We start from the raw sequence: 576716 nt of genomic DNA, 5'->3' as shown, positions 1-576716 counted from the left end.
AAATTGAAATAAGAACAACGTGAATTCATTGTCCCAGGAAGGGGAAACTTTATTGACACATTCCTGGGGTCAGATACATCACATGATCACACTGACAGAACCACAGGCACATAGACACAGGCAACAGAGCATGCACAGTGTCGGCACTAGTACAGTGTATATCCACCTTTCGCAGCAATGTAGGCTGCTATTCTCCCATGGAGACGATCGTAGAGATGCTGGATGTAGTCCTGTGGAACGGCTTGCCATGCCATTTCCACCTGGCGCCTCAGTTGGACCAGCGTTCGTGCTGGACGTGCAGACCGCGTAAGACGACACTTCATCCAGTCCCAAACATGCTCAATGGGGGACAGATCCGGAGATCTTGCTGGCCAGGGTAGTTGACTTACACCTTCTAGAGCACGTTGAGTGGCACGGGATACATGCGGACGTGCATTGTCCTGTTGGAACAGAAAGTTCCCATGCCGGTTTAGGAATGGTAGAACGATGGGTTCAATGACGGTTCGGATGTACCGTGCACTATTCAGTGTCCCCTCGACGATCACCAGTGGTGTACGGCCAGTGTAGGAGATCGCTCCCCACACCATGATGTCGGGTGTTCGTCCTGTGTGCCTCGGTCGTATGCAGTCCTGATTGTGGCGCTCACCTGCACGGCGCCAAACACGCATATGACCATCATTGGCACCAAGGCAGAAGCGACTCTCATCGCTGAAGACGACACGTCTCCATTCGTCCCTCCATTCACGCCTGTCGCGACACCACTGGAGGCGGGCTGCACGATGTTGGGGCGTGAGCGGAAGACGGCCTAACGGTGTGCGGGACCGTAGCCCAGCTTCATGGAGACGGTTGCGAATGGTCCTCGCCGATACCCCAGGAGCAACAGTGTCCCTAATTTGCTGGGAAGTGGCGGTGCGGTCCCCTACGGCACTGCGTAGGATCCTACGGTCTTGGCGTGCATCCGTGCGTCGCTGCGGTCCGGTCCCAGGTCGACGGGCACGTGCACCTTCCGCCGACCACTGGCGACAACATCGATGTACTGTGGAGACCTCACGCCCCACGTGTTGAGCAATTCGGCGGTATGTCCACCCGGCCTCCCGCATGCCCACTATACGCCCTCGCTCAAAGTCCGTCAACTGCACATACGGTTCACGTCCACGCTGTCGCGGCATGCTACCAGTGTTAAAGCGTGCGATGGAGCTCCGTATGCCACGGCAAACTGGCTGACACTGACGGCGGCGGTGCACAAATGCTGCACAGCTAGCGCCATTCGACGGCCAACACCGTGGTTCCTGGTGTGTCCGCTGTGCCGTGCGTGTGATCATTGCTTGTACAGCCCTCTCGCAGTGTCCGGAGCAAGTATGGTGGGTCTGACACACCGGTGTCAATGTGTTCTTTTTTCCATTTCCAGGAGTGTATAACACTTATATCCAGAGTAGGTAGGGAGCACTGTCACCAATAAGTTGGTTGTGAAACAGGATTGACGCTGGTTGGGTACTGAGATCATTGATACCTAATTTCACGGAGAAATTTGAGGTGACGGGGCTGTGTTATTGTTTGTTAGATTGATTTGCTGGAACAGTTACGGTTGCTGCTCGACGAAGGGAAGTTCGTTGGCCGGAGGTAGCGGAAAGACCACTTCACAGGTGACAGTTCAGAGAACAAGGAAGGGGTAGAGGCACTGCTATATCGGCAGGCGTGGGAAAATCAGTCGCTGCAGATATGGTCAGAGCAGCAGGAGATCCGCCAACTAAGTGCAGAGAACTGCTCTTACCGGGCCACAGTACATTGTCCCAGAGACTTGTCGCAGAGTTGCTTACAACTTGTTTAGCTGAGTCACGATGGTCCGGGGCCCTGTCGAAAAGAGTGCATTCTTCAGATTCTGCAGCTACGCACTCGATGTTTTTCCTTGGACCTTTCTGTGAGATCAGTATCTGTAAGGATCACTAAAACATTTCATCTCGATGACTAAAGGCTGGCACATCAGGACGCACGATACACCATCGCCAAGATAGGCATTGCATTTTTTAGACATAATCTGGGAACCCACTCAAGAGGTTTCCCGCATGAGCAAAGACACGGTGTCTTGACTGGGATTCTGACAGTGATGTCAGAAGTGGTACCAGAGGGAGTCCGTTCTCTGTCGCGCTAAGCGATGCAGTTGGAGTACAGGAATTTGTTTTTCTGGAGGGAGGCTGTACTGAGAAAGGAGAATCACAAGACTGGGGTAAAGAAACACTGCCGCACTTCAGTTAGTAGTTTCAGTTATCGAAGGAGTGTTTTGGAAATGATGGTGAAGTGACGGAGAAAAGGATTCGGGCTTTTGCCGTGAGGCGAGTCTGATCATAAATTGGGGCGAGAGCCCGTATTCGTGTTAGATCTTGGATTCGGCTTTGACCTGGAGACATGGTTACACATGCCGGTATGAGGGATGGAGGCTGCAGTCCGCTGTTTGAGTCGACGTGAAGGTGGACTAGTGGCAGCACTGCAGAATCCTGCAGGTGTATGGTGAGTACTAACGGCTTCTGGGCAGTGCAATTAAAGAAGAAATTGAAATAAAAATCACCAATAACATCCTAAATAGAGATGGTGGTCTGCAAATCACCACGGAGTGGAACCCACCGATCGCGAGGTTGAAGTGGGCACATCGAACGCCGATTCAACGAATGCACACACGTGGCGTCACAGCCAGCATACAGTGTATATATGGGGTGTACAAACAGCATACTGGCAGTCATACCACTTGATAATGGGCAAGGAGTACTTGACCGAAAGCTTGTGCAATTTTAGTCGCTTGAGGCGGCTGGAAACCTGCAAATATATTATTCAGGTTCACACCACTTGCACTGTTCCAGCACCGAGTCAACGGCTGTAAACGGATACATACGGTCTTTCATACAAGTGCTCACAAGATTCCCGTATTATGGTCACACTGCCTGGTTCAATAGCCTCTACAGTCCTTTTCCATCCACACTGTTGCACATACACATCATCAGCATAGCAGCACACCGTGTATTATATAGAGTGTTATCATAAGACAAACCGATTTACTGGAGGGCTGTTATTCCACACCACCCCAACACTCTCACCAGCTGATGTTTCAGACGTTAAAGAGAGGTACGTTAACTTATTTCACGTTTCCACTTCATTTCAAGGCTCTCCACTTCATAGCACTGATCTCTCTCATAACACGAGAGTGGGAACTGTACAGCAAAAGTGTTGTCGGCAACCCAGTGATGTAAATAATCTATTACTAACGCTGTCCTACACGTAGAGAGTTAGGAATCATTCCACACATTTTTCTTGCTAGATGCAGTTTTCATAATTATTGCTCTGGAATTTGGTGACAAGAAGAGATGTGGGATGTAAAACTCAAACGCAGATTGTGGATTGTTCCTCGAAATTTCGGGGGAACTGCCGGATTTCGGTATCGTCCAGCCACAATATTTCGGCGCGGAGTCTTCCAGGAATCTTCAGGTGAAATATCGTGGTAGGATGTTATCGACATCCAAGATTTCGCCCGAAATAATAATATAATATAATAAATAATTTATTAATTTCCTTGAGACAGAACGGCTTTTGTCCACGTATCAGTACGGATGTAGAAAACTTCACTCGTGTGAAACTCAGCTCGCCGTTTTCTCACATGATCTCATACAAACCTTGGATGGAGGGCAACAGGGAGATTCCATATTCATAAATTTCCGGAAACCATTTGACTTGGAGTCCCACAGGAAGTTGTCGACGAAGGTCCTAGCATACGGTTTAGGTTGATATGTGAATATTTTTGAGTAATTTTTAGTAATTTATTAAACTAATGAAACCCAGCATGTGGTCCTTGACGGCGAGCGTTCATTAGAGATAAAAGTATCGTCAGAACTGCCCCAGGGTTGTGTCATTGGTCCGCTTTTATTCTCTCTATACATAAATGACCTGATGGACAGCATTTTACGAGTTTGCTGATGACACTATGATGTATGGGGAAGGTGTCGTCGTTGAGTGTATGTGTGTGAACATCAAAGGGACCAAACTACTGAGGTCATCGTTCTCTAGATTTACACACTACTTAAACTAACTTATGCTAAGGACAACACACACACCCATGCCCGGGGGAGGACTCGAACCTCCGGCGGGTGGTGCCACGCAATCCGTGACAAGGCGCCTCAAATCGCGCGGCCACTCAGCGCGGCGCGTCGTTGAGTGACTGTAGGAATATACAAGACGACTCAGACAAAATGTTTAGTTGGAATGATGAGTGGCAGCTTTCTCTAAATGTAGAAAAATGTAAATTAATGCGGATGAGTAGGAAAAACCATCCATGTTCGAATACAGTATTAGTATGGTGATGGTGCAGCTCGACTCAATCCCTTCAACATTGCAGAGAGATAGGAAATGGAATGAGGGAGTCATGCTGGTAGTAGGGAAGGTGAATGCTCGATTTCGTTATGTAAGTAGGCTGTTTATGTTTTCTCTATGGAAGTAGGCTGTTTATGTTTTCTTATTGGCAACGTTACGTAGCGCTCAATATGAAAATCACTGGCTGTGATGTGTGCAGTCTGTGGCTGCTTTGCATTGTTGTAATACTCGCCATTGTAGTGTTAGGCAGCTGGCTGTGAGCAGCGCGTAGCGTTGCGCAGTTGGAGGTGAGCCGCCAGCAGTGGTGGATGTGGGGAGAGAGATGGCGGAGATTTGTAATTTGTCATGAACTGCTATATTTATACATGATGATATCAAGGTAAATACATTGTTTGTTCTCTATTAATATCTTTCATTTGCTAACTATCCCTATCTGTAGTTAGTGCCTTCCATAGTTTGAATCTTTTATTTAGCTGGCAGTAGTGGCGCTCGCTGTATTGCAGTAGCTTGAGCAGCGAAGATTTTTGTGAGGTAAGTGATTTGTGAAAGGTATAGTTTAATGTTAGTCAGGGCCATTCTTTTGTAGAGAATTTTGAAAGTCAGATTGCGTTGCGCTAACAAAATATTGTGTGTCAGTTTAAGCACAGTCATGTATAAATTGTTCAAAGGGGACGTTTCATATGTCGACCCTTAGCCTAGGATACCTCACTGGAATCTTCTGATTTTTCTTGTAGTTTGTGTAATTAGTGTAGATGTTGTTTACTGCTAGCGCGTAATTGTAGAGAGAATCTCCTTTGTAGTTGTAGCCTTTCATTGTTGTACAGTAAAACAGTTGTGGCATGCATGTAGATTTGCACCAAGTATTTCGCAGCTGCGCTGGCAATTAAGTAGACATTATTTCCATTGCTATGTTATTTTATTTTGCTCTTCAAATTGTGCTTTTCTGTGTTATCGTGTGAAATATTGTGACAATTATGGCGTGTGAAAAACGTAATACTAGGCTCCAAAGTAAACTGAGAAATGACAGTGAAGACGAAGGCAGTGTGTTAGCGCCGCAGAGTAATGAATTAACTAATGTTCAAAGTAGTAATTTGGTAATTGCGCATAGGGAAATGGAGCGGGCGGCAAACAATGGTGTAGACAGTGAAACAGGTAGTGAACAGGGAAGCGTTATCGATCGATTGGTCGGCAACAGCTCGCCTCAGGAATCGGGAATGACAGAACACAATATCGCAAATACTGTAGAGTCAGGTTTTGGGTCATCACCGTTTTCTCAAATAAGTCAAGACACATTTTCTGCTTGTCAAAATGTGAATGTTGCCGGTGCAAATGCACTGCCGAAAAGCGTAGAGAAACAGATTCCAGACACTAATACATTATTATTGCAATTATTGCAACAAATGGAACAAAATCAGAGACAAATGGGACAAAATCTTAAAAAGTTAGACACAATGGAACAACACCAGAGACAAACACAGCAACAGTTAGACACAATGGAACAACACCAGAGACAAACACAGCAACAGTTAGACGCAATGGAACAAAATCTTCACACCACGCTTGAACAAACACGTGAAGATTTAACTACTGAGTTACATAACATTGAATCGAAATGTCAAAAAGTCTGTAATGACGTAAAAACACAAATTTGTGAGCATTTTCAACCTATTTTTTCGCGGCATGAAAATGTATTACAGAATCACGAAGCAGCCATAAAAGAACTGCAAACCATTGTTCATGAAAATCACGACACCTTGCAAGCTAAAATTGACTCAGTTGCATCTACCGATTCGGTTACGCAACTTGCAAAAACTCAGGAAAACTTAAAGGACACAGTAGATACTCTGAAACTTGGTTCAGAAAAACATACAGAGGAAATAATTTCACTATCGGATAAAGTAGCTGAACTTTCAGATCAGTTCACTAACTTATCTACAAAGGTAGATGATGATCTGAATGACACAAGACCTGTAGCCTTCACTGACACTGAAGAGTGCGAACAAATTAGGAAATTCAAACAAAATCAGAATCAGATTAATACGCAACACCAAAGAGAAATCCGGGAAGTACAAGATCAGCTGACACAGTTAATACAAGAATTACGTATTTCAGAGGATACTCGCGCCCCAATACGGGAAGAGGGACACAGAAATACGGAACAGCCACAAAATAATAACACAGGGCATTTCGGAAGTTATGAAAGAAATTGGCAATGTGCACCGAATTTTGAGATGGAACGGCCGACACGACCTAACAATGACCGATATGCGACTCGACGAAATGATGATTTTGACTATAAGCTGTTCATTACTACACGTAAATTCAAAACATTTAAGAATTCTGGCAACGACATTCATCCACAAGCATGGCTCCATCAATTCTCTCATTGTTTTCCTCCCAACTGGTCGTTAGAACACAGATTAGAATTCATGTGTGGCTATTTAGAGAATGAACCAGCTGTAAGAATGCGATCGGTCATTCACGATTGCCACAGTGAAGGAGAATTTTACCATGCCTTCCTCTCAGCATATTGGTCTCAAGCTACACAAGACCGCGTAAAACATGGTATCATAATGATGAAACATTTCGAACAATCTGAATTCTCCAGTCTTGTGAAATATTTTGAAGACATGATGCACAAGAATCAGTACCTGACAAACCCATACAGCCCCTCAGAACTCATCCGCATTTGCTTAATCAAATTACCTGAACATTTACGGCATATTATTTTGGCAGGACGTTGCAAAGACGACATTGAAGCTTTTCAGGGACTGTTACAAGAACTGGAAAGTGACACTGACAATCGCGGAACGCGAAAACAAGGACACAACAATTACAGGACACATCCGTCACAATTCCGTGACGACACAAACAATAACCGGACACGACTGGTCTATTCTTACAACGCAAATCGTGACCAAAATAGACACCACCCGTACGACAACCGTTGGCAGAGTAGTAATAATTACAGGGAAAGATCACCTCTCCGAAGTAATGACTATCACAGAGACAATCAGAGAAACAGACAATATGGGAACCAAAATAATTATTATCAAGGGAGACAGAATAACTTTAGACGCAACGGTCCAGCGCGCAGTTACGACTCAGGGAGAAATTCTCCACCACGTGACCGACAAGAAAGAAACTATGGAATCTACCGACATGACGACAGACGATATGATCGTAACGACAGACCTGAATTGCATCAGAACTGGCGGGATTCAAACAGAGCAGGGCCTTCTCGTCACGGTGAATTTGTAGAAGTTAGGTCTCCAAACCCCAATAACGACGCGCGCCAACAAAGGGACAGACAATGACTCACACCGCATGCAGCAGGCAGCCGCCTGCGCCCGCTAGCTCCGAGAAAAATAACATAAGACGTTAGCCTTGAGAAAAATTTTAGCATTCTTTACCGATGTATACAACATGATAATTGCTTTGAAGTTGAAACTCTGTGTACTAGGAAGATACCACATTTCACATGTAAAACCGTTTATTGAAAGATAATCTGCTTTTTAACTTTGTCTTTGCCATATAACTTTTCCCTTTACATTACTAGTATGCTGTGTTAGACTTAAGAAACTGCTAACATACAACAATGTTTGAAGTTAAATATCCAGTCTAGAACCTAGGGAACATTTTTAAACAGAAATTACGAATGCATTGTTATAGTGAACAGACGACACAGTGTTGTATTTGTACATTCTTGCTTGTTAGTTGCACGATTATGGAACGAATATAAGGCTTACATACTTAGAACATTTACCAGTACTGCTAATGAGATTTTAATGCAACATTTTGGTTTACTTGAAAATATATTCTGGATTTAAAGTACTTTCAGTGAGATACCAGATGGCACAGTGGTTAGTTTATGTGACAGCTACACGATTTTATCACGACGCTACTAATGAGTGACAATTCACAATGTTGCTTTTGCAGTGTATCTGTTTTATATCTGCACAGTTTTCTGAATTCTTCTAGGAAGAAAAACATGTTTTAGTAGTAACTTTTGTGGTATAGCAACAATGAGACAGCCTTTTTCGTGGCATAACAATACGTTACTGTACAGTACTTTCTTCATTACAACAATAAGCGTAATAACTACGATATCTATACGCAAAGCATTTCACTTTTGTGTATTATGAGGTAAGTTCATTGACTTATGCAGAACTTAGCTTTGGGGGACGATAACTACGACACTTCCACAGAGATTATCTTACAACAAGACGCACATTTAGCGCTACAGTACACGTATTTGAGTGATTAATTTTGTACTTAAAACATTTATTTTTAAAGATTTTTGAATTACAAAGAAAGTTTTCCGTGATACATTTCATTTCATTGCTGTAATCTGTAACACCTGAGGGTATAATTACATTAATCCTCAGGGGGGTACACGCTTACTTTGTGTACCATGTGTTTGGCAAGCACAAGGAACCCTAGCTAATATGGTATTTTGCTTATACAACTTTACACATCGGTACCATATTTCTCTAAAACACAGAATTACACAGCTATCTGATCATTTAACTGAGAGAGACAAACATTTATTTTACTACATCAGTGACACATGTTTACGCAATCATACAGTTGGATAACTTCACACTTATGAAATTGTATTTTGTCTGTACTTTGTGAAATGTTCATATTTTTCGGAACCATTGTGATACTATGAGAGCTTTGAATGATGTATTTGGTATGAGATCATGATTTTTAAAGTACGTTTGAGGTAGATGACACTATTTAAATGAGCAGAGAATTCTTTTTAGGCTTAGAAATTATTGGAGGAAGTTACGACAATTTTGAGATTTGACTGAAGTTTTATGATGTTATTATTACGACGACGATGTGTATTATGTTGTTGAGGAATGTTTATTATGCTATGTATTTCTCATGATGAAATATTGAAGAAGTGTCGACGAATATGTATATGTATAATGAGGTAAGGAATAATGAGTAGTGTTTAGGGACTCTGATTTATGAAAAGGATGTTGGAAACCAAGAAACGTACTTTAAGAGTTATGAAATGTGTGACTGTATCACAATGCTGACGAATATTTTTTTTGGACACTTATATTCATAGGATTTTGTTTCTACAGATTTGCAACGCTAATTCTTGACCTGTGAAATATTTTTATGTGAGACTGTCACTGTAGCGGTAAATATTTCCGTAAGAAAGTTAAGTGACCACCTGCACGTAATGCGTCGCGGGCACCCAGCTGTGTCAGACGCCTGGAGAAAAAGCCATTATTGCGAGCCCTTTTCAGCGGCACAGGTAGAAAAAAAAAGGGGACGCCATTAACCTCGAACATTCCTTTGTAGAAAGCATCGCAAAAACGACACGGTCGAACTTGAAAACATATGATTTTTGTAATGCGTTGTGGGCACACAGCTGTGTCAAACACCTGGAGAACAAGCCATTAGGGTGTGCCTTTCATCGCTAATGCGACACCCTCGTTACTTGAAAACATATGATTACTCGCACTTTGTGCTAATTACTGAAATGCTTATGAATTGATGGGAAATACTGTATTCATACATCTGCACACCTGATTATGACAAGTGTCTTTCTACGAGAGTTGAGAGAATTTCTACTAACTTATGAAATGTCACATGACTATTGAATGATGTTTTTATGCTTTGGTTTGCGTAATTGCTTATTTCATTTGACATCTGTTTTCCAGCTGTGTTGCAGCATTGCTTTTATAAAATAAAATGCATTTGCTAATGTGAACACTTTCTGTCAACAGATCTATTAAATAATTATTTTATGATCCACATTCTTTAAAAAAGGAGCACTTGGAAAGGAAAGAACAATAAGAAGGAACTAGTAACAGTAACACATAATTTTCTTTTCAATTACATGGTAATATTTCCTTTTACAATCAGTTGTTGTGGTGCACCACTTTAATTACTTAGACATTAAGATGTGATTATACATTTCCCTTATCTGCATTGTTATCTTTAGTGTACTATTTTTTCTGCTTGAGCTATGTCATGTTTTGATATAAGTTATTAGATTTGCTGCTGCTAGCTTTGCCAATCTGTATTTTTTGTCATTGCTGCTTGTGTTAATTGTTTTGTGCTGCTGCATTGCCTCGTCCCTTAGTTTAGCATCTGAGCTCAGTAGATTTAAGTTAGCTTAAGAGGGAGTAGCCTCTAAGAGAATGAGTTGTGATGAATTGGAAGAAATGCATTGAGAAAACAGGTTTAGGTAGGATTTTCTTGGAAATAAATGTTGAGGTAAGAAATGTGTGAACATATAAATACAGAAAGCATGCTTAGATAGAATTTTTTTGGTGGAAACAAAGGATGAAATAAGAGGAAAGATATATGAAGTTTTGGGTTGGACTGCAGTACCAAATGTTACACTGAAAACGAACCCTGTCCTTTCCTGTTGGTGTTATCCCACTATGTGTTTGTGTACCCTTGAGTATTTGTTTTCTTCCTGTCTCTGTGTAGTTTCATAGAATTTTTTCTTCTTTTAATATTAAGCTACATTCACTATGATGAGGAATACTGTTATCCTCGAATATAATTGGCATTAATTATATGTTATTTACTTTGTAAAGATGTTAGACATTATTAATTCTGTTCTGTTCAATGCTCATGTGTGAAGTTGATGTTTCAAAAGTTATTGTGATCCTTTATGTATGTACTCATGTCATAATTCCACTGATGTATATGTTAGTTCGATTCTTTTGTAAAGCCTGTACTACAAATGTTATCTGTATTGTTATGTTCTTTAATGATGTATTTTGTACCTTTGTTATTGTATTCTTATGTTATAAAATTGTAATTGTCACCAGTTCATGATATTATTAACTTGTTAATTACATTTCACTGCACACGTTTCTGTTGGTCATAGTATATGGACAATATGTGAGAAGTTGGGACTGTTAGTGTTTGCACGTGTGTTACTAATTCAGCAAGGGACTGGATAACAGCATTGCTGGTTCTAAGGACAATTCCAAAAACTTTGTGAGTGCACAAGTGGTGGTTTATGGACTTGCTATATTGTCCGCAAGACTCTTCGATGGTGATTGTGCACCTGCACAGTCGCAACAGATGGCTGCTGGCCATTTCTACAAGGACTACAGTGGGTCTACACCTTTGCTGACTCACCAGTACCATTATTTCTACAAGGCCTGCAGTGGGTCTGCACCTCTGGTGGCCCACCAATACCATTATCTCTACAAGGACTACAGTGGGTCTACATCTTTGATGACCCACCATGCCATTATTTCTACAAGGACTGCAGTGAGTCTGCACCTCTGGTGGCCCACCAATACCGTAATCTCTACCAGGACTACAGGGGGTCTGTTCTGTGATGACCTACCTACCAATATTCTTCAAAACGTCGAATGACTCTGCTGTGGGTTTGCTCTGTTGTGGAGCATTACCTGTCTGCATGTCAAGAGTCAGCACTGTCTTTCAGTTGGAAGGACAACAGTACTTCTTCAAGACTGCATGGAAATCCACTACTTCCGTGTGCATTTTCTTCTACTGCTCAGACTTTGAGAAAAACACTATATTTCACCGTAATGAATGATCAGGACTGTCTTTATGGACTGTGAGAAAATTTAAGCTTTTGACCAACATTGTATCAATAAGTGTGTGCATTTGATTTCTTTGTTATTGTAATTATGAAAAATTTTATCAAATCATTATTGGCCACTGCCCAAAAAAATTTTGTAAAATTTTTTGTGGGGAGCATGGGGGCTATGTAAGTAGGCTGTTTATGTTTTCTCTATGGAAGTAGGCTGTTTATGTTTTCTTATTGGCAACGTTACGTAGCGCTCAATATGAAAATCACTGGCTGTGATGTGTGCAGTCTGTGGCTGCTTTGCATTGTTGTAATACTCGCCATTGTAGTGTTAGGCAGCTGGCTGTGAACAGCGCGTAGCGTTGCGCAGTTGGAGGTGAGCCGCCAGCAGTGGTGGATGTGGGGAGAGAGATGGCGGAGATTTGTAATTTGTCATGAACTGCTATATTTATACATGATGATATCAAGGTAAATACATTGTTTGTTCTCTATTAATATCTTTCATTTGCTAACTATCCCTATCTGTAGTTAGTGCCTTCCATAGTTTGAATCTTTTATTTAGCTGGCAGTAGTGGCGCTCGCTGTATTGCAGTAGCTTGAGCAGCGAAGATTTTTGTGAGGTAAGTGATTTGTGAAAGGTATAGTTTAATGTTAGTCAGGGCCATTCTTTTGTAGAGAATTTTGGAAGTCAGATTGCGTTGCGCTAACAAAATATTGTGTGTCAGTTTAAGCACAGTCATGTATAAATTGTTCAAAGGGGACGTTTCAGTTATATTGGGAGAATTTTGGAAAAGTAGCTCATTCATAAAGGAGACGGCATATAGAAAGCCAATACTACCCTGTCTTGAGTACTGTTCGACTGTGCGGCTGGTCCCGGCGGAGCTTCGAGTCCTCCCTCGGGCATGGGTGTGTTTGTTTGTCCTTAGGATAATTTAGGTTAGGTAGTGTGTAAGCTTAGGGACTGATGACCTTAGCAGTTAAGTCCCATAAGATTTCACACAAATTTGAACATTTTTAAGTACTGTTCGAGAGTTTAGAAACCCGCCCCTCCTCCCCCCCCCCTTTCAGTTCGGATTAAAAGAAGACATCGAAGCAGTTCAGAGGCGGAGCTGCTAGATTTGTTAGCGACAGGTTCGATCAACACGCAAGTACTACGGAGATGCTTCGTGAACTCAAATTGTAATCCCTGGAGGGAAGACGATGCTCTTTCAGCAAGGCATAGTCCCGAAAACTTAGAGAATCGCTACTTGAGGTCGAGTACAGAACGATTCTACTGCAACCAATGTACATTTTACGCAAGGACCGTAAGATGTGAGAAATTAGGGTTTCGTACAGAGGCTTTTATACGGTCGTTTTTCCCTCGCTCTATCTGCGAGTGGAACTGAGGTACCCTATGCCACGCACCGTACGGTGGCTTGTGGAGTATGTATATATGTATGTGTGCATATGTGTGTGTATATTTTTTCGAACAATAAGGAAGATGTCGTAGAGGTCAATAGAAAGCGAAGACCATGATTTTCTGGAAGATATTCAGCGTTATTCGTAATGCCGCTAAGAAGAACGAAGATGAACAGCGTCCTATCACTGTGTTGATGTTCTGCGGCTATCGGGGGAAAAAACCTTGTTTCGAGCTCCCCAACAAGCATGTACTGGTCGCCTTATCTGTTCGCTACGCAGGAGCTGATGGCTCCCATGAAAGCGGTCGTAAAATGCACTCATCTCTCTGACACTCGCTGTAGGCCTTCCGTCATCATAATCATCGCATTATGTCTGGCTCCAAATGCCTCGAACAGCTTCTCTGACACATTTCGTAAGCGCATTACAGAAATCACTACCCGCGGAGAACGACGGCCATTGAGCGTCTTGCTCTGGACTATAGTGGCTGTTTAAAAAATTCTAAGCCAAATGTTTCGGTTTATCCTCAGTTTTATGTTTTCCGAAAATTCGGCAGGAGTGGTGTTCATTTCTCAAGCTGACAACCTTATATAATTTTTCCACCGAATTTTCAGGCAATAGTGACATATTTCTCGAAATTCCTCAGTTCGATTCTGTAATTACATGGGTATATTCCATTTTTCGTGTTGACTGATGGTCCACGTAAAGTCTAGTCACTGTAAGATTGTTCGCAATGAACTCATTAAATTTCGTATGTGTTTGCAAAAACGAACCAAAATATTACACGAGATTCGTGAGAAATAAAACGAATCTTCTAAGAGGTGAAAAAAGTGGTAACTGGGTCACAGTTACCGTAAAATGCCTCGTTCAGTATTAAGAAGTGTACCCAAAAAATTTATAAGTTACCAAAACATTGGAAGAACTTCCAGAAATAAATGAAAAAGCAAATCCGTCCTTTCACCACTTTAAGAAGATACAGTACGACAGTTTCAAGAAAGTGAACGCAAGTTTTTGTCACCGTCTAATTGTCACATTCGAACTACTCTTACTATCTCAACATTCCACCAATGAGAAATAAACTGTTACATTCTCTTTGACCAGTGCCTACACTCCTAATGACATATGCTATTGCTCGCCCAACCTGCAACACAAATACGTCAATTTCACTAGCAACATTACTAAAACTCCTACATGTAAGATCACACTCCCCAAAAGAGGCAAGAAAAGTTTATATAATGACAAATAAAAGAAAAAATGAAACAAATCTGAAAACGTGTCTATTGCTTTTATTAAGAAAATCTGTTACATTTGTTCGTTCAAATCAAATCAAAAGGTCAAAGAGAGAAACCTATCACTGTGGATACAAAATGAGAAATAATTTTGAACTAACATATTTTCGTATAAAATTACTCAAATTGACTGGACCGAAAATTTCAAGATTGTGTATTTTGTAAACACTGAGACAACCAATTAGTACGGCAACATTCAGAGCAATTTGTGTTGAGGCATGGTTATTAAAAAATATTGATTATGTGAATTCTTTAAAATGGAAGAAGCGGGTTACCAGCGAAAAATGCTGGTATCGGAACACAGAAGAGTCGAATGCGACACAGTAAATCTAAAAAGCTTCCCAAAAATTTGGGTGTGCGAACATATTCGCGCTCTTTTTGACATGCAGTTTACCTCCCACTTTCACAGACTCCCCTAACTGTAACTCGCTCACAACTATTCCATCGCTGTAAGTTGCTTATGTACATCTGCCCTCACTTGCCCATTCTCATTCAGCACAACTCATTGTCATTGTCCCTTTGTGTCGCTCTGTCACTGTCTCCAGTCTCCCAGTCACAGTCTCATTTGTTCTTTCCTATTACTACAGTCTCCTGTCACTGTTACTGTCTCTCTCTTCCTCTCTCTTACTCCTAGAATCTCATTCACTTCTTCCGACTGCTGCTCTCTCTCTTTCTCGTCGTCATTATCGTAGAATCTGTCTGTCATTATGATTGGCCCTCACGCACTTCCACTTTCTCCTTATCTTTATTCTTCTCCCAATGACGCTGTCTCCAACTTTTCCTGCTAGTGTTTTGTCACTATGTTTCACTACCACTGTACACCTCTCTTCCTCTCATATTGTCATATTTCCTTCGCTTTTTCTATACAACAAAGTCAGACTACTGTCATCTAGCATTTATTGCTTTTCCATCTCTTTCCCACAGTCACTGTCTCCTCTCTCAGCATAAAAAGCTTGAATATGTTCGCAGGCCAAACTCCTTGCCGGCAGCGGTGGCCGAGAGGTTCTAGGCGCTTCAGTCCGGAACCGCGCGACTGCTACGGTCGCAGGTTCGAGTCCTGCCTCTGGCATGGATATGTGTGATGTCCTTAGGTTAGTTTGGTTTACGTATTTCTAAGTCTAGGGAACTGATGACATCAGATGTTAACTCCCATAATGATCAGAGCCGTTTGAACCAAACTCCTTAAGAAAATTTTTAAAGGTGCTGAGGAAGATTGAATGAAACAGCTAGTGCTCTACCTTTTAATCAAGTCTTTTAATGAACAAGAGCATCTTTGCCGTTTTCTTGCTGGAACAGGAGCATTTTCCCGGTGGTTCCCTTCTTTTATCTGTTACGGCAGGGCATGTCACTCATATGAAAACAATTTTATGGGTCAGTAATTTTGATAGATCACTTAAGTAAAATTTTACATCTCAGATGGGATTTTATGTGCACAATAACTTTTACGTGCTTCGGTACTACAACACGGGATTCTCAGAACCCTTCTGATGATAATGGAGACACTTTAAAGCATATTTCTTCATGCTGAGTCACGCTACAAGCTACGTTTTCGCCTCACACAGGATTTTACGGACGTATTTTACGTGTATGAATTTGGTAACATTAAACCTCTGTATATCAGAAACGGGTAAAGATATGAAGAAAATTTTCAAGGCTATTCGTGATCGGGATGTTCGGAATATGTGGTAAAAATTTCAGTCATTTGCTGCGCATAGCCATCTTGCACCCCGCAACTCGATGTTGGTACCCAAAAATCATTTTTTGGGGTGTTTCTCAATAATGGATAAAGGTGTTTGAAAACGGCTTCCGCTGCAGAAGCCAAAAACTGGTGAAAAATGCTTTTTCGGGTTTTCTCAGGAACCACCAACGAACTAAATGGTGCACCATAAGCTCCTTTAGGCGCAACTAGATCACATGTAATGCAAAAAGAACCAACCGATTTGCTACATACGCCTAAGCTGGAGAAAGTGTGTAATATTCAAACTTTCAAAATGTTTTTTTCTTCCAGTCTTTGCTCACAATGTAAAGTCCTTTGACAATGAGCGGTTTCAGTCAGTAATGAGCATCTTCAGATGTACAATATAAAAAATATACAACTTTGACCTGTGCTGTAGGAATAGTTACAGTAAGCCCAAGGGCTACCCCAAACACTTAACCGTACAATTTTATCAATAATAGAGCCGAAGGTATGAGCACTGGAAATATTCCCTTTTTATGCTCGGTTCTTTGGAAAACATCAGGTAGTGAATGCTGTCACATGAGTACCGATTCATAAATCCCTCCAGGGTTTCAGTATACGACTGCACGATATTCGTTAGTACCTCCAGGGTTGAAGTAGATGACTGAGCGATATTCATAAGTACCCCCACGGTTTCAATAAACGGCTCTATGATATTCATGAACACCTCCAGGACTTCAGTAGATGACTTCGCGATATTCATAAGTACCTCTAGGGTTTCTGTAGACAACTGCGCGATATTCATAAGGACCTCGAGGGTTTTAGTAGATTGAATGCGTGATATTCACACCGCCAGCGTTTCAGCAGCCGGCTGCGTGAAAACCACTGGATGTAGAAAATAGACAAAAATTTCTGGCTAGAGCATCGCTCTTAATTCACGTTGCCGAAGCTCAATATGCGCACGGTTTGTGATGCAGCAAATATCGTACGTGAGTGCAATTAATTGGAAGCTACTGACACAAACTGTCAGGGAAGGCATGACAGCAGCCCGCTTTGGAAATATGATCGTTGGGTTGCCTATCAATAAGCGTGAACTAATTTGATGCAACAATACGGAGCGGATATGTCTACATAATCTGACACGTCTGTCTCTTAGTGGAACTACGCTTGGCCCTTTATGAATTGAAACTAGGACAGATGCTCTGTTCAGTGATATGTGTCATTTTTCTGTATGTGTTACAGTTTTAGTGCAGTCGTATTCTGAAACCCTGGAGCTACTTATGAAAAAGCACGTTTGAGGGACGATAAAAAAATTACCGTTCGATGGCTTTACAGTCCATAATCGATAAACCGCTCAGACGAAATCGCCGTGAGCTTTGAAAATTTGGAAATTTTTGGTAAGATCCTATGGGACCAAACTGCTGAGGTCATCGGTCCCTAAGCTTAAATGGTTCAAATGGCTCTGAGCACTATGGGACTCAACTGCTGAAGTCATTAGTCCCCTAGAACTTAGAACTAGTTAAACCTAACTAACCTAAGGACATCACAAACATCCATGCCCAAGGCAGGATTCGAACCTGCGACCGTAGCGGTCTTGCGGTTCCAGACTGCAGCGCCTTTAACCGCACGGCCAATTCGGCCGGCCCCTAAGCTTACATACTGCCTTAACCTAGCTTAAACTAACTTACCCTAAGAACAACACACACACCCACACCCAAGGAAGGGCTCGAATCTTCGGCGGGGGAGATGCGCGAACCGTGACAAGTAGCTTCAGACCGCGTGGCTACCACTCGCGGTGCCGTGAACTTTGAGGCAATGATACCGACGCACCAGTTTGAAGAAACCCGTTTTCTGTGTGAAGAAGTTATTGACTGCATCGCTCTTAGTTGCGCATCCTCGTCCGACAGGAATCGTCGACCCTTCAAACCGTATTTTAAGGGACCGAAAGGGTGACGATTGCTTGGGGAGAGATCAGGACTGCAGGCGGGTGCTCGAGTGTCTCCCATTTGAGTTGGCGTAACTTTTTAGTTACGATATTGTAAGTAGGCTGTTTAGGTTTTTTTATTGGTAACGCCACCTGTGTGCAGTCTGTGGCTAGTTTGCATTGTTGTCTGCCATTGTAGTGTTGGGCAGCGGCAGCTGGATGTGAACAGCGCATAGCGTTGCGCAGTTGGAGGTGAGCTGCCAGCAGTGGTGGATGTGGGGAGAGAGATGGCGGAGTTTTGAAATTTGTCATGAACTGCTATATTTGTATATGATGATATCAAGGTAAATACATTGTTTGTTCTCTATTAATATCTTTCATTTGCTAACTATCCCTATCAGTAGTTAGTGCCTTCCATAGTTTGAATCTTTTATTTAGCTGGCAGTAGTGGCGCTCGCTGTATTGCAGTAGCTTGAGCAGCGAAGATTTTTGTGAGGTAAGTGATTTGTGAAAGGTATAGTTTAATGTTAGTCAGGGCCATTCTTTTGTAGGGAATTTTGAAAGTCAGATTGCGTTGCGCTAACAAAATATTGTGTGTCAGGTTAAGCACAATCTTGTATAAATTGTTCAAAGGGGACGTTTCATATGTCGACCCTTAGCCTAGGATACCTCACTGGAATCTTCTGATTTTTCTTGTAGTTTGTGTAATTGGTGTAGCTATTGTTTATTGGTAGCGCGTAATCATAGAGAGAATTTCCTTTGTAGTTGTAGTTTTTCATTGTTGTACAGTAAAACAGTTGTGGCATGCATGTAGATTTGCACCAAGTATTTCGCAGCTGCGCTGGCAATTAAGTAGACATTATTTCCATTGCTATGTTATTTTATTTTGCTCTTCAAATTGTGCTTTTCTGTGTTATCGTGTGAAATATTGTGACAATTATGGCGTGTGAAAAACGTAATACTAGGCTCCAAAGTAAACTGAGAAATGACAGTGAAGGTGAAGGCAGTGTGTTAGCGCCGCAGAGTAGTGAATTAACTAATGTTCAAAGTAGTAATTTGGTAATTGCGCATAGGGAAATGGAGCGGGCGGCAAACAATGGTGTAGACAGTGAAACAGGTAGTGAACAGGGAAGCGTTATCGATCGATTGGTCGGCAACAGCTCGCCTCAGGAATCGGGAATGACAGAACACAATATTGCAAATACTGCAGACTCAGGTTTTGGGTTCTCACCGTTTTCTCAAATGAGTCAAGACACATTTTCCGCTTGTCAAAATGTGAATGTTGCCGGTGCAACTTCACTGCCGAAAAGCACTGAGGAACATGTTTCAGACACCAGTGCATTGTTATTAAATTAATGCAACAAATGGGACAAAAGCTTGAAAAGTTAGACACAATGGAACAACACCAGAGACAAACACAGCAACAGTTAGACACAGTGGAACAAAATCTCAAAAAGTTAGACACAATGGAACAACACCAGAGACAAACACAGCAACAGTTAGACACAATGGAACAAAATCAGAGACAAACACAGCAACAGCTTCAAAAGTTAGACTCATTGGAACAAACTCTTGAACAAACGCGTGAAGATTTAACTACTGAGTTACATCACATTGAATCGAAATGTCAAAAAGTCTGTAATGACGTAAAAACTCAAATTTGTGAGCATTTTCAACCTATTTTTTCGCGTCATGAAAATGCACTACAGAATCACGAAGCAGCCATAAAAGAACTGCAAACTATTGTTCATGAAAATCATGAGACCTTGCAAGCTAAATTTGACTCAGTTGCATCTACCGATTCGGTTACGCAACTTGCAAAAACTCAGGAAAACTTAAAGAACACAGTAGATTCGATTTCAACACAAATGGACACTCTGAAACTTGGTTCAGAAAAACACACTGAGGAAATGTGTTCACTATCAGAGAAAGTAGCCGAACTTTCGGATCAGGTTACTAACTTATCTACAAAGGTAGATGATGATCTGAATGACACAAGACCTGTAGCCTTCACTGACACAGAAGAGTATGAACAAATAAGAAAATTCAAACAAAATCAGAATCAAATTAATACACAACACCAAAGAGAAATCCGGGAAGTACAAGATCAGCTGACACAGGTAATACAAGAATTACGTATTTCAGAGGCCACTCGCGCTCCAATACGGGAAGAGAGACTTAGAAACACGGAAAAGCCGCAAAATAATAACACAGGGCATTTCGGAAGTTATGAAAGAAATTGGCAATGTGCACCGAATTTTTAGATGGAACGGCCGACACGACCTAACAATGACCGATATGCGACTCGCCGACATGACGATTTTGACTATAAGCTGTTCATTACTACACGTAAATTCAAAACATTTAAGAATTCTGGCAACGACATTCATCCACAAGCATGGCTCCATCAATTCTCTCATTGTTTTCCTCCCAACTGGTCGTTAGAACACAGATTAGAATTCATGTGTGGCTATTTAGAGAATGAACCAGCTGTAAGAATGCGATCGGTCATTCACGATTGCCACAGTGAAGGAGAATTTTACCATGCCTTCCTCTCAGCATATTGGTCTCAAGCTACACAAGACCGCGTAAAACATGGTATCATAATGATGAAACATTTCGAACAATCTGAATTCTCCAGTCTTGTGAAATATTTTGAAGACATGATGCACAAGAATCAGTACCTGACAAACCCATACAGCCCCTCAGAACTCATCCGCATTTGCTTAATCAAATTACCTGAACATTTACGGCATATTATTTTGGCAGGACGTTGCAAAGACGACATTGAAGCTTTTCAGGGACTGTTACAAGAACTGGAAAGTGACACTGACAATCGCGGAACGCAGGAGCACAACAATTACAGATCACATCAGTCGCAATTCCGCTATGAAAGAAATAATAACTGGACGCGACAATGCTATTCTCACAACACAAATCGTGACCGAAACAGACACCACCCGTATTACAACCGTTGGCAGAGTAGTAATAATTACAGGGAAAGATCACCTCTCCGCGGTAGTGACTATCACAGAGACAATCAGAGAAACAGACAATTTGGGAACCAAAATAATTATTATCAAGGGAGACAGAATAACTTCAGACGCAACAGTTCAGCGCGCAGTTACGATTCAGGGAGAAATTCTCCACCACTTAACCGACAAGAAAGAAACTACAGGAACTACCGACATGACGACAGACGATGTGATCGTAACGACAGACCTGAATTGCATCAGAACTGGCGGGATTCGAACAGAGCAGGGCCTTCTCGTCAGAGTGAATTTGTAGAAGTTAGGTCTCCTAATCCCAATAACGACGCGCGCCAACAAAGAGACAGACAATGACTCGCACAGCAGGCAGCTGCGTGCGGCCGCTGGCTCAGGGAAAAATAACAAAGACGCTAGCCTTGAGAAAAGAATTAGCATTCTTTACCGATGTAAACAACATGATAATTGCTTTGAAGTTGAAAGTCTGCGTACTAGGAAGAGTAAAGGTTTACACCACATTTCACATGTAAAACCATTTATTGAGAGATAATCTGCTTTTTAACTTTGTCATTGCCATAAAACTTTTCACTTTACATTACTAATATGCTTTGTCAGACTTAGAATCTGTTAACATACAACAATGTTTGAAGTTAAATATCCAATCAAGAACCAAGAGAACTTATTTAAACAGAAATGACGAATGCATTGTTATAGTGAACAGACGTCACAGTGTTACTGTGTGTGTACATTCTTGCTTGTTTGTTGCACGATTACGTAACGACTATAAGGCTCACATACTTAGAACATTTACCAGTACTGCTAATGAGATTTTAATGCAACATTTTGGTTTATTTGAAAATACATTCTGAATTTAAAGTGCTTTCTGAGAGATACCAGATGACACAGAGGTTAGTTTATGTGACAGCTACACGATTTTTATCATGACGCTACTAATGAGTGACAATTTACAATGTTGCTTTTGCGGTGTATCTGTTTTATATCTGCACAGTTTTCTGAATTCTTCTGGAAAGAAAAACATGTTTTAGTAGTAACTTTTGTGGTATAGCAACAATGAGACAGCCTTTTTCGTGGTACAACAATACATTACTGTACAGTACTTTCTTCATCACGCCAATAAGCATAATAACTATGATATCTATACGCAAAGCATTTCACTTTTGTTTATCATGAGGTAAGTACATTGGCTTCTGCAGAACTTAGCTTTCGGAGGAAAATAACTACGACACTTCCACAGAGATTATCTTACAACAAGATGCACATTTAGCGCTACAGGACACGCATTTCAGTGATCAATTTTATACTTAAAACATTTATTTTTAAAGATTTTTGAATTACAAAGAAAGTTTTCCGTGATATATTTCATTCCATTGGTGTAATCTGTAACACCTGAGGGTATAATTACATTAATCCTCAGGGGGGTACACGCTTACTTTGTGTACCATGTGTTTGGCAAGCACAAGGAGCCCTAGCTAATATGGTATTTGCTTATACAACTTTACACATCGGTACCATATTTTTCTAACACTCAAATTACACAGCTATCTGATCATTTAACAGAGAAAGAAACTTTTTTTACTACATCTGTGACACATGTTTACGTAATTACACAGTTGGATAACTTCACACTTATGAAACTGTATTTTGTCTGTACTTTGTAAACTGTTCATATTTTTTCGGAATCATTGTGATACTATGAGAGCTTTGAATGATGTATTTGGTATGAGATCATGATTTTTAAAGTACGTTTGAGGCAGCTGACACTTTTGACATGAGCAGAGAATTTTTTTAGGCTTAGAAATTATTGGAGGAAGTTACGACGATTTTGAGATTTGACTGAAGTGTTATGATGTTATTATTACGACGACGATGTATATTATGTTGTTGAGGAATGTTTATTATGCTACGTATTTCTCACGATGAAATATTGAAGAAGTGTCGACGAATATGTATATGTATAATGAGGTAAGGAATAATGAGTAGTGTTTAGGGACTCTGATTTATGAAAAGGATGTTGGAAACCAAGAAACGTACTTTAAGAGTTATGAAATGTGTGACTGTATCACAATGCTGACGAATATTTTTTTTGGACACTTAAATTTATAGGATTTTGTTTCTACAGATTTGCAACGCTAATTCTTGACCTGTGAAAAATTTTTATATGAGACTGCCACGGTAGCAGAAACTGCTGTCGTAAATATTTCCGTACGAAAGTTAAGTGACCACCTGCAAGTAATGCGTCGCGGGCACCCAGCTGTGTCAGACGCCTGGAGAAAAAGCCATTATTGTGAGCCCTTTTCAGCGGCACAGGTAGAACAAAAAAAAAGGGGAGGCCATTATCCTTGGAAATATTCTTACATCTGCAAACCTGATAATGACAAGTGTCTTTCTACAAGAATTGAGAGCTACTGACTTACGAAATGCCACATAGCTATTGAATGATGTTTTTATGCTTTGGTTTGCGTAATTGCTTATTTCATTTGATATCTGGTTTCCAGCTGTGTTGCAGCATTGCTTTTATAAAATGAAATGCATTTGCTAATGTGAACACTTTCTGTCAACAGATCTATTAAATAATTACTTTATGATCCACATTCTTTAAAAAAGGAGCACTTGGAAAGGAAAGAACAATAAGAAGGAACTAGTAACAGTAACACATAATTTTCTTTTCAAGTACATGGTAATATTTCTTTTTACAATCAGTTGTTGTGGTGCACCACTTTAATTACTTAGACATTAAGATGTGATTATACATTTCCCTTATCTGCATTGTTATCTTTAGTGTACTATTTTTTCTGCTTGAGCTATGTCATGTTTAGATATAAGCTGCTGTTTGTCAGGCATAGTGCTACTGAACTTTAATTTGTGTTACTCTGCTAAGCCAGATTTATTTTTTTGTTGCTGCACATTGGCTCATATTAGTTGTAATGTTACATTGCTTGGTAATTTAGATTTACTGTAGCTTGCTTTGCAATTTTCCAATTTTTTGGTCATTACTGTTTGTGTTACTTATTTTGTGCTGCTGCATTGCCTCGTCCCTTAGTTTAGCATCTGAGCTCAGTAGATTTAAGTTAGCTTAAGAGGGGGTAGCCTCTAAGAGAATGAGTTGCGATGAATTGGAAGAAATGCATTGAGAAAACAGGTTTAGGTAGGATTTTCTTGGAAATAAATGTTGAGGTAAGAAATGTGTGAACATATAAATACAGAAAGCATGCTTAGATAGAATTTTTTTGGTGGAAACAAAGGATGAAATAAGAGGAAAGATATATGAAGTTTTGGGTTGGACTGCAGTACCAAATGTTACACTGAAAACGAACCCTGTCCTTTCCTATTGGTGTTATCCCACTATGTGTTTGTGTACCCTTGAGTATTTGTTTTCTTCCTGTCTCTGTGTAGTTTCATAGAATTTTTTCTTCTTTTAATATTAAGCTACATTCACTATGATGAGGAATACTGTTATCCTCGAATATAATTGGCATTAATAATATGTTATTTACTTTGTAAAGATGTTAGACATTATTAATTCTGTTCTGTTCAATGCTCATGTGTGAAGTTGATGTTTCAAAAGTTATTGTGATCCTTTATGTATGTACTCATGTCATAATTCCACTGATGTATATGTTTATTTCTATTCTTTTGTAAAGCCTGTGTTACTACAAATGTTATATGTATTGTTATGTTCTTTAATGATGTATTTTGTACCTTTGTAATTGTATTTTCATGTTGTAAATTTATAATTGTACAGACACCAGTTCTTCAAATTAAGTTACATTTCACTGCACACGTTTCTGTTGGTCATAGTATATGGACAATATGTGAGAAGTAGGGACTGTTCGTGTTTGCACGTGTGTTAATAATTCTGCAAGGGACTGGATAACAGCATTGCTGGTTCTAAGGACAATTCCAAAAACGTTGTGAGTGCACAAGTGGTGGTTTATGGACTTGCTATATTCTCTGCAAGACTCTTCGATGGTGATTGTGCATCTGCACAGTCGCAACAGATGGCTGCTGGCCATTTCTACAAGGACTACAGTGGGTCTACACCTTTGCTGACTCACCAGTACCATTATTTCTACAAGGCCTGCAGTAGGTCTGCACCTCTGGTGGCCCACCAATACCGTAATCTCTACCAGGACTACAGTGGGTCTGTTCTGTGATGACCTACCTACCAATATTCTTCAAAACGTCGAATGACTCTGCTGTGGGTTTGCTCTGTTGTGGAGCATTACCTGTCTGCATGTCAAGAGTCAGCACTGTCTTTCCGTTGGAAGGACAACACTACTTCTTCAAGACTGCATGGAAATCCACTACTTCCGTGTGCATTGTCTTTTACTGCTCAGACTTTGAGAAAAGAAACGGCAGTTTCACTGTGATGAACAATCTGGACTGTCTTTATGGACTGTGAGAAATTTTTAGCTTTTGACCAACATTGTATCAATAAGTGTGTGCCTTTGATTTCTTTGTTATTGTAATTGTGAAAAAATTTTAACAAATATGTATTGGCCAGTGCCCAAAAAAATTTGCAAAATTTTTTGTGGGGAGCGTGGGGGCTAAGTAAGTAGGCTGTTTAGGTTTTTTTATTGGTAACGCCACCTGTGTGCAGTCTGTGGCTAGTTTGCATTGTTGTCTGCCATTGTAGTGTTGGGCAGCGGCAGCTGGATGTGAACAGCGCATAGCGTTGCGCAGTTGGAGGTGAGCCGCCAGCAGTGGTGGATGTGGGGAGAGAGATGGCGGAGTTTTGAAATTTGTCATGAACTGCTATATTTGTATATGATGATATCAAGGTAAATACATTGTTTGTTCTCTATTAATATCTTTCATTTGCTAACTATCCCTATCAGTAGTTAGTGCCTTCCATAGTTTGAATCTTTTATTTAGCTGGCAGTAGTGGCGCTCGCTGTATTGCAGTAGCTTGAGCAGCGAAGATTTTTGTGAGGTAAGTGATTTGTGAAAGGTATAGTTTAATGTTAGTCAGGGCCATTCTTTTGTAGGGAATTTTGAAAGTCAGATTGCGTTGCGCTAACAAAATATTGTGTGTCAGGTTAAGCACAATCTTGTATAAATTGTTCAAAGGGGACGTTTGAATATTTTCGATATGGGGACGTGCGTTAGCCCCATACACATTCTTCATTCTCTGATGGATGTCTACCGGTGTTTGCCCTGCGCAGCCAAGAAAAGAATAACAGCACGTTGCTCCTGTTTGGGCGCATTTTGTAATAACATCACTATTATCAACGTTTCCACATTTACTGCACGCACGCCTGAAAGACACAAATACTACACTAATCCCTTAGTACATGTCGGCTCTTACATACCCGCATCAGAGTGTGGAAATTCTTAGATCTCCCCTTATACATTCAGAAAAGAAAATCAAACTGCTCATAAATTTTGCTGATGTCGAGCTTTCTGACTGTTTAAAGTTTATGGAGGTACTCGACTATGCACCCGGCCTTTGTGGCCGAGCGGTTCTAGGCGCTTCAGTCCGGAACCGCGCTGCCACTACGGTCGCAGGTTCGAATCCTGCCTCGGGCATGGATGTGTGTGATCTCCTTAGGTTAGTTAAGTTCAAGTAGTTCTAAGTCTGGGGGACTGATGACCTCAGATGTTAAGTCCCATAGCGCTCAGAGCCATTTGAACCATTTTGAACTTGGCTATGCATGTTGAAGTCTCCCAAAGTTATCTTGCAGCTAGATAATGTTGGCGATGGCGTAAGGTGCCAGTAAATTTCCAAATTCAACCAATACATCCTTCTTGATGTGAGGATAATCAGTTGGGACTGCAATATTTTAGTGTCTGCTTCCATTGAGTGCACGTTGGCCGGAAGCAACCACTACTGCTGTCTGTTTCTGCTCGCAGTTTGAAAATACAACATATTCACTACGCAAAACCGTTTGTGGCTGCACAATCATATTAACTTGCGTAGTTTTATACGGAAGTCGCCAGTTTATTTCTTTGGGTTTCACACTAGCGAGCTAAATCAAGCAACAACAATCATGTCTTTCTTCACTTATTCACTGTCACAGTGCTTGCTCTCCTACTCGTTTCGCAGTTCTACGTACATATTTATTTTTTTATTTATTGTTCAGCTTATTCTATCTATACAAGATGTAGCCTCTTTAAGTTATTAAACGCATTTTTAAGAGGTGTGTCCATGCATCTCTGTCAGCTGTTGTCTTCTGCTAGTTGAAGCCCAAAACTTTCCTGAGTTCCTTATCCCAGCGATCAGGTGGTCCCCGTGGTGGTCTTCGTTTTTTTTCTGGGACTCCATTCTAAAACTGATTTTATTCGTCTTCCATCCTTCGTTCGTGCAGTATCTCCTGCCCACTGCCATTTTAGAGTCTTAACCCGTTCTATAATATCTTTTACTTCTGCTATTGATCGTATGTCTTCACTTTTCTGTCGATCTTTTCTAGTGAGACCTAGCATTGACCTTTCCATAGCTCTCTGAGCAGTTCTAAGTTTCTTTTTGAAAAATTCATTTGAAGTCCAAGTTTCACACCTGTACGTTGAAACCGGTAGGACACACTGATCAAAAACTGTCTTCTTAAAGTTGACTGGCATGTTAGATTTGAAAACTGTTGCATTCCTTCCGTAAGTCCTCCAACCAAGTTTAATTCGACGAAAAATATCAGGTTTCAAATTCCCTTTTGTGTCAATTAATTGCACCAGATAAACGTATTCTGTATGTTGCACAATATGTTTATATATTTTGTTTCCACTCCTTGCTCAGCCAGTGCTTGTATGACTGCAGAATGGTTGACAGAATCAAAGGCTTTTTTTAAGTAAAAAAAAAAAGGGCAATGCATAGTGCCATTTCATATTGATTTGCTCGACTAATTACCTCATCCATATTACATTTTACAAAGCAAGGAAAAAAGAAAAAACAACTCAATATTAACAATGAGTTCACAATTTTGTCCTCCGTCACTGGCGAGTTTAGCTAGTGTTCCGTCTGTATGGGCGTCTATGTGGACGGGTCATAAACTTTTAACGTTTCATACCCTGTTATCACCAGGAATGTAATAAATATCTTTAGGTTTTCGACTTACATGAAAGAAATTTCCAATTTCCAATTGAAAACACACATCAAACTCTGACGAAATATCTTTCATTATTCGGTAATAACGACAAATGTAGCAGTTCCTATTTTAGTTCTAGATTCACGCGTTACTGACCACCTAAATGCTAATGTAGATATCGATGGCGCCACCACTGTATGCTAGCAGCACCATGCCAAGCGATAGTAAGCCAAGCAAACACCCCGTTGTTAACCTGTTTTCGGCTTACAGGGTCACCATTTGATTTTAACTGACTGTGGTCGTCAGTGAGTGCACAGTATTCGCGACGAACATTGAAAAGAAAATGTTGCTCGTAGGGAGGGAGGCACAAATATCGTCTTCGATACTGCAGTGGTAATACAGGGGCTGTTTGGAAAGTAATGTCCGAACGATCGCGAAATGGAAACCACAGTGAAAATCCGATGAAGCCTTGCACATATGTGTTGGACAGTATCTCTAGTAAGCCCGCCGATTGCGTCACGTCGCTCTTTTCAGTTTCAGTGTCTCCCACCAATTACGAGGGCCTGTTGAGAAATTTTGCCTGAAGCCTCATCCACGTTCTGAAGGGGCAACAAAGATGTTCCTGTAGCATTTTTGATGGAAAGTGTTTGGCCCCCTCTGATTTTCATCTCTGATCACATGAACCATTGGCTATGAAGACAACATTTTGGCCAGCCGTTGTGGCCGGGCGGTTCTAGGCGCTTCAGTCCGAAACCGCGCTGTTGCTGCGGTCCCAGGTTCGAATCCTGCCTCGGGCATGGATGTATGTGATGTCCTTCGGTTAGTTAGGTTTATGTAGGTCTAAGTCCAGGGGACTGATGACCTCAGATGTTAAGTCCCATAGTGCTAAGAACCATTTGAACCATTTTTTTAACAACATTTTGGCTCTGACAACAAGCTGAACTTCAGCGTAGAGAATTGGCAGAAAGTACAAGCGGCTTCCTTCTATGACGAGGGTACTGGAAAGTTGGTCAACGCTACGACAGATGTCTCAGTCGGGGCGGTGACTATATGGAGAAGTAGCTGGAAGATGTCGGTAACAGTTGCAAATAAAGCATTTTTGATATTCACTATGGTTTCGATGGCTTTAGTAGTTAGAATCTTTTATTTAGCTGGCAGTACTGACGCTCGCTGTAGTGCTGTAGTTCGCGTAGTAAAGATTTTGGTGAGGTAAGTGCTTAATGAAATGTATACGTTATTGTTAAGATATCTTTCTAGTCAGGGCCAGTCTTTTGAATTTATTATTTTTTTGTGCAGGCAGATTGCGTTGCCCTGTAATATTGTGGGCCAGTGTTGACAAGATAAGAAAAAGTAAAGAGAAAATAGGCGCAGTACGTTCAGTTTTACTCAGCAGTTTCAGAATCAAATAACGTAGAAGTTTCATCTTCTCAGTCATTCTGCAATTTAAGTACAGACATACTCAGTCAAATAAAGAAGTTTCACGCTATGGCACACTGCCATCCATGGCCTCAAAGACTTCATCCATCGTCGAGCCGTCTACGTATGCCCACAATCGTGTCCTCACGGACTTTGTTGATTTGGGAACATTCTTTGGAATCGACTGTGGTTGACTTTCACCCGGAACCAAGTAGCGTGGACTCATGACCGAATGAATTGTTCTTGTATTCTTTTCATTAGACTTAATAAATATACAGTATATTGTACTTTGTAACCTCGTCACTTCAACTGTAGTGTCTTCTTCCCCTTAGTCATGAACACTATAGAAAAGACGAGTAACCCTCGTGTGGAGAAGAAGTAAAATGTACACATGTATGAGGGAGGGTGCCAAGGGGGGAAGGTGCTATTTTAAGCATTGTATGTACGAAATCAGGAGTGAGTGATCCACAAATTGCTCTACCAGACCGAAAAGCCTTAAAAGACTTTGCAGTTGCGTCCCCGTTAACAGGCGAATAATTCTGGTCATCTAGGCGAGTGTTGCGTTTAAGTGAGTGTGCACGGTTTAAATACATTTGTAGAAGTAAGCATCTAGAAGGAGGGTGGTGTTCACTGAATGGAAGGACGTGGCGAGGCTTAACTAAAGCCAAAGAAATCCATTCTTCTCGGTGAGAACTTGAAATGTTGTGTTTTTGTACCTTTTCTCCAACTTAGTTTGAACTGTATTCCAATTTTGCTGTTGTGGACATTATCGGCAGCAGTTGTTAGGAGCCAGATGGGGTTTAAGAAATATCAGCGTTGTGCGTTTTCCGGTTCGGCGGTCGGAACTCGGTATCTTTCTGAAAATATTTGGGGCTTTAATTATTAGCTGTGGGGTAGTGAGTCTAAGTTTCACCACTTCTCGTGGGTCAAAGCGAGACTGATAACTCTCCATCTCAGGGACGACATTAAATCGTCACACAACAAAAATGGCACTGTCGGAAAAAGAGAGATGATACCTGTTACTTTTTTACAATATTTGTGCACTGGAGTTTTAGCTAGATAACAAAACAAGAAGGGGAAGAGAAAGAGTATGTAGAAAGTGATGGGCCGGGAGATGATAACAAATGCCAAAATGAGTTTTAGAAACCATGAAATTCGCGAGCTGGTTTTGTAGGTTGAAAGGGTACGATGCGTGCGCAGCGTGGGATCACTCTCCTTAAGTTACGGTATTTTATTACTGTATGGACATGGCCCACATCTTTGCTTCTCTCATAGTTCATCTCTGTAGTACTGCAATGTCTTCAGTACTAGAGTTGGGGAACATGGTTCCACTTCTGACGTCTGCAGGCTGGGAATGCCACTGCAGCCGCGCTATGGACAGTGGAGTTGGTAACGAAACATTTCATAATTCTGATGCAAGATGCGAAAGCGCCTAGTTCAGTAAGAGGACAAATACTGAGGTGACAAAAGTCATTGGATAGTGATATGCCCTTAATAAACATAGCAGTAGTATCAGGTACACAAGGTATGAAAGCGTAGTGCATTGTCGGACGTGTCATTTTCACTCAGGTGATTCATGTGACAAGGTTTCCGACCTGACTATGTCCACACGACAGAAATTAACAGACTTTGAACGCGGCATGGTAGTTGCAGCTATATGCATGGGACATGCCATTTCGGAAATTGTTAGGGAGGTCCGAGGACCACAACGTCAAGAGTATGCCGAGAATACCAAATGTGAGGCATTACCTCTCACCACGAACAACGCAGTAACTGACGGCCTTCAGTTAACGACAGAGAGCCACAGCATTTGCGTAGAGTTGTCAGTGCTAACAGACAAGCAGCACTATGTGAAATAACCCGAGAAATCAATATCGGACGTACGATGAAAGTATCCATTAGGACAGTGCGGTGAAATCTGGCGTCAATAGTCAATATCAGCAGACAACCGACGCGAGTGCTTTTGCTAACAGCACGTCGTTGCCTGCAGCACCTCTCCTGGGCTCGTTGCTATTTGGGTTGGACCCTAGATGACTGGAAAACCGAGGCCTGGTCTGATGAATCCATATTTCAGTTGGTAAGAGCTAATAGTAGATTCCGAGTGTGGCGCAAACACCACGAAACAACGGACTCAGGTTGTCAACAATGCGCTGTGCAAGCTGGCAGTGGCTCCATAATGGTGTGGGCTGTGTTTACCTCTAATGGACTGCGTTCTCTAGTCCAACTTACGGATATGTTCGGCTACTTGGAGATCATTTGCAGCCTTTCATAGACTTCACGTTTTCAAACAACGACTTCATGTCACCTGGCCACAATTGTTCGCGATTGCTTCGAAGAACATTCTGGGCAGTTGGAGCGAACGATCTGGCCACCTAGATCACCCGACATTAGTGCCATAAATCGTTTATGGGACATAATCGAGAGGTCACTTCGTGCACGAAACCCTGGGGCGCCAACACTTTCGCATTATGGCTCAATATTTCTACAGAGGACTTGCAACGACTTCTTGAGTCCATGCTACGTCGCGCTGCTCCACTAAGACGGGCAAAAGGAGGTCTGACTCGATTATTAGGAAGTATCCCACGACTCCTGTCATTTCAGTGTAAATTTTTCTTTTTCCTTGTGATACGAACTAGCAATCACTCAAGACTTATTCTAGTCGCAGCACTACAAGCAAATGGTGTTATCCAGCTCAACTAATGTAAGAAGCAATCAACATGTTACCGTTTGATGGCGTACCTGCAGCGTATACGCAGCCCGACTCTGGCACTGGCTTAACAGCGTCGACGTGTAGGCAAGGGGTTAATGTGACATTCGTGTCTTTTTGACATGCGTGTAGTAAATGTGGAAATGCTGTTGTTCATATCTTGGTCGGCGAAGGACAAACACCGGTAGACATCCATCAGAGAATGAAGCATATATATGAAGCAGTTAAGACGAAACGACCGGAAAAATTTCGACGAAAGCTGCTACTGCTTCTTCTTGATAGCGACGTCCCCATACTGCAAATGTCGTAACGCAGGAGTTGCGCCATCTTCAGTGGGCGACACTCGAGCATCCGCCCCATAGACCTGACCTCTCCCCATGTATGGCCCTGAATCGTCGACGATCCCTATGGGACATGGACGTGTAGCACGCAGTTAACGTACGTCTCCATGCCGCAGGATACGGTGTTTTGCCAAACGGGTATCTTGAACCTGATGCGTTCGTGGGATGGTTGCCTCAATACTCACGGCGATGTTGCCTGTTTGGCATACCGGTTCTGGACTGTACGGCCTTCGAACTGAAACAGTCTGATCGCCAGTTACAGTATCTTCCTTAAGCTTCTTCAGTTTTAGTGATAATGATCGAGTAAATGTAAGATTACGCTTTGGCCGAATTATAAGTCGCAGATTTTTACTCCGTTGGCATTCGGAAGACCTTTTCTTGAATCGTAAGTTGTTTAACGGCAGACTAGAAACTCAATGAAATTTTAGATTTACATCTACATCTACATCTACACGGATACTCTGCAAATCACATTTAAGTGCCTGGCAGAGGGTTCATCGAACCACCTTCACAATTCTCTATTATTCCAATCTCGTATAGCGAGCGGAAACAATGAACACCTATATCTTTCCCTTATTTTATCGTGGTGATCGTTTCTCCCTATGTAAGTCGGTGTCAAAAAAATATTTTCGCATTCGGAGGAGAAAGTTGGTGATTGGAATTCCTTGAGAAGATTCCGTCGCAACGAAAAACGCCTTTCTTTTAATGATGTACAGCCCCTATCCTGTATCATTTCTGTGACACTGTCTCCCATATTTCGCGATAATACAAAATGTGTTTCCTTTCTTTGAACTTTTTCGATGTACTCCGTCAGTCATATCTGGTAAGGATCCCACACCGCGCAGCAGTATTCTAAAAGAGGACGGACAAGCGTAGTGTAGGCAGTCTTCTTAGTAGGTCTGTTACATTTTCTAAGTGTCCTGCCAATAAAACGCAGTCTTTGGTTCGCCTTCCCCGCAACATTTTCTATGTGTTCCTTCCAATTTAAGTTGTTCGTAATTGTAATAGTAGGTATTTAGTAGAATTTACGGCTTCTAGATTAGACTCATTTTTCGTGTAACCGAAGTTTAACGTGTTCCTTTTAGCACTCATGTGGATGACCTCACACTTTTCGTTATTCAGAGTCAACTGCCACTTTTCGCACCATTCAGATATTTTTTCTGAATCGTTTTGCAGTTTGTTTTGATCTTCTGATGACTTTATTAGTCGATAAACGACAGCGTCATCTGCAAACCACCGAAGACGGCTGCTCAGATTGTCTCCCAAATCGTTTATATAGATAAGGAACAGCAAAAGGCCTATAACACTACCTTGGGGAGTGCCATATGAATATCCTTGCTCTCGTGTTATTTCTTCAGAAAGCCTTATAACATTTTGTTTTACTATGATTATTGTATAATGTACAGTGCGTGTCCCAGTGAAGCATAGTAACACATTGTGCACCTGGCCACATGAGCCCAAGCTGATGTCCGTAATTGGAACCAGCGTTGTGTTTGCTATTACTTCACTTTAATACAAGTATTCAAAGCGGTTCGTAAATCTCTTGTACTCTCCACGGGTAATTTAACGTAACTCCCGCACTATCGTTTCCATGGTCACAATCTCGGCTTCATGTAACTTAATGAGCTGCGTATGTTGCACGTCTTGTACGAAAATGTATTCATGCAAGTAGGCTCAGTTTCCGGGTATAATTGATGGGTTCGTTAGGACAAAGTGCTAACCTTTAACTTAGTAAGTCTTGGACTGACCACTTTACCTGTTGTGTATTCGAATTAACCACAAGCTGGTAACAAGAAATTCCACATCTTCTTCTAGAAAGTGCTGTATTCCGTACAACTGGTTTCGTATTATTGTCTTCATGTTCTTGTCCTTCAATTTAACCAAGCATGTTATATGCAATAACTCAAAACACGTTCCTGTGGGTTACCACTTTTGTCTACTGATCACTTCAATTCACAGTCACTAAATTCATGTTTTCAGGGAATAATCTCAGTGTGTTTATAGAAAGTTTAGTTCGAATTTAACCCCGCTTGTTCTTCGGGTTTTCTGACGATTTTGTAGTCTGTTCGTTTGCTTGACCTGTCATGTGTCTTCGAACTGATTCGCCATCGGACTAAATGGTTCTGAGCACTATGGGACTTAACTTCTGAGGTCATCAGTCCCCTAGAACTTACCAGGAAAGTACTTGAGCTCGAACAAACAGATCTGTATGAATGTTTGGTTACAGGACCATTATGTACCTGTGAATGTGCTGGTGGGTGTCGTTTCTCTGCAAAACTCTGCAGTCATGCTCTAGATATCACTGTAGATGTAATTGTAGACGCCATACGCAATGCAGCAATCTTAACTATAAATGTAAATGCGGACTGTCAATAAAATGCTCCGAGCAATACGAATGACTGCAAAACGCACAGTGAAGAAATGCAAGTTGATCGCATGGCGTATTTGCACATTCTATAATATCAGTGTTGAACGCCACGTCAGTGACACTTTTGAAGTTGTTCACTGGTTCACCAATATCGTAGCCAGCGTTCCGCCACGCGTAACGAAGCATTGGTCTGTATACTCCCGCAGATAACTGATTGTAAATGACAGAATGCGTATTTATGATAAAGAATCTGTCGTGCAGTTTCGGCTGCATATTACTGGACCGTAGTTTAATGTTATTCTCTTGGCACATATTTTATATTGCCTGAAGCAATACAAATCCAGAGGTTTTGCATATTTTGTAGTTTTTGGCGGAATGATTTTTAAATCTACATGTTTTCCGCCAGATGCTTCCAGTAGTACTCGTTCGTCCTTATGTCCGGACCAGGAGTCACAAAGTACTAATGACTTTCTCGACAAATGTGGATTCAAAACTGACAGAAAAAACGTCTTCAGATGTTGTTCCGTCATCTTCCCACTCACATTTGCATCGACGACGACATTTGGAGGGCACCGCGTTTCTATTTCCCTTGACACGCGGGGTCCAAACTTTCCACTGGATTCTTGGAAGCAAATATAGAGGTTGTCTGCCAATTGCCCGTCCACTGATATAGCAACATCGATCGTTTAACTATGTGTTGTACAGTTAACGGATCGCAACATCGCGACAGTGTTTCTCTTCCCTTTCATGGACAGTGTTCTGTCACAAGAAAGTTCATAGTTGAACTGACTCTAATCACAGTTCCGAACAGAACTAATATCGATGTTTTCTCTCGTGATATGCTCATTGACGTCAGCAACAAACATTTGAGTTCTTTCAATCAGCTCTTCTTCGTCATCCTTATCTTTTCCTGCTTGGAGCATAGTGATACGGCGTGATGTTATCCTAAACTCCTTTTTCAAATTAGTAATAAATCCTGGTGAAGCTGTAAAGTTTGTACACCCCAGATTTCTGGCCACGTCCAATGCCCAATGTTGTGAATGCCAATAATGAACGGCGGAACGCATTCTCACGCTTCATCGAATTTCGCCATTACACACTCCTGGTAGGCTGGCAATGGCAAGGAAAGCGTTTCTGAAGAAGAGGAATTTGTTAACATCCAGTATTGATTTGAGTGTCAGGAAGTCATTTCTGAAAGTATTCGTATGGAGTGTTGCCATGTATGGAAGTGAAACATGGACGATAAATAGTTTGGACAAGAAGAGAATAGAAGCTTTTGAAATGTGGTGCTACAGAAGAATGCTGAAGATTAGATGGGTAGATCACATAACTAATGAGGAAGTATTGAATAGGATTGGGGAGAAGAGAAGTTTGTGGCACAACTTGACCAGTGAGGGATCGATTGGTTGGACATGTTCTGAGGCATCAAGGGATCACCAATTTAGTATTGGAGGGCAGCGTGGAGGGTAAAAATCGTAGAGGGAGACCAAGAGATGAATACACTAAGCAGATTCAGAAGGATGTAGGTTGCAGTAGGTACTGGGAGATGAAAAAGCTTGCACAGGATAGAGTAGCATGGAGAGCTGCATCAAACCAGTCTCAGGACTGAAGACCACAACAACAACGATGGTCTTGAACAGCAGTGTACGATTTCCTTTGAAAACTGTATTTCCTTCGATTTTCTTTGACGCGTAATCCAGTACGTTTTTAATATTGCTTTTAGACTTCAGTTTAGGGTATCTTTTCAGAAGCTTGTCGTATGTGTCGAAACCTCTTACGTAATAATCATCGTACATGTTCTCCAGTGTGTTGTCATCAAACGCCGTGATGATACTTGCAACTTTAACCTTCTTCTTGGGAGACGGTTGGTATTCACTGTCACTGCTTCCATCGCCTCTTCCCGCACTTGCCGTAGCACTACCGTTTGTAATGAGTTGTTCGTCATTATCATCCCTATCATCATCATTATGTGTTTCTAACTTATGCTCATATTTCTGCACTATAATAGATATCAGAAAACATGCGAATGATTCGTCTTCTACACCAATACCATCTTCACGAAGAAGGGTTCTTCGTAACTTCATCCCAACCAATCGCAGTACATTAGCAGGATTGATTACCAACCGCCGAGCCATCTGACGCTTCAATACACAAATAATGTCACAAAACGCAACTTCAGAGGCACACTGCACCGTCCCTACTGGCCCAGACTCGCTTCCCGGCAGGTCAGTGAGCAATGCGGCATGGCATACGCAGAGGCCTCTAACGGACGACTGCAGAGTTTTGGAGATGCGGGAGTATCCACTAGTGCAATAAGAAACCATTACGTTATTTATCACACGATTCTGGTGTATTTGTGTTTGTTCGAGCCCAAGTACTTTGCTGGTTAGACCTACTTACACCTAACTAACCTAAGGACATCACACACATCCATGCCCGAGGAAGGATTCGAACCTGCGACCGTAGAGGTCGCGCGTTGCCAGACTGTAGCGCCTAGAACCGCTCGGCCACCTCGGCCGGCGGCATCAGACTACTTGTAGACAGCATTTCCGGACAACTTTTCCCGAGAAACACGTGTAATTGTAATAACATTGATAACCACGTGCCGGCCGTTGTGGCCAAGCGGTTCTAGGCGCTAGAGTCTGGAACCACGCGACCGCTACGGTCGCAGGTTCGAATCCTGCCTCGGGCATGGATGTGTATGATGTCCTTAGGTTAGTTAGGTTTAAGTAGTTCTAAGTTCTAGGGGACTGATGACCTCAGAAGTTAAGTCCCATAGTGCTCAGAGCCATTTGAACCATTTGTCAGTCACGTGTGATCTTCGTTCCAGTAGAGGTGAGTAAGGTTAACGGTAAGATTCGATACATCGTAGCGTTATCGATTTCTGTGCCCTCACATCTTACAGGCAGAGCATTAAATTCACGTAAGATCAACAGTACAGTATTTTCCAGGTTTATACTCCAGTCCCAGCTACCGTTGTAGTGTGGTACAGTTTGTTTGCTTCTACCAGTCACACGTGCAACCCTTAGGAATATTTGACCGACGGAAGAAATTCCATTTTCATGAAAAAATCCATCGATAAAAAGCTAGTTCCTGACTTACAATAGCAGATTGCATAATGGATACAGTCGCAGGGCTACAGTTGTCGTGGAGCAGGCCATGGAAATCACTGGCGGAGATCAAGGCTGGTCAGTCTGTTGACATATTGACGCATCGCCTGGGGTCGCACGCGTCGGTTCCAAGCCACTACGAGGTCGATTCGGCAAACCTCATCCCCACACCTTGCCGAAAGGTCACGAACCCAACGCTAGCAGATCTGCTCTATTTGTATGCGTGCGTGATGCTTTATTCATCGTGCATTGCGCCGTATTTGATGGTGCCGTCTCCCCGCGTAGTCATCTGAATGGCAGAGCACACGTTCTATCAAATAAGTGTGCGCGAGCTCATTGAGATGGAGCGGTCACTCACTGTTTTGTGTACTTCTTGTGTCGCTGACTTCTACCCGCTTCTTGAGGCGCAAGGAGGGAGACGCAAAGAAACTTGTGGAACAACACTTGAGCCGCAGGTTTGCTAGGCATTTGGGTATTTTTATTCTACCTGTAGTCAGAAACTCATTTCACAGATCTTCTCTGTCCTCTGGTGTTCAGTCTGAGAAAATTCAACTAACTTTGTCTTCTTCTTTTCCATTTTTTCCCTTTCATAGGGAGTCGACAGTCTTCGAAAGTCTTCTCCATTTTCTTCAGTCCCATACTTTCCTTTTCCTTAAACGTTTCTCCCTCAACTTCTCACGTCGTCAGTCCATACATCTTACTCTCGGAATTTCTCAATTTTTACCGTCCACTACTATTTCTAGCCATTCTCTTACCTACATAGTTATCGCCCTTTCTCATGACGTGTCCATACCAATGTTGTCTTCTCTTTTTAATCTTCCTTGATATCTGCCTCAATTTAACGCCGCCTCTTACTCTCTCGTAACTCATCCTATCGGTTCTGGTGACGCCACAAATTCTTCTTAACATACTCATTTCATCCTATCCATTATCTTACACTATAGTTGCTCACTTCCGTGTCCCACACGGCATTATATACATCACTGCTGACTTATACATAATTTATTCAGTCTTCACATTTGTTCTCCTATCGCACAATTCATCTGATGAACTTTTCGAATCTGTCTAACGCTGCACTCTACGGTCTATGACCATACATGAGTTGCCATCACTACATACTGATATTTCTTCGTATCTAAAGCTGTAGACAATATTCAAGTTTTATGCATTCATCCGTACTGTTTCTTCCCCTTGTCCTCCTAAGCACATACAGTGTTTTCTTCCTATTAATATTCATCTCTCTGCCTTCCGAAGCATTTCTCCAACTTTCCAGTCTCATTTCCAGTTCATCCTTGTTGGTGTTACATAACGTTATATCGTGTTAACCGTGCACTGCTTCTTAACCAGTTCTGGTACCATAATGCACGTCCTGAATAAGACGTACATCATTCTGTGATCAAAAGTATCCGAACAACTGGCAGAAAATGACTTATAAGTTCGTGGCGCCCTCCATCGCTAATTCTGGAATTCAGTACTGTGTTGACCCACCCTTAGCATTGATGACAGCTACCACTCTCGCAGGCATACGTTCAGTCAGGTGTTGGAAGGTTTCTTGGGGAATGGCAGCCCATTCTTCACGGTGTGATGCACTGAGGAGAGGTATGGATGTCGGTCGGTGAGGCCCGGCACGAAATCGGCGTTCCAAAACATCCCAAAGGAGTTCTATAAGATTCAGGTCAGGACTCTGTGCAGGCCAGTCCATTACAGAGATGTTATTGTCATGTAACTACTCTGCCACAGGTATTGCATTATGAGCCGGTGCTCGATCGTGTTGAAAGATGCAATCGTCATCCCCAAATTGCACTTCAACAGTGGGAAGCAAGCACGTGTTTAAAACATCAGTGTAGGCCTGTGCTGTGATAGTGCCACGCAAAACAACAAGAGATGAAAGCCCCCTCCATAAAAACACGACGACATCATAACACCATCGCCTCCGAATTTTACTGTTGGCGCCGGCCGCGGTGGTCTCGCGGTTCTAGGCGCGCAGTCCGGAACCGTGCAACTGCTACGGTCGTAGGTTCGAATCCTGCCTCGGGCATGGATGTGTGTGATGTCCTTAGGTTAGTTAGGTTTAAGTAGTTCTAAGTTCTAGGGGACTGATGACCACAGCAGTTGAGTCCCATAGTGCTCAGAGCCATTTACTGTTGGCGCTACACACGCTGGCATTCACCATACCCACCCCATGCCATCGAATCGTAACATTCTGTACCGTGATTCGTCACTCCACACACGTTTTTACACTGTTCAATCGTCCAATGTTTACGCTCCTTACACCAAGCGAGGCGTCGTTTGGCATTTTCCGGCGTGATGTGTGGGTTATGATCAGCCGCTCGACCACGAAATCTAAGTTTTCTCACCTCCTGCCTGGCATAGTACTTGCAGTAGATCCTGATGCTGTTTGGGATTCCTGTGTGATGGTCTGGATAGATGTCTGCCTATTACACATTACGACCCTCTTCAACTGTCGGTGGTCTCTGACGGAAAATCAGCATGATACGCTTCTGTGGTGACTTAGTAACAGCCGAAAGTGACAAGTGAGCTTAGTGAAATGAACTTTTGTCAGCTGATGGCTAAAATAGAAACACAAACATATAGAAAATTCCGCAGTTACGTGCGCAGCAAGTGGACATCCCGGATGGCTACATGTAAGCTTATACAAAAAACTCTTAAAGAGATTGAAAGGCGTATGCTTTGGCGCCAAATACCTGTCCTGTCCTGTATTCATGTGTGCAGTGACATTCACTTGTTTGCGTCCCAAATCTGCAGTTCGGTAGAATGGTATATCTCTCCATGGAAACAGTAAGGTTTGTCTTGACGGATTGTGCGAGCTTTGACTGGAGCTGGGCAATAGGAAACCTAGGCAGTAGAATTTGTTTTGGAAGGCCTCGTCGCCAGCACGGAAATGTCATTCTGCTTTTTTTCCTGTTGCCGTGATGACTGGACATGCTAATTCGCCTCTTAGACGCTTTGTCTTGCGGTGCTTAAGTGGCGCCATTCATTCGGCTTCGTTCTGGATCATTGTGAGATTGTTGCTGCATTTAAGTGATTGCAAAATTATGTGACTTCCCAAATCAGGGAGACTGCATTCCCGTCTGACACATTCTGCAGTCGTATTGTTCGTGGGGAATGTAGGGTCTTTGTTTGCGCTTTCAACTTCTTTAGAACACGTGGGTGTCAGTATCCATTTTTCATTCAGCCATCCGAATTTCAACTGACTTGTCTCAACACTTGTACACTCGTAAGGCAGTTTTTCAGGAATTAATCATAATATGCTATGCTTTTCTTCCTACTGTATCCGATGATAATGTAAAGCTACAAGGTCTGTAACATTATATTTATATAATAAGTACGTTATCCTCTATTCAGATATAACTTATCTCCGAGCGGGGTAGTGCAGTGGTTGGCAGGCTGGACTCGCATCCGGGAGGACGACGATTCAGACCCCCGTCCGGACAACCAAATTTAGGTTTTCGTAGATTTTCCTAAATCGCTTAAGACAAATGCCGGAATGGTTCCATCGAAACGGCACAGCTGCTTTCCTTCTCCATCCTTCCCTAATCCGCGCTTGTACTCCGTCCCTAATGACCTCATTGTCGACGGGACGTTAAACACTTATTTCCTCCTCCTCCTCCTACAACAACTTGTTACCTGCTCCTCCGTGCCGGCCAGAGTGACCGAGCGGTTCTAGGCGCTTCAGTCTGGGACCGCGCGACCGCTACGGTCGCAGGTTCGAATCCTGCCTCGGGCATGGATGTGTGTGATGTCCTTAGGTTAGTTAGGTTTAAGTAGTTCTAAGTTCTAGGGGACTCATGACCTCAGACGTTAAGTCCCATAATGCTCAGAGCCATTTTGAACCATTTTTTGCTCCTCCGTGCTCCTCGTTTAATAATTGTTTTACGTGTTCCATACCTTTACATGCATTCACTGAAGAACCACGTTATCGAAATACACTCCATCAATTTTAATTGAACTCTACTATGGGACCAGAATTGCACTTTTATTAAATAAAAACTTCAGCTTTGTTGGTACACTATGTGATCAAAAGTATCCTAAATGACTTACAAGTTCTTGGCGCCCTCCATCGCTAATGCTTGAATTCAGTAAGGCTTTGGCCCACCCTTAGCGTTGATGACAGCTTCCACTCTCGTAGGCATACGTTCAATCAGGTGTTGGAAGGTTTCGTGGGGAATGGCAGCCCATTCTTCACGGAGTGCTGCGCTGAGGAGAGGTATCGATGTCGGTCGTTGATGCCTGGCACGAAATCGGCGTTCCAAAACATTCGAAAGGTGATCTTTAGGATTCAGGTCAGGACTTTGTGATATTACCACGCAAAACAACAAGGGGTGCAAACCCCCTCCATAAAAAAACGCGACCATACCATAACATCACCACCTCCGAGTTTTAGTGTTGGCACTACACACGCTGGCAGATGACGTCCACTGGGCATTCACCATACCCACACTCTGGCGTCGGATCGCCACATTGTGTACCGTTATACGTCACTCCACAAAACGTTTTTCCACTGTTAAATCGTCCAATGTTTACGCTCCTTTCACCAAGCGAGGCGTCTTTTGGCATTTAGCGGCATGGTGTGTTGTTTATGAGCAGCCGCTCGACCATGAAATCCAAGTTTTCTCACCTCCCGCCTAACTGTCATAGTACTTGCAGTGGATCCTGATGCAGTTTGAAATTCCTGTGTGATGGTCTGGATAGATGCCTGCCTATTACGCATTACGACCCTCTTCAACTGTCGGCGGTGTCTGTCAGTCAACAGACGAGGTCGGCCTTTACGCTCTTGTGCTGTACGTGTCCTTTCACCTTTCCAGTTCACTACCGATGTTTAGGAGGGTGGAAATCTTGCGTACAGACGTATGGACCTCCGCGGATCTCCCCATTCTGCTCTCTCACGATGTCTAATGACTACTGAGGTCGCTGATATGGAGTACCTGGCAGTAGGTGGCAGTACAGTGCACCTAACATGAAAAACGTATGTTTTTGGGTGTGTTCGGATACTTTTAATCGCATAGTGTGTGTGTCTCTGTGGAACTTCGAAACACGTACCACAGAGGTAGAGTAGACAAAGATGGAAGATGCATCAAAGACATAACAGCGAAGTTTCCGCGAGGCTCATGGCTTTGAATAAGCTTGAGACAAAAATAAATCTTCATGAAGAGCTGTGATCGGAGCACAGCTGTATACAGGTACGAAACATGGACAATGGTGAATACGGATATGAAAGTCGTAGTAGTGTTCATCTGCATCCACATGGATACTCTGCAAATCATATTTTAGTGTCTGGCAGAGGTTGCATCGAACCACCTTCACAATTCTCTATTATTCCAAGCTCGTACAGTGCACGGAAAGAGTTAACACCTATATCTTTCGGAACGAGCTCTGATTTCCGTTATTTTATCTTGGTGATCGTTTATTCCTATGCAGGTTGGCGTCAACAAAATATTTTCACTTTCGGAGTAGAAAGTTGGTAATTGGAATTTCGTGAGAAAATCGCTCCACAGCGAAAAACGCCTGTGTTTTATTAATGTCCGTCCCAAATCCTGTATCATTTCAGTGACACTCTCTCCCCTATTTCGTGATAATACAAAACGTGGTGCCCTTCTTTGAACTTTTTCGATGTACGCCGTCAATCCTGTCTGGTAAGGATCCCACACCGCGCAGCAGTATTCTAAAAGAGGACGGAAAAGCATAGTGTAGGCGGTCTCCTTAGTAGATCTGTTACATTTTCTAAGTGTCCTGCCAATAAAATGCAGTCTTTCGTTAGCCTTCCAATTTAAGTTGTTCGTAATTGTAATCCCTAGGTATGTAGTTGAATTTACGGCCATTAGATTTGACTGATTTATCGTGTAACCGAAGTTTAACGGATTCTTTTTAGCACTCATGTGGATTACCTCACACTTTTCGTTATTTAGGGTTAATTGCCAATTTTCGCACCATACAGATATCTTTACTACTCGTTTTGCTGTTTGTTGTGGTCTTCTGATAACTTTACTAGCTAGCAGCTCTGTTCATCGGTAGATCTCTTTTACAAGGATACTGCACTCGTTGTCACAATGTAAGAACAACAGAATTAACGTAATTCATATATACAAGCCTGTACATACTTACAGATTATTTTGACAATGATGGAACATGTAATCGAGAGTGGCCTTATAGTGGGAACGATCCCGGCATTTGCCTGAAGTAATTTAGGGAAACCACGGAAAATCTAAATCAGTATGGCTGGATGAAGACTGGAGCGTCCACCCACCCGAATAAGAGGCCAGTCAGTTTGAAAGAGTGCAGCCTCATTCGGTTTATCCCTATTGTACAACAGTGATTTAAAAAGTTATTTTATGACACGTAAGGCTAATGCAGCACTGTTGATTCATTTCTCACTCCCAGTCTCTGCAAATGCTATACACACTGTCAGCTGATGTCAGGACCATAGAGGCGATGTTGGTTTTCATTTTGCACGTCGCAACTTTCCAGTTGGTAAACTGAAAAACTGAATGAGCATTCCTCTACAACAATTGATATGTCGAGCTCAGAAAAACCATAATGTGCTACTGTTATACACAGTGTATCGTTAGGAGTCTTTAAATAAAATAAAAAAAAACATAGTGTGAAGGTGATTTTTTTAAAATTATCAGTCGCCTGACTGGTTTGATGTGGCCCACTAAGAATTCCTCTCCTGTGCCCAACTTCTCAGTGTGGCACTTGCAGCCAACGTCCTAAATTATTTGCTGGATGTGTCCCAATCTCTGTCTTCCTCTACAGTTTTTACATTCTGCAACTCCCTCTCGTACCACGAAAGTTACACTCTGATGCCTTAAGACATGGCCAATCATCTTCTCCCTTCATTCTGTCAATGTTTTCCACTTATTTCGTTCCTCTCCTGCTCTGCGCTGAACCACCTTATTCTTTAACTTATCAGTCTACCTAATTATCAACACTCATCTGTAGCAACACATTTCAAATGATTCTATTATCTTCTGTTCCGGTTTCCCCACTGTCCATAATTCACTACCATACAATGTTATGCTCCAAACATACTTATCAGAAATTTATTCCGCAAATTAAGGCCTATGTTTGATACTAATAGATTGCTCTTGGCCAATCATGCCCTTTTTGCCAGTGCTAGTCCGCTTTTGATGACCTTCTTTCTCCGTCCATCAATGGTTATTTTGCTGCATAAGTAGCTGAATTCCTTATCTTTGTCTACTTCGTGACCATCACTTTTGATAAGTTTCCCGCTTTTCTCATTCATTCTACTCCTTAATACTTTCATCTTTCTTCGATTTACTCTCAATCCGTATCTTTCTTCCATTATCAACCGCAACGTCAGAACTGCCTCTATGGTGCCTTTTACCTTTCTTAATGCCAAACTGACCGTCATCTAACACATACTCAGTTTTCTTTTCCATTCTTCTGTACATTATTCTTGTCAGCAACTTAGATACGTGAACTATTAAGCTGATCGTGCGATAATTCTCGCAATCATCCCAATTCTTCGAAATTATGTGGATGATATTTTCCCGAAAGTCAGATGGTATATCGCCAGGCTCATACATTCTACAGACCGACGTGAATAGTCGTTTTGTTGCCGCTTCTCCCAATGATTTTAGAAATTATAATGAAATGTTTGTGGTGTCACCGCCAGACACCACACTTGCTAGGTGGTAGCCTTTAAATCGGCCGCGGTCCGTTAGTATACGTCGGACCCGCGTGTCGCCACTATCAGTGATTGCAGACCGAGCGCCGCCACACGGCAGATCTAGAGAGACTTCCTAGCACTCGCCCCAGTTGTACAACCGACTTTGCTAGCGATGGTTCACTAACAAAATACGCTCTCATTTGCCGAGACGATAGTTAGCATAGCCTTCAGCTATGTCATTTGCTACGACCTAGCAAGGCGCCATTATCAGTTACTATTGATATTGTGAATCATGTACCGTCAAGACCGACGTTCACCATTAATGAATTAAAGTTAAGTATTCCACCAGCTACGTCCGTTTTTCTAAATTATAATTTCCTTGTCCTGTTACAGACCTCACGCCAGCCTGCGTGAGCTAAAACGAGTGCCTTTCGGCCTCCTTCTAGTAACACTGTGTTGGCTCTTCTGCCAACCAAAACAATGTTATCTATCCCTTCTGCCTTAGTTGATCTCAGGTCCTCCAAAGGTCTCTTAAATTCTGGTTCTAATACTTGATCACTTATCTCTTCTAAATCGACTGCTGTTTCTTCTTCTGTCACATCAGACAAATCCTTCCCCTCATAGAGGCCTGCAGTGTACTCTTTTCACCTATCCGCTCTCATCTCTGCATTTAACAGTGGAATTCCCGTTGCACTTTTAACGTTACCACCCTTGCTTTTAACTTCACCGAAGATTGTTTTCACTTTCGTATTTGCTGAGTCTGTCCTTGCGACAATCATTTCTTTTTTGATTTCTTCACATATTCCTTGCAGCCATTTCGTCTTAGCTTCCTTGCGCTTCCTACAGATTTCATTCCTCAGCGACTTGTATTTCTATATTCCTGAATTTCCCTGAACGTTTTCGTATTTCCTCCTTTCGTCGATCAGCTGATGTACTTCTGTTACGCATGGTTTCTTTCCAATGACCTTCTTTGTACCAACTTTTTCTTTCCAACTTCAGTGATTGCCCTTTTTGTAGATGTCCATTCCTCTTCAATTGTGCTCCCTACTGAGGTACTTCTTATAGCAGTATTGTTTTCACTTTCGTATTTGCTGAGTCTGTCCTTGCGACAATCATTTCTTTTTTGATTTCTTCACATATTCCTAGCAGCCATTTCGTCTTAGCTTCCCTGCGCTTCCTACAGATTTCATTCCTCAGCAACTTGTATTTCTATATTCCTGAATTTCCCTGAACGTTTTCGTATTTCCTCCTTTCGTCGATCAGCTGATGTACTTCTGTTACCCATGGTTTCTTTCCAATGACCTTCTTTGTACCAACTTTTTCTTTCCAACTTCAGTGATTTCCCTTTTTGTAGATGTCCATTCCTCTTCAATTGTGCTCCCTACTGAGGTATTTATTATAGCAGTATTTATAGCCTCAGAGAACTTCATCCATATCTCCTCATTCCTCACTACTTCCGCATCTCACTTCTTTGCCTGTTGTTTTTTCCTGACTAATCTCTTAAAGTTCAGTCTACTCTCCATCACGACTAAATTTTGATCTGAGCCAATATTTACAATTCAGTATCTGGTTTCGGAATCTCTGCCTGACAATGATGTAATCTAGATGAAATATTCCCATATCTCTCAATCTTTTCTAAGTATACCTCCTACTCTTGTGATTGTTGAACAGAGTATTCGCTATTGCTAGCTGTAATTATTGCAGAAATCGATTAGTCTTTCTCCTCTCGCTTACCTAGTACCAAGGCAAAATATTCCCGTAACCTTTCATTCTGCTCCTTCCACTACAACTGCATTTCATTCCCCGACGACTATTACATTTTCATCTCCCTTTACGTACTGAATTACCCGTTGAAAATCCTTCCATACTTTCTCTTCATCTTCAACTTGTGACATCGGCATGAATACCTGAACTATCGTTATCGTTGGTTTGCTGTCGATTCTGATGAGAACTACCCTATCACTGAGCTGATCCCAGAAACACTCTCTTCTACCTACCTTCCTGATCATAAAGAATCTACCATTTTTTGCTGTCGTCGATATTAACCTACACTCATCTCACCAGTAATCCTTGTCTTCTTTCCATTTGACTTCACTGACCCCCGCTATAACTACACTCCTGGAAATTGAAATAAAAACACCGTGAATTCATTGTCCCAGGAAGGGGAAACTTTATTGACACATTCCTGGGGTCAGATACATCACATGATCACACTGACAGAACCACAGGCACATAGACACAGGCAACAGAGCATGCACAATGTCAGCACTAGTACAGTGTATATCCACCTTTCGCAGCAATGCAGGCTGCTATTCTCCAATGGAGAAGATCGTAGAGATGCTGGATGTAGTCCTGTGGAACGGCTTGCCATGCCATTTCCACCTGGCGCCTCAGTTGGACCAGCGTTCGTGCTGGACGTGCAGACCGCGTGAGACGACGCTTCATCCAGTCCCAAACATGCTCAATGGGGGACAGATCCGGAGATCTTGCTGGCCAGGGTAGTTGACTTACACCTTCTAGAGCACGTTGGGTGGCACGGGATACATGCGGACGTGCATTGTCCTGTTGGAACAGCAAGTTCCCTTGCCGGTCTAGGAATGGTAGAACGATGGGTTAGATGACGGTTTGGATGTACCGTGCACTATTCAGTGTCCCCTCGACGATCACCAGTGGTGTACGGCCAGTGTAGGAGATCGCTCCCCACACCATGATGCCGGGTGTTGGCCCTGTGTGCCTCGGTCGTATGCAGTCCTGATTGTGGAGCTCACCTGCACGGCGCCAAACACGCATACGACCATCATTGGCACCAAGGCAGAAGCGACTCTCATCGCTGAAGACGACACGTCTCCATTCGTCCCTCCATTCACGCCTGTCGCGACACCACTGGAGGCGGGCTGCACGATGTTGGGGCGTGAGCGGAAGACGGCCTAACGGTGTGCGGGACCGTAGCCCAGCTTCATGGAGACGGTTGCGAATGGTCCTCGCCGATACCCCAGGAGCAACAGTGTCCCTAATTTGCTGGGAAGTGACGGTGCGGTCCCCTACGGCACTGCGTAGGATTCTACGGTCTTGGCGTGCATCCATGCGTCGCTGTGGTCCGGTCCTAGGTCGACGGGCACGTGCACCTTCCGCCGACCACTGGCGACAACATCGATGTACTGTGGAGACCTCACGCCCCACGTGTTGAGCAATTCGGCGGTACGTCCACCCGGCCTCCCGCATGCCCACTATACGCCCTCGCTCAAAGTCCGTCAACTGCACATACGGTTCACGTCCACGCTGTCGCGGCATGCTACCAGTGTTAAAGACTGCGATGGAGCTCCGTATGCCACGGCAAACTGGCTGACACTGACGGCGGCGGTGCACAAATGCTGCGCAGCTAGCGCCATTCGACGGCCAACACCGCGGTTCCTGGTGTGTCCGCTGTGCCGTGCGTGTGATCATTGCTTGTACAGCCCTCTCGCAGTGTCCGGCGCAAGTATGGAGGGTCTGACACACCGGTGTCAATGTGTTCTTTTTTCCATTTCCAGGAGTGTAGATTGAGCCTTAGCATTCTCCTTATGAGATTTTCTAGCTACCCAACCATGTTCAAACTTCTAACATTCCAGGCCCCGACTTGTAGAACGTTACCTTCCGTTGGTAATTCAGTCTTTTTCTCATTGTCACTTCCCTATAGGGAGTCCCCTCCCAGAGATCCAAATGGGTATCTGTTGCCAATGGAGAGATCATCATGACACTTCTTCAATTACAGGCCACATGTCCTGTGGATACACGTTACTTGTCTTTAATATAGTGGTTTCCGTTGCCTTCTGCATCCTCGGGCCGTTGATCATTGCTGATTCTTCCACCTTCTTGTGCAGTTGTCCAACCCAAGGGTAAAAGAGTGCCCTGAGTCTCTGACCAGTCATCCTCCCTCTCTGACGAGGACGTTGGCAGAATGGAAGTCTTCAGCTGAGGATTTTTATTCAGAATGTAAGTGACGGCAGGTCTTGAACCCGAGACTGAGAACGTTTTGATTACTAACCAAAGACGCTACCCCTCGTTTCCCCTTAATTTTGTTCGTTATTGTTCTTCGCATTTGGTTGGGGGCGGACGTCACACGACATCCGTTCAGGTTCATCGTAGATCTTTTCAATCAGTCTTACTTAAATTAAAAAAATTACGGAGCAGCCAGCCTTCTGACAGAACACGCTGAGCTAGCTTTCCGGCTCCCTAAACCACGGCGCCCCCCTGGAACATTATGTTTTGTTATCGTTTTCATTAGTGTTTCTATGTTTTACATTTTTACCAAACCCCACTCTGTATTACATGAGTAATCCTTCGACATGGAGAATGTAGTACTTAAGAAGTACTTTTAACTGCCTTTTTAAATGGGTTTGTCTATGTAATCCCCTTAATCTCCTCAGGGAATGTATTGTACAGTTTTATTGTTTGACAGAAAATTCTGTTTTTAGTTTTATGTTTATTGTTTTCTGGAAAATGTAAGTTCAGCATTGGTATTGTTCCATGGTCATGGACAAAGCTTTTTGTGCAGTAACTATCTGTATTATAATACTACACTACTGGCCATTAAAATTGCTACACCACGAAGATGACGTGCCACAGACGCGAAATTTAACCGACAGGAAGAAGATGCTGTGATAAGGAAATGATTAGCTTTTCAGAGCATTCATACAAGGTTGGCGCCGGTGGCTACACCTACAACGTGCTGACATGAGGAAAGTTTCCAACCGATTTCTCGTACACAAACAGCAGTTGACCGGCGTTGCCTGGGGAAACGTTATTGTGATGCCTCGTGTAAGGAGGAGAAATGCGTACCATCACGTTTCCGACTTTGATAAAGGTCGGATTGTAGCCTATCGCGATTGCAGTTTATTATATCGCGACATTGCTGCTCGCGTTGCTCGAGATCCAATGGCTGTTATCAGAATATAGAATCGGTGGGTACAGGAGGGTAATTCGGAACGCCGCGCTGGATCCCAACGGCCTCGTATCACGAGCAGTCGAGATGACAGGCATCTTATCCGTATGGCTGTAACGGATCGTGCAGCTACGTCTCGATCCCTGAGTCAACTGATGGGGACGTTTGCAAGACAACAACCATCTGCACGAACAGTTCGACGATGTTTGCAGCAGCATGGACTATCAGCTCGGAGACGATGGCTGCGGTTACCCGTGACGCTGCATCACAGACAGGAGCGCCTGCGATGGTGTACTCAGCGAGGAAAGTGGGTGCACGAATGGTAAAACGTCATTTTTTCGGATGAATCCAGATTCTCTTTACAGCATGATGATGGTCGCATCCGTGTTTGACGACACCGCGGTGAACGCACATTGAAAGCGTGTATTCGTCATCGCCATACTGGCGTATCACCCGACGTGATGCTATGGTGTGCCATTGGTTACACGTCTCGGTCGCCTCTTGTTCACATTGACGGCACTTTGAACAGTGGACGTCACATTTCAGATGTGTTACTACCCGTGGCTCTACGCTTCATTCGATTTCTTCGAAACCCTACATTTCAGCAGGATAATACACGACCGCCTGTTGAAAGTCCTGTACTGGCCTTTCTGGATACAGAAAATGTTCGACTGCTGCCCTGCCCAGCACATTCACCAGATATCTCACCAATTGACAACGTCTGGTCAGTGGTGACCGAGCAACTGGCTCGTCACAATACGAGAGTCATTACTCTTGATGAACTGTGGTATCGTGTTGAAGCTGCATGGGCAGCTGTACCTGTACACGCCATCCAAGCTCTGTTTGACTCAATGCCCAGGCGTATCAAGGCCGTTATTACGGCCAGAGGTGGTTGTTCTGGGTACTGATTTCTCAGGATCTATGCATTCAAATTGCGTGAAAATGTAATCACATGTCAGTTCTAGTATAATATATTTGTCCAATGAATACCCATTGATCATCTGCATTTCTTCTTGGTGTAGCAATTTTAATGGCCAGTAGTGCACATAATTATTTTTGACATAAAAGTTTTCTGATTATGGTACTCCATCATGCTGTTAAAAAAAATTTACAGTGACTGAAACGATGGTTTCCTCAGTATAGATTTTTTTTAATGTTATGACGCGGTACGACACTCAGAAAACTTTAGTGTCAACTGACTCCGGCCACGGAAGCCTGCTCAGCTACATGTTGTTTTTGGTGTGTACAACTGGCTGGTTAATTTACTCTTATGGTTTAGTTAAAATTTCCACACTTTTAAACAATTTTTTTGCTATGAGTTTGACTGCTTGCCGAAGACATGCGGTGTGAATCAAATAGTTGGCTGCGGCAGCGCTAGAGAACATGATTTCCTCCCTCTCTTTGTACTCAACACTTAAGCGCAGACATCCTTCCAATGGTGAGAAGACCCGCCTTACCAGGTGTATCCTGTCCTAACCTAGAGTGTTTAAAAAAGCCTCAAGAGAAGTGCTTACTCTTCAAAAGCCTACAGTGAATTCATTTTTTTACGAAGGCTTATAGCGGAGTGTTTACTCTTCAAAATCCTACAGCTAAGTTTTCTGCTTCTGGCTGCTCTGAAACTTTACCGTTTTTTGTCAGAGTAGGACCTCGCTAGCTAATCTTGGCAAAGCTTCTGAGTGCCAACCAACAAAATTCAAGTGAGGATATTAAACAATCTCTCACTCTCTTATATTTTGTCTGTGTTGAACAACTGGACTCTCATATACGGAGGAAGATAGGCAACCTCTGTCATTCCACAATACAATTCCGAAAAGGGTCTATTCGATGCTGTGCACACAGATACAGTGAATTAGCGAGGGCTCTCCCGAAAATGACAGTATTACCCTATCAGAATGCTGCATTCTGATACTGTAAACTGAACGTTATTCCGAGGCGACGTAACAAACATTCACAAGCTCTGAGGGAAGTCACGCCTGCTTAGAGATCTCTTATCTAGCTAAAAGGTTTCCGCCAAGAATTCCTTCTTTTTTCGACAGACCCGTAACCCTTCTGGAGAGTGAGCTGGGGGAAAGAATATGGACGGGAATGCTAGTCTGGCTACCAGCGACAACGCGTCTGCCCGCAGCTCAAAATTTTTATAGCGGCAAATTGCTCTTGAGAGCACTCTTATCTCATGCATCCTACTTCTAAGCTTTCAAGTCTTCAAAACCTGCAGAAACTACATAAGAAAAGCAGTAAAACAGAGTGAAATGAAAACAGCCACTGGCGATGCTAATAGAGATCTGCAATTTCAGAGCAGTATAACTGAACGACTACTTGATCAAGGGAATTTGCATATAATCCGCTGATATATGTTACTGGACGGTTTCAGAGAAGAAGGATCACTCACACTTGCTTCTTGAAACCACTTCACAGTGGTTTGCAGAGTACAGAAGTAGATGCAGGCGTGGATATTGATACACAATCTCGTCTATTTGAATCAGAAATAGCGCTCTGCTGTTGGCGAATGGAACGATTTCTCTTGGAAGATCCTCATAGTTTTTTTCGACGACAAAATTAAACAAACAAACAAATACGGGGATAATGAGCATCCCTTTTCTAATTTTGGCTCTACTTTGTTCTCCATGTACCTCTATTCTCACTCATCGGTTTTTGTGTACGTTTAATACTGTTCTCCTGTCTTTTCAGTCTAAATTTGTATTCTTCATGTTTTTGACGGGTTGCTTCAAGCTGATACTGTCAAATGACATTCCTAGACCAATGAAGGCTACGTAAGTATCTCTAATTCCTTCTAAAATTCGCTCTAGCAAGTTAGTGAGTGCTATGATGATTTCTCTGGACCATATTTTTTGTCTAACACCAAGTTCTGGTTATATCACACGCTTTGTCTACTTTTTATAATGGATGTGGGTTTTTTACTGCGTGCGAAATTAAGCTTATCGCTCTGTAACTGAGGCAGTCTGTTGTGTCGCTTTTCTTATGAATGATTATTATCTTACTGTCTACAAAAACATGTGGAAAAGAGCCATAATCGTAACAACAGATTATAATTTTGAAAACTTTCTCTCTCTCATATCCTGTCAGAGCTCGGCTCGAAAACAAAACAAAAATGTTCAAATGTGTGTGAAATCTTATGGGACTTAACTGCTAAGACCATCAGTCCCTAAGCTTACACACTACTTAACCTAAATTATCCTAAGGACAAACACACACACCCATGCCCGAGAGAGGACTCGAACCTCCGCCGGGACCAGCCGCACAGTCCATGACTGAAGCGCCTTAGACCGATCGGCTAATCCCACGCGGCAACGAAAACCATATGGACTTCGTTCTTTCTTTGCTCTCACTTGTTTCAGTGCTGCTTCAAATTCTGTTTTCATAATTACATGATCTATTTCTTCTGTTTGTTCAGTGTAGTCTGTTTTCTTTGTGATCTCTTTTCCTTCGTAAAATTTTTCAGAATATTCTTCCCATTTGTTGGCCTTCATATGCATTCAGTATTACGTTTCCTAAATTATATTTTGTCCTTGTCTTGCCCTCGAGATAATATTTTAATCATGCTCTTTACTTTATTACTCAGTCCATTTTTGGGTTCGTTTCACTACGAATAGAATGTATCTTTCATCCACTGTCCCTAAACCTCTCAGAATTTTTGTGTGATGTCTTTTTTAGGTGATCCTGTAACTCTCTTGATGTTTTGTTGTGTTTATTTTTCTTTACTAACTCCTTTCCTGGGTCATGTTCTTTAATTTGCATGTCGTCCATGGCTTTCTATATCCAACTTTTCCAGTACTTCATCTGCTGTTTTTGTCACAGTCTGTTTCACGTTGTTCCATGAATTTAAGATATTACTGCTATTGTTAAAGATGAAACTTCCTGGCAGATTAAAACTGTGTGCCCGCGAAAGGCAAAGGTCCCGAGTTCGTGTCTCGGTCGTGCACACAGTTTTAATCTGCCAGGAAGTTTCATATCAGCGCACACTCCGCTGCAGAGTGAAAATCTCATTCTATTGTTAACGATGTTTTTTTTTTCTCAAATTCCGATTTTCTTTCTGGGTTTCTGCTTTTTTCATATTGGCTGGTTTCTTTTCAATCTTAGATTGCTCTTTGCTCATGATTACTGTCAGCAACTAGCCTTGGACAGCCATGGCTAGACTTCATTGGATTTCTATGAGTTCTCCTCACTAATGTGAAATCCATTAGGGACCTTTTGTTATCACTTAGAACTTTCCGTATGCACGTCGTTCTTTTCCTCACTTCAAAGTTACTACGTTAACAGGTTTACAAATTTAGCTGCATTTCTTATTATTAATGAGTTATTTGTACAATAACTGTTCTTAACATCATTCGCCCGTTTTCGTCCATTGATTGCTGCTCCTTTTCTGCCTTGTTCTCCTCTGCTTCCCTAGATTTAATTAAGAAACTATTGAAATTTCCTTGCTCTATCCGTCTGGTTTCACATAATCCTAAAACGCCAAACAAATGTCGTTACTGTTTTTGAGTTAACTTAATTTCCCTGCTTTTAGAAGCGACCTTATTATAGTCCACATTCCTAGTTTCATCCCTTTCTTCATACTGCAAGACTTTTACTGGCTCTCGACTTGGACCATGTCACTGACATCCTTGTCAGATCTTGGCTTCCGGGTTCCATGATCAGTACAGTCAAAATTATTCCTTGTACTGCCCATGGTTGCTACACTTAGGAAATATTGTGGTGGTATTCAGTTCGCTTCCACACTGCAGTTCGCTGCCCATCAAGTCTCCCTGACAACGCGGATAAATACTCAGCTACAATCCAGACTGACACCATTTGTGTTCTCCTTTGTGCTCATATTGAGGGCGCTGCTTCCACCATCAGGAAGAAAGACTCTTCTGCCTCTGCCATTGAGATTGTTATCTTTTGCGCACAATGAAGTCGTTGGTCTTCATCTAAAACCTAATTTAAGAGTGTCACTCACTTTATCCAACGCGGTGTATCCACTTCGGTTCTCTTAGAACTTCAGTACGACCAGTCGCACCATAGGGATTGTTTTTAACAACTAGGATTTTGTTGAGTGGCGGATCGGAATATGGACTCAAATCACGTGGTTCCGTTAAAGACATGAAACTGGATATAACACTGTTAATTAACGGGGAAGAGACTAAACGATATCGCGAGATATTTAAGCAGTATGTATATTACGTTGATTGTTCCAGATAACTGGAAGAATTAGCGCTGGTAATAGTGGTGTACGAAAGGTAGCATTACGATTTCAGCAGTTTGCGTATAAGAGCTAGAAATCGTAGTAAACTGAATTCAGTAATAAATTCCAAACGTGTCGTGTAGTTTGAATGATTATTCAATACTAGCTGAGTGTCATGCGTTTCCCAGGTACGTATTTATTCCAGTCTTCTATTAATTTATTTCCTTCTCCCCCTTTCCCTGTCCATATCCTCCTCTTCCCTGTCAGACCATTTTCCTCTCCTCCTTTCTCTGTCCATCTCCTCCAGCTCTCTTTTCTCTCTACGTTGTGTCCTCCTCCCCAGTAGATGGCTAGTTCTTACGCCCAACAGTATTTCTTTTCAGATAATAAGTAATATGTGTACCAAGTTTGACTTAAATCTGGTCAGTGGTGTAGGAGCAGCTTTTTACTCTCGGCTAGGCCCGCATATACGCTTGTCAGATATATTTTACACATATTTCCCGTATTTCACACACATTTCTACCTCTATCTCTATCGAATTGCTCTCTGCGGTTCCGTTTTCACGCAGCCGAATGTTTGTGACGTTATATGTCATGAACTATACGTTGCACAAAGATACAATTTTTTATGTACATAAGCCGGCCGGAGTGGTCGAGCGGTTCTACGCGCTTCAGTCTGGAACCGCGCGACCGCTACGGTCGCAGGTTCGAATCCTGCCTCGGGCTTGGATATGTGTGATGTCCTTAGGTTAGTTAGCTTTAAATAGTTGTAAGTTCTAGGGGACTGATGACCTCAGATGTCAAGTCCCATAGTGCTCAGAGCTATTTGAACCATTTTTAATGTACATCCAGTGATAAATGTGGATACTGCCTACGAAATACGTTGCAAATAGAGTAATTAGTAAAGAAGTAATAAATGTAAAAGTCATGCACGATGCGGCAGTTTTTCACTCATCTCACTATGACGTGACTTCTCTTGGACTGCCAGCCGCGGTGGTCTCGCGGTTCTAGGCGCGCAGTCCGGAACCGTGCGACTGCTACGGTCGCAGGTTCGAATCCTGCCTCGGGCATGGATGTGTGTGATGTCCTTAGGTTAGTTAGGTTTAAGTAATTCTAAGTTCTAGGGGACTTATGACCACAGCAGTTGAGTCCCATAGTGCTCAGAGCCATTTGAACCATTTTTTTTTCTCTTGGACTAAGATAGGTAGATGCTTCGTAACCTAACAGCGATTTTTGCGTAGCGATAAGGAATATATGTAGCAAGTTTGGTTGAGATTGGACGAGTGGATTAGGAGGTGATGGGGATCATACAAACACACTTACATACATCCATTTTTATAATATATATATTACCATGTTCTATTCCAAGGGAATGATTGTGTCCCACGACCGTGATGTAAGCCAGTAGAGTACGAAGACCAGTATCGCTCGTAATGTCGTCTGTCTTTTTTATTGCATTGCCGATCAATATTGCAACTGACTGTGCAGCTATCATCAGTGCGTTATAATTAGTCACGTAGACTGAACTTAAATATAAAGACCATATTCCAGTCTAACTCAGGTATGTACAAACATTAAGTTGGACTAGAGTTCGTACATGCCTGAGTTAGAGTGGAGTATGTGTCGTTACAATCACGTTCAGCTTACGTCACAGCTTATAATGCACTCACTACAGCTGAACTGTCAGTTGAAATGTAGATCGGGAATACAACAAAAAAGCACAGATGACATTACGACCGATACTGGCCTTCTTTCTGTCCTGATATATAGGGTGTCCCATTTACCTTGACCACTCTAAATAACTGTTTGTTCAGATGCAAATTACAAAATGTTTCAAGCAAATCTTCTTTAGCTGTGAGGGAGACATCAATCGGCATGATTGCCTTCGTTGTAGCTTTGTTTTTTACAAAGATATGAACAGCGGTATGACTTTTTTAAGTGGTACCCTGTATTTTTTATTCGGTAATTCATTTCCTCTCCTAAAGACCTATTCTAAAATGTATCACTGTGTACCGTTCAGTGAAACACAATGATATTAATTGCATAATATATCATCGACGTTGACGCTCCCAGCGCTTAGTGCAGGTAGCCGGGGTAATGGAACACATCCACGTGAAGATGTTGACAGAGGACAAATATAAACATAAGTAGAATGCACACCGGTCATTCCGTCAACCATCGTCAGCTGAAGAGTTGTGTGAGCAGAATGTACACCAACGAAGAGAATGTAGAAATGCTACTTATCTATGGGGAACGTTTGTTGGCAGAACAGTAATTGCAATACTGTTTTCTTATGTGCGGGTACATTTAGTACAGTAGTTTAGTCCTTTTAAATACTGTTGTGTACAGTAGGTATACAGTAAAGGCTGTTCTTCCTACAAACTGCATTCACACAACGTTTCTTTTATTGTTGTTGTTGTTGCTGAAGGTAGGTGAAATGCTACGCAGGCAGCGGAACTGTACGGTGAGCGATATCCTGACAAGAACCTACCTTCCCGACGGATGTTTTCTCGTCTTTTTGCGACGCTTCAGGAAACGGGAAGTTTCAACCCACGACAATGCAATCGTCGTAGCACTCGCACAGACAAAGCTGCCGAAACTACTGTTCTCGCTTACGTTGCTATGAATCCACATGTGAGCACACGGCAGCTTGAACACGAGACTGGCATTCCTAAAGCAAGTGTACATCGTATTCTTATACGTCTTCAGCCAGCTTAGCTGGATGGTAACATGTTCGCCTCCCATGCAAGAGGGTCCGTGTTCGATTCCCGGCCGCGTTGGAGATTTTCTCCGCTCGGAGACTGGGTAATGTGTTGTCCTCATCATCATTTCATCCTTATCACCGAAGCACAAGTCGCCCAATGAGGCTTCGACTGGAATAAGACTTGCACTTGGCGGCCGAACTTCCCCGAATGGGGTCTCCCGGCCAACGATGCCATATGCTAATTTCATTTTCTTATACGTCACCAGTTCCATCCTTACCATGAACACCTACGTCAAGAATTTCATGGGAATGATTTCCAGAATCGTATACAGTTCTGTCAGTAGGCACAGCAGCAAATCCTCGCCAACACGAACTTCTTCTCCAGTGATTTACCGATGAATGTTAATCCTCAAGCAAAGGACAGGTAAATACAAGGAACATACATTTTTGGTCCAGCGACAACAAATGATGGCTTAGATAGGTGGAACATCAGCGTCAATGGAGTGTTTACGTCTAGTGTGGGATGCTTGGTACTACAATTATTCGCCCCTATTTCATCAATGGTAGTCTAAACGGCACAGCGTAAGCCAACTTCCTCAGACGAATTCTTCCTCCTCTTGTGGATGAAGTGTCGCTGACAACCAGAATGCTTATGTAGTATCAACACGATGGATGTTCAGCACATAATGCCTTGCGTGCACGTCGTGTTCTGAACCGAAGGTATCCTGCCAGATCGATTGGACGAGGCGGAACAGTTACTTGGCCTGCTGGGTCTCCTGATTTAAATCCTCTGGACTTTTTTCTTTGGGGATACGTTAAAGATGTTGTCTATCGCGATATTCCAACAACCCCAGACGACATGCAGGAACGTATCGTGCTTGCTTGTAATTCTCTTCAGCAGGCAACACTGGAAGCAGTAAATAATTCTTTCATTCAACGAGTGCACCAGTGTATCGGTGTCCAGGGTCACCACTTTGAGCACCTTTGAATGTTCTACTCCTGGACGGTGGTACAGGAGAGTCAAAGTCAATTTTGTGTTATGTTTTTACTTGGTTTCCATTTGTTTTCTGACAAGTCCAGCAAGTGGACGCGTTTGTGATCCCGGGCTCAAAGTCATTGTTGTGTTATGCAATTAATAACGGTGTGATCCAGTGAATGGTACACTGTGATACATTTTTGAATAGGTCTTTAGGAGAGGAAATGAATTACCAAATATAAAATGCAGGGTGCCATTTAAAAAATTCATACCGCTGTTCATACCTTAGTAAAAAACAAAGCTACAACGAAGGCAACCATGCTTATTGATGTTCCCCCTGACGGCTAAAGAAGATTTGCTTGAAACATTTTGTATTTTGCGTCTGGACAAACAGTTATTTAGGGTGGTCAAGATAATTGGGACACTTCTAGTTAGTAATACTCGTAATAATGATTTTAATTGTAGACTTATTGGTTAGGGTACTAGTCACTGTTAAAAGCGAATGCAACCAACGGGCAAGAGCTCTGTTGCCAGATAAACAGTCTGACTGCCGATAATAATTAAAATGTGATAACAGTTAACTAGAATAGAATTTGCACCGCTATATAGACGTTTACAGGGCGTCAGTTGGAATCAGATGACATCTAGATTTATTGACAAAGCTATGACGGTGTTGGTAACTACTACGTCTCGATATAGGAAGAAAGCAGGTGGCGATACATAATTTCTTTTTTCGGGCCAGGTCACGACAGGCATTAGCAGGAGCGCTGGCTACGCGGAACTGGGAGTGCGGATATGTGGTCTTGGGAAGGAAACTTGGGTGTCCGTTTCCTGAGCAGCCGGTCCCGTATACGTCGCGTGGAATTTTCCTCTTGTGGTCTGCACTGACGTCCTGTCGGCTGATAACTTAGCAAGGCCAAACAGCGACGCTCGGTAGCCTCTTAGCCTGTCTGTCGTACAGGTGTGCGGCTGGCCCAGAAACCTGCGAGGGCTCCGAAGTACCTACACACGTATATAACGAAGACCACACAATGTTCTGTACGTCAGTAAGTGAGGCTACATTTCTTTCGTTAATTAAGGTGTTAACTACAGTCTGAGATAAAAAAAGGCGATGCACTAAGAAGGAATTAACTGAATGCGACAGAAACTGGTAGATGTGATGTACCTGTACAGACAAACAAATCGTTACGGTTTCATAAAAAACTGGATGATTTATTCAAGAGAAAGAACTTCACAAATCGTGCAAGCCAGTAACGCGTTGTTGCTACTCTGGCCATTATATAAGCAGTTATTCATGCACTCCGTCCTCAGGCCGTAAGTAGCCCATTGGGACCATCCGACCGCCGAGTCATCCTCAGCTGAGGATGCGGATAGGAGGGGCTTGCGGTCAGCACGACGCTCTCCCCGTCGTTATGATGGTTTTCTTTGACCGGAGCCGCTACTATTCGGTCGAATAGCTCCTCACTTGGCATCACGAGGCTGAGTGCACCCCGAAAAATGGCAACAGCACATGGCGGCCCGGATGGTCACCCATCCAATTGCCGGCCACTCCCAACAGCTCTAACTTCGGTGATCTGACGGGAACCGGTGTATCCACAGCTGCAAGGCCGTTGCCTAAGCAGTTATTGGGCTGTCATTAATTGACAGATTTGTTGGATGTCCTGCTGGGGAATAACGTGCCGATTCTCTTTAATTGGCTATTTAAATCGTCAAAGTTACTAGATGGTTGGAGGACCTTCTACATAATGCTCCAAAGATTCTCAGTTGGGAAGATACACAGCGACCCTGCTGGCCAAAGTGTGGTTTGGCAAGCACGAGCAAAAGCAGTAGAAAATCCACCGCGTGTAGGCGGGCATTTTCATGCTAAAATTTAAGCCTTGGATGACTTGCCATAAAGGACAACAAAGCGGAGCGTAGAATATTGTTGACGTACCGCTTTTCTGTATGGCTGCAGAAAATGACAACCAAATGGGTCTTGCAATGAAGTCTAATGGCATCTCAGACCATCACTCCTGGTTATCGGGCAATATGATGAGCGACAATCAGTTCTATATTTCACCGCTGTCTGGGGCATCTCAGACACGTCTTGGGCCTGGAATTTCATTGAGTGGTTCAGAATTGTCTTCAGTGATCTGTCCCTCCCTCTTGGAACTGAGCTCCGATGACCAGCGAAGACGTGTGTGAAAAGGCTCCAGACTGGGTCGGATACCAAACTGATTGTCGGCCGTAATAGGACCGCCGGCCGCGGTGGTCTCGCGGTTAAGGCGCTCAGTCCGGAACCGCGCGACTGCTACGGTCGCAGGTTCGAATCCTGCCTCGGGCATGGATGTGTGTGATGTCCTTAGGTTAGTTAGGTTTAAGTAGTTCTAAGTTCTAGGGGACTGATGACCACAGAAGTTAAGTCCCATAGTGCTCAGAGCCATTTTTTCGTAATAGGACCTGACAACCAGTTGCCGTGTTTAGGGTACCACTTCATTTCATAGCAGGACCCCTTTGGTTGCCATCTGCTGCACTCTTACAGTACAGCGGTACCTCGACGATATTCTACGCCCCGTTTTGTTGCCCTATATGGCGAGCCATCCTGGGCTTACATTTCAGCAACATAATGCACGCCCGGGCACGAAGAGTGTTTGTACTGATTGTCTTACTCTTAACAAGAAAAAAAAACTCTATATCCTCAGAATAATTATGTGAGCGCTGACCGCCACAGAGTAATAAACAACATCTTTGTCTCTCTCTCGCACTATCACAGCGAGTTACTCTGCATGATACATCATATATGCCCCTCTTGTGGACGAACGTTTTTGGGCAAAAACAAACACGAGCGTTCACACAACACTATATCGGTGATTGTTTATGACGCTGTATTAATGTCCACTAGAGTATTAATGTCCACTGTATTTCTTACGATATTTTGGTATTAGTGAATGACTATCTAAATGTAAATTATAGATTTGGGTGCATATACTGCTGACAAAGCCTGTGCTGAATTCCTGATGCAGCATATATGCATAGCGTACATGCTTGCTTTTATTCATTTGTCGAGGATGGCATGAGATGTGATCAGAAACCTTTTTCATCATCACAAAGCTTCTGTCACTCGCCTTGGGATGTCTCAAACGGATAATCTAGCCATTCGGCCAAGCCCCACAAAGGAAAACCAAGGAAAACCTCGGGGTAGATTTACCATCCTCGTATTTCTCATTTGCAAAGAAAATTAAATGAATTACAATGGAAAATAAAAAAAATTTACAATATGGATTTTTTTTAATGAATTTAAACACTGTTCACAAAAGAAACACAACACTGTTAATCTTCTGTGTCTTGAGGTGTACCGTCGACGCGTTGGTTTACGTCCATCTACGATTCCCTTCTATCTGTCATCTCCGGGTAACTGATTGAATTCTATTCCCATTTCACCGTCTCCTCGTGGGTATTATGGTTTTCCGCATATGGTTAACATGAAAATAAGAGTCAGTGTAAGTTCTGTGGAAAAGGTGTTTGATCTATGCTGAGCTGAAATAGAATCTAATCTAAAGTTCTTTCTAATTCTCTGTCCTGAATTCGAAATATTCGGAAGGTGTTCTTCATTTCCATCAACAACCCTAGAAAGCACTATACACAAATCCAACTGGTGCTGCCGTGTCAACTTATGCTCGTCATCTTTCAGATGGACTTTAACACTTGTTGATCTGCTTATAACTGAAAGGCATTCGCTCAGTTGGTAACTTCGCGAGCAACAATTGACATAACATAATTTACATACACAAGTATGTTACAACAATAGTACAATTATAAATACAATGTTCATCACAAAAGATTGAAACAAAGTAATAGGCGTCCTTTTAAAACTGAGAACGGGTTATCCCTTCCGAACAGCATGACTTCAGCTCAGCGAGTAAAAAAGCAAATACAAACATACACTGGCATTGTTAAATTGACATAAGAAAAAATATCTTGCCATAGACCAGATTCATTTGAGTCACTAACCCATGGTCATTATGCATTGTGGAACCTGATTGAGCCGGCCGAAGTGGCCGTGCGGTTAAAGGCGCTGCAGTCTGGAACCGCAAGACCGCTGCGGTCGCAGGTTCGAATCCTGCCTCGCGCATGGATGTTTGTTATGTCCTTAGGTTAGTTAGGTTTAACTAGTTCTAAGTTCTAGGGGACTAATGACCTTAGCAGTTGAGTCCCATAGTGCTCAGAGCCATTTGAACCATTTTGAACCTGATTGAAGTTACTATCTACTAAATAAAAATTTTTTTAAAAGAAATCATTCATACTATAGCTAAATTCTCTGCATACTGAAAAGAAAACTTATCTTTACAGTGGAAAACCAATACATAATGTCTGCATATCTCTCGTACATTATGCCTGAAAAAGAAAAACTAAGTACTAAATTGCAAAAAGAAAGAAAGTATCCTAAGTATGATTTATAGGTTTAATGAAAATTCTCTAATCAATATTATTTGATAAGAATAGTATTTTCAATCTTCAGAATCTTCAGTCATCATGAAATTGCTTTAACAAGTGATGAGGATACATTCCTTTCACCTTTCCATTCTTCACATCCTTCAAAACATAAGTTCCTGGATGGGGTATTTTGGTAATCACAAATGGTCCTTGATACAATAATTGCCATTTTGTGTTCTTCCTCTGTATAAGTGAAGGCTTAGGATGAGTTTTTACTAAAACTTGGTCTTTCACTTTATATGTTTTTATTTTTCCAAGTCGATTGTCAAAATATATTTTCCTTTTTCTTGCCTTGTCCATTATATTGAGTAAGGATTGTTGTACTTTATTTTGTAGGTCTATTTTGTTAATAGCTACTTTAGGAATTGGTCGAATCCAGTCATTCTGTTCCTGTTTTCCAAACATCAGTTCGTATGGGGTGTATTCTGTCGTAGTATGTGGCATATTGTTTACAATTTCCTGAAAATCGTGAAGATAATCGATCCATTTGGGTTGATGGTTGTGGCAATATGTTCTCATGAACCGGTTTAATTCACGAAAAATTCGTTCCACGGGATTCGCCGAAGGGTGGTACACTGATGTTAGAATTTGTTTTATACCACAACTGGCTAATGTTTGCCTCCAACGAAATCCAGTGAACATTGACCCATTGTCAGAAAGAATAGTCTCTGGTTGGCCTACCTTGACTATATAATCCTTGACCAGCTTCTTGGCTATGGATGCAGCAGTAGCTGATTTTAATGGATAAAGTTTGACATACTTAGTGAATATATCAAGAAAAGCTACAATATATTTGCATCCTCCCCTTGATGATGGTAGAGGACCACAGACGTCGACCGAAATGATTGACAGCGGTTTAGTGGGTATAATAGGATGTAGGAAATCTTTCACACAAAAATTTCGAGGTTTGGCTATCTGACAAATTTTACATTTCCTTAACTGTCTGTGCTCTTTCCTGCGAATGTTTGGGAAATAGCAATATGCTTGAATCTTCCGAGCACACTTTAATACTCCAAAATGTCCCCAAGTGATGTGCGTGTGCAAAATTAAGTCATTCTCATTCTTCTCGGGAATACACACCTTCCAATTATCTGAATCAAGATGCCCTTTGAAAAATTAGACGTCGTCCTCAACTTTGTACAGTCTCTTCAGATCATCGTTTCCAGGCTTTGCTAAAGTTTCCTTTATTGAATGCCAACGAGGATCTTCATTCTGTAGTTTTTCCATGTTCTTACACATGTCAAGAAAATGTTTCCTATATATTCTATCAGTCATTATAAGAACATTAAATTCGGACGGATTGTACGTGATGTTGATAGTTGACAAATCTCCATCTGGCATTCTAGACAGTGCATCAGCGATGAAATTATCCTGTCCGCTTAGGTATTTAATTTCAAATTGAAACTCTTGGAGTGAGAGCGTCCATCTTGCTAATCTTGGCTGTAATAATTTACATGTTTGCAAAAAACTTAACGCTTTGTGGTCACAGTATACTGTTGTCTTCGCTCCATATAAGTAATAGTAAAATTTCTTAAATGACCAGACTACGGCCAATGCTTCCCTTTCGGTAGTCGTATATTTCTTTCACAAGCAGTTAAGAGTCGGCTAGGAAAGGCTATTGGACAGAAAGTTGATTTTCTGTCTATCATCTTTACTTGGATGAGGCATGAACCTATTCCAATTTCCGAAGCATCTGCCATTAAACCAAATTCTTGGCTCATATCTGGATGATATAATATTTGTGAATTGACTAAGGCATGTTTTATTGCTTCAAATGCATTCTGACATTGTTGCGTCCACACTCACGGAGTATTTTTGCGCGACAAGCTGTACAACGGTTCTGCATTAACAGAGTGGTCGTGACTGAAACGCCTGAAAAAAAGAGACAACTCCGAGGAAGCCCTTTAACTGCCTTTTTGTTGTTGGAACTGCAAAGTTTTTGATTGCCTTTAGTTTCTCGGAGTCCGGTAAGATGCCTTTTACATTTATAAGATGACCCAAAAATTTGATTTTATCTCGAACAAAATGGGACTTTTGCAGATTTGCGGTTATGCCTGCTTCCTTGAAACGTTCTAACACTCTTCTCAATAAATCAACGTGCTCCTTCCATGTGGTCGTAGCTATGAGCATGTCGTCCACAAACAAAAGTTCAATTGCTTCGAAGTGCAGGTCCCAATGCATAATCTAGAGCATTTATAAAAACTCCTGAGCTCACGTTTAGCCCGAAAGGTAAAACCTTAAATTGATAGCCAAATGCGGTGTACTTTTTTGATGGTTCGTCTAGAGCCACCTGCCAAAATGAACTTCTCAAATCAATATTTGTTAAGTATTTCATCCCCTCGAACTTTTGAATTAGCTCATCGATATTTTCCGGATGAGTTCGCACGGGCACGATAATCTTATTTATCTGCCGTGCGTCTAGCACGAGACGAACTTTTCCTCCCTTTTTCGAGACAACATGAAGCGGACTACAGTATGGACTCGTCGAAGGTTCGATCAGATCCCATTCCAGCATCTGGTGGATTTCCGCATCAACTGCCTTTCGTTGGTGCCACGGTACTGGATAAAAAATTCGGCAGAAAACTTGGTGGGGTATCACATCTAAATGGCATGTGTATCCCTTGATTACACCAGGTCTTTCTTGAAAGACTTCATGATATTCCTGTAGAAGATCATATAATTGCTTTCTTTGGTGTTGTTGCAAATATTCAGGTTCTTGCACCTTTTCATATACCATATATTCAGGGTTTAAAACTGGTTGCAAGTAATTAATTTGGTAATACCGTACAGGTTTGCTATGTATCCACTTTATTTGCAGCTTTCGTCCCTGACAATACTTTCCATGGGTACTATATTCCCTGAGAAGATTCAGTTGATGTTTCTGATCCATTATTGTAAAACTGGCACGGCCTAGAGAAAAATCGATATGCCAATTTCTCTCTCTAAATTCATCTATACTCAGGATACAGTCCTCAACCAATTTTTTTATTACAAGGAACGTGCAATTTATAGCTACATTTCCTATATCTAACTGGAGTTGAGTCTGCACTTTAACCTGAGAAGACTTATGACCAGTAGGACCTACAATTCTACAACAGTGAACAGGAAAAATCGGTGGATTTGCTTTCTGAAGTATTCTTTGAAATAACTTCTCAGAAACGACATTTACTGCTGCTCCTGTATCTAAAGTAACTTGCACAGTAATGCCTTCAATTGCCGCCTGAATTTTCGCAACAGGTACAGTGATATGTTCCTCTTGTCGAGGCATCATATCCTGCTGAAGTTCTTCTATTAATAATCTGCCATCATTGTACCGAAAAAAATTGGCGCTTGAATTTTCGCCCCTGAAAACTTCGACTGCACCGTCGGGGCTCCTGACAGTCGAGTTTAGTTTGACGATTGTCCATTATTAGTAGATGTCTGCTCCGTTATGTCGGTTATCATTGGTGGTTGATATCTCCATTCATTTGCATTATCATTTGGTACCCAACCTGAAGTTTGTGGTTGGTTGTGATATTCTTCGGTTGGTTGCTGATATCGGCGTTTTTGCTGATAATTCCCTTCTTGATAGTATCCTTTCCTCTTCTTATTATTCTTCCTCCATTTCCGTTTATATGTTTGTTCACATTGTTGGTCATGATTACACTGGTCAGGATTTTCGTTACCAAATTTCACGTTTTTCTGGAAATAATTCACCTGTGGGTTTGGTGAATTGCGTGCAAAAGGTTTGTTTCCATACTGTTTGTTGTTACTATTGTATTTGTTAGGTTGGTAACTTGGTTGGTTATAGCGCACACGTGATTCTTCGAACAGAATGTCAATTGAATCCAATGTGGCTAGAAAATCTTCCACATGTTGTTCAGGCACATGTAGAAGTTTTTCCTTAACTTCAAGTGGAAGTTTGCCCTTTAATATTCGAATGATATCCTGCGTCGGGATTGGTTCATTCCTGTATTTGCTTTTATTTATATACTTCTCGAAATACTTTCTTAAAGATCCATTTTTGAAAGAAAAAGGTTGTGGGTCAAAAACTTCCTTACGTAGTCTTTCTTGTACTCCCTTATTCCAGTATTTGTGCAAGAAAGCGTGTTCAAATTGGTCATAATCTTGACACCAATCGGATGCTTCTGAAGCCCACATCGATCCATCTCCATGTATGAATCCTGCAACGTACATAATTTTTTGTTGCTCAGTCCACATTCGCGGCAATATCCCTTTAAATTGCTTGATAAATACCACGGGATTGATCGACTTCCTTTCGGGAATAAATATCTGGAATTGACGATATTTATGCATTTTTTCTTCATTCATAGTCACAGGTGTAATCTGGTGGCTACTACGCGGTGAATGATAATCTCGATAATTTGTTTCTGGTTGATTACGTAAATATGCACGAATACATGGATATTGTTGCATGGATTCGGTTTCACTGGTTCCATCAGGAATAATGTCTGCTTTTGATAAACTGCAAGTAGTATGTGCCCCTCTAGTATTGACTAGACCCTGCTGGCATGCTTTTAATGTATTTTCTATCTTTGCTTTCCAAGCAGGAAATTCATCTCCTATATTCTCCTTAATCTCTTTAACTTCTGCTTTAAGTTGTTCTCGTGCAGCTTCGTTGTTAACTTGCACGTTAGATACCGTTTCTTTCAAGGTTTTGTCCACATAATTTCGCATTGTCTCGGTTTGCTCTTTCGCCCAATCTTCAGTGTCCTTAGAGAATGCGATCTTATGGTCATTGAAAAGTTTCTCTATGTGTTTCTCGCCTTCGAGACTGAGAGTGTCTATCCTCCGAGTAAGCTCAATGACAGCTTGCTCGTTATCGTGCTTAATTGTATTCACGTCTTGCGCAATAGTGTTCTGTACATGAATAACTTCTTGCACTTGATGATTTAGTGTATGTTGACGACATAAGATGTCTTTGTATTTGTTTGTTAATTCCTGATACTGTTGTTCTTGTGTAACTATGAGTTGTGCCTGACTGGCAATCAAGTGACTCTGCTTTGTTTCCAAACTCTGGAATTTTTCAGTAATCTTATCATTTATTTCTTTTAATTTATTAGATTGCTCCTGAGCCAAATTAAATTGCGCACTCTCCAATACTTGGAATCTACGATTCATGTCATTTGCAAAAGTGGATTGCGTAGTTTCCAATGCCTGGAATCTACGATTCATGTCGTTTGCAAACGTGGATTGTGCCGCTGCAAGATTAGATTGCGTGGTTTCCAATGCCTGGAATCTACGATTCATGTCATTTGCAAATGTGGATTGCGTGGTTTCCAATGCTTTAATCCCTTGTGTTATGACAGTCAAACTTGACATCAGCTGGGATAACAAATCGGTATTCTCAGCAATTGGCGATTGCACTGGGCTTAATGAGGATTGTACCGACACAATTTTCGGTACAGTCATTTCGTTTTCGCACGCGTCTGTGTCAGAGATGAAATTCATGTTGTTTGTTGGTTGCTGCATATTTCTCTGGACTTCTTTCGACATATGAATGCCGTAACTAGCAACCGTTTGTGTCGACGGCGTGAGTGCATTAATTACTGCTGGTTGCTCAGCCGTAATCGACCTATCGCTAACTACGGCGGTATTAAATTCTGTGGCACTAGTTGACGATGCATTCACACTATCTAATTCATTTTGTGGCATTGTGATGCGTGCTTGCTTATTGGCTTTGAACATAGATCTAGTTATCACCATGTAAATGAGCATTTGACAGTTTCTCCTCTAAATAAGTCCTACAAAAGTGACTATTAAACTTTTACACACGCAAAAAACGTTAATGTCCTAATGCTGTTAATGTACACTTTACAATGTGACACAAAAACAGTACATAGATAACACATAAAATATTGTCTTACTATATCTACTGAAATACTGGAATTCTAGTAAAAGTAATATAGCAACACTATTTATACTTAGAAAATTAATTCATAAAAGGTCACTACAATGCATAAATGCTCAAGAAAGCTAGTAATTCAAATGTTCTGGCCTTTTTGAAGTTTCTGCTCGGCTGCTGGGACGGCACACTCGTTCTCTTCACAAGATACTCCCGCACGTTCAGTTAGCATGAAACATACAAAGGACCATAATGTAGTTACTCTATAAAACTTGACATATATACACACAATGAAACATTAATTACTAAATTACTAACATATTTATATCGCAGGTTCAATATGAGTGTTGTATCAGGATCGTGTCCTGTCTAGCGGTAGACATCTTTAAAGACTCCTGTCTTACTAGGCTAATTACTGTTTGGCTCTACAGGGCCTTTATACTGAAATGTTTCCCCACACTACCTAGTATTGTCTTTCTATGTGTGTAACTGTATGTTCACTGTTGTGGGTAAATACATACAGCATACACAGGGCGGTGTGTGAAACTGATAGCGATTACACGCTTCCGCTGTTGTAGAAATCTGCTCCAGATGCTGCAGATACCATGTTGAGCTGAAAGTGGTAACCAAAGTACGGAGAAATATTCTTCGGGGCTCTGTTGCATAGCAATCAGATTGATTTCAGTTCTGAGAAATGTCCAGTTACTATTGTGGATTTGAATGATCCATGAAGTGACTTCTTTTCCGAAGAAAACATCGAACTATTTCACTAGAACTGAACGCTCCCGTCGGAACTGTTCTCAGCTGGTGTTTATTAGTAAATCACAATAGCAGTATATCGCTGGGTGTATAATAAGACGTACCTTCTTGAAATGAACAATATTTTATTGTTCTATTAACTGATTTCCTTTCATATGCACTTACATTTTACAAAGTGAATCAAAACTCGCAATGGCGTCGATTTTTTACATCACAAGAATGGCTCTCCTCTCCTAAAATTACTCTTAACAAGAACAAAAAAACTCTATATCCTCAGAATAATTATGTGAGCGCTGACCGCCACAGAGTAATAAACAATATCTTTGTCTCTCTCTCGCACTGTCACAGCAAGTTACGCTGCATGATACATCATAATGACCACAGAAGTTAAGTCCCATAGTGCTCAGAGCCATTTTTTCGTAATAGGACCTGACAACCAGTTGCCGTGTTTAGGGTACCACTTCACTTCATAGCAGGACCCCTTTGGTTGCCATCTGCTGCACTCTTTCAGTACAGCGGTACCTCGACGATATTCTACGCCCCGTTTTGTTGCCCTATATGGCGAGCCATCCTGGGCTTACATTTCAGCAAGATAATGCACGCCCGGGCACGAAGAGTGTTTGTACTGATTGTCTTCGTGCTGGCCAAACCCTGCCTTTGCCAGCAAGGTCCCCGGATCTCTCCCCAACTGAGAACGTTTGGAGAATTGCATGCAGAGCCTTTCAGCTCGGGATTTTGACGATCTAACGTGGCAATTGGACAAAAGTTGGCATGATATCGCTCAGGAGCACATCCAACAACTCTGCCAATCAGTGGCTAGACGAAAGATGTTTCCATAGTGGCCAGAGATAGGCAAACGCTTATTGACTTGCTCACTTTGTGGAGCTCCTTCTTTTGAATGAATCATTCGACTTTTCTGAAACTCTAATGGTTCGTTTGCCTGTACGTGTACATCACATGTATTGTTTGCTGTTGGTGCATCGCTTTTTTTTTCTACCGATTTTCTGTGTATTCCCGAGACGATAAACTGAAGTTCCATATCACCACCCCATGTATAGGAGTAGTTTTAGGTGTGGTTAATTTGAATGCAAAAGGTGGTCACGAAGAGGACGGTGACGTAGAGGAGCTCCTTGGTTTAAAGAAGACGACATAAGCGCCTTGCTGCCTTTCAGGGCGGTGGTTGGCGGATAGGACCAGCCAAGTAATGACAGCCTAACTGACATGGAGAGTTTCCTCACATCTTACTTGTAAGACGGACACAGCGTTTTGTAATAACGTCCGTGTACGTAGCAATAGAAAATGGTTCAAATGGCTCTGAGCACTATGGGACTCAACTGCTGAGGTCATTAGTCCCCTAGAACTTAGAACTACTTAAACCTAACTAACCTAAGGACATCACACACATCCATGCCCGAGGCAGGATTCGAACCTGCGACCGTAGCGGTCGCGCAGTTCCTGACTGCAGCGCCAGAACCGCGCGGCCACTTCGGCCGGCGTAGCAATAGAAAATGGTTCCTACCCAGGCAGTCTGCTGGATTCTTGCGGGGAACGAGTTTTTAAAAAAAGGACCCAGCACGGTCACCCAGCCTCGCTTTTGTCGGTGTCCTGGAGCAGTCGACACGCAGCTTCTGCGTAGTCAGTGTCCATCACACGGGACGCCGTGGTAGGTACCATGCAGGTGAAAATACTCTAAGACCGTTGTAAGAGCAGTAAGCGCTTTTGAAAATCGAATATGACGTTTACTATTCGTGAGACGTAAATGGTCTATGTCAGAGGCGGGCACAAATCGGCTCAATGAGCAGCGCTCCAGCTCAGGCAGGAAAGAGAGCAGAGTTTGCGCTCTGGCGGAATTTAACCTTGTAGCTGCTTGCACAGCTTGCCGTAACAACTGGAGAAGGGATCCGTATCAAGCCACTTGTAGACTTGTGACATTTTTGTGGTGCCTAATGTCTCGTTCTATTCAGAGCATCAGATTATGGTGCTAAAGAAGTACGCTTAATTATAATACTTTCATTAGATACGAGTAGGAAGAAAGAGTAATTCCTTTGACACCTGATAACTAAATACTCTTTTGACTACTACCTGCAGCCATGAGAACACAGTGGGCGAACATGAAAGCTTATTTAGAATACAGCATAACCACTGAACGATAAACTAACTCTAGGTTATGCACAGAAATAAATAAATGAAAAAATATAATTCATCATAAACAAAACTTAGGCTTGTATGTTCTTATATATCTGAAATGTTGTTCAGCAGATGATGTGCAGGTGTGCGTCTCTTTTCGCTGAAGAAGACGAGTTATATTTGATGCGATAGGTGTCGCACTTGCAATTCTCAGAACCGCAGTGAGACGTGCATAAATTAGAGTGGCTCTTCGTGTAGGTTTATTTATCTTCGTTTGAAGAAAAGTTTTTCACACAGATATGTTGAGTCGATTGATAGCAGTTTGGCAACCATTTGTTGCATATTTGGGGAAATTGTTTGCGAAAAATGTTCATAAAAATGTGATAGGCTTGTTCTTGATTCATATTTGGCCTTCAATTCACTGTCACATGGAATTGTGAGCAACTCGCTCTGTAAAGCAGACGGAACGCCATCAGTTATTACAGTAGTTGAAAAGGACGCAACAAACACTTTCAGATTCATCGATAAGTCGTACAGATCTCTAAATCGGATGGAAAATTCCTTCACACGACTCGCAAGAGTAAATGAAAATATCTGCAGTTCATCTTGAGTTAATATAGATTTCGGCATTTATAATTCGAGAAAATGGTGTAACCTCCCCCTCACTTATCGACCTTAATGACAGTGAACAATTAAACCGCGTGCACCTAATGGAAATTTGGGAAAAGCAATCGTTACCGAAGCTTATCTGTCGGTAAAGAGGGAGGAAAGGATTACATCTAAATGAAAGGAAAAATTCAAATGAAATTGGTGGAAATTAATTTTGAGAAAAGGGTAAAATTAATAAAGAAAGTAAATGTGCTGTCGTTACGTTAACAATTAATTGGCGTTAATTAGATATTTGAGATTTGGGGAAAATTACGGTCGCCAGTCCTATGGACAACTACTATAATAACTGAAAACGAAAGATTAATGCACATATAATTAGCACTAAAAGCGTGGCAACTGAAGGTTGACACGCGTTGTGTGAGAACTGAGTGTCTGTCAGAAGTAATAAATTTCGCTGCACTCTGACTTAATTTAGCAAAAGAATTAATAAAACCGGAAAATTGAAAGTTAATTTAGTGACTGAAATTAATAGTGAACTTTGTTTCTGAAGCACTACGAAATTAAATAAAATAAGGTTAGTCTTGGGCTACCTCAACAATCATTTCAAAAGCTACTTGAATCTACGCAATTTAGAAATAAGAGATTTAACTTTGAACTTGAATTAAATGATTCTGAACAATTAGCAATAGTAAAATTTAGTACGTACCAAGCTGAGCTGCAGTCACAGGTAAGATAAAATATGGTAACAAAACTCGCACTCTTAATTTCTGCTTGTGTAATCTAAATATTGTAGCCAGCTATTAATACTTTAACTGAACTTTGAAATTAAAGCAGTGAAATGGAATGATATTACTTTAATGCTGGCGTATGAATTTCAACGACACTCGGGTTCATTCCAGAAAAGGAAGGGACCCTGCTTGGTTATGCAATTGGGACAATGAGCAACAAAGGTTCATGCTAAGTTGCTGTATTTTTGTGATGCAACAGTTTGAAAAGCTGAGGCCTGCCATACAGTTCTAAAACTTTACGTGCTTTTAGTCTTCCTCGTTGGTTGATTGAAGGTTTGCAGTCATCGATCGGGGAGGTGGCGGCAGTCACTCATTGTTGGCCGTCGCTGTTGGAGAAGCTGGATGTTGGCGCGCCTTCTTCTCGACACGGTCACCAGGTATTTAAAGGGGCTCTTGATGTGCGCCAGCTAATGCTTCCCGTCCGCGACACCGTGTCAGAAACTATCATAGACAGTCGAGAGCAATTACTTGCTGCCAAACCCCGAGAGCGCGGCAACTCCGGGAGCGTCACACAACACACCTGCTCCACCACCCTACTCCAGCCAGACTCTGCTCTGCCCGCGCTCCATGTGGCAGAGTTAACACCACCAAAGATCCTAAACACTTTAGTTCTCCACACGACCTATCGATGTAATCGTTCGATAGCATAGTTTTCCCTAGGCCAGATGGAAATAGGAGGATATGCATTTCCAGCGTTTCAGTGGGATAATTAACTAACTCATTAATCCATTTAGGATCAATGAATTAATAGATGGGACGCCCTTCATTGCCACGAATAAGACTATTTCGTCCAACAAATCAAAAAAGGCGATTCAACATATTATCTCTACTGAGCCAACGAACTTCACAAAAGTAAGCAGTATCACTCAAATTCACACTCAATATCCTTTAGTACAGCTTTAAATTGTTCAGTCTATGACTCTTAATAAAATTAACTGTTATCATTACTACGGCCATAACAGTTGCCATTGTGACGTTTTTTGCGCACAGGTTTTGTTGATGAATCAAACAATGCACAAGTATGAACCTCACTTTGTGTTGCAGTAGTTCGCTTCGCAGACGACCTATAAGCCCTACTCTACATCAACCCATGCAGTGGCAAACTGAAACGAGTTTTTGCCACGATAAAACAAAATGATAAATATATCTTCCACGAGGAGCAATATGTCATAACCTGTCGTGGTGTCTTTGAGAGGACACAAATGAAGGAGTTCCTCCCTTACAACTAAGTTTGCATCAACACCTCTAATAAATATTCCCACTTAGGCTGTGTCCGATAAGTCGGTACTCTCATCTAACGCAACAGGAAACACCAAGACTTTCGAAATGACATCCATTAGTTGTTCCACAATATCGCCTCACAAACGTTCGATACGACGGGTTATAGTGCGCCGCGACAGACTCAAACCTACGAAAGAACGTGATAATTGTGGACAAAGTTGGTCTGCTACGATTTGCAAACTCTGCTTCACAAATTCGCCGTCACAGAATGGTCGGGTAGAACGGGCCATCAGCAAAGTTAAACTGTAACTAGTACGAACAGCTGAATCGGAAGAGGAGGCATCACATTTCTGGATAAGAAATTAACGAATTTCTCATTTCAAAGGAAAATTTGGTTTATTAGACACCGTAATTAAGTTATATCGTATATAGGTACAATATTAATACACATGCCTTTTTTTTAGCTCCTCCTTCGCATACATCATTAAGAAGATGAAGTCTTATTTCACCCTCTATGCTGGCCGGAGTGGCCTTGCGGTTCTAGGCGCTACAGTCTGGAACCGAGCGACCGCTACGATCGCAGGTTCGAATCCTGCCTCGGGAATGAATGTGTGTGATTTCCTTAGGTTAGTTAGGTTTAATTAGTTCTAAGTTCTAGGCGACTGATGACCTCAGAAGTTAAGTCGCATAGTGCTCGGAGCCATTTGAACCATCACCCTCTACACTTCCGTACTGGTTGAAGTGATGTGTTCTGTAGTGATGTTCTAAATTGTACTTTTTTATGCCTAATATTTTACTACATACCAGTCATTGTGCTGTACCTTCGCTTTCGGTGAACAAGTAACCAAACTCCCAATTAGAGTTGAACTGTAAAATAAAACGCCGCTTATCGCATTTCTTTGAATAGCCATTTCATCTACACAACGTACTGTAACATTTATACGTTAATTTTCTTGTCTGTTGAGTGATTTTATCACCTTATAAGTGATACTTTGTGTGCCTTGTAAATCAAGCGCTATATTGCTAATAAAGCACTCCCATGATTCTGCGTGTGCTCTCCGAGTTATGTATTTCAACCTCTTTCCACCTCTTGCGTCCAATTCCTTACTCCTCTACGTTTCCTGTATTTACTTTTCTTTCCTAGAATCTCATTAGCTACATTCGATACCCCTGTTTTTAAGTTTTCCATTCTTCTTCCAATTCTTCTATCGTTTCTAAAATTGCTGAGCAAAGATGGTGGAAGGAACTTAATAGTGTTTTGGAGTCTGGTACCTTACTTATAGTGGCACAGAAAGCTGAATATTTTCAGTGCGTCATACAACATAAAATCTTGGAGCAGCCTGGAGGCGTGTAATGTGATCCGACGAGTCACGATTTTCCGCTTTTCTAACGATGTAATGCGTCGAGTCAGCTGAGGCCAAATGGGGGTCTCACCCCCAATGAGTGCAGAATACAGTTCAAACTGGAAGTGGTTTTTGGTGTTCTTCGTACCATGACTTCGGCACACACTTCAGGTTAACCACAACAGGAGCGACATCGTTTATTTCGACATTCCACAAGAACACGTGTTAGCCTCCCTTCTGCATCTTCGTCAAGAGTTTGCTGCGGACACTTCCGTCTTCTAAGACGACGACAGCCGTGCTCACAGAATCGCATGCATTAATTCCCATTCTGAGAGACACTCTGTCTCCCTATTACACTACGACTAGCACGTAAAATCACTCGATCTCAATCACAAACAAAACGCCAGCAACTGTTTGGAACAGCGAGTGAAATATCCTTGAAATTTGGCAGCTCTGTGGGATCTGACGATCAGTGAATGGATATGGAATACTGGGTGTAATTTGTGAACTCTTTTTCGTTGCATTGAGGTCAATATCAAAGTTAGACGCAGTGTGACTCTGTGTTAACGTGAACTCTCCTGCGAGTGAATAATTCCTTGCCTAGTATGCTTTATGGCAGCACGCCTGCTCCTCCCTCGCATAGATCATTAAGAAGATGAAGTCTTGTTTCACCCTCTACACTTCCGTACTGGTTGAAGTGATGTGTTCTGTAGTGACGTTCTAAATAGCACTTTTTTATGCCTAATATTTTACCACATGCCGAACATTGTGCTGCTCCTTCGCTTTCGGTAAACAAGTAATCACACTCGTAACTAGACTAGAACTATAAAAGAGAACGCCCCTTTCCCGCATTGCTTTGACTAGCTACTTCTACTGCACAGACCACTGTACCGTAACAAAACATACTCAGCCAGATACAGTGCTGTGGCTATGTTTGCGCCTTGACTGCGCATATCGCCATGTAGTCTTTACAGCACAAACTACTCAGTGGATAGATGTCGGCTGCTCTCCGTTCCTCGGCTCTGCCCGCGCTCGTGCAGCTCGACTCCAGCAGCGCGGCTCTCTCATTGCCCAACTACGGTCTCTGTGACGCACACGTTCAAAAGCCGACTACAATCCGCCGTCTGCATGACATGGCAAGATGCTACGGCCTACAGTTGAGTGTCGCTGACGTGACTGTGAAGCGGAAACGCGAAGGAACAACCGCAGCTGAACCAAGTCTAGGCAGATTTCGTGTACTGACGGAAACAAACCGACGAACATTCTACATCTACATACATACTCCGCAATCCACCATACGGTGCGTGTCGGAGGGTACCTCGTACCACAACTAGCGTCTTCTCTCCCTGTTCCACCCCCAAACAGAACGAGGGAAAAATGACTGCCTATATGCCTCTGTACGACCCCTAAGCTCTCTTATCTGATCTTTGTGGTCTTTCCGCGAAATGTAAGTTGGCGGCAGTAAAATTTTACTGCAGTCAGCCTCAAATGCTGGTTCTCTACATTTCCTCAGTAGCGATTCACGAAAAGAACGCCTCCTTTCCTCCAGAGACTCCCACCCGAGTTCCTGAAGCATTTCCGTAACACTCGCGTGATGATCAAATCTACCAGTAACAAATCTAGCAGCCCGCCTCTGAATTGCTTCTATGTCCTCCCTCAGTCCGACCTGATAGGGATCGCAAACGGTCGAACAGTACTCAAGAATAGGTCGTATTAGTGTTTCATACAGATGAACCACATCTTCCCAAAATTCTACCAATGGACCTTCCTCACAACTGCCATTACATGCTTGTCCCAATTCATATCGCTCTGCAATGTTACGCCCAAATATTTAATCGACGTGACTGTGTCAAGCGCTACACTACTAATGGAGTATTCAAATATCACGGGATTCTTTTTCCTAATCATATGCATTAACTTACATTTATCTACATTTAGAGTTAGCTGCCATTCTTTACACCAATCCTGTCCAAGTCATCTTGTATCCTCCTACAGTCACTCAACGACGACACCTTCCCGTACACCACAGCATCATCAGCAAACAGTCGCACATTGCTATCCACCCTATCCAAAAGATCATTTATGTGGATAGAAAACAACAGCGGACCTACCACACTTCGCTGGGGCACTGCAGATGATACCCTCACCTCCCATGAACACTCACCATCGAGGACAACGTACTGGGTTCTATTACTTAAGAAGTCTTCGAGCCACTCACATATTTGGGAACCAATCACATATGCTCGTAACTTAGTTAGGAGTCTGCAGTGGGGCACTGAATCAAACGCTTTCCGGAAGTCAAGGAGTATGGCATCCGTCTGATACCCTTCATCCATGGTTCGCAAGATATCACGTGAAAAAAGGGCGAGTTGCGTTTCGCAGGAGCGATGCTTTCTAAAGCCGTGCTGATGCGTGGACAGCAACTTCTCTGTCTCAAGGAAATTCATTATATTCGAACTGAGAATATGTTCGATAATCCTGCAACAAACCGATGTTAAGGATATGGGTCTGTAATTTTGAGGATCCGTCCTTCTACCCTTCTTATATTCAGGCGTCACGTGCCCTTTTTTCCAGTCGCTCAGGACTTTACGTTGGGCAAGAGATTCGAGATAAATGCAAGCTAAGCAAGGAGCCAATGCTGTAGAGTACTCTCTGTATAACCGAATTGGAATCCCATCAGGACTTGGCGATTTATTTATTTTCAATCCATTCACCTGCTTCACAACCCCAGGGATGTCTATCACTATGTCCTCCATACGGGAATCTGTACGAGACTCAAACGGTGGTATGTTTGTACGATACTCCTGCGTGAAAGATGTCTCAAATCATTGCGGAGGGCGGTTGTAAAACATCTCACGAAATAACAGGAAGAAATCATTCATGACTTCCAAAGTACTACTAGCAATCCAACTAGCACGAAGACTGTGCTTGGGGGTGCCATAATCAAGCAGCTCCTCGCAAGCCACGCATTCCCTTAGTCAATGCTATGCGAGCTTGAGGTGGACGCCACTGGACAGTGTATGACTCGAAAAGTGTGATTAGAGTTAAAGATTCACGTAATATCTTGTGGCAAACCGATGGAAACCTTTGGGTTAGGTGAATGCGTGAGTATGTTACCTGCCGTTGAATGTAATGCTATCAGTGAAATACGGAGGAGATGGCATTAAATTGTGAGGGTGACTTTCGTGGTTAGTGTGTAGCCCCTTCTCTGCGCTTAAGGATACGGTAAGTAAGGAAGGATATGAGAACATTTCATAGCATTGTGTATTCCATAAGCAGAAGAAAAGCTCAAATTCTCAAACGCGGCAACAGCCCCCCACAAAAACTAATAATTGAAGAAAATTATCAGAAACAAAAAGCCATAGTGGAAGGCAAACAAGTGATAAATGAATATACAGCTCTGTGCAATGGCACTCTGTTCTCTGCCCTCAAAGAACTATTAGACAAGACCAACCTATAGAGCTCTCACCCCCCCCCCCCCCCCACCATACCAGCCGCGTCCCCCCCCCCCCCCCCACACACACACACAAAGAGAAAAGAAAAAATCACAGACACCTCTCAAAGGTTCAGAACAACCGCCAGGAACACATTCAACTGTTCCACTGTCAGCCATCTTGTTTTTACACCTTCAATTGTTCCACTGCCCGCCACGTTTGTTTTTACAGCTGGTAAAGCAGTGAAACAGTTACAGTGACAGTGGTAACTCAATATATAATGTTTGACAGTGATGAAGATGATTGAAAGGAAAATGTAAGTGAAACATAATGTAAATAGACACATGCGCGCGCGCACACACACACACACACACACACACACACACACACACACACACACACACATACAGACAGAATTAAATAATTTTAGGCATAGAAATAACAAGTTTTCAAATCGTAATTTTGGCTTAAACAATTTGTCTACTTTAAGGTATAAGTGGTTGCAGATGACAAACTGTGGAACAAAACGGTCACTGTAGAACCACAACACATCAGAAAAACCACACCATGTAGTAAAAAGATAAAAAATAAAAGCCCACTGAAGATGCTGCAACTGCAGTGAAACATATTTGGGTTAAAAAACAAAATTGTCTTTTGATAAAGGCGGACCCTATCCAAAAACATACGTATTCGGATAGATGATTGTATCAGCATGGCTATGCACGCCTGTCGTAAAGCAGCATCTGTGAGGCAATCGTTTGTGGACAACGATATTCCTGAAATGGACTGGGCTGGCCAGAGTCCAGATCGGAATCCAATGGAACACTTTCGGGAAGCGTTAAACGTCGACTTTGCTCCAGATCCAAGCGTCCAAAATCGCTACCACCTCTGGATGCCGTTCACTGAGATACTTTATTGGAAGTGTTCCCAGAAGTGTTGAAGCCGTCACATACTGAGGAGACAAAAGTCATGGTATAACGATATGTACATATACAGATGGCGGTGTTATTGCCTAGTCTTGGTAATAAACAGATCAGCCTCCTAACGTACTTTGCATATTTCCACTCAATAATGTCTTTTGGAATTGTTTTCTGGGGTAACTCACCACTTAGACATAAAATATTGATTTCACAAAAGAGAGAAGTAAGAATAATTAGTGGTGTTCATCCAAGGACGTCATATAGGCACCTTTTCAAGGAGTTAGGTATTTTAACTGCACCATCAGAGTACATATATTCGCTAGTGAAATTCGTTACAAATAGTTAATCTCTATTCGCGAAGAACAGTGATGTTCACACGTGGAACACTAGAGGGAAAAATGACCTTTCCTGTCCGTTATTGAAGCTGTCAGTTGCTCAAAAAGGAGTACATTATTCAGCAACAAAAGTGTTTGATCATTTGCCCAACAACATAAAGTGTCTGCAGGTAGCAGATCAAGTTTTAAATCTAGCTTAAAATCATTTCTTTTGGTCAACTCCTTCTACTCCATGAACGAGTTTGTTTGAGAAATGGTACAAAAAATAAAAATAAAAAAGTTGTATCTCTAAGTGTAGTTGCATGTGTACAACTAAAAGTTTCAGTAATATTAATATCAGCACTATTCATGTGTGTATATACGAGGGCAGTTCAATAAGTAATGCAACACATTTTTTTTCTGAAACAGGGGTTGTTTTATTCAGCATTGAAATACACCAGGTTATTCCCCAATCTTTTAGCTACACAACACTATTTTTCAACGTAATCTCCATTCAATGCTACGGCCTTACGCTACCTTGAAATGAGGGCCTGTATGCCTGCACGGTACCATTCCACTGGTCGATGTCGGAGGCAACGTCGTACTGCATCAATAACTTCTTCATCATCCGCGTAGTGCCTCCCACGGATTGCATCCTTCATTGGGCCAAACATATGGAAATCCGACGGTGCGAGATCGGGGCTGTAGGGTGCATGAGGAAGAACAGTCCACTGAAGTTTTGTGAGCTCCTCTCGGGTGCGAAGACTTGTGTGAGGTCTTGCGTTGTCATGAAGAAGGAGAAATTCGTTCAGATTTTTGTTCCTACGAACACGCTGAAGTCGTTTCTTCAATTTCTGAAGAGTAGCACAATACACTTCAGAGTTGATCGTGTTACCGTAGGGAAGGACATCGAACAGAATAACCCCTTCAGCGTCCCAGAAGACTGTAACCATGACTTTACCGGCTGAGGGTATGGCTTTAAACTTTTTCTTGGTAGGGGAGTTGGTGTGGCGCCACTCCATTGATTGCCGTTTTGTTTCAGGTTCGAAGTGATGAACCCATGTTTCATCGCCTGTAACAATCTTTGACAAGAAATTGTCACCCTCAGCCACATGACGAGCAAGCAATTCCGCACAGATGGTTCTCCTTTGCTCTTTATGGTGTTCGGTTAGACAACGAGGGACCCAGCGGGAACAAACCTTTGAATATCCCAACTGGTGAACAATTGTGACAGCACTACCAACAGAGATGTCAAGTTGAGCACTGAGTTGTTTGATGGTGATCCGTCGAACGAGTGTGTTCGCACGCTCCACCATTGCAGGAGTCACAGCTGTGCACGGCCGGCCCGCACGCGGGAGATCAGACAGTCTTGCTTGACCTTGCGGCGATGATGACACACGCTTTGCCCAATAACTCACCGTGCTTTTGTCCACTGCCAGATCACCGTAGACATTCTGCAAGCGCCTATGAATATCTGAGATGCCCTGGTTTTCCGCCAAAAGAAACTCGATCACTGCCCGTTGTTTGCAACGCACATCCGTTACAGACGCCATTTTAACAGCTCCGTACAGTGCTGCCACCTGTCGGAAGTCAATGAAACTATACGAGACGAAGTGGGAATGTTTGAAAATATTCCACAAGAAATTTCTGATTTTTTCAACCAAAATTGGCCGGGAAAAAAAATGTGTTGCATTACTTATTGAACTGCCCTCGTACATCCTATAATCTGACTTGTTCCACATAATATCGATAAAATAATCGTGAAAATGAACTATGGAACATGACATAACTAAACTGCATTGTCGGAGCTTTCATTTATGCTGAGGTGATTCATGTCAAAAGGTTTCCGACATGATTATGGCCACACGCCGCGAATTAACAAACTTTGAACGCGAAATGGTAGTTGGAGCTAGGCGCTAGGGACATTCCATTTCGGAAGTCTTTAGGAAATTCAATATTTCGAGATCCACAGTGCCGAGAATACTAAATTTCAGGCATTAACTCTGACCAAGGACTATGCAGTCGCCGACAGCCTCCACTTAGCGACCGAGAGCAACGGCGTTTGCGTAGAATTCTCAGTGCCAACGGACAAGCGACAGTGGATGAAATAACCGCAGCGATCAATGTGGAACGTACGACAAACGTATCTGTTAGGACAGCGCGGCAAAATGTGGCGTTAACGGTCCGCAATGGTTCGCGATTGGTTTGAAGAACATTCTGGACAATTTGAGCGAATGCGTTGGCCACCCAGTTCGTCACCACGGTTCACATCGAACGCTTGTGGGGACATAATCGAGAGGTTAGTTCGTGCACAAAATTCTGCACCGACGACACATCCGCAGTTATGGACGGCTATAAAGGCACCATGCATCAATATTTATGCAGAGGGCTTCCAAACGACTTGTTGAGCCCATGGCACGTCGAGCTGCTGCACTAATCGAATTAAATGAGATCCAACACAATATTAGGTGGTATCCCGTAACTTTTGACACCTCAGTGTAAAAGTGAAGAGTAGACGTATTCCACATTATAAAAAATAAATGCCGTGTGACTAGGGCCTCCCGTCGGGTAGACCGTTCGCCGGGTGCAAGTCTTTCGATTTGACGTCACTTGGGCGACTTGCGCATCGATGGGGATGAGATGATGATGGTTAGGACAACACAACACCCAGTCCTGAGCGGAAAAAAACTCCTACCCAGCCGGGAATCGAACCCGGGCGCTTAGGATTGTCATTCTGTCGCGCTGATCACTCAGCTACTTTTGTCCAGATACTGTATTTCAGCAGCAAATACTTCGCTCATAATGGACTGTCAAGGACTGCAACCAATTCTATAAACGACACAAAAAAATCATAGCTTTACTGCTTTGCTCACTTTTAAGTACCAATATGTGTTTCAACAAAAAAAAAAAACAGTTGGTAACAAACTGTTTGTTTATAGCCGGCACGGTAGCTCAGCGTGTTCGGTCAGAGAGCTCGTTGGCGACTGAAATAAAAAAACTGAGTGAAAGGATCAACAACGAACTTGAACGTATGTCATGCGACGTCAGCAACCACCAAAAACATCGATCAACAATGAACAAAATGCAAAAAAAAAAGGTCCTGTCATCCTCAGGTTCTGTGAGATGTTGTTACTTGTTGGAAAGTACTTCTGACACAAAACTGTGTCGTATATTTGGCAGACAATGATGTGGGGAAAAGGTTATGTATTGGAAGAAACACTAGCGTACGTTAAGCACTCCTTTACGGCATATTAGGGTTTACTGCCCCGTCGATGACGATATCATTAGAAACACATCCAAGCTCGCGAAGCGGAGGTTTGAAAAAGGATATTTGTCGTCCCCTTTCACAGGAATTGTCCCCGTTTTTGCATTGAGCGATTTTGGAAAAACACGGAGAAGCTAAATCTGTACAACCTGACGAGGATTTTAACCGGCGTCCTTCAGAATACAACTCCAGCGTCTTACGACTATGCCACGTTGTTCTGTAGCGCTGAAAGTTGTTCTACAAATTTTCACGAATGCCGTACTTGCTGCACATGGGAATACAATTCCTTTATGGTGCAGTATCATATTTCTAAATCACAATCTCATAGCGCATATATTTTAGCTGTCGCAAAGGTATTGCAGCTTTATTCATCCTAATATGCAGTAAGTGCAGCTCCCACAGACGTTTAGACATGTGTACATCATCTTTAACTGGTGTAAGCATCACTAATGTTTCGTCACAGGTGCAAGACCATACGTAACATGTTTTCCACAGCGCTTCCTGCCTACCAGACGACACTTGTGCTTGTTATAAGTGTTGAGGGCTACTGACAGGGGATTTCAGATCGATTCCGTATTTTTTGATTTTCGGAAGGCTTTTGACACGGTACCACACAAGTGCCTCGTAGTGAAATTGCGTGCTTATGGAATATGGTGACTGGTTTTGTGATTTCCTGTCAGAAAGGTCACAGTTAGGAGTAACTGACGGAAAGTCATCGAGTAAGACAGAAGTCATTTCTGGCGTTCCCCGAAGTAGTGTTATAGGCCCGTTGCTGTAACTTATCTATACAAACGATTTGGGAGACAATCTGAGCATCCGTCTTCGGTTCTCGACTAATAAAGTCATCAGAAGACCAAAACAAACTGCAAAACGATTTAGAAAATATATCTGAATGGTGCGAAAAGTGGCAGTTGACCCTAAATAACGAAAAGTGTGAGGTCATCCACGTGAGTGCTAAAAGGAACTCTTTAAACTTTGGTTACACGATAAATCGGTCTAATAAGCCGTAAATTCAACTAAATACCTAGGAATTACAATTACGAACAATTTAAATTGGAAGGAACACACAGAAAATCTTGTGGGGATGGCTAAACAAAGATTGCGTTTTATCGGCAGGACACTTAGAAAATGTGACCGGCCTACTAAGGAGACTGCCAACAAACGATTGCCCGTCCTCTTTTAGAATACTGCTGGGCGGTGTGGGATCCTTATCAGACAAGACTGACGGAGTACATCGAAAAAGTTCAAAGGAAATATGGGAGAGAGTGGCACAGAAATGATATAGGATTAGGGCTGGACATCATTAACAGAAAGACGTTTTTCGTTGCGACAGAATCTTCTCACAAAATTCCAACACCAACTTTCTCCTCCGAATACGAAAATATTTTGTTGACACCGACCTACATAGGGAGGAACGATCACCACAATAAAACAAGGGAAATCAGTGCTCGTACGGAAAGATATAGGTGTCCATTCTGTCTGCGCACTCTACGAGATTGGAATAATAGAGAATTGTGAAGATGGTTCGATTAACCCTCTGCCAGTCACTTAAATGTGATTTTCATAGTATCCATGTAGATGTAGATGTAGATTCCACGATATAAAAACGTCTTAATGAATCTGATGGTCCCGCGGAGTGGCCACGCGATTTGAGGCACCATGTCACGGACTGCGATGCCCTTCCCGCCGGAGGTTCGAGTCCTCCCTCAGGCATGGGTGTATGTGTTGTTCTTCGCATAAGTTAGTTTAAGTAGTGTGTAAGACTAAGGACCGATGACATCAGCAGTTTGGTCCCTTAGGAATTCACACACATTTGAACATTTAATATGATGTTGATGGCATTACCAATGCAATGCTTATGATGCTCAAAATACAATGGCTGAAGCAATATGGGGGTGACCGGAATTCCGTACGGTTCAAGATCTCCACGGTGACATATTCAAATGCACTGTGAATGCGAGCTTTCAAGGCCTGTAAGTCTTGTACCCTGGCTCGGTACATCAAATCTTTTACAAAGCCCCACAGGAAGAAGTCCCATGGTGTGAGGTCAAGGGAGCGTGATGGTCGTCACAGTGGACCAGCTCATCCAATCCACGTATCCGGATATTTTCCATCTAGAAACTGACGGACGTTTGTGGACTAGTGGTGTGGTGCCCCATCTTGCCGGAATGTGACTTCAGGTTGCCGGTGTTCCAATTTTGTCACAGCATACTCTTGTTCGGGTGAACACTACCGTTGACAGGAAGCTTGATGAAAAACAATGCACCAATGATGAAATTGTGCCTCAGTTCGCACCAAACAGTGGCCTTTGGAACTTCTTTTTCCATTTCAAGGGTAACACAAGGATGCTGTGAACCCATATACGAATGTTATAACGATTCATTTTGCCGGATACATGAAACCTTGATCATCGGAGAAACAGTCTTTCCTAGCATATCCGCTGCAGACTGTTCGCCTTAAGGTTCGTCCGTAGGCTTTAATGCCTGGTGCAGGGATATAACCATAACCTCTTATCCAAGACATTGTGCAATGTGGATCGTCTTATTTCCAACTCCTTGGCCGCCTTACGCAGCGATTTTGTCGGACTCCTTGCGAACGCCTGCCATATCTTGTCCAAGGTGGTGTTTGAAAGAGATGGGGGACCTGTCCCCATTTTATAGAGAATATTCCCTGTTTACATAAATGACATTTACCAAGCCCGAATAGTTGGTGGGACGGTAGTTTCCTCCCATACCTTGTTCGAAAGTTTTGTTGCTGTTGGGTATCGGACGTCGTCTGTATGAACCAGGCCATACACGAAACCTTCTCCCGTGGCGTCCACATTTCATCAGGTTTTCATGTTCAATTCAAATCTGCGTCACCTGGCAGGTGAAAAAAACTTTATCTTATCACATGTTCAAAACCATTAGTTAATATCTAGTATAGCTTTAAAATTATTAAGGTCTTAAGTTGTAAAGATTATTGATGGTCACCCTCTATACCTTTCATCTTTTATCTACAGGGTGTAATAAAATCGCCTTTTCAGACTTACAGAACAGGATCCTTACACCAAAACCAGAAACAAATGTCCAGTGGACATGGGCTCTAAAACGCATACATTAAGAGCTATAAGTACTTGTTCACCTTCAATAATGTGAAAAATATCTCTTCTCTTAAACAAGTGCTCATAGCTCTTAAAGTATACATTTTACAGCCCCATTTTCATCACACTTTTTTTTCTTGTTTTGGTGGAGGGAACCTATCTCTAACGTCCCTTAGGGGAATTTAGTTACACCCTATATGTAATCTAAGAAAAAAAAAGACCCACCACGAAAGAATTATCCGAATAGAACGGAAATCGGTAGATGTGATGTTCGAGTACAGACAAACAAATGATAATTTCAGAAAAATTAGTGATTTATTCAAGAGAAAGGGCTACAGAAATTGATGGAGTCAGTAACGCTTGGTCCACCTCTGGCCCTTATACAAGCAATTATTCGGCTTGGCAATGACATTGTTGTTGGATGCCACTCTGAGGGATATCGAGCCAAATTCTATCCGATTGGCGCGGTTAGACCGTCGAAATCCCGAGCCGGTTGGAGGGCCCTACGCACAACTCTCCAAAGATGCCCTCGCTGGTCATCGGGGCTCAGTGCGAAACTGAACTCATCATTGAACGCATTTCTTCTCCAGACCGTGATTCCAGGCCGAAGACGTGTCTGGAGATGCCCCCAACAGCGGTGGGATACCACCCTGATCCATTTCCCTACAAACAATTAGGTTATTCTTAGCATAAGGCCCGACATCCAAGAGTGACGGCCTGGACTGCCATTTCCTTTCATAACAAGACCCATTTGTTTGCCACCCGCGGCATTCGTAAGGCACAGCGGAACGTCGACGATATCCTACGCCCGATTTATTGCCCTTCAAGAGACACTATCCTGGGTTTACATCTCAGCAACATAATGGCTGCCCGCAAACGACAAGAGTTTCTTCTGCTTGTCTACGTGCTTGCCAAACTCCGCCTCCGCCAGAAAGGTGGCCGGATCTCTCCCCAGCTAAGAACGTTTGGAGCGCTATGGGCATGACCGTGCAACCAGCTCGGGATTTTGACGATCTAACCGCGCCAGTCGGATAGAATATGAGGGGCGTTGATAAGTCCGGCGCTATCGAGGTCATGTTTAGTTAATAGCATCTCTGGAAAGAACGCACACCAAGTTTCAACCATATTGGTCAATTTCTATGTGTTTGGCATTCGTGTGAATCGAGGACGTAGAGTGATTGTCGAAAAATGGACGAAAAAGAATTTCGTGTAGTGATTAAACATTACTTTATGAAAGGCAACACGCCTCACGAGACTAAAGAGAAGCTTGATAAACATTACGGTGACTCTGCACTTTCGATTAGAACAGTTCATAAGTCGTTTCAAATTTTCAGAGTGGCCATATGGGCACAAGTGATTCTGAACGTTCTGGACGCCCTGTGAAAGTTACAACTCCAGAAATCATTGATAAAATTCATGATATGGTGATGGATGACAGAAGAGTTAAGGTGCATGAGATTGCTAGTGCTGTGGGCATCTCGAATGAACGGGTACATAATATTTTGCATAAACATTTGGACATGAGAAAGCTATCCGGAAGATGGGTTGCCGCGATTGCTCAAGTTTGACCAGAAATGGAATCGTATGAAGTGTTGCAAGGATGGTTTGCAGCTGTTCAGGAAGAATCCGCAGGACTTCAAGCGTCGTTTCGTCACTGCAGATGAAACATGGATACATCACTATACCCCTGAGACCAAAGAACAGTCTAAACAATGGGTTACCAATGGCGAATCTGCTCCAAAAAGACGAACACCATTCCTTCGGCCATAAAGGTTGAGGCGACTCTCTTTTGGGAGAGGGATAATCCTCATCGAGTATCTGTAAAAGGGTAAAACTATTACAGGTGCATGTTATTCGTCGTCATTGGACCGTTTAAAAACCGAGCTGCAAGAAAAACGCCGGCGATAGGACGGCAAAAAAGTTTTCTCCATCACGACAATGCACCAGCACACATCTCAGCAGTTGTGGTCGCAAAATTAATGAAAACAGGATTCCAACTCGTTTCACACCCCCCTATTCTCCAGATTTGGCTCTCTCGGACTGCTGTTTGTTCCCCAATTTGAAGAAGTGGCTGGCGGGACAAAGATTTTATTCAAACGAGGAGGTGATTGTAGAAACTAATAGCTATTTTGCAGACTTGGACAATTCCTATTATTCAGAATGGATCAACAAATTAGAACAGCATTGGACGACATGTATAAGTCTAAAAAGAGACTATGTCGAAAAATAAAAAAAAAGGTGTACCCCAAACACTTAAGTATTTTTTATTTTTGCACGGACTTCTCAAACGCCCATCGTATGCCATGATACCCTCAGGGTGACATCCAACAACACTATCAGACATTGCTGAAAAACTGCTTGACTTGCATAATTTCTGAAGCTCTCTCGCTTGAACAAATCATCTAATTTTTCTGAAATTGTAACCGTTTGATGTGAAGTACGTCTACCGATTTCCATTACATTCGGATAATTGGTTCGCGATGAATGGCTTGGTCACATATGACTGCGAAAGCCTCCTTCGAAGAACGACGTGTGCGACTGCTTCCAAGACGTGCACGTGTCTCTGACATACGAATCAACAAAGATGTCTGCCTGTGGTTGGAAGACAAGCACTGCTGATGGTTTCTGTACTTGCAAACCTCACTAAGAAATCCAGGCTCCCTTTGGTTACGTGTAGAAACATTCATAGTTTCTTATTTTAGTGCATGTGAGCCTACACGATAGTTTCGTTTACCTAACAAGTGGTATAAACTTTATTTCACTTTCACGACCCATATTGTAATTTCCACTAAAGTTAATCCATTTCTCTACAAATAATTAGAACGTTAGTCGATTGTTTTTAGCATTATAATCACTCCGCCCCCCCCCTCCCCCCGCCCCCCCCCCCCCCCTCTGAACCATGGACCTTGCCGTTGGTGGGGAGGCTTGCGTGCCTCAGCCATACAGATAGCAGTACCGTAGGTGCAACCACAACGAAGGGGTATCTGTTTGAGAGGCCAGACAAACGTGTGGTTCCAGAAGAGGGGCAGCAGCCTTTTCAGTAGTTGCAGGGGCAACAGTCTGGATGATGGCCTTGCTGTGCTGGTACTGCGAACGGTTGAAAGCAAGGGGAAACTACAGCCGTAATTTTTCCTGCGGGCATGCAGCTCTACTGTATGGTTAATGATGATGGCGTCCTCTTGGGTAAAATATTCCGGAGGTAAAATAGTCCCCCATTCGGATCTCCGGGCGGGGACTACTCAAGAGGACGTCCTTATCAGGAGAAAACTTGCGTTCTACGGATCGGAGCGTGGAATGTCGGATCCCTTAATCGGGCAGGTAGGTTAGAAAATTTAAAAAGGGAAATGGATAGGTTAAAGTTAGATGTAGTGGGAATTAGTGAAGTTCGGAGGCAGGAGGGACAAGACTTTTGGTCAGGCGAATGTAAGTTTATAAATACAAAGTCAAATAGGGGTAATGCAGGAGTAGGTTTAATAACGAATAAAAAAATAGGAATGCGGGTAAGCTACTACAAACAGCATAGTGAACGTATTATTATGGCCAAGATAGACACGAAGCCCACGCCTACTACAGTAGTACAAGTTTATATGCCAACTAGCTCTGCCGATGACGAAGAAATTGAAGAAATGTATGATGAAATAAAAGAAATTATTCAGATAGTGAAGGGAGAAGAAAATTTAATAGTCATGGGTGACTGGTATTCGGTAGTAGGAAAAGGGAGAGAAGGAAACGTAGTAGGTGAATATGGATTGGGGGTAAGAAACGAAAGAGGAAGCCACCTGGTAGAATTTTGCACAGAGCACAACTTAATCATAGTTAACACTTGATTCAAGAATCATAAAAGAAGGGTTGTATACATGGAAGAAGCCGCGAGATACTGGCAGGTTTCAGAAAGATTATATAATGGTAAGACAGAGATTTAGGAACGAGGTTTTAAATTGTAAGACATTTCCAGGGGCAGATGTGGACTCTCCCCACAATCTTTTGGTTATGAACTGTAGATTAAAACTGAAGAAACTGCAAGAAGGTGGGAATTTAAGGAGATGGGACCTGGATAAACTGGCTAAACCAGAGGTTGTACAGAGTTTCAGGGAGAGCATAAGGGAACAATTGACAGGAATGGGTTAAAGAAATACAGTAGAAGAAGAATGGGTAGCTTTGAGGGATGAAGTAGTGAAGGCAGCAGAGGATCAAGTAGGCAAAAAGACGAGGGCTAGTAGAAATCCTTGGGTAACAGAAGAAATATTGAATTTAATTGATGAAAGGAGAAAATAACAAAATGCAGTAAATGAAGCAGGCAAAAAGGAATACAAACGTCTCAAAAATGAGATCGACAGGAAGTGCAAAATGGCTAAGCAGGGATGGCTAGAGGACAAGTGTAAGGATGTAGAGGCTTATCTCACTAGGGGTAAGATAGATACTGCCTACAGGAAAATTAAAGAGACCTTTGGAGAAAAGCGAACCACTTGTATGAATATCAAGAGCTCAGATGGAAACCCAGTTCTAAGCAAAGAAGGGAAAGCAGAAAGGTGGAAGGAGTATATAGAGGATCTATACAAGGGCGATGTATTTGAGGACAATATTATGGAAATGGAAGAGGATGTAGATGAAGATGAAATGGGAGATATGATACTGCGTGAAGAGTTTGACAGAGCACTGAAAGACCTGAGTCGAAACAAGGCCCCAAGAGTAGATAACATTCCATTAGAACTACTGACAGCCTTGGGAGAGCCAGTCTTGACAAAACTCTACAATCTGGAGAGCAAGATGTATGAGACAGGCGAAATACCCTCAGACTTCAAGAAGAATATAATAATTCCAATCCCAAAGAAAGCAGGTATTGACAGATGTGAAAATTACCGAACTATCAGTTTAATAACTCACGGCTGCAAAATACTAACGCGAATTCTTTGGAGACGAATGGAAAAACTAGTAGAAGCCGACATCGGTGTAGATCAGTTTGGATTCCGCAGAAACATTGGAACACGTGAGGCAATACCGACCCTACGACTTATCTTGGAAGCTAGATTAAGGAAAGGCGAACCTACGTTTCTAGCATTTGTAGACTTAGAGGAAGCTTTTGACAATGTTGACTTGAATACTCGCTTTCAGATTCTGAAGGTGGCAGGGGTAAAATACAGGGAACGAAAGGCTATTTAAAATTTGTACAGAAACCAGATGGCAGTTATAAGAGTCGAGGGGCATGAAAGAGAAGTAGTGGTTGGGAAGGGAGTGAGACAAGGTTGTAGCCTCTCCCCGATGTTATTCAATCTGTATATTGAGCAAGCAGTGAAGGAAACAAAAGAAAAATTCGAAGTAGGTATCAAAATCCATGGAGAAGAAATAAAAACCTTGAGGTTCGCCGATGACATTGTAATTCTGTCAGAGACAGCAACGGACTTGGAACAGCAGTTAAACGGATTGGATAGCGTCTTGAAAGGAGGATATAAGATGAACATCAACAAAAGCAAAACGAGGATAATTGAATGTAGTCGAATTAAGTCGGGAGATGCTGAGGGTATTAGATTAGGAAATAAGACACTTAAAGTAGTAAAGGAGTTTTGCTATTTGGGGAGCAAAATAACTGATGTCGGTCGAAGTAGAGAGGCTATAAAATGTATATTGGCAATGGCAAGGAAAGCGTTTCTGAAGAAGAGAAATTTGTTAACATCGAGTGTGGATTTAAGGGTCACGAAGTCATTTCTGAAAGTACACTCCTGGAAATTGAAATAAGAACACCGTGAATTCATTGTCCCAGGAAGGGGAAACTTTATTGACACATTCCTGGGGTCAAATACATCACATGATCACAGTGACAGAACCACAGGCACATAGACACAGGAAACAGAGCATGCACAATGTCGGCACTAGTACAGTGTATATCCACCTTTCGCAGCAATGCAGGCTGCTATTCTCCCATGGAGACGATCGTAGAGATGCTGGATGTAGTCCTGTGGAACGGCTTGCCATGCCATTTCCACCTGGCGCCTCAGTTGGACCAGCGTTCGTGCTGGACGTGCAGACCGCGTGAGACGACGCTTCATCCAGTCCCAAACATGCTCAATGGGGGACAGATCCGGAGATCTTGCTGGCCAGGGTAGTTGACTTACACCTTCTAGAGCACGTTGGGTGGCACGGGATACATGCGGACGTGCATTGTCCTGTTGGAACAGCAAGTTCCCTTGCCGGTCTAGGAATGGTAGAACGATGGGTTCGATGACGGTTTGGATGTACCGTGCACTATTCAGTGCCCCCTCGACGATCACCAGTGGTGTACGGCCCTGTGTGCCTCGGTCGTATGCAGTCTTGATTGTGGCGCTCACCTGCACGGCGCCAAACACGCATACGACCATCATTGCCACCAAGGCAGAAGCGACTCTCATCGCTGAAGACGACACGTCTCCATTCGTCCCTCCATTCACGCCTGTCGCGACACCACTGGAGGCGGGCTGCACGATGTTGGGGCGTGAGCGGAAGACGGCCTAACGGTGTGCGGGACCGTAGCCCAGCTTCATGGAGACGGTTGCGAATGGTCCTCGCCGATACCCCAGGAGCAACAGTGTCCCTAATTTGCTGGGAAGTGGCGGTGCGGTCCCCTACGGCACTGCGTAGGATCCTACGGTCTTGGCGTGCATCCGTGCGTCGCTGCGGTCCGGTCCCAGGTCGACGGGCACGTGCACCTTCCGCCGACCACTGGCGACAACATCGATGTACTGTGGAGACCTCACGCCCCACGTGTTGAGCAATTCGGCGGTACGTCCACCCGGCCTCCCGCATGCCCACTATACGCCCTCGCTCAAAGTCCGTCAACTGCACATACGGTTCACGTCCACGCTGTCGCGGCATGCTACCAGTGTTAAAGACTGCGATGGAGCTCCGTATGCCACGGCAAACTGGCTGACACTGACGGCGGCGGTGCACAAATGCTGCGCAGCTAGCGCCATTCGACGGCCAACACCGCGGTTCCTGGTGTGTCCGCTGTGCCGTGCGTGTGATCATTGCTTGTACAGCCCTCTCGCAGTGTCCGGAGCAAGTGTGGTGGGTCTGACACACCGGTGTCAATGTGTTCTTTTTTCCATTTCCAGGAGTGTATTTGTACGGAGTGTAGCCATGTATGAAAGTGAAACATGGACGGTTATCAGTTTGGACAAGAAGAGAATAGAAGCTTTCGAAATGTGGTGCTACAGAAGAATGCTGAAGAGTAGATGGGTAGATCACATAACTAATGAGGAGGTATTGAATAGGATTGGGGAGAAGAGAAGTTTGTGGCACAACTTGACCAGAAGAAGGGATCGATTGGTTGGACATGTTCTGAGGCATCAGGGGATCACAAATTTAGCATTGGAGGGCAGTGTGGAGGGTAAAAGTCGTAGAGGGAGACCAAGAGATGAATACACTAAGAAGATTCAGAAGGATGTAGGTTGCAGTAGGTACTGGGAGATGAAGATGCTTGCACAGGATAGAGTAGCATGGAGAGCTGCATCAAACCAGTCTCAGGACCCGGCATTCGCTTCAGAACTGCTACAAATTCTTCGGGGGATAGTCCGCGCCGCTCGAACTGTCAACACAACTGGCACTGCTAAGAGTATCCTACGACTTCCACATCGCTGGCAACGGGCTATACTCAATGCTGGTGACTACTCTGAAGGTCAGTTAAACTTTGAAACACGTATCTATTTTGTACGAGCTATAAATAAATAGTTCCCACTATTAAAGTTCCAGCCCTCATATAAACACTCCAGCAGACGACAAACACGCTTCCAAGCAGACAATCAGCGGGAAGGTATCAAGAAAACATAGGGTGACAACGCAAATATAGAATGATTGCTTTTCTGTATCAGATTAAACTTTTAACATGTATCTAGCTAATGTGGAAAATGTTTTTGATATGAAATACAATTCAGATATGGTAATTTAGTATTGAAATATCACTATGGCTGCATGGCTGCCAAGTATAGCATCCAGTTGATCATCCTCTCAGTTTGAATTTATGGGAGCACCGACATCTAAACGACGCTGTTCAGAAATATAAAAGTGGTTATCAATTCTGGAAGTCAATGAAGCGATTTATTTAGAGACGCTTCAAGACACAGTGAAGTGCTAAAGAAACTAGCACACCTGCCTAATACCGTGTAGAGCCCAAGCGAGCACGCAGAAGTGCCGCAGTACGACGTGGCGTGGACTCGACTAATGTCTGAAGTAGTGCTGGAGGGGTTCACACCATGAATCCTGCAGGGTCGTCCATAAATCCGTATGAGTACGAGGGGGTGGAGATTTCTTCTGTACAGCACGTTGCAAGGCACACCACATATACTCAATAATGTTTGTGTGTGGTGAGTTTGGTGGCCAAAGGAAATGTTTCAAATCAGAAGAGTGTTCCTGGAGCCACTCTGTAGCAATTATCAACTTGTGGGGTGTCTCATTGTCCTGCTGGAATTACCCCAGTTCGTCGGAACGCACAATGGACACGAATGGATCGTTCCTAGACACATCGGGAGCCCCGTGTCACTCCAACTGCATACGCTCATGTCATTACAGGGCTTCCCCAAACTTGAACAGTGCCCTGCTGACATGCAGGGCCCATGGATTCATGAGGTTGTCTCCATACCCGTACACGCCCTTGTGCTCGATACAATATGAAACGAGACTCGTCCGACCAGTCAATATGTTTCCACTCATCATAAATCCTATGGCGGTGTTGACGGGCCCAGGCGAGGCGTAAAGCTTGTGTCGTGTGGTCATCAAGGGTACACGAGTGGGCCTTCGGCTCCGAAAGCCTATATCGATGATGTTTTGTTGAACGGTTCGCACGTTAACACTTATTGATGGCCCAGCATTAAAATCTACAGCAGTTTGCGGAGGAGTTGCACTTCTGTCACGTTGAACGACTCTCTTCAGTCGTCGTTGATCCCGTTCTTCCAGAGTCTTTTTCCGGGCGCAGCGATGTCGCGGAGTTGATGTTTTACCGGATTCCTGAAATTCACAGTACACTCGTGAATGGTCGTACTGGGAAATCCTCACCATCGCTATCTCGGAGTTCTTGTGTTCCATCGGACGTGCGCCGACTATAACATCACTTTCAAACTCACTTAAATCTTGATAACTGTCATTGTAGCAGTAGTAAACGCTCTAACAACTACTTACCGCATCGCCGTATTCTGCCTGTTTACATATCTCTGTATTTGAATACGTTTGCGTATAGCAGTTTCTTTGGTGCTTCAGCCCGGGAATCGAGATTCTCGGCCTTTTTGCCTGTTATCGATACTGGTGATGACAAGATATCGGTCCCCGGAATTCGAAGATCATATCAGAACTTCAGCTGTAGTTCCTGACACTAGCCGGACATACAAAAAGAAGTGTGCAAAGGAGTTCTTTTATGTATGTAAATATTTTTTATTTACGAACTAAAACATGATTATAACTTACATTTTGTGCTTCCATGCAGCAATATTTGTCCATTGTGCTTTCGAGGGATGATGAGTGCAGTTTCAGGTTCTGATGAGAAAAAGATATTTTTTATGTCATATAATAACAATTTAACAGTTTCCGGAATTTTTGCCTTACTTGCACTGTGATACGTTGCTTCTTGCCTAATTTCGTAATCCTAGGTTTTGAGGAGGGAGTTTGTGGATATCAAAATATGTGACACATATGGCCGTACTTTTTACTGCATTTTCTTAGAAGCTCAAATTTTTGCACTGCCAGGGTACATAAATTTCAACTTGATGCATCTACTCCTTTCTTAGAAAAAGTGTTTTAACGGTCGGACATACAGACAGACGGACAAACACAAAAGTGATCCGACTGAAGCATGGGACGCTAAATATGCTTCTATGACAAAACCTTAAAAATTTGTATACCATCATAAGTTGCCATAATCAGTTAATTAGCCGTTAAAGCCCAAACATTCTTCGAAGACACAAACTGCTTTCCCGTGGGAAGTGGCGTGCTACTGACGTAAAGGGGTACGTGAGAAAACCGCATGGAGAGACAGATTTAGGCCCGAGCGACGCTGCGATAAGAAAGCAGCACTGCCAACAGCTAAGGATCAGATTCTGGCAGCTTGTTACTGTTAGTCGTAATTCCCAGAATGTTAAGGCTACCGCGCAGACACGGGCGCGTTATCTTCTCGGAAATGCTCGGGAGGCGAACGCCGGTAGATCTGCTCCACTAATCCCGCCGTGCCTCGGTCGACTTTCCGTAGCTGTGCAGGCCAGCGCGTCTCCCCGACGTCCTTGCCACTTCAGCTGATAACGTTTCGTGTGTTCCGCGAAAACGCTGAGAAAAGCCCTCACAACGTCACGCGCGCTGGACTCCCAGCTACTTGCCGACGTCACGTCACTCAATTACAGATGAAGTCTTCCGTAAATATTTCCACTGCACACTACGGGCCTCAGCAAGGGCCAGGAAAGAGATACGGTAAAAACCTCCGCACACGAGACGTGAGCAGTTTGTGGAGGTGAAGATGGCCAAATTTTTTGACGCGACTACGTGGAAGTTCGCGTTCTTGAGCATTTCTAAGTGTGGAGGTCTTGGTAATATGCTTAGTTAGATTTTTGCTTTGTGGAGAGGAACATGTACAATGGGGCGAAGGATCGTTTTTTCCCGCTACATTAGCTCCTGTCTCTCGTTGCTGATCCCGTTTTTCATGAGTTTTATAACTTACGTCTAACGAGTATACCAACATGCTCGTTCATTGTGTCAGCGTATTCAGGTTTTCTGAAAACGACCTCGTTTTTGGCACGATTTGTTGTAAAAATGACGGAAAATGACACATTAGTGCTTGTAGAATTTTCATACTTGGTTGTTTCCGTCTTGTAATTTCCGTGCTATGGAAGTATGCCATTCCAAGGCAATGGCACGTGGAATATTTATCAAAAAGGGGAGCGTGCAAGGGATAGGGCCCTACAGGCGCACAATCCTCTGTGCCCTCGGTGGCTCAGATGGATTGCCACCACGGTAGCTCAGTGTGTTCGGTCAGAGAGCCGGTTGGCCTCTGTAATAAGAAACTGAGTGGAAGGATCAACCACCGAAATTGAACAGGATGTCTTGCGACGTCCGCAACGACCAAACACAACGATCAATAACGAACAAAAAAAAAAAAAAGATGGATAGAGCGTCTGCCATGTAAGCAGGAGATCTAGGGTTCGAGTCCCGGTCGGGGCACACATTTTCAACATGTCCCCAATGAAGTATATCAACGCCTCTTTGCACTTAGAGAGTCCATTTAATTATTATTTTATCAAAAAAGCGTCGTTTTTGGTACGATTTGACGTAATTAGATGTTGGTTAAAGACTTAGCGGCTGTTAAAGCGTTCAGAACATGTTATCATGAAACGGAGACCTACGTAGCATCACTTCGGAACAAATAACCAAAAAATATAAAAGGAAAACTATACTGTAGCTGCTAGAGGTGTAGAATTATGAACTTAAATGTATAAGGGGCAGTCATACGAAAACGAGAAAGATACAAAAAAGTGAGTAAACTGTTTATTTTTTTTAAGTAATCGCTGTAATCACCAGCGTTGTTGAAATAATCTGCCAACAAAATTCCCGCCAACGGGTCGCATGGTTCTTTCAACTACGCTGCAGAATTTACGGTGGAAAGCTGTTACAAATCCTCCATCCAGATCCGATCTCTGCCCGTGCGATTTCCACATTTTTGGGGCAATGAAGAAACACTTTCGTGGCCGTCGATTTGCCTCGGATGAAGAGATGCACGCCTGTGAGCAATCATGGTTCCGTAGGCAACCGCAATCAGTTTTCCAAGAACATATTGACCGCCTTGCCTCAAAGTCCGACAAATGTATTAACAGCTAGGGCAATTACTCGTACTAGTGAAATAATAAACAGTTTACTTACTTTTTGGAAGTGTCTCGTTTTCATTTGACTACCCCTTGTACTTGGATTTCTTCCTACTATATGAAGTGCTTTTTATTCGGTTTCAAGTTTTATAAAGATTCTGGTACATTATTATTAATTTAATAGAATTACCCTCACTAATATTGGATGTTATTAGATGTGTCAGACTGCTCTGTGTCAGAAGTCAGTTTGTTCTATATTCTGAACATGCCAAGTAACATGGACTAAGCCGGCCATAGTGACCCATCGGTTCTAGGCGCTACAGTCTGGAACCGCGCGACCGCTACGGTCGCAGGTTCGAAACCTGCCTCGGGCATGGATGTGTGTGATGTCCTTAGGTTAGTTAGGTTTAAGTAGTTCTAAGTTCTAGGGGACCGATGACCTCAGAAGTTAAGTCCCATAGTGCTCAGAGCCATTTGAACCATTTGAACATGGACTAACAAATTGCAATGTTCCTTTCTATGTCAATGCCTAAAACCGCGTTTCAGTTTCAGTTCTTCGTATTGGTTCTTTCCTTTTCCTTCAGTATGCTTTCATCTGTTCACTGTTTCTTCCTTCTGTCTTTAGACCATTTTGAACCAGTCTTTTTAGCTACCCTTCGTTGAAATACCTCCGTTTTCAGTACTTTTTCGAGAAAGATACTATAGATAAATTTTTCTCTGGTGTTCGTATCTTTTGTTTTTATATTGTTTCTTTCTAAAATTCTCCTTTCTAGTACTTTTAATTTATCTAAATTATTTAATGCCAGACATTCGCTTGCATATAGGCATTCTGGCTTCACTACTGTGTTATAATTACTTATTTTTGCATTTTAGGATAGCCACTTTTTACTGTAATGGCCTTTTGTGATAGCATATGCTCTCCCCATTTTAAGCAACCTTTCCTCAATTGCAAATTTTTCCAAAGCATTTTCTTGGATTATCTCCCCTAGGTATTGGAATTTTTTTACCCTCTCTACTTGGCCAGAATCTGTTTTCAGAAATTTTTCTGCTTTCTTAGTGTTTGTTATAAATTTTGTTTTTTCTGCAGAAATTCTTAAGATAGTAATGCTATTTGTTCCAAGAGATTTATTTGTGCTATATCAGATGCCACATTATCGGAAAGTATAACAAAATCATCTGCAAATACAAGACAAATGATTTCGATCGTATTGATTCTTCTTCCTAACCTTATAGGCGAGATGTACAGTTCAATATGTTTTTCGTTTCACATTCTCACTATTTTCTCTAACTCATTATTAAAAAGAATTATTAATGCACCGCCACCTGTTATATTGAAAGACTGTGAAATTTCTCTAATGAATTTTACTTTATGGACTGTGTTTCACAGATTAGGTTTGCCAGTTAAGATTTTACGCCAGTTTCCCGATTTATTTTATCTATAGTATCTCTGTCAACAGAATCAAAAGCCTTTTTGAAATCCACAAACAACTGCAATACCCTTTGAATTAAGTAATCTGTGGCGAATTACTGACTTGAAATAAAATATTTGTTGTGAACGTGACCTTCTTTTTCTAAAACCACCTTGATATTCACCTAAATGGCTCTCTAGTGTTATTCATGTTCTGCTTAACAAAATATTGGAAAACACTTCATATGCTACTGGCAGTACAGAGATTCCTCTGTAGTTGTTTACATATTGTTTATTACCTTTTTGTGGAGTTTCTGATGTATCAAGGCAACTTTGAATTCCTCTGGGATTTTTCTGTTTTCCAGAATTCTTCAAAGAGTAAATTTAGTTCCTTTGCTATATTTGACAAGGACCACTTCAAAACTTCAGCTGCTGTAGAATCTTCTCCACTAGCTTTGTTGTTTTTGAGGGTTTTAATTACGTCTTCAATTTATTCTGTACTTGGTGGTAAATCTTCTTCTAAATTTTCGTTGATATATGAGAATTTCAATTTATGACTTGGTTCAGGACGGTTCATTAGCTGACGAGAATATCTTGCTAGTATTTCACAATTTTCTGTGTTGCTTAAATCAGTTTTACCGTTTTCATTTTTGAAAAAGATATTTGGAGTTTCGTACCCCTTTAAATTGTTCTAAAAAGTTTGATAAAAGGTACTAGTATTATTTTTTACAAAATTTTTATCTATTTCCAAAACTTTCTCCTTTTCGATGGCTGGTTTGGTATTTCTGATTAACCTGGTGGTATTCTTTCTTTGTTATTTAAATTGATCACAATCTTCAATTTTCTTAGAGCATTTTTATTTTTCCCATTTTGTAGTCCTCTCTGCTATGGCTTCTTCGCATATTTCGTTCCAGGAGAAATAGTACCTCATGCTCGGTATTTTGCAGTTGAACTTCCCTGACGAAGTGTCGTAGTTCATCCGGGGAAGTTTCTGCAACTCAGTTCAGAAACTATAAATCAGCTGGAGCTAAAAGCTTCATAAAATCGTTACTTTCACTTTCATAGACTGTGCGGAGTACGTTCGTGTGATGATATGGCACTACCGATGCAAACTGGATGACTGTCTTCGTGTCACTGTAGAAGAAAAAACTCGTGGAGTTAAAAGTATTTTCAAAAGTGAATATGACCGTATGTGCAGGTTCTAGCTATCCATCCATTCTTCATCGACTTGCACTATTTCTGAATAGCCGAGACATCTGTTGTACATATAATTCGAACCACAAATGAGAACTTCAACATACTTTCTGGAATTCTTCTTCTTCTTCTACCGTATCGGGATGCACCAATTATATCTTCCCTTCCCAGTAATTAGTAACGTAGGTTGCTTGTCATTGACTTTCAAAATATCGTCTTTAGTGCATGTTATAGACATATCTGGGCAAATCAATAGGTGGTCAAAGTCCTGTATTGCTCCGCATTCACACCTATCGCTATCAATGTAGCCCCATTTAAATAAGTTTGATTTGCACCCAGTTACTCCATTGCGCAGCCGGTTTAATGTCCTCCAAGTTGTAAAAGGTAGCTGAAATCCTGCAGATCCCTCCTCAAGTAGTTCCATTGTGGAGTGTGGTACCATTTCTTCCCAAAGAGATAGCCGCCATGCGACGGGCTTGGTGGCTAGCTCTTCAGTAGTTTCAATGAAACTCCTGCGGGATTTCAGCCGGACACGTTGTTTTCGGTGCATATGCATCGGGTGTCGAGGATCATTCTTTTGTTTTGATTTCTCGATCTCGGCGGCTACTTGTCTGCGGATAGTGGGCGGTGCTATGCCTATGATGGGATGAATTTTGTCTTTGGGAGTTGGTTTGAGGCATCCTGTGGCAATACGTACAGTTTCGTTCACGGCGACATCAACTTGCTTAGTGTGAGCAGAGTTCCTCCAAACTGGCGCCGCGTATTCCACTTCTGAGATATTCAGCGCCAGACCCGTTGTGCGTAAAACGTGTGGTTGAGCTCCCCAATATGAACCTGTTAGCTCCCGCAGTATGTTGTTCTTGGCACAGACCTTTCTTTTAGTGTTGTGACAGTGCTGCTTAAAAGTAAGTGTTCTGTCCAATGTTACTCCCAGGTATTTTGGGCTGTTTGTATGCTTCAGCTCTTCTCCTTGCCTCATGACTCGGAGTTTTCTTTTGGCTTGTTTGTTCCTGAGATGGAAGGCGGATACTTGAGATTTACTAGGGTTTTGTTTGAGATTATTGCCTTCGTAATGGGTAGCAAGTTCTGTTAAGGCTCCTGTGATATTCTGTTCCACTTGTTCAAAGGTTTTATCCTGTGTGGCCACTGCTGCATCATCGGCATAAATTAACATTCGTGTCTGGTGGCTGATGGGAAGGTCATTCGTATAGATGTTAAATAATATCGGAGCCAAGACACTACCCTGTGCAAGTCCATTTTTCTCTGTCCTCCATTGGCTTTTCTTAGATTGTAAGGTTACATAGTAGGGTCTGTTCTGTAGCAAGTATTGCACGAACATAGAAATTGTGTAGTCCTTAGCGACATTATACACTTTCTGGGTAAGCAACTTATGGTTAACTGTGTCATATGCGGCACTGAGAGCCAGGAATGCGACCCCAGTTACTTCTCCTCTCTGATAGCCGTCTTCGATGTACTGTGTGAGATTAAGGATTTGGCCATGGCATGATTTTCCTGGTCGAAATCCAGCTTGTTCGTTGATGAGGGCTTTGTCCACATAATCAGCTATGTGTTTGAGGATCATTCGCTCCAGCACTTTAAATAGGTGACAAAGCAGTGAGACAGGCCGGAAATTTTTAGCTTCAGCTGGGTCTTTCCTTGGTTTTAGTAACGCAACAACCCGAGCTTTCCTCCACAGTTTAGGAATTTGCCTTGTTATGATACAGTTATTCATTAGCTCTAGGAGCCATGCTTGTACTCTCGGTCCAAAATGTTTAATTTGCTCAGATCTCAGATCGTCGAGGCCAGCGGCCTTATTGTTTTTCAAATCGTTGATGCCGTCTTGTAGCTCCTGAATGAAGAACGGGCGAGCTAGGAAGCTAATCTCCTCGTTCAATTTTCTTTTGATTTTGCCATTCCTGATCTTCCTTTTAGTTTTTTCCGTTCATGAGCAGTTGGTGAGCTATCTGATCAGGTGTAACTTCACTGTAATTTGATTGTGGTTCTGTTAGGTCGTTGCTGAGACTTTTGAGCAGTTTCCATGCCTTCCTACTGCTGCGCTTCATGTCCGTCTCTTGTAGGAGGTTGCACCACTTTTCCTTTCTCGCTTCGGAGATACCAGACATCAGTACCACACCTACCTGGATCATTTCTAAGTATGCGCCGTCGAGAGATTTTCTTGACGAGGTCTATAAATGTTTCATATGATTGTACTACTGGTTAATTTCCAAGATCTCCTTATCAAGGTCCTCTGTGAAGAGTTCCCAATGAGCTTTTTTGAAGTTGAAGCGTCTCTTGAAGGGCATTAAATCTGATTTGATTACTGCCGTAATGTAGCAAGTTATTGCTCTGTGTTGCGATCTTGGAATTGGGTCCTCGATTTGCTTTCCAGTTTGCAGGGATACCTTCTCGGAGACAAAGATGTAGTCTGGATTATATCCTCGTTTCCATCTTCCGCTGTTAAATCAATTTCAGTTTAGCCTGGTCTGCCCAGATCTCCAGCATTTCGCCATCGTCATTTGTCTCTTTACTGCTGGCTCTGAGCACTATGGGACTTAACTGCTGAGGTCATCAGTCCCCTAGAACTTAGAACTACTTAAACCTAACTAACCTAAGGACATCACACACATCCATGCCCGAGGCAGGATTCGAACCTGCGACCGTAGCGGTCGTGCGGTTCCAGACTGTAGCGCCTTTAACCGCTCGGCCACTCCGGCCGGCTCTTTACTGCCCCACGCGAGACCGTGACAGTTAAAATCTCCTAGTACAACTTTAATGTTTTTTGAATGGAAATTTCCAGGCTCCGTAAATTTGAACCTAGCACTGGTGGTTTGTACACGGATGTTACAGTACATAAATGTAGCTCAATAGTTAAAATTTCTATATTTTCTTCGCAGGTCAAAGCACAGGAGCATACGTTTAAGTTCGGTTTCACAAATATAGCACTTCTGTACATTTCGTGTGGTCTCTCAAGAACTAATTTCATGCCCTGTATTTTTGGTCTATGGCTAGTTGGTGCTCTGTGTGTTTCTTGTAACACTAAAACATCATAGTTGTTTCGTTTGCCCATGTCAGATAATAAAATTTCTTCATTTACAGATAAGCCTTCAGTATTGCAGGAAGCTGTCACTAGTGATAGTCTTGATGAAGGCCTTTTTTGGGGCTCTTCGGAGAGCTGTTTTGGCATCTTTGGTTTTGGTGCTCCGGTGTTTACAGGATTGGCCGACTAGGTCGTTTCCAGGGGACGCCCGATTGCTTGTTGTTCGCGTAGTGAACGCAATCTTAGTGGAAGCTCCTGCAGTGTCCCCCTTTCTGGAATAATTAACATAGTATATTCTTAAAGATCAGCACTCTTTTTCCCTACAGATTCACGTCGATTTCGTTGATAATTAACCAACAGTACTTACATGAAGCGAAGATAGCATGGAACGACTCTCTGTACTCATCCCAAACTCTCTTTTCAAAGGCGGCTGCAGGATTGTAATCATTGTGACGAATGTAAATTCGCCTCGAAGCATGAATATAGAAGGGAACGCTGCAAAGGATTCCACGACATGGCGTATAAATAAGCATAAGCAGAGTTTCAATGGTCTTCCGCTGTTGGAGGACGTAGCACAGACACAGTGTCTAGAAGGAAAAGCAATACACAGGGTTGGCAGTATAGAAATATTGTTGAGAAGATGCTAAATTTTTCACATATCATCGGAACGGAAAGACAGGATTCGTGTTGACATCTGTTCTGTGTAGATACCTGCTACATCTCAAAAAAGGTTCAAATGGCTCTGAGCGACTTAACTTCTGAGGTCATCAGTCGCCTAGAACTTAGAACTAATTAAACCTAACTAACCTAAGGACATCACACACACCCATGCCCGAGGCAGGATTCGAATCTGCGACCGTAGCGGTCGCTCGGCTCCAGACTGTACGCGTAGAACCGCACGGTCACTCTGGCTGGCTGCTACATCTCGACTGGGTACTTGCGGACTGAGACACCCTCGCAGTCACGCGTCAGGGTTAACTCTCAGCAACCGTAACTTCCGAATACGCCGTGCAGGCTCTGGTAGCCACCCCAGGATGCCACACAACTCCTGAGTAAAGCTTTTACGTCGTACACGGCAGTGACCACGGATAGTTCCGGAACCACTCCCTTGAGTGAGAATCTTTCAATCAACACTCAACAGTCTGCACTGTCCACTTCAATTTAAGAAATGAAAGTAACTGAACTGGTACATAATCGTGGAGAAATTCTGTACCAGTCGTATTACAAAATAAAACATAAGACAAACCTTCTAGGCGTATTTCTGAAGTGTATCTGATATTCACTAATATTATCACGGCTGGCATAGAAAGAAATTAATTTTGATCGGCCAAAGAAACAAAGTGGCACCAAAAGTTTGTATAACGTAATGAGCCACTTTCACGCTGTGAATGATATTACAGAACGGGGCACTAAGTAATGAGTACCAGAACACTTTTCCGCAGACGCATAGATCTTGAGAAAACTTTTAACTCGGTTTCAACAAACCCTGTGCTGCTAGCCTTATTTTCAAAAGTTCTGGTTAGTAAACAAATAAAGTTCAAATGTGTGTGCAAATCTTATGGGACTTAACTAATAAGGTCATCAGTTCCCTAAGCTTACACACTACTTAACCTAAATTATCCTAAGGACAAACACACCCATGCCCGAGGGAGGACTCGAACCTCCGCCGGGATCAGTTGCACAGTCCATGACTGCAGCGCCTGAGACCACTCGGCTAACCCCGCTCGGCGGTCAGTAAAGGAGAAGCGATACATTTTCATGGTACTATCTGATAAAAAATATCTGGACACCAATATGTAACGTGTACTTGACCACCAGGTGTCAGGAGAGGCTGGCCCACGATCCTCAAAGGAAGAGTGTAGTACTGTGTTGTCAGTACAGAATCAGTAACCAGAATCGGTCGGGCGGGAGAGGTCAGTGATTTGGAACATGGACTAGTCATCGATTATCACCCGAGTGACAAATCCATCATGACGCTTTGACCCTTCTAAAGCCGCCCAAGCCGACTGTAAGTGATGTTACAACGGTGAGGTAAGTCGAACGAGCAATGACAGTTAAACCAAGACCAGGTAGACCTCTTGTACTGACGGGGAGGGACCGCTGACCACTGCGGAGGCTGGTTATAAAAAACAGCATTAAATCAGCGGAAGTCCAAAGAAGGGATTTGAGTATGGTGAATCCTTATAGAACACTTCCTGCTATCATACGTGACGCTACGGTATGGGAATGTTTTTCCTGTTTATCGTGCGATCCCATTATTGCACTTAAGAAAACGCTAAATGTTTAAGGATATGAACATGTTTCACAGCACTCTGTACTGCGTACAGTAGAGGAACATTTCGAGGACTGTGACTGTTTGTATCAGCGTGACAGTGTGCGTCCTGTCATCCTCGTGTCAGGCAAAGTATCGCGAACAAAAACATTTCTGAAAGGAACTAGCCCGTCCAGAGTCGCGCCCTGAACCCAATACAACAACTCTGAGCTGAGTTAAAACGTCTGCTTCGCTCCAAACCCCAGCATCCACCCTGGCTACTTACTCTTGTTTCGACTGTTGGGAAAGATTGGGCTGGCATTCCCTCACAGATATTCAGACACCTTGAAGCGAAACAAGCGCTGCATCGTGTGTGAGATACAGAGGAGAGTGAGTGTGCCGGGACTTACCCCTGCTGGCCGGCCGCGGTGGTCTCGGGGTTAAGGCGCTCAGTCCGGAACCGCGCGACTGCTACGGTCGCAGGTTCGAATCCTACCTCGGGCATGGATGTGTGCGATGTCCTTAGGTTAGTTAGGTTTAAGTCGTTCTAAGTTCTAGGGGACTGATGACCACAGATGTTAAGTCCCATGGTGCTCAGAGCCATTTGAACCATTTTTTTTACCCCTGCTCACTGCTAGTAGCACCACGTCGTCATAACGCGTCCGCGTGTAGCGCACAACTATTACACCATAATTAGGTATAAAATTAAAAGTCAAAATTTCCGTTTAAAACTTTGTCGACATATATTTTATTGTGATAACGTTTTAAACATCAAATCTTAATGTAATTAAACTAAAAGTTTTCATAAAAATAAAGTTTTAAGAAAAAAATAAGTAGCGCTAAATAATAAAGCTAGAAAGCCAGAATTTGGTCAGAATGTGCCTATGGAACTCATAAATAACTGGTGCAAGTTTCAAAGTAAAAGAATGAAAAATTACAACAGGAATCCACGTTTATTTAAAAAAATTGAAGGCGCTAAATATTGGACTTAGAAACTTAAAAATTTGTTTTCTGCTTCAATTCACCCTAAAAAAATAACTAAGAGACCCCGTTAAGCTACCTCTTATAGTTTTTGAGTAATTTAATGAAAACCAAATTTGTAACTAAAATTATAATGGCAATTTAAATGGCTCTGAGCACTATGGGACTTAACATCTTAGGTCATCAGTCCCCTAGAACTTAGAACTACTTAAACCTAACTAACCTAAGGACATCACACACACCCATGCCCGAGGCAGGATTCGAACCTTCGACCGTAGCAGTCCCGCGGTTCCGGACTGCAGCGCCAGAACCGCTAGACCACCGCGGCCGGCTGTAACTAAAATATACCCATTTGTAATAGATTAAGTATTTGTAATTTTAATGATAGGAGATTTTAGTTGCAGCACATAAAAACTACTAAATAATAGAGCTGTACGTAATTTTAGAACCATAATATTAATAACTCCAATATAAGTTCTAGTAAAGGTATGGTTCAGAGGTAACGATCTACCGTTAGTTCCACTATAAAAATTCTAGAAGGCAAATTTTTTATTCAAGCAAGCTGAAACTTTTTCTGTGCTTTCAAACAACTTACCTAAATAAATGTAAAAATTAAGAAGATTTTAAATTAGTTCATAACTTAGTTATTAAAGATTATGTGTCCGAGAAAGCGGTCGTTCAGAGGCTGCTGCTGTGTGCATTGGCAGGAAACAACAGAAGTTCTCTCGGCCGACCGCTGCGGCACCTATACAAATACAGCCCAAGAGGCAAGAAAAAGGTTCACTTAGCACTCAGCTACTGTAAGATCCACGTCTGTTAAACGTAGGATCGCGCTCTGCCTGGGATGACGTCAGAGACGAACTGTGACAAAACGCGTATTTTCTGTAATAACGGATAGTGGACTCCGAGGACTGTACACCGTCCTGGATCGCTTATATTTCGCTAAAGTTTCTGTTAGTATGCCGTCCGTGATAATTACAAATCCACGTGGCAAGTGGTGACTATTAGTACCACTTTTGTGGCGAGCATTTATTTTGAACATTTATTTGAGTATTAGTAGTCAGGGCGAAGGGCTATTTGGCAGGAACGTACCGTAGAACTCATAATAGTGCTGTTTAAGATAAAAAGATTTACTGTCAATTGAACATAGTGACTTTCAAAGTGTTGTATGTGAGATACTTTCGTCAATATATGTTTGAACTAGAACTTTATTCCTTCATTTATTAGCATAGTCCAGATCCCGCTAAGTAGAAGGGGAACAGAAACATTTCTTTCAGTGGGCTGGACCAGAATGTGGCCGTGCAGACTGGAAACTAAGGTCAGTATGTTCTCCATCGCTTTCTGGCTGACCACAGAAATAGCTGCCAGGCTCGCGTGAGAAAGACGGTGTAGTATACAACCATCATAAAATTTAACCTGCCGCCCCACAACCTCTGAACGACTTTCGTTTTGCTACTGAGGTTGTAATGCTTGTCTCAATGGTAGATTAACTTCAACAGCAGCCTATACAACAGGTTAGAGAAAATTCGAAAGTAGGCAAAAAAAAAAACTGAGTGTGATGAGAGTACAATAATGATACACCGAAAAGAAATTGATTTAACAAACCATATAAAAGTTGGTGAGTTTTTGTATTTGTGGCAGTTAAAGGCACTGATTATATAAATAAAATAAACATACAGCGATCAGCAGAGAGATACATCTTAGGAATTACAGCGTGACAGAACAGAAAAAGTATATAGATGGGAGAATGGACCGCCGTAGAATAATTACGAGTATAACCGCACTGCGAGCGAAGTGCATATGTGCAGGACATGCTGCCAGGTCAATGGATGTTGGCTCTTTTCTCTATTCTAATATTTATGAAAAATCAGGTACAATGACCTAATGGGAGGTGGGTAGACAACGCGAGAAATCATGAAAGTGTGACTTGGAGTCGTGGACTGAAAGCAGTAATGGATGGAAAGTCTAGAGAAGGTCTTCAAACAACGGTGAATGGAAAACGTCTGATAGTCACGATGATTCACAAAAATACAATTAGGCACACCTCTGATTATTTAGGCCATTTCAGTAACTCGTACTATAGCACTTTCTGAACGCTGAGAACGTCAGCTCATCAGAAAATTACTGTCAACAAAGTCAGAGTTCCAGGATATTGTGGTCCAGTCACATCTTTGGAAAATCCAGTGGAAGCTCGGACTCGTTACAATGAACTGAGAACTCCCCTCAAGCTGTGACTGCCTTATGCATGCCCTTCGTGTAGTGCTCAAACCAATATTTAGGCCGGCTCTCTGGGCAGGTCAAACCATTTCGGGAATGTTAGTTTTCACAAAGTATTGTCTCACAGATGCAGCTTTAAGACAGGTTACCTGGCCATGCTGATACAATCCTCGTCTTTGATCTGTTCCTCTGGCATACACAGTGCACACATTGCTGCAACAAGTTTTCGTATCCTTGCGCATTTAGAGTTTCCCGAAGCGCAACAGCAGGATTACACTCTAAAAACGGAAAATACCCCCAAATTGTAAAACCACCTCCTCTCCTCACTGTTCGCACTCACCCTGGTGGTATTCATTCAGCAAATCTAAACCCTTCCATTGAACTGCCACATCGTATAGCTCCAAATCACTGCTTCCAATCATTCACTGTGCAGTGGCGTCGCTGTTTACACCACATCAAACGTCGCTTTACTGACTTCAGGATCGTCTGGCTTATGAGGAGCGGCTAGCCCACTTCATTATTTCTAGCTCCCTACGCACGGTAATTATGCTGGGTGGACTGGTAAGAGCAAGGTGGATCCCTTTCGCTGATTTCATGCGATTTTATACAGCCACCATCCACAATGCTCGACGTTCATGCCCGTCAGAAAAACTTATACGAAGTCCACGTTGTCTTGGTTTAACTGTGGTTCTTCCTTGGCCTTTGTACTTCATAATGACAACAGTCGACTCAGGCAGCTTTTAGAAATGCCGAAACGCTGCTGATAGATTTCTTACCAAGGTGGCTCGCAATGACCAGTCCACATTCGAAGTGAGTGAGCTCTCCCGCCCCACTCATTCTGATGTTCCTCCTTCGTTACTGACAACACGGTACTCCTCGCCTCCTTTCACGCTGGTGGTTCCGCCTTTCGTGATATCTAGGGTTCAATCCGACATTAGGTTGGTAGGGGTGTCCATGTACTTCTAATCAGGTAGCGTACAAAAAGCCGAGACTTTATCGACGTGTGTAGTGTACCTATGCTACAATTTCTCTTTTTGGTTTCACATACTTTATTCCCTACACGTGTGAGTTGTTCTCTTCAGCCGGCCGTAGTGGCCCTGCGGTTCTAGGCGCTACAATTTGGTTCCGCGCGACCGCTACGGTCGCAGGTTAGAATCCTGCCTCGGGCATGGATGTGTGTGATGTCCTTAGGATAGTTAGGTTTAAGTAGTTCTAAGTTCTAGGGGACTGATGACCTCAGCAGTTAAGTCCCATAGCACTCAGAGCCATTTGAACCATTTTTTTGTTCTCTTCAGTCAACTATTCTAGCTAGTTGAAGATGGAGTCAAGGGGATCCAAACTGGGAATATTTGTGTGGGAATTTCCTGATTTGATCCATTGTAAATGGTTTTTGTGTGCCTGAGACTGTGAAAACAATCGGTTATAAATAAATCTCCTGCTACCAGTCATGATTTTTCGTAATTTTATTTTTCCCACAACGCGTTTCGGGAAGTGATTCCCATTTTCAAGTGCGTTTTTTTGTGTGTATTAAGCCATTTCTATTGATGTTGCCAATGTGTGAGAGCTTGCTTCATTTCGTTGTCCTTTGCTGCAATATATAAGAAACAAGCGACTTTTTCGTTGGGTATCGGTTCTTTTGGTGCAGTTAATGGCGAAATTTAAAAGAATTTGTACTTACAATTTTCTAATGGTCCATTTGTGCAGACTCTCAGACACAATAAACATCACACGCAACTTGTTGTACACTTTATACATCGAAAATATCTAAACAAAACAGTTACAAAGATCTTCTTTCAGATAGTCCACAGAGATAACATTATAGGTCTTCTACAGATTATTATATGCTTTTTTACAGAGGTTATTTATCTTAACAATTTCGCTCATAAATTACTTACATCGATTTCACAGTTGTCCTTATTTCTGGGTTTTACTATTTTCAAATGGCTCTGAGCACTATGGGACTTAACTTTTGAGGGCATCAGTCGCCTAGGACTTAGAACTAATTAAACCTAACTAACCTAAGGACATCACACACATCCATGCCCGAGGCAGGATTCGAACCTGCGACCGTAGCGGTGGCTCGGCTGCAGACTGTAGCGCCCAGAACCACACGGCCATTCCGCCCGGCCTTTACTATTTTCATTTAAGTACACTATCGAAATATCTGAAGAAATTCAGTGATTCACTTTCAAGTATTCCGTTTAATATTTGAGCTTGAAAGTTAATCAGTGAATTTCTTCAAATGTTTCGATAGTATACATAAATAAAAATGGTAAAAAATAGAAATAAGCACAACTGTAAAATCGATATCAGTAACTTATGAGCCAAATTTTTAAAATAAGTAACCTCTGTACAAAAGCATATCATGTTCTGTGGAAGACCTATAATTTTATCTCTGTGGACTACCTAAAAGAAGATCTTTGTAACTGTTTGGTTTATATAAGATATTTTCGATGTCTAAAGTGTACAACAAGTTACGTGTGATGTGTAGAGCGTGTGAGACTCTGCACAAATGGACCGTTAGAAAACTGTAAGTACAAATTCTTCTAAATTTCGCCACTAACTGCACGAAAAGAATCGATACCCAACTAAAAAATCGCTTGTTTCTTATATATAACAGTAAAAGTCAAAGAAATGAAGCAGACTCTCACATATTGACAACGTCAGTAGAAATGTCTTAATACACACAAAAAACGCACTTGAAAATGGGAATCATTTCCCGAAACGTGACGTGCGAAAAGTAAAATTAAGATAAATCGTGACTGGTAGCAGAAGATTTATTTATAAACAAACCTATTGGGAATTTCCTGTTTTATCATTCGCCTGATGATACCTGTAGTCGGGCACTACATGCCCCCAGATATTTCTTGTTGACATTCGTCTACGAGATGAGCCCTGTTGCAACTGATCGAACATTGTCATCCTGTACGATAACAGTTTCTAAGGAAGGCCCCATTCAAGGATGTCATCTTTATGGGGCATCTCAGAGCGTAATGTTACGTCCACCCGCCCAGGAATATTCCACTACGGTGGCAACGCACCTTTTCACAGACTTTTCATTCCGGAATTCAGTCTCATATTTAGCCGAAATAGCTGTATTACTGTTTTGTAAATTATACCACGAATAACTTTCGGAGAGTTCTACATTGCCTACAGTGCAGTGAAAAATTAACAGCAGAAAAATCGGTGCATCAGTTATGTGTGAAGTGAATCTTCGGTTTCCCGCCAGCACGTTCAGTTTGGACAAAAATGTGCAAAACCTCTGCTATTATGCTTTTCTCTGCATTTTTGGTTCTCTGTTCTATCTGTAATAACTGGTAAAATTTGTAAAAGTACAATGGCATCGCTGACTGAAATATCCCACAGGGTGGTTCAGCCACTGGCCGGAATATATACACATCAAAAAAAGTTTTGCATCACCTCAGTTCTGAGAGTTCCGTAACCTGTACAGGAAATGGGAATAGATATCAACATCAACATCATTTTCACCCTTTTTATTGCTTATAAAAACCACACACTGCATGTTGTACCGCCGTGCAGTGAGATCTTCAGAGTTGGTGGTCCACATTGCTGTACACATCGGTACCTCTAATATACAGTAGCATGTCCACTTGCACTGATGCATGCCTGTGTTCGTTGTGATATACTATCCACAAGTTCATAAAGGCACTGTTGGTCCAGATTGCCCACTCCTCAATGGTGATTTGGCTTGGATCCCTCAGAGTGGTTGGTGGGTCACATTGTCCATAAACAGCCCTTTTCAATCTATCCCATGCATGTTCGATGTCTGGAGAACATGCTGGCCACTCTAGTTGAGCGATGTCATTATCCTGAAGGAAGTAATTCACAATATGTGCATGATGGGGACGCGAATTGTCATCCATGAAGACGAATGCCTCACCAATATGCTGACGGTTTGGTTTCACTATCGGTAGGAGGATGTCATTCGTACAGCCGTTACGGTGCCTTCCATGACCAGAAGCGGTGTACATTGGCCCCACATAATGCTACCCCAAAACAGTAGGGAACCTCCATCTTGCTGCACTCGCTTGACAGTGTGTCTAAGGCGTTCAGCCTGACTGGGTTGCCTCTAGTAGAAGGCATATGCGACCCTCATCGGCGAAGAGAATGTGATGACAAACCTGAGCGGTCCATTCGGCATGTCGTTGTGCCTATCTGTACCGCGCTGCATGGTGTTACGGTTGCAAAGATGGACCTCACCATGGACGTCGGGAGTGAAGTTGCGCATCTTGCAGCCTACTGTGCACAGTTTGAGTCATAACACGACGTCCTGTGGCTGCACGAAAAGTATTATTCAACATGGTGGCGTTGTTGTCAAGGTTCCTCCGAGACATAATCCATAGGTAACGATCATCCACTGCAGTAATAGCCCTTGGACGGCCTGCGCGAGGCATATCATCGACAGTTTCTGTCTGTCTATATCTCCTCCATGTCCGAACAACATCGCTTTGTTTCACTCCGAAATGTCTGGACGCTTCCCTTGTTGAGAGCCCTACTTGGCACAAAGTAACAATGCTGATGCGATCAAACTCTGGTTGAACTGCAGACAACACGAGCCTTGTAGATCCTTCCTGGTGGAATGACTGGAACTGATCGGCTGTCAGATCCCTCCGTCTAATATGCGCTGCTCATGCATGGTTGTTTACTTGTTTGGGTAGGTTTAGTGATATCTCTGAACAGTTAAAGGGACAGTGTCTGTGATACAATATCCACAGTCAACGTCAGGAGTTCTGGGAACTGGGATGATGCAAAACTTTTTTTGATGTGTGTGTATATTATTCCTTGGCGTACATTGGCCCCTTTACTTATTAATATGTGACACTTGCGTCGTATGTATGTTTGTAGAATGCAGGATAATGTAATGTATGCGTGTATATTGCATGTCGTCTTTGTGTTGTATGACGATGATGACAGAGGGGAGAGGGCGAAACCCGGCGCCAGCACATGCAGATAGCCTACTCTTCACGAATAGCACCAAGGTGACCACCGAAGTCCCCATAATACGGATGGATCACCATCAACAGTGTCATATGTCACTTTATGAGACACGGTGGAGAGGTTTCGAATGTAATCCAGGACAGTTCAAATGGTTCAAATGACCCTGAGCACTATGGGACTTAACGTCTGAGGTCATCAGTCCCCTAGAACTTAGAAATACTTAAACCTAACTAAGAACATCACACACATCCATGCCTGAGGCAGGATTCGAACCTGCGACCGTAGCGACCGCGCGGTTTCAGACTGTAGCGCCCAGAACTGCTCGGCCACTCTGGCCGGCAGTCCAGGAAAGTGGCGCAAAGACTTCTAACCACGAACTTTTCGCCACCAAGTCTCCACCCCTTGCCGGTCAAATACAGACAACGAAAATTTCATCCACCAGCAGGATTGTTCGGTATATCTCCGAGTCGAGCGCCACCGCATAAACGTGCATTAGCGACCTCGGCTTCGGAGGCGGCTACTGGTAAAAAAGATAGACGTTGCGGGAACGACGATATGGAGGCAAAAATCGTATGTTGTCCCGCGAGACAGGAGGCTGGAAAATTTTTTGGACTCCATGCGGTACTTAGGCTACGATGTTGTGTCGATTTCACACTCTGTTACGTATCCACTGAGTGTCCTGTATCATCAACGAATACCGCAATGATCCCAACAACAAAAAATTATTTTGACTACTGGTGCCATCTGGATACGTCCTCACACCTGCCTCTCTCGGAGCACAGGGTATTGTATTCGCGCTCCCCAGCGTGGCAGAATAAACAGAGGCAGATCCTTCGCACACATTGCGCTCTTCGGAGGGGCGTAGCCAGCCATTGTCTGCTTCAAGTGTTGGGCGTGGACACTTCTGCACAGTGTGATGTCGCCACTCCGTCGCCAATTCATCTGCTGCACCTTACTTCCCAGGCTTTGTTCCACGAAATTCTACATCGTCATCAAGATCCGGTCTGAAATGTTCAATTCACATCCATCTGTTTCATTCGAGGGACCTGCTAAATACAAATTAGAGGCATGTGAGAAATTTTCTTGTCAGATAGATAAAAAAATACCGTTGCTGTTTAAATTAGAGTTGGAAGCTTCGGCATCGTGCCGGGCGAGGTTCTGATCAATCCCTCACACTTTTGCCAATAATTAATATTTTCGTATGCACGCCACTCAACTTCGGCTATGTAATCCTATCATCTGATATTTAGTTTAGACATTTTGGTAAAACTGTTTAACCGGAATGAAGTTCTGATAGGGAAATAGTCACATTTATATTGATTTTTCAAGCAGGCTACTTTTCGAAGAGTATGATCCTATCATCAGATGGAAGCTGATGGAAGAAAGGCTGGTTACTTCACAAATCAAGTGCCAAGCAGTTAACATACAACGTTCTCTTTAGTGTTTCGTACCTCAGTCGATAAAAACGGAATCATTATAGGATCACTTTGTATTCCGTATGTCTACCCGTCCGATTGTTATGGTTCGTTTTCCTCAGGAACGGATAGAGAGATCAAGCTGAAATTTATGTCCGTTGTTAAGGTCTATGGTCCCTTGACAGTGTGTAAAATGTAAGCTTATAAGTCAATGAGTTCAAAAGATACGGCCATATATGCCATATATTTCGGTACTCGCAACCTCACTCATCAAATTCTGTAAGATACTTTCAGTTAACCTAGAACCATGAAGCAAGATTTCACAGTTCAAGTAAAGGAAAAAATCCGAAAATTGTGTTTTTCTAAATTCATCTCAGTTTTTTTATTTATTTATTCTCCATTTGTTGTTTGTGTATGTCTGTCTATTGAGACTCCTTTTTCTCAATTGCGTATTGCTGTATCAAGCTGAATTTGACGTCAAACACGAATGTTTACAGTCGTTTGGCGACGTACAAATTTGCAAAGCGCGTGACTGAAACCGAGAGGTCATGGGATCGAATATCTGTCAAAACACAGATTTTTTTAATTCTTCGTTTTAACCTAACTTCACCTCTCAAAAATGTGAGGAGTGGCCAGAAATAACGCTGTGTTCGTACTCGACGTTAAACGGTAGGTGCTGTTCCCGCGTTTGATAACTGGGATAGGGTAGGGAGACGTAAGTGCCGAAGTGGTGTACAATAGAAAGACGTGTAGCAGGCCACTGAGCCACACGGAATTATTATTATTATTTGTAAACATAATTCAGTTTATACAGAAATCTTAGAGCGCGAGTCGTACTCGCACTTGTCCTTCTTTTTTTTTTTTTTTTCCTTCTTGTGACTGGTATGATACGCCCCGCGACGTCCTTCCCTCCTGTGCTACTTCGGAGTAATACTTGCAGGCGACGTCCTCAGTTATTTGCACGATATATCCTAATTTCTGTCTTCCACTTCAGTTTTTACCATCTACAACACCATCAGGTACCGTGGAAGCTGTTTCTTGACGCCGGAATACATGTCTTATCTTCCTATCCCTCCCTGTCGTCAGTGTTTTCAATATGTTTCTCCCCTTGCCAACTCTACGAAGTAAGCCCTGTTTTCTTATCTTATCAGTCCACCTAATTTGCAATGTCCTTCTATAATACAACATCTCAAACGCTTACATTCTCTTCCGTTCCGTTTATCCTACGGTCCATCATTCACACACACTGTTGTGCTCCAAACGAAAATTTCCAGAAACTTTTTACATCCAATTAAGACCGATGTTTGGAACTTAAAGATGTCTTTTAGTCAGGAATGCCTTCATTGCAGATTTTCTGACTCAGGGTATGCTGTGTTTCATTCTCATATGCGTAAAATACGCTGAAGTGCCAAAGAAACTGGCACACCTGCCTGATATTATGTAGGGCCCCCGCGAGCACGCAGAAGTGCCGCAACATGACGTGGCATGGACTCGACTAATGTCTGAAGTAGTGCTGGAGGGAACTGACACCATGAACCCCGCAAGGCTGTCCATAAATCCGTAAGAGTACGAGGGGGTGGAGATCTCTTCTGAACAAATCCCAGATACGCTCAATAGTGTTCATGTTTGGGGAGTTAGGTGGCCAGCGGAAGTGTTTAAACTCAGAGGAGTGTTCCTGGAGCTACTCTGTAGTAATTCTGGAGGCGTTGGGTGTCATATTGTCCCGCTGGAATTGCCCAAGTCCGTCGGAATGTACAATGTACATGAATGCATGCAGGCGATCAGACAGGATGCTTACGCACGTGCCACCCGTCAGAGTCGTATCTAGACGTATCAGGGATCCCACATCACTGCAACTGCACACGCCCCACGCCATACAGAGCCTCCACCAGCTTGACCAGTCACCTGCTAACATGGATTCATGAGGTTGTTTCTGTTGTGGCGTAACAAGACAGCTACGCCACACGGAAGTAGCCGAAAGGCACGCGTTAATCTCACGTAGGCTAGATAGAGGTCTGAAACAGGATACGTAATGAACGGTAGCAAGAAAAGTACGTAGCTGCTATAATACTTAACTTTTAATCCATAATTTGTATACAGCATTCCTTGATGATACAAGTGAGACTCTATCTTAAAATGGTTAATGGCGCCTTGCTAGGTCGTAGCCATTGACTTAGCTGAAAGCTATTCTAACTGTCTCTCGGCAAATGAGAGAAAGGCTTCGTCAGTGTAGTCGCTAGCAATGTCGTCCGTACAACTGGGACGAGTGCTAGCCCGTATCTCGAGACCTGCCTTGTGGTGGCGCTCGGTCTGCGATCATACAGTGGCGACACGCGGTTCCGACATGTACTAAATGGACCGCGGCCGATTTAAGCTACCACCTAGCAAGTGTGGTGTCTGGCGGTGACACCACATTCCTCCCCCGCAAATCGGCGAACGGTCGTGTTATAAGGCTTCCGCCCGCCGTGGGGAGGACCCCATGTTGACGTATGCGATGAGGTGGGGAGCCTAACAACAGGCGAGGCTGTGCCACCCGCACGCGGCCATTCGGTCCGAGGGGATCTAGGAAACGCCTGAAAACCTAGTCCATGGTGCACGTCAACATGCGGTGTATGCGCCCGTAAAGAGACAGGAGGGCCCGAAGGGTCGACCTCCATTGCGTCGGGGTACCCGACGCGCGATGACGTCATGTGGTCCGGAGCGGGCAAGAGTTCCATGGCGGAGGACAGCTGGTCACGGGAAGCGATCGGCGGCGCGTGACCCAGGGAGGCGCGTGGCGGCTGCAGCGAAGCGTCCACTGAGGGCGGCGCCGGCTGGAGGACAGGCGGCGGCGCGGAGACGGCAGCGGCGCGTCGCCATGGGGCAAAACGGAAGGCATCGTCGGTAACACCTGGGAATGAGGCGAGCCAGTAGATGGGTCCCCAGGGCGCTGACCGGTCGGTACCGTCGCTGAAAGCAGACGGGGAGCGGCAGAACACGTGCGACGACAGAGGCGCAGCTGATTGAGATGCCGACGCACCTCACCAGAGGCCCCCAAAACCAAATACATCGCGCGGCCGAGGCAGCGAAGAATGCGCCCGGCGAGCCAACGCCGTGAACCTCGATAGTTGCGATAGAATACAACGTCGCCTGGAGCAAAAGCAGGAGTCTGCCGCTGCACAGGAACCTGATGCGGCGGATGCAGCAAAGACATCAAGGTGCGATAAGGACGACCGTGGAGCAACTCAGCCGGCGAGCGACCATCTCGGGGCTGAGAGCGATACGATAGCAAAAAGAGCAACAACGCGTCCTCCCGAGAATGCGACTCTTTCAACTTCAACATCTGTGACTTGAAAGTCCGGACCAATCGTTCAGCGGCACCGTTTGACTGAGGCGAAAACGGCGCAGATGTCAGATGTTGAATACCATTGGCCTGGCAGAATGACTGAAATTCTGCGGACATGAATTGTGGGCCAATGTCGGAAACAATAGTCTGCGGAAGACCTTCAGTGCAAAAGATAGCAGACAACGCTTGTATGGTGGTAGAGGACGTCGTGGAAGACATCCGGACAACAAAAGGAAAATTACTGAAGGCATCTACCAGAACCAACCATCGGACATTCCAGAATGGACCAGCAAAATCGATGTGCAAGCGTTGCCAAGGGGAAGTGGCTTTTGGCCATGCAAAGACTTTCCGCGGCGGTGCGGATTGTTGTTCGGCACACGCCATGCAAGAAGAACACATCTTCGTAATCGCAGCATCGATTCCGAACCAAGTACAGTGCTGACGAGCAAGTTGTTTCGTTCGCACTATACCCCAATGTCCTTGGTGAAGAAGCCGTAAAACAGAGGACTGTAACGAACGTGGGACCACGACTCTGGACTGATCATTATCAGAACGCAACAACAAAACACCACATCGAACAAAAAGTCTGTCCTTGTCAGCAAAAAATCGACGAACCTACGGATCCTCGATCCGAGACTTTGACAAAGGCCATTGCGTAGCAACAAAACGAAAAACGGTAGCAAGGACAGGGTCAGCAGCTGTGGCTGTAGCTGCACGACGAAAATCAATCGGAAACGATTCGACCACTTCATCGGTTTCCGCATCAATGAACATGCAAGCAAGTTCGGAAGAATCGAATACTTTATCCGCAGCAACAGGCAAACGGAACAACGCATCGGCGTTTCCGTGCTTAGCAGTGGACCGATACAAGATATCGTAGCGGTACTGCGAGAGGAAAACAGACCAGCGAATGAATTTCTGCGCTGTACGCGGAGGTACAGGCTTGTTCGGATGAAAAAGCGATGTCAAAGGTTTGTGGTCTGTGATGATGGTAAAGTGACGACCATACAAGAAATCATGGAACTTAGTAACACCAAACACGAGAGCCAAAGCTTCTTTCTCTATCTGTGAGTAAATTCTTTGCGCAGACGAGAGGAATTTTGACGCAAAGGCAATAGGGCGATCATGCGATCCATCTTTGTGCGCAAGCACAGCACCGATCCCGAAATCCGATGCATCTACCATCAACAAAAGGGGTTTCTGGGGATCGAATGGCGTAAGGCAAGTATTTGAAAGCAACGCCGATTTCAACTGGCGAAAGGCGCGTTCGCATTCCGTCGTCCAGACGAACGGAACACCCTGACGGCGTAAGCGATGAAGCGGAGCTGAAATGGTAGAGGCATTGCGCAGAAAGCGATGATAATAGTTAATTTTACCCAACACACTCTGTAGCTGTTTCACATTCTGCGGCGAAGGCAAATCTTGTATGGCACGGAGGTGCTCTGGACTCGGATGTATGCCTTGGGCATTGATGACATGTCCCAGGTATGGTAAGTCACGAGCAAAAAACACACATTTGTCCTTCCGCAAGCGAAGACCATTTTGTCGCAATACCTGAAATAATGTTCGTAGGTGTGCTAAATGCTCGTCGGCTGTCTTTCCGGAGATCACAATATCGTCCAGATAGTTCGCAGCAGTAGGGACCGACGCACAAACAGTTTGTAAATATTGCTGAAACAATGCAGGGGCGGATGCACACCCGAATTGCAGTCTTTTGAAGCGGTACAAACCAAGATGCGTGTTAACCACCAAGACGCGCTGGGATGCGGCGTCCACTGGGATTTGCAAGTACGCATCTGCTAGGTCCAACTTCGAAAAGTATTTACCCGGGCACAGTTTATCAAAAAGGTCTTCCGGGGTAAGGGAAAAGTTGCAATCACGAGTTGTGGATTCACTGTTGCCTTGAAGTCCACACAAAGTCTCAATTTTCCGGAAGGTTTTGGCAAAATTACTAAGGGTGAGGCCCAGAGAGAAGCTTGCACACGTTCAATCACACCTTGTGATTCTAAATCGTGTAATGTTCTTGCAACCTCATCACGCAATGCGTGAGGAACATTGCGCGCTCGGAAAAATTTCGGTCGCGCGTTTACTTTCAGTTCCAAATGTGCTTCATAGTTTTTAGCGCAACCTAAGCCCGTTGCAAAAATGTCTGCAAATTCTTCACATAGACGGGAAACACTGTCTGAAGGCACAGTCTGATTCACTGAGAGGACCTGATTTACAATAGACATGTTAAATAATTGAAATAAATCTAAACCAAACAAGTTCACTGCAGTAGAAGAACGAAGAACGTAAAATGACACAAGTTTTGTTTGTCCCTTGTATGTTGCAAGAAGAGTGCACTGTCCTAACACAGGGATCTGCTGTCCTGAATATGTAGTGAGCTTAACAGTTGCGGCACGCAACGGAGGTTTGCCCAGTTGTTTGTACGTGTCGTGATTGAGCAATGAAACTGCAGCTCCGGTATCGAGCTGGAATGGTATGACCTTCCATTAAAGTCCAAATCTACAAAAAGTTTATTGTCCTGCTGACGACAAGAGCGACTGTCTCGTGCAATTTGAACTGATACAGGTACAGCATCACTTGCTAATTGACGTGATTTACGGCGACGTCGACGCACACTTTTTGTGGGACGAACACAGTCACTGTTAGAAAGAGTGGCACTGGGCGAAGTGGAATTAACTACATGAATGTCCATGGGCGAAGGTTCACGAGCCTGAGTGTCCTTGGTTCGATTCCGGCGCGAAGCAAAGGGCTTGGAATGGTTATGATTGTCTGATCTGAGCCTTTTCTAGCAAACACTTTGAACGTGTCCTTTCTTATTACAGAAAAAGCAAATAGCTTGGCGTGATGGGCAATGTTCACGCGAATGTCTAGTTGCACACCGCGGGCATGATTTCACTGCATTTGTATGCTGGCGCGGCACACCTGGGTTAGAGCGTGGCGGCAGCTGCGTGGACGTCCGCGAGGGCAGTCTACCGGGCCGTGCAGCACGCCCGGCGGGCCGGTTAATGTTACACACGGCTGGCGAAGTTGCAAATGATTCCTGAGCAAAGTCAAGCGTGTCTTGTCTATCCAATATGTCTATCACTTGCTGAAGGGAGGGATTAATGAGTTTCAAAATTTGCTCCCGTATACGAACATCAGAAACGTTCTGTGCAATTGCATCACGTACCATTGTATCTGAATAAGGGAGTCCACATTCACACTCAAAAGCACAATCCTTTGTAAGGCCTTGCAATGTTGCAACCCACTCCCTATTAGTCTGACCAGCCGTACGTTTTGTACGAAAGAACATATACCTTTTTGCAACGACATTGACTGTTTCTTTGAAATAGGCGTCCAATGCCGCCAAAATTTCTTCGTAGGACAGTGTTGCTACGTCGCGTCGGGGAAACAATTTCACTATCACATGGTACGTTTGCACCCCTACACACGCCAATAAATGAGGCTGCCGCTCGTTACCTTGAATTCTGTAGGCGGCGAGATGAAATCCAAATTGGCGTGACCACTCAGTCCATGTCTCTTGTGTTGGGTCAAACTTGCGAATCGGCGGTGCAACTGCATGTTGAGGCTGCGGTAGCGGTGAAGCGGCAGCTGCCGCATCGGTTTGAATGGCACGTTGACCCTGGACGAGCTGTCCAAGGGCATCCAATAACGCCTGCGTCTGCTGATTCTGCAAGCGATCAAATTCGGACAGTACATCTGGCGAAGCCATGACACAAGTAAATGTAAGCAATTAGAAAGAACAAGACCCTTTCCGTTGACTCGTCGCCAACTGTTGTGGCGTAACAAGACAGCTACGCCCCACTGAAGTAGCCGAAAGGCACGCGTTAATCTCACGTAGGCTAGATAGAGGTCTGAAACAGGATACGTAATGAATGGTAGCAACAAAAGTACGTAGCTGCTATAATACTTAACTTTTAATCCATAATTTGTATACAGCATTCCTTGATGATACAAGTGAGACTCTATCTTAAAATGGTTAATGGCGCCTTGCTAGGTCATAGCCATTGACTTAGCCGAAAGCTATTCTAACTGTCTCTCGGCAAATGAGAGAAAGGCTTCGTCAGTGTAGTCGCTAGCAATGTCGTCCGTACAACTGGGGCGAGTGCTAGCCCTTATCTCGAGACCTGCCTTGTGGTGGCGCTCGGTCTGCGATCATACAGTGGCGACACGCGGTTCCGATATGTACTAAATGGACCGCGGCCGATTTAAGCTACCACCTAGCAAGTTTGGTGTCTGGCGGTGGCACCACAGTTTCCATACCCGTACACGTCCATCCGCTCGATGCAATTTGAAACGAGACTCGTCCGACCAGACAACATGTTTCTAGTCTTTAACAGTCCAATGTTGGTGTTGACGGGCCCAGGCGAGGCGTAAAGCTTTGTGTCTTGCAGTCGCCAAGGGTACACGAGTGGGCCTGCGGCTCAAAAACCCCATATCGACGATGTTTCGTTGAATGATTCGCACACTGACAGTTGTTAATGGCCCAGCACTGAAATCTGCAGCAGTTTGCTGATGGGTGGCACTTCTGTCACGTTGAGCGATTCTCTTTAGTCGTCTTGCAGGGTCTGTTTCCGGCCGCAGCGATGTGGAGAATTTTATGTTTTACCAGAATCTTGACATTCACAGTAAACTCTTGAAATTTCCGTACCCGAAAATCACCACTTGATCGCTAACTCGCAGATGCTGCATCCCATGGCTCGTGCGCCGACTATAATACCACGTTGAAACTTACTTAAATATTGACTACCTGCCATTGTAGTTGCAGTATCCTACCTAACAACTGCGCCAGACTCTTGTTGTCTTATATAAGCGTTGCCGACCGCAGCGCCGTATTCTACCTGTTGACATAGCTCTGTATTTGAATTCGCATTCGTATACCTTCTTTGGTGCTTCAGTGTATTATCTGTGACTGACACTCTTGTGCTGACTGTCGTATCTCCGACACATGCGCATTTACTCCATACTATGCCACTGTCGGAAATGGTTTAACTCTGTAACCGACTCACAGATGTCTGCAGACTTGTCAGCTGAAATATCAGAAGAGGAAATATTAGTTTCCACATGCAAGCCGGAAAGTTGATGGAATATTCTATGTTCCTGTCTAGTGGCAACACTTCAGGAAAGATATGGTGTGTTTTTGAGACTTTTTAGCTGTTGACTTTCACCTGTTACCCCGTATTGTCTTTGTGGAGAATACCGGTGTAGGTTCTTCTAGAAACAAACTGGACACGGAGTGCTGGGTATTGGCAGTGTAGATTTTGCAGTCAAGTTATCGGATCCTGTAGTCTTGGTGAATGCAATTACATTGTTACACGGTATTAATTACTAATTTCGCAGCAGTGACAATTTTAGCCTGTCTCGCCGAATCAAAGCGAGGCAGCGATGCAGATAATTGGTCCGGGTTCGTCAGTAAATGTTTACTAGTATGGTAGCGCCGTGCGGTCAAACGCACGGTTCTCCGGGCGGGAAGGAGCGCCGGTACCCGCGAGCGAGCGATTTTTGTCGAGGTCCGTTGAGCCGGCCAGTCTGTGGATGGTTTTTAGGCGGTTTTGCATGTGTCTCGGCAAATGCGGACTGGTTCCCCTTATTCCGCCTCAGCTACACTATGTCGGCGATTGTTGCGCAAACAAGTTCTCCACGTACGCTTACACCACCATTACTCTACCACGCAAACATAGGGGTTACACTCGTCTGGTGTGAGACGTTCCCTGGGGGGTCCACCGGGGACCGAGCCGCACAATAACCCGGGGTTCGGTGTGGGGCGTCGGAGGGGTGAAGTGGACTGTGGTAGTCGTCGTGGAGTTGCGGACCACTGCGGCTGTGGCGGGGATGGAGCCACTCCGTCATTTCTAGGCCCCTGGCTAACATAACATAACATAACATAGTATGGTAGCGGAGTTTTCCGACGATGAGACGAATGAAGTTTCATCGTATCTGAAAAGTAAGTGCATAGGGCATATTTTAGCCGGGAGTCCTTTTTCGGGGAGTTCTTACACCTAGTGCAAATCTTTTTATTTGACTCCACTCCGACCCGTCTGAGAATCGAACCCGGGCCCCTCATCTGAGTCCGCAGCTCGTGGTCGCGCGGTAGCGTTCTCGCTTCCCGGGTTCGATCCCGGCGGGGTCAGGGATTTTCTCTGCCTCGTGATGACTGGGTGTTGTGTGATGTCCTTAGGTTAGTTACGTTTAAGTAGATCTAGGTTCTAGGGGACTGATGACCATAGATGTTAAGTCCCATAGTGCTCAGAGCCATTTGAACCATTTGAACCCCTCATCTGACCCATGAACTCAACACATCTGAAGAAAATCCTAACACAAAAACTTTTGAATCCGGTAAGGAGGATACGACAACCCGATGTGGATACCCTGCAAATCTTTCAGACTCGAAATTCAAGGACGAAATGGTCGCAGTAAAACAACGCTGATTGTGTGTTTTGATTTAAGCCGTGACACCATCGAAAAATACAGTAAGAGTCACTTTAAAATACCTGTTTCAATCCAAGGCTGAGAATATTTCAACCTTACCGTCCTAAAATTTTAGCTGGTAGTTTCTTTCGTGGCGGATCTCTCTCTTTTAAGATATAGGTTGAATTTACGTAAAAATATTTCAGACTTGCCTTCAGCCCCGAGAGCTACTGATCCAACAAGTGTAGTTTCGCTTTATAATTTTGCTCTGGAGAACCACCTCGGTAAGGGGCCTAAAATAAATGTCCTCTGGATAATTTAAGTTACCAGTAAAGTATAAAAATCATAACTGGGGGAGGGCCGGGGTGGCCGAGCGGTCCTAGGCGCTACAGTCTGGAACCGCGGGACCGCTACGGTCGCAGGTTCGAATCCTGCCTCTGGCATGTGATGTCCTTAGGTTAGTTAGGTTTAAGTAGTTGTAAGTTCTAGGGGACTGATGACCTTAGAAGTTAAGTCCCATAGTGCTCAGAGCCATTTGACCCATAACTGGGGTCCCGGATTTAACATGTGTCTGCAGTAATAAAATGTTCCTCCGCTACTGTCGTCTCTAACAAAACAGCTGAACACAAAACGTTTAAGAAAAGGATAACCTACACATTGCTCAAAGCTAATGAAAATAAGTAACCACACTTTCATAGTGACTCACTCGGTAATTTAAACAATGGTAATTCTACAGACATAACACAATGAGGTGAGAAAAGTCATGGTATAGCGATATATACATACACAGATGGCGGTAGTATCGCCTACACAAGGTGTAATAGGGCAGTGCATTGGCGGAGCCGTCATTTGTACTCAGGTGACTCACGTGAAAAATTTTGCGACGTGAATAGTGCCACACGACTGGAATTGGTAGGCTTTGAACGAGGAGTGATAGATGGAGCTAGACGCATGGGACATTCCATTTCGGTAATTGTTAGGGAATTCAGTATTCCGAGACACTCAGTGTTAAGAGTGTGCCGAGACAACCGAATTTCAGGCATTACCTCTCGCGACCAACAACGCAGTGGCCGACGGCCTTCACTTAACGACCTATAGCAACGTCGTTTGCATAGAGTTGTCAGTGCTAACAGACGACCAACACTGCCTGAAATAACCACAGAAATCAATGTGGAATGTATGACGAACGCATCCATTACAACAGTGGGGCGAAATTTGGCGTTATTGGGCTATGGCAGCAGACGATCAACGAAAGTGCCTTTGCTATCACCTGCATCGCCTCTCCTGGACTCGAGATCATTTCTGTTGGACCCTAGATGAATGGAAAACCATGATCTGGTCAGATGGGTTCCGATTTCAGTTGGTAAGAGCTGATGGTAGGGTTCGAATGTGGCCCAGACCACACGAAGCCACGGCGATTCAAGTTGTCAACAAGCCGCTGTGCAAGCTGGTAGTTGTTCCATAGTGGTGTAGGCTGTGTTTACGAGGAATAGTCTGGGTCTTCCGGTCCAACTGAACCGATCATCGGCTGGAAATGGTTATATTCGGCTACTTCGAGACCATTTGCAGGCATTAAAAGACTTCATGGTCCCAAACACGTCACCAGACCACAACAGTTCGCGATTGCTTTGAAGAACGTTCTGGACGGTTCGAGTGAATGATTTGGTCATCCAGATCGCCCAGCATGAATCCCATCAGACACCTGTAGGTCAGTTCGTGTACAAAATCCTACACCGGCAACACTTCCGCAGTTAGGTCGGTTGTAGAGGCAACATGGATTACTGTTACTGCACTGGGCTTGTTGAGTCCACACCACGCCGAGCTGCTGCACTACGCCGGGAAAAAGGATATTATGAGGTATCCCATGACTTTTGTCGTCTTAGTGTTATATTCTCCCAATGAGATACAAGCACTGTGCCTCGTAAAAATAAAATCCTAACAGCCTTTGAAAAATATCGATAGCGACTGCAATAGGCTTAGCGCAATCAGAAATCAGTCAGTCCAGAATGAAAACAATGCAGTGACTGACTATCACAATGTCATAGTTGACCTTATTGTCCGGAAAGAAAGGGTTTTTGTGGACGGCGCGTCTCTTACTTGCTTGTTGCGCGCTTTCACTGAATCCACACATGAAATCGGGTTCCCCAGTACTGCACTCCCCGAAATGCAAAGCCGTGTGCATCTAACAATGTTTTAAAAATTTCATTAAGAAGATTTTTTACCACTTTTTGCTTTCATCCCATCACTCAGCAACGGTTTTAAATATATCATTCTAGTTTTTACATTTGAATTTGATATTTTAATGGCGAATGAAGAAGAGTATGTACCCGGACCTTATGTCTTTTGCTGTATTTTCCTTGGGTTAAAGCTCCGGTTGATGTAATTTCCCGATTTGCAAATTAAATTTGGGTTTTTTAAATTCCTTTTCTGTTACACGCGGTGTTTTTATTTTTTTACGTTTGCTTGAACATGTTTCGCCACCTATCTGTAGCTCTTTGTGGTTGTCGATTTATTTATATAAGAACATTACGCAAATTTGTTACTTGTTTTTCTATTTTAGGCCTAAACACTATATAAAATCTGCATTCTATAATTCTTTTTGTTGCACACTTAACACTACATTATTTGTGAAAATGGATTTCTACAAATCGGCTTTCTCTTATATCTGTCTGTGGCTCGTATGCATGCCAAATAGGTGGAAGACTTTTTTTGAGGAGTTGTTAAATCTGATATATTTTATTAATGAAAACGTACACGACGCTGGTCTAATATACTATAATATTTTATTTATTGCTCAATCTAGTTTTCACCTGTTACACCATCCTCACGTACAAAGATAAATATGTGGCGCAGTGGAATTTTTGAATGATCAAAGATTTTAAACCAATGAATCTACAGACTATCACTGAGTCCAGAAATAAAAAATATTAATGTAAGATTTAGAAATAAAAACAGGGGGATTATTTAAGTACAAAATGCGGTTTAAAATTATTTAAAGAAGAAAAAATATGAAAATATGTGACACATTACCCAATGAATTATATAACAAATTGCAACAATTGTTCTTAGAGGAAAATAAATTGCACAGTAAACTTTGGTGATATGTTCCAAGGGTGTGCCTGAACAAAATAATCTGCTCTTTAACAGGCCATAAATTACAAGCAGATAAGATATACTACTGAGATCAAGCAGGTGAATGTAGCAGCTGTGTTCGCAAAAAATAACATTTTTTGACAGCCCAAGAGAAATTATAGTAACTGAAATAAAGGAAAAAATGATGCGTGTGAGTAAGAGGGGTAATTTACAGTGTGACCTGGATGAGATTATGAGTAGTATCTGCAGTCAGAAGTGGCGAGTAAAAGGTGTCTGATCATTTATAGATGAACATATGTTTCTTAATTTACATTGTTTCTAAATGGTTCATTCTTTCTTCCTTTGTGAATGTGATGTAATACTTCAAGTTTCGCCTTGTCAATATGGCCTTCTTTAAGTAGGTGGTTTGTACAAGTAGAGTCTACTTTTCAAAGGCACCAACTTCTGTGCTGTTCCTTCAACCTTCTACCTGCAGATACTACTCAAAGTCCCAACGAAGCCATGTTGCAAATTAATCACTCTTACTCATATGTCCCATTTTTTCTTTTCTTTCAGGCACTATAATTTTGTTGTTCTGTTAAAAAATTTTACTTTGTATAATCACAGCTGCTTCGTTTATCTGCTTAATCTCACTAGTACGTCTTATCTGTTTGTAATTTAGAATAAAGAGAAGATTATTTTGTTCAGCAACACCCTTAGCACATGTCAGCAAAGTTAACTGTTCAGTTTATTTTCACCTAAGAACAACTGTTGTAATTAGTTATATAGTTCACTGATTAATGTTTCACATATTTTACCTTAGTTAAATAACATTAAATTACATTACCACTGAAATAATCCCTCTCGTTTTATTCTTAACGGAGATATTCTGTAGATGCAGTAGTTTAAAATCCTTGATCTTAATAATTATTTCACTGCACTCAATATTTATCTTTGTACCTGCTGATGGTGTAGTAGCCGAAATCCGGCTTTTCAATTAAATAATAAATCTCTTACAATATTACACCAGTGTTTTGGGTGTTTTCGTTCATAATGTATAAAATATTCTACAGAAACCAAGGTAACAGTCAGTCTATGGAATACTTTTCGAAGAGCAGCACTGGTGAAGGTCCAGTGGCTTACGTTTTTTGTCCTGTTGTTCATATTCAGTTTATTTTCTTTTATGGTTATAACCACAGGCTCAGTTTTTCACACCATGTACAATCGACACTCACACATTTCACACACAAAACCAAGACTTGGGAGAAAACTTACGTCACCATACTAATCGAGAGACGCAATCTGATAGTCCCCGCTCACTTGTTCATTGCTTTGTTATTGGCTAATGTGTTGCAAATTTTGAAATGTGTAATGTTAATTTTATGTTGTGTATCTGCTGAGTGACCTACTATTCTGACGTAAAATACGAGTATTACAAGCCTGAAATTTGTTAACGGAAATGTCATTTCAAAAGAGATTCATCAACTACATACCACAGATAATCACAATACGTTCTCCACTGATCACAGTTTAACATGACGCAATTCTCCTTTCAGTGATGTAGTTATGATTACGTTGTTGTTAAATATACTGTCAAACTGAGAGTAGAAAAACAGCAAGAGACCTAGCTGACAAATGACAGATTTGTCTCCATCGTAATGACTTATGTATAACTGAGTACAACACGAGGAAATCACATGCATGATTTTCTCGGCTGACATATTGGTTCCTAGACCATTGTGACATGTTTTAAAAGCTAATTTTTAAAATGAATTCCCGCGTTATCTGATGTGAACTAAATTTAAAATAAACTGGCATTTATCCGGTAAAATGTTTGTTATGTGTCAATGAAGGATAAAGAACTTATATTCATTTCTGAGTATCAGACCATTTAAAAATAAAGCCCTAATAAAATGTTAAATGATCTGAATAATCGAACATCACCAATTAGGATTTTCTCTGAACTGTAAAGGCTTTTGATTTTGTAAATCATGGAATTCTTCTAAATAAGCTTAAGTATTGTGGTATGAGTGGGACAGTGCACAAATGGTTCATAAGTAACTGGAAGAGTACAGATGGTTGAAATAAACAGTTCACATAACGCACAAAAATCGTCAAATTTCTGAAACTGGGAAGTATGAAGAATGGGGTGCCATAGGATTTAATCTTGGACCCTGTGTTATTCTCAATATATACAGTAATGGCTTGTCATTTTATATTCATGAAGATGCGAAGCCAGTTTCTTTTATTGATGATACAAGTGTAGTAATGGCGCCCAACAAAGAAGAATCCGCTGAGGAAATCGTAAATAATGTCTTGCAGAAAACTATTAAGTGTTTCTCTGCAAATGGATTCTCATTAAATTTTGATAAAAGACAGTATATACAGTTTCGATCATTAAATGGCACAACACCATTTAATAAATATAGAGTTTGAACAGAAGTATGCAGCTAAGGCAGAATATTCCAAATTTTTGGCTGTGTAGATTTATGAGAGATTGAACTGGAAGAAATACTTTAATGATCTGTGTTCGGCTACATATACTATTAGGTTTATTGCAAATTCTGGCGATAAATATGTAAGTAAACTAGCTTACTATGTCTATTTTCATTCATTGCTTTCGTATAGCATCATATTTTTTGGGGTAATTCATCATTAAGGAAAAAAGTATTAATTGCACAAAAGTGTGTAATCAGAATAACAACTGGAGCAAAGCCAAGATCATCTTGCACACATTTATTTAAGGAAATAGGGATACTCACAGTACCATCGCTATATATTCACTTACGAAATTTGTTATTAATAACCCGTTTCAGTTCGAAAGCAATAGCAATATGCATAGCTACGACACTGGAGGATAGGCTGATCTTCACTACTTTAGGTTAAATCTAGCCGTCACAGACAGGGGTGAATTACGCTGCCAGAAAAGTCTTTGGTCACTTACCAAAAGTCCGGCAGAGATAGCCAACTAACATTTAAAGACAAATTAAAACAATCTCTGAATCACAACTGATTCTATTCAAAAGGTGAAGTCGTATTCATGAACTATCGAAAAAGCATTAATCTAGTCTAATCTAATAGATATCTTTTCAGCTGCGGTCGTCTCCATGACGCTGTTTCAACATTTCAACCAGAGAGACCCGTAGCTTTTGCTGCCGCTGTTCTGCAGCGGTGTGGAGCAGCGTATTTCTGGTTCGCGCCAGCCGGCAGGACGTGTCGCCTGACCTCGCGTGTGGGCGTCACACTCGCTATCGGACGCGTGGGCGTCGCTGCAGGTGCGCCTGTCGCCCCTTATCTCCCGCCCCCTCCCCACCCTCTACTCAACCCGCAGACCTTATCCTTCACTACGGCTGCGTCGTTTTTAAATAGCAACGTCTACTGCCGAGTTTTTCGCAGATTTCTTATTAACATGATTTCTTATCAACTTCTCTGAAAATTCGACGATCGCACATACGTGTCGTTAAGTTTATATATGAACTGAAATGATACCATCGATATCTCTTTTAACATTCTACTCGAATGTTGTTGCTGTCACCTATGGCTCTACTGGAAAGTAATACACAGTTCATTCAATAAGTCTCTCTACATCAGGATGAAAGTAAGTTATTAAAAACTCCACATATAACAACTTTGAAAATAATAATAATAGAACGTAAGTTACAGAAAAGCTATGGCGTCGCAGAAAAACTTGTAAATTGTACAAAAAAACTTATAGAAGTATATATAATAGGACTGCAAAGCTTACAAGACGCTACAACATATAATTTATGGTGCCTCGGTATAATTTGAAGGTATTGGCTTCCTTCTGTGCTTCTGTATCCATATATTAGTTGCTAATTTGAAAAAGGCCATTTATCTGTGGGAAATATTCCTATATTGTTGAGATGTTGGGCTAGGCAGTCATGGCGAGTTGTTAGTCGAAATCTGGCTATTGCTTCCTTCCATGTATCCCTGGACGGATCCAGTACTTTTGTTTTTCCCATATTTTCCCTAGGAGTCGAAAGCCGGTTCATGACGAACTGTTAGTTAAATAGTATTATGGAACATTAATACTGTGTATTAAAAGTTTTAGTAAAAACAAAATTGGCTGTCTCAGTCATATGAGGGGGGGGGGGGGGGGGGAGACGCAGGCATACCGTCACGATAATTAGCACATGTCCCATCAATTAATCTCAGAAGTAAATACCACTTCATCCTTACAGAAAGAGGTGTAACAATTGAAATATAATAATAGTCTTACGACAGTAGTAGAACAAGAGTTGTAAATTTTTATTGAGATATGAAGATGGAGATGGAATGTCAGATGGTTCAGTCTCCTACAAATATGCAACGTCCCGCCTGCCCGAACGTCGGAGATAAGATCAGATACCACCACAGTATGGGGCATCAGAAGGCAATATGCTTTCCAGAGTGAGCTGAATAGCGTAATCATTGAAGTACAGTGAAGGGGAACACGTGACAACGCTCAACGTCGGTTAGGCTGATAGGGATGGAGCAAGTTGCAGGTGCTTAAGGGTGGGGTGGGGCGTGGAACTTGTGAATGAAAGCGGCTTTTAGTGCGCCAACTTGATGCGCACTGTCCTTACTTCTATGCCAACTCAGCTAAGCCTTGTTTTATTTTTCGTGAGTAATTTTTGTAATCAGTTGATGTTAAAAATGTATGCTTTTTTCCGAGGAAGTTATCGAAAAGGTGTCCCAGCGGTGGTCCCCCCCTACTCCCCCCGCCCCACGAATCAGCGTCTGGCCGTGCGAGGCACTTTGTATGATACAACTGATGGGTGTTATCGGCGAGAACGTCGTTCGACCATTGTTAAAATTGTATGAATTTGTTGTTAAAAAACTGTATCACAAAAAATGAACTTGTTGCAGTTGGGATACATAAAAAATTTTTTGAAGGACATCATCTTCACACCAGAGACTGTCATAAGTTTTTATTACACTACTGCAATTTCGGTCTTAGGCCATTATCAAGTGCTGCTGAAAAATACAGAATGTTTAAAAAATTATTTTACAGATTCATTATGTACCTCGACGTTGTGCCGATTATACACGACATTTTAACTATATAGCCATGGTACTTACATATTATAGCTTTAAACCATGTCAACGTAATGTAAGCTGACACATTTATATGTCGTTGTCGATACTGTTAAATACATTCGTGACGTTGTTACACAGTGCGAGCACACGTTTTAAAACATCGTAAAACGACATAATCTGTAAGTGCACATGTTCGTTAACCCATCACTAGTCAGAAATGCATTGGACCACAGCTGCAGACTACACAAAAAATGCTGTAAAATGTAAAGACGTCTAGTGGAACCTCCAAACTGTACAGATGTTAACATTTATGAGTATGTTGTACTGTTAAAAATAAAACACTCTGTCCATCATTAAAATTCTGCAGTGTACAAAATCTTTATTTGACTAAGGCAGTGAAGAACTATTTAGCTGAACACTGACTTTGCAGAAGTATCTGCAATAACTTCAAATTGAAAGGCAATATTGAGATGTGCCGTGAAACAGAGGCCAACTAAAATTGCTGAAGACATTTATCATAATTAAACTGAATTTTCTGAAAAGTTTCCTATCATGCAATTCACGAAGCTGAAGCAGATTGAAGTTTTTCACGAATTTGATTCCGGGATAGTTTTGCGGGAAAGTGCCTTAATAACAGTCATTTCATAAATTTCAGAAAGGCAAAAAATGATGTCACAGTTTTCAAAAGTGCTTTCTGATAAATAATTGAAGAGCAGAATTATCAAAAAGTACTTCAAGTCGATTTTGTTTTACGTAGTGACTAATTATGGATATCTTATAAGCTACATAGAAGAAGTTATCGTCCGTTTCGCAAGATTTTAACTATGGGAGCAAACCAGAGGGGACTTTCGAAACTAATTAAAGGCTTAAACCGCTGTTTAATCAAGTTACAGTGACTAAATATTTATAATAAAGTGTGTTCGAACTCTGGGAGTTAATCTTTACGCTACAGCGCAGTTAAACAATATCCCTGATAGCCAGAATTTCGCTAACTCGACGCTGCATTGTTTCGCGTAACATTATACAGTTGGAGACTTAAAGGCGACGCAATATAAGCCACGATTTGATCTTCCCGTTCTCTCTAGGTCAGAAAAACGATCCTGGAAAGTGTAATCAACTCAATCCGAAGTAAAATTAGCAGTTCCATTTATCTTCAATCAAGGATAAAAACTTCGAGTGAAGCTTCGTCCAACTCCGACACACACTATCAAGAGGGTATGCAGAGGGCTATATTACGAAAGAGGACAACTTCTTGACGTTGTAATCCAGCACTTAACTGGGCGGGGTACCTCATGGTGAGTAATGGATGGGCGTGTCGATGAAAAAATACCTCAAGTTCAGCCGACAGGGAACGAAACAATGCTCCTCTCGTCCACGAAACCACTTCTTTGACCAGTAAGTCTGTTCATTCAGATTGCAGTAATGGTGAAAATGATTCGAACAAATTGGTATGTACATTGCTGGCCATTAAAACTGCAATGCCATGAAGGTAGCATGCAACAATCCTCAGTATGGGATGCGGTACTCCACACGCTTGTGTAAGCAAGTTTTCAACAGCGTGGAGTACGTAAGAGTAACGCCACTTACTTCACATGGTTAAGGAAAGATAAGGCAACGGGCAGCAGAAATGTCATTTCAACGTTGTTTGCGAGAAGACGTGTTATACTTCGCGTAAGGAGAAGAAATGTATCCCATCACGTGTCGTAATTCGACAGTAGTAGGATCGAAACTGCGGTTTGTCGTTCCCGACATTATTCAAAATAGTTCAAATGGCTCTGAGCACTATGGGACTTAACATCTGAAGTCATCAGTCCCCTAGAACTTAGAACTAGATAAACCTAACTAACCTAAGGACATCACACACATCCATGCCCGAGGCAGGATTCGAACCTGCGACCGTAGCGGTCGCGCGGTTCCAGACTGAAGCTACAGTCTGGAACCGAGCGACCGCTACGGTCGCAGTTTCGAATCTTGCCTCGGGCATGGATGTGTGTGATGTCCTTAGGTTAGTTAGGTTTATCTAGTTCTAAGTCCTAGGGGACTGATGAACTCAGAAGTTAAATCCCATAATGCTGAGAGCCATTTTTGAACCCAGATAAGAGAGTAAGACATGCCTTGTGCTGCTGCTAATCGCACCACATTGGTCTCAATGGTTTCTTACATCAAACGTCGCACACGCTCCTCCATGTCAGGCGTGTCAGTGTTCCGAGTTGCAAGGGTACCTGTGTCCCTCACAAGCTGGAAAAGTCTGCCGAACAGCTTATCAGAGGGACACGGTCTCGCAGGCTATGGCCATTTGCTAAACCGTAGCCACGACTTGAATATTGCTCACCAGTGTGGGATCCGTACCAGATAGGGTTGACAGAAGAGAGAGAGAAGATCCAACGGGGAGCAGCGCGGTTCGTTACAGGATCATTTAGTAATCGCGAAAGCGTTACGAAAATGATAGATAAACTCCAGCGGAAGACTCTGCAGGAGAACCGCTCAGTAGCTCGGTACGGGCTTTTGTTGAAGTTTCGAGAACATACCTTCACCGAGGAGTCAAGCAGTATATTGCTCCCTCCTACGTATATCTCGCGAATAGACCATGAGGATAAAATCAGAGAGATTAGATCCCACACAGAGGCATACCGACAATCTTTCTTTCCACGAACAATACGAGACTGGAGTAGAATGGAGAACCGATAGAGGTACTCAAATTACCCTCCGCCACACTCAGTCAGGTGGCTTGCGGAATATGTAGATGTAGATGTAGAATATAGTATCCGCCGTTTCACTTGTCGAAGGGTTCCGCTGCTAGTAAGTGGTGGAAGAAAAAAAATGTAAATGTACTACACCATGTGTGCGTACAAACGGTGCAAAAACAGTAAACACATAAGCGGATCCGCGTTTGGAAGGAGGTAAAACACCATGATACGAACCCATGGTTGAAAATACTGTACAGTAAGGCACACAAATACGACTCGAACCACCAACTGACTGAAAACCACCTAATGGTAGGTTGAGTACTGTGAGAAAGACACCATAAAACCCTGCAGACACATTTGACGGAGCGTCACTGCAACGACTGTGCTAATATCGAAACCAAGCGTCGGGCAGCCCTTTCTATAAACACGTGTTTATCTCAGAAAGTATGCTTTTCCGGACCCATGTCTGCTGTATTTATTTATCTTCTCTCAAAGTATTCGACAGTTGTTTTTGAACACCCTGTACAACAGATGTGTTCAGGAGGGCCATACTCAGTGCCATGCTCGATTTCAAAGGCAGGAAGCGACTGGGAAGAAAATGGCTCTAAGCACTATGGGACTTAACATCTGAGGTTATCAGTCCCCTAGACTTAGAACTACTTAAACCTAACTAACCTAACGACATCACACACATCCATGCCCGAGGTAGGGTTCGAACTTGTGACCGTGGCAGTGAAGTGCCTAGAACCGCTCGGTCACGTCGGCCGGCAAGCGACTAGGACTTGAGAGAACAAAGACACGCTCTGTCGTGTATGATAGAATAGCTACGTCGCGTACCTCGAATCAGGAAATGTTCTTGTATGCAGCAAGACAACTCTCCACACAAACAGATCCACGACGTCTGGAGTACCACGGACCCTCATCACGGTGACCATTCTTGCGGCTTCCCTTGACGGCGTCTCGAGATAAGCGGACACGGAGACTTGCAGGCACCGGAGGTTTGCGGCCTTCTAGGGTTACGTAATGATCTCCAGCGCTGTAGCAGCTGCAAATAGACTGAAGCGCCAAAGAAACTGGTATAGGCGTCTGCATTCAAATACAGAGATATGCAAACAGGCAGAATACGCCGCTGTGGTCGGCAACACCTACATAGGACAAGTGCCTGGCGCAGTTGTCAGATCGGTTACAGCTCCTATAATGGTAGGTTATCAAGATTTAAGGGAGTTTGAACGTGGTGTTATAGTGGACGCACAAGCGATGGGACACAGCATCTCCGAGTAGCGAACAAGTGCCAATTTTCACGAGTCTGCCGTGAATATCAGGATTCCGGTAAAACATCAAATCTCCGACATCGCTGAGGCCGGGCAAAGAACATCGCTGTGGCCGGGAAAAAGATCCTACAAAAAAGGGACCGACGATGACTGAAGAGAACGGTTCAACGTGACAGAAGTGCAATCCTTCCGCAAATTGCTGCAGATTTCAATCCTGGTCCGTCACCTAAATGTCAGCGTGGAAATCATTCAACGACACTTCATCGATATGGACTTTCCGAGCCGAAGGCCCACTCGTATACCCTTAACAACAGCATGACACAAAGCTTTAGGCCTTGACTGGGCCCGTCGACAGCGACATTGAATTGTTGATGACTGGAAACATGTTGCCTGGTCGGACGATTCTCGTTTCAAATTGTATCGATTGGATGGACGTATATCGGTGGGGAGACAACCGCATGTATCCATGGACTCTGTATGTCAGCAGGGGATGCCGAACGGTCTGAGGCGCCTTGTCACGGTCCGTGCGGCTCCCCCCATCAGAGGTTCGGGTCCTCCCTCAGGAATGGATGTTGTCCACAGCCTAAGTTAGTCGAAGTTAGATTAAATAGTGTGTAGGCTCAGCGACCTATGAGCTAAGTAGTTCGGTCCCATGAGACCTTATCACAAATTTCCAAAGATTTTTTCAACAGGGTACTATTCAATTTGGAGAAGGCTCTGTAATGGGATGGAGGGTGTGCAGCTGGAGTGATATGGAACCCCTGACACGTCTAGATACGACTCTGACGGGTGACACGTACGTAAGCATCCTAACTGATCGCCTGTACATTGTACATTCCGACGGACTTGGGCAATTCCAGCAGGACAATACGACACCCCACGCCTCTAGAATTGCTACAGAGTAGCTTCAGGAACACTCTTCTGAGTTTAAACACTTCCGCTGGCCACCAAACTTCCCAGACATGAACATTACTGAGTGCATCTGGGATGTCTTGCAACGTGCTGTGTAGAAGAGATCTCCACCCGCTCGTACTCTTACGGATTTATGGACAGCCCTGCAGGATTCATGATACCAGGTCCCTCTAGCACTACTTCAGGCATTAGTCGAGTCCATGCCACGTCGTGTTGCGACACTTCTGCGTGCTCGCGTGAGCCCTACACGATATTATTCAGGTGTACCAGTTTCTATGGCTCTTCAGTGTACATGTATGCTGTGCTACCGTAAATGGCTTTTACTCCGCCCAAGCCGCGCTAAAAATGCCATTTTCATTTAAACGCCTTGCCACCTGAAACTCTCACTTCTCTTACTTCCATTTCTGACTAAGCCTTGCATATACCATAAGTCTGGACGAAATCGGTGTTGACAAGTAGGCGGGGTCCCGTTGTGAGCTGCGGGTTACTTGTGCGTGGCGCACTCAGGCAAAACGCTCATATAAAATACTTCAACTTCTATTTTCTGCATCCTGTAGTAAGGTGTGGCTCTTCTGCCAACTTTAAAAACAATTTTAATGTGTTAACTACGCTAAGTATGCAGCAATGCATTACCTAAACTGAACCAAACATAAAGCAACCAGAGACCACATTTTTCACTGCGAACTTTTCAAATTTTATACTACGAAGTACTTGAAAATTATCGCATTAACCATGACCTATAACGAGAAAATAGATACTTCATCTTCAAGCTGTCATATGAACTATAAGACATGAAATAAATCAATTTTGTACACCAATTATTTCCCTCAGGATCGCGTGAGAGGTATAATATAATAGTGCAGAAGATACGCAAACGCGCAACAAGTCTTCTTAATTTGTTAAAGGAAAAGTAGAACCTCCGCCAAAAACTAACTAAAGTTGATGGGGAGACAACCGATGCTTTTATTGTTTACAGGAAGAAAATCGGAAAACTCATTTTTCTCACACACTGCTACCAGCCGATTCGTGGATATCACTCGTTACTTTCCTGTTTGGTCTTTTCTCTTACTACTGCTTGTTATTTGTTTCTAAACTTTACAGCACATCGAACAACTGTTTACTTGTAGCTAAGCCGAGCAGCTAAAACCCACAATTAATTAAATAAACAAAACGTATCCGTTCGCTTCAAATACAGGTGTTAATTCGGTTTCAGTATGACAGACTTTGCGCATGGGCACTAAATTTTGGCCATAAATGGTTCAAATGGCTCTGAGCACTGTGGGACTTAACTTCTGAGGTCATCAGCCCCCTAGAACTTAGAACTACTTAAACCTAACTAACCTAAGGACATCACACACATCCATGCCCGCGGCAGGATTCGAACCTGCGACCGTAGCGGTCTCGCGGTTCCAGACTGTAGCGCCTAGAACCGCACGGCCACTCCGGCCGGCTTTGGGCCATAGATTCGAGCTGAATTTCCATTCTTTATACTCTCTATTCTGTGCCCTGACGTCCGCGTATCTCCGTGTCCGCATGTTTCCGCCATTCCCATGGAAGCGGCATCAGAGAGACACCACGCCCAACGACCTTACTGGGCATAGTAGGGGCATCATGCCAGCTTTTCAGGTGAGTCCCGGTCTGAGTAGAGCATCACGATGGCCGTACCCGTGTGTGGAGACTCTGAAGAGGATCATCGTTGTCACTTTGCTTTCTTCATCGTCAAACGGGCTCTTTATTTGCCGTTACGGTAGCAAATGCCGAAGGGTAGACAATCAGATCACCTCTGATTTTCATAGCCGGTAGCGTTCTCGCTGCCCGCGCCCGGGTTCCCCGGTTCGATTCCCGGCGGGGTCAAGGATTTTCTCTGCCTCGTGATGACTGGGTGTTGTGTGATGTCCTTAGGTTAGTTAGGTTTAAGTAGTTCTAAGTTCTAGGGGACTGATGACCATAGATGTTAAGTCCCATAGTGCTCAGAGCCATTTGAACCATTTTTTTCATAGCCAGTTATTTGGACAACAGACTTCACATTTCTGACGTGTTGAGGTGTGCATTACGTCCTGAGTTCAAGGTATCCGTGATGTTATCTGTCAACAAGACGCATGTTGCCCATGCTGTGCCAACCTACCTCGAAACAGACAATGTTTCGCTGGCCAGCTTGTTCCCTACACCTCTGAACCACTGACAGCATTCTGATCGTGGATTGCTGAAATATATATAAGCAACCATTCCGTAGCCACGACGATTGACGAATGCTAGCAAGGAGTTAAGGCAGCAGGGAATTACGTATGCGCGTCTGTAATCGAAGCTCAGTTCCACTCGATGTCCAACCGAATTACAGTCATTTCCGCTGCCAGAGATGGCAGTTCTGATTTCTGAATTCCGTATTCTGTTCACGCGATGGTCACCTATCAATTTATGCATGTATTCTTCCAAATACACGGTATCAGCACAAGAAACAAAATTTCTTTATTTGCTACTCTTCCTGTTACTGTCGAGATGACAGGCATCCTATCCGCATGGCTGTAACGGATCGTCTCGATCCCTGAGGCAACAGATGGGGTGTTTGCAAGACAACAACCATCTGCACGACCAGTTCGACGACGTTTGCAGCAGCATGGACTATCAGCTCGGAGACCATGGCTGCGGCTACCCTTGACGCTGCATCACAGACAGGAGCGCCTACGATGGTCTACTCAACGACGAGCCTGGGTGCACGAAAGGCAAAACGTCATTTTTTCGGATGAATCCAGGTTCTGTTTACAGCATATGATGGTCGCATCCGTGTTTGGCGACATCGCGGTGAACGCACATTGGAAGCTTGTATTCGTCATCGCCATACTGACGGATCACCCGGCGTGATCGTATGGGGTGCCATTGGTTACACGTCTCGGTCACCTCTTGTTCGCATTGACGGCACTTTGAACAGTGGACGTTACACTTGAGATGTGTTACGACCCGTGGCTCTACCCTCCATTCGATCGCTGCGAAACCCTACATTTCAGCGGGATAATGCACGACCGCATGTTGCAGGTCCTGTACGGGCCTTTCTGGATACAGAAAATGTTCGACTGCTGCCCTGGCCAGCACGTTCTCCAGACCTCTCTCCAATTGAAAACGTCTGATCAATGGTGGCCGAGCAACTGGCTCGTCACAATACGCCAGTCACTACTCTTGATGAACTGTGGTATCGTGTTGAAGGTGCGTGGACAGCTATACCTGTACACGTCATCCAAGCTCTGTTTGACTCAATGCCCAGGTGTATCAAGGCCGTTATTACGGCCAGAGGTGGTTGTTCTGGGTACTGATTTCTCAGGATCTATGCACCCAAATTGCGTGAAAATGTAATCACATGTCAGTTCTAGTATAATATATTTGTCCAATGAATACCCGTTTATCATCTGCATTTCTCCTTGGTGTAGCAATTTTAATGGCCAGTAGTGTACTTTCTTTCGTCTCTGTATTAAACTGTCAGAAAAATGATAACCTCATTCCTCAGGTGCTTTTCGCTGTTACTGACAAACCATTACCGGTAGTTACAGTTATACGATAATCTTCGTCCATCAGGTTTTTAAGGAATGAATGACAGTTTTGCTTAAAAATATTTGACACATTACTGTCATCACATTTTGTTCCTTGTCTCACAGACTCATCACAATTGCTCCTGCTTTCATGTTATCAGACTCTGGAATCGATCTTACGCTGTAATGATTCACTTGTGAAGTTATCTTCGCGGCTTTTAAGTCTCATTTTTCCGTTAATTGCGAAATGCGATGAAAGGAGCTAACGTGTTTGGCGTTGCTCATAGAACTGATTGAAGTGCACAGAAAGCATTCCTAGCAAGAGGCGCTGCTGCCCTAAAGACACAAGGCGGACGACCACGGCCAACTGCAGCAGTAGATGACCGATACATTGTGCAACAGGCAAGAGGGGACCCACGTCCCACAGAGGATGCAGTTACAACCACTTTTAACAGGACAGCAGAGCGCGCAGTCTCACACTCCCCAGTGTGCACGTCGACAGCTTGGGTGCGGCCTTTAGACCTGACGACCAGTACGTTGCATCCATTGACACCCGCACATCGGCGGCACCACTTGCGATGCTGCCATAGCGACTGGACCAACGAGGAGTGGGACCACCGGCTCTTCTCGGATGAGAGCAAATTTAGTCTGAGTAGCGATTCTGAACAAAGGGCGGAAACTCTTAATGCGCTGAGGAACATCGTCGAAGACGATCTTTTTGGTAGTCCAGATGTTATGCTGTGGGGGTGCACAATGTTGCAATTGCGTTCTGACCTCCATATCTGTGAACACGATACACTGACAGATCGACATTATTGTGATACTGTACTCCTTTCCCATGTGCGTCTCTTCGGGGCTGCAGTCGGCCCAGGCTTCATTTTTATGGATGACAATGCGCGACCGCTTCGAACAGCGCGGGTGAAGAGGCTCTTGGAACGAAAGGTCTGCGAATGGACTGACCTTCCCGTTCCCCCAACTTAAATCCCATAGAGACGTGTGGATGCACTGGTGAGAAGTATTGAAGCACGTCCAAGTGCACCAACGACCAAACAGTAGTTCTCAGCTACTCTAGTGTAGGAATGGAACGCCCTAGCTCAAGAACTCCCTACCAGTCTTTTTTGTAGCATGGACACCCGTTGTAGATCATGTATTGCCGTTTGTGATGATCACGCAGCTACCGAGAATCACCTCCCACCTTTTGTAATCTCCAGGGGAGCGTCGTAGATTGCGGTGACTTCAGCGAAGGTATTGTCTTTGAATAAATGTGTCATTTTTCTTCGACTTACTGCATATTTTTCCAGTTACCTTCTGTACTACGCTGAAGGAGTTCTTTGCGTATACGGTCCAACTTTCATTGAGCCACGTCATTCGACAGTGAGATATTATAAGAAAGTTACTTTCCTTCTTATGTTTTGTACACCAGTGCGTAAATAGAGGCAGTGGTAATTTATCGCTTGAATTTGTGCAGTAATGTGTATGAAGATTAGTAGATGCGTTAGACTATAAGATTTCGGCTCAGAGAACGAGACAATTTCCCACGTTACAGGAACAGGTTACTGACAAGAAACAGCTACAGGGGGAAGGCCAGACGCTAGCGATGCAGGAAGCCGACGCGGTCACGGCAGGGCGACGTATCTACCGTAACACACCCAGCGACCGACGTCGCGGTTTAAAGGGCAGGGCGGTAATGCGATACTGTGCGGGCCGGCCAGCGCCTCCCACGGGAACCACCTGCAGCAGCAGCGGTGACACGACAGGCTGCAACCAGAGGAGGGTCCAGCGAACAGTAGCGACGGCGATGGGGGCGCCGCCAGGGACGTGCACACGCTCGGGAAGCACGTGCTCCTACTCCACTACAGTGTAAATGACACCATACAGACGTCGTCACCTTGTAAATACCGTTTCTATGTCGAAAACATCCTATTTTACTTGTTGCCGGACCAGAAGACTTAAATACTGTTGTCGTCCAGATGAATGGCGATAAGTCTTTATTCTCTCTCTTTCTTGTTCAATGCAAAAGACAAACAACCAGCTATCACAAAAAGTGGGATTTATGAAATCACATTCCGTGAGTGTTAGTCTTGTTATGTTGGCCAGACGGGGAGGTCAATCTGTACCATGCTTAAAGAACACCACAGAAGCTGGAGGTTGAAAAAGCCTGATTCGGCCTTCGCAAAACATTGCCTGAACAATAACCACAAATACACAGTCCTAACCACAGAGGAAAAGGGGGGACAGACTCAACCAATTACAAATTTTAGAAATTGAAAGATAGTTGTGCGTGTCCACACAGCTATTATTAAACGAGCAAACCCAATTCAATTATTCACCTCTTTCAGATGAGACCACATCCACAGGATAGAAACAAAACTTTGGGCACCAGTCCATCGAAGTTAAAGAGCTCTTGGCCGATGCATAACTTTAGTCCGGTCATTGTAGTGTAATAATGTATGCAATTTGTCAAAAAATGGTCATTGACGTAATTATATACTAAGCTAAGGATCCATACTTTAAGAAGTTCAGATTATTATCTTTACCTTGTCATCATGTTTATCTGTGCATTATTATCTTTGGGAATCAGTAATGTACCTGTAAATGGGCTTATAACCCGAAACCTGGGTTGTGCAATAACATTAATAATAAAATTGTGAAACAAAGCTAAAAACAGTGTTTGTTTAGTTATTTTACAATGTTTCACCAAGAACCCACAGTTGCTTCAGTCAAAGTAATTCCATTGTATTTCTCGATGTCAGAAAACAATGACGTCATTAAACTCACAGACTTACAACAAAGGGAATGAAATAATATAAGAAGACTGGATCTGAACACGGAGCACAAACATCCGAACTTGTCCTGTCAGCTACTGTACTATCAACTTGCTTGGTATAATATCAAGCGCGCGAACTGATGAGGTAGCGTCGAAACTTTGACTGTCACTTTCTCGGAAAATATCGAGTATTGCCACCTGAGACAAAATAATTTGCCCACTTACTTTTTTCCCTTCTTTCAGCAAGAGAAGTTTCGACTGTGTAAGAGAGAGACTTACTGTGGCTCTTCCTTGTAAGAGTGTCAGGAAACTGCTGATGTGACCCCACCCCAGCGAATGGAGTTCTTGCTGTATTTGCAGACCAGAAAGGTAACTCAGTCAATCCTTCCGGAACCCATATGCCCTGCATCTCTCAGGACTCCTACGATGCAATTAGGTGTCTTATGTTATGATTAAACCGTATTGATTCTGTAGAAACTGATATGTTTCATCTCCTGCAGTTTGTGGACTTCTTTATTCTCTCTTTTTGACTCTCTCCCTGAATATACATCATTGGTGAGCTTTTCGATGAAACTATAGGATGTTAGTTTGGGATTGCATAGTGTGGCGCAGACTTCCCACTGCGACCTAGAGTTACCAAAGTGTTTAAAACGACTAGAAGAGATCTTCAGTTACACGTATTTGGCGTTTTTTTATCCGCGTAGAGGTAAATTTAAAAGAGAAATACTTATGGAAGTAGTGATATAGGTTTCATCTCAAATGTTTAATTTATTTCATCAACCGCACTTCATCTAAATTCTTTGCCTTACCAGCGCTTTACTTTTTCTAGTTATTCCATAGTGATATAAAGAATGAGGTATTTAAGTCTCCATGCCTATTTGTCCTTCTGGTTATACCCCGTTTATCCTTCCCTCATCTTTTTAGTTAAGAAAGAGTCGATGAACAATTGTCTCAGGAGGCAAGTTGATGTGTGCACTTGGTATCTCGAAAGCATTATTAAGACTACCCAGTCGTCTCCAAGATGGAATAATATATAATAAGCGATGTCCACTGAGTCAAAACCGGCCACATGTGTCACAGTATTTAAAACAGAAGTCTGTTGTAACGATTGCACTTCGGCAATTCACATACAGTATGACTGTCGTGGTGGCCTAGAGGGGTAGTTAGTGTGAAACAACCGAGAAGTAAACTGAGACTAAATTGCTCCAACTATGAGATATTGCGTTAAAATTCCTTCCAACGCTCACTTAGGGTAACCGTTTCTTGTTACACTACTGGCCATTAAAATTGCTACACCACGAAGATGACGTGCTACAGACGCGAAATTTAACCGACAGGAAGAAGATGCTGTGATATGAAAATGATTAGCTTTTCAGAGCATTCATACAAGGTTGGCGCCGGTGGCGACACCTACAACGCGTTGATATGAGGAAAGTTTCCAACCGATTTCTCATACACAAACAGCAGTTGACCGGCCTTGCCTGGTGAAACGTTGTTGTGATGCCTCGTATAAAGAGGAGAAATGCGTACCATCACGTTTACGACTTTGATAAAGGTCGGATTGTAGCCTATCGCGATTGCGGTTTATCGTATCGCGACATTGCTGCTCGCGTTGGTCGAGATCCAATGACTGTTAGCAGAATATGGAATCGGTGGATTCAGGAGGGTAATACGGAACGCCGTGCTGGATCCCAACGGCCTCGTATCACTAGCAGTCGAGAGGACAGGCATCTTACCGCCTGGCTGTAACGGATCGTGCAGCCACGTCTCGATCCCTGAGTCAACAGATGGGGACGTTTACAAGACAACAACCATCTGCACGAACAGTTCGACGACGTTTGCAGCAGCATGGACTATCAGCTCGGAGACCATGGCTGCGGTTACCCTTGACGCTGCATCACAGACAGGAGAGCCTGCGATGGTGTACTCAACGACGAACCTGGGTGCACGAATGGCAAAACGTCATTTTTTCGGATGAATCCAGTTTCTGTTTACAGCATCATGATGGTTGTATCCGCGTTTGGCGTCATCGCGGTGAACGCACATTGGAAGCGTGTATTCGTCGTCGCCATACTGGCGTATCACCCGGCGTGATGGTATGGCGTACCATTGGTTACACGTCTCGGTCACCTCTTGTTCGCATTGACGGCACTCTGAACAGTGGACTTTACATATCAGATGTGTTACGACCAGTGGCTCTACCCTTCATTCGATCCCTGCGAAACCCTACATTTCAGCAGGATAATGCACGACCGCATGTTCCAGGTCCTGTACGGGCCTTTCTGCATACAGAAAATGTTCGACTGCTGCACTTGCTAGCACATTCTCCACATCTCTCTCCAATTGAAAACGTCTGGTCAATGGTGGCCGAGCAACTGGCTCGTCACAATACGCCAGTCACTTGATGAACTGTGGTACCGTGTTGAAGGTGCGTGGGCAGCTATGCATGTACACGTCATCCAAGCTCTGTTTGACTCAATGCCCAGGTGTGTCAAGGCCGTTATTACGGCCAGAGGTGGTTGTTCTGGGTACTGATTTCTCACGATCTATGCACCGAAATTGCGTGAAAATGTAATCACATGTCAGTTCTAGTATAATATATTTGTCCAATGAATACCCGTTTATCATCCGCATTTCTCCTTGGAGTAGCAATTGTAATGGCCAGTACTGTACTTTCTTTCGTCTCTGTATTAAACTGTCAGAAAAATGAAAACCTCATTCCTCAGGTGCTTTTCGCTGTTACTGACAAACCATTACCGGTAGTTACGACTATCCGATAATCTTCGTCCTTCAGGTTTTTGAGGAATGAATGACAGTTTTGCTGAAAAATATTTGACACATTAGTGTCATCACATTTTGTTCCCTGTCTCACATTCTCATCACAACTGCTCCTGCTTTCATGTTGTCAGACTCTGGAATCGAACTTACCCTGTAATGATTCACTTGTGAAGTTATCTTCGCGGCTTTTAAGTCTTATTTTGCGGTCACTACGAAAAATTCCCTTGCACGGCGTGCTTTTGTGATTTGACACTACGAGTATAAGTTTTTGCATTACATGAAATTTGACTAAAAAACGTGAATATTCGCAAGAAGTGCTATGCTGTCTTTTCATCTGTGTTATTATGTATTAAAGGTTGTGCCAATGAAAGCTTTTTAAGGCAAACTGTTTTCAAGTATACAGTATTAAGATTTAGTGGTGGTAATTTCCTATGGGACCATACTGCTGAAGTCACACGTCCCTAGGCTTACGCATTATTTAACCTAACTTAAACTAACTAACGCTAAGGACAACACACACACCCATGCCCGAGGGAGGACTCGAAACTCAGACAGGGGGAGCCGCGCGAACCGTGGCAAGGCCCCTGAGACCCCTGCGGGTACCCCGCGCGACTCTAGTATTGAAACGAATGTTATTTACTCACATTGTTAATGGCGTCTGGTGATGCTAAAAAAAAAGGAAACGCTTCCAGTGAATGAGTGTTTTAGCTTGCAGTTTGCTTAAGGCAGAAAAATAGAAATACGTATTGCATCTACAGAAGTCGAGAACCGACGAAATAATTTTCCCTGCACTTTATTCATGACGCTCGACTTATAGTCACCGTATTTTGGATTTATTCATAGCTATGCGTTATACCCACATCATAGTTACAAAAATGTGAACAAAACGAATTGGTCTATGCAAGGTGTTTCTGCTCCCAGTCAATGCTGTGGCAGCCGGCGTCGGCGCATATTGGATGGGCGATCTTCATAGATGACAGCAAGTTCAAGATTCACATCGGTTGTACAAATGTATTCTGAGTGTCGCTAATCTAATGGAGACTTGGCAACATTGTAGAATACATTTGGCAACTATGTGACAGTCGATTTACTTACTAGTTTCAGAATTATCCTGCTAAATTTAATTCATATTTTCTTAGAATTTAGATTAAACATACTGAATAATTCTCAATTAAGGAACGGCATAGAGGTAATAAAATTACGGTACTGAGCCCAGGAAGCTCGTTCTAACAGATACTGCAGCTTACTTCGCCATTTATGTTGTGAATTCTCTGTCTTGACCACCAGTGAGATAACAAGGGAACGCACTTGGATGCAATTGTGTTCTCGGTTGGCGGTAAAGCAGAAAAATACATTAGTTTTCGGTTCCCGTCTTGCTGGAGACAAGGTTTTTTTACCTCTTCTGTGAAAGAGCCACTAGCAGAGGTATCGACATTCAATAAATAAATTCTAAGATAATCTGACAAATTTTCACTACCTTGATTCTGTCCCCTGTGAATAATCTGTTGAATTGCACACTTCTTAGTGCCTGCTTTTTCTGCTTCTGTCAATCGTACTGAAATAATTGTGTCACTGAATGATGTTTTAACTGGATGTTATTATTATCTATCCCTACGGCTACGTCTGCCCACTTTTGTAGTAGTCCTGTAATGTTACTCCAGTATGACTGCGGACTGAACGTAAAAACAGACCGTTTCGAAGCCAGAAGTGCGTATTGTGTATAATAATGTGTGTGAAATCTTATGGTACTTAACTGCTAAGGTCATCAGTCCCTAAGCTTACACACTACTTAACCTAAATTATCCTAAGGACAAACACACACACCCATGCCCCGAGGGAGGACTCGAACCTCCGCCGGGAACAGCCGCACAGTCCACGACTGCAGCGCCCAAAGACAGCTCGGCTAATCCCGCGCGGCAAGTGCGTATTATCCTGCTAATTCCTGACCATTTGTGATACTTTGTGATACTTTGTTTTATTACAACAAACATTTTCGTAGCGTTACGATGATAAGTTGTAATCCATTTCTACTAGTACAGCGACTACTAAATAGTGTTTTGTAGTTGTTGTTGTTGTTGTGGTCTTCAGTCCTGAGACTGGTTTGATGCAGCTCTCCATGCTACTCTATCCTGTGCAAGCTTTTTCATCTCCCAGTACCTACTGCAACCTACATCCTTCTGAATCTGCTTAGTGTATTCATCTCTTGGTCTCCCTCTACGATTTTTACCCTCCACGCTGCCCTCCAATACTAAATTGGTGATCCCTTGATGCCTCAGAACATGTCCTACCAACCGATCCCTTCTTCTGGTCAAGTTGTGCCACAAACTTCTCTTCTCCCCAATCCTATTCAATACTTCCTCATTAGTTATGTGATCTACCCATCTAATCTTTAGCATTCTTCTGTAGCACCACATTTCGAACGCTTCTATTCTCTTCTTGTCCAAACTATTTATCGTCCATGTTTCACTTCCATACATGGCTACACTCCATACGAATACTTTCAGAAATGACTTCCTGACACTTAAATCAATACTGGATGTTAACAAATTTCTCTTCTTCAGAAACGCTTTCCTTGCCATTGCCAGCCTACATTTTATATCCTCTCTACTTCGACCATCATCAGTTATTTTGCTCCCCAAATAGCAAAACTCCTTTACTACTTTAAGTGCCTCATTTCCTAATCTAATTCCCTCAGCATCACCCGACTTAATTAGACTACATTCCATTATCCTTGTTTTGCTTTTGTTGATGTTCATCTTATATCCTCCTTTCAAGACACTGTCCATTCCATTCAACTGCTCTTCCAAGTCCTTTGCTGTCTCTGACAGAATTACAATGTCATCAGCGAACCTCAAAGTTTTTATTTCTTCTCCATGAATTTTAATACCGACTCCGAATTTTTCTTTTGTTTCCTTTACTGCTTGCTCAATATACAGATTGAACAACATCGGGGAGAGGCTACAACCCTGTCTTACTCCCTTCCCAACTACTGCTTCCCTTTCATGCCCCTCGACTCTTATAACTGCCATCTGGTTTCTGTACAAATTGTAAATAGCCTTTCGCTCCCTGTATTTTACCCCTGCCACCTTTAGAATTTGAAAGAGAGTATTCCAGTCAACATTGTCAAAAGCTTTCTCTAAGTCTACAAATGCTAGAAACGTAGGTTTGCCTTTCCTTAATCTTTCTTCTAAGATAAGTCGTAAGGTCAGTATTGCCTCACGTGTTCCAGTGTTTCTACGGAATCCAAACTGATCTTCCCCGAGGTTGGCTTCTACTAGTTTTTCCATTCGTGTGTAAAGAATTCGTGTTAGTATTTTGCAGCTGTGACTTATTAAGCTGATAGTTCGGTAATTTTCACATCTGTCAACACCTGCTTTCTTTGGGATTGGAATTATTATATTCTTCTTGAAGTCTGAGGGTATTTCGCCTGTTTCATACATCTTGCTCACCAGATGGTAGAGTTTTGTCAGGACTGGCTCTCCCACGGCCGTCAGTAGTTCCAATGGAATATTGTCTACTCCGGGGGCCTTGTTTCGACTCAGGTCTTTCAGTGCTCTGTCAAACTCTTCACGCAGTATCATATCTCCCATTTCATCTTCATCTACATCCTCTTCCATTTCCATAATATTGTCCTCAAGTACATCGCCCTTGTATAGACCCTCTATATACTCCTTCCACCTTTCTGCTTTCCCTTCTTTGCTTAGAACTGGGTTTCCATCTGAGCTCTTGATATTCATACAAGTCGTTCTCTTATCTCCAAAGGTCTCTTTAATTTTCCTGTAGGCGGTATCTATCTTACCCCTAGTGAGATAGGCCTCTACATCCTTACATTTGTCCTCTAGCCATCCCTGCTTAGCCATTTTGCACTTCCTGTCAATCTCATTTTTGAGACGTTTGTATTCCTTTTTGCCTGTTTCACTTACTGCATTTTTATATTTTCTCCTTTCATCAATTAAATTCAATATTTCTTCTGTTACCCAAGGATTTCTACTAGCCCTCGTCTTTTTACCTACTTGATCCTCTGCTGCTGTCACTACTTCATCCCTCAAAGCTACCCATTCTTCTTCTACTGTATTTAATTCCCCCATTCCTGTCAATTGCTCCCTTATGCTCTCCCTGAATCTCTGTACAACCTCCGGTTCTTTTAGTTTATCCAGGTCCCATCTCCTTAAATTCCCACCTTTTTGCAGTTTCTTCAGTTTTAATCTACAGGTCATAACCAATAGATTGTGGTCAGAGTCCACATCTGCCCCTGGAAATGTCTTACAATTTAAAACCTGGTTCCTAAATCTCTGTCTTACCATTATATAATCTATCTGATACCTTTTGTAGTTAGTTTATTGAATACAGCAGATAAACGTAACAGACAAATAAATCAGCAGGAATACAGTCTCTCACGCTATTGAAAACAGTCTGACAATGTCTAGAAAGTTTTTCTACTTCAATTCTATAAAAATATATTGGCAGCACTTCGTCTCCTTGCATGTTATCCTGTGTTAAAAAATAGTAAAGCTGTGCAGTTCAGCACGACTATGAGGAGAGGGGCTTTCAACGGCTGTGCATATTCTTCAATGTAATTTTCTTTTTAGCAACACAAATTCTGATGATGACCAGCCGAAACGTAATAATTTGGATAGAGTAATAACATAAATAGTGGGCGGCCCCATATGTTCTCAAGGTTGTTTCGAATACGCTGCAAGAGCTTGCCTGGGAAGCCCTTACTCATTTTCCATACATTCCCAATCTCTCTCCATATGATTTCCGTATTCTTTGATCCCTGAAGGAAGACATTCGTGGTGGTCGATTTGCTTCGGACGAAGAGGCACCACACCTGTGTACAATCATGGTTCTGTAGGCAACCGCTAACATTTCTCCATGGAGGCATTGAGTTCTTATCTCACAGTGGGATAAAAGTGTTAACAGTTATGGCGATTACTTTTGAAATAATGAACAATTTACTTACTTTTTCCCATTTGTCTCGTTTTCAGTCGACTGCCCCTTATAGGAGAACCAATGGTGGACCTAAGAGTGAGACTTGTGAAACCCAGCAAGTGATTTCTGTCCTTTCATAAGAATGTCGCGTGGTTACATTGGCTGAATTATCAAGTAGAACCTTTTGCGTTCTTTTGGTTAGACATGACATTACCCATTGGTTAGCTACACCATCGATTCAGTAAAACCCCAGTTTATCCAGGAAAATATTGTGATTTTCACAGCCAAATGCCTTAGACAGGTCACAGAAAATACCAACCGATGCATTTATTATTTAATGTTCTAAAATGTCGCGAGTGAACGTGTAAATGGCAGTCTCAGTTGCGGAACTCTTCTGATATGCTAACTGCGAGTTATTAAGTATGTTATTGTTGATTCGATGCTATATTATTCTAGAGTACATAAATGGATCCTATATTATTAATTGTTTCTCTCTTTGTTAGAAGCCTCGCAGGAACAAACAAATACGTGCTTCGACATGGCTGTTTTTTTAGCCTATTGTTCCCTGGTGCATTATATTAACTTGTGTTAAACTCCTTGAAACTGCAGCAAGGATCTTTTACTTCTGTACTTATTTTGTTTCTTATTTTTGGCTATTTTCTTCGTCTTGCGTTTAATCTTATGTTGCTTTTTCTTTGTTTACGAAGTTGTTATTATTTTCATTTTCTGTTTCGTTTTTTGTTAGGTATTTTATTTTGTCATGGTCTACTTCTGCGCTGTTTAACGTAGCTTTTCTTTCTGATTCGGTTATTTTAATGCAGATTTTGACGATTTTCGGCAGGTGATGTTGTCTCGCTTTGGAGAGTGTTCGTCGTGTTGCACTGGTGTCACGGAGTTGTTTAGTTGCCACCCTTTCCAGGGCGCGTCCTCCTGAAGACTGCCTTTGTAATTTTCGGTATTGTGTGGTATTTATTTCTTTACGTATTTATTGTAGGTTAAAAGACTTCTTACCTGACATTTTATAACAGATCGTAAGTATTACAGTTTTCGTTTGTCATCTTTTTTATGGTTTTTTGTTTGGTTTTATCTGCAACCTCTGACACAGAATAAATACCTTTTAAAATAACAATTTGAGGAGGAATTACAAATAAAATTTTGTTGTTTTAAGAGGAATGTAAAAAGATGATACAATAAAGAAGAGATTTGTTAGTGCCATCACCGATTGTGACGGGCGGTGAATACCACGGAATGGTTTCTTCGCGCTGTTGACCGCCAGTCACAACCGAATAGTTCATAGTTAGTAGAAGAGAAATGGTGTTGCTTAATTCGGTACTTTCTTGGCTAGATTGCCAGTACTTTACACTATGTTTACTCTAGTATTTGCTACCTTAAGTATTATTCGACTGATATGTACAATTTGTCAACGCATTTCGTCATCTTACGTCTAATTCATAACACTAGGTGTCTTAATTACTGTAAATCTCATCTTCCTCCTCATCCTCATCTCCTTCAGTGTCACTGTTGTCTCTGTCACTGTAGATGTCGTTATCCATCGTCCGAAGATTGTTGTTACCTTGCATATCGCATGACTGTTATGTCCTTTCCGCAGGTACAATTCATTTGTTGTTTGTGAAATAGTGTCTGCTAAAGCATTTACTAGCAATTGTGCTCATTGCTCTTGGTCTCTTACTGCTATCTACACAGGATGAGTCACCTAAAACTTGCACCGCAAGGAAATAGAGAGTGTTATTGATGTGCGGTTTTCGCAGAACGGATTCGTAGTCAGGGGATCGTATTGTTTGACAATAAACAGATTGTAATAATACTAAGAAAGGTACTTTTGTGCAAACGTACACTTTTTGAAATGGAACAATGTCTATCGACATTAACAAACTGAAAGTAGGACATATTACAAAGTCATTGGTATTCGTTGCAGAATTCTAGTGCGAGTCGTTTACGAGATTTCGTATTTTGCAAAGTTTCCACACCGACCTTTGTATGTGCCTTTCAACCTGCGTAGTTGCTAGGTACGATGTTGTAATGTTTGCTTGTAGTGTGGTTGTGTGTTCCTTGAATGCTCTGCGACTTGCCAGTCAGTTAGTTGGTGAGAGTCCAAGCAGCAGGCCGTGAATGGGCGATGGGATGTAACAATGTAGAAAAAACCGACATGCTAATGGTGTATGGGGAGTAGGAAGAATTCAGTTCGTTCTTGTACGGTGTATGCTGCAAGATATCCCAATAGACGTCAACCATGTCCTCAGTTATTTGTCAAACTCTTCAACCAGTTACGTGAAAGTGATAGTGTAACACCTAGATAGCTCAACAGAAGGAAACAAGTGACGACAGAAGAGGGGGAAAATTGATGTTCTTGCTGCCGTTGAGTTGATCCACAGATAAATTCCCGCGCGATGGCAAGAGGAAGTGGCACGACTCAAGGAAGTGTGCTACATATTCTCCGTCGACATACCATAGGTATGAGCTGCATGGAAACGATTATGAACGTCTTGTTACGTTTTGTACATGCCCATTAAGACAGGACACTCAAGATGTATCATGTATCTTGTTTAGTGATGAAGCCAGTATTGACAATGGTGGCCATGTAAACTGCCCAAGCATGCACTGTTGGTCTGCAGAAATCCGTTTTGCTTCATCAGCTGGTGCGTCAGCGCCCATGGTGTGTAAACGTGTGGTGTGGGATAGGGAACCATCAGCTCAGAGGCTTTTTTCCCCATAGATTCAACACTCACCACGCTCAAATATCACAGCCTCCTTACGGATTATTTTCCACTGTAAGATGGCAAGAACCATGCCCCCTACATGAACTCATAAAAGGTCACCTAACTCACGTTGAGCGAACAGTAGGGCTGAACAAAAAATGTCTGACAAGGCACAAAGGCACAATGCATCTTGTAGGGGGTATAGTATGGACGTATTGAAATAATTAATTTCGGGTGATGGTTTTAAAGTAATTCACACGACATGAAAACTTTGTGGAAATGCGTCAATTTACTGGAGACTAGTTTATCCCAGGGAAGTATTCAGAATTGACCGTGGTCGCCCCAGCCCCATGCTGGTGTACCGGGAAGCAGACGGAGAACTTGTATGCCTGTTGATAAATGTCCGTCGTACCGTTTTCAGTGAAACATGCGAGAAAGCCGCGCAAAGCTACGGTGGAGCGGTCAACAGAGGTCAAAATATGCGTGATTGTGACTATAGCAACTTCACGCTGAATTCACGGTCTGCAGAGTCTGAAGTAAATCAGGTGAAGAACGACAGAATGAAATACGCCAGCCTCCGATGGGAACGTAGGACCAAGGAATTTGAAGTACTGTCCTGGGAGTCAGAATTCCTGAAAAATTGCTTTTTGTGCAGATGCTAACCTTGATGGGTGGCCTGGGAGGAGCTAAATAACAGAAGTTGAGTGGAAGAGAAATTTTGTGGGAATTTGTTCACTTACCAGAGTAGGCATTGGTCGGCACTGGGAAGTGACGCATAATTAACACGACTTGTGCTGCAATTGGCGTAAGTGATTTTGCTGGAGGGGAAACCGAGGCGAAGAGCGGACTGTGAGAAGTCTCCATAGAGGTCTTCCATTCCCAGCTTGCCTAGAGTGCGGACGTGGCGTTCTTGACTCAGCTTTCCTGAGAAAGAGTGAGCATCTCTGCAGTTTAGGACTTACCAAAGGGAATAATTGAGCTTGGAGATAGGAAGTTTTGGTTCAGCTATGTACTGATCAAGATAGCTAGGAGTGAATAGATGAGCACAGCATTGCAACACCACGAGGTCGGCCAACGTCCACACAACGACGCTGCTCCGTCACGCTGAATTAGGTGATATTGCGCCCTCTCCGGCCACTGATTAATTTGTTGGATCACGTCGGCAAAGCTTCCATGAGGGTTTCATGGGTCGTGTATTGTAGAATTATTCTTGCACTTCGCATTATGCCTGGGTCAGTCGATAGGAATTACTTTTGATTTATCGCGCTTTACTCCACGCAAACGCAATTTATTACCACTGCCTCTTAGGAGAGTCATGTAATGTGATGATTGAAGTTCGTGAGTTAAAATAAATCTGTGCTAATCGACTGCATCTGTTTTCAATCAAGTAGTTGAAATCCAAGGCCACTTTCTTAATTAATTTTATGTTCAACATTTGCATCTGGTGTTCAATAGCTGAATATTACATCAATGTGCACCCCTTTTTAATTAAATGGGATCAATTCTGAATCAATTAAAGTCAACACTGCCACCGTAGTTCAATCAGGAGTCACAGGACCTTATTACTTTCTTTGCGTTATCCAACACTGCGGCAGTTTTGCACTCTCTGTTGATCTGTTAGTCAATTACCTGAGGTGAACACACACCAAAACCAGATAAGTGACAGGTGGGGTGTTACACCACAGATGCTAGAAGACGTTCCTCTGCAGACTAGGAGGAGCCTGTAGTACCAACATGATGGCTGTCCAGCTCATGGTGTACGAAATACTACAGCATGTCTTCACGAATTGTTTCCAAATGCATGTTCAAATGTTCGAATGTGTGTGGATTCCTAAGTGACCAAACTGCTGAGTTCATCGGTCCCTGGACTTACGCACTATTTAAACTAGCTTAAACTGACTTATGCTAAGAACATACACACCGAAGCCCAAGATAGGACTCGAACCTCCGGCGGGAGGGGCCGCGCAATCTGTAACATGGCTCCTCTAACCACGCGGTCACTCCGCGCGGCACCAGATGGTTGGACTGGATGCAGAGGATCTGCACCTTGAGCGACCCGTTCCCAGACTTGACACCTGTAGACATTTTCTGTGGGGAAGGCTGAAAGACGGTGCCTACGAGGATATACCAGCTACAACCGTTGATATGCTACGACGTATTACTGCAACCTTCTCGGACACCTCCTCTGATATGCAACAATCGTCCCATACCAGATTGCACGCGTGTATTGCCGCTGCCCGTGGCCATTCTGAACACAGGTTGTGAAGGTCAGTTATCACGCTACCGGTCATAATCTACATAACTAGTGTATGCACATGTGATGTTCTTTAGTGTGTGCTACCACAGGTGTTGTAGAAATGTTGGTGTGGGAACTTTACAAAATACTATGTCTCGTAAACTACTTGCACTACAGTCCTACAACGAACACGACTGAAAGTATAATCAACCCCACTTTTAGTCTGTTAATGTCAATAGGCATTCTTTATTTCAAAAACTGTATGTTTGCACAAAAAATACACTATCTAACTAGTGTAATAGTCTATTGACTGGCTAACAATACAAGTCGCAGACTATTAATCCATTCTGTGAAAACCGCACCTCAATAGAACTTTCCATTTCCGCAACATTTGCGAAACAAATTTTAGTTGATTCGCCCTGTATATGTATTTATGCTTCTGTGTAGTGCAGGTGCAGTGTATGTGAGCCGTACGAGCTCTTGTTCATGCCGTTTATTGTTTGTCATCTTCCCTTACGATACTGCCACCTCGTTTTCTTACTCCATTTACTGGCGTCACTAACTTCCTGACTTACCTGCCCGTGAGTGGCAGCACCAGCTCTTATCGATAAGTGTACGGTCGTACCATCTCTGGAGCGACCGATAGTATTTCCGGGTCGTCGTGCATTAGGGGAGGAGTCGCGGTGATGGACCAGTTGGAAACTCAGTCGGGACATTAGCAACAGTGAAGTCGGGGACGGAGCGCCAGTGAGGTGCGGACAGCCAGTGCTCGCCGACCGCTGGCAACACGCATGAACTGTCCAACGTAAGAAGATTGGAGCGGGACGACAGTTGGCTGGACGTGCGGTTGTTTGTCTTATCGGGCGAGATGTATCTGGTCCTTTGACCGTTTCTGGGCCTTGTCAGTTGGTCATCTTGCCGGACGTGGGTCGGTTCCTTCCTTGTGCGTAAATGTCGTGGCCAATTCGCAAGAGTTACCTCTGCATGGTTGGGTCCGAGGCAATGTGCCCGGGTCGCCGTGTCTCCTTTTGTATCCCGCATGGGAGGCGGCGCATGGATAAATGGTTCAAATGGCTCTGAGCACTATGGGACCTAACATCTGAGGTCATCAGTCCCCTAGAACTTAGAACTACTTAAACGTAATTAACCTAAGGACATCACACACATCCATGCCCGAGGCAGGATTCGAACGTACAACCGTAGCGGTCGCGCGGTTCCAAACTGTAGCGCCTAGAACCGCTCGGCCACTACTGCCGGCCGCATGGGTCAGAACGGGAAAAGGTAATACAAGTCGGTACTGCAGAAAAGTGATTTACTGGTGCAAAAACGAAGTGATAAACGATTACATAACTTTGCACGTAGGTGCGATGCTGAAGCGAAGTGTCCTGGCTGGCTGCACCTGATTAAATGGGGTGAAACTGGCGCGGAGCACGTAGAGCTCTCCCGCTCCGGCTAGAGTGTGCTGTCGTCGGTGACTCGTAGTGCCAACTTGAGAAACTATTCCGTGGCATCATTGGTATCGATACTACATCTCCGAAATCCGAACGGACATCGAGAGGAGTCGGGTTGGAGCTTCAGTCAGCTTCGGATATCCAAGACTCGCCCGACCGTTACAGACACACGTAACTTCAGTGGGAACGACGTGGGTTGATCGTTCGATCGGTCGTCTCATCGGACGACGTGTATTGGTCGCCGACCGCTTGTGGAAACTCTCTTTGTGTCCTATTCATTCGTCCTTGTTGTCCCACAGTGATTGCTTTTACGATTGTTCGAGTTCTTGTTCAAGTGTGTTTACGTGGAACCGTGTGTAGCTTCTGTGATTTCCACTGAGCGGATGAATGCTTTCTGCGTATTGGAGTAGTCAGTCGGTCGGTTGAAACAGAGCAGCGAGTGTACCGGGTTGAAGGGAATTGATGGAATTGATTAGGCTGTTGGTTGGTTCTTCAGCCGTCCATAGGTCGTGTTGTTGTCAGTTGTTCGTATATGATTCACAGCAGAGGACAGTGTGTTCTGGGTAATCTTCTTCCCCGCATGTGCATGTAGGTGTCTGTGTCAGACTTGCCAGGTTTAAGTTCGTGTTGTTTGTAAGCGCACGTGAGAAAGAGAGAGCGAGAGAGGGAGAAACGTGAGCGAGAGGCAGCCGGTGGCAGGACAGTGGGAGGGCGGTCGGGCAGACCGGGCCGTGGTGTGTCGGGGTCGAGCCCCGGCACATCCGCCGCCGCCACCGCCAGCGCCGGCTCAGCAGCGCCGGTGCCAGGCTCGGCGCTGGGCGGCGCCGCAGGTGGCTTCCGGCGGTGGCGGCGGCGCCGGCGGCGCACCGCGCTTTCCCACGGCGCAGCAGCCGCAGCGGGAGCGGGCCGCCGTCACACCGAGGGACTTCCACGTAACGAAAAAAAAGTAAGTCACCAGGTTCGGATCGAGTCCCAGTTCGATTTTACAAAGTGTACTCTACGGCATTGGCTCCTAACCTAGCCTGCATTTATCGTGAATCTCTCGCCCAGCACCAAGTCCCAAGCGATTTAAAAATAAAAAAAATAAAAAACGCAGGTGACTCCAGTATGTAGGAAATGTAAAAGAACGGACCCGCAAAATTAACAGACCAACATCCCTAACTTCTGTCTGCTGCAGAATCCTTGAACATATTCCGAGTTCGACTACCTTGAGATTGGGAAGCTTATCTCCACGAATCAGCATGGTTTTAGAAAGAAAAACACAGCTTGCCCTTTTCTTACATGGTATACTGAAAGCTATGGATGAAGGGCAACAGGCAGATTCTATATTTCTAGAGTTCCGGAAAGCATTTGACACGGTGTGCCATTGCAGGCTGTTAACGTAGGTACTAGCATACAGAATAAGTTCATGGATAAGTGAATAGTTCTTAAGGAATAGAACCCAGTATGTTGTCCTGGACGGTAGCACCAAGAGTTCTCCAGACAGACGTGACAGGACCATTGTTCATCTTTATACAGGGTGGTCCATTGATAGTGGCCGGGCCAAATATCTCACGAAATAAGCATCAGCCAAAAAGCTACAAAGAACGACACTTGTCTAGCTTGAAAGGTGAAACCAGATGGCGCTATGGTTGGTCCGCTAGATGGCGCTGCCACAGGTCAAACGGATATCAACTGCGTTTTTTTTTTAAATAGGAACCCCCATTTTTATTACATGTTCGTGTAGTACGTAAATAAATATGAATGTTTTAGTTGGACCACTTTTTTCGCATTGTGATAGATGGCGCTGTAATAGTCACAAACGTATAAGTACGTGGTATCACGTAACTTTCCGCCAGTGCGGACGGTATATGCTTTGTGATACATTACCCGTGTTAAAATTGACCGTTTATCAATTGCGGAAAACCAAATGCCCTACGGGCGTGTGCTATGTATGCTGCTCGGTATCCTGGACGACATCATCCAAGTGTCCGGACCCTTTGCCGGATAGTTACGTTATTTAAGGAAACAGGAAGTCTTCATCCACATGTGAAACGTCAACCAACACCAGCAACAAATGATGACGCCCAAGTAAGTGTTTTTAGCTGCTGTCGCGGCTAATCCGCACATCAGTAGCAGATAAATTGCGCGAGAATCGGGAATCTCGAAAACGTCGGTGTTGAGAATGTTACATCAACATCGATTGCACGCGTACCATATTTCAATGCACCAGGAATTGCATGGCGACGACTTTGAACGTCGTGTACAGTTCTGCCACTGGACACAAAAGAAATTACGAGACGATGACAGATTTTTTGCACGCGTTCTATTTAGCGACGAAGCGTCATATACCAACAGCGTTAACGTAAATCGGCATAATATGCACTATTGGGCAACGGAAAATCCACAATGCCTGCGACAAGTGGAGCATCAGCGACCTTGGCAGGTTAACGTATGGTGCTTAATTATGGGAGGAAGGATAATTGGCCCCCATTTTATCGATGGCAATCTAAATGGTGCAATGTATGCTGATTTCCTACGTAATGTTCTACCGATGTTACTACAAGATGTTTCACTGCATGAAAGATTGGCGCTGTACTTCCAACATGACGGATATCCGGCACATAGCTCGTGTGCGGTTGAAGCGGTATTGAATAGCATATTTCATGACAGGTGGATTGGTCGTCTAAGCACCATACCACGGTCCGCACGATCACCAGATCTGACGACCCCGGATTTCTTTCTGTGGGGAAAGTTGAAAGATATTTGCTATCGTGATCCTCCGACAACATGCGTCAGCGCATTGTCAATTTGTGTGCGAACATTACGGAAGTTCGAACTACTCGCTGTTGAAAGGAATGTCGATATACGTATTGCCAAATGCATTGAGGTTGACGGACATCATTTTGAGCATTTATTGCATTAATGTGGTATTTACAGGTAATCACGCTGTAACAGCATGCGTTCTCAGAAATGATAAGTTCACAAAGATACATGTATCACATTGGAACAACCGAAATAAAATGTTCAAACGTAACTACGTTCCGTGTTTTAATTAAAAAAAACCTACCTGTTACCAACTGTTCGTCTAAAATTGTGAGCCATATGTTTGCGATATTACAGCGCCATCTATCACAAAGTAAAAAAAGTGGTCCAACTATAACATTCATATTTCTTTACATACTACACGAATATGTAATAAAAAATGGGGGTTCCTATTTTTAAAAAAACGCAGTTGATATCCGTTTGACCTATGGCAGCGCCATCTAGGGGGCCAAACATAGCGCCATCTGGTTTCACCCTTCAAGCTAGACAAGTTTCGTTCTTTGTAGTTTTTTCGTTTGACGCTTATTTCGTGAGATATCTGGCCCGGTCACGATCAAGCAGGACTTTGAGGTTTTTAATCTATTGAGGTAAAATAATCTACCCTAATAATAGAAATAACCCTAAAAGGGCATTTTCTGCAACAAGGTCCTAGTAATACTAGGTCCCTTGTTGCTGCAGAAACAGGGGATTACATAAGATCTATTTTAAGAACTAACAGCGAAAGCTGTACAGGAAGTCCTTATCAGTATGATTGCGCAACCGGAAGTGAGTTTTCCAGCAACAAACAGACAAGTAAAATAATAGACGGAGAAAAAATGCTAAGTCATGACGCGCTTCTGAGCGTCATGACTTAGCATTTTTTCTCCGTCTATTATTTTACTTGTCTGTTTGTTGCTGGAAAACTCACTTCCGGTTGCGCAATCATACTGATAAGGACTTCCTGTACAGCTTTCGCTGTTAGTTCTTAAAATAGATCTTATGTAATCCCCTGTTTCTGCAGCATACGTAAATGATTTGGCGGACAGGGTTGGCAGCAATGCTGATGTCGCCGTGGTGTACGGTAAGGTGCCGATGTTGAGTGAAGTGACCGTAGCAAGATGCAAGACGACTTACACAACATTTCCAGATGGTGTGATGGATGGCTACGAACTCTAAATGTGGAAAAATGTAAGTTAACAAGCATAAGTAGGAAGATCGAAACTGTAATTTTCGGATATGGTATTACTAGTGTCCTGCTTGACACATTGAAGACGTTTAAATATCTGGGCGTAACGTTGCAAAGCGATATGAAATGGAACGAGCACGTGAGAACTGTGGTAGGGAAGACGAATGGTCGACTTCGGTTTATTGGGAGAATTTTAGGAAAGAGTGGTTCAGCTGTAAAGGTGACCACGTACAGGAGGCTGGTGCGACCTAGTCTTGAGTACTGCTCGAGTGTTTGGGATCCTTACAGGTCGGACTGAAGGAAGACATCGAAGCAGTTCAGAGGCGGGGTGCTACATTTGTTACCAGTAGGTCCGATCAACATGCAAGTGTTACGGAGATACTTCGGGAATTCAAATTGGAATTCCTGGAGGGAAGGCAACATTCTTTCTGAGAAACACTGTTGAGAAAATTTAGAGACCCTGCATTTGTAGCTGACTGCCGAACAATTCTAATGCAGCCAATATACATTGCGCGTAAGGACCACGAAGGTAAGATACGAGAAATTAGGGCTCATACGGACACATACAGTCAGTCGTTTTTCCCTCGCTCTGTTTGCGAGTGGAACAGGAAAAGAAGTGACAAGTAGTGGTACTGACAAAGAAGTTTGTTTGTGGCCCCATCCTCCGCAGCAAGCATATAAATACTTGTTTTGCAAATCAAACTGCCTTTTCCTGCTGCTAATTATTTTATTTAATCCATACGCGTTTCGCCTTCTACTGTTTTAAGGCATCATCAGTGGGATCTGTAACGACACAGTTTTGTTAGTTATAGATTATCAAACAGTTCACTTCGCGATCTTTTGTAAAATTGTAATTACTTACGATTTGCTGATCTGCGTTTCCTCACATCTGGTCTGGAGGTCGCACTACCACTTTTATCACTGCCGTATATTCACATCTTCGTGTTATCGCCCTCCACACGTTGTTCACCATGTTTCTCACGCTTTTTTGTGGTGGACTATCGTTCTTCTGTCACTCGATACAAATATTTCATCGTACACTTCTTTTGTATCGAGTGACAGAAGAACGTTTATTTACACTAAAGAGAAAAAAGAGTCATACAAAGGTATTATATGACTTTAGTGTGCTGCTCCACACTTGACAACTTAGTGAGAATAACGGTCCATTAACTCCATATCGGCCAGTTCGTAAGCCCTTTACCCTCGTCCTTTTCCATGTATCCACATCCCCATTTCGTTCGATGCGGAGGTGCTATTCGAATACAGTTGAAGAGCCTCTACAATAATGTTCGAGTTGAGGGGGAATACCAAGTGGGCTGAGGTACGAAGGGGAATTTGGATTGAGGGCGGAAGAGTGTTAGGTAGTGCGTGCAGCTATACAAAGCCACTGTGCCACTGTGCCAGGGTGGCGTAGTGGCTAGCACATCTGCCTCGTGAGGAAGAGACTTCGGTTCGAATACTGGACTTGGCAAAAATTTTCATTTGTCGCTTCAGTCTGCTCATGTACAAAATTTATTCACACCAAGGAGAAGAAGATCATACAAAGATATTATATTAGATAACACTACTAAACCGTGACTTCCTCCCACCCTGGACAACCTCCAACTGTTTTTCGAAGTATCGAACCTGCAATCAACTCAAGACCTATCTCTCAGACTGGTGACAAAGTGATTGCACCAGTGCACTTCCTGGTAGGTGGAAGACTTGCTACTTTACCGAGAGCAGTCGAGTCCTCAAAGTCAGCTGACTTCGTAATACACCTATGCTCACAAATTAAGAATAATTGCAGAATGTGGTGTCACACAATGTGGTACTACCCAAAACTAGCGCTAACAGCATAGGCACGTAGGGAACACACACGACACAGATCTGTAAGTCCACGGTATTGGTGATAAGTTGAGAAAATCGTCCCGAAACACATGTGCTACAAAACGCCACTGTTTCCCGTGCATGTACCCCGACGTCATTATGGGATTTGATCACCAAGCACACGTACGCAGGCCGCACAACGGGTTGGTCTACTCTGGATCAGATGGTCGAGCATCTGCTGGGGTATAGCCTCCCATTCTTGCACCAGTGCCTGTCGGAGCTCCTGAACAGTCGTAGCGGTTTGAAGACGTGCAGCGATACGTCGACCGAGAGCATCCCAGACGTGCTCGATGGGGTTTAGGTCTGGAGAACAGGCAGGCCACTCCATTCGCCTGATATCTTCTGTTTCAAGGTACTCCTCCACGATAGCAGTTCGGTGGGGCCGTGCGTTATCGTCCATCAGGAGGAAGGTGGGACCCACTGCACCCCTGAAAAGGCGGACATACTGGTGCAAAATGACGTCCCGATACACCTGACCTGTTACAATTCCTCTGTCAAAGACATGCAGGGGTGTACGTGCACCAATCACAATCCCACCCACACCATCAAACCACGACCTCCAGACAGGTCCCTTTCAAGGACATTAAGGGGTTGGTATCTGGTTTCTGGTTCACGCCAGATGAAAATCCGGCGAGAATCACTGTTCAGAGTATACCTGGACTCGTCCGTGAACATAACGTGGGACCACTGTTCCAATGACCATGTACTGTGTTCTTGACACCAGGCATTGCGGGCTCTCCTGTGACGAGGGGTCAGTGGAATGCACCTTACATGTCTCCAGGCGAATAAACTACGTCTGTTCAGTCGTCTGTAGACTGTGTGTCTGGAGACAACTGTTCCAGTGGTTGCGGTAACGTCCCGAGCAAGGCTACCTGTAGCACTCCGTAGCCGTCAGCGGGCACTGATAGTGAGATATCGGTCTTCTTGTAGGGTTGTACACTGTGGACGTCCCGTACCATAGCGCCTGGACCGTTTCCTGTCTGCTGGAATCGTTGCCATAATCTTGAGATCACACTTTGTGGCACACGGAGGGCCCGTGCTACGACCTGCTGTGTTTGACTAGCTTCCAGTCGCCCGAGTATTCTACCCCTCATAATGTCATCAATATGTGTTCTTTGAGCCATTTTCAACACACAGTCACCATTAGCAAGTCTGAAAACGCCTGCACACTTACTCGCTGCACCGTACTCTGACATGCACCAACACACCTCTGCGTACGTGGACTGCTGCCAGCACCACCGTGCGACGACCGCAGGTCAAATGCACCGCATGGTCATACCCCGAGGTGATTTAAACCCGAAAACCGCCCAGAAGAGCGTTGTCTCACCATGTATCAGCATTATCCTTAACTTATGAAAATGAGTGTATAATTCAAGCTCCACGAAAAAGTAACAGAAGACTTCTGGAATCGTCGGAGCAAAGACTTACTGCTGCTCAGGAGCCTTCATCAAGTTCAGAGCCACAGGATCAGAAGCAGCGATATCGTCCTTCTCCAAGAAGACGTCTTGCCCCAACTTGAGTGAAAAAGGACGAGGGATGGAGTTTATTGGACTGTTATTGTCGCAACTACTGAGCAAAGAGAGATTACTAGGCCAATGCAACTGATTGTACCGTTGTAGGTTGTCCAGAGTGGGAGGACGTCGTGGCTTAATAGTATTATCTAATATCTTTGTATGTCTCTTCTTCTCGTTGGTGTGAATAAATTTTGTGCATATGCAGACAGAAGCGACAAATGAAAATTTTTACCGTGTTCAGCATTCAAACCCAAATCTCTTGCTCGTGAAACAGAAGCCATTTTGCACAGTGGTTTCGCATAATTGCATGCAGTACCCTAGCACGCGTCCCTCTTCCATCGAAATTCCCACTGACACCACAGCCCACTTGGTATTTTCCCTAAACTCGAAGAGCATTGCAGAGGCTCTCAATCTCTATTGGAATAGCAGCTCAGCATCGAACGGGGGATCCTGCCTGAAATCCAGCCATGAGTGCTTTAATCGGATGATACCATATGGTTCCAGAGACCCCTTCAGATGACTTGAAAAGGTCTCTAGAGCCATATTTTTTCATTTAAATAAATGTGCAAATAGAGCGGACCCTCTCAGTGGCCCCCGTCTAGCTCCCTCAGAGTGTGGAACGAAAATGGAAAAACAACCTCGGGTTTAGAGTGGATGAGTGGTGAGCGAGCGCACACTCCCGGAAGTGTCTGGGCGTCGGTGGGCGGCATCTCCCTGCCCTGCCGCGGAGGATTTCCGCAGCTCGCTCGGCCGCCCCCTGTGCTTCCGCGGTAGCGGGCGCGCATTTGCACACAATGCCGGATTACACTTTCAGATGCAAGCTGTAACCTAATTACGGGCCGCGAGGGGAGCCACACAACCCCTGTGACCCGTGCCGACTCGGATGCAACGGCGTCCGGGGTCGAGGGGATTTGTGTCGAAGGAGGAGGCAATTAGTTCGTCGGTCTCGCTGGGCACGGCAAAAACCACCCACCTGGCCTACCGAGAGAACACTTTTCTTAATTCTCTTTATACTGTAAAGCTTCCTACTGCCTTTTAGATTTCATCTCAATACATAACTGGTTTGACCTCAGTGTTAATGTCCTGAAAATAGTCACTACCCTCTGTAAACAAAATTTTGATCCATGAATGAATATTAACGCGATCCGGATTCTATTCATGAGATATTCGGATGTAAGGAGGATTGTCAAAGGGCAAGGATAAATGTAGAGACACGTGACCATTTGTTTAAGCAATGCATAATCACAACCATACATCCAAATGTTTTAACACATCCTGAAAGTACATTGCATCCTCTCTTCTATAGAGAATGTGTGGAGTGGAGATGTAGACTCCACATTGTATGGCCTGTTATCTACTCACAACAAGCATTAATCGCAATGGTCATAATCACCGTAGACAGACAGGATCGGCTCGTCTCTCGAAGTTCTCAGAAGCTCATATCTAACTATATTCGCTGTAATGTGCGTACAAAGAAACAACATATAATCTGTCAGTGGAAGATTCTCTGAATAACAATTCCACTGATGGCAGAACGCATGCATTGAGTGAGCTCGTCTCAACTACGGCTTGTGCACAAAAGCTAAGTAGGCAGATGGGAGCTGCCTATGGAAACGTGATAAGTTGTAAATAAAACTTCCTGGCAGATTAAAATTGTGTCCTGGACCGAGACTCGAACTCAGGACGTTTACCTCCCGCGAGCAAGGGCTCTAACGACTCTTTTTTATGCAACTGAAAATCGATCCCCTGAGCTCGTTGTTTCCAGGCATGTGCTTTCCCGCTTTTTTTCGCCTAGCCATCTTTTTTTCTTTTAAAGGCTACCATAACTTGGCACCGCCACTTTAACAGTACCATAAAAAACCGAACTATCCCTCTTCAGGGGTTGTCCCTAATTGTTCCCAGAAACTCTCCCTAGGCGATATGGTCCACGGTGCTACAGCTCTTTTTAATTACCAAAGTTATAATTAATTTGTGTGTACAAATGAAAGTCCTATAAAACATAATGTTACAATAAATGTTAATCAAAGGAAACACAAAACTAACATTTGTATATTCCTTGTGCTACTACAGCTAAAACAATCTTTCTTCAAGGATTGGTGCAACCGGACTTTCTTTGTCCACTGCCACTGGCGTTTTCCGTCTCCAACAGTGTCGTGTGAAAGATCTACAACAGACTCATTCTGCTTTTCTAATGCCTCAGTGAATGCAACTTCCCCATGAATTAGCCAATCTCTTTCCTCACCTAAAGAACTACGCAAGTACGACTCGGATCTGATGTAAGCCATGACCTAACTAATGAATTAATTAAAGAATGGTTTGATCCTTGTACATGGAACCAAGCCTGTCAAACAACATTTTGAACATAAAATCTTGTATGTTCCACCGTCGAAAGGGCTGCGAAGTAAACCATTAGCCAAAGCCGCTGTATTTGATCAAATACAACCATGAAAATCGTAGACAGCGCCCATGCAATATGAATACCCCAGCAGCTGCAAAAACAAACGTGTGGGCTCTCTCTATCCCTGCCCTAATCCGGATTGGCCAATAAGGTACCGATGCAGAGTAGCGTGTACAGATATGATTTCGCTATACAGCCAAAGGATGTGGCATTTTTGTCACGCAAAAGCTGTGCATAGAGCTTCTCTGCATCAAGCCAGCGGCTTATAGCTCACGTAATGATAAATTAAATGAAAGACTAATTTTGGCTTTCTAAACGCAGCGTTATGCAAAACACAATAAATTTCTTTTATACTATCCAGACCTGTTTCGATATCTATTTATGATCTCCTATGGGCCTCGTTTATTTCTGCAAAATGTCACATAAATTGGTGGTTGTTCTTCTATTTTAAGCCTAAAAATAATAACGCGTGTGTTTTGTTTAATTTGTCTCGAATTGTTCAGCTCGAATTACATTCTTTGCGGAAATAAATTTTTACAGATCGGCTTGTTTTTGTGCCTTTCTTCCGTTTTGACAGAATGTCATCTGCAAATTTTTCATGAAGAGATTTGCTATTTTTTAAATCCTTTTCCGTGAGTAGTGGTTATGTATGTCATTTTCCGCTCAGTTGTGTAACTTCAATGGATTTTATTTTGTCGCTATTTCTACTGTACACTCTTTTCTACGTCCTTTTTTTAAATGCACCCTTATTTCACACTGTTTTTTATACAAAACTTGGTTGAGCAAACGCTTACGTCGCCAGGCCCATAGAGGCGTGCTATTACTGCCGCTGCTCTCTTGTTCATAGTTTTGTTTCTGTCCAGTGTGGCGCTAGTATTGAATGTTCGGTGCCACTTACTGTGGCATGTCTGCTCGAGAAGGGTTTCAAATCCAAGCTTGACGATATGACAGGCATTTTTAACAAACTGTTTCACGCTTCTTAAAATTCTCAGTCATTGCACCGAAAAAGCAAAGAAAGAAGGCTAGAAGATGGAAGCAATGCGCGTAAGAGCTAAACAAATAAAACGAACTTCAAGACAGCATTACAGTAAGGGAAGAAGGATGAAGATAAGATGGTAGATATGCTACTGCGAGAAGAATTTGACAGAGCACTAAAGGAATTAAGTCGAAATAACGTACGTGGAGCAGACGACATTCCCACAGAACTATTAAGATCCTTGGGAAAACATACCATGACAAAAATATTCCACTGGTAAGTAAGATGTATGAGACAGGTAAAATTACCTCAGACTTCAAGAACAATGTATTAACTCCACTTTAAAAAAGGGAGGCGCTGAAATGGGTTAATATCACAAAACCACCAGTTTTTAGATCATTGTTGTAAAACGTGGATACAAATTATTAGCAGAAGAGTGTAAAGACTGCCAGAAGCCTACCTCGGAGAAGACAATCAATGTGGGTTACAGAGAAATCTAAGAACACGCGGGGCGATACTGACACTATTACTTATCTTGGGGAAAAGACTGAAGAAAGGAATGCTAAGGTTTACAGCAATTATAGATTAATAGAAACGTCTTTACAGTAATGACTAGAAGACGCTATTCACATTCTGAAGCTAACAGGGATCAAATGTACAAAGGAGAATGTTATCTACAACTTCTACGGAAACCAGATAGAAGTTATATGGGTCAGAGAGTAACAGCGGGAAGCAGTAGTGAAAAGAGGGTGAGGCAAGTTTGTTCCATGTTCCGGATGTCATTCAGTCTGCAAAATGGGCTATGAAGGAAATCAAGGATATACCTGGAAAGGCACAGAGAAGATATCAAAACTCTGAAGTCTGCCGATGAGACTATAATTCTGTCGCAACCCGCAAAATCACTTGAGCGGAGTTGACAGTGTCTGGAGAGACGTTGTAAGATGAATATCAACAAAAGAAAAGCTAATGTAAATGAGTGTAACCAAATTAAATCAGGTGATGATGAGGGGATTAGAACAGGAAATTAGACACTAAAAGTAGTATATGAGTTACGCTATTTGCATGATTAACGGTGGCCGAAATAGAGAGAACATAAAATGCAGACTAGCAATACCAAGAAAAATATTTCTGAGAAAAAGAAAACTTCTGAGATTTGGTGGTGCAGAAGAGTGCCGAAAATTAGGTAGATATTTCGCATAATAAATAAAGAGGTAATTAATTTATTTGGGGAGAAATAAACTTACGGTTCAAATTGATTAAATGATGTGATCGGTTAACAACAAACGTCCTGAGACATCAAGGAGTTGTCAGTTTAGTTATGGGAAGGAAATACGGTTGTTAAAAACTGTAGACTTCGATCAAGGCCTGACTACTGTAAACTTTCAGGGATTAGGCCAAATTATATCGTCCTCAGCATTATATACCGGTTTCGTATTAGCTTGTTGTTTGCCTACTTCCCATATCTATTGGCATCCTGGGAAAAACTCTCTTTTTGCATCTAATCGCACTGTTCATTCGCCTGCCTATTTATCCCATCTTCTTCCACTTGATTTTGATTATTCCAACCTGTTACCCGTTCCATTTGTTGCTTCTCTGTCTGTTCTAGTATTCTGTAAGTTACATCTCTACACTGTAGGGGAAAAAAAGGAAAAATTGAACAACCCTCAGGTTGTGAACGATTTCGGATTAAGAGTCCTTCCACTGCAGACACACTGGAAGCGTCGTTTTTGGACTTACTTGCTTTAACAAAAGCACAACAGGCCTTTCAGTTAAAACTATATGTTTGTCATTGTTGCTTTGTTCCTATTTATTGAAGTCAGCTCCTCTGTGCTGAGTTACTAACAATTTTCGTTGTGAACAAGATGTTGTTGTTGTTGTGGTCTTCAGTCCTGAGACTGGTTTGATGCAGCCCTCCATGCTACTCTATCCTGTGCAAGCCTTTTCATCTCCCAGTACCTACTGCAACCCACATCCTTCTGAATCTGCTTAGTGTATTCATCTCTTGGTCTCCCTCTACGATTTTTACCCTCCACGCTGCGCTCCAATACTAAATTGGTGATCCCTTGATGCCTCAGAACATGTCCTACCAACCGATCCCTTCTTCTGGTCAAGTTGTGCCACAAACTTCTCTTCTCCCCAATCCTATTCAATACTTCCTCATTAGTTATGTGATCTACCCATCTAATCTTCAGCATTCTTCTGTAGCACCACATTTCGAAAGCTTCTATTCTCTTCTTGTCCAAACTATTTATCGTCCATGTTTCACTTCCATACATGGCTACACTCCATACGAATACTTTCAGAAATGACTTCCTGACACTTAAATCAATACTGGATGTTAACAAATTTCTCTTCTTCAGAAACGCTTTCCTTGTCATTGCCAGCCTACATTTTATATCCTCTCTACTTCGACCATCATCAGTTATTTTGCTCCCCAAATAGCAAAACTCCTTTACTACTTTAAGTGTCTCATTTCCTGATCTAATTCCCTCAGCATCACCCGACTTAATTAGACTACATTCCATTATCCTCGTTTTGCTTTTGTTGATGTTCATCTTATATCCTCCTTTCAAGACACTGTCCATTCCATTCAACTGCCCTTCCAAGTCCTTTGCTGTCTCTGACAGAATTACAATGTCATCGGCGAACCTCAAAGTTTTTATTTCTTCTCCATGAATTTTAATACCTACTCCGAATTTTTCTTTTGTTTCCTTTACTGCTTGCTCAATATACAGATTGAACAACATCGGGGAGAGGCTACAACCCTGTCTTACTCCCTTCCCAACCACTGCTTCCCTTTCATGTCCCTCGACTCTTATAACTGCCATCTGGTTTCTGTACAAATTGTAAATAGCCTTTCGCTCCCTGTATTTTACCCCTGCCACCTTTAGAATTTGAAAGAGAGTATTCCAGTCAACATTGTCAAAAGCTTTCTCTAAGTCTACAAATGCTAGAAACGTAGGTTTGCCTTTCCTTAATCTTTCTTCTAAGATAAGTCGTAAGGTCAGTATTGCCTCACGTGTTCCAGTGTTTCTACGGAATCCAAACTGATCTTCCCCGAGGTTGGCTTCTACTAGTTTTTCCATTCGTCTGTAAAGAATTCCTGTTAGTATTTTGCAGCTGTGACTTATTAAGCTGATAGTTCGGTAATTTTCACATCTGTCAACACCTGCTTTCTTTGGGATTGGAATTATTATATTCTTCTTGAAGTCCGAGGGTATTTCGCCTGTTTCATACATCTTGCTCACCAGATGGTAGAGTTTTGTCAGGACTGGCTCTCCCGCGGCCGTCAGTAGTTCCAATGGAATATTGTCTACTCCGGGGCCCTTGTTTCGACTCAGGTCTTTCAGTGCTCTGTCAAACTCTTCACGCAGTATCATATCTCCCATTTCATCTTCATCTACATCCTCTTCCATCTCCATAATATTGTCCTCAAGTACATCGCCCTTGTATAGACCCTCTATATACTCCTTCCACCTTTCTGCTTTCCCTTCTTTGCTTAGAACTGGGTTTCCATCTGAGCTCTTGATATTCATACAAGTCGTTCTCTTATCTCCAAAGGTCTCTTTAATTTTCCTGTAGACGGTATCTATCTTACCCCTAGTGAGATAGGCCTCTACATCCTTACATTTGTCCTCTAGCCATCCCTGCTTAGCCATTTTGCACTTCCTGTCGATCTCATTTTTGAGACGTTTGTATTCCTTTTTGCCTGTTTCACTTACTGCATTTTTATATTTTCTCCTTTCATCAATTAAATTCAATATTTCTTCTGTTACCCAAGGATTTCTACTAGCCCTCGTCTTTTTACCTACTTGATCCTCTGCTGCCTTCACTACTTCATCCCTCAAAGCTACCCATTCTTCTTCTACTGTATTTATTTCCCCCATTCCTGTCAATTGCTCCCTTATGCTCTCCCTGAATCTCTCTACCACCTCTGGTTCTTTTAGTTTATCCAGGTTCCATCTCCTTAAATTCCCACCTTTTTGCAGTTTCTTCAGTTTTAATCTACAGGTCATAACCAATAGATTGTGGTCAGAGTCCACATCTGCCCCTGGAAATGTCTTACAATTTAAAACCTGGTTCCTAAATCTCTGTCTTACCATTATATAATCTATCTGATACCTTTTAGTATCTCCAGGGTTCTTCCATGTATACAACCTTCTTTCATGATTCTTAAACCACGTGTTAGTTATGATTATGTTGTGCTCTGTGCAAAATTCTACCAGGCGGCTTCCTCTTTCATTTCTGTCCCCCAATCCATATTCACCTACTATACTTCCTTCTCTCCCTTTTCCTACACTCGAATTCCAGTCACCCATGACTATTAAATTTTCGTCTCCCTTCACAATCTGAATAATTTCTTTTATTTCATCATACATTTCTTAAATTTCTTCGTCATCTGCAGAGCTAGTTGGCATATAAACTTGTACTACTGTAGTAGGTGTGGGCTTCGTATCTATCTTGGCCATAATAATGCGTTCACTATGCTGTTTGTAGTAGCTTACCCGCATTCCTATTTTCCTATTCATTATTAAACCTACTCCGGCATTACCCCTATTTGATTTTGTGTTTATAAACCTGTAGTCACCTGACCAGAAGTCTTGTTCCTCCTGCCACCGAACTTCACTAATTCCCACTATATCTAACTTCAACCTATCCATTTCCCTTTTTAAATTTTCTAACCTACCTGCCCGATTAAGGGATCTGACATTCCACGCTCCGATCCGTAGAACGCCAGTTTTGTTTCTCCTGATAACGACATCCTCTTGAGTAGTCCCCGCCCGGAGATCCGAATGGGGGACTATTTTACCTCCGGAATATTTTACCCAAGAGGACGCCATCATCATGTAATCATACAGTAAAGCTGCATGCCCTCGGGAAAAATTACGGCTGTAGTTTCCCCTTGCTTTCAGCCGTTCGCAGTACCAGCATAGCAAGGCCGTTTTGGTTATTGTTACAAGGCCAGATCAGTCAATCATGCAGACTGTTGCCCTTGCAACTACTGAAAAGGCTGCTGCCCCTCTTCAGGAACCACACGTTTGTCTGGCCTCTCAGCAGATACCCCTCCGTTGTGGTTGCACCTACGGTACGGCTATCTGTATCGCTGAGGCACGCAAGCCTCCCCACCAACGGCAAGGTCCATGGTTCATGGGGAAGGTGAACAAGATATAGAAATCAAATTTTAAAGTTTGAAAATAATTACTAGCGCTGTCCTTGTGTAAAAATCACTTCGTTTTAAAATGGCGTTCACGATGCACACCTCTGGGCACTCTCTTTAAATTAATTTGTGGAAAGCTCTCGATCGCCATTTGCACAGCTGTGGCTGAACCATTAAGTGTTTGCATTTACTATAGCTATGAGCTGCGATTAGTGTATATTTGCCTAGACACAGTATGGTTGTGCCGACACCCATCTGAGAGTAAGTGCGTTTCGGATCTTTCTATTCGCTGCTTGTTAGGTTACGTGTGAATTACATGCGTTATGTAATGTGACTGCGTTGCACTAAGTTTCTTATTACAGCGCACTGTGATATATTTTTTGTGTCTGTTGTGTTTCATTTTGTGTAAAGTGTTTCACTGAGTCTTTCTAAATAAATCTGCATTTATTCTGAAGTGGAATTGTTCATGTTTCGTCGTGTTCACTTACGTATTGTTCTCCGCAGATCATTCGGTTAATCTCGGTATTAATCAGTCCGACTGTAGTTAAAATTGACACATAGACCTGCTTAGCTGTGAGATTAACTTCAAAGCATGTTACTGTTGTTGTTGTGGTCTTCAGTCCTGAGACTGGTTTGATGCAGCTCTCCATGCTACTCTATCCTGTGCAAGCTTCTTCATCTCCCAGTACTTACTGCAACCTACATCCTTCTGAATCTGCTTAGTGTATTCATCTCTTGGTCTCCATCTACGATTTTTACCCTCCACGCTGCCCTCCAATGCTAAATTTGTGATCCCTTGATGCCTCAGAACATGTCCTACCAACCGGTCCCTTCTTCTTGTCAAGTTTTGCCACAAACTCCTCTTCTCCCCTTATCCTATTCAATACCTACTCATTAGTTATGTGATTTACCCATCTAATCTTCAGCATTCTTCTGTAGCACCACATTTCGTCCATGTTTCACTTCCATACATGGCTACACTCTATACAAATAGTTTCAGAAACGACTTCCTGACACTTAAATCTATACTCGATGTTAACAAATTTCTCTTCTTCAGAAACGCTTTCCTTGTCATTGCCAGTCTACATTTTATATCCTCTCTACTTCGACCATCATCAGTTATTTTGCTCCCCAAATAGCAAAACTCCTTTACTACTTTAAGTGTCTCATTTCCTAATCTAATCCCCTCAGCATCACCCAACTTAATTCGACTACATTGCATTATCCTCTTTTTGCTTTTGTTGATGTTCATCTTATAACCTCCTTTCAAGACACTGTCCATACCGTTCAACTGCTCTTCCAAGTCCTTTGCTGTCTCTGACAGAATTACAATGTCATCGGCGAACCTCAACGTTTTTATTTCTTCTCCATGGACTTTAATACTTACTCCGAATTTTTCTTTTGTTTCCTTTACTGCTTGCTCAATATACAGATTGAATAACATCGGGGAGAGGCTACAACCCTGTCTCACTCCCTTCCCAACCACTGCTTCCCTTTCATGCCCCTCGTTACTACCCAACGAAATTTATTTTGTAGACACACTAGTGATGTCGTCGGCTCGTTGCAGGCCGAGCTCGGTGTGTTATGCGTGACAGTTAAAGATTACGTATTACGATGTGAAACCATTTTTGGCAGACACATTTTGCACCTTATGTGCTAACAATAATGTAAAACGAACGGAACAGTTTCGCCATAACTTTATCCCACACCAGAACCACTATAACGAAATGCAAGGGATTAACATCATATGGTTCCACTTTTTCCAACGATCTGTCCTCTTCCTCAAAGGCTGGCGACTAACGCCGGTGAAAGGTTGGTGTAGGTGGAGAACAAAGAGAGAGATGCGAACTGCTGTTGGTTATGCTTCGCGCGATGTTTTTCTTTATTTGTTACTAGGGGTATTTATCTATACAAGGTAATTCAAAATTGCTATTACAGGCTTCTATGGGCTGCATAAGGGATTTAGTAAATGAGGTTTTGATAAGGAAGAGGAGATGTATCGTTTGGATATAAAGTGTTTGAAGTTCGAATCAGATTGACATTTCCCACTTCACGGTAGGCACGCAAGCTGAGAAGGGGGCGCCGTCGTCTGTACCTGTTGTAATACGAAGTGTGCTCAAAAAATTCCGGAACTTTGTCCACAAAATTTTTCTACGCTCATATGTAAAATCGGTAAGCGGATCTAAATCCCCTATTCAGTCACTCGTTGACCACGATGGCACCGAAACAGAGGACGACCGAAGAAAGGCAGAAATACTGAATTCAGTGTTCCGAAACTGCTTCACTGCGGAAAATCTTAACACGGTCCCTGACTTCAGCCGTCGCACGGACGCCAAAATGGAAAATATTGAAATAAACGATATCGGAATTGAAAAACAACTGCTATCACTTAGTAGCGGAAAAGCATCCGGACCAGACGAGATACCCTTAAGATTCTACAGTGATTATGCTAAAGAACTTGCCCCCTTTCTATCAGCAATTTATCGTAGATCGCTGGAAGAACGTAAAGTACCTAGCGACTGGAAGAAAGCGCAGGTCGTTCCCATTTTCAAGAAGGGTCATAAATCAGATGCGAATAATTATAGGCCTATTTCGCTTACTTCAATCTGTTGTAGAATAATGGAACATGTTTTGTGTTCTCGTATTATGACGTTCTTAGATAATACAAATCTCCTTCATCATAACCAACATGGATTCCGCAAACAGAGATCATGTGAAACTCAGCTCGCCCTAGTTGCCCAAGAAATTCACAGTGCCGTAGACACTGGCGAGCAGATTGATGCCGTATTCCTGGACTTCAGGAAGGCATTTGATACGGTTCCGCACTTACGTTTAGTGAAAAAAATACGAGCTTACGGAATATCGGACCAGGTTTGTGATTGGATTCAGGATTTCCTAGAAGAAAGAACACAACATGTCATTCTTAACGGTTCAAAATCTGCAGATGTAGAGGTAATTTCGGGAGTACCGCAGGGAAGCGTGATAGGACCTTTATTGTTCACAATATACATAAATGACTTAGTTGACAACATCGGTAGCTCCGTGAGGCTATTTGCAGATGACACGGTTGTCTACAAGAAAGTAGCAACATCAGAAGACTCGTACGTACTCCAGGAGGACCTGCAGAGGATTAATGCATGGTGCGACAGCTGGCAGCTTTCCCTAAACGTAGATAAATGTAATATAATGCGCATACATAGGGGCAGAAATCCATTCCAGTACGATTATGCCATAGGTGGTAAATCATTGGAAGCGGTAACGACCGTAAAATACTTAGGAGTTACTATCCGGAGCGATCTGAAGTGGAATGATCACATAAAACAAATAGTGGGAAAAGCAGGCGCCAGGTTGAGATTCATAGCAAGAATTCTAATAAAATGTGACTCATCGACGAAAGAAGTAGCTTACAAAACGCTTGTTCGTCCGATTCTTGAGTATTGCTCATCAGTATGGGACCCTTACCAGGTTGGATTAATAGAAGAGATAGACATGATCCAGCGAAAAGCAGCGCGATTCGTCATGGGGACATTTAGTCAGCGCGAGAGCGTTACGGAGATGCTGAACAAGCTCCAGTGGCGGACACTTCAAGAAAGGCGTTACGCAATACGGAGAGGTTTATTATCGAAATTACGAGAGAGCACATTCCGGGAAGAGATGGGCAACATATTACTACCGCCCACATATATCTCGCGTAATGATCACAACGAAAAGATCCGAGAAATTAGAGCAAATACGGAGACTTACAAGCAGTCGTTCTTCCCACGCACAATTCGTGAGTGGAACAGGGAAGGGGGGATCAGATAGTGGTACAATAAGTACCCTCCGCCACACACCGTAAGGTGGCTCGCGGAGTATAGATGTAGATGTAGATGTAGATGTACCTTTTACTTCTCCTTCGAAATACTCTCCTCCACAATTAATACACCGCTCCCATGCCGTTTCCGCTTCCTTGCAGTCTTGGCACGCCTCTTGCTGGATGGCGCGAAGCGTCGTGTGTGAATTTTCTTTTATCTCGTCTATCGTTTGCAAATCTTCGTTCCTTCAACAGGGTTTTCACCTGTGGGAGTAAAAAAAAAGTCCGCAGCGGTCCACTCTGGACAGTATGGAGGGCGAGGCAGCACAGTGATCTAGTTTTCTGTGCAATAGCCACCCACCAACAGGGATGAATGTGCGGGTGTGTTACCGTGATGCAAGAGCCATGAATTGTCTCGCCACATTTCGGGCCGTTTCCTTCTCACATATTGTCGCAGACTTCGCAACACTTCCCGCTAGTACCATCAGTTTGTCCATGTGGCACGAATTCATGATGGACTAATCCTTTAAAGCCGAAGAAAACTGTCAGCCTGGCTTTGACATTTGACCTCACCTGACGAGCCTTTTTTGGTGATGGAGAACCTTTCCCGACCCGTTGTAAAGAATGAACCTTGGTCTCAACATCGTAACCGTAGACCCACGTCTCATCACCAGTTACGACTCTCTTAAGGAACATCTCGTTCTCATTTGCGCGATCCAAAAGCTCTTCACAGATTGCGAGGTGAAGATCTTTCTGCTCTTGATTCACCAGTCGAGGGACGAACTTGGAGGCGACGCGATGCACCTCAAGATGCCGCGTCAGTATTTAATGATATGATTCAATTGAAATGTCACATTTTCTCGGACAGTGAATTTTCGATTAGCACGCACAATTTCGTTGACGTTACGGACATTAGCGTCGCCAGTGGACGTCGAAGAGCGTCCTGAACGAGCGTCATCTTTAACTTCCGTCCAGCCATTTTTAAACAGTGTGAACCACTTGTAACACCGAGTACGGCTTAAGCACTCATCACCACCGTAGGCTTCCTGCGTCATTTGGTGTGTCTCTGTAGAGGTCTTCTTGAGTTTCGCATCAAATTTAATGCAGACGCGTTGATCCTTTAATTCTACTCTCTCGAAATTCGCAAACTGTGCAGCGCAACGTTCTACTCAATACAGCACTGAACAATAAGTAACAGACATACAACTATGGAACTTCCGGCAGTTACACATTAAACATACGCGCGTGCAGGGATGCCAAAAGCACATCGCTCCTACACACCATCGGCAGGAAATTACGAATGTTCCGCGATTTTTTGAAAAGATCTCGTATATATGACATCACATTAACACCTTCGTCCGAATACAAGAACCCGGCTGCGGGAAACTGGTACGTTCGAAACTAGGAGGGTTGGCTGTGGCGCTCCACGGACCAGCTGCATCAACATCTACGTGATTACTCTGCTATTCACAATAAAGTGCCTGGCAGAGGATTCAATGAACCACCTTCAAGCTGTCTCTCTACCGTTCCACTCTCGAACGGGGCGCAGGAAAAACGAACACTTAAGCTCTTCTGTGCGAGCCCTGATTTCTCTTATTTTGTCGTGATGATCATTTCCCCCTATGTAGGTGGGTGCCAATAGAACGTTTTCACAATCGGAGGAGAAAACGGGATTTTGAAATTTCATGAGAAGATCTCGTCGCAACGAAAAACTCCTTTGTTTTAATGATTGCCACTCAATTCACGTATCATGTCTGTGGCACCTTCTCTCCTACTTCTCGATAATACAAAACAAGCTGCTCTTCTTTGTACTTTTTCGATGTCATCCGTCACTCCCATCTGATACGGATCCCACACCACACATAAATACTCCAGAATAGGGCGGACAAACATGGTGTAAGCAGTCTCTTTAGTAGACCTGTTGCACCTTCCAAGTGTTCTGTCAATGAATCGCAGTCTTTGGTTGTACCAACCCACAACATTATCTATATGATCGTTCCAATTTAGGGTATTTGTAATTGTAATCGTTAAGTATTTAGTTGAATTTACAGCCTTCAGATTTGTGTGACTTACCGTTTAATCGAAATTTAGCTGATTTCTTTTAGTACTCTTGTGAATAACTTCAGACTTTTGTTTATTCAGGGTCAACTGTCACTTTTCGCACCATACAAATATCTTATCTAAATCATTTTGCAATTCGTTTTAGTCATCTGATGACTTACAAGACGGTAAATGAGAACATCATCTGCAAATAATCTAAGACGGCTACTCAAATTGTCTCCTATGTCATTAATATAGATCAGTAGCAATAGAGGGCCTATAACACTTCCTTGGGGAACGCCGGATATTAATTATGTTTTACTCGATGACTTTCCGTCTATTACTACAAACTGTGACCTTTCTGACAGGAAATCACGAATCCAGTCGCACAACTGATGCGATATTCGATAGATACGCAGTTTGGTTAGAAGACGCTTGTGAGAAACGGTGTCGAAAGCCTTCTGGAAATCTAAAAATATGGAATCAATTTGACATCCCCTGTCATGAGTATAAAGAGCTAGTTTTCTATCGCAAGAACGATATTTTCTGAATCCGTGCTGACTACGTGTCAATAAATCCTTTTCTTCGAGGTACTTCATAATGTTCGAATACAGTGTATATTCCAAAACCCTACTTGACAGAGCGTAGGTGAACGATGCGGGGCCCGCACCGCCGTCCTAGGCAAGGTCCTAGTGGAGGTGGTTGGCAATTTGCCTTCCTCCAGTCGTAATGAGGATCAATGATGGTGATGACACAACACACAGTCATCTCGAGGCACTTGGAAATACCTGACCACGCCGGGAATTGAACCCGGGACCCCGTGCTCGGGAAGCGAAAACGCTACTGCAAGACCACGAGCTGCGGCCTCATCATGTAGAAGAAAACCCGAGGACACGTACTCGAAACATTGACCAGAGAAGCGGGAGACATGAAAATGATCCGATCCTAGAACTGATTTTACATTCAAACGGTAGTTTCCTTATTAAAACTTCATAGGACATACGGCTTTTATGGCCGTGCCTCGCGCTATGAAAATGCCGGCACGGTAGTTCAGCGTGATCGGTAAGGGGGCTAGCTGTCCTGTGAATAAAATAACTGAGTTAAATATTTCAGCGATCAAGCTGAAGAGCCGTGATGCGCCGTACGCCCAGGCCAGTTGACCAGAATAGTGGCGAGAAATGTGAGGGGAAAAAAAGGGTAGTGCGTGATTGAAAACAAAGGCCGCGACATCGAATCCTGGTCGGATCACAGATTTCTCGGTATGTCTTTAATTTTGCCTTCATCTTTTAGATGTGAGTAGTACCCAGAAACAACACGTGGTGCGTATTCCATGATAAAGTGTTGATCCTCTTTCGTCGGTAGTATAACTGTGGAGGATGACACGTCGAACCGGCTTCCAGTCGAAAGACTTGCACCAGGCTATTGAACCACACGAAATTATTATCATCACAGGCTTTCACAGCCGACTGCATTCTTCTTCTGTGATCTTCATCTTCTTTTCTTTTCAACGTTTCATCCGTTCTTCCTCTGATGAAGTGTTTAAGCCACTGTAACATTTCCTTGCTTTTTTCCACAGGTCGTTGCCTCCTCCAAAACAACCGAGTGGAGATCTATATTTTTCATTTAAGGAACGTTGTTATCGTATTAATATTTGTGACCATTTTGATTTTTGTTGTCAGTGTTAATATCGTAGTGCAACTAATTTTCTGTAACTCGTATTTTTTTCCATTCCTTGCGCATAGTATTTAAAATTTCAGTGTGTAGTTACATGAACAGGCATTTCTCAGGACTGAAACAAATTTTTCCCCTAAGAAAGTGCATGATGGTTGCGTATTATGATGATACAAAGGTTAGTACCCTGTACCATCGAGCAATCTCTGTCACGCAACACATGGATTGTAAGTTCTCATAAGTTTTGTAATGATGTTGAAATGAAAACAGCTTACGTATTATGTTTTGTAATATGATACTGAAAATATTTTTGTTCTGTTTTCTGTGTCATGGTGGGAGCGTGAGGCGTGGCAGCGGCACAAGGACCATTCTTTCCGTCGTCAAGCTACCCTCTTCGTGGGTCAACGGTGGCGTTAAAACGACTACCGGTTTTCAAAAGAGAACTCACGAAGTGACTCGCCCGTCCCTACATTAATAACTAAGACAAATAAAATAAAATAGTAATGAAATGAAATATATATTTCCAGTTCTTGTTTAAATATAATCACGATCTGATGAAATCTGTACATGTGAGCTATGAATGTTTAATGTGTGGCAATTTTTGGAATTTACTTGGAGACTGATTTGTGAATGACTGGTTTGAAAAGCCATTGCAATATCAGCCAAATGAAATTTTCTAGACGTTGAAGTTTCACTAACTATCGAGATTAAGCTTAGATCTAAGCTCGTGAAATCTTGGATCACACTGAAATTACGTGTATGAGATTTTGTGAATTTTATTTCACAACAGTTTGAATAAAAGTGAGATGCTTAAGGTCTTTTCAAGTATAAATGAACTTTACGTTCCTTCTCATGTGAAGAACTGTGAAGCACATGGTAAATCAGTTTTCGAATGACAATTCTTAATTACAAAACAGACACAATCCTTGCAATGAATACAAACTTATACAAGTGACAATAACAGTATCTTTGAAAGTTGTAAGTCACGCTGCGTAGTGTTAATGTAAAAGTCTTATCATATTGAGAAAAGAACTCTAATTAATAGTATTCAGAAGTTAAAGCATTCACTAAGCTTACTCCCTCGAAAACGAACGGCCAAAATTGATCATGTAAATTGATTAAAATCTATCTGTGGAACTATTCAGTGGTGTGTACCTGTGGTACGAATTTCACATTATTGCAACAGCTAATTGTATCTGACAATTCACGCATTTCGTAGAGCAGTAAGAAGAATGGCGAGCTACTGAAGTATTCACCCAGTGGATTAGTGCCGAATGAATTCAGTTCCAAGATCTGAAAATGATTGTGTACTACTGGCTCTGGGTTGGAAGTGCAGTATCTTTGCAACAAATATGGAAACTAGTATTTAAACAACTGCCATTTATTTACTATATTACAATTGATAACACTAAACTATTTACACTTGCTTTGGATTTTAGCTGTCTGATGTTTGATAATACATACAAAATAATTTTTAAGTACACATTCATGGTAAACACCTATCTTTCATTCTTCTTCAAAGGAAACTGTGTTATACTTGAATCGATTCCTTACTGGTCGTCTTCATGCGAGAAACCTTGGTACACAAATTTTAAAGAAAACACCTAACAACTGCAGATTACACGTGTGAAGTCTGCATTACAACACTGCGCAAAAGCAGCTGCAGGTACATTACTCTAAACACATATTTAGATGGGAAGCAAGAAGTGGAGCAATGAATAGTGCTACGAATTAATCATTTCTCTCCATTACACAACGATTACATTCTGGAGTAAGATACCTTATATTTCGAATACACACAAATATTACTTTATTTAGATAAAATTTGTAAAACATTAACACGTTACATTTACAAAATGAAAAGACAACAAGCACAACAATAGGTATTGATACGGATAGCGCTAGTATGTGGGACATGATTCTTCTTGTTCTCACTTCTGACTCTTTTTTTTTTTTTTTTTTTTGGAGGCTTTCTAACCAAAATTTTTACGTGTGTTGATTATCATAGAAATAGAAATTTATAAATAGGTTCAAAGGAAATAAAACGCCATGATATGCATCCACCATGGCACACCAACAATAGCTCACAAGCATATATATATATATATATATATATATATATATATATATATATATATATATATATATATACGGAGAGGTTTCCACTCTGTTCGTTAATTGGTGGAATTAAAGCCTTTAAACAATTACCGAAAAGATCACAAAATATGAGAATTTGCGTAGACTAGAGTCGGTGACGACGGCAGCCGGCGGCGGCAGCCACCAGCCACGCCGACGCGGACGTAGACGGCGCTCAGCGCTGCGGAGAGTGGCACTCGTCCACGGACTCCGCCTCCCGGGGACCTCCGTTCTCGGCCTCTGCGCCGTCCGCCTCATCCCCAACCTGTCACACAACACACATCGCACTACGCTTTAGATGAGAATAGGTGAGAAAGGTAGCGCAGGCTCGCTCAACACCAATAGTCACTCAGTTAGCAAACACAGACACACATAGCTAAGATCAATTTATTATCTTCTTTTTATTTTTCTGTATCCAGAAAGGCCCGAATAGGGCTTCCAACATGCGGTCGAGCATTATCCTGCTGAAATGTAGGGTTTCGCAGTGATCGAATGAAGGGTAGAGCCAAGGGTCGTAACACATCTGAAATGTAACGTCTACTGTTCAAAGTGCCGTCAATGCGAACAAGAGGTGACCGAGACCTGTAACCAATGGCACCCCATACCGTCACACCGGGTGATAACGCCAGTATGGCGATGACGAATACAAGCTTCCAATGTGCGTTCACCGCGATGTCGCCAAACACGGATGCGACCATCATGATGCTGTAAACAGAACCTGGATTCCTCCAAAAAAATGACGTTTTGCCATTCTTGCACCCAGGTTCGTCGTTGAGTACACCATCGCAGGCGCTCCTGTCTGTGATGCAGCGTCAAAGGTAACCGCAACCATGGTCTCCGAGCTGATAGTCCATGCTGCTGCAAACGTCGTCGTACTGTTCGTGCAGTTGGTTGTTGTCTTGTAAACGTCCCCATCTGTTGACTCAGGGATCGAGACGTGGCTGACGATCCGTTACAGCCATGCGGATAAGATGCCTGTCATCTCGACTGCTAGTGATGCGAGGCCGTTGGGATCCAACACGGCGTTCCGTACTACCCTCCTAAACCCACCGATTCCATATTCTGCTAACAGTCATCGGATATCGACCAACGCGAGTAGCAATGTCGCGATACGATAAACCGCAATCGCGATAGGCTACAATCCGACCTTTATCAAAGTCGGAAACGTGATGGTACGCATTTCTCCTCCTTACACGAGGTATCACAACAACGTTTCACCAGGCAACGCCGGTCAACTGCTGTATGTGTATGAGAAATCGGTTGGAAACTTTCAGCATGTCAGCATGTTGTAGATGTAGCCACCGGCGCCATCTTTGTGTGAATGCTCTGAAAAGCTAATCATTTGCATATCACAGCATCTTCTTCCAGTCTGTTAAATTTCGCGTCTGTAGCATGTCATCTTCGTGGTGTAGCAATTTTAATGGCCAGTAGTGTATTTTTTAAAATATTATTTATGGTGCAGAAGTGGTACAAAGCTGTATCACTTTTCAACGTAATCTCCCCCACGCTCAATGCAAGTCGTCCAGCGCTTACAAAGTGCATAAATTCCTTTAGAAAAAAATTCTTTTGGTAGACCGCCCAACCACTCATGCACCGCGTGGCGTACCTCTTCATCAGAACGGAACTTCTTTTCTCCCATTGCGTCTTTGAGTGGTCCAATCACTATGGCTTCAACTGCTGCAATGTTCTGTGGAGCCACAACTCGTGCCTGACCTGGACGAGGAGCATCTTCCACTGAAGTCACACCATTTTCGAACTTCCTACTCCATTCGTAGACTTGGTGCTGTGACAAACATGCATCACCGTACTGAATCCTCATTCGTCGATGAATTTCAATAGGTTCCACACCTTCACTACGCAAAAACCGAATAACAGAACGCTGTTCTTCCCTGGTGCAAGTTGCAGGTGGGGCGGCCATCTTTTTATTCACGAAGATGCAAAGCTGGTACTTTTTGTCGATGATACGAGTATAGCTATCACACCCAACAGACACGAATTAACTGCTGAAATCGTAAACGATGTTTTTCAGAAAATCATTAAGTGGTTCTCTGCAAATGGTCTCTCATTAAACTTTGACAAAACACAGTATATACAGTTCCACACAGTAAATGGAATGACACCATTAATAAATATAGACTTCGATCAGAAATCGGTAGCTAATGTAGAATATTCAACATTTCTAGGTGTATGCATGGATGAGGGGTTGAACTGGAAAAAACACACTGAGGATCTGCTGAAACATTTGAGTTCAGCTACTTATGCTATTAGTCATTGCAAATTTTGGCGATAAACATCTGAGTAAATTATTTTACCACGCCTATTTTCATTCTCTGCTTTCGTATGGCATCATATTCTGGGGTAACTCATCATTGAGTAAAAGTGTGTTCATTGCCCAAAAGCGTGTAATCAGAATAACTGCTGGAGCTCATCCAAGATCATCCTGCAGACACTTATTTAAGGAACTAGAGATCTTCAAAATGGTTCAAATGGCTCTGAACACTATGGGACTCAACTTCTGGGGTCATTAGTCCCCTAGAACTTAGAACTAGTTAAACCTAACTAACCTACGGACATCACACACATCTACGCCGGAGGCAGGATTCGAACCTGCGACCGTAGCGGTCACGCGGTTCCAGACTTCAGCGCCTAGAACCGCACGGCCACTTCGGCCGGCAGAGATCTTCACTGTAGCCTCACAATAAATGCATCCACTTAAGAAATTTGTTATTAACAGTCCGAACGAATTCCAAAGTAATAGCAGTGTACATGGCTACAACAATAGGAGAAAGGATGATCTTCACTACTCAAGGTTAAATCTAACTTTGACTCAGAAAGGGGTAAATTATGCTGCCACAAAAGACTTTGGTCACTTACCTAATAGCATCAAAAGTCTGACAGATAGCCATATAGCATTTAAAAGGAAATTAAAAGAATTTCTTAATGGCAGCTGCTTCTAATCATTAGATGAATTTTTGGATATAGTAAGTGGGTAATTTCCCCAACCCCCCCCCCCCCCCCTAAAAGAAATTAAGTGTCATGTAATATTTTGTGTAATGTAATATCTTGTATGGGCACCTTTTATTAACCTGACACGTTCCACATCATTACCAAGTGTCGTATTCGTGATCTATGGAACAAGTACTAATCTAATCTAATCTAATCTTTATACTGATACTGCACTATGCTGCCACCTACAGGCCATTCTGCATGATGTTTGTAGCACGCTTACCAACTTACAGGATAACGGTGCGAAATTTCGATTTGTTATTACAAATTTAGGGTTTTCATTTGACTCACCCTCGTAATCTCAGAAAAATTCGATAACTTATTCCAGAGAAAGGGCTTCTCAAACTGAGCAAGTCAACAACGCATTGGTCCACCTCTGGCCCTCATACAGGTAGTTATTCGTCATGTAATTGATTGACAGAGTTGTTGGATGTCCTCCTGAGGGATATCGTGCCACATTCTGTCCAATAGGCGCGTTCGATTGTCAAAATCCCGAAATGGTTGGAGGGCCCAGTCCATAATGGTGCAAACGTTCGGTACCTTCCTGGCCAATGTGGGATTCAGCAAGCAGTAAAACAAGGAGTTGAAACTCTCACCGTGTGTGGGTGAGCATTATCTTGGTGAAATGTGAGCCTAGGATGGGTGGTCATGAAGAGTAACAAAACGGGGTGTAGAACATCTTGACGTACCGCTGTGCCTTAAGGGTGCCGCGGGGGCAACCGAAGGGGTCATGCTATGAAAATAAATAGCACTACATACCATAACTCCTGGTTGTCTGACCGTATGGCCGGTGGCAGTCATGTCGGTATCCCACCACTGTCCAGGGAGTCTCCAGAACGTCTTCACTGGTCATCGGAGTCATCATTGAAGACAATTCTACTCCAGCCAATTAGATTCCGGGCCAAAGTGATGCTTCAGTTGCAATCCAGTCCAAACAATTACCAAGAGAGGGACTTGCTTTATTTCTCAGAAATTCAAGGAATACTGCATTATAGAAGGAACTGAGCAAATTTTAATAACGACAGGACGTCCTACGGCGAATGGATAGGTTGAGAGGCTCATTTCTGCTTTGGCCAAAATCATTGCTGAGCTTAGTACTGATGGCCCTAATGAATGGTATGAGATAGTACCATGAGTTCAACGTGCCATGAAGTCAACATAACCACAGAAGTATTCGAAAAATACCATTTCAACTTTTGATAATAGTTAAGATTCGCACACAGACTGATCTTCAAAAAATGGTTCAAAAAGCTCTAAGCACTATGGGACTTAACATCTGAGGTCATCAGTCCCCCTACGCTTAGAACTACTTAAACCTAACTAACCTAAGGACATCACACACATCCATCCCAGAGGCAGGATTCGAACCTGCGACCGTATCAGCAGCGAGGTTCCGGACTGAAGCGCCTAGAGCCGCTCGGCCACAGCGGCCGGCGACTGATATTCACATCACAAAATTATTAACAAAGACATTATTAATTCATTTGAAGAGAGACGCGGTAAATCTAAAGACCATGCGAAGCTACAAACGGAAAAGGTGCGAAAAGAAAACAGTGCTAGAGTCAACAAACGTCAGAAGAGAGCCTCCGAGTACGAAGTTTGTAACCTGGCGGCAATAAAACGAACGCAAACTGGACCAACATTAAACGTGAAGGCGAAGAATCTAGGTAGACATCGAGTTACGGAAGTTGAAACAAATTATCACTACAATGTGTGCCAAGAAGGTAATAACCACGAGGGTCCCAGAACTACTACAGGTGCTGAATTTATGAATCCAGGCCAAGTGACTACTTATTAGCAGAGTCGGATGGTTCTCAAGACGATGGAATGTGGGATGCGGACGGCGAATTTAAGTGTTTCCCGGACGTTGAGAGTGGTGACACGACGTGACAGTTGAATACTGGACAGCAGTTCGGTGTGTTCAGAGGAAAACTTTATTCACGCAAAAAACATGAATGCTTTTGATGCCTTTGGACGGTTCAGTATTAAAGTTTGTAACGAGGAGATTAACAAATAGTTCTCCATGAAAGTCGGGACCGCTTCTTTTACGTTGCTATCCTCCTTGTTAGTGTAGTGGTCAGACTAAAAGCTTGGCAGCCCGAAGTCTTCTAATTTCTGCCACTTCAGAAGTAAGGAGTAATGAACGGTTTTACAAGCGGTAAGTATTGTGCACAAGTTTTAACCTGGTACAGGGTGGAAATGAAGCAAGAGCTTCTAGGGAGAGGATTGGTACAGGGGAAGCATGTTTTGCAAGAAGTTTCTATCCTCACTATGGAGAGCTCGGGCATGTAGATTTTTAACTACGATAGCTATGCAAATGAAAACAAGGTGCTTGATGGATTTCGAGCGTGCTTTATGATGTACAATGACTGAGAAACAAACAAATATAAAAAAGATTATTAGAAACAACTAGCACCAATTATCTCATTGAGTCGTTAGTTCACGGTTTAAAAAAACACCTACAAAATCTAAATACCATTTCTCTTTCGTAGTTTTAAAAATAAAAGTTTTCGGAAAGCTCTTTTCCATTCTGAAATTTAGTTAGCCACTAATATTCTTGCGGAGAGTAGACCGAAGGAAAGGGTTCCGGTGGAGGGGGGGGGGGGGGGGCAATTGTTCTAGCTAATATCTCACTGCACTCAGGATGTAAGAAAGGTTAATGACCGCTAATCTGATCTATGGAACGGTTGTAAATTTGACGAATGCGTTTCCGATGATGGCTAAAGGTGAAACGTTTGAAGGTAGATAATTTTGAAAAAGCAAACAATGATGAAGGCGACAAATTTGTGAAACCTAGTGCCAACTATTGCAGAGTCGTATAACAATTTTGTCAAGTTGCAACGATAATCATAAAGTTATAATTATGATCTTGAAATAAAAAATGGTTTTTTTCTTACTTAGTCATGTGGTCTACATATCTATGATCCAGTTTTACTGAGCATAATTTATGATTAATCTTTATGTTTCACGTGACATCAGCAATGCAGACGAAAATAAAAAATTGGCTAACACAATACCTAGGTCTGCATGAAAACAAACTTTACACACTTTCAACGAAAAGTACTTAAAAGTCACAGTGAGTTAACCTAGTTGGCAAAGAAGCTCCCGCCTCCAAAAAACGTGCGCTTCGCCGCATGCACAAGGTCACTGCAACGCACATCTGAACCAACATCCAGCTCATTCCATTTGCAGTGTTCGGACGTCAAAACACGCCAGTGCACACGCTCGCGGTCCCTTTGCTTTTTTCAGGCCTTTGCTGACGCCTACGTGGCTACCGTAGAGGCTTGGAGCCCTGTAAGTCCGCACCATACTTCATCAGCAGCAGCGATTCTATGGTTCAGCATGGGTCTTCTTTAGAGCGTCAAAGCTGTTTTGTGACTACCCTACGCCCTGCTTCTAAAATAAGATGTTTAAGATATTTCCAGTGTTCTGTTGTGGTCTTTGTTTCTACATTTTTTGACTTCTACTTCGTAAGCTCTGTAGTTCTGTAGTTGTTCGTTCCCCTTTTTATTTACTAAATAATGAACATAGTTCTCAAATAATCACAAAACGATATTTTTCTTTTGTGTAGGAAACAACACCTGCCCGGGGAATATTGGGTTGTTAATGCTGATTTCCCTACCACCAGCTCTTTTGATGAAAGCTACCCGCTATTTTATTTCCTGCCATATCTCCAGATATCCTGTCCAAGTCAAGCGGCGATATAACGTGTCTACAAGGTTACAGTTTATTTACTTATTTGTATTACTTAGACCAGCTGCATCTAGTTTATCGTTCCTACTGATAACACTGTTCGACACAGTTGATCGTACATTTGTTGTACGTATAACATTTCACAAATTACTCCAGAAGTTTTTACAGTTATTTTTGAAGTAGTTTAATTCCGCCCTTACCGAGCGAGGTGGCGCAGTGGTTAGACACTGGACTCGCATTCGGGAGGACGACGGTTCAATCCCGCGTCCGACCATCCTGATTTAGGTTTTCCGTGATTTCCCTAAATCGCTCCAGGCAAATGCCGGGATAGTTCCTTTCAAAGGGCACGGCCGACTTCCTTCCCTAATCCGATGAGACCGATGACCTCGCTGTCTGGTCTCCTTCCCCGAAACAACCAACCAACCAACTCCGTCCTTTATCTGTTGTCACCTGTACTGAGTCTGTCAATAACAATACTGCACTTCCTGCGACTTTTAAGTTGTTCACTGTCTTCCATGTATCTCAGTCCCATCTGTAGCGATTTTGCAATAATTAAAGGAACATATACCATTATCTATTCTAATGCACTTTGTACTGCTTCTGTAAAAGGTTTTCATTAAAACCTAAATTCCATAGGAAGCTATTTTATTAAAAGAAAGGGAAATTTTATTTTAGTAAGACGGGTAGTTGGCCACGCTTGTCACACCGCTCTGGCTGTTAGGCGGGAAAGTCAAATTCATTGCTGACGTGCTATAGTGTTGTCAAGTTAAATTTGTGCTGTTAAACGCAGTTTTACAGTTCTCGCAAGTGTCTGAATAACCCGAACATATTCTGTTATGTTTGTGTCAACTATGTAATTGCTAAGCAAAGATACGACATTAATATTTCCGTGAAAAATGTCTACTACGAATATTTTAGTATAAGATTTGGTGATCAAGACAAAAGCTAGGCTCCACAAGAGGTTATGACGTATAGGTGTCGATGGACTGAAACTGTAGAAAAATGGGGAGAGGAAATCTATGCTCTTTCCAGCTCCCATGGTTTTGAGGAAGCCCCGAAACCATACATATGAATTTTATTTTGTATGGTTAAAGCAGAAGGTCGTAACGTAAGAAGTAACAAAGATATAAAATATGCTAACGTTTTTTCGGCCTTTCGACCGTTTACGCTTTGTGAATCTTTCCCAATTCCAGTTCCACCTTCCGTTCTTAAAGATCTGCAGCAGAAGAGCAGCTCAGATAATGAAAGCGATGATGTTGATGATTACAAGTCAGAATAAGATCTCATCAGAATTATTTAGTCAAAAAGAACTAAATGATATAACTCCCCAATTGAATGTGACAAAAGATAACGCCTCATTGCTTGGGTCAAGACTGAAAGCAAAATACCTTCTACTACCCGGAATATCATTCACTTCATACAGGAACAGAGAAAATGAATTAGTAAATTTCTTTAAAGGAGAAGACCATATGGTTTTTGTGATATTGAGGGTTTATTGAATTTCTTTAACATCACTTACGATCCAAGTCAGTGGTTGTTTGTAGACTGGTTAAAACGTAGCCTGAAAGGAGTAATTTTACATGATGGAAATTTTATTGGCTCAATACCTGTTGCACATTCAGTAAAACACAACGATATGTATGAAAACCTTATAAACTGTGTTAAAATACGTCAAGTACAAAAAACATACTTGGACAATATGTGGAGATTTGAGAGTAATTAGGATGTTAGATGGTCAATAGTCATGCTACACAAAAATCTTGTGTATCGTCTATGAGTGGGACAGCCGAATCAAAGACAAGTATTGAAAGGTAACTAAGTTGCGCAAAAGGAAAACCCTCCAAACTGGTTCACAGAATAACATAAATGAACCAATGTTCAACCTTACGAGAAACTTAAAGAAGGGTCTTTGTGGGGCTGCAGATAAGAAATTTAATGGAAGACATTTGAAAGTGCTATGAATTCAGTGGAATAAAGTGCTTGGGTTAAGTTTAAAGAAGTAGTGGCTAACTTTTTGGGCAACAACAAACATACAAATTATAAAAACAAGCTTCAAACAATGTTGCAGCATTACATGAAATTAGACGTAATAAGTGTGTGGGAAGCTTCATTTTCTACATTCATATGTATAGATTTTTTTCTTTTGAATCTTGGAGATGTCAGGAAGGACAAGGAGAATGGTTCTGCCAGGACATCAAGGATACGGAAAAACAGAACCAGGGAATATGGAATGCAGACATGATGACTGATTATTGTAAATGCTAAAGAGAGATGGCACTGGCGAAGGGATGCAACCAAGGAAGAGAAATTCTTCCCCTATCAGAAAGAACTAGATACAGTGTGACAGCGAAGGGAAATTAAACTGTCATGCATTTGTTGTGTTTTCGTAGTAATTATTAGCATTTTTAAGTGAACTGGACTGCAGTGACTGTATGTACTGGCTTCTAACTAACTTCAAGTCTTAATTACATTTATCATGGTGTGGCTCTTCTTTATCTTTGATTTTCAAGAGTGCTTGGAGCAGAGCACACGCTAGATTTGGAACAGAAAAGACGGTATCCAACGTAAAGAAGAAAGTGGGCCCGAGCAGCCAGTAGGAACTCTAGCATTCGCAGGAAAGCGGACAGTTAGAGTTACGTGTTTCCAGTGCGACAGTTGCGTTGCCGGGTGAATCCCCGAAGGACCAGAGTTACTGTTCACTTACGACACATCTCCAGCGTAGCGGCCGAGCAGTGCCGAGGGAAAGAACTTTCATCAGCGGGAGACCACTGGTCTGACATGTTCAGAGTAGTTCCTCCAGCCGGCAACGATCTTACGTTTTCCAAAAGAAACATGGGATGGTGCAAAATAAGAGCCTAGCCTCGAGCATAAGTTTTTCTTTCTTAGAATCTGTGGTTTAAGGCCAGCTCCTGGGTATTAAAATGTGTGATGTGTAAACATGGCTGTGACACCAGAAGGATGAACCATGCAGAGAAATTTTTTGGAAAAGAGGGATATATCGAAAAGTCACGGGACGCGTTTTCCTTGGCAGGATTTTTGTGGAAACAGCAATTACGGCATTGGCGAACAGAGTTCTGAAACTACGGTTGGTGATCATGTCTTCCTTGGTGCCAAGGGAGGAGCAGGATGTACAACTCAGATGGAAAATTCGACAGTTTGACAAAGGTCTTGACGCTGAATGGATCTCTATGGGCTCCACTCTCCACTCTAGCAAACGAATTGGGTCCAGACTTGGTTGATACTGGCAGAAGCATGAGCCTCATTCAATACTTCAGAGAGCCAGTCACAATAGCAAGACTACAAGTCTCATGCTGGTAATTTACGGTGAGCAGTTTTAGCAGCGCCGGCACCTCAGGACAATCCTTGTTCAGAATTTAGTCAGTTAGCACAGAATTTACGCATTCCTCTGTCCCACGTCCACCAGTGCATTGGTCGATGCAGGCATTTCTTAGCGTATTTGTTAGGCAAACAGTCACTGTATTTGTTTAGATAGAATTCGTATGTCATTTCGAAACGTCAATTGTGTCTATAGAGCATGTTCTCCAATCTTTATTAATTCTGGGAATCAGCAAATGGCTCTGAGCGCTATGCGACTTAACTGCTGAGGTCATCAGTCCCCTAGAACTTAGAACTACTTAAACCTAACTAACCTAAGGACATCACACACATCGATGCCCGAGGCAGGATTGGAATCTGCGACCGTAGCGGTCGCGCGGTTCCATACTGTAGCGCCTAGAACCACTCGGCCACACCGGCCGGCTGGGCACCAGCACATTCACTGGGTGTAAACCATGTAGCGCACTTTTGCAATTTTAACTAGTGATTAATCTGCTGGTTCTGACCATTAGAAGAAGCCATTGTCAGACAACCTAAAGCAACCAAGGAACTTGTCCAACACTGTATAAACGAGGACAATTACCTTCGTTACAAAAAGTATATTCTGTGCCGCCAGACATTTTCTTCAAAATTCAATGATGTAAACAACTCCTACAGCAAGAGCTCTTCCTCACTGGGAACTGATGACATCTACCTTCAAGAGGAATTTCCATGTCTGTTCAAGTCAGTCTCTACACAACATAGTTCCACAGTTTAGCCACCATGTTGACAGCGTTAAACTTAGTGCTTCAGCACACGAAGGGGCGACAAAACATTGCCGGGTAGTCGGAGGAACGGTTAGTGGTCTTGTTGCTCCTAGTTGCGACAGTCGGATCATCCGGTATTACGATTGCATCCGGATCACCGATAGTCCCCGGGCATCACGTTCTACTGTCATTGCCGTCATTAGACAATATCACTCTCGCCCGCCCTCAGTTACATGTGTTATTTCTTCATGTTGTTTCCTCTGGTTACTGAAGTGTATGGGTTTATTCACTGGCGGTAAGTTGTCTCCCAGTCTAGTAATAACTACAATGAATCCAAGAACTAAGGCCACCTATTTTAGTACCTTTTTAACTTGTTCATTCGGGTGAGCTTCATTCTCGATATATTCGTGGGTTTTTATCAAACCATACGGATTTGATTGAGTCTATAGTCAAATTTTATTTAAGTGCACTTGTGATACCCTCATCTCCCCTTAATCTATCATACAAGTGGTCTACTGGGTGTCAACATTAAGCATTCCTCATCTCGAATTGCAATTTAAAACATCCACGAGATATACACTCCTGGAAATGGAAAAAAGAACACATTGACACCGGTGTGTCAGGCCCACCATACTTGCTCCGGACACTGCGAGAGGGCACGCACGGCACAGCGGACACACCAGGAACCGCGGTGTTGGCCGTCGAATGGCACTAGCTGCGCAGCATTTGTGCACCGCCGCCGTCAGTGTCAGCCAGTTTGCCGTGGCATACGGAGCTCCATCGCAGTCTTTAACACTGGTAGCATGCCGCGACAGCGTGGACGTGAACCGTATGTGCAGTTGACGGACTTTGAGCGAGGGCGTATAGTGGGCATGCGGGAGGCCGGGTGGACGTACCGCCGAATTGCTCAACACGTGGGGCGTGAGGTCTCCACAGTACATCGATGTTGTCGCCAGTGGTTGGCGGAAGGTGCACGTGCCCGTCGACCTGGGACCGGACCGCAGCGACGCACGGATGCACGCCAAGACCGTAGGATCCTACGCAGTGCCGTAGGGGACCGCACCGCCACTTCCCAGCAAATTAGGGACACTGTTGCTACTGGGGTATCGGCGAGGACCATTCGCAACCGTCTCCATGAAGCTGGGCTACGGTCCCGCACACCGTTAGTCCGTCTTCCGCTTGCGCCCCAACATCGTGCAGCCCGCCTCCAGTGGTGTCGCGACAGGCGTGAATGGAGGGACGAATGGAGACGTGTCGTCTTCAGCGATGAGAGTCGCTTCTGCCTTGGTGCCAATGATGGTCGTATGCGTGTTTGGCGCCGTGCAGGTGAGCACCACAATCAGGACTGCATACGACCGAGGCACACAGGGCCAACACCCGGCATCATGGTGTGGGGAGCGATCTCCTACACTGGCCGTACACCACTGGTGATCGTCGAGGGGACACTGAATAGTGCACGGTACATCCAAACCGTCATCGAACCCATCGTTCTACCATTCCTAGACCGGCAAGGGAACTTGCTGTTCCAACAGGACAATGCACGTCCGCATGTATCCCGTGCCACCCAACGTGCTCTAGAAGGTGTAAGTCAACTACCCTGGCCAGCAAGATCTCCGGATCTGTCCCCCATTGAGCATGTTTGGGACTGGATGAAGCGTCGTCTCACGCGGTCTGCACGTCCAGCACGAACGCTGGTCCAACTGAGGCGCCTGGTGGAAATGGCATGGCAAGCCGTTCCACAGGACTACATCCAGCATCTCTACGATCGTCTCCATGGGAGAATAGCAGCCTGCATTGCTGCGAAAGGTGGATATACACTGTACTAGTGCCGACATTGTGCATGCTCTGTTGCCTGTGTCTATGTACCTGTGGTTCTGTCAGTGTGATCATGTGATGTATCTGACCCCAGGAATGTGTCAATAAAGTTTCCCCTTCCTGGGACAATGAATTCACGGTGTTCTTATTTCAATTTCCAGGAGTGTAGATAGCTGTGGTTTGCGGCATCATGTAAAGTAGCTCAAAAGGTTTTGTGGTTGTTTTTTTCGGAAGGACTCCTTTTATCTTGTTTCAGGTGCTGACTACATGTGAAGAGAGAGCCCATTGCGTGGTGTGACACGTAGGAAAGAAATCACCGACTGCTGTCCAAAGACATTTCCAACTTGAATTTCAAAGGGTGCACCAGAGGCTAAGACGGTTTGATGTGACAAGAGACTAGCTACTAGCAGTGCAAACAGACAGTCAGGCTCTGGCAGAAAACGCACGTCTGCTGAAACTGTGGTGGAGATCAGAGAGACCTTCCAAAGATGCTCATCAAAGTCAGCTCGCCGAGCATCAAGGGAGCTAAACATCCCTCACTCAACAGTATGTAGAGCTGCACAAACGACATCGCCTGCACGCTAACAAAGCTCAAATTGTGAAAGCACTGAAACGAAACGACTTACAGCTTCACCGTGAATTTTCTATTAAGATGTTGTGGCAGATCGAGCATATCTCCGACTGTCTAGGCAATGCAATTTTTCTAACGAAGTAGCCTTCCGCACAAGCGGCAAGATTACCTGACTGCTTTGATCCGTGGCTTTCAGGATGTCATGCAAGGAAACTGCGAGTTCGGTTTCACATGAACAATATTTTCAAAATCCATGTTGGTTGGCATGGAGGGGGTCGTTTTATTCCTCATTATGTTTCACGTCAGATTATGTTGTAAGATTCTAAACAAATCGACGTAAAGGATATTGAACGGTAGTTTTGAGGATCATTTCTGCTACCCTTCTTGCGGAGAGGCGTGACCTGTGCTTTCTTCCAACTACTGGGCATGATATTTTGTTCGAGTAATCTACAAAGGATTACAGTTAACAGATGGTATAGAATCTGATACGGATTCCATCGGCCCATGAGTCATTGTTCAATTTCAACGATTTTAGCTGTTTCTGAACGCCACTGATGCTAATATCCATTTCACTGGTGCGACGTAGTGAGTGCTCGTTTGCAGGTCAGACACCAGGGATTACGGTTTCACCTTTTCACACCATGTGAACAGAAACACTACTCGTGACAGGTGAGAGTCATTACAGGAAAAAAAGCGCCAAGGGCGCTGCAGTAGATTCACTTGCCACAAGTAGTCGATTGAGACAAGGAAGTAGGAGACAAACTCTCCCGTTTTTCTCGGGAGTCCCGTATTACAGCAATTTTTCTTTTGGTCTCCCCGGGTCCCTTATTGAACCCCTCTTTGCACCGTATATTTTGTCAGTGATCACTGTTATAAATAGTAATCTCAGTAAATACTATCGAAGCTTCAAAAGCCCTAACTGACAAGTCTCAAAACATCTTCCTATAGTAATCAATAGTGTTCTAGGCATGTACTCCTTTTTTCTGTTCGTGCTTCTGCGGAAAGAAGACGGCTTGGCTCAAGGTAATGCGAGGAGCGGAGAAAGAATAACATAGCCATCGCCTCTAGAGTGGCATGACAGGGGAAATGTTCACTTGTTTCTCGGACGTTACTGGCAACCAACGGATGCACTTGCCTCGTACCGGTCACCAGCTATGGTAAAAACAAGGCACGGAAGTAGCAAGGACTCACAGAAGCGGATTATAGAGACAGTCATGTCTAAACACATTGTATTATTTACTTCTCATCTGACTAACACAAGCATACTGTGTACTGTGTAAGCTTAACTTCAGCATCGCTCATAGGTGTAATGACGAATCCAGGCAAAATTCTTGTACAGAAGTTCAGAGTCGGAACGAAAAGAACTGAAGGCTTCCGAAAATTTACTAAAATATTTTGGTAATGATAGCAAGGACGTAAAAAACATTGCAGGTGAGCTAGCAACACTTTTTCATACTGTCGGACATAATGTCAGCTGCGGAAGTACGGATTACAGAAATAAATTATCTAAGAATGACTCTAATTTGGAAAAGATGATGACGTATGGTCAAACTAAGGCAGAAAAAATTGCGAAAAAGGATTTGGCTCAAAACATTTTTCAGCATGTCACTGATGTCTTAAAAGACCTAGCGAAATCAAGCAACTTCTTCTCTATTGTATCAGATGCGTCATACCACAAAAATAGAAATATGTTCCCTCTAGTTGTGAGGTATTTTAATCCTGACAAGGTGATAAGAAATGGAGTAAAGGCTTCACTAAACAGGCCGATGGGACAGGTAATGGGGTCCACAGCCTGATGAAATCTTTACGGAATTTTCGTAATTTAGATGTCAAGAACCTTAATGCATACTGTGCAGACAATGCAAATGTAAATTACGGGAAACATAATTCCGTGATTAAACAGCTTCAAGAACACAACAAGCTTTAGGCGAAACCAAATGCTCAGATCACATACTGCATAATGCAACAAAATATGTGTGTGAAGCATTAGATATTGCAATGCTCGTCTTGAAAACATATGCAGATTTGTCTGTATCAGCCACTCCAGGAAACCGCGATGAAGTTGTACAGCTGAAATTTATTGTGACTAAATCTCCCTTAAACCTCTCTTAAAATCGTGGTCTGATGTTGGTAATCTCCCTTAACGCTTTTAGACTTGAATTTTTTCAGGAGGAAGAAAGTTTTTCTTTACATGGTAATGCTCTTAGGTGATTTTTAATAGTTTTAGATGCACGATTTATACCAAAATTGTGGTATCGATAGCTACGATGCCACGGCGTACATGAAAGTTCTTAAATTGGCACTACGACAGACACCGACGACAGCGCCCTCTAGACTGTGCTGTGGAGGTCTAAGAGCTCCGCTTGCAGATTCTGCCATTTCATCAACAGCAGACGGCCTGGAAACATCACTTGATCCTCACAGGGTGATGGCTTGCTATTGAGACTATGTACTACTTACGATAGGTCTAAGGCTTCGCACCTCAGTGCAAAGTTATGTATTCAGTTAATATTGTGTTACAGTAAAACCTTTTCTAAGAACAGTACCAAGAGATTTTCACCTTTTCCTGCTCCTACTCACTTCCTACATTCGGCCTACCCTTCAGTTTACAGCAGCCTTCCAGGCGGGATACAAAAAACTATGTAGCCATTATCGAAACATCCTTCGTACACTTGGCTCCATTTTAAGGACTAAAGTTAATGATTACGAAATACTCTCTATTGTAATAAATAATAAAATGATCATTCAATAATCGCCATGTAAAATATAAATAACAATATTCAATTATACAGTGAAATATTGAGAACGAAACATATCCTACATTCTGACAGTCACGAGCTGCTGCGCACTGCTACACTGACTTGCTGAGATTGTAATAGAGATGCCCAACAGTTGGCAGCACTTGCGCATAATGAAAAGGGTGAGCATTCACAAATGTGTACCTCAGCTTTTATTGCAAAACAATACCTCTATTGCAGCTAAGACACAGTAAAAATTAATGTACACAGTCGCAGCTAGAGGGTCTGATAGGGTTAAAACCACGATCAAATGGTGGTCACTCGGCAAAAAAGTCGGTTGAAAATACCGCTTCAGTTGTAAGGTTCTTTTTATTTCGAACACGACCCGTTTCTGCCTCTTATATGCACATCATCATAAGGTGTTACAACTTTGTGCTGTGACGCGGAGCTCCGCAGTGGACGACTACAGGACGCGGTGTTTCACAAGCTTTTGGTGAAACCAAATGTTCAGATCACATACTGCATAAAGCAACAAAATATGTATGTGAAGCTTTAGATATTGCAATGCTCGTCTTGAAAATACCGGGTGATCAAAAAGTCAGTATAAATTTGAAAACTTAATAAACCACGGAATAATATAGATAGAGAGGTAAAAATTGACACACATGCTTGGAATGACATGGGGTTTTATTAGAACAAAAAAAAAGTTCACAAAATGTCCGACAGATGGCAGATGGCGCTGGACAGAAAACGTCAGTGACTGCGCATGAGAAACGTGTATAAAAGGAGCTGTAATGAGAGAGAGAATCAGATGCGCCAGCAGTCGCAGCATGTTGACGTTACCTGAAAAGGCGCTTTTAGTGAAGTTGTATTATCAGAATGGGGAATGTGCTAGTTCAGCGTTACGATCCTATCGCCATAGGAAGGGGATACGAACGGGTAAAGGTCCGTTGACAAATGCAGCTGTGGCGAGAACAATTTCGAAGTTGGAAGTCATGGGTTGTTTAGACGATAGACCCCGTAGTGGCCGACCGAGCACGAGGCGTAATGCTGCTGAGACAGTTCAGGAAGAAATGGAGACTGTAGCGGGTTCGTCTATGCACGGGGAAGTCAGCGCTCGTGCAGCCGCACGTCGCACCGGCATTCGATACACTACTGTTTGGTTGGCACTGAGGCCTACCCTCCGATGCTATCCGTACAAAATCCATCGGCATCATGAACTGTTACCTGGCGATTTAGTGAAGCGGAGGGCATTTGCGGTGTGGGCGTTTCAAAAGATGGTGGAAGATGACGATTGGTTGAGTAACGTGTTGTGGACCGACGAAGCTCATTTCACGCTCCGAGGGTCTGTCAACACCCACAACTGCTGAATTTGGGCTACCGAAAAACCTAGAACTGTCGTGGAAACTCTACGACGAGTAAGTCACGGTATGGGTTGGATTTACCACATCTACCATTATCGGGCCTTTTTTCTTCGAGGAAATGCGTGATTCTGGTTTTGTAACTGCTACCGTGACGGGTGAGAGGTACGCCGATATGTTACAGAATCGCATCATCCCCAACCTGGCTGATAAACACCTGATGGAAAGTACGATATTTTTGCAGGATGGCGGTCCACCCCATATTGCTAGACGCGTGAAAGATCTCTTGTGCGCGTCGTTTGGTGATGATCGTGTGCTCAGCCACATATTGAGCATTTCCTGTAAAGAACATCATCTTTGCTTTGTCTTATTTTGTTATGCTAATTATTGCTATTCTGATCAGATGAAGCGCCATCTGTCGGACATTTTTTGAACTAAATGATAACTAACTGAAACCCTCAGCTGCCGACAGGTGTTGTTGATATACCTCGATGTGGACAGTTGAAAATGTGTGCCCCGACCGGTACTCGAACCCGGGATCTCCTGCTTACATGGCAGACGCTCTACCCATATGAGCCACCGAGGACACAGATGAATAGCGCGATTGCAGGGACTTATCCCTTGCACGCTTCCCGTGAGACTCTCATTCCCAACTGTCCACAATTCTACGTATGTAATCTACCTTATAGACATTTGCCCATCCACTCATTACTCGCGCACGCTTTGATGATTCCCGTAAGAGTTTGGGCAACCTGTGCGCATTCGCACAGACGAAGGTCAATGGCTGGGTAGCCTTTAACTATATATGTGAAGACAGTAACTTTTCTCGAAAGAACAGAATACTGTTGATGACCGTGCAGCTTTTTCCTGGAATAAATGATAACTAACTGAAACCCTTAGCTGCCGACAAGTGTTGTTGATATACCTCGATGTGGACAGTTGAAAATGTGTGCCCCGACCGGTACTCGAACCCGGGATCTCCTGCTTACATGGCAGACGCTCTACCCATCTGAGCCGGCGAGGACACAGATGAATAACGCGACTGCAGGGACTTATCCCTTGCACGCTTCCCGTGAGACTCACATTCCCAACTGCCCACAATTCTACATAGCACGGTCATCAACAGTATTCTGTTCTTTCGAGAAAAGTTACTCTCTTCACATATATTTTTTGAACTTTTGTATTTTTTTGGTTCTAATAAAACCCCATGTCATTCCAAGCATGTGTGTCAATTTGTACCTCTCTATCTACATTATTCCGTGATTTATTCAGTTTTCTAATTAATACTGACTTTTTGTTCCCCCGGTATATGCACATTTGTCCGGTACTCGTACACTGCGGACCTCGGGATCACAGCACAAAATTGTAACACTTGATGATGTGCATATAAGAGGCAGAAACGGGTCGAGTTCTAAACAAAAAGAACCTTACAGCTGAAGCGGTATATTGAACCCCTGTTATAATGCTCAGTTGCGGGTTTTCCTCCGACAGGATTGTTTGAACTGTAGTTCAAGTCGGTCGAGTAAAAGCGACGTAAGACAGGGAGGAAGTGCCGGCACATAGGAAACAGGCTCGGTGGGAGGCACTCTCACCTTCTCCCACTGCCACTGGCCCTCCAGCGGGCGCTCGTTCACGAAGTCGAAGTTCCAGCGGCGGGTGGCTGCGGCCGTCTCCTCGGCGGCCATCTTGTCGGCGACGTCCTGGGCGGGCCGCAACACGTAGACTGCCAGCGGGTCGTCCGGCCAGCGCGCGCGGCGCCGCCTGCGCCCGGCGTCGCCGATGCCGACAGCGCCGCCGTCCTCGCCGGCCGACTCGTCGTCGCCGAAGAGGCGGCGGCGCACGCTGCGGGCCCGCACTACTTGCCGGCGGTCGCCGTCTGGAGCCTCCCGCTACAAAACACAGCCAGTGGAGCTCGCGTCAAGTGCTGAACCGAAGACAAACATTGCTGCAATGTGGGCACAGTAGGGACTCTACAATATCATACAGGGAGTACATCTAAGAGCGTGCAAAAATGTAACAGGACGTAGAGAATGCTCCACTGAACAATTGGAGGCAGGCAACCTCGGGCTAGAGAAGCCATCCTAAGGAGAAATGGAACTAAACTTGTCTACCGCTTTGTCTAGCGTTGCTGCTTTCCAGCTTATTTAGAACTGACATGCGAACAAGTTTACACGTACTATGCTGTTTATTTACATGTACTATGTACTATGGATAAATAAACAGCAAGACGAACAATTCGAAGCTGTTGTGTACATAGTTCCGCGTAGTCAGCGCGTACACAACTTTCCCACTAGAGCGCGCCCCGCTAAGCACAACAGCGCAGGTGCAGCTCTCTTCTGTCTCCGCACTATTAGATGGCGCTGCCGTAGAGACGGACCAAATTCTGCTTCCGCCGATCCGCGTATTAATATGTAACGCAGCCAATGAGATTGCTGCCCCCTCCCCCTTCACTTTTCCTCTTCTTCCCCCCCTTTTTTTCCCGTCATCTGACCAGTTTCCCCCCACCTGCTCTCGGGTGTGGTATGTCATATTTGTGCCAACTTTTTAGCGCAGTGTTTAAGTGAGTGTGCAGTGTTGTGCGTCTTTCCACAGTGTTGTGAACAGAAATCATGCTGTCGCTGGGTGTGCATTTTATATCTCTTGCGAACAGAACCCAGACTATCACCATGTTTTTTAATTGTCTGTCTATTATTTTTCTGCTTCCTGTGTATTTTATTAGCATCATCAACCCTGTGTTTTATGTTTTAAGCTCCAGAATTTTCTGCCATTTTACCTTTAAGTCACCGATTTTATCGCCAACTGTTATTATTTTTTTATTATCTTCATCTTTTTAAAACAAATTCTGTAGGCTGAAGAGCGGCGTAATAAGGTGCTGCCAGCCCGCCCCCTTTAGGGGGAATCGAAACTCAATAAAGGAAAAAAAAATGAGATTGCTGCAAACGTAGAACCTTTTCTCCTCGCGGATCAGACTCGCGCAGTGATACATGAACGCGCGAGGTATCATAACGAGTGTACAGACCTCCGATTAGTCAGTCTGCATTTGTCTGCACCAGTCTGTACCAGTCTGCATCAGTCTGTACCAGTCCATACGAGTTCTACATTTGTCTTTACCAGTCTATAGTCAAGTTTCAGTCTGCGCCTAATAAGATTACCTTATTCCTGTACATAGCCATGACGATAAATGTATAGACACTTTTGTCAAATATCAGAGATATATCTGAGGATAAGATTAACGTACTAATACCACAGGAACTTCAGATTGTCAATTGTAAATAGCATCCAGAACCAAGTTAAGTAATTTTTATGCTTGTTATTATTTTAATAAATGTGTGTGAAAATTAATCCAGTTCTGTTTAAAGTTGGTCACCGTCAATCTGCTACTCTAAGCGTACAAGTGGCATTTCTATCGTCTGACGTAACGGCAGAAGATAAACACGCCACGATAAGACCACGAGACATATTGCTGACACTCGCCTACTTCGTTAGAGCGACAAGTCAAATAATCTGATGGTGTGTGTACTGATGGTCTTACAGTACGCTCACCAAAGAAGCCGAACGAAAGTTGCCGTAGTTTAATGAGAACTGAAATATATGAAATTATTGTTGCGGCTAGGGTAATATCCAGGGAACAAATCGATTTTGCGCCACCTCCGTAATGTATTGTGTTCCAAAGGAGCCTCCGCCAGCAGCAGTGAAATCGTTGCTGCGCGTTACTGAGTAAGTTTGTTTAGTTTAAGAGCTCATGGCTGTATAAAACTTCTGTCCGATCATTGCTGATGTGTGGCGAACTAATGGCAGACAAGTGAAAATGGTAAATGATGAGGGGTTTTGTACCCACAGTTCCTACTGTAGAATCCTAGAGGACACATCATAATATTACTATTTACTGTACATTTGTTGTTTATGGCAGAATTTGAAACTGTCTACAGCGCGCAATTAGAAATTGTAGCTGCACAGGAACACAGTAAATCACCTTTTACTGTATGTATATGCTCTTAACAGGACCAGTAGTAAATTGTTTTCAGGAAATTATATAAACTGGTCAAGAAACTGAAAACCATTCGTCAAGGCTCGAAATGCAGAGTCTTCTGAACTAAGAATCACTATTTGTGACAAAATGCCGTTTCCAGAATGAGATTTTCACTCTGAAGCGGAGTGTGCGCTGATATGAAACTTCCTGGCAGATTAAAACTGTGTGCCGGACCAAGACTCGAACTCAGGACCTTTGCCTTTTGCGGGAAAGTGCTCTACCAACAGAGCTACTCGCCGTTTGTTTCATTTTTTGTAGAAGGACTGTTCTTCAGTAACGGATTGATTGATGCTAGCCCCAGAGAAACCTGTTTTCATAAAATTGTGTAAACTGATCAAGCAACTGAACATGGGCCCCCAAGGCTCGAAATGCATAGTGTGCTGAAATAAAAGTTACGATTTGTGACTAAATGCCGTTCGTTTTACTTTTTGTAGAACGATTAATTTGGATCTTATGGGCGCTCAACGGCGAGGTAATCAGCGAGAATATTGTTCAGTAACACATTGATGCTAGCGGCAGAGAACCTTTTTTTATTTACAAAGGACTATATAGTCAGAGTATTTTCGCCTTGCTACTCATCGTTCCATATTCTCTAAACGTGACGTCAATTCTATGTTGTGACTCAAAGAATATTTGCAGATCGGTCACCATTATTAAATTCCTTCAATTTATTCGTTTACTCCGATTTAACTGGGACCCTAAAATAACTCTACCAATAAATCCAAATCTGGTTTCGGCCTCTTCTGAAATTAATACGTCGTTTCTTCTTCGTATGGATTCAGAGGGATATCCCCAAAAGTCTTATACTATTTGATCAACAGTAATTGGACCTTTCTGTTCAGGAGTATCTTAATGTTTCTACGATAACTCCATATGGTATTATTCGTCCGCCGATTTTACATGTGTTCCATAAGGACGTTGCGAGATACAAACGTATACTGTAGTACAAACATCTTCTAGAGAGATATATAAGGGTCAGTCAAAAAGTTAAAAGTTTCCGTTCGAAGACCGTACAGTCGAGAATCGGCATTCCAGCCAGGCAAAATCGCCGTGAGCATTGAGGCAATCATTCCACCGACGCATCAAGTTGAAGATATCCGTTTGATAAAACACCTTGTCCTTCTGCGTGCAGAAGCCTGTGATTGGCTGCTCCACACCCTCGTTCGACATGAATCGTCGTCCCTTAGAGACATTTTTAAGGGACCGAAGACGCTATAATCGCATGGGGAGAAATCAGGATTAGAGGGCGGGTGCTCGTGTGTCTCCCACTTCTGCGTTACATTTGCAAATACTACACTGATCCCTTGCTTACGTGTCGCTGCTTTTATATACACGCAATGGAGTCGCACTGTGTTGCATATACGCTGCGGCAACGCACACAAACGGGAAATTTTTGACCGCCTCTCACATATACTGCTCTCGCAGCACGTTTCTAACGCGATTAGATGTAACGTTTTCTATCTCTTGTCACTTGAACCAGGTTCAGTACATCACAGATCCAGATACTACGAACGAGAAAAAAAATCGCACTAAGAGAAGTTACAAACAATTCACTCAAGAAAAATCTGTTTTTTGCGGGGGAGGGGGGGGGGGGTTGTTATCTGCGACTTACAATCAGGTCGTTTTCGGCGCCTAAACGCCAGTGAGCCAATGGTGCCACGTTGCTCGAGGGGAAGCCTACGTTACAGGCGCAGACTCCTAAAACACGTTCTTCCCACTTGTTGTCGGCTTTGTAACGCCACACTTCGTTTATTGTACACCTACACTTCAACTAATGCTTTTGGTCTTACTTTGGATTTGTGAGAGGTCACTTAATTCATACATCTTACTGGATAACTTACGACATATCCGAAACACGATTATTCCAAAGGCAACCTAATGCTATATGCGTTTCACACTCATGTATCGGCTGTAACCACGATTAACAAACGTGTTTAATTTGCTTCAGATGGAGGCGTGAAAGAAACAAGTGGCGACACAAAATTGACGTAAAATAACAATTTCACATATTCATATATGATAAAATTGTTATCAGTATATTTACTAATGAAACGATGTTTTTCTTTCACACTTTAACTGTCGCTTTTAATGTTTGTGAAGTATAGAATCAAAAAGTCATCCTTCGCCGCTCGTTATCTGTTAAGCCAAGCTTTTGTTTTGATCAGACAACAGCACTGTAAGGGCAGCATTAAAATTTATCCGTCATAGCATCTAATTAAAGGCAATTTCATTTTAATAAACGTCCAAGGAACTAATAGTTAGGTAAATGTAATGCCGTTCCTCTTGAGTATATAAATCTACGCAAAAAGACCACAGGAAACTGGTATTAAGCCCTATATTCTTTTCATTGTACCTAAATGATGTGTCAACAGTCTTTTTCTACTGCAAATACCACATGCACGCTGAAAACCACCAGTTGTATGTAAGTACAAAACGAAAAACCTGAAGAAAACTAACGAGAATCTCAATACTGATCAGTGTGCACTTATCAAATTGGCCCAGGATAGACGTTCAAAGCTCAACTCATTCAAAACCCAAGCTGTACTTGTTGGTCATTCTAGGCTCATTAGCCCAAAATAGCGGGAGTCCCTCCCAGCTTTAACCGTAAATGGGACACATATCGACTTTTCTACTTCGGAAAAAAAGTCTAACAGTAATAACAGATGAAAATCTAAATTGGAATGAACACGTAACTATAATGTGTAAGAAGGCTTCGGCATCTCTCCATGCCCCACAAAAATATAAAAAGAGCCGCCGTCCTTACCTGAAAAAGTAACTTGTAAAAACACATTTCCAAACTATTGATTACAGCGATGTTAACCTGCAAGGCCTTTCTCAGGAAAGCCCACGGCGCTTGTAATTGGTTATGAATGCCTGTGTTCGTCAAATCTGTGATGCTCGACCCTTTGATCGTATTTCAGCATCGTACACACAGCTGTCCTGGCTGCGTGCACACAAGTGCAGAGATTTCCTTACCCTCTGTCTTCTCCTCTGTCTTGTCAATGAAAACTGTCTCTCGTATCTCTCCTCGACCTGGACACACTTGTCTGAACAACAATGAAGAAACACCTGTTCTCATCAGAGCAAACTGCTTTCTGTCTCACTCCATCGTTCAGTCACCTTCTCGAATCCTTTTCAGTACCAGTAACCTGACTCTGGAACAACCTGCCGCACTATATTAAATGACTAAATAAAATCTCCATCTTCAGAAGACATGTAATGAGATATCTACGAAAGCAACAATAAGATTACCATTGTCCCTTTACGCACTCGTTAGCATTGTACATCCCTCTTTGGAACCCGACCTTCCTTATTTCCCAGTATTCTTAGCCGATGTAGTTTCCTTAAATTTCATTTTCCCAGAACCTGCTATATCAGAAAACATCTATTTTGTTGCCCTATAAATTCTTCTTATATCTGGCACTATCATTATCGGTACTAATTTCACAATTGTGTCATTTTTGTTATTATTATTATTATTGTTGTTGTTGTTAATATTATTATCACTATTAGTGGCTGCAGGCGGAGTATTAAAAGCTATGCCATTATCAATTTCCTTAGTTCATAACCAGCATAATTTATTCACATTGCCACTTCAGACAGTCAATCATTTTAATAGCACTTGTCATACTAAAATTCTTATTACTGGTTAACTACGATATAAAAGATACAGCACGTGCGAAACCCTGTTATGATGTAAGAGAGCGTCTGTTGATCCTAACTAAATCAGGTTAAATAAACAAATCATCACATGTAAACAAAAAATTCGTAATTAATGTTCTTCTTGAATATTAATTTGTTTTGTAACTCTATATTTTCATATTCATAATTCGTTCACCACTCTCAAGCCATGGTCTTAAATTTATTTCGTATGGAGGTATAATATTGCGCTAGTTTCAAAGGCCCACAAAAATTTCAGTCTAATCGGATAGCTGCGGATTTTGGTTTATAAAGACTAACCTGTGTACATAGGAAGAAATTAATTAAAACTAAGATGGTAAGGCAGAAGGTATGACGACTTGCCAGCAGGTCAAAGGTAGATGTAGATCCAGAACGCTCTGAGAACCCCTGGAGTAGTACATTTTTGCGTAAGACGAAGCGCCCTATGGGCCTGAACGGTTGTCGGAATCTGTAGTGCTGTTCTCGCTCACACCTTCATTCTGAAACTTTTAAGAGTTATCGGAAATGTAATGCGAAGCTGGTGTTTATGAACGCCTCGAGCGCCGTGTGGGAAACCGATAAGGCGCAGAGGGTCTGCAGTTCCGGGAAACAGTCTGCGCCGAGCCATCGCGAAGCGAGACTGCGCGCTGCCTGCTGTGACGTCACTATACTGCTGTAACTGCCGCCGGACTTGACGCAATATCCGTTGGCCGAGAACAGCGGAAAAAGCACTTCTTCGCTGGAACTCTGCTTCCTGATACACTCACAGCTGCTTTATGCGACGTAGCTGCGTGCCTCACGACCGTGCAACGATGATAAACCTAATATCTTTCGTCATCACATCAGTATACAGAATCTGCGCATACAGTATGAAATTCTTGGCGAATACATGTCATTTCCCTTTATCAGTTTGTGTCATCTTAAGGAAATGATGGTTTCCAGAGTACTGTTCCAGCTTTTCAAGTCCTCGTGAAGTAGGCATCACAACAAGTATCGAACGTACCCAGATAATTCCGTGTACACCACACAAAACGGTACTGCAGATGCTCGGGTAATTTAATTGGGAATCTTTGGAAGAAAGAAGACTCCTTCGTCGCGAAATGCGGTTGTTTAGATTTTAAGAACGTAAATTTTACGAAGATGTTTCGACATTCTGCTGCCACTCGATGTATATCTCACGCACAGATCTGGAGAATAACATACGAGAAATAAGCGAATGCACAGAGGCGTACAGACAGTCATATATTTCCATCGCTCATTGTGCAATTGGAGCAGAACATAAAAGAGCTAAAATTGATACCAGGTACTCGCCGATTCGCAGTGTACTGTGGCTTCTGGTGAACATATGTAGATAGAGATGTAGAAGGAACACGGCTGACGGAAGCATATAATGTAGTCCAGGAAGGCTACCGTTACACTGTCCAGCACTTACGACGTGTTTACGTGATTTGATAGCAGAAAAATGGTAGAATCTTCTGATAGCTACGAATTACGATATCATATGAAACCATTCTAAACGACTCCCTTAATTCAGTGACAAAGGAATTGTTCCCAATTTGGGAGCCGGCGCTTCAGTAAGGAACCGCGCTGCTGCTACGGTCGCAGGTTCGAATCCTGCATCATACATGGACGTGTGTGATGTCCTTAGGTTAGTTAGGTTTAAGTAGTTCTGAGTCTAGGGGACTGGTGACCTCAGATGTTAAGTCTCATACTGCTTAGAGCCATTTTGAACCACTTTGGGATTGCGTTATTCAAGGAGACGTTGAAATGTCAAGGGCGGGATTAAATAAAATATTAGGTTTCTTGTGGTGTCCATTTTTCGTAGTATCTGTATATTAACTGCAGTATTTTACAAGACATACGTCGCTTCCTTGCTGCACATTAATATTTTGCTTTATTTGTGCACCCAGATGCGTTTCGTCTTTTTAATAAGGCATCTTCAGTGGGTGTCCTTTGATATCACATGATTGTTTGTTATAACGTATTGGTTACAGATTTAAAACAGTTACTTGAAAGTTTTTTACAGTAAAATGAAAAAGGTACTCACAGAGCAGCTTCTAATTCATTATCTGAAAACCATTCAACTTTCCCTCACCCAGAAAAGTGGTTGAAAGCGTTCAGTTTTTCGTTTTGTAACTGCAGTTTCGTAACACAACACTTTGATGCCATCTTCCGTACCTAGAGAGTCATCTGTTTCTGCAAGTATTGCCAAGTTTCCGAATTTTTGCTTTCATTTGTTTCTTGTCTGACTCTGTATGTACTGATATTAGTTTCTGTTTACGTGCGTGAGGAAAAAAAAGACTAAGCGAAACGGTCCTTTTTCGCTAATTGTTACTAAATCCAGGAAGGTCAGTAGTTGATTCAGCATTTGGTGCAAAGATTAACAGCTAACCCCTGACACAAAGAAATCTAATTTAATGCTAATAAATAGTCGACAAGATCCGAAATAGTTAAATTTCGTAATCGGAGAGCAATAACTGAAACGACCATATAAATTCATCAGAGGCAGAAACAACTGTTAAGAGTCCGATTTATTGAAACATTGCTAACGAAGTATAATTCACGCTTTAACTTGTTAGCTGTAAAAACTCTCGTTCGACTAATTCTTTCGTAATACTGGACTTAACGGTAGAGATAAAAAGAAAGAGAGATTCAGAGAAGAATTGCGCATTTCGTAAGGCGTTCGTTTGCTCAGCGTGAGAGTGTCACTGAAGTATTGAACTAACTGCCGTGGGAGACATCACAACAAAGCGATGATGCCTACAAAAATGTGGAGTCATTACTTCATCTACTGCTAGGTAGCATATCGGGCAACACGTGTCCATCAGCGCATTCAGTCAGCTGCCAGGTTGAGGTTTTCAGCTCCCTCCTAGTTCATGCCCATGCACTGAAGATTCTATGCAAAACTTCGTTTCCCGGTGTTATGAGGTCTTCCTCTACTTCTGCATCCATCCGTTGGTTTCCACAACAGTACTGATTTGGGGATTCTTCCACCTTTCAAGCGTAGAGCATTCCCTACAAGCCGCAGTCTACTTTGAACTACGATTTTGCGCAGGCTGTGTAGAGCTTCCAACAATTTTATAGGTTTAAACATGGTTGTGATAACTGATTTTCAAAATTCGCCTCAGCCATCGCTGTTGAAAGATACTGCGCTATTGTGCTGACATTTGCTGACAATTTCCAGGTCTCACGTATGTATATGGCTATCGGTAGCATTATAGAGGAATACAGCCGAAGCTTTGTGGACATATTTATAAAGTCTAATTCCCCGTTCTGCTGCTCATGTCAGCATCCTCATCCTTTTTATTACAGATGACGCTGCCCCGGTATATTAATCTATCAACACCTTCTATGACCTCCTGTTGCACTACAATTTCGATAGATACATCTCCACTTTTTACGTAGACAGTTTTGTCATACCACCATTTGTTCTAAGCCCTACAGAACTGGCTGTCCAATCCGACTTAAAGGTCACTAGTTTGTGATATTTCTGCCAGAAGAACAAAGTCATCAGCAAAATCCAGGTTCGTAAATGTGCATTGTTCATTGTAACGTATGTCCATGTTGGAGTTGTCCATAAATTTTCTCAGTATGTTACCTACGACCGATATGAAAAGAACTAATTTTTACAGGCAAAACACGGAGAAGATGCAACAAGTCTATAAAGAGACCGCCTACACTACGCTTTTTCGTCGTCTGCTAGAGTACTGCTGTGTGGTATCGGATCCTTATCAGATAGGATTGACGGAGGACATGAAAAAGCCCAAAGAAGGGCAGCTCGTTCGTATTAACGCGAAACAGGGAGAAAGTGCGACGAATATTATAAGCGATATAGGGTGGCAATCGTTAAAACGAAGGCGTCTGGAGATCAGACGAGATCTGTTGACCGAAGTTTCAATCACCATCTTTGTCTTTTGTATATGAAAATATTTTACTGTCGCCAATCTACATAGGGAAATAAAACAGGAGAAATCAGAGCTCCTACAGAGTGGTACGGCAGAGAAGTAGTCGGGAAATTATACGGAAAACCCTCTGCCAGGCAAATAAGTGTTGATTTCAGAGTAGTGATGTAGGTGCAGCTGTAGAAATGGTGACAAAATGCATCCTTTTCTGACGCCTGTCAGAATGCTGAAAAGAGGGGTGATCCCGTCTTCAGTTTTATACAGCAACTCGAGACTTGATACGGGTTTCTGAAAAGATCACACAGAGACGGCAAGGATTTCCATATAGACTTACAATATTCCACGATGATTTTTTGTGCATACTATCAATTTTCTTAAAAAATCAACGAGGTTTAGTTGCAATGGATGGCTGAATTCCATGCCTCGCTTTATTACGTTGCGCATAACAGATACTTGTTCGTAGCGGGATCTCCCACTTCTAATGCAGCTAGTTCTTCTCGTACTGAACAATCGGCTGTTTCTTGTATCCTTTTTAGCAGCACGAGGCCAAAGACAGTTTCTAGCATCGAGAGAAGCGTGATGTCTCTCTAATTTGCACATTTGGTTAGATTTCCGTTCTTCGGTAGTTTTACTATCATACCACGCCTGCAGTCTTCTAGAACTTGCCTAGCTATATTGTACAGTTTAATAAGTCTAGACCTGTATACTGCATATTGCAAAAAGTCTGATATTCCTTGAGGCCACGTGCCAAATCGGGCCTCCAACTTAAATATTGCGCAATGACCATCTGGGCAAATCTACTAAGTTCAGGCTTAGTACAGCGTGGTAGCAACGATCCTTCTTCCCGTACACGAAGCGTGATTTAAATAGAAAATGAGATTGATTGGGGCAGGGGTGGGCGGGCTACCTGTTTGCATCCTTTGCCACACATCGAGCGTAAGGATGCAGATGCAGATTTCATGTTATTGATCTCTTTCTCCATCACGTATAGGGACACCACTTGCATGTTTCTTTCTTTTGGTAGTTTCTTTTCCCTAAAGAATATTATTCCTTTATAGCGTTTGCATACTACTCCCGGTAAAGCAGCGGGTGTCCCTAACGGACGATAGTGCATTTACGTTCGACCCAGAGGAATCCATTCGGAATATTGTTAGTGGTCTGGGTTTCCGTCATCATTGTTTAGCCTACCAAGGGGGAGAATGCGTTGGTGCTGACTATCTGATCACAGCACTCATCGTCAATTCGAATGCGGTAATCCTAAACCTCTCGACAGTGTCATGTGCATATTAGAGCGTATGCCATTGTTGATAGTAAGGTCCCCGTCAGTTGAGACCGTCATGCACACAAAAATGAAAGAAAACATACAAGAGTGGTCCCCCTTCAATACTTAGATAAGTTATATTTTACGTCTGCACTTGAAAATGGATTACAGTGAGCTCCAACAATACATTATGTACATACTGCGCCCAAAAAATACCTAGGTCGCTGTTAGCCAGTAGATCCCGAGGGGCAGGTCCTTCCGCCAAGTCTGCTAGTTTTTCCCCTTCTTTGCTGACATCGCAGCTTATCTTCTACAAGGACTATTTAGTGTGACTCTAGTGCCAAGTTATGAGAACTGGCGACGGACTGAGAGAAGCGTCAGTGTGAAATCCTTTGACTTATCCCACTTTTCACCTACGAAATCGAAGTAACCGCGGATCTTGACAATGCGCCACTCTCGTTGCGAAGAGCTCTTTGCTTCAGATGACGGGTGTGGTTCAAATGGTTCAAATGGCTCTGAGCACTATGGGACTCAACTGCTGAGGTCATTAGTCCCCTAGAACTTAGAACTAGTTAAATCTAACTAACCATCCAATGAACAGGTCATCGTAATTGTGACATCACGCAAAGATCGCAGTGCCACATCAAAGTCGGCAATGCGCAAAGATACCACAGACATTAGCGTCGTCTCGCTGCAGTCTGCAATGCCCAATGGAAGGCGTTCCTGAAGACATGCCCTCTCTGTCACTTGGATGGCGCCGTCTACTGAGACGAGCATGGACTCACGTTGTGCCGCAATTCGTGACCATCGATGAAGCAGTCACCTTCATCTAGTTACAACACCAGCGCTATTCAAGTCACACATGGAAATTTCTCGCTTTTTTTTAAATATGGACTTCTACTTCAAGAGAAGAGTTTGTAATTACGTTCATCATGCGATGGTTTACTGTTCGAAGACAGTTGTAAATATTGGACACATTCTTATGGCAATGGATTGTATCAAGCTAATTAATTTCATAAATTAGGCAACGTAATAAAGTGCGCTAATGGTTCATACGTTACAGTTCCGATCAGCCATCTCTCAGAACAATCAATGAACCCACAGCTATGCCCAGATGACTGTAGCATCGTCAACTCATAAGTCACCAGCAGTGCCTCATTCTCTCATTCCACGAGATGTAATATGAGCGACCCACATTACTGGCATATACTGTAGTGATTACGAACTGTATTTCATCGCTACTCTTCCTCTTTCAAGCCAAGCACTGGTGTTAAAAGATTTCTCAAATAATTGGGTTTACAGCCACCTACGTCCAGCTGCCACCACAGTACTATCGTGCGTTATCGACCTCGGATACGTGGGTCGCTCTCACGGAAGGGCGGTTAGTGAAGCTTTCTGTGGCATAATTCCCGTCGCGTGGAGAATCTGGAATGTACGGCCTCACTGCTGCTCTCTTCGAGATGTAAGTTATGTATTCAAATCTAATTTCACCTCAGCTCCTCCTTTCATTTTCATAATCATCCTTACGCGTGAAACACAGTGCTGCACCCTCACTGCTGACGCTCTACGTTCGACGCAAGCATACAGATTGCACCAAGATTATACATATGGCGAAGGATCCTAAGTTGAGTATTTTGAGATATGAGACCAATGACAGGGGATGAATCTTTTAGTTGCTATGACGTCTTCCATGAGCAGCTCGTGTGTGACACATGTTTGATACCTGCCTGTGTTTCGCAAAATTGTCTGCGATCCAAACTGCAAAAACAATACACAGGCGTCTGTGGTGAATCTACGGTGGACGTTACTACTGCATACTGGATGATTCAGCTAATTGGAGGAAAACTGCAGGGAACGACCTCCGTCAGGATAAGGAGCAAAGAAGGTCATTTGGACATATTGCCGGAAACGTATGATTTGCTACAGGCTATTTATTGAATCATCATGCCTCTACAATACAATGCAACGCACGACACGCTGTGATAAGAGAACCGTTAGATAAGTGTTTCGAAGTGGCTCCCATTGGCCTCAAAGCATGCGCGAACACCACGCAGCAGTGACTGACGCACACCATCAAATGTGCCATTCTGAAACTTAAAGGCGTCACTGGGAGTTTCACTACCTGCACGTCCGAGATGGTCCTGCGTACACGATATCTTTCACATGTCCGCACAGGTATGAACGTAAAGGTTCGAGACCTGGTGACCTCGTCCGAGGCGTTGGTGGTGGTGATAAGTTTCTATGGGACCAAACTGCTGAGCTTATCGGTCCCTAACCTTACACACTACTTAATCTAACTTAAATTAACTTACACTAAGGCCAACACACACACCCATGCCTGAGGGAGGACTCGAACCTCCGACGGGGGCAGCCGCGTGAACCGTGGCAAGGCCCCCAGACCGTGCGGCTACTTCGCGCGCCTACCTCGTCCGGTCCAGTGGTCGAGCTAGATGTTGTCGAGATGCTTCCACACGAAAACGGGCTTCAGCACCGTCGTCTAGTGGCCACATTACCCCTCGTAGTACTAAAGGCACGACTTCCAGTAGGAGAGGCAGGTTACACAAGCAACAAGTATAGACAGGTCTTGTCCGTCAGGCGTTGTGAAAGGACGACTGGTCCCACGAGGAAATCGCCATTAATCTTTCGAGTGTGGACTTGAAAGACTAATACAGGCAGAACATTTCCACTTATTTGGTGTGTTCTTGTATGTGCTTTCCATTATCGAAAGTTACACTGTCAAAGATCTTTTATCTCTACCGTCAACTGGAAGTACCTCCCACTGGAACGCAGTTCCGGCCATATGTCCATATGATCTCATCCACTCAGGAATCGTTTCCTGCAGTTTTCCCCTTTTAGCCAAACCAAGCTGGATAGTGTACAGCTGGTTGTCGAAGGGACTGTTCATCCGGCATCATGCTAACTAGAATAAATTTATCACGGTGGATAGAAACTTACAAGAAATTTCGTCGTTCAAGGCTGTGACAGCTTGCCGAGTTTACAGATAGAGAATCGTTCACGTGGTTGAATTAGAGGAGACGCTGTTGAACCCCGTGAGAGATGGTTCATTAATTAGCGCCCATCAACTTGCCTGTCAAGTGTTACGCCTCGAGGAAAAAGTGGGGAGAGAACTTAATCACACCCCTGTCATAAACAACGTGTGCCAGCAAGGTTCGAATCAATTTATCCCGGAGCTGGGATGTTACTGCAAGGATCAAGTTGTTTATATCACTTCCGACCATTGGTTACTTACCTCGAAGTATTTATTACGAAATTTATTTGCAGTCGCGAATTCTTTTGACATCAACTGTATTAGTTACGGAAGTATTACCTGTTGTTGTTAAATGAAAATTTGTGCCGAATCGTGACTCGAACCTGGATTTCTCGCTTATCGCGAGAAGTCGTGTCAGCCATCTTGGCATCCGTACACGTGTCCCACACCGATCAAAACCTCCACTTGGAACATTAAAATAAGTTTTATCCGCCTATACGGGTAAAACGACGATAACAACACATTCATTGAACACGTTGGTCTCATTACTCCTGTTGTTGAATCAAAGTAATGTTGAGCAATAGTGGTGTTTAAATTGTAGCATATGGAGATTTGAATCGGTCCAGGAAGCGTGCATGGATATCCGAGGAGGAAAAGATGAAAAAGAAAAATCGTGCTCAGCGCGAATGTCTATCATGTATGGGACCGGGGTTCGACTCTCAGCAAAAAAAAAAAAAAAAAAAAAAAAAAAAAAAAAAAAAGCGGTAAACAGCGCATCACGTCGGTATGGAAAAAATTTATGGTTAAGGCGACAGACCGCGACAAGCGGGAAATCCAGATTCTCGTTCCGTACCGTCACAAATTTACACGTGTCGCCAGTAGCACAGCTGATGTCAAAAGAATTCGGAATTGCGAATAAGCTTAGTAACATCAATACAGTTTCAGATCTTTACCAATGTCTGTTTCTTGAAACATGCCTGCATGTTTGAGCGAATAGAAACTGTAAAATAAGTATCAAAGTATTAAATTTAGTATTCTTTACCGTGTGTAGAATTTTGAACTTAACGTTTTGGGACACCGTGTATATTTCAGGCAGTACGCTTAAGAAAATAATGCGAGCCGATCACTGTATTTCCGTCGTTTTACATCTTCAGAATGGAGTTGTAGCCACGAAACGGGTTTTACAAAATCAGGAAAATTAATTATTGTGACAATGACGGTGAAGTACCAGCAAAAATATTCATAATCTATAAGTTACAATCACGGACAGCTTCTGACGAACTATCTGTTAACGTTCTTTTAGTGTTACGATTCACGACGTTGTAACTGGATTCGCCCAGTGGTCATCCCTAGACAATCACTAGATATAAAGAAATCAACTTCATATCTTTAGCCGTTCGTGAGAAGAAGCAAATCGCAAGTAATTACTTTTTTACAAAAAATCGCGAAGTGAACTGTTTAATAATCTAAAACAAACAAAACTCTATCGTTATGGATCCCACTGATCACTGATGATGCCTTAGAACAGGAGAACGCGAAACGAGTTTGGGATAAATAAAGTAACTAGCAGCAGGAAAAGGCAAAAAATTGTTCAAATGGCTCTGAGCACTATGGGACTTATCTTCTGAGGTCATTAGTCCCCTAGAACTTAGAACTACTTAAACCTAACTAACCTAAGGACATCACACACATCCATGCCCGAGGCAGGATTCGAACCTGCGACCGTAGCGGTCGCGCGGTTCCAGACTGTAGCGTCTAGGAACAGGCAGCTTTATTTACAAAACAAGAACAAAATATGTTGGATCACAGCGTATTGATAACTAAAATAGTCCTAACCTGAGGATTTGTAAACCTGTCTGCCGAAAGAGAATCCAAGAATTAGACGCAGCAACAATTAGATCTTAGCAAACATTTTTTTCGTGGGAAACAGCGCCTGGATAGCGACCATTCCCAAGCCGCTTCCACGCGTCTCTTCATAAGGCAATTTCCACACATGACAACTAAACGGAATGGCACCTCCTGTGGCTGTAACGCTGTAAATACAACTTACTACCCCGTTTGGTAGCGCTTGCTATCATTTTATGGTGGCACCGGTTCGCGATTTACTACACCTGCGAGGTACCACGAAACCTGCTCCGGCACCGGAAGGAAGGCGTTTTATTGCGGCGCGCCTACATTCGCGAGCTTAGTCCCCTGGACGGACGGAGGGGCACGCCGGTGCGCGGTGTGGGCGCGTCCCCCCTGTCGCGCGATAATTATCGCTTAATTGAGACATCCTCATCACCTCAAATGACTCCCCGCGCCGCTGCACGCCCCACACGTGTGCTCCGCAGCCACGGGACACGGCCCACCTCGGTCCTGCGACCGACAGCGCATGTCCGGGAAACGTCTGCTAACGGCTGCAGCGTCCTGCCCACAGCCGTCCCACCCGTGCATCCTCCTCAGCACAGCCACCTGTACACTGCTGGCCATTAGCCCTTAGAGTCTCAGTGGGGTCACACACACCGCGACTGTTTCTTGTCGCTCTGTTGCTAACGCAAAATCACCCTACTGGCCATTAAAATTGCTACACCAAGAAGAAACACAAATCATAAACGGGTATTCATTGGACAAATATATTACACATTTTCTGTATCCAGAAAGGCCCGTACAGGACCTGCAACATGCGATCGTGCATTATCCTGCTGAAATGTAGGGTTTCGCAGGGATCGAATGAAGGTTACAGCCACTGGTCGTAACACATCTGAAATGTAACGTCCACTGTTCAAAGTGCCGTCAATGTGAACAAGAGGTGACCGAGACGTGTAACCAATAGCACCCCATACCACCACGCCGGGTGGTACGCCAGTATGGCGATGACGAACACACGCTTCCAATGTGCGTTCACCGCGATGTCGCCAAACACGGATGCGACCATTACGTTTTGCCATTCGTGCACCCAGGTTCGTCGTTGAGCACACCATCGCAGGCGCTCCTGTCTGTGATGCAGAGTCAAGGGTAACCGCAGCCACGGTCTCCGAGCTGATAGTCCATGCTGCTGCAAACGTCGTCGAACTGTTCGTGCAGATGGTTGTTGTCTTGCAAACGTCCTCATCTGTTGACTCAGGGATCTAGACGTGGCTGCACGATCTGTTACAGCCATGCGGATAAGATGCCTGTCATGTCGACTGCTTGCCATACGAGGCCGTTGGGATCCAGCACGCCGTTCTGTATTACCCTCCTGAACCCACCGATTCCATATTCTGCTAACAGTCATTGGATCTCGACCAACGCGAGGAGTAATGTCGCGATACGATAAACCGCAATCGCGATAGGCTACAATCCGACCTTTATCAAAGTCGGAAACGTGATGGAACGCATTTCTCCTCCTTACACGAGGCATCACAACAACGTTTCACCATCCAACGCCGGTCAACTGCTGTTTGTGTATGAGAAATCGGTTGGATACTTTCCTCATGTCAGCACGTTGTAGGTGTCGCCACCGGCGCCAACCTTGTGTGAATGTTCTGAAAAGCTAATCATTTGCATATCACAGCATCTTCTTCCTGTCGTTTAAATTTCGCGTCTTTAGCGCATCATCTTCGTGGTGTAGCAATTTTAATGGCCAGTAGTGTATTTGGTAGGAGATTAGAGCACTATCCAGTTGTTCTTCCCGAAGCTGCCGTTGTTTCCTTTGTCAGTAACCACTAAAATGTGACGTGGACCTGTACCATAACCGTTTCTTTCACGCTAGCGTCTCTGAGACCGCACCTGCTGCTTTGCGTCACGGATTCAGTAGCCAGATCTTCGTCTCCCATTCATGTTACGGACCCTGACTTTGAGAATAGTGTTTTAAACGGGTTTGAGGACAGTTCAGTAAGTGATGCTGGATCTGATAGCGGCAAGGAAATTGAAAGCGAACGTGATTCAGAATAGAAACAGTGCAAAAGTGAAGACGAGTTCGTTTTGCCACCAGTGAAATCTTTAAATGAAACAAATGATCAAAGTGTAGAGACAGATTATTAGCGAATGGTTCTGCTAGAAATATGAATTCATAAGAAATGACAATGAAAAGAAAATTACGTTTGTTTTAATTGATAACACGAGGAACAAGTACGAAACGTCATATTTCTTACCACAGATACAGCCTTATGGTGAATGTTGTTCTTGGACGAAATTTAAATTAACATCAACTTGTATTTCGTGATCATTTTACTGACAAGAAGAACATACGAGGGTCACTCCAAAAGAAATGCACACTATTTTTTTCAAAATCCATCTTTTAAACTACATGTTTGAAAGTTTTACAGTGTGTGGATACATCCTTTAGGAACAATATTTTCATTTCTCCACATAATTTCCATCCCTCTCAACTGCCTCACGCCATCTTGGAACCAGCGCCTGTATAGCAACACGGCAAAATTCTGGATTAACCTGTTGGAGCCACTGTTCGGCAGCGTGAACAAGGGAACCATCATCTTCAAACCTTGTTCCACGAAGAGAGTCTTTCAGTTTCCCAAAGATATGATAGTTGCATGGAGCCAGGTCAGGACTATAAGGCGGGTGTTTCAGTGTTGTCCATCCGAGTTTTATGATCGCTTCCATGGTTTTTTGACTGACATGTGGCCGTGCATTGTCATGCAACAGCAAAACATCCTGCTTTTGCCGATGTGATCGAACACGACTCAGTCGAGCTTGAAGTTTCTTCAGTGTCGTCACATATGCATCAGAATTTATGGTGGTTCCACTTGGCATGATGTCCACAAGCAGGAGTCCTTCGGAATCTAAAACCACCGTAGCCATAACTTTTCCAGCAGCAGGTGTTGTTTTGAATTTTTTTTTTCTTGGGTGAATTTGCATGATGCCACTCCATTGATTGCCTCTTCGTCTCTGGTGAAAAACGATGGAGCCATGTTTCTTCACCTGTCACAATTCTTCCAAGAAATTCATCTCCACCATTCTCGTACTGTTCCAAAAGTTCGCTGCATACCGTTTTTCTTGTTACTTTGTGAGCCACTGTCAACACCCTGGGAACCCACCTGGCACAAACCTTTTTTAACGCCAACACTTTCAGTATTCTGCAAACACTTCCTTCCCCTATCCCAACGTATCGTGACAATTCGTTCACTGTGATGCGTGTCATCAGTCACCAGTTCGTTAACTCTCTGCACATTGTCTGGAGTGTGTGCAGTGCGAAGCCTGCCGCTGCGAGGACAATCCTGAATATTGCCGTGCCTGCTTTCATCACGTAACCTGCTTGCCCGCCGACTAACTGTACTGCGATCGACAGCAGCATCTCCATACGCCTTTTTCAACCTCTTGTGGATGTTTCCCACTGTCTCGTTTTCACAGCACAGGAATTCTTTGACAGCACGTCAAGTGTAGCAGCCATCTTGAAGACATGCTGTGACGGCGCCACTCACGGGAACTGGTTGAACTAAGTTTGAAAACAAGCGGGAAGGATGTATCTACACACTGTAAAACTTTCACACATGCAGAATGAAAACTGTATTTTTACAAAAATAGTGTGCATTTCTTTTGGTGTGAACCTCGTAGAATCACTGAAAGTCAATGAATACTACTTATTTCTCTTTTCACTAAAGGATCGATGTGTGCTACCACTTTCTGAGCAGTACAAATTTGAAGGTAAGATATCGAGTTGATGTGAGTCAGTGATCTTCTGTGGGTAGATTTCGGTTTCTTCATTGTGAAGAAGGTTGCTCGAACGAGTAGGTAGGTCTAAACATCAACATAATCGTAGCTGCGAACTTGTAAAGTCGTAGAAACTTTCGTTGAGGAAAATTTTTGTAGGTATCTAAGCGACTTACTGTATAATGGAACTATTCAGGCAACTTCGTGTCGCACTGTAAGTTTATAAATTCAAACTGCAGCTAGGCATCAAACAAAATTTATTTTCGCCCATCAAGCTGCGTTTCATTGATTTGAAATGAACTACTCTCTATACTAAGAAATTGCGTCGCAAGTATATGTAATTGCGTCAAAGAATACGGCGAACGTGACAAATGGCCATTCCTTTGAACACAGGGCATATCTGCACTTTTCCTGCGCTACAGGGGCCGACGATATATATGGCCTCTGTGGCGTACTTCGCAGCACAGACACAAAACGTCGAGTTGCAGCGACCGACTCCAGCGGCAAGCCAGTTACTGCTCTTTGAGACCACTTAAATACTTCCACGTAGTTGCGCGTTTAAACAGACTCACTCTCTCGATATTACATGACTAAGTTAAGGGCTTCATTTGCTACCTTTTCACAGACGTTCTTATTTCGTGTCAGGTCCCGGACGTAGCCGAGCGTTCGCGATGAATGTCGAACAAAGTAACTAGTGTGACACCACAAATTCGTTGCGGGGGCGGGACACTACATCATGACGTCGGAAAGCCTTATTTTACTACCAGCAATTACTTGACGGTCAGAGAGCAAGTAGGAGCTCTCTAGCTCGCTTAGCCGCCACCAGAATATGTCTACCAGGTTACCAGCACCGTCCGAATTCGACAGCCGTTAAATCGCTGTCTGTCGAGACTATGGATTATGACCTCGGGACAGTGCCGCTTGCATTGGTCAACATCTCATGACTGTCATATGAATATAAAATCGGCGGATACAGGAGGGCGATTTTCAACGTTATGTGGGATCTCAACGGCCTCACACAACTAGCGCCCGAGAGGACAGAAATACGAAATGGAGATGATAAACGGGTATTCATAGGACAAATATGTTATACTTGAACTGACATGTGATTACATTTCCACGCAATTTGGGTGCATAGATCCTGAGAAATCAGTACCCAAAACAACCACCTCTGGCAGTGATAACGGCCTTGTTACACCTGGGCATTGAGTCAAACAGAGCTTGGATGGCGTGTACAGGTACAGCTGCCCATGCAGCTTCAACACGATACCACAGTTCATCAACAGCAGTGAATGGCGTATTGTCACGAGCCACTTGCTCGGCCACCATTGACCGGACGTTTTCAATTGGTAAGAGATCTGGAGAATGTGCTGACCAGGGCAGCAGTCGAACATTTTTTGTGTCCAGAAAGGCCCGTACAGAAACTGCAACATGCGGTCGTGCATTATCCTGCTGAAATGTAGGGTTTCGCAGGGATCGAATGAAGGGTAGAGTCATGAGTCGTAACACATCTGAAATCTAATTTCCACTGTTCGAAGTGCCGTCAATGCGAACAAGAGGTGACCGAGACGTGTAACCAATGGCACCCCATACCATCACGTCGGGTGATACGCCAGCATGGTGATTACGAATACACGCTTCCAATGTGCGTTAACCGCGATGTCGCCAAACACGGATGCGACCATCATGATGCTATAAACAGAACCCGGATTCATCCGAAAAAATGTCGTTTTGCCATTCGTGCACCCAGGTTCATCGTTGAATACACCATCGCAGGCGCTCCTGTCTGTGATGCAGCGTCAAGGGTAACCGCAGCCATGGTCTCCGAGCTGATAGTCCATGCTGCTGCAAACGTCGTCGAACTGTTCATGCAGATGGTTGTTGTCTTGCAAACGTCCCCATCTGTTGACTCAGGGATCGAGACGTGGCTGCATGGTCCGTTACAGCCAAGCGGATAAGATGCCTGGCATCTCGACTGCTAGTGATACGAGGCCGATCCCCATATTCTGCTAACAGTCATTGTATCTCGACCAACGCGAGCAGCAAAATCGCGATACGATAAACCGCAATCGCGATAGGCTACTATCCGACCTTTATCAAAGTTGGAAACGCGATGGTACGCATTTCTCCCCTTACACGAGGCATCACAACAATGTTTCACCAGGCAACGCCGGTCAACCGCTGTTTGTGTATGAGAAATCGGTTGGATACTTTCCTCATGTCAGCACGTTGTAGGTGTCGCCACCGGCGCCGACCTTGTTTCAATGCTCTGAAAAGCTAATCATTTCCATATCACAGCATCTTCGTCCTTTCGGTTAAATTTCGCGTCTGTAGCACGTCATCTTCGTGGTGTAGCAATTTTAATGGCGAGTAGTGTACTGTCGCTCGGACGTGCAGAATCCTACAACAATGGCACGTATCTTAAGTCAGGAACTGGGCTCTGTTTAAAACAAGGCAAATATTCAAAACATACAGAGCGACGCATGAGGATCGCCAAGGACCGTCTGCACAGTGACCACTCTTCCGCATTTCCTTGCGGTAGAAGAGGAATGTGCCTATAGTGGTGCATCCAACGTCAACACTGGACTCAGACTCTGAGCAGAATGTATGCAGCAGGATGCACACGTCATCGTCATACGGGTTCAGCCTCTGGCCGCTGATAGTGTCAGGTGCAATTGATACACAACACGATCAACTCTGGTTCGTACAACCAGTTATTTAAACAGCAATCGTTACATTTCTGGCGTCTTCGGGTCGACCTTTGTGCCGTACCGTCGAGGTGTTCCTCATATTATCTTTCAGCAAGATAGCGCAAGACCGCATGTTGCCCTTGCTGTCCTGACCTTCCTCTATAGTCGCTGAAACGTGCGCATCAGTTAGTTTCATTTAACTTGACTTAATTTTTCACTTGCGCGCCATATCTGTTGCCCCGTTATCGAGACCACCACGCTAAATTTTATCCTGGAAAGACTGCACTAAACCTCTGAGGAGAAGATGGGCCAAACTATATGTTTTATTACATTTATTCCTACGGAAGCGGTATTGAATTGGTGCATCCTGTATTCCATGCGTGACTTTTGTTCGATGATTGTGTGGATGTTGGAAAATTAACGAAAGTATGGAGACAGAAAAGGAACTGGGGCATTACAGGAACTGGGAAGAGTGTTGGCAGGAGATTCAAACTCAACGAATCTCTGGTCATCACTTTTTTAAACAGAGGAACAGTTATCTAGTAAACGTCGTTTTAGGTATGTTAGAAAAGGGAACGGGCTATAAGGAAAACAGTGAAGCGAAGCTTAGAGCGAGAGAGTGGTTGGACATTTCAAACCTAACGAATCTCTAACCTCTACTTTTTGAACAGAGGAACTGTCCTCTGGATAATGTAGTCGTAGACGCGACAGAGAGGGAGATGGTCTCGGACAGAGGAGAGATCGTTGGGACAGGAATGAGAGATTTAGCTTCGACACTTAAAACTTAGCACTTCGCTATCCCCACTCTTAAGTTCAGAGGAGTCGTTTCACTAGCGGTAGTGTTTCCGAGACAACTCTGGATGAACGTGTCAAGAGAATAGACGTGCCCGTCGGAGCATTTCTGTCTGGCTTTGGAAAAAAGATATCAAACTGTGTTAGTTCGGCAATTTACCGATCTTGCTTATGTTCAATTTAGCTCAATTATGATAGGGGAGTCTTTTGTGTTTCTATTCCGTTTCACTGTGATTTTTGGATTCAATAAGAGTTTTGTAGGCATTCAGCTCCAGTTGTTCGTATTACATTGGTGACAGTAATTAATAGAAATGCATGTATTTCACGTAGGAGGGGCATTCACTTTGCACTCGTTGTTCGTATTACATTTAGAAAGAATCATCTTAGTAGATAGCTATTCAAATGGGAAGTGCCCTATTCTTCCTTGTTGCGCTGCTGAAACAGTCCGGGCCCCGTACTACTGGAGAAATCTGTTATTTTCTGGAATGATGGCGCTATATATAGAAGGTGCTTGCATCGTCGGTACAGGATATGCAACATGCAACGCCATCTATGAGACGAACTTGTCAACATAAACTTGTTGACATAAATAAAAGAGACTACGGCAGCATTTACTTGTTGCGCTAACAGATGGCGCCAGCCGCGGTGGCCGTGCGGTTCTAGGCGCTTCAGTCCGGAACCGCGTGACTGCTACGGTCGCAGGATCGAATCCTGCCTCGGGCATGGATGTGTGTGATGTCCTTAGGTTAGTTAGGTTTCAGTAGTTCTAAATTCTAGGGAACAGATTACCTAAGATGTTAAGTCCCATAGTGCTCAGAGCCATTTGAACAGATGGCGTTACTTCAGTACCCGAACCAAGCTCGTAATAGTGTTTTGCAAAATCGGGAAAAATTTTTGTCCTACTGGGATGTCGGGACAAGATAGTCCATAACGGTGGTCCCGATATATGGGGAAGATAGTCCATAACGGTGGTCCCGAAATATCGGGAAGGATGGCAACCCTAGATCTGAACCCATCTTGCATGAGCCAGGCAGCCTAGTTATGTGGCGACAAATTATTCCAAAATTTCAACATGGCATTCACTAGCGGTCGTTTCTCGTACGCTTCTGATGCATACCGCAGGCCAAACAGTAACTCTGGGAGAATACAAAATCGACTGGTTTTGACGCTTCGAACATGCAGAGTTCCCCACTTCGCACACACGCGTCTTTAGTTGTTGATTAATTCGGCTGCCGTGTCCTCTGGCGACTGTTTGGAACAACAGGGCAGACGCGTTTTCCCCGTCCCTGCCAAGTCGAAGGTCGCCCGGAGGCGGCAAGCGACCCACGAGAACCGCGCGGATGAATCACCGGCGTTGAGTCACTGACAGGAGCGCGCCCGCTAACTCATCGACCGGTCGATGGTCGACGGGGGTGCGGTGGGGAGGCACCCCGCACCTGCACGTGCACGTGACGGGGGAGTCCGTACTGCTTCAACACCAGGACAGCCTCTAGCATGTTGGACATCAGGCTTATAAATTCAAATGCCTTTTGCACTGCAATCTAATACACCACTGGCCATTAAAATCGCCATACCACGAAGATGACGTGCTACAGATGCGAAATTTAACCGACAGGAAGAAGATGCTGTGATATGCAAATAAATAACTTTTCAGAGCATTCACACTAGGTTGGCGCCGGTGGCGACACCTACAACGTGCTAACATGAGGAAAGTATCCAACCGATTTCTCATACACAAACAACGGTTGACCGGCGCTGCCTGGTGAAACGTTGTTGTGATGCCTCGTGTAAGGAGGAGAAATGCGTACCATCACGTTTTCCGCTTTGATAAAGGTCGGATTGTAGCCTATCGCGATTGCGGTTTAACGTGTCACGACATTGCTGCTCGCGTTGGTCGAGATGCAATGGCTGTTAGCAGAATATGGAATCGGTGGGTTCTGACGGTAATACGGAACGCCATGCTAGATCCCAAAGGCATCACTAGCAGTCGAGATGACAGGCATCTTATCCGCATGGTTGTAACAGATCGTGCAGCCACGTCTCGATCCCTGAGTCAACAGATGGGGACGTTTGCAAGACAACAACCATCTGCTCAAACATTTCGACGACTTTTGCAGCAGCATGGACTATCAGCTCGGAGACCGTGGCTGCGTTTACCCTACATGCTGCATCACAGACAGGAGCGCCTGCGATGGTGTACTCAACGACGAACCTCTCTACACGAATGGCAAAACGACATTTTTTCGGATGAATCCATGTTCTGTTTACAGCATCATGATGGTCGCACCCGTGCTTGGCGATATCGCGGTGAACGCGCATTGGAAGCGTGTATTCATCATCGTCATACTGGGGTGTCACCAGGCGTGATGGTATGGGGTGCCATTGGTTACACGTCTCGGTCTCCTCTTGTTCGCATTGACGGCACTTTGAACAGTAGACGTTACATTTCAGATGTGTTACGACCCGTGGACCTACCCATCATTCGATCCCTGCGAAACCCTACATTTCAGCAGGATAATGCACGGCCGCATGTTGCAGGTTCTGTACGGGCCTTTCTGGATACAGAAAATGTTCGACTGCTGCCCTGGCCAGCACATTCTCCAGATCTCTCACGAATTGAAAACGTCTGGTCAATGGTGGCCGAGCAACTGGCTCGTCACAATACGCCAGTCATTACTCTTGATGAACTGTGGTATCGTGTGGAAGCTACATGGGCAGCTGTTCCTATACACGCCATCCAAGCTCTGTTTCACTCAATGCCCAGGCGTATTAAGGCCGTTATTACGGCCAGAGGTGGTTGTTCTGGGTACTGATTTCTCAGGATCTATGCACCCAAATTGCGTGAAAATGTAATCACATGTCAGTTCTAGTATAACATATTAGTCCAATGAATACCCGTTTATCATCTGCGTTTCTTCTTGGTGTAGCAATTTTAATGGCCTGTAGTGTATTATTATTTATATTCTATACATCTTTCGCCGTTTATATTAAAGGCATCTGCAGTGGATTTAAGCTGGAACATTACAGTAATGTTCTTACATGTGAGATTACATTACAGTTATGTTCTTACATGTGAGATTTGCAGATTCGAAACAATTAAAAGAAAAGGAGGAAGATTAAAAGGACGTCGAAAACTATTCCATTAAAGACGGTGAACAATCTTGGGCAAGGAAATGAAAAGAAATCGGTTGTACCGTTTCAGAGGAACCATCCTGGCATTTTTCTTAAGGCCAGGTTCTCATTCAAAATCGTCGAGATTTCGACTTCTTAATTGCACTTTCTGAAAGGTATATGTGTCTAGAATGTTTGGAGGAAAAGGTTTTTTAATCCGAACGTTACATAAGTTTCTATAGCCCATTATTCGAAGCAGTGTCACGGCCGCCTTGGAAAGCATGGCCCAGGTAGAAAACTTGTCGTGTCTATGACGCTCGATCACAAAATGAAAATGAGTGGTTCAGAAAATATTTAGTGGCAATCAGGAATTCGTGAGACAAACGGGGTTGTGTGGGTCTGATTTGATGATTATATACTGGGATGTTGGTTTACTACTTTCACTGTTAAAATGGCCACACCAACAAGTTTTTGTCTTGTGATGTTCATTCTACAATCCATAAATTTTCGACTTTCTGGTGTTTCCAGGTCAGAACTGCACACTCGAGAAACTCGTGCTGAAGCGGCTGTGTATCGTTCGTTTCCAAAATCGAAGAAATTTGTATTTCATCAATGTTAGAAGTGAGGGTCAGGGTTAAGACCTACTGGGAAAGTACGCTGAGAAGGGGCGCGATAGATGACACTATGCAACTTAAGGACTAGCATGAACCGCGGTAAGCTGGGGACTGCCCTACCCGTCGGTGGGGACACATTTCCGTACGATACTACATAAACCTTCTTATTTATTATTAAAGCAGTTTGAATTACTTAGTAATTCCATATCTGCTCAATCGTACCTTTCTACAGCATATGAACCGTATGACTATATCGTTTATACTTATCAATAGTCTCGTAACGAATTGATCTACAATCACGTTAAATTTTTCTACATAACATTTATATTTTAAATAAACACTTTATTCTATGTTTATAAGGTAATTTTGCTCACTTGAGCTTCGTCGATAAATACCACACAAAAACTATATTACATGCTTTTATTTCTCAGCTGATGTAGGTGAAGGATGTGTGTGGGTCTTTCTCTATTTAAAATAAAATTACATCTACATGATCACTATGCAATTCACAATTAAGTGTCTGGCAGAGGGTTCATCTTCAAGCCATTTCTCAACTGTTTCACTCTTGAACGGTGCGCGGGAGAAACGAGTACTTATATCTTCCTGTATGAGCCCTGATTTCTCTTATTTTATGATGATGATCATTTCTCTCCATGTAAGTGGACTCCAACAGAATATTTTCGCAATCAGAAGAGAAAGTTGGTGACTGAAATTCCACGAGAAGATCGTGCCGCAACGAAAAATGCCTTTGTTTTAATGACTGTTGCCCAAGTTCACATATCATGTTCGTGACACTTTCTCCCCATTTCGCGATAATACAAAACGAGCAGCTCTTCTTTGAACTTTTTGATGTCCTCCGTCAGTCGCATCTGATGCGGATCGCATCCTCACATCAATACTCCAAAAGAGGGCGGCCAACCTTAGTGTAAGGACTCTCTTTAATAGACCTGTTGCATTCTGTAAGTGTTCAGCCAATTAATCGCAATCTTTGGTTTGTTTTCCTCACAACTTTATGGGATCGTTCCTATTTAACTTATTTGAAATTTCTATCCCTAAGTATTTAGTTGAATTTACAACATTTAGATTTGTGTGGTTTATCGTGGAACCAAAATTTAGCGGATTTCTTTTAGTACTCATATCGATGGCTTCACGCTTTTCATTATTTAAAGTCAATTGCCACAATCTGCACCATACAGATATCTTGTCTAAATCATTTTGCAGTTGGTTTTGATCATCCGATGACTTTACAAGATGGTAAATGACAGCATCATCTGCAAACAGTCTAAGAGGGCTGCTCACGTTGTTTATGTAGATAGGGGTAACAGAGGGCCTACAACACAGCTTTGGGAAATTTCCGATATTATTTCTGTGTTGCTAGATGACTCCCCATCACTTACTACGAACTGTGACCTGTGTGACAGGAACTAACAAATCCAGTCGCACAACTAAGGTGAAACTCAATAGGCATGCAATTTGGTTAGAAGTCTCTTGCGAAAAACGGCATCAAAAGCCTTCTGGAAATCTAAAAAATTGAATCAGTTTGACATCCCCTTTCGATAGCAAACATTACTTTGTGAGAACCAAGAGCTATTTGTGTTTCATAAGAACGATAGTTTCTGATTCCGTGCTGACTACTTGTTAATAAATAATTTTCTTCCAGGTAATTCATAACGTTCGTAAACAGTGTATGTTCCAGAACCCTACTGCAAATCGACGTCAGTGATATGGGCCTGTAATTCAGGTGACTATTCCTATTTTCTGGCTTGGATATTGGTGCGACTTGTGGAAGTTTACAGTCTTTAGGTACGGATGTAGTTTTTTTAGATTCCAGTTCTAGAATATTTATTTCGTCTTCTTTGGTGAAGGAATTTCGAAAAACCGTGTTTACTAACTCTGCTTTAGTAGCATCATTGACGTAATTGACATCTCATTGTTATCGCGCAGTGCTAATATTGATTGTGTCTTGCCCCTTGTGTACTTTACATACAACAAGAATCTTTTTTGACAGACGTCTCAGTACGATAGATGGACCCTCTGTTATCCCTCGTTATCAAGATGTCGCTATTTTAAAATTTCAGGAATTGTAAGGCAGCGGATGATACTAAATTAGCAAGTAGTTACTTTTTATTAGTTTTTGCGATGACGATATAAGTCACAAAGTACTTATTTATTCATGCTGTGTGCATTTTGTTGGTAAATAAGACACATTGCTATCTTGGATATTGATGTGACTTGTGAAAGTTTACAGTCTTTAGGTACGTGCATTTCGAGTCTCTGACAATCCTCAAACGACCTTTCAGAACACTGTACTTATATTCCGCCATGTCAACGAAGTTCCTTTTTGGTGATGTTTCGCTCATACTATTTTTGAGGTGTTTCTTACCTGCTGAAGTTTGTACAAATTAGAATGATAACTGTCAACTGTCGTGCTGTGATGTTTGCCTTCTCATTCACCTACTATTGTTCCTCCATGTTGGCGTATAAGTCCTAAGTTCGGCTTGACAGAATCTACGGAACAAGAATAATGAATAAATGGAAACAGTCGCTGGCCAAAACAGTGCGTAATTAACTGTATTAAGTTTTACAGGTCGACATTTGAACGAACGTAACTTGTTTGTTGCAGGTAAAAACTATAGCTGTAGAAAATGTCACGCCTGTATCTGATTATCAAAGTGCAGGTTTACGTGAAAAGCCGGTAGTGTTGCGAGAAAAATATTTTGGCAAGTGTAAAGTCCGAAAAATTCAGAGGTGGCATCATTGACATAATTGGTTGTTTACTAAAATACAGAACAGAAAAGTAGTATACTCGTCATACGCTGAATTTTTGGTTACTGCTTAACCCAAGCCTATCCATTTTATGCGTTATACAATGTAACTTATCATTATATGCTTTCGACTTAACAATTTACCAGGGAAAGTGTAAAAATCATGTATTTCAATCGTGTTACACTTGATATTTATTTCAGACAATCGCTTGAACACGACTACGCAGATGAAAGTGCGTGGTAATGAATGCAAAATAAAGGATATTCCACTCCAACTCATGACAGTCAGTGCAGCAGAAGGCTATCAGTCATGATGTTGCACGATATTTTTAATCGAAAACTGAAGTTACTTTATAAGTTCAAACGGTAGTGAAATCATCGACATTATGGAATCCAGACGTCAAATGTCAGGTTCTTAAGGGTACAGATTTAATAAACATACACGATGACTGAACAAAACTTGGACAATTAGGACGATAAGTCGCGTGACGAAAGCATGCGATGCCAGACTCTGCTGGGTAAAATGTGCCTACAGAGACACAAAGGCTGCTAAATTCTGGAGTATTTTTCTGCTTTCTGTGTTCAGTACGCTGCATCATTGGCCAAAGAGACGTAATGCCCCTAAAAAACTGCTGCGTTGGGTGCGCCTGCATCGCTAATGAAATTCACTCGCGACTCATCACGCGCTGCGTGGGAGTGCGTATCGAACACGTTCATTAGCATCCATCCGGTGGCCGTCGCCGGCACAGCAGGCAGCTGGAAGCTCCCTTACAAACTTGGAAAAAACGTGTCCACATCTGCACTACAGTTACTGAAGCAGCACGGATTCGCTTAGCAAACCTGGCTATGTAATGCTCATCCAACGCCCGTGGCACTCTCTGCAAGAGAAGCGTTGCGGGTCGCAGAAAGATTTACTCCTAAGGCATCGAGAGCGAACGTTCAAAAAAAGGCCTGCCAACGGACTAATTCCTCTCATATATACCTTCTAAAACGACCACGACGGGAAAATCAGAGAAACTGGTGCCCTTATAAGGAGACATAAAAGCGTCCTTTGTTCCAGAGCACAATTTGCAAGTGGAAATACTATGAGGGGAAATCACATGGCTCCTTTCGTACCCTGCGCCACACGTAGCAAGATGGCGTGTGGTACAGGAGTAGATACATAAAAAGAAAAGTGACCAGTCCATTGCCCAAACTATCCATTTACTCAATGAAGAACTACATCTACTCCTACATGGGAGCTCTGTAATTTACACGTAAGTGCCTGGCAGAGGCAGTTTAAAACTATTTCTCTATCGTTCCACTCTCGAATAGCACATGGTAAAACCGAACACCCCAATTTTTCCGTGGGAACTCTGATTTCTCTTTCTTTATTACGCTGCCCGTTTCTCCCTCTGTAGGTGGAAATCAATAAAACATTTTGAATTCGGAGCCGAAAGTTGGTGATGGAAATTTCGTGGAAATATCTCGCCACGACGAAAAGCGGTTTTGCTTTAAAGATTGCCACCCCAACTCGCGTATCATATCCGTGACACCCTCTCCCCTTATTCTAATTAACACAAAACGAGCTGCTTCTCTGAACTTTTTCAATGTCATCCGTCAGTCCTATATGGTGAGAATCCCACTGCGTAACAATACTCCAGAAGAGGACGGACAAGCATAGTGTAGGCAATCTCTTCAGTAGATTTGTTGCATCTTCTAAGTATTCTGCCAATAAAACGTCATTTTTGGTTCACCTTTCCTACGACATGTTCTGTTTGGAGGATTCCAGTTTACGTTGTTCGTAATTATAGCCTATAGGTATATAGCTGAATCGGCAAGCTTAAAATTTGCATGACTCATCGGGCAGTCGAAATTTAACGTATTCCTTTTAGTACTCACGTGGATGGCCTCACAATTTTTACTGTTTAAATGAACTTCTGGTTTTCGCACCATATATGTATCTTCTCTGAATCATCATGCAATTGGTTTGAATGTTCTGATATTTTTATTAGACGATAAATAACAGCATCGTCTGCAAACACCCTAAGGTAGCTGCGTAGATTGTCTCCTACGTAGTTTATTTATATAGATTGAGAACAATAGGGGCCCGACTGCACTTTCCTTGGGGGGCGCCAGACATCAGTCTTGTTTCACTCGATAACTATCAGTCAATTACAAGAAGTATGGCCTTCTGTCAAGAATCCACAAACTGAGTCCCATAACTGAGACGATACTCCGTTGGTACGCAATTTGATTAGAAGTCGCTTGAGAGGACCCTTGTCGAAAGCGTTCTGGAAATCTAAAAATATGGAATCAGTTTCGTATCACCTGTCCACGGTATTCATTACTTCTTGTGTTTCACATGAATGATATTTTCTGAATCCTTGTTGGCTGTTTGTCAACAAATAGTTTTCATCGAGGTGTTTCGTAATATTCGAACACAACGTATGTTCCAAAAACGATATCAGTGATATGGGTATGTAATGCAGCCGATTACTTCTATTTCCTTTCTTGTGTATTGGTGTTACTTGCGCAACTTTCCAGTCCTTAGATGCTGGTGTTTCGTCGAGGCAGCAATCACATATAACTGCTAATTACGGAGCTATTTCATTAGCATATTGCGAAAGGAACCTAACTGGTATTCAGTCTGAAACGGAAAACATGCCCTTGTTAAATGATTTAAGTTTCTTCACTACACCAAGGGTATCTATGTCTAAATTACTCTTGCTGGCAGCTGTTCTCGATTCGAATTATGGAATATTTACTAAGCCTACTTTGGTGAATGAGTTTCGGAAAATCGTGTTTAGTACCTCCGCTTTAATCTGCTGATGGCTCTATATGTTGTGTTTTCTCCATCACGCGTGGCTGTGCAGGAACAGGAACACAGTTTCAGAACATGTGGCTGAATAACCCGTGACACACACGTCTGCATGTGCCTTGGGAGGTGTCTGCTTTGGTCCTCTATATGCAACAGGCCCCATCAAAAACCCAACAGGTACGTTTTCGATTGTGTATACACGCCAAAACTATGACGACATGGAAATGGGAGAGGTTGAGAGTTTAAAATTCTTGGGATTACAACTTGATAATAAATTCAGTTGGGAACAACATACTAGCGAACTGCTAAAGCGCCTAAACAAGTCTGTGTTTGCAATGCGAATGATGTCAGACATAGGAGATATAAATATAAAAAACTGGCATATTTTGCTTATTTTCACTCCATTATGTCATATGGTATCATATTTTGGGGTGACTCCACAAACAGAGAAAAAATTTTTAGAGTACAGAAGCGTATAATAAGAGTAATGAGTAGTGTAAATCCAAGAACATCATGTCGAGACCTATTCAAAAAATTGGGCATATTAACCACAGCTTATCAGTATATTTATTCCTTAATGAAGTTTGTTGTAAATAATACATCTCTTTTTCCAAAAAATGGCTCTGAGCACTATGGGACTCAACTGCTGAGGTCATTAGTCCCCTAGAACTTAGAACTAGTTAAACCTAACTAACCTAAGGACATCACAAACATCCATGCCCGAGGCAGGATTCGAACCTGCGACCGTAGCGGTCTTGCGGTTCCAGACTGCAGCGCCTTTAACCGCACGGCCACTTCGGCCGGCCATCTCTTTTTCCAACTAACTGCTTAGTACCCAGTATCAATACTAGGAATAAGAACAATATACATAAAGATTTAAAATCACTTACTCTTGCCCAGAAAGGAGTCCAATATTCAGCAATGCATATTTTCAATAAGTTACCAGCAACCATTAAGAGTTTAGTTTCAGACAAGGTACAATTTAAACATAATTTAAAAGAATTTTTGGTGGCCAACTCCTTCTATTCCATCCATGAGTTTCTCAACAAGTGCAGTAGACCATTTTAATGAAAATTTATGATACTTTAGTTTTTGACAATACTTGGTTGTAACAGCCAAGTAACTACCTACTGTGTGAATGATGGCTGTATGGAAGGCAGATGTAAGTCTTAAGTCTGTAAATAGTGGAAGTTTAATTTTAAATCTTGTACACAATCTAACTGTTCTTAACTGAGGATCACTGAAATGAATAATTTACTTTCATTTTTGACAATACTTGTTGTAATAGCCAAGAAACTAGCAAATGTCTGAATGATGGTTTGAATGAAAGCAGATGTAAGTAATAAACCTGTAAATATTAGAAGTTTAAATTTAATTCATGTACATAATTGTACTGTTTACTGACTGAGGATCATTAAAATTAATGAAACTCAAGTTTTTCTAATTACATTTTTGTAATGTGATTATCTGACATGTTCCACACCCAGGAGGATAATCTCTTTTATGGGTCTATGGAATGAATAGTTAATCTAATCTAATCTTGTTACGGTGCTCGCTTATTTCCAAGTCCGTATCGAGCTTAGTGCTGAGTTTTCACTCAGACAGCGCTTTGGCGTTAGGCGGTTGTTTCCGTGTGTGATCGCTGGCCGGAGCTTAGCTGGAGGCGTGTGACGAGGAAAGAGGTGGCTGCCTTGGCGTGGAGACAGTTCGGCTCGGCTGGGGTTGTTTGCGTCTGGACGCCGAGTGGGGCCCGATGGGAAGACCGAACCGTGATTTTACGGTTAATAGTGTGGACGGCGGCGTGGTGTGCCGTTTAACTTGATTCGCAAGGGGAGCAAAATCTCGCCTGTTTGTCGAGCCTGAGTTTGAAATACCTTCTATGTGCGGTGGGATGTCATTTCGTCCTCCTGTCTCTCCGTCGCTGGGATTGCTATCCTCGTTTACCGTCCCATGGGTGTATATCGATGGGCTACGCTGCTCTCCGAACTCTACTAGATGCTGGTGATGGAAGTGCGTCGTTCAGCGGCACGTTAGTCTGCGTGCTAGATGTTTGATCTTCAAGTGCATAGTCTTCGAGTGGCACTCCTTAGAGTTTGCCTTGCGCAGTTAGATTGGAGTTTATTTTGTCTTGTGGTGCTTCCGTTTTCCGTTAACGAAGGTTAAGCTTGATTCGGCACTCCGTTCGACGCTTGGCACCTTAGCAGGCGGGTCGGAGCCACCTTCGCCACTAAACGGAAGCCTTTGGACTGAGAGGTCTTGTGTTTTGCATATTGTTCATAAACTGTTGTTTTGGTATTAAGTTGGCTGAGGTTTCATATGGACTTCACGTCATTTGGTCTGTTGTCCGGCCTGGGCTAGGTCTCGTTATTTTAAAAGTCGGTCCTTGTTTTGGCTCAGTATGATTTTGGTTTACTGCCTGGTTGTTCTGGTAGTACGCCGGGTCGCTGTCGTTGTGTTGCATTTTGTATGGGGCTGTGTGCTCGGAGCCGTGGAGTACCATTTGTGTGAACTGCTTCACTGGGGAGTACTGATCGGGCCATTCTTGGTCCTCTGCTGTATGAAATGATTTTATTATTATTTTAAAGTAACATGATCACTTAAATGATTTAATTCTTGCTGCGTTAATTGCAACTTGGGCACTGAGAAATTTAGTAGTGTAATTACGGAAGATTTAATAGTGGCACATGCCCCTTTACCTGTTTCGTAATCTGTTAATTACCGAAAGACCTTAAGCTCATAATCATATGATGTGGTTTTCTTAAATTATTGTATTTTTATGTCATGTTATTGTTTTTTTTAATTTCCTGATCACTGGTATACTGTTCCAAGTACTAAAATGTTTCAGGTAGCTATTACTTGGGTGGAACGCGTGGAACCGCAACGGAGAGAGTAGTTGCGTGCCTTACGTGTCCGTTGTTGGCGCGGCCTGGTGTCCGTTGTTTGTTTTGGTGCACTTGAGTTAAATATTGTGTTGCCTCCTCCCTTGCGGGCCCGTCGTGTTCTTCTGATAAACATTTCCTTCAAGGCATTTTAGTTACTTTTATGCTAGTATTATTTTAATTTCTTACATTGGTAAAATTGTGCGGCCTTCATTATGCACACTGTTTGTCATAGTAGACTTGATGTGCCATTGTAATTTCTTAAACTCCATTGTGTGTGCCCTTCCTGATACATATTGTTTGTCATAATAGATTTGAGTATGACAATTATAATGTCTCATATATCATGATGTGCGTGTGGAATGGTGCAATAAATGGATGATTGTTATTTCTGTTTTTGGCGCCCTTCATGTCTCCTTTCTTGTCCCTATTGGTACGCTATCCTTGTACTTGTGTTGGTAATGTAATCTATTCAAACATGTTCGTGGTGCTTAACACCGCAAGCGAGCCACAGAGACAGTGGTACCACAATGCAGACCCTCTCGCGCTGCCGGGAGATCACACGTGTCACGCCCACAGCCACGTGACGTCTGGGACGCCGGATCGATCCCCCGACCTCTGTCGGCGCAGCGACGCCACGGCCGCCGACAGGAAACGTGGCAACAGCGCAGCGCAGGGGAGGGCGCCGCGTGGGCAACACACGCCACACAGGGAACGGCGGGAGGCGGGCAGGGCAAGCGAGGGGGGCTATTTCTGCGTGCCCCGGCGTCGGGGCGCCGGCGACGCTGCCTGCTCTCCTACACACTACACACGATTCCCTTCCTGTCTTCGGTATGGAAGACAAGGCCAAACTGTGCGCACTGCGGTGTAACAGTCTCTGCATCCTGTCTTTCACCTTGTTTGTAATATTTTATTTTAATTTATTTGTTTGCCTCTACTACCCAGAAGCTTATCCAATTACAGTGTTATTTGCGAGTAAATGTGTTCAAAAATTAACGAAAGTGTGAATAGGACTCGTGCTGTGAGTTTTTCGTACAATCTTAATTATGTGTAGGGATACACTGAAGCGCCAAAGAAACTGGTACGGGCATGCGTATTCAAATACTGAGATATGTAAACGGGCAAAATACAGCGCTGCGGTCAGCAACGCCCCTATAAGATAACAAGTATCTGGTCCACTTACCGGCCGGGATGGCCGAGCGGTTCTAGGCGCTACAGTCTGGAGCCGCGCGACCGCTACGGTCGCAGGTTCGAATCCTGCCTCGGGCATGAATGTGTGTGGTGTCCTTAGGTTATTTAGGTTTAAGTAGTTCTAAGTTTTAGGGGACTAATGACCTTCGATGTCAAGTCCCATAGTGCACAGAGCCATTTGAACCATTTTTTTTTTTTTTGGTAAAACATCAAATCTTCGAAATCGCTGCGGCCGGTAAAAGATCCTACAAGAACGGGACCAACGACCACTGAAGAGAATCGTTCAACGTGACAGAAGTGCAATCCTACCGCAGTTGCTGCTCATTTCAATTATGGGCCATCAACAAACGTTAAGCGTGCGAACAATTCAACGAAACATCTTCGATAGGGGCTTCCGGAGCCGAAGACCCTCTCGTGTATCCTTGATGAATGAACGACACAAAGCTTTACGCCTCACTTGGCCTCATCAACACCGACATTGGATTGTTGATGACTGGAAAATTGTTACCTGGTCGGACGAGTCTCTGTTCTAATTGTATCGACCGGATAGAGGTGTTCGAGCATGGCGACAACCTCATGAATCTATTGACACGGCATGTCAGCAGGGGACTGTTGAAGCTTGTGGAGGCTCTGTAATGGCGTGGGGCGTGTGCAGCTGCAGTGATGTAGACCCTGATACGTCTAGATACGAATCTGACAGGTGACACGTACGTAAGCATTCTGTCTGATCAGCTGCATCCATTTAAGTCCATTGCGCAATTGCATTGGGCAATTTCAGCAGGACAGTGCGACACCCCACACGTCCAGAACTGCTACAGAGTGGATCCAGGAACAATGTTCTCAGTTTTAACACTTGCGCAGGTCACCAAACTCCCCAGACATGAACATTATTAAGCATATCTGGTATGCCTTGCAACTTCGTATTCGGAAGAGATGTTCCCCCCTCGTGCTCTTACAGATGTATGGACAGCCCCGCAGGATTCATGTTGTCATTTCCGTCCAGCAGTACTTCAGACGTTAGTCGAGTCCATGCCACGTCCTGTCGCAGCACTTCTGCGCGCTCGCGAGAGCCCTACAGGATATTAGGCAGTTGTACCAGTTTCTTTGGCTCTTCAGTGTAGTTTATCCATTGTGGGAATTGAGAATCTCGACGACTATTGCCGATATCAGCAGTAGCAAGGGATGGCCTCTGGAATTCCAAGACTTTCGATAGTCTTTTACTTTAAGTTTTAAGTTTAAATTTGTTTTATAATTTCGAATTTGCCATCGTAATTCCTGAGGAAAGAAACGGCTCTTTGCAGATGACAGACAGACAACCAGATAATAAATGATAAAAAAGCATTTTTCTCGCCAGATGTAAGTACAAATTAATATTTCAAAATTTCATGATAGTAGATCAATGGGAAGTATTCTGTAAGTTCTCATAAGTGATTTTACGAATATCAAAATATGTGACATAGATGGCAGCATCTTTTGGTTTCATTGACTTAGAAGCTTAAATTCTATACACCGCCAAGGGACCGTAGATCTTAGTATGTGTCAAATTCCCCTTTCCTGAGAAAAAGGATCTTAACAGACGAACAGTTAGACGGACGGATAACAAATAAAAAACTTTTTTCCGTGTCATATAGTTACAAATTAATAATTTTAGAGTCTTGTACTTTAATTGTACTGTGTCCGCCCCAGCTAGCTGAATGGTTAGGGTGACGGATTGTCAAGTCTCTGGGCCCGGGTTCGATTTCCGGCTGGTTCGTGGAATTTTCTCCGCCCAGGGACTGGGTGTTGTACTGTTCTCATCATCATCCTATCATCCTCATCGACTGCAGGTCGCCGAAGTGGCGTCAAATTGAAAGAACGGCGCCCTGCGAACGGTCTGCCCGATGGGGGGCCCTAGCCATACGAAAAAAATAAAATAAAACTTGTACTGTGAAACCTTGCTGCTTGCCAAATTTCGTGATCTGAGATCAACTGGAAGTACCCTATAGATTTTGGTGAGTGCGTTTGGGACTAGTAAAATATGTGACCATATGTTATGTCTGCTTTGAGTAAGAAGCTTTCACGCTACCAGGGGACAAAAGACCTTAGTATGTGACATCATAAATTTCAAATTGATACATCTTCCCGTTCTTGAGAAAAAGGGTTCTTAACTATCGATCAGACACACTGACTGACGACAGGGTGATGCCGTAAGGGTTCCGTTTCTACCGGCTGGGGTACAGAACGCAAAAACGGTCACATTTTTTGTGAAATGAGTTTTCGAAAAGTAAGAAATAAAACAAAATAGACGACTACAGAAACATTTGATGCGCCTGGAGCGATGTTCTAAAACATGTGCTGCAAATGATGTGCCGGATGAGGGAGCACATTCTGTTTTTTCGTATTTGAAGGATTCTCCACTAAAATTTTTTTTAAACTGAAAAATTGTCGGGTTATTTTTACGCTTTCTGGCACAGATGACAAAAATATGTCAACCAACATCCACTTCCTCAGACTGCATGCTCTACGTAATCTATAAGGCAAATATCTTCTAGAACTATTTAAAGTTCTAACAAGGAAACATCACCCACTTCACCTCGTATTTTAAGGAGAAAAAAACACACTTAGAAGACATAAGCCCCAGCATACGAACCCGCGCAACAATTTGGGCCATAATTCAGCAGTACGCAGTTACGACTTTATGGAAAGACAGCTCTTGAACTTCCACGCGCTCCTTGTGTTGTCGCTCCCTCCATCCCATTACAGAGCTTAATGCTCGAACGCGAAGTACTGTAAACTGGAGCGCGTCAAGGCAGGGTCAGTTTAATGCCAAAGCGACACAAACCGCCGCTTGAAGCGACAAGCTGAGAGGGGCGCATAAGGCGCCCAAACTGCCAAAATTTGTATGCAGTGTGTATCATAATTAGTGGCCAAAACAACCCATTCCCACGCTCATTAGATTTATATTTATTTTTAAAGGTCTTACTAAGAGCCCAGGAAAGTGTAATTAAGGTGTCTATAAAGTATATATAAAGTCTGGAATAGGTTGTACTTAACTTTGAATAACCAGAGGTGAGAATAAATTTATCGTCAGCTATTTTACATCCACTGTTGCGTAAGGCATTGCCCTAGGCTGAACTATAACCATACACTTCAGCGTTCAGGTATAAACATCCATGACACTCCTGTGTATTTTCTAATGTAATTTGTCTACGTTTTGTTAGGTCTTCGTTCTAGATCTTTTCTTATCTTTGCAAGAACCTCCTTGCTCCATACGATCCGTTTGCCTGGCTATAGGTACTGTTCGTCTCTCTATCGTTTTATTTAGGACCACAATCATGTCCTTCACTACAGATTTATTTTCGCAAATCCATTTGTTTGGGGCTCGGACCTAGAGTTCACTTCTAATGGAGGGAGGAATCACAGCTTTCCATTGTCCCTGTCCCTCTTTGAAGGGGTGGGGGTCAAAGGTAATGTAGTCACCGACGTGTTAATACCCATGTTTCATTCATTCTGTATGAGAATGACAGCACTTAGTGACTTGCAACAAACTTTACACATAATATCAAATCCTTAAGTAACTTCTTCTCGGCGACAATCCCCGCAAAATGATTAGAGGAAAAAATATTATCGCTGACTGTATTTTCGCATTCTCATGCAGTAAAACTGTCGCATGAAACAGGACGTTTCAATTTATTACTTCTTTACTACTAACTGTATTCGTGACACATTTTACTGACATTATTCACAAGTACCACTGAATGTACCAGCAAAATTCTGAATGACGCATAGTTCTACAGATGTGACGTTACAAGCACTGAGATGTGTGAAAAACTGCGGCATCATGTACGATTTTTATCTCTTCTTTACAAATAACTCTATTCACAACTAATTTCACAGACAGTGTTCACATATACCACTGGATGTGCCTGCAAAATTACGTCACTGTTACAACACGTAGTTCAGGATATCGACGTCATAAACATTGAGCTGCGTGAAAATGAAATTATAGGGCGAAATTCGCTAGTGATACAGGTGAAATATGTGTACAAATACGTGTGAAATGTGTTACGTGTGTGTGAAACAAATCTGACACGTGTGTAAGCGAGCAAAGCTGCTAGTAAAAAGCTCTTCCTAAGCCCCTGAAACGACTCCAACCAAATTTGGTACATATGTTGGTTACAGTCTGGAAAAGAATACTGTGGGCTAAAGAACCACCAGCCTTCTGCTGGGGTGGGGGCGATAACGTGGAGAAAGAAAGGGAGAGGAGGAGATGCACAGGCAGAGCGAGTGAAGGAGGTGATGGGTCACAGACATGAAAGCGGGGGGGGGGGGGGGGGGGGAAGGAAGGAAGGAGATGGACAGAGAGAGGGGGAGGGGGAGGAAGAGATGACAGTGAGAGAGGGGAAGAGGAAATGGACTAATAGTAGATTAGAATAAATAATACCCAGCCATTTTTTATACATTACTGTTTTACCGCGAGTACCACAGCGGAACGCAGCTATTATATTAATACAGCTATAATAATTTGTTTAAAACACTGGTTAGTACAGTGCTTTTACATTTTGGAGGGATGGGGAGGGGCCATGAAGATCCGCCCCTTTTCGATCCACTTATGATTTGTTTGTTTTGCTGTCTCTTCTGGTAATTTGGAACTTCAGTCTCTCCTATTCCCACTGCCTCACATCACAAAATCTTTCCCTTAGTGAATCAAGCTAGTGGCATTTTGTTTTCATGGAATTTCTCCGCGAAGTTATGTCACATTCTCTCTCCTAAAGACAATGACAGCGACAAAGTAGGTTATGGGGTTATCATTTTGCGCTGCATTTGCTTCAGTACTGAGAAAACTATCCAGAGTAACATGGAACGAAACTGAATCTTGAGATTCAGGACAAAAGAATGAAAAGGGATTCCGACAAAAAAGTTCCTCCTGTGTCTTTGGGTACCACTGTACGAGCTCCGATTCCCGACGTTGACAAAGGGTGGGCGACACACCGTCTGTTGGCAGTTGTTATGAACGTGACGGAAAATGGCTTTTACCGACTTGGAACTGCAAAAGGAATCTTGAAGCAGCTCTATGCAAGATCAGAGGTCACTCTATGTCCAAAGAATTTAATGAAAATTGAAGACTTTCCTGACCACAAAATACCTCTCCGATCTGCAGCTACTTCTCAGTCCACAGGAAGCAACCAAGGATTCGGTGTATGTGCAACAGAAAATGACAAAATATGAAGTGCTTTTGTGTGAAGAAGAAAATTAAGTGCAATTCAGAATGTCACTCTAGCCTTCCCTGCTGCAACAAGTAGGTCATGCCAGTTCTGCTTTGTGTTTTATCGGTAGCAATACTACGTTCACATTCTTTTTTAAGTCATGAAATGTATGTACAAGATCAATTTGTCAAAATGTAAAGTGTTTTTTTGTGAAGAAGAAAAGTTAGTTTTTTTCTGTAACAAGTATTTCAGTCTCAGTTCTGCTTTCCTTGTTTTCCGGTAAGAATATGCTATGCTTTATTTCGTAGTTTTGTTCTTTCAATTTCAAATGCCTATTTATTAATAAGAGCTTCTCATCTTGTGTCGTTTTGCGTAGAAGGTCCATTGTATATAATGCCTAGGAAAAGTATGTAACATGTTCACAAACAAACTTCTATTTCACAGTTTGCCTAAAACCATCACCCAATCCATACTTTACCTAACGATTCCATAGAATACCGGAACTGCGCACACTGCTAGTAATAGATAGACCGGTTCCCATCAGATCGCCGAACTTAAACAAAGTTGGGCGTGGCCTGTAGCTGGATGATTTACCGTCCGGTTATGCCGCGTGCTATTGCCAATTTTTCCTTTGCCTTTGCAGCAGAGGGGACAGAAGGGGTGGTGGCGTGAAGTCTCTGATCATCTATCTTTGCGCCCATGTCCGGGATTCAGTTCCAGACCTGTACGTAATGTCTCATGAAGTGACGACGTGCAACATTTTTTAAGGTTATCCGTCCGTCGGAAGGGGACGTTAAATTCGGCGGCTTCCTTGGTGAAACCCGGTGCCGCCACTTAACCTATTTCTCTCGAAGACCACCCTCTCCCTTTTCTTATCATCTTCAACAAGATCAGGAAATTACACTCTACACTCACTATTACAGTCGTTTACTCTTAACAGATCCAAATCCACACACAGCTGCCATACTTCGCGAAGGAAAAAATTCTTTCTAATTAGTCGGCTGAACCTGCACTTCTGAGCCTCCCAGCGATTCACGCCATACGACTTTACTTAACTTTTTCGTTTCAATAGGCTTCCACCAGGACTGAAAAAAAGCTGGGTGATAAGCCCCAGCTATTCAAATCCTAGTTAAAAGCTACCTTGTGACACACTACCTTCTATACTGTACAGGAGTTCATCGCAGTACTTCATGAATTTTTTCTGTTATTTGATATTTATTCTCATACTTGTTCATGATTTTTTTCGTGTTTTGTTAATGCTTTAACTATTTGGCTTGTAAATCCTTTAATCAGCTTTCCGTAAACTACGTACTTACTCTTTCCATGACCAAGTAGCTTTGGCTCGTATGATCCCACGGAACCTGATAAATAAACAAGAAAATTAAAAGGAGGACACAGTGGTGTTTAAAGAAACTGAATTGGTAGACGATTGAAGAGAAACTCAAACTTTCCCGTGAAATCCTACTTAACGAAGTTTCAAGAACCAGCGTTAGATGAAGAATCTAGGAATACACAACAACCTCCTAAATATCGCTCCCAAATGGATAGCAGGGACAATATTTGACTAATTACAGTGGGCACGTAGGTATTTAAGCAATCGTTCTTCCCGGATGAATACGCGAATGGAACGGGAAGAAGCTCTAATAACTGGTAAAATGGGAAATACCCTCTGCCGTGCACTTCGCAGTGGTTTGCACAGTGTTCAAAAAATGGTTCAAATGGCTCTGAGCACTATGGGACTTAACATCTGAGGTCATCAGTCCCCTAGAACTTAGAACTACTTAAACCTAACTAACCTAAGGACAACGCACACATCCATGCGCGAGGCAGGATTCGAACCTGCCACCGTAGCGGTCGCACGGTTCCAGACTGAAGCGCCTAGAACCGCTTGGCCACACCGGCCGGCTTGCACAGTGTAGATATAGACTAGATGTAGACCTAGAAACGCCTCGACTGAATGCTTGCTCTGTCACAACCACAGGCGGAAGTACAACAGACCAAAAGCTCTCATTTAACAATCCAGTCAAATATGGGGAATGTCTAAAATTTTAGATTTCAAATGTGAAGTTAGGAAAGTATTAATTTCAAACTGTTACTGTCTGATGGGAGGATGGTGACAAGCGGGGAGGATTGGAGGAATCCTTTTATTAATACACTGATCGTTATCAACAGAGCTGCACCAATGCAGGCAGGAGATGGTACAGCTTCCAGGAAATAATTGCGCTGTAAACAAGAAAGGACCAACATGTATTGCACTACACAGCACAAAAAAGTACATGCCAGTATAACGTCGGGACTCTATGGTTGTGAGTGCAGGCATCAAAACGTGGAGCATTGGATTGTACAGGTCTCTGCCGCTTGAACCTGAGCGCACAGATCCAACAGATTGGTGGGTGGAGATGGAGTCCTTACGACAAGCTCCATGGCATCCCAGACATTCTCGGTCGGGGAGAAATCGGGCGATGCGATTGGCAATGTCAGAGTATTTACGGCTACAAGCCACGTTCGGGTATGAGGACGAAAGTAGTCTTGCTGAAATACGGCGTGAGAGTCGGCGTTCGCGAACAACAGATGCTGCATGGCATCTAAATACCGCGAGGCTGTCGAGGAGCCCGTTAGCGACACTAACGGAGAATGGTCACCATATGCTATCGCTTCCCACAGCTTCACACTAGGCTGGTGGGACGTGAGATGGGAGACCACAAACTGCTCTTCGTGGCGCCCTCCAATGCGCCTCCAGACACGGACCCCAGTGGTTATCTCCAAGAGAGAAGCGAGTTTCGACCCGAGTCGGGCGTTGCGCTGCAGTGGTGTGATTGACAGGCGTCGTAATGGTTGGCTTGCGGCAAGTCCTGAGTCACGCAGCTGCCTGCCTGTGGTATTAGCAATTACACGACGCTGCATAGTACGCGGGACAGCCTGATGAACGCCGGCCGAAGTGGCCGTGCGGTTAAAGGCGCTGCAGTCTGGAACCGCAGGACCGCTACGGTCGCAGGTTCGAATCCTGCCTCGGGCATGGATGTTTGTGATGTCCTTAGGTTAGTTAGGTTTAACTAGTTCTAAGTTCTAGGGGACTAATGGCCTCAGCAGTTGAGTCCCATAGTGCTCAGAGCCATTTGAACCAGCCTGATGAACGCCCCTGTCGTTACTTTCAGAACTGCTCGCTCGTGGCTGACAATTCTTCGGTCCTCCTTCCTTGTGGTTCGTGTCGGAAGTCCAGATCCCAGACGTCGTGGATGCGTGCCTTTCTGTAACCACTGCCGCAAACAACAGACAATAGTGTTATCTGCACGAACGGTGTGATGCGCATTACAACGATACGGCCACTCAGCCTATCGCAGCTCCACGATGCAGCCAGCTGGGAAGTCTACTGTCAAACGTGTCACCTGGACATAGTGGATGTCCAGATGATGCTCTAGTGGCGCTACCCGCTGTCGCATTGGCTGGCAGGGGCCCCTTTACAGAGGATGGGGAAAATAAAAGTGGCCCGGCCGAGTGGATACGGTTGGAAGTAAATGTACGCATATAACCACATCAACTCACTTCCAACACGATGGAGCAACTGCCCAAACGGCCAGCCGAACCTTGGAGTACATTTACGCAATCTTCACCTCTGACAGAGTTGTTAGCAGAGGTCGATATAGTCGCGCTCCTAGCTAGTCAGCCAAGTCACCTGATCTGTCAGTGTGCAGTTACCTTGTGCGGGGAGTCCTCAAGTCTAAGGTGTATCGCAACAACCCTCACAGCCTTCAAGAACTATAGCAGAGCAGCTCGGGTGAGTTTGCAGCAATTCCAGAAGTTCAACTTAGGTCCGCCTCCAACAAATTTCTGACCAAGACCGAAAATTACCAAGAGATAAATGGTGGCCACTGTGAACATCTGCTGTAGTCAGGTTAGTAATGTATTTCATTTCCTTTGCTGTGTGTCTTTGTACCCGGGGACCCTGTTCTCTGGGCCACTTTTATTTGGCCCAATCTGTACCAGCCGATGAGCACAACATTACCTAACCCGCGAGTGAAAGGCCGACTGTGCAAAAGTAATTATTGGCATAGCTCGTGACGTACAACATTCCCACTCATTTCGCAGTGGATCGGTTGGATCCACCTAGGCGCAGTTTTTTTTAATGACAAATGGTGTAATGTTGGAAAAAATTTGTTTCATGAAGTCGGGAAAGATTCCCAGCCGCCACCCAGTTCCGAATTACGGTGAATGCAGTACCCGAAAGACGTGTGCATGCCCGGAAGCGCGGAACAATGAACTAAAAGATGCGAAATACTCGATCTTCTGTTGTGCAGAAACAAGAAAATAATAAATTTGGTCAATCACTGCATTATATTCGTCGTGGACAGGAGGATATATATTTACGCCAGAGTTATATTTGATTTCTTTTTAAAGAGCGTTACGAAGTTACAACTACGTGTAGTAAAAGAGTTCGTGCCGGTAAGGGTGGATATAATTGTTACATTCCACTTCTAACACCAATTGTAAAGTTGGGGGAAATTTACGAGGGACTTCTGTAACCGATGTTAATGTGTAAAATGGCACGGAAGGAGGAAGAAGGTTGTCAAATATGCCTCCTGGCGGCAGTGTGCAGGAGGTCGAACGGTCAGGATTTGATAGTGGGCATCCAGGGCTGCCGTTAAATGACAAAACAGGGAATTAAGTACAATAAAGAGGATGTACAGGGTGTCCGAAAAGTCTTTCCCTGATTACATAAATTGATAACTCAGGCTAGAAGTAAGATACAAATATGAAACTTGTGTGGAATTGTTTACAACTATCAAAGTTTTTTTTCTGTTTTAGGTTCGCAGTACGTAAGTAGTGGATGAGATGCAGTGCCCGAGAAGCCATGTTAACCAATCAGGAGAGGGCACAGTGTGTCCTGTGGTACCATGAGACACGATCACCAACCACTGTGCAGATACACTTCCAGACAACATTTGGAAAGAATCCACCTGAAGTCAAGAGCATTAAAGCCTGGTATGAGAGGTTCAACAACACAGGATCGGTTGCTGACCTTTCGAGGTCTAGTCGACCAAGAACCTCAGCAGACAGGGTGGAAGCTGTAAGGCAGTCTTTTCTATGAAGTCCGAAGAAATCGGTGTGCATGGCCTCACGTGAATTACAGATGCCAAAAAGCTCTCTCCATGACATTTTACATAAACGTTTATTGTTTCGTGCATACAAAGTGCAAATCGTTCAGACCTTGTTGCCCAATGACAGTACACGTCGATATGACTTTGCGGTCGAAATGCTATCACGTATTGAGGACGATGATAGTTATCTCAGACGAACTGCCTTTTCCGAAGAAGCAACCTTTTTTTTTCAGTGGAGTAGTGCATCGCTATAATGTGCGCATTTGGGGTTCACAATCCCCTGGCGAGGTCATGGAGTGCACCAGAGGCAGTCCAAAGGTGAATGTTTGGTGCGCGCTATTGCACGATCGAATTATCGGGCCATTGTTCTTCGCTGAGGCTACCATCACATCTGCAGTGTATCTGGACATGTTGCAACTGTATGCTGTTCCTCAGCTGCTTCAGTATCACCCCGATGTCTTGTTTCAGCAAGACGGTGCACCGCCTCATTGGGGTTTAGAGTTCCGTGCCTATCTCGATATGACCTTTCCTGGGCGATGGATTGGTCGTGACGGGCCAACGGTTTGGCCTCCACGCTCTCCTCACATAACCCCATTAGACTTCTTTTTCTGGTGTTATGTCAAGGACGAGGTCTGCCGAACACGTGTACCAGATCTTGAAACCCTGCGGCAACGGATAACCACAGTCGTTGAATCGATTCCTCCAGTAATGTTGGCTAATGTGTGGACGGAAATTGAATATCGCCTTGATGCGCTACGTGCTACCACGGGTGCTCATGTGGAAGTTTACTGATGTGTGCAAAAAACTTTGATAATTAGTAAACAATTAGACACCAGTTTCATATTTATATCTTACTTCTAACCTGAGTTATCAATTTACGTAATCAGGGAAAGAGTTTTCGGACACCCTGTATTTCGATATACGGAGTACAAAAGGCGCGCCTAGGGTCGGAAATTAGCAGGTTTAGGCCAGTCTAGGAGATCGAACAATTAATTAAAGTGGGGAACGAGAGGGGAAGTGGTTCATGTTGACTTACGCTGGTGGCCGGTCGCGAAGAGCAGAGCCAGGGCACTGCTTTACAAAAGGACGTCTGTTCTGCTAGAGGTCTGGATTACAAGATAAAGAAGCAGAGTGTTCTGCACCGCAGAAGACTCCAGCGTCCACACACGTGATCGGTATCCCGTGCACGCTATTGGCTAAAACCAATGGCGTGAATTCGCTAGCAGTTTCAGCAGAGGGCTCAGGGCGTCTCCTGTCAGCAGCTATAACTGGACAGAACCGCCTCGGTTCTGAAAGACAAGCAATTTGTGTCACGTAGACACGGCTGAATTACTCTGGGAGAAATCTTGTAAAGATTCCACTGGGCCTCTGAAATAAATTTTTTAAACTAATTCCCTAAAATATTCCTTGACTGGCTGCCATCCTGTACAGTGTCGCATTGTCTGTAATGTTATTCCAAGGATATACACGGTCCTGTCACGTTAATGAGACCACTGCCTCTGGTTGATGTCAAGTGCATAAATCACTCACAGACAGCAGGCGGCAGCACTTGCAATCAAGGATATGTAAAAACTTCCTGGCAGATTAAAACTGTGTGCCGGACCGAGACTCGAACTCGGGACCTTTAAATTTCGCGGGCAAGTGCTCTACCAACTGAGCTACCCAAGCACGACTCACGCCCCGTCCTCACAGCTTTACTTCTGCCAGTATCTCGTCTCCTAGCTTCCAAACTTTACAGAAGCTCTCCTGCGAACCTTGCAGAACTAACACTCCTGAAAAAAAGGATATTGCGGAGAATGGCTTAGCCACAGCCTGAGGGATGTTTCCAGAATGAGATTTTCACTCTCCTCTAGAGCACTTGCCCGCGAAAGGCAAAGGTCCCGAGTTCGAGTCTCAGTCCGGCTAACAGTTTTAATCTGCCAGGAAGTTTCATTTCAGCGCACACTCCGCTGCAGAGTGAAAACCTCATTCTGGAAGGATATGTAAACCTTGTCGGGGGACGGGGAAAAATGTGCGATCGTTGTCGGAATGCGGAAACAGAGCAATTTATCTGACGTCCAATGTGGTATGACTACTGAAACTACGAAGTTTGTAAAATGTTCGTGTGACGCCTTGGTTGAAGTATACCGTACTTGGCAAAATGGAGCTGTCCAAAACCAGCGTCGAGACAATTGTGGTGCACCACGGGCCATAGGATAAACGATGGCTGTGGAGACGTGTACCGGCTAACAGACATGCAACTGTTGCGCACCTGATCGTCCAGATGAACCAAGGGCCTACCAACAGTGCCTCCTCGACGACCGTTCAGCGAATGCTGCTGCGTACGGGCTTCTGCAGCAGGTGTCTGGTTCATGCACCAATACTGCCTGCTGTTCATCGCGTTGAAGATGGAATTTGCACGCCAATAGCGCGATTGGACGTCGAGTGGTGACAGGTGGCCTTTTCGGATGGATCACGTTTTAGGCAATGTACGGCGTGAGACGTCTGAAAGCAAACATCCTGCAAGCAGGAGCCGGCCGCAGTGGCCGAGCGGTTCTAGGCGATTCAGTCCGGAACCGCGCGACTGCTACGGTCGCAGGTTTGACTCCTGCCTCGGGCATGGATTCATGTGATGTCCTTAGGTTAGTTAGGTTTAAGTAGTTCTAAGTTCTAGGGGACTGATGACCTCAGATGCTAAGTCCCATAATGCTCAGAGCCATTTTTGCAACCAGGAGGGAGTGTTGTGGTCGGGGGTATGTTTTCGTGGCATTCCCTGGGTAACCTCGTCATTCTGAAATCCACAGTGAATCTACACAAGTATTCATCTAGCACTGGGTATCACGTCCATCCATACCCTGGAGTTTGATTTTCCTCGGCACGGTGGCATCTTCCAGCACGACAATGCGACATGTCACAAAGCTCGCAGTGTACGTGCGCGGTTCGAAGAGCACCAGTGAGTTTACAATAATCCTCTAACCACCAAACTCCCCGGATGCAAACCAGACCGAGAATGTGTGGGACCACCTCGATCGGGCTGTACGCGCCATTGATTCTTCACCGAGAAACCTAGCGCATCTGGCCACGGCATTGGAGTCTCCAAGGTTCCTCATCTCTGTCGGCACCGGTCCGCAATGCAAAAGGTTGTTATTCAGGCTTCCGACAGTTGTCACATTAATGTGACTGAACAGTATGTACTCAACTTTGTTCTCAACAGTCCATCGTTTCCTTTACAAAGCGAACTGAAATCAAAAGATTCTAATTTTGTTCTCAATAATTTAGTGTAGTGCGTATTCTTTATTTATTGCTGCGTGAAGCTCTGATAGTTATGTTTTTCACGTGTCATGGAAAGTTAATAGCCGGCCGCGGTTGTCTAGCGGTTCTAGGCGCTCAGTCCGGAACCGCGCGACTGCTACGGTCGCAGGTTCGAATCCTGCCTCGGGCATGGATGTGTGTGATATCCTTAGGTAAGTTAGGTTTAAGTAGTTCTAAGTTCTAGGAGACTGATAACCTCAGATGTTAAGTCCCATAGTGCTCAGAGCCATGTGAGCCAATTTGAAGGTTATTTCTTCTTTGCTTTGTTATTCAGTGATCTTTGGTCAGCGGTGCCCGGAGTGGGAAAACACTATTTAAAACAGTCAGATGCATGTTCTAAAGTCCCAGCTATGATTCTTGCATTGATAAATTTAATTTACCAAGTTATTGTTTTAGGCCTCTTATTGCAGTAATTCACCTTAGAAAAACTTTTGGTGAACTTTAGCGCTAGGAATTCAGTCCTAAAACTTTTGAGAAATGCAGCTGCCACACAATTTATTAAGGAAATCTACGCTCGGATGGATAGTTCAAACTGCAAAATCACACAAAACACTAGATTGGGGAACCCTTTATCACAGCAAATCTGACTGCCTCCGCTGGCTTGAATAAAAACAGCCAAACAACCGGTTGTCACACGGAGCTCGACAAGACAGGAATCACAGCCAAATCCCAAATGCTAATTTACAGTCAGCGGCTTATTTTGCAACCATATTGACCACTCTGATAAAGACTTGGCATTTTACAGCATTGAGACCGCTGCAGTTGGCTCAGCAAACAAAGTCAGTGACTAGTAACAAGATCCGCCAACAGCCATGTCACCTCTCCAGATTGTTGCAGGTTCTTTTTCCAACGGATTTGATGGTACGTTTTCCATCTGCCATGGACCGGTACCCTTCAAATGTTTCTCTGTGCTGTATCCCAGATCGCAGCCAAGCAATGGACAACATCGCAGGCGCACATCCTGTGATTCCCTGATAGAAGTACTACCCTTTCACAGAGATGGCAGTGGAATTTTTTGTGATGGTCGTCATGCAATGCGAGAGCGGAGGAGCTCCACTTCGCTCCAGAGCCTCTTCTGTTCTGGTCTGTTCTGTTCCTCTGTAACAGATAATCTAGCGAAGTGGCACAGTGGTTAACACACTGGACTCACATTCGGGAGGACGACGGTCCAAATCCGCATGATGTCATCTAGATTAAGGTTTCCTGTGATTTCCCTAAATCGCTCCAGGCAGATGCCGGGACGGTTTCCTTGAAAGGGCAACACTGAATGTTCCTTCATTCTTTCTAACAAGTAAGATCACTTCCTCCGAATACAGGTCCAGGTGTCTTTTTGGGTCAGAACGTAAAAATCACTTTCCCAACGACAGTATAGATCGGTTAATTACTCATCCGAACACTCATTCCTACGGGCTCGAAGGTTATATGTTACAGAGGAAGTCGTGAAATTCTAATGGATCTCTCAAAAAGAACGCCGGATTTGAAAATAACGTTATTTTTATTTATTGTTGTTGCCAATATTGTTTTCGCTCGTTTTGTTATCAGTAATCATTGAGGTTATGTCTTGATACTGTGCTTTTCTTTTGCAGGTCAGTGTTTGTGGAGCATCGTCTTGGATACAGTACGGAACAGGAAGTGAAAACTACTACAAGAATGATGAACGTTTCGCGGATACTGTTCCGAAACTCCGTACTACTCTTTGACACAACGTTGCACAAGATACGTCCACTATTCGTAGGTTGATCAAGAAATTTGAAGAAATAGGTTCAACAGCCGACATTAAAAGCCCTGGGAGCCCTCGAAGTGGCCAGAGTGAGGCAAATTAAATTGTCAATATTAATGAAATTCTCTTTGTAACTGAGGTGTTATTTTATTTATTTTCACGGCTACCAGTTTCGGCATTCCGCTATGCCATCTTCAGGCCCCTGCATAATAAAAGAGTGTACATGTAGTGTATATCAGGGTGTACAAAGTAAGCGTACAGAAAGTGACGCGTAATCATAAGAGCACTTAAAGCTGGAAAATGAAATTAGTGGCGTTAAACCAAATCTCTGTGTACATTTTTTGTTTTTTCCCTTCAATATAAAATCATATAATTCTTATAGGTGAGGAAACCCCTAGAATATATGAGGACCTATACTATGTGATCAAAAGTATCTGGACAGCCCCAAAAACATACTTTTTTCGTATTAGGTGCAGTGTCCTGCCACCTGCTGCCAGGTACTCCATATCAGCGACCTCAGTAGTCATTAGACATCGTCAGAGAGCAGAATGGGGTGCTCCCCGGAACTCACGGTCTTCGAACCTAGTCAGGTGATTGGGTGTCACTTGTGTCATACGTCTGTACGCGAGATTTCCACTCTCCTAAACACCCCTAGGTCGACTGTTTACGATGTGATAGTGAAGTGGAAACGTGAAGGGACACATACAGCACAAAAGCGTACGGGCCGACCTCGTCTGTTGACTGACACGAGACCACCGTCAGTTGAAGAGGGTCATAATGTGTAATAGGCAGATACCTATCCAGACCTTCGCACAGGAATTCCAAACTGCATCAGGATCCGCTGCAAGTACTATGACAGTTACGCGGGAGGTGAGAAAACTTGGATTTCCTGATCGAGCGGCTGCTCATAAGCCACACATCACGCCGGTAAATGCCAAACGACGCCTCGCTTGCTGTAAGAAGGGTAAACATTGGACGATTGAACGGTGCAAAAACGTTGTGTGAAGTGACCAATCACGGTACACAATGTGGTGATCCGATGGCAGGGTCTGAGTATGGCGAACGCCAGGTGAACGTCATCTGACAGCGTGTGTAGTGCCAAAAGTAAAATTAGGAGGCGGTGGTGTCGTGGTATGGTTGTGTTTTTCATGGAGGGGGCTTGCACCCCTTGTTGTTTTGCGTACGCACTGTCACAGCACAGGTCTACATTGAAGTTTCAAGCACCTTCTTGCTTCCCACTGTTGAAGAGCAATTCGGGGATGGCGATTGCATTTTTCAACACAATCGAGCACCTGTCCGTAATGCACGGCCTGTGGCGGAGTAGTTACACGACAATAACATCCCTGCAATGGACTGGCCTGCAGTGAGTCCCGACCTGAATCCCATAGAGCATCTTTGGGATATTTTGGAACGCAGACTCCGTGCCAGGCCTCACCGACCGATATCGATACCTGTCCTCAGTGGAGCACTCCGTGAAGAATGGATTGCCATTCCCCAAGAAAACTTCCAGCACGTGATTGAACATATGCCTACGAGAGTGGAAGTTGTCATCAAGGCTAGGGGACGGCCAACACCATATTGAATTCCAGCATTACCGATGGAGGGCGCCACGAACTTGTAAGTCATTTTCAGTCAGGTGCCCGGATGCTTTTGATCATATAGTGTATCATCATTTAAAGTAAAATGTGACACTGTATTCTATGAAGTACACTAATATGCATATTTACGGCCAAGGTACTATCACAGTTGGTGTTGTAATTAGTTGTCATAGCATAAAAAAATAACTTGCAAAACCCAACGGCAGACGTCATTGTAGAAAAACACAATGCAAAGAGCACGTTAAGAATTTTCACAAATAGCTTGTGGGCATAGGTTGTACAGAAAATCGAAATAGAAAGATATGATTTCGTATACTTTATATCAGTTAACAGGTCAGCATTACCACAGTGAAACAAACCAACAAGAATCTCAAATCCTACTTAACCAAGGGGAGTCCTCCAAGTTCTCAGCTGACAATGTCATACTATTTCTCTTTGAGTGTAAGGTAAAAAAAAAATTACAAGCTTTGTTTCAGCGGAGCTCCTGATTTTTTACCGTCTAATTTTGATCTTTTTAATGTTTTTGCGTGTTTTCTTGTAAATCCGTGGTGTTAAATAGTTTTATGACTAACAAATATGTACACACGTTTTAGTCTATTGTGCTGGATGTACACAGAGATTTGGTTTAACGCCACTACTTTCATTTTGTAGATTTGAGAGCTCTTGTGATTACCCATGACTTTCTGTAAGCTTGCTTTGTACATCCTGATATACACTACATGTATACTCTTTTATTATTCAGGGGGATTGAAGATGGCATAGCGAAATGCTGAAACTGGTAGCTCTCAAAATTAAATAAAATAAAATAAAATAACAGCTCATTTACACGGCTGTTGGAGAATTTCATCGATGTTGACAATTACGTAACCAGCCGATGTCCCCTGTCCATGATGGGTCCAACAGAGATTGTGGCGAATGTCATTGTTATGCGTAATTCTGTTACTGTGAATCGGAAAGAAAAGCATGTCACCGCCGTGTTCGAGAAATGTGCATGTGTCCATCAACAATGCACAGAATCTTAACAAAGGAGTTGCGCTCATACCCGTACAGAGTTCGGTTAACACAGGAACTTAAACCAACAGATCGTGAAAAACGACTGCAGTTTATGCAATGGATCCTGGGAAAGGAACGAGAGAACGACGGTTTCACAAAGCATACCATTTCCTCAGATGAAGTTCATTTCCATTTTAACAGCTCTGTGAACAAGCATAACTGCCGAATATGGGGATCAGAAAACCCAAGACTACTTCACTAAAAAGGCGTCCATCTTCGGCAGTTACGGTTTGCTGAGGGATTTGGAGTGGGGGCTTAATCGGTCCTTACTTTTTTGAAGGTGGACAAAGAAGGGCTGTCACGGCGAACGGAGTTCGTTATTGTGGGATACTCAGAGCTTTCTTTTGGCCACGTCTGGACCATACGAACATCGAGACTTTATGGTTCGAATAAGACGGTGCAGCTTGCCAAACTTCAGGAGGCAGTGTCTCCTTGCAGCGTGAAAAGTTACCGGACAGACTAATCTCGTTACGAGGAGACAAAATCTATCCACCTTGATCTTGTGACCTGACACCTTGCTACTTTTTAGTATGGGGGCACGCTAAGCCATAAGTTTAACAGAACAAACCCCGTGATTTGTTGGAACTCAAACAAGAAATTCGCTGTGCCCTCGACGAAGTTGACGAAAAAGGGCAAGCGGATGATGGTTAATTTCATGGAATGAGCGTTTGCGTGCATGGCTAGTACGGGTCATATATGACCGATACTGCATTTTACTTTTAAACCTCAACATTTCCTGACAGAATGGTGTGTTTTGTTTGCTTCTTTCATAGAACTAAATTCTATTTATGGTAGCTTAAAACCCGGCGTCCTTATTGAGAGACCATTTAGCAGAAAAATTGTGGCATAATCTTTGGTATGCAAAGCAGCAGCTCACAGATGTGTAGACAGCAGATCAACTTGCCTTCGGTTCGTAAAAGGCGAAAGGTTTCGTCGAAAAGCGGCAGTGTGCATCACGTCTCGTTATGAAAGAGAACTGCGACTGCCGTAGCAGCGCCATTCCCACGGCGTCGGCCCGGCTGTAGCCAAGGCTGGGAACCGGGCTCTCGCTTCCGGAGAAGCCGTGAGCCAGAGCCGAGCTGAGGTGAGGCCTCGCCGCTCACAGGGACGCTCCGCTTCCCAGAAGACGGCGCGCGACGCCAAGCGGCGTGCGAGACGCCGTCTGGCTGTCGCTGTCTGCACCAAGCGCTCTCTTCTACATCTTGTTATGACCTTCAGCCCGGAGACTGTTTTGATGCATCAATCCACGACAGTCTCTTCCGTAAAAGCATCTTCATCTACACTTTCTTACCAAAAGTACCAATCATACACTGAAGAACCGAAGAAACTGGTACACCTACTTAATATCGTCTAGGGCCCCTGCGAGCACACAGAAGTGCCGCAACACGACGTGACATGGACTCGACTAATGTCTGAAGTAGTGCTGGAGGGAACTGACACTATGAATCCTGCAAGGCTGTCCATAAATCCGTAAGAGTACGAGGGGGTGGAGATCTCTTGTCAACAGCACGTTGCAAGGAATCGCAGATATGCTCAATAATGTTCATGTGTAGGGAGTTTGGTGGCCAGCGGAAGTGTTTAAACACAGAAGAGTGTTCCTGGAGCCACTCTGAAGCAATCCTGGACGTGAGGGATGTCGCACTGTCCTGCTGGAATTGCCCTAGTCCGTCGGATTGCGCAATGGACGAGAATGTATGCAGGTGATCAGACAGGACCCTTACACGCGTAGCACCTGTCAGACTCGTAACTAGACCTATCAGGGGGCTCATATCACGCCAACTGCACACGTCCCACACACTTGCAGAGCCTCCACCAGCTTCAACAGTCCCCTGCTGACATGCAGGGTCCATGGACTCATGACGTTGTCTCCATACCCGAACACGTTCATCTCATCGATAAAATTTGATACGAGACTCCCCCGACCAAGTAACATGTTTCCAGTCATCAACAGTCAAAAGTCGGTGCTGACGGGCCCTGGCGAAGCGTAAAGCTTTGTGTCGTGCAGTCGTCAAGGGTACACGAGTGGACCTTCGGCTCTGAAAACCTGTATCAATGATTTTTCGTTGATTGGTTCGTACACTGATACTTGTTGATGGCACAGCATTGAAATCTGCAACAATTTGCGGAAGGGTTGAACTTCTGTCACGTTGAAGGATTCTCTTCAGTCGTCGTTGGTCACGCTCTTGTAGGATCTTTCTCCGGCTGCAGCGATGTCTGAGATTTGATGTTTTACCGGATTCCTAATATTCACGGTACACTCGTGGAATGGTCGTTCGGGAAAATCAACACTTCATTGCTACCTCGGTGATCCTGTGTCCCATCGCCCGTGCGCTTACCATAACACCGCGTTCATGTTCCCTTAAATCTTGATAACCTGCCGTTGTACAGCAGTGACCGATCTAACAACTGCTCCAGACACTTGTCTTTTATAGGCATTTCCCACTGCAACGCCGTATTCTGCCAGTTTAAATAACTCTGCATTTGAATACGCATGCCTATACCAGTTTCTTTGGCGCTTCAGTGTATTACTTCTCCACTGACAGCATAATATTCTTCGCCTTCTTTTATAATGTGGGGGGTCCGCCTCTGGTGTCGCCTACTGGCCTATTCCTAATTACAGAGAGGTGTTCAGATACTTTTGGTCAGATGACGTACATCTACATTTACACCCACACTCCACAAGCCAGCTTGCGATGTGTGGTGGAATTCACTTTACGTACCACTGTGACGTCCCCGCGTTGATCCTGGTGGTTTTGTAGGAAAGCACGTTCCTGGAAGCAGGAAGGTACCCGCATACAGAGGTGGAGCGATCGAGAACGGGTACAAAGAAACGGTTCACGAAACTAAAAGGAAAGACCGAGGAACGGCCTCCAAAGAACGACCGTTCACCGTTCACTTCGTTCAGTTTCGGTGTCGTTCCTCTTTCCAGTTACATCGTCCTTCGTTCAGCATTGAGCTCTGATTCCTATCATTGACTGCGTTCAGTCGTTCCCACTCAATTTCAAACCGATATCTCGACTTCTGGCACTTAAGGTACATTGCCCAGTGCGTAAGAACCATAATTTAAAGCACTTTTATAACTACACAGGTTACAAACAAGTTAACTAGTACCGGCTAAGGTAAATATATCCATAACGAGTAAATACGGGTTTCGCTACTTTATAGTGGACAACGTGGAGAATTTTCTGATGTACGCAACTCACTTCTATTTATTGGCCTAGCTGTCGACACCTGCTATGTTTCTTTATTGTGTTAGAACTATTTACGCAATAAAGTGGCACTGAAAAAGCCTTTGAAGAGGACGCCAACGGAAACTCATATGCGGAACTTGATAAAATTGTAACAAGATAACAGTGCCGCAAACAACTGTCCAGCCATCAGCTGAAGAAGTCCCACAAACATCTGATCTATTGTACTACATAATATCGAAGGTTTAACAGTTTGTGTTCTTATTACTATTACTGTAACATCACGTACTCAAAATGTTACCTTCACCATCGATACCTGCTATAATGTTTATCCATTATTCTAAAAATCGCATGAAGTAGGTCTCCTGTACTAATATTCCATTGTTACGCTTTTTAAAACACTTAACTTAAAACACTTAACACAATTAGATCATAAAATGAGTGGTGGACAAGTGAAAACGAACGAGTCGCAAAAATGACCTGTCATCAATGAACTAATTCTCAAAGATGATCGAGTTGGCCTATCTCTAGCTCGATCGAACCCTCTAATTCCAGTCTGTCTTGAACCTAGTCTTCATCTCTTAATCCAGAAGAATTGCCAGGAACGACACGTGGATCTGAGTGCACGTTAAAATGTTTTCCCCAATTACTCGGTACGATTACTTTGGTAGGTTGCGGACACTCAAGTCGGTGAAGTGCCTTCCGATTGAAAGATTTCCATCAGTTGAGTCACACGGAATTATTCCAGTCGTGAAAGGTGCGGAAGGAGGTCTTGATGGTATGCATACGTGTGAGTACGAATTCCTCCAGTTTTACCTTCTTGGTATCTTCGAAAGATATACGATGGAGGAAACAATATGTATTGACTGACTCATCCAGGAAAGCGGAATTTTGGCAGGCAGTCACACCGTAATACAGAATTCCTCTCTTGTAGCATCTACCAATCAAGATGGCAACCATCTCCGTGACGCTTTTACAAGACTGTGACGAAACACACTTCTCTTGGATATTCTATGTTACCTCCATCGTTACCTCCATCATTGGTTTCTGGTGTGGGTCCCATTCTACGATCAGTACACAAATATCGTTGGAACATGAGTTTTGTAAGCTATCTCCTTTGTTAATGGATTATCCGTCCTGAGGAATCTTCCTATGAATCTCAGTGTGACATCTGTCTTTCTAGCTATTAATTTTGAGTGGTCGTTCCAATTTAAATCGCTCCGTAAGTGTGCTCCCAGTACATAATGGTAAATAGTGAATAACTACTGCATAGCTACTGTAATCTGCATCCATTTGAATCTACTTGTTGTAGTCAAGAATTCGTCTCAATCTACAATGGCTATCTCCATATTTCCATCCACTACCAAACTGACGATTCTTTGATGTCTCAGGAGATGTCCTGTCAACAGATGCCTTCTTTCAATCAATATGTGCCACAAATTTTCTTTCTCTTAAATTTGGTTCAGTATGTCCTCATTGTTTATCCTATCTACCCATTTAGACTTCATATTTCTTCCGCAGTAGATTTCAGAAGCTTCTGTCCTCTTCTTGCCTGACTTATTTGTCGCGCAACGTTTTATTTTCGTGTACAGCTACACTCCAGACAAGTCCCACATTTCTTACCACTTATATTTACTTTTTATGTCAGCAAATTTCTCTTTTCCAGAAATGCATTTGTCGCTATGGCCATTCTGCATTTTATACCCCCTCTATTTCGGCCATTGTCGGTTATTTTGCTGCCCAAATAGAGAAACTCATCTATTACTTTCTGTTCTCATTTCCTAATCTAATCCCGACAGCATTGCCTGATTTCATTCGATTACATTTCATCACCATGGTTTTACTTCTGTTGATGTTCATTTGATAATAACTTTTCAAGATGCCATCCAGTCTTTCAGTTGCTCTTCCAAGTTCCAAGTCTCAGATAGAATTGCGATGTCGTTGGTAAACCTCGAAGTTTTTTTATTTATTCTCACTGAATTTGAACTCCCTTTCCCAACTACTCCTCGGTTTCCTATATTTCCCACTCGATGTTTAGGTTAAATGACATAGTGGATAGTTTATAATACAGAGATAGGCTACTCTTTTCTCAGCTAGTGCTTCCCTTTCACATATTTTGACTCTCGTAAGTGCAGTCTGTCTTGGTACAAGTTGTAGATAACGCATTCTGCCAGTCTATAAATGCTATAAGTTATAGCTTTACGTTTCTTCCATCTATCTTCTAATGTAACCCGCAGGTTCAGTATTGCCTCGCATGTTCCTACATCTCTCTAGAACCCAAACAGATCTTCCCCGAACGTCACTTCCTACAATTTTTCTTCGTTATCCAATAAGTACATGTTGTTATTGTTTTACAAGCATGACGTAGTGCACAGATCGTTGCGTGACATGCACGCCTGACAGCTCCTTCCTGCTTTACAACTAGAATTACTATTTTCTTCTTGAAGACTGAGGGTATTTCGCCTCTCTCGTACTAGTCAGTCATATCAATGTGACCAACGACATCAACGTGCAATAACCAGTCACAGACGACTGGTGGCAGCACTAGCAGTGGAGGATATATAAAGTGTGCCGGGGGGACGCAGAAAATAGTGCAGTTGTTGTCGTAATGCGAAAACGGAATATTTCATCTGACTTCGAAAAATAACCTAAAGTGGAACGATCACATAGATAATACTGTGGGTAGAGCAAACCAAAGACTGTGATTCATTGGCAGAACACTTAGAGGTGCAACAGGTCTACTAAAGAGACTGCTTACATCACGCTTGTCCGCCCTATTCTGGAGTATTGCTGCTCGGTGTGGGATCCGCATCGCGTGGGACTGACTGATGACATCAAAAAAGTACAAAGAAGGGCAGCTCGTTTTGTATTATCTCGAAATAGGGGAGATAGTGTCACAGACATGACACGTGAATTGGAGTGGCAATCATTAAAACAAAAGCGTTTTTCGTTGCGACGGGATCTTCTCATGAAATTTCAATCACCAGTTTTCTCCTCCAATTGCGAAAATATTCTGTTGGCACCCACCTGTATAGGGAGAAACGATCATCACGATAAAATAAGAGAAATCAGGGCTCGCACATAAAAATTTAAGTGCTCGTTTTTCCCGCGTGCCGTTCGAGAGTGGAACAGTAGAGAGACAGCTTGAAGGTGGTTCATTGAACCCTCTGCCAGGCACTTTATTGTGAATAGCAGAGTAATCACGTAGATGTAGACGTAGACGCATGATCACTGGCTTTTGGGCCTGGGCCAAGGGTTGGTAGCATTTCTGAATCGCTTAAGTTTGTAAACAGTTTACGTGCCGCTATGGTTAAGCTATACAGCACACGGCAAACTGGCGCTATCCACAACCAGCATCGAAGCAAGTGTGTGGTGCACCACAAGCCATAGATAACAAGGATCAACGACTGTTTCGAAGATGTGTACGTGGGGACAGACGCGCAACTACTGATCATCCACATAAACCAGTGGGCTATCAACAGTGTCTCCAAAACATACGTTCAACGAACGTTGCTGCGTATGGACCTCCGCAGCAGTCGCCTCCTCCATGTGATAGCATGTGAGAAAGATTTTTGGAACAGGGAAGGAAGAAAAAGGGCGGAGGAGACTAAAAAAATTAAGAAATATACTCTGTGATAAATCAGCACTGCATGCTGACTGCTGTTCACTGGTGACGAAGGCTGGAATTTGCACGCCAGTAACGCAACTGGACGTCCACTACGTGGCGATAGGTGGTCATTTCAGACATATCACATTTTACGCTCCATCGGACAGAACGGCGAGAAGTGTCTGATAGCAAACACCATGCGAGAAAATTATGATCTATGGAATGTTTTCATGGTATTCCCTGGAGGATCTCGTCGTTCTGGAATGGACAGTGGATCAATACCAATATACAGCTAAACTTGGGGACCATGCCCACCCCTATATGCAGTTTTCTTTTCCTCGGCATGATGGCATCTACCACGTGGACAATGCAACGAGTCACACGACTCGCTGTGTATGTGCATGGTTCGAAGAACACCAGGATGATTTTACCGTACTCCCATGGCCACCAGACTCACCGATTTACACCCAATGGAGAATCGTGGGACCACGTCGATCGTGCTGTTCGCTCCATGGATCCTCAAATGGGAAACCTAGCGCAGCTGGCCATAGCACTGGAGTCGAGATATGGTTCTACATCCCTGTCGATACCCTCCAGAACCTCACTGACTTTTCTTCCTGCACGTCGCGCAGCTGTCCATGATGCAAAAAGGTGGTAATTTAGGCTTTTGACAGGTGGTCATATTAATGTGAGTGGACATTGTATATGTATAGGTAGACGTCATCATTTTTGTTTTCACAAGCCAAGAAGGTGTCAGAAATAACGCGTAAGAAAAAGCAGTGAGCTCAGGTAGGTATTTGAATATCACAGTGATTAGCAGAACAAATAACGAGGCAAGAAATACTTGTGTTTGATACTACTGTATTAATAGCTATTTTCATCTCTTTTTAAGTACCCTTCAATAACTGAAAAATTAATAATTAAGGATGAATATAAGGAAGTCGAATTGGAAAATACTCGAGTATAAATAGCGGAAGGTAGTGGAACGCGACTAACTCTATCAGAAAGATTATGTTTAGAAGCAGATTATGATGAACACTCATAAATTTCCAGAATGCGATTTTCACTCTGCAGCGGAGTGTGCGCTGATATGAAACTTCCTGGCAGATTAAAACTGTGCGCCCGACCAAGACTCGAACTCGGGACCTTTGCCTTTCGCGGGCAAGTGCTCTACCATCTGGGCTACCGAAGCACGACTCACGCCCGGTACTCACAGCCTTACTTCTGTCAGTATCTCGTCTCCTACCTTCCAAACTTTACAGAAGCTCTCCTGCGAACCAGGAAGTTTCATATCAGCGCACACTCCACTGCAGAGTGAAATCTCATTCTGGAAACATCCCCCAGGCTGTGGCTAAGCCATGTCTCCGCAGTATCCTTTCTTTCAGGAGTGCTAATTCTGCTTGGTTCGCAGGAGACCTTCTGTAAAGTCTGGAAGGTAGGAGGCGAGATACTGGCAGAAGTAAGGCTGTGAGTACCGGGCGAGAGTCGTGCTTCGGTAGCCCGCGAAAGGCAGAGGTCCCGAGTTCGAGTCTCGGTCGGGCACATAGTTTTAATCTGCCAGGAAGTTTCACTCAAAAATTTGTTTACAGATTTAATAAAAAATATGTTTACAGTGCCAGATCAAAATTATTTTCTGTCCTCAAACAAAGTCTGCTTCCTCATATTTAAAAACAAGAACATGAAAAAGAGATTGTTTCGTAGACAGGTACAGTTCTTCAGCGAGAACAAAGCTTTGGACGGACGTTGTCTCATCACGTTCCCGTCGCCACGAGCCGTCCTATGTACACACGGTAGCGTTTACCGTCTCTCACAGTAGAGATTACGCTCAGCAGGTCTCCTGCTCCGATAGAGCAAACACTGCTCCAAGGCCAGGACGATTGCGGCATCCGTAATATTTTCGTGGAACATCACCACTGCATCATTTCAATGTTGTTAAGTGTACGTAATACGTTACTATTCACCTCAGTTTAATATGCAGTTGAACATGGAGCAGTGAGCCGTTTAAGGAAACAGCAATTTGTTCTGCCTCATAGAGGACCCTCTTTTAGCTGTTTTTTCACACATAAACGTTCAGAAGTGGCTTGTCTAACATACAAAGATTCACTCTTAGAATGGTTTAAGTTAGGATTGTTTAAGTAGAGCGGGTAAATAAGAAAAAAACCTGCGTAATTAAGAAACGCTCTTGCAACTTGGGAGAAATGAAGCTGAAGATAGTTGATAACTCTAAATACTGGGGAACAGGTGAAATAATAACCAGCTAGAAGAAAACCCACAAATTGTAAATGCTTCCGGATCATACAACAGTCTAAAATCAATCTCAAAATCAAGGGTAATCTCAATGAAAGTTAAAATGAAGGCTGATAACTACCCTAGTGCTGTTATATGGTAAATAAACGTTGAGTACCACCAACGGCGATAGGAAAGAATTGATAGCATGTGAGAAAAATTTTTGGAACAGTGAAGGAAGAGAAAGGGCGGAGGAGATTAAAAAAATGATGAAATATATGCTGTGATGAATCAGCTCAGTATTGGCCCGAAAAAAGAGGTTAAGCGACTACAATGGGCTGGAAATGTGAGAACGACAGGTGACGCTTCTGCAAAAGAAGCGTTGGTAGGAAGAACAGAGGGAAAGTACCACCAGGGAAGACCAAGTACGACATGGGATCGCGGACTATAGAAAGACATGCAACAAGCAGGATTCACAGGATACTGGATGGAAGCTGCACAGGACAGGACCTGCTGGACGCAGTCAGTAAGGTCGGCACACGATCTGCAAAATCCTTGATCGCCGGTTAAGTAAGTAAGTCGCAACTTATTCTGTAATAATAAAAAAAAATGTTACCTACATGGACACACTAATTTAAAGAAATCTTTCAGCTTTCTCTGTTTCTCCATCATGGCATACTGAGCATATTTCTAAAGTTCACAACCCTTAATCGTTAAAAATTACAAAATCATCTTGCTGTCACCGTCAAATATTTTGAGCTGTCGGAGGCGCAGTGCCTCTATTTCGAAGCAAATCCGGCCGCATACATGTACTTGCACCTGATAGATAGTTAATGTTTCACATTCCACATATCATTTGAACGATTCTTTTATCGAAATGAGTCAGTTTACAGGATATACGACGGTTGGAGCATAAATAGTGGAAACTATTTATTCACAACCGATACAAAACACTTAAATGTTTGCACCTGTTACTGTCCTTCAAAGTAGTCTCCAGTGTTGTGAAGAACCCGTTGCCAGCGATGGGGAAGGCGAAGTATACCGTTAGCAGAGCCTGTTCTGTTGATGGTGCGAATGGAGCAGTCTAAAGTTATGGTGATTCTCGTGCACGACTGTGATGGTGTTATCTTAACGCATTACGTTCCTCCACGGCAGAACGTTTGTTTTTGGAGAATCGCCTGCGACCAGCTTTGCGAAAGAAGCGGCTACACTTTCTGCGCAACCCACCCATCATTTTGCACGACAATGCGCGGGCGCATACAGCGCAAGCTGTGGCTGCTGCTCTGTTCGGTCGATGGGACTGGGAAGTACTGTACCATCCACCATACTCCCCGGACTTAAGTCCTTGTGACTTTGATTTGATTCCGAAGATGAAGGAACCACTTCGTGGCAATCGCTTCAGAACTGTTCCAGAGATAGACAGGCAATAGACCGCTCCGTTCGCATCATTAACAGAACAGGCTCAGTTAACGGTATACTACGCCTTCCATATCGCTGGCAACGGGTTCTACACAACGCTGGTGAGTACTTTGAAGGACAGTAATAGGTGCAAACATGTAACTCTCTTGTATCGATTGTGAATAAATAGTTGCCACTACTTAAGTTCCAACGCATAACATTTTATTCTTACTCATACAACTACACTTAAAAACAAGAGATTGTTTAATTTTTTTATAGCGGCTACCAGCTTTTTGAGTAGAAATTCGTCGATGTAATAGAAGTTGTCCCGGAAAAATAAGTTTAAATTAGATTTAAGATTTGCTTCGCTACCTGTCAGATGTTTTATGTTAGTGGGCTAATAATCAAAACTCTTTATTGCTGCATACTGAACACCTATCTGTCCAGAGCTCGTGTTTTAGTGGCTAGTGTTGCTGCCTCTGGATCACGGAGTCCCGAGTTCGATTCCCGGCCGGGTTGGGGATTTTAATCACCCGGGGTCTGGGTGTTTGAGTTGTCTTCAACATTTAACCATCATTCGGGAAAGTGGCGAGACTGGACAGTGAAAAGATTGGGACTTCGTACGGGCGCTGATAACCGCGCAACTGAGCGTCCCACAAACCAAATATCATCGTCATCGTCATCATCTTCATCATCGTCAACTCCTTTCTGAGCCACTGACAGCTTTAACTGTATGTAATAAAGGTAATCTTTTTCCTCGAGTGTTGTAAGTATGTACATCACTGTTCTTCTCAAATTCTCTTGGATTATTTACGACGAATTTCAGTAGAAAAATATGTATTGTGACGGCGCAATTACAACGCCTAGCTGCTTGAAGAGGGAGCTACGTGGAGAGAAGGAGAACGGTTAACTCCTATAGTTGCTTCATTATCGTCATCTCGAGTCGAAGTACGTTGGGTAATGGTCGAGCTAGGGAGCGGACGACCTAACTGCGCCATGGAGACCACTAGCAGCAACCAAATGAATTGGCAGACAACTGGTGTCAAGGAAAATCTTATGTTTCAAAGCGTAAGTTAAAATTTGATCCCAAGTTCCTATCTTCACTCATGACGAATTCTTCTTAAAACACGTTGCATGTCTGCTATTGGCGATTGAGACATCTCCTGGTTGGACCTTGTGCATTACTATTTCCGACCTGAGGTCCTGGAATAATACCTTACACCGTGGGAAGATAACATGTCCAGACTCATAAACCAACGTTCAGCAAGCGTTAGGAAGTTTCTTTACTGCTCGCTCTGGACGAATTAAGGAAGTTAATCAATACCTGAATGCTGGATCCTGGATTCGAAGTGGGCATCCTTTGTCTACAGAAATAGCGGAACATCCGCCAGGCTCTGGGTCTTGCATCGTTAACAAGCTAACAGCCAAGATTATATTGCAAGGCATGGTGGTCTATCGAGACGGGCTCCAATGAAATTTAAGAGCATAGACCTCTTGGTGTAAGGCGTAGCAACTGACCCTCAATACAGACAAATTCAACGTATTATGCGCACATAAATGGAAAACCACACTACCGTATAATCATAACGATTGCAGGACAGTCACTGGAAGCAGTTACCTCCATAAAATAATTAGAAGTATAAGTACTAAGCGATTTAAAGTGGAACGACCACATAAAATTAATCGCAGGAAAGGCAGACGCCAGATATAGATTCATTGAAGGAATCGTCAGGAATTGCAGTCAGTCAACTAAGGAGGTAGCTTACGAATTAGTAATTGAAGATTGCTCGTCGGTATGGGATCCGTACCAGGTAGGATTGGCAGAGAAAATAGAAAAGGTCCAAAGACTAGCAACACGTTTCGTTACATGTTCATGTAGTTAACATGAAAGCGGCACGTGGTTTAATACTAAAGTTCCGATTTCAACAAATATTTTATTTCCTCCTACGTGTATTGCGCAGTCCTAAAGCATCGACTGCATAGCGACCAGCGCAGCAACGCTAAACGGAATCAAGAAAGCGCTGATCCGCGAGCCTGTGGAAAGAGAAGGCAGCGCCACACCTTGAGGATGACAGTTCAGCGCCACCTGTCAACTCTGACTTGACCAGCCGTCCACTGCTGGTCGGACCCAGTTCCGTCGCAGATTTTGAGAGCATCAGTACTGAGTAATAGGAAGACAATACTTAGCCTTAATTACATGTAGGAGGCACAGGAGCACATGAAGCAACCTCATAATGAGAAGTTACGTTTCTTCCCTTCTTAGAAATAAAGTGTTCCTTAATCTGGAAGTGTTATGGACAGACCTTTTTTGATTCCTGCTACCGGCCATCACAACTTCTCTCCTTCCATGTTTGTGTCGGTGCTGATTCCCACAGTAGCTGAGGCAACACATTTTTCGCGAAAAGGCCAGGAAGATAAAAGCAGAGTGATTCGAATCCACTCGAAGACCTTGAAACGTCTCTGTGAAGTCGTTTCATAAGACGCTTGTCGAATTAGGTACAACTTATTAACTTTACTACCTGATTTTAGCTCAATTCATGAACTCTTCCAGAAAGACTGAGCACTCAAATAAAGTCTATTGAATATTATATGTGTGTTTTAATGTGGGGTTTCGGTTTTGTTTTGTGGGAAACGCTGAGTTGGTCATCGTCTGCTGGGAGCAGACGATGTTGCTTCTCGTTCGAAGAGAGCACAGGATGACCACCTTAGGTTTCCAATACCTGAACAGGGAGGTTTACCCATCTTAGGCGAAGGCTGTGTCGAAGAAGGCTGTTTTTGTGTGTGAGGTTGGTGACGGAGGGCTACGTCTCTGGTAGCTTCCGCTGCACGGGGAGCTAGGTAATCTCTAAAAGAGAAAGCGGAACTCTTCGGTGAACGCTTGGTGAGTACGGATCGCAGGTCTTAAGGGGGGTTTCAAGTCATAGGAAGCAGATTGAGTAAGGACTTCGTAATGTTTAACTGTTGAAATACTTAAGAACTTCAGCTTAACTGAAGCGTGTGAAGCGAGTTATTTTTCCGAATGTGCCATAATTATATTGCTTTAAATAGGCGTTTTTTTGGCGTTTGAGTTAAAAGTGTGGAAGTTACTTTGTTCATTTTGAACAACGATGAAGTAGAATTTCAAACGGTAAATCTGATTAGGAAAAGCCGGTTAGGATCACTTCAACCGTACGTGAGTGTAATACTGCGTCGAAACGAGTATGATTTTTAATCTTATATATTGTGGAAGTTGCTTTTGTCTTTGTGTGTCGATTTGTGCCACTTGTTTGGTAATTAATGACCCTTCTGGTCCACCACGGCACCGCAATAGGCTTTATTTTAACAGTTTGCTTGTTTAATGAGCTATAATTTCTGCAAGAATATCTGTTTTTTCGTGCGCTTTCTACAAAGCAGCACCACAGTTTGATTCGGAATGCACACGTGGTCTAGTTCGGCCGTTTGCAAGCAGCATATGCAGCTGGTATGTTGAATAATTATCGCACAACCTCGTGCATTGGTTAAACCTCTGTCCAGAATAGTGCATGCGTAGAATTGTAATGCGAATCTCATTGAAATATTTTTATGGTAGAATGCAAAGGAGATGATAGTACCATTGTCTCCCACCCCCGTTTTCTGTGTTTCTTCTTGCTGTAGTTAAACTGTGGTCTCTTACATTCTCACGTAATTCTTATTTAAATATTTATAATCAGGCACCAGTTATGTGTAGTTAGGATGTGCAACCAAATACTTAGATACAATAAATACTCTACGTGAAAGATAAATTCTGTGGTGTTGATCTTACCCACTTACTCCGATTTCCAATCCTGAATTAATCAAGTTACTTCATGCGCGACATGGAGTGCTATTTATCTGGCTACTGAAAGAAATTTGCATACTTGTAATTAAATTATTAAAGTAATTAAACTAATAATTTTCCAGCTTCGTTTTTTTTCTAAGTGGTTAGGAAGGGCTTGGGCTGGTGGCGACCCTGAATTTATGAATTTTTATCATTATTTGTGTGCGAGAAGCAGATAAAAATGCGAGATAACGTATATGGCTAGGTGAGAAACGTCGTAAAGATAGTAATACGTTAAAATCTTCTGGCAATCGTTCTGCCCACGAATCATTCGCAACTCGAACAGGAAAGGAGGGAGGCGAGAATCGTAAGTACAGTAATCTCCGCCACACACCGTAATGTGGCTTACAGAGTAAAGACAAACAAGTAGATGGAGATGGAGATGGAAATTATTGCCCCAGTTAAAGGTAAGGATCTTAGCTTAATATAAGCTTATCTGGCGTGTGCTTCTAATTACGATGAGATGAATGCGGTACAATTTTCGTCTGATCTTCCACATGCATTGTGAAGTAAGAGACTTACAAGGCTTTTCAGGGTGTCTGACTCATCGTTTACTGGAAGTAGTCGTTTATGATGATTAATACTGTCTCTAAAAAATAAAATTAGGTTTCTATTACAGATTACAGTACTTTGTTTTGCTTCAGTATTCTTATTTTGACATTTGATGTTAATTCAGTATTGTAACCCGCGTGGATAACGGAGAGCACTGAAGAGCTCGCTTCCGAGACACGCAGAGGCAAACCAATGCAGGATCGGATCCGTCTCGTGGATTAACAAAAAAATGGTTCAAATGGCTCTGAGCACTATGGGACTCAACTGCTGAGGTCATTAGTCCCCTAGAACTTAGAACTAGTTAAACCTAACTAACCTAAGGACATCACAAACATCCAAGCCCGAGGCAGGATTCGAACCTGCTACCGTAGCGGCCTTGCGGTTCCAGACTGCAGCGCCTTTAACCACACGGCCACTTCGGCCGGCGTGGATTAACAACGAGGGCTGGTGAGCCGGAAAGTCTGCGTTACTTAACTTTTAATACTTAGTCATACGATGGTGCATTATTGCCGCACACTTTGACATCACCGCGTGAATTGTTGCTGCGTTCTTCCCCTTCAAACAGAGAAAACGAATCAACGCACGGTACTCCACTATATCAATGGGCTGCATCTCTCGTTTTTGGCTTCTCTATCAGCTACGGCACTGTGGTAAATACCGGGTTGGTTCCCACGTCCCGCCTCATATACACGCTAAGTGAACTCTTAGTAAAACGTTACCGCACTTGAACATGAGCTCTGCACTAGACACAGACAGACTGCTACAGAGACTACTTCGCTGGGGAACGACATCGGTTGGCTTCAGGAAAGGCATCCGGCCGCCCAACCGATGTATCACAATGCCGACTGCGACGGCCAGAGAATCGGGAGGAAGCAACAGGAAAAGAAGTCAGTTTTAGAACCTGTGCACTTGAGATGATGGTGCGAATGAATGGGAGACAATAAATGAGTTCTAGCTATTATTTCATGACACAACTGTTTACATTCGTCTGCTGAAATACATGCTACGTTGCTAGTGGTCGTTCTGCTGGCCTCACTTAACCAACCAGCTCAAGAAGTAACAAGCTCACTGTTCTGTTCAGGCCAAAATAATTTCCGAACCGGTCTGTTAACTCATTCGATACTCTCTAGAGATGAGAAGCTAACTGGTTCATGATCGAGTAAGATGTCCCACACTCCAGGTGGAACAGGTCCTACGTTCCGCTGTGGACTTCGATCGTCTGTGACATAACGGCCTCATAAGCAAACTCAGCGACGCAGGGTTCCCCGACGGGCTACGTCTCATACACTCATACTCACGGACTGGAGTTTCAACACCGACGTGCAGGGCAAACAATCAACACGACATGGTATCCAGGCTGCAGTACCCCAAGGAAGCAACCAAGGGCCCTTACTGTTTAACCTCTACATTAATGACCTCCCAGCTACACGCAACACGACGGTGGCAATCTACGCGGATGACACTGCCATCCTCGCGCAAGATTCGAAGCCGTCTAACATTAACTCACGACTACAGACTGCACTCAGAGCGGCAGAGCCTTGGCTGGTGAAATGTCGTGTTAGAGTAAACGTCGACAAGCGCGAAGCCGTTCTGTTCACTAGAAGACTGAAACTATCGCGCAAACATCAACACTGCAACCCAATATCACTACGTGCACGCCCAGTACTTTTCCGTGAGAAGGTCAAATACCTCAGTGTCTGGCTGGCCCGGAAACTACTCTGGGACGACCACATTCAACACGTGACCAACAAAGCAAACGCGAGGCTGAAATAACTCTACCCTATGCTTAATAGGCGTAGCACGCTGAATAGGAGGGTGTCCAGGTCCATGTACTCCACACTTATTAGACCTTTGATGGCGTATGCTGGTCCCGTCTGGGGATATTCTGCTCCCACACGCCTGCGCCGTCTGCAGCTCATACAGAACAAAGTAGGCAGAATCATAAGCAACGCTCCGCGCTACACACGCACCGCAATCTTCACCGGGAATATCGGCTAGATACCATCTTGCAGGTATTCCAAAAACTCTCCACACGGCTGTACAGAAACACGAAACAATCGGTTAACCCGTCTATCCTTTCTCTGGGTAACTACGACCACAACCATAGATGGCAAAATAATAGACCAAAGACACTACTGCAAGAAACTAAACATCTATGATCCATAGCACGCTAACACGACAGTACTGGCGAGCCCCTGCAACACAGCTACTACTGGCAACCCCAGATGCTCGACCCGCCGAAAAACAGGCAATCGCAGGGAAATCGTACTGTACACATCACGCGAACCAGCCACACACACTCCCTACACTCTGAGCTGATCTATCACCGATCGCCCACTAATATACGACGACCATGAACTGTTACAGGGACGCAGCAGCTGCAGCAAGCCATACAACGAACACCCGCAACGACAAAGGTAATGATGCACTATGCCTCGCACTAACATAACCACACCTTGCATGCACTGTCGCAGCTAGCAAGCCGCTACTGCCCTTACTACCCGTCCTGCTGTCGCAGAGGTTGCTTTCCCTTGGCGCTTGCCTTGGCACTTTTTTCCCTCTGCCCTTACAAACCGCTACCCTTCGATCGCTTTCGTCCACTTTCTGTCTCCTGATGGACCATGTCAATGAGTAATCCTATCCAGACGCATGGACAACATCACAGCCCACATCCTGTGACTCACGATTTGAAAACTAACGTGTTATACGCAGGTGAGAGTAGGACTTTTGGTTTGGTCACCACGTTGGTGTGGGCGTAGAGAGGCCCCATCCTTGCTCCGCTGTTGTGTGTGGCGTCTGAACTACGGGTTATCTGGCAGAGAGATCTGCTGTAGGCAGCTGATGACATCCAGTGTGTCTTGAAATACACAGTTATGCCGCTGTCGCAACATCTAACAGAAAGTGCTGGGCAGATATCCGCTCAATACACTTAATCATCAGAGGCAGATAACAGTAGGGAGGAGCTGCGGAGCGTAGCAACCAAGTATGAGTCAAGTCTGGACGAAACCGAGGCTCTAATCTGTGTCACCTCAAACAGGTGGAAAATTACGACATTTTCAACGGGTGTTTCTATGTTCAGGCACCTCCAGATGCCTTGTTACTCCAATATTCGATGTAGCCTGAAGCCAGATCCTCTACAGCATTCACCCGCTAGACAGATAGTATTACTGCGACCAGAATTCCTATGGCATATAGAGTGCTGCTATAATCGGTGCACAGACATAATCTTTTGTAAGGACCCGTTTCTTTTAGACTTGGCTGGAGGGGGGGGGGGGGGGGGGGTTGAGATACTCAGTAACGAACAATTTATGTCACATTACCCATTCACAAAAGCCGTTAACAAATTTTAATTCATATTCATATTTTTATGCTGATATATAAACAACTCAGAAACACCATGTCTCTAATCACAGTCTTTACTGGTGTCACTGTATACTTCAGCTACCCGTATGTCATTCACTTCCCTGTCGAAGTGCGGCGTACCCACTACTATCTACAGCAATTGACACATAGCTCGTCTTGAGCCACACTTTTTGCAAACGTCTCCATTACATACATTCTCCTCATAACTAATAAATGGGAGTTTGAAATTTGCATCGAAACTGTGCCATATCCGATGTTTCTTGATGATGTCCTGTGTACGCTGTCGCTCACTGGAAATAACTGAATTTCGCTGCTTAGAGAAAAACTGTGTCTCTTGTGCCGTGGAAGGTAGGCGAAGTGAAGTTAAAATGTCAACATTCAAAGGCGGTTACAGTGCTCCCTACCACACAAGGATTAATTTCCAAATACACTCCTGGAAATTGAAATAAGAACACCGTGAATTCATTGTCCCAGGAAGGGGAAACTTTATTGACACATTCCTTGGGTCAGATGCATCACATGATCACACTGACAGAACCACAGGCACATAGACACAGGCAACAGAGCATGCACAATGTCGGCACTAGTACAGTGTATATCCACCTTTCGCAGCAATGCAGGCTGCTATTCTCCCATGGAGACGATCGTAGAGATGCTGGATGTAGTCCTGTGGAACGGCTTGCCATGCCATTTCCACCTGGCGCCTCAGTTGGACCAGCGTTCGTGCTGGACGTGCAGACCGCGTGAGACGACGCTTCATCCAGTCCCAAACATGCTCAATGGGGGACAGATCCGGAGATCTTGCTGGCCAGGGTAGTTGACTTACACCTTCTAGAGCACGTTGGGTGGCACGGGATACATGCGGACGTGCATTGTCCTGTTGGAACAGCAAGTTCCCTTGCCGGTCTAGGAATGGTAGAACGATGGGTTCGATGACGGTTTGGATGTACCGTGCACTATTCAGTGTCCCCTCGACGATCACCAGTGGTGTACGGCCAGTGTAGGAGATCGCTCCCCACACCATGATGGCGGGTGTTGGCCCTGTGTGCCTCGGTCGTATGCAGTCCTGATTGTGGCGCTCACCTGCACGGCGCCAAACACGCATACGACCATCATTGGCACCAAGGCAGAAGCGACTCTCATCGCTGAAGACGACACGTCTCCATTCGTCCCTCCATTCACGCCTGTCGCGACACCACTGGAGGCGGGCTGCACGATGTTGGGGCGTGAGCGGAAGACGGCCTAACGGTGTGCGGGACCGTAGCCTAGCTTCATGGAGACGGTTGCGAATGGTCCTCGCCGATACCCCAGGAGCAACAGTGTCCCTAATTTGCTGGGAAGTGGCGGTGCGGTCCCCTACGGCACTGCGTAGGATCCTACGGTCTTGGCGTGCATCCGTGCGTCGCTGCGGTCCGGTCCCAGGTCGACGGGCACGTGCACCTTCCGCCGACCACTAGCGACAACATCAATGTACTGTGGAGACCTCACGCCCCACGTGTTGAGCAATTCGGCGGTACGTCCACCCGGCCTCCCGCATGCCCACTATACGCCCTCGCTCAAAGTCCGTCAACTGCACATACTGTTCACGTCCACGCTGTCGCGGCATGCTACCAGTGTTAAAGACTGCGATGGAGCTCCGTATGCCACGGCAAACTGGCTGGCACTGACGGCGGCGGTGCACAAATGCTGCGCAGCTAGCGCCATTCGACGGCCAACACCGCGGTTCCTGGTGTGTCCGCTGTGCCGTGCGTGTGATCATTGCTTGTACAGCCCTCTCGCAGTGTCCGGAGCAAGTATGGTGTTCTTTTTTCCATTTCGAGGAGTGTAGTAGTGATATTGTTGCTCCATTTCAAACTAAGAAGCGAGGACTGCAGTTAAAGTTTCTACGGTACTAGAATATGCCGATTTTTGTAGAATCACAGAAATAATCCACATTGCGAGTGTCTGGGCATAATTTTGTGGAAAACGTGCAGTTTACATTCGCCCAAAACGATGCCTCCTCTTGGATAAAATGAAAATGATGACATGACTCGAGAGTTCGTAATCCATGGGAACGTTTGCTATTAACCACTACTGTAGCATTCCACTTACAGTAATAACATTGTTGCTTGCTGGTGTTACTGAATTTTACACTATCGTTAGAAATTTGGCCCATCCAAGAAAGAAAATCTGATCGGTCTTCTGTTTCATGTAGCCATTACTTCCAGATATTTATTTTGGAATGATCTACAACTGCTTTTGAATGATATCCAGCCAAATTAAATGTACTTACCAGTTCACCATCGCCCACTTGAACGAGCCGCAGTTCGCGTGGTAGAGTGACCAGCGGTTGCGGTGGCTCGGGCTGTGAACAGATGCGCTCTTTCAGTAGGAAGAAAACACAATGCAGCAATGAAATAACAGCACAGTGACAATAACAGAGAACTCAATATACGAATAGAAAAGGCCTGGTCGCCGCCCACCTCTCCCCGGTCCCCTCACACACATACATGTACACACATACATACGCAGAAAGGTGGAAGGAGAGATTGAGGAAGGAATGAGTAACACTGGAAAAACATATTTAATAATAATTTATTGTAGGATAGATCCTTCTGCCAACAGGTTTCAGTTGAAAATTTATAATAGATCTACGTCTACATTTTACTCCGCAAGCTACTTTACGGTATGTAGCGGAGGGTAATTCGTGTACGAATATTACTTCACCCTTTTCATGATCCAGTAGCGAATGATCTGCAGGAAGAACGATTGCTGGTAAGCCTCCCTGTGGCCTCCAATCTCTCTACTATTACATTCGTGGTCTTTTTGTGAGGTGTACGTAGGTAGTTGCAATACATTAGCTGCCTCTGCTAGGAACGTACTCTCTCTAGTCAGTCTTGTTGTAAATATTTTGCAGGCTACTTTTATTTTGCCCACGGTGTAGAAGCGGAGCGGACACATACGGGGAACATTATAGCTTGCTCAGTCTACAGCTTGAATAACATGGGAAATAGGATGAAACCTTGTTCCACTCCCTTCACAACTGCAGCTTCCCTTTCATGTCCTTGGACTCTTGCAACTGCAATCTGGTTTCTACACAGTTTATAAGTAGTTTGTTAGTCCCTGTATTTTACCCCTGCTACCATCAAAACTGCAAATAGTGTATTCCAGTCACCATTGTCAAAAATTTTACATAACTTGCCAAATGCTACAAATGTAGGTTTACCTTTCTTCAATATATCTTCTAGGGTAAGTCGTAGAGTCAGTACCATCTGGAGTATTCCTGCATCTCACCGGAACCCCTACTGATGTTTCCCAAAGTCAGCTTCTTCTGGTTCTTCCATTTTTCTGTTAATAATTTGTGTCAATATTTTGCAGCCATGACTTATCGAACTGATGGTTCAGTAGCGTTCACACCTGTCAGCATGTGGAATTATTACATTTTTTCTCAAGTCTGAAGGTGTTCTACCTATCCCATATACCATGCTTATTGCGTCGAATAATTTTGTCATCACTGGCTCTCTCACAAGGATAATTAATTCTGAGGGAACGTCGTCTACTCCAAGGGCCTTTCCACTCAGGTCTTTCAGTGCCCTGTCAGATTCTTTTCCCAGTATCATATCTGCCACTTCATCTACTTCCTCTCCTCTTTCTTCTGTGTCGTCTGAACAAGACACAGCCAGGGCAAAAGCACCACAGCCCCAAATATGGAAGCTGGTGCCAACGCCAGAGAGACTCGCCACTTGCGTTAGTTGAACCGAGTGGCACTGAGGATGAAGATATTGACTTCGCCTCGGCCAATTGCCGGCCGAGTACAATCTGCCAATGATCGGATGACAACGGACAGAAGTCTACTCGGAAGATAGACGAGCAGCTCTCGCCCACTTAATTATAGATCATCGTCCAGGGCTGACTTAGGCAGGGAGCGTCGTTTAGTGAACTCTCAGAAGTGAACAGACAGTAGTCATAAATTGCTTTTGCTATGAACTGTGGAGTTTACATACGGTTATTTGCACTTAGCCGCTGAGAGCCTTTTTTGAATAATATTACTTGCAGTGTAGCAGACTTCATTATTCAACAAGTCACAAAGATAAGTAAACCCTTTAAAACTCATTTGTGTGATTTTGCCACTAATTTGTTGGAGTGTTGTAGAAAGTTCGTTTTCCTATCCTTTTATCTCACCTTGGGGCATAGCTATGTAATAGTAGCAGAGATAAATTGTCTTAGCGGTGTACTGCACCAGAAGCCGTTTCACGAACTCACAAACTCGGCCTACCGTAACAACAGTGGCAACTCGACCTCCACAGCAGTAGCGGCGAAGCCTTTACAAAAGTGGCGACGAGGGTTTAAAAACGTTCTGTAGCTTTGCCTTCAAGTTAATTTCCCTTGTATAGCATTCTACATATTCCGAACACCTGTCATCTTTCTCTTGATTGCTTAGTACTGATTTTACATTTGATCTCTTGAAATTCGTACAGCTGTTTCTCATTCCTCCAAATACCTCTTTAATTTTATAGATGGTATGTAACTTCCCCTGTTTATACTTGCTTCTATAGACTTGCATTTGTCCTCTATCCATCCCTGACTAGTCATTTTGCACTTTCTGTCGCTCTCATTTTGTAAATGTCCGTATTCCCTTTCGCCTTCTTTGCTTTCTCATTTTTGTTTTCTCCTTTCGTCAGTTAAATTGACGATTTCCTGGTGCATGGCATAAGGCACTGAAATCGATAATACGTTAATAAAAATACATTGATGGTGATACAACATTTTGGGTTATTGATTCTGTTTGTTTAAGTTGCTACCCATTTCGATCGTCGGTTGGTCGATTTTAAACAATATGGAAAAATGTTACTTAAGTTAAATAAGCACCGGTTCACAGCTGTGTACCTCGTGAGAGATGAACTCCTCTCGGTCAAGATTTAGAGAGCGAGCCCCGAAGCCTGCCGGTTGAAAAGTTATGTCCCGTCCCGGCAACGGAAGAGGCTAAGAGGCTGGCGGCTGCTAGGTTCCCACACCCACGCCGCATAATGAACCATTGTGCTGCCGATCCGTCACTCATTCCGGCCGCATTTGCCTAATGCATTCGATACGTTTAATTGTGGTTAAAGCCACGGCGACTGAGGACCTTTAAACCGCAGCCAGGTCAGTGTTTTTCCTAGCGCCGCGTTGCAACGGCGGCAGCATAGCGGCCAGAAGGGGGCGTGGCAGGAGCCAGACATCTCGTCCCGGGCTGCACAGGAAGGAATGCGGTTTTGTCTCTGTCTGCTCGGGCGCCGATAACGACGTTCGAGAGACGTGCGTAGCTCAGCAGATCTTGAAACATATAATACACGAAGCCTGAAGTCAATTTTTATGTTTTCCGTCGTTCCTTAGTTGCTTCTATATTCCCGTTTGTTTCCCCCTTACGCATTTTGCTTTTTATTTGTGACACATCGCCAATAGGCTGTAACATATTTTGGTTTCAAGTGCGTAATAACTGCGCTGTATAATGATAACAGATTTAGTTATTACATTACAGCTTTTTGTTGTTCTCGTGTTGTTAGGCGAGAAACAACTTTCGTGGCGCAAGTTTCGAAAGGTTAAATTTCTGTTTGGTTCTATTTACGAGTTTGTGATCTGGAGTTCTACTTAGTTCTACTAGTTACCGAGCGAGGTACCCCTGTGGTTAGCTAACCGGAGTCACAGTCGGGAAGTCGACGTTTCACATTCCTGTCCGGTCGCCCAGATATAGGTTCTCCGTGATTTCCCAAATCGCTCCAACGAAATGCCGGAATGGTTTCTTTGAAATAACACAATAAATTTCCATCCTCGTTCTTCCGTAATTCGACCTCGTGCTCTGCCTCTAATGACCGCGCTGTCGACGGGAAATTAAACTCGATTCTTCCTTGCTTCCTTTTGTACTCAGTTGGCCTGCGTATGCTAGGATGTCTCATTTATAGCCTTTTTTCGAACAAAATTCAGTTGAACACTGCACTTTTACTCTCAACTCTCTCTCTCTCTCTCTCTCTCTCTTTGTGTGTGTGTGTGTGTGTGTGTGTGTGTGTGTGTGTGTGTGTGTGTGTACTGCATACAGTATTGCCAACTAACACTGTTCCTTCCTTGTTCGTCTTTTTTGTGTTGTTGTGTCTGTATGTAGCTTGGTATTGGTTCGTTTGTCAAGTGTGAGCGGTTACACGCACATCTGGACCTCATTCCCAATAAACCTGAAGTGGTCTGTTATAATCAGAGTGAATGTCTTCGTTGAAACACAGATTTCTGGTGGTGAAGATACAGACAACGGAAACGTTCACGCGTGGTTAAAAAGCGGTGCCCATGAACCTGAATGTGACCACCTCAGTGACGCGAACAAAGTGAACGAACTGTGTTACGTAGAGCAAGAGAGCGGAGGAAGACGAGACGATCGAGGAACCCGGTACCACAAATACTGAGTCATTGAAAGTGTGAATCTATTTTTAGAATATGCAGGATTAGTGTTTTGACTCTCCGAGAAATGTGTACAGTCGTAAAGAGAAACTTCAAGAAAATTAAAAACAAAAATATACCTTCGTCATGTTTCTTTATATGGGCATTATGGTGAGCCCTAAGACATGTTTCTGTGTCTAACGTTTCGCCTCCAAGTTCCGGAGACATCATCAGAGGCTATAAAGACCCATATGGTAGCAGCAGACTGAACCAAGCTCAGCGAGGCGAACTCTTTATCCATGCAATCGTTGGATAGTAACCTCACCAGACCGCTCCCTAAGATGGCAGAGTTGCGTTGACGTTCGTCATGCAGCTTATAGTATGGAAGAGTTGACACCTTTGTTTTATTTTGCACAAAGGTATATGTAAACAAAACTGCCGTAACAAACCTTAAAGCCCAACAGTACCGACCGGCCGCCGTGTCATCATCAACAAAGTACCGACCGGTCGCCGTGTCACCCTCAGCCCTTAGGCGTCACCGGATGCGGATACATAGGGGCATGTGGTCAGCACACTGCTCTTCCGGCCGTTGTCAGTTTTCGTGACAGGTGTCGCTACTTATCAGTCAAGTAGCTACTCAGCTGGCCTCACAAGGACTGAGTGCACTCTGTTTGCCAACAACACTCGACAGCACTTAACTTCGATGATCTGACGGAAACAGGTGTTACCACTGCGGCAAAGGCCGTTGGCACTAAGGCCTATACCTTGCCTAATTAGCATCAACATTAGGTGAGGAAAAGTTATGCGCAGAATCTTTCCACAGAAAGAGGAAACAAGTTGAACGATTATTTCCCGAAAGTGAACAGAAAGCCAATGGCATGAAATGCTCCGTATTAAAAGTGTAATTTAATAAATAGTAACGCAGAGAGCTTTCAAAGATGATCCGTAGCATGTTTTGTAAAGACAGGAAGTAGCAATTTCTGTAAAAACAAGCGCATTTTGGATCATCGGTGTTTATCTATTATCTGCGCAATCGCGGGATCGCATGACTCCTGATAATCGAAGTTTGTTGTACTTGTGACAATATAGATTGTTGAATAACCTGTGCTTCAATTACAAATTAGTGTAACAGGCTCTGAACTCATTTATAAATAGCAGTATGGTTGTACAGAGTGTTAACAATGTATCCCACACTTTGAGAGATGGCAACGTGGGCCAAACAGACAAAAATGCCCACTAAACATGGGCACTGGCAATGTGAGACAAACAGACAAAAATTACCAGTACACATGGACAGTAAAATGCATATCTTAGAGCAATGTCCACTTATCCATCTTTGCTACCATGAAACACTGTTCTTCTACAGCAAGCTCTTTGCTATTACGAACGACATACAGAATGTAGTAAGCAAATGATAAGACATTCCTCCGTTATTTCCCACAGATGCAGCATGCTGTACACATCTGTCAGAGTTTTTACTGTAATTCGTAATCACAGTTCTGGGTATGTGCTACTCATACATTAGTTCTAATGGAATCCGTTCGTCTTTTGATAAGCGCCCTAGTCGCAAAACACAACTGAATAACTGAACAGATGGTATCCCGCGTTCTGGATATTTTTCAGATTATAGGACACAGGGTCGACGGTTGCTACCATTTGCCACATCGTAACAGGAAATCATGTCTGCCATTTCTCCTGTGGAACAGCAGGCTTCCGCTATGCAGGTAAGTACAAATATAAAACTACAAAGTGCCGGCCGCGGTGGCCGAGCGGTTCTAGGTGCTTTAGCCTGGAACCGCGCGACCGCTACGGTCGCAGGTTCGAATCCTGCCTGGGACATGGATGTGTGTGATGTCCTTAGGTTAGTTAGGTTTAAGTAGTTCTAAGTTCTAGCGAACTGATGACCTCAGATGTTAAGTCCCATAGTGCTCAGAGCCATTTTTGAACTACAAAGTAGAAGCATTTTACAAACTTACCAAAACGCAAACTGCTGCCTGGAAAAACAATGAGACGCCCTTAGCACACCACGTCTCAGAGTGGGGATGAAAAGGGGTATGTTCCATTAAAGTATTAGGTTGGTGTATAAGCTCGTAGCGTTTATCCATAAATTTGACAGACTCAACAGATACACATAACAGGGACTTTAATCACCAGTAATACGGTATATTCTCCTTCACCGTTTGCAACAGTCTGCCAGCGATGGGGAACTTTACCATTTCGCGACTGTACAAAACAAATGATTTGGCGGTGATGAAATCGTCGAGTCATGTTCGTAGTGCATTTTCAGCCGGAAGGGAAGTTTCTTGATGGTTGTTCGATAGAAAGCGGAGAAGGTGAAAATCTGAGGGCGCAAGATTGGGTCAATAAGGCGAGTGCGGAATGACTTCCCAGTCCAACTGTTGTATAGTGGTTTTAGTCAGTCTAGCAGAATGCAGGCGAGCGCTATGTGGGGTAGTATCACTTGGCGCAGACTCGTTCTTGGACTGCGCCTGGAAGACGTCTCAGTTGTTGACAATAAATGTCAGCAGTGATGGGTACACCTCGGAGAAGCAATTCGTAGTACACCACACCGTCACTGTTCCACCAGATGCTTAGCATTATCTTTTATGGATGTGCGGGTCTTTGTACGAGGAATTGCTGCTTTGTTTAGACTCAGCCATTCCTTTCCTTTCCTTACGTTAGCATATAAGCACCATTTCTCATCACCAGTAACGATAAAGGATAGAAATGGTTGGTGTTGCTCACGAGCCAGTTATGGCTCAAAAATGGCTCTGAGCACTATGGGACTTAACTTCTGAGGTCATCAGTCCCCTAGAACTTAGAACTACTTAAACCTAACCAAACTAAGGACATCACACAGATCCATGCCCGAGGCAGGATTCGAACCCGCGACAGTAGCGGTCGCGCGGTTCCAGATTGAAGCGTCTAGAACCGCTCGGCCATACCCGCCGGCCCAGTTATGGCCACCCTCTAATTTTTGTCATTTTGGCTTTCAGCATGCATTACCCACACACCCAATTTCTGAACTTTCCCCATTGCATGAAAATGCCGCACGATGTTGCAATGATCACAGTTCATCATACTCGCCAGTTCTCGAGTACACTGACGCGGATTAATGCGTTTAAACGACCTTCATTACACCCCAAAGGTCTTCCTGAACGTCGAGAGTCACTAATGTCAAAACGATTCTCCTTAAAACGAGAAAAACAATTTCATGCTGTCTTCTGTCCAATGGCATTGTCCCCATACACGATACAAATGTTAGTGGCTATCTCTGCTACTGTCAACCCTCTATTTAACACAAACACAAGAATATGTCGGAAATGTTTCGATTTCTCCACTTGGCTCTCCATTATCTCGGGTCCACAGCTCCATTCACTGTCTCCAAATGACAAAATGACGATGTGTAAACTCTAATAATAACAGGGAACTACAAACAAAAAATGACAATAGATAATTAAACCCATATCAGCTGGAATTCCACCATGCCAAACAAAAACGCTAAGAACTTATGCACCAACCAAATAGAACTCAGGAACGAGTGGAGTAATTTCAAGCTAATGTAGGAAACACGTCAGTCATTATTTCTATACAAATACTGTTGGAGAAAGACACTCTTTCTACCCCTAGGGATAGAGTGGGGGAAAAAGTGATCACATATAAAAATGACAGAAAAAAGTACCTGTTGGTAGATATTACCTGTGTCTGTTTAACTTGGAATACTTTAAAACTACGAAGCGTAGCCTGTCTCTTATTTGTCTTGCTCAGAGCATTAACCAAGTTGCGAAAATGAACACAGTAGCTTGCAAATAATTTCGTTAGCATGTTGCGGAGTCCAACGGCATGCCACTCGGGTGGATATCAGAGATACATTTGACGTCCGCATTGGAGACGCAGGGTGTGAAAAAGCGAAGAAAGTAACAGTCGCCAGAGGGTGTCCATTTTTCTCGAAACGACAATATGCCTCAAACGAAATGGAGGTTAATCGGTCAAATTCAAAGAGCAGAAAAAAAATTGCCAAGAAATGGTTTATGCGGTGTGGATGATTAGAGAAGTCACATAACAAAACAATAACACATAAAACAACATTATTTTTCTTGTATTTACCAAGGACACTCGCCCAACAGCCGTATGTTTTGGGAAGTTATTTTACTTAGAAAACTAGTTTCGGCATCTCAATAACGCCCTCATCAGGCTCCTATGCACTCTATGTACAGACAATCAGATACATAGATACTTGGGTACTGAAGCCATCAGTACCCGGATTCCGTTAATTCGTTTTTGGAGTGTGAGAATTGTTACTTCGACGACTTGTTGTTAAGTCGTCCGAACTAATGGCTCCAGTGTACAAGTGTCGATGTATCTGTCTATACACAGAGTGCATAGGGGCCTGCAGATGACATTATTGAGGTGCCGAAACTGGTTGTCTAAATAAAATAAATTCCCACAACATATGGCTGTTTGACGATTTTCCTTGGTAAATATTTGACAAGCCGGTATCCCGATTCCACAATGGATCAGCAGAGATAATTTTTCACCGTCGACTGCACAAGTGAACCCAACGAAATTTACGCGCTGTTAGATACAAGGAGATTAAGTCGATAGAAAATTGTTAAGAAAGGCAGGAAGGGGGCTATCAGCGAAATATGCTAGAAAGCTGCATTATCTAGCAGAACTTTTCTATAAACCGCTAACTGTAGCGCTACTAGAAGAGCGTGGTTCGTCAATGAAATTCTGCGGTACTTTCTCACTTAAGCTAGCCTTTCATATGTGGTTTAATGGAGAAAGAAGCATACGTAGAGACATTTTCACTTTATAGATCAACGAATTTTGTGTTAAATTATCCAAACTGATAACTACGTTCCAGCATCAGTACCACAAATATCAAACTAATCTAAATAGTTCTACAACACTACAACACTGAACTATAGACAGAAGATTCCAAGAAACAAGTGAAATGATTTTACGACAAAAGAAAAGCAAGCAAAAATGAAGCTAAGAGAGACATAGGAGCGACTAGAACTTCGTATTCCATTACGACGTGATCACATCAACATCAGGATGTGGTTCAACTGCAATATAGCAAAAACATTCGCGAAGAGGACTGATTATCTCAGCGGGACTAATCTTTCAAGCCAAGGCGCGCAGTTCCTTACAGGGGTTCCTTCTGCTGTTTGAGAAAAAAAAGTTTATTCATATTTCGACTTTCTGCTTGGAAAATTTAATTCGCATATTTGTTTATGAAGTTAACGGCGCATCCGAACGTGGTACATCATTTACCAACAATCTGGTTTTCACTGTTTCTCGTGACATTATTCATCTGCGGCTATTGCTCGTTATAGGTGTACACGTAAATATTTCAACCCTGAAATTAATGGTAAATCACACATCAAAAATAAAATTTATAATCTACTCCGCGAAAAAGAACGTAATGTCATGATACTGTTGCCTAAATATCGTTCTGGCGACGTTACTTTCGTTATTAAACTCAAATGATAAACGCTGTGCGTATTTCGATTTGCAACGTGCTTCAAGAATGTTGGTCCAATCACAACTTGTTTATTTCGGTAACTGGGCACGCTAGAAACTCTTATCCAGTCAGCTATCTCAGTTCCAACATATCGAATTCCAGCAGAAGAGAACAGAAAATAAAAACTCATTTGAAAGAATGTTTATATAAATCTGTCGTAATACTTTCACATGCAAACGCACCACGTTGTTTTGGCGTCGATGTTTTGCAACATAAAGACAGAAACAGCTAAGCAGTCGTGACAAACATTGCGCGAAACGAGAAATCAAAGATGGCGGAGTCGTTAATATTTTTACGCAGAAACATAAATGACTCTGACACGTCATGTGACCACTCCACTACCATCAGAGAGGTTCGGACGGAAGTGAAACTCTTAGCTTGTACAAGCAAATGAATGTACCTCAAAATATTACATTAAGCGGATCACGTTGCACGTTTGTTGAGTTGATAACGCACTGCATCTATGCAAGCAAAAATACTTTGTGGTACATGAGCAGACGTAAATTCAACAAACAGACAGGTCGATTCTTTTATGCAGCAGTATTTATTAGAAACACTAGTAATACATCCGATCGTAACTCAAAGTAAGTTATGCATTAACAATATAATCTTCTTCGAAACGGTGCCTTGGCCGAAACTAATCTATTTTATGAGTCAGGAGTGATTCCTGTCTTATCACTTTACACATTCGAACATGTAGCAGAGTTAATTTAGTGATGTTCAGTGTTTTACATTAGCCGGCCGGTGTGGCCGTGCGGTTAAATGCGCTTCAGTCTGGAACCGCGTGACCGCTACGGTCGCAGGTTCGAATCCTGCCTCGGGCATGGATGTGTGTGATGTCCTTAGGTTAGTTAGGTTTAATTAGTTCTAAGTTCTAGGCGACTGATGACCTCAGAAGTTAAGTCGCATAGTGCTCAGAGCCATTTGAACCATTTTTTGTTTTACATCTGTGATGACACTAGATTTCCTGGAATAAATATTCAGAAGACATAGCAATGAATGGCAGCCAGAGGCATCAGAATATGAAAATTCAAGTTACTCATAATGAAGAATACAAGTTTCTTTGAACGTACAGTGAAAAAACTAACAATCTTGTTTTGGAAGATGAGGTGCAGGACGTGAAAGGTGAAAAGAACACTGCTGACATTACCGATGATACTAACGTCTAGAATTTGTATTAAAACACGCAATTATTGTGAGGACATAGGAGACCGAAATGGTCGGAGAAGGAATCTAACGAGAGACTTTTGGTGGAAAGAATGAACTGAAAATAACATTAAAGAAGAAGTCTTGTCTAGTCAGTGAAATTTGCTTTACAGCTTCAAAGCGCTTGAAGAAAAAAATGAACAGCGAAGTAAGTGATGTAATTCAAAGGCGTACCTGGTGTGAAAAAGGTGTGACACGTCTGTACTACACCGTGTAACCAAGCGATCTACATCTACATCTACTCTACCCCGCAAATCACACTTAAGAGCCTGGTACAGAGTTCATAGAAGATGAAGACGTAAAAGAAAGAAGGCGGATGAATAATAGTCTTGCATACCACAATATTAGAAAGGAAGATAGAGTTGGACTTATTACAGATATCTAAAACGGATCGTCAACAACAATATCCAAAATATTGTCATTTGGAGTGCTGAGTCGTAAGTCCATAGAAGCTGTAAACGATGCCGGATTGACACAGAAACTTAAGTTCAATTATTGGTATTCTTTTCACAGTTACCAACATTTTTACCTAGTGATAAAAAAGAGAAGGCTCCAGAGATAGCGACTGAAATCGTACTTCCTGTCATAGGCTCACTATATAGAAAGACATGACGACACACTTCTTTTGAAAAGGAAAATTTCTGTCAGTTCGTAGCTGAAAAAGAGAATCACTTTAAATCCATCCTTTAGAGAAGCAAAGATGCAGGAAGCAAATTTGAGAATTACGGATCTACTTTCCTAATATTGTAAGAGTCTCTTTGCACTGAAAACTGATATTTTCAGTAATCACCTGGCGATTGCAGCTGCGAAAACTGGTGATTGCTTGTAAAGCAGCAGTCCCAACTTTGTCTTTGTTTTCTTTTTTTACGTTTTAGTATGCGTACTTGTCTCCCTATTATTTTAATTCTGCTACTATTATTTAACTCCCGAGGCTGAGCAGCTTCGACAAGAAAGTGAAAGAAACTGGTGTAAGACGTGTGTCAAACTTCTCCACCCACTGAAAATTTTTTCTGTCTCATTTCCTCTACTGCTATTCTTAGAGTACAGGTCCGAGTACAGTAATGTCACGTCATTCACAACACACACACAGACATGCACATATAAATTTAAAATAGTTCAAATCCCCAGCTTGCAACCAAGGATTCTGGGAGATTTTTCTTCATTATAAGGCAAATACGGAACTAACAATCCCGTGCCATTTACTCCTAATTGGCCTGTGTCTCACTACCAGCTCGTTTCGTAACTGGCCGAGAGAACCGTGACTGTGACGAGTAGAATCTCACACAGCCTACACCCCCTCCCGCTTCCTCCCCCCTCTCTCTTGCGGTCGATATGAGTGCACAGATGCGAGGAGTGCTACGCAAGCCTATTAGAACGAAGTAAATGCGCAACAACAGAAGCTAACACTGCAGAGTGTTCATAAACACACATTATTTTATCATATATCATCACTTTATGACGCGCATAACATAACTGGTACGCAATACCCTTCCATAGTGAGTACGATAAGGCTACGTCTTTTCGACCCAGTAGATGGAGTAGCCACATTATGCGAAGCATGCAAATCTGTTCAGCTTTCTTTCACATTAACAATCTAACTTCGTCAACTGCCAGAGAGGCCGCTTTATTGGCGTATGTCTTAAAAGTTTGTTCTGGTAAATCCTCTGCCATTGTTTGCTGTGTCAAAATTCAGCGCCCTTTACAAGTTTTGCTCAGAATGAGATGACAACATCTGTCTTGGTTACACCGATAAGTAAATGCAGTTTTAGAAAACAATATCAGAGCTAATAAAGAACAAAAACTGGTCATTGAAACTTGAGAATTACATAGTGTTCTGCTAGGAGCTCGGAAGAACTTTTTTTTATATATAAAAAAAAAAAAACACTTTGCAATGGACAAGAGTGCGTCATATCACCTAACGACTATTTTAATGTAGCACACACATATCATCAATCGCGAAAGCAGTATGTGATACAAATATCTCGAGACTGTTGAAGGGGTAATGTTAGGAGACAAATAAAAAAACCTTCAAGTACAGTTTTCCAACCGAGAACAGCAACATTCTGCGCAGTGGGAATTTTTCGATCAGCAGATGAATTAGGGTTATTCTGAAAGTCATTTTTGTACTTCTTGTTAGCACTGCAGTTGAACGATGACTAGTGGAATATTATCATGACGTCTGGCCAAAGAAAATCCCATGTATTTTTATTTTTTGTTTAACATTGGCCCGCAGTTGCACTGAAACGTACCTGTGGATGATTCTGTGCAGTCTAGCCAACCTAACCGATGAGAGGCGGTGGATTTCGTAAGTGTGAAGAAAGTGACAGCACCAAGACAATAGTGAGCCGACAGAAAATGGATTTCGTACCTATGCATTCGAAGTAGAAAATAAATTATCGTCATATTTCCAGCTACGTGTTAACAATATCAGCTGCCTATTGAGTTATGCGATGCAAACTGAGAGTACTTACATATGCATCTGCGTCGTAAAATTACAGAAACTCATAATTTTAAACGTAACCAGTATACAAACGTTATGGAAAAGAAGACTGAAACATTCATTCTCAAAGTGTGTAATTTCCATAGGTGAGGCAACTATTCACGTCAATGAGTGCGTATATTTTCCGCATTTGAGCTTTTAGAGTAACCAACGAGATGGCCGAGTTCGTGCGCACCTCAGGTCGAGTCGGTAACATTCACATTATAAGGGTCCTTTCTTCATATAACACACACAGTTTACGGAAATTCGGCTGTTCAGATGAGTTGCAGTGTTCGTTTTCTCACAAACCGAGAAAGATTGTTTTCTATCAGGATGGCGCAACACGGAGATGTAATGGTACTAAGGAAATATTGATCGAAGAGAATCCTCTGTTTACCTACTCGGAACCCACATTTCAAATCATTTTATTTTTCTCTCCTGGAGCTATACAAAGCTGTCGTAGAACAATGCGACCTCCTGCTACTGTCACACCCAAACAGGACAGATATAAATTGTCTCCTAGGTGTATTTATTGCTACAAATGGTGGCCAAGATTTAGTACTAAAAGTGAGAAAAATCACTCCTTATTAACACATGCAAATTTTTGTGCATGTAAGTTGACTTCATTATTTAGCAGTTTCTGTATCACACCTCGAAACCTATGCTTAGAATGCTTCCACTGCACATTCTTACGAAAGAACTTACACATAAAGGAGACGCGGTTGGAGTTGTAATGATCAGAGACAATACATAACTGAGCACTTAGACACTTGTGGAACACAACAGTTGGCCAACGAATTGCAAAACTTCCGTGGAAGGACAATGCTACGGACACACCCTAAATGGACAGAGGCAGAATATGCGCTAAATGTCTTTCGTTCAACAATTGGTGGTCAATATTTAGTACTAAAAATGGAAAAACACTCTTCTGATTTACATACAACAATTTATTGCTTTGTTTATAAGCTGGCTTGATCTTCTAGTATACCTTGAAAAGCACGCTGAAATCTTTTTACTGCACATCCAAATAAAGAAAGGTGTATGTAAAGCAAGACGCAGAAGGGGTCGTAGCGAAACAGACAATATGCGATAATGGCACTGAAACTGACACTTGCGGAACACAGCAATTGGCCAGCGAACTCCAAAAGACACTCTCTTGTCAACAGCGCCCACGTGCGTCCCAGGAAGCTAACAGAGAACATAATCAGCGACACAGGCAGGACGTAGTGCTTTGTGTGTACTTACGCGCGGCGGCAGGTCCTTCATGGCAATGCGCCGCTGGCAGCTCGCTACTAGCGCCCGTCCTACGCGCACCAGTGACTTGCGAGCGCACAGCCCTGCAGATCAATGTTGCGCCAGCGGCAACGCCACAACTAGAATACACCGCCAGGCAGCTCTGCCGTCGCCCCGAGCGCGCCCGTGCGCCTGCGCATCGACTTTCCGCTCTCGCCGCTGCTCAACTATCGTGAATTCCACTCGACCAATCGCCGAGCACCAGCCGTCAGCGTGAATGTCCCTTTAACTGTCCCTTTAACTGCCTGCGATAAGCGACCAGTTCGCTACTGCAGCAACGCATTGACCAGCTGTATATGACGCATATTCAAACAACCACATTCTGCAAAGATTACGCATATTGTTCTAAGGTATAACAGTGACCGTCTTGCAAATTCTTTTTTATTGTGTACTAGCTGAATCCGGCGTGATTTGCAATGCCAAGGAAGGAAAAAAAGTCTGATTTTATACTCGTAATCTGTTTATTGAACTGCTTGTCGATACACATTATTTCTGGTTTCTCCGTCTGCTACTTACACGAATAAGTTGACAGTAAATACTACATATATTGCATTCGTCAAAACTACGTACAAAATATTTTATCTATCATTAAATACACAAAGTCGCGGCACTCCATGGCGCGAAACTGGTTTCCGTTTGACACCTGGAGCAACACTAACATTCCAAGCTGTGAGAAAGCAGACATATACCTGAATCTTAAAGACAATATTTGTTACTTTTTGTGTTCCATTCGTTAGTAAATTACTAAGTGGCATAAACTATCGTGAAATAAATGTAAGAACAGTCAAATTTCATTGATTCAGTAACATAAACTACAACTTACTCAGGAAGAAATACTAATACTTTCGAATATCTGCATAACTGCAGCTTACTCCACTGAAAGCAAAAGAATATAAAGAAATATTTTATCATATTTTTCTATTGTTATCTGTTCTTATTAAGATATTAACTTTCAAAAAATGGCTCTGAGCACTATGGGACTTCACATCTGTGGTCATCAGTCACCTAGAACTTAGAACTACATAAACCTAACTAACCTAAGGACATCACACACATCCATACCCGAGGCAGGATTCGAACCTGCGACCGTAGCAGTCGCGCGGTTCCGGACTGAGCGCCTAGAACCGCTAGACCACCGCGGCCGGCTATTAACTTTCCATGACACGTGAAAAACGTTTATGACGTCTAATGATACGCCCATTCTCAACGCTTCACTTGACTTTCTACTAGATGAATATTTTTGTAAATGTAATTACTTTTGCTTCAAAAGCCTATATGTTGAAGGTTCTTGCCGTTTGTGGTTCAGACGTAGCAACTATTTTGCAATTGGTTTCTTCTGTGTTGGGAAACAGCTTTACTTTATTTGTCGTTTTATTATCGGTTTCCTTTCAGCTACAGGTGTGGTGGCCTATTTTCGACGTTAAATAATGTAGGTATTACATTCGATACAGGTTTCCTACTTTCACTGATTTGTTTGAAAGTTTAGCGAACAAAGCTTCACGTTGTTGGTTAGATAAACGACATTTTCTTGTAATGCTTCAGTTCTTCTGGTGTTTACTAGCAATTTTTTGTTATTGACGTTGTTTAGTACATATCTCTACATTACAGGAGAATAGGAAATAAACTGTTGGTAAGATGCCGTTTCATCCCTCCCAGGCTCCATAGGAAACTAAGAATGGGCTAATGGGCTGTCAACGTTTAGTTATTGTCGATTTTTGTTGCATTAAATACGCTTCCTATTGCATAAACTATCCCACGAATCAATATAAACGATATTATTCACAACCATGTGATATTACTGGCCGCTTGCAATTATGCTATCGCAGCAGATAACAAAAAACAGACGGAGTGTCGCAACTGCTAAGTTAGACTGTGATTAACCAGTATATAGGCCTATCATACACCATGTATAACAATGATCACGCATGTCACAATCTCTGCCGTGTTAAGGCTTGAAACCAACATCTAAGTCACGTGACTCGGGGCAGAAAGCCGAGTTCCTGTCATTATGTGCTGTGTGAAGTGAGCTGACAGAGTTTTTCTCATTTATAGCTAAATTTAGGCATTCATTTTGGCAATTGAACGAACTGTAGCACTACTGTTACACATGCAGTAGTGCAGTTAACCTAGTTTCTCCGGAATTCCTGGTAATAAAACAATGGTTATCGTTTATACATGTGATCAGGTTGAAACGCATTGCGAGCTATTTTTAACAAGCGACAGAATAACTGTTATTTGGTGAATTATTTTATTTTATTTTTATTTATTTACTTATTTTGTAGTGTGAATTCTAGTAGTTCACCGCTTCCACAGGTTTGGAAGACAAAATAACAATTTCGCACGCAGCATTACTTTTCTAACGATTCCATAAGAATATGTGTGAGATGTTTTAGTATGCCTTGTAAGAAAGAAAATTCGCTTATGCGCCTAACATCAGGTAACTACACAAAATAAGCGGATAATTTTCCGACTTTTGCTTAATCTAGTACAGACACCGAAACCACATCAAGAACGGAAGTGTAATACATTACATTACGTTGATAATACTTGTGTAGTGAATTACATATTAACAATATGTCGTCTCAAGAACCTTAGTCGCCCATCAAGTTTTACATCCATGGGTCAAATTCATTCCAACTTTCAACTCATGGAAATAGATCTACAAGGATTTTGAAATAGTGAAACAGTTCCCCTTCACATCTGTGATTTTCATCCGTTTGTGAAGTGTGTAGGGTCAAAAGAAGACTTCTCTGGGCATATATGAAGGACATTAATTGTGCTGTTAACACAAAAAAATCTGATCTGTAACGAAATTACACTGTAGATGGGGAAGCTTGTGGGATGTGGGATGAGTCAAGATCTACAGTAACATGAAGCAAATTGTAGACAATCTGAATTAACATTAATGTGTTTACCTCTGTACTGCATAGTTATATTCATACATAAAGTAGCTAATTAATTGAAGTACAAAGAAAGAGTCTTGCTTGTAGTACATTACTATTTAATATACAAGTTGACAAGATACATTCGTACCTACCAAATAACCAACAGAACTTTTTAATTATTGAATCTAGATTTTCAAGAACTAAAAAGAGTGGTTAATTTGAGCATAGTTTTCCTTTGAGTTGATAGAAATTCCCTGTTTCTTGCTTTGTGTTAGATGGGATCTTGCTGAATATCAAACGTTTGCAGCAGAATCCATTACTCCTCTTAGAACACTGGGCAAGAATGCAAAGTGCACATGAAAATGATTTTGGTTCCTTGTATCGTGTTAAGTACATCACAATCCAGCAGAAACTTGTTTCTGTTGTCAGTTAGAAAAACTATAATGGAGTACTAGTATTCGGGAGTAAGAATACCAAGAGCCTTAAAAAGCATTCTGCGCTATGTGTAGTTTATCTGCTTTACACAATAATCTTGCTGCCCCCTGTGTACTACACATGCCCACATACTTTATTTATTTAAAGTGCCCTGCCCCGGAGGGTTCATTTAGAGCAGAATCAAAATATGTCAACATCAGTGCCCAACCCCCCCCCCCTCCCACCCAACAAAAAAACATTTACATGGCCAGCAATGTACACTGTAAACATTTTATACAAACATTAATCAAGCTTGATACCACTGTGTCTGTCTTAATATTATTGTGTACTTATCATTGCTGAACTGCTCTCTCGGAAGAATAAAATAAACAGGACTTTTTAACAGGATCATTATCAGTTCCATAACTTCCTTAGGATCTGCAGTAGACTATATTATGTGTGTTAAGATTGCAGCTTTTTCTGGTAAAGGGTCAGGGGGGCGGGGGATTACATTTCTGATGACAACATTTTCACATTCTCACCTGGTGTCAAAAAGTTGAACAAAATACTCAGATCAGCAGTTAACACAAAAGAAAAATGAAAATACTGATGGTTGCAATACAAGCACTTAATTCATAACAGGAAAACAGCACTTTTGCAAATCTTCTATCCTTGTACTGTGGAAATATATTACTGTGTCACTTAACACAGATCTTGTAGAATCAACTTGATTTAATCCAATTCTTGCTGCAGTGGAAACTCTATATGAGGGAAAAGAAAAAAAAACTGTGCGATCATCTCAAAAATTAAAATGATAACACAGTTTTAAGGCACAGAAATTTGGAAACTGTTATTCTTAATTACACACTGAAACAAATATAAGGCATTAATTTCTCACTTGTCAGCAACAGATTTTATGAAAAATACAGCGGAGGTCTACAGAATGGGATTCAAATTCATTAATTTATTTCATTCAAACAAACACAAAAACTACAGTTTAGCTGCAGCTGTCACCATATGCGTCTGTAATTGTATTTTCAAGACAATCACAAAATGACTGATTATTAAACAACAGTGAGCATCGCTTCAATATGTAGCCTTATTTTACAATACTCTACGAGTACAGCTTTTTTCAGTTGATGAGTGTGATTATGAAGGGCAAGACTGTTTGAAACAAGTTTATCCAGCTGAAGGAAGACACCATTCCTTATGCCCTGAAAAGCTGAGGTCATCAATTTTTAAAAGAGTTTCTCTTATTAAAAAGGGACATTTGTCTGATAGTTTCTGTTTCGCTTTGCACAAATAAACATAATCATTGGATATGATGGATAAGCCACTTCTGTTTTGTTTCGCTTTCCACAAATAAATATAATCATGGGATATGATGGATAAGCCACTTCTGTTTTTTCTGTTCAGGGTACTAGTACCAGAAATTTTACAACATGGTGAAATTTTCCAAATGTGGCACTCCAGTTTTTTTGTAGTTTGCTAGTATGGAGATCGCCAGCGTAGTGGTTTCATTTGATAATCTGATCACATGCCCATCCTATTTTACATGCCGTTTTACTACCTGTTCGGTGGTGTAAATGGGAGTTTTCATTTGCTTCCTAATTTCTTTATTGGGAATCTGCTCTCGCTTTGATACGATAAAACTTCTTCTCAAAAAATCCATTACTATGGCTTCAAGTCTTTCTCTGTCTTTTACGTCACTTCCCAGGACTCCATTTCATATAAACAAATGTTTTGTATTATTGATTCATATAACCTTAGTTTGCTTTTACGTAATTTTATGTGGCCAGTGGATGGAGTTCGGCTTTTTAATTGCTTATATAGCTTGTGTTGTCTTCTTGTTTACTAGAATCCTAATCTGAGATTAAAACTCCCTGATATTAATAATTCTGAAATGCGTCAATAGTATTCCCATCTATTATAATGTCATCTTCTTTCCTTTCTATGAAGAGATATTTTGTTTTATTTTTCTGATAATGGAGCAAAGTTTATTTTGTTTGTAGTTATTGAAATTTTTCTGCGTTTCAGGTCCCTTATTACGAAAAAGCTGTCCATCTCAGTGTGTACTTTTATTTAGTTCTGTGAAATGTAAACATGTTTTAAATAATAATTAATATAACAAAATTAGGCCTCAACCAGTTTTTTGTCTGTTGTTATCACGTTAATTTTTTCTACATTGTTGGGTTGTTGAATTGTGTAGCGACCTTTTTATGTCACAGTATGTTCGTAACTTGTGATCTACAATTCACTGATGTTACTACGACTTTGGTTGTAAACTTTACAAATTACTTAATCTATAAATAAAACTTTTTATACAAAAATATTTTGCGACTATTTTTGCAGTTACTTACAGGTAGTTTCGAAATATCCGTTCTCTAACTGTAAGTAATCGCAGCATAGAGTCACGAAACGATTTCGTGCAGCAAAATCGTGTTTATGGTGAAATAAATTAGTCAAAGCTAAAGTCAGGGTGGCATCAGTTAATTGTAGATGACAAGTTACCAATATACAGTATTGTCGTTAAGGTCCTACGCAATCCAACAACAAAGAAACAACAGAAAAAACTACTCTAGACCAAATTTCGCTAGAGTAATTATTGCTTAAAATTTGTTTACATTTTACCCAGCTAAATGAAACTATCCACTGACGACGCCATGAAGGTGCTACAACATGTTAAGGCATATAAAAAAAAGAAAATATAGTTGTTTGACTTATAGGTGGACGGGAAACACAGTAATTCTGTCTGTAAACACTGCTACCGCTAGAGCCTCAAACTAAATGACGAGTAATGCAGGAATTTTGTTAGAATAGCATGCTGGATACATGAAAATGCCCTGCTTTTAATGCGAGTAACAGAGTGTAAGGTTTTCCCAAATCGGAGACATTTTGAGCCTGAGACCAAAAACACTGCTTCAAGCTCACAACAAAATATTGCTTCCATCACAGTATATAAAACTAGATTTAATAAAGCAATTTCGAAGGGCTTTTCCACAAATTAAATCGTACTTTTAAGAACATTTCTTTCTAATTTCACTTCATTAGTAAAGAAAAATTAAAAAATGGTATTTTTTGTTGGTCCTCAAATTTGTGAAGGACCACAGATCCGAGAAAGAAATAAAATTTACGGAAAAACATGCATGGACTGCCTTCAGCTCTGTTACTAAAAACTTTATAGAGAATAAAAACATCTAGTTTTCAGGAACATCGCCGAAATCATGTTGAACAATTTCAACAAGACTGTAATGTGAGTGTAAAACTTCATCTCCTACACTCACATACTGACTATTTTCCTGAAAATCTAGGTGATTATACTGAGGAGCGTGGAAAAACGCTTTCGCCAGGAGATTAACAAGATGAAGAAGAGGTACCAAGAAAGGCGGAATGAAAGAATGGTGTATGTTGAAGAGGGACGGTAAAGATGAATATTTCGCGAGGAAATAAAAAAAGATTAAATTTGAAAATTAAATGAAACAGAGTACGCATTATGTTCCTAAAGAAATATTTTTAGCATATACCTAAAAATATAAAACAGTAATTATAAAAACAAAGATCTTGATTGATAATTTATTTTTATATTGGTGTTGCAGTTCAAACATGGTTCAAATGGCACTGAGCACTGTGGGACTTAACATCTGAGGTCATCAGACCCCTAGAACTTAGAACTACTTAAACCAAACTAACCTAGGGACATCACACACATCCATGCTCGAGGCAGGATTCGAACCTGCGACCGTAGCGTTCGCGCGGTTCCAGACTGAAGCGCCTAGAACCGCTCGGCCACACCGGCTGGAGTGTTGCAGTTACTTAAGTGTGTAAAGTGTAAGATCTTGTAATATGAAAAATTCTGACGAAATAGAAAAAAATTAAAATAATTTTCTGTGTCAGCATTAGAAATTGATACCCGAACATCCGTTTTTGAGAAATTATCTGCAAAAATTTTAAAAATTCAAGTTCTTATTATAGAAGATGTTGGAAGTAATAGTTGTATAGAAATTAAAAGATCAGCACAATTAGGGAGGGATGGAGATCTGCATTAAACAAGTCGAATAGCTCATAACTAAAAAAAAAGAAGGAAATCCGACACTTTCATGAAGAATTACTTAAGGGGGTCACTAGTCACCAAGTCTCTGAATAATAAATAGGCTGTTGTTGTGGTCTTCACTCCGAAGACTGGCTTGATGCAGATCTCCACGCTGCTCTATCCTGCGTACGCCTCTTCATCTCCGAATAAGTACTGCAACCTACATTCGTCTGAATCTGCTTTCTGTATTCATCTGTTGGTCTCCCTCTACAATTTTTACCTCCCACACCTCATTCCAGAACTAAATCGGTGATGCCTTGATCCCTCAGAATGTGTACCATAAACCGATCCTCTCTTTTACTCAAACTGTGCCACAAATTTCTTGAGTCAGCGATTCTGTTCAGTACCCCTTCAATATTTACGCAGTCTACCCGTCTACATTTCATTGTTGTACGGTAGCACCACATTTCAAAAGCTTTTTTTCTCTTCTTGTATGAGCTGTTTATCGTCCTCGTTCCACTTCCATACAAGGCTACAGCCCAGACAAATAACTTCAGAAAATATTTCCTAACATTTAAATCCTCACGCGATATTAACAAATTTCTCTTCTTTAGAAACACGTTTCTTGCTACAGATGCTTTATATTTTATATCCTCCCTACTTCTGCCATCGCAAGTTATTTTGTTGCCCAAATAGCAAAACTAATCTACTAATTTTAATGTACCGTTTCCTAATTTAATTCCCTCAACATCACCTGCTTTAATTTGACTACATTCCGTTATGCTTGTATTGATTTTGTTGATGTGTATCCTGTATTCTCTTTCCAAGACACTGTTCATTCTGTTCAAACTGCTCTTCCAACTCCAAAGCTGTCTCTGACAGAATTACGATGTCATCAATTAGTCACAACCAAATTGATGAAATTATGAAACAATAAGTTACAAATAAAAATATTGGAAGTGATATGATCACTGTATAACATACTACACAAATATACTGCATAACATCGTAAACATCGGTTGCCATAATTACACTCTGCCAAGAAACTTAAATACTAGCACAGCTTTCTTTTCTTTTTTTGTGTAACGGTGTTGTTGTTGTGGTCTTGAGTCCAGATACTAGTTCCATGAAGCTCTCCATGCTACTCCATCCTGTGCAAGCCTCTTCATCTCTGAATAACTACTGCAACCTACATCCATCTGAATCTGCTTAGTGTATTCATCTCTTGGTCTCCCTCTACGATCTTTACCCTCCACGCTTCGCTCCAGTACTAAATTGGTGATTCCTTGATGCCTCACACCGTGTCCTACAGACCGATCCCTTCTTCTAGTCAGGTTGTACCACAAATTTCTCTTCTTCCCAGTTCTATTCAGTGCCTCCTTATTACTCACGTGATCTACCCACTTAATCGTCAACATTCTTCTGTAGGATCACATTTCGAAAGCTTCTGTTCTCTTCTTGTACATGTTTCACTTGTATACATGGCTACAGCCGGCCGGAGTGGCCGAGCGGTTCTAGGTGCTACAGTCTGGAACCGCGCGATGGCTACGGTCGCAGGTTCGAATCCTGCCTCGGGCATGGATGTGTGTGATGTCCTTAGGTTAGTTAGGTTTAAGTAGTTCTAAGTTCTAGGGGACTGATGACCACAGCTGTTAAGTCCCATAGTGCTCAGAGCCATTTGAACCATTTTTGAACCTTTCGCTTCCTGTATTTTACCCTGACACCTTCAGAATTAGAACGGTACCAAGAAAAAATTGCCTACTTGAATTTAACATATATGTGATTCTAAATATACTCCCAGTCATCCAAAAGTTAACACAGAGGGAACAAATGAACTCTACAAAGAAACGATCATCGGTTATACAGGGACGCTTTATGGTTTGCTTGGTACAAGATACACATCGCAACCTTTGTGAGACTTAAGGGATGTAGTTGTCATTGTTGTTGTTATGGTCATTAGCCCGAACACTGGTTTGATGCAGCTCTCCATGCTCCTCTATTCCGTGCAAGCCGCTTCATCTCCGAGTAAGTATTCCGCACCTTCTAAAGCTGCTTGCTGTATTCATCTCTTGGTCTCCCTCTACGGTTTTTACCCTCCACACTGCCCTCCAATACTAAATTGGTGATCCCTTGATGCCTCAGAACATGTCCTACCAACCGATCCCTTCTTCTAGTCAGCTAGTGCTACAAATTCCTTTGCTCCCCAATTCTGTTCAGAACTTCCTCATTAGTTACGTGACGTATTCATCTAATCTTCAGCGTTCTTCTGTAGCACCACATCTCCAAAGCTTCTATTCTCTTCTTGTCTAAACTGACTATCGTCCGTGTTTCACTTCCATAGATGACTAGACTTCATATAAACACTTTCAGAAAAGACTTCCTGACACTTAAACCTGTGCTTAATATTAAAAAACTTTCCTTCTTCAGAAATGCTTCTCTAGCCATTGTCAGTCTACATTTTGTATCCTCTCTTCTTCGGCCACCATCAGCTACTTTGCTTAACGGATATGTGTTAATAAATATGTACTGCAGGCCGGACTTTCAGTCATGTGACTTAAAATCATATGAGTTTAAAAGCTAGTTCATTTCAAAGGTATGAGTAGTATTCCAAGGACTTCGAAACTTTTCCTCCAGACACAGTCATGTGAGCAGTGAACGGATACAACGATAAGCACGTCTGGTTTGCACCAGCGTCTCGACATTCATTCACAAAGGCGGTAGCACGATACACTGTGACGTAATGAGTCTTTCTTAAGTTGCATGACACGCATCGTAGACTATATTCATGATAAGCATTATGAAATGGAACGTATTTGCGTGTATAATCCGCATTTAAACACACTTCTGCTGTCTGCGAAACTTTTCATTTTCTTAGTTGGGACGTCAAAGAGTTTGATATCTGTAACTTCACACTTTCCTCAGTCGAACTTAACCCAGGTTTCTGTATACAATATTTCGATCTATAATAACGTTGATAGGTATCGGTATTGTTCCCAAACTATGATGCACTGTTACCACAAATTTTATAAAGGGATACGTGTACTATAAGCGGTGCTGTTATCATTTTCACATGCTGAAAGAAACGTCTAGGAGATAATTACCTGTGCACCTCAAAATATATGGGCTATAAATTCTATTTGCCTATGTGAACAGTTATCACACCATAATACGTCAATAGCTGAAAAGATCAAATTTCGTCGACTTAATGGTTTTTGGTTCCCCAAGAAATGCCAAAAGTAGTGGAAATTTAATTGCTTTAGCAAATCAAAATGGCTCAAATGGCTCCGAGCACTATGCGACCTAACTTCTGAGGTCATCAGTCGCCTAGAACTCAGAACCAATTAAACCTAACTAACCTAAGGACATCACACACATCCATGCCCGAGGCAGGCTTCGAACCTGCGACCGTAGCGGTCGCTCGGTTTCAGACGGCAGCGCCTAGAACCGCACGGCCACTCTGGCCGCCGCTTTAGCAAATGATCTACATTATTTCTTCACTTTCGATTCACGTCAATGTGTAAAACATAGGCTTAGAATGTTCTCTCTCAACTGCAGTTTCATGTAGGTACATTACCGGTCAAAAGTTTTCGATCACGTATCAAACTTCGTTTTGAATGTTCTATCATATCCCCGTTGTCACACACATAGAGACTAAGCGCCTCTATAGTGTATTTGAGTGTTTGTTCAATGAGAGGGGTGCTTATGAATATCCACAGTAACACTGACGTGCCTTTACTTCAGACGGTTCCATTCGAATATGCCTCATTCCTCCAGCTGTCTGTGTAACAATCAGTTCGCACTATTTAGCAGTACACTGTGTGCATCTCGCGGTACGTTTGTATACCTAATCAGGTTCATACCAAATTACTGCCTAACGGGACAGAAGAATGTGTTGTAATTGTAGCTCTGCATCAGTAAGGCTATTCTAGCAGGACAGTAGCAACAAAAGTTGACGTAGCCCAATCCGCAATGGTGTATACATTGCTGCGCTTCAGGAAAACTGGTGCCAATGCAAGTGTTTCGCGATCTCGAAGTCACATGATACAGGAAGGGTCAGTTCGTATGTGGACAGAGTAAGTGTCATAGGACTCCGACTGATGATCACAGATGTTAAGTCCCATAGTGCTCAGAGCCATAGGACTCCTACAGCACCTGAAGCTTGCGAGGAAGTGAGTAGTACGCGAGCAGCACCAGTCTCTGTCTCAATGGTGAAACACCGCCTTCGTGAACAAGTTTTGAAGGTGGGCATATCGTCCAAAAAAACCTTTATAACGCAAACAAAACAAGGTAAAACGATTTCAGTGGTCACAGCAACATAACAACTGGAGCGTGCAGCAATGTTCCAAGGTGTTATACACCTTGTCCACGTTTGAGATCCATGAAGGTAAACTGAAAAAAACAGAGACTTCCGCACTCTCAATTTAGTACGTCTTAGCTCGGTCTTTCCAAACCACTGTTAGCATCGATGCAGCATCCTTATCCAGAACAATTCTATGCCGTATTTTCTGTGTACACCCATCCTCTTTCTGAACCAATGAGCCCAGGTTCACAAAACGATCAGCTATTCCATATCCTGAAAGTACACCAGTAGCTGGCAGTAACTCACCTCTGTAGTCATTCATAATCATGATGTTTTTGTTACTAACTGCTTTCTCTCTTAAATTTACCCAACAGTTCCTCCACTACGAGTTGTGATTCTGTACACAGTGTTGTTTCAACAGTAACTCTTAATTTACCGATTCTTCGTCCTCCAATTCAGATCCAGCGAATCAAGCCACGAAGATCTTTTTTCGTAGTATACTGTCCATAGATGCTAAACAGAGCTGCAGATATAATGCGCCCTTATCTAACTCCTTTACATGGTTCAAAAGGAACTGAAATAGTCTTATCTAACCTAATTATTCGCTAGCTGTCAGCGTAGGGATTTCTGATAACGGTAATAAGGTAATCAGCAATGCCCATTCCGCTATCACATTCGACAGTTCTGCCCATCGCAATCATTAGAAAGGCTTGCTGTAGTCTTAGAAACACAAAATTAAAGGGATACTGAATTCAAAAATGGTTCAAATGGCTCTTAGCACTATGCGACTTAACATCTGAAGTCATCAATCCCCTAGACTTAGAACTACTTAAACCCAACTAACCTACGAAATCACACACATCCATGCCCGAGGCAGGATTCGAACCTGCGACCGTAGCAGCAGCGCGGTTCCGGACTGAAGCGCCTGGAACCGCTCGGCCACAGCGACCGGCTGTACTGAATTCTCTATATTTTTCAGTTAGCTGTCTGCCATTGAGAATCTGCTCTCGTGTTTATCATCCACAAACCCAGCTTGCTATGTAGGTATTTCTTTATCTACGAACGTAGTTCACATTTAGAAGGTACGATGGAAACTGCAGTGGAAAACAAAAAACCAAATTCTAGACACGGAATTTTAAAATTTTTTCACATCTACTTCAGAAAGTATACTTCATAATAAACGTGCATTGTCATACAAATAACAGGCCTGGATTATGCAGATATATGGGTACCATATACTGTACTCTCCCCCGCGTAGTGTTACGTGCATATGCCCTCTACATCTCATTTCAAAATATGAAAACAGTTTTCTTGGTAATAATAATTCTGCATATCATTGTCATTATTACCATGTGGAAGCTAAATATGCAATATAAGTAAGATATTCTGTAAATGGAGAGAGGGTGCATCATACAATAAATTACGCGTTAGTAAAAATTTTGAGCTGACAAACCATAATATCATCTTTCAAATTAGGACGGAAGAAGAAAACAACTGCAGCGATACATGAACACGGCGTTTCTGCATAAGAAGAAAAAGAAGGAAAAGCAGACTTTAAACATTAAAACGTTCTCGCTTCTCGCGCCCGGGTTCCCGGGTTCGATTCCCGGCGGGGTCAGGGATTTTCTCTGCCTCGTGATGACTGGATGTTGTGTGCTGTTCTTAGGTTAGTTAGGTTTAAGTAGTTCTAAGTTCTAGGGGACTGATGACCATAGATGTTAAGTCCCATAGTGTTCAGAGCCATTTGAACCAAACATTAAAACAACTAGAAACAATGATAATTAATTGAAACCCTCAGATGCCGACAGGTGTTTTTGATATACCTCGATGGGAACAGCTGAAAACATAATTTCTGACCGAGACTCGAACCCGGGATCTTCTGCTTGCATGGCAGACGCTCTATCCATCTGAGACTTAGTTGGCGCGAGTAGTGAGTGGATGGGCCAATATCTATTAGGAACATTACGTATGTAGATTGTGGACAGTTGGGAATATGGGTCTCACCGGAAGCGTGCAAGGGATAAGTCCCTGCAGTCGCGCTATTCATTTGTGACCTCGGTGGGTCAGATGGACAGAGCGTCTGCCACGTAAGCAGGAGATCCCGGGTTCGAGTCCCGGTCGGGGCACACATTTTCAGCTGTCCCCATCAAGGAATATCAACAACATCTGTCGGCAGCTGAGGGTTTCAATTAATTATCATTTATTCTAGAGAAGCTTCATGGTCATCAGTGGTATCTGTTTCGAGAACAGTTACTCTCTTCATACAACTAGAAACAATGCAATATGGGTCTACGCTTTCCAGGCAAATCAATGTGATCAACGGGGGATCGTTGTGAGACGTGCAGGAAGAGTGTCAGTGAGGTTCTGAAAGGTAGCAAGAGAGAGATGTGGGCCCATGTCGACTCCAGTGCCGAGGGCAGCTGCGACAGGTGTCTTGGTTGACGATCCTTGGCTCGAACAGTCCGAACGAGGTCGTCACACAGATTCTCGATTGGATTTAAATCCGGGGAGTCTGGCGCCCAGGGGAGTACGGTAAACTCACACTGGTGCCCTTCCAACCACGCATGTACACTGTGAGCTGTGTTACACATTGCATTGTCCTGCTAGTAGGTATCATCGTATCAAGGAAGAACAATCTACATGTGATGGACAGGGTCCACAAAGATACATACATATTTGTGTTGATCCATTTTACCTTACAGAACAACGATGTCACCCAGGGAGTGCCCTCTAGCCTGGACCGTATCGACAATTGTTTCAGGGTGTTTGCTTTCAGACGTTTCACTCCGCACACGCCAATGGCCATCTGTCTGACAGTGGTGTAAAACGTGATTCACACAGTGGATGTCCATTTGTGATACCGGCGTAAAAAATTCGAGTTTTCGTCGCCGATGAACAGCTGTCAACATGGGTGCGTGAGCCAGGCGCCTGCTGCAGGAGCTCACAAGCAGCAACGTTCGCTGAACGGTAGTTGAGGAGACACTCCTGGTAGTCCCTTGGTTCATCTGGCTGGTGAGTTGATCAGCACTTGCACTTCTATACGCCTGTGTACATCTCTGCAATCGTCGTTGATCGCTGTCATATATGGCCCTTGGTGAATCACATTGACTCGGAGCCGCTTCTGGATGGCACCATTTTGTCAAGCACGGTATACAATAACAGTAGCGACAAGCGGACAGTTTACAAACTTGACTGTTTCGGAAATGCTCCCAACCTCGGCCCGAAAGGCAATGGTCATGCCACTTTGGACGTCTGATAAATTACTCTGTTTACGCATTACGAAAACGACTGCACTGTTTGCTGCGTCCCCCCCCCCCCCCCTCCCATATGGTTTATACGCTGCCGTTTGTGAAAAGTGCAACACCGAAAAGGAATTACCCTAATAGCGCCACACATGGTGGAAGTGGCGACGAGTGTGCAAGCAATACGTGATACGTTTTGCAGCGAGGCGGGGTACACGTAGGCCGAGCAGAGCCCTCTCATGTCGGTTCGACAGGGTCGGTGTTGCGCCTAGGGTACTTGGTGCAGAGCTCTCACACAAGGTAGAGACAATACAGTGAGTGCCAGTATGCCTCGTCGACGTCAAAGGGAGCCATATCGGCATGTGAGCGATTTCTAACGGGGTAGAATGATCGGTATCCGGGAAACGGGGTTGTCATACGGTGACATTTCGGCTCGCACAGGGCATGCTGCTACTGCAATGATGCCTGTGTGGAAGTGGTGGATAGAGGAAGGTCGTTCGCAGCGACGAGCGGGAACTGGACCACGGAACATGAACACAGCACGGGATAACCGCCATCTTGTTCGCATGGCCATTACGGACCGTAGAGCGTAATCCACAGCGTTGGCTCGTCGCTGGAGCACAGCAACAGGTGTGAATGTGTCCGCATCAACGGTTAGTCGTTGTCTGATGCAGGCTGGACTGGTTACGTCGGCTTCCGTTGTTCGGAAACCACAAGCTCCTCCGACTGCAACGGTCACGGGAACACCGTCACTGGGGTGCTGAGTGGCAACATGTTATCTTTTCGGATGAGTCCCGCTTCAACGTGTCCTACAGTGATGGCCGCATACATGTCGAGCGTGGTGAGCGCTACTCGGAGGGCTGCATTGTGGAGCGGCATATCAGACAAACACCAGGTGTGATGGTTTGGGCCGCCATTGGTTACAACAACCGATCTCGCCTCGTACGTATTGCGGGCATTTTGAACAGCAACCGGTACCTAATGAGGTTGTGGAACCTGAGATACTACCTCTGCTTCAGGCATCTCCACAGGCCACATTTCAACAGGACAATGCCCGGCCACATACTGCGAGGAATGTACAAGTCTTCTTCGTTCGCCAAACATGTCGCCCATTGAACATGTCTGGGATATGGTTGGTCGGTACCTGGTGCGTCACAGTCCTCCAGTAACTGGTGTCACGGATTTGTGGGCTCGGATACGAACTGCGTGGAGGGATATGCCCCAGGAAAGTATTCAGAACCTTATTTATTCAATGCCACGGCGTATAGCAGCTTTAATTCCAGTGCATGGTGGCCACACGACATCGGCCTCAAAGAACATGTACAGATTTGAAACCGTAATCATTTGTTACTTGTCATGTGCCTAACCTGTGGCATTAAATTAATTGAATTCATGCGTTTCCTTCTTCGTGTTGCAATTTCCACAAATAGTGTGTATAACCTGCACTGTTAGTGCTGCCGTCAAACGTGTGTAAATAGTTATGCTCGTTGATGTCGAACGTAGGCGGTGGTCACATTAACGTGACTGGAGCGTGTGTATAAGGACACGTCGTAGACATGTCGACCACTGGTTGCGCTCTTCTTCCGCCAACAGGGTTTTTACGACGCTGGTCATTTGGATAGCGGCGCCGAGCGGTTCAGATGGGGCGGCACAGTACCTCACTACGGATACAAGGAGCTTTTCCGGTGAACGAGGACTGTAGGGGTGTAGTTGAGCAGTGACTTAGTAAGCAGTTGGTTTCCAGGGTCACTGGACGCAAATTTCGCAGAGCTATGTATGGACGCGAATTTCACTGGGCGCTGTTTTCATGTACCACCGTAGTTTTGTACTCGGAGGCCAGACTCCTACGCCTAGGTAGGAAACGGACCGTTGGGAGGGAGAAGCAACACCGGTGATAAAGAATCACTTTAAGCCGGCCGTGCATGGCCGCACCGGTAGCGACTGTGCCGGCGGCAGGACTGGGACGCGACAGCCGCAGCCCCTCTGTGGCGGCGGCCAGATAGCAGGGCAGCTGTCCTCGGCGGCAGGGTGTTTCGCAACGAGTGCATGAGTGCCGGCGAGCCGCCGGACGTCCGCCGCGCCTTGTGCGGCTACTCGCGGCCCTATATAGAACACCAGCCGGATACTGTAGCGTGACCGGCCATCCGGCGCATTCTCTGCTGCGACTGCTTAATGCTTCATCGACTAATGGGCACTCTGCGCTCCAGGCTCTTCCGTCACGACATCCTGCAAGCGCGCAGGCAGGCATCTCGCTCGTAGGCCTCTCAAAAACCCTGTACACATACTCTTACCGCCATGTTGTTGTGGCCTTCAGTCCTGAGACTGGTTTGATGCAGCTCTCCAAGCTACTCTATCCTGTGCAAGCTTCTTCATCTCCCAGTACCTACTGCAGCCTACATCCTTCTGAATAAGTTTAGTGTATTCATCTCTTCGAATCGCTCTACGATTTTTACCCTCCACGCTGCCCTCCAGTGCTAAATTTGTGATCCCTTAATGCCTCAGAACATGCCCTTCGAACCGGTCCCTTCTTCTTGTCAAGTTGTGCCACAAACTCATCTTCTCCACAATTCTATTCAATACCTCCTCATTAGTTATGTGATCTACGCATCTAATCTTCAGTATTCTTCTGTAGCACCACATTTCGAAAGCTTCTATTCTCTTCTTGTTCGAACTATTTATCGTCCATGTTTCACTTCCATACATGGCTACACTCCATACAAATACTTTCAGAAATGACTTCCTGACGCTTAAATCTATACTCGATGTTAACAAATTTCTCTTCTTCAGAAACGCTTTTCTTGCCATTGCCAGTCTACATTTTATATCCTCTCTACTTCTACCATCATCAGTTATTTTGCTCCCCAAATAGCAAAACTCCTTTAATACTTTAAGCGTCTCATTTCCTAAACTAATTCCCTCAGCATCACCCGACTTAATTCGACTACATTCCATTATCCTCGTTTTGCTTTTGTTTATGTTCATCTTGTACCCTCCTTTCAAGACACTGTCCATTCCGTTCAACTGTTCTTCCAAGTCCTTTGCTGAATTACAATGTCATCGGCGAACCTCAAAGTCTCCATGGATTTTAATACCTACTCCGAATTTTTCTTTTGTTTCCTTCACTGCTTGCTCAATGTACAGATTGAATAACATCGGGGAGAGGCTACAACCCTGTCTCACTCCCTTCCCAACCACTGCTTCCCTTTCATGCCCCTCGACTCTTATAACTGCCGTCTGGTTTCTGTACAAATTGTAAATAGCCTTTCGCTCCCTGTACTTTACTCCTGCCACCTTCAGAACTTGAAAGATACGGTAACGAAACTACAATGGTAACAGGTTCCCTCCTAGGCAAATAAACTGTTTGTTAGTCTTGTTTGAGGTTACTCGAATGCTCCTACTAGCTGAGCACACGGTGGTGCCCGGGTATGCACTCGTATTTAATCCAATCTTCTATTAGTCCATCTCCTCCCTACCTCCTTCTTTCTCTCTCAATCTCACCTTCGCGCCCTCTCTGTCTGTCTCCTCCTGGTTTCTTTCATTGTCCATCTCCTTCTCCTCCCTCTCCATCTCCATCTCCTCCTCCTCCTTTTATCTCTCCATCTCCTTCTTCCTCTCCCCCTGACCACCTCCTTCTCTTATTTTGCTCTCTCCATCTCCCTCTCTCCCTCCATTTCTGTCCGTCTTCTCCTCTTCCCTTCCTCTGTCCATCTCTTCCTCTTTCCTTTCTCTAACCACCTCCTCCTCTCTCTTCTCTCTGAGCATCTGCCGCTCTCTCTCTCTCTCTCTCTCTCTCTGCCTACCTCCTCCTCCCCCCTTCTCTCTCAATGTTATCACACTGACACCATAGTGCCCTCGTTATTCTTATCCTACAGTATTTCGTTCCAAAACGCATCTAATATGTGTTCTAGATTTGGCTGAAATCGTTCCAGGGCTTAAAAAAAACTTTGTGTTCTGCTTTACGGCAGGTCTTGTCATGGGGGAACCCTCGTCGGAGAGGTCCACCTCATGAGCGTCTAGGGTAGTGATTCCAGTGGTGGTTTCCCGTTGCCTTCCACTGGTGATGATGAAATGATAATGAGGACAACACAACACCCAGTCCCTGAGCTGAGAAAATCTCCGACCCAGCCAGGAATCGAACCCGGGCCACTTGGCGTGACAGATCGCCGCGCTGAACACTCAGCTATCGGGGCGGACTCCGGGGGTTTAGGACGAGCTTTTTACCATTGGCTTTGCCTGCGTACGCACAGTTCAAATGCATATCAAATATATTTAACGTATTTCACACGTATTTGTGCATATATTTCACCTGCATTTTTAGCGAATTTCGCCCTGCAGTTTCGTGCTCACGCAGCTTAATGTTAATCATGTCATATCTCCTGAACTATGTGCTGCACAATGATACAATTTTTCCGGTACAGTGTGGAACGTCGCGCGTGATGCCACCTTTCTGTGGTAGGGGTTTCTCATCCTCTCACATATGGTTTAACACCAATACAGCAGTAACCACTTCTTGTTAAGTAATTTACTAACAGTTGTCCTTTTGGTGGTGTAACTTTTCAATCTTTGTAACTGACTGTCTGGTGTAACTTCATGCTTCTTGGTGGCTGTGTGTTGCCATTAGTTTCAACTATGTGAAACTTCCGATTTTGGAGTTCCTATGTGTGTAGTGTACGCCATATGCAGTATCTGTGAAAGCTACAGGTATGACCATGTAGATGTGATTGCTGCATAACTAAACAAATTTTATGCGTATTCTTTATCTTTGGGCTTCTAATTCCAAACATTTATACAAATCTTAATTGTACAACATCAGTATGTATTTCAACGAAACCAACGCTTACATACTTAACCACGTAAAATTCTTGGGCCATGACTGAACAAATCGCTGAATATAAAATATCCATTGGTATAAGCATAGAGCAACAGAGTATTTCCTAATATATTGCTCTGAGTACGTTTCGCCTAACAACAGTAATAAACGTGTACAGTAGCATGAGATAATCTGAATCTGTGCAAGAAGAATAAACCTCATTGTTCCGTATAAGCACTAGGCAATGTCTGAATCTGCCCCTAATAATGATATGGCTTACCTGTGCATCAATAGAAACATAGCTCTATTACACAAAACAATCGTACTCATATGCAACAAAATGAGCTGGAAGAAATGGTGTTGCTTTTGATATTACTTAAACAAATCTCGTAAAGTGAGATGCGAACAAACTAAGCGCCAGCAAATCATGTGTTAGTAATCAGGTCACACGGGCTGCAGTGCGAGCACAGATAATTTTAGTTCGAAAATCCTTCGAACTGACAAGTGGGATGTGAAGAAGGCTCTGTAGCTGATAACTTGGAAACTACTGTGATTTATTTTTGTATTAACTAGCGGAAGTAGAGAATGTGTACATTGTTAATCATTGTTATTAACGATAGCAGTAGTTTTGGATAAATAAAAGAAAGCTCATAAAATGAGCATTTTAGATAGAACTTCCTCTTACATTCAGAGCTTTAAAAGGAATAGGTAAAGAGTGGTATGATCCTTTCCTGAGTTTATGCATATTATTGCGTATCAGCCGGTTTACGAATGCCACCAGTTACGCCGCCGCTTTTCCTACAACGGCTAAAGAGCGCTGCCACGAACAATTACGCCGCTGCCAATGAGATGCAGCCACCCCCTCTCCGGAACTCCAGCGGCGGGTGTATTTAAATTCTAACATTCATGCACTGACCTCACTTTGTGTGTTTGCTAGTTGAATAACATTTTCACGCTTTCATAGCGGCCACGGCTTGACATCCTCTGAATAGATATTGCATATAAGAGTGACAGATTTATAAATCGTTTTTATCTGTATAAGATAAATTTCTACATTCAAAAATACTGTTAGCAACTGACGCTGGAGCTTCAGCAACAAAACTATGTATTATTTTCAATATTTTATATTAGATAAAGAATAAATAAATATCTGAATTCGTGTTCATGAACAGAATATGTTCCTCGCTCCACTATCCACTAAAAAAACCACACAGCATGCAAAGGAAGACATAACAGTTACCAAGTTTTAAACCAACAACGTTGTAATAGACAAAACACAAGTTGAATACTGAAGAAAAGAAATGAATCTGAAAATGCTCCCTAAACGCGAATTTCCGTTTTCTGCAATGCCACTGCACGTGAATGCATACGCAGATATTACCTCATTTGCTACGTTTTAAGTTTCATCAACTGTATTCCCAAATCAGGCCTCCATACCAGCACGTCTCAAGTCAACACATGCGATTCTACCAACGGTCCACAAGAAAGTTCACTCCAGCGCGTTCTGATTACTTGGCAGTATAAACTTTGTAATCCAAAGACTCTCCTCAGTACATGTAATCAGGAGTTTGTGTGGCAAATATGACAAACAAAACTGCCATCTCTCACAATATAGAAACCTCATACAATGAGAGGTTCCCTTTTAGTACCAATCTGGTTGCAACCGTAAATTTGTGAAGGCTGTTCAAGGTAATGTGAAAAGGGTAATGTGAAAGGGGAACGCCACCGTCCTTCACTCACGAGTTGAATACAACAGCAAGGTGCACGCTCTGCTCGACGATCCTGCCTACGGCAGGCTAAGAGAGGATCCCACTGGCAAAATACAGAGAAAAACATTAGATCCTCTCAAGAAGAGTTTTATTACTTCCAAAGTGACCAAAAGCCTACGTCAACAGGCTGCAGTTCCCCCAAGACTGTACGGCCTACCCAAGATTCACAAGGATGGGACACCTCTTCGCCCAATAGTGAGCAACATTGGAGTTCCTACTTATTTTCTGGCCAAACATCTTACTATGCTGTTGACACCTCTCATAGGCAAGTATGATCACCATATCCAGAATTCAGAGGACTTTATAGGACGCCTGAAGACACTTAAGCTACAAACGTCGGATATTTTGGTTAGTTTTGACGTTACATCTTTGTTTACGGAAGTGCCTGTGCAGGACTCGTTAGAGCTTATCAGCAGCCAGTTTGAGAGACATTGTGGCATTATTTAAACACGCGCTTATCTCAACTTATTTCTTATTCAATAACCAGTATTTTGAAGAAGCGGACGGTGTCGCCATGGGACGTCCTCTGTCTCCCATGATGGCCAACTATTTTATGGAAGACTTTGGGGAAAAAGCACTGCAGTCGGCAAGTCTCAAACCTTCTTGTTTCTGGCGGCATGCAGACGACACTTTTGTGGTGTGGCCTCACGAAATAGAGACATTACCTGTGTTTCTCCGGCATCTGAACTCGCTGCAGCCCAATATACAGTTCACTAAGGAAGTTTCAAAGGATGGCATCTTACCATTCCTGGACATCTTAGTCAGAAGAAAAGCTGATGGTACAATGGGACACAGCGTCTATCGCAAATCAACTCATACGTAGCTATATTTGCAGGCCATAAGTTGCCATCGTCCTGCGCATCTTCTTTGGTGCACAGAGCACATGTAGTCTCAGATGCCAACAGTCTACCTGGTGAGCTACAACACCTGAAAACGGTATTCCAACAGAATGGCTATTCCGATAGGCAGATACGCCATGCATTCCGTTCCAAGCAAACTCGACGTAGGGATGTAAACGAAGATGCGGAATCACCCACTGCAAAAGCGTTCTTGCCCTATTTTGGCGGTATGTCTTTGAGAATAAAAAGAATCCTCAAAAAGCACGTCAAGTGTGTTTTTCTGCCACTAGCAAAATTGAGGAATTTATTGTGCTCCACCAAAGACGACCTTGGGCTTAGGAAATGTGGCATGTAGAAAATCCCATGGAAATGAGGAAAATCTTACATTGGACAGACATGCCGAACCGTGCAAGAACGTTGCGTCGAACACCATCGTCATACACGCCCGGGTTCAACCTGATAAATCAGCGGTAGCGGAGCATTGCCTGGACACGGGACATCGTATGCTTTACGAACAGACGGGAATTTTATCCCCAGCGTCATATTTCTGGGACTGTGTTCTTAAGGAGGCCATACAAATCTGCACGGCGGACAATCTTATCAACAGGGAAGCAGGTTTTGAACTAAGCGCCGCCTGGAATCCAGCACTGGCTGCCATTAAATCAAAAACAGGGAAAACAAGAGCTTTCGATTCATCAAGTGACGCAACGCGCAACTGAGATTTAGTTCAGCCTTTAACCGCAGGAGCGTCCGGCAAGCACAGTCATTGCCTACAGCGCAAGCGCGGATGGCCTTTCCGCGGCTCCCAGCAGAAGGCACCAGGAGCGCCGCTTTCCTCCAACTACGAGCGTCTTCCCGCGCACGCGTATTGCCTGCTCCCGGCATGATAAGTTCCGAGGCCGCAGCGCGATTATCATCAGTCGCGCCTTACAGCAGTAACAGCAGCAGCTACCACCATCTGGTGATGTCCAGCAGTTGCATCGAGGAAATATTGTGCGAGTTACACAATACGATGCGGCGGCAAACCCGAGAAGCGTATTTGCAATAGATCCTTCGGTAAAGCATGAAAAGTCACGTATGAAAGTTTCTGGTTCTAGAATACGAAGATTTAAATGACAACCTTTTCCTCTGTGTGCCGTAGCCCCTGCCTATGCACTCAGTTTCTTAATTTATTAATTTAGAGCATGTCTAATAACTTTCTTGACGTCTATTGGTAACATTTGTTGCAAAAACCGTTTCCTAGAGTTACGCGACGTGCTGCAGGTGTATAATTGTACAAGAAGCGTTTTGGGTTCAACGTGCCTCTTCCGTTCCGCTTCTCCCGCCACTCTGCATCTTATGAATGGAGGTACAATACCGGCTACAGGATAATTCTTTGGGACTGAGGTTGGTCCAACGCTGTCGCCACACGAATCGGGCATTCGAACGTTAACGTTGAGCGTACTGAATTTCTGACGTCACAGCGTGGGAAAAGTACGCTATGAAGTCTTTCCCAACGTGCAGAGCGGTATCAAGCAAGGCACATATTCTGAACGCGCATTTGAACGTAGACCAATCAGATGGAAGAACGCCACCTACGTCACGTATCTCTGTTTCAGCATAGACTACAGAGTTGGGAAGCGTAATATTGGATTTCAGCTGAAGCCCATATTTGGTGGGTTTTATATTATAAATTACGTCTTCGAAATACACGTTCTTTCAAATCACTAGAACATTGAGGGCCTCTCGAAAACGCGTCTTTATGCGTACGATTTGTCGTAGAAAAACGATGGGAATCTTCATATTGGAGGTTAAAGCATTTCCAAATTATAACATTCCTATTACGAAAGTATGCTATTTCAAGACTTTGGCACATTAAAGATGGATCAAAAACGTGTTGTTCATGGTACGGTTTATGGCAATTAAATGGCAGTTGATGACGTATCAGCGGTTAAAGCGTTCAGGAGATGGCAACATACAAGACTTAGTTGTATGTGCCTGAAGTTCAGTGAAAGATGACAAATAGGCAGCCAGTGCAGTAGCTCAGCGTATTTCGCAAGGAGCTTGCCACCATCTGTAACAAAAAATGTGAGTGAAGTTCTCATCAGACGTCAAATGACATCTACATATAACCACTAACGAGAAAGCGACGGGGAAACAGATCGAAAGAAAAAAGATATACGAAAACGAAAAACCAAAATAGAGATGTGGAGTCTCGAAGCAGTAGCAGTGAGTGCTGTGTGCAGATGGTTCGCTTCTCGCTACATCCAATTTTTTTTTTTTTTTAATTCACTTTGAGGTGTTCTACGAGGACCTAGGACTTTCTCACTGATTTAATAGATATATGTTCACTCTTGTTCACCGCTCTCTCTCTCACTTCTCTCTCCCCCCCCCCCCACCCCCACCCCCCCCCCTCTCTCTCTCTCTCTCTCTTTCTCTCTCCAGATTGTCTGTTCGATTGACTTTATCTGTAAGATAGCTTGAACTACTTGCCATAACATATTTTGCATTTTCTTGTTTCAAGTCTTGTATTTCACATGTTCTGAAGACTCCGCTACTGAAAAAAAAGTGATCAAGTCAGAATGGCCATAGCGTTTTCCTAAAAAGTGAGAATAGGAAAATAATTCTGTTTTACGTGGAAGACAACTACAAATTTGTCTCGTACTATCTGTAATGGAACATTTACAAGCTGATGTGCTTACTGACTGGACATGAAGCTTTCCTATTTGCCTTGTAACATGTTCATGGATATTGAAGTTTTGATTGTATATACTACAGACAAAACAACACGACTGGCATATTGACAAGGGAGGAAATGCCCGTTTTAATAGGGCTAACTTGGGAATTTTATGCCTGTCTGTTTCGTAAATAAACTGAGTGATTTGCGAGCGTACTACTGCCCCGTTTACCACGTTGAGGCACACGTACCGTGTGCACAAGCCGGGTTGTTTCTGCGCCTTCAGCAGCGCGATGGACGTCAAGTCAGCACGTTGAATGTTGAAAGTCATAGCCCGTGTGACAACGGCTTAGAGCACCGAGTGACTAAGAGGACGTACCGTTTACGACCACGTCCATATGCCTTTCGTGAACCGACTCTCCCCAAACTGATACTCCTTACCCTCCTACAGAAAACACAGACTAACACAGTTGACCAGGTAACCTGGGGCATAGGGTACACTGAATGAGCGTCCGTGTAGATTATTTGTAAATTAAACAGTAGTCGGGCGTTCCCTAGACATCGCTGACGTCATACTGTGTGGTTGTAATTAAAGTGCAGCTACTCACAAAGGTCCAGTGTCGGCTGCAATTATCGTATGGCAGCGGAACTTGGTAGATATGCTAACGCATTACTGCAGAACCGATTTCCACTGGAATAAAGTTGGTTACAATTTTGGCCACCGGGCGCAAATCTGGCGCTGTACAGCATCTCGTCGACGTCTCCAGCGCTCATACTGAATAAATTATGAAAGCATCAGTTAATAATAAAATCACTTATTTGACCTTTTTCTGCCCACATTCGATCCCCAATCCATTAGATATGGAAACATTTCAATACGTCGTTCTTGCAGTCACAGCGCCAAACTACCTGGTGGCAAAAATCGGAACTAATTTTTTTTCAGCATAAATCGGTTCTCCATTAACGCATTAGCGTATCTACCAAGTTCCACTGTCGTACGATACTTGCAGTCCACACTGGAAGTCTATAAGTAGCTGTGCTTTAATTATAATCATCCGATACCAACGGCAAATCCTTCAACGACCAGGAGAAATCTCGGTGAAAACATAATACCCTCGGATCGTCCTCTTCTGCACTCTCGAGACTTGGCGATCACTGCTATAGTATCCCGATCGGCAAAGGACAACGCACGCTCGAGTCGACACAGGGTTAATTGGAACGAACCTGTTTTTCGGGAGGTCACGTGTCCTACTGTTCAGGCGTGTGAACGTCGCGTAAGACGGGGTCGCGCAGACAAGAGAACGCGTAAACAAAGCACTGCGCGCACAGAGAACAGACAATAACGGGCGACTGCTTGCGTGTCGCGGCCTTTGTTCTCGTAGGCGGCCGTCAATTATTTTAAACAGCAGCCGCACGACAGCGCGCGCCCATAAACGTAAAACACGCTGCTGCGAGTGAGTGAAATAGCATACAAAACAAACACGCCGCCCCCGCTCATGCATAAGGGGCGGTCATTGTCCGAAAGAAAATCGTTATTAGTAACGTCACGCTGTATCCACTTTCCGGCCTATTACCCGCGTAACGCACTTTCGATTGAACTGTCTCGCCGGGGCAGTTAACTCGTGACGTATGAATACAGCCCTGTGTCGTCGTTTAGGCAAATTATGACGCCCCCTGTCAGGAAATGCGTGTTAGTCGCAGGGCGTGGCGCGTAATTCAGCTCCGAAGGGGCACACTATTCCCTTTTACGCACCAGGAAGCATTCGTCTCTGGTACGAAGATGTACTGTGTCCTCGTAACAAAGAGATATCGCATTTCCCGCGCAGGGAAGGGCTTAATTTACGTAGATTCTGGAATGGCACGTAGAGGTTCATTCTTCTTCGAATGGGGCCGTATATCTTGTCGGGTCTGGTAAAATGTACCCAGCGCATATATCGTTTAGTGACCACCTTTTTGAATCACGAGAAGCGTATGCATACAGAACCTGTTGGAACGGGCTACGGACTTCCATTAATTCACTTTCGTCTTCCTGTTAATTGTTATTAACTTTCCCTTTTTGTGACTCCGCTATAAGTTTATTTAGTGCTATTTCGTCTAGATATGCGTTTTGAATTTCTGTTGTCAGTCGTTTCGCACACATATGGCACTCTGTTCCAAAGAATTATTGTCCAAAGCACAGTCTTAAAGTTATTTGTAGGAAAATAAAATGTTTTAGAAACATAATGATTTAAAAACAAGACAACTGCTAGTAGGACTCCTGCTCTGAGGGTTCCATGTAAACTAAGCTATGCATGTAGATACTTTATATACAGGTTTTCATGATTGAGTTCGTGAGTATAGAAATATATGACATTAGCGGCCATTTCTTTTGACTGTATCGACTTAGAAGCTTAAACTTTTTACACCGCCAAAGGACCATAAGTGACATAAATATCAACGTGATACGTCTATTCCCTCTTGAGAAAAACCGGTCTTAATAGACGGACAGAAAGACAGACAACAAACTGATCTTCACGGTTTAGTCACAGTGATGTGACCGCTGCCTATATTAGACGTGATAGTGCAATGATCACTTGTAGATGGCAGGTGGCAGCACTAGCAGTGGAGGATATACAGAGTGTATTGGGGATACGCGGAAAACAGTGCATTCTTTGTTGTAATGGGCCAACGGCGTAATTTTTCTGGCGTCCGAACTGGCACGATCATTGGCTTTCGACCCAGGTGTGGAAACGTTTCAAAAATGGCTAAGTTTGCTAACTGATCACGTGCCGCCGTGATTAAAGTACACCCTATTGTGCATAGCAAAACCGGCGCCGAGAAAACTGTGACGCATCGTGGGCCACAGGTAACAGAGGAAAAATTGAGAAATTTATGGTAAAGTCTTACGGGACCAAAATGGTGAGGTCATCGGTCCCTAAGCTTACGCACTACTTAATCTATCTTCAATTAATTTACGTTAAAGACAACACACACACCCATGCTCGAGGGAGGACTCGAACCTCCGGTGGCCAGGGGGGGGGGGGGGGAGGGAGGTGGAGGCGGGGGGGGGAGTCCACGCGGACCGCTACAAGGCGCCTCAGATAACAGAGGTTCACGACGGCTGCGGTGAAGTGTACGGTTCAATAGACAGGCAAACTGGCAAACTGTTGAGCAACGGACCGCTCAGATGAACTCAACGACCCTTTAGCGAGTTTTGCTCAGTATGGGTCTCCGCAGCAGGTGCCTGGTTCATGCATTCGTGCTATAGGCTGTTCATTGGATACGAAGGCTGGAATTGGATGCTAATACCGCAACTGGACGTCCACAGAATGGCGTCAGCTGGTCCTTTTAGATGAATCATGTTTCTGCTCCATTGGATAGATGGCCGTTGGCGTGTACATCATGAAACATTTGAAAGTAAACACACTGCAGCCAGGGAGGAGCGTTATCGCCTGGGGAATGTTTTCGTGGCACTCCCTGGATGATCTCGTCATTCTGGCAGGGAACAATGGATCAACACAACTTTGCATCTATCTGTGGGTACTACGTCCAACTCTATGTAGTTTGTTTTACGTCGGCACGATTGCATCTACCAGTAGGACAATGCAACATGCATCTACCAGCAGGACAATGCAACATATCACACAGCTCGCAGTGTACGTGCGTGGTTCGAAAGCACCAACATCAGTTTCGAAAAGCACCTGCATCAGTTTACCGTACTCATCTGGCCACCACACTCCCCACATTTAAACCCATCCGAGAAGGTGTGGCACCATCTCGATCAGGCTATTCGTGGCATGGATTCTCAACCGAGAAACCTATCGCATGTGGCCAAGGCACTGGAGTTTGCATGGTTCCACTTCCTTGTTGGTATCTTCCAGAAGCTCACAGACTTTCTTCGTGCACGTCTCGCAGCTGTCTGCGCCCCAAAAGGTGGTTATTCAGACTTTTGACAGGTGGTAACATTAATGTGACTTGACAGTGTTTAAGGGACCCATTTTCACCATTTGAGGAACAGAACCCCCAAAAAAGACGTAAACCTCATTAATTTACCAATGTTTTGTTTCTATTCGACACACATTCAGGGTTTCATGGCTGTCTGAGAAAGACTCCGACTCTTTCCAAGTCCCTAGTCGTGCACCCAGACGCAAGTAACCACACTAAATCCCGCCGGTTATTCCATGTCTCGCCACTACTCGAATCTTCTTAAGTCTGTACGGGTTACCCTACTCTAATTCTTATGCTGAATTCTGCACAATACTTATACGACACTGTACAACCATTTATATACTGCTGACATTAAAATACAAGCTAACATATACTAGTTGGTCAGAACATTATGACCACCGGCCTACTATCGACGTAAACCAGCCCAGGCGATAGCAGCGAGACCTGGCGAGGAATGACAGCTAGTGAAACACACGCACGGTGCATGCAAAATCAATAAGCCTGTTGTCCGTGTGCGGCCATCTACCTGAGTTTGACCGAGGGCAGACTGTAATGGCCCGGTGGCTCGGCACGAGCGTTTCGGAAACTGCACGACTTGTCGGGTATGCGAGGAGTGCTGTGGTGAGTGTCTTCGACACGTGGGAAAACCAAGTTGAAACAACGTGCAGACGTCGTGGGGTTGGGCAGCTACCCCTCGTGACAGATGTCAGACGTCGTAGACTGGGCAGACTGGTGAAACAGGACAGGTGGCGAACTGTTACGCAACTGACATGAGACTTTGATGCTGGGCAGAGTGTCTGAACATGCAGCAGCCGATGGCCTAAGCGTGTCCCAATGTTAACACCACGACGTGGGCAACTATGACTGAAATTGGCACATAACCATCGGCACTGAACGTTGGCACAGTGGGAGAGCACTGCATGGTCTGATGAAACCCGATGCCTCCTTCGTTGCGCCGATGAGATGGGGCGAAACCGTCGTCTTCCAGGTGAACAGCTCCTTGACACCTGTACTGCGGGGCAGAGACAATCAGGCGGCGGCTCCATTATGCTCTTGGGAACATTCACTGGCCATCCATGGGTCGAGCGGAGCTCGTGCAAGGCACCATGACCGTCAAAGAGTATCGCACACTGGTTGCCTTCCTTCGTGACGATCATGTTTCCGACAGCAGTGGCATTTTTCAGCAAGATAATTCGCCATCACACAAGACCAGATATGTGATGGAGTGGTTCGAGGAACACAGTGGCGAGTTGATGTGCTGGTCCCCTCAACTCGCCAGGTCTGAACCCGATCAAACACATTTGGGATGTGACTGAACGTAGAGTCAGAGCTCATCGCCCCCTCCCTGGACTTTACGGAAATAAGGTGACGTGTATGCACATGTGGTGAAGACCCCCTCCATCGATCGACCATGGTCTCATTGCTTCAATTCCACGATGTATCGCTGCTGTTATCCATGCCACAGGTGGATATAAGGACTATTAGGCGAGTGGTCGTAATGTTCTGGCTGATCAGTGTATGTCACTGGAAACAGGTCAGTCAAGAAAGCTACGCAGCGCTTTTGTTGAGACTCTGTGTACAATTGTATCCAGAAATGAACACATATTTGAGTCTCTAAGAAGGCGAAACAATACTTGCTAGCAAACAATTGCTGTATCTAGGCAAACTAACACCATACCTTCTGGAGTGCCGACCTATACACTGTCACACGTTCTTGAGTGCCGGTTTCAAATTTAAAAGAAACTTCAGATAGGAGCCTTGACCACTAATAAATTGTAATGAATTGATTTAAAGTGTTTCACCTGTAGCCTTCCCCTAACAACATTTGTAAGTTCATTCCTCTCACGCTGACATTCATTTGTGTTCCACAGTTTAGGCTGCCTTTGCTGACAGTGTATGTCTATGTACTAAGTGGATATTTCATGCTGTTGCACGGTTCATGCATTTGATGATAAACTTCTTATAACAATGTGTCTCGGAAGCTTAGCTGTCACTACGGCAGATTAGTAATCAAGAAATGTTATCGTCGAACTCAATTTGGTTAAATGTTTTCTGGCTTTTAGGGGAACTTCTGCTTTGTCAGTAACTTGTGCATGTCAAAAAGGGCATAATCTCTCCGTGGCTTAAGTCCCATGTTAGAGACTGCAACGGATATCATCCATTGGCTCTAGATGCTAAAGAAAGGAGGTGGATGAAGTAATTAAAACAGGCGTGACAAATTATCTACTTCCGAATGACGCATGCATTTTATTTCACATACCTTGTAAGGTGGCAGAATAAATGAAGGTCAATTTCGCACCTTACATGAGAGTTTTATACACTGTAACGGGAAGGTGAATATGACATCTAACTTACTATGGCGGTAATAAGTATATTTGCCTGTAAGTATATAATGCAAAGGGGATGACACTCAATCGACGGCATTAACACACCGCTCCTATATAATGCATGTCAATGAGCACAAGGTGAAACAATTTTTGGCTAATTCCATGGTGATATTTCCACCTGGAAAACCATCTGTTGGAAGCAGTATCATCTTAGCTGCCAAGTAAATCAAAGTTCAGTTTTGCAGCTTGAGCTTTAATAATTGGCTCGAAAAGTGATACACCTTGAGTTTGCTTTATTGAAAACCACCTATAAGTACATTTGTGTTATCATTCTTCTCCTCCTATCCAAGATCACCATCTTTTCCTTGTTCTGTCCATTCCCACACCAGTTTCAAATTTGTTTACAAAAGTTTTAAGTTTATAATTTTTTTCCATCCATCCCCTGATTGTTCCTTCAGATACACCATATTGACGTGCTAAACTTGCTTTTGTATTGCCCTCTCCACAAGCTGCATAACCTCTCACACAAAATGCTTTCTGATTTGTTCACATCATAGCAGGTGCACAGAAATATGAGCTCCTGTGAAGTGTGGAAAGTAGGAGACGAGCTACTTGCGGAAGTACAGCTCTGAGGACGAGGCGTGAGTCGTGCTTGGGTAGCTCAGATGGTAGAGGCACTTGCCCGCGAAAGGCAAAGGCCCCAAGTTCGAGTCTCGGTTTCATATCAGCGCACACTCCGCTGCAGAGAGAAAATCTCATTCTGGAAACATTTAAATTCATTAATCCAAAAGTAAATGGTCTTCACTGATGGTGCAGAGTATGTGTGAACTTAATACAATTCTGTTTTTATTAGTGGTGCTGAAGACCCCCCCCCCCCATCGATCTACCAAGGTCTCATTGCTTCAGTTCCACGATGTATCGCTGCTGTTATCCATGCCAAAGGTGGAAGTAATTAAAACAGGCGTGATAAATGATCTACTTCCGAATGACGCATGCATTTTATCTCACATACCTTGTAAGGTGGCAGAATAAATGAAGGTCAGTAACTTGTGCATGTCAAAAAGGGCATAATCTCTCCGTGACTTAAGTCCCATGTTAGAGACTGCAACGGATATCATCCATTGGCTCTAGATGCTAAAGAAAGGAGTTGGATGAAGTAATTAAAACAGCACGAAATTCTGTTTCCTTCATTTTAAATTGCAGTTGACACACTGACGTATTCAGAAGGCCTTCAACAATGAACTGTAGAAATTCTACATACAATTCCTGGAATAATCAAATTTAACAACCACGAAAACATTACCTTCTTTCAAGGAAATTTACCAGAATTATCAAACCAGATTCGTATTTTAAACCACTTGACGCGGCTGGAACCTCAAGAGAGATTTTCCAGTACATATCGCCACGAAATCATGCATTCTTATATACAGTTCTTGGTTCGCTCGTTTCTTCTTCTTCGAGGTCCCAGTAAGATCCTTCGTTACTTGTTTTATTAATATACAAACATGTTCATGGTAAACAAATCCGCCACAGTTATAAAATACTTTTTTGATCGAAGTCTTACACAACAGAAGTCGCTATACACTATGACAGTTTCGTGGTCTTAGCCCGATCATCTGATGTATATTAAATCAGAAGAAAAAGAACAGATGTATCAAACTCCATTAAGCAATTAAGAAATTATTAAAAAATTAAAGATTGAGATTTGGAAACTGAAAAACAAACTAAATGATTATACAATAACCTACCCAACAGTAGTAGGACGTCACATAAACGCCCTAGCAATCAATAGACAAACATTATCATAAGTGGACCGTCAAGTAATATCCAACATTGTGGTTGCAAAGAACTCCCACTTTCAATCGCGGTCTTGGAAAAAATTCCTCTTGTCCTAAAATTGCCAACGCGAATGCGTGCAGTCTATAACAAAAAAAAAAATCCACTATAGGACATAAGGTGGAAATTACGCGCTAAATCAAAACTAAACTAACTAAAGACCCTGCGCTGCAGAATGCGCAAATCAGTCCGCTTCCCGTAGACGCACAGGCCATACGGGCGCGCTGAATCAGCGATTTCTAAGTGCTGGCCTTTTCGCGTGTTTCATCACATCACATTGTAAGCTGATGTACAATTTCTGCAGAGCAGGATCGTTATTTAGTTTAACTCTGATTTAGCGCGTGACTTCTATCCAATACCTTGTTGTGGTTTTACTGTTATACACTGCACGAATTCCCAGTGGCAATTCTGGGACAAGAAGAATTTTCGCAGACCACCGATGATAGTTGGAGTTCTTTGCAGCCACATTTTGGGATGTTAGTTGACGGTCCACATACGGTTGATGTTTGTCTATTAGTTGTTAGGGTATGGACAAGACGTCCTACTACTGCTGGGTAGGCTATTGTTCAATCATTTTATATGTGTTTCAGTTTCAAAATGTCGTTCTCTAATTTTTTCATAATTTCTTAATTGGCGTAATGGGCCAGGGTACAACTGGTCTTTTACTTCAGATTTCAAATACACCAGATGATGGGATTAGAAACCCGAAACCGTAGAGGTGTATAGCGGCTTCTGTCGTGCAAGATTTGTGCCAATTAAGTATTTTACAACTGTGGCGCATTTTTTTACCACGAACATGTTGCAGAACAGACGTGGTTGTCCGACAAAACAAATTGTGATATAAAAACTTTTACAAGACAGAATGGAATCTTTTCATCGTCTTCAGGTCCCCTTTATAACACCCTTGCAGAATCCTCATATGCCACTTTATACAGCTGGTCGATAATATACAGGGTGTATCAAAAAGAATCATCCGATTTACAAGAATCTTAGCTGTTATGTTATTTGAGACATGTGTGTGAACAACGTGCTACTGGAAAAAGCAAACTACCGAGTTTTACATGGTTCTCGCTAGGTAGCAGCAGTGTGCGCCCACTTCAGTTCTAGTAAAAATAGTGTCGGGGCAACAGCGTTTTGTGTTCTACGTTTTACGCAGTGCGAGTCCCTAATAACTGTTCAGCGTAACTTTCATACTAGGTATGATGTCGACCCTGCTACAGCTCAGACCTTTAGACGATGGCATGAACAATTGCGAGAAACAGGTTGTTTCTGTAAAGGCAAATAGCCGGGCCGTCCCCGAGTGTCTGAAACAGACGTCGAAGACATCCCCCGTAGTTCCACAAGGAGTCCGCCGAAATGCGCTCGCCGTGTTGCTTGACAGCTCAACATGCCCCCGATGTCCGTGTGACGTGTGTTGCGTCTACGTCTGCTCATGAAACCATACAAAATTCAGCTACTGCAAGCTCTTCATGAAGCTGACAACAACGTGTGGAGTTCTGCACTTTCGTTTTTGGCAAGATCGAGGACGACGGTTTTCTTCCACGCTTAGCCTTTAGTGACGAGGCAATATTCCATTTAAACTGAACGGTGAACCGTGAGAACAGAGGGCACGGAACAACCACATGAAATAGTACAGCATGAAAGAGACTCTCCAAAATTTAACGTGTCCTGTGCAGTTTTAGGTGAAAAGGTGTACGGTCCATTTTTCTTTGCCGAGAACACTGTTACAGCAAGCACATATCTCGAAATGCTTGAGAACTTTCTTTCCCCACAGTTGGAGACTGATTCGAACCACTTCATTTACCAAAAGGATGGAGCACCGCCACACTGGCATCTGGAAGTGCGGGAATTTTTAAATCAAAGGATTACTTAACGATGGATCGGTCGCATTGAACCAAATGCGCCTTTCGCCTCTAACGTCACCGGACCTGACTGTATATCATTATTTCCCGTGGGGGGTTTATAAAAGACTCTCTTATATGCCTCCATTACCGACAACAATGAATTAACTGAGGCGTAACAGCAGCTGTTGACGCTGTAACTCAGGACATGCTTGCTGCAGTGTGGGAACAATTTGAATGCCACACTGTCAAATGCCGTGCATCTGAAGCGGGGCATACTGAGCACCTACGAAAAGGTATGACAAAAACTTTTTGATTTCCCGTTCATCAAGAAACAAAATTTATTGTATATGTCTATTGTTGTTGTTGTTGTTGTGATCTTCAGTCCTGAGACTGGTTTGATACAGCTCTCCACGCTACTCTATCTTGTGCAAGCTTCTTCATCTCCCAGTACCTACTGCAGCCTACATCCTTCTGAATCTGCTTAGTGTATTCATCTCTTGATTTCCCTCTTCGATTTTTACCCTCCACGCTTCCCTCCAATACTAAATTGGTGGTCCCTTGATGTCTTGTCCTACCAACCGATCACTTCTTCTAGTCAAGTTGTGCCACAAGCTCCTCTTCTGCCCAATTCTATTCAATACCTCCTCATTAGTTACGTGATCTACGCATCTAATCTTCAGTATTCTTCTGTAGCACCACATTTCGAAAGCTTCTATTCTCTTCTTGTCTAAACTATTTATCGTCCACGTTTCACTTCCATACATGGCTACACTCCATACAAATGCTTTCAGAAACGACTTCCTGACATTTAAATCTATACTCGATGTTAACAAATGTTTCTTCTTCAGAAACGCTTTCCTTGCCATTGACAGTCTACATTTTATATCCTCTCTACTTCGACCATCATCAGTTATTTTGCTCCCCAAATAGCAAAACTCCTTTACTACTTTAAGTGTCTCATTTCCTAATCTAATTCCCACAGCATCATCCGACTTAATTCGACTACATTCCATTATCCTCGTTTTGCTTTTGTTGATGTTCATCTTATACCCTGCTTTCAAGACACTGTCCATTCCGTTCAACTGCTCCATACAGTAAAGCTGCATGCCCTCGGGAAAAATTACGGCTGTAGTTTCCCCTTGCTTTCAGCCGTTCGCAGTACCAGAACAGCATGGCCAATTTGGTTAGTGTTACAAGGCCAGATCAGTCAATCATCCAGACTGTTGCCCCTGCATTTACTGGAAAGGCTGCTGCCCCTCTTCAGGAACCACACGTTTGTCTATCCTCTCAACAGATACGCCTCCGTTGTGGTTGCACCTGCGGTACGGCTATCTGTATCGTTGAGGCACGCTAGCCTCCCCACCAACGGCAAGGTCCATGGTTCATGGGTTTAAATAGTTTCAGAAATAAAGAAGTGCCAAATTGGATAATTCTTTTGATACATCGTGCACATGTTCTGCTGAGTCGCACCACCCAGCATCGTAGACGAGGGCCACACAGGCGCCGTGCAGAGTTCAACACTCGCGGGACTCGGGGCGCCTCGGCGGCGGCTCCTGCTCTAAATACGACGCGCGTCTGGCCCGAGGGGTCGGTATTTATAGAGCGACGCCTTCCAGGGAGAACAAGGCGCGTCCCCCGAGGGCGCGTGTCGGCGGCGGCTCTGGGAAAAGGCACAGCTGTGTGCTGGAGAGGCGCGTGCTCCAGTTAATACCTAGCGAGGCGTGGGAGCTCACGGCTTCGAGGAAGCGATTCCGACAGGGAATGAAACAGCCACGCGAGAATAACGAGATTTCCGAGAATGAGCAATTGAGTTAGTGGCACCTGCCTATTCTCCGCATGGTGAAAGAGCGTACCTGACAGTTAGCAGCACTGTTGTCAACTTTCCACCGCCAAGCCCAAACGGTTGCCGCAATACTAAGAAGGGAAAATCCCCATCGCACACTCCTCAGATTTAGTGGTAAAATGGAACATTGGACAGCCAGTCAAAAACAGAACACAGATCAAGCATGAGAACAAGAAGAGAGTGTACTGAACTGTGGAAAAAAGAAACAAAATTGAAACAGTGAGTGGTCCACACTTAATATATGCAATATCGAGCAACCACGAGGGTTAGCCGCGCGGTCTACGGGCGTCTTGTCACGGTCCGTGAGGCTCCCCACTTCGGAGGTTCGAGCCCTCCCTAGGGCGTGGTTGTGTGTATTGTCCACAGCGTAAGTTAGTTTAAGTTAGCTTAAGTAGTGTATAGGCTTAGGGCCCGATGACCTGAGCAGTTTGGTCCCATAAGACCTTACCACAAATTTCCAAATTTTTTTCCAATATCGAGCAATGTTACTGAGCGTAGTCAAGTGGTTATGTGGTCATGGTGTTAGACTACGAAGGAAGAGGTCCGTGTTCAAACGTTCCTCGTCCTCCCCCCCCCCCTTTTTTTTTTTTAACGGACTGTCCGTCCGGTCATTGACGTTGTAAGTAGGCTGTTTAGGTATTTATGTTGGTAATGCCACGTAGCGCTCTGTATGAAGATCGCTGTTCTGTGTGCAGTCTGTGGTTGGTTGGCATTGTTGGAATATTCGCTATTCTAGTGTTGGGCAGTTGGATGTGAACAGCGCGTATCGTTGCGCTGTTGGAGGTAAGCCGCCAGCAGTGGTTGATGTGGAGTGAGAGGTGCCAGAGTTTTGAGAGGTCACTATAAGCGGACGATCTGGACGTGTGTCCGACAGAAAAAGGAATTTTGTAACTATGGGTGCTATATATATATATATATATATATATATATATATATATATATATATATATATATATATATTTGAACATTATGAAGGCAAATACATTGTTTGCTCTCCATCAAAATTTTTCATTTGCTAACTATGGCTGCCAGTAGTTAGTACCTTCAGTAGTCAGAATCTCTTATTTAGCTGCCAGTATTGGCGCTCGCTGTATTGCAGTAGTTCCAGTAACGAAGATTTTTGTGAGGTAAGTGATTCATGAAAGGTACAGGTTATTGTTAGTCAGGGCCACTCGTTTGTAGGGATTATCGAAAGTCAGATTGCGTTGCGCTAAAATATTGTGTGTCAGTTCAGTGATGATCAGAATATGTAAAGAGAAAACTGTCTGAGTACGTTGGGTTTTGCTTAGCTGTTTGTAAATCAAGTAATGTAAGAGGTTTACCAGCACAGTCATTCATATTTTTTCCAAGGGGACGTTTCAACGTGCCTATTCACTGTATTCAGATTTGTCTGTATGTCATGGTGAAATGTCAGTTCGCAACTGCGACATGTAACATAGGGGCCTTCAGACGTACGGAACTCCTACTTGTTCCACACACGTACCCAATGTTATGTCCCTTGCGTTCCGTTTTGGAAGTTTGGACTCTTGAATTCCTTCGTTGTAACATAGTTCATAACTTTTTATTTTCTGTTTTCATTTCTGTGAGAGGTCTATGCGGCATCTCGCCAGCTCTCAGTATTCATCACGGAATATGAGTCATGTGGTAAGAATATATTACCGTCGCAATCTAAACGGCTGTGAACTATGTTACCACGAAGGAATTCAAGAATCAAAATTTCCATAACGGAACGCAAGAGGCATAACATGTGGTACCTGTATAGAACAAGTATGAGTTAGTTCGTCTGGAGGTCCCTTCGTTACACGTCGCTGTTGCAAACGGACATTACACCACGACAAATACGAGATCTGAATATAGGGAACAGACACGTCAAGACAGGACAGACACTTCGCAATTTTGTGAAAAAAATGGGGCACGAGAAAGATTTGAATCCCTATCTCCCCCCCCCCCCCCCCCCCCCCCCTCGGAGTCTAAAAGCGTAACCACACACCCACGACGCTACAGTCGCTAACATTGCTCGATAATGCTTGTTTTAAATTTGGACCTTCCACTTTATCAATTTTGCTTATTTTTTCCACAGTTCAGTTCGCTTTCTTCTTGTTTCCATGCTTCATCTGTGTTCAGTTTGACAGGCTATTCAGTGGGCCAACTTACCCCTAAATCTGAGAGGGGTGCGAAGGGGAGTCTCCCTTGTAACTGAAAGCCACAACTGCCCGACACTACGGCAACACTGAGACTTTGCCATAGAAACGTAAATAAAAAGGGGTTACTTCACTGGCCGTGTCAGAAGCGCGGAGCAGCTACGGCAAGCCCGCTTCTACTGTCAGATATCTTTACTAGCCGTGTAGACAACTGCGACAGCGCTACCTAATATGTTAAAAAAACACCGTGCATAAAAACAGGTTTTTCCGGGGCTCATACCTCGGGCTCTGTACGTGAAAGACAGCTATGGCCAAGTGTTTTGGATAGCCCTTCCACTAGGGTCATTTGTACACTCCTGGAAATGGAAAAAAGAACACATTGACACCGGTGTGTCAGACCCACCATACTTGCTCCGGACACTGCGAGAGGGCTGTTCAAGCAATGATCACACGCACGGCACAGCAGACACACCAGGAACCGCGGTGTTGGCCGTCGAATGGCGCTAGCTGCGCAGCATTTGTGCACCGCCGCCGTCAGTGTCAGCCAGTTTGCCGTGGCATACGGAGCTCCATCGCAGTCTTTAACACTGGTAGCATGCCGCGACAGCGTGGACGTGAACCGTATGTGCAGTTGACGGACTTTGAGCGAGGGCGTAAAGTGGGCATGCGGGAGGCCGGGTGGACGTACCGCCGAATTGCTCAACACGTGGGGCGTGAGGTCTCCACAGTACATCGATGTTGTCGCCAGTGGTCGGCGGAAGGTGCACGTGCCCGTCGACCTGGGACCGGACCGCAGCGACGCACGGATGCACGCCAAGACCGTAGGATCCTACGCAGTGCCGTAGGGGACCGCACCGCCACTTCCCAGCAAATTAGGGACACTGTTGCTCCTGGGGTATCGGCGAGGACCATTCGCAACCGTCTCCATGAAGCTGGGCTACGGTCCCGCACACCGTTAGGCCGTCTTCCGCTCACGCCCCAACATCGTGCAGCCCGCCTCCAGTGGTGTCGTGACAGGCGTGAATGGAGGGACGAATGGAGACGTGTCGTCTTCAGCGATGAGAGTCGCTTCTGCCTTGGTGCCAATGATGGTCGTATGCGTGTTTGGCGCCGTGCAGGTGAGCGCCACAATCAGGACTGCATACGACCGAGGCACACAGGGCCAACACCCGGCATCATGGTGTGGGGAGCGATCTCCTACACTGGCCGTACACCACTGGTGATCGTCGAGGGGACACTGAATAGTGCACGGTACATCCAAACCGTCATCGAACCCATCGTTCTACCATTCCTAGACCGGCAAGGGAACTTGCTGTTCCAACAGGACAATGCATGTCCGCATGTATCCCGTGCCACCCAACGTGCTCTAGAAGGTGTAAGTCACGTACCCTGGCCAGCAAGATCTCCGGATCTGTCCCCCATTGAGCATGTTTGGGACTGGATGAAGCGTCGTCTCACGCGGTCTGCACGTCCAGCACGAACGCTGGTCCAACTGAGGCGCCAGGTGGAAATGGCATGGCAAGCCGTTCCACAGGACTACATCCAGAATCTCTACGATCGTCTCCATGGGAGAATAGCAGCCTGCATTGCTGCGAAATGTGGATATACACTGTACTAGTGCCGACATTGTGCATGCTCTGTTGCCTGTGTCTATGTGCCTGTGGTTCTGTCAGTGTGATCATGTGATGTATCTGACCCCAGGAATGTGTCAATAAAGTTTCCCCTTCCTGGGACAATGAATTCACGGTGTTCTTATTTCAATTTCCAGGAGTGTATATTCTTCGGAAGTTTCATCTTACACAAATTCTGTTACATTATAAGGTCACAGTGTGAATAGTACACACGTCCTCCTGCTTTGGCAAGTGGAGCAAATGGGTCGGTTCTTCTTGAATTATATGTTATTTATAGCGCGCGTAAGGAGCTTATGGGGGCATCATTTAGTTCATGGGCCGTTCCTGAGGATACCCGAAAAACACGGTTTTTGGGTACCAAAACCGAACCACAGATTCCACGACGGCTATTCACAGCAAGTGTCTGAAATTTTTCCTAGGTATTCCGTCGATCCAGATCTCAAATAACTCTGGAAATTTTCTTGATATATTCACCTGTTTCCGAGGTACAGAGGTTCAAAGTTACCGTACTTTTACACGCAAAATACGACGTAATATCCTGTGTAAGGCGAAAATAGTATGTAGAATGAGGTAGAGCGGAGAACTATTCCGTTAAGTGTCTCCATGATCATCAGAAGGCTTCTGAGAACCCTTTTGTAAAAGTATTTGTGCAGGTAAAATTCTGTCTGACATGTGAAAGTAGTTCTGCGTTATTTACAATTCATGTAAGTATACTATCAAAATTTTACTAACTCATACAGTTCTTCTCCTATGGCCTGCTGTTGCACGGAAAAGAAGAGAACCAGCGCAAAAATGCTACTATTGGAGCACAAAAGAGGCTCATATACTCCTTTCTTAAAAGACTCTGACTGAAAATTGGGATGCCTGATTCTAACTTCCTCAGCACCTTTAAAAACTTTCCCAAAATTTTTGTCATGGAAACACATTCGCGTTGTTTTATGCTGAGAGAGAAGGAGACAACGACAGTGGGAAAGAGACGGAAAAGTAATAAATAGCGGAAGACAGCAGACTGTGGTTGCAGTATAGAAAGAGGGAAGGAGACAATAACAGTGCGAGAGAAGGAGAGGGACACGGTAGCAGTGTAACATAACTAACAGTGACAGAACAGCGTTAGGAAAAGAGTGAAGGATAGAGAGCCAGTGGAAGAGCAATAAAAAGAAGAAACAAGTGGAAGTAGGGTGACAGCCAGTGATGATGAGAGACAGAGTCTATAACGATGACAACGAGGAAGACAGTGGCAGCGAGAAGTGACAATAGCAGTGTGAAGGTATGAATAAGATAGTAGCAGTAAGAGGGAGCAAGAGAGACGCCATGACAGCGAGAGGAGACAGTATTAGAAGACACAACGAAGGAGACGATGGCTGTGTCACACGGGACAGTGACAGAAAGATAATGAAAATGAGTTGGGCGGAACGAGTCAGTGAGAATGCGCAAGTGAGAGTGGATGGGTGTGAACGACTTACAGCGATAGACTAGTGGGCGTGAACGGCTTACAGTTAGGGGAGCTGGTGGGAGTGGGAGGTGAGTTGCACGTTAAAATAAGCGCAAATACGTTCGTATGCCAAAATTTGTGGGAAAATTTTTAAAGGTGCTGAGGAAGGTAGAATTAGGCAGCTGGTACCCCACTTTTTGAATGTTGCCAAATTGTATTTGTCATCGTTATTCTGACCCAGCAATTGGCTTGACAACTAGGAGTGCCAGTAGATACACAAAAGATCACCTCTGATTTGCATATCCGGTAATTTTGACAACAGATGTTACATTTCTGACGTGTTAAAGACATTGTGTTACCCTATCCTCGACGTCTCTTTGACGTTGCCCGCCCCTTGTCGCCTGTGTTATCCTCACATATCTCGACACAGAGAGTGTTCGACTGTTGCCCTGAAAAGCACGTCATTCATATCTTTCACCCACTAGAAACATCTTCTAATGGTTTATTGGTGAGACTGGAACACCACCACTCACTAGCCTTATAATTGATGAAGTAACAAAGAATGACGCACTCGTGTCTGTCATCCAAGCTCAGGTCACTGATGCCAGGTGGGTTAGGATCGTTGTTGTACCAGATATCTACCAAATTACGCACCTTGTACATCCCAAAATCACCTACAAATTTAACCAGGTATTCTTCCTATTCGTTACCTGCTATACTCTCTGGTATTGCAGTTTCAATTACCAGGAATATAAACAGAGAGGGTACTCGTAGTTTCTAATGCAGTTTGGAACACTATGATGCGAAAAATTTAAGACTAATGAATACTGAACAAGTCTTTTGGCTATCAGAAATTGAACTATTACGACTCGAATTTTATGGGACAGTAACCAAATTATCAGTACTTCAAAATTACGTCCTGTAAGCGGTCTTCGCCTACACGTTTCCTGTAGAGGCTTCCCAGTTCTCACTGCTACACACCTCTTGGAACACCGCGAATCTCATCCTGAATTCTTTGATTTCATTTCTCCAGTGCGTTGGGCCGAGTCGCGCAGCAAGAATTACCGGCAGAGAGCAAATTTGATTATCGAAGGAAGACGTCAAAGCAATTCAGAGGCGGGCTGCTAGATTTGTTACCGGTAGGTTCAAACAACACGTAAGTATTACGGAGATGTGTCTGGAACTCAAACGGGAATCCCTGGAGGAAAGGCCCGTTCTTTTCGAGAAACACTATTGAGATAATTTAGAGAACCGGCATTTGAAGCTGATTGCCTCGATCTGTTTGCAAGTTGAGCAGGAAAGGAAGAAAGGCGTATTTCGTTGCGACAGAATCTTCTCACGAAATTCCAATCACCAACATTCTCCTTCGAATGCGAAAATATTTTGTTCACACCGACCTACATAGGGACGAACGATCACCACGATAAAATAAGGGAAATCAGAACTCGTACGGGAAGTTATAAGTGTTCATTCTTTCCGCGCGCTACACGAGATTGGAATAATAGGTAATTGTGAAGGTAGTTCGATGAACCCTCTGCCAGGCACTTAAATGTGATTTGCAGAGAATCCATGTAGAAGTAGATGTAGATGCAGATGTAGACAAGTACTGGTACAGAGTACTCTCTGCCACGCACCGTACGGTGGCTTGCGGAGTATCTATGTATATTTAGTTGTAGATCTCCTCTAAAAACGTTGAAATGACGTGGTTGCTGAACAACTGACGCACATCTTCGAACCACTGCCGGGTAGTGTGCGATTTCGCCCCACCCTATGGAAGTCAGGCGTCTTATGCAATACAGCCGAAATTAAAGTTAGTAGCATTAGAAAATACCCTTGTGATCAGTAAATTATGTGGAATCGTTTGACCACAACGAATTTTCTTTACACGACTGCACTTTTAGACGTACCATAACAAAAATGATGCAGCAAAACATTCATCACGTGGAATAAATACTTGCAAAGAGATATGTATCGAATCACATTGCGAACGCTGAAGATGGCGTCGTCACTCAGAGATACGTACGAGTTTACTGGAATTCTCTTACAAGGCTCTTGACGACTCTTTCACTAACCAATTATTTGCCCTTTTTAGGTTTCTCTTGTTGTTCGTAAAACATTTGCTATTAATCCCAGGATCGCTATTGTGAGCATTGTTGATTGATTCGGATATACTTTCTACGTGACATACCAGCTTGATATGTGTAGTACTTCATTCCTAAAGACGTCAATGGTGATGAAAGCTCGTATAAACAGAAAATAATTAACAGAAGCTTCGAACATTTGAAGAAAACCCAAGTCAATGTAGACTATTGTTCAGTGTCTGAACTTAGCACAAGCAAAACTTTCAATGTCCACTAAGATTTTCGTATTTTTTCTGCAGTGAATATTACCACCATTGTTCTGGAAGTTCTTAAATTCCGGCTCTCATGGTTAGCCGTCTCCTGGTTGCTGTATGAAGTATTATTTTTTAATTATTTTATCTCATCAAGAAGAAACTAAGTTTTACTACGGACACAAGTAAGTCTATTACACGAGCAACGTACGATAAGGTTTCATTACAGAATTTTTTTCACTAGGCTTGTACAATATATTACTTACGATTTGGAATGTAGATACCTATAAACTGATTCACACTAGTACTGGTTTATTTGCTTCCGTAATTGCTATTACAACACGACTTTTTTTCGTTTTAGAGCAAGATTGCCCATATTATCAGATAAACCTATGTTTTAGTCTCGCAACAACTGGTGCAATGATACATCGAAAAAAAGTAAAATCAGTAAAAAATACACTGTCGATTATAAATCAAATGGATATCTACCAGACTAAGTAGTTAACACGGCCACATGGTCATCCGATCCCATTTGCATATCTAAAGGATTCCTTGAGCAACAAAAATTTGATTTCTAAAATTTCAAATAACTATTGACCGAACTTAAAAATTTAAAATGCTTTCATAATTTGTCTCATTAAGAGGGTTAACGTTACGTTAATGGTTTACCACTATAAGTCAAGTATTAAAGTTAGAAACTGTGTATATGTGTCCTGAGACAGTGTAACGCACAGCGCAGAAATTACGCAGTCTATTTTATCCAGTATTTCATAATGAGAGAACGTGATGGCTTCCAGAGTATTTTACACAGTATTTCCAACTTTTTCGGAATTTCTTTTCGCTGGCACTCCTACAAAATAATGAAAGGGAAGAAGTTTTTCGCTTACCACAGTTTCGCTGTTCATGCAGTAAAACTTCAACATCAGCCACGACGTTTTAATCTATTCCTTCGTTACTACCAACTCCATTCGCAACTCATTTTGCAGGCAGTATCGACACACCTCCAAGTATACTTGCAAAACTGCGAGTATATCATTGTATGATAAACAGTTCTGGAGGTACGTGACATACTTATTACGCGGGAAAAACTAGCTTTGCTTAAAACGGAGCGATTCGATTGCCAAAGAGACGGAGATGGACGGTTTAGTGGTTCTTCATAATATGCACGTTTACAAGCATCAAACCTACGTAAAGGAATAGGAAGAAACCAGCTGTTGAGAGCAACAAATGTTCATACATTAACGCAATTAGGATTGCCTAAGATCCGTATCAGTGGAAACTCTGCAACTGCTATACTGAGCAACGGAGCGATAGTGGTTATCTGGATTGCTTGAACGACTGGGCGGCAGATAACAGCATGAGCTGTAGGGGGACATGGACACCTCCTTCCTTATCTCATTCCTGGCCCAGATACTCACGGTTTCGTAGGTGGAAACTACCTCACTGCGATACCGAGTGCTCAGTTCTTGTTAATGATAAAGATAGGAGTTTCTGAGAAGCAACCAGATGGTTGGAACGTAAAGTACTCCTCACCAGGTGTTTTCGGTATCAGTATACCACTACACGAGACTCAACGACACATGAGTTCGTTTTCTCGACGATATATTCGTCCAAAAGTAATAAAGGAAAGTATGAAACAGTGCTCATGTTTTGGTAGATACTCTTTTGGTGTCAGTTCACGATTCATCTTTACATTTCTACAGTGCATAAGAGTTATGCGTTTCACTGAAGGAATCAATCTATTTTTACACTCAAAAGATAATTTCTTCTGCAGAAAGAGTCTACGGTACTAGACCTATTCATAAAAGATTGGCGAAGTGCGAGTTGGAGTCGTGCTATGAGGGTTCCGTACGAATTTCATTATGTATATAGACAGTTCATACATCCAGGGAATCAAGCATTTCGACGATTTTTGCCTGTTATCGACAATGATACTGGCAATATATTAGTCCGGTGAATTCCAGGACTTTCGAGAACGTTTTAATTTGAAGTATGAAGTCAGATAAAAAATGACAAAAGAAGTATCTTCTTCGTCTCAAGCAATTACAAATTAAAATTTCTTTAATTTTTTCCTTTGATTTAACTGTTAAAACTTTCGACTTGTCAAATTTCATGATTCTATATCAAAGGAAAGTACCCTACAGGTTTTGATGAGAGAGTTTGTGAATATCAAAATAAGTGAGATAAATAGCTACATCTTTTGATTGCGTTGACCTGGAAGATTAAAGCCAAGAGGCCATAGTACGTGACATACCAGCCTGAAATGTGCACTCGTTCCTGAGAAAAAAAGTATTTTTAGCAATCGGATCAAGAGAGAGACAAAAAGACGGACAAAAAAAGTAATCCTATAAAGGTTCAGTTTTCACCGATTGAGGAACGGAATGCTAAAAAAATAACCTTTCCTCAATTTTAAAACACTAATTTACAAATATGGTAGACTGGGAGTGTCATATTAATTTACTGCAATAAATGCAGCAGTCAGCCACTTTGTTATGTATTTTTATTTAAGCTAATAAGTGTTTCGAGCTATCACCTGTCTCATCTAGCGTAACTCATATTTAAGTCTTCAGTCAGTACACAGTTACAACATCGACAGCAGGCTGGATGCTGCAGTTGCCATGTGCGAAATAACAATTTCGTGTAGCTACTACAATTTGCGTGTTTTAGATTTACGGTACACTGCTTCTTAGCTGTACTTACTTCCTACATCGTTTGTTTTTACTTCGATTTTCACGTTCATGGATGTAGCACAAACACTTTTGTTACTTCTGTTTTCCACAAAAGCAGCCCAGTACCCGCCATGTTGCCGACTAACGTCTTTGTTTACATCCGAAAACTACGTCTATGGTCAACGACTATTTTTTTCTTAATGGTTCTGGTATAGTCAAAGTGTCACAAATGATGCAAAGCAGTCATCAATCGGAAACGTTAGTGTCAACACCTCAGTGCTTTTGTTGCCATCTCCTCATTAAGGTGGTACGACCTCAGGAGAAATGTCCACCACGACTCAGAATTTGACATCAGCAGGATTGTAGACTATTGAGAATGTGGTTTACAGTACTGAGATATTGCTGTTCTAGTTGGTGTGGGTACCATGACTGTCATGCGAATACGGACTGGGTGGGATCAGGATGGAGCAGTCATCAATCGGGAAGGTTAATGTTACCACCTCAGTGCTTTTGTTGCCATGTCCTCAGTAAGGTGGTACGACCTCAGGATAAATGTCCACCACGACTCAAAATTCGACATCTGCAGGGTTGTAGACTATGGACAATGTGGTTTGCGGTACTTAGATATTGCTGTTCTAGTTGGTCTGAGTCCCATGACTGTCATCCGAATATGGACTGGGTGAGATCAGGATGGAGCTGCTCAAAGCCATTGCAGCGCCTAAACGGCCTCATGTGTCTAGTGTCCAAGAGGATAGATATAACGTGCACTCGTCAATGCAGGTCCGTACAGCCACGTCATGTACTTTGAGCCAGTCAACTGTCTTGTTAGCAACAATACAACTGTAAACACAAATAATGCTATGACGTACGTTGCACCACAGACTGGCTTCACAGCTGCGTTGCTGTGACTTCCCTTGACTTGGCAGAACAGGGTGGTGTGTCAATAGCGGTGCGCCAAACGACAACGCTGACACTGGAGTGACATCACATCGTCATTTCGGGCGATATCTCATTCTGTGTACAGCATTAAGATGGACGTATCCCTGTGGGGAGGCTCTGAGGGGAAGCAAGGTTACCAAATTGCATTTGTCAGCAGCATTTGGCTCATTGTAATAGGGGCGATAATGAAGTAATGCAGCTCAACTTTTTTCTCAGCCAGTTCCGAGTGGAAAATGCGGAATTTGATATGGAAATCTATAATATTCGAGCTTCAGCTCCTAGAGTTTAATAAGTTCCGATAGGTGGCTGCGTTCAACGTAGCCTCCACAATGGAGTCTGTGATGGAGGTACGTTCCAAGCAGAAAGCTGTCACTGAGGTTCCTTTAGCGGAAAACCAAAGCATCGAAGATATTCATAGGTGCTTGCACAATGTCTACGAGAGGTGGCACTGAACAAAAGCACAGTGAGTCGTTGGTCATGGTGTCTGTCATCGTTGTATCTAGTTGGAACAAACCTGTCCAATTTTCCGCGTGCCGACTGTGACTCATGCAATGTAGGAACGTGCGGGCACTCTCATTCGCGATGATCGACGGATCACAATCAAACACCCTGCTGCTCAACTCGACGTCTCTGTTGGTAGTGCCGATGCGCTCGTCCACTAGTTGAGGTACTCAAAGGTTTGTGCCCTCTGGCTTGCTCGCTGCCTGATAGAAGACCATAATCAGCAAGTAAGGACCAACTGTGCGGAACTGCTTGCTCGTTACGTTGACCGTGACAATTTTTTGTCGAACATCGTCACAGGCGATAAAACATCAGTTCATCACTTCGACCAGAAACACCACCTCTCCTCCGAAGAAAAATTTCAAAGTCATACCCTCAGCCAGTAAAATCATGGCGACGGTCTTCTGGGGCTCTGAATGGGTTGTCTTGTTTGATGTCCTCCCTAAATGGTTATGACCAACTCTGAAGCATATTCTGATTTCCTCAGGAAGCTGAAGAAACGACTTCAGCCTGTTCATAACCAGAAAATTGCGAATGAACTTCTCATTCTCCATGACAATGTAAGACCTCATACAAGTCTGCGCACCCGACAGGAGGCCACAAAACTGCATTGGACAGTTCTTCCTTATCCACTCTACAGCCCGGATCTCGCACTTTCCGATTTTCATCTGTTTGGCCCAATGAAGGATACATTCAGCGAGAAGCAGTATATGGACAATGGGGAGGTTACTGAGACAGCCAGACGCTGGTTCTGACGTCGACCAGTAGAGTGGAAGCAGGCGGGCATACAGCCCCTCCCAGTAACGTGGCGTCACTCCGTCGCATTGAACGGAGATTATGGTTTTAGGGTTTTGTAGCCTAAAGTGTGGGGAATAATATGGTGAACTGGAATCATGACTAAAACCAATCTGCTTTAAAAAAAAATGGTTCAAATGGCTCTGAGCACTATGGGACTTAACATCTATGGCCATCAGTCCCCTAGAACTTAGAACTACTTAAATCTAACTAACCTAAGGACATCACGCAACACCCAGTCGTCACGAGGGAGACAAAATCCCTAACCCCGCCGGGAATCGAACCCGGGAGCCCGGGCGTGGGAAGCGAGAACGCTACCGCACGACCACGAGCTGCGGACTTCAAAAAAAAGAGTTGCATTACTTACTGAACGCCCCTTGTATTGGGTGGCACTGGGCACACAACATCGTCACCTCTGTTTGCAGAGTTGGTAATCTGTATAGTAGACACTACGTTCCTGAGGTGTTAAGGCTGGTGGCTGGGGTGCCATCTCTCATATAATGCAAGGGGCCATATTGCCCATGCTGTTCTGCCCTTCCTGGATACAGAGGCTGTTTGACTGTTGCTCTGGCCAGATCTCAAGACCTCTCACCCACTGAAAACATTTAGTATTCGTTTTCTGAGATACTGCCATACCAATCTTCGCCATATATTGGCACTGATGGAAGTCTGTCACATTGTTGTAGCAACATGGAATGACGTCGTCTTAGCTGCCATCCAAGCTCAGTGCATTTCGATCTGCAGCCACGTTAGTGTCATTGTTGTTGCCAGGGGTGACATGCTCTGTTCTTCTCAATCACCTAGAAATTTCATATGTATTCTTCGTATTATGAGGAGTGTTCATATGAAAAGTTACGAAACGTCATGACAAACAAACCTATTGAAATCTGCATATTTCGGTTCGAGATAACGTAGTGAGATATCTAGGGACACGCATGTGTTGTGGATACCAGCATGACTCCGGTTCCCAGAACTCCTGAAGATAGATGTTGATTGTGGATATTGTATCACAGTCACAGTCCCCCCTTTGACTGTTCAGAGATGTCACTAAACCCGCCCATGCATGAATAGCGCCTTTTAGACGGAGGGCGTCCGACAGCCTATCAGTTGCACTCATTCCACCAGTAAGGAGGTACACGGCTCGTGTTTGTAGTTCAACCATGCCTAGACGGTCAACACTGCGGTTCGATCGCGTTCCTATTGTTACTTTGTGCCCGGAAGGGCTCACAACAAGGCAAGTGTCCAGGCGTCTCGGAGTGAACCAAAGCGATGTTGTTCGGACATGGAGGAGATACAGAGAGACAGGAACTGACGATTAAATGCCTCGCTCAGGCCGTCCAAGGGCTTCTACTGCAGTGGATGACCGCTACCTACGGATTATGGCTTGGAAGAACCCTGACAGCAGCGCCACCATGTAGAATAATGCTTTTCGTGCAGCCACAGGACGGCGTGTTGCGACTCGTAACGTGCGCAGTAGGCTGCATGATGCGCAACTTCACTCCCGACGTCCATGGCGGTCCATCTTTGCAACCACAGCACCATGCAGTGCGGTACAGATGGGCCCAATAACATGCTGAATAGACCGCTCAGGATTGGCATCACGTTCTCTTCACCGATGAGCGTCGCATATGCCTTCAACCAGACAATCGTCGCAGATGTGTTCGGAGGCAACCCGGTCAGGCTGAACGCCTTAGACACACTGTCCAACGAGTGCTGCAAGGTGGAAGTTCCCTGCTGTTTTTGGGTGGCATTATCTGGGGCCGACGTACGCCGCTGGTGGTCATGGAAGGCGCCGTAACGGCGGCATGATACGTGAATGCCATCCTCCGACCGATAGTGCAACCATATCGGCAGCATATTGGGAAGGCATTCGTCTTCATGGACTACAATCCGCGCCCCCATCATGCACATCTCGTGAATGACTTCCTTCAGGATAACGACGTCACTCGACTAGAGTGGCCAGCATGTTCTCGAGACATGAACCCTGTCGAACAAGCCTGGGATAGACTGAAAAGGGTTGTTTATGGACGGCGTGACCCACCAACCACTCTGAGGGATCTAAGCCGAATCGCCGTTGAGGAATGGGACAATCTAAAGTGTCTTGATGAACTTGTGGATAGTATGCCACGACGAATACATGAATGCATCAATGCAAGAGGACGTGCTACTGGGTGTTAGAGGTACCAGTGTGTACAGCAATCTGGACCACCGCTTCAGAAGGTCTCGCTGTATGGTGGTACAACATGCAATGTCTGGTTTTCTTGAGCAATAAAAAGGGCGGAAATGATGTTTATGTTGATCTCTATTCCAATTTTACGTACAGGTTCCGGAACTCTCGAACCTAGGTGATGCAAAACTTTTTTTGATGTGTGTCTGTAGGAAAATTAACATTGTCGATTGGAATTGTTATGTACAGTGATATTTAATAGTATGAGATCCAACATACCGACAAACGCAGTCAGATTCTATCGCATATAATGACACTAGTACAGTCTACAACAAGACATTACCGATCCAGTTGTTAGAGAGTGGAACTCGGTATAAAGGAAGTCGGCTCTGTGCGGTGTTAGTGTGTGCGTACGTGCCTTTACTACAGATAGTGACACCTTTAGTGACAGTGCGTGTTCTGTACCCAAACCTCGACTGTGACAACACCACGCGGAAAACAGTTTATCATGTGATGTAGAAGCAAAAATTGGAGTGTGCAAGGAAATGGAACTCTCTAATCATCAAATCACCAAGATGTTGAGCCGTTCAAGTACAGTGACTGACATTATCGTTAGATTGGGCGTACAATATCGACAGAACAGAATATACGGGAAAAGCCAAAAATTAGCTCAGGCACCGAGACTTTTACTTTTGTACAAAGCAAGGACCACAAACTGTTATTCTTCCCAACATGGTGTTGATTTTCAGTTGCCAGTAACTGTCAGATGTGTACGACATAATTTGAAACATCTTGCATTCAAGTAACGACTGCAGAAAACTTCTGTAACAACCATACATAAACAGACTAGATTGCAGTTTGATGAAAGTCGAATTTCATGGATTGCAGAATAGGATAAAATGATCTTCATTGATGAAAAATGTTTAATGTAAGTGGGCCGGGTAGATGTTAGTACTACCAGCATGATCAGAGAACAGAGCAGCAGGTGAGAATGAGCACAAATGTTGGTGATGGGAGCATTATGACTTGGGCAGCCTTCTGAGCTGAAGGTAAATCACGCATCATTGTCTGAACACTATAATGAACTCTAACATGTACACTGAGACGAGTTGATTAGAATGCACGAAGACCTAGGGGACGAAAGTCTAATGTTCAGGGTAATGCGTCTGTATTGTCTGGGGTGTAGCCATGTATGGAAGTGAAACGTGGACGATAAATAGTTTAGACAAGAAGAGAACAGAAGCTTTCGAAATGTGGTGCTACAGAAGAATGCTGAAGATCAGATAACGAATGAAGAGATGTTGAATAGAATTGGAGAGAAGAGAAATTTGTGGCACAACTTGAGTAGGAGAAGGCATCGGTTGGTGGGGCATATTCTGAGGCATCAAGGGATCACCAATTTAGTATTGGACGGCAGCGTAGAAGGTAAAAGTCGTAGAGGGAGACCAAGAGATGAATACACTAAACAGATTCAGAAGGATGTAGGTTGCAGTAGGTCTGGGAGATGAAGAAGCTTGCACAGGATAGAGTAGCATGGAGAGCTGCATCAAACCTGTCTCAGGACTGAAGACCACAACAACAACAATGCATCTGTGAATGTTTCTTCTAGAACCAAAAAGTGGTTTGATGAGAGAGATATCGATGTCTTGCCCTGCCCTGCATGTAGCAAGGATTTGAACCCCATGAAACCCTTTGTGGAATACTTGCAAGGCGTGTTTATCGCAGTAAAAGCAATGTGAGGCAAAACGTGAGCTGACGATAGCGATACGAGAAGAATGAGTGACAATTTCACTGCAAGAGTTACAAATGCGGACAAAGTCAATGCCGAAGAGAAATTTTGAGGTATTTAGTAACAAAGGAGGTTGGACTAATCACTAACAATCCAATAACATCACAGGACAGAGAGTGTGTTTACACCATTTCCAACCAGGAAATGCAAACGCCTTTTTTGTGACTCCTGTTATGAACGAACTTACGTAACTCCATCATGATTATTTCTATTTCTATCTATTACCTTCATAATAAATTCGATACATGTATGCTTTGGACATCATAGGAACCCTGCCTTTATATTGATTTACACTATTGTATTGTCCGGCGTGATTTGCATCCATCTTCATCTGCCCCCCAAAAAATTCAGTGCTATGTCCTCAGCAGGCAACGTGATGCTCACCGACTCTTTCGACGTCGGAGGTCCGATACTCACCGAATTCCCCGAACACGAGAAAACTATTAGCAGTTACATGTAATGTGAGACATTCCGCAGCCTGTGCACATCCGTCAAGAGAAAACGGACTAGGCTGCTCACAGAGGGAGTGATCCTGCTCCACAACAACGCGCATCCACACAAAGTGTAATGGCCAAGTTCAACTGGGAGCTGATTGAGCATCCACGTTACAGTCCGGAGGTAACGCCCTGAGAGTTACATGTGTTCTGTCCGCTAAGAAAATCTCAAAGGGAAGCGCCTCAACTCGGACGACAAACTAAAGGACACAGTGGAGGACTGTCACAGCCACGGGAATTCTGAGAACACCGAATCTTTCGGTTTGTGAAACAGAGGGACAGTTGCGTTCAGGCCTTTGCTGATTATTTTCGAATAAAGACATCAATTATATTCGCAGTGTTGTTTCGCACTTTCTCTTTTCAGCACCTCTCATAATAAGTAAACTTCATTCATATGCTATTCTTAGTGCTGTTACAGTTTCAGTGGCTGGCAATACCACATACAGTCATCAATAGGGAGAGATTTTTCGTTAGTTTCCATAGCAATAGAATCAAAACTCACTGACTACCTGCGAGTAGCACGCGACTCAATTACACTCATGCTAATAAATTAAGGGTAATGCTGATACATGGTGAAACAACGCTCTGGTGGGAAGTTTGCGGGTTTAAATCACCTCGGAGTATGACCATGCGGTGCATTTGACCTACGGTCGTCGCACGGTGGCGCTGGCAGCTATCCACATATGCAGAGGTGTGTTGGTGCATGTCAGAGTGCGGTGCAGCGAGTAAGTTTTCAGACATTTTCAGACATGCTAATGGTGACTGTGTGTTGAAAATCGCTTAAAGAACACATATTGATGACGTTATGAGGGGTAGAATACTAGGGCGACTGGAGGCTGGTCAAACACAGAAGGTCGTAGCACGGGCCCTCCATGTGCCACAAAGTGTGATCTCACGATTATGGCAACGATTCCAGCAGACAGGAAACGTGTCCAGGCGCCACAGTACGGGACGTCCACAGTGTACAACGTCACAAGAAGACCGATATCACATCATCAGTGCCCGCAGACGGCCACGGAGTACTGCAGGTAGCCTTGCTCGGAACCATACAGCAACCTCTGGAACAGTTGTCTCCAGTCATCCAGTCTACATACGACTGAACAGACACGGTTTATTCGCCCGGAGACCTGTAACGTGCATTCCACTGACCCCTGGTCACAGGAGAGCCCGTAAAGCCTGGTCTCAAGAACACAGTACATGGTCATTGGAACAGTGGTCCCAGGTTATGTACACGGACGAGTCCAGGCATAGTCTGAAAAGTGATTCTCACCGGATTTTCATCTAGCGTGAACCAGGAACCAGATACCAACCCCTTAATGTCCTTTAAAGGGACCTGTATGGAGGTCGTGGTTTGATGGTGTGGGGTGGGACTATGATTGGTGCACATACACCTCCGCATTTCTTTGACAGAGGAACTGTAACAGGTCAAGCGTATCGGGACGTCATTTTGCACCAGTATGTCCACCGTTTCAGGGGTGCAGTGGGTCCCACCTTCCTCCTGATGGACGATAACGCATGGCCCCACCGAGCTGCCATCGTGGGGGAGTACCTTGGAACAGAAGATATCAGGCGCAGGGACTGACCTGCCTGTTCTCCAGACCTAAACCCCATCGAACACGTTTGGGATGCTCTCGGTCGACGTATCGCTGCACGTCTTCAAACCCCTACGACACTTCAGCAGCTCCGACAGGCACTGGTGCAAGAATAGGAGGCTATGCCCCAGCTGCTGTTCGACCACCTGATCCAGAGAATGCCAACCCGTTGTGCGGCCTGTGTACGTGAGCATCGTGATCATATCCCATATTGATGTCGGAGTACATGCCCAGGAAACAGTGGCGTTCTGTAGTACATGTGTTTCGGGACGGTTTTCTCAACTTATCACCAATACCGTGGACTTACAGATCTGTGTCGTGTGTGTTCCCTATGTGCCTATTCTATCAGCGCCTGTTTTGTGTAGTGCCACGTTGTGTGGCACCACATTCTGCAATTATCCTTAATTTATAAGCATGAGTGTATTTAGCAGGACATTTGAAACCACTGGTTTCATAACAGAAGATTGTAAGTCTTCATCCGGTGCTACATCAGGTGTTTTTAGATGTGATTACTGCATGGACTCTAACATGAATGTGAATATTTGTTGGCCTATTTAAACGAGTTCGAGTCTCGAACCCAGCGACACTCGATTTTATACGTCACTTTCTCAGTTCCTGAGTTCTGGAAACGTCAGATGAGGAGGACAAGATGGTAGGCGGCATCTTCTAAAGTGAGTGCCGCAAACTGAACCCGGAGCAAAGGTCGTCGCCGTAGTCAACAATTGCACTTGGGAACAAACAGCTGGGCGCTACACTCGACATTGCCCCTTCTGGTTACAATATAGGCACTGACTGCACCGAATGCGATTAAACACATTATCTGGCGATGTCAACAAGGTCAGGTGTTGCTTTTGTGTGCAGTTATGAAATCACATCAATTATAATAGGAAAACGTCAAAACTCGATGTGTTCTGTATTAAAAGAATCGTTTTACCACAGTAACTATACTACGGACCTGAGCAACGGCTTTTATTTATATATTGTAACTATAAGGCCATGAGAGCCTCTACCTGTCCTGTGGTGTTTCTTACCGTAATCAACGAGGATATATTCACGAAATTACAGCTCTGATAGGGATGTCATTTTGTAACTGACCGTACAAAATATGTAACTGTAATCAAACAGGTGCCCTGTAAAGTCTTGATGGGTGCACAACCTACGTATAAAATAATAGTAGTAGGGAGATTAGACCGTACTTTGCAACTTAGTATAGTATCTGATGGTGTGTACTGATTTATTTCACTGGTATGCGCGAAGACCCTTACTTCTAGAATCCACAACGGCTCTTCCCCTGTAGTGTCGGCAACACGGGACACACCGCAGCGTTTAGGTACGGGTTAACTTTGGTGGGTATCGCAGTACAGCCGGATGACAGACGTCTTGAGTGTTTAAATAAACATGGTTTGACTTGATTAAATAGATAAAATGGTTTTAATAGTTGTATTCAACACCTGGATCAACTTTAAGAAGATCTACTCGTAAACAGGTAGCATCCCATAAATTCGGATGCACGTTCAACAAGGAAGATCTCGGGCTTCTAAACCGCGGAAGATTCATTTTGGCTGAGAGAACAACCGATCTGCCAAAGATGCGAAAACGCCTCAGTGCACATGCAAAGAGATTGCTCGAAGGGCTTATTTCGATCAATCGAAGCTGAATATAGCAGAGACTTGCAAAAGTATTGCGAATGTAGCTGTCGCGATCTGTGAAAAGCAAAATACAATGGGCGGAAAGGAAACTGCCAAATGAACAGGCAACTTTCAGCATTACACGATGTGACTTGCAAATCTCACCAACACACTATGTGACAATATCATTACTTGTTTTCTATGTTTGCATTCATAGTACAAGAAGCGGTCACAAAGTTTCCGTTCGAAGATGGTGCTGCAGCGTACATGCAATGTAACGCGACAGCGATGCAAACATATAAGCACTGACATGTAGCGAGGGATTAGTAAGGTATTCGCGTCTTTCCGACGTGCGTGTGGTAAATGCGGTAACGGGAACTACGGCGACGTTATTGCCAAACCGGTCCAAAAAGGACCAACGTGTTGTTACTCTTTTCTTGACTGCCGAGGGACAAACACCGTTAGAGATACGTCGGAGAATGAAAAAAGTGCGTGAGGCAGCAGCTCTGTCGAAAACCACAGATGTCGAATGGTGCGAAATGGGTTACTGCTGCTTCATGGTAACATACGTCCCCGTGTCGCCAATTTCCTAATGCAGCAGTTACGTCAGCTCAACTGGGAGACACTAGAGCACCTGCACTAAGCTCCTGATCTCTTCCCATGTGATTATCATGCCTTCGGTCCATTAAAAGAAGCCTCGAAGGTTCGGCCATTGTTGTCAGACGAGGATGCAGCAGACAGTTACAGATTTCTTCACGCAGCAGGACACAGTGTTTTACAAAATAGGTATCCTCAAACTGATACGTCGGTGGGATGATTGCCACAATGCTCCACTCGCGATGATTTCGCCTGAGTAGAGTCTGGACTGTACGACCTTCGAACGGAAACATTTTGATCACCATTTGCGGCAAAACTAATCTTTATCTACACTCATGCTCATAAATTAAGTATAATTGCAGAATGTGGTGCCATACAATGTGGCACTACACAAAACTTGCGCTAATAGCATAGGCACATAGGGAACACACAGGACGCAGATCTGTAAGTCCACGGTATTGGTGGTAAGTTGAGAAAACCGTCCAGAAAGTCATGTGCTACAAAACGCCACTGCTTCCTGCTCATGTACGTCGGCATCAACGTGGGATATGATCACCATGCTCACGTACACAGGCCGCACAACGGGTTGCCATACGCTGGATCAGGTGGTCGACCAGCTGCTGGGGTATATCCTCCCATTCTTGCACCAATGCCTGTCGGAGCTCCTGAAGTGTTGTAGAGGTTTGAAGAGAGCATCTCAGACGTCCTCGATGGGGTTTAGGTCTGGAGAATAGGCAGGCCACCCCATTCACCTGATATCTTCTGTTTGAAGGTACTCCCCCACGATGGCAGCTCGGTGGGGCCGTGCGTTATCGTCCATCAGGAGGAAGGCGGGACCCACTGCACCCCTGAAAATGCGGACATACTGGTGCAAAATGTCAAAGACATGCAGGGATTCAGGTGCACCAATCTAAACCCAGCCCACACCATCAAACCACAACCTCCATGCAGGTCCCTTTCAAGGACATTAAGGGGTTGGTATCTGATTCCTGGTTCACGCTAGATGAAAACCTGGCGAGAATCACTGTTCAGACTACACCTGGACTCGCCCGTGTACATAACCTGGGACCACTATTCCAATGACCATGTACTGTGTTCTTGACACCAGGCTATACGGACTCTCCTGTGACCAGGGGTCAGTGGAATGCACCTTGAGGGTCTCCGGGCCAATAAACAATGTCTGTTCAGTCGTCTGTAGACTGTGTGTCTGGAGGCAACTGTTCCAGTGGTTGCGGTAAGGTCCCAAACAAGGCTACCTGCAGTACTCTGTGGCCGTCTGCGGGCACTGATGATGAAATATCGGTCTTCTTGTGGTGTTGCACACTGTGGACGTCCCGTGCTGTAGCGCCTGGACACGTTTCCTGTCTGCTGGAATGGTTGCCATAATCTTCAGATCACACTTTGTTGCCCATGGAGGGCCCGTGCTACGACCTGCTGTGTTTGACCAGCCTCCAGTCGCCCTAGTATTCTACCCCTCATAACGTCATCAATATGTGTTCTTTAAGCGATTTTCAACACACAGTCACCATTAGCACGTCTGAAAACGTCTGCACACTTACTCACTGCACCGTAATCTGACATGCACCAACACACCTCTGCGTTTGTGGACTGCTGCCAGCACCACCGTGCGACGACCGCAGGTCAAATGCACTGCATGGCCGTACCCCGGGGTGATTTAAACCCTCAAACCGCCCACCAGAGCGTTGTTTCACCATGTATCAGCATTATCTTTGATCCATGAGCATTAGTGTATGTTAATTGGAGTAAGACATTGCTCCTCATTACGCTCCACATCTACATCTATATTCCACAAGCCACCTTGCGGCGTATGGCCGAGGGTACTTTTAAAACCATAATCTTCTCCCACATACCCTTCCCATCCCATTTATGAATTATGAGTGGAAGGATGACTGTGACATGACTTCTAGTTTTCCATCGTGCTCATTTCGAGGGGTATACGGGAAGGATAGACTGTTGAACGTCTTTGGTTCTCTATCTCCTCTATCAGTCCTACCTCGTAGGGATCCCAGATAGAGGAACAATACTGAAGAATCCTGGTGTGTGTGTGTGTGTGTGTGTGTGTGTGTGTGTGTGTGTGTGTGTGTGTGTGTGTTTGCGTGTTTGTGTTCGTGTGCCCGTGTGGGCGTCTCTTCACTCAACAACTTGTATTAATGCAGTTCATTATAAACTGCCATTTCCTGTATCAACCGTTGATCTTCTGTAGGTCTTCTTCCATTTCGCTATAGTCTTCTGGTGCTATAACCTTCCAATAGCCAAGTGGTCTGCATGGGTGAGACAAATGCATTCCACATGCTCACCACATCCGGTTTTTACCCGCATCCTCATTCGCATCGGTGAGTTTTCTATTGCCGTCTGCATCTGCGGATATTAAACTTTTGTAAGCCATCTTAGCTGGTTCGGCGCGACGGAGCTTTGACGATATAATTGCGCTTTGCCTGAATTCGGTGCCAAATGAGAAACTACTTGACGTGTAGTAGCCACACGATGTCACGAAAACTGACAACGGCCGGAAGAACGGTGTACTAAACCCGCGTTCCTGCAAAATGCATCCAATGGCGCCATAGGCGGAGGATGACACTGAGGTCGTTCGGTACCGATTAGGCCAGTAGGCGGAGTTTACGGTTTCAAAACTGGACCTCGTAACTTCCATTCCCTGCATTAAGAACGTAGAAAGCGATCATTAGCCATGTTACTTCTCAAAGGACTGTCATGTTCTTGATACGCCCCACAATTACAGTTTATTTAGACTGATGTAAATTTTTCTGCGGAACATTCGCGAAGTCAAAGGTAGTCGTTACCAGCTGTCGTTACATCCTGCGTACTGTCACACGTTTGTAATGGAGTGTTTTTATCAAATTATGTTAAAATTAAACCATGTTAACGTGTAAGTAGGCTGTTTAGGCTTTTCTGTTGGTAACGCCACGTAGCGCTCTGTATGAAAATCACTGACTGTGCTGTGTGCAGTCTGTGATTTTCATACAGAGCGCTACGTGGCGTTACCAACATAAAAACCTAAACAGCCTACTTACATAGCATACAGCACAGTCAGTGGTTTTCATACAGAGCGCTACGTGGCATCACCAACATAAAAACCTAAACAGCCTATTTACAAACGTGCTACATTTGTCAATATAATAAGTTTCGCAATGTTTTCTTATAAATGTATTTAACAGAAACACTGAGATATTCAAGGACTGCATAGCGTACATTGTTCACGTTGTATGTGAAACACGAACAGGAGTAACAATATGGACCAAAGGTGATAACTAATGACGGAGTGTCTATTATCCTTCATGCCGCTTTGTGTAGTTTTCTATAATTTCATAAGAGACACCAGTTAACATTTATAACAAACAATTTTGTTGATATCAGATGCTTTTAATAGGATAGGGTAAACGGTAACCTCGGTTATTGTTAGTGGAGAAAGCTGTTCTAATGCTGTAGGACTTGAAAATGTCTGCAATTTTTTGAGAAAATTGTCCTAAATATTGGATACTTGCAGTAGTGATGTTATTTTACTTATTATTATACTTGTTTCTTTTTTCTTATATTTTCTTTCTTCCTTTTTTTGGACAGATGGCCTGTAACTGGAGAGTGGTATCCATAGGCTGTAGCTGATAGTCTGATGTTTGCATTTCAGATATTTTAAAATTTAGATGATGGAGCCATGCACTATACCTCTCCTTTTTCTATCGCTGTTGTACCCTTTTGTAGCGCTGCTCTTTTTCGTAAGTGTTGATGAATTTTTAAAACTAATGCAGTCATCAGCTAGGTGTGATCCAACCAGGCTGTATAGATACTTGCCTTCCTCTGAAGTGAGAACTGCATTGCACAACGGAATTGAAGGATCACTTTTTCAGATCTGTGTAATTTCCATCCGTGACAATTAAGTTTGAAATTTGGGTCAAATGTGCGTACAACTTTCCTCTGTAATGGTGCAAAAGCGTGGCGCCCTGTGACGTCACCCTCCAAACAGTAAGGTGTCGAAACATGTTCAGATGTTTATGTGACATGAGGGTTAATGATGTCATATTGGCAAAAAATTTCATCAAAAATCTGCTGAACACCACCATGCACGTGACACTCCATGAGAAGGTCATCACAGCCCCCACTTACCCATATTTCACTCCTTCTTTTAACGCCTCTGAGATCGAGGTTGGAACCGTGACGCACAGTGCTGAAATCCCGCGGTTTCTTATGGGTGGCTGCGAAACACATTTCAAACACACCGTCGCTCAGAATCGGCACCAAAAGGCCTCAGGCGTTGTCGTAAATGAAACCATCCATTTCCCCAGGGGCGTTGATTTGCATACATTTCGCGGCTGAAAACGACATTTTCAGTGCTTTTGAGCAACAGGAAGACGTTGTTGACAACCTTTGACACTGCTGTCTCCCTCGGAGGTTTTAGACCTTCACTAAGGACATTGTGGGGCTGCTTCACCGTTGAACGTGATCTGACTCCTTTGGAGTGCAGTGCGAACGTATTTTTCGCTCAAGTTTACATGTTGGGACCAATAGGGATGTTCAGAACAATTCTACGAAAGAGTACTTACACTGTTTTCCGCACTTCTGTGGCATGATCACAAAGGAATGCAACATTAACACGAACCTGAATAAAAATAGAGTCCATGTAAGACCCTCAATTCGACAATACCCTCAGTGCCGCCCACACACGTTTGGTGAGAACTTTACTAATGTACCTGTCAGTAATTTGGAAACCAATTCAGCCTGTTGGCTGTTCCATCGCCTGAAGGCAGCCAAACCCAGCACAAGGGGCGGGCGAGGGGGTAGCCTAACCATCAGGTGCTAGGGCAGCTGCAAGCTGATTTGGCATCTAAATTTCTGAAGGCACATTTCTAACGAAGGGCGAGGGCGATACTGAGGGTGTTGTCAAACTGGGGGACTTGGAGCGACCCTTCGCCTTTGCTGCTTCGGATCACATTTGAATTTTGATGAAGGGTTTTGAACAGTGTCTAGGGGCTCCAACGTGTACATGAAAGAAAAAAGTGTGGTCACGTTGCACTCCAAAGAATACGATCACGTTCAGTGTGTCTTTAGAGAAGAGGTAAAACGTCCGAGGGTGTAAGTCGTGTCAAAAATTTTCAAGAACGCCTTCGGTCGTCACACTGTGAACTGTCGTTTCCTACACCATGGAAAGAGGTGATTCCACTTAGGTCCTTTATATCATTCCCTGAGTCCTTTTCGTGCCGGTCCAGGGCGGTGCTGTGCCTCGAATTTTTTTTTCTTTGCGACTCGTAAGAAGGAAGTCCCGTGATTTTGACACTTTGAGTCGAGGTCCTAATTACCATCGCAGAGGCATCAAAAGAAGGGGTGGCATATGGGTGGCAGGAGCTGTGATGGCCTTCCCATCGAGTGAAATGTCTATGGGAATGTTCAGCAGAATTGGGGTGAACTTTGATGCCAATGTGACATCATGAGCCAACCTCTCACGTCACGTGAGTTTCTGAGCTGTGGCCTTGTCCGCATGCATCGACACCTTGCTGTGTCTTCGAGCCCGAAGGTGACTTCGCAGGGTGCCACGATTTTGCACCCTTACAGAGGAAGATTATACGCAGCTTTGAGCCAAATTTCAAACTTAAGCGTCGCATTGGGTGAAATTAGGGAGTTTCGAAAAAGTGATCTCTTAATTCAGTTGGACAGTGTAGTTTACCGAGTTTTAGTGGGACCTAAAGTTTTACACGATTTTGGGCCCATTACGCGATGTATCAGTTATCAGACTCAGACAGTATAAGTACATTACACATTGGAGCCGCTCCGCCGTAAACCTCACTTACATGGCGAACGGCCAAGAGGCTGCAAACAGTTTTTATTCTCTTTAAAGAGCCTGCTTGATGGCTGAGTCCAATGCTCCCGTGAGCTCGACCGCAGCGGCCGCGTTCACGTCGGGACCTGTCCGTGTTGTGGTGACGCTGTTACCTGTAGACCTTGACAACTGCATCAAGCCGTGCGGAAGAAAGGCTACATACAACTTTATGCAGAGCGTCCGGTACTTGCGCGCTACTACACATGACTGAGACTGTGCATGCTACGTTCAGTTTTACATCTGTCAGAATGTGGACATGGCTGCAGATATATTAGTGTACTTTTGGCAGCTCCACGAAGGTGATGATCTGTTGTGGAACGTTGGGATCCACGTGCGGCAACTCGCGAATGATGCCGTTGTCTGTATGTAGAGGTCTGTTCGGATGCGGATATCCGTGGCTGTTTTAGTGTATGCATCATATACAGTTAGAGCTGCCAGGTTAAATTGACACAATTACCGAACATTTCCGGGTGAAAAGAATGAACACAACAAAACTTACTAAACATTAAAAATTTTTGCTTATTATTGTTAGTTACAGCTGTCAACAAATTTTTATTACCTTTCATTTTATGGTAAAAGTCGTTATATGTTGTAAACTTCAAAAAGACGAATGCATAATCCTGCTTTTGCCATATCGACGCTCCATTTTTTTCTGGCGTCAGATCGTAAATGATTCATGTGACTTAAGACTTTTTCCATATAGCCACTGCTGCGTGAAACCGCCATTATCCTGTTGATATTTTTTATGTGTTAGGCCTTTCTTTTCCGTTTATAAACGTTTTCCACGAAAGAGTTTGTGGACATAGAAGGCTGACTTCGTAAATATTCTATATATTTATTCAGTATTCGGGTCTCTTAGTATAAACTACATTTATCGATGTCTTCTTCAATATCCACACCTTTGATGTTTGCACATATTTATCATGTTTACGCGTCTCTTTCCCTACATCCACATAACTGAAAATCTTAGAAGGACAGTTATCGTAGTCAAACCAAGGTCGCGAATGCAGCATTCGCCAAATGACAACGCATCGCCAAATATTTATAGACTTGATTTTGCAAATCAATAAATAAGTCAGTGATATAAATGAAATTATAAAAATACTGAACCACTCATACCGGGGCTCAAATACCGAACAGTTCGGCAAAAAACCGAACACCTGACAACACAGCACACAACAGATACTAACTAGTAAACCCTCGATTCCTTAAAGAACATAACTGCCATGCATAAAACACCTCCAAACGTTACATTAATGTGCAGCCGGCCATGGTAGCCGAGCGGTTCTAGGCGCTTCAGTCTTGAACGGTGCGACTGCTACGGTCGCAGGTTCGAGTCCTGCCTCGGCCATGGATGTGTGTGATGTCCTTAGGTTCGTTAGGTTTAAGAAATTCTACGGTCAATCCCTAATAAACTCGGAGGTGTTATTGCATTATTCTTATCAATTAGAATCTTAAGTTCTAAGTTGTAGGGGACTGATGGCCTCAGATGTTAAGTTCCATAGTGCTCAGAGCCATTTGAACCATTAATTTACAAGTGAGTTAATATGTTAAATCTTTAACGTTAACCATGTAAGCGAGAAAAAGTTTAGAAAAGATTTGAAGCTATGCTTCAAGTTTGTTTGGAATTACTAAGTGCTCTCATTGCGCAAAACTAGTCTGGATAAGTTGCTCACCATTTTAAGCAAAAATAGGCTTTTCGAACATCTCAATGCTTATGACGTCGTGTCTTGCGAACTACGTGTGGTACACTGTTATAATTTTGCAGCTACATTCAGTCATAAATGCAGATACTGTCTGCAAAGTGAGTTGCAAATAGAAGTAGTAATAAATAAAATATAAACTAAAATGTCATGCCTGATGCTGAAGTCTTACGACAAGAACAACTAAAATGAAGGAGCGATTTACCTTGAAACGTTTTGTGTCTGTGTGTGTGGTGGGGGGAGGGGAGGGGGGGAGAGGGGGGAGGGGGGGCGGTGGTAGGATAGTGCTAGCAAGAAACAGTTCCGTATAGGTTTGACATTATGCATTATGTTTAAATTGTGTTGGATGTCGCTAAGTGCACTCATTCCCAAATACTGAATGTAGTCTGGGTAGAAGCAGCTTCAAGACATACAGTGAAGTGACAGGAGACATGGGCAACTTGATATGGCATGGACGCAACAAGTCGCTGAAAATCACCTGTAAAACTGTTGGGCCATGGTGGCTCTATCACAAAAGTGCTGCCGGTGTACGAACTGAACACTCCATTATGTCCCATAAATGTTCGGTAGGATTTATGTTGGGCAATCTGGGTGGCCAAACCATTCATTCGAACTGTTCAAAATGTCCTTCAAACCAATTGCGAACAGTTGTGGGCCTGTGGCCAACGCATCCGTTAGGAAAGTGCGGTGAAATAGTGCGTTAACCGGCTATGAAAGAAGACGACAGACACGAGTGCCTTTGCTAACAGCACGACATCACCTGCAGTGCCTCTGCCGGGCTCGTGACCATATCGGTTGGACCCTAGAAGACTACACAAGCGTGGCCTGTCAGATGATTCGCGGTTTCAGTTGATAACAGCTGATGGTAGGGTTCGAGTGTGGCGCGTACCTCACGAAGCCACGGACCCAAAATTGCCAACAAGGCACTGTGCAAGCTGGTGGTGGCTCCATAATGGTGTAGGCTGTGTTTACATAGAATGGACTGGGTTCTCCGGATGTTTGGCTACTCTGAGACCATTTGCAGTCATTCGTGGACTTCATGTTCCCAAATAACGATGGAATTTTATGGATGACAATACGCCGCGTCACTGGCCCACGACTGTTGGCAGTTGGTTTGAAGGACATTTTGAACAGTTCGAGTGAATGGTTTGGCCACCCAGATTGCCCAACATAAATCCTATCGAACATTTTTGGGACATAATGAAGAGTTCAGTTCGTGCACCGGCAGCGCTTTTGCGATAGAGCCAACATGGCTCAATATTTCTAGAAATGACTTTCAGCGATTTGTTCCGTCCATGCCATATCATGATGCCCATGGCTTATTTCACTTCAGTGTTTATCTTGAAGCTGCTTATACGCACACTGCATTCAGTATTTGAAAACTAGTGGACTTAGTGACATCCAACAAACTTTTAACATACTGTCAAACCTATACGGAAGTTTTTTTTTTTTTGCTAGCACTATCTTACCGCCCCCCCCCCCCCCACACACAAACATATAATGTTTAAGGGTAAATAGCTCCTTCATTTTAGTTGTTCTTGTCGTAAAACTTCAGCATCAGGCATGACATTTTAGTTTATATTTTATTTACTACTAGTTATATTTGCAACTCACTTTGCAGACAGTATCTGCATTATGACTGAATGCACCTGCAAAATTATAACAGAATACGACACGTAGTTCACGAGCCATGACGTCATAAGTATTGAGATGAACGAAAAACCGACTTTTGCTTAAAAACGGGGCGCAACTTATCCAGACTAGTTTTTCGTAATGAGAGCACTTAGTAATTCCAAACAAACTTGAAGCATAGCTTCAAATCTTTTCTAAACTTCTTCTCGCTTACATGGTTAACGTTAAAGATTTAACATATTAACTCACTTGTAAATTAATGTTACGTTTGGAGGTGTTTTATGGAAGGTAGTTCTGTTCTTTAAGGAATCGATAGTTTATTAATTAGTATCTGTTGTGTGCTGTGTTGTCAGGCGTTCGGATTTTTACCGAACTTCCGACATTGATTTCTGCGTTTATTTCACGCAGCGTTGCTTGTCTTTTAGCACTGACAACTCTACTTAAACACCGCTGCTATCGGTCGTTAACTGAACGGTGTCGGCCACTATGTTGAGCTTTGTGAGAGGTGATGCTTGAGATGTGGTATTCTCGGCACACTCTTGACATTCTGAATCGCGGAGTATTGAATTCCTTAACGATATCGGAAAACCATTCAGCGTTGAAAATCTGTTAATTTCCGTCGTACGGCCATAATCACGTAGGAAAGCTTTTCACATGAATCACCTGAGTACAAATGACCTCTCCGCTAACGCTCTGCCCTTAGATACCTAGCGTAAACGATACTACCGCCATCTGTATATGTGCATATCACTATCCCATGGCTTTTGTATCTACTTTTATACACAGTTTCTAGCTGTAACAATTCTCTTACTGTGTTAAACCTGTAAGGGTATACCTCGTAATGAGTGGATTATGGTGGTATTTTAAATTCGATCAATAACTGCTTGAAATATTGAAAATAAAATTTTTGTGTTACCCTGGAAGCCGTTAAATGGGCAAGCTGCAACTAGATGCTTCTTACCGCGCTCCTGGTCGGTCACTAAGTAATACAGATACTTAAGTCACTATTATTAGCCATTCATGACGGAATGCCTCACGACCTGAGAAATGTAAATACGACATTGGTAACTGCTGGGGCTTAGGAGAGAGTCTTACCGACGTACACTTCTTCCTATATTTCCAGCGAATTGCAAGTAGATCAGTCCTACCAACAGCTGCTTACATCTGAGTCATACTTGTGTTATACAGCACAAGTAGAGTGCAGTTTTAGGACATGTGTTGAGAGAAGATACTGCAAAGATTTTCCACGTATCTATCAGGCCATATTTAGAATCCATTCTCTTCTCAGACTCACGACTCAGCGTAAGCGCGCACATCTCACTTCAGTGGAACAGATGAAAGAGAAACAAAGTGTGGTTTCAATGTGCTGAAGATGTTTTTAGAGGCGGAGAAGAAGCTCATATTCAATGAAGATCAGCAAGGAAGTTGGATGTGGGTATTTCTAAGAAACCTCCCCAGCATTCACCTAAAGCTGTTCAGGAGACAACGGATAACGTAAATGTGGATGGTTGGACAGTGGTTTCAACGCCATCCTTCCGAATATGACGCCAGTGTACCAAAAAGTACGCCACCTACTTCGGTCTCCTCGCAGCAATTAATCTTAATCCGTTCTGGATGTGGAAGATACGACTGCGAATCAGTCCCCCACTCTCCTTGCGAAGCGCACCTGCAAACGCTCATGAGTCAGCAAAGCAAACACGGACTAAGGCTTCTGCAATCAACCTCTCACCGTATCTGGCAATTAGCGCAGCGGCTACTGCTGTCCCGGCTCTCTGCAAGCTTTCAACATCTTAACACATCTTTTCCTGTGTTTTAAATGTATTAGCCTTGACGCTTCTCTCAGTCATCTGATTTTCGACAGATTTACATATCACGATGTATGTTTGTAGAGCACAGCATTGTATTATTTATGTTCAGAAAGTAATGGAAATATTGTTAATTTTGCTTGTCGTATTAGTACGATTCGTGCGGTTTTTACATTGTAGTGTTGGTAAAAATGTCTCAAAAGTGTTTGTACAGTACTACCCATATCGGGTATTTCTTACGTTGACACCTGTCAAAAAGGTTACACGTGTTTTCGTGGTATCGGCGAGTTTATATTTGGTATAGAAAGTGGATAACAGGTAGTGTATTAATTCTTGGCGTAAGAAGGAAATAAAGTGCAGGAAACTTAAAGAAATGATAAATATTGCTTTTTTTTTATTCTTCTATAAGTAAAACAAGAGATAAATAGTGGAATAAGCGTTTCCAAGCCGTGAAGACGCTGAAGTCAAGAGCCCTGACTGCCCCAGCACATCACCAACCAATGAAATCGTTGAAAAAGGAAAGAAATGGATATGAACGCTTGACAAATTGCAATCGGAGAACTGGGATGTCAGTTGTTTCCTGTCAAGAAGTTTTTCGGAGTTTTAACGTAAGAAACATGTGACAGCAAATACTGTTCCACAATTGTTGAACTTCGAACAAAAACAGATGCTAATGTATGTTGCTCAGAAGTCGCTGCATGAAGTCAACAACGATACAGAACTACTGCAACGAGTCATTGTAGACGACGAAGTATGGGTTTATGGATCTGATGTCGACACTAAGATTCAGTCGTCCCAGAGGACACATTCTGGATCGCCAGGACCGAAAAAAGCTCGACAATAGCGATCTGAGTTGAAGATTATGTCCACGGTGGTCTTCGACTTTAATGACAATGTGCACCATGAGCTCTTCCTCCCAGATATAAAGATCACCAAGGCATACTATTCGCAAGCTCAACGCTGTTTGCGTGAAGCAATCCAAAAAGAAGTCCCGATTTGTGGTAAAACAATTGCATTTGGCAATTTTTTTTTTGAGATTTGTTCAAAAAATAAATTTTATTTTTCAGAATGAATTTTGTTTATCCATCTACAACAATGTTACCCACTTCACAACAGTTCCTTGTTAGATATTATACGTCTATGTCAGAGCCCTTTCCACTCCTCGAGCGAAGCGTTTTTAATCTCATCTATGCATGTGAAATGACGGCGCCATAAATTTATCCTTATTTTTCGACACAGAAAATAAGTCACACGGGGCCACATCTGGCGAATATGGGCATCATTACTATGATGTTCTTGGCTAAAAATTCTCAAAGAAGCATGGGAGTGTGTGCAGGTCCATACGATAACACACCTGCTTACAATTTGTTGCATGTTTGAGAATTTTTCCAGAAACATCACCGTAATGACGTCCATATTCGTCAGACGTACCCTCTGTGACTTTTTCTTTTACGGAAAATAAAGATAACCTTAAAGAGTCATCATTTTACAGGCTTAGATAAGATTAAAAACGCTTCACTGAGAGAGAGAGAGAAAGCTATCCAAGGATCGAGTTCCAGGAGTAGAAAAGTAGTAGCCTAAGTGTGTAATATCTAATAAGTAACTATTTTGAAAGGGATAAGATTGATTTAGACGAATAAATAATATTCCTTCCAGAAAGAGCAAACCTCGTATGGAAGTGAATCATGGCCAAATGCAAAAGAAGAGAATCGAAGCGTTTGAGATATGGTGTTGAGAGTAATGTTGAAAATTAGGTGGACTGATAACATAAGATATAAGGAAGTACTCTGCAGAATCGGCGTGGAAATGTGTATCTGGAAAACACTCTCAAGAGGAAGGGACAGATAGATAGGACATATGTTAAGACATCAGGGAGTAATTCCACGATAATACAAGGAGCTAGATTGATCGTATTTGATTACCAAAGTATCATTCCACCAGAAATAACTGTAAGAAAATTCGTTTATAATAAATTTCTAATTAATTTTAGAATTCCAGAGAATGTGTGTGCAACCTGCGAATTTATTATATTTAGGTGGGGCTCTTCTTCCTGTAGTGAAATCGTTACTCTGACGAAGGCACCGTAGTTTTCAAGGGACCACTACATGCTGCCTGCATGTGAAAGAGTGTGCTGAAAAACAATGCCTCCGATTTTTTTAAGGAAAACTCTTACAGATTTTTACATAAAACGAACGGTATTAACACAGTAACTCGTTATTCTTCATATCTACATATTTATTTCTCAGCATAGTCACCCTGGCGACGAATACATTTCTCCCAACGAGAGACCGGTTTGTTGATACAGTCATTGTAGAATATTTAACTTTGTTGACGGGGCCGCAGCTTCACCTCTGCTCGCACCGTTTCACTACTATAAGAGTGAAGTCCTCGAAGATGCTCTTCAAGTTTTGGAAACAGATGCCAATCGGATGGCGGTCAAGTCGGGACTGTATAGGGGATGATTGATGACATTGAACCCAGGGCGTCGGATTGTTGAAGATGTCGCAGCGCTCGTGTGTGTGGTCTGGCATTGCCATGGTGAAGGAAAGGATGCTTCATGTGTGGACGAACTCTTCGAATTCGAAACTCGATTACAGCAGGCTGTCTCTCACACGCCGACGTAGTTACGTTACATACCGCCATGTTAAAGACTACTATTCTAAACCCTCTAGCGGCAGAGGGCTGCAAAGATGTAGACGTGAAGAATAAAGATACAGAATATTAATAACATAATTTTTACACAAAAAAATTCGGCGGGACATCCTCGTGTTTCTTGGAGTACAGCCTTTATGTATGTGTACTGTGTATGTAAAGTTTCTCATTTCACTGGTGAACTGTTTTCGTTCTACCGCTACTCAGTGTGGAAAAGTTTGGCTATTGTGGATAAGTTGGGCTATGAGCGCAAGTAAGAGCAAGTAATTTTTATGCAGTCTACAAATTTAGCAATGAGCCAGGGAGTTAGACAAGTCGCTCATGCGATTTCCTAGTTTTAATTTCAAATTCTTTTGCGGATTGAATTAAAACTTAGCCATGTATAGCTTGATGACTTCCGTTTAATGGGGATATATGGCGACACCAACACCCCACAAAGGCGAAATAACGATTGGCCCTGTCGAAGTAGTATCAATAAAAAGAACCGTGATTTCAAACAGTGATTTTCCATAGCTTTTCCCAGTAACCAGTATAAATGTTTGTTAAGTGAGTGAGTGACACTGCCAAGTCGTAACATACTGGACAAAAGTATTTGCCGTGTCTTAGACAACGTTTATTTGAGTCTTGCGAACAGTGACAATGTTTTACAGTACGATGCGTCTCACTGGGTTTCGGACAGGTTGGAGCATATGTACTAAGGAATCAAAAACAGATATGCATGGAGCAGCATTTGAAGCATTGGGGCAGCAAGAGGAAGAATGAAAGCGGCGCCTACAATGGTGGATTAAAGCACTGCAGAAAAAGTGAACCTACAAAACATATTCTATAATAACTGGTTGAGAGAACGCAAAAGAAAAAGTGATGGCCGCATCTCGTGGTCGTGCGGTAGCGTTCTCGCTTCCCACGCCCGGGTTCCCGGGTTCGATTCCCGGCGGGGTCAGGGATTTTCTCTGCCTCGTGATGGCTGGGTGTTGTGTGATGTCCTTAGGTTAGTTAGGTTTAAGTAGTTCTAAGTTCTAGGGGACTGATGAAAAAGATGTTAAGTCCCATAGTGCTCAGAGCCATTTGAACCATTTGAAAAAGTGAAACCTGGAGGGCAAATGCGAAGAAGTTGATCGATGCATAGCGAGCACAAAAGTGGCGGCAGCTGAGGAAAGAAGTAAAAGAAAGAGCAAACGTGCCGCTTATCAGTCTGATAGAGTGGGAGAATCATTTTAAAGGCCTGTTATCAGAAGAAAATGCAAAGTACAAGGAAATAGAGTGGGAGGTGCTGGAGAACCAGAATGGTCAAAAGGGACAGAAAATAACTAAGAAAGAAGTACAGAAGGTATCTTCACAAGTGGAATTTAGAAAATTACCTGGGTCTAGAAATGTACCAATGGCATTAGTGAGGTTTGGGCTAAGCGTTCTGTATGAATATCTAAGCATGTTATTTAATAAATGTGTGTGGGATGGAGAGGAAATTCCAGCAGAGTGGACCTTAACGTATCTACGCCCCATACATAAAAAAGGAATCTAGAAAGTGTGTAGCAGTTTTCGTGGCACATGCGTCACAAGCACAATTAGCAGGCTGTAGGGGAGGATTTTAAAATCACGAATGGAGAAATTTGTAAATAAAGTGGAAAAACAAAGTGGCTCTAGAAGAGGCAGGTCATTTGTAGAGAAGATGTTTACCCTAGGCAGATCAAGGAGAAGAGATTGGAAAGGAACCTAAGCAGTCATTTGGTTTTCATAGATCTTGAGAGTTCATATGAAACAGTGACACTAAAGCTGCTGTTAGAGGTGTTGTGATCAGGGTACATACAAAAACTTTATGTATGAAGTACCATAAACCTATATAAGTCAGCACAACGTATCATTAAAGTAGGGAAAAAACCTGCTAGATAGGCCTTGAGAACGACTAAATGACTAAAGCAAGCATCCTGTCTGCTCCCAGCTCTTTAAGATGTACGTACAAAGGGCACTGGATCTGTGGTGTACAAAGTGCATGAGCACGGGAATTTAAGTAGGAACCAGTGTATGTACACACTTTCCTGTGCTGATGATCAGGTCGTTGCAACAAACGAGGAAGAGGACATACCTTACACTCTTAGGACATTGTTGGAAGAGTGTAAAAAGTGAGGTTTGCAAATTGATTTTGAGAAGACGGCATATCTACGTTGCGGAGAAGAGGGAAGTAACCTGGAGATTTACGAACACCTTACTAAAGCGAGTAAAGAGCTTAAGTACCAAGGTAGTATCCTATCACGTGATGGAAGATGTTTACAGAGATATCCAACAACGGATCAGGCAGATAAGGGCTGATACACAAAAATTAGGCCCTGTGCTTTGGTCCTCAATGGTAAAATTCATTTAAACAAATCCATTATTGAACCAATATAAGCTATGGGAGTGAGTGCTAAAAACTCACAAAAGGAAATAAAAAGGGACTTAGAGCTTTTTAACTGACCACCTGATAAGAGGCCATAGAATTCTCCTACTTGACCGCGTAACAAATGAGGAAATAAGAGAAAGGACGCAGATACATTACAGTATTACGGATAAATAGAAGAAAGACAGCTAGGATGGTTTGGGCATGTCAAAGAATGGATGAAGACGGGCGGCCCAATAGCGTACTTCCATGGCAAACTCCTGGAAGGAGGATAAGAGGAAGACCAGTGAACGCACGGCTAAGTAGTATCCAAGAAGCGATGGAAAAGAGGAATGGAAGAATGACGAGATCGAGGCATTTGGCGGCAGACATGCGGCGACATCTGTAGGAGTTCCCCAACAAGGAAGGAAGTAATTTTTGCTTACATTGATTTATATGTGCGACAAAATGCATAGGGCTGTGAGTAAACGTATTGAACATCATTAAGAGTTAACATACACTAGTGAGTTAGAACGTCATGATAAACGCCCACATGAAATTGTGTGTCGCCTCTTGATGTCACGGGCGCGTGACACGATAAAGAAAGTGTAGAGGGTGTAATGAAATCCCCTTTACGGATTTTGAGGAGAAGTTCCTTACACCAAACCAGAAAAAAGTCAATAAACAAGGGCTCCAAAATATCTGATTTAAGAGCTATAAGCACTAGCTCATCTTCAGTACTAAGAAACACATCCCTTCTACTGCGAAGCTCTTTGCTTTCCATATTCTTGGAGGAGATAATACATACCAAAACAAGAAAAAAATATCCAGTATATATGGACTCTAAAATGCGTACTTTAAGAGCTATGAACACATGTTCATCAAAGCTACTGTGAAATTCATCTATTGAGAAAGTGATCATAGCTTTTTATGTATGTCTTTTAGAGCCCATGTTTACGGGAAATTTTTTTGTTTTGATGTAAGGAACAAAATGGCTCTGAGCACTATGGGACTTAATAGCTATGGTCATCAGTCCCCTAGAACTTAGAACTACTTAAACCTAACTAACCTAAGGACATCACACAACACCCAGTCATCACGAGGCAGAGAAAATCCCTGACCCCGCCGGGAATCGAACCCGGGAACCCGGGCGTGGGAAGCGAAAACGCTACCGCACGACCACGAGCTGCGGACATGTAAGGAACATCTCCTCAAAGTTTGTACAGGTAGATTAGTTACACTCTGTATAAGCTAAGCAGATAAGCATGGGCAATCGCTTCAGTGACGATATAGGCCATGAATGGGGAAATATACTAATATAAGCAACTATGAGAAAGGGAAGTTTGTTATGACGCTGCACCTGCTAACCAGCATCTCGGAGATGGCGAAACTGGTCGGTGCGTGTGCATCAACGGGAACTGTGTGAACGACGGTGAAGCCACGAGTAGGAGACAGGTTGTTGCAAGTCCAGACTTCATCACAGAACGTGGAGGTCGGAGGCTCGCCTGCTCTACAGAGCTGAGGATAGGCGGCGAACTGTGGCGGATGTGACGACAGAATGCAGTGCTGGTGCAGACAGAATTGTCTCGGAGGACACCATTCGGTGGACATTACTGAACATGGATCTCCGCAGCAGACGACCTATGTGTGTTACGGTGTTGATTCAACGGCATTGTGACTTACGATTGCAAAGGAAAGAGGTACCAATACAGGGTGGGCGAGACTTAACCCGGTATTGAAAATTGTTTATAACTTTTTTAATACTCAACTAATTTTCATGAAACAAAAAACATTGTGTTCCTTACAGTGGTAGAATTTATTACATCATATCTTATTTATATCCGTGGCGGACAGTGGCACAACGTCTAACTTTTTAGTGAGCGGGCTCAACTGGCATCACGGTATGATGTATGGCGACCCTTGGTAAAAGTACAAAGGTGGTGGTCAAGTGCGAAAGGACTTCGTGCCTCGGTAGATGCAAAGGCAATAAAGAATTAGCACTCGAAACTAATCGACACAGATTGTGTACGACAAGTCAGGAAAAGGGACCGATCCTCAACGTCCCGGACGGAGGAAAAAGTGGAAGTGGTTCAGGAAATGTTCACTCGAAGTCCTCAGAAATCACGGAGACAGGCAGCTCGCGAAAGTGTTTAACCCGACACTCAATCTCAGCCGTTCTGTAGAAAGGCTTGATATTTGTCCACGCAAACCACATTACTACCAAGAATTACCACCGGAAGTCTCTGATCATCGGTTGGAGAGATAATGTGTGCTTGGTATGAAGATTGGTCCGATATTCTCGGTAATATCTCGTGGTCAGATGCAGCCGTGTTTCACGTTTGGGGGTTGGTAGCCGGCAACTCAATTACTGTAATTGGGCAGCAGAGGAACCGAGAGTAATTTTTGAACAAGCCAAAGTCCCCAATGGTCACAATGTGATGTGGCATGACATCCACGAAAATTGTGAGTCCATATTTCATTCGAAACACACTGAATTCGGAACGGTACCTTGATATATTTGAAAATTATGTTCACGGTATTGCATCCACGTGGGACAATTACAGTGGCGTTATCTGTACACAAGATGGGACCCCGCTTCATTTCGGATATCCTGTACGCACATGGCTCCACATCCATTTTTCAGGAGGCTGGTTGGCACGACGTGGCCTCTTGAACGGACAGCAAGTATTCCTGACCTAACACCCTGCGATTTCTTCGTCTGGGAGTGAGCGATAGAGGAAATTAACCCACAAAACCTCTTGGTGAACTGGAGGAGCAGATTCGCCAAGTTCTTGGTAACGTACCACTGGATTATCTGCAAAAGTACGTCGCAAACATTGACATCCATTTAGGGAAACTGGTAGATAATGGTGGTGCATATGCTGAATTTTAGCATACTGACCATTAAAATTACTGCACCACGAGGATGACGAGCTACAGACGCGAAATTTAACCGACAGGAAGAAGAAGCTGTGATATGCAAACGATTAGCTTTTCAGAGCATTCAGACAAGGCTGGCGCCGGTGGCGACACCTACAACGTGCTGACATGAGGAAAGTTTCCAACCGATTTCTCACACACAAACAGCAGTTGACCTGCATTGCCTGGTGAAACGTTGTTGTGATGCCTCGTGTAAGGAGGAGAAATGCTTACCATCACGTTTCCAACTTTGATAAGGTCGGATTGTAGCCTATCGCGATTGCGGTTTATCGTATCGTGACATTGCTGCTCGCGTTGGTCGAAATCCAATGACTGTTCGCAAAATATGGAATCGGTGGGTTCAGGAGGGTAATACGGAACGTCGTGCTGGATCGCAACGGTCTCGTATCAGTAGCAGTCGAGATGACAGGCATCTTATCCGCATCGCTGTAACGGATCGTGCAGCGGCGTCTCGATCCCTGAGTCAACAGATGGGGGCGTTTGCAAGACCACAACCACCTGCTCGAACAAGCTGGCCGGTGTGACCGTGCGGTTCTAGGCGCTTCAGTCTGGAACCGCGTGACCGCTACGGTCGCAGGTTCGAATCCTGCCTCAGGCATGGATGTGTGTGATGTCCTTAGGTTAGTTAAGTTTAAGTAGTTCTAAGTTCTAGGGGACTGATGACCACAGATGTTAAGTCCCATAGTGCTCAGAGCCATTTGAACCACTTTTTGAACGAACAGTTCGACGACGTTGGCAGAAGCATGGACTATCAGCTCGGAGACCATGGCTGCGGTTACCCTTGACGCTACATCACAGAAAGGAGCGCTTGCGATGGTGTACTCAACGACGAACCTGGGTGCACGAATGGCAAAACGTCATTTTTTTCGGATGAATCCGGGTTCTGTTACAGCATCATGATGGTCGCATCCGTGTTTGGCGTCATCGCGGTGAACGCACATTGGAAGCGTATATTCGTCATCGCCATACTGGCGTATCACCCGGCGTGATGGTGGGGTGCCATTGGTTACACGTCTCGTTCACCTCTTGTTCGCATTGACGGCACTTTGAACAGTTGACGTTACATTTCAGATGTGTTACGACCCGTGGCTGCACCCTTTATTCGATCCCCGCGAAACACTACATTTCAGCAGGAGAATGCACGACCGCATGTTGCAGGTCCTGTACGGGCGTTTCTGGATACAGAAAATGTTCGACTGCTGCCCTGGCCAGCACATTCTCCAGATCTCTCACCAACTGGACACGTCTGGTCAATCGTGGCCGAGCAACTGGCTCGTCACAATACGCCAGTCACTACTCTTGATGAACTGTGGTATCGTGTTGAAGCTGCATGGGCAACTGTACCTGTACACGCCATCCAAGCTCTGTTTTACTCAATGACCAGGCGTATCAAGGCCGTTATTACGGCCACAGGTGGTTGTTCTGGACACTGATTGCTCAGGATCTATGCACCCAAATTGCATAGTATAATATATTTGTCCAATGATTACCCGTTTATCATCTGCATTTCTTCTTGGTGTAGCAATTTTAATGGCCAGTAGTGTAATTCTTCCACTGTAAGAAACAAAATGTTTTTTGATTCACGGAAACTGGTTCAAATGGCTCTGAGCACTATGGGACTTAGCATCTATGGTCATTAGTCCCCTAGAACTTAGAACTACTTAAACCTAACTAACCTAAGCACATCACACAACACCCAGTCATCACGGGGCCACGGAAACTGGTTAAGTATTTAAAAAGTTATAAGCAACTTTGATAGGGAGTTAATTCTCGCTCTCCTTCTAGATGGAACCTTGTGTGTCAATGGAAACTAGTCATCTGGTCGGACGTATCACGTTTCTTGTTGCAGCAGGTCGTATGTCGTATCCGGTTACATCGACACCCACGCGAGCTGCTGTTCTACATACTAAGCGCTGCGCCACGGACACAGGCTGGTGTGGCAGCATTATGTTCTGGAAGCATTCGCCAGAGTTTCCATGAGGCATGTTATAGTATCGAATGTACCATGATAGCTGCGGCATATAAGAACATTAGTTCACACCATCTGCATCCATTCATATTTGGTGTCTTCCCAGATGACTATGTCGATGGCTTCCTTCCAACAGGATACCTGTCCATGTCATCAGTGCTGCCGTAGTTTGAGGAGCGTGTAGTGAACTCGCACTAATGTCTTGGAATCTAATCTCAACCCAATGGAACACAACTGAGACGCTATCGGGCTCTAGTTTCGTGTCCAAAAACCACCTGATCGTATTTTACGGGAATGGTGTGACTTTGGCGAATACATCTGCTGCAAAATACCTCCGGAAACCTACCAAGGACCCACCGAATGCCGCCCGGAATATCTGCTGTATTGCGTTCTAAAGATGAACCAACACGTTATTTAGCAGGTTTGTCACTCTCTTGTACAAACGTTTTATTCTTGGTGCCTAAATATTCCGAAAACTTCTCGCTTCCCTTGTGGCAACATTTCGTAGCGTTGTAATACCTTTAACATGCAGGTTTTCCAATCGTATGCACTATTGATCCAATCTCTATTACGACTCTGGTTTTCCCACTACTACAACCACCACTGTCTGTACAGTCTGATTAAATACCACAGCACGGCACAACGTGATGCAGAACATCGTACAGTCTATCAGTCTAAGAGCGTTGTATAAGTAAAACAAAAAACACTTATATTTTGACGATGTAATCCGCCTTTCAGTCAGCTTATTTAATCTAGTGCTTCTCAGTAGACAGATTCCACTCCTACACGCGATTCTGTAACTCTGAAAAATACTTATCAATTTTTTCCATAAAGTATTTCTTCACTGGAGTCGTTTCCCAGTCGTAAATTTCTTTACATTTTGCGGCAGGCGAAAGTCAGACGATACAAAATCGAGTGAGTAAGGTGAATGTTCCATTAAATCATACTACTTGTCCCACAAATCTCTCCGTTTTTCTAATTTCCGAAGCTCTATTGTGGATGGTTGCGTTGTCTTGTTTCTTTCGCATTCTCCGTCTATTACTTGTTTTGGTTATTTCGTGAATCTAGGAGACGAGCGTAATGGTCGTCAGTTCTCGTTTTAGATTTTGCAGTCAGAAACAAGAATCCTCTTTTTGTTCGAGAAAACACTAATCATAAATGGACTTCGTCTTTTTATGGTGCACGCCCAGGAACCGCCCACTCACGACTGTGACAGCTGTTTCGTTTCCGGAGTGTAGCTGAAGAACCACAACTTCCCACAGTAACAAACAGGATAAACAAACCATTCTATTCTTTTTAAACCTATCCATACAATTATGAGAAACTTGCTTTCAGATTTGTTTTTTCGTCAGCGTTCATTAATCATGGCTCCAGTTATGCAAAAAGTACTCTCGTAGCTAATGGGACATATCCGTACCTAAAGACTGGAAAATAGCACAAGTCGCACCAGTATCCAAGAAAGTAAATAGTGGTAATCCGCTGAATTACAGATCCATATCACTAAAGTCGATTTGCAGTAGGATTTTAGAACATATAATGAGTTCGAACATTACGAATTATTTCGAAGATAACGATTTATTGATAAGTAGCCAACTCGGAAGCAGAAAATATTGTTCTTGTAAAACAAATTAGTTCTTTATTATCTCGAAATAAATATTTCTGTAGACAGGGGATGTCAGATTGAGTCCATAGTTTTAGGTTTCCAAATGGCTTTTGCCACTGTTCCTCTCAAGCGAACTTCTAATCAGATTGCGTGCCTATGGAGTATCATCTCAATTGCGTGACTGGATTCGTGATTTCCTGTCATAAAGGTCACAGTTCATCGTAACTCACTGAAAGACGTCGAGTAAAACAGAATATTTGGCGTACCCCAAAAAAGTGTTATCGGCCGTCTGCTGCTCATGATCTACATAAACAACGTAGGAGACAATCTGAGCAGCCCTCTTACACTGTTTGCAGATGATGCTGTCACTGATCATCTTGTAAAGTCATAATATGCTCAAAACTAACTGCAAAATGATTTAGCCAAGATATCTGTATGGTCCTAAAAGTAGGAACTGACTAAATAATGAAAAGTGTGAAGTCGTCCACGTGAGTACTAAAAGTAACCCGCTAAATTTCGGTTACATGAAAATCATACAAATCTAAAAGTCGTAAATTCAACTAAATACTTAGGGATTACAATAATGAATAAATTAAATTGGAATGATCACATAGATAATGTTGTAGGGGAAGCCAACTAAAGACTGCGGTTTATTAGCAGATTATTAAGGGAATAAAACAGGTCTGCTTAAGAGATTGCTTACACTACATTTGTCTTCCCTGTTCTGGAGTACTGCTGTACGGTGCAGGGTCCACACCAAGAAGGACTGACGGGAACATAGAAAAAATGCAAAGAAGGGCAGCTCGTTTTGTATTGACGCTAAATCGGGGAGGGAGTGTCACGGACGCGAATTGCGGTAGCGATGATTAAGACAAAAGGCGTTTTTCGTTGCGGCAGGAACTTCTTATAAAATTTCGACCACCTATGTTCTCCTCAAAACTTTGTTGACGCCAGCTTAGATAGGGAGAATTCATCATCACCATAAAATAAGAAAAATCAGAGTTCGCCGGAAAGATTTCTTAAGTGTCCGTTTTCCCGGCGTGCAGTTCGAGAGTGGAACAATAAAGAAATAGCTTGAAAGCTGTTCGATGAACCCTCTGCCTGTCACTTAATTGTGAATGGCAGATTAATCATTTAGATGTAGACGAAATGCTCTGCTGACATTCTGCCTCTATGCTTATGGCGGCAGTTAATTCACGCACCTTTAATCGGCCAACGCCCATCTCAATTGTTGAAAACGGTGGAGATGTTTCCCTAACTTGTCATTATTCCATTTCATCAGTTACAAAGAAATACACGTAAGCAGACGTCCATAAATTACCCGAGGGCTATAATCTGGACCCACCTCTCCCCTTAGTGAATTCGATGACATGTGGGTGGACCTCCACTCCTTCATCCTCAAGTGAGGTTTAACCCATAGTGCGGTCTAAATACGTAAAAATAAATTTCTTTATTTGTTTTAAACACTGATTAAAGCACTTCAATAAAAATAAGTTTCGTTTAGTAAGTGTATTAACCAGAGTTGTCAACATGTGATTAAAAACACTTTGTTATTATCGCACCAACCCTGAGCATTATTCTGACGGACAGAAAGACAGAGGCAGATGGACAAAAAGGCTTCACGGAAATAGTTTTAACTGTTTTCACAGATCCCTAAAAATTTCATTTTATTGGTAAAATATATACATTAAATGTCACTGATCCATTACTTATTTTCCAGATGAAGGACTGGATAGTTTGCACCACCCTCTGACTCATATAATTACGTACCTTTCCAATCTCTTGATTTACATTCACGAATCAAAACGTTATGATGTCCCAGGTTAGCCGAGGGCGCTAATGCGCTGCTTCCTGGACCCACTTGGTGCAAGGAGCGTAAACGTTGGACGATTGAACAGCGGTAAAACTTTGTGTGGAGAGACGAATCACGGTACACAAAGTGGCGATCCGACGGCAGGGTGTGGGTATGGCGAATGCCGGGTGAACGTCATCTGACAACGTAAACTGGATCGAATCCGCCCGGCGGATTAACGACGAGGGCCGGTGTGCTGGCCAGCCTGGATGTGGTTTTTAGGCGGTTTTCCACATCCTGCTAGGTGAATACCTGGCTGTTCCCCATGTCCCGCCTCAGTTACACGACTCGCAGACATTTTGAAAACGTTCGCCCTATTTCATGGCTTACACTTGACACAGACAGCTGGGGACCGAGCGAGGTGGCGCAGTGGTTAGCACACTGGACTCGCATTCGGGAGGATGACGGTTCAATCCCGCCTCCGGCCATCCAGATTTAGGTTTTCCGTGATTTCTCTAAATCGTTTCAGGCAAATGCCGCGATGGTTCCTTTGAAAGGGCACGGCCGATTTCCTTCCCAATCCTTCCCTAACCCGAGCTTGCGCTCCGTCTCTAATGACCTCGTTGTCGACGGGACGCTAAACACTAACCACCACCACCACCACCACCAGACAGCTGGGGTACACTTATTCTGTCCTGGAGGGTACGGGGTGGCGACAGGAAGGGATCCGGTCACCCTCTGACACTAACATCGCCACATCCATAGTAACAGGGCCGACGCCGCGTTGAAGTGGGACAAAGGCCCAAGAAAATGATGATGAGCCAAAACGTTATGACCACTCCCACTGCAAGGATGTATGCTGCCTGCTGGCCCGGGGCATCGTTCCAGTGACGATAAGTGGTGACTTTATCGAATTTGACAAAAGCCAGATTGTTGCGGCCCAGTGCCTGGGAGCGAGCATCTTGGAAACGGCGAAGTTGGTCGGCTGTTCGCGTGCTACTGTCGTGAGCATCTGTGGTAAGTGGTGGAAGAATGCTGAAGCCACGAGTAGGCGACAAGAAGTTGGATGTCCATACCTCATCACAGAACATAGGGATCGGAGGCTTGTCCGCTCTCTGATGGAGAACAGGCGGCTATCTGTGGCAGATCTGACGACAGAGTACAGTACTGGCACAGGTACAAGTATTTCGCAGCACACCGTTCAGCGCACAGTGCTGAACATGATGTTCTGCAACGCAGGACCCCTACGTACTCCCATGTTGACCAAACAAGATCGTCAATTACAATGGGCACGGGATCATCGAGACTGGACCGCGGATCAGTGGGATCGTGTCGCCTGGTCGGATGAATCTCGTTTATTGTTAAACCAGATCAATGCTCGCGTCCAGATACGACGTCATTCAGGCGAACGGTTGCTCGGAACATGCACCGTCCCACGGACACAGGCCGGTGGGAGCAGTATCATGTTAACGGCGGACATTCACCTGGTCTTCTATGGGACCTGCGGTAGTAATCGAAGGAGACAGCTGTGGACTACGTGAACATTATTGGGCACCACGTGTAACTCCTGATGCTTGATGTCTTCGCCAACAGCGGTGGCATCTTCCAGCAGGATAACTGCCCCTGACACAAGGCCAGAATCGTGCTGCAATGGTTTGAGGAACGTGATTGTGAACTCACGTTGATGTCTTGACTACAAATTCGACTTATCTGTATCGGACGAACTTCAACAGGGACGCTATCGGGTACTAGTTCCGCTCCCACAAACCAACCGCCCGTAAATTACGGGAATTGTGTGATCTGTGTGTAGGCGTCTGGTGCCACAAACCTCCAGAAACCTACAGTATGTGATCATAAGTATCCGGACACCCAGCTGAAAATGACTTACAAGTTTGTCGCGCCCTCCATCGGTAATGCTAGAATTCAATATGGTGTTGGCCCACCCTTTGTCTTGACGACAGCTTCCAATCTCGCAGGAATAAATTCAGTCAGGTGCTGGAAGGTTTCTTGGGGAATGGCAGCCCATTCTTCACGGAGTGCTGAACTGAGGAGAGGTATCTATGTTGGTCGGTGAGGCCTGGCAACAAGTCGGCGTTTCAAAATATCGGAAAGGTGTTCCATAGCATTCAGGTCAGGACTCTGTGCAGGCCAGTCTATTACAGGGATGTTGTTGCCGTGTAACCACTCCGCCACAGGCCGTCCATTATGAACAGGTAGTCGGCCCCTGGTAGCTGAGTGGTCAGCGCGACGGAATGTCATACCTAACGGCCTGGACTCCTGGCTGGGTCGGAGATTTTCTCCGCTACGGACCGGGTGTTGTGTTGTCCTTATCTTCATCATCATTTCCTCTCCATCAACATGCAAGTCGCTGAAGTGGCGTCAACGCGAAAGACTTGAACCAGGCGAACGGTCTACCCGACGGGAGCCCCTAGCCACACGGCATTTCCATGAACAGGTGCTCGATTGTGTTGAGAGATGCAATCGCTATCCCCGAATTGCTCTTCAACAGTGGGAAGCAAGAAGGTGCTTGAAACGTCAATGTAGGCCTGTGCTGTGATAGTGCCGCGTAAGACAACAAGGCGTGCATGCCCCCCCCCCCCCCCCTCCATGAAAAACACGACCACACCACCGCCTCCGGATTTTACTGTTGGCATTACACGCTGGCAAATGACGTTCACCGCGCGGGGTAGCCGCGCTGTCAGAGGCTTATTGTCACGGTCCGCGTGGCTCCCCCCGTCGGAGGTTCGAGTCCTCCCTAGGACAAGGGTGTGTGTGTTGTCCTTAGTGTAAGTTAGATTAAGTAGAGCTTAAGCTTAGGATCCGATGACCTCAGCAGTTTGGTACCATAAGACTAGATAACGTTCACCGGGCATTCGCCATACCCACACCCTGCCGTCGGATCGCCACTTTGTGTACCGTGATTCATCACTCCACACAACGTTTTTTCACTGTTCAATCGTCCAATGTTTACGCCCCTTACACCAAGTGAGGCGTCCTTTGTCGTTCACCGGCGTGATATGTTGCTTATGAGCAGTCGTTCGACCATGAAATCCAAGTTTTCTCACTTCCCACCTAACTGTCATAGTACTTGCAGTAGAACCTGATGCAGTTTGGAATTCATATGTGATGGTCTGGGTAGATATCTGCCTATTACACACTACGACCCTCTTCAACTGTCGGCAGTCTCCGTCAGTCAACAGACGAGGTCGGCCTGTACGCTTTTGTGCTGTAGGTGTCCTTTCACGTTTCCACTTCCATATCACATCGGAAACAGTGGACCTAGGGATGTTTAGGAATGTGAAAATCTCGAGTACAGACGTACGACACAAGTGACACCCAATCACCTGACCACGTTTGGAGTCCTTGAGTTCCGGGGAGCGCCGCAGTCTGCTCTCTCACGAAGTCTAATGACTACTGAGCTCGCTGATATGGAGTACCTGGCAGTAGATGGCAGCACAATGCACCTAATACGAAAAACGTATTTTTGGGGGTGTCCGGATACTTTTGATCACATAGTCCGTCAAGTACTTGTCGGATCAACGGCACGCAGAATTACTGTTGAATTGCGTTCCAGAGGTGAAGCAACACGCTTTTAAGTAGATGGTCATAGTGTTTTGGCTCATCAGTGTATACGATTAGTAAGAAAGTTCTTGTCGGCGAATTTACAGCTTAGCTTCCTTCCACAATTGATTAACTTCTTCCTCGCGCGTGTGTTCCGACTTGTCTTCATGCCGCTTAACGTCTGCATTATAAAAGTTTTCAACAAATTCATGTCTAACACAATAAAATTGGCATTATATTCGTTGCAGAATACCACAACTAATTCACTGAGTGACACAGACCGATTTCGACCGGCGGGAAAGGGAAATCGGTGATTCAAATCAAACGCTTGTGCAGCACTTGTTTCGAATCGGGGAATCCGGGGGCACGCACTCGTGCAAAGCATTCAGTTCACTTCAGAGAGAACATACACAGTGGTGAGCATTTGAATAATGTCTATGCTCTGGATTAATTTATAAAACAAGATGTTATCCGTTGATAATGTATGTTATCTGAATTAAAAAGTTGACGTGATATTTTTATTGCTCCCCCTTTTCCAAACCCCTCCCATTTTGAACTCACATAACTAATGGACGTCCTCTAAAACAACTGTTTAAATGGCAGTATAAATAACTGAATTTCCACCCTAAGTTCAGTTTTTAGGCCGAAGAAGTAATGAAGTAAGAGGATTAAAGAAGAAGAAAAGGAGACAAGAGGAGAAATAGTGAACTACTGGGTTCTTAATTTCTTTATACAGGAAACTGACTTTTGATTAATGAAATAAACGCTCATCTGCATTGAAAAGACAGCAGATGAGGAAAAGTATTTAAAACCAATATGTAGGTGAAAGCGAGGTTTTATAGATTACACCTAAGACTGATCTCTAATTGTTGTGTGACATGCGAAAAGATGTTTCCCATTTACACTTCGAGCGATTGACGATGTGATTTCTTCAAGAACGCCTCCCTCCAGCTATTGCTAAGTCTCTGCTGATCACGATGTCGGCGCTGTTCGAAGTCTTTGTCAGCTAACAGACACCCGACTGTGTCCTCAGCAACGCGCGCAAGAGGACACGGCGGCGTGCTGTTTCATCTAAACAGCAGCACTTAAAACAGTCAGCGCTTACTGCCAGGTAGCGTTTCGCGCACAATAGCCAGCCATTTAACGCTGCACGCATTACCGTAGCAGTTACGTTGACAACAGCAGTAAAGACAGCTGTATAGTCGTGCGGCTGCGGTCAGGTGTTGCCTCTATGCTATCGCAGCGCAACTACGACTGCGCGTAGAAAGAGCTGCCTGGTTGCCGCACTTCCTTCGTGCGTCCTCCGCGGTGCAGTGGCCTTCACGCTAGAGCACTCAGAGCCGCTAGAACAAGGCCAGCTGGAGCGTAGTAACAGCGCGTCGCTAGGAAAGACGCCAGCACGTGCAGCAAACGCACAGAGGAAACGGACGATCGGCCGACGGTCTGAATCCCCGAGGGAGATAAAATAGCATGCGCAGGACCCCAATCCAAGCGTGCTGCTTGTCCACCCAGCCAACTGAAGCTATAACAGAAAGCCTTACTAGCAGCACCGATTTAAAATTTCCTCTACCTTGTTGTTCATCATTCCGCGTTTTATAGCCAGTTACATCATACACGCCAAAAAGGAGCTGAGCGACATCTACGAAAGTTACATACTTATATCGATATTGTACACCGTGTTACAAAAAGGTACGGCCAAACTTTCAGGAAACATTCCTCACACACAAAGAAAGAAAATATGTTATGTGGACATGTGTCCGGAAACGCTTACTTTACATGTTAGAGCTCATTTTATTACTTCTCTTCAAATCACATTAATCATGGAATGGAAACACACAGCAACAGAGCGTACCAACGTGACTTCAAACACTTTGTTACAGGAAATGTTCAAAATGTCCTCCGTTAGCGAGGATACATGCATCCACCCTCCGTCGCATGGAATCCCTGATGCGCTGATGTAGCCCTGGAGAACGGCGTATTGTATCACAGCCGTCCACAATACGAGCACGAAGAGTCTCTACATTTGGTACTGGGGTTGCGTAGACAAGAGCTTTCAAATGCCCCCATAAATGAAAGTCAAGAGGGTTGAGGTCAGGAGAGCGTGGAGGCCATGGAATTGGTCGGTCTCTACCAATCCATCGGTCACCGAATCTGTTGTTGAGAAGCGTACCAACACTTCGACTGAAATGTGCAGGAGCTCCATCGTGCATGAACCACATGTTGTGTCGTACTTGTAAAGGCACATGTTCTAGCAGCACAGGTAGAGTATCCCGTATGAAATCATGATAACGTGCTCCATTGAGCGTAGGTGGAAGAACATGGGGCCCAATCAAGACATCACCAACAATGCCTGCCCAAACGTTCACAGAAAATCTGTGTTGATGAAGTGATTGCACAATTGCGTGCGGATTCTCGTCAGCCCACACATGTTGATTGTGAAAATTTACAATTTGATCACTTTGGAATGAAGCCTCATCCGTAAAGAGAACATTTGCACTGAAATGAGGATTGACACATTGTTGGATGAACCATTCGCAGTAGTGTACCCGTCGAGGCCAATCAGCTGCTGATAGTGCCTGCACACGCTGTACATCGTACGGAAACAACTGGTTCTCCCGTAGCACTCTCCTTACGGTGACGTGGTCAACGTTACCTTGTACAGCAGCAACTTCTCTGACGCTGACATTAGGGTTATCGTCAACTGCACGAAGAATTGCCTCGTCCATCGCAGGTGTCCTCGTCGTTCTAGGTCTGCCCCAGTCGCGAATCATAGGCTGGAATGTTCCGTGCTCCCTAAGACGCCGATCAATTGCTTCTAACGTCTTCCTGTCTGGACACCTTCGTTCTGGAAATCTGTCTCGATACAAACGTACCGTGCCATGGCTATTGCCCCGTGCTAATCCATACATCAAATGGGCATCTGCCAGCTCCGCATTTGTAAACATTGCACTGACTGCAAAACCACGTTCGTGATGAACACTAACCTGTTGATGCTACGTACTGATGTGCTACTCTAGAGCAATGAGTCGCATGTCAACACAAGCACCGAAGTCAACATTACCTTTCTTCAATTGGGCCAACTGGCGGTGAATCGAGGAAGTACAGTACATACTGACGAAACTAAAATGAGCTCTAACATGGAAATTAAGCGTTTCCGGACACATGTCCACGTAACATCTTTTCTTTATTTGTGTGTGAGGAATGTTTCCTGAAAGTTTGGCCATACCTTTTTGTAACACCCTGTATAGTAATATGCCCGAAAGAACAGACGCCATTGATGACCTGCAGCCCTCTAGAATAAAATTAGAATTATATATTAATACCTTCAGCTGCTGACGGACGTTGATATATTTCAACGGGGACGGGTGAAAATGTATGCCCCGACGGGGACTCGAACTCGGGAACTCCTGCTTACATGGAAGACGCTCTATTCATCTGAGCCACCGAGGGAACAGTGGATAGTGCGACTGCAAGGACTATCTCGCGCACGCCTCCCGCGAGACCCACATTCTCACTTTCTATGTCCACACACTACATTCGTAGTGTCCCTACCCAACACACTCATTACTCGTGGAAGACATTCTTATCATCAATGGTGTCTGTTCTTTCAGACATGTCAGAAAGAACAGACACCATATCCATATAAGTATATAGTTCTGGCAATACCGCCCATTACCTTCTTCTTGTGCGCAGATACACACATATTACCCGAACTCTTACGGAACTTGGTAAGAATGTCTTCCACGAGTAATGAGTGTCTTGGGCAGGAACACTACGGATGTAGTGTGTAGACATATAAGGTGAGAATGTGGGTCTCGCGGGAGGCGTGGGCGAGATAGTCCCTGCAGTCGGACTATCCTCTGCGTCCTCAGTGGCTCAGATGGATAGAGTGTCTGCCATGTAAGGAGGAAATCCCGGGTTGGAGTCCCGGTCGGGGCATACATTTTCACCTGTTCGCGTTGATATATAACAACGCTCATCAGCAGCTGAAGGTATTAATATACAGAGTGAGTCACCTAAAATTACCGCTGGATATATTTCGTAAACCACATCAAATACTGACGAATCGATTCAACAGACCGAAAGTGAGGAGAGGGGCTAGTGTAATTGGTTAATACAAACCATAAAAAAATGCACGTTCGACGGGCGTTTCATAGGACGTGGAGGACGCATAAATTGGCCAGCCCGTTCTCCTGATCTTACACCTCTGGACTTCTTTCCGTGGGGTACGTTAAAGGAGAATGTGTACCGTGATGTGCCTACAACCCCAGAGGATATGAAACAACGTATTGTGGCAGCCTGCGGTGACATTACACCAGATGTACTGCGGCGTGTACGACATTCATTACGCCAGAGATTGCAATTGTGGGCAGCAAATGATGGTCACCACATTGAACATCTATTGGCCTGACATGTCGGGACACACTCTATTCCACTCCGTAATTGAAAACGGAAACCACGTGTGTACGTGACCCTCACCTCCCATGGTAATGTACATGTGCGTCAGTGAAAAAGACCAATAAAAAGGTGTTAGCATGTGGACGTAATGTGCTGTTCCAGTCTCTTCTGTAACTAAAGTCTATCACCGTTCCCTTTGGATCCCTACGTAATTCGGTGCTCTCCGATACACACGATCGAACAGCGAAAGAGTGGTACTCAAGCGCCAACTTTAGGTTACAATATCTCCGGATGTAATTAACATTTTACAATGCAACAAACGGCACTGATTACGTATTTGTTTATATGTTCAGATGTCCTAACAAAACTAACGGGGTTCCATTTAAAAAAACGTAGGTTTGTATTAAAAAACATACTTCCGTGCATTTTTTTATGGTTTGTATTAACCAGTTACACTAGCCCCTCTCCTCACGTTCGGTCTGTGGAATCGATTCGTCAGTATTTGATGTGGTTTACGAAATATATGCAGCGGTAACGTTAGGTGACTCACCCTGTATAATTCTAAACGGAAGTTGGTACGCAAGTTTCTACATATGAAAGATGACGTCTAATAAAATTTCACGCCAGTCGCATGACAGTGGCGCTCCTAGCTCCACTGCGAGAATACATGAGGTTTGCTTAAAGTACACGCTGTAACGATCGTGAGCGTTAGTTACGGTACGACTGTGATTTGATGCGGTGAGATGATGTCGGTCAAGAATGCCTTTAAGACGACAAAGACGCCATTATCAACGCCTCAGTGAGTTTGAATAAGATCCTGTAAGAGGGCTACGAGGAGCTGGATGTTCCTAATGCGATATTGCAGAAAGACTTGGCAGGAATGTAGCCACTGTACATGATTCTAGCAGCGGTGGTCACGAGAACGTATGGTCACAAGAACACCATGCTCCGGACGGCCACATGGCACTAGCGAGAGGGAAGACCATCGCGTCTGGTGTACGGCTTTGGAGCTTCGTACGCACCTGCAGCAGGAACTTGAGCAGGAGTTATCGCCACTGTGATACAGCGAACTGTTGAAAATCGATTACTTCAAGAACAGCCCCGAGCCAGTCGCCGTGTAGCGTACATTCCACTGACCCCAAACCACCGCCATCTGCTACTTCAGTGGTGTCAAATGAGAGCTCATTGGAGGGCAGAATGGAGCTCTGCTGTGATTCCTCATGAAAGCTGGTCCTGCGTCAGTGACGGCAGTGAGTTGATTAGGAGAGGGCCAGTTGAGGGCCTCAACGAACTTGTCTGCGCACTAGACGCTGGACCTACACCTGTAGTTAAGGTCTGGGGTGCGATTTAGTATTATAGCAAGAGCGCTCTCGTGGTTATCCGAGGCACCTTGGCTAAAAATTTGTACGTCAATCTGGTGATTCGACCTGTTGTGCTTCATTCATGAACAGATTTCCAGGGAGTGGTTTTCAGTAGGATAACGCTCTCCCACATACAGCTGATGTAACCCAACTTGTACCCCTGGCCTGCTCGATCACCATATCTATCTCCAGTCGAGCATGTATGGGGCATCATCAGATGACAACTCCTGTGTCATCCACAAACAATAGTAACCGTCCTGTATTGAGCGACCAAATGCAGCAGGCATGCAACTCTAGGTCACAAACTGACAGTCGGCTGCTGAACAATACAATGCATGCACGTTTTCATTCCTGCATTCAAAATACTGGTAGTTATACCGGTTATTAATGTACCAGCATTTCACATTTTCAATGGCTTCTCTCGCGCTTACATTAATCTGCGATCGTGCGATGTTAAGCACTTAATTATGTTAACTAGACCAATGTATTCCCGAAATTTCATTAGCGTCCATTAACTTTCTTTTGGTGCTGCGGTTTTTTCCGTCAGTGTATTAACGAAAGCAAGATGAAGATGTAGACAAGAGGAAATTTAGTCGAACCTCATTTAACCGGATAATCGGAAATCTGGATTATTTGGAAAATCAGAAAAACATAAATGACATCGCCTGAATGCTGTAAGCGAACATACGTTTTAAATTAACTTTCGGGCAAAGAAATAAAAGATACAATATTTCCACATTCTCTGCCTGTTAAAAACGTCAAGCACCCAGAGGAGGTGGTCAGACGACAATGTAACTCCGTCCACGTACAGACTATCAGCAAGTATGTAAACGAATAGAGTAACAATTGAAACTTCCTGACAGATTAAATGTGTGTGCCGGACAGAGGCTCGAACTCGGGACCTTTGCCTTTCACGGGCAAGTGCTCCACCAACTGAGCTACCCAAGTACGACTCACGCCCAGTTCTCACAGCTTTAATTCCGCCAGTACATCGTCTCCTACCTTCCAAACTTCACAGAAGCTCTCCTGGGAACCTTGCAGGAAGTTTCATATCAGCGCACACCCCGCTCTAGAGTGAAAATTTCATTTTAGCAACATCCCCTAGGCTGTGGCTAAACCATGTCTCCACTATATCCTTTCTCCCAGGAGTGCTAGTTCTGCAAGGTTCGCAGGAGAGCTATGTGAAGTTTGGAAGGCAGGAAACGAGGTACTGGCGGAATTAAAGCTGTGAGGATGGGGCGTGAGTCGTGCTTGGGTAGCTCAATTGGTAGAGCACTTGCCCGCGAAAGGCAAAGGTTCCGAGTTCGAGTCTCGCTCCGGCACACAGTTGTAATCTGCCAGGAAGATTCATATCAGCGCACACTCCGCTGCAGAGTGAAAATTTCATTCCAGAGTAACAATTACCTGTGACAAGTAGAACGGCCCCCTGAATGCATTAGTGTAGTGCGCATTTAGCGTTGTGTAGGGTATAAAAGCGGCGTGAACAGTGTCAGATGTTGATTGATCACCATGACGGACATGGAGGTGGCGCGTATATGTGTGTGAGAGTGTTAACAGCAACTCACAGGGTTTAAAAAGGGTGTCATTGTGGGTCTGCATTTTGTTGAGTGGCCGAATCACGTAATATTCAGATTTGTGCGACATTCAAATGTGGTAATGGACTGATGTTGACTTGTGCAGGGATGTGAGGTAGACATGGTCCTCGTCAAAACACGACTGACCAGCACAAGGGAAGATCGCCGTATTGTGCACCAAGCTCATCAAAACGCCTTCACATCTGCGGCTGCCATCCAAGAAGAAGTAACCTACTCCCTGCAATGTTTTGTGTCATTCTGCGGCGTTGGTCGCAGACAAGCTGCAGCCGGACTAGAGAATTACCGTCGCACATGTAGACTGCCGTCAACACCACAACAGATATGGCTAAGTTTGTAGAGATAACGTGACCGCAAAGCGTGGGCTGCTGTTGAATGGTGTCGCATTGTGTTCAGGAATGAATCGCAGATCTGCATTGTCCCTTATGAGCATCGTGTTTTGGTCCCGCGTCCGTCGCGCCCCCTTCAACCTCGCGATGTCCCTGTCAGAGGCAGTGCTGAGCTTCAAACCGCAGCCTTATTTGTGGTGTTTCCAGATAAGATTATTTCTGTAGCGTCTTTTGTAACGCTACCCCAAAATCCCTTTGTCCTCGTAATGACAGATGCGTTGTTCCATAGTGCGTACTGTTTGGCCGGCGTAGTAGCAGCCACACTGTCACAGTATCTTGTACACTTCAAACCTTCTCAGCTCTAGACTGTCCTTCACAGGCAGCCGGCCGTTGTGGCCGACCGGTTCTAGGCGCTTCAGTCTGCAACCGCGTTGCTGCTACGGTCGCAATTTCGAATCCTGCCTCGGGCATAGATGTGTGTGATGTCCTTAGGTTAGTTAGGTTTAAGTAGTTCAAGGTCTAGGGGACTGATGACCTCAGATGTTAAGTCCCATTTGAACCATTTGGAACAAATTTGTCCCTCACAGGCCTCATCAGCAGTCGTATTTTTCCTGGGAATCTAAACCACTGCGTCTCTTCAGGAGCCGGACTGTATTTTACGAAACATCTGTCATCATAGGGACGAACGCGTTATGAGATAGTGTTATAAAGAAGCTATACAAATGAAACTATATGAAAACACTATCAACAAGGACGCTGGCACGCAGTTCAGCACAGCCCGGCGCCCGGCCATCGTGATGCTGAAGCGGGCGCAACGGACGCGAGACGAAAACGTTACCGTGCACTATTTGGAGAGGAAGAGAGCACCAATGACGTCACAGCCAGCTGCGCAGCTATGCAACGGTGAGGCCACAGTGACACGACAGTCATTTACCGCTTTAAAGCGGCCCAAGAGAACACTGTCGAAAGCTCTTAGGATTTTAACCACCTGACGCGGCTGGAAGCCCTAGATTTTCTTTACTCTTATGACCGCAATAATGTGTTTCCCAATTCAATTATTCTATTTAAATGCTTTGAAACAGTTTAATTCGAAGTGTCTAGTATCAAACAGAATACTCGTATTTGTTTCAAAGTTCGTTCGCCGCTTCAAGAAGGTCCTACGATACCGTAGCGAAGTAGCAGAAAGAAATCCACGTGAGCGACCGTTGTTGGCCGCTGCTGTGTGAACCAAGCGCACTGTTGCCACATAAACCATGTTAGCGATAGCCGTGTGTTCGGAGTAGTATTTCTTTTTTTTAATATGCTATTTGGACAAAATGGGACCATAACAACAGCATGCGTTCACAGTTGCGGGTCGGAAGAAATAATTCTTCTTCGTGGCAAAGACGAGAACGCGACGGGTTGGAGAGCTTAGGTACTTCCCTCAATCATTTCTTCAACTGTCATCACTCATTATGCTCTCACGAGTCACATCGGTAGGTTACTTTACTCGTTCACTGCGAGATTATAATAAACACAACTTGTGTTTATCGGGTTGCCGCGAGTCACAGAAAGCTGCATCCCGCCTTCTGCGTAGCCTGCATTTATATAAGGAAACACATTTACAGTTTTCGGCGAACATAAGGTATATGTGTAAGTGCGTTAAAGATCCAATGGATGGAAAATCGATGCGGAATCCGTATTACATCCTTTCTTCGGAGACGAAATCTGAACCCGTCAATAGAATGGATTAATACGAGGGTGAGTCAAATGAAAACCTCAAATTTTTTAATATTATTTATTGTGCAGATGTGGTACAAAGCTGTATCACATTTCAACATAATCTCCCCCACGCTCAATCCAAGTCCTCCAGGCTTACAAAGTGCATAAATTCCTTCAGAAAAAAAATTCTTTTGGTAGTCCGCGCAACCACTCATGCACCGCGTGGCGTACCTCTTCATCAGAACGGAACTTGTTTCCTCCCATTGCGTCTTTGAGTGGTCCAAACATATGGAAATCACTTGGAGCAAGGTCTTGTGAGTATGGTGGATGAGAAAGACACTCGAAATGCAGGTCTGTGATTGTTGCAACTGTTATACGAGTAGTATGGGGCCTTGCATTGTCATGTTGCAAAAGGACACCTGCTGACAGCAATCCACGTCTCTTTGATTTGATTGCAGGCCGCAGATGATTTTTTAGGAGATCTGTGTATGATGCACTGGTGACAGTGGTTCCTCTAGGCATGTAATGCTCCAAAATGACGCCTTTTTCATCCAAAAAGAGAGTCAGTATAACCTTCCCTGCTGATGGTTCCGTTCGAAACTTCTTTGGTTTTGGTGATGAGGAATGGTGCCATTCCTTGGTCGCTCTCTTCGTTTCCGGTTGGTGGAAGTGAACCCAGGTTTCGTCCCCACTAACGATTCTTGCAAGGAAGCCATCACCTTCTCGTTCAAAGCGCCGAAAAAGTTCTTCACAAGTATCAACACGTCGTTCTCTCATTTAATTTATAGGAGTCAGCTGCCGTGGCACCCATCTTGCAGACACTTTGTGAAACTGGAGCACATCATGCACAATGTGATGTGCTGACCCATGACTAATCTGCAAACATGCTGCAATGTCATTCAGTGTCACTCAGCGGTTTTCCTTCACTATGGCTTCAACTGCTACTATGTTCTGTGGCGTCAAAAGTCGTTGTGCCTGACCTGGACAAGGAGCATCTTCCACTGAAATCACACCATTTGCGAACTTCCTACTCCAATTGAAGACTTGCTGCAGTGACAAACATGCATCACCGTACTGAACCTTCATTCGTCGATGAATTTCAATAGGTTTCACACTTTCACTACACAAAACCAAGTAACAGAACGCTGTTCTTCCCTGGTGCAAGTCGCAAGTGGGGCGGCCATCTTTATACTCATACTGCGACGATATGTGTGCATCTGCACTATGCTGCCACCTACAGGCCATTCTGCACGCTGTTTGCAGCACGCTTACCAACTTACAGGATAACGGCGCTAAATTTCGATTTGTTATTATAAATTCAAGTTTTTCATTTGACTCGCCCTCGTAGAATATATGCAACGAAGAGCGGTGCGTTTCTTCACGGGACCATTTAGTTGGCGCCAGAGCTTTACAGACATGCCCCACAAAACCCAGTCGCAGACACTGCAAGGGAGGCGATACGCATCAGGTGGAGGTTAACTGCTGGAATTCCAACAGTGTACGTTGCATGAAGAGACGTGTAACAAATTACTTTCTCCCATACTTTTCCGCGAAATGACCATAACGAGAAAACCAGGGAATTTAAGCGTCGTAAGTAAGTTTACCGAGAATTATTTTTCTTCGCGAATTGAATACGAAAGAAAGGAAAAGAATGTCGTACCAGAAGTATTCTCCTCCACACACTTCATGGCGACTGGCTGAATACACTGAGTTGACAAAAGTCATGGGAAAGCGATATGCACATATACAGAATAGCGGCAGTATCAAGCACACAATGCATAAAAGGCCAGTGCATTGACAGAGTTGTCATTTGTACTCAGGTGATTCATGCGAAAAGTGATCATGGGCGCACGACGGGAATTAAAATATATTAAAAGCGGAATGGTAGTTGGAGCTAGACGCACTGGACATTCTATTTCGGAAAACATTAGGGAATTCAATATTCTGAGATCCACAATGTCAAGAGTGTGCCGAGAATATCACAACGTCGAAGTTACGCCAAATCAAATAGAAGACACACGAGCACCCGCGCTATACTCCTGATCTCTCCCCAGGCTGTTATCACGCCTTCACTCCCTTAAAAAAGGCCTTGAAGGGTCGACGGTTCCTGTCGGACGAGGATATGCAACAGACAGTTACGGACTTCTTCAGGCAACAGGACGATATGTTTTACCAAGCGGGTACCTTCAACTTGGTGCATTGGTGAGATGACTGCCTCGATGGTTACGGCGATTTTGCCGAGTCTGGACCCTAAGGTCTTTGAACGGTAACTTTTCGACCGCCCCTTATAATTCTGGGACCTTTCCTTGGATGCTGCTGCAGTTTACTGATATTTTTTTATCCTTTTCTGTATCCGATCTGCGAGGATGAACATTCTCTGAGAACACTGTGGCTGAGGTATCTCCAATTTCTGCAAGAAATTAATCTTTGATCCAAAGGGAAGGGATTGGGGGGGGGGGGAGGCTAATTTAAAAAAAGAACCCCGCATTTACTCTGCTACCCTAATATATAGCTGCTTCCGACATGTAGTATACGCCTGACCTACTGACGGAAACTGCAGTGAGGAACTACTGTACAGAATAGAGGGAGCGTGTTACAAGAAAGTCTGTCTTCTTGAATTTGAATACTTTGCATTTATCACTATTTTTTTCAGTTCTGCTAGGAGCCTATTGAAAATTGAACCTATTGAACAGTACACAACTTTTTGCACAATGCTGAAGAAAGTGTTATTAAAGTATATATCGTTTTCCTGTCTAGTTTTCGCTAAGGAGAACGAGACAGTAATCCGAACAACAAATCTCTTGATGGATAGTACTCGTATGTACAGGGACGGCAGAGTTGGAAGTCTGATAAAACTTAATAACGGCCTACACGACGTTCGTGAATTGACTCCGCAGATAAGTCTGACCTCTCTCTTCTGGACTAAGAATATTCTTGGTGGGCGTAGTTGCCCCAAAATGTAACTCAATACAAGATAATAGGTAAGTCCCACCGCTCTCTTCTGGACTAAGAATATTCTTGGTGGGCGTAGTTGCCGCAAACTGTAACACAATACGAGATAATAGAATGAAAGTGAGAAAAGTAACAGAGCCTCCATGTTTCAATGTCGAAGACAGTAAAAATAATTCTCATGACGAATATAGCAACATTCAGTTTCTACACAATATCTTGAACGTCGTACTTCCAAGAAAACCTTCCCTTTACCCTTAGCCCTAAGAGTTTAAAATGGTCAAATTCACATAATGTTTGACCACTTTAGAACAACAAAATTTCGCTTTTAGAATAGTTCCGTGTCAGAAACCGTATCCAGCGCGTTTTGTTACCGTTAAGCGTTACTTTTTTCTCTAAAAGCGACGTGATAATTCTCGTATTATTACTTATATTACGTTCCACGTCTTTCACAATAACATTTGCATTATCTGCAAAGAGATCAACTTTTGTGTCAGTCGCCATGTTTAGTACCAGATTATTCATATACATTAGGAAAAGGAATGGACCCAAAATAGAATCTCGAGGGACCCCCTACTTTACACGACTCCAGTCAGATTCAGATCCTTTCCCTAACTTGCGACAGTTGACAAGAGGTGATAATTAAATATTTTACATAACCCTTCTGGATCATTAACAGTTTCATTCCCACACAGAAGAGATTTAATATGTTGAGAAGTCATATTCTGACCTAGTATTCCTTTCCACAACTGTCCATATAGCTTTAATTTTTTTCTGGCGGCTCTCTGTCCTATTGGTGCAGTACATTGGTTTAGCATGTCTGGTGAAATTTCTTAGTACTTCACAGTATTGTCTGATAAAATTCTGCAGTGCATTTCATATTACGATTTGGTATCAGAATTGTGTCGGCATCCAGATGAATGAATTAGAAAAAAGTTCTCATTAAACGGCGTATAGGCTCTTTTCATAGCCACGAACTAGTTGGTACCATACACATGTACACACTTAATAAAAGCAATCAGTTAATAAAGGCAAGGCCTCCAGTCCAGATTGTATACCAGTCAGGTTCCTCTCAGAGTATGCTCATAAAATAACTCCATATTTTGCAATTAGATACAACCACTCGCTCACAGGAAGATCAGTACCTAAAGACTGGAAAATTGCTCAAGTCACACCAATACCCAAAAAGGGAAGTAGGAGTAATCCGCTGAATTACAGGCCTATATCTTTAACGTCGATTTGCAGTAGGGTTTTGGAACATATACTGTATTCGAACATTATGAAGTACCTCGGAGAAAACGATTGACACGTAGTGAGCAAGGATTCAGAAAATATCGTTCTTGTGAAACACAAGTAGCTCTTTATACTCATGAAGTAATAAGTGTTATCAACGGGGGATGTCAAATTGATTCCACATTTTTTGGTTTCCAGAAGGCTTTCGACCTCTATGAGCTGCGCCTGAAGTTTACAGTTTTGACGACACTTTTTAATCTTCACTGAAGTAAGAAGCAGTCACGTAGTCATCAATAATTCCGCTCAAATGTTCCCACTCCACTGCGTCTGTTGCTCAACCTGCCCCTATCGGTGCAAATTCCTGTTGGCCGAACAGTGCACATTTCCTACATCCAGCTTTCCGTGATTTATAAAGACAGCCTCGCCGTAACGAGAATTCGATGAAGAAGTAACCTAGTGTCTTGATGTCACATCAGAAGCGACTGGCAGTATTCAATGCGTCTTCTGCAGTCCCACTGGTTGATTTGCTGGTGGAGTGACATACGGTACGAGCAGAAGACGTGAACGGCCCCGGAAGCTGGAGCTACCGTATGGATAATGAACAACAGCTGCCAGAACTTGTGTTTCATTCAGTTCGCTCATTGCAGGTTTGCTCTGTATAGTATTCCAGTGCCGTACCTAAACAATTTTTTGTCCATCCGCTGAACTGTCATTCCTGCTGGGTACCGTTTGACGGGACACCTTCGTGCGTACAACTCAACTGCTTCTCTTTACGTTCCTTCTGTATTCTCCTTGAAGAAGTAGCACGTCTCGTTTCTGTTGGTTTGTGAAAGACATTTACTTTTTTCAGAGTAACCAGCAGTCGGCACACGTGAACGACGCTGACAGAATGAAAGCCCCATTCCCTTTGTGCTCCTTTTATACCGGTACCGCGCCGGTGCAACTCTCTTTCTTCCTTGTCCGGCGATACGTATTTCCTTTTCTGTGTATGAAATAACATACTTCCGCATAAGACAGCAATCGATTCCACGTCCAAAATAGATAAAACCTAATTTCTGAATATTGTAATTGTTTCAAAACGAGCAACCGAATTTTTAATAGTGAAACGCCACTGAATTCGTCTCTTGTAGAACTACGGCAATGAAGATGATCAGGGCACTCACGCCGTTTTTCACGAGCAGGAATCTAAACCCGTCAACGAAATTGAAACTTTATAGAGCAACGGTACAACCCTCCCTGCTGTACGGCTCGACGTCTTAGGGAACAACATGTGACTCTAATATACGTAGTTTGCAACCATTATAAAACAGAAGTTTGAAGTGGAGTCTAGGCGCCCCACGGTGGGACAGGACGAAAGAAATAGACGAACTGACTGGAGAAAAATATATCGCTGAGAATATAAAACACCAGGCAACTCGTCTTTTTCACAAATTAGACGAGTATCGGGGAAATATCCGCCAACTTGCGAATGTAGGCCAGGCCCTACCACAACATTGGCACAAATACAAGCCCCTCTGCAAGCGAATACACAATAAAGTGAAACCATTTCTCACACCTTCCCACTCCGGAAGAAAAAATCGCCAAAGGCGATCACTCTTTGGACACAAAATGAAAAAAAAAGAAAAAAAACTACGGCACTAAGAGCAGTGCCAGTTAACAAAGCGAAACCGATCCCGGTATCGATGTAATTAATATGGCAGTGAAAAGAGACTGTAAGTATGTCATTTATTCAAGACTTCCTCACATTTCATGTAGGTGGAAACAGAATTGTGAATCTGACACGTTTCGGAAACATTTGAGAGGAACAGTTTAGCTGTGTCCCCCTATGTATATACAAGGTGTCCCAGGAGGAATGGTCAGTGTCCAGGGCTATGAGAGAGCAATTTTTCGAACCAAAAAAATGTAATAAACATGGGCTCCAAAATGAATATGGTAAGAGCTATGAGCTCTTCTTCCATACTCTGATACACATCTTCTATTGCCAGCTTTATGCTTTTCATATTTTGAAAAGTGGAAGTATGGAACAGAAAAAAAAAGAAGTCCAGTAAACATCAGCTCTAAACACCATACCTTAAGAGGTATCAGCACTTGTTCATCTTCGCTACTGTGAAACACAACTCTTCTACTGAACAAGTGCTCAAAGCTCCTAAGTTATGCGTTTTAGAATATGTTTACTACACAGTTTTTTTCTTGTTTCGGTCCATACCGCCTCCTCGCAAAGTTTGGAAGGCAAACAGCTTGCAATAGGAGAGACGTGTTTCACAGTATCGAGGATGAAGAACTGCTCTTGGCTCTTAATACATGCATTTAAATCCCATGTTTACTAGACTTCTTTGCTTTGAATGATCGTTCCTGTCGTATCACTGAATATTTACCTTCTCTCTGGGACACCCTATATGCATATCCACTAAACATAATTCTTAGAGCACGTTACTGCATAGTGTGTGTCAGTATTAACAGAATAGCCGTGCAGTTTTATTCTGATGCGTTGTGTAATATGTTACAGTGTTTCATGTTTTAACAAACATAAAGTAATTCAGCAATACGTAACCAAATATAAACATTAATATTAATACTTAGTCTTTCATGGTGACAAATATTTTTGGGGTAATGATTCTGTTGTGGAATACGGAAATGGAAACAAATGACTATGAGGAAAGAAGTCGCTTCCGTCTGCTTCCAATACGACAGTAGCTATGGAGGAGTATCATTGCCATTACTCAGTTGTCGGTCCTTACGTCATTTTATTTATGAATTTGTTTCACTTGGCGAGAGAGGGGCCTCCAGCACTTTCTTACATCCAACAAGACAATTTCTATCAATTGAGATTGTAATACGAATAGTACGTGACCATTAAAAAAGATAATAATAATAATAATAATAATAATAATACTATAAACAATACATATATCAATGACAGTATGGAATTTATGAAATGTCAGTCTTACTAACATTTTTGAGCATTTTCTTTATTATGTTTATGTTTAATGTAATAACGTCCAACAGAAATGTATGGCAGCAGTGTGCAAGGAATCAGATATAGAGAAGTTGACTGGACTGGGGAAGAATGAGAAATAATAGGATATGCTTACAGAAATATATGGACATAATGACGACATGTACAGTGGTGAACATATGACAGAGAGACTGGTTTACTGTTGCACAGAAGGCAAACAGCTGGAATACACCGAGAAGGAAGTAAGGCGATTATGACAGATCTCCTCTTCAGTGCAGAGTAGCAATGGATATGTCGCAGATTAGTGTGCACTTTGTTACTGAGTTGTGTAGCTGAAATGGAGAAGGAGATGGAAAAAGATTTAGTGTTGTACACAGGTACAGCCAAGACGCTGGACGTATCAGATCTTCGATCGCAGTTGAGGAATAATGACAGGTATTTGATATGTGAGGACAGTTACTGAGGACAGCAGTGAATAAAAAACCGACGAAGTAACTTACGTTCTGCTGTGGAACTTTCATGATGTCCCCAAGGCAAAGGCTCACCGCAGAGTTCTACGTGTGCTGCACGGTTCACGAACGGCGACTGACCGTCTCTAGTGGCGGAGCCACCCCTCCTCCTTTCCCTCCCCCCTCCCCCGCCAACACTCTACCACGCAACGCAGATCTGGCGCGTCGTAGCGACGTAGCATTACGTCACCTGCAAGTAGCGCACGCGCGAGTGCAGTAGTGCACCGACGCAACTGTAAATGCCAGGTGGCTGCCCTTCGGGCTTCCGGATCTGCTGGTACTACAGCTGCGCGTTAGACTGATATGCTAGAAACGAAAACTAGACGCTAACGACGGATATTACAGCGATCGATAGTTTCGGAGGGCCGTGAAATAGTGCTGTTTTCTGATTGTGCAAGCGTGATAATCAAGCCCAACAGAGCTGTAAAATAGTCAAAAGTATTACTGGTTGTTTCTCAGTAAACAGTCCACCTCTTCTTTCAGTAAAACCGCATTTAATTCGATTCTGTGCAATGCAGGATATGCCGGCTGGTATAACTGAAGTGCAGTTATTCGCAGATGTTCACTGTGAGCTGTGATTATGGTATGGCAGCGAAACTTGATAGACGCTGTAATGCATTAATGTGCAACTGAGTAACACTGAAGAAAAAAAAGTTGCAATTCTGGCCACCGGGTGCAAATCTGGCGCTGTGAATATAAGAAAGAATTGTAGAAATGTGCCCATATGTAATGGGTTAGAAACAGGACGTAGGCAGAAAAGGTCAATAAGTGAGAAAGGCATAATGTTTATGTCATTATTATTTACGACTTTGTTTAATATGAGCACCGGGGACATCGATGAGAAGCTGTACAGCGCCAGATTTGCACCTGGTGGCCAAAATTGGAACTAATTTATTTTTCAGCGTAAATCGGGTCTGCATTAATGCATTAGAATACCTACCAAGTTTCAATGCCATACGATAATTACAACCTAGAATGGACTTTAATTTGATCATCAATAACAATACAGCACAGGAGGGCCGGCCGGTGTGGCCGAGCGGTTCTGGGCGCTTCATCCTGTAGCCGCGCGACCGCTGCGGTCGCGGGTTCGAGTCCTGCCTCGGGCATGGATGTGTGTGATGTCCTTGGGTTGGCTGGGTTTAAGTAGTTCTATGTTCTAGGGGACTGATGACCTCAGATGTTGAGTCCCATAGTGCTCAGAGCCATTTGAACCAGCACAGGAGGGAAGGAAATATGTAGAACTGATCATACAACATTCCCAGGTGCACATATTTATCAGAACTTCAATTGGAAATCACATATTATATATCTTTTCAAAAGTTTGGTTTCAGCAACTTTTGCTCTATGTGTAATTAGTGGATTTGGTGATGGAACCATTAGAACTCCAAGCATAGACACAAAACATTCATTGCACAGAAACGTTCTTAAGGATGATATGTGACAACCATCTTCGAACTTCATGCTCCACGTTCTGGCTCAGACGGGCCAATCGGTGCCGACCGATCGCCATGCCATCCTCAGCCAATGATGCCATTTAATGCGGTACAGAGGGTCATGAAGTCAGTACACCGCTCTCCAGGCCGTTGTCGGCTCTCTTGACCTTGGAGCCGCTGTTTCTCACTCAAGTAGCTCCTCCATTGGCAAGACGAGGCTGAGTGCAACCTGGTCCAGTCCTCCCACCAATGAAAAATCCTTGACATAACCGGGAAGCGAACCTGAGTCCTCCGCATGCTGACCACTGAGCTACAGTGGTGGACCGAACTTCTTGCAGGCAACAGTCTAAAATTAGGTATACTAGCAACGGCCACGCAATATTTTACTCTCTTCTGAAATTCGCTGTAAACTATCAGATATTATTTGAAAATAATTCATAAATATAATGCAAGAAACAAATTAAACTCATTCTTTCACAGAAAAGAGTCAAACTAATCCTGCTCAACCGCTCTCGCTTTACTTTTTTCTCATTTTTTCACATGTTAACATCGTCTGCGAAATCTGATATTGGAAACCGTTTCTATATGCACATTTATGACCGGTAATTCTTCCATTACCTGTTCCGCTATCTAAAAATGTTCCATCCTTCCTTTATCTGTAGACTTAACACTACTTTCCCCGAAGTCAAGTCTATAAATCTTCATTCACAATGTTTTTTTTATGACTTCTTTCATTAAAATATCTGGATAATGCGAAGAGTGAAAACGTATGTCATCAGTCTGCTTGCAGCTTTGGCTTTGTGTCTTGATTTCGCTAGCATAAAAGCACTGACCTTGCTTTATGAAACGTGACAGGATAACTCAATTCACCAGACAATCGTTATCATTCGAGAGTGAGGGTGTCCCACAGAACAAGGGAGGAAGACTTGAGTTTAACGACCGGTTGACAGCACCGTCACCAGGGAATAAACACAGACTCCGATTACGAAAGGCTGGGTAAGAGAATTGGCTGTGCCATTGTGAAAGGAACCGTCCGACATTTGCCTGAAACATTTGCCTGAACTGGTTTATAGAAACCATGGAAAACCTATAGCTGTATGACCGGATGCGGTTTTGAACCGTCGTCCTCCCGAAGGCGAATCCTTTGTCCTAACCATTGCGCTTCCTCACTCGGTTCCACAGAACAGTGTTACGGCAGAGCACTTATTACGTTGGAGTGCGACAGCTCTAAATAAACATCATGTTAATATTGCAGATTTCCAGGTTAGAAATTATGCTTACCGGTCTATTATACGACCCGCAATACACAACCTCCTCTTCAGTTTGTATACATTACCTGCTAGCCATATAAACTACTATGTCGAACAGTTTGTCCAATATAATTAACAGCACGACGAAATAATAAGTTAAAACTATTTGGTCAAATACTACCAACACATCGTTCATCTACCGTGGCGTTAAAGACTTAAACTGAATCCGTTTATGAGAAGCATTTTCTCGTGTCTTTAGGACAGCTATTATTTGACTTGCATTCGCGAGGAGCAGTGTCCAAATCTCTGTTCGAGTGTACTGGTTTAGTTTTTTCGTAGCACGCCTACATAAGTAAAGTGAATGCGTGATGATTTCTTCGAAAAGGAGACGGCTGCATTCCTTCATTAACCTAACTGATAACATGCTCCAACTCTGATGACATCGGCGACGGGAGGTTAAATCCTAATCTCCTTCTCTTCCTTCTGCTTCTTTCATAAATGGTATTGCGAAATACTCAGCGGAAGAAATAATGGATGAGGTGCATAAGGGTTTTTAATTAAATTCTCTGCTTTCTTTCATTGGTAATTTTACACTGTCCTGTCAGTTTAAAGTGTCCCTATTTGAAGCCATGCCGACTCCACTGCCGTGGCTAGCTGCGTTAGATTTCTCGGTTGAGGACTGGCGCGCATACAGCCCGATCGAGATGGTCCCACAGATTGCCGTTTGAGTTTAAATCCGCGGATATTGGTGGCCAGGGAGTACGGTAAACTCATTCTAGTGCTCTTAGAATCACGCACGTACACTGCGAACTGTGTGGCACGTTGCATTGTTCTGCTGGGTTTCTCTGCCTCGTGATGACTGGGTGTTGTGTGACGTCCTTAGGTTGGTTAGGTTTAAATCGTTCTAAGTTCTAGGGGACTGATGACCATAGATGTTAAGTCCCATAGTGCTCAGAGCCATTTGAACCATTTGTTCTGCTGATAAGTACTGTCGTGCCCAGGGAAAACAAGCTGCATGTAGGACTGGATATGGTCCATAACGTTAGATACATACTTGTTTGATCCATTGTGCCTTTTGGAATGACGCAACCACACTTATAGTGTCACAAAAACATTTCGCGGACCATAAAGCTTCCTCCTGCTGCTCAGACCCTTCCGAAGATTCTTGCAGGGTGTTTCCCTTTGGTCCGATGCAGCATAACGTGATTCAAGGCCACCTGTCACCTCCCAGCGAATGTCCAGATACGGTACTGGCGTGCAAATTCCACCATGCGTCTCCGATCAACAGCGTGGGTGCATGAACAAGGCAACTACTGCGGAGGCCCACACTCAGGAACTTCCGCTGAGTGATCGTTCAGGAGACATTGTTGATAGCCCCTTGGTTCAACTGGGCGGTCAGTTGCTCAACAGTTGCACGTCTGTTCGCCCGTACACATCTCCTCAGCCATCGTTCACCCCTGTCATGTACGGCCCGTAGTGCACGGCAGTTGCCAAGGATAGCGCCATTGTGCCATGCACGCTATACTTTAACCACGGCGGCACGCTATCGGTTTACAAACTTAGGCGTTTCGAAAATGCTTCCACTCCTGACTCGAAAGTCACTGAGTATGCCCTATTTGACGCCAGATATATGTATCCGTCTCCACATTACAAGACTGCACAGTTTTGCTCGCCCCCCCCCCCTCCCCCCGACGAGTTCTATATACCGTTCATCACTTGTTCTGCCACCTGCCGTCTGTGAGTAGTTCTTACAAGCAGACGTCGAACGTAGGCGGTGGTCACACAGAGTGACCGACCGTGTATATTACAAAATAGTTCAAATCACAATTTTTACATTAATAAATTCCTACTTACAGTAATTCACTTTTACTTTTGAACCTTTGTTTCCTCTCATCTGACCACAGAGTAGAGGTCGTACTTCCACGACTGAACCTTCGTTTCCTCTTATCTGGCCATAGATTAGAGATCGCACTTTACTTATAAAATATCGGTACATTTTCTTACGACGATCTTTTTGTTTTGTAGTTCCCATATTTCATAAGCTAACTGCTGCATAAAATAACTACGGCCCTGCTTACAGCGAGTATGCTTGTTCTTCTGTGATTCCCTTTCTTTTTTAATCCGGTGAGTGGGTAGTGATTTCAAATATCCTCAAGCGTCTTTATTTTCATGTGAATGGAATCATTTTTACGACGTGATGTTTGTTACGTTTCCTTCTTGTGGATGGATGTTCTTTTTATTGTCTTTGAGTCAGCATCATCTCTTTTTGTTGTAGGCTAATACAGCTGTTCATTACGGAGTAGCTTACAACAGTGACTTCCACTCGGAAGATGTATAGTAGTGCGACTTAAATTCCGAGTCATATTTTGAGTCTGTGTGTTTCGTGGCCACCTAACGACGCCCTTTGAAGCTGTCAACTTTTATCTATATTTTTCGATGGAGACCTTTGTTCGGGTTCTTCTCCAAACCAGACTACGCTGTACTGCTCGATCAATTTACAAGACTACGAACGAGACATAAACATAATTTTACACCCACGACTCAGAAAAATTGTAATGAATTGGAATGGTTTTACAGGCGCTGTGTGTTCTCGTTGCATGCTGGAAGTATAAGGATACCGTCTAAGTCAAATGATAGCACGTAGGATGGGCCAGTATAATGTTATGAAGTTTAGCCTTACCTTTAACCTAGTGCGTCATGTATGACTAACATGACACTGACATCTTAAAAAAAGTGGTCGGCGGAGCTCAAGGCAGAGCACTGCGTGTCTTTAACGCTGACTAACTGCACTGTTATGAAGTCATCGCCATATCTTTTACGTCTATGACGCATAGAAAGGTATCGGGGCAGTAACCGTTAGAAAGAAGCACAATAAATTAATGACGGTGCCTTATTTCAATCATCGTATCAACTTTATTACTTTGCTCAAAATTGCATTTAAAAAAGGTGACTGCACCTACGTAGCCTTTATACACCACCCGAAAAAAATTAGTAAACCCTTTTAGGGGTTTCCATTTCACTCAAGATTTATTGTTGCAACAGTGCATATGGAGTACAACCTGGCAGGGTAGCCGAGAGCACTAATGCGCTGCTTCCTGGACTTGAGTAGGCGCGCCGGCCCTAGATCGAATCCGCCCGGCAGATTAACGACGAGGGCCAGTAAGTTTTACAATCCAAACAGGAACAAATATGAATCAGTGATGATACACAAAGACGAGTTAACCAATACATGAAGCGAAATACACTATATATAGCATATGGAACAACGAATCTTTGATTCTATTGAGGCACACTTGTTTTGTCAAGTTTAAATGTATTTTATAATGATTAGTACTGGTGCAATCTGGACATTCATAGTAAATTTTAAATTGACGGAATAATTGTGCCTGAATAGAATAGAAGATTCATTGTTCTGTATGCTATATACCGCAAGAAATAGTTATTTGTGTGTCATAATTGAATCATTTACATTTCTCTATTGAATGTAAAATATTTTGGCCTTTTCTGATCTTCCAGCGTGGATATTCACGCTCTTTGGCAAGCCGTAATCGACAAATGTCGATATCATTATGAAGGACGCCTTTGACAGCTTCGTGTTACAGCTGATTTTAGCTGTCAAGTGTACATACGGAGTGACTATAGCTTACACATATCGTCATGTGTCCACGTAGATGTAATGACATAATTTCATTCTCATGTAATACTGGATGTGGACTATATAAAATGTGACCTCAAGTGTAGAATAGAAATTTCAATAAGGTGCCACCTCATGTGATGCTCATCCGCATGTAAGTAGGCCTACGTCACGTCTGTAACAAGATTCTCATTGTGTTTTTGTAAAGTATGTACTGACGTAATAGTGTGCTCCATGTTGATATGTTTCATTTTAGGGGCTTGATAATGACTTAAATGTCGAAATCGACCGATACCACAGCAAATAAAAGTAAAAAATAAAAACAAAAATAAAAACGAAATTTCTGGATGGAATCTGGCCCCACACAGATACAGAAACATAAGCAACGAAGGGAAGGGGAAAGGAAGTAGCGTAACTGACTTAGAAAAGAAAAGACAAAGAGATATAACTGGGAAAAGAAATGAAGACATGCGCGGGAAAACGGGCTAAGCCTCAAATGTAAAAACTTAGAGATAAATATTGCCATTTGTTGCTGCGTACGGTTAACTATCAAAACTGACATTGGTCCAACCCCTAAATATCACGTTAGGATATCCGAGTGTGATATTTAGGCGTGAAACCAATGTCAGTTTTGGTAGTTACTGTACCTATCAGCAGATACGACCAGTGTCAGTTATGATAGTTCCCGCACCCGCAACAAATGGCAACGTTATCTCTAAGCTTTTACATTTGAGGGTTTGCCCGTTTTTCAGTGCATGTCTTCAAATGGACACCTTGCTTCACTCCTTTATAGAGAGAAATTGCCACATTATTTAACTTCTTAGGCTGACAAAAATACCTCCAGCTTCTTATTAAATGCATAAACTGTTCGCAGAGTGCAGGGCAGCTCTTTCCAGAGGTGCAGCAGTGGAGAGATGGTAGGTATTAGATCTGGGCTGTAAGGTACTTGTACCATGTACATACAGGAGCCGATGAAGTAGACATTGCGACTGGTAGTCACGTAGATTGTCTGGCCGCAATCATTAAGTGGATGTATGTCGCACTGAAATGGTCAGATAGACATTCTAAGCGACAGCTTGTGCGGTGTTGGATTATATCGCAATAGTGTAGGTTCGGAATATCGCACAATTGCATAAGATTACGTTTCACATTCAGTGGAAACATGTCTTGAAATTCTGTCTTGAATCCACGGAAATGACAGCTAAGTCTTAAAAGTTAATATCAGTCGAAAGCTTCACCAGCATAACAAGGATAAAGATACCAGAGCACGACAACAGGCATACATAAAGTTTCAAGTACTTCAAGTGACGAAGAAGGAATCTTTCCAGCAGGTGGCGCCACAGGGATACCATCTGCGCTTAAGAAATAACATTGGAAGCCGTAAAAATCATTTCAGAGCGAAAGTAGGGGAGGGATAAGGGAGAGAGTCTCTATAATGGGCACATGTACGTCACCAACAGCCTATATCAGGTCCAGGACAATAATTTCCAACAGACGCCTTCTTCCCTCCACTAAACTTTGGAAAAACAGTGAATGATTGGAGCCAATGGGATGGCGAGAGCGATTCAACATTACTCCAAGCCAGGGACTGGCGGGGCGAAGGGGAAATTGATTAAAATTCGGATTCTGACACTCCGAGGAAAGACTTATGAGAGTCACAGCAGTTAGAGCAAACAGGAGTAGAAGATAGATAGGACAAGGCAATTCCTAGTGTCAGGGGAGGGATAGCAGTATTGGCAGAAACCGCCCAAGTTATTAGCCGAGCAGGGCTGAACAGAATTATCTGCGTTGGCTCGGAACAGCAGACGGAATTCTAGCTGAGTAGCTGGGGACTCTAGCTTGTCGTGTCGACGGTGCGGACCAGGTTCTTTTAACAGACGGAACGGTGCTACGTAGTCACCATCTCTGTGGAAAGACTTGCTATTTTGTGGATACAACCCACTTAGAACAAATGTATTCTAGGCTGAGGATATTGTCTGAATTTGTAAAACACTCAGTGTTCGTCATTCAGTACTGACTCCAGTCCTTACCTTTTGTGCTAAAGACATTTTAACAACGTTTTCAGGTAAAGACTCCCTCTCCCTCATTTAGGCCAACCGCCTATTCCCCTTTCTCCCCGAACCCTCTTGCCCAATCCTACGCAATACTTACGTTTGGGTCGCAACAACTTCTAGAAATCATGATTACTCCGTTCTAGGTAGACAATATTCTTTGCGAATACGATAAGTATTCCCAGTGTTGTATTTCTGTGTTGTCGTTTCAGCGTTTGTGATAAGTGATTGACCTATTCGCTACAGAGGTAGTTCTTCGTTAAGAGCCACTAAAATGCAGTTGGTTTTTGGATTTTAATTTATAGAATCACTACCAGTTGTCCATTTACACACGGGGGAAAAGGAATCCCAACACCAAGAAGGAGTTGTGCGACATAAACGAAGGATAGTAGACGTGTTTCTACACACCTCAAAAAAAGTTTTGCATCACCCCGGTTCCCAGAACTCCTGAAGACAGATATTGAATGTAAATATCGTATCACAGACACAGTAACTTTGACTGTTCAGAGATGTCACTAAACCCTCCCAAAGATGTAAACAACCACGCATGAGCAGCGCCTATTAGACGGAGGGGGTCTGACAGCCGATCAGTTCCAGTCATTCCACCAGGAAGGAGGTACACGGCCCGTGTTGTCTGTAGCTCAACCATGCCTAGACGGTCAATACTGCGGTTCGATCGCGTCCGCATTGTTACTTTGTGCCAGGAAGGGCTCTCAACAAGGTAAGTGTCCAGGCGTCTCGGAGTGAACCTAAGCGATGTTGTTCGGACATGGAGGAGATACAGAGAGACAGGAACTGTCGATGACATGCCTCGCTCAGACCGCCCAAGGGCTACTACTGCAATGGATGATCCCTACCTACAGATGATTATGGCTCGGAGGAACCCTCACAGCAACGCCGCCATTTTGAATAATGCTTTTCGTGCAGCAACAGGACGTCGTGTTAGGACTCAAACTGTGCACAATAGGCTGCATGATGCGCAAATTCACTCCCGACGATCATGGCGAGGTCCATCTTTGCAACCACGACACCATACAACGCGTGCACATGGGCCCAGTAACATGCCTAATAGACCGCTCAGGATTGGCATCATGTTCTCTTCACCGATGAGTGTCGCATGTGCCTTCAACCAGACAATCGTCGGAGACGTGTTTGGCGGCAACCCGGTCAGGCTAAACGCCTTAGTCACATTGTCCAGCGAGCACAGGCAGGTGGGGGTTCCATGTTGTTTTGGGGTGGCATTAAGAGGGGCCGATGTACGCCGCTGGTGGTAATGGAAGGCGCCGTAACGGTTGTACGATACGTGAATGGCATTCTTCAACCGATAGTGCAATCATATCAGCAGAATATTGGCGAGGAATTCGTCTTCATGGACGACAATTCACGCCCCCCATTGTGCACATCTTGTGAATTACTTCCTTCAGGATAACAGCATCGCTCGACTAGAGTGGCCAGCATGTTCTCCAGACATAACCTCTATCGAACATGCCTGGGATAGATTGAAAAGGGTTGTTTATGGACGACGTGACCCACCAACCACTCTGAGGAACCTGTTCTGAATCGCCGGAGTGGGATTATCTGGAGCAACAGTGCCTTGATGAACTTGTGGATAGCATGCCACGACGAATACAGTTATGCACAGTGTAAAAGGACGTGCTACTGGGTATTAGAGGTACCTGTGTCCACCACCACCTCTGAAGGTCTCGCTGTATGATGGTACACCAAGCAATGTGTGGTTTTCATGAGCACTAAAAACGGCGGAAATTATGTTTATGTTGATCCTTATTCCAATTTTCTGTACAGGTCCCAGAACTCTCGGGACCGAGGCGATGCAAAAACTTTTTTTGATGAGTGTACATCTGAAAGATCATGTCTATTCAGATTTCTCACCAGTAGCATAATAGTGGCGCTAGTAGCTCCATTGTCAGGATGCAAATCAGGTTTGCTTTAAACACAGACTCTAACAGTCACGAGCGTCAGTTACCTTTGAGACAGACGTGATGGGCTTAATCAAGAATACCATTAAGGCGAAAAAGACGCCCTTGTCAACAACTCACTGAGTTTGAACGGAGCCGTGTAATAGGACTACGAGAAGCTGAAAGTTTCTTCTGCGATACTGCAGAAAGACTTGGCAGGAATGATGCCACTGTACATGATTCCTGGCAGCGGTGGTCACAAGAATGGACGGTCGCAAGAAGACCGGGCTCCGGACGCCAGAGAGACACTATGTAGACGGAAGACCATCGTGTTCGGCGTATGGCTCTGGCGCATCATATTGCATCTGCAGCAACAATTTCAGCAGCAGCTGGCACCACAATGACACAACGAATTGTTACAAATTGGATACTTCAGGAACATTCCGAGCCAGTCGTCCTGTAACTTGCAGTGCCCTGACCCCAAACCATCGCCATCTGAGACTTCACTGGTACCAAACGAGAGCTCATTGGAGGACGGGATGGAGATCTGTTGTGTTTTGTGATGAAAGCTGATCCTCCCTCGGTGCCAGTGCCGTTCTTGTGTTGGTAGGCTAGGCCAGTTGAGGGCTAGAAACCGACCTATCTGCGAGCTAGACACACTGGACCTACATCTGGAGTTATGGTCTAGTATACAAATTCGGACACCAAGCGCACTTTCGTGGCCAGCCCACGCATCCTGACTATAAATTTGTATATTAGTCTGGTGATTCGACCCGTTGTGCTGGCATTCATGAATAGCATTCCATGGGATGTTTTCCAACAGGAGGCGGCTACGCGGGTAGCAGGGGCTGTGTGGCGTGGACTGGGCGGTTTTTTAGGTTAGACAGTCTTGGGAAAGAACAGAAAAGGCTCCAGTCTCAAAGGGTGCAGGGCAAAGAAACGACGAGAATAGACCAAACAACAGTCGGTATTGTAGTTGTAAATTGTCGTAGCGGTGTTGCAAAAGTACCTGAGCTTCAGGCGTTGATAGAAAGCAAAGCTGAAATCGTTATAGGAACAGAAAGCTGGTTAAAGCCGGAGATAAATTCTGCCGAAATTTTTACAGAGGCACAAACCGTGTTCAGAAAGGATAGCTTAACTAAAGTAGGTGGTGGTGTGTTTGTGTCTGTTGGTAGTAGTTTATCTTGTAGTGAAGTTGAAATAGATGAGTCCCTGAGAATTACTATGGGTAGAGGTTAACTCAACAGCCGTACCAGAATAATAATTGGCTACTTCTACCGACCCCCCCCCCCCCCCCCCTCCGACTCAGGTGATATAATAGCTGAACGCTTCAAAGAAAATTTGAATCTCATTACAAATGGTTCTAATGGGTCTGAGCACTATGGGACTTAACATCTGTGGTCATCAGTCCCCTAGAACTTAGAACTACTTAAACGTAACTAACCTAAAGACATCACACACATCCATGCCCGAGGCAGGATTCGAACCTGCGACCGTAGTGTTCACGTGGTTCCAGACTGAAGCGCCTAGAACCGCACGACCACACCGGCCGGCAATCTCATTACAAATAAGTACCCCACTCATACAGTTACAATAGGTGGAGACTTCAATCTACCCTCGATTTGTTGGCGAAAATACATGTTCAATGCCGGTGGTAGACAGAAAATATCTTCCGAAATTTTACTAAATGCTTTCTATGAGAATTACTTTGAACAATTAGTTCATTAGCCCACACGAATTGTGAATGGTTGCGAAAACACACTTCACCTCTTAGCCACAAATAATCCTGATCTAATAGAGAGCGTCATGACGGATACAGGAATTAGTGAACACAAGGTCATTGTAGCGAGGCGCAAAGCCATATCAACCAAAATCACTAAAAATAAATGAAAAATATATCTATTTAAAACAGCAGATAAAAATTCGCTTGATGCCTTCCTAAGAGAGATTCTCCATTCCTCCCAAGCTAATTATGTAAGTGTAGACCGGATATGGCTCAGTTTCAAAGATACAGTATCGACAGCAGTAGATAGATTCATACCGCACAAGTTAATAAGAGACGCGACTGGTCCACCATGGTACACAAAATCGTCAGGACACTGTTGCAGAAGCAACGAAAAAAGCATGCCAAATTCAGAAGAATGCGAAATCCCCAAGACTGGCTAAGTTTCACAGAAGCTCGAAATTTAGAACGGACGTCAATGCGAGGTGCTTTTAATAGTTTCCATAATGAAATGTCGTCTCAAAATATGGTAGAAAACCCAAAAAGATTCTGGTCGTAGGCCTATGTAAAGTACACCAGTGGCAAAAAACAGTCAATACCGTCACAGCGCGATAGCGATGGAAATGTTACCGGAGTTACTAAATACAGTTTTCCGTAATTCCTTCACAAAAGAAGACGAAGTAAATATTCCAGAATTCGAAACCAGAATAGCTGTTAGCATGAGTGACATAAAAGTAGATATCTTAGGTGCTGCGAAACAACTCAAATCATTTAAGAGAGACAAGTCTTCCGGTCCAGATGGTATACCAATCAGGTTCCTTTCAGAGTATACAGACACAATTGCGCCTTTCTTAGCAATCATATACAACCGCTCACTTGACGAAGGGTCTGTTCCTAAAGACTGGAAAGTAGCACAGGTCGCACCAATATTCAAGAAAGGAAACAGAAGTAACCCACTGAATTACAGACCCATATCACTGACCTCAATTTGCAGTAGGATTTTGGAGCATATACTGTACTCGAAAATTATGAATCACCTTGAAAAAAATGACTTACTGATACATAACCAACACGGATTCAGAAAGTATCGTTCTTGTGCAACACAGCTGGCTTTTTATTCCCATGAAGTAATGAGTGCTGTCGACAAGAGATCTCAGATCTATTCCACATTCCTAGATTTCCAGAAGGCTTTTGATACCGTTCCTCACAAGCGACTATTGATCAAATTGCGTGCATGTGGAGTATCGTCTCAGTTGTTTGACTGGATTCGTGATTTCCTCTCAGGGAGGTAACAGTTCGTAGTGATAGACGGTAAATCATCGAGTAGAACAAAAGTGATATCTGGGGTTCCGCAAGGTAGTGTCATAGGACCTCTGCTGTTCCTGATTTATATAAATGATCTAGGTATAATCTGAGCAGTCCCCTTAGACTGTTTGCAGATGACGCTGTAATTTACCGTCTAGTAAAATCATCATACGATCAATTCCAATTACAAAATGATCCATAGAGAATTTCTGTATGGTGCGAAAAGTGGCAATTGGCACTAAACAAAGAAAAGAGCGAGGTCATCCACATGGGTACTAAAAGAAATCCCATAAATTTTGGGTGTGCGATAAATCGCACAAATCTAAGGGCTGTCAATTCGACTAAATACCTAGGAATTACAATTACGAGCAACTTAAATTTCAAAGACGACATAGATAATATTGTGGGGAAGGCGAAGCAAAGACTGCGCTTTGTTGGCAGAACACTTAGAAGATGCGACAGACCCACTAAAGAGATAGCCTACATTACACTTGTCCGTCCTCTGCTGGAATATTGCTGAACGGTATGTGTTCCTTACCAGGTAGGATTGACGGATGACATAGAAAAAGTGCAAGAAGGGCAGCTCGTTTCGTGTTATCGCGCAATAGGGGTGAGAGTGTCACTGATATGATAAGCGAGTTGGGGTGGCAATCACTGAAACAAAGGCGGTTTTCCTTACGGCGAGATCTATTTACGAAATTTCAATCACCAACTTTCTCCTCCGAATGCGAAAATATTTTGTTGACATCCACCTACGTAGGGAGAAATGATCATCATAATAAAATAAGAGAAATCAGAGCTCGAACGGAAAGATTTAGGTGTTCGTTTTTCCCACGCGCCATTCGAGAGTGGAATGGAAGAGAAGTAGTATGAAAATGGTACGATGAACCTTCTTCCAGGCACTTAAGTTTGAATTGCAGAGTAACTGCAGATGTAGATGTAGAACACTTACGCACATACCACTGTTGTAACCCGACATGGTCTACAGAGCGTCGAGATGTTGCCTTCGTCTACTCGATCACGAGATCTGTCTCCAATGGATCACATATGGAACCTTATCGGATAACAATTCCTGCCTCATCCACAGACATCATTAACCGTCCCGGAATTGACCAATCAAGTGCAACAGACATGGAACTCCATCCCACAAGCTGACATCCGGCACCTGTAAAACACAATGCATATACGTTTGCATGTTGCATTCAAGATTCTAGCGATTACACCCGTTATTAATTCACATTTGCAATGGCTTGTCTCGCGCTTACGTTAACTTCTGATCTTGTAATGTTAGTAACTTAAATATGTTACCTACTCCAATGTATTCCCGAAATTTCATTATTTACCCTTAATTATTTTTTGGTGTTGCGATCCTTTTCCGTCAGTGTTTGCTGCTATTGTCCAGTGGAATCCTGTTTTCTAGCTCTTCTCTGTATCACAATTTCACAGAATTTTTGAACGAACTAATCTGGTCACCAATTAATGAGTGACGAAGTACAGTTACTGCGTTCAGCAGTTATATTCCCTGGATGTGGAAGAGTCAGACAGAAAGAAAGCACTGTTCTCTTTCTAAATAAATAAACGGCATAACAACCTATTTTCCTGGTCTACACAGGGCAGTTCTGAAAAATATTTATCTTATCAGTAGGAGTTCCTGTTGATAAAAACGTGGATGCAGTATATACTTTAAGTGATATACGACTGCAATCTGACGCCAACATTCTCGAATCCGTAAACAATTTGTAAACAGGGAGAAAGTAATTTTAATGACTGACTACCGACTGCCTAAATCTCCAGCTTACCCCTGAGCAATGCCTTAGAGAGCTAAACTGGAATTACTTGTGAACACAGAAATCAACAGAAAAGCAAAACAAAAAACATACGTGCACTGCCATCGAGAAGCTCCTGCGACAAGACAAGAAGTAAATTATGGTATTAAAATGGTGCAGTTACCTCAGGATGCGCTTCTCTTGCAACTCGGAATCCCTCGTTCTCTTTGTTATGGTGCATGGTGTCTATCCTCTTACACTAACGTTTCACTCTGCTTTTCTTGCTTTGGAAAGAGACTTATAGCCGACAGCTACGGCAGCGCTTATGCCGTCTGCTTGGTGTAGGTGTGCTGTCTGTTGCTGGGATACCGCTCGTGGTTAAATAATGACCTCTTCCAGATACCAGAACTTCGCAAGGAGATTACATAAAACACAGGGTGATTCAAAAAGACGGACACAGTTTCAGCTGGCTATACCTCCTGAACTGTATGTTTAATTTAATTCTGTAAATTAGATTTGATGACAAATATATTGAAGTTTACAGATGTTAAATATGCCCTCCTCCGCCTGCACGGATAACATCTAGACAGTACCTGAATTTATCTCACACCCGATGAGGAATGTTTTGTGTCAATCAGTTCACAGTAACTGCGATACATTTTCTTCGGTCATTCAAATCTGTGGAAGGAGACGGTATGTAGTATCTTTCACAAACTCCCACAAGAAAAACTAGCAGTGTACGAGATCAAGAGACCTCGGTGGCCCGATGTTAAGTGCTAAGTCTTCATTCCCCACGTGACCTATCCGTCATTGAGCTGGAGATTCATTCAGGAAACATCGAACATTCAGGTGTTAATGGGATGGAGCTCGGTTCTGCTGGAAAGTGTGATCTCCTGAACCGTCATTCATTTGAGCAACAAGCCACTTCTGCAGCATTCTGCGATGCGTTAACCATACTGTCCGTCAAAAATGAAAGATCCATAAACCTTGTCAACGACACGGCGCAAAACACATTAACTTTGGGGCTGTCCCGCTCATGTGCCAATGTTAGAGGGGGATATAGTAGCCGCCATATCCGAATATTGAGCCTGTTGACTTTCCCATTTTGGTGAAATGCATCTTCATCACCAAAAATTACACGAGGCAGAAGCAATTCATCTTCTTTCATGTTTCGGACTATCCGGTCACAAAATTCTACACGCTTTACCTTACCGTTTGCGCGAATAGGCTGTGCCATTAATTGATGGTAAGATACGTAAACTAACCGGCGCTTCAATACAGGCCAGACAGTTTTTTGCGGTAGTCCAAGTTCCCTACTCGTTCTATGGGTTGATTTCATTACGGATCAAAGCTCACTCAAATGTGCTTCAATTGCTCCTCTGATACACGCTGTCGCCCTGGTCTTTTACCTTCACACAGTGAGCCAGTTTCGTCAAATTGTTTATTCCAGCGATCAATGCTCTTCCTCTTTGGAGATTCAATATTAAACTTACGCCGAAATGCTCGCTTCTACTGTACTCATTAATGCAAAAACTCTTGTATAGTGCCGCGCGTGATAGCCGCGTGGTCTTGGGCGCCTTGTCACAATCCACGCAGCTACCCCCGTCGGAGGTTCGAGTTCTCCCTCGGACATGGTTGTGTGTGTTGTACTTAGCGTAAGTTAGTTTAAGTTAGATTAAGTAGTGGGTAAGCTTAGGGACCTATAACCTCAGCAGTTCGGTCCCATAAGACCTTACCACAAATTTCCAAAAAAAAATTTCTTGTGTGGCATAGTAGCCATCTCGCTTACAGTTTATGCAGTATACGGTATGAGTGATGCGGTCCTGAAGCGCTCTTGTAGAATAAGAATTTTACTATATCATCTTTCAAATACAGAAAGGGTGATCAAAACGTCTCCGTTCGAAGGCCACATTAACCCATTGCGTTCACTTCGGTGTTTATATACTCGGATCGGAGTTGTGCTAGGTTACATATACGCTGCAGCAACACATTCAAACAAAATCATTTTGACCGCCCCGAACACTTGACAAAGTACAATGTATCGTGCAGGAAATTTAGCAAACTGACATTGTGTCCGCCTTTTCGAATCACTGTGTACTTCGTATACTATTGGTGAACTAAAGCAATTGTAGTTTAATTATGGTTTGCTATTTACAGGTAACTATTTATGTAATAGAAGCACATTTATTTCAGAATATAGTTTTTTTATGAAGTAGTGACGAGACTATAAACCCTACTCTTACTTTTATTTATGAATTCGATCCACGCGTTCAGTGCCGACACTTGAAAACGGTTGCCAGACAAACAAATCTTAAGGGACGGGAGTACAAAAAAATACATCGCATTTCCTGTGATCCGAAGTAAGTTGGACAGACAACAAGAGCTTGTTTGATCAGAATGAAAGAATAAAAAAATGCTTTCAGAAAAACGAATTATAAAGTATCCGTAGTCAACAAAGTATATGAAACAAGTCAGGCTTTAAACGGTGCAGAAAAGGACTCGGAAATCCTTTCTTGAGAGAAAAGTCGACTTACTAGAAGAATTAAAAGCCGTTCACGAGAAGAAATTCAATAAATTTCTTAATGCGAAAATGAATGTTTCAAAATGAGAGTTTTTAAAGCTTTTGGATTTATTTTAAGGTGGGCGAGTAGCTACATGTATTTAGTTTTCATTGGAAGTAACAGCTAGAGGCTGGCTGAATAACGTTTCCGGAAACGTAAACACAAACTGCTCATACACAGTGATAGCTCGGGCTTAGCAGCTCGCACCTACCACGGAACACCAGGAGAAGCGTCAAATGGACAGTTCTGGCTATCCAGAGTCGAAGAAGACGCGGCCTGCTGCGCTGTTGTTTTCTCTTTTATTTTATTTTATGAACTCCACAAACGGAGTATCAGTAGTATGATGATGAGAGCATTGTTTCTTGAAAAGTGTTGTTGAAATGTATCAGGTTCTTTTAAAGTGGCTGCATGCAAATAATTATTACTGATAAAGTGTAACAACCGCTACCTCACATCCGAAAAATGTATAGTTACTATTAGAGTGCAGAATTCGTCTCTCCACGGATTCTAATGAGGCAGCGGAACAAAATGAAATCTGCGTCTGGAGGATCCGAGTAACGCTGTGGGCTGAACGAGAACACATACGCACCCTCAGTCAAAAAGTTGTAAAGACGGATCACTGGACACTGTCGTGAAGCAGACTCTACTTTCTGGTTCTATACAACTCTGGCAGAGCACACCTGATATCTAATAGCAACCACTTCGAAAGTAACTAGTAGAACTTCTCGATGACGGTTTCACTTACCTTTATGAATTACCGACCAATCATGTCATTGCTGTCGGGAAAGGCGATGGCTATTATCTGGAGTCTGGAATTTTAAGAGACTGCAATATTTGTAATGCCGGCCAACATAACTTCTCTGATTATATAATGGTACTGCTTCCCAAAATTTCAAGTCAGCATTACGATGCTAGACGAATATCATATACTGTCTGTATAGTTAAGTGGGTATCGTATAGTTCTATATGACCTAAAGTCCAATCAAATGTAACGTTCAGGATTTAAAACCAAGTATATTCCTAATTGTTAGTTGACTGACACCATTAATCAGAACCTGTGACTTAGCCAAATTAGTCGTCATTTCGTAAAATTGCGGTGATCATTCTGTAACAGTAAATAACTAGACTGCAGAAATGTAAGCATGAAAAATCAATGTTTATAATTAACAAAATGGTAATCTAAAAATTCGATAACATAAAACCTCACTACCTTGTGAAACAGCTTAGAATTATTATCAAGCGATGTATTTTCATTTTTTATTTGTTTTTATCTCCTCCTTTGTCATTAATAATCTTTGTAATTACATTTCTAATTAACTCTCCATTGCTTACACCACCCAACTTTCCAATTTCTACAATTTGAGGCCATATTTGTGAATCAGATAAAGCAAGAGTTCTCTACTGTCATTAAATGTTAGTAACAAAATCCATTCTGTAATTAATTACGTAGCTAAAATAATACAAAAGACATTATTGTAATTAAAATTCATCTTGATTTCCATATTTAAAACTACCGATGATACTTCAAAAATTACGTCATCCGATTTTGTATTTTATACCTCATTCAGCTATAATATCAGTTTCTTTACGTTTAGCAAATTTTAATTGTAACATTAAAATTGTACCAAATTAATAATGGATTATTTTTAAATTCATTGTTAAAATTCTGTATAAGGGAACGCAATAGTGCTGCTTTATCTCAGTTTTTTGTCTCAGTCTGTGTTGATGTACCTTGGACAGTCGATCTTTTGGAAATACAGCTTATATCACGTGGTGAACAAATAAACGACGATAAAACTGCAAATACTCCTGAATCTTTTATTTACATATTTTCCACATGCAAATCCAGATCCTGGCAAATTTCAAAAGAAGAATTCGACACGGTGGAAGCTGCAACAAAAACAACAGGTTATGTATTATTTTATTGTAACTTCCACTAATCTTACGTATCAGTTTGACTGTTGGATATTTATTATTAAAGAGAGGGTGGTACAGTTACAATTGGACTACTGACTGAAATGAGAGCTGTAAAATGATTCAGAAAAAGTGGAACTCGAAAGCCCGTTTCAAGAAGATTTTCAGCAGTTCTGTTCGTGTTGTCTCCCCTTCAGCTCCTCAGACTGTTTGTCTAGCACAAACTGAAGATTTATCTTGTCCATTACCCAAATCTTTGTGTACTATTGCCTTAACATTGTACTTGTTAGTCAATGATTTTAGCGTTGGACATTTTCTGCCAGCGTCTGTACCATTTGCTCGAGGTTGCCTGCCGGTAGGGATGTTGACAGGAGACCAGAATGAGCCGCATCCCCAGTGGCAGTCTTTCTACCACCTAATGACACACACCCAGCACGAATTCAGAAAACATTGTTGTTGCAAAACACAATTGCGTTTTGATGCCCACGTAGAAATTAGTGCTATGGACAGGGAATCTCAAATCGATTACACGTTTCTAGATATTCAGAAGACCTTCTGAAACAATTCCTCACAAGGGGCTTCTAATCAAACTTTTCAGAAATGCATAAACTGATAAACCAAAACAATACAACCACTGCCCACCGCGGCGTTGGATGCCTCCTGGCGTTGTGGGCACGTGACGCGGTAGCAAAAGTATGTAAGCAAAGCACACACGGACGGGGGATCACCCTATCGAAGTCGTTGTTGTTGTTGTTGTTGTTGTTGTTGTGATCTTCAGCCCTGAGACTGGTTTGATGCAGCTCTCCATGCTACCCTATCCTGTTCAGGCTTCTTCATCTCCCAGTACTTACTGCAACCTACATCCTTCTGTATCTGCTTAGTGTATTCATCTCTTGGTCTCCCTCTACGGTTTTTACCCTCGACGCTGCCCTCCAATACTAAATTTGTGGTCCCTTGATGCCTCAGAACATGTCCTACCAACCGGTCCCTTCTTCTAGTCAAGTTGTGCCACAAACTCCTCTTCTCCCCAATTCTATTCAATATCTTCTCATTATTTATCCGTTCTACCATCTAATCTTCAGCATTCTTCTGTAGCACCACATTTCGAAAGCTTCTATTCTCTTCTTGTCCAAACTATTTACCGTCCATGTTTCACTTCCATACATAGCTACAGTCCACACAAATACTTTCAGAAACGACTTCCTGACACTTAAATCTATACTCGATGTTAACAAATTTCTCTTCTTCAGAAACGCTTTCCTTGCCATTGTCAGTCTACATTTTATATCCTCTCTACTTCGACCATTTTTATCAGTTATTTTGCTCCCCAAATAGCAAAACTCCTTTACTACTTTAAGTGTCTCATTTCCTAATCTAATTCCTTCAGCATCGCCCGACTTAATTCGACTACATTCCATTATCCTCGTTTTGCTTTTGTTAATGTTCATCTTATATCCTCCTCTCAAGGCACTGTCCATTGCGTTCAACTGCTCTTTCTAGTCCTTTGCTGTCTCTGACAGAATTACAATGTCATCGACGAACCTCGAAGTTTTTATTTCTTCTCCATGGATTTTAATACCTACTCCGAACTTTTCTTTTGTTTCCTTTACTGATTGCTCAATATACAGATTGAATAACATCGGGGAGAGGCTACAACCCTGTCTCACTTTCTTCCCCACCACTGCTTCCCTTTCATGTCCCTCAACTCTTACAACTGCCATCTGGTTTCTGTACTAATTGTAAATAGCCTCCCTATCGAAGATGTGGGCTGCCAATCGGAAATCCATTGACATAAGCGACTTTGATAAAGGACAGATTATTATTTCGCAGAGCCCGTGAGCGAGTATCTCGAAAACGGCGAAACTGGTCGAATGTTCACGTGCTACTGTCGTGAGCATCTACGAAAGATATAGGACAGTGGAAACTACCACTAGGCGCTAAATGGTTGGACGTCCACGACTATTCACAGAACCTGGGCTTCGTAGGCTTGTCTGCTCTGTAAAATAGGATAAATGATGATCTGTGGCGTCTCTGTCAAAAGAGCACAGTGCTGATGCACTCACAAGTGTTTCGGAGCATGAAGTTCATCGCACATTGCCGAATATGTATCTCCACAACAGACCACCCATAAGAGTTCACATTTTCACCCAACGACATCGTCAACTACGATTGTAGAGGGCACGGAGTCATCGGGATTTGACCGTAGATCAATGGACACGTGTCGCCTCTCCGGATGGGACACATTTTTGCTACACTAGGGCGATGGTCGTCTGCACAAACGCCGTCATCGAGGTGAACGGGGCTCGAAACGTGCAGCGCGCCGTGGACGTGGGCTGGTGGGAGAAGTATTATGCTATAGGAGACATTCTCCTGCGCTTGCATGGGACTAGTGGCAGTAATCGAAGACACGCTGATAGCTGCGAACCATCTGTATCCCTTCATGCTTGAAGTTTTCCCCGAAGGCAATATCAGTTTTCACTAGTATAATTGTCGGTTTCTCGGAACCAAAACCGTGGTACAGTGGTCTGAGGAGCATTATAGTGAACTCACGTTGATGTCTCGGCGACCAGATTCACCTGATGTAAATCCTATAGAAACAAATCATATTTACGCGAATTACTTGACCTGTGCGTAAATATCTAATGCCACATATCTCCACAAACCTATCAACAAACAGTCGGAAGCCTAATACGCAGAACTGATAATGTATTTCGTTCCGAAGACGGGAAAACAAGCTATTGAGCCGGTGGTCATAATGTTTTGGCTCATCAGTTTATTTGACCCTCAGTTGCTTTCTTGAAAACTTGAAGCATCACCCGGTTTCGGTCTTAGACGATCATCAAAGTATGTCTATCCACAGGTACAAACATAGATAAACGTAGTACACAGAACTATGTTAAGAAGGTACAAGGTTAAAACAGTTCAAGTAAATAGATCTCTCAAGTGATTATTTGACAGTGGATACATCTCGGATGCTACAATATAATTCCAGTCATCAGTTAACAGGATTGTATCTAGACTAATGAGAATGCTAGAAACGGAACTACTATCAAAAAATGTGTGTGTGTATTCCTAAGGGACCAAACTGATGAGGTCATAGGTACCCAGTCTTACACGCTACTTAGCTAACTTATGCTAAGAACAACACACACCCCCACGCCCGAGGGAGGACTCGAACCTCCGACGGGAGGGGCCGCGCACTACGTGACATGGTTTCTCAAACTGCGCGGCCAGTCCGCGCGGCGTAAGTACTATCATGGTACACACTGAAGAGCTGGTTAAAGACCCTCACTAAACCTTTTCATCAAGTGATACAAAGTACATCGATCTTGTGTTAACTTATGATTACAGGGGACTATATTTGACCTAAATGGTTCAAATGGCTCTAAACACTATGGGACTTAACATCTGAGGTCATCAGTTCCCTAAACTTAGAACTACTTGAACTTAACTAACCTAAGGACATCACACACATCCATGCCCGAGGCAGGATTCGAACCTGGACTGAAGCGCCTAGAACCGCTCGGGCGCAGCGGCCGGCTTTTGACCTAACTTCTTTGGTACTTTCTCATGTAAACAGAAAGTGGGAAACGAAGTGGCCATTACAAGCATAGAAAAACATCCATCCCGCTGCAAGAAGATACAAACTTCTGCAATATCCAAATGCTAAATGGTAGCATACTCATTCCATGATAATCCATGAAGCGCAGCATACTCACTGCATGATAGTCCATGAGGTGTGCTACTGTCGCAGTCGCTACAAGAGAGGCGTTGTGTGTCACAGAGAAGGTTACTGTTGAAATTTCGGGAGGGTAAGTTCGAAGACTAGTTGCGCTACGTATGATTTCCTCACACAAATGCCTCGTGTAATGATCACTTCGAGAAAAATCAGAAACACTAGACCTCATACGGAAGTTTATCGACAGTCGTTCATTCGCTGCAGCACTTGTGAACTGAGCAAAGATGAGGGAAACATAAACTCTGCCACAGGCTGAAAGGCGGCTAGCGGAGTATATGTTTAGATGCAAATGTACCTCATCAGCGGTTAATTAGCGCTTATGCGCGGAAGTAGCATACAGGCACCTTGGCATGGATGGGCGCACGTAAGGGGAAAAAGTGGCGAACAAATTTTAATGGATATGACAAATGTTGTTAGATAAGTACTAGACTGAATATAGCATTGAAGTAATTTGGGACCAGTTTGAAGAACGCAAACGTACACTGAACATTGTCGAGTCACGTTAATGTGACCACCCATCAAAAGCCTGAGTAACCATCTTTTGCAGCTCGGACTGGGAATGCCCTCCAGCCTAGTCTCTTCCGACGATTGTTGTAGGGTGTTTGCTTGTGCCGTTTACGCCAACGGCAGTCTGCCCGATCGAGTATAAAAAGTGATTCATCTGGAAAAGCCACCTGTAGCCGCGCAGTGGTCGTCAAGTTGTGGTAATCGTGTGAAAATTGCAGCCTTCGTCACCGATGGATGACAATCAACATGGGTGCTGAACCAGGCGCCTGTTACGGTGACCCATACGCAGCAACGTTCGCTGAACGGTCGTTGAGCAGACGCTGGTGGTAGCCCCTTGATTCGTCTGGGCGATCAGTTGCTCAACAGCAGCACGCCTATTGGGCCCGTTCACAACTCGTCAGCTGTCGTTCACCCCTGTCATCTGTGGCTCGTGAGGTACCACAGTTGCCTGGGCGCCGCATTTGGATAGCGCCAGTTTGTCATGAACGATACACTTTGACCACAGCGGCACTAGAACAGTTTTACAAACTTAGCCATTTCGAAAATGCTTCCAGCTTTGGTTCAAAGTCTTTGATTTACCCTTTTGGACATCAAACAAATCGCCTTGTTTCTGCATTTGACAACTGCAATGTTGTCTGCGTCCACCCCACCTCCCATCCCTCCCCCCACCCCCCCAGGCATGTTTTATTTACCCTCCACTACAAGTGATACCTGCCGTCTGTGAGTGGTTATTGCTAACTAACGCTTTAGCTACTCTGCGCTCACATTAATATGACTGGATCGTGTAAAATTCAACATTAAAAAGGAAACATATTGCTTGTAATGAGAACCAAGTCGACGTTTCCCGTTAACAATAGGCACTGCACAAATTAATAATGGCACTGAACGAAACATAATGAGCTGTACTTATCTGAGACTCTTTTATCTACACATTGTAACAACGAAATTGCAAGTACCTGCCTAATCCACACCTATAAACCCCTAATCCGTCCCATCCTCTGTTATGCCAGTCCCACTTTGATATGCCCCCCCCCCCCAAAAAAAAAAAATTCTGTAAGTTCCTCCAGATCCTCAAGCGCCATGCACTCTACCTCGCCTTCCACATACACCTTCTGTCCCCAATGCAGATATGCTATGACCTGATACCTTTCCCCCATCTGCTCCTTTTCCTCCAACATATCCACATCCTCTACACTTGCCGCCGACTTGATCCTCCCCATCCCATGGTTGTTCCTCTCCTCTCCAAACCTTACCTTCTGCCGCGCCTTCACTGTTTTGTCCCCTCTGCCCACCACCTCTACACCCTCCATCTCCTTTCCCAAGGTGGCTTCCGTCAACTCCCCCTCTGGGATGATGCCCTCTCTCCCTCCTTTTATCCCTCCTATCAACTCTGATCCTCACCTCCCCCTCCCTCCCTCTGTCCTTTTCCTGGGCTCCCCTACCCCCTTCCATCCTGTTTTTCCCCCACCTTCCCTCTCTTTGACTCCATTCTCTCCCCCGAGTCCTTTTGCTTTCCCCTCCTCTACCTTCCCCACTCCTTCCCGTATGTGCACTATCCCACCCCTTTTATGTGTCCTCTCCCTCCATCGGCTCCCCCCTTTTTTTCTTTTCCTCTGCACCCCTTTTTTTCCCCCTCATCGGTGCGAGTCCTTCCTGCCCGCCCCTCCCCCCCCCCCCCCCCCATCTGCCATCGTCTCTCCCTATAGCGCAGTTTTATGTGAGTGTTCATGTTGCGCGACCCCTTTCAGTCTTGCGAACAGAAACCAGACTGTCGGCGTATTTTTTAATTGTGCCTGTCTAATTACTATGTGTCTTCATTCACATTGTCAACCCCATGTTTTTACATTTTAACTTTCACAATTTTCCGCCATTTTACAGTTATTTTAAAAAGTCGGCGTTTTATCGCCTGTTTTTATTGTTTGTTATATTCTCATTCTGTTTTTTAACTCTTCTGTAGGCTGTAGAGCAGCCTATTACGCTGCTGCCAGGCCCCCCCCCCCTCTGGGGGGGGAATCAAAATGCAATAAAGGAAAAAGAAATCTACCTAAACAACAGAAAAAAGTGCCTGTCGACTCTTAGCAAAGGTATCCGGTATGCAGGGTGGATCATAATTAACAGCGGTCACTGACATGGATGAAAGTACAACATAACAGTTGCAAAAACGTTGCAGTAAATGTGATTTCACAAACAAGCCGTTTGCTAGGTAAATGCGATTTTTTTTTTTTTTACTACAAGTCGCCATTGCCTTCAGCGTAAAATATTGACAAGTTAATACAAATGAACATTTTAAATTTTTCGAGACCTTATTCAACTCGGCTCAGATTTCTCCCATGGCCCTATTTTAGGCATGTGGCTTACACGCGCTGGGGCACCGTTACATTTTGTTGCTGATGTATGACATCTAACGCGTCAATACAGTACGAGTTGAATAGACATTACAGAGTCTGTGCATTGGCCTCTAAGAACACCTTGCCTCAAGCTTCTGGATTTCTCTGTTTGCCACATTAAAAGAAAAATGTGCAGAATTCTCACTGATAAAGTGCAAGAACTAGAGCAGCCAAGAGTAAAGTCAGGAATTACGAGATAAACTGGAGGTTTGAAAGAATTTGTAAGTCACTGCACGGACAAGTGCTATATTGCATCCAAATGTCAGAGTGACCCATGGAATACAAAATTCAAAGCTACAAGTATAGATAAAATAGTAACATGTATCATGGTGAAGCAATATTATATTTCTGGGCAAGGTAGGCCACGGATAATATTAGAGCTTAATTAAATGGGGTTTAATAGGAAAATATACGTTTCAAGCAGATGGTGCAGTCGTTTTAATGTGACCACCGCCAACACTATGTGATCAAAAGTATCCGGACACCACCAAGAACATACGTTTTTCATATTAGGTGCATTGTGCTGCCACCTACTGCCAGGTACTTCATATCAGCCACCTCAGTATTTATTAAACATAGTGAGAGAGCAGAATGAGGTGCTCCGCGGAACTCACGGACTTCGAACGAGGTCAGGTGATTGGGTGTCACTTGTGTCATATACCTGTACGCTAGATTTCCACACTCCTAAACATCCCTTGGTCCTCCGATGTGATAGTGAAGTGGAAACGTGAAGGGACACGTACAGCACAAAAGCATACAGGCTGACCTCGTTTGTTGACTGACAGAGACCACTGACAGTTGAAGAGGGTCGTAATGTGTAAACGTCGAACATCTATCCAGACCATCTCACAGGAATTCCAAACTGCATCAGGTGTAAGGTGAGAAAACTTGGATTTCATGGTCGAGCGGCTGCTCATAAGTCATGCATCACGCCGGTAAATGCCAGACGACGCCTCGCCCTATGTAAGGAGCTTAAACATTGGACGACTGAACAGTGTAAAAACGTTGTGTGGAGTGACAGATCACGGTACACAATGTGGCGATCCAATGATAGGGTGTGGGTATGGCGAATGCCCGGTGAACGTCATCTGTCAGCATGTGTAGTGCCAACAGCAAAATTCGGAGGCGGTGGTGTTATGGTGTGGTCGTGTTTTTCATGCAGGGTGTTTGCACTCCTTGATCGGAAGAGAGTGCAGTCGTTGTCATAATATCTGACGTCCAAAAGGGCACGATCATTGGCTTTCGGGCCGCTGGGTTAAAAGTATACCGTGCACGATAAAATGGCGCTATCCAAAACCGGCGCCGTGGCACATGTAGTGCACAACGGTAGGTAGATGACAGGGGTCAATGACGGCTGACCGTCGAGCGGAAGTTGCTGCCTGCGGGCTTCGGCAGCAATCGCCTGCTTCATGCGCCCATGCTGATCGCTGTTCACTGGAGACGGAGGATGGAATTCGGACGCCACAGCCGCTACTGGAGGTCCACTTAGTGGCGACAGGTGGTCTTTTCAGATTAATCACGTTCTGTGCTCCATTGAACAGATATTCGTTGGTGTGTACGGCGTGAAAAGTCTGAAACCTGCAACAATCGTCAGAAGGGTTCGGGACGGGGGAGAAAGCGTTATGGTCTGCGGAATGTTTTCGTGACATTCTCTGGTTGATTTCGTCATTCTGGAAGGCACAAAGGATCAACACAAGTATAGGGACCATGTCTGCCAGCACATGCAGTTTGTTTTTTCCCTCGGCACGATGGCATCTGCCAGCAGGACAACGCAACGTGTCACAAAGCTCGCAGTCTACGTGCGTGGTACGTAGAGCGTCAGGATGAGATTACCTACTCCCATGGCCACCAAACCCCCCGTATTAAAACACGATCGAGTCTCTGTGGGAACACCTCTGTCGGGCTGTTCGCACCACGGGCCCTCAACCGAGAAAATCAGAGTAGTTGGCCACAGCACTGTAGTCGGCGTGGTTCCACATCCCTGTCGGTGTCTTCCAGAACCTCTTTGACTTTCTTCCTGCACGTCTCGCAGCTGTCCGCCCTCCAAAAAGTGGTTATTCAGGCTTTTGACGGATAGTCACATTAATGTGACTGGACAGTGTATATATCTGCAATATGTATGGCAATATTTCATACTGAAATCAGTGACGTTTCCTAAACATACACTCGCACTATCTCGCAAACAGCTCATCTACGGATCCACGTTCTATGCAACGTCTTTTTTTCTTTCTCTTGTGCCTTTGTCCCTCAGGTATGCAGGGTCAGCATGGTTAATCGGATTTGCAAAGTTAGATGAAGGGGTGGCCAGATGCCCTTCCTGCCGCCACCCAGTACCCCCCAGGACAGAATTAGTGTATCCCAACTGTCTGCGACTAGTGTAATCCATGGAATAATGCGAAAGTGTTCAGATGCCTGCGAGCCATGCAACTGAGGCGGGACGTGGGAACCAGCCCGGTATTCACCTAGGGGGATGTGGAAAACCGCCTAAAAACCACATCCACGCTGGCGGGCACACCGACCGTCGTCGTTAATTCGCCAGGCGGATTCGATCCAGGGCGGGCGCGCCTACCCGAGTCCACGAAGCAGCGCGTTAGCGCTCTCGGCTAACGTCGCGGGTTTTCTATGGAACTTCTATGACTCCATTACCGTATAACTGCGCCCGTCTTAGTTTTTGCTATTACGTAGGGAAAGCAAGTTACGCAGATCGTCTCACGCTAGTCAGAGCCGAATACATAATCGGGATTTCCTGCAGAGGCAGTTCTATTGCGGTATGGATAATAGGTGCATCACACTGTATGTCTGAAATTGCGCGACAACTGGAAACGTACTCCAAAGTTGATGTAAGCGGGACGCTAAGATTCTTATGGACAAAACGCATAAATCACACACATATGCACCCTGAAATTCTGGCGGTATATCGACCAAATGCAATGTCGCGTTCGGCCGTAATGAAATGGTGCAAAAAATTTCATCGAGGCCTCGCAGATGGGAGTGATGTGTGCGGGAAGCCCAGATCACGCACCGTGCTATTTCCAACTTCACGGAAACTTGAGAGAACCCTATCGGTATTGACATTTCCTAACTATGCGGACGTTCACACAGCGGTTCTGAAAAGCTGCGTGACCAAGGAGCGGATTTATACCGTCGAAGAATTCAACTATTGGTAGAAAGCTCCTGCCGCTGTTTACAGAGACTATATTCAGAAATAGTGTAACGTCTCGCTTCAAAAAAACGTTCAATTAAAGTTCTTTCGCCCCCCCCCCCCCCCATAATAATGTGAAATATGTTTTTTGAAATCCCCTCGTAATTGTGACGCATCCTGTATAATGCAACACGTTTAACCTGACATTTTACTCTAGGATATTCTATTCCTTAGCGCTTCCTTTGGTCGTTGGTAATATATCCCTTCCTTCAAACCTGCCAGCGTGTCATATTTTCCTCTATCAATGCTTCTTTTTCCCTCAATTTGTCTTTCAATAATAATTTTCTGTAGACAGTTTTTCTTTGGAATCTATCCAGAGTAATTTGCCGTACTCAGAAAGCGCGCTCGTTCCCTCCGCCGTGTCTAAAGCCGTTGGCACACGGACCGTACTTTCGAATGTCAACGTTGAGCATGCCGAGTTTAAGGTCCTGCTGATCGCTCACAAACGATGCAAGTTGTGTATACGGTGCGTGTGCCTCAACGCGATATAAACAATCGCAGAGCGCTACAGCAGCAGTTGTCGTCTATATCTGGCTCGCAAATCACATTGTCTACAAAATGAACGGGCATAAGACCACCTACTTTTGCTCTACTAAAACGCATATTTCCTCCCTTTTCCATGTGATGCTCAAGTTATTCTGTCTGTAGTGAAACCTCAACACCCACGAACCTATTATAAGGCAAAAAGGGAAGTACCATGTCCAGTCCGTAAGGCCAGCGGCTTATAAAAGTGCCATTACAGATAGTTCGATTCAAATTTACAATAGTTCTCCACATAAGATAAATATTATTCCCTCATTCTCACTTTTTAGTAGAACTCTACACTGTTCCTACTCAGTAGCAGAATTTTTACAACATGTCAAATACAAAACATGGCAACCGCCTTGCCGCAGTGGGTACACCGGTCCCGTCACATCACCGAGGTTAAGCGTTGTTGGGCGTGACCGACACTGTGATGGGTGACTATCCGGGCCACCATGCACTGTTGCCATTTTTCGGGGTGCACTCAGCCTCGTGATGCCAATTGAGGAGCTACTCGACCGAATAGTAGCGGCCCCGGTCACAGAAAACATTATAACGACCGGGAGAGCGGTGTGCTGACCACACGCCCCTCCTGCCCGCATCCTCAGCTGAGGATGTTACGGCGGTCGGATGGTCCAAATGTGCCACTTGTGGCCTGAAGACAGAGTGCTGCTATAAATACAAGACATGATACAAGAAAGTAGTACATATCTTACTGCAGGTAGTGCAAGCTGGCAATCGAACAAACTCGTTCCTCAGAAAGAGCACACTTACATTTGCATAAAATCGGTTGTTGTGGAATCAAACTAATAACAAAGTATCATAACCCATTAGAAAACGTGAAGGTTAGTAAGAAATCAATGTTTGCGCGTAGTGGAACGCAAACCAGCAACACATCACTTGAAAAAAAAAATGGTTCAAATGGCTTTGAGCACTATGGGACTTAAATGCTGTGGTCATCAGTCCCCTAGAACTTAGAACTACTTAAACCTAACTAACCTAAGGACATCACACACATCCATGCCCGAGGCAGGATTCGAACCTGTGACCGTAGCGGTCACGCGGTTCCAGACTGTAGCGCCTAGAGCCGCACGGCCACTCCGGCCGGCACATCAGTTGTAACCTTACAATTCTAAATCTCTACTCATTTCGCTTTACTGATTATGAATGAGTTATGACCATACTTTGCACCTTGCTACATCTGGAAAGCTTTAATCGTAGCCGCGCGGTCTAGGGCGTCTTGTCACGGTCCGCGCGCCTCCTCCCCACCGGAGGTTCGAGTCCTGCCTCGGGCATGGTAGTGTGTGTCGTCCTTAGTGTAACGTAGTTTAACTTAGATTAAGTACTGTGTAAGCTCAGGGACCGATGACCTCACCAGTTTGGTCCCACAAGACCTTACCACAAATTTTCTTTAATCGTAGATATATAATTAACTGGCATGTAATTATTACAAATTTTGCCAAGAACAATGCGTTTTTGATGGATGATTAACGTGCTGTTGCCTTGAAACGGCATAATTTCGTAATACGCAAGTTATGACAGTTTTTAAACAGCCACTATGGCGTTTCGCGTCATTTTATTACAACAAATCGTACAGTTAACTACGGGTTGTCGAGAGATCCTCAATTTCCTGATGCTTATAAACTGCTTAGATAAAACACAGGCTTCAACTGATAGCCAATATGGCGTCTCGCCAATCAGTACTGCAGAGAGATACTGTCATGTGATGTAGGTGACGCTCTTACAGAACTACACTCAAACGCACTTTCAGAGTGTCTCACCCGCTAAGTATTGCTCTGGTCATTGCCGAACGTTCGAAGGCGCAGTCCGTGTGCCGAGGACCCACACTACCTAAAAAACTGTTCCACTGCCGCTACCTGCGGAAAGCGCCCTACCTGTTGAGCGCGCCTGCTGGCTCCACAGCGAGCTGTTGCGTCATGTCGGCGAGTCTGGAGCTGCAGGATGTGGAATCGTCCACTCCTCGCTCGGCCACCACACTGCTGCAGAGTCTTTTGCTTTCAGGAGAACGCATCGGCTTAGAAAATTCACCATTCGTACTCAAGAAAGGATATTTCATCTTATAACGTTTGCTGCAGTACACCACCCAACCTCTCGTTGAAGTGGCAATTACAAACACAAACAGAACCAGTCTTGTCAGTGCATTTGCAATTGGTTTGCAGAGGTGTCATCCGCTGCCTAAATACACCAACCGATTAATTATGTAAGCATATTTATTCAGTTATTTTTCACTTATTATCATTGTTTTCTTTTTTATTTTTCATGGAATTCCGAACCATTATTTTTCGTAGAATTTTTAGCTATCATTTATTTTCTAATTGTCCGCCCCCGGTAGCTGAATGGTCTGCCAGCACGGTAACTCAGAGTGTTCGGTCAGAGGGTTAGATGCCGTCTGTAATAAAATAACTGAGTTAATGGAACAACGACGAACTGAAATGGGTGTCTTGCGACGTCCACCCAGCGCAGATACAACGAACGAAACCGAACCAAATGAGATTAAAAAAAAAAAAATGATCAGCGTGACAGATTGCCAATCCTCTGGGCCTCGGTTCGATTCCCGGCAGGGTCCGGAAATGTTTCCCCCCAGGGACTGGGTGTTGTGCTGTGCTCCTCCTCATCGTCCTATCATCCTCATCGACTGCAGTTCGCCGAAGTGGCGTCAAATTGGAAGACCGGCACCCGGCGAACGGCCTGCCCGTCGGAGGGGCCTAGCTTTACGATAAAAACAAGTTTCTAATAAGATGTTTTTGTTTTCTACGAATTGTGTTGCTGTTAGAAATCCCGTTAATTTTATTGGTGACCAAATTTCTCTTCTCCTAACCATACTGAATAGAAAACTTGACTTCAGATACTAAAGTTTCTAAGGAAATATAAAAGCAACTAGAACAACAGGACGAGCAACAAACGAAACTACGATGAAAGCGCTTCTGTTATAGAAAACAAAAGAAACAACTGACAACCATTACATGTAACGTACGCAAAAGATTAGTATGTAAAGAACATGGTACTACAATGACCATTCATCCAGAGTGCGGCAACACAGATCGTGATGAAATACTGAATAGATTTCAATACACAGGGCTTATGGAAGACAGCGTATGAACAAGTATATTCCAGAAAGAATTTTTCACTCTGCTTCCAGGCAGTTTAAAACTGTGTGCCTTATCGGGGCTCGAACCCGGGACCTTTGCCATTCGCGATCAAGTGACCTTGCCCGCGAAAGGCAAAGTTGACGCTTCGACTCCATGTCGGGCAAACAGTTTTATTCTGGCAAGAAGGTTCTTGACAAGCTCGAGGATTTTATTCGAATTGACGCGGCTGGAAAACCGAGAACGTTTTATTCAACAAGTATATTGTTTACATACAGTTTCTGTATGGTTGTATTCAGTGTTCAGTAATGTATAGCACTTTCGGAAGAGGGATTACTGGTTTAGTGTAGACGTTTTAGCGTTTTTGGATATTCTTTAAGCTGATGTTAAGTATGCACCACTCATGTAATTAACTGTGATTAGTTAAAGGTTAATCTCGCTGTGAACTCTGGCGTTAGAAACAATTTACTTTGCAGTCTCGTTTTACAGGGGAATATTTACGAACAGGGAAGAGCATGTAGATGAAGATGAAGTTCGAAATTTTATACTTAGAGAAGAATTTGACACAGCATTGAGAGGTCTACGTTGGAGGCAGGTACTGAAAATGGATGAAATTCTCTCAGAATTACTCAGACCCTTGGGAGACACAGCCATGATAAAACCATTCCTCCTGGTGTGTAAGATGTATCAGACAAATACCCTTAAGCCTTAAGAATTCCAGTCCCAAAGAAGACAGTGCTGACAAGCGTGAATACTACCGAACCATCGTCACTACATACTGAAACGAATTATTTGCTGAAGAATAGAAAAACTGGTACAAAACTACATCCAGGGAGATTAGTTTGAGTTCAAGAGACATGCAGCAATACGCAAGGCAATAATGACTCTACGCCTTTTGTTACAGGATAGGTCGGTGAACAGCAAACCTGCCTTTATCACATTTTTAGATTTAGAGTAAGTTTTGATAATTTTGACTGGCATACATACATTAAAATTCCTAACGTATCAGGGATAAAACAGAGGAACCACAAGGCTGTCTCCAACTTGTGCGGACAGCAAACTGCAGTTAAAAGAGCCAAAAGTGAAGAAAGGGAAGCGACAGCTAAGAAGCGAGTGAGACAAGGTTCTAACCTATAACCGATGATGATATTCAGTCTGTGCATTCAACAAGCTCTGAAGGAAATCATGAAGGACACAGTGGTAGAACGCAATGCGTAGAGATCTGAAAACAATTTATATTACTAACATCGTCAACAGTAAAATAAGGGCAATGGAATATCAGGCGATGCTGAGGGAATTAGATAACGAAATGAGACACTAAAATAAGTAGATAAGTTTTACTACTATTTACGATTATATTCTACAATGCTCGGCATACCCTCATACGGCGAGATGTGGAATCACGTAGAGGATCCAGGAACATTGCCGAACATGGTTGGTTTGGTAGTCCAGGTGGTATGATGTGCAAAGGCATAATGTTACATGGGCGTACTGACCTCCAAACCTTTTAATCTCGGTTCACTCTCTGGTCAACCTTATTGTGACACTTTACTCCTACCTCATGTGCGTCGTTTCAGGCGTGCATTCCGCCTGACTTCATTTTTAAGATGACAATGCGCAACCCCATCGAACAGCGCTATCAACATCGCTGGTGGAAGGAATGGAACGCTGCACCACAGCAGCACCTTACCAGTCTTGGGGCCAGCATGTTGTAGAGCATGAATTGTGGTCCATGATGATCATACTCCCTGTTAACAACCGTGACCGTCCCGTTACGATGTTCCGGTGGACCATAATGAATCTCGGCGAATTCAATGCCGTTATTGTCTTTGAACAAAAGTGTCATTTCTGTAAGTCTCATAGCCCATTTATTTCAGTTACCTACTGTACTACACTGTAACATTTGCTCCTATGTACAGTCCAAGTTTCATTGAAGTATGTTACTCGGCATTAATACATCATGCGAAAGTTACTTTCGTCCTTAAGTTTTGTACACTCGTGTACTATGATGACCTGCTTTGCAGCGTGTTTGTCCATCTTTGGTACTCAATACAGCAGTGATTTCAGGATGACATGGATTCGACAAGTCTTTGGTATGTTGCCGGAGTTACGTAGCACCAGACGTCTACCCGCAGATCACGTAACTCACTTAAAGCAGGGGTCGGTGGTTTTCTGGCGCCATATAGTGTCCCAGATGTGTTCCTTTAGATTACGATTAGACGATTTCGGTGGCCAAAACGTCGACGGGGAATCACTAACTTATTTCTCTAACCACTGTAGTACAATTCTGGCCTGGTGACACAGATAGGTATTCTACAGAAAGACGCCTTCGCCGTCGGGCAGGACATCAAACATGAAGGGATACAGACGGTGTGCAACAACATTCTTGTACGCCACAGCTGTCGTGGTGTCTTCAATTACTACCACATGTACCATGAAAGTTGACAAGAATGCTCCCAAATCAAGCTTATGATCCGACCAGCCTGCGTCCGGGGCGTGGCGTGGCGCATGTTTCCAGCAGCCGTTCGTCTAAGTGATGGCATATCAGGACGCAACCACCGACCTGGTGTAACAAGAAACATGATTCATCCGATCAGGCGAGACGTTTCCATTGTTGTACGATCCAATGTCGATGACATCTTTTTCCTTTGCAACCTTAACTGATGATATCGTTGTGTCAACAAGAGAACACCTAGGTGTCGTCTGCTTCGAAACTGTAAGTTCAAAAACATGAGCTAAACGGTGTGTAGAGGAACGCATGTGCCTGCATCAACATCGTACTTTGTTGTCAGAGCTGCAACCGACGGTCGCCTATTCTACACTCATGCTCATAAATTAAGGATAATGGTACAATGTGGTGTCACACAACTTGGTACTACATAAAAATGGTGCTAATGGCATAGGCACATGGGGAACAAACAAGACACAGAACTGCAAGTCTACGGTATTGGTGATAAGTTGAGAAAACCGTCCCAAAACACATGCGCTACAAAACGTGCATGTACCCCGACATGGGAAATGATCACCATGCACACGTACACAGGACGCACAACGGGTTGGCATACTCTAGATCAGGTTGTCGAGCAGCTGTTGGGGTATAGCCTCCCATTCTTGCACCAGCGCCTGTCGGAGCTCCTGAAGTGTCCTAGGGGTTTGAAGACGTGCAGCGATACGCCGACCGAGAGCATCCCAGACGTTCTTGATGGGGTTTAGGTCTGGAGAACAGGTAGGCCACTCCATTCGCCTGATATCTTCTGTCCCAAGGTACTCCTCCACGACGGCAGCTCGGTGGGGCCGTGCGTTGTCGTCCATCAGGAGGAAAGTGGGACCCACTGCACCACTGAAAAGGCGTACATACTGTTGCAAAATGATGTCCCGATACAACTGACCTATTACAGTTCCTCTGTCAAAGACATGCAGGGGTGTACGTGCACCAATCATAATCCCACCCCACACCATCAAACCACGACCTACATACAGGTCCCTTTCAAGGACATTAAGGTGGTGCTACCTGCTTCCTGGTTCTCGCCAGATGAAAACCCGGCGAGAATCACTGTTCAGACTATACCTGGACTCGTCTGTGAACATAACCTGGGACCACTATCGCAATGATCATGCACTGTGTTCTTGACACCAGGCTTTACGGGCTCTCCTGTGACGATGGGTCAGTGGAATACACCTTGTAGGTCTCCGGGCGAATAAAGCATGACTGTTCAGTCGTCTGTAGACTGTGTGTCTGGAGACAACTGTTCCAGTGGCTGCGGTAAGGTTCCGAGCAAGGCTTCCTGCAGTACTTCTTGGCCCTCTGCGGGGACTGATGCTGAGGTATCGGTCTGCTTGTGGTGTTGTACACGGTGAACGTCCCGCACCGTAGCGCCTGGACACGTTTCCTGTCTGCTGGAATCGTTGCCATAATCTTGACATCGCACTTTGTGGCACCCGGAGGGCCCGTGCTACGACCTGCTGTGTTTGGCCAGCCTCCTGTAGCCCCAGAATTCTACCCCTCATAATGTCTTCAATATGTGTTCTCTGAGCCATTTTTAACACACAATCACCATTAGCACTTCTGAAAACGTCTGCACACTTACTCGCTGCACCGTTCACTGACATGCACCAACACACCTCTGCGTATGTGGACTGCTGCCAGCGCCACCGTGCGACGACCGCAGGTCAAATGCACCGCATGGTCATACCCCAAAGTGTTCTAAACCCGCAAACCGCCCACCAGAGCGTTATTTCATCATGTAACAGCATTATCCTTAATTTGTGAGCATGAGTGTACTTTACAGCGAGGGCAAGGCTCTGGCGACCACGTTCCGTGATCAGTCGTGGACGCCCGACACATTGTCAAGCACTCGTAGCTACACCATTTTTCAACCATTTTCCATACATGCTCACGACATTAACATACGAATAGGCGAACAACTTCGCTATTTACGAGATGCTGGATTCTAGTCTCCGGACCGTAACAGTCTGCTTGTCAAAGCGTCTTTTATCTCTGGATTTCACCACTGCGATCTGTATCGTCGCTAGAATGATACATCATTCGTCACTGCTCTGCTTATATACTTTCCTCATCGACTAGTGTGCCACCAACGTCACCAGGCCGCGTTCATTCTCGTAGTATGCAGTGATCATAATGTCTTGGCTCCTCATCGTAAGTTATTCAAACAAACACTTCCGCTCAACTCAAAACTTTAATCTAGCACTACCTCTCTTCTACTGCCGAAACTCTATGAAGACTGTCCTAAGTATCTTGATCAAAGAAAGGAGATGATGGAGAATGTCTGACTCACTGCCTAAGTCTTTAAGGGAGTGTAAATTGTAGTGAAATTTCTTTACTGATTGAAATAGTGTATCAACCAAAACTTCATCTGGAATTGTAGTATTCACGGTTAAGACTCTTACTAGCTGAGCTCTCTAATCACAACTCTCGCATGTTCAATCTGCCAGTACTTTTCTGCTATGTCCAAAAGCACGTCCAGGACTGGACTATAACTGAAAACAAGTGTCTCCCTTACACACCGATGCAGAATGAAAGATTCACCCTAAATGAACGCTGTGTTTCAGAGATTCGGTATCTACATCTACATCTACATTTATACTCCGCAAGCCACCCAACGGTGTGCGGCGGAGGGCACTTTACGTGCCACTGTCATTACCTCCCTTTCCTGTTCCAGTCGCGTATGGTTCGCGGGAAGAACGACTGTCTGAAAGCCTCCGTGCGCGCTCTAATCTCTCTAATTTTACATTCGTGATCTCCTCGGGAGGTATAAGTAGGGGGAAGCAATATATTCGATACCTCATCCAGAAACGCACCCTCTCGAAACCTGGCGAGCAATCTAAACCGCGATGCAGATCGCCTCTCTTGCAGAGTCTGCCACTTGAGTTTATTAAACATCTCCGTAACGCTATCACGGTTACCAAATAACCCTGTGACGAAATGCGCCGCTCTTCTTTGGATCTTCTCTATCTCCTCCGTCAAACCGATCTGGTACGGATCCCACACTGATGAGCAATACTCAAGTATAGGTCGAACGAGTGTTTTGTAAGCCACCTCCTTTGTTGATGGACTACATTTTCTAAGCACTCTCCCAATGAATCTCAAACTGGTACCCGCCTTACCAACAATTAATTTTATATGATCATTCCACTTCAAATCGTTCCGCACGCATACTCCCAGATATTTTACAGAAGTAACTGCTACCAGAGTTTGTTCCGCTATCATATAATCATACAATAAAGGATCCTTCTTTCTATGTATTCGTAATACATTACATTTGTCCATGTTAAGGGACAGTTGCCACTCCCTGCACCAAGTGCCTATCCGCTGCAGATCTTCCTGCATTTCGCTACAATTTTCTAATGCTGCAACTTCTCTGTATACTACAGCATCATCCGCGAAAAGCCGCATGGAACTTCCGACACTATCTACTAGGTCATTTATATATATTGTGAAAAGCAATGGTCCCATAACACTCCCCTGTGGCACGCCAGAGGTTACTTTAACGTCTGTAGACGTCTCTCCATTGATAACAACATGCTGTGTTCTGTTTGCTAAAAACTCTTCAATCCAGCCACACAGCTGGTCTGATATTCCGTAGGCTCTTACTTTGTTTATCAGGCGACAGTGCGGAACTGTATCGAACGCCTTCCGGAAGTCAAGAAAAATAGCATCTACCTGGGAGCCTGTATCTAATATTTTCTGGGTCTCATGAACAAATAAAGCGAGTTGGGTCTCACACGATCGCTGTTTCCGGAATCCATGTTGATTCCTACATAGTAGATTCTGGGTTTCCAGAAACGACATGATACTCGAGCAAAAAACATGTTCTAAAATTCTACAACAGATCGACGTCAGAGATATAGGTCTATAGTTTTGCGCATCTGCTCGACGACCCTTCTTGAAGACTGGGACTACCTGTGCTCTTTTCCAATCATTTGGAACCCTCCGTTCCTCTAGAGACTTGCGGTACACGGCTGTTAGAAGGGGAGCAAGTTCTTTCGCGTACTCTGTGTAGAATCGAATTGGTATCCCCTCAGATCCAGTGGACTTTCCTCTATTGAGTGATTCCAGTTGCTTATCTATTCCTTGGACCCTTATTTCGATGTCAGCCATTTTTTCATTTGGGCGAGGATTTAGAGAAGGAACTGCAGTGCGGTCTTCCTCTGTGAAACAGCTTTGGAAAAAGGTGTTTAGTACTTCAGCTTTACTCGTGTCATCCTCTGTTTCAATGCCATCATCATCCCGCAGTGTCTGGATATGCTGTTTCGAGCCACTTACTGATTTAACGTAAGACCAGAACTTCCTAGGATTTTCTGTCAAGTCGGTACATAGAATTTTACTTTCGAAGTAGTGCTGAACCTCTAGCATGAAGACAAAATTTTAACAGGAACAGTCCACGAACTTCTCTATTCCACAAATAAACCCTCTTTGTCTTAAAACAACGATCTTTTCTTTCTGCAGCCTTTAAGCAAACTGGACGAATCGTAATTGCACAGCTTGCCGTACAGCATACGCGGCTACAGCTAATTTTTATTTTTATTTAACATATGCTGTACACGAAGTTCATTGGCTAGAGGTAGATGCGCATAAGGAAATGGTATTTGAGAGTCCCTTAGCCGCATTTGCTATTTCTTTTATTAAACTTTAGCAAAGCACTTGGAAGAGTCATGTACGAAGGAGGTCTGAGTGTAGATGTGCGCTCGGCCTGAATTCCCTTCTGAAGCCGGACCTCGTATTTTACATTTCGTTGGCTAAGAACATGGAGACTGATCATGAGCACTTTTCAATAAACAGAGCCTGTCACATTCTTGAGACCTTCCATAATTTCAGTTTTCTGCCGTAATTACCGAAACAGGTTTTTCTGTGTAACATTTCTGCAACATTCAGGCGTCACGTGATGTCGTTACAAGCTGTCGTTACATACTGCATACTTTCAAATGTTTGTAAGATCTTTCGATCCTCAAATGTAAGTTAATTCTTCGTAATATTAAATCATCTTAACGTCGTATACTCCTCAACATAATTAAGATTGCAGTGTGTAAAATGTACGTTGATGATTATTTATGTCCTATGTGAAACACAAACAGGAGTAAGAACATGGAGCGAAGACTCCAAACGGTGGAGTGACTCAGAGTAACCTCCGTGTCAGTTTGTAGCTGCTTTCTTTAATCGCGCGGGTAGTAACTGTCGTTGTTGTTCTCGTCTTCTGCCAGAAGATTGGTTTGATGCAGATCCCCAAGTTAGTTTATCCTGTGGAAGCATCTTCATCTCCGAATATCCACCGCAAGCTACATCCTTCTAAATCTGCTAACTACATACTTCCCCTGGTCTCCCTCTGCACTTTTTATCCCATGCACTTCCCTCTGATACCAAATTGACAATTCCTTTTTGCCTCAGAATGTTTCCTATGAACCAATCTCTTCTCTTAGCCGAGTTTTGTCATAAATTTCTTTCCCCCAGTTCAATTCAGTACCTTCCCATCACTTACGCGATCTAACCATCTAACCTTCAGCATTATTCTACAGCAGAACATTTCGAAAGTTTCGTTCTCCTCTCGTTTCAACTGATTATAGACCACGTTTCGCTTCAGTACCAGGTTACACTCCAGAATATCTTTAGAAAAGTCTTCCTAACATTTAAATTTAAACAAATTCCTCTTTTTCAGAAATGCTTTGGTAGCTGTAACCAGTCTACATTTCATATCCTCCCTACTTCCACCACCATCAGTTACTTTGCTGTTCAAATAGCAAAACTCATTTACTACTTTTAGTATAACATTTCCTTATTTAATCCCAGAAGCATCACCAGATTTAAATGGATTTCATTCCACTACCCTTGTTTTAATATTGTTGCTCATCTTGTAGAATATTTTCAAGACAGCAATAGACCCAGAAGCAGGTCACCCTAACCGTGACCGAAACTTTGGTGATAATTATTTACAACATTACGCGGCATCATACCTATAAGACGTTCATATTAACAATACATTCCATTCAACTGCCCTTCCAAGTCCTTTGCTGTCTCTAACAGACTGACAATATCTTCTGCAAACCTAGAGTTTATTTCTTCTCCCTGAAGTTCATTTCCTTTTCCAAATATCGCCTTCGTCTCCTTTGCTGCTTGCTCAATATAAATACCGAATAACATGGCGATAAGCTCAACCATTTCTCACTCCCTTCTCAGGTACTGCTTCCTTTTCGCATCCTTCGACCCTTTTAACCGCAGTCCGGTTTTAGTACAAGTTATATACAGCCTTGTCGCTCCCTGTATTTTATTCCTGGTACTTTCAGAATCTTAATCAGCGTATTCCATTCAGCATTATCAAAAGCTTGTAGTCGTACAATTCTATAAACGTAGGATTGTCTCTCTTTAACATATCATCTAATATAAATCCCAGGATCAGCATTACCTCGCGTGTTCCTACATTTCTCCAAATTCCAAACTCGTCTTCCCCGAGGTGCTCTACTACTAGTTTATCCATTCGTCTCCAAACAATTCGTGTCAGTGTTTTGCAACGATGACTTGTTAAGCTTCGAAAGTATTCACACATGCTTTCTTCTGAATGGGAATTATTACGTTCTTCTTGAAATATAAGCTTATTTTGCTTGTCTCGTATGTCTAGCACCCCATCTGGAATGATTTTGTCATGACTGGGTCTTCCAAGGATCTCAATGATTCCGAGGGAATATCGTCTACTTCAGGGGCCTTGTGTTGATGTAGACGGGTTGGGTTGGGTTGTTTGGAGAAGGAGACCAGACAGCGAGGTCATCGGATTAGGGAAGGAAGTCGGCCGTGCCCTATGAAAGGAACCATCCCGGCATTTGCCTGGAGCGATTTAGGGAAATCACGGAAAACCTAAATCAGGATGGCCGGACGCGGGATAGAACCGTCGTCCTCCCGAATGCGAGTCCAGTGTCTAACCACTGCGCCACCTCGCTCAGTTGATGTAGACGTTTCTGTGCTCTCCAAGTATCATATCCCCCAGCTATTGATAATTGTTAATGTTTATTTAAATATGACTGATTTAGACATAAGCGGAATCGAGATGTACGTGTAATTGTGCCAAATTGAAATAAAGGCTGGCAGCCATCTTTAGGCCTTGCAGATATCAACTATGAATGTTCTCCCCAGGACAATGCCCATTCCAGCCTACATACCCGATATCGCAAAGATTAGTCACAAGAACATCTACATACAAATTCTGCAAGCCACCACACGGGGCATGGCGGAGGGCACTTCCTACCGCAAATGGAGCAAGGGAGAAACGGCTGTCGGTATGCCTCCATAAGAGCCCTCATTTCTCTTATCTTCGCAGTCCTTACTCGAAATGTATGTTGGCGGCAATAGAAACATTCTGCAGACAGTCGCAAATGACGGTTCTCTGAAGTTGCTCAACAATGTATCGCGAGAAGAACACCGTCTTCTCTCCCGGGACTGCCATTTGAGTTCATGAAGCAGCTCCGTAACACTCGCGTGTTGATCAGACCTACCGATAACAACTACTGCAGCACGTCTGTCAACTGCTTCGGTGTCTTCCGTTATTCTGACCTACTAGTAGGTATCCAAACACTCGAGCAGTACTTAAGAACGGGTCGCTCTGCACTGCCCTAGTATTCTCCTAATAAACCGAAGTCGGCCATTGGCCTTCCCTACTACTTACTGACCGTAGGTGCTTCTTCTATTTCATGTAGTTTTGCAGCGTTATGCTTAGTGTTTAACCCTCTTGACTGTGTTGAGCAGCAAATCGCTAATACACTGGTGTCCAAAATTGAAGCAACAAACGGAAATTTTTCAAGGTTGCGTTTATTTTGCCACAAAACAGTTTACACAGGTGATAGTAAAGTAGAAACAACGTAAAGAACACAGAACGCAGTCAAATGCAACATGCATAACGGTAGACAAAAGTGTTCTTCGTTTTTTGTTTTTTTTTTCAACTTAACCGATTTGCACACACATTCTGACAACTAGTTAATGTGATCAGTATGGGGTGTGACCACCTCTGGCACCAATACATGCCTGACAACGAGCAGACATGCTGTGAATGATGTCATCAGGTTCAACAGCGCCCATTCCTCCTGCAGAGCTGCTCTCAAGTCTTGCAGAGTGGTTGGTGGATGTTGACTAGCTGCAACCCGTCTCCCTTGTGCATCCCAGACATGCTCTATGGGATTCATATCGGGAGAGCGAGCAGGCCACCTCCTGCGTGCAATATCTTCCGTTTCCAAAGAAACATCAACCACCCTTGCTCTATGAGATCGAGCATTATCGTTCATCATTTCGAAGTCTGGGCCCATAGTCACTCGAAACAACGGCGCACGAGATCCCAAAATCTCCTCACGTTACCTGACAGCAGTTAAATCTTGCTGATTCACCAGCGCAGTTTCATGAAGATGTGTTCGAGTGGTCAACCTAATCCCTGCCCACATCGTTAGGCACCCTCCTTGATATCGGTCTCTTCTCAAAATGTTTGGTCCAAAATCCTACTTCACGTGCCCTCCAGATGCGAATCCGTCGCGATTCACTCTCTAGACCAAAGCGGGACACATCTGTCAAAAGAACATTGGCCCACTGCTCGAACTTGCAGGTGATATGTTGACGGCTCTATTCTAGACATTCCCTTCTGTGAAGACACGCCACTGTAAACAGACAGCTGGTCTCCAACAATAAAGACCACTCTGCTGAAGCCTTCTGTAGACCGTCTGCCTCGATACAACACGTCCAGAGGATGCTGCGAGGTCAGATGCCAGCTGCAGTGCAGTATTAAGGCTGTACCGTCGTGCCCTTACGGCCAAATAATGGTTCACCCTTTCTGATGTCACAAGTGGTAGGCCCTGTCTTGGAGGAACAGTTTCCGTTTCTATAAACTGTCGCCTCATCAGAGAAACATCGGAACTATTCACATTAAACCTTCGGGCCACAGCAGTTTGCGACACTGCTTCCGCTCCTCCTATGGCCCTCCAAAGCAGAGTGTCTGTAGGTGTCTTCTGTGTGCCATACCGCACCGTCTGTGATTGTGTACACAGGGATTGTGTATATGGGACTGACGTCATTGTTGGCGTCGTTGTCCGTTGATCGGAATGCCATCTTCAGTGCAGAACACGATCGCAACGACATCTGTTCACGGTTCGTATGATTATATCGTGACTTAGACACAGGACGGGCAAACAGCAGTTTGTTGCTTTAATTTTGAAAACCGGTATCTAAAACAGAACGTCATACGCTTGTTTTTCTCACTCATCGGCATTAACTAGGACCTTTCGACGTTTAGAGCAAGCTATCATTCATCACACCATCCAAAAATCCTGTCTAAATCATTCTGTGTCCTCCTACATCGGCAACATTTTCCCGTACACTACAGCATCATCAGCAAACACTCGCAGACTGGTGCTCTCACTCTCTCTCAAATCATTGTTGTATTTAGGGAATAACAGTGGTCCTCTCACACTTCTCTGGGGCACTCTTGACGTTACCCTTGTCTCCGATGAACACTCGCTGTGCAGGACAGCGTATTGGGTTCTATTACTAAAAAGTCATCACATATCTGAGAACTTATTCCAAATGCTCGTATCTTCGTTAACAGCCTGCAAAGGAGCACTGTGCCAAAAACTTTCCGGAAATCCAGCAATGTCGAATCTGTCTGTTGCCCTTTATCCATGTTTCGCAGGATATCGTGCGAGAAAAGGGCAGGCTGAGTTTCTCCCGAGTGATGCTGATTTGTGAACAAAAGCTTTTCTATCTCAATGAAATTTATTACATTCGAATCTACAATTTGCTCAAGAATTACGCAGCAAACCAATGTTAAGGATATTGGTTTGTAATTCTGTGGGTACCTTCTCTTACCCTACTTGTATTCTGGAATCACGTGCCCTTTTTTCCAGACGTTTGGCACTTTAGGCTGGGCGAGAGGTTCGCGATCAACTATTTTTATGCCCTACGTGCGGGAATCTGCTCGACAGTCAAACGGTGGTACGTCTCTTTGGGCCTTCCACGTGAATAATTTTTTACATGCAACATTTAAGACTCTACCTTTGCTTTTCCTTTCCTCTATTGCCGCACCAGACTGGTCGACGAGTGACTGAATACTTGTACAAGCCTTTTTACAGAGAAAGCCATAAATAGTGAAGCAACTCCAGATGTATTCGTGAAGGAAGTGCACTTTTGGCGTGATTAGCTTTATGTAACTATTAATATTAAAGAGTGACCCATCGCTTTGGTAACAATGGTGGGTTGTTTGCTACTGAAAACTAGTAACAACGCTGCAGACAGAGACTCCACGTCGTTTTCTGTAGTTTCTCTCAGTGCTGTTTTTTTCCTTCCCTTTTACATAACTGCGTCGTTAAGGAAAAAAACACATGTGATACACAAAGAACATTTTGGAAAAGGAAAAAATTACTGCGCTCTTTAGAAGAATATAATAGACGATAGGAAGGATTTAAGCCGGCCGAGGTGGCCGAGCGGTTCTAGGCGCTTCAGTCTGGAAACGCGCGACCGCTACGGTCGCAGGTTCGAATCCTGCCTCGGGCATGGATGTGTGTGATGTCCTTAGGTTAGTTAGGTTTAATTAGTTTTAAGTTCTAGGGACTGATGACCTCAGAAGTTAAGTCCCATATGCTCAGAGCCATTTGAACCATTTGAAGGATTTAAACATTAAAACAGATCCCCTTGCTTGTCTATTTCAAGTGGGAGGACTCCGTAACGAGCTCTTCTAACCTGAATTAGCATGTTCTGTTCGACTATGGTTGCTACCTTACTTATATATATGTCATGAGATCAGTTCTACGTGATTTGTGTGTGAGGTCTAATAGTACTACTTGTTACAACAATTACGTCCTCCACTTGCTCGCAACCTAAGCGGAAAGGAGGCTCTGGAAGGTGCCTTCGAGCCTCGTCTCCGCAAGGGCACTTGTTATCGATGTTGTGCATTTTTGTGTATATATACTGTGTGTGTATTTTTATGTACAATATTATAAGGTTTACGTGTTTTACAGTTTGCATCTTATACAGCTTACAGAATACACGATTCCATTTTTGAAAATAACGATCCAAAGAACTAAAGAATTTTTTGTTTTATCTAGTACATGCGAAAAACAGTGGACCCGCAGTTTGACTCAGTACTTCATAGGACTTCTATAGAGATTCCTGAACTAGCTGCGCACCGCGCCTTTTGGGCATTAGCACGATACTTGGTGCTGGTAACACATTCCTGTTCGCACCCAGCGGACTGGCCAGCGTGGTGTGGCAACAGCGTCGGCGGGCAGGGAGGATGAAATCACGCCTCTATAGTGTTCTGGGAGCGGCCGGGACCGCCACAATTTGCTGCGCGCTTAATTTCGCCCACTGACATTAACCATAGACGCGTGGCCTTCCGCCGTTATTTGACTTGCATGCTTATCTTCATTCTCCTGTCGCCGTCACGAACTCTTCTCGAGGACACAGGAAGACACACCGTTGCCTAGCATAATGCACCTCAGTTCAAGTACGACGAAATTGCTTTTATCAATTAGTGTTATTCGAAATTCCGTGAGGGAGGTTCGCAGGAGAGCTTCTGTGAAGTTTGGAAGTTAGGAGACGAGGTAGTGGCGGAATTAAAGTCGTGAGGACGGGGCGTGAGTCGTGCTTGGGTAGCTCAGTTGGTAGAGCACTTGCCCGCGAAAGACAAAGGTCCCGAGTTCGAGTCTCGGTCCGGCACACAGTTTTAATCTGCCAAGAAGTTTCATATCAGCGCACACTCCGCTGTAGAGTGAAAATTTTATTCTAGATGCCCGGGATGGATTGAAAAGGACTGTTTATGGACGATGTGCTCCACCACCAACTCTAATGGATCTACGCCGAATCTTCGTTGAGGAGTGGGACAATCTAGACCAACAGTGGGTTGATGAAGTTGTGCATAGTATGCGACGACGAATATAGGCATGCATCAGTGCAAAAGGACGTGCTACTGGGTATTAGAGGAACCGGTGTGTACACCAGTCTGGGCCACCATCTCTGAAGGTCTCGCTGTATGTTAGTACAACATGCAATGTGAGCAATAAAAAGGGCTGAAATGATGTTTATGTTGATCTCTATTCCAATTTTCTGTACAGGTTCCGGAACCCTCGGAACCGAGGTGGTGCAAAACTTTTTTTGATGTGTGTACATGTCTACTGCTTCGACGAAGACTCGATGCTGGGGGATTTGTGGTGACACTATTTGTATTTATTGTCAGAAATGATAAATCTGTCGTCAGTAGGGAATTAAAATTGAAGCTGCCCGCTGGATATCAACTACAATACCACCCATACTATCGGAGTATGTAAAATAAATCGTTTTCAGGGACAACTCGTTATGCCACATTTAAAAGACCCTAAATCTCCGCGATTAGCGATGTTTTACTGAAGCTCGAAGCCTAGCGTTGACTTCAACGCTTGTTGCCTTTAATAGCTTCCACAACGAAACTCTATCTCGAAATCTGAGATACGGTCCAAAGACATTCTGGTCCTAAGCAAAGTACACCGGTTTCCACTGGTGCAGTGTGTGATACCAGTGATAGTATTACCGATGACAGCGTCATTAAAGATAATTTGTTAAACTTAATTTCCCGATATTTCTTCACCAAAGAAGACGAAGTAAATATTCTACAATTCGATTTCAGAACAGCTACCAACATGAATAACTTAAAAGGTGATATCCTCGATGTAGTGAAGCAGCTGAAGTCTTCCAGTCCAAAAAGTATGCCAATTAGGTTCATTCCAGAGTACTTAGCAATCGTACACAACCGTTCACTCGACGAAAGAAACCCACCAAAAGATTGGAAACTTACACTGGTCACACCAGCACTCAAGAAAGGAAGTAGGAGTAATCCGAAGAGTTACAGAGCCATATCCGTGACATCCATTTACAGTAGCACTGAGAAACACACGTCGTGTTCGTACATTATGAATTATCTTGAAGAAAATGGTCTGTTGACACACAGTCAGTACTAAATCAGAAAATATCATTCTTATGAAACTCAACTACGTATAGCTTCATATTTTTGTTGACAGTGAATTTCAGACTGATTCCAAATTTCTATATTTTCAGAAGGCTTTTGACACCGTTACTGACTGGAGACATCTAATCAATGGAATACTGCTTCAGCTGTGCGACAAGATTCGTGATTTCTTGTCAGAATTTAATCACGAAAAGTCATCGAGCAAAACAGAAGTGATATCTGGCGTTCCCGAAGGAAGTGCTGTAGGCCCTCTGCTGTTCCTAATCTACATAAATCTGAGCAGCCCATAACATTGTTTGCAAAATGATGCTGTCATTTAGCGTCAAGTAAAATTATCAGAACATCAAAACCTATTACAAAATGATTTAGACAAAATGTCTATACAGTACGAAAAGTGATAATTGTCTAAGAATGAGGAAAAGTGTGAGGTCACAGTCATAAGAAGGAAATATATCCTTAAAATTCGGTTACACGATCAATCACACAAATTTAAGGGCGGTAATTTCAACCAAATATCAAGGAATTACAGTTACGAACAACTTAAACAGGAACAGTGACATAGAAATGTTGTGGGGAATGCAGACCTGCGACCACATTTTATTGGCAGAACACTTACAAGATTTAACAGGTCTACTAAAGATACTGCCTTCACTATGCTTCTCCATCCTCAGCTAGAGTACTGCTGTGCAGTATGGGATCCTTACCAGATAGGGGCAGCTAGTTTTGTATTATCACGAAATTGAAGAGTGAGTGTCACAGACATGATAGGCGAGTTGTGGTCTCAGTCATTAAAACAAAAGCGTTCTTCGTTGCGGCGAGATCTTCTCACGAAATTTCGGTCACGAACATTCTCTTATAAACGTGAAAATATGATCATCGGATCATACGAGAAATCAGAGCTCGAACAAAAATATATAAAGTTTCATTTTTCCCACTCGCTGTTAGAGAGCGGAACGGTAGAGAAATAGTCTAAAGCTGGTTCAAAGAACCCTGTGCCAGGCACATAAGAGTGAATTGGAGAGTAATCATGTAGATATAGATAACTATCATTCATGGCGATACATTAAAGACTCTTATCTGTCTTCTTGCTAGGATCCAACATCACGCTACTGATATAAAGATGTGCCGGTGACATCTAAGTGTCGTATGTGAGGACGAGCCTGAAAACGCTCAAAAACTAGTTGACAGAAAGAAATTTCAACAACTGACTGGTTGCAATTTCCTGCATTTGTGGCTCAAACGCCTCTGAGCACTATGGGACTTAACTGCTGAGGTCATCAGTCCCCTAGAACTCGGAACTACTTAAACCTAACTAACCTAAGGACGTCACACACATCCATGCCCGAGGCAGGATTCGAACCTGCGACTGTAGCGGTCGCGCGGATCCAGACTGTAGCACCTAGAACCGCTCAGCCACACCGGCCGGCCCTGCATTTGTATTTGCATCCGAGTACGTCCATTTCATGATCATATTGTTCAATCACTTGCAAACGGCTACACAGCCCGAACTGCACAATGGTGAACTCGTAATAAAAGGACATCTTAATCCAACCAGCGACTGCCAACGCTGAATAAGGCTATCATTCATAAAACATTTATAAAGACTCCGAGCAATCTGAACTTTTACAGTTCACCTGCATCTCGAGCGACGAATACGAAATTACGTACGGGCAATAACTGCTCAGCTCACTCGCTAGCCGGAAGCCACTAAAGATAACGCCAAATTACCTTCGCAAAAGGACACTGGAGTAAGAAAGGCGCTCAATGAGAAGATGAAAGATGCCGAAGAGCTAAATGCACCGTCTCGAGAGCGCAGTTGCGTCGGCAGTACTGTGGACGCGGCGTAAGTGACTGAAAGTTCCCGAGAGAAACAATTTTTACGCCGGCTCACCTTCAGCAGCGGCTTTCAAGTTGCATGCACGCATCAGGGGAACCACCGCTCGCACGGAATCATAGCTGGAGCTCCACCTAAGAAAGACTGCTCATCAACATTCGTATAAGTTAAAAGCGAGAATCTACTCGTTTATTATAATTTTTATAGTAGAAAAATGAAATCCTCAGTATTTATAAAGCACACGTCTTCTGCCTGGAATCACACTAATTGGAGTAGAATTGTCTTCAGTGACGTGTCCCGCGTAGAACTGAGCCCCAATGACCAGTACAGACTTGTGTGGAGAAGGCCCGGACAGCGGTCGGATACAACCTAACTGTCGCTCCACGTGTGGCCCGACAACTGGGAGTGATGATCTGGGGTGCCATTTCTGTTCATAACAAGACTCCTTTCGTTGCCACTCGCGGCGCCCTTACAGCACAGCCGCACGTCTACGATATTCTGGTCCCATTTTGATGCCCATCGCGGAAAGCCTTCCTGGACTTACATTTCACCAAGATAACGTCCTCCCGCACACGCCGAGAGTTTCTACTGCTTGTCTTTGTGCTTGCCAAACCCTTTATCAGCAAGGTCGCCGGATCTCTCCCCAATTAAGAACGTATGGAACATTGTGCGTAGGTTCATCCAACCAGCTCAGCACTTTGACGATCTGGCGTGCCAATTGGACGGAATTTGGCGCGATATCCATCAGAAGAACATCTAACAACTCTTCCAAATGCTACTCCATGCGGGTGTAAAATGAATGTGCGCAACGGAAAATAATGAACCCTAAAATGATGATTTAGCCCTGTCTGACTACCCCTGAAGCAGATCTTAGGATCTCTTCATTCTTTTTTTATGTATAAATTACAATCTAAACATAAATAAATGGTGAAGGCAAATAATACTACTAAATGATAAACGCCGGCCGGTGTGGCCGTGCGGTTCTAGGCGCTTCGGTCTGGAACCGCGTGACCGCTACGGTCGCAGGTTCGAATCCTGCCTCGGGCATGGATGTGTGTGATTTCCTTAGGTTAGTTAGGTTTAAGTAGTTCTAAGTTCTAGGGGACTGTTGACCACAGATGTTAAGTCCCATAGTGCTCAGAGCCATTTGAACCATTTTTAAATGATAAACGTTGTTGCTCAATATATATTTGTTATAGGTTAAAATCAACCCTTTAAGTACAATTGTCTATACTTCCTAACTAAAATTATTAATCAATTGCCCAACTCTGCCCCTTAGTATGACCCCGGGATCTAAAATCAATAACACGAACTGATTGACATCATTTACGTACCAAACACTAGAAGACACTACTTTCAAAGATGATCTACGGTGGTGTGGAACCTCAGTGGAAATAAACTAACGTGATTGCAGCTGTTTACTTCATAGCCCTAATAAGTCGAAGCAATTTGCGATATTACCGTATGTACTGCGTCCGCTGCGTCGAAGTGATGGTTCTCGTACTCGTCTGCGACGATGAAAGAACTCCAGCCACAAATAGACTCTTTCAAACACTAGGACGGCAGAAGGCGGTCCTCTGACTAACATACCCTAATACTGTCTTCTCATCTCTGTGTTCTACAGACGAGAAACGCGAACTCCGAACCACAAGGACGGAGTTCAGATAACGTCTCAATTACTGAACCCTGCGTATTCAACGACGACTTCCAAACCGGAGGTCAAATCCAGAATCGTATATGTTCGCAACAGTACAGTGCCTAACTGTTCTAACTATAAACTCTCCTGAGAGCAAAGACAGCAAGTCCATCTGTACCAACAAAACTGATACCAAGCTATCGTCACACACGGGCGCTCACAACGGAAGACCTCGTCTCTCCACCATTGGCTTCCCAGCAAGGCTTGGCTCCCCACCCTCGTAATTCCGAAAACCAATCATATCCCAGAAACTACGGAATGTTCTCCCTCTCTACAGATTCTTCCGTATGCCGACCAACCATATTTTAGTCTTTTGTCGTCCAGTGCGTAAAGTTTGGGAGGAAATACCTATACTCGTGCAATGGTACGCTTCTGACTAAAAATCCTGGGAAGTAACTCAGCCTGCGTGGTTTCCGAGGTGACACTTCTTCGTTCCTCTCAGCTGTGTCCAAGCTTTCCAGAGTTCGGAAGTATTATCCGGTTATCCTTCCGGCCCTACTACAATAACGGCCGGATGCCTCTATATTGTGTCTTCGCGCTCAGGTGTCCAGACTGTCCGTCTTGGCACTTCCTGTGTGGAGCTGAACCACCACACCTATGTGGGCCTTCCACCTAGAGCTTGAGTTCCACCTGCCGTTTCATTTCCACTGTCGTTCCAACCTCTACAAGTGTAGGCAATAATTCATTACGCCGTTCTGATAATAAAGACACTCTGTCACCTTTCATGCAATAAGCGTCAACAATTGTTTAAAAGGCATACGCGACAATGTCAGTCTCCTTTATACATTCATATATACGATGCACAACCAATCACATGCTACCTAATTGTGTTTGTAGATCACAGCAAAGTATGTGGAGGAGTGCTTGTAAGGTGCGAAATTATAGCCACCTTACACTCTATCAAGCAATGCCAAGCCGAATAACTGCTTGTATAGGGGCCAGACCCAAAACAACATGTTAACGACTTGCTCGATTTGTGAAGTATTTTCTCTTGAATAAAGCAACCAGTTTTTCTCAAAATGTAATCATTCGTTTGTTTGTACATGCGTGTCATACCAAAGAATGGCTGTCACACATCATCCTTACAGCACATTTCTGTGCAATGAATGCTTTGTGTCTATGTTTGGAGCTCTAATGCTTTCATCATCAAAACCACTAGTTACACGTAGAGCAAATGTTGCTGAAACGAATCGGTTAAAAAGATTTATTATATATGATTTCCAACTCAGTTCTGATAAACATGTACGTCCAGTAATTATGAATGATTAGTTTCCCCCATGCTGCACTGACACTGATTATCATACCGGGTGGCTATAATTGAACTGCAAGTGCACACAGAGGTCCAATGTAGGCTCTAATTGTCGTACGGCAGCGGGACTTGGTAGATATGCTAATGCGTGAATGCGGAAGCGATTTGCACTGGAAACGAATGACCATCCTTATTAAACGGAAGCTTGGTCGTGTCAACGCCAGCTATTCATGTCGAGTTGCAGAATGTTTTAGCAACAGTAATCAGGCTCTCAAATGCCATATTCCGGGGAGCAGTTGCTGTTTATCTTCAGGTTGCGATGTGGACTTACTATTCCAGACATACTGCCGGTTGGAGCAGCAACCAACACAATCAGATTAAAGTTTCCGCTTTGGTCTGTAGCCGCAATAATAAAACATCGCGAGTATAGATTAAAGCAAATAATTTCTTCTGATGATGTTGACTGTTGGTGGAAAAACACAGGCGTAAATAGTTGTAAGGAACACAAGACAGCTCTCCGAAAGAGGGCAGTGTCCGACAGGTTGCCGAATCTGAAGGCGCAGCAGAGCGGTCGCTTCTTCCCTTGCTGCGGCTTCTTCTGCGGCTATTGAATTGTAGCACGAACACAGCAGGAGAAGACGCCTTACTGGGTAACTTGTATACATGAGAGAATTTATTTTACAACAATGTTCCAGGAACAGGAAGCAGTTATGAGACTCTTGATGTTTTTCCGTCCTTCACCTTGTAAGCTATATTAAGACTGCTAGTTTTTTGCTGGTTCTCCTAATAGTATATCTGTTTAATCACTGCAGTGTTTGCCATACTGAGGTGACATCCCGTACACACATTGCGTACGAAGATTCAGACTAAGAGAACGTGTAAAGTGAAGTACCCATGTCAAAGGACTACAGAAAATCCAGCCTGTAATGTTTTAACGATATTCTCAATTGTCGCTAAAACATTGAGGATGTAGAGCCTGACGACCTGTCTCTTAGGACCATTATTTTCTGCAGAATGGTCTCTCTGTCTCTAGAGCACCTATTCTACTGATGGACGGTCCATAGATGACTGAGTTCTTTGAATAGACGGCCCTGATCGGAAATGGCTTCGGTTCTAAATAAGACATTCATAGCACTCTCGTGGGCTGATAGCAGAACATAGTCTAAGTATATAGATCGGCGTCTGCCAAAATTTGTGACGCAAAGAACTAATTTATTTTCTGTATGCTAGTATATTCATAAGGGTATTCCGCATTTTTCTCCGCCTGCGTGGAGAACTGATCTTGGGAGGAGGGGGGTGGGGTGAAACTTACTAGTTAACTGGCGTCACAAGTGCTTATGGCAAGGTAGTATAGATACTGTACGTATTATTGCAAATCCGACAATCTAAGTTCTTGGTCCTCGAAGTATTCCATGAAGAAATATAATGCTGTAAGTGACAGAAGTAGTATCAAATGGTTCAAATATCATCAGAAACTTATACCCACTAATGGATAAACACCTCCTCTAAATTCGTTCATTTATTACGATTTATAGCCGTATGCAGGCAAATGTCTACTACATTTTCCCTAAGATTACAGCATCGCCCTCGATTATATCATCGTCAGCGCCTCTTCGGATGCCTCGTAATCCGGCAAAAAACTTATATTATCCATCCGTTATCAATTCAGCAACATGTCCAGCCCAATTCTCTTTCACTCTATTTCATTTTCGTTACGATCATAATTAAGTCTTGGGCACACTTTAGTTGTCTGATGCGCATCTTAATTTACTGTTCGATCAAGGAATTCTCGACATACTTTCATTGCTATGTGGTTGGTTGGTTGATTTGTGGGACGGGACCAGACAGTGAGGTCATCTTCATTGCTGGCTAACGAACTATCAGTTATTGAAAGTATCGTGTTACAAGTTTAATTCTAAGCTTTCTGTCTCAGTTAGATCAAAAAATTTGTTCAGAAATCTCTGTTTAATTCACATAAAGTATTTTGTTCCGTTTTTCATGTTCTGCTTATTTATTTATGTGTCCACCAAGTCGTAGTCTTGGACTTCCATAAACACAAAATGATTCTATGAATTCCTCGATAATTTAAGAAATTTTCTTTTTGTTGTGTAGATTACGTACACTGCCTGACAAAAAAATGAACATCCCAGAAGACTTCATCGGATGTCAGTGTGCTTCGTACACGTACTGCCCTTCACTGCGACATACACAACGGCCACCACTGTGCATTAGTATTATTAGTGTCAGAGACAGCAAAGGACTTGGAAGAGCAGTTGAACGGAATGGACAGTGCCTTGAAAGGAAGATATAAGATGAACATCAACAAAAACAAAACGAGGATAATGGAATGCAGTCGAATTAAGTCTGGTGATGCTGAGGCAATTAGATCAGGAAATGAGACACTTAAAGTAGTAAAGGAGTTTTGCTATTTGGGGAGCTAAATAACTGATAATAGTCGAAGTAGAGAGGTTATAAAATGTAGACTGGCAATGGCAAGGAAAGCGTTTCTGAAGGAGAGAAATGTGTTAACATCGAGTTTATATTTAAATGTCAGGAAGTCGTTTCAAAAATGGCTCTGAGCACCATGAGACTCAACTGCTGTGGTCATAAGTCCCCTAGAACTTAGAACTACTTAAACCTAACTAACCTAAGGACATCACACACATCCATGCCCGAGGCAGGATTCGAACCTGCGACCGTAGCGGTCGTGCGGTTCCAGACTGTAGCGCCTTTAACCGCTCGGCCACTCCGGCCGGCGAAGTCGTTTCTAAAAGTATTTGTATGGAGTGTAGCCATGTATGGAAGTGAAATATGGACGATAAATAGTTTGAACAAGAAGAGAATAAAAGCTTTCGAAATGTGGTCCTACAGAAGAATGCTGAAGATTAGATGGGTAGACCACATAACTAATGAGGAGGTATTGAATACGATTGGGGAGAAGAGGAGTTTGTGGTACAACTTGACTAGAAGAAGGGATCGGTTGGTAGGACATATTCTGAGGCATCAAGGGGTGACCAGCGTGGAGGGTAAAAATCGTAGAGGGAGACCAAGAGATGAATACACTAAGCAGATTCAGAAGTATGTAGGTTGCAGTAGGTACTGGGAGATGAAGAAGCTTGCACAGGATAGAGTAGCATGAAGAGCTGCATCAAACCAGTCTCAGTACTGAAGACCACAACAACAACAACAGTGTTTAGTGTCATTACCAGGCCTGGTAGGCTTTATCAGGGGCGGGAGCAGTGTCAAATGTTGAGCGATCACTGCGAATGACACGGAGATACCACGTACTCATGTGAGACGAAGTTATCAGCACCTGAAAAAGTTTGAATGGGGCTTCATTATAGGTTTGCAACCAACGGCCTTGCCGCAGTGGTAACACCGGTTCCCGTCAGATCACCGAAGTTAAGCGCTGTCGGGCTGCGCTACTACTTGGATGGGTGACCTTTCGGTCTGCCGAGCGCTGTTGGCAAGCGGGGTGCACTCAGCCCTTGTGAGGCAAACTGAGGAGCTACTTGATCGAGAAGTAGCGGCTCCGGTCTCGGAAACTGAAATACGGCTGGAAGAGCGGTGTGCTGACCACATGCCCCTCCATATCCGCATCCAGTGACGCTTGTGGGCTGAGGATGCTACGGCGGCCGGTCGGTACCGTTGGGTCTTCATGGCCTGTTCGGGAGGAGTTTTTTTTTTTTTAGTTCATTATAGGTTTCCACTTTGCCGGCTGGTCGAATCGTGCAATATCCAGACTAGTGGGGCATTCGGATGTGACAGTGACCCGACGTTGACAGTGTGAGAACGTGAGGGCAGCCATATTCTTCGTCAAGTTTCCGATCGTCACAAGGGAAGACCGTCGTGTTGTGCTCCGAGCACATCGTAACACCTTCTCATCTTCGCCTGGCATCTGAGAGCAGGTACTGGACTCCCTGCAGCTTGCAAACCGCACCACTGGTCGGAGACTACCAGCAGACGGACTAGGAAATTGAAGTCCCATGCGTAATCTGTCGTTAACACCACAACACAAGTGGCTGTATTTGGAGCATTGCCGTAACCGGGAAACATGAGTTGCTGATGAATGGCGCTGCATTGTCTTCAGCGACGAATCGCAGTTCATTATTACCCAGGATGACCAACATCGGTGAATATGGAAGAGACCTGGGGAGAGGTTCCATTCTTCCAGTGTCTTGGAGAGTAGCAGCGATGTTACTTCTGGATTCACTGTGTGAGATGCTATCGAGTACAACATCAGGTCACGGCTGGTAGTGACTGAAGGAACTCTGACGACACAGTGGTATGCTGTTAGCTCTCATGTGACATTGTCGCGATTAAATTTTTCAAGAGGATAATGCTCGTCCACACGAGGCACGTATCTTTATGAGCTGCCTGCGTGATGCTGCGGTATTCTTACAGCAAGCAATATTCCCTTATCTGTCTCCGATACAACTTGTGAAGGTCCAACTAGGACGTCAACTCCGTCCCGGAGCCACTATCCAAGATATCAATTGCTGCTTTGCCTCGGGAGAGGATACACGTGATACCCTATCCAACCGAATAAGTGCATGCATCCAGACCATAGGGTATGCAGTGTCTGATTGGTAAGTGGACCCATACTGCCAAATTCTTTGCAAATTTAACTTTATTTTGTGATCACTGACCACTGAACCCGTTTAGTTTTTCTCCTCTAGTTACGGTGCTTCACTTTGTTCTCAGGCAATGTATTTTTTTCATTCCCGTAACTGATTTTCAACTCTACTTCCACACTTTCTATTACGTTCTTTCAGTACAGCTATGACTTCATTAGAGGCAGCCAAAACACTTTCTGTAACTGGATAATCTTGTAAACTGATATCCTGGATGTTAAAGTGTTCTGAAAAAGATGTACTGACATAGGTTGAATTAGTACCTTGTTTCTCGAACTCTGCTAGAGTTATTACATGAACAGCAAGTCAGAATAATCACACTTCCAAAACCAGAATACAGTACCCTTCCAGTTTTCTGCTAATGAGCTATGTTCATGGATAGCTGCGAGCAAAAGAGATTTTACATACGTTTCGTTGTGCGGCTGTGGGAGGATGGCCCAAGGACAGGGCGAGGGACTTGGTAGGGGGAGGGCTCAGGAGAGGATTTTCAAAAATTGTCCTGAACATGGCCCACGAAGAGGGTGTTCGTACTTTTAATAAGTATCGATGTTGATCACCTTGGATAGGCTCCTTTAGTTAAACAGTTTAGTGCACCGTTGCCTACTTGCCTTCCTCACAGCGCACTGGCATTAAGGCAGGCTTCCCTGACGCTCTGGCAATCAGCGCGCTAGCGGAACTAATGGCGGTACCTGCTCCCCGTTTCCACTATAAAAAACACAAAACTCCGAGGTTGTTAACGAGAGTCCAACGCAAGAGTTTTTCTGCAGCTATTTAATGATATGTCAGAGTCATCTGCCTGAACGATACTCTGTCTGCTAACAGCTAAACGATTTCATTGAAACAAATAGCTTCTTATGTTCATCCAAGGCTATTCGTGTTATGAAAAAGCCTCATTCCTACAATGGATTCGCCTAGGGAGACCAGAGGAGTCGAGAGAGATATAGGTTCTGGTGGAACACGACCCCCACAGTCGAAGTAATCATCACGGATCGTGATATAGGCATGTAATAGACCACGTAAATCCCTGCATTAACATGATGAATGTGTATTCACAGGTCGAGCAACATTTATTAAAAAAAAAAGGAAGGAAGAAATATCGTAGTAAACTCCTCCCTGCAAAACCCAGGATGTCCGGAAGTAAAATAGTTACGTGTTTGGGTCTCTAACTGAACACTTTTCAGGGGGATTTAAGACGTGGAAGATGAATAAGTTTTCGTATCGAAATGAAAAACGTTAGAAGCATTAATGTTGTAACACAGCAAAAAAAAGCTTAATAAATAGATGGACAGGTTGATTTTAGGATTAACAGCAATTGGTGAAGTGAATTGAGAAGGGAACAGAAGATTATCGACTAACAGCAAAAACATCAGCATTCCTGTGGTAACAACCTATGTAATTTTCTCTCTTCCACATTGACTCTACTGACGTTCGTCTCGATGTTAACCAATTGATCGATACCGGTTTTTTTTATATTTGTGCAGTTCTCGGTTTTTGCTGGGATGCTGCCTTTTATTGTATTAATTCATTATTTCTATTCCTTTACCCTATTGGACAGTTACGAAAATATTCCATACGCTTTTTATACAAAAATATGTGCGTCCTGAAAAACTAGTCATCCACCTACTTTTACGTTCAACCTAAACAAAATCTGATATAAATAATTATTAATGTGGATACAAATTATATTTTACAGTAATACATGAAAAACTATTTTTCTAAAGCACAAAATCAGTATCACAGAATCGCTCACTGTAACTACTTGGAAAATATTGTTTGCTATACGAGAATCTTTGGCTGTAAGTTTATTCCATGTCGGACAGGCTGTTTTCTGTCTCTAGGTCAGTATGTTCCGGTTCCACTGCGCAAAATTTCGTGTCTATTTTGTGATATAATATCGAGAAGTAAAGTTCTGAATCTGACTTGAAGAAGTATGTGATGAAAAGTTTGTCAAGTACTATGTTTGGGTTCAAGAAAGACGCCGAAATAAATCAGCAACAGTAAAAGAATATTAGTGTTTCAGTTATTTAAAAATCACAACCCGGACAAACCATTTAAAAATCTATCAGATAACAAGATAAATACAGATCCATGTTTTACATTTTCGATGAATTATTTTTATGTTGCAAAAATACGATGACTCAATAAGATGCAAGTTCAATATTTTTACGTTTATTGTCAGTGAAGAGTTATGGAAGTTTTCTTTTTTAATACTGTCTATAGAAAGATGGATGACAGTGAGTCGCTACAAGCAGGACATTGATCGAATTATTCTTCCCCACCACTATGCCAATGTTCATGCCCACGCAAGAAGATGGTCATGAAATAAATATAAACACCGACAAAAATAGGACATAGGATATTGGAACATCACAGAAGGACAATACGGCCTGGGTTGAGTTTAGGAGAGGAGGTGGGTTTAGTGGGGGGGGGGGGGGGGCATATAAACTTCTGCCATAGATTTCAACTTTTCTCCGTGAACACTTCTTCAAAAATTAACAGAAGAAATGTAGACATAAGCAATATGGTATCAATTGTACTGCATCGTAGGCGAAGATTTACTGATGAAATACTGCGGTGCAGTTCATAAGAAAGTGCGGATACATATTCAAATCACAATCTAGTGATGAATAGTGGGTTGAAATTCGAGAGCACTAAACGGTTCATTACAGATTCTCAATAAGACGCGAGGGGGAAATATGAAAGACACTGACCTCCAGACCAAGTAAAGGCATTGCTGTTGGTTCTGTAGAAAATGAGTTCAGTTTAACAAAGGGAAAACACCTAACAATATAGTACCCACCTCAGATACTGCAAGGTCAACCATTGTCACTTTAGTAATTCCTACTTAAGAAAATTTAATGTTTCATTTTACGAGCAATTCGTGATCTAGCTGAGGTCGACGGAAATGGGCAGGTCATTTACTACATGTGTGTCGCAATATAATTTCAAGGAGAAAAAAAGATAGGAAGTACTCCACATTGGAGCTTCTGGCATAATACTGTTCATAACACGAACTACATTTGCGTCAAAGTGTTGTTCTCGATACAGATAACGACCGAGAAAACGTTTATAACTGTGAGTAATCTTTGTTATTGTTCCTACGCACAAAACCTTGGCAGAAGAGCATGTTACATGTGAGATAAGAGAAATTACCGGAGAAAACTGGTTGTGTAAACTTATTATTTATTATTGAATGTGACTTATCAGGAGCGAATTCTAGAAAACATACCACGACTATTCTTGTTAAGCATTCCCCATGCTGTAAACTACAGAAAACACCAAAATGTGGGGCACAACAAATTTTATCTTTTCCTTCTTAGTAGAATCTACAATTGCTAATTGGCATACCATGACTGTTGTTGTTGCAATTCGTTGGTGTACATTTCCAGTACTTCTACTGCAAATAATAGCAATCTGTGAAACAAACTACAAGTAACAGTTTTATATTTCTGTTCTCAGTAGTATCAGCACTCAAATGAAAAATGAAATTTTCCCTGACACTGAAGGTTCAACGTCCTGAAATACTATTAAACGCTCTTTGCAGTTTCCCAGCATTTAAAACAGTCATCTGTAATTTCCTTTTTGCTCTTAACACAATATCGAATAATTCTTATCTGTATATTTTAAAAAGATTTGAAAAATAACACACAAAGGAAATAAAATCCTTATGAACTAGAAAACCGGGTATTTAATATTAGCAAGGAACTTGAAAACGAACCATCAAACAAGTAGACATCGATGAACTGCAATACAGCAACGAAATACCGCCCCTTCGTTCGACAGTCAACATAAAAGAGGAGACAATGGCATGTACATCACTTAACTGCAAAAATCCTACGATCTGCAAAGGTAAACTCCTATGATTTATTCATTCAGCTGTGGATCGTCAGCAAGCGTTCACAGTTCGCAGATAATCCAGAAATGTTTCAACGACAGTCGTTCGGATTAAGTACATTCATGCATATTACAGCAATTTTCCTTTAAAAAATAAAAAAAAGATATTTTCTGGGTGGTTGAGTCACATATACTAAAGTTTTGTTGCCAGTAGTGAGAATACGTGGCTCTTAATATTTTGGATGAAGCTAAAGGATAATTGACACATACAGTCTTTTAAGAAGAGACTGAGAATTGATGTGCAAGCTGCCTATAGCCTCAGTAAAGTTTGCTGACTACGGAAGATTTTCAAGTATATTAACAATTACACTAATATTGTATCAATATTAGTTCCAACCTAATATTCTTGCTACGTAAGTGACGTTAAACCAGGATTCAAAATTGATGGTATCGAGAAACATTATCCCCGGCATCAGTGTCTGGCAATCAAAATTTGACGGCGGGCAATTTGATTTCCTGAATTTGAGGACCAGAGTAGCCATCTTTTAAGGCTATAGATTTTCGCCATAATTTGACGCAGCTTATGTTCCAAGAACGGTATGTTCGTTTTAACTATTAATTAATTTATTTATTTTATTTATTTATTTATTGTTCCGTGGGACCAAATTAAGGAGAAGTACCCATGGTCATGTAACAAGTCAGTACATGAAATTATAACACGATAGTAGAAACAGATAAAATGAAATATAAGAAACATATTCAAGCGACAGTCCTTAAGTTTAAATAAAGAAAATCAACAATGTAACACTGGAATTTGCTTAATTTTTCAGCTCTCCCAGAAGCTCCTCGACAGAATAGAAGGAGTGAGCCATGAGGAAACTCTTCAGTTTAGACTTAAAAGTGTTTGGGCTACTGCTAAGATTTTTGAGTTCTTGTGGTAGCTTATTGAAAATGGATGCAGCAGAATACTGCACTCCTTTCTGCACAAGAGTCAAGGAAGTGCATTCCACATGCAGATTTGATTTCTGCCTAGTATTAACTGAGTGAAAGCTGCTAAATCTTGGGAAGAAGCTAATATTGCTAACAACATACGACATTAAAGAAAATATATACTGTGAGGGCAATGTCAGAATTCCCAGACTATTGAATAGGTGTCGACAAGAGGTTCTTGAACTTACACCACATATAGCTCGAACAGCCCGTTTTTGAGCCAAAAATACTCTTTTTGAATCAGAAGAATTACCCCAAAAAATAATACCATAAGACATAAGCGTATGAAAATATACGAAGTAGACTACTTTTCGTGTTGAACTGTCACTTATTTCAGATACTGTTCTAATGGTAAATAAAGCAGCATTTAGTTTCTGAACAAGATCCTGAACATGGGATTTCCACAACAGCTTACTATCTATCCGAACGCCTAGGAACTTAAACTGTTCCGTCTCGCTTATAATATGCCCCTTCTGTCTGATCAAAATATCGGTTCTTGTTGAATTGAGAGTTAGAAACTGTAAAAACTGAGTCTTACTGTGATTTAGCATCAAATTATTTTCCACAAGCCACGAACTTACTTAATGAACTACATTATTTGATACTGTTTCAATATTACACACACGATCCTTCACTACCAACCTGGTGTCATCAGCAAACAGAAATATTTTTGAATCATCTGTAATACTAGAAGGCATATCATTTATATAAATAAGAAAAAGCAGTGGCCCCAGCACTGACCCTTGGGGAACGGCCCACTTAACATTGCCCCATTGGGACTGAACGTCACTACCACTCTCAATGTTGCGGAGAATTACCTTCTGTTTTCTGTTCTTAAAGTAAGAGGCGAACCAATTGTAAGCTACTCCCCTTACTCCATAATTGTCTAACTTCTGCAGTAATATTTTGTGGTCGACACAGTCAACAGCCTTCGTTAAATCAAAGAAAACACCTAGCGTTCGCAACCTTTTATTTAATCCGTCCAAAACCTCACAGAGAAAAGAGAATATAGCACTTTCAGTTGTTAAACCATTTCTAAAACCAAACTGTACATTTGACAGCAAATTATGTGAATTTAAGTGCTCCAGTAACCTTGTATATACAACCCACTCGATAACTTTAGCAAACACCGATGGCACAGAAATAGGTCTATAATTGTCAACATTATCTCTGTCTCCCTTTATAACAACTCTGTTGTATATGTTAAGTATCATATAAAAGAATGCCATTTTTTTATTATTTCCCTATGATTTCATTTCAATCAGAATCTCAATGAGTGTAGTCACGACTGTAAGAGCACATTTTGAAATCACAGAAACAAAAAAACATCAAATAAACACACATTCAGAAGTGGAAGCACTATATATAGCTCGTCATTTTCTCGGCAGCTCACACAGATGTAGTCACTGTAAATGCCCAACGAAGGATTACAAAAGTAACAACACCAAGACCTGCTCATTACTTACAGTCATTTTCTGCTCGCGCACCATGGTTCGAAGTGTGTCGTGTAGTTGCAGTATGTATAGGCCGCGCGTGTAGACACTCGCCGGTTAGCAGTAGATGCGCGACTGAGCGCCGCCGGGCGATCCCGGCCTCCCTTCCCCTCCACGCACCGCCGCCGCCCACAGCCATCACACATTGCCACTCAGAGCGAAGACGTACTCTCCGCATCTAGCCGCGTCGTCGACTGCATGGAAGTTGTTTATAGTACATGGATACCGTCGCTATACGAACGTCATTCTAAAAGTAAGGCCCGTTTGCTTCTACAGACATACCGGGTGACCAAAAAGTCAGTATAAATTTGAAAACTCAATAAATCACAGAATAATGTAGATAGAGAGGTACAAATTGACACACACGCTTGGAACGACATGCGGTTTTATTAGAGCAAAAAAAATGCAAACGTTCAAAAAAATGTCCGACAGATGGCGCTTCATCTGATCAGAATAGCAATAATTAGCATAACAAAGTAAGACAAAGCAAAGATGATGTTGTTTTCAGGAAACGTTCAATATGTCCACCATCATTCCTCAACAATAGCTGTAGTCGAGGAATAATGTTGTGAACAGCACTGTAAAGCATGTTCGGAGTTATTGTGAGGCATTGGCGTCGGATGTTGTCTTTCAGCATCCCTAGAGATGTCGGTCGATCACGATACACTTCAGGTAACCCCAAAGCCAATAATCGCACGGACTGAGGTCTGGGGACCTGGGAGGCCAAGCATGGCGAAAGTGACGGCTGAGCACACGATCATCATCAAACGACGCGCGCAAGAGATCTTTCACGCGTCTAGCAATATGGGGTGGAGCACCATCCCGCATAAACATCGTACGTTCCAGCAGGTGTTTATCAGCCAGGCTGGGGATGATGCGACTCTGAAACATATCGGCGCATCTCTCACCCGTCACGGTAGCAGTTTTGCTGTCCAGCGCCATCTGTCGGACATTTTGTGAACTTTGTTTTTTTTTGTTCTACTAAAACCCCATGTCATTCCAAGCATGTGTGTCAATTTTTACCTCTCTATCTAAATCATTCCGTGGTTTATTAAGTTTTCAAATGTATACTGACTTTTTGATCACCCTGTATTTATTCGAGAAAAGAATGAAAACTTGCTTTACAGCGTATTTTGATATTTTTAAAGCACGTCACATTCACCGTTGACTGTAAAAGTTATTTGTTTCACAGTAGCAGTTTCGACATTTGAGCCATTGTCAAGTGGCACTGCAATAGCTAAAAGAATACAAAAATGAATCGCAGACGTCGACGGTAGTACATTACAAAAATGGTGAAAATAATCCATCACTACATTTTGCCTCAGCACATATCAGACTAGTATCCTCCGACATGTATACATGTCTTTTTGTTTTATCGCCCTGCGCCCCATGTGGGCGTGGGGGTGAGGGTGGGGGCTGGGGAAGTGCTGTCAGCGGCACAAGAAAACGGCTCCTCAATCAATTGAGGATAAGAAAGTAAATAAGGGGAAAAACAAGAAACAGAAATGTGAGATATTTACAAATTATAGAGCACAGCAATCAGCTGTCCTTTTTTTGCAGGTTTTAGTTGGTAAATCTAGATTTAGGCTAGTGCCTGGCCATTATCAATGACTATATCTCAGAATCAATGCATGTGAGTTCCCTGTGTTCGCGAGTCTGTCACAGTTCTTTCAAGACTACTGTATCATACAGTAGTCTTGAAATAACAGTGACAGAAGGAACAAAATGGAACTGACATGCATTGATACTATGACACAGTGCATTGATAATGGCCAGGCAGTAGCCTAAATCTAGGTTTGCCAAATAAAACCTGAAAAAAGGAAGACTGATTGCTGTGCTCTATCATTTGTAAATTATATCACAGTCGTTGCGTGCACCCACGTTCCTAATGGAAGGTAACCTAATGTTTAAAAATTTTCATAAGTGAAAATAAATGGAAGATTTTTTAGATACAACAGATATGACTTCCGGCTCCTGTAGTGAAAAACAGTGATAACAAAAGGTAAAACACAATAAGAGCACATTTAAAAACATTTAAAACATGATGCCGAACAATGATATTTAAAGGCATTTTCTTGGCACTAAAAGTGGAAAGATTTGCCCTTGGGTAGGGGGCCTGTTGTTGAAGAGAAAAAGGTTACCCGGAGAGGAAGGAGCAAGCCATCATTTCCTTTCCTTTCTCTTATTTCATCCCCCTCGCACCATGTGGGCGGAGGGTAGGCTGTCAAGAGGGTACAAGTCTCCGCTCTTCAACCACATGGTAGTAGAAATTTTAAAACATATTATAATTTAGACATGGCGGTTGACAAAAATGAATGTTTGATACAATAAAAGACAGATCGTCAGTTTCATAAGTTAAAAGCTAAAAAGTAGTCGTGTTGACTGATTTATGCTAGACACATAGGCAAGAGAACTGAAGAGTGGATGGAGACTGCCAGAGATGGGGTATCAAGGGAAAGTAGCTTTGGATGGTGGTTGTGTCGGCCGATGTTTGAAGGGGAGATTTGGAGAGTGAAGAATGCTGCATCGGAACAAACCTCGTGTGTGGAGTGGAGTGGAGAGGAAGGGAGCAATGACCAGAAGGGGGCGTGTGGGTTCTCCTAGATGTGGTAGGACGGGTATATATCAGGGCAGAATTCATGGTCGATTAAGGGAAGACGATTAAAGTTTCGTTGCGTGAGGACGGTGACAGTGTGGAGGTGCAGTGTTGAAGGAATGTGTCAGTAGAGGTGCGTCAGAGAACCAGCGTCCCTCAGCAGCGGAAAACCAGCGTGTGGGTGGTGTCAAGTTTAGAGGTAACGTAGGATACTCGGAGCTGTTCAGGATGGAAAAGCACGGAGGGGGAATTTAATCACTTGCTAGAGGATTCGGGTGGAGGTGGGTAAGCGAAACTGAAAGGCTAGATGGAGGGCACCACTTTAGAGGACATGGAAGACATCATAAACGAAGAGAAGGTCGGAAGTCCAAGCCATATTTGCATAGCCATGTCATCGTCAAAACTAAACCTTTTCACTATAGAAATGCAGTAACATCAAGGGAGTGCGAAGCTATGTACATCATGAAAACGATTTGAATTGTGTGAACTGTTACCAGTTAACATTCTTCACATAAATCGCTACAAATCAATGTTCTAAAACAATATTTACATACGAGATGAGGCCGTTAAAGTGAAAATAAAATAACGAGTTAGTCTGTCTCTGCGCTTATCAGAGGTAGTATATTCCAGCGATGATAGTTGTAAACTTCATATCATAACATCTTTTTGCATCTGTTTACAGCATGCAGCTTTCTATATGAAGGTACAAGGGGACAGAATAAGAAACTTTGCTTACGACAGAGCACCGTAAAATTACGCATGTTATCTGTTCAGAAAGTCTTACACTGTCTTGGGTACTCATACAGGACAATGTAGCTGATGAAGAAACATAGACGACGCAAAACGCTTGTCAGTGATGCATGGGGGCTTAATTAAATAAAATGCAAATATTTTTAGTTTTAGTAGCTGACTGTCCGGTTACGCAGTCTCGTAAACGGTTGGCCCTGACTAGTATTACTCCGCAATCTGACTGCATAGAACAACAACAAAGAATGAAACGAAATTTCCGTTAACACAATTAATTAATTAAGTCCCCAGCAACTATAAAACCTACGAAACAACAAGGCACAAGTGTCGCTGTTCTGTGTGTGGAAGTGTGATTCAACGTACACATCTGGCACGGTTCTTCCTCAATAAGACCAGATATTTTAAACACTATATACACTGAAGTAATTTAAAAAAATAAACAGAAATACTATAATTGCACATAGAAACCAGAAATACAGTCTAATACAAGAACACGAGCCAGATGCTTTGTTGACTGAACCTGTGACCAAGAGGCATTATTGTTTGACATTGAAATAATACAAAAAAAGGAATTTTTTTATCTTCATATATATTGACGAAAAGCACACTCTGATCATTACAGCATCCCCAATCCAACAACATCTGGACTCTAGCCCATCAAAACAATACTACAAGTTCTGAACGAGCACTCACTACCGCAACTTCTCAACTACGCCTCGCTACTGCTACATCTCAATAAGCACTGCCTACTACGACTTCTCGACAAGAACAGCCAGTGGAGGCGGCTGAATAATACTCTTTGGCGCAATCTCTGGCGCTGTGGCTCAGTGTAGCCACCTTTCAGTGACACAGCCAACACTGCAGCACAGCAATTCGAGACAATACATCACAAGACGCAAAGTCATTTTTCTCGCCGTGGCTTTTCCTATCTGGTTTGTGAATATCAGACAACAGATAAATAATAATAATTGTTATTAATTGTAAGTGATCAGTTTATACAAACTTTGCGTGCTTGACAACGGCCTTTTGTGTAAGGTCCGTTCATTGTAAGTTTGACCGTGTATGATTCTTTATCGGACTTCGTACACTGAATAGTTCCCAAACTTTGGTGCGTAATGGACCTTTGACATAACTTGTAACACGGAACCTTTATTCTTGCCAAGACGCCGTTTAAATGGAACAATAGCTTGCAACATAAATGAAACACAAGATGAAATAACATCACTGTATTCACAAAATATTGTACTATATTGAATAACACAGACACTTACATTAATTCTGTTGCTGTGTGCAACATTGAGTACGCTTAGTGAGATTGAGTCTCAATACATATAATAGTGGCGGTGTGCCAAATAATTATCTCCAGTGATGGCAGATATGCGTCTGATGAGGACGGCTTCCATAACAAGAAAGGTACCGCCTCCTCGGCAAGACAACTGACCTGCGTAATTATTCTAAGGTTTCAGTGGTTGCACGCCACAATCGATACAATCGCTTATACTAATTAATACCTTATGTAATTCTTTATTTACATTCTGAACTTACATCTAAGTTTTTTTATATATCCACCCACGCCCATCCTACAAATGTGCCTTTAAACTGACCTTCTCTGAAGGTGATTCCTTTGTTACAGGGACTTCCTTTAAGCAGGTATACCTATCAGCTGACTTCAGTCTCAAAAAGTGCAGCTCCAACACCAACTACCACAGAAATTTTTCCATGAGAGATCCCACCACCCCCACTACGCTGTCACCTTTAAGCTTTGCCAACCTTCCTTTCTCACACCTACTGAGGTGCAAGCTATGCCTAGAGAAACCCGATATATTGACAGACTCAAATGGCATCACTGGAATACCACCCATATCACCCATGCCCTCTGCCATCAGTGCCTTCTCAAGCCCCACGTTAACACGCCTAACAGCAGCATTAAGATGAGACCGATCATGAGGTTGAAACAACTGCACGAAGTGCACGTTAGTGCCACCAGTTTGAGCCACTGTCTTTACCAGCTCGCCACCAACATCATATTCCCCGTCCCTATCAAGACCATTCCCTGCTGCACCCACTATCACTACCTGATACTCTTTCGTAAAATTCTTCATAACTCTCCTATTCTGTCAGTTACCTGAGTCCACCCTGCACTGCCGGCCGCTGGTGGCCGAGCGGTTCTAGGCGCTTCAGTCTGGGACCGCGCGACCGCTACGGCCGCAGGTTCGAATCCTGCCTCGGACATGGATGTGTGTGATGTCCTTAGTTTAGTTAGGTTTAAGTAGTTCTAAGTTCTAGGGGACTGATGACCTGAGATGTTACGTCCCATAGTGCTCAGAGCCATTTGAACCATTTTTGAACCACCCTGCACTAGGCTTCATAATGGTAAGTACGTGGTATTCACTCCCCAACACTTCTTTCTGTTAGATTTTGCAACTGACACAGCCTTCCTAACTGCTGAGGACTGCTCCATGTTTCCTACATCTACAGCTACAAGAGGCTCCTCTCCACTCAGATCTGACGCTTGGTCAAATCTATTGCATATGCGCGAAGTATAACTGTCTAAATACTCCTCGTCCTAGCTGACATCTTACCAATTGCGAGTTCCCATTCGCCAGCCCCCTTCACTCTTCTCAGCCTATCTATTCTGACGATTTTTCCCTCCCCTAGAGGCCATCAGTGTACTCGTTCCACCTATCTGCTCTCCCCTCTGCAGTTAACAATGGAGTACCCATTGTAATCTTTATGTTACCAGCATTGCTTTTAATTTCACCGAAGGTTGTTTTGACTTTCCTATAAGCTGACTCAGTCCTGCCGATAATCATTTCTTTTTCGATTTCTTCACATATTTCATGTAGCCATTTCGTCTTAGCTTCTCTGCATTTACTATTTATTTCATTCCTCAGCGACTTGTATTTCTGTATTCCTAAATTTTCCTGAAAATTTTTGTACCTCCTTGTTTCATCGATCAACGGATACGTTTCTTCTGTTACCCATGGTTTCCTCGCATTTACCTTCTTTGTACCATTGTTTTCTTTCCAACTTCTGTGATTGCCCTTTTTCCTCTTCAACTGAACTGCCTACCGAGCTATTCCTTATCGCAGTGCCTATAACCTCACAGAACTTCGAGTGTACCTGTTCACTCCTTAGCACTTCCGTGTCCCACTTCTCTGAGCATTGATCCTTCCTGACTAGTTCCTTAAACTGCAGCCTACTCTTCATCAATACTAAATTGTGATGAGAACTTCAGTTGTATCTCTAAATCCCTTAACACTTCCGTATCCCACTTCTTTGAGTGTTGATTCTTCCTGATTAGTTCCCTAAACCGCAGCCTACTCTTCATCACTACTAAATTGTGATCTGAGTCTATATCTGCTCCTGGGTACGTTTTAGAATCCAATATCTGATTTCAGAATCTCTGCATGACCATGAAGTAACCTAACTGAAATCTTCCCGTAACTCCCGGCCTTTTCAAAGTATACTTCCTCCTCTTGTGATTCTTCAACAGAGTATTCGCTACTACTAACTGAACTTTATTGCTGAGCTCAATTAATCTTTCTCCTCTCTCATTCCCAGTACTGAGCCCAAATTCTCCAGAAATCTTTTCTTGTACTCCTTCCCTTACAACTGCATTCCAATCCCCAATGACTGTTAGATTTTCATCTGCCTTTACGTACTAAATTACGTGCTCAATATCTTCGTATACTTTCTCCATCTATTCATCTTCGGCTTGCGACGCGACATGAATACCTGAACTATTGTTGCTGGTGTTTGTTTGCTGTCGATGTTGATGAGAATAACGCTACCACTGAACTGTTGATAGTAACTTACTCCCTGTCCTATCTTCCTATTCATAACGAAACCTACTCCGGCTGTATCATTTTCCGCCGGTTTCGTCATTTGACAAGAAAACATTGTCTTCTTTCCAGTTCACCACTATACCTAGACTGAGCCTTAGCATTTCCCTTTTCAGATGTTCTAGCTTCCGTACCACATTCAGATTTCTGACATTCCACGCCCCGACTCCTAGAACGTTATCCTTTCGATGGTTATTCAATCTTTTTCTCATGTTCACCTCCGCCTTGGCAGTCCCCTCCCGGAGATACCAATGGGTGACTATTCCAGAATCTTTTGCCTATGGGTCATCATGACACTTTTCAGAATCACAGGCCACATGTCCTGTGGATACACATTCTGCATCCTCATGCCGTTGATTATTGCTGATTCTACCGTCTCTGCCCTGAGCCTCTGTCTGCTCCTCCGCCCTCACTGACAAGCCGTTGGCTGAATGAGGTGTGATTTCTTATACCGGAAGTCTTCGAGCGCCACTGCTGATGATTTTTATTCAAAATTTAAGCTGTGGCAGGGTTCGAACTCGCATCGGTAACGTTTCGAGTACTAATGAAGGACGCTACCCCTAGACCAAGTGTGCGCGATATGCCATTCTTACATCATTAAAAAGAAAACCAGTTTTAAATCCAAGTTTTGTGCCAAAAATTCTATGGCTCTTCTTGACCAAGGTATGCAAATCCCATCCAGTTTTAAACTAGTATCGTTTGATATCACAAGCTCATTTACAAATGTTCCTTCTGATGAACCCATGAACATATCAAGAGCTGTATTGCACAAATACAAAGGAAATCCTGTAGCAGTGCCTGACGTACTTTATGTTACTCAAATGTGTATAAAACAGAATTATTTCAAGTTTTAAAATAAGTGTTATAGTCTGTGTGATGGCCAAGCTATGGGTTCATCCGTTAATCAATGCTATCTGAAGTTTTTATGGACAATTTAGAACAAATTTTCTTACGGAAACAGCCACTGAACTGTCAATTTAAGTACTGGTTCAGATGTCGATGATGTGCTTTGTTTGTGGAACGCTACCACTAGACCGATACAGTACTACAGCATTTAAACACACAACATAAGAAAATTCAGTTAACAATGGAGCTAGGAGGCACTCCTATAAGTGTCTTGGACCTGAATACATATATTAGTAGACGAAAACACATATTTATCATTTACAGAAAAAATATAGCTAATGGTACTGTACTCTCTGCAAGCTCCCAACATCCACACAGACACAAACATGCATCTTTCTGTTCAATGGTGCATTGCCTCAGGTATGTTCCCTTATACAAATCAGCTTTTCAAAAAAATTACAAACCTTCAAACAAAATTATCTTCCAGGAATGGCTACAGCTCTGCCCTGATTGATAACATTCTACGAAAAAGGAAAATGAAAAAATTACACCATTTCTGTACGCTGGCCAACAGCAATCACCCAATAGTTTCATAACCTGGTGCAAAATTGCATATACTGGCAACATTTCAGACAATTCTACAAAGAAGTTATGATCTTCCAACAACATACCTGCATTTCATAATACCAGGAACACGTCAAAATTTTTATTCAATAACAAAGTCAAATTGCAACCGTTGGCACAGAGTGGTGTATACAGAGTAATTTGCAAGCAGTGTCGAAAAGTGTATATTGGTCAGTCAGGAACAGCTGTGGCACTTAGGCTACGTGAACATGAGAGAGATTAAGGAAGAAAGGATCGACGTCTGTTGATCGTCTTTTAGTAGAAAACCATCCATATAACGTAGAAAGTGAAGTTTTACACTCTGTCAGAAATGCAGAAAGATGATCCTACTGGAAATAATGGAGCTCAACAAACACATGGCATAGAATTCCAGCCTACTATTAAATGATCAGACTCCGTTTCTGTTTTCCAACTTGTTAAATTAAGTTTTGGTTACAAATACTAGACTGTAAATCATTTTATTTCTCATCATTTATTATAAGTATTTCTACATAAAAACCTTTTTTACCTCTCCTTTATTAGTTAATGTAATTATTGTAATGCAGAATCGTCCAGGAAAGAAATATATTGACAACACTAATAAGAAAAAGGGAGAGGATGGTAGGACATCAGTTACGACATTAGAGAAAGACAGGGATTTGAATACATCCAGCAAATAATTAAGGACGCAGGTCGACGCAGGTCGCAATTGCTACTCCGAGATTAGGATGTTGACGCAGAAGAGGAATTCATGGTGGGCCACATCACACCAGTCAGAAAATTGATGACTCAAAAAAAGAAAAAGACCTCTAGCTATTTCGCTAGGAGGTAACATAGAGCAGAAAAAGATCGCCACTATTGGGCGTATTGGAATACTTTTTTACGTAATGTGGGTAAGCCATATAATCTAGGGGCCAAGGGACTCATATTAATTAGCATACGGTTGTTGGTTTCAGATAAACTACTTTTACATGATTTCATGGTGGTTTATATTTGTTCGTTGAAAGCTGCAGTCACATCTTTTTGTAGATGTTAGTAGTCGGAACTATCAAGCAACTATTTCAGTTTTGTAACGTAATCACTTTTGTTCAAAAGAACCTAACTGTTGGATTTCTCAGTTTTGGTAGCGATGATACTGTTGGAGATTATTTTCTTCTTGTATTTGCTTAACGTACTGATTTCATTGCATGAGAGTTTTTAAACTGTGGACTATCAAATATTTCGTGGAAACATTCTCAGCTAACGCGAGCTAATCTACTTTTAGCACTTCTAGCTGTTTTTTCGGAATTATCCACAGTGGAGCATATTTAATACCTTTACACAACACATTGAGCTCATCCACAGTCATTGTTATACTTGATATGTTCGTTATTCGCTCAGCAAATTTTTGATGATAAACAGGTGTTGTCAACGGGTTATAGTTTGTTAACTGCAACAGTTTCTCGTTTTGGCGTAGATACATTTCGTGGACAATTGCATATGCGTCTTAGCGGACAACGCGATCAGAACTACCGAACTTGGACGGATGTGTGACGGCCGTAATTATCATGTGACGAACTTTTAAATGTGCATTTAACATTATCACGGATTCTGTAGCAGTTTCGCATTTCTTCTCTTACCCACGTTCTCTCGGCGATCTTAATAACTTTAATTGCAACTGACGAAGTACATTTTGATTTAATGTCGACGTATTTTGGAGTAACGTCTCGATGTAAACACTTTCTGTTAATTGAAATATGTTATGTGGCCGTTAGTTTGTTTTTCAAAAATCTCATGTACATGATGGTTAACTGCAGTTTGTTAGCACGCTTTATACCATCAACAGAATTTTTCGTTGGTACTTGGCAGAACATGATACGAATATTGAAAAGGAACGTTGATAAGAAAAGAAATGCGAAATTGGTGCAGAATCCGTTTTAACGTAAGTTCACATTTAAAAGTTTGTCCCACGTCTATAACCACCGTCACGCATTCGTATGAAATCGATAGTTTGTTTTGATCGCGATTCCTATGAAGACAAATGCAATTATTTGACAAATGTGCCTACATCAAAAATAAAAATGGTTGCAGTTAACATACACCAATGACAATACATGTTCACAGTCAACAGACTGCTGATTGAATAATGAACTTATCAATATAACAATTACTTTGGGTGAGTTCAAAGTGTTGAATAAAGGTATTAAATATGTTCCACCATGCAGAGTTTCAGACAAACAGCTAGATGTGCTAAAATCAGATCTTCAACTCGCGTTAGGTGACGATACTGCTACATCACATTTGACAGTCCACGATTTAAAAACTACTGCTGTTAGTGAGCAACTCTCACGCAGTGAAATCAATACATTAACCAAGTTTAAGAAAAAAATAATCATCACTACCAAAGGTGATAAATCAAACACTTTAGTTCTTTTGAACGAAAGTTATTATGTAACAGAGGTGAGCCAGTTTCCTGATCGTTCCGACTTCAAGCATCTACAAAAAGATGCAATAGCGGTTTTCAATTAACAAATAAAAACCATCTTCAAAACATGCACCCCATTATTCCTAGTGTATATGACGTAGGTAAATTACATTATGATAGTGTTTCAGTACACCTAAAAATGTCTTCCTTTCTGCTCCATGTCACCTACTAGAGAAAGAGCTTGATTAAATCATTAAAAAGAAACCAAGTTTTAATTCGAAGTTTGGTATCAAAAATTCAATGGCTCTTTTTAACAAAATTGAAGATGTACAGATCCCACCCAGTTCTAAATTAATGTCGTTTGATGTCTTTAGCTTGTTTACAGATTTTCCTCGTGATCAATCCATAAACATACTAATAGATCTTCTGCATAAACCCGAAGTAAATCCTATACAATTACCTGACATATTTGGTGTTACTCAAATATTGTGTAAAACAGAATTACTGTAAGTTTCAAAATTATTATTATAGTAGGTCTGATGGCCTAGCTATAATTTCATCTCTTAGTCCCATACTGCCTGAATTTTTCATGCAGAATATCAAACAATTTTTTTTTTTACAGAAAGAGTCAATAAATTGCAAAACTAAGCTTTGGTTCCCCCATGAACCATGGACCTTGCCGTTGGTGGGGAGGCTTGCGTGCCTCAGCGATACAGATAGCCATACCGTAGGTGCAACCGCAACGGAGGGGTATCTGTTGAGAGGCCAGACAAACGTGTGGTTCCTGAAGAGGGGCAGCAGCCTTTTCAGTAGTTGCAAGGGCAACAGTCTGGATGATTGACTGATCTGGCCTTGTAACAATAACCAAAACGGCCTTGCCGTGCTGGTACTGCGAACGGCTGAAAGCAAGGGGAAACTACAGCCGTAATTTTTCCCGAGGGCATGCAGCTTTACTGTATGATTACATGATGATGGCGTCCTCTTGGGTAAAATATTCCGGAGGTAAAATAGTCCCCCATTCGGATCTCCGGGCGGGGACTACTCAAGAGGATGTCGTTATCAGGAGAAAGAAAATTGGCGTTCTACGGATCGGAGCGTGGAATGTCAGATCCCTTAATCGGGCAGGTAGGTTAGAAAATTTAAAAAGGGAAATGGATAGGTTGAAGTTAGATATAGTGGGAATTAGTGAAGTTCGGTGGCAGGAGGAACAAGACTTCTGGTCAGGTGACTACAGGGTTATAAACACAAAATCAAATAGGGGGAATGCAGGAGTAGGTTTAATAATGAATAGGAAAATAGGAATGCGGGTAAGCTATTACAAACAGCATAGTGAACGCATTATTGTGGCCAAGATAGATACGAAGCCCACACCTACTACAGTAGTACAAGTTTATATGCCAACTAGCTCTGCAGATGACGAAGAAATTGAAGAAATGTATGACGAAATAAAAGAAATTATTCAGATTGTGAAGGGAGACGAAAATTTAATAGTCATGGGTGACTGGAATTCGAGTGTAGGAAAAGGGAGAGAAGGAAACATAGTAGGTGAATATGGATTGGGGGACAGAAATGAAAGAGGAAGCCGCCTGGTAGAATTTTGCACAGAGCACAACATAATCATAACTAACACTTGGTTTAAGAATCATGACAGAAGGCTGTATACATGGAAGAACCCTGGAGATACTAAAAGGTATCAGATAGATTATATAATGGTAAGACAGAGATTTAGGAACCAGGTTTTAAATTGTAAGACATTTCCAGGGGCAGATGTGGACTCTGACCACAATCTATTGGTTATGACCTGTAGATTAAAACTGAAGAAACTGCAAAAAGGTGGGAATTTAAGGAGATGGGACCTGGATAAACTAAAAGAACCAGAGGTTGTACAGAGATTCAGGGAGAGCATAAGGGAGCAATTGACAGGAATGGGGGAAATAAATACAGTAGAAGAAGAATGGGTAGCTTTGAGGGATGAAGTAGTGAAGGCAGCAGAGGATCAAGTAGGTAAAAAGACGAGGGCTAGTAGAAATCCTTGGGTAACAGAAGAAATATTGAAATTAATTGATGACAGGAGAAAATATAAAAATGCAGTAAGTGAAACAGACAAAAAGGAATACAAACGTCTCAAAAATGAGATCGACAAGAAGTGCAAAATGGCTAAGCAGGGATGGCAAGAGGACAAATGTAAGGATGTAGAGGCCTATCTCACTAGGGGTAAGATAGATACCGCTTACAGGAAAATTAAAGAGACCTTTGGAGATAAGAGAACGACTTGTATGAATATCAAGAGCTCAGATGGAAACCCAGTTCTAAGCAAAGAAGGGAAAGCAGAAAGGTGGAAGGAGTATATAGAGGGTCTATACAAGGGCGATGTACTTGAGGACAATATTATGGAAATGGAAGAGGATGTAGATGAAGATGAAGTGGGAGATACGATAATGCGTGAAGCGTTTGACAGAGCACTGAAAGACCTGAGTCGAAACAAGGCCCCCGGAGTAGACAATATTCCATTGGAACTACTGACGGCCGTGGGAGAGCCAGTCCTGACAAAACTCTACCATCTGGTGAGCAAGATGTATGAAACAGGCGAAATACCCTCAGACTTCAAGAAGAATATAATAATTCCAATCCCAAAGAAAGCAGGTGTTGACAGATGTGAAAATTACCGAACTATCAGCTTAATAAGTCACAGCTGCAAAATACTAACACGAATTCTTTACAGACGAATGGAAAAACTAGTAGAAGCCAACCTCGGGGAAGGTCAGTTTGGATTCCGTAGAAACACTGGAACACGTGAGGCAATACTGACCTTACGACTTATCTTAGAAGAAAGATTAAGGAAAGGCAAACCTACGTTTCTAACATTTGTAGACTTAGAGAAAGCTTTTGACAATGTTGACTGGAATACTCTCTTTCAAATTCTAAAGGTGGCAGGGGTAAAATACAGGGAGCGAAAGGCTATTTACAATTTGTACAGAAACCAGATGGCAGTTATAAGAGTCGAGGGACATGAAAGGGAAGCAGTGGTTGGGAAGGGAGTAAGACAGGGTTGTAGCCTCTCCCCGATGTTGTTCAATCTGTATATTGAGCAAGCAGTAAAGGAAACAAAAGAAAAATTCGGAGTAGGTATTAAAATTCATGGAGAAGAAATAAAAACTTGAGGTTCGCCGATGACATTGTAATTCTGTCAGAGACAGCAAAGGACTTGGAAGAGCAGTTGAATGGAATTGACAGTGTCTTGAAAGGAGGATATAAGATGAACATCAACAAAAGCAAAACAAGGATAATGGAATGTAGTCTAATTAAGTCGGGTGATGCTGAGGGAATTAGATTAGGAAATGAGGCACTTAAAGTAGTAAAGGAGTTTTGCTATTTGGGGAGCAAAATAACTGATGATGGTCGAAGTAGAGAGGATATAAAATGTAGGCTGGCAATGGCAAGGAAAGCGTTTCTGAAGAAGAGAAATTTGTTAACATCCAGTATTGATTTAAGTGTCAGGAAGTCATTTCTGAAAGTATTCGTATGGAGTGTAGCCATGTATGGAAGTGAAACATGGACGATAAATAGTTTGGACAAGAAGAGAATAGAAGCTTTCGAAATGTGGTGCTACAGAAGAATGCTGAAGATTAGATGGGTAGATCACATAACTAATGTGGAAGTATTGAATAGGATTGGAGAGAAGAGAAGTTTGTGGCACAACTTGACCAGAAGAAGGGATCGGTTGGTAGGACATGTTCTGAGGCATCAAGGGATCACCAATTTAGTATTAGAGGGCAGCGTGGAGGGTAAAAATCGTAGAGGGAGACCAAGAGATGAATACACTAAGCAGATTCAGAAGGATGTAGGTTGCAGTAGGTACTGGGAGATGAAAAAGCTTGCACAGGATAGAGTAGCATGGAGAGCTGCATCAAACCAGTCTCAGGACTGAAGACCACAACAACAACAACAAGCTTTGGTTCAGATATGGCGATCATGTACTGTGTTTACGGACAGGTACCGCTGGACAGTTAGATACACTAACTCACAACACAGAAAATTGAGTTTACAGTGGAGCTGGGACGCTCTCTTAGAAATTTCTTGGACATTAACATAGATATTAGAACAAGAAAACTCGTATTTATCATTTACAGAAAAAGTATAGCTACTGGTACAGTACATTCTGCAAGCTCATAGCATCCGCACAGCCACAGACATGCAGCTTTCTATTCAATGGTATGACGCGTCATATAAGTTCCATTATTCAAACGGAAATTAAAACCCTCAGAGAAAAAACTCTTCAAGCAATGGCTATATCTCTGCCCTGATTGATAATATTCTACGAAAAGTGAAAATGAATAAAATTACACCATTTGTGTATGCCAGGCAACAGCTATCACTCAATAATTTCAAAGCCTGGTGCAAAATTCCACATTTTGGGAACATTTCAGACAATCTTGCAAAGAAGTTTAAGTATCAGAACAAGAGACCTGCATTTTGTGTCAAAGAAAGCGGAAAGATGACCCTGCTGGAAATAATGGAAATAACAAACACATAATACAGAATGACGGCCTGCTATTAAGTGATGAGATTCAGTTTCCATTTTCCCCCTTGCTAAATGAAGTTTTCGTTGCAAAGACTAAATTCAAAGCGAAATTCATTTTGTTTCTCATCACCTGTTACGTTTATCTCCACATAAAAACTTTCTTACACTTCCTTTTTTAGTTGATGTAAGTACTGCAGTGTTGATCTATGTCAACACCTAGTCATTTTTGTATTTTCTGTACAGATAATATTTGTGTAAGTCGTACGTCGTGTTTATCTGTGCTTGTTACATTTAGTTATCACCTGAAGATGGCTTGATACTCTGAAACTCGGATCGTGACCAAATGAATTTAATTCTGCATAACATTTGGAAGTGTTTTCCTATTTAATATTATCATCATTTTCTGCCAAGCAACGACGGAAATTTAAGTTAATGTTATTTTACCTTATGTTGTGATACGTCAAGTTCACCTCAGTTTAGAACATGTTTGAATGGTTAGGCTCTGAAAATGTATAACATACGAATGAGAGCTTTGTAAGGAGAGTCTCCCTTAGGGGAATTATCCCTTTAATGCACATTTGGGTGCGATCTATGCAACATGAAAACATTTGTAAACATATTTAAAGGCAAACAAAAGAGGATTCGCTACTGATTGCAAGTCATATGCATATTACTTCAGCATTTGAAGAGAGGTGACTTGATTCTAACCCAAATAATTGTACTGCATCACTTGTCGAATTACCTCGTGGGGCTGGAAATTATAGAAGATCAAAAGACTTAGTGACGCACCTTGTAAAGTGATAGGGACAAGAAAGTTAAATAGGGTCATATGTTTAGCACGGCCTGTTCTCGGGCTATGAAGACCTAGGATGGGTGCTAAGTGAGAAAGAAGGAAAGGCATCTCCAGGAAAACCGCTCATACTCGGTCGAGGTCTGTTTCAGCTGCCCTATGTTCGCAACATTCTACAAGCAAGAACGACATGTTATGATATTGCTACATCCTCCTTAACTGCACGGGCGCTGCAATATCGAATTTATCCGCCGATAACGGGCAATGACTTCCAATTACACTGTCCTCATCTGTACGGGAATGACGTAAGGCGAGTACGAGTACATGTTCTGAAGCAGGAACGACGACGTACGGAAGTTTGGGTCCGGCCGTGAGTCGTGCACGGATAACCATAGTGCTTAAGGCGACCGCTCGCGTAAAGCGGAAGAAAGCGGGTTCGAGTCCAGGTCCGGTACAAATTTTCATATTCATCAGTCCCTTATACAACTGATAGTACACATCATGAATGGCATATTAGGTGGAGTCGCTAAGTAGTAGTATAAACAATCCACCAAGAGAATGCGAAGGGTCCACTATCAACAGGGATATTAAAAGACAACGGAGTACGTAGTTCATCAAACATCAGTACAAGGGCAAGGAAATAATTGTCCCACTATTTACAGACGTGGCCTGCAGTTCCACAAATAAATACAACTGTCCTTTAACATTTTTCGCAACACTCGAAGCCGGCCTCTGTGGCCGAGCGCTTCTGGGCGCTTCAGTCCGGAACCGCGCTGCTGCTACGGTCGCAGGCTCGAATTCTGCCGCGGGCATGGATGTGTGTGATGTCCTTAGTTAGGTTTAAGTAGTTCTAAATCTAGGGGACTGATGACCTCCGATGTTAAGTCCCATGATGCTTAAAGCCTTTTGAGTAACACTCGAAGGTAATGATCGGCAGAAACCCTCTAAAACTAGTAACTGACTTACTTCCCGCTGAGTAAGACTATGTAAACATTATACAAGAAATGATGATGAAAGATTGAGTCGACATCTTTGAATATATTCTGTCTGTGATTTCCCAGCCCCCCTCCACCCTCCACCCTCCTTTTTGCTAAATCTCAGTCCCTGAGGTTTCTCATTACCGCGGCTCAAAAATATGTCGAAAGGGGTTGATTTTCTTTCGCTATTCCCAAATGAGCATAACCCACGAACTGAAAACTGTTCCTTCCGAACTGCTGCTAAGACAGAAACGACGCTTTCATAGCTGTGTAACTGCCAAAGGGAACTACACTCCTGGAAATGGAAAAAAGAACACATTGACACCGGTGTGTCAGACCCACCATACTTGCTCCGGACACTGCGAGAGGGCTGTACAAGCAATGATCACACGCACGGCACAGCGGACACACCAGGAACCGCGGTGTTGGCCGTCGAATGGCGCTAACTGCGCAGCATTTGTGCACCGCCGCCGTCAGTGTCAGGCAGTTTGCCGTGGCATACGGAGCTCCATCGCAGTCTTTAACACTGGTAGCATGCCGCGACAGCGTGGACGTGAACCGTATGTGCAGTTGACGGACTTTGAGCGAGGGCGTATAGTGGGCATGCGGGAGGCCGGGTGGACGTACCGCCGAATTGCTCAACACGTGGGGCGTGAGGTCTCCACAGTACATCGATGTTGTCGCCAGTGGTCGGCGGAAGGTGCACGTGCCCGTCGACCTGGGACCGGACCGCAGCGACGCACGGATGCACGCCAAGACCGTAGGATCCTACGCAGTGCCGTAGGGGACCGCACCGCCACTTCCCAGCAAATTAGGGACACTGTTGCTCCTGGGGTATCGGCGAGGACCATTCGCAACCGTCTCCATGAAGCTGGGCTACGGTCCCGCACACCGTTAGGCCGTCTTCCGCTCACGCCCCAACATCGTGCAGCCCGCCTCCAGTGGTGTCGCGACAGGCGTGAATGGAGGGACGAATGGAGACGTGTCGTCTTCAGCGATGAGAGTCGCTTCTGCCTTGGTGCCAATGATGGTCGTATGCGTGTTTGGCGCCGTGCAGGTGAGCGCCACAATCAGGACTGCATACGACCAAGGCACACAGGGCCAACACCCGGCATCATGGTGTGGGGAGCGATCTCCTACACTGGCCGTACACCACTGATGATCGTCGAGGGGACACTGAATAGTGCACGGTACATCCAAACCGTCATCGATCCCATCGTTCTACCATTCCTAGACCGGCAAGGGAACTTGCTGTTCCAACAGGACAATGCACGTCCGCATGTATCCCGTGTCACCCAACGTGCTCTAGAAGGTGTAAGTCAACTACCCTGGCCAGCAAGATCTCCGGATCTGTCCGCCGTTGAGCATGTTTGGGACTGGATGAAGCGTCGTCTCACGCGGTCTGCACGTCCCGCACGAACGCTGGTCCAACTGAGGCGCCAGGTGGAAATGGCATGGCAAGCCGTTCCACAGGACTACATCCAGCATCTCTACGATCGTCTCCATGGGAGAATAGCAGCCTGCATTGCTGCGAAAGGTGGATATACGCTGTACTAGTGCCGACATTGTGCATGCTCTGTTGCCTGTGTCTATGTGCCTGTGGTTCTGTCAGTGTGATCATGTGATGTATCTGACCCCAGGAATGTGTCAATAAAGTTTCCCCTTCCTGGGACAATGAATTCACGGTGTTCTTATTTCAATTTCCAGGAGTGTATTTGGAAGAGACCTACATTTATGTGTAAGACAAATGGAACTAACAATTGCGAAAATTACTTGTCAAACACTTCTAGAACTTTCGCAGCATCACCTTATATATAGTGTTTGATTTTATTTCATTAGTGCGATGGAGGACACTTACTTTTTCATGTTTAAGTTACATGTGAACAGCCGACTCATAAACAATGTTGGAGTTATTAATAAACTGGGGACCAGTAAGTAAGATAAAGTAGGAATTGAGACCAAATTTAACGCAGAAATGTTGGATAAATAACATACATGGATTAATCAGAGTATGGAAACATTGAAGCTCGATCTGTTTCTCACAAACCTGTGACTGAGGGTAAGGATAGAGAAAAATGGAGACGATCGTGAATGAGTAGCTTCGACTCTCCATGCATTCGAGATATCGCTGTACAATAAGGACAATGCAGAAGCTACACATTGAACTTTTATGCTTGTACGAAGTCTCGTTTGCGTTTCATTGACGATGTATGCACATTTCAGGCCATTAATTAGAAAGCAACTCCTGTAATTTCCATCACTGTCTTGAGAACCCATTTATCTAGGTACTAAACAGCTTCAAGTATTCACAAAGCACAGCGTAGGTAAATCCTTGTTGTTTACACTGCAGCACAAGCGCTCGTTACGTGTGGCGACCTATTCCTTATCGTCGGCCGGCAAGCGAGCTCTACCAGCTTATCAGCATACACGCAACAGCGGTTTAAATACCCAGCGGTCTCTCGCAGGCAAGGTCGTTAACGGCTGCTTCGTGCTGGCAGTTACTTCGTGCGGTATGACAAAACATTTACCAGCGCTTAGGCAACAGGTACAAACACTATTGATTTCGTCTTCATAGGACAGCAGTCACGGAATCATTGAGCACAATAAGTTTATCAGTTTTCTCTCTTCTAATATCGATGAACGCGTTTACTCCATCTTAATCGGAAATCCTCGAATTTCAGCCATTATAACAGCCGCCAAAATAGCGCAGATGAAATTAAGGTACTTTGGACATATCATAAGAGCAGAAGACTAATTAGGAAAAAACTGTAATTCTTGGAAGAACAGTAGGTCAAATACGTAGAGGAAAACAGCGGAGAAACCCAGACATCAAGAATTAAATTTTATTCCAAATAGAGCACAAAAAACAGTAAAGGTGAGCCGTGACGCGGCTCGCCTTGGTGCCATTGGCAAGTTGGCGTCGTGTATTGGGATTGTCACCTCTCGTTTTCTTTGTTCACTGGCGCCACCACGTTTGCTCGCTTTGTCTGTCCGTCAGTGGCAGCAGCAGAGTTTATCGATAGCAAGTACTGTGGTAGTATCTTTGGGGCGACCTCTAGTATTTCCGGGTCGTTCTGTGTCAGGCAGTTGGCTTAGGACGGAGGAGCAGTGAGGTACGCACAGCGCCAGCGCTCGCCGGGAGAGCTGGCAATACATGCACTGCCCGATGGAAGGATGTGGTCGCGAGAGTTCACGATCACGTCGAGGTCCAGATTCAGCGAGTTTAAGTTGAATGCATCGTTATATTCGAGTAGTGCAACCTTCACTGGTGTGTGTGTGTCCGGCGATCGAAGTGACCTCATGGAATAAGCTGGGACGTTTGCCTTGCCTGACTTGATCGAGAGCGACCGTTGGGTGGTCGTTCGGTCGGTCGTCTCAACGGACGAGGTGTATTTTGTCTTCCGACCGCTTCTGGGTTCTCAGTGTTTGTGTCGACTTGTAATTCGTCCTTGTTGTTCCACAGTGACTGGTTTTAGTATTGTTTGAGTTGTCTGTGGTATTGTTTTCGAGGATCCGTGTGTATCTAGAGTCGTTTTGAATCAGCAGTCATTTTAACGCTGTCTGCGTACTGGATTCGTGGACGCAACTTGTTGTGATTACCTCGGGTTACTCTTGCGTTTGAACATGTTCTATTGTATAATGTTTGTCGTTTCACGATGTCAAGAGTGTCGTCCGCCCGTCTGCCTGGAATGGGTTATTCCATTGCTGTATTGGGCATCGGACGTTAGACCGGTATTACACTATCAAATTTCTTTGTCCAAATGTTCAAATGTGTGTGAAATCTTATGGGACTTAACTGCTAAGGTCATCAGTCCCTAAGTTTACACACTACTTAACCTAAATTATCCTAAGGACACACACACACAGAATGCCCGAGGGAGGACTCGAACCTCCGCCGGGACCAGCCACACACCAGCGCTTAGACCGCAAATTTCTTTGTCCAATATCGTTATCAAATATCTTTGTCAAAGAAATTTGGTGGTGTAATAGGGAACTTTGTCAAATGCCGTCAAATATTTGATCAAATCTAGGGCCACCCTAGATTTGATAAAAGAAGTCGCTTGTCTTCTGTTCACTGCAATGTGACATATTACCATGTGAAGCGCTAGCATCGCTGCAGCGTTCTATCATCTGCAGTGTTTTTAATGAACATTGCCGGCAAATACAGTTGGTGTTTACAGACAACTACAAAATTAATAGAGATGTATGAAGCTGATGAGGCGCCTTACAGCGTGAGGCATCCTGAATACAAAAATAGATTAAGAAGATTGGAGACCTTACCTGACTTAACCTAATCTCTCTCCTGTAGAAAGGAATCGGAGTGTTACAGTGAGCCTGTCTTCTACAGATGTAGCAGTTCTTAAGTGAGTATTGTGCTTTGTGATATGAGGATGCACTTCACTGAGCACATACAGAAATGTATTCTCACCCATTCTCAAGTAATTGATGTACGACTTGACGTCCTCCATTACAAGCTCACGTAACAAGTTTTGTTGAAGGCTTTTATCGTGTCGTCGTGAAACCCACGGCATCACCCAGGTACGTTTCCTTTCTTCCCCCGCTTCTCTTCCGTATGTGCACACAGTGCAATTGTGGTACATGCAACTGCTGCGGTTAATAACAAGTTGCTGTTGTCAGCCACCTTGGACTTTGACAAAAAATATGATGACAGTGTAATAACTCTTTCTAGCACCACGTCAAAGATCTTTGCCAATTATATTTGACGAATATTTGATCACATCTTTGATCAAATCATTGACAAAGAAATTTGATAGTTAATGCCGGCCTTAGGTAGACTTTGCGAGAGTGTTGGTCTTGCGTTTAAACTACGACTGGTTTGAGTTGCTATCCTGTTAAGTGAGTATAACAATGGGCTGCCTGTCTCACCGCTTACGCAGCTGTAGGGACTTTTCTCAGGTTGATCCGTGGAGCACTGTCTGTGGATCACTCCCTTCTTCATTTGGTCTGATTGTGTTAATCGTTTAAAAATAATATTTTGTTAAAATTATTCCTATTGCTTGTGGCCTTCAGCCGACAAATAATTTGAATTCTTCTGAATAAAGCCTTCAGCCGTCAGTGTAGCTTGTGTTACAGTCAATTTTTTTTTTAAATGATTGTTTTAAAAAATGATTTTGGTATTTTCAACGTGTAACTGTCTTCCTCATTTGTAATTTAGGCCTTCTGCCGTTAATTGTTCTGAAGAATTGCTCTCGACCTTCAGCCGACAAATAATTTGAATTCTTTCTTAATAAGGCCTTCAGCCGTCTGTGTAGCTTGTGTTACAATGTTTTTAATGATTGTTTTAAAAATTATTTTGATATTTTCAACTTGTAGTTGTCTTCCTCACTTCTAATTCAGGCCTTCAGCTGCTAATTGTTCTGAAGTATTGCTTGTGGCCTTCAGCCGACAAATAATTTGAATTCTTTAATAATAGGGCCTTCAGCCGTCAGTGTAGCTTGTGTTACAGTCATTTTTTTTTAAATGATTGTTTTTTAAAAATTATTTCCTTAGATAAAGTTTACATGTTTAGTGCCCAACCAACGGTAACCGAGTAAGGCCCCGTCCACATCTTTTCCTGCCTTCCCTAAGTACCACGTTTCAAAAGGTACTGTAATTACTGCGTCAGATCTGAAACGTAGAAAGAGCTTAAGTCTGGCAATCACAAGAGGACGATTAACAAAACGAAAATTTATAGGTCGAGAGGGTATGTGATGTAATTGCAGTGATTAAAAAAGTCGACTCAAATTTACGAGAAAGAACTTGGCAGTTTGAATTCACTCAACAAAACGACGCTGCACATCTTCTGGCCTGGATGTTGACACTGTTTCGGTTGGGAACTGTTTCATAAAGTCATTGTACCCTCTCCTCAGGCATGCTGACCCACAACTGTTGTAACTGCTCTTTGACATCCTGGATACTGACACTGGGACGAAGTTGACATCCCAGCTGGCCCCTCACATGTTCCGTCGGGGACACCTTTTGGGATCTTCCTGGGCACGCCAGTACCACGACATCACGCAGACAATTCGTTGAGACACTTTTCATACGCACACGAGCATTTTCCTGTTGAAAAGTGGAACCACAATGCTGTCGCCCGAGAGACAACACGTGAGGGTGCACCATTTTCGTGACGTACTGTTATGTCATTAGAGTTCCCTCGATCGCTATTAATTGTTTCAAGTCATACTCGGTGACTCTCCCCATCATGGGGCCAGGAGTAACACCGGTGCACCTCTCCAGTGTTTTGGAGGAATGAGACTTCCTGTACGTCGCCAATGACGATCGTACGGGGTAGTGGAGAACTGCGATTTTTCCCTGAACACAGTGTGACACCGTTCATCATCAGTCCATGTATCCCGGTCATGGCATCACCCCAAACGCAGCTGTTTGTGTTACGTTAACGGTAGCATACACTGCGGACGATAACGCTCTAGGCCATCTGCTACTGGTGAAACGTCCTCTTGGAAAAATTTATGAATGACAATGCTGGTAAACCTCATACGTTATTTGATTTTCAAACAGATGAGCAAAACTGAACGTACTCAGACATTTCTCGCTTTACTTATTCTGATCATCACTAAACTGACACAAAATATTTTTAGCGCAACGCAGTCTGACTTTCAATAATCCCTACAAAAGAATGGCCCTGACTAACAATAACCTATATCTTTCATGAATCAATTACCTCACAAAAATCTTCGTTACTCGAATTACTGCACTACAGCGAGCGCCAATACTGGCTGCTAAATAAAAGATTCTAACTACTGAAGGCACTAGCTACTGATCGGCATAGTTAGCAAATGAAAAATTTTGATAAAGAACAAACAATCTATTTACGTTAATAATGTTCAAAAGTCATCTTATATATATATATATATATATATATATATATATATATATATATATATATATATATATACACTCCTGGAAATTGAAATAAGAACACCGTGAATTCATTGTCCCAGGAAGGGGAAACTTTGTTGACACATTCCTGGGGTCAGATACATCACATGATCACACTGACAGAACCACAGGCACATAGACACAGGCAACAGAGCATGCACAATGTCGGCACTAGTACAGTGTATATCCACCTTTCGCAGCAATGCAGGCTGCTATTCTCCCATGGAGACGATCGTAGAGATGCTGGATGTAGTCCTGTGGAACGGCTTGCCATGCCATTTCCACCTGGCGCCTCAGTTGGACCAGCGTTAGTGCTGGACGTGCAGACCGCGTGAGACGACGCTTCATCCAGTCCCAAACATGCTCAATGGGGGCAGATCCGGAGATCTTGCTGGCCAGGGTAGTTGACTTACACCTTCTAGAGCACGTTGGGTGGCACGGGATACATGCGGACGTGCATTGTCCTGTTGGAACAGCAAGTTCCCTTGCCGGTCTAGGAATGGTAGAACGATGGGTTCGATGACGGTTTGGATGTACCGTGCACTATTCAGTGTCCCCTCGACGATCACCAGTGGTGTACGGCCAGTGTAGGAGATCGCTCCCCACACCATGATGCCGGGTGTTGGCCCTGTGTGCCTCGGTCGTATGCAGTCCTGATTGTGGCGCTCACCTGCACGGCGCCAAACACGCATACGACCATCATTGGCACCAAGGCAGAAGCGACTCTCATCGCTGAAGACGACACGTCTCCATTCGTCCCTCCATTCACGCCTGTCGCGACACCACTGGAGGCGGGCTGCACGATGTTGGGGCGTGAGCGGAAGACGGCCTAACGGTGTGCGGGACCGTAGCCCAGCTTCATGGAGACGGTTGCGAATGGTCCTCGCCGATACCCCAGGAGCAACAGTGTCCCTAATTTGCTGGGAAGTGGCGGTGCGGTCCCCTACGGCACTGCGTAGGATCCTACGGTCTTGGCGTGCATCCGTGCGTCGCTGCGGTCCGGTCCCAGGTCGACGGGCACGTGCACCTTCCGCCGACCACTGGCGACAACATCGATGTACTGTGGAGACCTCACGCCCCACGTGTTGAGCAATTCGGCGGTACGTCCACCCGGCCTCCCGCATGCCCACTATACGCCCTCGCTCAAAGTCCGTCAACTGCACATACGGTTCACGTCCACGCTGTCGCGGCATGCTACCAGTGTTAAAGACTGCGATGGAGCTCCGTATGCCACGGCAAACTGGCTGACACTGACGGCGGCGGTGCACAAATGCTGCGCAGCTAGCGCCATTCGACGGCCAACACCGCGGTTCCTGGTGTGTCCGCTGTGCCGTGCGTGTGATCATTGCTTGTACAGCCCTCTCGCAGTGTCCGGAGCAAGTATGGTGGGTCTGACACACCGGTGTCAATGTGTTCTTTTTTCCATTTCCAGGAGTGTATATATATATCAGTTCATGATATCCAGTATCACAAATTTACTGTCTCTGATGGACACACGTCCATTTCGTCCGCTCTCAAAACTCTACCATCTCTCTCCCCACGTGCACCACTGCTGGTGGCTCACCTCCAACTGCGCAACGCTACGCGCTGTTCACATCCAAATGCCCAACACTACAATAGCAAATATTCCAACAATGTAAATCAGCTACAGACTGCACACAGCACAGTCAGTGACTTTCATACATAGCGCTACGTGGCGTTACCAACATAAAAACTTAAACAGCCCACTTACACTGGTCTCCGACCAAAGCTACGGAATAACGCAGGATGTTGCAAGGAGCCCATACTTCTTTTAAGATGGCAAGAGAAGAGGTGATGGGATTAAGATGTGCATGACGCACAACGTAGCGATCCTGCCTTTTAGCGGTCGGGCATGGTTCGATGGGGCCTGCCCCCGCGAGCACGCAGAAGTGCAGCAATACGACGTGGCATGGACTAATGTCTGAAGTAGTGCTGCAGGGAACTGACACCATGAATCCTGCAGGGCTGTCCGTAAATACGAGTGGGTAGAGATCTTTCCTGAACAGTAGGTTGCAAGGCATCCCAGACATGGTCAACAATGTTCATTTCTGCGGCGTTTGGAGCCAGCAGTAGTGTTTAAACTCAGAAGAGCGTTCATGGAGCCACTACGTACTAATTCTGGACGCATGGGGTGTCTCATTGTCCTACGGTAATAGCCCAAGTCCATCGGAATGCACTATGGACGTGAATGGATGCATGTGCTCAGAAAGGATACTTATATACGTGTCAGCTGTCAGAGTCGCATCTAGATATATCAAGTGTCCCATATCACTCCAACTCCCCACGCCCCACACCATTACAGAGCCTCTACCAGCTTGAACAGTCCGCAGCTGACATGCAGGGTCCATGTAATCATGAGGTTTTCTCCCTATCCGTAACGTCCATCCGATCGATACGATTTGAAACGGGACTCGTCCGACCAGGCAACATGTTTCCAACCATCAACCGTCCAACGTCAGTGTTGACGGGCCGAGGCGAGGCGTAAAGCTTTGTGTCGCGCTGTCATCAAAGGAAAACGAGTGGGCCTTCGGCTCCGAAAGCCCATATCCATGTTTCGTTGAATAGTTCGCACGCTGCCACTTGTTGATGGCCCACCATTGAAATCTGCAGCAATTTGGGGAAGGGTTGCACTTCCGTCACGTTAAACGATTCTCTTCAGTCGTCGTTGGTCCCGATTTTGCAGGGGCTTTTTCGGGGCCGCAGCGATGTCGGACATTTGATGTTTCACCGGATCCCTGATATTCACGGTACACTCGTGAAATGGTCGTACGGGAAAACACCCACTTCATCGCCACCGCAGCGCAGTATTGTGCCTGTTTACAAATATCTTCTGCGTTTGAGTGTACGAGTGCTGCGCAAATCTGGATACCGCACTTTCGACCTGCCGGCCAAAAGGACACCAAAATAAGGCCCTTTCAAACGCTGTCAGGCGCGGATAATTCTGTCTCACACGCCTACACGGCATCTCCAGGTCTTTCATAGTGATCACCCAAGAACTGCCTCTCTTCAAGCCGCTTATATACACTACAAGGCCTGTGAACTATACTAAACACGAACATAAGTAATGTACTCTGGTGGCCGTTTCACCTGTCACAGAGAACTGCAGCTCTAATCATTTGCATATCCGCCAAAGGTTGTACGTGTACGAAGTTAAACTGACTTGTGACCAAGTCTTGTGGTGCTTCGCATTTTTGATCATGCAGTGTAGGTATTGGTCACACTCGAAAGACCGAACGACCTCTTATTGATGGGTGTGTTGTGTAAATAAGGAAACTTTATTGGCAGACAGTTGACACTGTAAAATTTGCTAATCAGTTCGAATGAAGCTTATTAGCCTCGCCTTGGGCAGCGAGACAGGATTAAAATAGTCAGTTCTCCTGTAACAATAAAGTCTCATAGAATCTGCTTACTCTCAGACGAGTGAGAGGATCGGCCGCTGGATTCGAAAACGCAACCACCAGCAAGCTAATAGCTTCACAGTATAATACGAGATATATGCCTGCCAGCCGCGTGCGCACTGCCTATGTTACAATATCCATGTATCAGAGTCGTAAAAAGTGACCAAAATTAACACCCCCCCGAACGTTTTTAAAAAGCTTTCAGTACTGCAGAATAGCTTTGTCCATCGAGGTGGATCAATGACTCCCGGCTCCACAAACGCAGCCCTCACCTCCACCCCAAGGGGCCTACGACACACCATTTCACTACAGGAAAGCTGCCGACCATCTCCCAGATTTCATGAACTCTGACCACTTTTCTTTTTAAATTTTTTAAACAATGATTCCTTCCAGCCACACAGGCCTTGCTTTTGACTCCTGGCGCCTGGAAAGAGCATCCTGGAAATGTCGAAGCTGATCGGCTGTTGGTATCTACATAAAGTCGTTGAAGGATGGTGAAACCACAAGCAGGCGACAACGAGTTGGTCGCACAGCCTCATCGCGTAACATGGGGGTCGGAACTGTGGGTCACAGTCACAGGAAGAGCCAAGCCTTACGATACAATTATTAACAAACTAAGAATAAAGCCAAGTGTTAGGGCGTGGTAAGAGAAGCCACAGGGCAACTGAGAGCCCAATAAAACTATAAGCTATAATCACACAGAAGACTCAGGGCAGTGAGCCATTTGATAGGCGTCGTATCAAGTGCACTTTGCATACTTAAGAACAGGACAATAGCGACGCCACTACATCTGGTTAGAGAACGTGAGACGAGAGGGAGAAAAAGAGAGAGGCTTTTGGTGGGGACGACACTACTACGTGCAAAGCCAATGAAGGACGTAGGGCGCACTGTGCGACCATATTAAGAGAGACATACGTACCCCAACACAGCCACTGGAGAACAACGCATAACTTGGAATCTTCTGAATTTTACCTTGTGTTAAGCCAGTTTTACTACTGATTTATTTTTCTCATTTGCTGCACATTGCCTTATATTAGTTGTAATGTTGCATTTGCTTTGCTAATTTAGATATACTGCTGCTTGCTTTGCCAATTTCCATTTTTTTGTCATTGCTGTTTGTGTTAATTGTTTTGTGTTGCTGCATTGCCTCGTCCCTTAGTTTAGCATCTGAGCTCAGTAGATTTAAGTTAGTTTAAGATGGGGTAGGCTATATAAGAGAACGAGTTGTGATGAATCGGAAGAAATGCATTGAGAAGCTATAAGAAAATGGTTTGGCCAAAAAAAGTATTTTGAAAGAGGATATGAACAAAAAAGTAGGGTTTAGGGACAACAGGTTTAGGTAGGATTTTCTTGGAAATAAATGATGAGATAAGATAATGGAAAATAAATAATGAGGTAAGAAATATGTGAACATATAAATACAGAAAGCATGCTTGGATAGGATTTTTTTGGTGGAAATAAATGTTGAAATACGACGGAAGATCTATGGAATGAAGTTTTGGGTTGGACTGCGGTACCAAATGTTACACTGAAAACGAACCCTGTCCTTTCATAAATGGTTCAAATGGCTCTGAGCACTATGGGACTCAACTGCTGAGGTCATTAGTCCCCTAGAACTTAGAACTAGTTAAACCTAACTAACCTAAGGACATCACAAACATCCATGCCCGAGGCAGGATTCGAACCTGCGACCATAGTGGTCTTGCGGTTCCAGACTGCAGCGCCTTTAACCGCACGGCCACTTTGGCCGGCCCCTGTCCTTTCCTTTTGTTTTATTCTGCTATGTGTTTGTGTACTCTTGTGTATTTGTGTTTTTCCTGTCTTTATGTGTTTAGATAATAAGATTTATGTTGTAGAATTTTTCTAGTACTAAGATACATTCACTATGATGAGGAATACTGTTATCCTCAAATATAATTTGCATTAATACTATGTTATTTTCATTGTAAAGATGTTTATGGACATTATTAATTCTGTTCTGTTTCAGTGCTCATGTGTGAAATTAATGTTTCGAAAACTATTCTCATTATTTTATATATTTACTTATGTCATAATTCCTGTAACACTTATGTATATGTTTATTTCGATTCTTTTGTAAAGCCTGTATTACTACAAATGTTATCTGTATTATTACGTTTTTAATGATGTTTTCTGTGTCTTTGTAATTGTATTCTCATGTTATAAAATTGTAATGGACACCAGTTCAGCAAATTAAGTAACTTGTAAGCATTCATTTCAGTGCGCACGTTTCTGTTGGTCATGGTATATGCACAATATGTGAGAAGTTGGGACCGTTAGTGTTTGCACGTGTGTTGATAATTCAGCAAGGGACTGGTTAACAGCATTGCTGGTTCTAAGGACACACCAAAAAGTTTGTGAGTGCTGAAGTGGTGGTTTATGGACTTGCTATATTGTCCGCAAGACTCTTCGATGGCGATTGTGCACCTGCACAGTCGCAACATATGGCTACTGGCCATCTCTACAAGGACTACAGTAGGTCTGCATCTTTGATGGCCCACGAATACTATTATTTCTACAAGCACTGCAGTGGGTCTGCACCTCTGGTGGCCCACCAATACCATACTCTCTACCAGGACTACAGTGGGTCTGCTGTGTGATGACCTACCTACCAATATTCTTCAACTTCGACTGACTCTGCTGTGGGTTTGCTGTGTTGTGGCCCATTACCCGTCTGCATGTAAAGAGTCAGCACTGTCTTTCTGTTGGAAGGACAACACTACTTCTTCAAGACTGCAAGGAAATCCACTACTTCCGTGTGCATTCTCTTTTACTGCTCAGACTTTGAGAAAAAAAAAAAAAAAAAACACTGCAATTTTACTGTGCTGAACGATCAGGACTGTCTTTATGGACTGTGAGAAAATTTTAGCTTTTGACCAACATTATATCAATAATTGTCTGCATTTGATTTCTTTGTTATTGCTATGTAAGTAGGCTGTTTAGGTTTTTTTATTGGTAACGCCACGTATCGCTCTATATGAAAATCACTGACTATGCTGTGTGCAGTCTGAGGCTGGTCGGCATTGTTGCAATAGTCGCTATTGTAGTGTTGGGCAGTTGGCTGTTAACAGCGCTTAGCGTTGCGCAGTTGGAGGTGAGCCGTCAGCAGTGGTGGATGTGGGGAGAGAAATGGCGGAGTTTTGAGAGCGGATGATCTGGACGTGTGTCCATCAGAGACAGTAAATTTGTAAGACTGGATGTCATGAACTGCTATACATATTATGACTTTTGAACACTATTAAGTTAAATACATTGTTTGTTCTCTATCAAAATCTTTCATTTGCTAACTATGCCTATCAGTAGTTAGTGCCTTCAGTAGTTTGAATCTTTTATTTAGCTGGCAGTAATGGCGCTCGCTGTATTGCAATAGTTCGAGTAACGAAGATTTTTGTGAGATAAGTCATTTGTGAAAGATATAGGTTATTGTCAGTCAGGGCCATTCTTTTGTAGGGATTAATGAAAGTCAGATTGCGTTGCGCTAAAAATATTGTGTGTCAGTTTAAGCACAGTCATGTATAATTCTTCTAAGGGGACGTTTCAACAGATCCAATAAGATGGCGAAAGGCCTTCCATATTACGCCATGGCAAGGGCCGATGGCGAAAGATGAACAAATCTCGGGTACAGGATGCTCTGGACAGAACTTTGGCAGTCACCAGTAGAGGGAAGTCGCTGGAAGTTAGCCGTCTTATGGCCGAGTGCACCAATCTCGATTAACAGTTAGCCGCGGTTAAGTTGATATATAATCCTGTTCAGAGCAAAATTCTGGTGCACCAACATCGATCTAAGTTAAACGAGGGAATCGACCGCGGTTATATTTAACCGGGGCTCTTTCCCGGTTTTCTCGACATAACCGTGGTTTTAGAAGCATACGCTATTAATAAGGCGGCGCGTTTTGATGTTATGGATGGCATTGAAGAAGATTTGTTATACCTTGACCATTTAAATCGTAACCGAAACCGTGTTGGAGTGATTGTGGAAAGGGGAAATCCTTTTGAAAATTATGGTGACAGGAAGTTTGAAGAGAGATTTCGTCTGTCAAAAGAAACAGTGTGGTGGTTATTAAACCAAGCTAAAGATAGGTTAGAATTTCCTATTGATCGGAATAACCTATTTCGCCGATAAACAGACTTTTGATTACTTTAAGGGCATATGCAACAGGTGCATTGAACATTCTTATTGGGGACAACACTAATGTATATCGTACAACAGCACAACGAATTATCAGTGATGTATCAGACATCATAGAATCACTGTCTCCTCGCTTTATAAGATTTCCTACAAGAGAAGAAGTGCGCTCTGTGATGTATGGTTTTAGTCAATTGGACCGATTTCCTGGCGTTCTGGGTACCTCGGATTGTACCCATATAAGAATTCAGTCTCCTGGAGGACATAATGCAGGACTTTTCCGCAATAGGAAATCATATTTTTCCTTTAACTGTCAAACCATTAGTGATCACAATTTGTTAATAAGAGATATTGTCGCTCGATGGCCGGGCTCTGTGCACGACAGTACCATATTTATCAACTGCGCTCGCAGAGCTCAATTTGAAAACGGAGAAATACCACAAGGCCACATACTGGGAGATAGTGGTTATGCATGTAGATCCTACTTGTTAACTCCACTTTTAAATCCGCAAAATGAAGCAGAGTATCAATATAACAGGTCTCATATTAAAACTAGAAACACTGTTGAGAGAAAATATGGTATGTGGAAGAGAAGAATTCCCATATTATCTGTAGGAATAAGATGCAGTCCACAGAAAGGAATGTCAATAATTGTGGGTACGGCTGTCTTGCATAATATTGCGAGGAGTACAAGCAGTGAAGAACCACCAGAAGATCCAGAAATTTCTCGACTTTTAAATCAGTTACGTGATGAGAGAGGCCCCAACATTGAAGATAACGAACCTGTGCTACCTGGATAGCAGATATATCGTGTTGATACATTACCTGGAAGAGCAGTTCGCCGTGCTATAATTAATGAACATTTCCGATAAGCTAACATAAATTCAGACATTGTTCGTAACGAAAAATTATGGTTATAGTTATGGGATTTCGCCGTCTTTTCAATTTTTCCGAGTATTTCAGCATGTAATCTATTTTATTTCTGCTATCTAGCGAACATAAAATTACTCACTGAACTGGGTGTGTGATGAGGAATTTGATTTTGTGGCGTGCCAGGGACAGGATGTGCTGCCTGCAGACAATTCCCCAGCTGCTGCTTTTCTGAGATATTTTTTTAGTGTGGAACTGTTGATAATTATTAAGGATATATTTCTTGTATCTGCTGCCTGCAGACAATTCCCCAGCTGCTGCTTTTCTGAGATATTTTTTTAGTGTGGAACTGTTGATAATTATTAAGGATATATTTCTTGTATCATATTGCTTATGAAAGCAATGCAGTACTCTGTTATTTATATACATTTTCAGTTTCTGGGTATGTACTTAAATTTGAGAACAAATGACTCCATTATATTTAGAGAGTGTGAGAATATAAGCGAGTGGAATAAAATATAATGGATATTTCTGTATTACATTCACTATAGATCCTAAACATCTCTTAAATTTTCTACTGTAACAACAAATATGTGAATGTCCAACAGTTTTGCAATATTAAAAGAGCACATTCTTTATTATTAGAATCTTTCAGTTTAGAGATTTTTTTTACTGCACTTCTGCTCAGTATTAATGCAGTCTTATCACTTAGATTAGCTTAAACTTGTGAATATGCAGTAAACACATAGGCACAAAATAAATAATCATTTGGGTAATAACATAAAATGTCAGTTTGGGATAGTTTATTTGTTAAATTGTTTCCGCATTAATCACTACTCTTTGTTTACAACATGATTTGCTTCAAACATAAGTGTATGCGGCTATAAGATTGTGCAAAGAATTGAATTACATTGTTAATTCTAGCCAGTCATGCCTGTAGCAGCACTTTACACAATATTGTGTACAACTGTATGGTATCAAAAAAATACATGCAATTGAACACAAATTTGTATTTAGAAATTGCCACCAAAAACAAATTCTCATTGCTACAAATGGCAATGGAATTTTCTCAGCAATGTCTAATACTTTGTGGATCAGTGCAAGAGCAATAATTAGTTAAGGAGTGTGCTAACCTGACGTTATGGCTGCAGGCCTGCAACTGACATGTAGCTTACTTGTGTAAACTGCAGTGTTGCTAATCTGCTTTTATATATCAAGTAATTCTAATTTTAAGTGATTGGATGAAACTTAGTCCAGACCAAATAAGCTGTAAGTAGATATTAGACAGACAACAACTGGAATAGTAGCAGTCATCACTAACGGGACAAACACAGAGAAACAATTTGAACTGTGAGACAACTTTAATACATTAGATAGAATACAACATAGCACAAAAAAATTACAAAAATTCACTGTCACAGGAAAAAAAAATCACATGTCACTGGCATTTTCCTTTTTCCAGTATTTTAGTTTTTCTTTCAGGGCCAGAATCTTTAAATTTTTAATCCTCAGCTCCTTCTTGTGCTCTGTCTTCATCACGTGTAATTGGGCCTCCAGTAGTTCCACTCTCTTCTTGCACACATTTTCGTTACTGTTACCGAACCCGATGGCCTTGGTTTTGCAGGAATCCTGCGACGATGCCATGTATTTTCCGGCGTGCAAATGTTTTCATTGGGTGGATCAGGAGACTGTGAAACAGATTGCAGCTGGGTGGCATCCACGAGAACATTCTTTGGTGACTCTTTACTTTGTATTACGACAGGTGTGTGGGAAGTGTTAGGTTGTGTGCACCCTGGTAACTCGACAACTGAAGCAGGTGGCGTGTTCTCACTGCACTGCACTCCATGTTGACAACATCCACAATCATGCTAAACTGTGCATCGGAATCGTATGCATTTGTTAACGGCTTCATTGAAGAACCAACAATTGCTAACAGTTTAGCCCGCTCATGGATCTCGTTTCTTTGGGTAGACTTCCCCCCACCTATTTTATACACTTCCACCTTTTCTTCTCCAAGGTCTTTTCGAAGTCTTCTTTTCATGTTTCCATAACAGGTTTTCAGCCTGTCACAGGATCTTTTTATCACACCTGAAATTAAATAAATTAATTCTTATATTATTTACATTCATAAGTCCATTTTGCATTCTGACGCTCTTAACTTATAACTGCAATAAAAATCTAAGATCTATATATGGTTGTTGTTTACATATCAGTTCATTAAAAAGAAAGTATATGCACATATGAAGAATACGGCACAGGGCTAAGTGAGCAACGTATGTTCACAATTTTCAACATGAAAGCTTCCGTTAGTCATATAGTATTTAGTTAACAGTAGCACGGCATTGGATTTTAAATTTAAAACTAACAGAACAATTCCAACCGTGAATGTATATAGTACTATCACGTATTTCAGTGGTACGCCAATAACACTTTCAAATTTCAAACCAAAAGCCAGTGTGTGCCGTATCCTACGCTTACGATGAACCTAGAAAAGTTATTCGTTTATGAGTAAACGTACCAGGAGTAGAATTAAACTGCGCCTCCACATGGGACTACATTGCCTGTTTTTCTTTTAAGCTGCAGCTGTCGATTTTCTTATTTTCAAGAACGGATGCATTTGCACCCACCAGTTCAAGAAGTACGAGTACATCTATCTCGTACTTCGAGAAATTCGGTGTTTTTCTTTTATTCTCCATTATTCTCCAAAAGGAAAACGAACAGATCAGAAATAGGTACCGAGGTAAGTACACACACTTCTGCTTGTCGACGGAAAAAACAGCAAAGATAGAATGTGGCACCAGCGATTATCTATGCAATTTCATGTTTACTAACATCTTTGCGTCGCCAGGGCACGTTCCATTGTAATGTTGAGAGTTTACCGCGGTCAAATGCACGGTTGGCTGACGACGGTTTGCTGACCAGCGATTAGCGTTGGTGCACTGCAAAAACATTTTAAACGCGATTTACTTTTAACCATGATCGCGGGACCTTGGTTATCATGCTTTTTGATCGAGGTTGGTGCACTCGGTCATTAGTCGGAAATGTGAAGCTGCAGGCAGGCAGACGGAAGATTAAGAGGTCGCTGCAGGACGCAGCAACCGGATCTGTCGGGATCTTAGATAGCAAGCTGTGGGATTCTGTGTGTTCGTCGTGTGAGTTTTGCTGACAGGTTCATTTAAAGCAGACGGAACGGTAATAGATACCCGCCATCTCTGTTTGTCAGTTCTTTGGTCACCTCAGTCAGCGCAGACAGCTTGCGACTGTAATATTTCAGAGACAAACTTAAAAGCTGTTAAAAGCTTCTAATGATTTTCATTTCAAGGCACCTCCATTCCTTACTTTCCACACTGGTGATTGTAACATCATAGGCAGATCAAGGCTCCCTCTCGACAAAGGTCAACCGGCAAATCCTCTAGTTACGAAACTTGTCAGCAAATCTCGTACAATACCCACACTTGGGATGCAAGTACTTACCGCTCTGTAAAGCGAGACAGGTGGCACTCTGTGACAGAAGTGAGGGGACAGTACAATGATGCTCCAGGGAAAATTGTTTCGGAGCACACCGTTCTGAGCGCATTGTTGAATACGGACTGACAGACTCTGCATGTTCCCATGTTGAACCAACGATACTACCAGTTATGGTCGCAATGGACAGGGGATCATCGAAAGTTGACAGTTGATCAAGGGATACGTGTCACCTGATCGGATAAATCACGTTTTGACAGGTCGGCGGTCGTCTTCGGTTACGCTGTCTTCCAGACAAACTGCTGCTTGAAACTTGCATTACGTCACGGATTCCACGTGATATGGGCACTACTATCCTATGTGAAACGCCTTGCTAAACCCGCAGGACAGGACAGGTAGTTGGAATTGTGGAAAGGGGCCAAAATGAGCGGCTGTCAGTTAACTCGAACACATGTAACTTTATTTATTTGACCAAAAATTACAGTACAAGTTCTTGAACTTAGTTATCGGCTGAATACGCCACACTATCTTATGCCTTAAGGGCACAACCACTTTAATTAAAAAAAGACGGCCAAAAACCATTAACTCAAAATTCAGACGCCAAAGAGAATATTTAGAAGACAGAAGGCCTCACGTTAAGTAAGTTCTATAATTTGGCTGAAGGCCCAAAAATCTAACACTTGAAAAGCAATAACCTTAATTTAAAGACTGCTGGCGGCCCATGATTTAAGACTCAAGGTAAAATTAAATAAAAAAACACAACGCAGAAGGCCTTATCTTCAATTAGGTTGAAGGCCTCAAACAGTCTGATGCTCGAAAGACAAAGATACTTAATTTTAAAACGGCTGAAGACCCATGACTTAAAATTTAACTAAAATAATTTTTAGTAGGCAGAAGCCCAAGGTTTTTTCTTTAGAAAAAAATATTTTAATCAGGCTGAAGGCCCAAACAATCTAACACTTGAGAAGCAAGGAAATTTAACTTTAAAGCGGCTGAAGGCCCATGACTTAAAACACCACTAAAAACAATTCAACTTTAATTCAAAACCATCAGCTATGAGCCATACAAATACACACAACAGAAAATAAGAAAAGACAGTGCAACTAACGGCGCTCAGAAGTTTCGGGGGTCGGCCTGCTCTTCAAATACTAACGATCACTTAGGTGAGACAAGCAGTCGGGCCAAACATTTTCGATCCGACGACAATCCAACCAACAGACAGTCAACGGACCCACCGACAAGGTAACTTAAGCTTCACCAGCACACGACCGAGAGTACAGTGCAAAACGTATAAGGCATTGACACCCACAACTAAGCATACATTAAGCTGTTAAACTACACACCGTGCTGGACAGCGACAACACGGAGAGCAGAGGACACTGTCTGAATTTACGTCAACGGCCAGGGCAGGTAACCGGAACGTTAATGGCCACAAGGTAGAAAATTCCGTTGGTGCACTTCAATTGCAAATAACCATATACAGTTAGACTCCACCAGACGGTGGTTAAACCTTCGCCAACTCGAACACACACGTTGTTGCTCGTGGGAATGTTCCAACAGCCAACAACAAGAACCAGATGGCACAATGTGAACAGTCTTGACTTAATGATAAATTAAATCCAAACTCATATTTCGTGTCCAGGGTCGGTAGCCACGGACATCGTAGCAATGGGAACAGCCCGACACACTCCAACACTGCGTAGAGACCGCCAGCTGGCCCAGCCAAACCGTGCGCCACGGAGATTTCCTCGCTGCTCCACGCCAACCGACCGACTGCTCGCACACAGCACAGCCGGAAACAATAAGCACCAGACCAAAGATAGTAAAACGTGTGAATACCGATAAAAACCGCAGCTGCCTCTCACGGAGAGAGCGAACAACAGCATAATCGCAATAACCATGGGAAACCAAATACAGAATAGGATCCAAGGTTTAAACCCGTGCATAACATGAGCCCCACACGGCTCACTGTGGGCGATACTTACCTGGCCTTCCAAGTAAACTTGGTAGTAATCGGCATCAGGACAGCTGTGGACTACGTGAACATTGTTGCAGAGCATCTGCATCCATTAATTCTTGGTATATGAAATGCGTTCTCAGTTGAGAATATGAACATTCATCAGCTGTATAATGGAACGACAACAAAGAAAATTTGTGCCGGACAGGGACTCGAAAGCGAATTTCCCATTTATCACAAGTGCTCGCCTTAACATTAGGCTAACCGAGCACGAATCTGCGTGACAGCGGCCAAGCGACTTTCAATTTAAACGTCTCTTCTCTAATGGATGAACGACTGCAGGTTGTAGACAAATAGTTGACGTCACATTTCAGTTCGGATCTGGCCGTGAGTCGTGCTCGGAAAGCCCAATGGTAACCAGAAAATTCGAGTTCTAGTCCCGGTCCAGGACAAATTTTCACTGTCGTCGTACCATTACACAGCAGATGGTTACCAATATTCGCAACTGCGAATACATTTCATGTATTTCGTAAAGATTGTAGTCGCCACAGTGCCTGTTCCTTCGGATATGCATGGAACAACACAGGAACTGCAATATCGCATGCATGCTAGATGTCTTCTCCGACAGCGATGGTATCTTCCAGAAGGAAGGCTATGAGAATCACAAGGCCAGAGAATCGTGCTACATTGGTTTGACGAACCTGATAGCAACTCACCCTGATGTCTTAGCCAGCAGATTCGCCTGACCTGGCACTTATTTAACACACATGGGATGCTTTCGAGCGCCAGAGCCGCGCCAACAAACCACCGGCCCCAAGTTTACGAGTTACTGCGTGACCTGTGTTTAGACATCTGGTGCCACATACTTCCGACGACTTGTTGAATCGGCCGCGCGAGATTAGCCGAGCGGTCTAAGGCACTGCAGTCATGGACTGTGTGGCTAGTCCCGGCGGAGGTTCGAGTCCTCCCTCGGGCATGGGTGTGTGTGTTTGTCCTTAGGATAATTTAGGTTAAGTAGTGTGTAAGCTTAGGGACTGATGACCTTAGCAGTTAAGTCCCGTAAGATTTCACACACATTTGAACATTTTTGTACTTGTTGAATCCATGCCACTCATAATCCCCGCTGTGTTGCGTTCTAAATGTAGCCTCCGCTCTATTAACCAGGTTGGCATAATGTTCGGCTTCTTTCTTTTCATCAGATAAATGTGAGCACAAATTCCACTGTGAACTTTTACGCTACCTACAAAACATTAATTGCCCAAGACATTTCATTCCATATTCTGGCATCAATAAATATTTGACACTCAATTTGAAAGTCAAGTTAACGTGAAAGATGGCTGCATATTCGAGAATAAACTTTGATCACACGGCTGTTACTGCTTTAGCAGATGAAGCAGACACATCCTTACACTATATATACAACTGAAGCAAAGTAGGCTTTGGGTACAGACCATGTGCATTAATTAACTCCATATGCTGAGAGGTGGTAACAGGTTTTGCACCCAGGAACGTTGTCGTAAATGACGGTTTTCGTGGTCCAGGCATGATGGTGGGGGGGGGGGGGAGGAATAATACTGCCTGCGTGTACTGACTTCCACATCTTTCAACACATTACATTCCCCCCTCAAAATTATTGTGACACTTTACTTCTTCTCCAGGTGCGTCTTTTCATGTGTGCCTTAGTCTCTGATATCATTATGGACGACAGTGCACGACCGTTTCGGACAGCGCAGGTGGAGGAGTTCTTGAAACGAGAGGATATCCAGCAAGTGGAATGGCCTGCCCGCTTCCCCGACTTAAATCCCAAAGAGTATGTGCGGCAGGAAGAGATACAGCAACATGACCACATGCACCAACAACCATCTAGCACTCGTAAGGAATTGAACTGATTCCCACATGAAGTCCTTACCAACCTTACGGCCAGTATGGCAGCACGTTGCAAAGCACGCACTGCCGTCTGTGGTGATCATAAGTGACATTAAGAACCATGTTCAGCTGTCTGTAATGTTCAGCGGGCCATCAGGACACGTCTTCGGCCTGTAATCTAGTTCACTAGAGTAGACATGTCTTCAGCGATGAGTTCCACTTCGAACTGAGCCCCGACGACGAGCGAGGAAGAGTGCAGAGACGCTCCAGACAGCAGTGGGATACCGACCTGACTTCGCCCGTCGTATGACACAACAATCAGGGAATGGTCTGAGGTGGCATTTCATTTCACAGCAGGACTCCTTTGGTTGTCACCCGCGGCAGCCTTACAGCGCAGCGGTACGTCGACAATATTCTACACCCCGTTTTGGTGCCCTTCTTGGCAACCTGTCCTGGACTTACATTTCAGCTAGATTCGCGAGAGTTTCTGCTGCCTGTCTTCGTACTTGCCAAACCCTAACATGGCCAGCTGGGTCACCGGATCTCTCCTCAAATGAATGCATTTGGGGCATGGGACAGGGCCCTCTAACCATCCCTGGATTTGAACGGTCTAACAAGCCAATTGGACAGAATTTGGCACGATGTCCCTCAGGAGGACATCCAACAACCTCATAAACCTGTACCAAGCTGAATAAGTGCTACTATAAGGGCCAGAGATGGACCAAAGTGTTACTGACTTGCTCAGTTTGTGAATCTCTTTCTATTGACTTAATTATCCAATTTTTCTGAAATTGTAACCACTTCTTTGTCTGCCCATATAGTGCGCATCTAACGATTTCCATCCCATTTGAATAATCCCTTCGTGGTGCGTCGTTTTTTGTCTCAGAGCATATGACAATTTTTTATAACATCATGCACTTTCTCTCAAAGTGTTTTCCCAGTAGCTTTTAACTAGTTTTAGTGTTTAATTACGTGTGCATGCCAATAATACGTGGTGACGTATTGTGTGATCTGAGGTATTGGCCCCATCTGTAATTGAAGCCGCCATTGATTTTCCGAATTTTGTTTATAATACTATGATTTATATAGTTTCTTCAATCCAAGCCAGTCATTTTCCTCATTCTCCTTGCATGGTCTCCGGACTTGTAATTTCACACATCTGCGACAGCTAACGCTAAGCACTATGGGAAATTCGTATGTATTAACTTTCAGCGTACCAGGTAAGTTCGTCGCCGTACGACTCTGCGTGACGCAGAGCAGACAAAGCACACGTTGTCCGTCGCTTTTAATGATAGGTCCAGCAACAAAGTATTTCATTTCAGGGCACAATTCTGTCACTAAATTTATGCTAATGTTAAAGTTAAATCCTTTCATCAAGAAGTGAGCACACAGTGTTCAGATAATGTCCATTTCAAGTGCGATTAGTCTCTCACTTACACGTGTTCTGTTTAACTTCACAATACATGCACAGTCAAACCATTACATATCATTTGTCAGGAACAATTTGGAAACCTGGAATGAGCCTGGCAGGATCTTGGGTACAATACCTTTAGTCATGTTAACATACTCCTCATCCTGAAAAAAAAAATGTTCCGTGTCTTTTATGACTGTAACAGCAAGCTGAAACTGAAAACTCTGTCACTTTGTCAAAAGTTTTCTTCAGATCGGGAACGGACGCTCTCGCGCTGCTCTTCCTAATCTCTCACTCCACGTACGTGGTGTACAACGTAAAAGGACTGATGAGGAGTGATGTGTCGGGCACTCAAGCGTGACTGTGAAAGAATGTGTAGGCTCCCGGAAACCTTAATCACCCGGCGGACCGTGGAGGCACGGCGGCGAGAGCGGAGTCCGCCGTCGCGCGCGTTTGCGTAAGCGGCGAGATATCTGCGCTGCCCGCGTCACCGCACTCGCTGCGAGTCCAGACCTGCTCGCTGCAGATACCGCAGCCGGTACTGGTTTGTACTGCCAGAGAGATACGAGCTGCTCGTAGCGACCGGCAACTTTAACCTCTTTAACTGAGTATGATGTAGTGCTGCGTTCTCTCCACGCGATGACACAATACTCAGGACCCCAGTAAAAAATAGTTCTGGAAAGACGGAAGACTGTTTTAAATGTCCAGTGAACGAGTTCATTAGAGATGGAGGGGAAGCTCGCATAACAGGGAAGGAAATGGGCCGTGTCCTGTGCGAAGGGACCATCCCGACATTTGCTGTATGTGTTCTAGAAAAACCACGGAAAACATATTATTTATGGTTCAAATGGCTCTGAGCACTATGGGACTCAACTGCTGAGGTCATTAGTCCCCTAGAACTTAGAACTAGTTAAACCTAACTAACCTAAGGACATCACAAACATCCATGCCCGAGGCAGGATTCGAACCTGCGACCGTAGCGGTCTTGCGGTTCCAGACTGCAGCGCCTTTAACCGCACGGCCACTTCGGCCGGCCATATTATTGATTTTACACAGAACATCCAAAGAAAGTGGTACACCTGCCTAATATCGTGTAGGGCCCCGCGACCACGCTGAGATGCCGCAACACGACGCGGTATGGACTCAACTAATGTCTGAAGTAGTGCTGCAGGAAACTGACACCATAAATCCTGCAAGGCTGTCCATAAATCGGTAGGAGTAAGACGGGGTGGAGATCTCTTCTGAACAGCACATTGCAAGGCATCCCAGATATGCTCATTAATCTTTATGTCTGAGGAGTTTGGTCACCAGTGGAAGTGCTTAAACTCAGAAAGTGTTCCTGGAGCCACTGTGTAGCAATTCTGGACATATAGGGTCTCGCATTTTCCTGCTGGAACTGCCCAAGTCCGTCGGAATGAACAATGTACATGAATGGATGCAGGTGATCAGGCAGGATGCTGAAGTACGCGTCACGTATCTAGACGCATAAGGGGTTCTATATCACTCCAAATGCACACTCCCCACACCATTGCAGAACCTCTACTAGCTTGAACAATCTCCTGTTGACATTCAGGGTCCATGCGTTCATGAGGCTGTCTCCATACCTGTACACGTCCGCTCGATACCATATGAAACGAGACTCGCCCGACCAGGTAACATGTTTCCAGTCGTCAACAGTCCAATGTCAGTGTTGATGGGCCTAGGTGAGACGTAAAGCTTTGTGTCACGCCGTCATCAAGGGTTCACGAGTGAGCCTTCGTCTCCGGAAGCCCGTATCGATTATGTTTCGTTGAATGGTTCGCAAGTAGACACTTACTGATGGCTCAGCACTGAAATCTGCAGCAGTTTGCGGACGGATTCCACTTTTGGCACGCTGAACGATTCTCTTGAATCATCGCTGGTCCCGTTCTTGCACGATATTTTTCCGGCCCCAACGATGTCTGAAATTTGATGTTTTACTGAATTCCTGGTGTTCACAGTAGACTCATGAAATGGTCGTACGGAAAAATTCCCACTTCATCGCTAGCTCGGAGATGCTGTGTCCAAATAAAAAAAAAAACGGTTCAACTTGCTCTGAGCACTATGGGACTTAACTTCTGAGGTCATCAGTCCCCTAGAAGTTAGTACTTAAACCTAACTAACCTAAGGACATCACACACATCCATGCCCGAGGCAGGATTCGAACCAGCGTCCGTAGCGGTCGCGCGGTCCCAGACTGAAGCGCCTAGAACCGCTTGCCCTGCTGTGTCCCATGCTCGTTCACCGACTATAGCAAAACGTTCAAACCCACTTAAATCTTGATAACCGGCCATTGTAGCAGCAGTAAACGATAACAATTGCGCCAGACACTTGTCGCATATAGGCGTTGCTGACAGCAGCGCCCTATTCTGCCTGTTTACATGTCTCTGTATCTGAATACGCTTACTTGTACTAGTTTCTTTGGCGCTTCAGTACATTTGTCTATTTATTTAACCTGGCAAGAAGAGGGCTATTAGGGCCTCTCCTACACGTAACCAGGTGTTTTACATATCTTGCATTAGATTCAATCAGTGAAAAATCCAGTATGGAATAATGACAGTGTTCTGAAAATGATAGCCTGCTACTCACCATATACATCTGCATCTACATGTATAGTCTGCAAAACACAGTTAAGTGGCTGGTAGAGGGTTCATCGAACCACCTTCGCAATAATTGTCTATTGTTCCACTCTCGAACAGCGTGCGGGAAAAACGAACACTTATGTCTGTCCATGTGACAACTCATTTCCCTTATTTTATTAAGACTATCGTTTCTCTCTATATAAGTCCGCGTCAACAAAATATTTTCGCATTCGGAGGAGAAAGTTGGTGATTGAAATTTGGTGAAAATATTCCGTCACAACGAGAAAAGCCTTTGTTTTAATTATGTCCATCCCAAATCCTGTGTCATGTTCGTGATACTCCCTCCCCTATTTCGTGAATATACAAAACGTGCTGCTCTTCTGTGAACTTTCTCGATGTACCTCTTTAACCATACCTGGTAAGGATCCCAGACCGCGTAGCAGTACTCCAAAAGAAGACGGACAAGCGTGTAGGCAGTCTCTTTAGTAGATCTGTTACATTTTGTAAGTGTCCTGCCAATAATACGCAGTCTTTGGTTGAACTTTCTCATAACATTTTCTATGTGTTCTTTCCATTTAAATTGTTCATAATTGTATTTCCTAGGTATTTCGTTGAATTTATGGCCTTTAGATTAGACTTATATAGTGGAGATGTTGGGTCGCAGACCGGCACAACAAAAAAACTGCTTTCGGCGAAAGGCATTCTTCTAAAGTAGACAGCACACACACACATTCACGCATGCCCAACTCACACACACACATGGCCATTGTTTCAGGCCATGGAGGCATTACAATTTTGTACCTACCTGTTGAACAGCATAATGTGTACAATGGAACGTGGCTATAACAACGTTCAAAGGAGCCTGAAAATTATGTTGATAGAAACGAGTGTCGTTGCTCCTTGTTATAAACGAGTGTCGTTGTAACCGAGACTCGTATTGTCATTCTATTGTGGTAGCAAGTGGAAAACAACTAATTTATTTAGCCTTTTTTTAATTTACATGCAGTATTCACTCTTAAGCTTACATGAATACAGTATATACAGCAATACGTCGAGTATTCACCAAACCCCTTTACTGCGGAGTGAAGTAATCAGTCATTTTACTCTGCTGTCTATGTGCGCAATACACACATTCTAAATTACATTCTGCGTTCATTATTTCATCTTCAATTTCACTTCTCCCTCCCCTAGCTTTATAGAACTCGTTCACAATTGTAATGGCTTGTAAAGCGTCACTCACAGTAGGGATAGGCACTTTACTTCTTTCTTCTTCCTCTTCTTCTTCATCTCCCAAGCTCACTTCTTTAGTACTGTGGCCCTCATTCTTCACTTCATTTGCAATTGCGTCTTCAGCTTGTGTTTCGGAAATAACAAGATCATCATCTATTGTTGCGTACATTTCATACCGCACTGATTGAGAACATCTCAGTTGATTTCTGGCAGCAATACAGAGAGTAATAATAACGTGTTTTGAGTTTCGATGGCATTTAGTCCTTCTGTTGTGATTCCCGCTTGACGGAAATAGTTCTTGATGTTTTGGGGCTTTGAGCTGTCACTTTGAGCTGTCACCGGGCTCCAAGCTTTGGGAATGCATCTGACTGAGTCAATCAGTACAGTAGAACAATCCTACTTTTTTTTCATAGCATTATATCATTTGCAGTAATATGAGTTTCCGATAGTGGCATTTCAGACTCCTAAATACTCCTTGGTCCATGGGTTTCAGCAAGCTTGTCGCATTTGCAGGAAGAAAAACAGTGTTCTCCAGGCCAGAGAGAGAAGGATGTGCTGGGCAGTTGTCAACAAGAACCAGTATCTTCCTTTTGTGACTTCTAAGCTCCATATCTGAAAACCTTATTTCAACTTCAAAAAGTTCGTACGTTATCCACGACTTTTTGTTAGCACTGTAGTGCACTAACAGATTTTTTACATCCATTAATAACCTAGGACTTTTTTATTTACCTATCACGAGCACTTTTTCTTCTGAGTTCCATATGCCTTTGCACATACCAGAACTGTGATTCATTCAAAAAATGGTTCAAATGGCTCTGAGCACTATGGGACTTAACTTCTGAGGTCATCAGTCCCCTAGAACTTAGAACTACTTAAACCAAACTAACCTAAGGACATCACACACATCCATGCCCGAGGCAGGATTCGAACCTGCGACCGTAGCGGTCGCGCGGTTCCAGACTGTAGCGCCTAGAACCGCTCGGCCACTCCGGCCGGCTTGTGATTCATTCTTTAGAGAACTTGCCACCAGCACATTTTTCGACCTTTAATTTCAAAGTTTTGTCAGGTGCCAGTTTTTTAAAAAAATGCCAGTCTCGTCTGTATTGCAGATGTCGCAGTCTGCATGTCGTTCATGAACTGTAGGCCACACGGTAGTGATCCATTGCTGGAGTGTTTCAGTATTCACACTGTTGCCTTTACCGCTCGCTTTGCCAAAAGTAATACCGTGGCGTTGCTTGAATCTGTCAATGCAGCCACTGATGCACGCAGATTCCTCATCTTTTAATTTCTTGGCAAATTCTTCTCTGTTGCTTAAACCAATTAAGCAGCGCTTCATCCACGTCCCTCCGTTCAGCTTTTCGTGAGGGCTTAGTTTTAGATCCGTTATGTTTATACGCAGGAACAATTACATCTTGCTGTTCCAAACCATTTGTACTGTGGGATTTATGAGGCCAAACTGCCGACACACGTTAGTCTTAGCTCCATTCTCGATATTATGAAGCACTTTCACTTTTTCTGCAAACGTTACAACTTTTCTTCTTAGTAGCCATGCTGTCTAAAAATGCGTCCACTGCGTAATAAAGTGATACGGATACTGACATCACGTCTAGTTTGTCGAATTCTGTGACTGTCACTACTACGGTAGATTGAATGCGCTAGGGTAACAGTGAGGTGAGAAGTCTATACTACACTTATTGTTGATGGAATGGCAGAGAGAGGAATATGCCAGGTTGCCATATACAACAGCAGATATCCTTCTACTGTACATTAATTCTTCGAAATGCTTGTTGCTAACTGAGGCTGGAATGACGTTATATACGAGGCACACGCACACACAGTCGTCATATTATGCTAGGACGAGGGGTATATTCATTGACAGATTGCAAGGCCCTCTCACTTCTGATTCGGTGTTATGCTGCTTCATGTTCTTAAGGAATATGATCTTTACTGCGATTTGACTTCATACATCTTGATGAAATGGTGGGCAGTAGTTAACTGCTCTCGCTTGCATGCTCAAGGGAAGGAATAATGATAAGCTTTACCTGCGTTCAAAGGAATGGGGCGCAGATTTAAATGACTGCAGTAAAAGAGCACAGTGACAGTGGGCCAAGGGGAGCGCGTTTTTTTCTGTGGAACCTGGGTGGAAACATTTCTGGACGGCCGAATTCCGCGGTCTCATTGTGCAGGCACGTTGGTTTTCGCTGGTCGGGAGGTAGCCACGTCCAGGTAGACTGACTAGCGCCGAGAAGTCGCCGCTGCGATAGCCAACGCATTGTAGACTGGCAATAAAGCAGTGGATGGACCCTTGTTAGGCAGGAAGCCGACAAAACAACTGTGAGCGTTCTGCGAATTTCTATGGGACAGGGCCACTGGCGCCCAGATGTCCAGACTCTGTTACAAAACATATTTGTGGACGCACGAGGCTTTTAGAGAACTTATGGCCATTCTTTGGAAACTTTGAAATGGACGCAACAGGGGAGATAACAAGCTTTTTATGGTGGGATGTGGTTCCATCTTGGTCATGTTGTTAGCAAAAGACACGGCGTAAATGCGTGGGAAAGAGGGCACGAAGCTGAATCTTTTTTCCTTTTCTCCCAATTAACTTTAAAGTCTCTGATTGGTCAAATCGGCATATGCACAGCAAAGGGCGCTGTCCCAACTTCGAATGCTGCGCTCCAGCAAGTAATTGGCTAGTGCTAAAGTGGGGAAAGTCTAAGATGTAAATGTGCTTTGCTACCGAGCTGAGGAAGAAAGTGGACAGAAAGAGAAGCTAACACTCTTGTACTGACACTTCGCTAGTAAAGAACTGCAGCTCTCTACCTAAATGGTGAGACTTGTGTCCTTTGCTAGTGTACCACTTAGAGCATGTGCCAGTCACCTTCTGAACCGTCAGAGGTACTGCTTCTAGCATCACACACATAACGAGTGATGCGTGGGTGCACTCAGTGTCTTGAGTCAGCCGTCTAAACATTTAACATATTCCGTCACGCATAGTCGTGGCACGGAGTCAAATTGGGTTGGCAGACGAGCAAATGGGTCCACCTGCACACTGGAATCCACCGGGGTTTCAGAGGCTTCTAAGAAAGTACCTGTGTTCCGAATTAACCGAACGGGAGACCGCGTACTTGTATTTTCTGGGCACGCGCCATCAACAACAGATTGTTGCGTCCATGACTTCAGTCGCCAAACGCATCATGGTGTGCCGCCCTGACCGGCAGGTGGGTTAGGTATTTGCTGCTATGGCGTAGGGGTCCAATATATGTTTCTCAGCACCCTGTTCTTTCGAACCATATTTTTCCTATTGGAATGGTAGAATATACACTCCTGGAAATGGAAAAAAGAACACATTGACACCGGTGTGTCAGACCCACCATACTTGCTCCGGACACTGCGAGAGGGCTGTACAAGCAATGATCACACGCACGGCACAGCGGACACACCAGGAACCGCGGTGTTGGCCGTCGAATGGCGCTAGCTGCGCAGCATTTGTGCACCGCCGCCGTCAGTGTCAGCCAGTTTGCCGTGGCATACGGAGCTCCATCGCAGTCTTTAACACTGGTAGCATGCCGCGACAGCGTGGACGTCAACCGTATGTGCAGTTGACGGACTTTGAGCGAGGGCGTATAGTGGGCATGCGGGAGGCCGGGTGGACGTACCGCCGAATTGCTCAACACGTGGGGCGTGAGGTCTCCACAGTACATCGATGTTGTCGCCAGTGGTCGGCGGAAGGTGCACGTGCCCGTCGACCTGGGACCGGACCGCAGCGACGCACGGATGCACGCCAAGACCGTAGGATCCTACGCAGTGCGCAGTGCCGTAGGGGACCGCACCGCCTCTCCCCAGCAAATTAGGGACACTGTTGCTCCTGGAGTATCGGCGAGGACCATTCGCAACCGTCTCCATGAAGCTGGGCTACGGTCCCGCACACCGTTAGGCCGTCTTCCGCTCACGCCCCAACATCGTGCAGCCCGCCTCCAGTGGTGTCGCGACAGGCGTGAATGGAGGGACGAATGGAGACGTGTCGTCTTCAGCGATGAGAGTCGCTTCTGCCTTGGTGTCAATGATGGTCGTATGCGTGTTTGGCGCCATGCAGGTGAGCGCCACAATCAGGACTGCATACGACCGAGGCACACAGGGCCAACACCCGGCATCATGGTGTGGGGAGCGATCTCCTACACTGGCCGTACACCACTGGTGATCGTCGAGGGGACACTGAATAGTGCACGGTACATCCAAACCGTCATCGAACCCATCGTTCTACCATTCCTAGACCGGCAAGGGAACTTGCTGTTCCAACAGGACAATGCACGTCCGCATGTATCCCGTGCCACCCAACGTGCTCTAGAAGGTGTAAGTCAACTACCCTGGCCAGCAAGATCTCCGGATCTGTCCCCCATTGAGCATGTTTGGGACTGGATGAAGCGTCGTCTCACGCGGTCTGCACGTCCAGCACGAACGCTGGTCCAACTGAGGCGCCAGGTGGAAATGGCATGGCAAGCCGTTCCACAGGACTACATCCAGCATCTCTACGATCGTCTCCATGGGAGAATAGCAGCCTGCATTGCTGCGAAAGGTGGATATACACTGTACTAGTGCCGACATTGTGCATGCTGTGTTGCCTGTGTCTATGTGCTTGTGGTTCTGTCAGTGTGATCATGTGATGTATCTGACCCCAGGAATGTGTCAATAAAGTTTCCCCTTCCTGGGACAATGAATTCACGGTGTTCTTATTTCAATTTCCAGGAGTGTAGATGCTTGATGATGGTGTAGTTTTTGTGCCATAACCCGGATTCACTTGTATGGAGTCAGATAAAGCGACTAGTGTTCCGGTTAGTGTCGTGTGTTGATCCCCAGCTGACCACTTTGTCCACCATAGACCCCATTTTAGTGAAAGCGTTTGTCAAATAAAAATGTTTGTGTGATGTTTCTTTAGTCATTTTTGTTGTGATATTAAGGATGAATAAATCTATTGTCATTTAGATCAGAACTTCTCCCTGAGTTCTAATTAACATTACCTTCCCATTTTATTATAAGAATCTAGATTTGAAACGTAAGTAGAAGTCTTTCGTCCTTACGAGGAATAGGGCCATAACACAGAAATCACGACGTTACAGCTGAGTTGTCATTGTAACCGATGTCGTTACAAGAACGTTCAAATATATGTTGGCAACCAATTTCTCGTTTAGAAGTAAGGAATATTTACAGTGGGAATATAATCTCTAAAAATACAAACCTGTTATGTATACAGAAAGTGTTTTGGAGCACACCATTCAGTTCACATCGTTGAACACGATACTCCGCTGCAGACGACCCTTAGGGGTTCCGATGTTGAGAACCACGATAGTGAACTCACGTTAATATCTTGGACGCCGAATTTGCCTCACCCGAACCCGATGGAACACGTCCGGGACGCTATCAGTCGTCAGCTCCGCCCACACAAACGACGACCAGTAGTTTTCGGGAAATGTTTGACATGTGTGAAGACATCTTGTAGCACATACTTCCGAATACATACCACGAACTAGTCGAATCCACAGAATCGCTGTTGTGTTGCATTTCAAAGGTGGAACTACACACTATTAAGCATGTGGTTAAAATATCTGTGTACATGTCCCTAATGCTACCCTACTTGTGTTAGCAAGATTTCCATAAATTTCTCTTTTCCTTTTTCACACTTCATTTTCCTGTCAATTACATCCTTCAGCAACAGCACATTTCATCTACTTCATTTTACCATAGACTTCCGTAATCCAAAGATAGACTTGATAAACTTCTTCCTCGCAAGAGTAGATTCATTTTTTATAGGTTTCTCTGCATCTCCGGCAATCTGTTCCTTCTGATGTCTCCTATATTGCAGCCATGAAATGTAATCTTAGTTGGTAGAAGAATTCTTCTGTTATTCCTACCCGACCTTTAATGTTTAGCATTTTATTCCTCCTATTCCTGCCACTCTTCATCATATTAGCCTTTATTTGATGCATGAGTGAACTGTATCAGTCATATTTACTATCCAAGCATTTCTGTTTGGTTTATGGAGTTTTGTTCCATCATTTTTAATGCCTCATGGAAATAATAGCTGCCTCATTAATCTAGACGCTCGTTAACGTGATCTGACCTTTCTACACGTAACATACTTATTTTCAACTTTGTTTCTGTATATACATTATGCTATTGGTGTGGTTTTGTGCTTAATTCACTTTGGTCGAATCAAAACTGCACAACAAAAAGGAGCGCAAATTGATTAAGCGACGATATAGCCATGAGGGACCAAAAAATTAGGTTTCGAAATCGCAGTTGTGCATGAAGTAATGCACTGTACAGTACGTCACACGATGACGTTCTTCCTCTGCGTGACTGAATCTACGCGAGCCGACCTTCTGCGGTGTGGCCTTGTGCCTAGCTCTAGGACTCCTTTTCCAGTCTGAACAAGGACAGGTTTGCGGTAGAACAAAGCTTCAGAAAGCTCTTGTCCTTGATACACCCTACGCTCTGCACTGTCGGTAATATCTCACGGAAAAGTACCCTTACTTTCTCTCTCTCAAAATATGAAAGACCATTCTTACTTAATAATTCATAGGTGGAAGATTTCAAGATTACGTGAAGTAATACATCACAAAGTTGTCGACGCAAGGTCAATATAAGGTGGCGACTGTCGATAGTGAAGTAAATTTTTCAGAGTGTGAAGGAATACCAATGCTCAAGACTTGTCAGCCGCTAAGGAAGAAGAAAATGGAATTGCACGTTTATGGCACAGCGGTGAGTAGAAATTAAGCTGCGAGAAAATGAGAAACGAAGGGACAAAGGAATCTGAACTGTTGTGCTGTCTCATTAAATATGCTGGACACAACACTGGTGAGTGCATGGTGGAGCGTAATATGGAATGACGCTGAAAATTAAGTGGAGAGATGTTCACAGCGGGATTGTTAATATGAAAGATGTGAGGAAAAAAGTCTGAGCAGCTCTTAGCACGAAGTACATATTTGGGGCCCGCGTGGTAGCGCAAGTAGATCTTCAAGAAAGAAAAAGGGAGAATGCTTCTAGAGTACCCAAGTTATTACACGAGTGTGGAAACGCTCTGAAAGAATGTGTGGACGAGAAACTGTCTAGTATACGTTAGACCTTCCTTCAGCTCACGTTTGGCACCCCGAGCAAACAGACGGAACAGACAATCCATCATGCAAGGCTCCGAACGTGAAGCGAACGAAATCCCGTTTGTTGCTAAAGGTACAACAGAAATACAGAGATTACCATGTGCAAGTATATACTGTTACATTACTGACAAATCTATCACTTCAAAAGAGGAAAGAAATTTCATTGACACCTCGAATTCCTTTTGAATAATTACAGAAGCTGTCTGATTTTCAAGTTGACAGTTCGTCACAGGGCTCTCTGTTTCCCGTAAAGATTATTTGCTCCATACCAGTTGGGTAGAAAAGTAGCAAAGGAACATTGCAAGAAACCAGCCTACTTGTACCTTATAACCCGACGTAAAGTAAACGTCTATCCAGTTTTAAGTGTAGCATTCCAGCTACATCATAGTCGCAAATATATATAATAATTGCTAATGGATACCATGTTAAGTTATAATTTTCACTCTGACTATTACGTAAACTACTCTCGCTGGTCTGAAGAAGACAGTGACATAGCGAGTTAAATAGCAGCACGTCTAAAAATATTACCTCCCTTTCTAAAGATTACTTGACTACACGTCGATCCACGATAATTTGTGCGAACTGTAGATAAACAGTTAGTTTTAATTTTATTAAGCAATGTATTTTTCATTCCAAATAGTGTAACAGAATCAATAACTAGCACTGTACATATAACATAGTAGTCGTTTATCGGTGTTCCAGCTTTAACACAGATATCTAAAGGATAAATTTTGCAGTACTAATCAAGGCTCATGCCCTGGAATAATACAGAGGCCGAAATAGCTTGGGTGCCGGAAATGATCAAATTTTACTGAATTAGGAAAGAAGGAAGATTTAAGATTAACGTGCATTCGACGGTGGGGATCACTGCAAATTGAAGACGCGCCCTCGAGCACACTCACACACACACACACACACACACACACACACACACACACACACACACACACAGAGAGAGAGAGAGAGAGAGAGAGAGAGAGAGATGTAAAGGATTTTTTTTTTAAATTATCGCTACCAGTCACAAACTTTGTCAACTATTGTGTTACTTATTTATTTAGCGACATGTTTCGAGGGTTATACCTCATCTTCAGGCCAAAAAGCATTTCAAAAACAACTTTACAATAAGATCATACTGATGTTATATAGTCTTTTCGTAAATGCTATGGACATCCTTTGGACGAAGAAAAAACTTAGTAAGAGGTGACGTCACTTTGAAAGCTGGACTGATGTTTGCTTTGTTCTCCTGGCGTGCCAGTCTCGTTGTGATGCGATGCGGTGTTTCCGTTTCCGTGGCTCTCTTGGTCACTATTCACAAATTGTCACTAACACAGCAGTAACTTGGAAACACGATCACAAGCAGTTCTGTAGTGCGGTTGGCAAGATGACGGTCGAAATATAGCCGGTTTCGATTTCACTATCGATTTGTCGATGTATGTGGTGTCAGATGTTTACATGTCTCCTTGCACGTCTTGCTATCGTATTTTTGGCTGTCATGTGAGGAAGCTGTGTCACACTGTTTGTTGTTATTTTTAGTTGCTGTCAATACAAAGTTCGAAATTCCCACCCAAAACACTGAAAATAAGATGGAAAAACAGATGACGAAACTTGTGTTAAAAAAGTACAGTTCGCATATAGGCACCACAACACAGAAATGACGAAAAAGTAAGTGCATACAAATTATAAACACAGTTCCCCCTCACTCAAGAAAGCCCTTCACAAGTTACATATGTTCACAACGGTATTAAGAAATGTTACATTAACCAAGGAAAAGATAGTTAAAGGATAATCAATAATTAATAGTTGCAGTACTATAATCCAAATTAAAAAAGCGAGAAATAAAACAATATTTTCGTTTAGGCCTGACTTTTCGGTAAATATATGTGATGTAGTGCTGAGAAATCCTGAATAACTGCAGATGAAAAAAAGGAACGAAATGTCAGCTATACTGCAAAAGACAGTCACCTACACATAAAACGTTAAGTGATATTAAGATATATATTTTGCTGATAATTTTGTGATATAAATATCATAATCCCAAAAAATGTAAACGTTATCGCACAAAATTTTCAGTTGTTATTCGACAGAAAATGAAATGAACCTACTGACGATGGTAATATTACGACGAAGCATTTATAAATGTTAATAAAGAAAATTGTTTTCTCACTGTAGTACCCTACTATATCATAATCAAACTCCGAAAGCGTTTCAGAAAGATTTAGAGACGAAATTCTTTTCAGAACGAAGAGTCCCATAAAATGAGCATACAGAGCGAGAGCACGTTTAATTGGACTTGTAGTCCGGGGTGATCAGACATGACAGGAACAAGAGCTGATATCTTGAGGAAGCGACTGTGAGAGAGCAGAGAGCAGCATTGTCCCGCGGCACGCCAGTGCGAGTCTGCGTTGCGAAGGCCAGGTTCCGGACGGAAGCGAGGTCGCATAAGAAGTGGAAGCTTGTTGGCGTGCAGAAGAGTTGCCTCAGCTGTGAGTACGGTGACCGGTCAACGCCGTCAGTGGCGGCTTCCGGCACTGCGTACAGTCCGCCGTTCTCCCCACCTGCTGGCTGCACCCTGCTTTTCATGCTGTTCTTCAACTCTGTCTTACGCCAGCACCAGAAACCTAACGCGAAGCAAGAAAGGAGAAGATCGTGTAAATCAGGATATATCACGTCGTTCCAACATCTACTGTACATCTACCTATACTGCGCAACAAAACTAAAGGGTCACTTTTTGGAAACTACGTAATTCTCTCTCGCTGCATTGAGCGGCACTAGCGTCTGCTGGCCGCACGCCAAGTCTAACGGGTATCGAACGTGATTCCTGTCTCACCGGCGCCTAGTAAGGAGTGACTGACTGTCTCTGTACAGGTACTTTTCAACCCTTTATGATCTGACGGAATTTCTGAATCCCACTTAAAAAAAAGAGCATAAAATATTCTCTTCCGTTAGTCGCCTGACATGACTGCTGCGGTCAGTTTATTCTTAGTCTGGTATGTAAGACGTGTATATTTCTATTGTCTATTGTCAAACCCCAATTTATGAAAGATGTTTATATTTTATTAATAGGATTAAGTAGGAATAATTAATATTTGTCATGTTGGAAATAATTCTGGTAGCAGGAAATGTCTGCACCAAAGTATTATTGGCAGGAGAGACCGCACACTGATATAATTTTAGAAAGGGCGGGAGAGACCGCGCATTGATACATTTTGTAATGGTAGCAGGGACTGTCTGCACCAGAAAGCATTGTTGGCGGGAGAGACCGCACTTTAGCGTTCGTAGGAAGTCAATAGTAAGCGAGATGTGAAGCGAGTCGGTAGCAGATCTGAAGCGAGAGGTTGAGAGGAGCGGTGTGCCTGCCAGCCACCAGCTATGATTTATAAGAGATTATAAACGGATGTACAGAGACATCAGCTACCTATTATCATAAGAGGAACTAAAATTATTGAATTCTTGTTTTGAGAAACTCAAGAGTACTGAAGGTATGTTTGCGCAATGCTAGTTATAAGATTATTGTAAAAATTAAGTCCCATTTGAACGTTTGTAAAACCATTTCATTCAGAATATAATTAATTTTTGCCAGCAATACTGCATTACTGATTATAATTACGTAACTTCAGTCAAATTCATTAAAGAATAACGTCAGCTTTGCTATTAAAGATTAACATCAGCTTTGTTAATAAATACAGCCACTTATTATGACAGCCCACCAGCAACTAATAGAGTATAGTAAAACAGAGTAAGTATATTCATGTCGCAGTTCGATGTAGCAGTCAGATAGCGATCCAGTAACAGTAGAAGCGGTAAGGAACGGTTTTGGGTTATTGCAGGTAACGACTGAGGGCCACGACGACGACACATTCTATGCTTCCTCGAAATAATCATCAAATCACTTTTAATAACCAGCATTTAAATTTGCATGCGAAGATTGAGAAAGAGAATTAATTTCAAAGGGGAGATTTCATTTGTTACTATTAAGCAAGACATACAAATCCTAAGGGAAGGTTTCATAGGTTATTGTAGAAGGGAAGGTTGCGTAACAAAAGAGGTATAGAGGAGACGGGAAGGTTTCAGGTACATTGTTAGTATATCGGAGAACTTTCACAGATGTGTGATATGTGGCTCTAGATCAGTTTGAATCTCAGCACTTTCAGTCCTCACGTTATACGGATTCGTGTATTTGGTTGTGGTTTATTCTGTGCTTGGTTTTGAGTGTTTATTTTGATAACCTGACCTTCATAGTTTTTCTGCAATTTCATAGTAATTCTCTTTATGTATACACCTATTTACAAGCACAAAATATTGAATATTTTTAGAAAACTTTAGGAAAATATTATGCCCTAGTACGTCCCGTCAGGTGTGTAACTTAACGGTTTTGCATGACAGTCCACAGCAAGGAAATTGGAAGATAAGGAGAAAATGGAGTTACACTGGAAGTTTTCCTGTATGATATTCACACACTAATTTAGGAAAGTAGTGACTCTCAAACAAAGCACGTTTTTGAATATTTCCAACTCATCAATTTACAGGCTGAACAAACAAAAAATGGCACCACGCCATTTGTCATCATCAACATAATATATCCACTTATTCTCCAGAAGCTGAAAAAATTCAGTTTGAAGATGGCAGTGATAACAAGAAATATCTCCCAACTACTATCAGAACAAAAGGAAAAAGAGCTCACGATATTGGAGCTCATGGCAAGATTTTGTTGCTAATAGTAGAAAATACGTATAAAACAATTCTCTTTACAATATAGAATCAAGAACCAACTGCCAAGTGTTGCCAATGTAAGGTGTATTTATGTGCCAACGAGACAGAAAATTCCAGAATGAGATTTTCACTCTGCAGCGGAGTGTGCGCTGACATGGAACTTCCTGGCAGATTAAAACTGTATGCCGGACCGAGACTCGAAATCGAGACCTATGCCTTTCGCAGACAAGTGCTCTGCCATCTGAGCTACCCAAGCATGACTCACGACACGTCTTCACAGCTTTAATTCCGCCAGTACCTCCTCTTCTACCTTCCAAACTTCACAGAAGGTCTCCTGCAGACCTCGCAGAACTGTGAAGTTTGGAAGGTAGGAGACGAGGTACTAGCGGAATTAAGCTGTGGGGATGGATGGTGAGCCGTGCCTGGGTAGCTCAGATGGTAGAGCACTTGCCCGCGAAAGGCAAAGATCCCGAGTTCGAGTCTCGGTCCGGCACACAGTTTTAATCTGCCAGAAAGTTTGACAGAAAATTGTTTTTATTAACCCCAGTTCTCATTAAGCAATGTTTATCGATGACTGGACCACTGTGACCTGACGGGACTCTGAAGTCCCTTTCTGCAAAAACATGAAATAAAAAACCAAAATGCAATATTCCGGCTTTCTTTCTTCTAAGGCAATATCCAGCCTATCATAATTGCACAAAAATACTCAGAAATGTCAACGCCAAAGAATAAAAATTCAAGTCATAAAAAAGATCTCAACAAATGTGTTTGGCACTGTTATTGCTGCTGAGCTGGAGGATCTTAGAGGGACCATTTGCGTTTTATTAACACTTGTGTCAATATCGCACCCCTTCACCCCCCCCCCCCCCACCCTCCCTCCCTCTTGCTGTGTTCACGCCACTGGAGGACGCGAAACAGAAGGTCTAAGAAAGCATAAACAACTGCGCCACAAGATGACGAGAAAGAGACTTCTCGCAAGGTTGTCGCAGAATCACGCCTTGACTCGGCAGATATTCACGCAGCACTCGAAAGGGGTGCGATTGTGGTCAGGGGGGTTGCAGGCCCACGATGTCCTCCGAGAAGGATTGAGTCGCCTGGTAGTTGGCAGCAGGGTTAGATGTTGAGATGTTCTGCAGCTGTTGCTGAACCATAATTCAATTTGAGAATTCATTCTTCATTCAATGCGGCTGTTAAATGTCAAATCACCTTCAGAATTGCATGCTTGTCCGAAGGAACATTACTTAGGACTACACAGTACGACACAGACTATGGTATTCAGTGCCACGGCAAGGCAATTTGACAGGAGAAAAACAGTGCCTCACTCAGTGCGGGAATCACATACCTAGCGCAGGCACAAGGGAATGGGAACTGTGCCGCAACTTGAAGCGTGCGCGTACAGCTGAAGTGGCGACCCCTCCCACCGGAGGTTCGAGTCCTCCCTCGGGCATGAGTGTCTGTGTTTCGAGGCTCGGTGCGGCACACAGATAGCCGGGGCGTTACCTCAGCGTGTTCTGTCAGAGGGTTAGCTACACTCTGTAATAAAATAGAAAATGAGTGAGCGGATCAACAAAGAACCTGAACGGGTGTCATCGGACGTCCGCCCCGAACAAATTCAACCAACAATATAGAACAAAGCGAGATCAAAAAAAGAAAAAGTCGACAAGCGACTGCTCGCGAGAGGTGGGAAGTCCGGGTTCGGGTTCCGATTTGGAACAAATTTTGATTTCTTCTTAAATGTTTCGCAGATTATGCTGAACCATAACCACAATTTGAGAATTCAGTGTTCACTGCATGTGGCTGTTAATCGTCAACACGGCGTCTGTTTCCTCGGACATGCGTCTATGTCTGAAGGAACATTACTTCGGACTACACAGTACGACACAGACCCTGCACTGCATTATCGTTAATTTGTTTAATTGATGTATCGAGCATTGCACTCACTCGTACAGCATTTTTATCTTGAAATCGGAAGTGTGGTAGGCAGGCAGCACACATAACTGCCGAGTCCAAGCAAGACTTCGACGTAGCGTCTCATTGGGAAGCTGATTGCAATCCTCCAGTTATAAATTTCAAAGTAAAGTCTCATCAAGTTTGTTCTTTGCAATGAAAGGAGAAAGATAGCAGGAAGAAAGAGACAACGGTAACTCTAGAGAGTTTTAGAGTCGAAAGCTGGTGTTCAAAGATCGTTACTCAACAAGATACTCACCACCTCTGGCAATGTTGCCTGCTGCGTGGTGAAACTGCGCTGCAGCGATACACACTCATCCGTGAGCCGCCAAATCCTACAATTTTGCATTTTATGTCAATAACTACATGAATATCAGTTTCCATAGCTGCTCGTGATGCGTCTTTTTATTATAACCAAGAAATATCACATTGCCCCGAGGACAGCCTTCACAAAAGTACGGTTGCAGTCAAGACTTCAACATAAACGAAATATCAATACTCAAAGGGTAACAGATATTGTTAGCAATTAACGTGACCTATCAGATTGCTTCGGTGTTGTGGAGCTCTATCGCCATCTATTGGTCACAACAACTTGTAACACTAACCTATACAGGGTGTTACAAAAAGGTACGGCCAAACTTTCAGGAAACATTCCCCACACACAAATAAAGAAAAGATGTTATGTTGACATTTGTCCGGAAACGTTTAATTTCCATGTTAGAGTTCATTTTAGTTCCGTCAGTATGTACTGTACTTCCTCGATTCACCGCCAGTTGGCCCAGTTGAAGGAAGGTAATGTTGATTTCGGTGCTTGTGTTGACATGCGACTCATTGCTCTACAGTACTAGCATCAAGCACATCAACAGGTTAGTGTTCATCACGAACGTGGTTTTGCAGTCAGTGCAATGTTTACAAATGCGGAGTTGGCAGATGCCCATTTGATGTATGGATTAGCATGGGGCAGTAGCCGTGGCGCGGTACGTTTGTATCGAGACAGATTTCCAGAACGAAGGTGTCCCGACAGGAAGACGTTCGAAGCAATTGATCGGCGCCTTAGGGAGCAGGGAACATTCCAGCCTATGACTCGCGACTGGGGAAGATTTAGAACGACGAGGACACATGCAATGGACGAGGCAATTCTTCGTGCAGTTGACGATAACCCTAATGTCAGCGTCAGAGAAGTTGCTGCTGCACAAGGTAACGTTGACCACGTCACTGTACGGAGAGTGCTACGGGAGAACCAGTTGTTTCCGTACCATGTACAGCGTGTGCAGGCACTATTAGCAGCTGATTAGCCTCTACGGGTACACTTTGCGAATGGTTCATCCAACAATGTGTCAATCCTCATTTCAGTGCAAATGTTCTCTTTACGGATGAGGCTTCATTCCAACGTGATCAAATTGTAAATTTTCACAATCAACACGTGTGGGCTGACGAGAATCCGCACGCAATTGTGCAATCACGTTATCAACACAGATTTTCTGTGAACATTTTGGCAGGCACTGTTGGTGATGTCTTGATTGGGCCCCATGTTCTTCCACCTACGCTCAATGGAGCACGTTATCATGATTTCATACGGGACACTCTACCTGTGCTGCTATAACATGTGCCTTTACAAGTACGACACAACATGTGGTTCATGCACGATGGAGCTCATGCACATTCCAGTCGAAGTGTTCGTACGCTTCTCAACAACAGATTCGGTGACCGATGGATTGGTAGAGGCGGACCAATTCCATGGCCTCCACGCTCTCCCTACCTCAACCCTCTTGATTTTCATTTATGGGGGCATTTGATAGCTCTTGTCTACGCAACCCCGGTACCAAATGTAGAGACTCTTCGTGCTCGTATTGTGGACGGCTGTGATACAATACGCCATTCTCCAGGGCTGCGTCAGTGCATCAGGGATTCCATGCGTCGGAGGGTGGATGCATGTATCCTCGCTAACGGAGGACATTTTGAACATTTCCTGTAACAAAGTGTTTGAAGTCACGCTGGTACGTTCTGTTGCTGTGTGTTTCCATTCCATGATTAATGTGATTTGAAGAGAAGTAATAAAGAGCTCTAACATGGAAAGTAAGCGTTTCCGGACACATGTCCACATAACATATTTTCTTTCTTTGTGTGTGAGGAATGTTTCCTGAAAGTTTGGCCGTACCTTTTTGTAACACCCTGTATAACGCCATCAAATGTAACTTAATATGTCAAACGGTTATTCTGTTATAAATTTTTATAATCACGGCTCACTCTGTGCTCACCCTGTATTATTTTAAGAAATACAAAACATGAAGAAAGTGGCTGGTCGCTGTATTTCGTAAAATAATCCAAGGAAAACGTTTCCTGTATCACGGCGCCTCTTTGACGAAGAAGGAGCCGATCAAATTTTCGTCGGGTTCTAACGATTGTCACCATGCTGGTGAAATTACTGCATGTTCTCATGATGGTCATTATGGACCAGATTCCGGGATACTGTTCTCCATTACGTAAGGAATCTGACAATGAATGTCTCTTTACTCACCAACATTAATCTGAGAGGGAAATGTACATTTAAAGTCATGTAGACATAGAAATAAAATTAATATTGAATAATTTGGAATCATCATAATTCTCTCCCAAGAGCTGCTGACCAAATTTTCTTTATTGTACAGCTAGTTTCGGTCCACAGATTATTATCTGTTAGCTTATCATGAAATATTTACAGAAGCTTTCAAGGCAATATAAAATCTATAGGATAATATAGTCCATAATGCGTCACTGTTGTTAAACAGTGGTATTAGACGCCATTGGTTTTGTATTGCCTTGTAAGCTGTTTTAAATATCTTATGGTACCTGATGTTGATCTGTGGACATTACTAGCCGTATAATAAAGAAATTTTTGTCAGCAGTCCCTGGCAGTTTTACTTGAGTTTTTATTTTATTTTCGATTTACAGGGCACCATCTTAAAACACAGGATACGAGGGGGATAGATGCAGATATTTCTATTGATGGATGAAGATGGTGTACTGAAAAACGTTACATTAGTATTTACTTTATTTGCAAACATAATCATAGCCATTACAAGTAGTATGTTTCTCGGTTGGCTAGTACCTCAAAGACTCCACCTGTGGTCTAGGGGTAGCATCTTTGATTAGTAATCAAAACGTCCTCGGTCCCTGGTTCGAATCCCGCCGCCTCTTAAATTTCCATTAATAATCAGCATTGGCAGTCGGAGACTACCGGAATAAGAAGTTATCCTAATTCTGCCAACGGTCTTGCCATAGAGAGCGGAGGAGTCGACAGAGGTTCAGGGCACTCTATTGTCCTAGGGGTGGGAAACCGCACCTGAAGGCGGAAGAATCACCAATGATCAACGGCACGAGGATGCAGAAGGTAACGGAAACCACTGCACTAAAGACACGTAACATGTATCCAAGGGGTGTGTGGCCTGTAACTGAAAAAGTGTCATGATAATCTCTCCATTGGCAAAAGATTCCGGAATAGTGGCCCACTCGGATCTCCGGGAGGGGATTGCCAATGGGGAGGTGACCATGAGAAAAAGATTGAATAATCAACGAAAGGACAACTTTATACGAGGCAGGGCGTGGAATGTCAGAAGACTGAACGTGGTAGGGAAACCAGAAAATCTGAAAAGGGAAATGCAAACTCTCAGTGGGTCAGTGAAGTGAAACGGGAAGAAGACAAGGATTTCTCGAAAGATGAGCATAGGGTAATATCAATAGCAGCAGAAAATAGTAAAACGGTAGTAAGATTCGTTATGAATAGGAAGGTAGGGCAGAAAATGTGTTACTGTGAAAAGTTCAGTGACAGGGTTGTTCTTATCAGAATCGACAGCAAACCAACACTGACAACGATAGTTCAGGTATACATGCCGACATCGCAAGCTGGAGATGAATAGATAGAGAAAGTATATGAGGATATTGAAAAAGTAATAAAGTACATGATGGAGATGACAATCTAATTGTAAAGGTTGCAGTTTTATGGCAAGGAATAGAAGAAAAGGTTACAGGAGAATATGGGCTTGCGACAAGGAATTAGATAGGAGAAAGACTAATTGAGTTCTGTAATAAATTTCAGCCATTAATAGCGAATACTCTGTTCAAGAAGCACAAGAGTAGGAGGTATACTTGGAAAAGGCCAGGTGGTACGGGAAGATTTCAGTTATATCGTGGTCAGACAGAGATTCCGAAATTAGATACTGGATTGTAAGGCGTATCCAGGAGCATATATAGACTCACACCACAAAATAGTAGTGATGAAGTCCAGGCTGAAGTTTAAGACATTAGTCATGAAAAATCAATACGCAAAAAAGTGGGATACGGTAGTACTAAGGAATGACGAGATACGCTTGAAGTTCTCTGAGGCTATAGACACTGCGATAAGGAATAGCTCAGTACATAGTTCAGTTGTAGTGGAATGAGCATCTCTAAAAAGGGCAATCACAGAAGTCGGAAAGAAAACAAAGGTACAAAGAAGCTAACTGCAAAGAAGCCATGGGTAAAAGAAGAAATACTTCAGTTGATCGATGAAAGGAGGATGACAAAAATGTTCCGGGAAACTCAGGAATACAGAAATACGAGCTGCTGAGGAATGAAATAAATAGGAAGTACAGGGAAGCTAAGACGAAATGGCTGCATGGAAAATATGAAGAAATCTAAAAAGAAATTACTGTTGGAAGGACAGACTCAGCGTATAGACAAATTCAAACAACCTACGGTGACATTTAAAGCAAGGTTGGTAACGTTAAGAGTGCAATGGTGGGAGGGGGGTGGGGGTGGGGGGGGGGGGGGGGAAGATTTGTCTGACGTGATAGAAAAAGAAACAGGAGTCGATTTAGAAGAGATAGGGAATCCGGTATTAGAATCAGAGTTTAAATGAGAATTTGAGGACTTCAGATCAAATAAGGCAGAAGGGATGGATAACATTTCATCAGAATTTCTAAAATCATTGGAGGAAGTGGCGAAAAAACGACTATTCACGTTAGTATGTAGAATATACGAATCTGGTGACATACCATCTGACTTTCGGAAAAATATCACCCACACAGTACCGAAGACCGCAAGAGCTGCAAGTGCGAGAATTATCGCACAATCAGCTTAACAGGCCATGCATCAAAGTTGCTGATAAGATTAGTATATAGAAGAACGGAAAAGAAAATTGAGGGTGCGCTAGATGAGAATCCGTTCGGCTTTGGAAAAGGTAAATGCACGAGAGAGGCAATTCTGACATTGATAATGGAAGCGAGTCTAAAGACGTTCATAGAATTTGTCGACGTGGGAAGAGCGTTCGACAGTGTAAACTGGTGCAAGATGTTCGAAATTCTGAGAAAAATAGGGGTAAGCTTTAGGGAGAGACGGGTAATATACAATATGTACGGAGGCAAAAGGGAATGATAAGAGTGGACGACCAAGAACGGAGTGCACGGATTTAAAAGGGTGTAAGACAGAGATGTAGTCTTTCGCCCCTACAGTTCAGTCCATAAATAAAAAAAATAAAAAAAAAGGTTCACGAGTGGAATTAAAATTGAAGGTGAGAGGATACCAATAGCACGATTCGGTGATGAACTTGCTATCCTGAGTGAAAGTGAAGAAGAATTACATGATCTGCTGAATGGAGTGAACAATCCAGTGAGTACATAATATGGACTGAGAGTAAATCGAAGAAAGACAAAAGTAATGAGAAGTAGCAGAAATGAGAACAGCGAGAAACTTAACATCAGAACTGATGGTTACGGAGCAGATGAAGTTAAGGAATTCTGCCACCTAGGCAGTAAAATAACCAATGTTGTACGGAGCAAGGTGGACTTCAAAAGCAGACCAGCAATGGCATAAAGGGCATTCGTGGCCAAGAGAAGTCTACTAGTATCAAATAAAGGTCTTAATTTGAAGAAGAAATTTCTGAGAATGTACTTCTGGAGTTCAGCGTTGTATGATAGTGAAACATGGAGTGTGGGAAAAACGGAACAGAAGAGAATCGAAGCATTTGAAACGTGGTGCTACAGACGAATTTTAAAAATTAGATGGACTGATAAGATAAGGAATGAGGAGGTTCTGCGCAGAATTGGAGAGGAAAGCAGTGTTTGGGAAACACTGACAAGGAGACGAGTCATGATGATAGCATATCCGTAAGACGTGAAGGAATGACTTCCATGGTACTAGAGGGAGCTATAGAGGGCAAAAACTGTAGAGGAAGACAGAAATTGGAATACATCCACCAAATAATTGAGGACGTAGGTTGCAAGTGCTTCTCTGAGATGAAGACGTTGCCACAGGACAGGAAATGAGATGAAGACGTTGCCACAGGACAGGAAAAAAAAGGTACCTCAAAGGACGCGTATCACAAGCAAGCCAATGATGTTCATTTTCGTCTGGGCAGCAGGACAGGTATCGAAGTGTGGCCGCATGGACAGAAAACCGATAATCTACACTGACAGGCGTAGCCTATTTCGTGGTGCACTTACAACTGTGCAGAAAACATGGGGCAGTAAATTATGTGATGCTTTGCTAGAAGACTATTCGGCGCAGAAGAAAAACAACTAATACACTATAGTGGACATTACCATAATATCATCGGTACCTAATCCCCAACGTCCTGTATATTAATATTAAATAATGAAATACATCAAATTTTTAGTTGTAAGGAGACAATCAGTACTCCTTGGGGAATATAAATCTGATTTTAGTTAAGTGGGGACTGTTATCTGACCTCCTGCGAAACATCATGTCCGCGTCTTTGCTTGTGACTAGGTGGAGTTGAACTGTAGTTTCACAGTGGAGTTCGTGTGGAATCACAACTTCAGAATATTAATTTTTCATCTCGCATTTTTTTCTTATACACCTCCGGAGGCAAGCGCGATGATGCTGCCGGAGAACGCCATTTATTTTTAAGGTGATTATACGTAGCAGCTGAGGTCTTCCCCGGCGGCAGCGCAGCAGAAGAGCTGTGGAGTCGGCGGGTCGGCTCGTTGCCAGAGCGCAGCAAATTCGCTAATTGGGGCCGATTGGCCGCCACCTACAGCCGGCCCGGCTCGGCTTCCTCATTAACAGGGGCTGCGCCACGCCTCCCACGGCCGTCTCCGTCTGCTCACGAGTCTGCTTCGCAAATCCCCGGCTGACAGCTACGCTACAGGCAGCGAGGACTGGGCTTCCCTGTGTCAGTGAAACACACTATGCGAGAAAATTCCGACTTATTAGCTTGTGATTTAAAATTGCGGCTTGTCTAAAAAAAACTTGATAATCTCACACTACAAATTTACACTGAAGCGCCAAAGAAACTGGTATAGGCATGCCTATTTAAATACATTAAACAGGGAGAATACGGCGCTGCCGCCGGCAACGCCTATATAAGACAACAAGTGTCTGGCTCAGTTGTCAGATCAGTTACTGCTACTACAATGGCAGGTAATCAAGATTTAAGTGAGTTTGAACGTGGTGTTATAGTCGACGCACGACGGATGAAACAGCATATCCGAGGTAGCGATGAAGTGGGGATTTCCCCGTGCGACCATTTCCCGAGTGTACCTTGAACATCAGGAATCCGGTAAAACATCAAATCTCCGACATCTCTAAGGCCATAAAAAGATCCTGCAAGAAGGGGACCAAGGAAGACTGAAGACAATCGTTCAACGTGACAGAAATGCAACCCTTCCGCAAATTGCTGCAGGTTTCAAAGCTGGACCATCAACAAGTGTCAGTGTGCAAACCCTCTGGACCATCAGTGTGCAAACCATTCAACGAAACATCATCGTTATGGTCTTTCTGAGCAGAAGGCCAACTCGTGTACCTTTGATGACTGCACGACACAAAGCTTCACGCGTAGCCTGGGCAAGTCAACACCGATATTAGACTGTTGATGACTCTAAACATCTCTCGTGGCCGGACGAGTCTGGTATCAAATTGTGTTGAGCGGATGGACTTGTACGGGTATGGAGACAACCTCATCAATCCATGGACCCTGCATGTCAGCAAGGGACTGTTCAACCTCGCGGAAGCTCTGTAATGGTCTGGGGCGTGTGCAGTTGGAGTGATGTGGGACCCCTGTACATCTAGATACGACTCTGATAGGTGACACATACGTAAGCATCCTGTCTGATCACCTCCATCCATTCATGTCCATTGTGTATTCCGACGGACTTGGGCAATTCCAGCAGGACAATGCGACACCCCACACTTTCAGAATTGCTACAGAGTGGCTCCAGGAACATTCTTCTGAGTTTAAACACTTAAACTGGCCACCAAACCAGCCAGACATGAACATTACTGAGCGTATCTGGGATGCCTTGCAACGTGCTGTTCAGAAGAGATATCCGCCCCTTATACTCTTACGGATTTATGGACAGCCCTGCAGGATTAAAGTGTCAGTTCCCTCTATCACTACTTCAGACATTAGTCGAGCCCATGCCACGCCGTGTTGCGGCACTTCTGCTTGCTCGCGGTGGCCCTACACAATATTGGGTAAGTGTACCAGTTTCTTTGGCTCTTCAGAGTAGAAAGAATTTTCCAATTCCTGTGTGATATTTACCTGACATCTGTGTATGTTGAATATGTGGGAGTTCCTTCTCTCACGTACTCAACATGAGACACGTCCATAGGAAGCCTGAAAAGGCTGGAAAACTAGTTTAAAGTGGCTATTCGCTGTTTTTCTGTATCTTTGTTCATATTTATATACTGTGTGTGCTCGACAGCGAGTTGTTTTTGGCCCTGGTTTTCACCACCAGTTTCCTTTCCATTGAATCTCTTGGATATAAATCTGCCACTTGTCATTATCTTCCTCGTTATCGTCAACTCGCGGCACAATGAGTAATCTCAAGCTCCGAAAAAAAAGACATAGCTTTTCAAAGGTGTGGACACAAACCACCTGACAAACGCAGTGAAGCAACCAGAAGACATGATTGGTTGTCAAATGAACATCGTACGCTTACACGTGAATGATGAATATGTAATTGGTTAACGATGCAATTCTCTGTGACAGGAAGATTGCCTATCAGAGTTCAGTAGTGAGAATGTTGCGCAGCAGTTGTCAAATGCATGCCACGTTTGCGGATTAAGCTGTACCATTATCTAGTGTTATAAAACAAAGAAACAAAACTTAACACCACTTGATAATTCCATATTCCCGAAACACGTTGCTGTAAATACACCGACGGAAAAAAGATCGCAACAGGAAGAAGGAGATGGGCGACATAAACGAATGTAGGCAGGCGTGTTTCCACATCTGCAAGATGATGGTTCAAATGGCTCGGAGCACTATGGGAATCAACATCTGAGGTCATCAGTCCCCTAGAACTTAGAACTACTTAAACTTAACTAACCTAAGGACATCACACACATCCATGCCCGAGGCAGGATTCGAACCTGCGACCATAGCGGTCACGCGGTTCCACACTGAAGCGCTTAGAACCGCACGGCCACACCGGCCCGGCTCTGCAAGATGACATCTATTGAAACATCACGCCAGTCACTTAAGAGTGGCGCTAGTAGCGCCACCATGAGGGTGCAAATCAGATTTGATTTAAATACACGCTGTAACTGACGTGAGCTTTAGTTATCTTTGAGATTCGGGGTGGTGAACTGAACCTCACTGAGTATCAAAAAGGTCATGTAATAGGCTACGAGGAGCAGGATATTCCTTCTGGGATACTGAAGAGAGACTTGTAGGAATTTAGCCAGTGTAGATGACAGCTGGCAGCGTTCGATGGAAGACCGATCTCTGGACGACCACGTGGCACTACCGAGCGGAAAGTCCATCACGTTCGGCATATGGCGCTAGCACAGCGCACTCCACATGCAGCAGCAAGCACTACATCTGCAGCAGCAATTTGAGCAGCAATTGGCACCACAGTGACACAACGAACCGTTGCACATCGGTTACTACAAATGCAGCTCCATAGTAGACGCCATGTAGCGTGCATTCCGCAGACTCCAAGCCACAGCAGTTTGCCATTTCAATGGTGTCAAGCGAGACTTCATTGGAGGGCAGGCTGGAGGTCTGTTGTTTTTTCTGGTGAAAGCTGGTTCTGCCTCGGTGCCAGTGATGGCCGTGTGTTGGTGGGGAAGGAGGCCGCTTGAGGGCCAGCAACTAAGCCGTTTGCGTGCAGGATACACTGGACCGACACCTAGAGTTATGGTCTGGGGTGCGATTTCGCACGACAGCAGGAGCGCTTTCGTGATTATCCCACCCACCCTGACTGCAAATTTGTACCTCAATCAGGTGATTCGACCTGTTGCGCTGCCATTCATGAAGAGCATTCCAGGGGGTGTTTTCCAACAAGTTAACGCATGCCACATACTGTTGTGTAACCCAATATGCTCTTGGCCCGACGATTACCAGATCAGTTGCCCGTGGAGCACATATAGGTTCAAACGGCTCTGCCCACTATGGGACTTAAGTTCTGAGGTAATCAGTCCTCTAGAACTTAGAACTACTTAAACCTAACTAACCTAAGGACATCACAAACATCCATGCCCGAGGCAGGATTGGAAACTGCGACCGTAGTGGTGACGCGGTTCCAGACTGTAGCGCCTAGAACCGCTCGGCCACCGCAGTCGGCTGCACATATAGGACATCGTCGGACGACAACCCCAGCATCATCCACAGATGCCATTATTGACACGACCAAATGCAACAAGCACAGAACTTCTAACAACCCTACCACAACGAAGGTCAAAATTTAATGATTGTGGTGTTGCTCACGCTGCTAAATACTGCATTTTCGGGCAACAACAATCATATTATGTGGCAGGTGTCATTAGAACATAGTTAATAGTCATTTCATGTAATAATGAAAAAACTAGGCACTCATCTTTTTGTGTTTCCCACGCTGGTCTCGTCGTAAAATCATGGCTCAATCGTTGAAAATCTAGGTGGTTATGATTCCAAGCTCGGATGCAAAAAGGCCTAGGTTTTATTCTGCTATATTCAGAAGATTTGTAGATGCGCTTCACAGACCATTCTTGAAGACTACACTTTTGTTGGACAATGGTGATGTAAAAAAATATTCAGCACTCCGAAATTAAGTTACACTTCCTTTTAATTGCTTTTATTGCAATATCACGCGACACACTAAACATCACTTCACAATACAAAACATACTTGAAAACATCTTCCTCACAGTCACTGTTAAAGTTCACATTTTATAAGCTGACGACAGTATTCGTCTTTCCAACATGACGTCCACGACTTGACTTTCTCAAGGTCCGACTCTCTAACCAGTTAACAACTAACTAATAATTGCTTACGCGCCCAAAAATCAGAGTTACAAGTACGTCAAAGATCATAGTGACAAAAGAAAGAATACACATAAAAATAATATCATTGCAATATAAACATATCGATGTATCACAAATGAAATCAAATCTGAATGTTGTCTCAGAAATATGTCAACTACTTTGCAGAAACACAGTAGAATATACAGGGTGTTTCAAAAATGACCGGTATATTTGAAACGGCAATACAAACTAAACGAGTAGCGATAGAAATACACCGTTTGTTGCAATATGCTTGGGACAACAGTACATTTTCAGGCAGACAAACTTTCGAAATTACAGTAGTTACAATTGTCAACAACAGATGGCGCTGCGGTCTGGGAAACTCTATAGTACGATATTTTCCACATATCCACCATGCGTAGCAATAATGTGGCGTAGTCTCTGAATGAAATTACCCAAAACCTTTGACAACGTGTCTGGCGGAATGGCTTCACATGCAGATGAGATGTACTGCTTCAGCTGTTCAATTGTTTCTGGATTCTGGCGGTACACCTGGTCTTTCAAGTGTCCTCACAGAAAGAAGTCACAGGGGTTCATGTCTGGCGAATAGGGAGGCCAATCCACGCCGCCTCCTGTATGTTTCGGATAGCCCAAGGCAATCACACGATCATCGAAATATTCATTCAGGAAATTAAAGACGTCGGCCGTGCGATGTGGCCGGGCACCAACTTGCATAAACCACGAGGTGTTCGCAGTGTCGTCTAAGGCAGTTTGTACCGCCACAAATTCACGAAGAATGTCCAGATAGCGTGATGCAGTAATCGTTTCGGATCTGAAAAATGGGCCAATGATCCCTTTGGAAGAAATGGCGGCCCAGACCAGTACTTTTTGAGGATGCAGGGACGAGGGGACTGCAACATGGGGCTTTTCGGTTCCACATATGCGCCAGTTCTGTTTATTGACGAAGCCGTCTGGGTAAAAATAAGCTTCGTCAGTAAACCAAATGCTGCCCACATGCATATCGCCGTCATCAATCCTGTGCACTATATCGTTAGCGAATGTCTCTCGTGCAGCAATGGTAGCGGCGCTGAGGGGTTGCCGTGTTTGAATTTTGTATGGATAGAGGTGTAAACTCTGGCGCATGAGACGATACGTGGACGTTGGCGTCATTTGGACCGCAGCTGCAACACGGCGAACGGAAACCCGAGGCCGCTGTTGGATCACCTGCTGCACTAGCTGCGCGTTGCCCTCTGTGGTTGCCGTACGTGGTCGCCCTACCTTTCCAGCACGTTCATCCGTCACGATCTCCCAGTCCGTTGAAATTTTTCAAACAGATCCTTTATTGTATCGCTTTTCGGTCCTTTGGTTACATTAAACCTCCATTGAAAACTTCATCTTGTTGCAACAACACTGTGTTCTAGGCGGTGGAATTCCAACACCAGAAAAATCCTCTGTTCTAAGGAATAAACCATGTTGTCCACAGCACACTTGCACGTTGTGAACAGCACACGCTTACAGCAGAAAGACGACGTACAGAATGGCGCACCCACAGACTGCATTGTCTTCTATGTCTTTCACATCACTTGCAGCGTCATCTGTTGTTGAAAATTGTAACTACTGTAATTTCGAAAGTTTGTCCGCCTGAAAATGTACTGTTGTCCCAAGCATACTGCAGCAAACGGTGTATTTCTATCGCTGCTCGTTTAGTTTTTATTGCCGTTTCAAATATACCGGTCATTTTTTAAACACCCTGTAGCTGGTATCGAGAGGTTCAGTTGAGGTGTCGTAATGGTTGCGTAATTCAAGTACCATTACAAACTCCATCCCAAAAAGTGATATTCGGCACTTGTACAACACAATCGATGCACATCTGGATGCTTGCGTTGCACATTCTAGCAGTTACACCGATTATTAATGTACCAGTATTTCACATTTGCATTATCTCTCACTTACATTAACCTGTGATCTTGCAATGTTAATCACTTAAATATGTTACCTAGACAAATTTATTTCCGGCATTGCTCTACATTTTTTGTTTTTTGGTGCTGAGATATTTTTTCCTACAGTGTGTATTACTCTCTTAACAACTGGTGTCTAAAATCCTCACTACTGTGTCATGATACAGTTGTACGGCGGCTTCGCAAGAGTTGCATTAGTGCTTTTTGTGGCAGAATCTTTATTATCATTGAAACTTTATTATCATTGTTTTCTTATTTGGTCTTTAACATCATATACGACAACTGAACCACTTGTGTCATGACTTTAACACAAGTCGGCAACTTGAAGACGTTCTACGAACGAAAGCGATCATACGGCAGTAAATGTGTATTAATGAAGATGAGGTGGTTTTCGTGAATCATTAAGAGTGTTGTTTGTGTTTAATGTTGTTACTAGGCCTGGTAGGATATATACGATGCGTGAAAGACGTCAGATGTTGACAGTGGGTCTCCGTGTGACCAGCTGGTCGAATCGTACAATATTCAGATTTGTGATGCAATCAGATGTGACAGGGTCTTAATGTTGGAATCCACTGAAACATGAGCGCAGACATACTCAGGTTTGTGATGCATTCAGATGTGACAGGATCTTAATGTTGGAATCCACTGAAACATGAGAGCAGACCTACAAGGCAGGTTTGCCATGATGTTACCAATCACATCGTAACCCCTTCATAAGTGTTGAAATGTGTGTGAATTTCTGAGGGACCAAACCGCCGAGGCCATCGGTCCCTACACTTACACACTACTTAAACTAACTTAAACGTACGCTAAGAACAACACACACACACACACACACCCATGCCCGAGGGAAGACTCGAACCTCCGGCGGGAGGGGCCGCACAATCCGTGACATGGCGCCTCAAACCGCGCGGCCACAGCTCGCGGCGTAACCCCTCCACGTCTGCACGCATCTCAGAACAAATAGTGGACTACTTGCAACATTCTGTGTAATCCCGCGCTATTGGTCGGAGAGTCACGAGGAATACTAGGGAATTACCTTCCCACGTGTAGGCTGTAGTTAACCCGCCAGGGTAGCCGAGAGCGCTAACGCGCTGCTTCCTGGACTCGGGTAGGCGCGTCGGCCCCGGATCGAATCCGCCCGGCGGATTAACGACGAGGGCCGGTATGCCGGCCAGCCTGGATGTGGTTTTTAGGCGGTTTTCCACATCGCGCTAGGTGAATACTGGGCTGGTCCCCACGTTCCGCCTCAGTTACACGACTCACAGACATTTGCACACGTTCGCATTATTTCATGACTTACACCAGACGCAGACAGCTGGGGTACACTACTTCCGTCCCGGGGGGTTCGGGGTGGCGTCAGGAAGGGCATCCAGCCACCCTCTGCAATTAACACTGCCAAATCCGTAATAACAAAGCCGATCCCGCGTTAGAGCGGGACAAAAGCCTCGAGAAAGAAAGAAAGAAAGTGTAGGCTGTCGTTAAAAGCACAATACATACTACTGCCTTTGGGATGGTGCCTTGACCTGTGAGCATGGACTGCTGATAGTTCAGCGCTGAATTGTAGTTCTGCACTGTCTCAATCATTGGCGAATATGGCTGCGACCACGGGAAAGGTCCTATTCATCCACTGTTGCGGATAGGCATAGCGGCGTTCTAGCATCATGATGTGAGGGCGGCCATCAGGTATGATTTCAGGTCATGGGTGCTAGAGACTGAAGGAACTCTGACTGCACACCAGTACGTCACGGACATCCTACTTTAACATGTATTATCTCTCTTACGACAGTATGGTGGTGCCGTTTTTCATCAGGAAGGTCCATGTGAACACACGGCTTGTGTCCTTTTGTACTGTCTGCGTGGTGTTGAGGTACTCCTGCGGCGAGCAAGTTCCCCCAGACCGGTCCCCAATACAACATGGATGGGACTATCTCGCTCATCAGTTCGGTTCCAGTGGCAGTACCCAGGATATTAAGGACCAGTTACAACAGCTGGGCCCAGCTTGCCTCAGGAGAGGATACAACAGCTTTATGATACCCTTCCCGATGGAATTCGAACTTCTATCGAGGCCAGAGGGATCCAACGTCGTACTGATAAGTGGGCCCATAGTATCAGGTTATTTGTAAATTTGACTCGATTTTACGATCAGTGACATAACATCGCACCCTCTCACACCAGCCAGCCGCTGTGACCGAGCGGTTCTAGGCGCTTCAGTCCGGAACCGCGCTGCTGTTACGATTGTAGGTTCGAAACCTGCCTCGGGCATAGATACGTGTGATGTCCTTAGATTAGTTAGGTTTAAGTAGTTCTAAGTCTAGGGGACGTCAAGTCCCATTGAGCTCAGAGCCATTTGAACCCTTTTTGGACCCTCTCACCACCTAAATTTTCAGTTCGTTTCCTCCTGAGTGCTTCACTTTTTTGTCGCGCAGTGTCTTATGTAAACCAGATTGTGGAAGATACTGTGTGAAACAGTTACATAGTGATGAAAAGATTTGCGCTAGCCACAAAAAGATGAAGTACAGCAAAAAATCCGTCGAAAGAATCATAATTTTAAAAAAGTTTAAATGCTGAATTTTCGGCTGTGGAAAGGAGAGTATGGAAACAAAATACAATAAAAACAAAAAGTTCACATCACCCAAAAAATAGTTAATGTAGAGTAATGAAATTTCGAGAATATATCATCTAGGTAACATAGTTAAATGACTGACAAAAAAATGGCTCTGAGCACTATGGGACTTAACTTCTGAGGTCATCGGTCCACTAGAACTTAGAACTACTTAAACCTAACTAACCTAAGGACATCACACACATCCATGCCCGAGGCAGGATTCGAACCTGCGACCGTAGCAGTCGCGCGGTTCCAGACTGTAGCGCCTAGAACCGCTCGGGCATCCCGGCCGGCCAAGTGATTGACATTGAAAGATCACAGGTTAATGCAAGTGCGAGATAAGCCATTGCCAGCGTGAACTGCTGGTACACTAACAACCGGTGTAGCCACCAGAATGTCCAATGCAAGCATGCAAACATGCATGCATTGTGCTTTACGGGTCCCGGATGTCAGTTTATGGGATGGAGTTCTGTGTCTCTTGGTCGGTCAATACAGGGCCAGTTAGTGCTGTTCGTGTATGACGCTGGAGTTGTTGTCTAATGATGTTCCATATGAGCTCGATTTGAGACAGATCTGGTGCCCGAGCAGGCCAAGGTAACATGTCGACATCCTGTAGAGCATGTTGGTTACAACAGCGGTATGTGGGCAAGCTTTGCACTGTTGCAAAACACCCAAAGGATGTCTTCATGAATGGCAGCACAACAGATCGAATCACGAGATTGACTTACAAATCTGCAGTCAAGGTGTGTAGGATAACCACGAGAGTATTCCTGCTGTCATACGAAAACGCATCTCAGACCATTATTGCCAGATGTAGGTCCGGTATCTCTAGCATGCAGACAGGTTGGTTGCAGGCCTTCAACTGATCTCCTTCTAACCAACACACAGCCATCACTGGCACCGAGGCAGAACCAGCTTTCACCAGAAAACACAACAGACCTACACACTGTCCTCCAAAGAACTCTCGCTTGACACCACTGACATCACAAGTGGTGATGGTTTGGGATGAGTGGAACGCGCGTTACAAGGCGTATGGCTCGGGGGATTTGTACCAGTTCGTTGTGTCACTGAGGTGCCATCTGCTGCTCAAATTGCTGCTGCAGATGCGGTACGATGCACTAGAGCCACACATCGGACATGATGGTCTTCCCTCTCGATAGTCCACGTGGTCCTCCGGAGCCCAGTCTTCTTGCGACTGTTCATTCTCGTGACCACCGCTACCAGCAATCATGTACAGTGGCTACATCGCTGCCAAGTCTTTCTGCAGTATCCCAGAAGGAACATTCAGCTTGTCGTAGTCCTATTACAAGACCTCGTTCAAACTTAGTGAGGTGTTCCTAACGGTGTCTTTGTCACCTTAAAGGCATTCATGAGTATCATCAATTCACTATGTCCAATCTCAAAGGTAAGTAACCCTCACGACCGTTACAGAGTATATTTAAAGCAAAGCTCATTTTCATCCTCATAATGGTGCCACTAGTTCCATTCTTATATCATCTTTCAGATGTATAAACACGCTTACCAACTTTCTCTTATGTCGCACAGCTCCTTCTTGGTCAAGCGATTTTTTTCCGTCATTGTAGTTCAAAGGATATTTGGAATAAAAATACAACTTTCCTTTTTCACTCTTGGTGTTATAATCAAGCAACTGAAGTTTTCTGAGGTTTAAACTGTGCCCTGAACAGCGTTTTGCAAGCACCGAGTTGTCGTCTGCGGAGAGCGTTACAACATTCTGGCTTCCGATCACGGCCCCGTTCATCCACCTCGTAGCCACTGACTGAAAACAAAAACATTATCTTCTACGCAGCGCTCGTACTGCACCGGCGCGGCGCGTCTAGCAGTCGCGTCACGGAACTTCCCAGAAGAGACGGACGCCCTGCGGTCAGGACTACTACGACCTCACGCTGCCAGAGAACTGGTCTGGCCAGGCTGTTCTGGGAGAAGTTGTGGGACGCTACTTGCAGGAAGTCGTCGTCTACGGTGAGGCCGACAGCGAGGAACTCGTTTTCGACGGGTGTGGGGAGTAGGGAGGGGGAGGAGGTGGCGCCTACGGCGTCGGTCGGACTGGCGCCGGCCGGCGTTCCTAGCTGGCGCCGCTGCTGGGGGCTACGGGGAGCCCTTAAAAGGGCCGGCTGCCCCTTTGGTCTGTCATGTGTGACGCCACATCCCGTTGAGTCTCGAGGAAATTCAGATCTAATGTCAGTTCGATAATTAACTTTAATTAACTTTAGTTACTTTTGCCTCCAATTGGTCTGTACTAACCGGTTATTGAACTGCCAATTTCGTATCACCTACCGCTTTGAACAGAGCAAGAAGACTTTTTTTGCCTTCGGCATCTAACGGCAGTTAGGCAAACAAGCACACTACTGGTCATTAAAACTGCTACACCAAGAAGAAACGCAGGTGATAGACGGGTATTCATTGGACAAATATACTATACTAGAACTGACATGTGATTACATTTTCACGCAATTTGCGTGCATAGATCCTGAGAAATCAGTACGCAAAACAACCACCTCTGCCCGTAATAACGGCCTTGATACGCCTGGGCATTGAGTCAAACAGAGCTTGGATGGCGTGTACAGGTACAGCTGCCCATGCAGCTTCAACACGATACCACAGTCCATCAAGAGTAGTGACTGGCGTATTGTGACGAGCCAGTTGCTCGGCCACCATTGACCAGACGTTTTCAATTGGTAAGAGATCTGGAGAATCTACTGGCCAGGGCAGCAGTCGAACATTTTCTGTATCCAGAAAGGCCCGTACAGGACCTGCAACATGCGGACCTGCATTACCCTGCTGAAATGTAGGGTTTCGCATGGCTCCAATGAAGTGTAGAGCCACTGGTCGCAACACATCTGAAATGTAACGTCCACAGTTCAAAGTGCCGTCAGTGCGAACAAGAGGTGACCGAGACGTGTAACCAATGGCACCTACACCATCACGCCGGGTGACACCCCAATATGGCGATGACAAATACACGCTTCCAATGTGCGTTCACCGCGATGTCGCCAAACACGGATGCGATCATCATGATGCTGTAAACAGAACCTGGATTCATCCGAAAAAATGACGTTTTGCCATTCGTGCACCCAGGTTCGTCGTTGAGTACACCATCGCAGGCGCTCCTGTCTGTGATACAGCGTCAAGGGTAACCGCACCCATGGTCTCCGAGCTGATAGTCCATGCTGCTGCAAACGTCGTCGAACTGTTCGTGCAGATGGTGGTTGTCTTGCAAACGTCCCCATCTGTTGACTCAGGGATCGGGGCGTGGCTGCACAATCCGTTGCAGTGATGCGGATAAGATGACTGTCACCTCGATCGCTAGTGATACGAGGCCGTTGGGATCCAGCACGGCGTTCCGTATTACCCTCCTGAAGCCACCGATTCCATATTCTGCTAACAGTCATTGGATCTCGACCAATGCGAGCAGCAATGTCCCGATACGATAAACCGCAATCGCGAAAGGCTACAATCCGACCTTTATCAAAGTCGGAAACGTGATGGTACGCATTTCTCCTCCTTACACGAGGCATCACAACAACATTTCACCAGGCAACGCCGGTCGACTGCCGTTTGTGTATTAGAAATCGGTTGGAAACTTTCCCTATGTCAGCACGTTGTAGGTGTGGCCACCGGCGCCAACCTTGTGTGAATGCTCTGAGAAGCTAATCATTTGCATATCACAGCATCTTCTTCCTGTCGATTAAATTTCGCGTCTGTAGCACGTCATCTTCGTGGTGTAGCAATTTTAATGGCCAGTAGTGTAATATACAGTGCAAAACAAACTGGTAGCACAAAGTGGGAAAGCACAGTTTAACAAAGAGCTTTTTAAGCCTCCTATTGTCTAACTTTTATTCGGACTGTCCCAGTATGAATGGCCAATATTCAGGAATCTGAAAGGATCATTCGAAGTGAAAATGTTAAGTGAACGTGGACTGTAAAATGCATACCTTAAGAGCTGTGAGCACTTCTTCTCTTCAGCAGAGATGTGTTTCGCAGTAGTGAAGATGAACATGTGCTCATAGATCTTAAGGCACGCATCTTAGAGACCGTGTTTGCTAGACCTTTTTGCTTCGAAAGATCGTTCGTGTCATATCCCTGAATACTGACTATTCCTCCGGAGATATCTGTACTGGAGGAGGAGGAGCAGATTAGGGTTTAACGTCCCGTCGACAACGAGGTCATCAGAGGTGGAGCACAAGCTCTGACTGACGAAGGATAGAGAAGGAAAGCGACCATATCCTTTCGAAGGAATCAACTGGTATTAGCCTTAAACGGTTTAGGGAAATCACGGAAAACCTAAATCAGGATGGTCGGACGCGGGCTTGAACCGTCGTCCTCCCGAATGCGAATCCAGCGTGCTAACGACTATGTTACCCCGCTCGGTGAGATTTGTACTAATAACAAAACTGTGAAACGGTCGTGTCTGTCTATTTGAAAATGTTAATCTGCATACCCGCTAGACGAATTTTCATCACGTTTTCACAGGCAACTTGAACGCGGCTTGGGGTAATGTTCAGGCTGTATTTAATTAAAATCGGATCACGGAAAAAGGCATCGTGATGTGGAGTTTTATCCGAAAGTGTCGTGTCTGTCTATCCCGTTTGAACACGTTGATCTCTAAAACTGCTCGGTGTGTTTTCAAGGCGTTTTCACACATAACTTTAAATTAACTTGCGACAATGTATAAGCTTGATTTTGTCGAAGACGGATCACGGAAAAGAAGGTATCCATGCATTTGATAAAAATGTATGTGTGGATGTATGTATGTTCCACATCTTCTCCAAAACTGCAGGATCGCTTTCAGCTACACTTGGTACACATATCAGTTATTGTCTCGGAAGACTCACTGTGGGATAAGCACCACCTACCTATGAAAGGGTTAGGGGGGGAGGGAGGGTTGAATAAGAAGTGTTGCCCATGACGCGCGGACTCCCAAATTTTATTCATACAGTATCTGAGAATGAGGGCACTTAGTGACTTGCAACAAACTTTACATGTAGTTCAAATCTTTACGAATATTTTTCTCGCCGTTCTTCAGGGAAACAAAAATTGAAAACTGACCACCTAGGATCTCAACTATCATACTGCAGCTAACACGAAGTCAGTTAAGTGGAAAAACGATTTAGAAAGAGCATAAAATTAATATAGAGGAAAAAAATAAATGGGGCACAGCTGTAACTCGCTTAGCGCACTACGAGTGCGAGTGAGGACTCAAGTCGTCAATATAAAGCCAAACTGCATTCATGAAACCAAGTCTCGTAGCTGCGACAGTTGAAAAACGAGGTATGTTTGCGGAGCAATGGAGCGGTATTAACTTTACTTTAAACGGCGAAGTCCGATGTTCACGTCCGGTCACGCCGGCGGCCGCAGAATGAGTGCGTTTGAACGCTAGCGCTGGAAAAACGAGTTGTGTTCCTAACAGGACCCTATAGTGGCCACGAGAGCAATTCAGTGAATACCAATGCAAGAAAGTGCTAGCGTACTGAAGATGGTAACTAAGGGTTTGGTTACATCGCCAGCCGCAGCTCACCAGAGGCGAAACTGCTCAAATTCGTAAAATACTGCAAGCTGCAGTAACTGTAACATTATCAGGGCATTTTCAGTAGAACATGAAGAGACATCTCCCATAGAAGTCACAAGTTTATTTCCATAGCGTGATATTGCTGTATGAGGATAGATATGAGAGCATGCTGAAATTAATGCCACCGAGTTTTTTGTATGAAAACTCTTAAAGTTCTTCAAATAAGACAAAAGTAATGAATAATCTATATCTTTAGGAAATTTGTGGTAAGGTCTTATCGGACTAAACTGCTGAGGTCATCGGTGCCTAAGCCTACACACTATGCGCTTTGCCGCTAGAGGGCTCCGATTGCAGCGTGTAACATGGTAGTTCGTGAGAAACAGTGTGCTGTAATCGAGTTTCGAATTCGAAGAGTTCGTCCACACATTGAGCACCCTCTACTTCAGCACGACAATGCCAGAGCACACACTAGCGCTGAAACGTCAGCAACAATCCAACGCCTTGGGTTCACTCCCATCGTTCGTTCTCCATGCAGTCCCTCTATGGCCCCATCAGATTTTCATCTGTTTCCAAAACTAGAAGAACACTTTCGAGGGCTCCACTTTGATAGTACGTAGCGTTGCAAGCAGAAGTGAGGTTGTGGCTCCATCAACAAAGTCAAACATTCTACAGTGACGGCATCAACGAAGTGGTCTTTCGTTTGGAGAAATGTGTTCGTCGCCGGTGTGACTAATGTCGAGAAATAAATATCTAGACATTAAAAATAAAGATGCAGAATGTTAATAAAGTTAGTTTTACTCGAAATGCTTTAAGAGTCTTAACACAATAAAAATTTGGAGGCAGTACTTTTCAGTACGCCCTCATAAAAAACAATGTGTCGCCTTGAGTTAGCCACGGTTAGAGTTCCAGACAAATCACAAGCTATGTTTTGAAAATTCTATGTAGTTCACAAAAAGCATCCCTCGCCAGTTTTACTTTCTTGTTTATTTACTTTGCTGTCCAACGAGTAGTGGTCCACAACTATACTAAATGTGAAAATTCTTTAACTAGTTCTAAGGTTTCATTTTAAATTTGTACTGTTTTCTCTTATATGTCTCAGTAAGATATAATTTTACCTTCTTTGGGACCATCTTCGAAAATTGTATATTCTTCCACTGGACTTTGAGGGTTATCTGTGCAGAAGGCAAGCACTAGAATTCGGACATAGTCCATTAATTCACATTTCTTCTTCGTTTTCTTTGTGTAATAATCTGAAAACTTAGTCTGGGGTCGATGAGATGATGACACCGAACTACCTTACCTGGCTCAATTCTAAATTACCACCAGTCTTCATATTGCCTGTTGCCAGCTGACATGTGTTTAATCAATGACTGTGTAGACATAGGTTATGCCTGACTCCTACTCACGTAAAAATTAAACTGAAATTAAATGTTACGTTTATCAAATAAGTTATTCATTTAAGTCTTCAAAAAATTACTTAACGATGTTTAGCGTGTTCCCGTGACAAGACAGAGAGGGTAGTTAGATCAAGTTATTCTTTAGATGCAAGAGAATTTTTATATTTTTTAATTTATATTTAACTCCATTTACTTTATATTTAGATGACTGTGACTTTTCTCTCCAAGAGGACGCCATGACTGCAAGAAGAGCTCTGCTGAGAGGTGATTGGGAATAAGGACCAGCCAGATCAGATGTGTCAGTCTGTTTAAGCCTCCTCCTCTCATTTCAGTATGAAATTCCAGATAAATTAGATTCTGATTACATTCTTTTAGGATTTCGTACCTCAATTAGAGAAAAAGGAACCCTTCTAGGATCGCTTTGCTGCCCGTCCGTCCGTCTGTCGGTCTCTATTTGACTGTTAAAAACCATTATTCTCAGAAACAGGTAGACGTATCAAGTTTAAATTTACGTTGCATATTAAGGTTGACGGTCGCTCAGCAGTGTAAAACATTGAAGATTGTAAGTCAGTGCAACGAAAAGATACGGTGATTTATGCCGCATATTTTGATACTCGCAAACTCATTCATCAAAACCTGTTAACCTAGAATCATGGCATTTGGCAAGAAGCAATATAAGTTAAGGGAAAAATCATAAATTGTTAACTTGTAATTATATTAAACGAAAAAAATATTTTCTCATTTGTATCCAACTGTCCGTCTCTTAAGAAGCTTTTCCTCAGGAAGGAGCAGACGTACCAAACTGAAATTTATGGTCTGTTGGTGGTATAAATAAGTTAAGCTCCGAAGTCATATTATATAATTAAGTTTGTACGGAACCATCAGTGGGTGAGTCCTACTCCCTCCTGGCCAGTTTGTACACTCCTGGAAATTGAAATAAGAACACCGTGAATTCATTGTCCCAGGAAGGGGAAACTTTATTGACACATTCCTGGGGTCAGATACATCACATGATCACACTGACAGAACCACAGGCACATAGACACAGGCAACAGAGCATGCACAATGTCGGCACTAGTACAGTGTATATCCACCTTTCGCAGCAATGCAGGCTGCTATTCTCCCATGGAGACGATCGTAGAGATGCTGGATGTAGTCCTGTGGAACGGCTTGCCATGCCATTTCCACCTGGCGCCTCAGTTGGACCAGCGTTCGTGCTGGACGTGTAGACCGCGTGAGACGACGCTTCATCCAGTCCCAAACATGCTCAATGGGGGACAGATCCGGAGATCTTGCTGGCCAGGGTAGTTGACTTACACCTTCAAGAGCACGTTGGGTGGCACGGGATACATGCGGACGTGCATTGTCCTGTTGGAACAGCAAGTTCTCTTGCCGGTCTAGGAATGGTAGAACGATGGGTTCGATGACGGTTTGGATGTACCGTGCACTATTCAGTGTCCCCTCAACGATCACCAGTGGTGTACGGCCAGTGTAGGAGATCGCTCCCCACACCATGATGCCGGGTGTTGGCCCTGTGTGCCTCGGTCGTATGCAGTCCTGATTGTGGCGCTCACCTGCACGGCGCCAAACACGCATACGACCATCATTGGCACCAAAGCAGAAGCGAATCTCATCGCTGAAGACGACACGTCTCCATTCGTCCCTCCATTCACGCCTGTCGCGACACCACTGGAGGCGGGCTGCACGATGTTGGGGCGTGAGCGGAAGACGGCCTAACGGTGTGCGGGACCGTAGCCCAGCTTCATGGAGACGGTTGCGAATGGTCCTCGCCGATACCCCAGGAGCAACAGTGTCCCTAATTTGCTGGGAAGTGGCGGTGCGGTCCCCTACGGCACTGCGTAGGATCCTACGGTCTTGGCGTGCATCCGTGCGTCGCTGCGGTCCGGTCCCAGGTCGACGGGCACGTGCACCTTCCGCCGACCACTGGCGACAACATCGATGTACTGTGGAGACCTCACGCCCCACGTGTTGAGCAATTCGGCGGTACGTCCACCCGGCCTCCCGCATGCCCACTATACGCCCTCGCTCAAAGTCCGTCAACTGCACATACGGTTCACGTCCACGCTGTCGCGGCATGCTACCAGTGTTAAAGACTGCGATGGAGCTCCGTATGCCACGGCAAACTGGCTGACACTGACGGCGGCGGTGCACAAATGCTGCGCAGCTAGCGCCATTCGACGGCCAACACCGCGGTTCCTGGTGTGTCCGCTGTGCCGTGCGTGTGATCATTGCTTGTACAGCCCTCTCGCAGTGTCCGGAGCAAGTATGGTGGGTCTGACACACCGGTGTCAATGTGTTCTTTTTTCCATTTCCAGGAGTGTATTTCAAGCTAATTCTGATATCAACCTGTTTATTTATCCAATAAAGAGCGATTACGCGACGAAGGTGCAAGAAACTTTTCTTTTATTATTTCTCTTAGTTTTTTGAGTTCGGGTAGTCCATGTTGCTCTGGTAGGTAGCATCCTGGGCCGAGGCTCTGTGTTTTTCTCTGGCTGAAATGAACGAAGACTATACTACTAGCACTGCGAGTGTGTGGGCTGATTGGCGAGAGGCGCCAGAGGCAAGCAGGTATGCCTAGCGGATAGGGAGAGAGTCGGACAGCTTTCGCTATCAGTAGGGGGGGCAGAGGGCGTCTTTCTGGCGTGTCCGGTCGCCTCGCTTCAGGCGCCTGCACTTCGCAGATAGGTAGCGGGCAATGCAGCACCTGCCATCAGATAATCAAACTGTGCACCTAGCTACGGGACTGTCGGCATTGGACACCGTCCTGTAAAACAAGTTAAGACTGAAGATGCATAGAGCGGACTTCCATTCGAGATAAACTTGGAACTAGGGCATTGCTGAAGGTTATACAAAGTGCCACAATAAAGTAATGAGACTGATTTTCTTTTTAAGATGTGGCAACCCTGCAGGCATTGGTAGGCACAATATCTTTGACCTTGGTCTATAAGCTGCTTCTAGTCCAAGCAGCACATCGATGCAACTGCTCAGTCACGAGTTGTGCTGTAATGAGTTAACACGTGTATGTGTGTCTCGTCACAGAAATGGAGCCGCATAATATTGCGCAACGTTATGCCATTTCTTTTTGCGTTAAATTGGATGAAAACGCGACGACAACTTACGGCCAGCTTCAGAAGGTTTTTGGTAAGGAGGTTACGCCAAGAACTCAAGTTTTTCGTTGGCATAAAATGTTTGGTGAAGGCAGAACGAATGTTGAAGATGAAGATCGCAGTGGACGACCATCAATCTCACTTGTGTGCTTCTTTGATTCCAAGGGAATTGTTCATAAAGCGTGGGTGCCTCCTGGACAAACAGTTAACCAGTATTACTACAAAGAAAGTTTAGAAAGACTTCGTAAAAGAGTTCTTCGTGTCCGTCCCAACATTGCTGATAACTGGATTCTGCATCACGATAATGCGCCATCCCATACTGCTCTGTCAGTACAGCAATTTTAACCTCAAAAAAAAAAAAAAAATTTCAGCGCTACCACAGCCACTTTATTCACCAGATATCGCTCCGTGCGACTTTTTTATATTTCCAAGACTCAAAACGGAGGTCAAGGGACACCATTTTCAAACAACACAAGACTCCAAAAAGCCGTAACGAGGGTCTTTGAGGATATTACAGAAGATGAGTTCATGAAATGTTACCAGCAATGGAAGAAGCGCTGGAAAAAGAGTGTGCAATCAGAAGTGAACTACTTTGAAGGAGACAACATTAAACTTGACTAAAACGGTAAGCAACTTTTTTTTTCACATCAGTCTCATTACTTTATTGTAGCACCTCGTATGTTCAGTCTTGAGTTTGCATTCTTGTAAGGGAGGGGGTTTTCTCTTGCCCTATAGATCGCCCATGAATTTTTTTTTTTTTTTTTTTTTTTTTTTTTTAGCGTGCAAGTTGCCTGTGGCGACCCGAATTTGGTAACTTTTTTAATAAATAAAAATTCGTTATTTCTATCAATACATTTCACACAGTAGCTACTGACATTAGAATGACCGTTTAAGCACAACTTACTGTTAAGGCCACTATTAATTGCAGATTAAATTTAGTTAACCTTATAGAAGCGTTTTCTGTAATGCACACAGATTCAGCAAGCGTTAAAGTTCGTGGCAGTCCCTGCATCGCAGGTTCTAGAGCGTCAGGGATTGGCACGAATATTAAGTTACATACAATTTCGAACGGGTGTACTAACACAGATAATGGAAGACTGGGAGATGTGCACAGTTTCGTGAGAACTTTCTCTAAAAATGAGCCAGTTTTTGTATGAACGTCCATTTGGAGTGCAATAGAAAATTGTCCGAAACAGGACAGTCCACTGTTTCCTTTCTAGGGTCACTGTCTTCAAAAATATCCAGCTCCAGCACTCAGTCTCCCTTTTGTCGGTTTTTTTTAATTTCTTAGCGAGAGTCCTACACTGAGAACACAGATGAGTAGTGAGGGCGTAGCTTTCAGCATTCGCGAGGCGTGAATTACTTTCTTGATTTACGCCAATGGAAGATGAACTATTGGCCACAGTCTGCAGGCTACAATTTCACATAGAAGTTCTACCGCCTAAAGGTTTACTAACGGATGACAGACCGTCATGTTCCACTGTAGCTTCTCACTGCTCGTATTTCTCTTTCTGACTTGTCTCAACCGTACAGCGCCCATCTAAATATCAGAAGTCATTCATTAGTTACCTGATATTTTTCAGCTGCTGTTTTTCTTAACTGTTTACTAACACTAGTCCAATCTTTACCTTCGTTAACAGCGCAAGACGTTTGTTTTCTTAAGTATATTGAAAACTGGTTAATCCAAACCACAGCTTATCCGGATTCTCGAAAATCTGTATAGGATGGAAGTTCAGAAAAAATTAGAGTAATATGGGTTACATAGCATTTCCTTACTTCCATGTATACACACAATTACACATATTCTCTCATAAATTTTGTCCACATACTGCAAAAAACAGTCAGTTTTATACACTGAAACAATGTACCATAATCTAATTTGAGCTCTTTTACTGTGATTGCAGAAAATAATAGTTACTTAAAAGGGCCCGTATTGTTGCAAGAACACAATTTTGTTTTATTCCCGAAACGCGTTACACCACAGATACTGCATCTTCTGTCATTTTTTTCTTCTATTCTGAAAGACATACAATCACACCTTTAAGTATATTATGAATATTTTGTTTTGTTGTCTACATGACATATGTAAATTGGACATTACCTTTTTTACATTCTGTGTGCCCTTTGGCTGTCAAACCAAATCGGTCACAAGTCTGTATCAATGCAGAAAATCACTGCAACACAGAGATGTTAAGGCAACGTCTGTATTGCATTTTTGCCTAGAATATAGGCTCAAAAACTTAGTATACGGATATATTAGTACACTAGATCTTTTTAACTGAAGGCTAATGTTTGGATGATTGATTCACGACTGTACGTAGTTGCAAAACAGAGATTTCAAAACCAGATTTTAAACTGTACAACGTTTCCAGGGGCAGATGTGGTCTTTAACCATAATCTATTGGTTATGAACAGCATGTTAAAACAGAAAGGATTGTATAAAGGCGGAGAATTCAGGAGATGGGACCCGGATCAACTGAAAGAAACAGATTGTTGACTGTTTCAGAGGGAGATAGGCAGCGAACGACTGGAACTGGCGAATACAACAGGAGTCGGAAATCAAGTTCTGAGAAAAGAAACAGTGAAAGCAGCAGAGGATTATAAACGTAAAAATACGAGACTCAGTAGAAATCCTTGAAAACCACAGAGGATGTGAAATTTACTTTACGAAAGGAGAAATATACATGGAATATGTCAAATGTATATCAAATATATTTGAAATGTGACTTTGCGAGCAAAGCCACGGGTAAAATGCTCGCACAAACTCCTGGAACAATTTCAAAAAAAATTCTTACTCATATTAATTACGATCTTGAAAGAAATACTGTCGGAGTGAGAAAGACCAGCCACCTACTGGGGTGAGCGTGATAACGTGCAGAGAGATTGAGGATGGAGGAGGTGGACAAGGACAGGGTGAAAAGGACAGAGAAAAGAGGGGTGTGGACAGAGAGGGGAGAGAAGAAGATAGACAGAGAAAGTAAAGAAGAGTAGATGGGCAGAGAGAGGGGAGAGGAGAGACAGGGAAAGGAAAGAGGAGGAGATGAACAGGGAGAAGGGGCAGAAGGAGATGGACAGAGAAACGGAAGAGGAGGAGATGGAATTCGAGGGTGGAGGAGGTGATGGACAGAGGGCAAGGAGCAGATGGAAAGAGAGAGTGGATAGGAGACGGACAGAGAGAGGTGCAGGAGATGATGGAGAGAGAGTGGGGGGAGGAGGGTAGAGAAGGTGGGGAGAATATGAACAGAGAGGGGATGAAGCAGATGATGGACAGACAAACGAGCAAGATGGTGATAATTATAGAAGACTAGGGCAAATACATACACCTCTCTAAGAGTACTGCACAATTACTGTAGCGGTTACTAAATAAGAAGCCACCAGCTGATGAACCTACGACCTAACCTGACGCATTGCAGGTACAGTCCATCCTCAGACTGTCATGAGCAAGTTTGTGATCAGTAAGGACAGTATGCAATGAACAAAACTGTCACGACAAGTCTCATTTTTCCTGTGTGTTTGTATGTCACAGTTACAGAATACCTACCAGACATTTTGTCAGCTAGTAAATACATAAATTTGGAACGTACTTCATTTTTAGAAATACAGGGTGTTTGGAAATTCCCGGTACAAATATATAGGACTTGTAAAGGGTGTAAGTAGGCTGTTTAGGTTTTCTTATTGGTAACGCCACGTAGCACTCTGTGTGAGAATCACTGGCTGTGCTGTGTGCAGTCTGTGGCTAGTTTGCATTGTTGTCTGCCATTGTAGTGTTGGGCAGCGGCAGCTGGATGTGAACAGCGCGTAGCGTTGCGCAGTTGGAGGTGAGCCGCCAGCAGTGGTGGATGTGGGGAGAGAGATGGCGGAGTTTTGTAATTTGTCATGAACTGCTGTATATATTATGACTTTTGATGATATTAAGGTAAATACATTGTTTGTTCTCTATTAATATCTTTCATTTGCTAACTATCCCTATCAGTAGTTAGTGCCTCCCATAGTTTGAATCTTTTATTTAGCTGGCAGTAGTGGCGCTAGCTGTATTGCAGTAGTTCGAGTAACCAAGATTTTTGTGAGGTAAGCGATTTGTGAAATGCATAGGTTAATGTTAGTCAGGGCCATTCTTTTGTAGGGATTTCTGAAAGTCAGATTGCGTTGCGCTAAAAATATTGTGTGTCAGGTTAAGCACAGTCCTGTACAATTGTTCAAAGGGGACGTTTCATATGTCGACCCATAGCCGAGGATACCTCACTGGAATCTTCTGATTTTTTCTTGTAGTTTGTGTAATTAGTGTAGATTTTGTTTATTGCTAGCGTGTAATTGTAGAGAGAATCTCCTTTGTAGTTGCAGTCTTTCATTGTTGTTGTGGGATGCATGTAGATTTGCACCAAGTATTTCGCAGCTGCGCTTGCAATTAATTAGGTATTATTTTCAGTGTTATGTTAATGTGTTCCCCTATTTTTCCTCTTCAAATTGTGTTTTTCTGTGTCGTCGTGTGAAATATTGTGACAATAATGGCGTGTGAAAAACGTAATACTAGGCTCCAAAGTAAACTGAGAAATGACAGTGAAGACGAAAGTAGTGTGTTAGCGCCACCGTGTAATGAATTAACTAATGTTCAACATAGTAATTTGGTAATTGTGCATAAGGAAATGGAGCGGGCGGCAAACAATGGCGTAGGCAGTGAAACAATTAGTGAACAGGGAAGCATTATCAATCGATCGGTCGACAACAGCTCGCCTCAGAAATCCGAAATGATAGCACAATCTTGCAAATACTGTAGATTCAGGTTTTGCGTCCTCACCGTTTTCTCAAATAAGTCAAGACGCATTTTCTGCTTGTCAAAATGTGAACATTGCCGGTTCAAATGCATTGCCGAATAGCACTGAGGAACATGTTTCAGACACCAGTGCATTGTTATTACAATTAATGCAACAAATGGGACAAAAGCTTCAAAAGTTAGACATAATGGAACAAAATCTTCAAAAGTTAGACACAATGGAACAAAATCAGAGACAAACACAGCAAAAGCTTCAAAAGTTAGACACAATGGAACAAAATCTTCAAAAGTTAGATACCACACTTGAACAAACACGTGTAGATTTAACTACTGAGTTACATAAAATCAATCGAAATGTCAAAAAGTCTGTAACGACGTAAAAACACAAATTTGTGAGCATTTTCAACCTATTTTTTCGCGGCATGAAAATGCATTACAGAATCACGAAGCAGCCATAAAAGAACTGCAAATTATTGTTCATGAAAATCATGAGACCTTGCAAGCTAAAATTGACTCAGTTGCATCTACCGATTCGGTTACGCAACTTGCAAAAACTCAGGAAAACTTAAAGGACACAGTAGAAAGACACATGGAGGAAATTAGTAGATTATCAGAGAAAGTAGTTGAACTTTCGGATCAGGTCACTAACTTATCTACAAAGGTAGATGATGGTCTGAATGACACAAGACCTGTAGCCTTCACTGACACAGAAGAGTATGAACAAATTAGAAAATTCAAACAAAATCAAAATCAAATCAATACACAGCACAAAAGAGAAATCCAGGAAGTACAAGATCAGTTGACACAGATAATACAAGAATTACATATTTCAGAGGACACTCGCGCTCCAACACGGGAAGAGGGACTTAGAAATACGGAAAAGCCGCAAAATAATAACACAGGGCATTTCGGAAATTATGAAAGAACTTGGCAATGTGCACCGAATTTTGAGATGGAACCGCCGACACGACGTAACAATGACCGATATGCGACTCGTTGACACGATGATTTTGACTATAAGCTGTTCATTACTACACGTAAATTCAAAACATTTAAGAATTCTGGCAACGACTTTCATCCACAAGCATGGCTCCATCAATTCTCTCATTGTTTTCCTCCCAACTGGTCATTGGAGCACAGATTAGAATTTATGTGTGGCTACTTAGAGAATGAACCAGCTGTAAGAATGCGATCGGTCATTCACGATTGCCACAGTGAAGGAGAATTTTACCATGCCTTCCTCTCAGCATATTGGTCTCAAGCCACACAAGACCGAGTAAAACATGGCATCGTAATGATGAAACATTTCGAACAATCTGAATTTTCCAGTCTTGTGAAATATTTTGAAGACATGTTGCACAAGAATCAGTATCTTTCAAACCCATACAGCCCCTCAGAACTCATCCGCATTTGCTTAATCAAATTACCTGAACATTTACGGCATATTATTTTGGCAGGACGTTGCAAAGACGACATTGAAGCTTTTCAGGGTCTCTTACAAGAACTGGAAATTGACACTGACATTCGCGGAACGCGAAAACAGGAGCACAACAATTACAGGTCACATCCGTCACAATTCCGCAATGACAGAAATAATAACTGGACACGACAAGGCTATTCTCACAACACATATCGTGACCAAAACAGACACCACCCGTATGACAACTGTTGGCAGAGTAGTAATAATTACAGGGAAAGATCACCTCTCCACGGTAGTGACTATCACAGAGACAATCAGAGAAACAGACAATATAGGAACCAAAATAAATATTATCAAGGGAGACAGAATAACTTTAGACGCAACGGTCCAGCGCGCAGTTACGATTCAGGGAGAAATTCTCCACCACGTGACCGACAAGAAAGAAACTATGGAATCTACCGACATGACAACACACCATATGATCGTAACGACAGACCTGAATTGCATCAGAACTGGTGGGATTCAAACAGAGCAGGGCACTTTCGACAACGTGAATTTGTAGAAGCTAGGTCTCCTAATCCCAATAACGATGCGCGCCAACAAAGGGACAGACAATGACTCGCACCGCAGGCAGCCGCTTGCGCCGGCTGGCTCAGAGAAAAATGACATAGACGCTACCCTTGAGAAAAATTCCAGTATTCTTTACCGACGTATACCACATGATAATTGCGCTAAAGTTGAAACTCTGCATACTAGGAAGAGCAAAGGGTTATACCACATTTCACATGTAAAACCATTTATTGAAAGATAATCTGCTTTTTAACTTAGTCTTTCCTATAAAATTTTTCACTTTACGTTACTAGTATGCTTAGTCAGACTTAGAATCTGTTAACATGCAACAATGTTTGAAGTTAAATATCCAGTCAAGAACCAAGAGAACTTATTTAAACAGAAATTACGAATGCATTGTTATAGTGAACAGACAACACAATGTTGTTATTTGTACATTCTTGCTTGTTAGTTGCACGATTACGTTACAACTATAAGGCTCACATACTTAGAACGTTTACCAGTACCGCTAATGAGATTTTAATGCAACATTTTGGTTTACTTGAAATATGGTGTATAATGAGGTAAGTACATTGGCTTCTGCAGAACTTAGCTTTCGGAGGACAATAACTACGACACTTCCACAGAGATTATCTTACAGCAAGACGCACATTTAGCGCTACAGGACACGTATTTGAGTGATTAATTTTGTACTTAAATCATTTATTTTTAAAGATATTTGAAGTACAATGATACAAAGGTTTTCCGTGATACATTTCATTCCATTGCAATAATCTGTAACACCTGAGGGTATAATTACATTAATCCTCATGGGGGTACACGCTTACTTTGTGTATCATGTGTTTGGCAAGCACAATGAGCCCTAGCTAATATGGTATTTGCTTATACAACTTTACACATCGGTACTATATTTCTCTAACACAGAATTACACAGCTATCTGATCATTTAACAGAGAAAGAAACTTTTTTACTACATCTGTGACACATGTTTACGCAATTACACAGTTGGGTAACTTCACACTTATGAAATTGTATTTTGTGTGTACTTTGTGAACTGTTCATATTTTTTCGGAACCATTGTGATACTATGAGAGCTTTGAATGATGTATTTGGTATGGGATCACGATTTTTAAAGTACGTTTGAGGCAGATGACACTTTTGACATGAGCAGAGAATTTTTTTGGTTTTGAAATTATTGGAGGAAGCTACGACGATTTTGAGAGTTGACTGAGGTGTTATGATGTTATTATTACGATGACTATGTGTATTATGCTGTTGCGGTATGTTTATGATCAATAAGCTGATGCTATATGAGTTATTTGATTATGCTACGTATTTATTATGATGAAATATTGAAGTGTCGTCGCAAGATTGACGTGTCGACGAATATGTATATGTGTAATAAGGTAAGGAATAATGAGTAGTGGTTAGGGACTCTGGTTTGTGAAAAAGGGTGTTGGAAACCAAGAATCATACTTTAAGAGTTATGAAATGTGTGTATATGCGTGAATGTATCACAATGCTGGCGAAAATTTTTTGGACGCTGTTATATTTACAGGATTTTGTTTCTACACATTTGTAACGCAAATTTTCGACCTGTGAAATTTTTATATGAGACTGTTACTGTAGCGGAAACCGGTGTCGTAAATATTTCGGCAAGAGAGTGACCTTCGCGTAATGCATCGTGGGCACGACGCATCACGTAGGCAGCTGCGCGACAGACGCAAATCTTTTAGTTATGGGGTCAACATAAAGAAATTAGTGATGGAAGTGTTTGTAAAAAAAAAGCCTTTCAGAGGCACAGGTGAAAAAAAAAAGGGGGAGGCCATTATCCTCACTATTGACATTCCTTTGTAGAAAGCATCGCAAATACGACATGCTCGAACTTGAAAACATGATTACACTGTAGAATTCTTAATTTATGATATTTACTGAAATGAAATGATGAGAAACATTTTATGTCTATTGTCTTGCTAGTTGAAAGATCGTTTACTGCATTATGAAATTCCATATGGCTAGTGAATGACGTTTGACACCTTGCTTTGCCTATTTTGTTTAATATCTAATTTCTAGCTGCACTGCAGCATTGGTTAAAATAAAATTTATAGATGTACTAATATAAATATTTTCTGTCTACAGATTGAGTAAATCATGATTTTTTTCAAAAAAATGAGGGAGCACAGAAAGACATTTACCTTCACAGGAACTGCATTCATAATTTTCTTTTCAAGTACTTGGTAACTTTTTTGGTAGAATAACTTCTTGTGGTGCACCGCTTTAATTACATAGACATTAAGATGTGAATATACATTTCCTTTATCTGCATTGTTGTCTTTAGTGTACTATTTTTTCTGCTTGAGCTTTGTCATGTTTAGGTACTAGTTACATCATTTGCTGCTGCTGATTGCCAGGCATAATGTTACGGAATTTGACTTTGTATTACGCTGTTAAGCCAGTTTTACTACTGATTTATTTTTCTTGTTTGCTGCACAGTGCCTTACATTAGTTGTAATTTATGCTGCTTGCTTTGCCTTTTGGATTTTTTTATCATTGCTGTTTGTGTTAATTGTTTTGTGCTGCTGCATTGCCTCGTTCCTTAGTTTAGTATCTGAGCTCAGTAGATTTAAGTTAGCTTAAGAGGGGGTAGACTATATAAGAGAATGAGTTGCAATGAAATGCATTGAGAAGTCATACGAAAAAAGTACAGAAAGCAGGAATAGATAGGACTTTTGGGAATAATGATGAACAAAGGGAGATCTCCATGCAAAATACTGCAGTAAAACAAACCCTGTCCTTTCCATTGTGTTATCCCCCTATGTGTTTGTGTACTCTTGTATATTTGCGTTTTTCCTGTCTTTATGTGTTTAGCTAATAAGAGTTATGTTGTAGAAGTTTTCTAATAATACGTTATTTACTTTGTAAAGATGTTTAGACATTATTCATTCTGTTTTGTTTTAATGCTCATGTGTGAAGTTTATGTTTCAAAATTTATTCTGATCTTTTATGTATTTACTTATCTCATAATTCCTGTAACACGGATGTATATGTTTATTTCTATTCTGTTGTAAAGCCTGTACTACAAATGTTATCTGCATTGTTATGTTTTCAATGATGTACTTTGTACCTTTGTAATTGTATTCTCATGTTATAATATTGTAATAGACACCAGTTCTTCAAATTAAGTTACATTTCACTGCACACGTTTCTGTTGGTCATAGTATATGGACAATATGTGAGAAGTAGGGACTGGTAGTGTTTGCACGTGTGTTAAAAATTCAGCAAGGGACTGGATAACAGCATTGCTGGTTCTAAGGACATTTCAAAAAAAAATTTTTTTGTGAATGCACAAGTGGTGGTTTATGAACTTGCTATATTATCCGCAAGACTCTTCGATGGTGATTGTGCACCCGCACAGTCGCAACAGATGGTTGCTGGATGTCTCTACATGGACTACTGTGCGTCTGCATCTTTGATGGCCCACCAATACCATTATTTCTACAAGGACTGCATTGGGTCGGCACCTCTGGTGGCCCACCAATATCATACTCTCTACCAGGACTACAGTGGGTCTGCTCTGTGATGACCTACCTACCAATATTCTTCAAAACTTCGACTGACTCTCCTGTGGGTTTGCTCTGTTGTGGCCCATTACCTGTCTGCATGTCAAGAGTCAGCACTGTCTTTCCGTTGGAAGGACAACACTACTTCTTCAAGACTGCATGGAAATCCACTACTTCCGTGTGCATTGTCTTTTACTGCTCAGAGTTTGAGAAAACACTGCTATTTTACTATGATGAACGATTAGGACTGTCTTTATAGACTGTGAGAAAATTTTAGCTTTTGACCAACATTGTATCAATAAGTGTGTGCATTTGATATCTTTGTTATTGTAATTATGAAAAATTTTATCAAATCATTATTGGCCACTGTCCAAAACAATTTGTAAAATTTTTTGTGGGGAGCATGGGGGCTATGTAAGTAGGCTGTTTAGGTTTTCTCATTGGTAACGCCACGTAGCACTCTGTGTGAGAATCACTGGCTGTGCTGCGTGCAGTCTGTGGCTAGTTTGCATTGTTGTCTGCCATTGTAGTGTTGGGCAGCGGCAGCTGGATGTGAACAGCGCGTAGCGCTGCGCAGTTGGAGGTGAGCCGCCAGCAGTGGTGGATGTGGGGAGAGAGATGGCGGAGTTTTGTAATTTGTCATGAACTGCTATATATATTATGACTTTTGATGATATTAAGGTAAATACATTGTTTGTTCTCTATTAATATCTTTCATTTGCTAACTATCCCTATCAGTAGTTAGTGCCTTCCATAGTTTGAATCTTTCATTTAGCTGGCAGTAGTGGCGCTCGCTGTATTGCAGTAGTTCGAGTAACCAAGATTTTTGTGGGGTAAGCGATTTGTGAAATGCATAGGTTAATGTTAGTCAGGGCCATTCTTTTGTAGGGATTTCTGAAAGTCAGATTGCGTTGCGCTAAAAATATTGTGTGTCAGGTTAAGCACAGTCCTGTACAATTGTTCAAAGGGGACGTTTCAAGGGGAGTGATACACAAAATTCTAAATAGGAACCCATGTCCGAAAACGTACCGTTTCCGTTCTACGACGGTTTCACGTCAGATGTTTAACTCGTTTACTTCAGCTAGAGGAACTGAATTAGGCGTAGCGCAGTACAATCATCACATAACAATTCGAAAGAAGAATTCGCTGAAGCACATTTGTTCATATTATCGCTTAAACGTTACTTGTTTACATTGCTCCAAAACAAAACAAAAACGAGCGCATTGATACATTATAACAGCGGCTCGACGTGGCGGACCACCAACTTGTTATAGACATTGTACCTATGAAACATGTTGTGTCTCTAGAGGAGTCTCGTAAATTAAATATTTCAAGGCAGACGTCCAGTGACATTAGGCGACCGTCTGACGCAGTACACGTCATCCTGTCTATCCTACAGCATACCAGGACAAGCAACTCGACTTTCCTCTTTTTCTGAGCAGACGTGAACGCGTTCCATATCTTAACTGAAACCGTTGTAGGACGGAAACGGTACGTTTCCGGACATGAGTCCCTGCTGTTGTTGTTGTGGTCTTCAGTCCTGAGACTGGTTTGATGCAGCTCTCCATGCTACTCTATCCTGTGCAAGCTGCTTCATCTCCCAGTGCGTACTGCAGCCTACATCCTTCTGAATGTGCTTAGTGTATTCATCTCTAGGTCTCCCTCTACGATTTTTACCCTCCATGTTGCCCTCCAATACTAAACTGGTGATCCCCTGATGCCTCAGAACATGTCCTACCAACCGATCCCTTCTTCTAGTCAATTTGTGCCACAAACTCCTCTTCTCCCCAATTCTATTCGATACCTCCTCATTAGTTATGTGATCTACCCATCTAATCTTCAGCATTCTTCTGTAGCACCACATTTCGAAAGCTTCTATTTTCTTCTTGTCCAAACTATTTATCATCCATGTTTCACTTCCATACATGGCTACACTCCATACATATTCTTTCATAAATGACTTCCTGACACTTAAATCTATACTCGATGTTAACAAATTTCTCTTCTTCAGAAACGCTTTTCTTGCCATTGCCGGTCTACATTTTATACCCTCTGCTTCGACCATCAGCAGTTATTTTGCTCCCCAAATAGCAAAACTCCTTTACTACTGTAAGTGTCTCATTTCCTAATATAATTCCCTCAGCATCACCCGACTTAATTCGACTACATTCCATTATCCTCGTTTTACTTTTGTTGATGTTCATCTTATACCCGCCTTTCAAGACACTGTCCATTCCGTTCAACTGCTCTTCCAAGTCCTTTGCTGTCTCTGACAGAATTACAATGTCGCGGCGAACCTCAGAGTTTTTATTTCTTCTCCATGGATTTTAATACCTACTCCGAATTTTTCTTTTGTTTCATTTATTTTGGGTCACTATCCAAAATATTTTGTACTCACTCCCCTCTACAAGTTCTACAATTTGTAACGGTGATTTCCGAACAACTTCTATGATTTTTATTCACCTCTCCTTGTAATAAGAGACGTTATTTGCCTTTAAAACAGTTATGAAACTTAGTTACGGTTAACTTATAACCGGAAAGGCTTACAGACTTAAAAACTATGTTAGTGAATCCGGACATGGTTTCTTATTCAAAATATTATGAACTCACTCCCCTCTACAAGTCCTAGAAGTTTGTAATGGAAATTTCCGAACACCCTGTAAACTTTTTATTCACCTCTCCTTGAAATAGGATACGTTACTCGTCTCTAAAAAAGTTGGCAACCTTTGTTATGGTTCACTTATAACCGAAAAGGCTCAGAAACTATTTAAGTGAAATCACTCAAATCCGGAGCGTAAGTGAAAACATTCTCATAGCTGACTTGGCCGCGGCAACTAGTTTAATTCGGTTGTTTCATTCGACTGAAAAAAATGACTGACTGAAAAAGTAATCAACTACTCACTCGCTTGTTAAAACCAGTCGTTTGTCCCATCACTATATCTGTCCTACTCTGAAAATATTTGCATAACAGTGCAAGTACAGACCGAACGATGCAAGTGTCTTGTTTGGAAATAAGCTTGATACATTCGCCTGACGGTACCTGCTGTTAACGAGAACAACATCCTCTTCACTCTTCGCCCTAAAGTTTGCATTCAGTGCCGCTCGGTTCTGTGCCGGGTTTGTGTTTCCTACTGCGTTAGCTGTACAGTGATACACAGCGGTAGGTATAAATTTACTAATGAAGAGTTGGCAGGAGTGCACCTCGTGTGTAGGTTCACTGAAAGCAGTGACTATGCGGCCCGACTAAGCTATGCCGAACTGCTCCCGTAGTGACGGCAACCACATCTGCATTTAGGCGTTGTTGCATCACTCTGTGTTTTGTGTTGTACGTTTTGGCAATTGTATATTAGCGGCTTATTCACTGTAGGTAAAGATACTTGCAAACAGATATAATCTAGGCAACAAACAAGTAAATAATAATCGCATTAATACTCCGTAATGAGCCACCCAGATATCACGGTTTCCCTGTGCGTTTCGTCACGCGATCGTTTAGTCGGCGCGAGAGCGTTACAGAGATTCTCAGCTAACTCTCAAATGGCAAACGCTACGAAAGAGCCGTGTGCATCACAGAGAGGCTTACTATTGAAATTTCGAGAAAATGCTTTCCTGGAAGAGTCGGAAATATATTACACTGTCCAGTCGCTTTAGAGTGACCACCTCTGGGAAAGCCTGAATAACCAACTTTTACAGCGCAGACTGTTGCGAGACGTACACGAGATCCCCTGCTATACTCGCAGGACAGGACAGATAGTTTAATTTGTGGAACGGGGCCAAAATAAGTGGCTGTCAGTTGCACTCGAACATACTACTTTATTCATTTGGCAAATATTACAAGAGTAAAGAAAACGTTAAAAAAAGAGCAAGCCAAACATTAATTTTAGAGCTTAATTCCCGACTAAATGTGCCAATCAATCTGACGCCTTAAGGACAAAACAACTTTAATTTAAAACCGGCTGAAGGCCAATCACTTAAGACTCAAAAACAGGAATTTGAATTTTAAAAGGCAGAAGGCCTTATCCTAAAAATTTCTTTAAATCAGGCTGAAGGAGCCCGCCGGTGAGGCTGAGCGGTTCTAGGCGCTTCAGTCTGGAACCGCGCGACCGCTACGGTCGCAGGTTCGAATCCTGCCTCGGGCATCGATGTGTGTGATGTCCTTAGGTTAGTTAGGTTTACGTAGTTCTAAGTTCTAGGGGACTGATGACCTCAGCAGTTAAGTCCCATAGTGCTCAGAGCCATTTTTGTCAGGCTGAAGGCCCAAACAATCTCACGCCTTAAGGACAAAACAACTTTAATTTGAAATCGTCTAGAAGCCACACATAAATAAACAACAAGGACAAATAAGAAAATGCAGTACATCAAACGGCGCTCGGAAGTTTCCAAGGGTCGGCCTGGAATCCAAACACTAAGACTCGCTTAGGTGAGACAGACAGTCGGCCCAACAATTCTCAATCCGACGACAACCCAACCGACAGACAGTCAACGGCCCAAGCGACAGGATAGCTTCCACTCCACCCGACCAGCACACAACAGGGAGTTCAATGGAACAACGCAGAAGGTATCGACGCCCACAACGAATTACACATTCAGCTGTCAAACTACACGCCGCGCTGGACAGCCACAACACGACGAGGAAAATACACTTCCTGAATTTACGTCAACGGCCAGGGCAGGTAATCGGAACGTTCACGGCCACAAGGCAGAAGATTCCGCTGGTGCACTTCGATTCAAAAATAATCAATCAAAAGAGGGCAGCTAGAACTTCGCCTACTTGAAAACACATGTTGTTGCTCTCGGGAACAGCCCACAACGAAATTCAAACGACACAATGTGAACAGTTGGGGCTGGCTGGTAGACTAAGTAAAGACTCAACTTTCGTGTCCGGGATCGGTGAGCCACGGACTTCGTAGCAATGGGAACAGCCCCTCACACTACCACCGCGAGTGGACGCCGCCAGCGGGCTCGGCCAAACGCGCGCCATAGAGACTTCCTCGCTGTTCCACGCCAACAAACCAACTGCCCAGCCCGGAAACGGTGAAGGACCAAATGCACGTCGGCCAATGAGAAGACCAACCGAACGACCAACCAACGGTCGTCCCGTTCCAATCTTCCTCCGTTGGACAGTGCATGTCTGTCCCCAGCGGTCGGCGAACACTTAACTGCTGCTGCGTCCCGACTCCACTGCTGGTCCATCTTCAACTGGCTGCCAGACACTTTTTTTTCCTTTATTGTGATTTTAAAACCTGTGGAACAGGTAGGCTGGCAGCAGCACAATACGCCGCTCTTCAGCCGAAGAGAGTACAATGATATAAACAGAGAAGATACATCACTTGGAAAAACGGCGGGAAAAAACAGTAGACACTGAACAGAAAAAAACATGAAGCCGTTCACACTCGATGACAATCCACACTACGAACTGTTGACACGATGCACAAACACTGAAGAAGACGACGGCACTGGTGAACGATGGAGTGTGACGGTGAACACTGAACACTAAACATGACGGCACACACGAGACACTGATGGCGGTGATCTCCAGCGCGCGAATGTCCACTTAGCGTGTGTGAGTCCGGCGACCTGCCAAGAGGGGAACAGGGGTGATGTGGGGGAGAGGGGAGAAAAAGGATGCCACTGGCTGAGGAGATGGGGGCAGGAGGAGAGGGACAGGGGAGGGGAAGCCCAGGGGAGGAGGGGGAGAAACGGAGGAGGGAGGGAAAAGGGAGAGAAGGGAGGGAGGGTGCCCAGAGGAGCAAGCACAGGAGGAGGGTGGGAGGATCAAAGTTGGTAGGAGGTGTAGATGAAGGGGAGGAGGGCATCATCAGGGAGGGGGAGCTGGCGGAAGCCACCTTGGGAGAGGGTAAGGAGGGTGGAGAGATGGAGACTGGGTGGGACGTGCGAATACAGGCGCTGCAGCGAGCGGGGGTGGGAGAGGATCGGGGAGACGAGCGGGTGAGGAGGATCGAGTTTGCGGGAGGTGTACAGGATCCGTATCCTTTCAAGGAAAAGGAAGAGGTGGGGGAAGGGGATGAGATCGTACAGGATCCGCATGGGGGAGAGGAGATGGATGTGATAGGCGAGGTGGAGAGCATGACGTTCAAGGATTTGGAGGGATTTATAAAAGGTAGGGGGGGGGCAGAGATCCAAGCCGGATGGGCATAACAAAGGATAGGGCGGATGAGGGATTTATAGGTGTGGAGGGTGGTGGAGTGGTCCAGACCCCACGTACGGCCGGAGAGGAGCTTGAGGAGACTGAGTCGGGAGCGTGCCTTGGCTTCGATTGTCCAGAGGTGGGGAGTCAAGGAGAGGCGGCGGCCAAGGGTGACGCCAAGGTACTTAAGGGTGGGAGTGAGGGCGATAGGACGGCCATAGATGGTGAGATAGAAATCAAAGAGGCGGAAGGAAGGGGTGGTTTTGCCTACAATGATCGCCTGGGTTTTGGAGGGATTGACCTTGAGCAACCACTGGTTGCACCAAGCGGTGAACCGGTCAAGATGGGATTGGAGAAGGTGTTGGGAGCGCTGTAGGGTGGGGGCAAGGGCAAGGATGGCGGTGTCATCGGCAAACTGGAGAAGGTGGACGGGGGCTGACGGCGGCGGCATGTCCGCCGTGTACAAAAGGTACAGAAGGGGGGAGAGGACGCAGCCTTGGGGCACACCGGCAGAGGGGAAAAAGGTGTAGGAATTTGTGTTATGGATGGTGACATAGGAAGGACGGCGGGAGAGAAAGGAGCCGATCAGACGGACGTAGTTAATGGGAAGGGCGAAGGTTTGGAGCTTGAAGAGGAGACCGGAATGCCATACGCGGTCATAAGTACGTTCGAGGTCCAGGGAGAGGAAGATTGCGGAGCGACGGGAATTAAGCTGTTCGGAAAGGAGATGAGTGAGGTGAAGGAGAAGGTCGTCGGAAGAGAAGGACGGCCGAAAGCCACACTGGGTAACGGGAAGGAGGCGGTGCTCGCGGAGATGCTGGTGGATGCGTCGGGTGAGGATAGATTCCAGGACCTTGCTGAAGACTGAGGTAAGGCTGATGGGACGGTAGGAGGAGAAGGCGGACGGCGGTTTGCCAGGTTTAAGGAACATGAGGATACGGGAGGTTTTCCACAGGTCGGGGTAGTAACCGGTGGACAGGACTACATTGTAGAGCCTGGCCAGGGTGGAGAGGAAAGAGACAGGAGCTTCACGAAGGTGACGGTAGGTGACACGATCGTGACCAGGAGCGGTGTTGCGTTTTGTGTGGAGTGTAACAATGAGATCCTGTGTAGTGATAGGGGCATTGAGTTCCGTGTGTGCAATGTTGTCCAAGTACTGGAAACCAGGAGCGAGGGGAGGGACAGAGGTGTCAGTGCGATCGCGGATATCCGGGAAGAGGGAGTAATCGAACTGGGGATCATCGGGGATGGAAAATACATCGGAGAGGTAGGAGGCAAAGTGATTGGCCTTACTAAGGGTGTCAGGGAAAGGGTGATCATCATGGAGAAGAGGATAATAGGGGAAGGGTTTAGTTCCGGTAAGGCGACGGAAGGCCGACCAGAATTTGGACGAGCTGCCAGACACTCTACGACCCGGAAGTACTATCGGTCACTCCAGAGATGGTACGACAGTGCACTTATCGATACGCTCTGCTGCTGTCGCTCACGGGCAAGTAAGGCAGGAAGTTAGTGACGCAGGTAAATGGAATAAGAAAACGAGGCGGCGGTACCGTAATAGAAGATGACAAACAATAAATGGCATGAACATGAGCCGTGCACAGTACAGGGCGAGAGTCACTGAGGTTCTGATAAGTTCCGACAGGAATGTGGAGCCATGCCGACTCCAGTGCCATGGCGATCTGCGCTATGTTTCTCTTCTGAGAATCCATGGCTTGAACAGCCAGATAGAGGTGGTGCCACAGGTTCTCCACTGGGTTAAAATCCGGGGAATTTGATGACCAGGGGAGTACGGTAAACGCATCCTGCTGCTCTCTGAACCACTCACGTATACTGCTGTGTGACAGGTTGCATTGTCCTGCTAGTGGATGACGTCATGCCAAGGAAAACCAAACTGCATGTAGGGTCGAACACGGTCCCCAAGGACCATTTATGCCTTCCAAAATGACGAGATCACCCAGGAAATGGCACGAAAACATTCCCCAGACCATAAAGCTCTCTCCTCCGGCCTGAATCCTTCCGACGTTTGATGCGGGCTGCGCACGCCAAAAGGCATCCGTCCGATGAGGCATAAAAAATGATTCATCTGAAACGGTCACAGGTCGCCACTCAGTGGATTGGCCACTTGCAGTACTGGCGTGCAAATTCCAGCCGATGAACACAACTCCACAGCCGTTGTTCACCCATGTCATCTGTGGCCCGTGGAGCTCAACAATTGCCGCAATACTGGTTTTGTACAGCTCCATTTTGCCTTGCACGGGATCCTTTAACCACGGCGGCAATTGAACACTATACAAACTTACTCGATTCCAAAGTGCTTCCACCCTTGGCACTTGCCGTTTTGGACGCCAGATAAATCGTTTCGTTGCCGCAACACAACGTAAGCCCCCTATGCACTTTATACACAAGGTGATCAAAAGTACCTGGATACCCCAAAAGCATACGTTTTTCATATTAGGTGCATTGTGCTGCCGACTACTGCCATGTACTCCGTATTAGCGACCTCAGTAGTCATTAGACATCGTGAGAGAGCAGAATGGGGCGCTCCGCGGAACTCACGGACTTCGAACGTGGTCAGGTGTTTGGGTGTCCCTTGGGTTATACGTCTGTACGCGAGATTTCTACACTCCTAAACATACCTCGGTCCACTGTTTCCGATGTGATAGTGAAGTGGAAACGTGAAGCGTACAGGCCGAGCTTGTCTGTTGACTGACAGAGACTGCCGACAGTTGAAGAGGGTCGTCCAGATCATCACACCGGAATTCCAAACTGCATCAGGATCCACTGCAAGTACATGACAGTTAGGCGGGAGGTGAGAAAACTTGGATTTCATGGTCGAGCGGCTGCTCATACGTCACACATCACGCCGGTAAATGCCAAACGAAGCGTCGCTTGGTGTAAGGAGCGCAAACATTGAACGACTGAACAGTGAAAAAAACGTTGAGCGGAGTGACGAATCACGGTATACAATGTGGCGATCCGATGGCAGGGTTTGGGTATAGCGAATGACCAGTGAACGCCATCTGCTAGCGTTTGCAGTACCAACAGTAAAATTAGGACGCGGTGGTGTTATGGTGAGGTCGTGTTTTTCATGGAGGGGGTGTGCACTCCTTGTTAATTTGATCACAGCACATACCTACATTGATGTTTTAAGCACCTTCTTGCTTCCCACTGTTGAAGAGCAATTCAGGGATGGCGACTGCATCTTTCAACACGATCAAGCACCTATTCATAATGCACGTCCTGTGGCGGAGTGGTTACACGACAATAACATCGCTATAATGGACTGGCCTGCACGAGTCCTGACCTGAATCCTATACAACACCTTTGGGATGTTTTGGAACGCCGACTTCGTGCCAGGCCTCACCGATCGACATCGGTACGAAATGCCATTCCCCAACAAACCTGATTGAACCTGATTAAACGTATGCCTGCAAGAGTGGAAGCTGTCATCAAGGCTAAGTGTGGGCCAACACCGTATTGAATTCCAGTATTACCGATGAAGGTCGCCACGAGCTTGTAAGTTATTTTCAGCCAGGTGTCCGGATTCTTTTGATCACATAGTGCATATCCTTCACTGCTAGTGTTGCCACCTGCCGTCTGTGACCGATTATCACATGGTGATGTCGAACGTAGGCGGTTAGTTGATTGATTTGGGGGGGGGGGGGATGGGGGACCAAACAGTGAGGTCATCGGTCCCATCGGATCAGGGAAGCATGGGAAGGAAGTCGACCGCGGCCTTTCAAAGGAACAAGCCTGACATTTGCCTGAAGCCATTTCCGGAAACCACGGAAAACCTCAATCAGGAAGGCGGGACACGAGTTTGAACCGTCGCGCTCCCGAATGCGAGCTCATTGTTCTAACCACTGCGCCACCTCGCTCGGTAACACAGGCGGTAGTCACATTATTGTGACTGGAGCGTGTACTTCCTCCGAGAGCCTGGAGATTCTGACGAGCACTTCTGGCCACAGGGATGGTATTATTAAGGAAGCTCTTGAAATTAAATTAGCAAATAACCTTATAAATAGAGATGGTGGTTTCGTTTAAATTACGCACGGAATCCCGCTCTTGTAAAAAAACAGAGAGACAGACTTTATGTTTCCTCACCCGTTGATTATTAATTTCACTATCGATTACTTCTGACGTCGGTCATCTTTGGTTTGTAACGGTGCAAGTGTTTTACAGTGTGTACGTATGTTAAATTAAAACGAAGGTCAGCGTTGGCCGTAATATTTATGGTTTATTGATAGCAAAATCGATTTTCAATCACATAGTGATCATCTTCAGTGCTGGAAGTTAAAAATTTCACATAGCGATCAGTGAATAAAAAACAAAAACCACAAATACTTCTGAGTATAAACCAACTGTTGGAAAGAACATACCTGTGGTGTACAAATTAAACTCATATGCACTGGTATCAGGTTATTATCAGTAACCAAAACTGAGAAACGATCACAATGACTCAAGCCGCTGTTTACGTTCACCTATACAGCAGACATCGGTGTGACAGGGTATTGGAACGCCCTTTATGTGGCGTGTGTCACGTGAAGACTTAACAATACTTTATTTGGCAAGAGATTACCACAAAATACCAAAGTGCACTTGCAAATCATTAATCGAATATTTCAATTTTAAAATTGTACATTAAAAAACGCATAGCAAAAAAGAAAAGGGGAAATGCACATCTTACCAACATACGCTGGCGTGTTATTTTCAAACAAATTAAAAAACATGTAAGAATAAAAATCAACAGGTAAAATTATACGGTGTCAGATTACAGGACTAGTAAAGAAGAAAAATATATAAATAACATGACATCAAATATAACAGAATTTGCTATGACACAGTAACCGCCATCTGGCTTAGGGAGTCAGAGATATGAAGTTCTTAATTTACGTAAAATATTACATTGAAACCAAGAAGAAGTCAAATATGTAAATGGTGGTAATTATACGATGTATGTCACAATATAGCAGGTCAAAATGCCATGAAACACGTTATGTGTTATATATTTTTTTTTAATATGGTGCAGACTAACAATTTTTTATCGTATTTAACAACGTGATGATACACACATCTCATTCATCCCGTTGGGACATGACTCTATGGAGTCGCCAATCAATAAGTGTACGTATGTGTTATCTTTACGGAGTTTCTCTGAAAACCGTGTTTTAAATACTGTTACTTGCTGCAGCTTTGCATTGAAAATGACAGGGTGTACCTCTGTCGAATTATAGGCGTTTATCGACCATGTCACCCGCCTACATCCCCATAAGTTGTTTGGAGATTGCTGTTGCTTAACTGACCATGCAACACGAGCTCCGGGTAGTGATAGTGTTCTTGCAGTGTCACGAGAACTGTCCATCCCACGGTCAACGATACGGAGAGTTTTGCCGTCTGTTTTACACTGTTACCCGTACAAGATCCAGATGTTGCAGAAACTGAACCTCATAATTTGGAGCAATGTTTTGAATTTGCTCTTCGGCTTCTGGTACGAATCGAAGTTGATGACATTTGGCCGGGAAATATTCTATGGAGTGATGAGGTACATTTTAGACTACTGGCTACAGTAAATACACAAATGCCAGCCGGAGTGACCGAGCGGTTCTAGGCGCTTCAGTCTGGAACCACGCGACTTCTACGGTCGCAGGTTCGAATCTTGCCTCAGGCATGGATGTGTGTGATGTCCTAAAGTTATCTAGGTTTAAGTAGTTTTAAGTTCTAGGGGACTGATGACTTCAGATGTTAAGTCCCATTGTGCTCAGAGCCATTTGCACCAAATACAGAACACTGCCCAATTTGAGGTACTGTTAAACCGCACGTTGAGCACGGAGAGCCATTTCACTCACCGTATCTGACTGTGTGGTGTGGATTGACAGACAGCCTTATTCGTCTTACGAGAGAATACTCCCAGAGGGCCTGGCCTGTCAGCTGTACTGTAACGTCTGCACGTTATCGAGACGTCATTGTACAGCATATGATTACTGCTTTGGGAGACCCTAACTCTATGTAAATCACTGTCTTCATGCAAGATGGCGCAACACCTCATGTCACTCTTCCAATGAAAGATGTGCTTAATGCAGACTTTCGTGAACGTGTTATCTCCGCAGGTTTTCCAGATGCATGGCCTGCAAGATCACCTTATTTGAATTCGTGTGAATATTGGGTCTGGGGATATCTAAAAGAACGCGTTCACCAGGGAGCGTTCGGTCTCTGCCTCAGGGCCAGAATGCAGGAAGGTGTTGCTCAGATTCCACCGGAACTGCTGCGAGCTACTGTTGATGGCGTCGTTTTACGGATGCAGCATCTCGTCTACATCTCTGGTGCTCATATTGAAAATTGTGTAAGCGACGGTTAATACTAAAGTCAACATTATGAGTTTCTCACTTGTCTGACCTTTTCCGCCCACGTCCCGTTCCTAATCAATTACAGATAGAAACATTTCTGTCACTGACAAAATCCTCTACTGTTGTAACAATTGTTTATTTCTAAAACGGATGCACTACCAGGTTTCAGGACATACGGCCTATCCTCAGGTGCATATTAAAATGTGGTTCCATAAAGGGTGGATAACTAGGGTTGAAAGGAGTATACTGATTCTGATTTGCTCAGATTACAACCAGTTTATGATTTATACTAGTGTATCTGAGCACTATGAATTCTTCCGAGTTTACTGATGTTATAGAGTTAGATAAATTTACCACATAATTGTTGTACAAGGTACTTCCAAATGTGTGTCAAATTTGTTAAACCCCGCTGGGGGGTTATGAAAGGAATATACTGGGGCGCACTTGTATGTGGCACCACAATAAGATAAGAATATTAATAAACTAAGATAAAACTGGTGTACTATAAACAATGAATATCTCTGATAGGCTCGATAATGTAGATCGCTGACTGTGCGCGACTGCAGCGCCAAAGATACTGTACTGCTAGTGTTGAAGTAAGAGAACGCTTGGTACAGAGTTGTAGGTAGCTAACTGTGACGGAAAGACGATGGAGTAGGCAGTTTCTGTGGTGTGCTGTGTGAAGCCCCAAGAGTTAGATTAATGTAGGTATGTCAATATTGTTGAACATGGAAGCAGAAGTCTTCATGGAAATAAGGTAAAGATTTGAATAACTATGACTTCTGTTTTTGTCAGCGCGTTAGTATAGATGAGTTCGCTGCTAATTTATAATTGCTAACTAACGCCAGAATGTACGTAAACGATTTTGAGAAAGAGGCTAGTTAAATATTTCATTTTTGTAGTGCTTTTAAGATTTGTTAACAGGGCTATGTGAATTTGATGGTTTTCATTTAAGTTGGATTAATGAAGTTAGAAAATACTTGCTGCTTATTCATTGTTTGTGAATTAATTGTGAGATGTTTATGAAAAGACAAACTCAACTTTCAGTATAATTTTGCTAAAAAAGTGTTAGTAATCCACCATAATCAGTACCGCCTCCCAGTCCACGTCATACATTTTTTAAAGAAGTTGGATTTTCTTAAATGGTCTAGTTTATCAGCCAAAAGAATTTCAAGTGCATTTCAAGTATTATGGCCAGCGTTGCACACTGCTGAGCCTATAGTTAGCATATTCAAACTTAACTTAACTTCTGAGGTCATCAGTCCCTTAGAACTTAGAACTACTTAAACCTAACTAACCTAAGAAAATCACACACATTCATGCCCGAGGCAGTATTCGAACCTGCGACCGTACCAGTCGCGCGGTTCCAGACTGTAGCGCCTAGAACCGCTCGGCCACCGGGGCGGCTAGCATATTCATATTTTTATGAAAGACCAGAATATATCACGTTTCTCCGGTGCTGCTAAAGAGGTATGACAATTTAATTTATTTGCTATGTGTTCAAGGACCCAAGTTATCAGGTTTGAACAGGACCAGATGATTCAGTGCCGAAAGGGCTGAACAGATTTTGCAGTGACTGCAGTTCTTTATTGGTATTGGGAGTTGCATTGCCCAATCGATTCGTGTTCACGACAATTCGAGTTCTGTACCCATTCCACAGATAAAAAAATGGCTCAAATGGCTCTGAACCCTATGGGACTTAACTTCTGAGGTCATCAGTGCCCTAGAACTTAGAACTACTTAAATCTAACTTACGTAAGGACATCACATACATCCATGCCCGAGGCAGGATTCGAACCTGTGACCGAAGCGGTCGCGCGGTTCCAGACTGTAGCGCCTAGAACCGCTCGGCCGCTCCGCCCGGCCCATTTGAGATCATTTCGAACAGTCACACCCAGATATTTCACGGATGTTACCGCTTCCAGAGACTGGGCATTCATTTTGTACTCGTACATTAATGGGGATTTTCGCCTTGTTTAAGCAATACGTTACATTTACTAATATTGAGAGATAACTGCCAATCAATACACGACACATTTATTTTCTGCAAATCCTCATCCAATATAATAGTAACGTTTTTTCTATATTTTTAAGGAACGTCACACTTGGAAAGTTATAAGGTTAAAACAGGTTAAAATGTGTTAAAAAATACTTGTCGAAATCCCATGAAGAGAAACGTGCAATTCTATACGTCTTTCTTGAGTTCATAGTTTGCTCCTAGGGTCCAGAATTGAACTAATCTTTTTCCACCTTAAATCAGTTCCGTATTGATGCGTTAGAATACCTATAAAGTTTCGCCGACGTACGATAATTACAGCCCACACTGGACCTCTGTGATTAGCTCCATTTTAATTATAACCACCCACTACACAAGTCATCCGCATCAATGATCCGTGTTGAAACTATAGGCAAGTCGAAGCCCGCCGCTGGTAACCCAATACAGAAGGCTCTCGAATGGGGCGAGGCAGCAGCTATAAGCGGCCGGTTAGGAGACGAGCTGGAGTGGATGAGTCACTGAGTTCCGGGAAACTGGAAGCACAGTGGCTCACCTCCGCCTCCTCCGTGGCTCGTGGCACGTGGTCTGAGTGACACACGCCACCACTCCCCCCCCCCTTCCCCCCTTCCCCCACCATCTCCTATACACGGCAGCCATTCCAGGCGTTCCCAGTACCGCTGGCACCGTAGGTCGCTCAACAGGGCCCACGATAAATACAGGCCTCGCAACGAATTTATGACGTCAGACTAGCCGGCTTGTCCGCCACACTTCGCGAAGGCTTGGCACCGTACAGGGACCACGGGAAATCAATAAGTACCCATGAAATATATTAACTGTGCCGTGTGCTATAACTTGTATGCATTTAAACGAGCAGTCAAGAATTATTAAACTCGGGTGACATTGTTACTCGCTCCCCGCGGAGGCGGCTGCTGGCATTCGTGAAACCTGTAGTGTCACGTGCTGTGACGTAAGCGCCATAGCCTGTCTTCCTCGTGCGCCTCGGCGCTCATGCACTGACGTGGCAGCCAGAGGTGAAGATCGCGTGATCGCTTCCGAGCAGGGGTCAGCGTGGGGCGCCGATTAGCGATTCTAGAGCACTGACCTGATTATGTGCGCTGACTGCGTCATTCTATTTACGCGGACATGAACTGTACTACGAATCTGCGCCAAAACTAGCAGCTTACGTACGTACGAGGGTTGAATGAAAAGCAATGCCTCTACCTTCGTTAATTGGGTTTGGATGGGAAAAATTTAATAAATCAAACGCAGAAATGGCCCTTAGAATGTGCTCTCTCATTTCCAATATTCACTTTTCCACATAATCGCCAGTCAATTGGATACACTTCTGCCAACGATGAACAAGTTTTCTGAAGCCGTCACGGAATAAGTCGACACTCTGTTTCCGCAACTACAGTCTCACAGTTCTCTCAAAGTCTTCATCAGAAGGGCCGGCCGGTGTGGCCGTGCGGTTAAAGGCGCTTCAGTCTGGAACCGCGTGACCACTGCGGTCGCAGGTTCGAATCCTGCCTCGGGCATGGATGTGTGTGATGTCCTTAGGTTAGTTAGGTTTAATTAGTTCTAAGTTCTAGGCGACTGATGACTTCAGAAGTTAAGTCGCATAGTGCTCAGAGCCATTTGAACCATTTTTTTTCATCAGAAGCATAATGATGTCCCTGCAGATCGTCTTTCACTATCGGGAACAGATGGCAGTCAGACGGTGCTAAATGTGGACTGTATGAAGGATACCGTACGGTGACATTCAGTCTCTAAAGTTCTGCTGTTGGGATGGGGTTGTTTTGGGGAAGGAGACCAGACAGCGAGGTTATCGGTCTCATCGGATTGGGGAAGGACGGGGAAGGAAGTCGGCCGTGCCCTTTGCAAGGAACCATCCCGGCATTTGCCTGGAGCGATTTAGGAAAATCACGGAAAACCTAAATCAGGATGGCCGGGCGCGGGATTGAAGCGTCGTCCTCCCGAATGTGAGTCCAGTGTCTAACCACTGCGCCACCTCGCTCGGTGAAGTTCTGCTGTGGTGACACGTGAAGTGTGTGTGGTTTGGCATTGTCATGCTGCAGGAAAACATTTCCCTTTTCCCTTCGGACCCTTGTTAACCGTCGTTTCAGAGTTCGCAGCGTTATGATGTAACGCTCTGAATTTATTGTTGTTCCACGATCAACGAAATCGACATGGATAACACCATCTGCGTCCCAGAACACTGTGGCCATGATCTTTCCAGCTGAGGGCTGCGTCTTGAATTTCTTTTTGTGGGGCCGAGTCTTTGTGTCGATATTCCGTCGACTGACGTTTCGTCTCCGGGTCGTAATAGTGTACCCACGTTTAGTCTCCTGTCACAGTCGAACGGAGGCGCCACCGTTATTCTCGTAACGTGAGAGGAGTTCCCGGCAAATTTCAAGTCTGTGCGCTTTCATTTCAGGGGTCAGCATCCGAGATATCCATCGTGCACAGATCTTCCGATAGCCAAGCCAAGCAATTATGTAACACACACGTTCTTGTGAAATGCCCATTGTGCTTGCAGTTTCTCTCTGAGTGATACGACGATCGTCCTGAATCAATATGTCAACATTTTGCTTGTGAAATTCGGTGGTTTTTGTCACAGGACGTCCAACTCTTTGTTTGTCTCGCAGGCCAGATGTTCCCGCCTCAACATCTTTAAACTTACTCGCCCAACGACGCACAGTACTCACATCAACACAGTCACCACAAACTGCTTTCATTCTCTGATGAATCTCCTTTGGGATGACACCATCTGCTGTCAAGAATTCAATGACTGCACGTTGCTTAAATCGCATTGACCGACCGTCTGCGCAGGGTGCCATACTTTACACTGTAACAACATAACCGTTCAATGCTAAGGCTTCCAGCCAACTGGAGCTGTAGAGACGAGGCTAAGGAACACGCCAGTACCTGCCGCATACCAATGCTGCCAACTGTTGAACAGTTACGAAGGTGGAGGCTTTACTTTTCAGTAAACCCTCGTATATCTGCCACACCGCGTCAAGGGAAAACAGTGGTCGTCTTGTAAACAAAATCAAACATTAATGTTTATATTGCAGGCCAACAAATATAAGTTATACGGCAAAAACTTTCAAAAGCCAAGTTCGCATAAATATTTCTTTTTTACAAACAACTTTGGTGTCATCTTCAGATCTTCAAAAAATTAGTTACAAAATGTGTTCGATTTGAGTTGAACATCACGCCAAGTTGTCATGTAGACAAAAGGTAGCACATTGAAGGTCCGTCATAAATAAAACATTTAAAATAGAGAAGATCCTTGTGCATATGGTACCTTAACACCGTCTAAGATGAATCTTCAAAGATTATAACATATCAAGCTAACGTTAATAGATATGCTACTGTACATTTTATTGCATACTGTATTTTTACGACTTAACAATCATCTGTGAACGCTACATATATGGTCATGGCCATGTGCGCAAGGTGCTTCTTGATTTAAATGTTTGATTGATGACAAACCTTTACACTGCGTGCTACATTTTATCTACATGTCAGCTTTTCGTGGGGTCCAAATCAAATTTAACACATTTTACTACATAAATTTTTGAAGACCTGACGATGATAGCAAAGTCTGTCGGAACCGATTGTTTGCAAAAAAATGAAATATTTATGCCATCTTGCCTTTAGAAAACTTTTGCCAAGTAAAACAGATGGCTTCCACTAATTGCTCAGCAGGTAAAAGTCAATGTTTGTTGTACATGGTGTTCATCAAGTCCCGCTAACAATTTCAAAAATTCGTAACATGGAAACCATTCCACATAGAGCATCGTGGTGATTTTAAAAAGTTTAGCAGCTCTCAAAGTATTTTGTGGTATGCCAAAACTTCAGTATGTTCCTGCACGTCGGTCGTAGAACATCAAAGCGATATTCGAGTTCTGCCCATGTAGGGGTTAGCATTGCACCGTAAAAAGTTTTGACTGTTTCATTGAGTGGTGCACTGAGGGTAGCGATGTCATTTACTGATTCTGTGTACACACGACTATTGATGTAATCCCACAGAAAGTAGTCTAGTGGCGTCACAGTAGGGGAGCGCGCGGGCCACGTGACTGGAGCGTCACGGCCGACCCACCTCCCAGCAAATGCGTGATTAAGAGAAATCAGGACATTCGTCCGTCTACAGGCACTGAAATAACGCTAAAGGTTGAAAATTTGTGCCAGACCGGGATTCGAACCCGAATGGTCCATTTCTCTAGACCGCCTCGGCCATCCAGAAACACTTCCCGTTCGAATCAAATTCTCAATGTGTCACGCGCAAGTAGCGCTTCTAACCATCAGACCTACTGCTTGTAGCATTCTTTAACATCCGCAGGAATTCGGAATACACGACGCATCCGCACTGAAAGAACCAAGAGCCGTCCTCGCTGAGAGATACAGATGTGTGGTGTCTGTTATGTAGCACATTTTTTTACATATTCTTATGGTCTGTCGCCATTTTGTAGCACTACAAGTCAAATCTCAACAAAGGACAACGGAAAAACTTTGAGAGCTGTTAAACATTTTATAACAAACGACGATTCTGTATCTCTAATAGTTTCCAAGTTAAGATTTTTTTGAAATGATAACCGCACGTTATGGACACCTGTATTACCTATTATATCTTAAACTAACATTTCAAGAATGATTAGTTATTGCAGGCGTGGAATGCACAACTGAATAACTCTTTTTTGCTTCAATGTTAGTCATAATGCGGCAGAAACTATAGTCAAAGAAAAAACTGGCCGAGTATGAGTAGGACTAGGACACTGAGGGTTCCGTGCAAACTTAATTACGTATGCAGACAGTAAATCCATTTCGAGAATCAAGAATCTCGAAAATTTTTGCTTGTTGTCGATATTGGTACTGCAAGATATCGACACCGGAAATTCCAAGACCGCATTATAACCTCTACACTAGTTACTGAGATCAGCCCGGACACAACAAAGCAAGCGAGCAGGGAACTGCAGTTTATGCATGAAGAGAGACAAGATTTACTTCAGTATTTTTCATTTACTTACTAAAACATGACTACAATTCCATTTCATGTTTGCATGCTGTAATATTTTTCTGTTATGCTTTTTCCAGAGACATTCTAATGACAAAAAGGTATTTTTATACGATATAATTACAATTACCCGAGTTCTTGGGGTACCGTCTTTGATTAATAATCGACACGTCCTCGGTCGCATATTCGAACCTTGGCCTCGCTTGGATTTTGAATAAAAATCATCAGCTTTGGCAGTCGATGACTTACGGCATAAAAAGTTACCCTCATTCTGCCAATGGCCTTGTCGAAGAGAGCGGAGGAGCGGACACAGGTTCAGGGCACTCTCTCGATCTTTTGGAGTGGGAAACTTCCCGTAAAGGGGGAAGAATCGGCAATTTTCAATGGCATGGGGATGCACAAGTTAACGGAACCCACATAACGTGTATCCGTAGGCCACGTGGATTGTACTTCAAAAAAGGGTTTATGACGATCTCTCCATTGGCAATAGTCTCCCATTCGGATGTCTGGGAGAGGACTGCCAAGTGGGTGGGGATCATGAGAAAAAGATCGAATAACCAACGAAAGTATAACGTTCTATAAATCTGGGCGCGGAATGTCAGAAGATTGAACTTGGTAGGGACGCTAGAAAATCTGTAATGGGAAATGTAAAGGCTCAGTCTAGATATGGTGGGGGTCAGTGAAATGAAAGTAAAAGACGGTAGGGATTTTTGGTCAGATGTCTATAGGATAATATCAGCAGCAGCAGATAATGGTGTAACTGGAGTAGGATTCGTTGTGAATTGAAATTTGGGCAGTGAGTATGTTAACGTAAACAGTCCAGTTCTCATCGGAATCGACAGCAAACGAAAACCGACAACGATAGGTCACGTATACATGCCGACGTCACAAGCTGAAGATGAAGAGAAAGAGTATATGAAGATACTGAACGAGTAATTCAGTACCTAAAGGGCGATGAAATTCTAATAGCCGTGGGGGGACTGGAATACAGTTGTAGGGGAAGGACGGGATACGGTAGAATATGGCCTTGGTACTAGGAATGAGAGACGAGAAAGACTAAATTAGTTCTGTATTACATTTCAGTCAGTAATAGCGAATATTTTGTTCAAGAACCACAAGAGGCGGAGGTACGCTTGGAAAAAGCCGGGAGAAAAGGGAGAATTTCAGTTAGATTACATCATAGTCAGAGAGAGATTCCGAAATCAGATACTGGCGTACCCGGAGCAGACATAGACTAAGAGTATAATTTACTAGTGTTGAAGAGTAGGCTAAGTTTA

At 43.4% G+C, this 576716-nt stretch overlaps 1 protein-coding gene and 1 pseudogene across 6 annotated transcripts; one reads left to right on the top strand and one right to left on the bottom strand.

Annotated features, from left to right (window-relative positions):
* Window positions 1-184902: 184902 nt before the first annotated feature.
* Window positions 184903-460895, bottom strand: LOC126412721 (uncharacterized). 6 transcript variants are annotated; one of them, XM_050082439.1, is made up of 5 exons: window positions 460764-460895; window positions 279642-279713; window positions 247759-247803; window positions 204534-204830; window positions 184903-185940 (listed from the first exon to the last, which is right to left on the bottom strand). In XM_050082439.1, exons 1-5 carry the CDS (start codon window positions 460785-460787, stop codon window positions 185851-185853), a joined length of 528 nt encoding a protein of 175 aa, XP_049938396.1. In that variant the 5' UTR covers window positions 460788-460895; the 3' UTR covers window positions 184903-185850. The 6 variants fall into 6 exon arrangements, with proteins under 6 accessions (XP_049938396.1, XP_049938399.1, XP_049938398.1 ...); XM_050082442.1 differs by lacking the exon at window positions 460764-460895 and adding an exon at window positions 396559-396665; XM_050082441.1 differs by lacking the exon at window positions 460764-460895 and adding an exon at window positions 294211-294444.
* Window positions 453191-453308, top strand: LOC126413565 (5S ribosomal RNA; annotated as a pseudogene).
* Window positions 460896-576716: the final 115821 nt, after the last annotated feature.

This window comes from Schistocerca serialis, chromosome 7 (assembly GCF_023864345.2).
Source record: "Schistocerca serialis cubense isolate TAMUIC-IGC-003099 chromosome 7, iqSchSeri2.2, whole genome shotgun sequence".
NCBI classification, from domain to species: Eukaryota; Metazoa; Arthropoda; class Insecta; order Orthoptera; family Acrididae; genus Schistocerca; species Schistocerca serialis.
This window is presented reverse-complemented; position numbering and strand designations above follow the sequence as displayed.

Excerpts from the sequence above, each read along its gene's own strand:
- LOC126412721 (XM_050082439.1), bottom strand. The coding sequence starts at position 460,787 with ATGGTGCGCGAGCAGAAAATGACT. Across the intron at positions 279,714-460,763 it reads TGCGCGAGCAGAAAATGACT|CCCGAGCCACCGCAACCGCT; the intron begins GTAAGTAATGAG and ends ATCTGTTCACAG. Across the intron at positions 204,831-247,758 it reads GCTACTTGGTCATGGAAAGA|CGGGAGGCTCCAGACGGCGA; the intron begins GTAAGTACGTAG and ends TGTGTTTTGTAG.